The 547,333-nt window shown below is 42.0% G+C and overlaps 42 protein-coding genes, 2 non-coding genes and 1 pseudogene across 104 annotated transcripts in view; 19 read left to right on the top strand and 26 right to left on the bottom strand.

The window, feature by feature from the left end:
• The first annotated feature begins 1,320 nt into the window (after positions 1-1,320).
• Positions 1,321-9,144, top strand: gmfb (glia maturation factor, beta). Its single transcript, XM_061695359.1, has 6 exons — positions 1,321-1,405; positions 3,588-3,684; positions 4,547-4,596; positions 4,664-4,796; positions 4,884-4,957; positions 5,885-9,144. Exons 1-6 carry the CDS (start codon positions 1,403-1,405, stop codon positions 5,954-5,956), a joined length of 429 nt encoding a protein of 142 aa, XP_061551343.1. The 5' UTR covers positions 1,321-1,402; the 3' UTR covers positions 5,957-9,144.
• A 522-nt stretch (positions 9,145-9,666) lies between these two features.
• On the top strand, positions 9,667-17,380 carry cnih1 (cornichon family AMPA receptor auxiliary protein 1). The gene is made up of 5 exons (XM_061695358.1): positions 9,667-10,113; positions 11,104-11,172; positions 14,847-14,959; positions 15,038-15,181; positions 15,989-17,380. Exons 1-5 carry the CDS (start codon positions 10,033-10,035, stop codon positions 16,014-16,016), a joined length of 435 nt encoding a protein of 144 aa, XP_061551342.1. The 5' UTR covers positions 9,667-10,032; the 3' UTR covers positions 16,017-17,380.
• Positions 16,817-20,900, bottom strand: cdkn3 (cyclin dependent kinase inhibitor 3). Of its 2 annotated transcripts, none has more exons than XM_061695356.1 (8): positions 20,747-20,900; positions 20,215-20,307; positions 19,721-19,776; positions 19,555-19,599; positions 18,339-18,561; positions 17,881-17,912; positions 17,690-17,793; positions 16,817-17,081 (listed from the first exon to the last, which is right to left on the bottom strand). In XM_061695356.1, exons 2-8 carry the CDS (start codon positions 20,292-20,294, stop codon positions 16,992-16,994), a joined length of 630 nt encoding a protein of 209 aa, XP_061551340.1. In that variant the 5' UTR covers positions 20,295-20,307; positions 20,747-20,900; the 3' UTR covers positions 16,817-16,991. The 2 variants fall into 2 exon arrangements, with proteins under 2 accessions (XP_061551340.1, XP_061551341.1); XM_061695357.1 differs by having other exon boundaries at positions 20,215-20,318; positions 20,747-20,798.
• On the top strand, positions 18,281-30,186 carry si:ch211-67f24.7 (rho guanine nucleotide exchange factor 33). 7 transcript variants are annotated; one of them, XM_061695349.1, is made up of 13 exons: positions 18,281-21,697; positions 21,869-21,986; positions 22,325-22,369; positions 23,242-23,406; positions 23,483-23,583; positions 24,262-24,630; positions 25,133-25,436; positions 26,990-27,085; positions 27,793-27,938; positions 28,012-28,092; positions 28,233-28,755; positions 29,122-29,213; positions 29,275-30,120. In XM_061695349.1, the coding sequence occupies exons 3-13, from the start codon at positions 22,328-22,330 to the stop codon at positions 29,408-29,410; spliced, it is 2,055 nt and encodes a 684-aa protein (XP_061551333.1). In that variant the 5' UTR covers positions 18,281-21,697; positions 21,869-21,986; positions 22,325-22,327; the 3' UTR covers positions 29,411-30,120. The 7 variants fall into 7 exon arrangements, with proteins under 7 accessions (XP_061551333.1, XP_061551334.1, XP_061551338.1 ...); XM_061695350.1 differs by having other exon boundaries at positions 21,866-21,986; XM_061695354.1 differs by having other exon boundaries at positions 18,281-21,986; positions 24,262-24,344; positions 24,507-24,630; positions 29,275-30,110.
• Positions 30,187-34,539: 4,353 nt separating this feature from the next.
• sos2 (son of sevenless homolog 2 (Drosophila)) lies at positions 34,540-61,568 on the bottom strand. Its single transcript, XM_061696199.1, has 23 exons — positions 60,601-61,568; positions 52,129-52,254; positions 51,917-52,048; positions 51,669-51,833; positions 50,963-51,169; positions 49,234-49,377; positions 49,030-49,140; positions 45,791-45,889; positions 45,585-45,712; positions 43,538-44,193; positions 42,914-42,995; positions 42,707-42,829; positions 42,095-42,207; positions 41,655-41,877; positions 41,472-41,591; positions 41,237-41,399; positions 39,567-39,684; positions 39,321-39,493; positions 38,842-38,958; positions 37,887-38,151; positions 37,756-37,797; positions 37,094-37,197; positions 34,540-36,208 (listed from the first exon to the last, which is right to left on the bottom strand). The coding sequence occupies exons 1-23, from the start codon at positions 60,682-60,684 to the stop codon at positions 35,714-35,716; spliced, it is 3,990 nt and encodes a 1,329-aa protein (XP_061552183.1). The 5' UTR covers positions 60,685-61,568; the 3' UTR covers positions 34,540-35,713.
• A 1,782-nt stretch (positions 61,569-63,350) lies between these two features.
• On the bottom strand, positions 63,351-73,978 carry l2hgdh (L-2-hydroxyglutarate dehydrogenase). 3 transcript variants are annotated; one of them, XM_061697138.1, is made up of 10 exons: positions 73,783-73,978; positions 71,016-71,131; positions 70,219-70,370; positions 69,629-69,760; positions 68,484-68,646; positions 68,233-68,267; positions 67,597-67,764; positions 66,381-66,538; positions 65,221-65,352; positions 63,351-64,430 (listed from the first exon to the last, which is right to left on the bottom strand). In XM_061697138.1, the coding sequence occupies exons 1-10, from the start codon at positions 73,866-73,868 to the stop codon at positions 64,235-64,237; spliced, it is 1,338 nt and encodes a 445-aa protein (XP_061553122.1). In that variant the 5' UTR covers positions 73,869-73,978; the 3' UTR covers positions 63,351-64,234. The 3 variants fall into 3 exon arrangements, with proteins under 3 accessions (XP_061553122.1, XP_061553124.1, XP_061553123.1); XM_061697139.1 differs by having other exon boundaries at positions 64,337-64,486; XM_061697140.1 differs by lacking the exon at positions 73,783-73,978 and having other exon boundaries at positions 70,952-71,099.
• A 119-nt stretch (positions 73,979-74,097) lies between these two features.
• dmac2l (distal membrane arm assembly component 2 like) lies at positions 74,098-76,805 on the top strand. The gene is made up of 5 exons (XM_061696604.1): positions 74,098-74,164; positions 74,264-74,358; positions 74,737-74,945; positions 75,454-75,625; positions 76,224-76,805. Exons 2-5 carry the CDS (start codon positions 74,264-74,266, stop codon positions 76,336-76,338), a joined length of 591 nt encoding a protein of 196 aa, XP_061552588.1. The 5' UTR covers positions 74,098-74,164; the 3' UTR covers positions 76,339-76,805.
• On the bottom strand, positions 76,393-89,588 carry cdkl1 (cyclin dependent kinase like 1 (CDC2 related kinase)). 4 transcript variants are annotated; one of them, XM_061696601.1, is made up of 12 exons: positions 89,387-89,588; positions 89,091-89,318; positions 88,114-88,215; positions 85,465-85,684; positions 84,120-84,241; positions 81,929-82,001; positions 81,685-81,775; positions 80,787-80,987; positions 79,666-79,748; positions 79,480-79,536; positions 78,780-78,956; positions 76,393-77,676 (listed from the first exon to the last, which is right to left on the bottom strand). In XM_061696601.1, exons 4-12 carry the CDS (start codon positions 85,630-85,632, stop codon positions 77,575-77,577), a joined length of 1,074 nt encoding a protein of 357 aa, XP_061552585.1. In that variant the 5' UTR covers positions 85,633-85,684; positions 88,114-88,215; positions 89,091-89,318; positions 89,387-89,588; the 3' UTR covers positions 76,393-77,574. The 4 variants fall into 4 exon arrangements, with proteins under 4 accessions (XP_061552585.1, XP_061552587.1, XP_061552584.1 ...); XM_061696603.1 differs by having other exon boundaries at positions 89,091-89,245; XM_061696600.1 differs by having other exon boundaries at positions 89,091-89,588.
• Positions 89,589-89,669: 81 nt separating this feature from the next.
• map4k5 (mitogen-activated protein kinase kinase kinase kinase 5) lies at positions 89,670-125,608 on the bottom strand. 9 transcript variants are annotated; one of them, XM_061695960.1, is made up of 36 exons: positions 125,185-125,608; positions 123,024-123,239; positions 119,676-119,733; positions 113,666-113,756; positions 112,756-112,820; positions 112,603-112,658; positions 112,439-112,486; positions 111,554-111,596; positions 111,054-111,126; positions 110,837-110,968; positions 108,981-109,043; positions 108,813-108,894; positions 108,625-108,741; positions 106,795-106,873; positions 106,432-106,485; positions 104,559-104,617; positions 104,411-104,478; positions 104,076-104,114; positions 102,994-103,038; positions 102,609-102,651; positions 100,781-100,994; positions 100,350-100,373; positions 100,182-100,267; positions 99,889-99,930; positions 99,318-99,402; positions 99,154-99,233; positions 98,140-98,200; positions 96,848-96,962; positions 96,219-96,277; positions 95,457-95,560; positions 95,198-95,375; positions 94,217-94,285; positions 94,047-94,139; positions 93,440-93,510; positions 91,854-91,909; positions 89,670-90,630 (listed from the first exon to the last, which is right to left on the bottom strand). In XM_061695960.1, the coding sequence occupies exons 2-36, from the start codon at positions 123,129-123,131 to the stop codon at positions 90,543-90,545; spliced, it is 2,748 nt and encodes a 915-aa protein (XP_061551944.1). In that variant the 5' UTR covers positions 123,132-123,239; positions 125,185-125,608; the 3' UTR covers positions 89,670-90,542. The 9 variants fall into 9 exon arrangements, with proteins under 9 accessions (XP_061551944.1, XP_061551946.1, XP_061551947.1 ...); XM_061695962.1 differs by lacking the exon at positions 100,350-100,373; XM_061695963.1 differs by lacking the exon at positions 104,076-104,114.
• A 1,218-nt stretch (positions 125,609-126,826) lies between these two features.
• atl1 (atlastin GTPase 1) lies at positions 126,827-134,037 on the top strand. Its single transcript, XM_061696405.1, has 14 exons — positions 126,827-127,096; positions 128,138-128,388; positions 128,671-128,805; positions 129,039-129,143; positions 129,497-129,547; positions 129,870-129,926; positions 130,001-130,093; positions 130,187-130,325; positions 131,425-131,552; positions 131,626-131,682; positions 131,881-131,952; positions 132,027-132,458; positions 132,848-132,862; positions 132,959-134,037. Exons 1-14 carry the CDS (start codon positions 127,063-127,065, stop codon positions 133,082-133,084), a joined length of 1,695 nt encoding a protein of 564 aa, XP_061552389.1. The 5' UTR covers positions 126,827-127,062; the 3' UTR covers positions 133,085-134,037.
• Positions 134,038-136,039: 2,002 nt separating this feature from the next.
• On the bottom strand, positions 136,040-148,416 carry sav1 (salvador family WW domain containing protein 1). The gene is made up of 5 exons (XM_061696406.1): positions 148,186-148,416; positions 147,288-147,761; positions 141,006-141,276; positions 140,262-140,420; positions 136,040-137,941 (listed from the first exon to the last, which is right to left on the bottom strand). Exons 1-5 carry the CDS (start codon positions 148,277-148,279, stop codon positions 137,734-137,736), a joined length of 1,206 nt encoding a protein of 401 aa, XP_061552390.1. The 5' UTR covers positions 148,280-148,416; the 3' UTR covers positions 136,040-137,733.
• Positions 148,417-149,399: 983 nt separating this feature from the next.
• Positions 149,400-175,750, bottom strand: nin (ninein (GSK3B interacting protein)). Of its 6 annotated transcripts, none has more exons than XM_061696644.1 (27): positions 175,670-175,750; positions 172,400-172,612; positions 171,081-171,174; positions 170,516-170,691; positions 167,004-167,049; positions 166,765-166,931; positions 166,361-166,507; positions 165,632-165,799; positions 165,002-165,138; positions 164,785-164,925; positions 164,358-164,532; positions 164,171-164,281; positions 164,011-164,100; positions 163,311-163,571; positions 161,687-162,672; positions 158,863-160,782; positions 157,930-157,999; positions 157,415-157,582; positions 157,234-157,350; positions 157,015-157,128; positions 156,599-156,745; positions 156,435-156,536; positions 156,209-156,334; positions 155,272-155,373; positions 154,859-154,945; positions 152,049-152,162; positions 149,400-151,304 (listed from the first exon to the last, which is right to left on the bottom strand). In XM_061696644.1, the coding sequence occupies exons 2-27, from the start codon at positions 172,589-172,591 to the stop codon at positions 151,194-151,196; spliced, it is 6,069 nt and encodes a 2,022-aa protein (XP_061552628.1). In that variant the 5' UTR covers positions 172,592-172,612; positions 175,670-175,750; the 3' UTR covers positions 149,400-151,193. The 6 variants fall into 6 exon arrangements, with proteins under 6 accessions (XP_061552628.1, XP_061552629.1, XP_061552627.1 ...); XM_061696645.1 differs by having other exon boundaries at positions 172,400-172,607; positions 175,670-175,716; XM_061696643.1 differs by lacking the exon at positions 175,670-175,750 and adding an exon at positions 172,728-172,848.
• A 1,032-nt stretch (positions 175,751-176,782) lies between these two features.
• LOC133412515 (lysophosphatidylserine lipase ABHD12-like) lies at positions 176,783-181,959 on the top strand. Of its 2 annotated transcripts, none has more exons than XM_061695814.1 (13): positions 176,783-176,856; positions 177,309-177,436; positions 178,291-178,393; positions 178,500-178,619; positions 178,736-178,766; positions 178,831-178,876; positions 179,187-179,316; positions 179,412-179,449; positions 180,113-180,192; positions 180,295-180,377; positions 180,606-180,706; positions 180,784-180,917; positions 180,995-181,959. In XM_061695814.1, the coding sequence occupies exons 2-13, from the start codon at positions 177,334-177,336 to the stop codon at positions 181,157-181,159; spliced, it is 1,134 nt and encodes a 377-aa protein (XP_061551798.1). In that variant the 5' UTR covers positions 176,783-176,856; positions 177,309-177,333; the 3' UTR covers positions 181,160-181,959. The 2 variants fall into 2 exon arrangements, with proteins under 2 accessions (XP_061551798.1, XP_061551799.1); XM_061695815.1 differs by having other exon boundaries at positions 180,628-180,706; positions 180,995-181,110.
• A 62-nt stretch (positions 181,960-182,021) lies between these two features.
• Positions 182,022-194,150, bottom strand: pygl (phosphorylase, glycogen, liver). Its single transcript, XM_061695813.1, has 20 exons — positions 193,795-194,150; positions 192,172-192,273; positions 192,018-192,096; positions 191,171-191,274; positions 190,089-190,220; positions 189,715-189,826; positions 189,499-189,581; positions 189,260-189,397; positions 188,892-188,984; positions 188,660-188,806; positions 187,246-187,409; positions 186,401-186,515; positions 186,224-186,325; positions 184,885-185,032; positions 184,480-184,538; positions 184,205-184,346; positions 183,047-183,254; positions 182,837-182,971; positions 182,656-182,722; positions 182,022-182,309 (listed from the first exon to the last, which is right to left on the bottom strand). The coding sequence occupies exons 1-20, from the start codon at positions 194,035-194,037 to the stop codon at positions 182,121-182,123; spliced, it is 2,562 nt and encodes an 853-aa protein (XP_061551797.1). The 5' UTR covers positions 194,038-194,150; the 3' UTR covers positions 182,022-182,120.
• Positions 194,151-195,314: 1,164 nt separating this feature from the next.
• trim9 (tripartite motif containing 9) lies at positions 195,315-218,303 on the bottom strand. Of its 3 annotated transcripts, XM_061695978.1 has the most exons (11): positions 217,425-218,303; positions 211,502-211,597; positions 211,085-211,207; positions 205,909-206,019; positions 205,680-205,833; positions 204,571-204,716; positions 203,707-203,845; positions 202,565-202,594; positions 199,894-200,197; positions 198,428-198,590; positions 195,315-196,908 (listed from the first exon to the last, which is right to left on the bottom strand). In XM_061695978.1, exons 1-11 carry the CDS (start codon positions 218,262-218,264, stop codon positions 196,831-196,833), a joined length of 2,184 nt encoding a protein of 727 aa, XP_061551962.1. In that variant the 5' UTR covers positions 218,265-218,303; the 3' UTR covers positions 195,315-196,830. The 3 variants fall into 3 exon arrangements, with proteins under 3 accessions (XP_061551962.1, XP_061551963.1, XP_061551964.1); XM_061695979.1 differs by lacking the exon at positions 202,565-202,594; XM_061695980.1 differs by lacking the exons at positions 202,565-202,594; positions 203,707-203,845; positions 204,571-204,716; positions 211,085-211,207; positions 211,502-211,597.
• An 11,688-nt stretch (positions 218,304-229,991) lies between these two features.
• Positions 229,992-237,180, top strand: tmx1 (thioredoxin-related transmembrane protein 1). The gene is made up of 8 exons (XM_061697232.1): positions 229,992-230,229; positions 230,950-231,065; positions 231,140-231,185; positions 231,510-231,638; positions 232,475-232,520; positions 233,191-233,292; positions 233,375-233,441; positions 234,476-237,180. The coding sequence occupies exons 1-8, from the start codon at positions 230,063-230,065 to the stop codon at positions 234,718-234,720; spliced, it is 918 nt and encodes a 305-aa protein (XP_061553216.1). The 5' UTR covers positions 229,992-230,062; the 3' UTR covers positions 234,721-237,180.
• A 4,469-nt stretch (positions 237,181-241,649) lies between these two features.
• Positions 241,650-242,943, top strand: LOC133413031 (dynein regulatory complex subunit 4-like; annotated as a pseudogene).
• An 11,962-nt stretch (positions 242,944-254,905) lies between these two features.
• frmd6 (FERM domain containing 6) lies at positions 254,906-277,616 on the top strand. Of its 3 annotated transcripts, none has more exons than XM_061696605.1 (14): positions 254,906-255,152; positions 265,762-266,002; positions 266,323-266,413; positions 267,820-267,899; positions 269,212-269,288; positions 269,363-269,549; positions 270,320-270,475; positions 271,319-271,384; positions 271,493-271,561; positions 273,644-273,818; positions 273,972-274,283; positions 274,566-274,697; positions 274,794-274,885; positions 275,482-277,616. In XM_061696605.1, the coding sequence occupies exons 2-14, from the start codon at positions 265,904-265,906 to the stop codon at positions 275,761-275,763; spliced, it is 1,818 nt and encodes a 605-aa protein (XP_061552589.1). In that variant the 5' UTR covers positions 254,906-255,152; positions 265,762-265,903; the 3' UTR covers positions 275,764-277,616. The 3 variants fall into 3 exon arrangements, with proteins under 3 accessions (XP_061552589.1, XP_061552592.1, XP_061552590.1); XM_061696608.1 differs by lacking the exon at positions 254,906-255,152 and adding an exon at positions 260,077-260,174; XM_061696606.1 differs by lacking the exon at positions 254,906-255,152 and adding an exon at positions 260,314-260,435.
• Positions 267,953-268,035, top strand: trnal-uaa (transfer RNA leucine (anticodon UAA)). Its single transcript has one exon. It is a non-coding gene; the product is annotated as a tRNA-Leu (tRNA).
• Positions 277,617-279,683: 2,067 nt separating the features above from the next.
• On the top strand, positions 279,684-294,720 carry LOC133412843 (guanine nucleotide-binding protein G(I)/G(S)/G(O) subunit gamma-2). Of its 2 annotated transcripts, none has more exons than XM_061696525.1 (6): positions 279,684-279,758; positions 283,682-283,763; positions 289,274-289,345; positions 291,329-291,424; positions 292,167-292,354; positions 294,538-294,720. In XM_061696525.1, exons 4-5 carry the CDS (start codon positions 291,338-291,340, stop codon positions 292,293-292,295), a joined length of 216 nt encoding a protein of 71 aa, XP_061552509.1. In that variant the 5' UTR covers positions 279,684-279,758; positions 283,682-283,763; positions 289,274-289,345; positions 291,329-291,337; the 3' UTR covers positions 292,296-292,354; positions 294,538-294,720. The 2 variants fall into 2 exon arrangements, with proteins under 2 accessions (XP_061552509.1, XP_061552507.1); XM_061696523.1 differs by lacking the exon at positions 279,684-279,758 and adding an exon at positions 281,775-281,939.
• A 455-nt stretch (positions 294,721-295,175) lies between these two features.
• trnal-cag (transfer RNA leucine (anticodon CAG)) lies at positions 295,176-295,258 on the bottom strand. Its single transcript has one exon. It is a non-coding gene; the product is annotated as a tRNA-Leu (tRNA).
• A 52-nt stretch (positions 295,259-295,310) lies between these two features.
• On the top strand, positions 295,311-298,700 carry dusp23b (dual specificity phosphatase 23b). Its single transcript, XM_061695692.1, has 3 exons — positions 295,311-295,428; positions 296,180-296,450; positions 296,759-298,700. Exons 2-3 carry the CDS (start codon positions 296,181-296,183, stop codon positions 296,942-296,944), a joined length of 456 nt encoding a protein of 151 aa, XP_061551676.1. The 5' UTR covers positions 295,311-295,428; position 296,180; the 3' UTR covers positions 296,945-298,700.
• On the bottom strand, positions 298,505-310,343 carry LOC133412454 (afadin). Of its 9 annotated transcripts, none has more exons than XM_061695675.1 (27): positions 308,839-310,343; positions 307,595-308,297; positions 307,009-307,094; positions 306,452-306,644; positions 306,259-306,365; positions 306,061-306,179; positions 305,877-305,965; positions 305,731-305,796; positions 305,126-305,310; positions 304,747-304,892; positions 304,564-304,658; positions 303,765-304,036; positions 303,001-303,144; positions 302,595-302,793; positions 302,443-302,522; positions 301,753-301,839; positions 301,571-301,636; positions 301,422-301,495; positions 301,226-301,344; positions 300,991-301,161; positions 300,798-300,877; positions 300,548-300,691; positions 299,833-300,450; positions 299,653-299,754; positions 299,223-299,310; positions 299,074-299,119; positions 298,505-298,861 (listed from the first exon to the last, which is right to left on the bottom strand). In XM_061695675.1, exons 2-27 carry the CDS (start codon positions 307,608-307,610, stop codon positions 298,768-298,770), a joined length of 3,486 nt encoding a protein of 1,161 aa, XP_061551659.1. In that variant the 5' UTR covers positions 307,611-308,297; positions 308,839-310,343; the 3' UTR covers positions 298,505-298,767. The 9 variants fall into 9 exon arrangements, with proteins under 9 accessions (XP_061551659.1, XP_061551653.1, XP_061551657.1 ...); XM_061695669.1 differs by having other exon boundaries at positions 299,653-300,450; positions 308,839-308,914; positions 309,004-310,343; XM_061695673.1 differs by having other exon boundaries at positions 299,653-300,450; positions 308,839-308,914; positions 309,013-310,343.
• slc22a3 (solute carrier family 22 member 3) lies at positions 307,636-314,328 on the bottom strand. Its single transcript, XM_061696911.1, is given in 8 exon segments — positions 307,636-307,716; positions 309,013-309,074; positions 309,665-309,867; positions 310,414-310,482; positions 310,484-310,516; positions 310,603-310,706; positions 312,774-313,035; positions 314,315-314,328. Coding segments are annotated over 8 exon segments (828 nt in total).
• A 1,155-nt stretch (positions 314,329-315,483) lies between these two features.
• On the bottom strand, positions 315,484-323,536 carry txlnbb (taxilin beta b). The gene is made up of 10 exons (XM_061695680.1): positions 323,530-323,536; positions 322,181-322,406; positions 320,599-320,690; positions 320,310-320,480; positions 318,944-319,138; positions 317,724-317,843; positions 317,574-317,648; positions 317,147-317,239; positions 316,921-317,016; positions 315,484-315,995 (listed from the first exon to the last, which is right to left on the bottom strand). Exons 2-10 carry the CDS (start codon positions 322,389-322,391, stop codon positions 315,561-315,563), a joined length of 1,488 nt encoding a protein of 495 aa, XP_061551664.1. The 5' UTR covers positions 322,392-322,406; positions 323,530-323,536; the 3' UTR covers positions 315,484-315,560.
• Positions 323,537-324,853: 1,317 nt separating this feature from the next.
• On the bottom strand, positions 324,854-342,920 carry hivep2b (HIVEP zinc finger 2b). 3 transcript variants are annotated; one of them, XM_061695667.1, is made up of 7 exons: positions 342,841-342,920; positions 331,241-334,904; positions 330,302-330,459; positions 330,052-330,227; positions 329,182-329,280; positions 328,219-328,934; positions 324,854-327,727 (listed from the first exon to the last, which is right to left on the bottom strand). In XM_061695667.1, exons 2-7 carry the CDS (start codon positions 334,808-334,810, stop codon positions 327,389-327,391), a joined length of 5,058 nt encoding a protein of 1,685 aa, XP_061551651.1. In that variant the 5' UTR covers positions 334,811-334,904; positions 342,841-342,920; the 3' UTR covers positions 324,854-327,388. The 3 variants fall into 3 exon arrangements, with proteins under 3 accessions (XP_061551651.1, XP_061551650.1, XP_061551652.1); XM_061695666.1 differs by lacking the exon at positions 342,841-342,920 and adding an exon at positions 338,360-338,663; XM_061695668.1 differs by lacking the exon at positions 342,841-342,920 and adding an exon at positions 338,360-338,663 and having other exon boundaries at positions 328,219-328,931.
• A 1,738-nt stretch (positions 342,921-344,658) lies between these two features.
• Positions 344,659-348,450, bottom strand: fuca2 (alpha-L-fucosidase 2). The gene is made up of 6 exons (XM_061695681.1): positions 347,962-348,450; positions 347,636-347,823; positions 347,157-347,496; positions 346,798-347,008; positions 346,197-346,496; positions 344,659-345,161 (listed from the first exon to the last, which is right to left on the bottom strand). The coding sequence occupies exons 1-6, from the start codon at positions 348,180-348,182 to the stop codon at positions 345,024-345,026; spliced, it is 1,398 nt and encodes a 465-aa protein (XP_061551665.1). The 5' UTR covers positions 348,183-348,450; the 3' UTR covers positions 344,659-345,023.
• On the top strand, positions 347,910-352,742 carry LOC133412460 (putative deoxyribonuclease TATDN3). Of its 2 annotated transcripts, none has more exons than XM_061695686.1 (10): positions 347,910-348,729; positions 348,796-348,828; positions 348,923-348,996; positions 349,087-349,171; positions 349,269-349,331; positions 350,148-350,257; positions 350,356-350,411; positions 350,746-350,858; positions 351,408-351,488; positions 352,088-352,742. In XM_061695686.1, the coding sequence occupies exons 1-10, from the start codon at positions 348,676-348,678 to the stop codon at positions 352,229-352,231; spliced, it is 813 nt and encodes a 270-aa protein (XP_061551670.1). In that variant the 5' UTR covers positions 347,910-348,675; the 3' UTR covers positions 352,232-352,742. The 2 variants fall into 2 exon arrangements, with proteins under 2 accessions (XP_061551670.1, XP_061551671.1); XM_061695687.1 differs by having other exon boundaries at positions 347,911-348,729; positions 351,411-351,488; positions 352,088-352,739.
• Positions 352,743-353,197: 455 nt separating this feature from the next.
• coq8ab (coenzyme Q8A, genome duplicate b) lies at positions 353,198-361,365 on the top strand. Its single transcript, XM_061695678.1, has 15 exons — positions 353,198-353,297; positions 353,400-353,535; positions 354,778-355,008; positions 355,097-355,163; positions 355,994-356,068; positions 356,340-356,465; positions 357,014-357,099; positions 357,174-357,314; positions 357,969-358,050; positions 358,614-358,707; positions 359,626-359,767; positions 360,068-360,175; positions 360,245-360,310; positions 360,580-360,666; positions 360,738-361,365. The coding sequence occupies exons 2-15, from the start codon at positions 353,422-353,424 to the stop codon at positions 361,020-361,022; spliced, it is 1,704 nt and encodes a 567-aa protein (XP_061551662.1). The 5' UTR covers positions 353,198-353,297; positions 353,400-353,421; the 3' UTR covers positions 361,023-361,365.
• On the bottom strand, positions 353,544-366,167 carry LOC133412459 (proton-coupled zinc antiporter SLC30A2-like). Of its 4 annotated transcripts, XM_061695683.1 has the most exons (9): positions 366,076-366,167; positions 365,847-366,001; positions 364,251-364,397; positions 363,921-364,074; positions 363,652-363,856; positions 362,674-362,779; positions 362,435-362,569; positions 361,816-361,952; positions 353,544-353,586 (listed from the first exon to the last, which is right to left on the bottom strand). In XM_061695683.1, the coding sequence occupies exons 1-8, from the start codon at positions 366,120-366,122 to the stop codon at positions 361,831-361,833; spliced, it is 1,071 nt and encodes a 356-aa protein (XP_061551667.1). In that variant the 5' UTR covers positions 366,123-366,167; the 3' UTR covers positions 353,544-353,586; positions 361,816-361,830. The 4 variants fall into 4 exon arrangements, with proteins under 4 accessions (XP_061551667.1, XP_061551666.1, XP_061551669.1 ...); XM_061695682.1 differs by lacking the exon at positions 353,544-353,586 and having other exon boundaries at positions 361,422-361,952; XM_061695685.1 differs by lacking the exon at positions 353,544-353,586 and having other exon boundaries at positions 361,422-361,952; positions 365,847-365,996; positions 366,076-366,143.
• A 52-nt stretch (positions 366,168-366,219) lies between these two features.
• dnajc5gb (DnaJ (Hsp40) homolog, subfamily C, member 5 gamma b) lies at positions 366,220-373,156 on the bottom strand. Of its 2 annotated transcripts, XM_061695690.1 has the most exons (6): positions 372,975-373,156; positions 371,859-371,981; positions 371,350-371,563; positions 370,591-370,744; positions 369,756-369,833; positions 366,220-368,462 (listed from the first exon to the last, which is right to left on the bottom strand). In XM_061695690.1, the coding sequence occupies exons 2-6, from the start codon at positions 371,969-371,971 to the stop codon at positions 368,362-368,364; spliced, it is 660 nt and encodes a 219-aa protein (XP_061551674.1). In that variant the 5' UTR covers positions 371,972-371,981; positions 372,975-373,156; the 3' UTR covers positions 366,220-368,361. The 2 variants fall into 2 exon arrangements, with proteins under 2 accessions (XP_061551674.1, XP_061551675.1); XM_061695691.1 differs by lacking the exon at positions 369,756-369,833.
• Positions 373,157-373,462: 306 nt separating this feature from the next.
• On the bottom strand, positions 373,463-378,892 carry cenpo (centromere protein O). The gene is made up of 6 exons (XM_061696670.1): positions 378,788-378,892; positions 378,514-378,659; positions 377,888-378,032; positions 376,774-377,045; positions 375,699-375,858; positions 373,463-374,888 (listed from the first exon to the last, which is right to left on the bottom strand). The coding sequence occupies exons 1-6, from the start codon at positions 378,801-378,803 to the stop codon at positions 374,779-374,781; spliced, it is 849 nt and encodes a 282-aa protein (XP_061552654.1). The 5' UTR covers positions 378,804-378,892; the 3' UTR covers positions 373,463-374,778.
• A 2,008-nt stretch (positions 378,893-380,900) lies between these two features.
• Positions 380,901-382,432, bottom strand: LOC133413067 (ankyrin repeat domain-containing protein 66). The gene is made up of 3 exons (XM_061696966.1): positions 382,294-382,432; positions 381,930-382,158; positions 380,901-381,130 (listed from the first exon to the last, which is right to left on the bottom strand). Exons 1-3 carry the CDS (start codon positions 382,430-382,432, stop codon positions 381,001-381,003), a joined length of 498 nt encoding a protein of 165 aa, XP_061552950.1. The 3' UTR covers positions 380,901-381,000.
• Positions 382,433-383,520: 1,088 nt separating this feature from the next.
• Positions 383,521-387,720, bottom strand: LOC133413029 (tudor domain-containing 6). The gene has a single exon (XM_061696910.1). The coding sequence runs from the start codon at positions 387,718-387,720 to the stop codon at positions 383,521-383,523; it is 4,200 nt and encodes a 1,399-aa protein (XP_061552894.1).
• Positions 387,721-391,228: 3,508 nt separating this feature from the next.
• On the bottom strand, positions 391,229-400,308 carry vsnl1b (visinin-like 1b). Of its 3 annotated transcripts, none has more exons than XM_061696841.1 (4): positions 400,033-400,308; positions 397,387-397,580; positions 396,215-396,430; positions 391,229-394,799 (listed from the first exon to the last, which is right to left on the bottom strand). In XM_061696841.1, the coding sequence occupies exons 2-4, from the start codon at positions 397,546-397,548 to the stop codon at positions 394,602-394,604; spliced, it is 576 nt and encodes a 191-aa protein (XP_061552825.1). In that variant the 5' UTR covers positions 397,549-397,580; positions 400,033-400,308; the 3' UTR covers positions 391,229-394,601. The 3 variants fall into 3 exon arrangements, with proteins under 3 accessions (XP_061552825.1, XP_061552823.1, XP_061552824.1); XM_061696839.1 differs by having other exon boundaries at positions 397,387-397,562; positions 400,033-400,113; XM_061696840.1 differs by having other exon boundaries at positions 397,387-397,559; positions 400,033-400,112.
• Positions 400,309-402,273: 1,965 nt separating this feature from the next.
• On the bottom strand, positions 402,274-409,368 carry LOC133412885 (sex comb on midleg-like protein 4). Of its 2 annotated transcripts, none has more exons than XM_061696626.1 (8): positions 409,269-409,368; positions 408,668-408,916; positions 407,320-407,449; positions 406,226-406,426; positions 405,544-405,699; positions 405,028-405,243; positions 404,244-404,383; positions 402,274-403,857 (listed from the first exon to the last, which is right to left on the bottom strand). In XM_061696626.1, exons 2-8 carry the CDS (start codon positions 408,908-408,910, stop codon positions 403,732-403,734), a joined length of 1,212 nt encoding a protein of 403 aa, XP_061552610.1. In that variant the 5' UTR covers positions 408,911-408,916; positions 409,269-409,368; the 3' UTR covers positions 402,274-403,731. The 2 variants fall into 2 exon arrangements, with proteins under 2 accessions (XP_061552610.1, XP_061552609.1); XM_061696625.1 differs by lacking the exon at positions 409,269-409,368 and adding an exon at positions 409,069-409,102.
• A 1,208-nt stretch (positions 409,369-410,576) lies between these two features.
• On the top strand, positions 410,577-418,400 carry afg1la (AFG1 like ATPase a). 2 transcript variants are annotated; one of them, XM_061696623.1, is made up of 13 exons: positions 410,577-410,718; positions 411,654-411,841; positions 412,339-412,390; positions 412,468-412,569; positions 413,512-413,642; positions 413,726-413,825; positions 414,524-414,582; positions 414,672-414,754; positions 414,853-414,923; positions 415,000-415,100; positions 415,815-415,955; positions 416,739-416,849; positions 417,246-418,400. In XM_061696623.1, the coding sequence occupies exons 1-13, from the start codon at positions 410,592-410,594 to the stop codon at positions 417,381-417,383; spliced, it is 1,404 nt and encodes a 467-aa protein (XP_061552607.1). In that variant the 5' UTR covers positions 410,577-410,591; the 3' UTR covers positions 417,384-418,400. The 2 variants fall into 2 exon arrangements, with proteins under 2 accessions (XP_061552607.1, XP_061552608.1); XM_061696624.1 differs by having other exon boundaries at positions 410,625-410,734; positions 417,246-418,399.
• An 809-nt stretch (positions 418,401-419,209) lies between these two features.
• On the top strand, positions 419,210-429,024 carry foxo3a (forkhead box O3A). Its single transcript, XM_061697015.1, has 2 exons — positions 419,210-420,152; positions 423,342-429,024. Exons 1-2 carry the CDS (start codon positions 419,634-419,636, stop codon positions 424,527-424,529), a joined length of 1,707 nt encoding a protein of 568 aa, XP_061552999.1. The 5' UTR covers positions 419,210-419,633; the 3' UTR covers positions 424,530-429,024.
• Positions 429,025-429,370: 346 nt separating this feature from the next.
• On the bottom strand, positions 429,371-435,031 carry zbtb24 (zinc finger and BTB domain containing 24). Of its 3 annotated transcripts, XM_061695802.1 has the most exons (9): positions 435,010-435,031; positions 433,509-434,230; positions 433,098-433,265; positions 432,934-433,017; positions 432,716-432,799; positions 431,680-431,761; positions 431,245-431,467; positions 430,229-430,671; positions 429,371-430,036 (listed from the first exon to the last, which is right to left on the bottom strand). In XM_061695802.1, exons 2-8 carry the CDS (start codon positions 434,212-434,214, stop codon positions 430,267-430,269), a joined length of 1,752 nt encoding a protein of 583 aa, XP_061551786.1. In that variant the 5' UTR covers positions 434,215-434,230; positions 435,010-435,031; the 3' UTR covers positions 429,371-430,036; positions 430,229-430,266. The 3 variants fall into 3 exon arrangements, with proteins under 3 accessions (XP_061551786.1, XP_061551784.1, XP_061551785.1); XM_061695800.1 differs by having other exon boundaries at positions 429,371-430,671; XM_061695801.1 differs by lacking the exon at positions 435,010-435,031 and adding an exon at positions 434,901-434,974 and having other exon boundaries at positions 429,371-430,671.
• Positions 435,032-435,063: 32 nt separating this feature from the next.
• ddo (D-aspartate oxidase) lies at positions 435,064-438,514 on the top strand. Of its 2 annotated transcripts, XM_061695804.1 has the most exons (6): positions 435,064-435,109; positions 435,216-435,394; positions 435,841-436,019; positions 436,367-436,475; positions 436,604-436,780; positions 437,777-438,514. In XM_061695804.1, exons 2-6 carry the CDS (start codon positions 435,366-435,368, stop codon positions 438,336-438,338), a joined length of 1,056 nt encoding a protein of 351 aa, XP_061551788.1. In that variant the 5' UTR covers positions 435,064-435,109; positions 435,216-435,365; the 3' UTR covers positions 438,339-438,514. The 2 variants fall into 2 exon arrangements, with proteins under 2 accessions (XP_061551788.1, XP_061551787.1); XM_061695803.1 differs by having other exon boundaries at positions 435,075-435,394.
• A 165-nt stretch (positions 438,515-438,679) lies between these two features.
• Positions 438,680-466,033, bottom strand: LOC133412509 (SAM and SH3 domain-containing protein 1-like). 3 transcript variants are annotated; one of them, XM_061695797.1, is made up of 17 exons: positions 465,816-466,033; positions 465,172-465,648; positions 449,218-449,349; positions 448,866-448,916; positions 448,415-448,464; positions 446,681-446,817; positions 445,811-445,923; positions 445,380-445,472; positions 444,082-444,214; positions 443,293-443,582; positions 442,803-442,865; positions 442,581-442,709; positions 441,598-441,727; positions 441,363-441,532; positions 440,526-440,735; positions 440,288-440,441; positions 438,680-439,153 (listed from the first exon to the last, which is right to left on the bottom strand). In XM_061695797.1, the coding sequence occupies exons 2-17, from the start codon at positions 465,604-465,606 to the stop codon at positions 439,029-439,031; spliced, it is 2,415 nt and encodes an 804-aa protein (XP_061551781.1). In that variant the 5' UTR covers positions 465,607-465,648; positions 465,816-466,033; the 3' UTR covers positions 438,680-439,028. The 3 variants fall into 3 exon arrangements, with proteins under 3 accessions (XP_061551781.1, XP_061551782.1, XP_061551783.1); XM_061695798.1 differs by lacking the exon at positions 465,816-466,033 and having other exon boundaries at positions 444,082-444,211; positions 465,172-465,741; XM_061695799.1 differs by lacking the exons at positions 445,380-445,472; positions 465,816-466,033 and having other exon boundaries at positions 465,172-465,741.
• A 1,059-nt stretch (positions 466,034-467,092) lies between these two features.
• On the bottom strand, positions 467,093-501,124 carry stxbp5b (syntaxin binding protein 5b (tomosyn)). Of its 5 annotated transcripts, XM_061695760.1 has the most exons (28): positions 500,659-501,124; positions 499,495-499,592; positions 494,058-494,139; positions 492,595-492,695; positions 491,775-491,909; positions 489,777-489,840; positions 487,815-487,898; positions 485,328-485,451; positions 485,156-485,234; positions 484,338-484,492; positions 484,030-484,250; positions 483,893-483,960; positions 483,778-483,818; positions 482,919-483,139; positions 481,567-481,772; positions 480,719-480,844; positions 480,353-480,504; positions 478,494-478,556; positions 478,332-478,388; positions 478,023-478,070; positions 476,206-476,256; positions 475,910-476,026; positions 474,479-474,721; positions 473,850-474,213; positions 473,114-473,279; positions 471,874-471,985; positions 471,549-471,769; positions 467,093-471,314 (listed from the first exon to the last, which is right to left on the bottom strand). In XM_061695760.1, exons 1-28 carry the CDS (start codon positions 500,797-500,799, stop codon positions 471,273-471,275), a joined length of 3,582 nt encoding a protein of 1,193 aa, XP_061551744.1. In that variant the 5' UTR covers positions 500,800-501,124; the 3' UTR covers positions 467,093-471,272. The 5 variants fall into 5 exon arrangements, with proteins under 5 accessions (XP_061551744.1, XP_061551746.1, XP_061551745.1 ...); XM_061695762.1 differs by lacking the exon at positions 475,910-476,026; XM_061695761.1 differs by lacking the exon at positions 478,023-478,070.
• Positions 501,125-505,178: 4,054 nt separating this feature from the next.
• On the bottom strand, positions 505,179-519,136 carry grm1b (glutamate receptor, metabotropic 1b). The gene is made up of 10 exons (XM_061696908.1): positions 518,509-519,136; positions 516,895-517,144; positions 512,543-512,778; positions 511,576-511,822; positions 510,540-510,708; positions 510,229-510,355; positions 508,669-509,152; positions 507,226-507,663; positions 505,608-505,710; positions 505,179-505,574 (listed from the first exon to the last, which is right to left on the bottom strand). Exons 1-10 carry the CDS (start codon positions 518,960-518,962, stop codon positions 505,179-505,181), a joined length of 2,904 nt encoding a protein of 967 aa, XP_061552892.1. The 5' UTR covers positions 518,963-519,136.
• Positions 519,137-521,704: 2,568 nt separating this feature from the next.
• shprh (SNF2 histone linker PHD RING helicase) lies at positions 521,705-539,907 on the top strand. 2 transcript variants are annotated; one of them, XM_061696741.1, is made up of 30 exons: positions 521,705-522,205; positions 522,755-522,855; positions 523,016-523,547; positions 524,872-525,001; positions 525,266-525,484; positions 526,137-526,215; positions 526,552-526,702; positions 526,783-526,885; positions 527,592-527,851; positions 528,055-528,567; positions 529,224-529,554; positions 530,307-530,470; positions 531,078-531,334; positions 532,033-532,154; positions 532,306-532,394; positions 533,159-533,251; positions 533,347-533,454; positions 534,158-534,300; positions 534,378-534,551; positions 535,471-535,533; positions 535,609-535,834; positions 535,901-536,038; positions 536,733-536,834; positions 536,899-536,970; positions 537,050-537,238; positions 537,367-537,459; positions 537,557-537,643; positions 537,862-538,040; positions 538,530-538,610; positions 538,910-539,907. In XM_061696741.1, exons 3-30 carry the CDS (start codon positions 523,026-523,028, stop codon positions 539,007-539,009), a joined length of 4,788 nt encoding a protein of 1,595 aa, XP_061552725.1. In that variant the 5' UTR covers positions 521,705-522,205; positions 522,755-522,855; positions 523,016-523,025; the 3' UTR covers positions 539,010-539,907. The 2 variants fall into 2 exon arrangements, with proteins under 2 accessions (XP_061552725.1, XP_061552726.1); XM_061696742.1 differs by lacking the exons at positions 521,705-522,205; positions 522,755-522,855 and adding an exon at positions 524,726-524,768 and having other exon boundaries at positions 523,023-523,547.
• Positions 539,908-539,977: 70 nt separating this feature from the next.
• si:dkeyp-110a12.4 (pancreatic secretory granule membrane major glycoprotein GP2) overlaps positions 539,978-547,333 on the top strand; it is a 12,197-nt gene continuing 4,841 nt past the window's right edge. The window contains exons 1-9 of the mRNA XM_061695481.1: positions 539,978-540,336; positions 540,930-541,018; positions 541,126-541,230; positions 542,438-542,598; positions 543,900-544,035; positions 544,628-544,722; positions 545,826-545,994; positions 546,581-546,695; positions 546,777-546,945. Coding sequence (XP_061551465.1) covers positions 540,255-540,336; positions 540,930-541,018; positions 541,126-541,230; positions 542,438-542,598; positions 543,900-544,035; positions 544,628-544,722; positions 545,826-545,994; positions 546,581-546,695; positions 546,777-546,945 — 1,121 coding nt within the window. The 5' untranslated portion in view covers positions 539,978-540,254. The remainder of the gene's footprint in view (positions 540,337-540,929; positions 541,019-541,125; positions 541,231-542,437; positions 542,599-543,899; positions 544,036-544,627; positions 544,723-545,825; positions 545,995-546,580; positions 546,696-546,776; positions 546,946-547,333) is intronic.

Below are 547,333 nucleotides of genomic sequence, written 5' to 3'. Positions count from 1 at the left end.
TGGCGGAGTGACTTCAGATTACTAGCAGCAATAGACCAATCAGCGAGAAAAAATCTTCCTGTTACTTTCTGGTTGGCTGCTACACGAGCACTTCCAAATATGGGCAAGCTTAGCATTGTCATCCTTGTGCACTCCCTGCGGCAAACACGATGAAAACCAAGAACAATGTGAAAAAACTTAATTGCACTTTAATTGCATGGTATATATTCCGGACCAACCCTGCAATAGATAAAATCCGCAAAGTATTTAGTGTATTATCTATACATATAGTTAAAGATTCATGCGTACACTGCATTATTAACAATCGGTACTGTATATACATTTTTGGCCACTTGGGTTCACCATCCACACATTCTATACTACAGTAACTGTGCCTGTGAATGAATGTGTGCCTAAAAAGTTGGGCCTCGCCTGTTAAGTGACGTGGAAGTGAGCTATTGAGGACTGCACTGGGTTTAGCTTTCAGCCTTTGTGTGTGCAGAGGGACGGCGTCAGTTGCGGCCGTTGTCGGTCAGCAAGTATATACTTCTGCTTACTGTGTTTTTTAAAATCATTTGTTCAAAAAAATAATAATAATTGAAGGAGCACCAGCGTCTGTTTCCATCCTCCCTCTATCCAAACCACCTGTTATGGATTACATTTCATTCTAACTAGTGGTGGTAGGCTATATTCAATTAGCTAACAATGTTTACTTCACATGTGATGTGCTGTTGAGTCAGCAGTAACAGTTCTTGTGGAAAAAATAATCATTGCAAAATCCCACAATATAAATCTATATCTAGATCTATTTACACTAACACTCAACGAAAACATTTTTGTAAGTGTTCAGTTAAAACATATTTTTTACTTTATAAACATACTATTATCTAATTTCCCATGCTTACGACTTATTAGACCCAAACACACATTCAAAAGTTAACAGGCTAAAACTGCAACAATTCCTATTTGGTGACGTCACATCGTCGAAGCAAAGTGGCTACGTTCAATGGACAGAACACGAAATAACTTTTTTTATATATAAAAAAAGTTAGTCACTCACGATCACCATATCAAGTTGAATTTTAATTATTACAATTGAACTCGATTTATAAAAATATATAGGCATAACTGAATAATCTATCTATTCCAAGAGCGTACAGTATTGATGTTATCCAAGTACAAATATTAGGTTTATGTCACCGAGCTGCTCATACTGTAAAATTGTAAACTCTTAATCGACTGATTTGTCAAGACAGTGGTGAGTGTGGACGGATGAAGTTTAGAAGGAGGATCTCTTGTTCGGGATTGGCCAAAGCAGTCACAAGCTGATGCGAAGTTTAAAAAAACAAAAAACATTGAACGCGTCCCTGCCATTCCGAGCACCAGCTTCCGCGTCTTCGAGCTTCGAACTCCTAAAACAACAATGGTGAGTGTGTCGTTCATGTCGGGGAGAGAGTTGACGTGACGTTTGCTTGTATGTTTCAATGTGGTGATGTTGAGGAATGTAAAGCTTTGGGAGTACGAAGTACGGAATATTACGACCGTTTGCTGGCTAGCGTTAGCTTGATAGCTTTAGCATGAGTACCATCCTCTAGTATCAAGCGGATAAGCGACTTGGCAACCGTTTTCCGGTTGTGGGTGTCAAAATAAAAGCCAATGTAGACTGACTAGATAGACTTGGAGTTTACGTTTTGTTTATGTTGGCAGGCTACATACATTGGTGCTCTTATTTGCTTACCCGGGCGTCCAAGTTGTTTATGGGAATGATATTAACCCCACAAATTTATATTTCGTGAGCACAGGCCACAAATTAGTACAGTGGTACATTAACTTGTTAGTTACTTTAAGTGTGTGTGTGTGTGTGTGTGTGTGTGTGTGTGTGTGTGTGTGTGTGTGTGAGAGTGAATTTGCTTTGTATAGTCACCAAATGTTTTTATTATGATTGCAGAAGTGGGGGAAAAAAGAATAGTGACAGTGCACCACTGCACTTTCAGGCAATTATTAAATGGAACAAACAGCCAAACACACAAGTACAAAATGAAAACCGTTGCAAGGAGCGTGGAGAAGATGCTCAAAGTAAAGTGAGAATAGCGACATCGCTCACTAAGTCACGCCCTTTAAAGTTACACATCTACACAAGTTTGTGTGTGTGTGTGCCCGTGTGTTACCGATTTCAAGGTATACTGCAATTTTATAAAGTTACAGTTTCAAAACTGCAAAAAACAGTGGTACGTGCTGTTCTTTATTATGTTTTTTTTATTTTTTTTATTGGAGTCGTTGGGGCGCCCTACGACTTTTCCCCTTTTTTGAAAAGTCGGTTCTTTCGGTCATTTTTCAGGTACCACCGCTTAGTTGAGGAAGGATATGCAAAACTTGTGACCGCTTGAGGAGGCATCTATACACCATTACAAGCCCCAATCAGGGTCGGCATCAAATATTTGCGGATTTTCAGTATTTACGGATGAATAGCGGGGGTTCACGCTGTTGTTTCCACAAATTAGAATTTTGTGCACAAATATATTATGTCCACCATCCCCCCCATGTCATATCTGGGGGTCTGTAATTTCACGTTGAAAATAAAACAGTATTCAAAACTGTTATGAAAACACAGTTACATGATTATTAATTGAAGGAGTTGTCTTATTCTGAAGGAGAATGTAGCAGGGTTCCGTCCGGTGTGTGGGGAAACTTTCTGCTGCGGATGCCCTGCAAAGCTGCGAATAATTTGCTTCAACACGCCCGAGTTCTGCAAGCTGTTATTCCACTAGCTTGCCTCCTCCTCCTCCACCACCTTTCCTTGATAGTTTTTCACCCGTGTCTGCTTTTCACTGCATGTCTTGACAATAAAAGACATTTTCTGATCAAGACGTGTCAAATTAGCTTTGTCTAAGTTAGCCTACTAGCCGTCTTCCTGGTTAGAAATGACGTTCTACAGCAAAAAGCAGAACTCTTGTCACAAGTGTCATTGTGGTTCCTCATTCTTTGTCTTCTTATCTGCCGCACTTCCTGTTGTGTCACTTGCGCTGAAAGTCTGCCAAATCTCTGAGGATCTTCTCGCAAAGCTCAGAAATCCCACCTCCCACCCGGGCCATCTGTTGAGGAAAGTGTAATTATAGAATGGAGACTTTGAAGGAGCTCTTATCTGCGTGCTGCGGAGTTATGTAATGCGATGATGATGATGTGACACAGAGGTGGATAAAATAAAATGATAAAATCCCGTTGAACCAGCATGGTACTTTTTTGTTGTGTCTGGCTATGGGTCAGATTGGGTAACCTTCAGTGGGTGGTCCTGTGCACCAGCATAGTATGAACTCCTAAGCTGCTGTGCTTGCAACAATTTACAGAACATCTCTGGCATGATTTAAATTTACAAGTGTTATGTCTTTTGTGTTATTCAGGCTACCGTAAATATTGGAACACAAAGCATGTGCATATATAACTCGCGTGAAGTATGTGCTCAAATGTCTGTCGTGTTGTGTGAGCCACTACATCGATTTAACAACGGTTAACTTTCCCTGAAGTGTATCTGTTATGTGGACGGCAAGATGACCACTAGTCATCTGTTGGGCCTTTTGTTTATTTTGATGGTTATTTCTTTTTTTGATCAGAGTGAGTCACTGACAGTGTGCGATGTGGACGAAGATCTGGTCCAGAAGTTGAAGAAGTTCCGTCTCCGCAAGGAGACCAACAACGCGGCCATCGTTAGTGAGTATCTGTTCAAAATTCCTTCCTTTCATATTTATTTCTTGTTTTCCTTGAGATCTAGCATTAATGGGCTTTTCGTGAAACATTCCGTTTCATCAATCTAAAATCCTTGACAGTTTCCCAGAAGTAGGTCACTCACAGCATTTAAGCCGTAAACCGACAGTTGTGCCGGTGGGGCTCTTTACACCGCACACACGCTGGGAATTGGTTTGATTTGTCGCTGCTTCCCGCTGGGTCGGGCAAAATTAAGGCAAGCGCTTTAAATCTGGAATCAAATCGGGTTTACATCAATTTGGAAAAGCTTTGTCCAGAACGAAATAATTTTTTTGTCCATTTGGGGTCTACTCCTGACTTTCCAAACAAGGCCAACGGTTATCGACTTTTTTGTTTAATCCAGTATTCCCATAAAGGGACGCAAGAACCCAGTTGTATAGATTTTACTTTTGCAGCGATAATGATACCAGTACCCAATACCCTGTTTGTACTCCCACTCGGATTTGTAAAAACGCTCCGATACTACGATACCAGCATGTCACATACGTACGTACTGTACTATTCTGTCCTCCCTGAGCACGCATGTGCAGTTTGGTAGGTAGCAAACAGCTTTTGTAAATTATGCCCTCGATGTTTGTCGCCATGTTGTTAGTGCAAGCAGTGCCCGTCAGTAGGGAGACGCCTGGAACTATGGAAGCTACCCAAAAAAATGATTTAAAGAAGGACAAAAAATTTAATTAGTCAATAAAATCTATTATTAGCCCAGCCCCACTTTTGACTCATTCAACGACGTAACACAAGATTTCTTTACTTGTGCTTGTATTATTTATTCCCTTCCCATGTTTGATTTTCTTTCTAATCCAAACAGTGAAGATCGATAAAGACAAACAGCTTGTGATCCTTGAAGAAGAACACGAGGTACGTTGAATTATTGACGCTAAACAATATGTCAAGCATCAATGTTTCGTCATTTGTTTTGTTCCAGGACATTTCTCCCGACGACCTGAAAGACGAGCTCCCGGAGAGACAGCCCCGATTTGTGGTGTACAGTTACAAATACCAGCACGATGACGGACGAGTGTCCTATCCTCTTTGCTTCATCTTCTCTAGCCCCGTGGGTACGTATGCACGCAAAATGCCAGACGCTTAAAAAGCGCTGACTTCCAGCCTAAGCGGAATATTTCGCGTTTGTGCATTTGGGGCAGGTTGCAGACCGGAGCAGCAGATGATGTACGCGGGCAGTAAAAACAAGCTGGTGCATACTGCTGAAATGACCAAGGTTAGTAAACGTGGCTAGGACAGCAAAATAATATGATAACGTCCAACTGTGAGCCCGAGCCAATAAACAAAATTGGAGCATTCGCCAATAATTAATGATACAGTTGTGCCTTGAGATAAAAGTTGAATTTGATCGGTGACCACGCTTGTAATTTAAAACAGTCATATCTCAAATGATTGTTCCCTATTGAAATGAATTAAACTGCCATTAATCCCTTCCAGCCCCACAAAAAACACCAACAAAAAAATAAATTGGAACGAAAAAATTAAACAGTTTCTGCATCATGATTTTAATGCTTTAATGTTTTTTGACATGGTGTTCCTTCTGGTGTGTGAGCCTTGGCCACGAGGTGGCAGTATAATACAGCCGAGAGAAGAGTTTCTCAATTAAGTGACTCAGTAAGATACAGTAATATTAGTCTTTTTTCGCGAAGAATAACAAATAAATTGTTCTGTTGTCTACATGTGTTGCTGCATTGTTCAAATATCTGTTGCTGAAGTTGCTTAAAACGTTATAACACCGTTACATTGATGCTAGTTTTGTTAGCCCGTCTATGGCATTTTGTATTGTGCGTTTTGTCTTAGCATTAAGCCAGCGGACTTTTCTACGTTTTGTGGTTTGGTTAAATACACAATGTTTAAATCTCTGTGTTTGAACTGGGAATGGCAATAAAGCGCTTGAAGCAAGCACTTGACCTTTCTTTTTCAATAATTGTTCACTATCTGTTCCTTGTTGTGAAGTTTGCTGCCACCATTTAGTGCTTGTGAGTCGTAACTCAAATATTTGCTCTTAACGCAAGACAAAAAAGAAATCGTCCAATCGACGGCTCGCGTCTCGAAACAAGCCAGGTCTCTCATAAAAGCTGCCACTCTATTTTGAAAAAAATATATGCCTTTCAAACATGAAGTGCAATCTTTGTCGCTGCAGGTGTTTGAGATCCGGAACACAGAGGACCTGACGGAGGAATGGCTGCGGGAGAAACTTAGCTTCTTCCGCTAATTACCATCAGAAGGTTCACCAGCGCTGTTCTCTTTTTGAACACCGACCCGATTTAAATAGTGTTTACTACTTCCTGTCTTGTTTTAGGCTTCTCACTGGTTAAAATGTTCAGGAGGGTTATGGTACTGCCGCCAAGCACCAGGTCTGATTCCATCATCCCCCATTTGTCGTCTTTGTGGACCAACCTCTTCCTCGCTTCCCGAGTGTTTCATTTTGGGAGCATTTCCACAGGATCCGGAATTTGTGAATTTACACTTTTTATTGTCATTCCTCTTAATTTTAGTTCTGGTCTAGTTTTGTCTTAGTTTTCAAGTACTGTACTTCATTTTTTTTTTTGTGGGAAAACAAACATTCATTTCCAGAATGTGAAATTCAGCTCGTGTTGAAGATGAATTTGAGGGCATTTAAATCATTGTCAAGGACAATAAGGCACATAGGACTTCACTATGGTTAAGTTTCCATTTCAGATGGCAAATTCTCGTTTTATTTTTTTTGTTAATCTGAGTATACAGAAGGTCGTTGGTTTACGATGGAGTTCTGTTCCTAGGTCAGCGGCGTGACCTGAATTTGTACGTTAGTCGGAACGCATGTATTCTATCACTAGGGTAATGTAATGCAGTAATTCAAGTCAGAATCGCAGTAAATATTTGTATAAATATATATAAATAGTTGGAACCGTCTTAAACCGAGGACCACCTGTAAATTCTTTTGTCATCTTTAAAGAGGACATATGCTTTATTAACAATCTAAATCAGCTCCCAGGTATCATTATGACATTTCTGTGTCGTGCTTTTTTTTGGGTCAAAATTCCCCAAGGATCAAGAATTACAGCAATGCTAATCTGCGCGTGCAACATCAGTGTCGTTCTTCTTAGCGTTTTACTTTGAATTGACATGATTTCGGTGTAGTTCGGCCGTCGCTTGAAAGTGACGGATCTTAGCCTAGTCTAGCGTTCAAGTCATGGGTAGAGGACCTTGGTGTGGGGGCAGGGTTATTTACAAAAACTGCCCTGTGACGTCACAATCTGTCGAAATGCTGAAGTGCTCGCTTACAGACACATTTTCAGAAATAGGCAGCTCACAAAAAAAAAAAAAAACAATTAAATGAATAATTTCACACTTGATGAGGATACAATTTTCTATACAAGTTCATTTTCATAATAAGTCCACTTTAAATGAGATATAGACTTTTTGTAGGGGAAAAGCAGGGTTAAGTGGACACTTAATTGATACCCGGAAGAAACTGTTGGTATGCCAAACATGTTGTCCTCTTTTGTGCCCTTGATTGTTCATCTCAAAACATTCCAAACTGGACAATTTACACACAGATTAGCCGTGACACTCTTGAACGCTGCATAGTTCTTATTCTTAATACCGCGCATTACAGGTATTATTTTTTTTTTTAACAACTTCTGATCGCTAGTCGTGTTGATGAATGTCGTGCGCAAAGTGAATGCGTCATATACTTTTGAAAGACACCAATCGGGAGTGTTTCATTAGGACAATTAACAAGCTGTCATTTTCTATACTATTTTAAAAGGGGTGGGGAGTTTCTCTGAATGTTCTGAACTCCTGATTCGGGGTTATAGGCTATAGCTCCACTTCCCTTAATTAGCGTCATCACGGGTTTCTATGGATAGCAAAAAGTAGTTGCGAGCCTCAGCTGATTCAAGACATCATTATGCCAACAATTAAATTTGTAGGAATTCTTTTTTTTTTTTTTTAAAGGAATTTATTATTTCACGCTTTTGGTGTATTGAATGTGACAGAAGCTTTGATATTTGTGCCAGTTACCTTTATAAAAAAAAAAAAAATCTATAGTTGTGCTTGTCTTGAGTCGTTCAGTCTTTTTGGGCTGTAAACTAAATATTGACTTTCATGAGGTACAAGTGCCAGTGTAGATGCAAAAGCAAATGATATTAATTCCAAACTTGGAGGCAGTGGCCCTTTTAACACATTATAATAAAATATTTGAAATGTTTGACAATTTAACATTAATGAATTAACCGCCCCCGTGTCTACAGTTTGTGTGTCAGCAGGCTATGGAAGCCGCCAAGAGGGGGAAAAAAATAAGTTTTCGCTTTTTTGAAGACAAAAAAACAAGAAATTGATGTGACCCAAAGAAAACGATTAAATCGATTCATCGCCAAGCAAGTAGGGGTTTTGTTACCATGACGAACTGGAGCGGCCCTATGGGGGTTCCTATGAGAGAGTAAAGACCAAAAAAAGAAAAATAGGATTGTATTTTCACTTGTAGAGGCAGCACTTCGTCACCAAGCCGTCGTATCAGTGAAGCGGATGCGTGCATGTGGCATATCCGGCAGACATATCGCCAAACAGTAATATCCCAATTAATCATCGCCTGCCACCGTGGGGGACCGAGGTTCAAGACCCCAACTGGACCATCCGCCAACATCCCCCGAACTCACGGCTGTGGTGTCCTTGAGCAAGACACTTGATACCCCGAAATGCTCCCCGGGCGCTTCAGCTGCCCCCTGCTCCAGTGTGTTCCAATAACGTGTATGTGTTCACTGTGATGGGTAAAATGCAGAGAACAAATTTCATGTGCATGCATGCATGGTCATGACAATAAGTGATTCTTCTTACATTTTCAATCATACATTATTAGTATGCTGTATAATACCAAATGTCTTTTCTGGGCGGGATTAAAAATGTTATTCGGGGTTATTACTTTTGTCAAATTACAATCCTTGGAACATGCACAATTTTTTCAAAATTATGTTTCCTCTGCTTCTTGGAACACAGTAACACTTAAAACAATGAGACTCAAAAGCTGACAGGTTTTTAACTGCTGTAATTGAATTACGCTGATTTCTCGCTGGCTCTTTTTTTTCAGATCTATTTGCCGCAGCTGCATCCTATCTGATATATTTAATTACACTCCTTTTTTTTCAAAGAAAAGTCTGAGTACGAGTTGGGTTATAAGGTGATTCAACTGATTACTCCGCTCCTTACAGTATTATAATGATAATGTAGAACTGTCGTATCCATTCTGTCCTACTGTTTTCTCTCCAATTGGAAAGCAAAAAACAACAACCCAAAAAAAAATTCTCATAAAGGAGAGTGAAACTTGAGATACAGTACTGTATTTGTATTTTCCATACTGTACTTTATTATAAAAGTGTCTGTAGACTCCTGTTGTCCAAATAAAAGCGTAGGTGATGTTTAGCTTGTTTCCCCACGAGTCAGTTCTGTCTATTGAATGTGAAAGTTTTAAAATGGGGAAGCACTTCAGAACACTAAGTTTACTATTTACTGTATGTATGTAAACATATACAAAAATATTATGAAAACACAAATTCAATACATTTTGAAAAAAACATGGATAATGGACAAATAGGAAAACTTGTAGAATAATAAAAAAATAGAAAAATACTGAAATTGGATGAAAAATACTAAATATACAAAAATACACTATTTGAAAAAAATGCAATTGAAAATTTAAAAAATGAAAAAAAGCAAAAGTCAAATACAAAAATAAAACGAAACAAAATATATACAAATGTGTTCTCATACAGTGTGTCTGTGTTTATAATTTTTTTTGGGGAAAGACATTACAACAAATAGTATAAAAAATGAAAAAACAAAATGAGACCAAAAATGTAATATTAAAAAAGAAAAATGCAAATAGAAAATAGAATGAGACAAAATGCAATAGAAAACAATACAATTAACCTCCAACAGCAAACAATGTACAAATACAAGATCAGCATTGGGGAGGGATTCAGAGAAATGTAAAACCAATCAAAGAAAGAAGGAAAAAAACAAGATATGGAGACGCTGCATACTGGTATGCAATAAATTGCAATTTAATTATGCTACAGTATTTGTATGTAGTGGAGTGATTTAATAACGCCACAAGATGGCGGTAATTGTACACGGTGTGGGGTGACATGGCTACATCATAAACTGGAGAAGAAGAAACACATTGACGACGGGCAGTGGCTGAGCGCGAATCCGATGCGAGGGCGTCCTGCCTGGCTTCCTGCTGCCTGCATCATCCGCTGAGGCGCTGATCAGGGACAGCCGAGCCGAACTGGAGAGCGGAGGGGCACAATGGCGTTCACGTTCGCGGCCTTTTGTTACATGCTCGCATTACTGCTCACGGCGGCACTCATCTTCTTCGCCATCTGGCACGTAAGTACTGCACACTCGTTCACTTACTGGCGTTTCTTGGAGTCTTGGTTCAGTCCAAGAGGTGGAAGTAAAGCCAGGCCATGTTTGGACGGCCTGCTTTTAAATGTTACGCTTTTGACGTAAATCACCTTCAACGTGTGTGGAATCGTAGTTACGACCGCTTTGACGTAACTCTTCGAGAATTAAGCCATCGGCTAAGGATTTATAATGTTGACGGCACAAACCAACGCCTCGAGTCGCTTCATTCTTCGTGCGATAACATTCGTTTTGTTTTATTTCACCTTATAACAAGCCCAGTTTATTAGTTTAGAGCGCTTTAAAAAATGTTCGCTGTCGAAGGAGAAACTAGTTATTTGGCGTCTCCTTGCGAGCTAACAAGCTAGCAGGCTTGGCTTTAGCGGGACGGGGAGTCACGTCGCTGTCAGCCGCTTTGTGGAAATTTCGCGAGAAGTCCCGATACACTAAACTACAGTCACCCTTGCTTGTATAGAATATATATATATATATATATATATATATATATATATATATATATATATTGCCTTATTTTCCTTCTGAAATTTGCTTTATTTTATTTTTTTGCTTTATTATTTTTTTATTTCCTTTTTTTCGGCTGAGGCGACCGCGCCAAAATATTTGCAGCTTGGAAGGACATAGCACGGATTAAGTTTTCAACATGCCCCACAACCCCCCAAAATATTTTTCTTTCTTTACATTTCATTATTACTGTATATTTTTATAAAGTACAATACTGTAGAATGCTATTTCTCTTATTAAAAAAACACTGCCAAATTGTTTGTTTGTGTATCTGGGGGACTGTAATGGATTAATGGCATTCCATTAATTTCATTGGGGAAAGATGAGTTGAGTGTTTTGAGTTAGGATTGTGGTCACGGAATGCATTTAAACATGTAAATCAGGGCACCATTTTATTTGACGAAGACAATAAAAACTAATTCTCATGTCTTGTGGCCATGTTTCCTCCTGCAGATAATCGCGTTCGACGAGCTGAAGACGGACTACAAGAATCCCATAGATCAGTGTAACACTTTAAATCCAGTAGGTGACCGCCGTCCCGCCACCCTTTACCTTATATGAGCGCATGCCGGAATGACTGAATTGACTTACTCGAGGGGGGGGAAAAAAAACAAAAAACTTTTTCAATCATTTCTCTGCACTGTCATGCTAAATAAATAACCCGGCCTAACCATGCCTTCTTCCCGCTGTCCAAACTCTAATGCTATTTTTTTGTTTGTTTTTGTTCCTCCTCCCTTCCTAATCCGCTTTGTTTTTTTTACACGACAAAAAAAAACAGACAGTCGAAAAGGTAAAAAAGATTAAACGAGTCAAAATTGCCCTGAAGGTTTGTACCAGTCTTTTAAAATGTAAAATGCCCGCTCATTGTGCACGAAACAAGTGTTTGCAAATGTCTTTTCAGTTAGCTAATCCCAATGTTAAGGTTTGCTTAGGGTTTCGTCAATACGAGATTTAGTCCACCTTCTGTCTTCCAGTGTTTTTAGTAATATAATTAATAAAAAAATATTGGTTGCTTTTGTTTTTGGTCCTTGGATTGCCTGTTTTTGGTTTTTGTTTTTCCACGGTGGGATGAGCAGTAATATTTAGTTTAAGTGATGCATACTAAAGCTGTTAACTGAAAAGACTTGCAAAGGCTCAAAAACATGCATGATATAATTATTACTATTTTTACTATGACCTTCCCTTTGTTTGCATACCAGTACAATAACAGGAAGTTGAGAAGGTTAGATGGATCAGTAGTGTTGAAAAAATTGACTTACCCCGAATAAATGCCTCAATTTTTTTTTTCTCCCCTCCGCAACTGCAAGTTACTTTTCTGTCGTGGTAGACATCTTTAGCGCAACACGCACTGCTGAGATATTGGATGTGGCATCTGTAAAGCTGATGCTGACTCCCTAGTCTTAAGAGAAAGTGCTGCTGTATGCATGCTAAACATTGAACTGAAAATAATCAGTGATTTGGAAGAATAAATTTATATTTTAATTTAGTGTCATGATGTATTTGTGGAAAAGTTTTTTGCAAATGTAAGTCTTTCCTTAAATAGTTGCCTCCGCTCAAATCGATGCCATACCTCAATTAATCACAGCAGGGTGCGTGCCATACCTCAATTAATCGATGCCATACCTCAATTAATCACAGCAGGGTGCGTCATCCGCTTAAAAACAAAAACCCCAAAACGCCTCACCTCAAGTAGACGCAATTACATTTACTGTGACATCCGAGAGTTAGACACCATTATCGCAGCACTCAGCGCCTTCATAGCAGATGTGGCATCTGTAAAGCTGATGTCTTGAGAGAAACCACTGCTGTATGCATGCTAAACATTTTCCTGAAAATAGTCTATCGAATATGTTTAATAGACATGATCTTTATTTAGCATTTCAATGTATTTGTGGAAAGAAATGTTCCAACTTTATAACGCATTTCCTCAAACAAGGGCCTCTACCCGAATAGATTCCATGCTTCCTTTAATTGCCGCCAGGTGCGTCATCCGCTTAATATATAAACGTCTCACCTCCAGTACATAGAATTACATTTTCCGTGATGTCACAATTGGTCGCAGTGGACAACAAATCCAGCTTACTTCCTTGACGCCAAATAACTGCTTTGCTATTAGCCAGGGCATTGATGGCATCTTGTGGTGTCTCGGAACGTAAGTGAAAGAGCACAAAATTGCGCAAATACCAGCTGCTTGCCGGTGTGGTAACCTGCAATTTACATATTGCTGGCGCCGGGCGGAATCCGTGTACCTCCAGATCTATCACTTTTCAAGAAACCCAAAAAACAACATGTTATGTTGAGCCATTAAAATTGCATCATCAAAGAGAGCAAGCCGTTTTCAACACTTGGAAAACAAGTCAGCCTGACACCGGCGATATGATCCAAATAGTTGATTTAATTGTAAAAATGATCGGTGACTAGTCAAAATAATCGTTTGCGGCTGTTCCCGATGCCGGTAATGGCACTGATACTGATACCGGTGCATCCTTAAATTCAACATTTACACGTCACATCTAAGTTGTTTCTCGTCACAACGGTGGTATTTTGGTCCAAAACTCGTGGGTCCAGTTTTTAGCTGCAGCTCCGAGTCGCCTCAGGTGCGCAGCAGATGGCTGAATACTCGCACTGTCCAGCTCAGCAGTTTTTCTCATAGAGGCTGTTGATTGGCCAGTCATTTCATAATTTAATTTCACAAGTTTTACAAATTCTTAAATTTATTTACGTGGTCCTTGGATTGTATTTGGCAGCACAGTGCAGGGTGTTCAACACATGACAGCACACCATCCGATCCTAAGCTGCCTCCCTCCTTCATGGACTGCAACCCCCCCCCCCCCCCCCCCCCCCCCCCCACCTCTTTTTGCATGGTTTTTGTTGCCTCCATCTGCCCCCCACTCACTGACCCCAAAAACACTCTAACCTCGCACTGCCTCACCCGCCACATCCATACGGCTAGCTCGCCGCATGGTTCCCGTCCATTGTGTCGGCCCAGTCTGTGTGTCACGAAGTGCCGTGAAACACTTAAATGTCTGTATGCCCTTACTATTGCCTCTGCCAAGGGTGATTAGCAGCTATCCCGTTTGAGTTTTGGTAGTTTGTTCGGTAAGATTTTATCTTGCCCTTAGGCGGCTCAGAAATTTGCAAGTGCAAATCCATTATTTTTATTTCCCCATGAAAAACTGGGGTGGACAAACTTTTCTTACTTCACCTGCCACATTAGATTTTTGGGGGGATTTTTTTAAAAACATATTGATTTATTTTAATACAATTTTCTTATTTAGAATTAATTTAATTACTATTGAGAATTATTTGATAAATTGTGAAATGTAAATACAATTTCTTTACAAGTATATTTTCATCTTAATTACGATAAATGAAGTTGTTTAATCAAAAATTAATAAATACATGAAACAGTTGTAAAATAGTTTGTTTTATAATAATTCATTCTCATTTTTAGATTGAATGGAGAGGGGGGGGGAAACAAGAACCAAGTGACAGGTTATAACTCAAAAACTCAAATTGGGGCACTCGTAAGTCACGGTACCACTATACAGACGACATGAAATCTGGTTGTAATGGATTATGGATTATGCTCAAATATGTTTTCCCCAACTATATTGAAGTTGCCTATTAAAAGCCAACATTACAATTTGTAAATACCTGGTTTGTTCCCATTAATTGCCATAAATTCATGTGAATTCTAGGGAAAATTCTAATTTGATTGCCTCAAAAGGTTGTGCAACAAAATATGAAGAGTACCATCATTTTTGTCCATGCCTGTTTCATGAGTTAAGTTTATTTATTGTTTTAAATAATTATATTGAACCACAATTCAAAAGCAGTGTCTGATTTTCATTGTTTAACTTTCATTACATGTTTATTTCTTACTTTTGTCAGATTCAAATTATTTCTGTGACCACTGTGGGTTTTTCTCCATTAACCGAGGGGTACCAACAATTTTGTCCACGTGTACATTATCTGCAGTAGATTAATTAAGTGAAATTCGATTGTTTCCCACCATGGTTGGAATCACTGGATTCCACAATGGATTTTGTAGGAGAACAATATTCATTCATGCACTTTTACCTCCAGCATGATGCTTTTCTTTGTGTAATAGAACAGTCATTGTCATGTTTGATGATATACCGTAATGGTGGATCAGCGTATGACTTAACTCCCCCCCCCCCCGGCGTTTCCAGCTGGTGCTTCCTGAGTATCTCATCCACTTCTTCTTCTGCGTCATGTTCTTCTGCGCCGCCGAGTGGCTCACGCTCGTCCTCAACCTGCCGCTGCTGGCCTACCATGTCTGGAGGTGTGTGTTTGTGGGGCCGACGAACCATCTGTACATTTGAATTTCAGGTGTGCTCAAACAGTGAAGTGTCTCTCTCAGGTACATGAGAAGACCAGTGATGAGCTGTCCAGGACTGTACGACCCGACGACCATCATGAATGCTGACATCCTGGCGTACTGTCAGAAGGAAGGCTGGTGCAAGCTGGCCTTCTACCTCCTCTCCTTCTTCTACTATCTCTACGGGTACGCCTCTAATTATTGAAAATTTAGCTTTTCTGTGTAAAATGCCTTCAAAAAGCCCTGAAAATTGAGGAGTTCTACATAAAATGCATTTTAAAAGTCTTTCAAATTAAGGTGTTGTTCATAAACGCCTTTAAATGTCCAGGAAATTGAGGTCTTTTACATATTCTATATACATATATTCTACGTGCATTCCTTAACAGGGTCTTGAACTGAAATATTGTACATAAAAGGCCTTCCAAAAGTCCTGAAAATGTAATACATAAAATGACTCAAGCCCTGAAAAGTTTATTCTGCATAAAAGCCTTCAAGTTATTCTATATAGAGCTTGCAAGAAATCTTCAAAATGAATACGCTTTGTTAAATGCCTTTTTTAAAAAAAAAAAAGTCCATACAATTGAGAGATTTAAAAAAATTACTCCAAATACTTACATTTCATTATTCTACATAAAATGGATTCAAAGCATCTTGAAAATGGAGGTAGTCTACACCAAAATGGCTTCAATAATTCCTAAAAATTGAGCTATGCTACACAGATTGTCTTTCAAAAGGCCTTTTAAAAAATGTAGAGTTGAAAAATTCTCAATTTAAAAAGCCTGAAATTCAGTTAATATACACAAAATGCCTCCAAAAGGTCATACAAATGTCAAGAAGTCTACACAAAAATTGCTTTAAAATGAGCTATTCTGTTTAGAATCCCTTCAAAATTTCCTTAAAAAAAAATTCAGGTATTCTACATAAAATACTTTCAAAGGGTCTTTCAATTTTTAGCTGTGGTGACAAAATGCTCGTTGTTCTTGTCTTGTCCAGCATGATCTACGTTTTGGTGAGCTCATAAGGTTGGACGTACGAATGATGACGGCGCAACGGGTCGGGATGCTTGGAACTCGGAGCTGTGTGAAAACACACACACACACACACACACACACACTAGGGAGCCGCCAGAGATTGCCACAATCGGCAACACGAGACGCCATCTTGAATCTCTTGGGGCTCCGCCACAACATTTTACGGACAAAACCGACAAGGACATTTTTGTTATTTTTCCTCTCAGCCCTGCTTTCTTTTTAGGTTTCATGGCGGCTCCGGGTAGCTAGTCGACAACCTAAGAGTGTTTACAAACTAAATATTATCCCGTGTGCGTTTTGAGAGCGCGAATTGTATTTTGGCATAAAGCAGTGGCAACGGGATGCATTCGCCCTCTTGTAGTGTTCATTTTGTGCGTTAGACCAATTTTAAAAGGTAGACTCAACAACGCCGTGATGTACTGGCCGCTAGTCGGTCACTTCCTCCAAATACTGCGGATGACCTGTACTGTTGGTTTATTGTACTTCATTCCCCACTCCCTCAATGTTTCTGTATTTTTCTGTTATAATTTGTATTCGGACGTCTCCTGCACTCCTCCCAACGAGCCACGCTTGATACTTCAAACACTAGCGTTGACTGACATTTTCAAATTTTGTCCAGAAACAGGGTGAAAACTATCATGTCGGATCCTCAGTCACTTTTAAGTCTTGACCACTTGAGTTTATAGGACGAAAATAAAACCATCCCACTCTGCTTTAGATTTTAGTTTTTCTTTTTGGGGCTCTAATCGTACCACGCATCTTAAAATTTGAAAAAAAAAAGCAGGCATAGGCAAGCGTATACAGTGTATATAAGCTAGGATATTGCTTACTGAGAGGTGCATTGATATTTAGCAAAAGCAGGAATTTTTCCCTTTTTACTTCGGATTTATCATAAAAAGCTAGAAATAAAGTTTTTTTTATTTTTTTAAAGTGCACTCGATGTCATCACAAGGAGAGGAAATGGCTCATCGAGAAACGCAGCGCTCCGTGTGAATCGCTCTGCTCTCTTGGTAGGCGGTGTAGCTTTCCCGGAATTCATGCAGGAAGTTGTATTGCTGTCAAAGAGGAGAAAGGGGGGGGGGAGGGAGATAAGATAACTGTTGATAAAACATCTACATATTTACAAAAAGTGCTGAAATTTGTGGTAGGGTGTGTAAAATGCCAATGAAAAGTCCTAAAAACTGAGATGGCTACATAAAATGCTTTCAAAGTCCTGAAAACACATGTACATAAAATGCTTTCACAAAGTCCTCATTTCAGATATTCTACATAAATGACTTCAAAAAAATCCTGAAGATTTGAGTTTGTGTTTTAGTCCGAAAAAATGACGGTAGTCTACATAAAATACCATCAAAAAGTTTGGAAAACTGAAGTGTTCTACATCAAATAGTTTTTAAAGTTCTGAAGAGATTCTTTGAACTGCTTTCAGAAGTATCCAAAATTTTTTGCTATTCTAAATAAACTCCCTTCAAGTCTTAAAGATATTTTACATGAAATTTCTTAAATCTAAAAAATATCCTGAAAATGTTCTTGAAATCTGATAATTTACATAAAATTGAGATATTTGACAAAATGCCTTTTTAAAAAAAAAAATAATAATAATAATTCCTGAAAATGGAAGGTATTCTACATCAAATTCCAGAAATCCCGACAATGGACTGACTTTGATGGTCTGTATGGCTCCGTGTCCTCTGTGCGCCCGCAAGATGTTGATGGCTTCGTTGGCTGTCATGGTTACGGAGAGCTGGATGAGCAGGCAGGCGGCGACTGGAAAATAAAAGGTTGGAAATTAGTCACATCTGATGTAGAAGGGGAAAAAAATGTTGAGGAAATGACAGTAAACAAAAAATATACTTAATGCGGAGCGTCCCAGACCTCCATAGCAGCTGCAATGAAGAAGAAAAAAAAGACGTGAGAGCAGTTCTAATATACGCTGAATGTAGAAAGGGTTCACAGCGCTTTACTTTTGACACAGTCACAGCAACCTTGTTCCAAGATTGATTACAGTCATTTTTCTTCTCAAAATCTGATACTATGATTTCCACTACTCCTACCATTACTATATCTACAATGTATTTTTTTTTTTTTTTTGTAGAACTACTACGATTATTATTTCTAAAACCATTTCTACTACAACTATAAGTACAAAGTAAGTATTCACAATGCTTCATTCACCCCCACATTTCATTTTGGATAAATCTGCAAAACAAATTTTTTTTTTTTTTTTTAAATAAAGCTATAAAATGTGGAAAAAGTGACGCACTGTGAATACTAATTTCCGGATGCACAGCATCTAATAATGTGTCCCTCACTGGATGAGGGTCCTACGGTTGGCCTCCAGGCTGCGTTGCAGCTCGTCCAGGATGTGGGCGCACTGTTCCAGCTGGGGCGCCTCCCCGTCAGGGAAGGGCATGTGGTGCACGCACAGACCCTTCTGCTGGTAGACCTCCAGAAGCGAGGGCACGCGGTACTTAGACAGCTCGCCTCGCGTGCACAGCACAAACACGTCCTGCACGCCCTGGTTGTGCAGTTCCTCTGCGCACACACACACACACACACACACACACACAGACGAGTGGTTCTCAACACAAAGTAGCACCTAAATAAATCATCATGACCAACTTTAAAATACAGCAGTGTAGTAGCCACAGGTGTTCAGCAAAAACAAGGCACATTTTAGTCCTAAAAGGTATATTTGCTATTATTGTGAGCTACTAACTTTGTTCTGTTTGAACATTAATACTGCAGTTACTGTAGGAAGCTGTATTTAAAGGGGAACTACCCTCCCCCGCCCCCAAGAAATTTTTAAGGCAAGAATATATTGCATGTGCCAGCGCTAGTCAAAACACGGTACTCTGATCAATATTACAGTGACGATATGTAGCTCGTTGTTGCTGATTGAGTGTGTGGGTTTTCTTCTCAGAAAATAAAGCTGCATAATAAGCCGGAAGTGGGAAATAACACACCACGGTCTCGCAAATTGCGAAAATGAAAAACCTAAAAATGGCGGCCTGCATCGTGAGTACATGAAGGAAGATGCGATGTTTTAAATTTTTTTTAGAATAAATACTTGGTGGATTTAGGTAAACAGCAGCTGATAAAGATATGTTGTTAAATTATAAACATTTGACATTTTGGGTTTAGGGCCCCTTTAAATAATGATTCCATTAAAATGTATTGCACGTCAATGTAAAAAAAATTGGACCCACATACAGTAAATCATTTATGCGAGTCAAAACATTTAAGAAGAAACAGTTGTAAAAAAGATTCAATGCAATTGTGCTTAAGTGTTAAATACAATTGAACTGTAGTTAATAAATTCAAAAGTTTAAGCCATCGGAACAGTATGCACACTTTAAACGTTTAATTCAGTGATTCTTTTGTGTACCACGAGGAGGCACCTGACTCCCACAACCGCACTTTAAGAATAAACATCTGTGTATGATACTATTACAGTATCTGTTTTTATTTGGAGAGGCTAGTACCGGTAAGTAGTGTCTAAATCGTATGAAAGCAGCGTGGCCTCACCAACGTCTTTGTGCAGACTCCTGCGGATATCTTTGTATCTGCAACCTGAACAAACGCACACGTGTCACTTCACTGCAGTCATCACTAGTAGTCACATGTCGTCCTATGCGCGCGCACGCAGTTTGTACTGCGTTCACAATGAATGAACATGTCGACCCCTTTATACCTGGAAGGGAACAGATGCCCACGAACTGGGACGAACCCACTTCAGACAAAGGAACCCTGAAACGCAAAACTATAGTCATCAACCATCATCCATCAGACGTAGCGGAACCAGAATCAAACAATAGGAGGAAGACAAATAATTCTAAGGGAAATAAGAAGACAATAATAAACGGAATATATGAATAAAACTTTAAAAATGAAATTAGAAAAATGAGAAAAGAAACTAAATAGGAATAAAACCAAGAATAGTAAGCGTAAAACAGAATCAAAATTTGACCGGAAAAGAAAGTGAAGAAACAAAATTGGGAAAATAAAAAGAAAATTATACCTAGGAAAAATGATTTTAGAAAACAAAATGATTATAAAAATAAATAAAATGACAAGAACAACAACATTGAAAAATTAGTCAAGCAAAGAATAAGAAAATAAGGAGAATAGGAAGCAGGAGGTGAAGAAGACGAAAAAGAAAGTAAAGAAGAAATGTTCTAGGCACACCAGGAAATGTCAAAAGGAGTGCCCTCTTCCTCACAGACGTCATCATCATCAGATGAGGAGTCGAACTGGCCGCTCCTCATGTCTTCAGAAATACTGCAAGACAGCTGCGTATTTATTATTCACTGTGTGCGTCACTGTCGCCAGTAGCAGTAGCGCTGCTGTCGGTTTATTTATTTGTATTATTATTATTTATTACACTGCATGTTTATTTCATTTAAGCCGTAACTACAACTAATATGACAGTTTGTGAGTTACTTGTTAGGGGGCGGAATTAGCGATGGGTTCTCATACTAAAGTGAAACAAATTAATAAGCGTCTTGACTGGTTAATTCGAACAAAAACACAAGATAGAACATCATTTGTTTTTCGAAATGCTAACGTTAGCCACATCGCTTGACGGCGAGCACACCCACGCAAAACCTTGCAGAAAATAAAATCTCTATCGACGCGCATGCATCGAAGACACACTCTTAGGGTTATGTGGTGTAAAATGTAAAGAGAATATATGGTAACTGTGTCTAAATGTTCTCACCAGGCACGCGCTCCAAATGTTTTGACAGCCGCGTCGTCGTCGTCAGCTGTTCCGGCGATTTGAAAAGTGCGTGAACGCAGCAGCCAATCAGAACGAGGAGAGCCCAATTAGCCACGCCTTTTCCAGGAAGCACGAACGCTAACGTCAGGCATGATCACACACGTTAAATTAGAAAGGCGGCTGCTTTAAAATGACCGGCGGGGAAGAAACGATGGAAATTAAATATAACAACAATAATGCTAATAACATTTGTATGTTTTGTATTGTTTCATTAGATATATAATGTAATTCAAGTATATCTACATACATCTACCCTGAATGAAATATCAATAATACATTTTGTTTCTCGCAAAATTTTATCCATAAAAACGTTCAAGTTTATTGTAGTGGATTCCTTCATGGTGACGTCACGATGGACATCTGCTGCCCACAGAGTGCTGAGCAAACACTTTGAGCTTGCGTAACACCTTTGTTAGACCAGCGGAGAAAAAGGAATACAAAGGAGCATCTTTACGGGTGCATAAGGAAAAAGGATATATGAAGGTTTTTTTTTAAGACGCGCAGGAGGGGGGAAAAGAGAATATAATGGAGTATTTTTAGAAGTGCAGGAGGAAAAAAGGGGACCATTTTTAGAGGTTGAAGTGGGGAAAAGGAATATAAGGGAGTATTTTTAGAGGTACAGGAGGAAAAAGTAATATCAAGGAAGGTTTTCACAGGTTCAGAAGGAAAAACAGGAATATAAAGGAGTATGTTTAAAGCTGCCGTACGGGGGGGAATATAAAGGAGTATTTTTAAAGGTAAGGTACAGGAGGAAAGAGAGTGAAATAAGGAATATAGAGGATGATTTTTTTTTAAAGAGGTGTAGGAAAATAGAGAATATCAAGAAGTATTTTACAGGTGCCATAGGGAAAAAAATATCAAGGAGCGTCTTTTGAAAGGACTTTAACTGAGGTAAGTTATGCTTTTAGCTTTTAAACCCCATCTTTGACTTGATGTAATTCCCCATTTTTTTCATATGAAATGAGGTGCATAAAAATGTCCCCTGAGAAGAATTTCTTTGGTGGTTTTGTTGTTTATTTGTAACACGTGCGGCGTGTTTTCATGTGCCTTAATGTTCAGCAGACTGCAAGCGGGCTGACCTCCTGCAGGGCATGCAGGCCGCCCAGCTCTTTGGCGGGCCTTGTCACTTCCTGGAGCAGAGGGGCCGCCGGCGGGGGGGCCCCCACCTCAGCAAAAACAGGTCAACAAACACAAAATGCTGTTTTATTCGCCATAACGCCACGTTGTTCGCGTCTCTGCGGCATTATTGTTACTGTTACGAACCCATTTCTTGCACAAAAGAGGAGCGATTGTACAGAGCAGATGAATGGGATACAATATACAAGTGTGCTGCGTCGCGATGGCAAACATACAATTGTTACTCGGAGCAGAATAACCTCGGCTAATGAGCGACACGCCGCTTCATCCGGTGGAAAGGCGAAGACGACGTGATTGCATTGCCTAAATGTGGTCATGAATTTTCACAATTTGTGATTTTGCACCTGAATGACCGCCACGTTCGTTTATTATTTGAATCAGGTCATGAAGCCTCAGGAGGCGGAGCTCGTCACGGAAATCTCCAAGGTAAAGACAAACGCATTGTCATAGTCGTACTAGTAGGGGTTGTAGTGGGCGTTGTCATCGCAGTTGCAGTATTTGTAGTACTGCAAAATGTAGCAGTAGTACTACAAATAGTATCGGTGTAGTAGTAGAAATGAAATAAATCTGAATTCTTTTTGGAAAAAAAAAAAAAAACAAATCTAAATTTTCAGTGTGAACAAAATTAAAATGTTTGTGAAAAATGTCAAATCTGAAATTTTTTTTTGTAAAACGAAATCTGTGTTTTTGTGTGTTTTTTTTTTTCATGTGAAAAAAGTCTGATATTTTTATTGAATAAACTGACATTTTTCCTGAACGATATGACATTTTTATGACAAAAGGGAACCAATCTGAAATCTTTGTTAAAAAAAAAAAAAAAAAAAAAAAAAAAAATGTATGGAACCCCCCCCCCCCCCCGCATAATTTTATGGTACAAAATCTGATATTTTTATGAAAAACAGTGACACTTTTAGGGGAAAAAAACAATATTCACTGTGAAAAAAATAATATTGTGAAAAAAAATTGTAGAAATAATCTAAAATTATTTATGAAAAAAAGATTTTATGGTGAAAAACTGACTTTTTCAAAGAAAAAAGTGACTACTATTATTTCGAAATTTAATTTGAAATAAATTAAAATTGTAAAAGAAAATCTCAGGTTTTTTACCATGAAAATGTAAAAATATTCAATAGCCACAGCCTGTAAAATCGGCGTGATTTTGTTGTTGTTGTTAAAAAATAATGATCTTTTGTGGGGGAAAAAAAAAGAAATTTTTGCGCAAAAAAAAAAGACAAAAAAAACCCTGGCATTTTTGTGAACCTAATAATGGGTACATTTAAAGTAGTAACTGATTTTAGCTGCAGTGCATGGTCTCGGAGCTGAAGATGGGCTTCACGGGCGCCCTGCTCGAGCTGGCCCAGATCCAGCACGGAGACTCGGTCCTGCGTGACGAGCTGGAGGAGAACCGGCGTCGCTGTCGGGAGAAAGCGCGGTGCTTGGAGGTCCTGGTGGAGTCCCTCAGGGTGAGGCCCGATACATCGACGGCACTGTTTTTTGTTTTTTTCTGCAAGTCGCTGACGGCGGTGTCGCCTCCTGCAGGAGGAGCTGGGCGTGATGCGGTGTCAGGTGCTGGCGCTGCGCAGTGACGTACAGCGCCACCAGCAGGACGCAAAGAGCACTGCGGCCACACACACCGAAACGTAAGAGCACTGCCTCAATAGTGAAGGTCACGTCGACAACACGTAACCTTTATTAGGAACTTGCTAATAATGTTGATTCAACAAAGAAATCATTTCATCCCCCCAAAAATGACTCGTTACAAATAAATTATTATTATTATTAAAAAAGTAATTTATGAGACAAGAACAAATTGATAAAAAAAAAAAAATATATATCCCTTTGATAATAATTTAAAACATAGTGAAAAATGAATAAAATTGTAAAAATGAGCAATTGAATACAGGAATGAGCACGTTCATACAAAGTTTGTAAAACGTTATACATTATTCAAAATATACAATTTAAAAAAATACTTGAATGAAAATGCAAACATGAAATGATTAAAATGAAAAATCCCTTTAATATCACTGATAAAAATGTTTTTTTAAATAAATCAATAAATACAGTTTTCACTTCAATAAAAATGTACAATTTAGTAAAAATGTACATTTCGATGAAAATCTACAGATTTCATTGCACTTTTTAAAATGGAAATTCATAAAAAAAAGAACAATTGAATAAAAAAAGAACTTAATCAAATGAATTGCAATCCTTTAAATGTACATATTTCAATAAAAAGGATCAATTCAACCCACACGCCATGACCCACATTGTACTGTAACAACATTTGATGCATGTATATTTTTCACGAGACGCAGTGATCCTGCGGAGGCGTGCCGCGGAAAAGTCCTGCTGCATTGTTTCCTGCAGGGCCTCAAAGCTGGACTCACCGAAGGAACAGGTCACATCGAACAACTCTCACATTTACCGCCATTTCGTTTGGGTTACATTGTGTGTCACTTCACATCTTCACATTTATTTTTCCCCCCTCCCCATGTGGCCATACAAGTTCTATATCAGACAAAAAGTGAGTGGCGCACTCACGAATGTTTGTCGAACACAGACGCGCGGCAACAGGTCGCGCTGCGGCTGCTCCATTCTGAGTGGGAATACGTGTGCACTTTGAACCAACTCCACGCCAAATATAAGACGACAACACCCAGTCGGCACATGACCACCGAACCTCGGTATGCTTGCCGTTTCACGAAAGTTCCTAAGCGCGGGCGAATTCAATGTTTTCATGCACACGCATGGAGTACAAGCTGTACCTTGATTTGCGAGACAAAGTCAATCGCGAAACCAAGCTCGTTAATTCGTCAATTCGCTCTTTTCGGAAATCATTTTTGGATGAGGATGAGGAATGACACTTGCTTCTTCATACTGGCCCACACTGCTAAAGCGCTACTTACTTGCGGAGTCTTCCATCAATCCTTGAATGCGGTGAGGTGAAGCCTGGTTTCATGGGGTGGCCATGTTGGAAATGGGAGCGGGCCCGGCGTTGCGCTGATGACCCGGGAAAAGTGCTGAGTTCAATAAAGGACTGCCTGCCCCCTATATATCAAATGGCAAAATTGGAGTTGGCACATTGCAGTTTCTATGTTGAAATCAATCAATCAAGGCGCCAATGATACTAGGACAGGCCTAAAATGGCCGCCCCGCTTCACTGTCCCTGTCCTTGTTGTGACGCAGCGAGACGTTCGCGTCGTTCGTGGAGCGGCTGCTGCGGCGCCACTTGCTGTTCAGGAACACCCTGCAGGAGCGACTGTCCGCCCAGCAGTGGAAGTGCCTGGTGGGAGATGTTCTGGTGAGGCTCGTCGGACAGAACGACGTAAGCGTGCGCCGCGGCGGAGGTCCCGAACGCCCCCGAGCGTCACTCGAGCAAAAGTTGTGTTTGCAGACGTCTTTCGCGGACGCGTACGTGGGCTACACCGGCGCGCTGGCCTCCTTCCTCTCGCTGGAGGTCCACAAGTCGGATGCTCATGAGGAGAAGCAGGTCAAAGCAACCAGTCGTCTTTCTTTCTTGTAGCGCTGACAAACGTGGGCTTGACATGAACATGTGGGAAAAACATGCGCTGACATCCTTTCTTTCGAAATGGAAAATTTGACATTTCAAATACAATTGTGGGGAAAAAAAGAATTGGATTAAAAGGCTTAATTGAATCAAAGTAATCGACCATTTCATTAAAATATAATACAACTATTTTGAATGAAAAATGAAGAACGTAATGGCATTTATGTACAATGAAATAAAAAATAAATAAACTATATAATGAAAAAAATATATGATTTTCTTTACAAAAAATGCACAAGTGAATAAAGATGAAACATTTCTCACCAAAACAATCATTGTGATAAACACCTTCACAAATGAATGAAAAAGAACAATTTAACAGAAAATGAATAATCTAATAAAAAAAAAGACCAGTTCCATACAAATTTGAAATGTACTAAAAATGATGCATTGTGTAAAAAGTTCAAGTAAAATCTTTTTTGAAAAGTAATGACATTTTTGTTAATATACAAGTGAAGAAGGATTAAACATTTTACAAAAATGAACCTTTAAATCCAAAATATCCATTTATTAAAAAGTGAACAGTTTAATTTCAAGCACAATTTAATGAAAGAAAGAACAATTTTATACAAAATTAAATTATGATAGAAATGTTGTTTTTATTAAAACAAAAAAAGATCAAATTAATACAAATGAACCAAAAATAACATTTTCAATCATCAGGAAGAGTTAATGTAACAAAAATGAAAAATTTAATTAGTTTTGATTTTAAAAAGATGAACTATTTTATAAAACAACAAAACTATTTAATGAGAATTATTTATTTCAGAAAGTTAACAATTTAATTTGAAAAAAGAACAATGTAGGGAATAAATAATGTAATAAAAGATTTTTAACTTCATATTTTAAAATGTACTTAAAATGCTCACTTTCCTAAAAAAGTTAATGTAGTCAAAAATAAACAATGATAATTCATTTGTTCATAAATGTAGTTTCACAAAAATTTAACATTTCATGGAAAAAACTGTTCAATATAAAATAATAGATGTATTACAAAATTTTGAATTTAAATGTTTTTAAATGTACTTAAAATAATAATTTCATACAAATATTATATAAGAAAATGAGCGATATCATGAAAATATATTTTTTTTAACGTTTGATAAAAATAAACAGTTTCATACAAAATGATCAATTAAATACAAATTTAAAATATAATGGCACCTGATCATAGAAAAAAATCACAAGAACAAACCTTTTATGAAATTGGTCATTTCATAAAAGGTTTGTTCTTGTGATTTTTAATTAAAAAAATGAACATTTTTAATTTAAAAAAGTAATAAATAGACAAACTATTATTAAAAATAGTTGAATCATAACATATTTTTACATTTTTTAATGAGAAAAGGACAATTTAATTTATGACAGCAAAGTTTGAAAAAAAAAAAAAAAAAAACCCCAACAATTAATAAATTCTGAACTGTCGTTAAAAATGTCGTTGACATGAACACTATTTTCCATCCTGCACGGCGCAGGGCGGCCAAGCGGAGAAGGGGGAGGAGCAAATCCAAGTGCTGTCGCTCCTCCTGGCGCCCGTCTCTCGCGTCCACTGCTACCTGAGTCACATCCAGGTCGGTCACACCTCGCGGTATCGTTACGTTCCTTAAAAAAAAAAAAAAAAGATGTTCTTCTAATCTGACGGGAACGGGGGCATTTGAAAATATTAAGGCAAGAATAAAACAGACGTGTGTCTCCGTAAGAGGAGTTAACTTTTGGAATGATTGTAATCATGATTTGAAATCGTTTTTTGCTCCATAACAATGTTTACAAAGATGTTTAAAACAAGAGTGATAAAGAAATATACAAATCAGGTATGGGGGGGGGTAAAAAACAAAAATTGTTGGTGCATATGTGTGCTTATATATTTATATGATTATATGTTGTTTATATAGTATATATGTGCAACCCCAATTCCAATGTTAGTGTTAGGATATAAAATGTCTGCACACCCCTCTTTAAAGGCCATGTTTTTATGATGAATCATTTCAAAACTTTTTTAACGCTTAAATGTCACCTATAACCTTGCACAACTCCACTAAAAAGTAAAAGAAGAAGAAGAAGAAAAAAAAAAGAGCATTTTCAAATATGACCACGCATGCCTGTCTGCTTATGACAAAATGAGATGTTCATGACGTTGTTTACAACAGCAACAAAAAGAAATTCTCAGTTGTAAGGATGATGAATTTCCCTGCTCAATATTGACAATATTCCAATATGGAAACACAATGAAATGTAGTGAAAAAAAACAATTGTCCCTTTTTTTTTTGTGGGTGTTGAGAACCTGCTGCAGTGGACGGGCAAAGAGCATCCGGACTGCAGCCTCCTGCTGGGCACCGAGCGAACGCTCAGGGACATTTTATCGCGATGTCATGTCATCCTGGAGGAGGACGTCCGCTGGGACCGCGGGGAAGGACCGCGGCGGCGGTACGTGGCGTGACTGACTGGATGTTTTGTTGTTCAGCTTAAAGTGTCTTTCTTTGCATGACTTGAATTCCAGGAGTTTGGCAGACGCGGTGGCCGGCGGCTCGTCCGCTAACAGCGCCCCTCAGAGGACCGAGCGGGATTTTGCGGCACCGAGGTGAGTCGGGCCGCAGCCTGCTGACCGTAGGAAAAAAGAGGCGGAAAAGTTTGTGTGGCCCTGTGTGAAAAATCACACCTAGATAGATGGATTTGAAAATGAAATTGTTCACGCTCGTGTAAACGTCATCTCTCCTCCAGAGAGAGCCAGCGTGTGTCGGGCCTGACAAACGGGTCCGGAGAGGACCGCACCATGCGCGTGGAGTGCTGGTCCCGCAGTCCGGTGAGACGGCAGAGCCGTCGGCGCGCACCCGCCCGCGGCGGCCTACTCGCGCCGGAGCCTGCGGGCCGCTGGGCGGAAGACGGCGACTCGGGCCCCGAGGAGCGGCGGGGGGATCCGGATGACACGTCCGCTTTCGACGACTCCTCGGTGACCTCTCGCGGGGGAGATGAGGAGGAGGAGGAGGAGGAGGAGGAGGAGGAGGAAGAGGACAGTCAGGTTCCGGTCCTGCTCAAGCCTTCCTCCCAACAACGTTCGGAGAGGAGCGTCTGCCTCCGCTGGCAGATTCCCAGACGGACCCCCCACCCTCCTCTGAGGATTCCCGCCAACACGCTGACTCCTGCCAGCTCGCGCGGCAAAAGGCTGGTCACCGTCAGGACGGGATCGCCGCCGTTGAGAGCCAAGAGCGCCTTTAGGCCCATCTGGGACAACCCCACAAAGCAGGTGACCACTTGAACCCTATTAGAATGAAAAACAAAACCCTACTTTGAAACCCTAACCCTGTTTTGAAACCCTACTTTGAAAACCTGACCCTTTTTTGAAACACTACTTTGAAACCCTATCCCTGTTTTGAAACCCTACTTTGAAAACCTGACCCTTTTTTGAAACCCAAACCCCATTTTGAAACCTTAATCCCATTTTGAAACCCTACTTTGAAACCCCAACTCCGTTTTAAAACCCATTAATGAAATGAAATTGGATGCAGATGGTAAGTTAGTACATTCTGCCAATGCATTTTCCACCCTTCTTCAAGAATGCCCTCAGACCCGATTGACGCTACTAAGTTTTCTGTCGACTTTCATGTTCCAGGCTCAAGTGTCTCCAGAGAAGGAGCACAGAGGCTTCGTGCCGGTCCAGACCGCCACCGGGCCAAACTTTGTCACTTTGCAAGAACACCTGAGGTAAGTCACACGTCCAGGATGTTTGCTCGGACGTTGATGTCATGGTTACGTTCGTCTTTAGAGCGGGACAAGGACCGGGACTCGGCCTGGGACAAGGTCTGGTCCGGCCTCCGCCGCCTAGCCTCTCTTTGGCGCCGCCCAGCGGACAATTGTGGGAGGACAGCGAAGACAGCGAGGGACCTTGCAGCACCGTTTGACAGCTTCTCCAACGTTTTGGGTCCAGAGACCACTTAAAAGGAGAAATGTTTCCAAGGACCACCTCATAATCGTAATGTCAATTAAAATATAACTACAGTATGTGTACCTTTACATTCCAAAGAAGTTGAAGTTAGCTCTTCTTGAGACAAAAAGTTGTGATGTGACATAAAATCTTTTTGTTGTAACAAAAATTAGACGGCATGATTATTGCACAGGTGTGCCTCAGGCTGCACACAATAAAAGGCCAATTTCTAAAACGTGCAATTTTGAAAAATGGGAGCAAAACAAAAGGGTTGTTTATATTTCATCATCCATCCATCCATTCATCTTCTACCGCTTATCCGGATCTCCCGTTCCATTCTTCCCTCACTCGTGAACAAGAACCCAAGTATCTTGGACTCCTCCACTTGGGGCAGGATCTCATCCCCGACCCGGAGAGGGCACGCCACCCTTTTCCGACCGAGGACCACGGCCTCAGATTTGGAGGTGACGTCGGATGGTGGACCAGAATTTCCTCGAAGCCGTCCGGAAGTCTTTCTCCATGGCCTCACCGAACTCCTCCCATACCCGAGTTTTTGCTTCAGCGACCACCAGAGCTGCATTGCGCTTGGCCAGCCGGTACCCATCAGGTGCCTCAGGAGTCCCACAGGCCAAAAAGGCCCAACAGGACTCCTTCTTCAGCTTGACGGCATCCCTCACCGTTGGTGTCCACCAACGGGTTCGGGGATTGCCGCCACGACAGGCACCGACCACCTTACGGCCACAGCTCCGGTCGGCCGCCTCAGCGATGGAGGGGTGGAACATGGTCCACTCGGACTCGATGTCCCCAGCCTCCCCCGGAACATGAGCAAAGTTCTGTCGGAGGTGGGAGTTGAAACTCCTTCTGACAGGGGAGTCCGCCAGACGTTCCCACCAGACCCTCACAATACGTTTGGGCCTGCCACGTCGGACCGGCATCTTCCCCCGCCATCGGCGCCGACTCACCACCAGGTGGTGATCGTTGACAGCTCCGCCCCTCTCTTCAACCGAGCGTCCGAGACGTGCGGCCGCAAGTCCGATGACACGACCACAAAGTCGATCGTCGAACTGCGACCTAGGGTGTCCTGGTGCCAAGTGCACGTGTGGACACCCTTATGCTTGAACATGGTGTTCGTTATGGACAATCCGTGACGAGCGCAGAAGTCCAATAACAGAACACCGCTCGGGTTCTGATCGGGGGGGCCCTTCCTCCCGATCACGCCCTTCCAGGTCTCACTGTCATTGCCCACGTGAGCAATGAAGTCCCCCAACAGAACAATGGAGTCCCCAGCGGGAGCGCTCTCCAGCACCCCCTCCAAGGACTCCAAAAAGGGTGGGTACTCTGAACTGCTGTTTGGCGCATAGGCACAAACAACAGTCAGGACCCGTCCCCCCCACCCGAAGGCGGAGGGAGGCTACCCTCTCGTCCACCGGGGCGAACGCCAACGTACGGGCGCCGAGCCGGGGGGCAATAAGTATACCCGCACCTGCTCGGCGCCTCTCGCCGTGGGCAACTCCGGAGTGGAAGAGAGTCCAACCCCTCTCGAGAGGACTGGTACCAGAGCCCAAGCTGTGTGTGGAGGCGAGTCCGACTATATCTAGTCGGAACTTCTCCACCTCACACACCGGCTCGGGCTCCTTCCCTGCCAGAGAGGTGACATTCCACGTCCCTAGAGCCAGCTTCTGTAGCCGGGGATCGGATCGCCAAGGTCCCCGCCTTCGGCCACCGCCCAGCTCACACTGCACCCGACCCCTTGGGCCCTCCCACAGGTGGTGAGCCCATGGGAAGGGGGACCCACGTTACCCTTTCGGGCTGTGCCCGGCCGGGCCCCATGGGTGCAGGCGCTCGCCTTGGAGCCCCACCACCAGGCCTGGCTCCAGTGGGGGGGCCCCGGTGACCCGCGTCCGGGCAAGGGAAAACGAAGTCCATTGTTTGTCGTCATCTTTAGGGGTCTTTGAGCCGTGCTTTGTCTGGTCCCTCACCTAGGACCTGTTTGTCATGGGTGACCCTGCCAGGGGCCTAAAGCCCCAGACAACTTAGCTCCTCGGATCACTGGGACACACAAACCGCTCCACCACGACAAGGTGACGGCTCAAGGAGGGGATTATTCAATCATTCATTCATATATATGGGTGTTTATTGGATTACGGGCCTTTTTGTGTCCTTGATGTAAAATTTAAAGAAAAAAATCTATTTAAATAGATTTTTTTTCAATAACCAGCAGTGGGTGTGCCTAATTATGTGTTGTCTACAATTTCATGTTAATATTAGTATATTTTGACATTTTTGGAGTGGTTTTATTGTGGTATTATTATACAGTTTTCACCCTAAACCTAGCACAGGGTTTGGCTATATGAAGTTCTACCATTCTAACTAAAAAATGCTTTTACTTTTACCATAAATGGTTTAAAATATAATAGAATTAATGAGTTCTCATCATACATGCAAAACATTTCAAATGATGTCTTTTATTTTTTATTTTTACTAAAATATGGCTGTCCCTTAAAGTTGCTGTCATTACCGCCACATTGACCAATTTCAGATCAATAAAGTTTATTCAAAATCGGATTCTTAAATTCCCTGTGTCATTTTGTCTTGTCACTCAAGCACATGCTGGTGCAGAGAGAAGTCAAACATTTTGATAACTGGAAGAGTAAGTTTTTTTTCCTCATTTGTACCCTGAATCACATATTTTGATTGCATGTCACTATCAAACGACTTGTAGTGTTTAAAGATTTTCCTGTAAAAAATGTTGTACAGGACTCGCTGCTAAATTTAAGCTAACACTACCAGCATTGCACAGTTGCCTAAAGCCTTTGAAATGTCACTACCTTCAGGTCATCACGACAGAAACGAAAATCAAAAGTGCCCGAAATCAAATAAACACACTTATATATAATACATAATCTACATTTATTTAAGTAGTTTAAAATGTTATCATAAATATATTTTTCTTTCCATTTTTTTTATTGCTCTGGAAGTCATTCTCTGTCATAATAATAAAAGACCGGTGCCTTGAGGTGCGAGTTTAATTTGTTCCACGGCCAAGCGTGTAACTCAAAACACTCGTATCTCAAATCATCATTCGCCATTGAAATGAACGGAAATGGCATTAATCTGTTGCCGCTTCCCATAAGTTTGTTTCGGTTATTTTTTTAAGGAAAAACAGCACTCCATAATACTGCACTTTGTATATAAAAACAGAGTAATAACATAATTAAATAGAATGTAAAAATGTAACAGTTGGCGCATCATGACATAATGCGATCCAATTCAATGTGCCGCTTCGTCTGCTGTCCCCATCTTGCCATCGAGGAGGCAGCGCTGCATAACAGTCATGGAGTCACAAACGAAGAATACTAGTAAATGCTAACTCGACTGCACTTCTGTAGGTGCTTTTTCTACACTATCACAGTGCCCAAAAGCGCTTGACGTGGCCTTACATTCAAACACCAGTGGGCAGCCGCTGCCAGGCCCACTGGGACCAAATATGGCTTCGGTGTCTTGAAGGACACTCCGACACGCAGAGTCGGAGCCGGGATTCAAACCGTTAACCCTTCGGTCATCGTACGAGCGCCTCTACTAACTGAGCCACAGCCGCGCAGTACTTCTATTACTACAAGTGTTAGCATAAAACTGTAATATTGCTCATTTTCCATACTTAAAAAACATAAAAGAATATATGACTGCGAGTACTGTGATATTGAAACCCGACTTTGAAAACGTGCTTCTCCACCGTTTGTGTTCAAATACTCGTCGTTTAAAGGGTTCTAAAACTGAAACTATCAATTCTAACTATTTGCATGTCAACGGCGTTTTGCATCGTTTGTTAGCATTAAGCTAAGCATGACTTTCCGAAGGCGAAGCTATGTGACTGGTTTAAATACACAAGGTCTACCTCTTTTTGTTTTGTTTAGTTTGACAGTAAACTTCCACTGGGAGTGGCATTAAAACTTCTTTTTTGATGAATTGTTCACTATTTGCCAAACTGCTGCTTATTTTGGAGCTGCGTTGAGTTCATTGCCACCATACGGCAATTTGATCTCGTTTTCGCTCGCAAGACGAAACAAAAACAAAACAAAATCGGCCAAATGAAAATGATCGTAATTTAAAAAACATAACATATGCTGTACATAAATATACGAGTTTTAGAAATAATATTTTTCTCCATTTTCAAAACATGCATTTTTTTTTTCTTTTTCGAACTTCTTCAATCTTAAACATTCCCTTCTTACGTACTAATCTGAGTAGTTTCCAGCTAGACTTTTGCAACTGCAATTAATGCTGCTTACATACAAATCAGAAGGGGAATCTTAAACATTCCCTTTAATGAATGCATGCCCTAATAACACGCACATCGCTCTCTGCAGTTGAAAAACAGCGTGGGTCACTGAGGTCAAATGTGCTATTCGGAAACGCGTGTCCAGTCTTATTGTGCCTCGTAAAACAAGAGCAGCGAAGGTGGCTTAGAGTAGAAAATAAGACTGGGTGTTTTATTCAACTCATCAAGATCGTTATTAATAATAATAATAATAATACAAAGCAATTAAAAGGCCACATAGCATCCGGAGAACCCAGCAAAGAACCCAAAAATACTGACTAAAAAAAACGTTTTTGCTTCTCCATTTAAAAGGAAATAAAGAGGAAGAGAAGCAGCTTGTTATTTGTTGTGGTCATCGTCATCATTATCATCATCATCACCATCATGGATGCTGGAGATGGATTTGTTTTTGTTTTATCAGTGTCCTGGGAGGAAGGAAGGAGAAGGGGGGAAAAAACAAAACAAAAAACACTGGCTCCTCAAACAGGACAGCCTAAAGTGCGTTTCTCTCCCTCCTAAACACAAAAAATACAAAGAAAAAGTCTTGAATAAGTCCGAGTAGGATGAAATGCTCGTCGTATTAATAAAGTTTTTTTTGTTTTTTTTTTTTAAAACAACTTTAGTGAGGAACAAAATGGCTTCCACTGGAGATTGTCTGAAAGAACGTTAGTTATTTTTTTTCAGTTTTTATCCGACTGTAGCAGCATCGCTTCTTGTTATTATTAATGTTTTTATCAGGCATTATTGGACTGAACAGCTGTGGATGAGAGTACAACCAGAAACGTCACTTTATACAAATTATTTAGTCAGTGTATACATGTTATATCTATACACACTATCCACAAACATGTACAAGTTCATAGTCGTAGAGCTGTTGTTCTAAACGTTACATAGGCAACTTGTTTTTCAGTTGGTTTTTTTTCTCTCTCATTTTAGCATATTATTAGAGACACCATAAAGTAGAAAACAAAACAAAAAGGCACATCTGAGCGGCGCGATTGGTTGGATTTTCAGTCTCGGTGGGGAGAAAGTTTGTAAGTATTTGGCGCTTAGGTAGGGGGCGTCGTTGAGTTTAAGACGTGGCATTCCGGCCTTCTCCCGTCGCCGTTTTGACATCGTGGCTTGACGGGAATCGGACTTCGCCGGAGCTCGATGTGCAAAAAATCCGAGCCGGGGGGGGGGAAAGGCAACTTCTTGTGTGGCTTGGAAACAGTCACAGTGTAGAGTTGAGGGGGCAGCGGAATGAATCACTGTCGCCTCTTCAAAGTCATGTAAAAAACTAACAAATGAGAAAAAAAACCAAAAAAACAAAACAAAACAAAAACCAAAACAAAAAAAATCAAAAAAGTATCCCTTTTCCCCCTGCATAAAATATTTGATAATAAGACTTTGGCAGCTGTTCGGTGAGAAGGAAGCGTAACAGTTGAAGCTACAACAGTGAGAACTTTCCCAAACGGAATCCTTATGAGGGGTGAGTCTTTTGGGCGAGAGGCAGGGTACACCCCGGACTGGTCGCCAGACAATCCCAGGGCACAACTACGGTAGACAAACAATTATCCAGCCATCCATTTTGTATAGTGCTTGTCCTCCTTATGGTCACGCAAGCTGGAGCCTATCCCAGCCGACTTGGGGCCAGAGGCGGGGTACACCCTGGACTGGTCGCTATTCAATCGCAGGGCATTTAGACAAACATTCACACTCACGTTCGCACCTGTGGACAATTTAGTCTTCAATGAACCTAATGTGCGTGTTTTTACAAAGTGGGAGGAAGCAAGAGTTCCCGCAGGAGCAAACCCACGCAAACTCGGCAACAACATGCAAACCCCAAACAGGAAGGCCTGAGCTGAGTGAGGTTCGAGCCTCAGAACCGTGAGGCGGGCGGGCGGGCGTGCCGCACCCAAAACAAGCGCTCCTTATCGGCCGGCTTCTCGTCGGCGCAGAGGGTTTGCGGCGAAGGCGCAGCTACGGGTCCCCCGAGGCGCTGTTTTCCACCAATGAGAGGCCGTGCAGCAGCTCCCGCTTGTACGTCTTTGGTGGCAGCTTGGGCAACTGTGGGCCAGAGTTGTGGCGGGGGGGCACGGGCGGGGCGGTGATAACGGGGGCCGGCAGCGGACATAGGCTGTTCTGGCTGGCGCTGAGCGGGCAGCCCCGGCGGGGGACGCGCGGGGACGGCGTGCTCGGCGGCGTGTTGGGCGAACTGGGCGAGCTGCCGAAGTCCCAGTGGTAGCGGCCCACCGGCGAGGGCTGCAGGTTGACAGGGTAGTTGATGAAGATCTCCGGGGGGCGCTGGGGCACGGGCGGCGGCGTGTCGGGGAGGGGGTCTCGGGGAGGAGGCGGAGGAGGGCTGGGGAGGGGGCCGTCCAGGGGGCCGTTGTAGCCCGGCGTCCGCGGCTGCGTCCTGGGGAGCGGCGGGGGCAGCCGCGGAGGGATGGCGGGGGGGCTGTCCGACCGAGAACTCTGCAGACACACGCAAAAAACAAGACTAGGAACAACATTTTTTAAATTACTTTATCAAAATATTAATAAAGATGAATTCCATCCATCCATTTTCGGAGCCGCTTCTCCTCACTAGGGTCGCGGGCGTGCTGGAGCCTATCCCAGCGGTCATCGGGCAGGAGGCGGGGTACACCCTGAACTGGTTGCCAGCCAATCGCAGGGCACATAGAAACAAACAACCCTTCGCACTCACAGTCACACCTACGGGCAATTTAGAGTCTCCAATGAATGCACGTTTTTGGGATGTGGGAGGAAACCGGAGTGCCCGGAGAAAACCCACGCAGGCACGGGGAGAACATGCAAACTCCACACAGGCGTGACCGGGGATTGAACCCGGGTCCTCGGAACCGTGAGGCTGACGCTCTAACCAGTCGGCCACCGTGCCGCCTAAAGATGAATTCATTATTTAAAAAGATCATAATATTTGAATTACAAATTTTAAGAAAATAAGACAATTTTAATAAAGATTTTAAAGCTTTAACAAAGATTTAAAAATTTCAAAGTACCGAAACCGTAAAATTCCAATATTTCTAAAATAACATTTGAATAATCTAGACTAAAAGACTTAAAACGACATAAAACAACATTAATTATATTTAATCAAAATACATTTTAGTCAAAGATTTCTCGACTTTAAAATGACATTTCCATGTTTAATAATAAAGACTTTCAAAATTACATTTTAAGCAATGATTTGTTTGAATGAAATATTCATAATAAAGTCTTTCAAATTCAATCAGAGGAGCTCTATTGAATTTCACTCTGGAACACCAAATGACTTGAGCGGGGGCGACCCTCGGAAGTCGAACAGTTTCAGGCATGACGGCGTGAAGTCTCGAGTCTTACTTTGCTCTCCGACATGGTGTCCTTCCTTCGAGGCGGAAGTGGCGGCGGTATGAGGAGCTCCTCCCCCAGCTGGTGGAGGCTGCCGCACGACACTGACTGGAACTCTGACAGGAAACGCACAAAACACGCCAAGGCGTTACCACACGCACTAAAAAGTGGTACAAAGCTCTGCAGAGTAGACCGTAGATGAAAAGTAGGATAACACGTATCAAGTACTCTCCACGTTGCAGTCGTCAATAAGATTAGTTTGACGTTTTGCAAAGTGGTAGCCGACGATAAGAAATGTAGTATCAAGTTCTGCAGCGGCAGGAGCAGTACGAGGAGCAGATGCAAAGGTAGATGTTTCGCGCGGTATGAAGTTACACATTGTAGACGATAGGAATAGTAGTATGCCGTTCCACATACAGCAGTATCCGTACATGATATAAAAGCACTATGAAGTTCCACAAAGTAGCGGTCAATGACATTCCGCTTAGAAGTCGACGCAGACGAGTCGTCGGAATTTCCGGATGGCTGTTGCAACAGGACAAGGATCCAAAACACAACAGTGGTAGCAGTAGTAGGAACATGAGAAGCCAATATGAAAAGTAGCAGGATTTTCTTTGCACAGTCGACGATATGAAAAGCGCTCAGATGATGACAACTCTGTGGTAAAAACTCACTTGAAGGCGGCAGGAGAACCGGAGCAAAGATGGAGTTGGAACCTGCAAGATCCAAAAGGAAGAGCTCACATTTACTTTGGACGGATTCACAAAAAGCAATCCCCCAAATTCCACGCAGCCCGTGAACGCACCGCCGTAGGAGCTGCTGAGGTCATGCTCCATGAAGACCGAGCTGAGGTCCGAGGAGGCCGACTGCGGCGGCGTGGGCGTGTTGGGGGACGTGGGCACCGAGACGGACGCCGGCGTCTCCGCGTCCGTCTCGGCGATGCTCCGGAAAGTGATTTTGTGGGCGGGCTCCCTCTCCAGGGGCACCGGGTGGCCCTTCAGGGTGCCAGAGGTAGACGTTCGCACGGGCCGGATCCCCGGCGATTTCAGCGTGTAGGTGGTCTTTCTGGGCTGGGAGCGGGAGACCAGATCTTACCGTTAACACATCCATCCATTTTCTGAGCCGCTTATCCTCTCGAGGGTCGCGGGTCGCGCTGGAGCCTATCCCAGCTGTCATCGGGCAGGAGGCGGGGTACACCCTGAACTGGTTGCCAGCCAAACGCAGGGCACACATAAACAGACAACCATTCGCACTCACAGTCACGCCTACGGGCAATTTAGAGTCTCCAATTCATGCATGTGTTTTTGGGATGTGGGAGGAAACCGGAGTGCCCGGAGAAAACCCACGCAGGCACGGGGAGAACATGCAAACTCCGCACAGGCGGGGACGGGGATTGAACCCGGGTCCTCAGAACTGTGAGGCTGACGCTCTAACCAGTCGGCCACTGTGCCGCCCCGTTAACACAATTTTCCTTTATTTAACACAAACTGGTACATCTAAAATCTATTTTTGTAGACAATGGTCGAATGTGACCCAGAACAACTTCGGAGTTCACAAATTTTGCAGAACCTGTACAAAAGAATATTTTTAAATATTTTCAGTTTGGTGTATTTTGGGTCACTTTAGGAAAAAGACATTTAGGGTATTTCTTTTTATTGCTGTCAAATGTCAACAGGCGTCAAATTTGTTCCAAACAGTAGGTGAGGTTAAAAAGCCAAACGTGTCAACAAAGTAGCACAAGGTGGCGGGCGGTGACTTACAAATCGAGGCGCTTGTCTGCAGTTCCTGGGTTCGATCTCCATGGACGTGTTGAACAAGTAGTCCGAAAACTCCTTCTCGCTCCTGTTCCCCATGGGGTTCAAGTTCTCAAAGAACTTCTGAGGATTAAAAAAAAATGTGTCAAGACCCAATTATTATTTGTTTGGAATTTTATTTTGGCCTTCTGGAGTACCATGATGTTCTGCGTAGTAGTAGCAGCAGCAGACAATATGAAAAGTATACCGTTCTGCATTCTTTCAAGTCATTGAAACCTATTCGGCATTGGGTCTTATTGTGTCTTTTCCGGTAGTGACTCGCTTCCTGTTTCATGATTGGCTACAACGATCGTCACGATAGGGTAAGCCTTGACCGGAAGTGATGACGCTAACGTTAGCATGCTCACTGCAACATGTTTTGCACGGAGGTGGTAAGAGTAGGATTAGGGAAAACGTTTTGTTTTCTCTGTGCCTTGCGCACCCACCCGGATGTCATGCTCCACTTTAAGGCAGTAAGGCTGGTTCTGGTACTGCTGGATCTCGCCGGTGATTTCCGCCACTTTTCTCCGCTTGCTGAAGTTGATCAGCTCCTTGCCGTGGCGTTTCAGGAAGTCCGGGTTGCCCTCCTCCGTCTTAAGGATGTTGGTCAGGTAGATACCTGTGGAGAGGAGGGCCACATTTGAGCTCAAAGTGGACAAAGTTGCGAATGCTAAGGCTAGCGGCGGACGAACCGAAGAAAGGCACACAGGGCGGGTTGATGGACTTGAGTTTGGCTAAGTATTTCTTGAAATGGTCTTGACTCAGTTCCACAGCCTCCTCCAGGATCTTCTTCTTCCTCTCAGGTATGGCCTGCAAACACACGTACGTGCACGCGTGCGCGCACACACACACACACACACACACACACACACACACACACACACACACACACACACACACAGAGTCAAAGGAGGCCACCTTTTCAAACTCACCACAATGAAAAACAAACAATAGTAAAGTACATTTACCCTAGTTCAAAATATTTACTTGTTGATTCTGGGAGGTGTCTATTAGGGCGGAGGCCTTCATTTCTAACACCACTTTGACTAATACAATGATGCCTGGTGAATAGGGAGTGAAAGCGGAGATTCCCAGAACGTACACACACACCTACTATGTCAGGGACTTCAGTATATATTCTCCCGTTCCTTATTTTAATTATTATTATTATTCTTTTTTTTTTTTAAACACATCTGGCTTGCGCATCTTTCAGCAAAACGCATTCTCCCGTCCAGACTTTTGACACATCCACCGTGCGTAACCGGTAAACGTCCCCGCAGCCACTTAAGGGGTGTGACTCATTGAAATCTGAGCCTGCCAGTAAATCACAAAGCATGAAGTTTTCCTGAGAAAACTGTCATTCTAATCCGTTTGAAAAGTATCCAGACGACAAATACGAAAATACGTAGTGGATGTGTCGTCATGGGACGTGCGCAACACACTACCCTTTGAAGAAAAGCAAGTTTTTTTTTTTTTTTTACTTTTTTACTTTGTATGAAATAAATCCAATTAAGGTAATTTAATTAGAATACTGTGCTAATGATTGAATGTATGTATGTTTGGAGGTCCATCAGTTAAAAAGGGATAAATCAGCAGTGCTCAAGCCATCTTGCATCACAGACCACGGGCGAGTCACAGTCACTTAAACATAATTGACGACTGACATGCAAGCAAATGAAAAATGATTAAAAATCTAACTCACTTTTGCGACTTTAGTGGGAGCCCTAAACTGCTGCCAGCAGCATGTTCAGAGGCAGAAATGCCCCTCACAGGTGGAAAAAAAGTCATCCAATGGAGCAATTTGTTTTTGCCAATTTGTCGACATTCGGCCGTCGGTGTAATGTGACAGGGACACATTACGGCCGTTGGGCTTAGTTGAGCGTAATGAGCCACGTGTAACCCATCCCATCAGCATAAATCAGCCGTCGCCTGCCTGTCGGCAAGCAGTTAACGGGATCAAAACATGTAATATGATGTTTCACCTTCATGGGGCGCTGCACTTACTACAGCCTCCGGAAAGCAGAAGAGGAAATCTGCTCAAATCCACGGCAGAATGCACGTTGGATGCGTGCAGTTCCACATTTGACAGGGAACGGCCACATTTTCGAGTTGCTCCACCCTGAGTGCGTAACTGACTTGAGGGTGCATAAATGATAATTTGAGTGGACGGGAGAATGAGCACAGCCAGAAAAGTCATTCTTCGTAGACAGTAGACGTCGATTAGAATAGGGGCTACTATTTGAGGAAATACAGTAGCGAAATATAGTAGGCATCTCGTTAGTAGGGGATACTACGACTTCAGGAAATGCAGTTGGTGTCTTTTGAGGAAATACGGCAGTTGTCCGCTAGTCGCCGTAGTCACCTCGTAGGTGTGGTCCAGGCGGTACACGGGGACAGAGTTGATGGCGCTGACCACCTCCAGCACGCCGTTGAAGTTGTTGAGCTCCTGAAAGACCTGCAGAATCTCGATGACGCGCGCCCACACCGCCACGCGCTCCTCTAGGTTCATGGTCTCCACAATGCACCTGACGCGCACATTTACACGCTTATTTTGTGAGCTACTCCAAAGAGGAAATGTCGGTGTGAGTGACGCTCACTTCTCAAACCACAGCGTGAGGTTGGTGGTGTGTCGGATCATTCGGAGCAAGTTGGGCGAGTTCTTCTCTTTGTCCTCTTTGGTCCACACACTGCCCACCAGCTCAGACGGACGCACGGCTCTGTGGACACCGGACCGCCGTTAACGACCGTTTTCCCGCCCGGCTCGACGGCCGCCGACTCACCTGTAGAGCTCGGACTCCAGCAGGGTCAGCTGCCGGGCGATCTCGATGGGGTGCAGGGTCATGAGGTCGAAGGAGTCCACCTGGCCGGCGCGGCAGATGTGCCACTCGATGGGTGGGGGCGGGCTCTCGAAGGTGATGTTGTGGCTAACGCCGTTGGACTGCGTCTGCAGCTTGCGCCGGATGATTTTGTTGATGGACTCCACCCACTTTCGCATGGACTTTCCTGTGGAAAAAGCAAATGCGAATGCTGGGACATTCCGGTGGAATGGTAATGGGGGTTAATTTAAAGGGACATATTTTGGACAAGTGACTTTTTAATAGTTTGTATACAAATATTTAGGGCTCTGGAGGGCCTAGTGCAAAATTACAGCGAACCCCTGAAAGTAGTCAGACTCTTGCAAACTGCTTTATTATGGCTGCTTTAAAGCAGGGAACCTGACCTCGCAGCTGGATTTTGCTCATGATGTATTCCTCTAAGCGACTCCTCAGCTCGGGGTCGTTTTCAAAGTCGTAGAAATGATGCTCCACCCACTGGCGGAAAACGTTGAGAACCCTGCGAAGCAAAGACAGAGCACAACTCCCCAATTACCCCTAAAGATCCACACTATCAATTGTCGGTGTATCTGATTGGATTTTGGCGCCGTAGGGGCTAAAGCCTCCGAGGCTCTTATTGTCTTTAGCAGCTCCATTCTTGACTCTGTCGCTCCTTATAAGGACGCAAATTTAGACAGTAAAGGGATTTTGGAGTAAGGCAGTAAAACAACACAAGAAGAAGAAAAACATTTCCATAGAAGCTTCTTCAGACTTCATTGACTTTAATACCAAAGGCTTTGGTGCATTTCATTAAATAGTGAATCTGGTCATTTTTAATCAAATGTTAAATGTATGGCCCAATTTCCTCACCTACTATTTAGTATACTAAAAACTGCCATAATAATTAGAAATGCATGTATCCCACTGGGAGTCCTTCAATTGTTTTTGATGTGGCAAATCTCTAGTGCAACTTCTTTCTTTAAACATTTTTTCCCCTGATCCCCGTTTGGCTATCTAACCTGAGCTGGACCGGCTGCACGTATTCCTTCCGGAACCTCTGGAGCTCGGCCGCCATCGGCTGGTCGCCGTTCCACAGGGCCTGCCGGTCCTCCTCTGTGGGCTCCGGCTCTGGGATTTCGATCCTAAACAGACACGAGGATGGAGTTAGTTTTAATGTAACAGCGGGAACAACGAGACTTTGCGATACGCTGAAGAGACGAGAGTACCTGTCAATCAGAAGTGTCAGAAGCTCCTGAGGCTTGCAGAATGATCGGTATGTGGTCAAAAACGTGCGCACAAAGTTTGGATCTAAAAGAAACAAAGAATTGTTTAAAAAGTATTACCTGCTGATTTAAAAAAAAATTTTTTTTTACCCCCCCCAAACGCAATCTGCGCTCTCCTGAGTGAATCCATGAAAGAAGATGGCTTGTTGAACATTGTCAGATACTTTATAATAAGCACGAATGCCACCTGCAGGACTGGAATGGAACACTTTCACATGACACATCATCATCATTTTTAAATCGGTCAGAAGGACACATTTAGGATTGTTTGGCCTTGGTGGATGTGAGTGACTCTACAGGAGAAAGTGGACATGGCCTCTTGTACGTCACTTGTTTGGCCACTGTTAATCACTCACAAAGAGCACCATCGCTCACAATCATTAATCACTCACAAAGAGCACCATCAGTGGAACTGCATCACCGAGCATATTTTTCCAATCAAACATGTCACACAAACATGTTTCCAATTTTCTGGCCTTGGCGTAGGTCTGCTTTTGCTTGATTTTGTTGTACTATATATACAATCACCAAAGTATGTCAATTTGAAGGTGTGCTGGCGTGTCTTACCAGCATACATGTGGTAGGTGAGCCTCTCTATGAGTTTGACCACGGTGCCCGCCTTGATGATGGGGATGCCCGTTTTGCTCTGCACTTTGTCCTCAAAGACGATGTTCTCCTCAGAGTCCTGCACAGCGAAGCGGTACACCTCTGGCGAGGGCAGCCGGAGGGGGTGCGCCTGCTCCTCGTGCTGCAGCACCGTGTCCAGCATGCGGTCCAGCGTGGAGCGGTACTGCAAGGTCACCAGCGCCGCCATCCACGCCGCCTTGTCCTCGGCCGTCCGCGCGCAGAATACGGCACAGTTCTCGTCCTTGCCAATCAGCTCGAAGGCGTGCCGCAGCTCCAGCGAGTCCTCGCGGTCCACGATGCGCACCTTGCGCAGCACAAACTTCTCCTTCAGGCGGTACTCGGCGCCGCTCCCCGATCCCGGCAGCCGCGAGCTCTGGTTGGCCTTGCAGCTAATCATGAGGCCGTCGAACAGGAAGTTGTGGCGCTCGTGCTTGGCGCCGGCACGCAGCAGCGGGCCCTCCAGGATGTACTCGCTGCAGCACTGGCCGATGTCCTTGCCCTCCCAGCCGTCGATGCTCTTCTGAATCTCATTCATGCGCTTGATGGCTAGCTGTTTGCTACGAATCTGCCGACTGTACAGGCGGTACATGGGCTCACTGCGGGGACCGGAAAGGACACAGGTCAGAACTTAGAAAGCGAGACAAACGCGTTCCAAATCATCAATTTCCATCTTGGAAAAGTGTAATAGAATGACACGCAAAAGCCCCTTTTACACCGCCTGTAAAAGTCGGCATTTTTACATTTACGTCAAGAGAATTCTGCAATGATGGGGCCGGGGTGTAAAATGTAATACTAACTTTTCCTACCCTGTTGTGTTGAAAGCAGCGATTCAAAGACCTTTCAAAACCTTCGAGCTGAGGTACACTACAACAGACCCCCAAATATTTGCGGTTCGGCACCTGTGATGTCACCTATTCGCAGGGGGGGCAACCCCTGTTTTCTGTAGAAAATGTCTCTGCTTGTTCAAGAATTTTTGGGGTTCAAGGTTTTTATTTGTATTTTTTTTTTTAAACAAGAAATATTGGTGTCAAAGTCACTCTTCTGCTTGATGCAACTCTTTTGACAAAAAGGCTGTTTTCTCAGTCTTTCGTCAGTGAAACTAGCCTATATTTGGCTGCTGATGACTAAAAAAACGGAAATAAGCTAGAAACAAACTTTTTTTCCCCCCTATATGAAGGAACAGAGTTTGTTCTTTTGGTGGTTCCGGTGTTTACATAGTCACAGTACATAATCTTTTATGGGGCTTGAAAGATCAGTGAAACCAGCAGACATTCCAACAGCTTCTTCCCTCTTGCCATTATATTGCTCGAGGCTAAGTGACTCCATCGTGTGTTTTTATGTCTCAAAAGTATTTATTGTCAAAATGGCAGTCTATTGTCATACTAGAGCGGCTCCAACTACCGGGGACGAATTCCTTGTGTGTTTTTGACATACTTTGCAAATAAAGACAATTCTGATTCTGAAATTCGCTTTAAAATAGCTGGCAATACAGGGTTTCCTTCTCTGGGAATGGTTGGCAGTGAATGAGTTAAAAAAAAAAAAAAAAAAAAAAAAAAAAAAAAAAAAAACACGTTACAAAATTTACGTTGGTAATTTTTGGGTGGCTGGAACAGATGAATGGCATTTCCATTCATTTCAATAGGGAAAGACGATTGAGAGGCCTTTTGAGTTATGAGTAAAGTCACGGACACATGAAAAGTGAAGGCACCATTGTACAGTACTTTTATGAGTCAAATTCCTGTTTTGGCAGGTTTTTCTTTGGCCCATTTTGCCCAAGATTGGTGAAGTTGAAGACAACCGAGTTCACCATGTTGTGAAAGCGGAAAGAACGCAACAGGCAGACCAGATTGTCCTATTTCATTGCAGATGGGGGGCAAAGGTCTGATTCTCACCAAAACTGCAAGGCTTCTTCATTGGCACACGCACCATCCGTCTCCAAATGATCATGTTTTTAACTTTTTTTTTTTTTTTTTTTTTAGGCACGTACCCAGGTTTTCGTCGAGGCTGCTGTTTGGCATAGATGCGCTCCACGCTGCACTGGAGGTTGAGCAGCGCCGTGATGGCCTGTTTCAGACACTCCCTGTCATCCTGATCTTCACTGCGCTCCTGAAGTTGCTGCACGGCGGGCGGAGGTGAAAACAGAACATCACACATCTTGCTCTACGTGCCAATGTCGCGTATTCCAAAGTATACCTGCAGGAGCTCAAAGTAGTGCATGCAGTGGTACACAGGCACCATCATGAGCTGTGGAAGGACGTACTGGACGGCCTCTTTGAAGCCTTCTGCTACGGACTGCAATGACACAAAAATACAAAAACACAACACAATAAACACATATTTAACATGTAGGCATAAGAAAGATGCTTCACGAAGTAGCATCCAATTTCCCAGGCTGTAAACGTGGCATTTGATTGACGGTTGCCTGAAGCGTGAGGGGTGATTTCAACGCATTCAACGGACACGTCCACAGCGTTTGAGAGCTGAGAGAAAGGCTTGATTTTTTTCACCATTTTGAAGCTTCATTTTAGACACTTTTAATCATATTTTTTTAATCATTCAAATTTGGAAGTGTGGTTAACAACACTCTTTACTGTGGTGTGTAAAATGAAGAAGACATTTCCCTTTATAGGGACTTTAACTAATTTTAGGAAAACAAATGTCTGATACTGTATAATGTTATGGGACTGTTGATAATAGTTAGCCTTACAGCATAATTGCCTGAGTAATTATGAAATTAACGGTGGGCTGGATTAAAGAACGCAGCGGACTGTGTGAGGCCCTCAGGCTACACATTGCCCACCCCTGGACTAGGGGCAACACACACAATTATATATTTTTTTTCCCCTCCAACAAACACAAACATGTCTACTCTCATCCTGATATTTAAAACTTCCAAAGAAGCTTGAACTGGAGATGGTTGACGTGTTTGCACTTGTCCCGCTTGCGTACGTTTCATTTATGTGCGGGCGCGCTTGATACTGAGTCATTCCCAACCAAAACTGAGAAGATGTGCAGTATATTTAACATTTTTCAAAAGCCTGACACAAAGCCTGAGAGTGGGGGAGGGAGGAGCAGTAACCGGAGAAGAAGTGACCACGGCGGCATTCATTTAAATCTCGTCTTCCCCTGACGCTCGGCAATCAATACGCTCGAAGCGAAGGCTCCATGGCAATCTGTATAGCAGCTCCGATGTCCCTAAAATGGACCATGAGTCCCATTGTAGTCTTCTAGGTTGGACCACAGCCCGTTGTTGTCCGCAATATCTTAGACATGTTGGACAACTGTACGCTTAGAAAATTTGAGCAGGTGAGGTCCATGTAAGGTTGGACACGTGTGGAGTGGAAGAACTACACTCACAAAGGGACAAAAATTCCAAAATTCTCTGGTCGGAGGTCTTCCAAGCAGAGTGGAAACGCCTTATTTTCATCCATTTACTTACTCCATTTATTTTTTTCCTTGTGGATAATACGTGCACGCAACAGAGAGACATGCACCTTTTAGGCGAAGCTACGCTAAACGCCAAGTTAAGCGTTGGAGCGCTAACCAAAAACACAGAAGATGTTTTCATCAAACATGCAGCATTTTGAGGTTTGTTTCGAAAAACGTGTAGAATTAGAGGATGCAGAGGATTTGGGCAATGACAGAGTTTTGATGATTTTTGCCTCAGTAGACCACCACAATCAATTTGAACTTTAAGCCATCAAGATGTGATTAAAGTGTAGACGCTTAGCTTTCATTTGAGAGGTTAAGTAAGGCTTTTTCATAATTATTAAAAATAGTGGCTACATTTACAACCTTCGTCAATGGTGGTTTTGTGTGAAGTTGATTTGATTTGATTTGATTTATTTAAATTGTATCAGTCCTGTTTTACTTGGATGTCATAAATGCTGGTCAGTTACGAAAATATGACTATTTTCGGAATGAAAAAAAAAAAGAAATGAAATAGTATAAGTTGTGCTGTGCACATTTTGTGCTCTCTTTAGCCCTGTTTTACACGTGTGTTACTTGACAAAACTGCTGTTCACGTTCAAGAATGTGAGGATAAAACACATTGGACACTCCCATAATGAGAATTACAGGAGTCTCCATGTTGTGACCGTATAAAATGGTCGCCTGTGAATCAGAGGTGGATGACTGTCACTTTGCCGTCAAGCCTCGCGGGATCCGTCCGGCTGCAGCCTCCGAGCACGACTCAGTGCTATTTTTGCAAGGAATGTCCAAATAAAACAATGCGGCGGCGGTGAATAAACTGTACACAGGACGCCCAATACGTCGTGACATGCTCGCGGGGAGGAATTCCACCAGGCGGCCCGGACCGGCCCGGCTTCAAAGCACCACAGGAACAAATAGACTGAGTGACCTAACTTTTACCTCCGTGCAAAAAACATTTTTATTGTCTTTTTCAGGGAGTTTTTTTAAATGATTTTTTTTTTTTTTAGGAGGGGAGTGCTTCCTAAACGGGTTATTTTCGAAAAACACGCACAGTGAGCTGTAAAACCAGATTGAAAGGAAGTCAGTCTCGCATTGAAAATAAGCAAAGTTTATCCTGGGTTTTTAGGAAGTTATGTTACGTTGTGTTAAGTTAGTACTGGAAATTACAGTGAGTCTTCAAAGCTTAATCTAACAAACGACGGAGGTCTCGGTATTGCTTTTTTGTTTGTTTTGTTTTTTGAGGCGAAGCAGGGACATACACACCAGCGTCCTTGCACTTCCTGTAAGACATTTATCTTTCAGATAATGCTGTAACATGAGTTAGAAATGATATTAAAGTGTTTTGGGATCAAAGTTTGTGGTGTATTTACAGTTTGAATTATTAATATAGGCAATTATACAATTTTTTGGGGGGCGATCAACTGCTCTCATCCCCCCAGGAATAGCCGAGGATTACTGTAGTCTGGCGGCGTTCAGTTGAAAATGGCGGATTGTGGCCAGATTAGCAGCCAGGTCACGGGCGGAGAAACTCAGTGTGCGGGCGGCATTATGTAAATTTTCCACATTTTCAGAAATAGGCAGCTGACCAAAGTTCTACTGTATAATTTCACACTTGATGGGTGGGAAGGAGACCCAACTACTTCTGTACAGTGAACCCCTGCATATCTATTTGCAATTCGGATGATTTTTGTTTGGGGGGGGGGGGAGAAGCTATCCCCCATTTTACACTGAAAAACTCAGCCAGAGATTTTTCTCATAAAAAAAAAAAAAAAAAGTGCTTTGCCGTCATCTTGCGGCATCTATGGGAAATTACAAAGCTTTTTGGGCGGGCGTCAATTATTCAGCGATTTTCGCAGCAAGGCTCTGTCCCTTTAAAAGTAAAATTTATGTAATATATCCGCTTTAGCGCTGTAAAGTTAATAAAGGTTTTATGGATTATTTCCTTGTTCATTATCTTCTATGGAAACAGTACAACACGGCGAGACGTGTGCTGGTCGTACCTGGAAGTAGAGGCCCGCGGTGGGTCGGGCCATCAGGTTGTTGAAGTGCTCGTGGAAGTCTTTGCTCAAGATGTCCTGGGAGAGCGTCTCGTAGGGGTCAAACGCTTGTTCCTGCACAAGCAGTGCGGACTACTGTGTTACAACATGCATACTGACGTACACACGGACGTATTTATTCCACGGCGGTGTGAAAGACGGACGCACCTCGGCGAGGTCCTCGAAGCAACTGCCCACCAGCGGGTGAGGGCTGCCGTCCGCCGTCATCTCCACGGCGTCCTCGATGAGGCCGAGCAGCTTCACCGTCAGCTCGTGGATGTCCAGGATGTTGCTGAAGATCACCTCCACATCCTGAGCGGCAAAACGTCAGGGAATCAAAAACTCTCATAGTGTCAATCAAAATTGCTTTTTACTTTTATAGAATTGAAAGAGAACAGTGACAACATAGACACTTATTAAATAGTCATCCATTATTAATTATTGTTTATCTATGTATTCAATTATTTAGTTATTAATTACTATTATTAGTAATTATATTATAATTTTTACCTCGCTTATTGCGGGCTTAGGTTCTGGAACACCCCCGCAATAGGTGAAATCCAGGAAGTAGCGACCACATAGCTGATTATTTATCCCTTTTTAATGCTGTTTGAACCTCCCCACTTTCCATTAACCTCTACCATAATCTTATAAACACTTTCTATACTCTTAAACACATTTTAAACTCTTAAACATACAATAACACACAGTAGTATTGTACACTCTGTAAATTTTATTCCTTGCAATATTTTTGTTTCAATGAAATTTCTCTCGTTTTTTTTAGTTTTAATATTTTAGGCTAGGGAGCATTAATTTTACCACAAAACTATAACAACATACTCTCAAAAACGTTTAATGTTTAAGATCATCGCCTGCCACCGTGGGGGACCTAGGTTCAAGACCCCGACTGGACCATCCGCCAACATCCCCCGAACTCACGGCTGTGGTGTCCTTGAGCAAGACACTGATACCCCGAAATGCTCCCCGGGCGCTTCAGCTGCCTTCTGCTCCAGTGTGTTCCAATAACATGTGTATGTGTTCACTCCGATGGGTTAAATGCAAGAGAACACATTTCTTGTGCATGCATGCATGGTCATGAAAATAAAAAGTGATTCTTCTTCATTATTCAAGATATGAAAATGAAAAAAAAAAATCCGGAATAGGTGAACCGCGATATAGCGAGGTTACACTGGTAAACTGAACTTTGTGGCCGGTATGTCTGACAGTCTTGCATGTGTAACCAATCCCATATAGAGCGGTATCTTGATTTTTGAGATTACTTTGTTGACCAAGTTTATTATTCAATTAGTTCGGCCGACTTTTCTCAGAAAATGACATTAATCTCATTACATTTGTACTTTTTCTTCTTAAAATGCATCATCAATCAGTCTTGCTTCTTCTGGTAAAATGTCATTTTTATTAGTAATCTGCAAAAGCAAGAGGTGAATATCCAAAAAAAACAACATGAAGTCGAGCAGAAGAGGCAGCGGCATTATTTTTTCACTGATGGGCGGACAGACGTAATTGCCGTTATTTTGGCACTGCCTTTCTCGCAGATGCCGTTCCCGTCTCAACATAATAACATGCTGCACATTCCGCGAGGACCTCCCCACCCGAGCCATGCCACAAATTACCCAAATAAGAGCAACTATGCGAAAGCCACATCGGAGGGCCCAACTTTCCATTCACGCCTTCACAATACAGTAAAAGATGGCTGGAGAAGTCTTGTTTGGGTTTTATTTGCTGAGCAGGGTGTAATCCTTCAATACGCTTACGTGGGATTTCGCACAAATGCGTTCGTAATTACGCTAAGCTTTAAAAATTGACTGTTAGTAAGCCGTATTTAAAGGGCTCCATGTTGTGGGCGTAGTGCCGGCGGCCCGTGTGCCTCACTTACCCGCGGCGTGAAGATTTTGGAGTTCGACAGGAAGTGGTGACGGAACACTTTGATGATGAGGTCCAGCTCGCGCAGGTACTGGCGCTCCTCGGCGATCTCCAGCCGAACAAGGTCGTCGTACGTGAGTTCCCCCGACGCGGAGGGCTCGTCCGTGCTCTGCGACATCAGGCCGATGTCGTCCTCCTGGTCAAACATGTCCATCAGCACCTGCAATGCCAAAGCATTTTCAAGTCTTCATTTTGTCCTTTCGCTTATGGGGGAGAGAGAGAGAGAGAGAGAGAAAAAAAAAAAAAAAAAAAAAAAAAAAAAAAACAACGACATTTGCTAGAGGTCTCGAAAAACGTCGCTAAATATAGCGACTTAATCGCTAAGTTGGCAACACTGACTGGGCTGTACGCGAGTAGCCCGCAGGCCTGTTCTAAAAATAGTTGTCCAGTCATGGGATATTGTGATTTCCTAGGAAAGTTGCCGAAGTGATCATTTGAAGATTTAAACATTAAAAATAAAGTGCTGCATGTTCATATTCATCTGTTTCCTACCTTGTTGTCGTGGTGTAAGCAGCACACACACACATTCAACTTCGAAAGCCCCCCCACCCCCTTTTAAAAAAGTCGTCATGCATGACAAGTAAACTTGAATTAATCGATAAAATCAATTAATGGTCAGGTTCAAGTTAGAATGTTAAAAACTGATTCAAGAGGTTCACCTTGTCGGCACACATGGAAACTTTGATGTCCTGCTGGCTGATCTCGTAGTGCCGAATGTTGCCCACGTAGTTGCCCGCCAGCTTCAAAATGTCCGCCGATATGTACTCGAGGACGGCCACGATGTACAGCGACACGTGGTAGTCCACTCTGTAGCCCAAGACCTCCTGCAGGGAAAGAGGGAATGGCGAGTCAGTCGGCGGGCCGTTTAAGAGTGTTGCATGAATGAACGAAGCGGGGTTTTCCTAACCTTTAGCAGCGGGTGTATCTTGTCCACGGGGAGAAGTAAGGGATTCCTTCGCTTCCGCTTCTCGATGGCCGACTGCGCGTCGGCGATGGCCCACTTGTCTATCGGGTGGGGGAAGGTCTTCTGGACTCGCTCCTGGTGACACCCAGGGAGAGGGAACATTACCTTGATGCGTTACAATTAAAGCCAACTGCGTGCGGCGGCGAGCGTTTTACCTCCACGTCGTGCACGGAGCGGGGCTGCGCCACACATAGCATATTGAGCAGCTGGAGGATCAGCTCCTCGATGTGCTGCAGGGCGTCCTCCTTGGCCAGGAGGTTGGGGTGGACCTGCTTCTGCACCTGAACACATAGGAAAACAGGGAAATCAGCCCCAGCTAATATGCTAGCGTTGTCGTCGGTGCCCCACATTGGTTTGAGTGAAGTGAATTACGAGCTTGGTCACGGAACGGATTCAACTCCTAAATCAAGGTACCCCTGTATGTATCGCAATTTTACAAGTATATATGAGTAGGTTTAAAAAAAATGGCGCAATTAGCTTATTTTCAACGTCAACACTGAGCCATAAAGGGAGGGCGGGGCCTCAGGTCCGAAAAGAGACGTCGATGGGGCCGAGCCTTCTGGCAGGAATGCAGTCAGTTGAGATCCTCGAGGACGAGAAAGGTGGACACGAAACGACTAGGTGGAGTAGCAAAGTGCGAGTGTTAAGACATAAAAAAAAATGTCATCAGCACTGAGCATTCTTGTGCTCCGACATGACTGGGGATGCTTCGGCGTGCAGGAAGTTCCCTCTGACGATCGAGTCGGCGTGGGTGAGATTGACAGATAACCAAAAAAAGGAATGCCAAATGATCCAAAATAATAAAAAAACAACAACAAAACAACGCGTGAACTTTAAGCCAACAAAGTGGAAAATCAGAATCCACTGCTACGTCACTAGTATTTGTGTGGCTGCATCCTCACAAGACTGGCTCAAAATAAGACACCATTACTCAGAAACACACACAAGATGATATATATATATATATATAGACGGCTATATATTTAAAAGCAGAAGTAGGCTATGAGATCAAGCCCACGGGGCTGCACTTGACCAAATTCCACAGGACGCTGAACGTGGTGAGTCACGGAGAACCACGGGGGTTTCCCCCTTGCGCTTCATTCACCGAATTGCTGGCCCGCTTCGGAGGCCCACGTGCAACACGTGTCATCAACAACCGCCGCCCCTGCTTGCCCCAAACAACCCTCCACACACCCACCGGATAGTGGCAAAATGCACATGAAACTCGTTTAAATCAATATGCAGAAAAGGACAGTGAAACTTGAGGAGGAGCACGCAGGAGCTTTGTCTTTAATACTGCACTTTTTCTACTGCTAGTCATCTCTAATCTAGATCGAATTCGTCACCAAAATAATGGGGGGAAAAAAAACAAAACAAGATAAAAATACTAAAAAAAAAAAAAAAACACGAAACTGAGAAACACAAAAACAAGGATACAAAAATAATAACAAATAAATAAATAAAAATACAACAAATAAGTAACAACAAAGTTCATTCATTTATCTACCGTTCCGCTTATCCTCACTACGGTCGCAGGCCTGCTGGAGCCTATCCCTGCAATCTTTGGGTGAGAGGCAGGGTACACAAAGCTACCATACGAAAATAAATACTAAAACACAAAAATTAATAATGAAATGAAAAATACTAACGCGTTTACATATTTGTTGAAAAGTGATGCAAGAGAAATACAGATGTTTTCCCTAACATGAGGAAGAATCGTGATTAATATTCACGATTACAATATTGATAAAAAAAAAATAGTGATGATCATTTTGGCCATAATCGTGCAGCCCGAGACTGGACCGTCTTTGAACTCGCCACACTGCTCCGCATTGGTTAAATCCACATCACACGGTTTACGGATGTCCTGTTGTTTCTGTTCCCAGCACTGCTTTGCATTAGCCTCGGACACTTTGGGGACTTGTTAAGTGGATTTTGGATTATTTTTGGGCAAAATGGTTAGTTGGGTGGCGGAAGGCTGCTCCACAAGCCTCGTATCGTTTTCCGAAAAACCCAAAAAGACAAGACCGATTAATCGGTGAGCCAGTTTTATTGGCCGATATTAGCTCTTTTCAAAATAATCATAATCGGCTGGAGTTTTGCAGATTACACGCAGATATATTCTTACTTTCTCATGAAACAGTAAATGCTGTTCAGTAAGGATGGGCAGGAAATAAATGACATGCATGGCTACAGAACAGTTCTGTGCGTGAATTACATCAGTCTCCATCCTCTCACATCACCATGAAGACCATAATGTCTGTACGTTCATACTGTATATGTATATGCATTATTAGTGTTAAAATTGGCTCCCATTTCAGTTTAACTCTCTGTCTCTGTATGTCATATATTTAAAATAATAAATAAATCATCAGTTAATGGTTTTTGTTTGTATGGTTTTGAACTTCAAAATTATTCTGTTGTAAAACTCAATAAATACTAAAGGACTAAGTATTCTAAAACAAGTCAAATGTTCTGCCTTTAATTCATATCTTTGTTGTTGTAAGAATTAAGGGACAAAAATAATGCAAATGAATCTGGGGATTATTTGGTTATATGAATTTTTGTTTCTGCAAAACATCTGAATCGGCATAAAAAAAATAAAAAAAAAATAAAAATAAAAAATCCAGATTGGTCCGGCTTGAGTTTCGTGCTCGTTAACTACTCGGATGTACAATAGCGACTGCGCAGTGTTGATACAGGCTTAATATTTCTAATTCAATTGATTATTCTCTAGGCTGCGTATACGGGGCCACATTGAGCTCAGGTTGCAGCTAGTGTGTAATGTGTGCGTGTGCGAGGGAGGGGGTGGGGGGGTGGGGGGGGGGCTTGTTATTAAAGCCGAGCATGTGTCACTGTTTGTGATTCATGCCATGACATCATCGGCCATTACGAGCAGCCTGTCTGGGGAAAGCACAGGGCAGGGATCAACTCGCAGACAAAAGGCACACACGCACACATTCGACATCATGGCACACAAAGACAAAGACGCGCATCATCAGAAACGCAAAAACAACAACACTGGTGACGCTTACATAGCCTGGAAGCATCGGTGATGTCATATGCTATATGGACAAAAGTCTTGGGACACAGCACAAGTTCAATCAAGGTTGGAGTAGCAATAATGTTCCTGGGTTAGTGTGACTCGGGACTGTGTCAGTGTTCTGACAAATCAAATCAAGTGGATGCTAATGCTAACAAGCAACAACTAAAGCTAATATAAAAGAAGTGTGCTTCATTCAATTGCGTTTCGCTGAGATCAGCAAATCCAGTTGGAACTGTGTCGCTGGTGGAAGATAACTGTCACTTAAGTCCTATGGGTGTCAATAGGCTGGTACAAACAAATCAAGACGGGAAAATGTCTTCCTTCTGTGGACGCTAATGCTAACAACCAACGCTAAGTGTAGCAATTGGTAAAAAACGATCATGACTCTGTGACAATTGTGTGAGAACACTGTCACTTAAGTCCTATCTGTAGGTGTCAGTAGTCTGTCGAAACACAATCAAGAAGACAATGAAATTTCCACCACCTGTGGGCTCAGAATGCTAATGCTCAAAACCAACGCTAACATCGAGAAACGTGCTTCTTTCGGGCAGAGAGATTGGGAAACCCAGTCGCGACTCTGCGTCAACGGTGCGACATCACTGCTGGGGCCGATGCACCACTTTAGCAATTTGTCCGACGGTCGTACGAATATTCTGGAGAGTCCAATCGTTCCATTTTTATGCCCTTCAAAATGTTACTTTTTCACCTTGGAAACCTGTATGCCAGTAACTTTTTGGCCCTGGAAATCACACAACAACACTATCACAATACTTTGCAAATGATATCGACAGTATCAAAATACAAGCATTACGCAGTAGTCGATAAAAGACCGTCGGTGAGACATGAGGATCTCTCTGTAACTCTGTACCTCTCTAATAATTTGCCCAGTAACGCTTTAGAAAATGGTTGTCAAGGGGTTAATTACAGCACTGCAGGCTTGTAAATCAGACTAGTCGGCGCTTTAAACGTTGAACTCAACACGACCAAGGGGTGAGAAAGCACACACGCGACTCCTGATCCCAGCGAAAGGGCAGACATCGGGAATGCACAGTTGTCATTAATGGCGGCGTGTCAGAGGCTAAAGGAACCCTCTTACATGGCGCCCACCGCGAGCCGACGCCGTCCAGAATAGCCGGGACGACACGCAAGCACGCACGCCATCATCAAGACAGAAAAAGCCGTCATCAGCGGCTCGCGGTGTGTTTGAATGACACGGCTGCAGGCCGCTATCTTTGGTGACAAGCTAGACACAAATTTGCAGTCATTAAATTATTCATTTTAAATTAGTTTTAAAAAGTTAAATTAAATTTTAAAAATTAAATTCATATTTGTACGCTTATATATATTTTTAAATCCATTCAAATATAGTGGATAAAAATAGCTATTAGGAGGCATGTCAAGGCAGCACGTGGTACTACAAGAACTAAACGCCATTTTAGCCCATGGGAAGCCTGAAGAAAGTCGTACCTCTGCCCGCCATTTTTACGATAAATTTAATTGTTTCTTCACTAGTCTATGCCAATGGTGGGCGGATTGATCTAAATATCCATAATAGCGAGTGGAATGAATTGGCATTTTGATGTTGGATTCACCTTAATCATCCAAAACTACCTATATCGGTCTCAGCAATACTGGCCATGGATTTATTTGGTATCGGATCGATAATCGAAGGAAAACTGACAAAACACTTAAAAATAGATCATGAAAAATGTATTCAGCTCAGACTTAGCAATTTGATGATGTATTCACCTTATTTATTAAAAGGTATTGGCATCAGTGACACTGGCCCTGTATTTACTTGATATTGGATCGGTAGAAAATATAGAAAACTCAAAATGAATGAAATCATGAAAATTCATTCAGTTAGCAATTATTTTAATTATTAAAAGGTATCAAAATCGGTAACACTGCCGCCATTTTTACAATGATACCCTGATCAATAACCAAAGAACAAAAACACTCCAAAGTCAAGAAAATGCCTTTTGATTTTGTAATGTGGTGATGCAGCCAATTTCATTATCAAAATGTATCATATCAGCGATACTGGCCCTGTGCTTGGTAACAGATCAATAGTTAAAAGAAAACTCCAAAATACATAGGCCATTAAAGTTAATTCAGTTCAGATTGAATTTGGGGACACCTAAATTGTCAAAAGGTATCACTGTGGCCTGTATTCACTTGGCATCAGATGGATACCAATACGGGGGGAGAGAGAGGGAGAGAAAAAACTCTTGGTGATGAAAATTCATTGAGATTCAGCAATTTGATGACATATTATTAAATATCTGTTTCCAAAATACTGGCCCTGTATTTATGTCAGAGCAGATTGAAAAATAAAAAAATACAACAAAAAAAGTTAATAAAAATTCATTCAATCCAGATTTATTGTTTGATGATACACCCACCTTAATTCTCAAAAAGTATCGGTATCGGCGATACCGGCCCTGTATTTAACTGGCCTCAGCTTGAAACCAAATCTCGTAGTATTACACACCACTAGCTTATGCTGCGCAAGTGTTGTGTAAAAAGGTTACATTGATTTTAGGTAACAATGGCTCCCTGTGAGCTAAAAATAATGCGTAATAAATAGCTGTTTGTGTGGATGTGGACTAACTAAGCTAAAGTCTTTGTTTAAGAAAAAAAAAAAAAACAGAAGGAGTCTCAAAAAGGTCAAAAGCATAACAAACATCTCTTGCGTCTCTCTCTGTGTGACAGACTTTGCCTGTGGCGCTTGCGTAACAAGTTGAGACAAAGCGACAGCCACATTGCCTGCTCTCACTCTCACTTCGTTTGTCTCAGACGGCCGACGCGGCAGCTTTGGATGTTGCCGTGGTGCGACACCGCACGCTCGCTGGCCGGGCACCTGCTTAAAAAGGAGCCCAATCCCCCGCGCTGTACGATACCTCAAGATTCCGTATAGATCCGGTATAAAGGAAATTCAGGAACAGTATGGCCCAAACCGATAAACTGCAGCAATTCATACAGGGGAGAAACTGAAACTAAACTGGTATCAATACCAATGTTGGTTTCGATGTTATAGACTGGTTGCTGTGTGGCTTGTCATTAAAAAAAAAAAAATTAATAGATCCATTCCAAGAAAGCAAGCAACACAATTAGTATCCCCCCCCCCCTCCTCTAGAATGACACTCAGTAGGGCAAACCATTATAAAGCATTACAGCTTCTCGATTGTAACCAGTCTACTGTATTTCCTCAAAGAGATAGCGGCCTCTGCACTAATAGACGCCATTCCCCGTTTGACCGCCAGGTGCGTCTGAAGAAATAAATGCCGCACCCCAAATAGACGCCGCCTTCCAATAAAAAGAACAGATTACGATGGCCTGAGACCACCGTGTGCCATAGTGGCTGTCATTGCTGTACATGTAAAAATCAATATTTAAACGTAAAAAAGAAAATTACATTTTAAAAAATGTCAAACAAAATGCTAATTTAAAAATCAAACTTAAACTCCAATTTTTAAATAAAAACGATATTTAAACATTAGCAAAATTGAGTATTACAGTAAATATACATTTGAATTATTGAAATTTAAAATACAATACTAATAAATGTAAAACCTACATTAAAATCGACAAATTAAAAATTTAATGAAGTCGAATTCTCCTCAAGTGGACAGACAGGATTTTCTTGGGACAGTGACAATATACATATACCTTTACTTTTGCGCCGTAATAGTTGTTACTGTAATGACATTTATTTATTTGGGGAGGTCACTAGCCTAGTAAATAGCTCATCCCAAACAGAGGCGTCACCGAAAGACACAGGTGGACAATGACAACTTGGTGCTGACTGTGATGAGGAGATCAAGACAAAAGAGGAAAGGCATCCAGGAGAAAAGCTGATAATGACAACAATGCTGCTGCTGGTGGTGATGATGATGACGATGATGATAATATTGGCCAAAAAGGAAGTTGTAATTCGCTGAGCAAGGACATTCAAATTAAAATGACTTCCCCTTCAGGAAGTTTCATTTACAGTACGCCCGTGGGAACCATGTTGGGCTTTCTCAATGGACAATGCGACATATACAGTGGATATAAAAAGTCTAAAAACTGTTCCAAGGTCAGGTTTTTGTGTTACCAAAACATAATTTAAAAACATTTGCCACCATTAATGTGACCTGCAATCTGTCGAATCAATGGAGGGGGGGGGGGTGGGGGGGGGGGGGGGGGGGGGGGGGGATTTTTTTTTGAGAGGGGAAGTAAAAATAAACAACTGAGATAATGCGGTTGCACAAGTGTGCACACCTTCCTAACTCGGTATGTGTCTGTGTTCAGAATTTACCAATCATCACCAAAATCATGTTAAATGGGAGTCAGTGCACACCTGCCACCATTTCAGGTGCCTCCGAGTCGCCCCAAATACAGTTCAGCTGTTCTAGTAGGCTTTCCTCACATTTCTGTAGTTGCACGTTACAGCACAAGGTGCAGAGCGCTTCCACAGCGTCAGAGGGATTTCATTGTTCAAAAGGTATCAGCGGTTAGAAGAAGGCTACAAAACAATTTCAATGGCATTAACACAGTGAAGAGTCATCCTCTGGACATCCCACCGAAATTGATGGAAAGACGAGATGAAAACAAGGAGGCCGTCAAGAGGCGGACACAACATTGAAGGAACTGCAGAAATTTCTGGTGAGTACTAGCAGTTTAGTACATGTGACAACAAGCTCCCGTCTTCTTTACTTTGAGGATGTGCATATTTATCCAACCAGTGTGTACGTTTTGCACAAAAGTTTTGAAATGATTTATCTAATCTCATTTCTTTTGCATCATAAAAATTGGACTGGGCTCAGTATCGGTCAATAACTCAAAATCAAGTGACTGGGACTCTGGTGCAGAACAATGTGATCAGGACCGTTCTCATCAACATAGTTCCTTGGAACCGAGATGTCACGAGATGGTGGCAAAGCACTACTTTTGTCTACATCAAGCTCCTCAATTCACTTGAACATAGTTCCTTGACAGCAGGATGCCACAAGGTGGCGCCAAAGCAATATTTTGCTGCACAAACACAGCAAATAGGTGAGCTTTTAGGTGAATCTGTGAATCCCTAACCGCAAACATGCGAGGCTCCGCCGTATACTTTTTGTGACACTCGGTGGCATACTGACACATCTACGTGATCAAGGATTAACGATGATCGTCACCACTTTTTCGAGACCGATACCTGTACGAGTAATACTTTTTATACATACAATTTCGATTAACACGACAGATAATTACGAACAAACACCCTGCTTTTTTTCTGTTGCACATGATTCGCCGATGTGTCAAACCAACGCAGTGTAGCGCCAACTACTGGCAAGGAGGACTTACCCGATGTCAGATTGTTTTGCCCTAAGTACCAGTTGCCTTCACGAGTGGCCGATACCTTGAAATTCACATCTTTTTGAACGTGGGTGAAATAAAGAAGTTGATTGCATAAATTGCTGACATTAAGCACAGCGGGGGTGCAAAAGTGAGTGCAAGTGTTTGCTTTGGTGGCAAAAGTTTGGTGGATTGAATGCGAGAAGAGATGTTGCGGGGTGGGTAGCGTTCGTTTTTCGGAGTTGTTGCTCTTTACCTTGCGTAGGGCTTGCACGAAGAGGCCTCTCCACTTGTGACTGTTGTCGTCACTGGAAAAGTCGTAGATCTGCTGGGGCTGCATCGCGGTTGCTGCTGCTGCTGCGACGGTGGCGGCGGCTCTTGGCGTTGCCGTGCTCCGTCCCGAACTGTCAGCATCGGCGCCGTCGGATAGTTAGCCCCCTTTTGTGGGTGGGTGGGTCGGTCAGTCCAGGGCGGCGGGCACGGCTCAAAGAGTCCGTCTGTCCAACTCGACCAGCTGGCTTATACTGTATACTTATATACGAACCAAGCTGGGAGAGGGTTTTTTTAGGCGGCGAAAAGCAAGCTACATTCGGAATTAAGCACATGTAGCTCAGGGGTCCACTCGTTAGCTTCGGTGGCTAACGAGGGGGCTAGCCCACCGTTCGGTGTAAACACTGTACGGCGGCTAACTCGGATGCTAACAGCTAACAACAAGATGGCTATGCGACACCCTCGCCGACTGAAAACTATTACAGGCACGTCGACTTGGATGAAGTGGTGGCATTGGGGGCGAAGAACCCCGATATCGACCACCCCCCCCAAAAAAAAATTGGAATACGTTTGGTTATTCGCCGCCTTACAAGACACCTGTGACGTTATCACGTTAGCTCCGCGGAGCTAAGCCGCCGCTGGCCTCCGACGAACAAGGCACACTTTCTCCGGCGTCACACGCCGACATCTTCTCCCGCTCGGGAGCGTTAAAAATCCGCCGTTAAAAAAAAGTAGTAGTATAGCAGCAGTCCCAACACGAATAAAAAGTCCGGCGACTCGGCGGCGGCGGCGGCGAGGCCACAGTCAAGTCCCGCCGGGGGCACGTCTTCTGTGAGCGCAGCGGCACAGGAGGAGGAGGCGCAGCTAGTCAGCCGGGATGTTTTTTGGTTCGCTTTGGGAAGTCGGACAAGATGTTCATCGGGAGAAACTCCGCTCCCTCCCTGCCTGTCCGTGTCCTTCATATTTATTCGACAGGCCAAAACAACAAAAACAAAGCTGACACCTGTATCTGTTATTTACACGCAAGTCATACATGGCTTATTCATGAATTGACATCATGCAAATGTATTTCCAAACACCATTAACGACTTCACTTAAATATCAATTAGACAAGCAAAAAAAAACAAGGCTGACTTTTTTTCACCACCTTATCAATGTGTTATTTACACGCAAGTCATACATGGCTTATTAATGAAAGGTCATACTACAAATGTGTTTCTACCCACTTTTAATAACTTTTCTTGCACAATTACACACCCACAATAACAGGTTGTTGTTTACATACAAGTTGTACATGGCTTATTAATGAAATTGCATGCTCAAAATTGCTGGCATAGGGTGAAATTCTCACATCTCCAAATCCATAACTTTTAAGGAAAAAATGAGTTGAAAAATTGTTGAGTCATTAACCTTAATTTTGCATCTTCATAGAGAGCACGCGATTTTCAACACTTTAGATTGGTCAATAATTTGTAAAAAAAAAAAAACACGCAAATGGGAAGTGACCAATAGTACTGTATAGATTTGTGCAACAATAAAGGAAAATTGAACAAATCTGGACATAGGAAGTTTTCACCCAACGCTAGAAAATTTAATTCTACATACTTCACTTATAATGACTTAGAAATATGCTATTTTGTTAAAATATCAATTAGACAGGCATAGCAACAAGATTTAACTTTCACAATACCAATGTCTTGCTTACGTGCAAGTCATACATGGCTTATTAATGAAATGGCTCATAATATATATTATTGTTAAAACTTCAATTAGACACTCAGAGTACGTCATTCCTGACTTATTAATGAAATCCATCCATCCAAATGACATACCTTAATGTACTTTCTACACATTAGATAGCCAAGACAAAAAAATATATAGTTAAAATATTAAAACAGGCAAAACAAGGCTCACTTTTTACAACACAATAATGTGTTCTTAAGTTTCGGAATCATCATCATTGTCATGCACATGCATCACGTAGTTGCATATTAAAAACGTAGTTTTACAATTGCAAAAAAACCCAAAAAACTTTCACTTATAATGACGTTGCTTACCTGAGACTTTTTTTCAACAAAGATAGTAAAAAATATATAGTATTGGTAAAATATCAAGAGGCAAAATGAAAAACAAGTCTGACTTTTTTTTCCCTCACAATTTGTTTATATACAAGTCATGCATGGTTTATTAATGATATGGCAAATGAATTACAAATGTATCTCCATGCTACTTTCACTTTTAGCAACATTACATGACATTTAAAAAAATACTATATTGCAATTTTTGTTCTTCCATCTCCATGAAATGTAATTAAAAACAATACCTTCGATCTACCACCTTTGAAAATCATGAAATTAGTGTGAAATACATGGTATATTATAAAAACAAATGTTAAAATGGCAGAACATAATTCAAAAAAAAATGTCTATTACCATTTCCAATGATATACTGTACATTAAAATTGACACAATTACAAAAAAATAACACTTATCACTACCTTTGATAGATGGGCTGAACCATGAACTGTACAAATGTATTATACCTCTATTTAGCTGCTATTCATTCAGCCTGTTAAGTGCTCGCGCGCCCCCTAGTGGACAAACAATGTTATTCCCAAAGTCAAAATATAACCATACTTGATAATTAAAAAATAGAAGAGGAACGTGGACTGCTTTTTAGAGCTGTGCAAGTGAACTAACAAAAATATATTTAAAAAAACAAGTCAGATGTACAACCTTTCCCATTGAAAAATGCATCTTTATTGTATAAAAAGACAGTAACAGTCATCAGTCAAAAACATGATGACTTGAGTGTGTGTAAATATGACATGGCAACTTCCTGAGTGGCACGTGACGCTGCAGTGACGCGACACTTGGCAGTCATGATGAAGAAGAGAAAGAAAAACAGAAAGCGTCACTGTAGATGGACGACAAATATATTTTTCTCTCCGAGGGAGGGCCGCCTGAGTCCTCGTCACGTCGAGGACGAAAAATCATCCCAACTAGTTTCATTAAATCGCGTTAAAAATAGATCGATTAAGCATTCCACAAAACAGAACCGCAGTGAAAATCCAACCCTCACCTCTAAAAATAATGCTTTTCATTCAAATAAATCCCACTCTGCACAGCGTGTGTGCGGTCGACAAGCTTGACTTCATTTTAAAAAGGACACAGAAGTGACGACTGCATCTTTCTTTGAAATGACTGGACATCGTCGAGTGGCTTTTCTCCGGGTACTCCCGCATCCCCAAAAATGTACGTTAGCTTCATGAAAGACTCAAAATGGTCCGTAGGCGAGAATGTGAAGTCTTCTTTTGTCTGTGTGCGCTCCGGGACTGGCTGGTGAGGAGTCCAGGGTGTCAGCTGGGATCGACTCCAGCATACCCGCGGACCTAAGGGTTAACTCTTTTCAAAATGTTTTGTTTTTTCTTTGGGTTTTTTTTTTTTTTTTTTGTGCGTGTTTATATTTTTCTAGGACTACCTGTGAAGCATGATGATAACCATAGAAGAGGAAATTGCACTTGCTGACACATCGGAAAGGGTCCGACCGCTCCGAAAACACGATTCAGAGTTGACTCGGAATCACAGGTGTCAAACTCGAGGATCTTAATACGCTCGCGATCAGAGCGCAAAGCGGCCCTCCACCTCGTCGGCGACCATTTCTGCGATGGCGAGCGAGGAGGTGGCGGCGGGCGAGGGAGCGTTGCGCACGTGCAGCACACGGCTGCCCAGGTCGCCCGCGCCGCCGTCGAACACGAAGTCGTCCACCAGGTTGCCGTGGCGGTCCAGCGCCTGCGCTCGCACCCCGGCCGGACCCCTGCGCGGGACCCCAATGATGCCGTGACCGCGACGGATTAAGATGAACATCGGCAGCTGATAATAATCATTCGGCGCATACAAGTTACTTACTGTTCATACGTCCATTTGTTATTTTGCCGCTTTTTAATATACATTTCTATTCGTTTTTTTTCTTCCTATCAATTCTTTCTCCTATTCTCTTTCGTTGTATTCAGTCTCTTGCTTTCTAGTCTCTCTCTTTCCATTCGGTCTCTATGCTCTTCCTACTATCTCTTCCTTTCATCTCGTCTATTTTTGGTTTATAGTCTTTATTCTGTTTTCTATTCTCCCTCTTTCTATTCTCTCTCTTTCAATTTTCTTGTTTTCTCTCTCCATTTTCTCTTCCTTTCTAGTCTCTTGCTTTCTATTCCATTTGGATTGCCTCTCTCTCGATTCTCTCTTGCTGGCAAGTCTCGTCTTCTCTTTCCATTCCCTTTCTATTCTCTCTCACTTTCTATTGTCTCAATCTATTCTCACTCACTGTCGAGTTACTTTTCACTTTTTCTTTCTTTGCTATTCTCTTCCTTTCTCTTCTCCCCACTTGCTTTTTCTCTATTCTCTTGCTTTCCGGTCTCTTTCCTTTCTCGCTTTCGATTCTGTTGCTATTGTCTCTTGCTTTCTAGTCTGTTGTTTTCGATTCTTTCTCTTCTCGCTTTCTATACTCTTGCTTACCATTTTGTCACGATTTCAAATTTCTCTTTCCACACACAAACAGACAAATCTGAGTAGGGGAGTGTCTGTAACAATAAGATATGGTAGGCTAAATTTACCTGAGCACGTCACCGCGAGACAGATCGGGAATGTACTTTTGCAGGAGCTTGACCTGCGCCCCGATGAAGATGCCTCGGTACATCTCGCCGATGCCGTAAGAGATGTTCCTCAACACCAGCTTCTGAAGCCCTCTGACACAGCACAGCACACGTGAAACTCGCTAATATCTTCAGATTAAATGGCACGTTCATAACAACATACACTCGCAATCTCATGAGAGCAGCGCAACAGCCGTATTATACGTTGCAGACCCACTCGCAATAGGTGAAAATGCACGATTTATGATTTATTATTATTATTTTTTAAACACGTGTAACGTGATCAAACCATATCTTTCAAAGACATTGTGACCGTATTTGAACACACACACAAAAATTGCAAGCATAAAATGTATGGAAAATACATATTCAAGTGTTAGTGTGCGCCTTTAAGAGGCGGGGCCCGGTGGGGTGGCATGTGACAACGGCCAGTTTGTATTGGACTGCGTGCGCGTGAGCTGTGGCCGACAGCAGCTCCTGCGTTGAGTGCGCTCATCGTGTTTATGTGCTTTACTGTTCTTCCAGAGTTTGATAACCGTCTGAAGATTGCATCGGTGACTGAGAGAGAGAGAGGGGAAAAAAAAAAAAAAAACAATGCGGTGCAGTTGCGAAAGATGAACCACAATTGTTGGGCAATACTGTAATCAGTCTTTTGTTTTCTCCTGCAATACGTGCAATTATAGTGTTATTGTTCATTCCATTGTTAACTGTACACACAGCACAGTGTGTAGCTGTCATACTATATTAGTCATGACCATACCCAGTCTGTTCATAGCCCTGTATACATACTTGCAGAAATAGACACTCGTGTAGCCTTTTATTTAGACATCATCTCATGCCTTACAGCACACACTGTACACACTGTGCCGTTTAAGCTATTTAATGACTGCTTATGCACTTCTGGTTAGATGCAATCTTGCATTTCGTCGCCGTGTACTTGTGACGCGTCCTGACAATATAATTGAATCTAATCTAATTTAAAAAAAAAAATAGATGAGTTGTGCTTTCTCTTTTATAATTGTTTTGGTGTTTTCATGAATTTTTGCACCAGGTCTTGTACTGGATCACATTGGATTGCACAGGCGGGCGGACGTCATGTTCGGGGTTCTAACGGGGCTGACCTGAAGGCGAGCGCGTCGGCCATGTCTCTCACGTTGACGTCGTAGATCTTGTATCCTTCCCTCTTGAAGGCCAGCACGGCGTTGGGTCCCAGCCAGATGCTGCCGTCCATGCGCGGCGTGAAGTGGACGCCCAGGAAGGGGAAGCGAGGGTCTGGCACCTGGGAAACACACAGTACCAACAATGGAATCCATTTAGCTGAAATAAAATGTTTTATGAAAAAAAATATATGCTTTTTTTCGTAAAATAAAATAATTTCTCAAAAGTACAATAAAACAAAGGGATTTTCTAATAACAAAAATAAACACCTTTAAACTGGTTTGACAGCTTCTCAATCTGCCTAGACGAGGGCTTTGTTTGCATACAAATTCATTTATACGACTTATATTTTTCTAAAAAATAATGGAATACATATATAAATCAATCCTTTTTTAAATTGTATTTCTTTGTCAGAGAAACTGCGTCAAATTACAAATGTGATGTATTCCTTTCACCGTTTCCTCGTATCCAAGTGTAACTGTTAAATAGCCTCCTCTGAATCCGCCTGAAATGTTGCTGAGCCCAATTTTAGTTGATTCTTTTCTCCGTTCTAAATGACTTACAGATGTCCTGCTTGGAAATCCTAAACACACAGACTGATAAAACAATTCCCAGAATTCCTCCTGCCAGTAAGAGGCGATACAGAAAGTATGCACTCTTGTCTTTTTTTTTTTTTTTTTACCCCCACATGGGGCGGGAAAAGTTTGGAATTCTACTCTGACCGATGATGAAAAACATGTGGTCATAAAACATGTTATTATGTAACGTTAAAGGAAGGGGGGAAAAAATGGCTTACGGCATAGGAGTCAAACACAAGGCCCGGGGGCCAGATGCGGCCCGCCACATCATTATATGTGGCCCGCGAAAGCAAATCATGCTCGTCAACTTCCGTGATTTTTGCTAAAATCTGTTCCCAAATTCCAAATTGTCATAATAATAAACAATAATGTTGAGATATTGCATTTTCTGTTAGCAAACCCTTCTTCTACAGTAACTTAAACAATACTTGAACTATTATCCTTATCTTCTGATTTCAAAACTAGTTATCCCTCAATTTGTTGTGTAATGGTAATAATATGATTTGGTGATTAAACATTTCACTGTTCTAACGGCCCTTTGAGGGAAATCATAACAACACTGCGGCCCGAGACAAAAATGAGTTGGACACCCCTGGCTTACGGGATAAATGTTGCCTTTGACCAGGTAGTGTTTCTCCGGCTTGAGGACCAGATAGTCGCCTCGGAAAGGGACGATGCGAGGCTCCCGGCTGCACCCGGAGATCTGCGACAGGCGGTCCGAGTAGAGCCCCCCGCAGGTCAGCACGTAGCGGCAGCGCACCTCATTGCCCTGAGGGACCCCAAACCGTGCATCCGCAAAGTATTCACAATGCTTCACTTTTAGCACATTTTATGTTAGTCTTATTCAGAATTAATCCCCCTCCCCCAACAAAAACATTCTACAGGCAACACCCCATAATGACAATGTGAATGTTTTTGTTTTTTTTACATTTTTGCATGTTTACTAAAATAAATATATATTAAAAAAAAAACAAGAAATCAGAATTTTGCCTTTCATTCATTTCGTGACCACGCTTGTCCCACAAAACCCCAGTACGGTATCTCGAATCATCTTTCCCCATTGAAATTAATCCAAATGCCATTTATCCATTCTTTTTTCATAGTCATTATGGGCTGTGTGTAGAATTTTGAGGAAAAAATAGATCAAATTTGGAATAAAGCTGTAACATAACAAAATGGTGTGTGTGTGTGTGTGGCGCGCTGTGAATAAAGCGCTGTGAATACTTGTGCCTCTCACCTTCTTGTCTTTGATGGCGATTGGATATTTGAGTCCTGAAAAAGACATGACATCATCAGTAGGCATGTGTAGACGCTTCTCACATATACAGTATGAATAGAAGAGCAGATACGCCAGCAACAACGTTTTTGTTATTTTGGTTTTCATGCCGTCCACAGTTTTTGTGCGCTGACAATTTGCCCCCACTAGCTTAGTGTGTTGGAGCATGTCGTAGCTACTTTACTATCTATGCTTCTTCTACTTCTTCTTACCTTCAGTGCCCCCTGCGGGGCTCTCTGCGACCATGGCGATGTCACTGACTTCGTACTGCGTGACCACCTTGCCGCCGGCCTCCTCAAAGTCTTTGCCGTACTGCAGCGCCACCTGCCGCCAGTCCACGATGCCCGTGTTTGGGGAGTTCAGCGCCATGACGCCCTGAACGAGAGAGGCACGTCATCCTCACGCTAAGTAACTTAACTTGAGGCCTCCTCTGTCGAGCAATCAACTGAAGAAAAATAAACGACTCCTCAAGCATTTGTCAACTTATGACAAATAAACACCTCCCCTCAAGCAAATAACAACTCACTCAAGCTACCATCAAGACAAATAAACAAATAAAGGCCCCTCTCAATTAATTATGAATTTAAAAAAAAGAAATAACTCACTTCAGCAAATATTACCCTTCTCAAGCAAACATCAATTTAAGACAATTTATTAAGACAATGCCTCACTCAAATAATCGTTGAGACAAAGTGCTCCCTCAAGCAACCATGAATGTAAGACAAATAAATACTTCCTTCAAATAATCTTAAATTTAGAAAAAATAAACACACCACTTAAGCAAATATTGCCTCCATCAAGCAACCATCAACCTAAGACAAATAATCTTCCCTCCCTCAAAGTGACACAAATCAAAAACGTCCTCAAATAATTAAATGGATCAATCACGTAATCAAGACAAACTCCTCCCTCAGGCCACCATCAATTGAAGTCAAGTGAATTAAAGACAAATAAATCCCTCCTTCTAGTAATCATGAACGTAAGACAAACATCTCCTTAAACAATCATCAATTCATGACAAATAAAGCCCTCCCTCGAGAAAACATCTCCAAAGTCAAATAGACGCGTCCCTCAAGGAACCCTAAACTAAAGACAAATAAGCACCTACCTCAAATAATCTATTTAAGACATATGCCTCCCTCAAGCAATCACCATCATAAGACAAATAAACACCTCCCTCACAAAAAAAAATAAAAAATCAACGCAAGACAAACTCCTCTGCAAATGATCATCAACTTAAGGAAAACGCTTCCCTTTAGCAATCGTCAACTCAAGAATAATAAACGCCTCCATCAAGCAACCATCAATTCGAGACAAAAGAAACCTCTCCCTCAAATAATCAAACCTAACAACTTACCCTGCAGTACGGCTCTCGCTCTCTGATTCCTTTGGCGTCCACGATGCTGAGTCCTGGCACGTTGTTCTTCAGCCCTCGCTCGTATAACGCTTTGAGACGAGGGATTTCCTCCTGTTCCGCTGCCACAATGAGCTGGAACAAAACACAAGCAAGCACACACGATGCACAGACAGTCAAATAGTTGACGAAGGGAAAGGAGTAGAATAGCTAACCCGGTTGGCGTAATGCAGTGATTTTCAAAGTCTGGTATGCAAAAGAATCACTGCCCGACTACAGTTCAGTTGTCTTTAACTTTTGAGCTCAATACAGTTGCATTTTATCTTTAAGAACTTTTGTTTTTACACTTCCATACAATTAATATTTAAGTGCTGTTTTCCTTAATTGAAGTGCGGTATTATGTTCAAACTATGCATAATGTTACAGTAACTTGCAATAATAGGGAATTAGGGAATAAAACCTCTTGCTTTTGATGAGCACTACTACGCTGTATTTTAAAGTTCGTCATGATGATGGTGGTACTTGGAGAGTGACGTGATTGCTTTTTTTTTTGGGTGTTACTTGGTGTAAAGGTTAATCGAGTTCACAAAAACCTTTCCACACTTCTTGTAGGGCAGTCCTTTCTTGTCGCAGTACTCGTAGGCCAGCGCCGCTCCTCGCACGCACAGCCGAGCCTTGAGCGAGCCCGGCGTGTAGTATATGCCGCTGTGGATCACGCCGCTGTTGTGGCCGCTCTGGTGCGTGGCTGGAAAAGAGAGGGGGATGAGAAGGGAAGGGAAAGAAAAGGGGGGGGGAAAAAAAAAAAAAAAAAAAAAACATCATCAGCACTGCTCGGGGCATGAACAAGTAAATAGATGAAGAAAATTAATACATAAACTGATAGACCAATGGAAAATGTAATAGGTTAATAGAATTTCATTTCAATTCATTGAATAAATTGCCCTAAATTAATTTACAGCCATTTAAATTAGGGGTTTTGTTGACTTTTAAAAAGGCATTCTGTCAATAGAATAACATTTGGTAAAATCACTTAATTATGAAATTATAAATTCTATTTCTGTCTTCAAATTTGAGAATACAATTCCCAAGAAATTACAACAAAATTAATTTATTCCCATTTAAATTTTAATTTATTTCTTTTGTTTTTTTACTAAAGCCCACTTTTGTCATTTGTTTTCAATTTAACTTTGGCTAAGTTATTCAAACTAATTAGTAAATTAACACCAGTTTAATTAATTAATTGAATTCATATTTCAATTTGATGCTGTGTCAACCAACCCCCACCACCCGCCCCAACCACGCCAAATAAAAATGAACAAAAATTACCTTCCAACATTTCATATATATATTTTCTTTTTCCAAGAATTCAAAGCCAGACGTTTTCTCTTACAGAGCTCTTTCTCCTTCTCCAGCAGAGTGAAGGTGAGGGCGGGGTGTCGCAGGAAGAGCTCTCGGGCGGTGGCCAAGCCCACGATGCCGGCGCCCACCACGGCCACATCGCAGGTACTAGAAGACCACACACTGATTAGTCTCAATTATTAACAGGGGTGTCCCGATCCGATCTTTGAGATCGGAAATCGGTCCGATGTTAGCACAAAAAAAAAAAAAAAAAAAAAAAAGGATCGGATCAGACTGGATCTAATATCTCACTTCTATCCAGCAGTGCCCGGATAGCATGTGAGCCCACGTGATCACAACAACAGGTTGTTAAGGTGCTAACATAGTAGCAACCAGTAATAGTGAATGTTGCTTTCTTAAAAGTTGTTTATTGACACTCCAGTTGAGGTTCACTGTAAAACTAAGCAGAGATAACAATAGAATAACACCAATTGAATGTTCACATGCATCGCACACTTTCGTTCTTCGTTTTTGTTTCCAAAAATCGCAAACTCCGAGCTAACACACAATGAATGGAAAACACTGAAGAAATAATGAAAATTAGCATCGAACTTGTGACACATATCTCTTAAATTAATGAATATTGGTGCACAAACGTTTTATAAACACACACAAACAGGCAATATAACAATACTCTCTGGCATATTTTCTTCTACTTTCTTTGTTACTGCAAGTGTGTATCTCATTGCGTGCACCACACTGCCCATCAGAGGTCAAGACGTGCACAGCAGTTACTCTCTGTAACCCATTGGTCAATAATAAATGGGTCGGTCATACTACAAAATAAGTAAATTGTGTATGAGTATCGGTCAAAACTCAAGGCTGCAATATTGGTATCTGCTCGTAAGTGCAAAAGTTGGATTGGGACATCCCTAATTATTAATAACTATCCTTATGTACGTACACATTCGGAAGCATGCATGTTGACAAAGAAGTTCAACGTCCCGCTGTGCGCAAAAACGATGACACGGTGACGACCTTTGAAATGAAAAGAGGGGGAACGTCGTGCAACCAAATGCTCATTTAACCCTTACATACTTTTCGGGGCAAATTTGACATTTGGGAGCAATAAAAACAAAAAACTAAATGTTATTTTTATATCCTGGAATTTGATGATATTTCCTAAAGTGAGCCAAAATATACAAAAAGGAAAATATTTTAAAATGTCATTCTTTTGTACAAGCGCCACGAAATGTGTGCATCCTGGTCCTGTCTGGTTTTCCAAGTAGCTTCCTTTGAAACAGGCGTGGGTTTGGTTTGCAAATCAAGCACAGAGGGTTCATGCCATGGAGACCAAATACGAATTTGTCCAGGGTCCAACACTCTTTTTTTTTTTTTTTTTTTTTTTTTTTTTACTGGCAACACTTGACGTTTGCTGCTCATCCCCTCGCCTGCGTCTTCATGCGGACTTACTTAGATAGACGTTTCTATCCAAAAATGAGTTGTGATGAACATTAAAAAAAAAAAAAAAAAAACAGTTTCCCTATAGCGAAAACATTGATTAAGGAACAATCACCCATTTCAGACAGGCTATTAATAGATTTTGAAAAGATCGGTAGTTCATAATTTGAGATTGACAATTATTATGAGGATTTTCTCGTCCCAAGTGACCCGGAACAAACTAAGTGTGTGTGTGTGTGTGTACATGCAAAAGTAACAGTACATAAGGGTTAAATGTGTGCTTGTAAGAGCACACTATTGTGCTTTGGAATCCTCCACAGGAAGTCCCACAATGAAAAGCAGTGGAAAAAAGCCACTGACCAAATTAATATTGTTTTTCACTTCTTTTTTTTCTTTTTTGTTTTTTTTACTCCTTGTTCGAAATAAAAAGTTTAATCAAATACAGTTTTTTTCGGGGAAAACAAATATTTTAAAAAATACAATTGAATTAAGTAGTTTGGAAATACAATATAGTAATATGTACAAAAATTATTTACTACATTTCTATATATAGGTACATCTCAATAAATTAGAATATGGTAGAAAAGTTCACTTATTTCAGTTCACATACATCATATAGCTCTATTAAACACTTGGGAAAATACTTTTTAGAAGGAAAATTAATGCCTTCTTTCTACATTAAAAATCATTGTCATTGTTTCTTGATGGTTTGCTAGGTAATATTCTAGTTTATAGAGATGGTGAATTGTGGGTTTTGATTTGCTGTAAGCTATAACCATAAAAATTATACATATTAAAAAATTAAAAAAAATCAGTGTGTAGTGCATCTTAATCTATAGACTTTCACATTTTGAACTACCTAAATTAAAATGTTGACACCATTCTAATTTATTGTGATGTGCCTGTACATTTTTCAAATTAAATCGCCTGCTCATAAAAGTTTCTGAATCTGAAAACTTGTTTGTCCACGTTGAGTTTAAACACATAACACAGTTCACTACTGTAGTCAGGGGGTGCTATTACATAACCGTCCTGCCCCAAGAGTTTGCACACACAAGTAATGTGAAACACATGCATGCATTCTTCGCTTTCTATTAAAGGCGCATCAAGGCAATAATATATATATATATATATATATTTATATAATATATATTGTCGAATAACCCCCCGAGGAATCAAAGTTATATGCGCTACTTGTTGCAAAATGCCCTTGACAGGGAAAACAATTTGATAAAAAGTTGCTCATTAGGGGAAGTACGTCGTAATTGTACACCAGTCAAATGTCTGCAACTGAAAACAAAGAAGCATGAAAACAGAAAAGGGACTAAATTACAGTGAAAATTGTTTTTTCTTCTTACCTGTGTAAGTGTCTTGTGCAGGTGTCATGTAGCAACTTAGCGCTAGCAGCCTTTAAAGCGGCTCTCGTGCCCGCGATCCGAAACATGGCAACTACTCGTCAGAGGATCATTTTTCACATTGTACACCCAAAAAAAAAAGAAAGCAAAGGACAAAGCTATAAGTGTTTCCAGTGAGCGTCCCGCCTTCTCTTGTCACTGTCATCCTCCCCTCCATGGGTGCCAGTGGCCCCATAAAACACAAAACCCGCCCCAACTCCCGCGAGACCTCCTCATCCGACTGGCAGCCAATGGGAAAGCTCGCTTTCAGTGACGTCACTACGGCGTTAACGTACTTACAACATGGCCGCGGTTGACATATAAACAAACCCGCTCAGCTTAAAGGGTAGGTCACAAAAGTTGGACCATTTTAATTTTTTTTTAATGGAAATTCGGCAGCATAAATATGAAGTTTTAAGATGTATTAAATGTGTTTGTATTGCAGATGAGGCTGCTAGTGAAGGCGGTGCAGTCTGCTATAAAGCAAAGAGAGAGTAGCCGGAGACACTTCTGGGGCTGGCTCAATGCTGTTTTCAATAAGTACTTATATTCGTCATCATTCATATACTGTATTTATGTTAACGTGTCTGTGTTTTTCCATCTCCAGAAGAGGCTCAAATTAGGTATAAGTATGAATAACTCTCTGAACGTGTCAATCAAAAGTATGATGTTCTGGCTGTTGAATGCGTTCAAGCTTGCGTGCTTATAAAAAATTGTGCGAAATGATTTAAGGCACTTGGCCATTGTAAGAAAAAATACAAAAACGGTTATATATTTAATATATTTCTAACTAAAATGTGGTTTGGTATGACGAATCATATTTTCTGATTTTGTGTATATTTTGATAAGATCAGGTTTTAAGAACCAAGCTAAGCAATGATTAAACTTGGAGCTGTCTGTGATGGTTGTTGTTTCCAGGGTGGACTACGAGCGCATCAAGGCTGCGGGTCCCGACCGGGCGGCGTCCGAGTGGTTGCTGAGGTGCGGTGCCAAGGTGCGCTTCCTGGGTTTGGATCGCTGGCACGGAGACTACAACGCGCTACCCACCGGACCTCTGGGACGCTTCAAGATCCAAGCCATCGACGCCACAGACTCCTGCATCATGTACCGAGGCTTCGACCATCTCGGTTTGGGAAATGCTCATACGGTTGAAATCCCGTTTATCGCGGGGGGGGGGTTACATTTCAGACCCCAAATCCGCAATACAGAGTATATACATTTGTTTTCCCGTTTTACCTCTCCCACACGCTGTAAACACATTTAAACTTATTTGCGATACATTTCAATTGAATCAGTTTAGTTTAAATTTTTCTATAGGCGAAGTTTTGAGGTTTAAACTGGGCATAATATTACAGTGGCTTACAATCATTTTAATGTTGGTCATGATGGTGTTACTTGGAAAGTATTTTTTGAAGTTTGACTTGGGTGTTTGAGAACCAACTTTCCAAGTAATTCCGCAATGCCAACGTAATTTAGCAACGAACAGAACCGACTTTGGCGACATTCTCGGAAGATGAGTCGGCACCGGCGGGAGGTGAATGAAGCGCGATATAGCGGGGGCAACAATGTATTTAACATTTGGCGTCCGCCCGCCGGAGAGCCGCTCCCTCACGCCATTGTGTTGCGTTCGCGCAGAAGGTTTGCAGTACGTGGAGGAGGTTAAGCTCAACAAGTGCACGTACATCGAGGACGCGTGCTTGGAGCGACTCAGCTCGCTGGAGAACCTGCAGCGCAGCGTCTTCATGATGGAGGTGGTGTCGTGTGGGAACGTCACGGACAAGGGCCTCGTCGCTCTGCACAAACTCAGGCTGGTCTCTCTCTCTTATTTTAGTAATTATTATTTGCATAAAAAAATATTATTTTTATTCATTTGTATCAAACAATATAAATAATACAAATAACTTAATTGTACAACTAAAATTAGCTATAATTTTAAAACAAGTATTATGGTATTTAGTAATTTTTTGTTATTGTGTTTCATTAGTAATAAAAATGAGTTTAGTAATAAAAAAAAAAAAAAACAGGGAAAAAATCTATTTTAGTATGTAATTTTTGTAAAAATATTTAATAGTTTTAGTACAAAACATATTTTAGTATTTTATTGTATTACAGTAAATGTATTTTGGTATATATAAAAAAATATTTTAATAAAAAATAGTTTTAGTGAAAAAAACTTTCAAAACGTGCATTTCAATAAAGAAAAGCATTATTTGACGAGTATGATATATTATACTTCAACGTGATATATTCTTAAGCTTTGGCGTGATCTTTGCAGCGCTGAACATGTCCGACCGGACCTTTTAGTTCAAGGAATTACAAGTGTCAAGAAGTAGTAGTTCCTGGAAATTTAGGAAGAAAAAGACCGCTTTTAAAATGCTTTTGTTTTCTGTTCCCCCCGCATGCAGGAATCTAGAGTACCTGTTCCTCAGTGACCTGCCCGGTATCAAAGACAAAGAGAACACGGTGGAACGTTTAAAGACGGCACTCCCGCGCCTTGATATCCACCTGGACCTTGACTAAAAAACAAACAACAACAAAGCACTTTATACTGTTGACAATTTATTTAGAGTCAACATTGGTCCTGTTAACTTTACACCACCAAGGCTCCTCTTTATGCTCACCCGCAAACCATGCCTGTGTGCTTCCAGGGCGCTATTTTAGGTCCACAGCTTGTTTGTCATTCTGGCGATGGATTGATATTTAGCTGCTTCGTGTATCTGTTTGTCAGGTTGAATAAACAATCATCCAAAAGCATGCATTATATAGCATCATTGAAGACTCTAAATTGTCCTTTGGTGTGACCGTGCGAATGGTTGGTTTTCGAACTGTGCTCTGTGATTGGCCAGAGATCAGTCCAGGGTGTGCCCCGCCTCTCACCCAAAGTCAGCTGGGATGGTAAAGCCACTCTTTCGTTAGCCTAATAGCATAATTGCCAAAGTCATTTTGAAATGATTTCAGGGGAAGACAAATAAAAACATTCAACAGTGTCCAGTTGCCACGTTTCTATCTTTGCGGATTACTGTGACCTGGATGACTGACAATCTACACAGACAAAGAAAAAACTTTTTTTTTACTATGTACATTGGTATTTTTTGAAATGATATTGTTGCTCCAGTAGTAATTATTTGCAGATTTTCGCCTGGTCCCTACCCCGGTGTTGTTTTTGGGGGAAGGAAGGATGGAACAGATGAATGGCATTTCCGTTCATTCCAATGGGAAAAGATAATTTGAGATGTGAGTGTTTTGCGTTGCGAGCATGGTCACTAAACGTTTTACACTTGTATCTCAAGGCACCACTGTGTTAGGTCAACGATTTCCGGTCTCAACACTGCCCCTCCGCCACTGGTTCCTTGTGGTACTGAAACGTTTGATTCGAAGCCTTTAAACGGGGCACTCAAATTTTGACGATTAATTTAGCGTTTCTACAACGAGACTGCTGCAACGTCCGTAGCACCGACGTGAGAATCGTCACGACTTATTGTAAATATTGTCGTGCTGATGTCAATAAATATCATTGAGGTAAAAAAAAATGGGGTGTCCTACTTGACTTGCGGTACAGAAGATTTGGCAAAACCTTCCATGTCATTTACGAGCGGAGCGTCACGTTGCTCCTTGTCCTCTGTCATCTAGCTAGCTAATGCTTGAAAATAAGAATAATATGATGATGAAAAGATACAGACAAGTGTCAGTCACTAAGCTCCAGCACATGCTTCACTTCCTGAGTCTCGCTGATGCACCTGTAGATGTTTGTAGTTTTTAGATGTTGGGCAGGTGATAGTTGAACTTGCTGAGGTTGTGGTAGTACTTCTTGGTGTCCAGAACAGGGAGGATGCTGCTGCCCGTCAGCTGAGGCAAACACTGACGCACCACAAGCGATAACAGCATCAACGTCAGCAGTTCATATGCTCATGAAGAAATATTGCAGGAGAGGTAGTAATGTCGGACGTCATGTCAAGGCTTGATATTCACATTGCTTAAGAATACATTTACATGATATTTCCACAGTATATTTTATTTGAGTAAAACATTTCAACATTAGATTTCAGTTAAAACGTTTTGTAGTTTTATTTCATTGGAAAAAAGTAAAATAGTAATTTCTTAGTGAAACAATTGTTTGAGTAAAATGTTTTATTTTGGTGAGAAGTTATATTTTTGTTATTTCTTCTAGTAAAAAATATTTTTGTAATTTTGATTTTAAGTTAAATATTTTCTGTGACAAATGTTTTAGTAATATTTGTTTCATTTATATTAGTAAAAGAAGATTGAGGTTTTGTCGTTGGTAAAAAAAATAAAATAAATAAAAAAAAAGTACGGCTTAGTAAAAATCCTTTTGTAATTTTTATTTTATTTAAACGTTTTGTTGTAGTATTTTGTATTTTATTGAATTTGAATTATTGAAAAAAAAATAGAATCATTAGCTGTGTGTTGAGCTAAGGTTGATATTTGTGAATTTACTTCATAAAACTCTGACTGTGGCTTGTGTTACTTTCCAGTCATGTCCTTTGTACCCTCGAGGAATTTGGTGATTTACCAAATGTATCAGCTGTACATACTCAGTAAGGTTTCTTTATCTGCTAAGAACCTAATTGACCCAATGGTAGTTATTGCTGCGGCACTATACTGACCTCTTAAAAAAAACAAAAACAAAAAATTTTATTGACAAAAGTAAAATTATTTTTTGCAATAACACAAACGTGTATGTTAAGTCATTAAAAATGTAATCTGGTTAAAAAAAAACAAAAAAAAAAAACATTTTTTTATTTTATTTTAGTACAAAAATATTTGTCATTTTTATTTTATTAGCATCAAAGTACAGTATTGGATTTCAGTAATATTTGAAATGTTTTAATACAAATGAATAACATTTGATTTGAGTAATATTTTTGAAAAGAAATTTTGGTCAAATATATAGTATGTTAGCAGTATTTCTTTTTTTCCTTTTCGTGAAGCGCACGACTCACCCCGGCGGGTAGATGTTTGCGCGGCACGCGGGTCCTCCTGTTGCCGTGGCGATCGTGCACCGTGATGGCCTGTTTAGCGTTGGGCTGGTGGTTCTTGTGTCTCAGGCTGTCAAAGTAAGGATGGTGCAGCAGCTGCTCGCACGGAAGACGCTCGCTCGGGTTCATATGAAGACAAGCCTGACGACAACATTAACGATAATCACTAGTAGGATTATTACGTTTGGGTAAAATGGGCTTCCATTTGTATTGCGCTTTCCTTCCATCAAGGTATTCAAAGCACTTGTCTCCTCATTCACCCATTGATGACGAAGCATCAGGAGCAACTGGGGGTTCACTATCTTGCTCAAGGACACTTCGACATGGTCACGGTAAACTCAAACTTAACATGGCAATAAACAGCTCGGAGCCTCTTTTTTTGTTTGTTTGTTTTCTGTCTCGTATCTCGAAAAACTCAAGTCGGCTCACTCGAAGCAAACCTCTGACTTCTCTTTACAGGGTCTTTTAAATTATATTCAACTAGGTTTTTAGAGAAAATCAAATATTAAACAAATAAATAAATAAAGACAATGTGAACACCTATATGTTTTGTTTTAATTAAAAAATACATAAATGATACAAAAGTATGTCAAATACATAGCAAAAATAAATAAATTAAATCACTCAATCAAATCCATCCATTTCGTGCTAACGCTGTCATTACCTTCATGAGACTGAGCGTTTGGTGGGAGAGGTTTGGATATTTCAGCTCCAAAGGTTCCTAACAGGGAGACAAAAAAAAAAAAAAGCAAGGGCAGAGATAAAGTACAGTGTGTCTTAACCTCTCACTGGACACTTTATTAGGTACACGTGCACAATCCGATGAGATGAGATTTTGTGTGGCTCTGACCATCTCTTGAGGTTCAGGAATGGAGAGGCCGTGGAAGAATTGATTGGTGCTGAAAACTTGCTGGTGGCGCGAGATCAGATCTCCTGCAACATATTCAGATATATTACACATTAAGAACAAAAATGATCTTTTCATCCAGGGGGAAAAGATTCCATTTGATTCATATTTGGGTTTTTATTTAAAAACAAATGTATCCAGTAATATTTTGTTGCACTTAAGAAAAATATATCTATTTTAGTGATTATTTATTATAACTGTAATTTATTAAATTAGGTTTAATTTTTGTCGCGTTTGTATTTGATTTTCATGGAACAATGTGTTTATCCTTTTTCAATGTGTCTGTTTCAGAAAAACAACTGAGTAGTAGTTTTATTTTTGTTTTAGTAAAAAATATAATTTGGTATGCTATTTTAGTGAATGTTTTTAATTTATTAAAGAATGTTTGTATTTTAGTAATACATTTTAAATTATATAGTACTGTAGTATAGTATGTAGTACTTATATTTTAATTAAAAACTTTTACTATTCTTTGTCTTGATTGAATATATGTTTTAGTATTCTTTATTTCAAGTAAATTATTAGATTTACAGGTTATAGTGAAAATATGTATTTAGTTTTTTTTAAATTTGTATTTAGTTTTTTAATTTGTATTTAGTTTTTTTTTTTACAGTATGTAATTTTACTATATTTTTAAAATATTTTTCTTTCATTTGGTTAAAATGTATTTTGCAAGTAATTGTAGGTAAGTCAAAATATTTTGAAATATTTGCATTTAGTTTTAGTAAAGAACTAGTTTTAGTAAACAATTGTATTTGAATAAATTATATTTTGTAAGATTTTGTAAATCTATTTTTATTTCAGGAAATTATTAGTTTAACACAAATTTATTTAAGACATACATTTTTACTGTACCTAAGAAAATATTTGAGTACAAATGCTTTTTAAAAGTATTTATTTTAGTAAAAAAGAATTTTCATTTCATTTTAGTATTAAAATTGCATTCATTTCATTTTAGTAAAACATATACTTGAATAATTAGTGAATATGACAAAATATTTTTTTATGTAAAATTTTTTTTATCCCCCCCTCCCTTTGGAAAGTGATATTGCAGCGCAGCTGACCGAGGGTCTTGCGGATCAGGTAGAGCTGGTCCATGTCGGACTTGCCGGGCCACAGGGGGGCGCCAGAGAGGAGCTCGGCGAAGACGCAGCCGACGGCCCACAAGTCCACGGGGGGGCCGTACTGCGTGTCTCCCACCAGCAGCTCCGGGGCGCGATACCAGCGCGTCGCCACGTAGTCCGTGTAGTAGTCACACGGCCCCGCTTAAAAAGAAAAGAAAATATAAAGTGAAACAAAATAATAATAATGCAAAAGTGACTTTTAATCAAAATAGGTATTCAAAATGTTTTTTTTTTACAATTATTTTTAAATGTGGATGTGAAATTGTTTTTTTTAAATTTTATTTTATAATTCACAATATAACAAATAACTAAATGAACGAAAAAATGTAAAATATTTATTTTGAATAACAAAGTTGTAACTTTATTATTTATAATTCAAATTCACATGAGGAAATGTGAAATTGCCAGTTTTACATTTTGTTATTTTATGAATTACAATCAATTAATCAGTTGATTAAATGAAGACAAAAAATACATTTAATTTTTTCTTTACCTTATTGTGGAATGTGTGTGACAAATGGTTAATGTGCAAACATTTGCAGTCGATTTGTAATTATTTTTTTAAATCAAATATTTGGAATAAAATAATTGTTCAGTGCATGTATAAAATTGTTAATTGTACAAATCTTTCTACAAATAGATTATTTTCTACAAACCCATTATTTAAAGAGATAATGAAGAAAGAAAAAAAAATCGATTTTATTTAACCAGTTTTGGGACATATCTGGTCAATATAATCCAACCGATATTGCAGGCCAGACTTTTAAAAAATTGAGCTGGCCTGCGCCTGCATGAGAGCGAAACGACAGCGGCGTCCATTTTTCATCTCCGTGCTTACTGAGAATCCTGGCGAAGCCGAAGTCACAGAGTTTGATGACGTGCTGTTTGGTGATGAGAATGTTCTCGGGCTTCACGTCTCTGTGGATACACTGCCGTGGAAGCAGCATGGGGGCGCCCGGGGGTCAGCGGGCGGCGTGTTTTGTGCCGCCGGGGGAAAAGGAATGCTTGTTAAAAAGGAGAGGAAACAAAGGAGGAGAGCGGCAGGAGGAGGAAGAGGACGTGTGAAAGCGGGCTGGGCTTACGTTGTGTTTGTGGCAAAAGTTGACAGCCTGAAGCGTCTGCCACGTGATGCTCTTCACCAAATGCTCAGGAACACTGCACACAACAACAACAAACACTTTAAGCGTCACCGGTCGTACAGTGCTGCGCTCAAGTCTTAGTACGAGTCGATATAAAAAGTCTACACGCCCCGTGCTCAAGTGCCAGATTTTTGTGATATTAAAAAAAATAAATAAGAGACCAAGATCATTTCAAAAGGTTTTTCACCATAAATGTGGTCGAAGACCTGTATAACTCAATTTAAAAAAAAGAATAATAATAATCTTTGAGAGTGGAAGTAAAAATAAACCATGTGGGCATAGCCAATTATTACTGCATATGGGGCTGTGTTCAGAATTGAGTCAAGTTGCAGGGAATTATGAACAGTTCCAAATTGCAGTCATCCCCCCCAAAAATGTCAGGAAAAGCCTACGAGAACAGCTGAACTTCATTTCGGGTAAATCCCCGGCACTTCAAATGGTTCCAGGAATGCGTTGACTCCCGTTTAACATACTGCGTTTGAATGTGAATGGTTGATTCTGAACACTTATAATAGGGTGTGAAAGTCCAGTGGATATAAAAAATAATATTAATTCTACACACCCCTGTTCAAATACAGGTACTCTATAGCAGTCATTTTATTTTATGTATATTTGTTTTGTTTTTATATTTCAAACAGTTTCTTAAATTATAGAACAATATTTTTTATTTCAGTAACAAAATATTTGGGTATTTTATTTTAGAAACAAATATTGGTTATAATTGACTTATTTCTTTATCTTATTTTGGTAGAAATGTATTATATTTATTTTCGTATGTTAATCTAATTAAAATATGACATTTTGGTGAGATTTTCTATTTTAGAAAAAACATGTTTTTGTGTAGTTTAATTTGAGTAAAATATTAAGTTCAGGTTATGTTATTTTAGTAAAAATATCTTGTTGTAGTAGTTTTTTACTATTCATCTATGAATGTTATATTTGTTCCTTTTATTTTTGTAAAGATCTATTGGAACCTATTCAATTTTTTTTGAAAAATGTATTGCAGTCAAAATTTCATTTTATTATCATGCTATATTTTAGTAGTTCTCTTTGTTTTCGTAAATAAAGTGGCAGCAAAGCGACGACTGCCAGAAGATCACAGCGCCCAATCAGAGAGCTACAATATCCCGCTCACAGTCGTTACGAGTTGGGATTGCTGCGAGACGCTGTGATGCCTCCGCCGCCATGGTTTACCGAATAATATCGATTTACTGCCACGCTCCGCGCGCAGCTGTGTTGGCTCATGGGCCGCCATCTTTCATCGTCGCCACAGAAACGCCTACCACGTGACTCACGATTCATAACAAAAAGTCCCAAAAAGGTGGCAGGGAGCGTCGCTGCGAACATTCTCGGCGGGGCGGGTTAGTTTCCCCGGAGACTGGCAACACAAAGTTGGGAAACATACAGTATGTCACGGGGAGATAATCCAATGTACACAGCGCCGCACCGCCGTGCTGCTGTCTTGGGACATCACAAGAAAAATAATCGCCATGCTACGAAAATTAAAGAAAGAAAAAAAAAAAAAAAAAACCTGAATTGTAAGAGAATAAACTTGTACTATTGCGACAATTATTGTTATTATTTTTAAACAATACAAAAACTAAGTTTTAATATTGGAATAACAAGAGAAAAATGGTTGCAATTGAAAAAATAAAGAAACTGGACGGATGGAAGTTGTCTTATGGTTACAAAGTAAAATATTTCAAAGTGACGTGAAGAATATTCTATGAAAATAAATTGTTATATCATCAGAAAACCTGTTGATATACGACTTGGAATATTACGAGAAAAACATGATCACAATTATACGAAAATATAATAAGAAAAACTGGATTTCTACAAGAATAAAGTTGTAAAATTCAGAGAAAAATGATTCAAATTATACCAAAATAAACTTTTAATATTACCAGAAAAATGCAATTATATGAAAATAAAATAAAAGTCTGAATTGTATTTAAATCAATTTGTAATATGAGAATGTTTTGTTTTTTTACGTTTATACGAAAATAAAATTGGACTGCTATGAGAAAAATGGTCGCAATTTATAGTAAAGGAAATGGTGTTGTGTCGCCATCTGATGACATCAGGAAAAGTAAAGTGGGGCTTGGTCGGGCGTGGGGTGCGCGACGCTCACCCTCGGGGGTGTCGGTCCAGCTCGTGGAGCACCGTGTGGTCGCAGTACTCGAACACCAGGTGAAGTTTCCTCTTGCGGCGAAACACTTCGATAAGATTCACCAGGTTGCCGTGTTTCAGTTGCTGCGCACGCGCACACAGAGTAGAGTGAGTGAGAGTCCAGTAGTAAGACATTCACCTTCCTACCACTAAATCCGAAGTGTTAATAGGCGGACATAAATCTGGTGTCGCCCCCGGCAACCGCCCCCACCCGTCCCGGGTCCTGTCGCATTTATGAGCTGCCACTCCCACCCGCCGCCGCATGACTAATTAAGCAGAGCGGCTGATACTTTGACTCAATACGAGGCGGCGGCGAGCGGCCATGGCTTCAAGTTGGAGAGCTTAACTGTGATTGGAAGTCACGCTTACATCGCACTCGAATGTACAGTATTTTAAATTCATGATACAATAATATAAAGGTTATTAGTATTTAATAAACAACGGCGAATAAATGAATGCTTTACCAAGATCCTGTGAAAAGGGTTTCTTTTTCATGAAGCTAATAATAATGATCCCTATTATTCATAGTCTTCTTATTACGATTATAAACTAATTCACTGATTACCACTAAAATAATTTGTAAAAACATTGACTTTCATTTCCATAATTTTGACTTTTCTTTCAATATTTCCAAAATATTTCAATTTCAAATGCAGTACTTTATATTTTAAGCTCGTGATCCTTTTTGATTCCGCAATATACCATTTCTAAAAGACTGGCAATAAAAGTCAGAAATTGCACTTTTATTTTAGAGATTTCAATAGCTATTCAATTTATCTCAATATTTCCAATGTATTAAATATTTCCAATTTGAAGTGAATTAGCTTTTTAATGAAACTATGATTAATGACTCAAAATACTAACCCTGCCAACAAAAACATTTGAGACAAAACTTTGCAGTTTCACAGCGATCATTTGGATTTGTTTTCCTTTACACTGCCGATTTAAGTCATTTTCTTTTCAAATACGCTACTCAGCATCATCCATTTAGGAATCTACCAAGCTCATGTTACTAAAATACTGGCAAATAACACATTTTACAGCCCGTCAAAACTTGGCATCATTTGGATGTCTTCCATCTACTTTCTTGAGAAATTAACATCTCATAATAAGACTTAAAAAATGTGATAAAACGACAGCAAATTTGATTTTGTTTCCCGTTTTCCTAGCCGAAAATCTCTCTCTCGGTACATCAGCACTTAAGATAAGAAATTTCGAACGAGATGTCACTGGATTGTACCTGGCGACATGTTGTTAGATGTGAAATGCGATGCCAAAAGATGATTGTGAAATAAAATGAGGTTGACCTTGAGCATCCTGATCTCCCTGAGCGCGATCTTCCTGATGGTGGGGTCGTCCTCAGACTCTGCAAACTTCTTGATGGCGACGATCTGTCCCGAGTCTCTGTTGCGACATTTGAAGACCACGCCGTACGAACCCTCGCCGATCTTGCCCATCTTCTCGTACTTTTCCATCCTTGGCCGCGACGCATCAGCAGAAAGAAAGAAAGAAAAAAACGGAAGAAAGCTAGGACACAGAGGAAGACAATTTATTACGTATACCTACACTGTATACAGTGAAAAAAAGTAATTTACAAAAGTCATAAATTTACAAAAATCTCATTTGAATATTTCTGAAAGGGGAACAAAACCTTTTCATCATGAAAATCAAGTTGTAATGTCATTCAAAAAAAAAAAAAAAAAAAAAAAAAATCCCACTTTTGTGAATGTCGTACTAGAAAATAGTTGTGATTTTCACAAAAAATAAAGTTGGAATATTATGTGAGGTGACATTTTGAAAAGCAAATATTAGGAGAAAGTACAATTGAAACCATGTATTTACATACACTATTTAAAAAGACTTCCCCCCCCCCCTCAGTCTGCCATGAAATGGGACTGAAGTTTTCCTGTTTTAGGCCAATTAGGATCACCAAAATAACTTCTGTTTGCTAAAAGCCAGAATGAGGATTTTTTTCAATTTATTTTTAGACAATTTTTCATTACTTTCTTTAACGTGAGAAGGTTACATGCATTTCATTCGTATTTGACACCGTTGCCTTGAAACTGTTTGACGTTTTGGATATCCTTCCACAATCTTCTCAAAATAGGCTGCAATTTGTGTCCAATTCTCCTGACAGAACTGGTGCAACTGAGCCAAGTTTGTAGGCCACCTTGTTCGCACGTGCCTTTTCAGGTCTGCTCATAGATTTTCAATAGGATTGAGACCAGGGCTCTGCGATGGCCACTCCAAAACATTGACTCTGTTATCCTGAAGTCACTTTGTAACCAGTTTGGAAGTATGCTTTGGGTTGTTGCCCGTTTGGAAGACCCATTTGCAGCCAAGCTTAAACTTCCTGGCTGAGGTCTTGAGATGTTCTTTCCTCATGATGCCATCCATTTTGTGAAGTGCACCAATCCCTCCTGTGGCAAAACAACCGCCAACATGATGCTGCCACCCCCGTAATTTCAAAGGCAGCCAAAAACAGATGAACGTGGCACTTTCTGACATCTGGAAATTACACCAAAGGATGAACCAGGCCGATGTAAGTCCACACTTTTCTTCCTGATATCTTGGCTGATTTATTTTGTGTTTCCGATGTAGCATAAAGAAGCAGCGTGTTTCAGGTGTGCCTTCAAATGCATCTACAGGTGTTATTTAAAAGGTATAGTAATCTTCCATCCATTTTCAACACTGCTTATCCTGGTTAGGGGCGCCGGAGCCTATCCCAGCTGACTTCGGGCAAAAGGCAGACTACACCCTGAACTGGTCGCCAGTCAGTCACAGGGCGCATATAGACACGGACAACCATTCGCACTCACATTCACACCGTCACGGAGTGGGAACTGAACCCACGGTGCCCGCACCAAAGTCAGGCGAGTGGCCCACTACACCATCAGTGACCCGCATGGTAATCTTACTGTATGTAAACTTCTCACTTTGAAGCAAGTAATGAAAAGCGGTCAAAACAATTCTTGTCATTATTCTGGCATTCAGCAAATAGAAATAATTTTGGTAATCCTCATTGACATATCACAGGAAAAGTTCATTCTGATTTGATCTCAGACTGAGGGAAAAAAAAAAAAAAAAAGCCTACATCTTTTTAGTGTAGGTAAGTATCAGGTTTCAACTGTAAATAAATAAGATTGTAAACAACGAGAAAAGGTAAACAATTTATAAAAACAAAACAAATAAAAGTCACACTCACAAAAACAAAATTGTAGAACTACACGAAACCCATGCTAATTTTTCAAATCAAGATGTAATACCATGTGAAACAAGTTGTAATTTCACAACAATAAAGTTGAAGATTACGACAAAAAGTAATTACACAAAAACAAAAATCTATTACGTGAAAAGGTCGCAAATTTAGGAAAATAGTTAAATTACTAAAAAAAAAGTCTGAATTTTATGAAAATAACGGTGGAATATTACAAGCAAAAAGGCTGACTTAAAAAAAAAAACTTGTCTAAAAATTCAAATTTACACAAATCAAAAGGTCAGACTGAAGAAAAACTTAGCATTACAAGAAAATAGGTGTAATTTTACAGAAAGTACGATTGTAACAAGTTGTGATGTTACTTGGAAAAGTTACTTAAAGATGTCACATGACAAGAAATGAGGAATTTCATGAAAATAAAGTTGGAATAGGACAAGATAAGTCGCAATTTTTCTTTCAATAATACGAGGAAACAAGTCGTTTTGTTACCCAAATAGGGTTGAAAAATGAGAAAAGTTGGAATTTTACAAAATCATTACATTAAAAAAAAAAAAAAACTAAAAGTAGTAAAGTTCAAGAGTCAGGTTACATAAAATACATGATCAAAGTGAAATACTGCAAGTACTAAAACATGTCTCTTGAGGAGGTGCAAAAAACAATCTCAGGGTGTCAACCAACAAGCAGCACCACTGGTAAACAAAGTCACCAACAAAACAATATAATGATGAAGACCCCTTACTTTTGGAGGTGATGAAGAAGAAAAAAAAAAAAAATCTCCTGAGATGTTTTGTCGCAGAGAAACTCAAGAGGCTTCCTCCTCTCTGAGGCTCAGATGTGACGTCTGGAGGAAAAAGCCCCCAACTCACATCACACACATGCGCACACACCTTTACAAGACCAATATCCACTCACATCTTCACAATAAAATACAGTGCCATTGCACATTTAAAGTCACTAAAATTGCTCCAAGTTGGGAGAATTACTGTTGGCGCCTCCACTACTACTAAAATGGCACTAAAAACTAGACTGACATTATTTACCATGTATCAAGCGAAGAATAGTGTCCAGGAAACAAATGCTATTACATACAGTTGATGGAACAATAATAAAGTGACAGCAATGACCGGGTCTAAATTCACAAAATTGTGTCCAATGAAAATGATCCACCACGGGACAAGGGGTGTTCTAAGGTTCACGGCATTAAAATGTACCGTATGCCAAATGAAGATGGATGTCTACCCACAGGAGTAGGGCTATTAACAGTGTAAACTTTATTTTAACTTACGTGTCAAATTAAGACTGGTGAAAAGGGTTATTAGTGTTCGCTAGATTTGAATTGATCACGTCAAATGATCGACCAGGGGAAAATGGGTATTACTGGGCATACATATGTCTAACGAATATGATCAGCAAGGGGGTTATTATACGATTCTAATGTACCATGGTCAATGAAAATTGACCAGGGAAAAATGTGGATTAGTGTAAGATTTTAATTCAATTTGATTTTAATGATCAAACAGAGTAAAAGTAGTTTTACACGGTATACTAGATTTTAATTTACAATGTGCCAAATGAATATGCCAAAGCCAGTATTATGCCACAAGGCTCAAGTGACAACTTTAACTAGATTTACATTATTTACCACGTCAAACGTATATGACTATCCAGTATATGGTATGGTAAAAAAGCGACCCAAATTTTTTTATTGAAATTTACCATGTGTCAAATGAAGACGATAGTCGTGGGGACAAAGGGTACATTGTGTCACGTCTACTTGTGCCTAGTGGAGCCCCTTGTCTTTTACTTTGAAGGTGATGGCGCTGCCCTTCCCGTCATCGCCCTTGACACACCCAACTTGACATCGTCCTGATCTATGAGCCAGTCACCATAGCAACATCGAGGGAGGGGAAAAGAAGGGACTCAGTGGATTTGTCTGCCTGAAAGCTGGAACAATGAACATTTAAAAGCAGTTAGAGACAAAACAACAAATAAACTCATCAACTACACTGTACCTTTTATGTCCTGGTAGTAGGACCTTCCTGTTTGGAGGAGGTTCATTTGTGAATATTCCAAAAGGTTCTGTCACACCGAGACTAATTAGTGCTGCCCGGGAGCATCGGCAGAAGAGTGGCAGTCTAAGCAGGGGAATTAACGTCAACTAATACTCACGTCCACCTTAACACGCCACACACACACACACACACACACACACACAACAGCATGTTGACCACAGCTTTTTTTTTTTTTTCTTTAATTAAAAAAAAAAACAAAACAAAAAAACAACAAAAACAGCACATCCAGCGACACTTTTCCTGGTAAAAGGATTCAAACATTGGTTCTTTTTGTTGTGAGAGGTTTCAACATCCAAACACACCCACACAGACCATGTTAACAACAGCTCTTTTTTTAATTAAAAAAACAGCATAGGTTAAAACATTTTGCAAAGGGAATGCAAAGATGTCAACAGAAGCGTGCGTCGTCCCTCATGTTCTGGTTTTAAATTACAAAAACAAGGAAAAATGTACAAAAGTGCTTACACGGTGCAAATAAGTAGTTATATGTCTATAAAAGATTAAAAGGAGAGGGGAGGGGGGGGGGGAAACACACATTTGTACATTACGTTCAAGGTGTAAAAAGGATGGATGTGACTATGTTACAATGCAAGAAGCACCCAAAAGCTGCTCGGAAGGCTGCTGGTTATTAGGTAGTCCGACATACCAGAGGTTAATATTAATGATAATAATAAATATTGCTTAAATAACCCGCATGTGGCTCAGGTGTTTGTGTCTCGAGTCGGACTGCAGATGCTCCGAGCCAGCCTCGGGGAGCTTAAAGTCTCCCAAAAAGATAATCACCAGCTTTTAATGGCACTTATGATACCCACAAATAAGCGGATGTAAAATGTACAGGGGGGAGAGAGAGAGAGAGAGAGAGAGATATATATATATATATATATATATAGATAGATATATAGATATATCTCTATATATATATATAAAAAAGTTCTTATTTGTGAACTTCTGTTGCGTTTGGGCGTTCCTCACCGGCTCCTCGTGAGTCCAAAGAGCTGAGCAGCCTGTCAACGAATACAGAACGTGTGGCGACAGAAAGTTCCTCCTGTGTCAAAAGAACCCAAAACTAAATGCTACTCTGGTTCCACCTGGTGGATCAGTAACTGTTCTCGTGACCCGCCAGGATGTAGAGGTTGCTCAGCGCCGTCGGGTTGTCTGTGGGCCGGCTCTCCAGAACCACCACTCTGACGGGAGGGGGAGGGGGGAATAAATGAAATAAATAAATAAAATGGTTAGAATGCAAAGAGTGGAACCTAGTCGAACGCAACTACTAAACAAGGAACCAGGTCCCAAGAATTTACAGAGCATACAGTGCAAAAAGACAAAATCTTACCATGTGAATTTATCTTACTTCTGGTGAAAACATCTTACTGTACTTATTTTAAGACAGTTTTGACTTTATTAAAATGAATTACATTTTTTAAGCAAGACAAAAAAAGATGTTTAAATATACAATACCTTATTTTAATCCTGTCCAGATTTTTGTTTCTTGATTTTAATATTTGTTTACTTGTTTTGAGAATGTCATTTTTTTCAGTGCAATTAAGCGCCTGAAATAGTTGACAGAGGTTGAAGTGGACCCGCAAAAGTTTCCTCGGTAGTAGTATCCGAGTATCACGGTGGAACAACATCGGGACAGGGGTATCGCTCGCCCCACCCAGTTGTTGTGTTTTCAGCAATTGTCACCTTCCGACTACTATTTTGTACGCCGCTGCCAAATCGAAGCTGGCCTTTTCCCCTTGAGTTGCAGTTTTGTTTGAAAGGAAGGAAGTTAACCCAGAAATTTTCCACCTCCCGAGGTAGTATCAGAAGCCCCTTTTCACACTGCCCACCAAAGCCTGACTGTCACTATGTCACTTTTCCCTAGACAGAATGGGGGTATAAAAGTCAACCGGGCAGTTTTCGACCTTCTAAGGCAATACCAGAAGCCCCTTTCCACCCCTCAAAGCCGGCTTTTTCCTCTGTCGCTGTTCTGCGTGAAAGGCATCGAGCGGAATAGGGGATGAAGTCGACCCGGAAACCTTCCACCTTCTGAGGGAGTATCAGAAGATCCCTTTCACTGAAAAACCTCAAAACCTTCTTCAATTTACTGCCTTCGGAGATTGCGTTAGACTTGGGGACAGTACGACGTCTGTGTGAAGGGAATAGCGGAAAGTTGGGACAGGGGTGTAAAGTCTAACACCCGTAACTCACTTCTCCTGCCCTGTTGTGCTGAAAGCACTTCAAGGCCACACAACAATTTCGTACGCGTGATCAGCATAAAGCTATTATAGGGTACACCTTTAGATGGTAGGAAGGCGAGCTGGTAAAGTACAGTCCACTCTTCCTCATGAAATTACATAGGAGGCGTGAAGGCACGTTCAGAGGCAGCTGGCACGGGTTGACAAAGACGGAGGCCAGTACCAACCTGTCGGATCCCAGGAGGCGGAAAACTCTGCTCGGGTCACAGATCTCCTGCGTCACCTGTGAATGAACACAGAGTTACATTTAGAAGAAGGAGAAGAAGAAGAAGAATCACCTTGTATTGTCATGAACATGCATGCATGCACACTAAACTTGTTCTCTGCATTTTACCCATCACAGTGAACACATACACATGTTAGTGGAACACACTGGAGCAGGGGGCAGCTGAAGTGCCCAGGGAGCATTTCGGGGTATCAGATACATTTTATTACTTCTTTACGACAAACTGACATCAAGTTGAGAAATCTTTCAACGCAATTGGAAAACAAATTGGGGGAAAAGTTCAAATTTCATTTTAAATAACTTAGTGCCATTCATTTTTGCAATTTTTATTTAGCACCTTTTAATGTTTTTAAAACCGAGCGGACACCACATGGTTGGTTGTATAGTTGTTTCAACACCCACACTTGTCCAACTTCAGTCATAATTCTCAGTTAGCGGTGAAGATTTTGCTACAGTGTTAAGTATAAATTTGTAACAGACATTACATAATGTATTGGAAGGAAAGTACAACTTTTTCACAACCCCTAGGTAACGGTTTACGACTATAGAATGTGACAACTTAAAAATTTCCTTCTACCTATGTATAATACGCAGCCTAGATTTTCAATGAAATTTTGAGGGGGAAAAAAATGCATATTCAACAAGAGAAATTACAGTACTGTTTTGTACAAATAGAGGTTACAAATTTTCAACAAAATACGACAGCCAACAGTAAGTGGGGCTTGGGCCTTGTTCTAACAGATTCCCGTTGTGAGTCTCTATAGAATGCTCCGTCTGCGTGTACACACCATGTAGCCAGACACTGTGTGTGTAAAAGACGTCGACATGAAAGCTGGCCGGCTGACGCCAGGCGGAGCGGGCGGGCGACACCAGCTAGGTGTTAAGCGCTCGGCTTGGACAGGGAGAGATATGTGATCCGGTTCTCTGGTGTTGACAGAGGTGGCCGGCGGAACAAACTCCCATCGAGGAGTTGCTCAGCCATGGAGGAATCATACCCGAACAAAAGCTGAATTATTTAAAGCCGCTCCCTGTTGTGTTTATGACGACGCATCAATTTTGCATGGAAAAAAAAAACAAAATCCAGATGGCGGCCAAGCGAGCGGCGGTATCACTTTTCATCAAAACAAAATGCTTCACCTCACTGCGATCTCTTAAACCCTTATTGTGAGCGAGTTCGGCTAGTGATAAGGTTCACATTGACGACAAGTTCATTACCTGTTGCGCACACAGTCACCCGTCTCACCTGCACGCCAATGTTTAAACATTTAAAAGACAATACAAAAAACACAACTAGCGACACATTTGCTGCATGCAGGGATTATAATTTAAAAGCAGAAGTCATGGATAATTGCAGCTTCAAGACTTCCCCTATAGTTACAAAATACAATTGATTTTTGGATGGTCAGGAGCTAAAAAAGGTAGCACTCTCGATGATGAAAAAGCTCGGTGGGCAAGAGAGCACAGAGTGGGCCGTTTGTGCCCACCCGACCTAGAGGGACGTGAGCAACTCTGTCAGGTTGTTTTTACCTCGTTCGATTTGAAGCTCTTGCCCTGCATGCCGTGCTTCCAGAAGGCCAGAACGCTGTCCTGCAGGCACACTAAAGGAACGAAAAAAGACACGGATTCTGACTTGGTCAAACAGAAAGAAGACTCAAACTGACAGTCAAGCAGGGTACACACTTACTGACAATCGGGCCAAATACGAGGACTTTCCCCTCTATTATTATTATCTATCATCAAATGTCTCAAAGATTATCCTGTCCAATTATTCTGTGCTATTGGGTGTGCAAAGACACCACAATGTGGACAAATCAGAGCCAAGCTGTTTTTGCATTTAAATTGGGCAAGATTAGTGATCCAATCAGAGCAAAGCTCATTTACACGTCGCACAATAACCAGAAAACCAACCGTCTGCAATGCCAGGTGGAAAAAACAAAAACAGCTCGAATAGCTTGAAAAAGGAGAGTATCGGCATTTTCCAAAATTATCATACAAACACGATAAAAGGATATCAATGATGATCAAAATCAGATAGAAAAACAGTGATGGAAGCAGACTTTTAATTAAGATGTTTCTGTGTAGTGCACCCTACTTTTTCATGCAGTGAAAAAAGCAGCAACAAGTAAAATCCTACCAACTGATCCGATGCCGAAGTCAAAACTGAGCTCAGACGCCAGCTTCTTGTTGGACTTTAATTTGCCCTGAAGGTTAACGATCTTCAAGTTTTCTGTGCGGAAAAAAAACAAGATAAAAATGATCCAGTTTTAGACTCTAAACGGAATGATGACAACAGGATCCACTTACGGTCCAAACACACCAACACGGTGTCTCTTTCCAGCTGCGTGACATGGATGGCGTCCACCTGCTGATTACCTGCGAGTAGAAATAGTGTGGGAATTTCGGGTGGAAGTATTATGGCCAAAAATATCACAATTAGTAGTATTATCACAATTAGTACAAGCAATGTAAAACAAAACAAAATCACAAATACACACCTAAAGCCGTAAAGCTCAAGGCACAGCAACGATATTTTGAAAAGAAAAAAATAAATATATGTAAACAAAACAAAAAAAATGACCTTACGTCCCACAAACAAATTAAAGGCAATTTTAACAAAGTGCAATAGTAAGATTTCAAACTAACAATATTCACAAGGCTCAAAAACTAAAGGGCTACATTCAAGCTTTGCTCCCCTCTCTCTCTCATCTACTGACAGCTTCACATATGGAGAGAGAAAAAAAAAAACACCTGTACCGCAAGTAAGTTAAATACCAATCTAAATGGAGTTCTTGTATGTTTTAAATGCAAAAATAGTTTTATTTACAGTACTTTGTTACAGCTGTGGTCTACTGTTGTTCAAGTGCTCAAAAAAATAAATTTGATATGAGTTGAGAATTTGAAACAAAAAAAGTTGGAAGATCCGTCATGAAAAAGTCACCAGAGGGGTCAAAAAAAATAAATAAATAAATAAAAATAAAAAGTCACTACGGTGGAAATGCTGCATCACTTTTGTACAGAGGCAGGACAAATTAAGCTAAATGCGGTATTAACGACCATTAAAAAGTTAAACGGAAAAAGTTGTTAGATTTGTCATAACTAACTTTTTGGAAAAAGTCACAAGAGGAATGGAAAAAGCCACTAAATATACCATTAAAATTGCGATGTTGGAAACTGCATCATTCTCTTAAACGAGCTACTCACTTTTTTAGGGGGAAAAAAAGTCACTAGAGGAGAAGGAAAAGTCCTGCTTCATCCCTAAACATAAGTTTAGTATGAAGTACTTACTGGCTCCCATTTCAGTGAACCAGGAAGAGCAGGAGTTGAGGTTGATGGTCTCGAAGCGCACCACCTGGCCAGGCTCGTCGCCCTGGCTGATGGCCACGCACAGAAGTGGGTACTCCTGTTCAGGCACCACCAACATCTCGAACACCTTCAGCGGGCTGGGAAGTGGGAAGTCAAAGTGCTGCCAGAACGTGGGACACACACGACACGAGTGTTAAGGTTGATGGGTCGTGCAGGGGATTTCGCATGACGTGCTACTCACCTTGATGAGCATAAACCTCTGCATGGGCTCATACCACTGCAGGAGGACAATGCCAGACTGCAGCGCTCCACATAGGTACTTGTGGCCTGTGTACGGGTTCCTCACTGTAAAGTACAAATTCTTTGTTACGGTACATAAGTAGATTTTTCTGGTATGTGTACTTGAGTATTTTTTTCTGAACGACCTTTTCCTTTTACACCCTACATTTGAAAACAGATTTGGACCCCCTCTAAAAAGAGAGGACTTATCTCAAGGGGTTGCTCCATAATAATAAGCGTCTTACATATAAAATAGGCTTGCTACTTTTTTCAACCGCTGCAGATGACACAAAAAATTACGAAAAATGAGGTCGTTGTAAGGTGTATTTTTTCAGTTGTTATTTACCCAATTTTTGAGCATTTTTTTGTTAGCCAGTTCCCAACGTTAAAGTTATGGAACGTTGTATTGATAGTGTGTCTCATGATATATTCTTTTATTGTTAACTATAAAAGGAAACTATTTTGTGTGGAGTTTTAGTTTTTTCTGAAGTGCCAAGTAATCAAAATAAGTGTTCAATATAACTGACAGTAAAATAAATAAATAAATCATTTTGACTTTTTTTACTTAAAATACACTTTATAGAGTCTGTACTTTTACTAATGTAAAATTGAGTAGCATCTGTATTTAAGTACACAGAGCGAGTACTTTTTCCACCTATGCTGTTCAGGCACATTTGAATAAGATGGACAAATAAAAGCACAAACGGCGCAAGGGGGGGCTCACCGATGCAGCACTTGTGACAGCCCTTTGTGTCGGGGATCTTGGTCGTCAAGGCGAACCGCCTGAGGGGACAAAAAAGCGCTCTGTCAGCCGCGCTGAAAAGAGTCCACGACGTTGTGCCGAGCCGGACAAAGCTTCCACTTTAAAGCAAGTACGCTCATTTTTCACACAAGCAGCAGCTGGCAAAGGAGCACAACAAGGTGCTGATCAATTTGCAGAAAAAAAACAAACAAAGTTGATTGTCAAGTTACTTCAAAACAGCATTTACCCATCAGAAATAGTAGAGAGGCAATTAATCCGTGCCAGGCTCAAACTGTCTGCATCATAAAAAGCTTTAACTGTAGAGGCGGTGTTTTAAAGGGAACAAATATGGAAACTTGATTGGGTATATGGTTACATTTGAATGAATTTCTTTGATGTATGCAGAAATGTGTGAATGTCTGTGTGACGATTTATATTCCCACTGGCCAGTGGAGGAGGGTCGGATTACCTGAATTTACCAAAACTGTCGACAGGAGATTGGCATGATGTAACAAACAAATTAACTACATTTCCTTGGTACATACAAATAAAGTTGCCTGTGAGGTAACTTTAAGAAGACCATAATGCAAACATCATTGAGCGACTGTCACCTGGGCAGAATCTTGTCCGGGAAGCGGTGGGTCTGGAACTGGGCAGCCAAGCCAGGTTTCTTCAGCTGCTCAAAGAGCCCGATGAGATTGTGGGAGTACAGCTGGAAGTTTTTCCCTGTGGGACAATCCACCGCCAGACTTAAATGGTGGACATTTTTGTAACGCTGTCGCCAAAGAACAGCGCCAGCAGCTCAGACATTTAAGCGAGGTTAGACGTGAGCAGCGGAACAAGTGTGACGATGGTGTGAAGCACCATTACCTTCTGATGAAGCCGGTTAGTAGAGTGTCAAGTGAAGCCAGGCGGTAGGAGGGTGGACAGTGGTCAAAGGACAGGAAGGAGAAGAGCGCAGGTGTCAAGCAGGTCCAAAGTAGATCTCATGATTTGTCATCCCATAATCCACATCAAACAGACACAAATGGTTCAGCCATATGAGGAGATTTTGGTTACACGTTAAAAGCAAAAGGTGGACCCTGCTATTTGCGGGGGATAGGGACCAGGCCAGACGGTGAATAGTGAAAATCTGCGGATAATTGACGGCCATTATAATTGCATTGAAAAAAATATATTTTTAACACCCCAAAAATGTGTTTAAAAGTTTCTTTTAAAAAATGAAGCGGGGATAAACCACAAGCATTTTGGGGGGGGGGGAAAGTGTTTTTTTTTGGTTGCTTTTTTTAAATTTTATTTTAAATTGTTTTTAAATTTGAAAATAATCCATAAGCAAAACCGAGAGTATCCGGGGGGGCTAATTTCATGTACAATTAAAACTGTGAGCATTTACTGGATTGAAACATTTTAAGATGTTTGGTGCGGCTCCTCGATGTGCTTCAAAAACACAAAATCTCCAGGAGTCGAGTTGTAGAGAAAAGTGATCTCTTCAAACCTCATTTCACATTGCTAAAGAAAACTGTCTGGAAAACTGAACTTTCAAGATGTTGTCAAGGTCCAATCTTTGGGCAATATTAGCATTCAGGTTTTATAGTGAGTCATCAAACATTGCCACTAAGTTCCACCCATAAAGACAAACTCACAATCTCGCGTCACAGTATCTACGAACTAAAGTAATTTAAAGTTAGTTAGAGATGAGAAAAGGGAGGCGAAGCAAGTTTGATTCTAAACCTACAAGGTTCTATAAATTTTACAAACGTGAGCAGCTCTGGAGAGGCTCACAGATCACACAAAAGGGAAAAAAAACATCTATTTTCAGGACGGGCGGTGTCGCCAGATAACGCAGGACAAAAGCAGCGGTGGCTGATGACGGTGAACGGTAACGCAGGCCATCGCCATTTACCCGATAAAGACATCAGGTTGTTGTTGATAACATACAGCCACGTGCACTTCCTGGGGAACAGCTAGAAGGAAACAAAGACGATGTATAACCAACGTAGCATTGTGACAGCAGAGAGATTCAGCTCATACTTGGTCACTAAGGCTGGATTTACACCGCATGGTCCATGTGACAATTAAATTATATTGCTCTCAAGTGGCTTAATTGTGATATAAGTTAATGTACAGATGTACATATCGAACCCGGTATCTTCCAAATGGGGGTAAAAATCTGATACGTGTTGGATAAGTGCCAATGCGAGTGCAGCATAAAATTGCAGATGGGATTTACTGCATCAATGTCAGTTTCAAACAACAAATGAAAAAAAAAAAAAAAACACTCGCTGTAAATCTAAATTACAGCCAAAGCATAGGCAATTCATCCATCCGTTTTCCAAACCACTTATCCTCAGTTGGGTAGCAGGTATTGACAATTCAATATGGTCCAAATAGTCTCCAGCCCATTAACTATGAAGCAAATACAGTGCATTAGAAGTGTATATACAGACCATTAATTAGAGCCTAATTATGCTACATAAGAGGTCTAAATGAAGAAAATAATTGCAGATGGTGGCCAGTAGAGTAATGTGGGTGTCACCTTCACTTAAATCTGCGAGGGCCAACTGTGTAACGAATCTGTATTAGTTCATGAATTCTATTTAATTATGTTATTACTATGTTTTCATAAAGTACAACATTAAAGTGTATAGTTTTCCCCTCATTAAAAACACATTAAATTAGTTTTTATTTGGGGGGGGGGGGTCAACTGGAACAGATGCATGGCATTTCCAATCATTCCAATGGGGAAAGATGATTTGAGATACAATTATTTTAAGTTATGAGTGTTGTCTAGGAATGAATAAAACTCTTATTTAAAGGCACCACTGTATAGGCATTAGATCGGGTTTGAGCACTTGGACCTGCAGCGTAAAATCCAGCCTACAAATTGTATAACAGGCTTGATTCCAGTTGACTTTACCTGCTCCATTGTGGCCTCATGCAGCTCGTTCAGATTGAGCGTATAGATGCCATCTTCTGTCCCAAAGATCAGGTACTGGTCTATGAGGGGAATGTATAATACATGCGTATCAGGATGGTGTAAAAAATATGAAGCAGGTGGTGGCGTGACATTGGACGTCATACCTTTGGTGTCCGGATGGATCCAAGATGTGGCACAGTTGATCTTCAGAGGACACCCGTCGAACACTTTGGAGAAACAAGCACCCATCTGCCAAGAAAAGCAACATAGTTTTAAATACACTCAATTGCTAGCGGATGTCGTGGCTAAAAAGAACAGCTGTATGTTCTATACAACGTTATACATAAAAATCGCACAGCAAACCACCCAAAAAAGTCACAGAAAGTATACTGAAATTATGATGAGCTTCTCTCAATTTACTCATTCAGTGGGAAATCTTGGCCTGTTTAGTTGAACAAACTAGCTAACCATTGCTGGCAAAGATTGATGACCAAAGATATACATTTGTAGTAAGTAAATAAAAATGTTCAGACCAATTGAGTAAAACTGGATAATTCCCCGTGGCACAGTGTTTGGGAATTAGTGCTGTACCCAATGTGAACTGAACTGTGACTTCAAACTCAAGTTAGCTCCCGAACATAGTGACTTTTGAAACACTGCAAGCGTACAATGAGGCGACTAAAAGTGTATTATGAGGTCAAGAGGCATCAGAGTGAATGCAGACGGTTCACTCACCAGCACTTTGGGTGTGGGCGGCAAGCCATTGATGGCGGGTTTCTAGCGTTGAAGCAGAGAAGAGAAAACAGTGACGATTTTCTTAGATTTAGCTTCCAGGTAACGCCCCGACAATCCAACAAACCAGCAATGCAAGGATGCACTTAGAGTGCATCCGGAAAGTATTCACAACACTAAATGTGGAAAACGTGAAGCTCTGTGAATACTTTCCGGATGCACTCTGTGTCTTCAACGTTCAGCGTGCTTGGCCATAAAAACAAATTTGACATAGAAGAGGTTGGAAAACTACATACAGGAAAATCCTTCTTCAGCTTCCGACACAGCCGGTGGGGCGCCGGCTTGGGACTGTCGCCATTGACGCTTCCGTCCGAGTCGTCGTCTGTGGGAATGACGCAAAGGCATGAGTGTTGTTGGACATCATTGGACAATCGCATGTAGAGAATCTTTAAGGTCTCCCTCACCTTTGCATTCACACTTACTGACAGCTTGGTAAAGAAAAAAAGACCGATGAGCACTTTCAACATCAATTTTTCAAGGTTTTCTTGGAATTCAAAGTAACAGCAAAAGGACAAATTCAAATACAGGTGAACCTCAACAAACTACAATATAGCATATACTACAATATCGGGAGAGCATATTTTTTTATTTCAGGAGTTCAATTAAAAAATATAAACTCGTATTATATAGTCAGTTCACAGAGTGAAATCTTTCATGACTTTTGATTACAGTGAAACTCCACCTAGTCGCAGTTCGCTACTCACGGCTTCACCTGTGTTTTTTCTATGAAACCTACCTATTCGCGAGAAAACACACAGTCATGTTATTCTGCCCACTTTCTGCAACACCCTAAGATGCTACAAGATGGCTGCTGTTCTAGCTAGCGTGTTCTTACCTTGGTCTGAGGCATGAGACAAGAGCCCGGGGCTGCTGACGCTGACCGAGAGGTAGTCCGGCGAGGCTCTCCCGGTCTTGTTGCAGTGTTCCGGCGTGCTCCGGCGTCTCGCAGCCTGGCCTGGACCGTTCTCCACGTTGGGGAAGCGCCGCACCGTAAGCGAGCGCTCGTCGTTGTGGCCCCCCGCCTCCTCATAGTGGCAGTGCAACGGGGGCTGCGGGTGAAGAGAGCAATAAGTCATTTTTTGCAAATAGTAGCAGAGGATGTTTATTTACTCGACTGCAGATGGGTGGAGGGCACAAGCCGTATAGGACAAATTCTGCTCCTCCGACAGTTTTAATACAGATAGTCAGTTTTGGGCAAATTACTTTAAATATCTCAAAGACTTCAGATTTTTGAACAGGCTTCATGGGCCAGCTACACAGCATAGATGAATACTTTATTTAACTATTATTGATTGAACTTTAAACCACAACTGGTAGACGTCCTGTGGGCCTTAACGTATTTTTTTCACTAGTAATTTTTGAGCGGAACGGTAACAGCATCTTCATGACTGAAAAAGTAATTACCTAGACTATACGTTATTGACAAAAGTAACAGTTAGTAACGTTGTTTGTTTAACACTGTTACTCCCATCACTGCAGATAGTATAGTTTGTCAAGTGTAAGTGGAGTTACTGATACTGTAAGTCATAAATACAACATTGTGGAGTGACCACACATCCGTCTACTGCAATTATTCCCAACCACTGTGCTGTGAGAGCTCATCAGATGTACCACAGCAAATTATTTTACTACAACTGTATATTTGTTCATCTATCTATTCCAGCGACGTATAGTGACAGGCATAACAATGAATGCTACTACAGAAGTACATTTAACCCGTGTATCCACCTGTTGCCAAATATACAACAGAATAAGTTAAAATAACTTCCTGCGAGTATATCAGCTTTGTGTTTCACTAAACAGGCTCAGATTTCACACGGATTAAATAAATTAGTGAGTAAAAAAAAAGATGACATTATTACTTTAGCGTACAGTGGAACTACATATGGCTAACCGAAGTGCCTATGTGACGGTCATGTTGGCAGAGGCGACATTCCCATTAAATGCAATGCATGGAGATTAGTTTAGCGTCGCAACTGGCGCACAGCTCAAAAGGTGCGTGTCGTATCAACCTATTCATATCTATGGCTGTTGTTTACTCTTTGTGTCATCTCCCTTCTCTATGGCATCCAATCGTAACGTAGGTGGGAAAAGGAATCGCGGAAACCTCGCGGCTCTGGAAAGCGACTCCCCGCCAGCACGCCATTATCACCTCTCCCAAGCATCAGCGATCACAGCACTTTTATGGCAGTATTAGACCATCGCAGCAATGTTGAAGGTAAGCTTAGGCAACTTTAAAACTTTTCAAACATTAAACATAATTTTTTTTAACCATTATTTATTACTGTGCTGGGTGTTTTTAGGCCACAAAATGTGCTTCAAATCAAAGGACAAACGCCTTTAACAGACGGCCCATCCCCCTCTTAGTCCGTTAAAATTGAGGTTCCACTGTGTATATTTTTTGTGGCATTTTTGTTTGGTGGTGTGCCATGCGATTTTTCTCAAGTTCTCTGTAGGTGCTCCTGTTTTGGTTGGCAAATGGGCACGGCAGTTTAACACTAAAACGACGAGCCTGGAGGCAGAAAAATAAATTTCCACCCCCTCTTCCTAACAGATTTGAATACTGTTTGTGGGAGGCATTTGTCTTCTGTGATGACACAGCTGACGTCTATTAGCTTGTCGGACACTTATTCGTGGAATGGTGGTTTGTAATCGGCGCTAACCTTCGGGGGCCGAGGAGGAGGATATCCTGGCTTGAGTGTGGATCTGAAATGGGTGGGGGGAAGAATAAATTAGGACCTCAATAAACGACGTCATTTGAAAATACAAGCCGGCCTCAGTGTTAGCTAAACCTGCACAATTGAATGAGATACAGTTTGTCCAAGGGAATCAATATATCAATGTCTTTATAATTGAGGTTGTAGTTTTTCTTTTAAGTAGGTAATGCAAGTGCAGCTTTGGCTTCCCTTTTTCTAGCTACATGAAAGCAAATGACAGTACTAAATGTTTGAATTTTTGATGCCTCACTCTCATTAAAGCTGTGTGGTGTGTGCGTGTGTGTGTGTGTGTACTGCCGCAGCCAGTGATTAAACGCGAGCGTTTCCTCACAGTTCCACTTCGTCAAAGGCGTCCTGCAGGTGAGCGACGTGTCCCCTGCAGCGAGTAAACAGGTGAAGCAGAATGAGAGGTTACACTCCTCGGTGGCGTTCCGGGACCAACGTTGATGGTTAATTAATAAGGGTCATAAAATAAATGCTGTTGGGAGAGGGGTATGGGGGTGTCCACATTTTTGGGGAGGGAAATGTTACATGGTAGTCCAGTGATGCCAACCCTCACAGCAACCAGTGCAATGACATAACGGACAGCTACTAGATCCTTCCTTTGCACGTCATGTGTTCTCCTGCCACACAGAATGCATATATTCTGAATTAATGTGCACATACCAGTTGTGTGTTCACCCGCTCACAGTTGTTACTTTATCCTGCTTCAAAGTGCAGCAAAACGTAATGGACATTTGAGGGAATACCGGCTTTATTCAAATCTCCAGTGTGGGCAAATATCTGTTTCAGTGTTGAATAGAACCACCACCACCAAGTTACGGACCATACCGTGGGTTACCTGTACCCACCACAAAATATAGCGACTTAATTGCTAATTTGGTAATACTCACTCTGCTTTTGTTGACTTGCTCTCTGTTCGCAGCCCTGTTGTTAATGTCAGCAGTGCATGTCAGCGGGGACGCGCTTTGAACTACGGAAGCTGTTAAAAACACTCCTACATAAAAAATAAAATAAAAAATGCCGACAAATGAACTAAAATTAATCAAAATCGATTAATCGTCCAGCCCTAAGACCGTCAGAATTTTTTTTTTTTCATATAAAGTTATATCAGAATAGGGCAATTTGCATTATACTTCCATCCTTTTAGAGATTCGGAATGTCCGCAGTTGTACTGAATTCTCCTGGGAAAACCAGAAGGGTTGGCATCGTCTACACTTCAAATATTCACCTGATTAAAATTTGATTGGGGTGTTTGCAATGACAAACAACACAAGCTGCTTGTGTGCTATTTAAACTAGCATCTAGCTGGTTACAAAACAGTTGGAAGATGTTACAGTGAATTGGGAGTGAGTGTGTGGACTAATGGATGCACACTACAGTTGAACACAAGCAACAAGTGTTAAGCGTTACCGTTGGAACAACTCGTCCTCAACGCTTTTGAGGAGACTCCTTCGGTGGGGGGGAACGAGGTGAGAGACGAGACAGGCCGACGGGCAAAAGAGGGGGGGGAGAGACGGAGAAAGACAAGCAAAGCAAAAGGGAGACGTAAGAAGGAGCCTGCGTACTTGCAATAAAAAGTAAAGAAACATACAGCAAGCAGGGGGGAGTTCATGCTCATTAAGAATCAGTGAGTCAAGCAATCATGAGTTTAAACACTTCATTGTGGACGTGCATGGGGGAGACAAAGCCAAATTAAAAAGGTGCAAAAAGAGCAGTTGCCTTGACGACGGCCCCCGAGGGCTTACCTGGCTGTTATTCCTCCCTCGGCAAACGGGCTCCAGGGGGACGGGAAGTCATTATCTTTACTCACATCCTGTGGAAACACACAAGCAGAAATAGCAGCGGCTTGATACACCTGCACGTCGGCGCCATTATATGCCTTTTGATCCTCACCATTTCCGAATGGGCCTCAGTTTCCTTCCGCAGCGGCGGTTCAAACTGCAGCTTGTCGACTACCAACGAAAATAAGATGCTTTTTAATGGTGACCTGCTTACCTTTGACACAAGAGAGCATCAGTGATCAACACGCACGATACCGGAAATTCAACATTAGTCCCTTTCACACTGCCTGTAAATCACAGCCTCTTAGGTTATCATTTTCCATGTCACTGTACTGTACAGACCTTTTTACCATGGCGTCACACGTACTTCCAAGTCGCAAAAGCTCAAGCGAGCACAGATGGCACCACTAGTAAACAAACCCTTTTATGTCATTGGTCCAAACCAGTACGATTGAGAAAATAGGGTTAATGGCTTGAATGATCATTTTAGCCTTCTTCTCTACCGTCAGTCAAAAAGATGTTACGTAAGGTACATTTCTTTTTTCAACAGGTAAGGTGATACAAAAATGTGGTGGAAATACAGACATAGTACAAGTGCTTGTAAAGCATATTAATACATTTGTTTCTAAATGCATTATACATATTTGAAGATAATTGGTGAAAATGCTAAGAAGACTGAGAACTCTGTAGTACTGAATTGTGAAGATATGGCGTTCAACTGCCTTTCACCAGTTCTGTGTTCCTGATTTTTTTGGGGTATGGCTATAACAAGCTGTCAAGCCAGTCACCGCTGCCAATGAGGCTCTCTAAAGGAGCCTCGCCAGCGCAAAGCCCAGGTGCATGTGCTGGCTCTCCTCCTTACCCACAGGTTCCACTAGATTCATCGTGATTTTTTTCTAAAGGGAATTTGAAAAAATCTTTGGAGCATATCTGGCAGTGCAACACCAAACAACACCTAGTGTCCTGGCGGCGCCTGTTGTTTACAAACTTGAAAAGATCTATAAACTTCACTGAACGGAATGAGAGGACGAAGAAGGGGATGCATACGAAGCATGTATCAGAGCCATAACAGGCGGTTTGATAGACGCGTGTAAGGCGGATTCAGCAATGCGTGTATCCCACCTTTGCTGGATTCTTTTTGGAAACATAAAATTGAATAAACGCTGGTTTTTCTATTACATCTCATATGCATTTTTTTAAGCCCCTTTCACACTGTGTACCCCTGATCAGTGTAAACGGCAGATGTATAACGGAAGGATGAAGCCAACCCAGGATTTTTTCTGCCTTCAGTGGTAGCATCAGAACTGTGACAAATGCTGGGCGATACTATTTGTGAGGGGGTTTTGTGTCTCTCTTTTCAGTGTCACTGTTCTGTACAAAGAGATCTGTGTGAACACGCAGTGGTGAAATGATCCCATTTTCGCCAGGTTCTGAGTAGAAGGCACAGGCGGATAAACGTTACAGATATTACAGGGTTACAGAAGGATCTCTGTGTAGGCTGCTAGCGTTAGCCTTGGCGCATAACTGTGTGAAAGCGAACATAGCTTTTGGTTCATCCCAAAAACTGCAGATTGACTACAAACAGACCTAAAAAGAAAAAAAACCTTGTGCTTCATTGACTTATCATGAGACCTCAACACTAACCAGGTCTCAGGAAATACTAACAAATCTCACATTTATCTCAGTATTGAAGATCCAATATAAGCAAGGTCAGATGGAAAAAAATTGAGTGTTCCAAACCATGAGTCAACTCTACTGCAGTGTCAACAACAAAACAAAAAAAGCAAGAGAAAGTGCTGAGTCAGGTATGAGTCAAACGTTAGGATCCCATTAGTCAAAGGTGAAACAATGCTATATCTGTCAGTCTTGTCAGAGAGCCACACACATTTTTTAGGGAGGAGGGTTTACGTGTCACAACAAGACCACACGATAGTGTGGACGTTACAAGACACAAACACGCGTCGTCTCGCTATGCCGCCACTGACCTGCTTGGCTCCCTTGAGGGGATCGCGGCCCTCCTTGCTCTGTCCAATTGTTTGCTTCAAGGTGAGAAAGACACATTGAGGAAGGGGTGTGTGCACGGGGGTGCTAAATCACGCAGAATGGAGCGCGGGATCAGAGACAAAGATGTCCATCTACGTTCTATTGTGCTATTCTCACGCGCACACACACGCGCGCGCACACACACACACACACACACACACGTGCGCGCGCTGTGGTCTGGAACAGTGCCAGTGCAGAATGAGCGGTAGTGGGACCTCCAGTGACCTAAACAGCTGGGCTGCTAACAAGTGAAGGTATGCGGGTGGGTTGGTGATGGATTTGGGGACTTTTTTTTGCCTACTTACAGGCCATCTCAGAGCGCGTCCTCTCGGCCCGGGCATGCTTGTTGGTGGAGCGGATGGTGTGTCGGACCACAGAGAGGGGCTGCGGAACAGATTGGGCACAGTTTGTCACATTGATACTCTGGTGTGTTTTTCTTTGCATTTTGTTTCGTCTAGTCATAAAGGGAAAAAAAAAAGGGAATATAAAAAGTCTACACACCCCTTTTCAAATGCCAGGTTTTTGTGATGTAAAAAAAATAAATAAATAAATAAAAAAAAATAGAGCATGGTAAATCATTTCAAAACTTTTCCCACATTAACTCATTGACTGCCAGCCATTTTCAAAGCAGAGTTCCCTATATGGCCAGCCGTTTTAGAGCATGTTGATTCATCTTTCAAGACCCACATAATATCATATTCTGTGACAATATAAGGACCCAACCTATCAAAAGCAATAATACTCTCTTCTTATACCATTAAAAACTGTTTGTTTCTACCTATTTCTGTTCTTTAGTAATCAGCACTAGAACGTCGGTTGGTTTCACTAAAAACAGTGCGTCTGACAAAAGTGGAGAAAAAAGGCTTTTTGATAACATAAAATGTATCAAATAACATGAAATTTTTATATATATATATATATATATATATATATATATATATATAAAATGTGCTATTGAATTTTAATTTTTTTCTGGTGCAGCAAGAATACACATCCATAATCCCCCCCCCTAGTTTACAGAAAACGTAAACAAGTTTTGCTTTTTGGTAAGGTTTCAACTTGTGGCTCAATCCCTACTTTTGCAACATGCTGTATGAATGGCCACCATACCTTTGGCAAAGATCAGTGCGACTGACTGACTCTCCTTTCTCATCATACGGAACACAATATGAAAATGATTCAGCACATGTGTGTTTCTTGGCGGGAATTAAACTTGCTAGTCATCTTTTTTAAAAAACAGTCACTTGAGGGGTTGGAAAAGTGTCTAAGTTGGCAAGTCTGACTATGGTCTAACTACTCAGTTTGCAGCCATGGACGAGCTTTAAAATATGGAAAACGCATGCAAAAATCTATAAAATTGAATAATCGCCCAGCCCCATTTTCTCATCTTATCTGATTTGGATGAAATGTGCCATGTGTGTACACAGCATAATAAGGCATTGCACAAACCAGTTTCATGCTTGCATTTGGCAAGAATGTTTGTGTAGCAATGCTAATCTCAATAAACATGTTCAACAGCTTATAATATCTGCCATAAATCATCACTGTCAGGATGACATTTCTTTTGTATTTATAGTACTATTTACAAAAGTACACAGGTTTGCATTTATATAACAATATTAAACCAATTCTTTCCTCTCTCTTTGTTTTACTTTGTTGATTCATACCACTTCAGCCTAAGCAGGAAAGTCTGGTTCACTAGACAAAATCTAACAGGGGGCAGGTACTTTGTTTACCACCATTTTTAACCCTTCTGGTATTGTGGGGTACCTATAGATGTTTAAAAAAAAAAAAAAAAAAAAAAAAAAGAAACTAATCAAATAAAAAAAATAAGATCTTTTTTCTGGTGCTAGAAGAGGGAAGAAATGTCCAATTTCTATATTTTTTTGGGTGCAAATTACCATTATTTTGAACTAATTTAACATGCAAAATAAGTATGGATAAAAAAAATAAAAAAATCCTGCGAACGAGAGTTTGTGACAAACTAACTAAGGTCACTTGTATCTCAAGGCACCACTGCATTCAAAAATTTTGTTTTTCTGAAAAAAAAAAAAAGGTTTGAGTGAGTTTTCACAAGCAAACCTACCAGGAGGGTTCATTCACATTTACGCCTGCAAATGTGTCTGTAGCTTTACCTCGAGGTCGTCGTCGTCCGCCTCGCTGTAATGCTGATGGTTGTCGGGGTTGTTCATCCTGTCCAGGAGGTCAACAGCAAGCCGCCTCGTCAAGCCCGTCTGTGCCACATACACGTGCTGCGCGGAACCACGAAGTTAGGTGGAGACGCTGAAGCGAGTATCGCTACAAAAAGGAAGCATTCGATTACCGAAAGGAGTTTCTCTGCTGTGGGTCTCTTCTTGGGGTTTTTGGTCAGGGACACTTTGACAAAGTTGTGGAAAGCAGCAGACCTGCAGATACAAAAGCAAACAAAATGTCACAAACTCATCCTCAAAGGAAGGCTTATACAGAATACAGTGTAAGGGTGGCCACTCACCATTTGTTTTTGTCTTTTAGCTTGGGCGGCTGGAAGCTGCTCTTTGACATAAGAAACAAGGCCCTAAACAAACAGGGGATCAGACTGTCACCATTAGATTTGGAATAAATTGGCGTATAAGAGGCATAACGGTAACGGTGTCCGTGGTATGCGTTCACACAGCTGTTGTGGCATCTTACATTCAGATAATTAGATGCGTGGCAACATCAGTATCAACGACAGTTGTTTCTGACACAAAACGAAGAAGGTTGTCTCGGGTGTTTAACGTCAAACTCTGGTCGCAGTATTCTGCTCCACCTTGCCGGTGATCTACCTCTGATATCGTTAGCAGAATAGCATTTTCGCAAATATAATTTTGTTAACATTTTTGGAAAATAAGATAAACAGTAAATTCAACAAAAAGAAGAAATTTCCTCGGTTCAACCTATGTGGACCACTATGACCCTGGATGAGAAATTCTACACAGAATTTTTTGTTTTGTTACAATTACATTGCTAGTTTTTATTGACACTGTGACAGTAAATTTAAACTAACTTAAGTAATTATGCTATTAGGCAAATGATATTGGGCAACAAAGTCAGAAAATTTGTGGGTTGACTTCAATACCCCATCCCACATCAGTACCTTAAACATAGGACAACAAACTGGAACAAGCAGTACAAAAGGAGCTATAAATGTCTAATACATAGAGAATAAAAATGGATTTAGTGTATTATTTTAACCAAAAATGTTTAAATATTACTCAATTAATAGGCAATGGAATTTGACCTGTGAGTCATTTCACCATTTTTTCCCATGTAATATTAAGAATACAGGAATTCCTCGAGTTACGACGTCCGCGACCTACGACATTTCGACTTTACGACTCCCGTGCCTCATCTGCCATTTTGTCCCCAGCAACATAGTGTTTCTGCTTAGCTAGTGCATAGTGCTTGTGCGCCGGGATTATCTTTGCCTTTTTCGCCCTCCTTTTTTCACACTCTCACCAGTAATGGTAAGTACAGCATCATATTTTTTTTATTTTAATGTATTTTAGTTTCTTTATACGAAGTGTTAACCTTTCCTGCTACGGTCACCTGACCGTGGTCGTCAGACGCAGGGGTTAACTCCCTTCTCTCGTTCCAAAGCTGAGCTGGGTGGCGGCAACAATAAAGGCACGAAGCACCGATTTGCTGCTTTAATGGCTTTATTAGCTCCTCTGCACATTCGACGTCAACGGGTCCTCCGCTAATCGCTACTCTTCCCCGGTCGCCGTCACTACACCGGCGCGCACTCCTTCCTCCTTCACAGTCCCGCCGGACATCGCCTGCGCAGTCCCGTCTCACTCACACAGACGCACACACCCACACACTGAGCTTGCTGTCACAATCACCTGAGACAATACCTGGAACAGAAGTATTTCGCCATAAATTTCGACTAACGGTGAAATCCGACTTACGCGGAAATTCGTGTTACGTCGCCAGCGTAGGAACGGAACTCGTTCGTAAATCGAGGACTTCCTGTATTAAGTTTTCCATGCAATTTTACCATTTTATTATTTTCAGCATGGTTGTAATACTCCCTTGTATATTTGAAATAACCAGAACGACATCAAATAAGCCACAAAGTCAGGTAAATTGCAGTAATGCGTTGCTGTATTAAAGTGATTATGTACAGGTGTGGTTAAAAGCTTTTTTCAAGGTTTTTAAATACCCTAACAAATATGCTAATCTCCTTCAGCCTTTGTGCAATGATTTGTATTATATGTCGGCATTAGGCTGGCGGCCTTTCGTGAGTTAAAATTACATGGTTTGGTTGAACACATTTTCGTGTTTAAAAATACAATGTTGCGTTCTCTTTTGTTGGTCACTGTATACCTCATGGGGTGCAGGTCAAACATGGGGGGCTGCAACTCAGCCAGCTCGATGGACGTGATGCCCACCGCCCAGATGTCGCACAGCTGGTTGTAGCCACCGTTCTTCTCCACCGCAGCCACCTCCGGAGCCATCCTGCACAACCATCAGGACGGGAATCGGCGACTTGAGTTTCTTTCTGAAGCTACTTTTCTAAATGCTTCGCTGGAAACGTACTCACCAGTAAGGTGTCCCGATGAAGGACTTTCTCTTGGCGATGGTGGCTGTTATTTTTGCTGCGACGCCAAAGTCGGCTGTACACACACACACACACACACACATACGCACATGCACAAAATGAAGCAAACAACCATATATAAAACGCACACAACACACGCACAAAAGACAAAATGCACACAACACCCACACAACACGCACACAAACCGATTAAACGCACAACATGACAAACACAAAACACGCACAACCAAACGCACCACAAATAGGCAAACGCACACAAAAATCAACATGCATAAAATAATACGCGTGCGCACAAGCACATGCAAAACACATGCACAAAAAAATAAATATCAACATGCACAAAATAACATGTACGCACAAGCACGCACGGACATATGCAAACACGTGCACAAAAAGCAACAAGCAACACACACACAGGGGTTTTCAGTGTTGCGAAACCAGATGCAGACAGCTGAGGAATGAAGACGCGCAAGAGCCGCTTACCCAACTTGACGTCTCCGTCGTTTGTCAGAAGTATGTTGGCGCCCTAAAAACACAACACAAACACACCCGAGGGTTATTCCGTGCGTACGACGTATCACGCCACATTCGTAGAACCATCCGGTGAGCGAGTCGGTTCTTTTGGCGGCCTCTGCGGTAGCATCCTGTAAACGGAGGAAACCGGAAGGGCTCGCTGCGCAAAGACTGGCAGAGCTAATACGTACGTGCGCCGCCAACCCTCCTATGATAACATGAGAGGCCCGGAGGGAGGAGAAATGCGGCAGTCGGCTCAGTTGTGGGAAGTAAGGAAGTATGAATACTTCTGACACAAAAAAATTAAACACCAACTTCTGGTGGTCAAAAATTCTCAGCTCAATTTTTTGAAGAAAAAAAAACAACGATGATACCTTGACTAATGAACTTCCAAGTTTTTCGAGATAGGAACCGTCGCTTGGCCGATCTTGCTGCCCTGACTTGACTTACTAGTGAGCTTCTGGCTCTCCACAGCTCAAGTCAAAATCAGTTTACAATCAAATTTTTCTTACAAATATTGCTTGGGTTCACTAAATATGCTTCGTGACTTCCACACTGAATGCTCACTTATGCTTTCTCTCACACAGCATCATGAATTTCAGGTATATTTGTTTAATTTCCTGTATATTACCCCACAGTATGGATCCCAAGAAAGTGTAACGTGTAAGTGAATGCGCTATTAAGAAACGCGGAAAAGTGTGCACAGCATCTGCTAAGCTCTCACTGCTTAGGTAAGCTCTCCTCAGTCCCCACTGCTGGAGCCATGCAGGAGCAAGCTACAAGGCACTCTCTAGGCCATGCTATTTAAAGAAACAACATACATATGTACTACTGCGTGTGTGTGTGTGTGTGTACCTTAATATCACGATGCATTTTTCCCTTTGTGTGCAGGTATCCCAAACCCTGTAAAACGCAAGTCAAGATCATCAGTCATCATTATGAACAAGTGAATAATGATTTTAGAGATTACAACAACAAAAAAATTAACAAAAAAAAGGGGAGGGGGGGGGGCAAATCACCTGTAAAGTCTCCCGGCCGACATACGCAATTTGCATCTCCGACAGAGGACCTGTCACTGTAACACATTGGAGATATTTCTGTGAGTGCAGTGCAGGAAACACACATCTGTTAATGGTAAAAAAAAAAAAAAAAAAAAAAAAAAAAATGTTCACCATGATAAATATCCTGCAGGGATCCCCCACCGCAGTACTCCATGCATATCCACAGCTTCTCTCGACTGAGCCGGGCACAGGAAATTATTGAGTCAGTTTCATACATTTACAATACAACACCTCATAACAATGCATTTTTGAAAATGAGAGCACGATGTACACCAGGGCTGGGCAAACATTCGTGCCCAGGGACACATTTGATTTTTAAAATGGACAGTTGGGCCACGTCATTTGTTGATGAGGTGTTTAAAAAAAAAAAGAAAAGAAAAAGCAAAATGTATGTAATTTAGTTTATAACAAAATAACTCTGTATAATTTGTACATTGTTTTTTTTATAATTAATGTAATTACAATTAATTAACCAATTATTTAAAAAATATAATAAAAACATCCATCCATCCATCTGAGCCGCTTATCCTTACTAGGTTCGCACGGGTGAGCTGGCACCTGTCTCAGCTGACTTTGGGCGAGAGTGAGGGTACACCCTGAACTGGTCACTAACCAATCACAGACAAACAACCATTCACATTCACACCTATGGACAATTTGGAGAATTCAGTAAACCTACAATGCATGTTTTTGGAATGTGGGAGGAAAACAGAGTACCCCGAGAAAATTGTACCCTAATTTGAAGGTGTTTTTGGACAAGCGTCTCCATAGGCGGTATCACACAAAAATGTTTTTAAATCAAAGTGTTTTTATATGCCGGAATGATGTGACGCTACCAGAGAACTCCTGTCAAACCTGCTGCAAGTCGGGAGCGGCTGTACTTCCTGTCGCACCGAGGCGGCCCCTGTGGCGGAGCCTGACTATACTGTGACTCACCAATTAGCATGTGACTTCCCGCCGCTGGACTCAAAGCCCCTTAAAACCACAACTTGTTGAACACTAAATCTGGTGGCACGCTCACCAGAGGTAGCTCCCGAAGTAGGCCACGATGTTGTGGTGCATGCATTCCTTCACCATGAAGATTTCCTGTTGGATGATGGAAAAGTCGTCCCCTGGAACACAACGGCACGGAAAACACATTAACGTCAGCGTCGCAAGGAGAAATCAGAACCTTTGGTTTGTAAAAAGGATTTTTCTTGAAGTGAGGTTCGTAGCAAAGGGTGAGGGTTTAAAATTCGGATTTCAAGCTTAGGTTAGTGTTTCAAATTAGGGTTTCAAATGAGAATTAGTGTTTCAAATTAGGGTTTAAAGCCTAGTTTAGGGTTTCAAACAAATGTAAGGGTTTCAAATTGAGGTTTAAAGCCAGGGTTAGGGTTTCTATCCAAGGTTAGGGTTTTAAATCCGCTATATGCAGAACGTGCCCAAACCTGGTAAACGGGATAGCTGACTTACTGTGTATGCTACACTAATGAACATAACCAGGGTTGATGACATCATTGTTTGAAGCTGAGCTTGCTCAATTTTTTTCTTTATTGCTGGACAAAAGTTAAATACGTTTATCATTATTTATACTTGGCTTTACACAATCAGGATTTTTGGGGCCAATCACCGATCAGCAAGTATTAAAACAACGATAACCGATCCGATCACAAGATGGAGCAATGTGTCTATTTACATGACTTGTTCATTTATTCTATAAACCAGTGTACTGTGTACTGTATACTGTATCCATCCATCCATCCATCCATCCATTTTCTGTACAACCTATCCTCACAAGGGTTGCAGGCGAGCTGGAGCCCGTCCCAGCTCAAATTATTCTCTAGCATTTTAGACAAAAGTTAAAACACCAATGACCTCTAGGGGGAATTCAAGGATTGGCCACTGACAGAAATTTAGATCAAATCAACATTACATGACAGAAATAATGGGTGCTAACTTACTGCAATGAAATTACTTTATTGCAATTAAATACTGTAAATGACATGCTTACTCTAACTTTCTCACTGTCCCAGCTATATGGACAGGTGTTGTCCAGAGTTCGAGTCCGTTTGACTCCCCCCCCCCCACGATGCGTTGCTTGAACGCGGCACGCTCCACGTGTACAGGCGCACGATCAAATTTGTTGTGTTGAAGCATTTAGATGACGTTCCCCACGACGTACTTCAGTTGTCAAACAGACTGCAAATAACTTACGTGTCGTTTGTTTGAGACACCGACGACGTGTTTTTCACCGACAAGATTGAAAAAACGTTACTGGCCCTCAAATAGTTACAGTGCTGCGCAACAAGACAAGTGACAAGGCTAAAAATAAACTAGCTTTTGGATTCATACGCGACAAAGACACGGAGTTAAATGTCTTGTGCGGAGCCGATCGATGACCTCATTGATCGGATACCGATAACACTGATCAGATAGGCCTTTTGTCTAATTTATACAAGTATAATGTGGTATATGTAAACACAAATGAGGCCTACAACATTTTCTATTGTCATCTTTGGTGGCTCTGTGTGAAAAAAAAGACATTGTAAACGTTTAAAGTTTCCACAGGTGCTACTCGCCATTCACCCGAGCGAGGAGGAAGTGCTTTTACCCATTTTGTCGAATGTGGAAGTAGGGTGTGTGTGTGTGTGTGTGTGTGTGTGTGTGTGTGACACCAGATTAGGGTTTGCAGCCAGGGTTAGATGTATCAAATTGGGGTTTAAGGCCAAGGTTAAGATTTCAAATTAAGGTTTCAAGCCAAGGTTTTCAAAGTTACAGTATAACAGCTTTAAGGCTTCCAGTAGTCAAGTGTACTGCACATATTCTCTCCAATAGTTGACAGTGTTGCACGTACAGTATACACTACACAGGAACTCCATGAAACAGAACACGTTGTACTCTTAACATTCATGTGTGCAGCTCACAAACCTCCCAGCAGTAGGATGTATAAATTTTAAAAATAAATAAATATATATATATATATATATATATATTTTTTTAGTCAGCCAGATGCTTTCAATTGTGCAGAAACAGGGTGCAGCAATTGATTATAGCGAAGTTCAAATTGACCAAAGTCTACGTGAAGCAAAAAAAAAAAAAGATAAGAATAATAAAAAAGATCTAACAGATAATGTGCTGCAGTGGGAGTTGTAGTGAATGGCAGTGTTTGCTGAGTAAATATTGCTCTATATCCTCATCCATCACTAGTTAACTGCTGCTTGTGCACGCGAGGTCATGTGTGAAACTCAATTGATACGATTCAATGCTGTAGGGTTTGGGTTTCAAATTAGGGTTTTAAATAGCAACCTGACAGGTTTTCACAAAAATGACAGTCTGTCAAAATGCTGAGCCTGGCTGGAATGGCCACTTCAATCTGAGCACAATGCAGCAAGAATTATTATTATTATTATTATTTTTTGCCTTTTTGGGGAACATTGATATGATTGCTGTGATAATGTCTGTAGAAAATCTGGTCCCAAAAAAATTAATAAATAAAAAAAACACCTTCAAATTAGAGTAAAACAGTCTCACTTCATTATTTCTCAACACATCTCCTTGACCGTCTCATTTCGTCTGTTATTTGGGGAACCCCTTCTCCGAATGTCTGACAAGTTTCAATTAAAAATATCCACCAATCACTCATAGGGGTCAAAAATCCAAGACATCGATGCATCAAAATTACCGTGATGTTTCTAACGGCATTTACCCAAATGACAGTGTCAAAATGCCGTGTCACCCGCTTCAACCAGAGTACAACGCAGCAAAAATTTAAAAAAATGGATGAAGGGTTTCAGCGAAATTGTTTTTTTTTTGTGTTGGCCCAAAATTCTGACGTTTCTAATGGCGTCATTAGCCCTAAAAACGCAACTTAACTAGTGCAACTGGAACATTTATGGAGAGAAGAACAGTCTCCCCAGTAAAATAGGTCATGTCCTTCAGCAATCGTTTTTTTCCCATAAATGTCTTTGTTATGGAGGATTTTCAAGGCGTTTGAAGTGCTCATTTCATGTTTTGTTTTGGGAAAATTCCACAATGATGTCAGCCACTTGTCACGTTTGTATTGTAAAGCCAAGTATGATGTTTCAAATTAAGACCCCAAGCCTGGTTTGGGTTTTCAAACAAGAGTTAGGGTTTCACGCCTGGTTTGCGTTTTAAAATGAGGGTTTAAAGCTAAGGTTATGGTTTTGAAGCCAAGTTTAGGGTTTCAAGCCAGGGTGTTTCAAGCAAGGGTTGGGGTTTCAAATTAGGGGTTCAAGGCAAGGTTAGCCAAGGGTTTTAAATTGGGATTTCAAGCCAGGGTTAGGGTTTCAAATCAGATTTTCAACCCTGAGTTAGGGTTTCAAATTAATGTTACAAACCTGACTTTGGATTTTAAACAAGGGTTATGGTGCAAATTACAGTTCAAAGCCAAGGTTAAGGTATCAAGGGAGGGTTTCACGCCTGGGTTAAAAATATGACACCAATGCAATGCAGTTAAACGTTTTCCGAGGGTTCATAGGTGTCTTTGTCAGCAGCCATCGAACATATACTGGAGCTTTGTGAAGGTCATTTTAAGGTCTCTCCATGTTCCTTAGCTTCGTGTGCATGTTGACAGTAACGTAGGAGTCAGCAGCAGAGCAGCCACAAACATTTGGGGAAAGGCTAATTTCAGTGACTTGACTCAGAGCTGCAAAAAAAAAAAAAAAAAAAAACACAGTGGTCTCTTCTACAGACGCCTCACTTCCTCTCCAGGTTGATTGCTTCTGTGTAAAACAGTAGTTATATAGTGAACTATGCAGTTCACTAAAAAGGCCACAAAAAAAAACACATCCCTATAAAGTGGTGCCTTGAGATACAAGTGACCAGTCTTACGGGTTTTTCGAAATATGAGCCAACGATAGGACGAATTTTTTGTTTTGACGTGAACACAGACTTGAGATACGATATCGCGGGATTTCACGGCGACTGTATTTCCACACGGCTGTTATTGCAGATTCACATAGGAAAAAGCAGGAGCCATGATGAAAGAGTGTATAAAATAAAGAGAATGTCCAAAGTCTGGGCACATTTGACACTTAATAAAAAACGCTGAAGTGCAATTGTGCCTCTTGCAAACTACAACTGGCTTACGTCTATGGTAAACATTGTTTGCTAATTTAATATAGCCTACTGCCACGAATTAGATCGAATTGTAGTCCCTCCACAGGTGGTTAGGATAGAGCAGTGCTTCTCAAATAGTTGGGCACGACCCCCTTGCGATGCCAGGGAGGGCGTGAGACCCTGAAGAACATGATTTGCCGTACTAGAATAAAGCGTAATTGCACATCCACTGCAGTAGATGGCAGTCTATATCTCTTTCTTTTGTACTTTCATCAATGTTTATAAGGATTAGATTAGATTATCCTTTATACACAATGTTATATAAAGGTGTACTCGCGGGGGCTGCGGACGGGGGGGGGGGGTCGCAATTTTTTTTCTTCTTCCTGGGGGGGGTCGTAACAGAAAACAATTGAGAAGCACTGGGATAGAGGGAGAATAGACATTGCCACTAGTGCACTTTCAATCATTTTTTTGAAGAAACGGTAACAAAATACAGTAAACACAAGCACATTCTTAGATGACCCGCAGATAGCCTAAATTGATGCAGTCGCTCAACACACAGCGGAGCAAACCGTTTAGCTAGGGAACAGCCAGCCAACTCTACATTCTCATTCGCTGACTTCTACATCAGTCAACACACCAAGCCCTCCTTTTAAAGGAAGACACACATTCAACGTCACTGATACAACAGTGTAAAACGTGAGGATGGCGACCCCGAGTGGATAAACGTAATACCTGCACCTCAAATGCATATATTTTGGTATTATACGCAAAAAGCATATAGCAAGTAAATATATTAATAAGAATTTGGCCGCTACTTTGCAGATTTAATCTATTGCAGAGGTGGTCTGGCACATAATCCCCGTGATAAGTGATTACTGTATATTAAATATATCAGCAATTTTGTTTGTTTGTTTGTTTGTACCCTAGAGTGCTGAATTTTAATTCTGAAATCTGAGCAAATGTACTCAAAATGACATGATATCTTTGTTTCTTGCTGTCGATGCAACCCATTTAGAAATACATCCATTACTTCTTAAACTTAAGTATATACCGTAATATATACCCTTATCGTGAATGGATTCAATTTATACCGTGATATTTAAGTCTACCGTTGCTACAAAGACCGTATTATAATGCCACCGCGAGTGATCAAGGGTAGACAAAGCCACCAGTGCACTTTCAATCACTTTACTGACCAAAAAGATGTTGTTTTGTAAACATGTAATAAGCACATTAAAGATAAACGGCAAAGAAAATGGACGGATGGATACACGATTAATCGGTGGGATAAATGGTAGAATACACAATTGTAAAAATAGTCAACAGGTGTTCATTAAGAAAGTCCACTATCGTGAGTAGGTATTGTGTGAATGATTCCGAACAGAGACACTCACTCTAAAAAGAAGTGAGATAAGAGCTTCCGATGATCTGGTGTTATTTGGCAAGAGAGTCAGGCCACGCCTTTGTATCCTGAAGCCGGTGGCAGCATCACATGTGCTGGTCGAACCAGTTTTGATATCACAAAGCCGTTTACACCAGGAGTGATTCTGGCGTCCCCGTACAAAAAAAAAAAAAAAAAATACAATTTAAAAAAATAAATAAAACATGACGAGACTTTCTCATTGCTGCAGAGATGAAGAGTCACAGCGCTGTCAACATATTGTAAAAAAAATAATAATAATAAATAAATAGTTAAAAAAAATATATATTTTTTTTTAATTAAAAAAAAAAAATTACAATGGGGGCTTTAAATTAAATTATTAATTAGGGTATGGAATAGAAGTGATATCGGCTACCTGACCAACAACACGGTGAATGAAAGAAAGAGAAAACAGAAATCTTAATCTCCCCCATGCAGCCATCTGATTTTGGTGGCGCTAATCTCCATAATCTGACTGATCTGCACCACTTCAACCGTCAGTGTCGGTGGACGCGCGGCCACGAGAAGGGAAGCAGAAGCACATTCTTACCTGCTTCCAGCTTGATGATCTTGACCGCTGTCAGCTCTCCGGTTTGGATGTTGCGAGCCTAAAAGATAGCGGCACAACACTCAGACTCGATTTTGCTTCTAATCAAAATTTACATTTCTGTTGGAAAGATAACAACAACAAAAAAAAACTTATTAGAATTCTCATGTGTGAAGGATCCAAAATAGGTCACAAAACAGTATTGTTCTGTGGTGGTTATCTTTAACATACTGTGCAGCATGTCAATGCTGAGTGTTAAAGGTAACCCTATGCCTGCCTTGAAACCTTAACTTGACACCCTATCGCTGGGTCAAAAGTTTAATTTGAAACTGTAACCCTGGTTTGAAACCCATATTCAAAAACCCTAGCACTTTTTTCACACCAACTTAAAACCCTAGCCTTGGCTTCAAACCCAAATCCATGCTTGAAGTATTATGAAACTCGAACCGTCTTGAAACCCTAATCCTGGTTTGATACCCTAACCTTAATTTGCCACTCTAAACGTAATTTCAAAGCCTGCCCCTGGCTTGAAACCCTACCCTTTGTTTGAAAATGTAAGCAAGGCTTGAAACAATTTGAAAACCTAACCTTGGCTTTAAACCCAAATGCATGCTTGAAGCCATAATTTAAAAACTTTACCCTTGGTCTCAAACACTAATTTGAAACACTGAACCTTATTCGGATCCCTAACCCTGCCTTGAAACCACAGCCTTAAATGAACAACTAAAACCTCATTTGAAACCTTAACCTTGGCTAATAACCCCATTTTGAAACCCTAACCCTTGTTTGAAACCTTAATTTGAAACTAACACTGTGGAAGAACAACCCCTTGGGATGGACAAAAAAAGACACCTAGGAGAAAGTCTTCCTAGAAGAGTGAGACCAACGCCATGTATTTTTTATTTCCCCACTGCAGTGAACCCCCCCCCTATTCGGGGTTCGGCATTCACCGATTCAACAATTTGCAAATTTTATTTTGGAACCTGAAAATCTCACCTATTTGCCGTTTTTGTGCTCAGGTCAAAGCATTAAACGTATTACTCTGCCACTATCTTGGTGCCAAGGAACAATGGTGACGTGAAATGAGGAGCTTCATGTAGACAAGTAGTGATTTTCACCAATATTGTGGCATCTTGGTGCCTACGTAGGACGTGAGTTGAGGAGTTTTAATTTAGGCAAAGGTCGTACTTTGCCACCATCTTTTGGCAACTATAGGCAATTCTAAACATTTTGGGAGGGGGGGGGTCTTTTTTTTTTTTTTTTGCTATTGGCAGCAAGGCTCTGTCTCAACGCACCATGAGGAAACACTGTAGTGCATTCCTGTAGGTGTCCCAATACTTTTGCCCCTACCGTCCATCCATTTGGGATCACTTTCCCAGCGGCTGTTGCAGAAAACAATACTGATGATTTTGCGTTTAAGCGGGTCGGGCTTCCGGATTGAGGTCAAGACGGGACGCCGCTTTTAATCCAGCGCGAGTCAAGTGATCTGAAGCGGAGTCTCACCAATAAAACATGCGCAAAATTTTTCCCGATAAAAAAAATACTAAACAAAAATCCCAGGCGTTTCGGCCGGTGAACACACCCATGGCAGTGTTCAGATATAGCGGGAGAATACTAGATTTCCACGCACAGCATTCCACAGTCTGCCTTGTGGGTGAAGTGGGGTGGTCGGTTGGAGTGGGGGGGGATCCGACCACAGAGGCTTTGTATGGAAAGGAGGAGGGGCACGAGAGCTGAACGATGAACGTTTATCTGCAGCAGATGGATAACCAATGACGTTCTCAGACAGCATGCCTCATTTCATTTGGGGCCAGCATAATGTGAGAATTTCTCTTTTTAGCCTTCACTTAATCTTTGGAATTTCTGCAGGAAAAAGTGGCAGGAATGACGTGCCGCCACACTTTTCACAGCGCACCAGGATGGCGCTAACACAAACAATAGAAGAAGAAAAAAATTGACATTGGTAAATCGTTTGAGTTCAACTTACTTACCTAGGAGACCTAGCTAAGCTTGAAAATGTATATTCTTGCAAGAGGAAAAAACAACCACCATTCATCAAAACAAGCTTACGCAGTGGTCGTTCAAAGAATACCTTTCGAGTTTCTGCCCCATTAGCGTCCCTAAACAAGGACTATGCGCCATCAGACTACCATTGTTTTCTCACATCCCAGGAAGATGGTCCCGTCAGACTTTGTCATCCTCTGACTGAATCAAACAGGAAAATCCACCAATCACAAACATACTCAACAATCTAATCAGTCGTTGGTCAATGTTAAGCGAGTCAGCAAGTTTAACACACACAGTATAGTAAACACTCGCTCATGGCGGTGGTTACATTCCAGTCCACCCTAGCCCCACCCTAGACAAAATCTCCAAAGTAGTAACCAAATATTTATTTTATTATTCATATATAGTATATTTTAAAGCTTCATGCATATAATACCAACATACTGTATATGCATGTGAGGTGCAAGGTAGTATTTTTGTCCACTTGGGCTCGCCATCCTCACATTCTACTCGAGATAGAAGTGTCAAGACTTACGAGTTTTTCGAGATACGAGCAGTCGATCGTCCGACTTTTTGCTCTGACTCGCCAGCCCAAAGGCGGTAGTTATCTCCACTCACTTCACAACAAGCAGCAGTTTGGCTGATATAATTTGTATAATTCAAAAAATAGACTTCAGGGTGTTGATTGGCACTACCAGTTGGAGTTTACTCAAAATTTAAACCATAATAAAAATAATAAAATTAAACATGTATTTGCAACAACCACATAGCCTCCATCAAGCATACAATGGAAAACACCACAGCCACACTGGCTAACAATTACCATAACACAAATATTAAATACAGTAACACCAGCAGAGTGTTTAAAAAAAAAAAAAAAAAACAAAGCTGTGGACAAAAGATTTATTTTACGCAGTAAATGTTAAGGAGAACCTTATGCAGAATACGCACACTGTGGGATGAAGAGGTTTACATAAAAAGCAGAACGGCTCGCATAACGTTGTGAAAGAGGAAAGGAGAGTCATGTGGTCTGCAAATGTTACTGTGTCTGTACCCAATGGCATACAGTTTTCTTATTAAAAGACGTAGAGCAAACGTTTTTGGGAACGTAACCACCGACGACAGATACAGACAGCCTGCTCACAACAGGACCACGAGAGGGTGGCGGGTGGGGGCCGAGCAAGTGGGGGCGGGGGGGGGGGGGGGGGGGGGGGGGGGAGAGGGGTTTCCGTGCATCTCTAATTGCTGCAACTATGTGTCGGTTCAAAAAGTAACAGAGTGAGGTTAACTGGAGCCCCTTTCGCACAGCGACCCTGCAAAAAATTGCCGCATCGGAATGCGTACCTTGTAGACGTCCCCGTAGGTGCCGCTTCCTACCCTCTGGATGAGCTCAAAGTCGTGCTGGGGGTTCCTCCGCTGGATTTCGCCACTGGGCCGGGGAAAGATATCCATTGTGGGTCTGACGCGGGGGGGAATCCGGTGCGGGCTACCTGCTGGAGCCGCTGAACAAGTCAACGAGTGCTCAGTTTATTCAGACTGTCCTTGTGGCTGCTCCATGGCCTGTAATGAGGACACACTGTAGTTGATCTCGGTTGTAAATTACCATTAAACTACAACAGTATCTTTGTTTTCAAATTAAGCATTAATTCATGTTTGTAAGAAGAGGGGGGGAGGGGGCACAGCGACAGACTGGTTAGCACATCTGCCATACAGGTCTGAGGATCGGGGTTCCAATCCCGGTCCCGCCTGTGTGGAGTTTGCATGTTCGCCCCGTGCCTGCGTGGGTTTTCTCCGGGTACTCGGGTTTCCTCCCACATGCCAAAAAGCATGCATGTCGGTTGATTGAAGACTCTAAATTACCCGTAGGTGTGAATGTGTGTGCGAACGGTTGTCTGTTTCCATGTGCCCTGCGATTGGCTGGCGACTAGTTCAGGGTGTACGCCGCCTCTCGCCCGAAGATAGCTGGGCTAGACTCCAGCACACACACACACACACACACATACATACGGTGGTTTAAAAAGATGAAGGAAGGGCAGGAGGAAGGAAACCAGCAAGGGAGACAAGAATGATGGAAGGAAGGAACAAAGGAAGGTGGGGTATAGAAGGATGGCTAGATAAATGAAGGAAACAAGGAATGGTATAAAAAAAAAAAGAAGGGGGAAGGGCAGGAGGAAGCAGGGTAAAAAAATAGGGGAGGAAGAAAGGGGAAAAAAAATTAAAAGGAAGGAAACTACAATTCAGGGCTGACCGAGTAATCAACCAACATTAGCCCTTGTCAATTCGGCCATTTTTTAAATTGTATTTATTTATGTATTTATTTATTTACACATTAACATTCCAACATATGACAAAAATAATGATATTTAAACTTTTTTTTGTTAATCTGAAAAAATAGCCGATTTTTGCCAATTTTTCCTCTAGTGCAAAGTTAAACCAATGCTAAAAGAAAGTATTGTAAAACAGTCAAATGTTCTGCCTATAATTCATGTTTATCAGTATAAGCATTAAGGGACCAAAACAAATGTTTTTTTAATCAGCCGATTAATTGATTATCGAATTTTTATTCTGCCAAAAGGGAATTGTCTTTTCTTTTTTTCTTTTTGTATCCATATTGGTCAGCCCTACTAGGCTGGTATAAAAAGGAAGGAAGGAAGAAAGGATGATAGGAGAGATTATAAAAAGGATCACTCAGATGGTATGTAAGGAAGGAAGGAATGATTCATGGAAGGAAACATTAAGAAAAGTAGGCAAAACATTAAGAAAAGAAGGCAATCAAAGATCATATGAAGGGAAGGAAGGATGGATGCAAAATGATGGTATGAAAGGAAGGAAACAAGGATGATACAAACAAAGGAAGGAAAGAAACTAGGATGTATGAAAGGAAAGGAAATAATGGAATGATAAATGATGGAGGGGAGAATGGGTGGAAGGAAATACACTAGGATGATAGAAAATGAAGGAAAGAAGAAAGGCTGAAGGAAGTAAACTACCGTGGTAAAAGCAGGCCTGTTAATGAGGATGAATGGAAGACAAGTTTGGTGACTTTAAAACTACTGGGGGAAAAAAAACATCTTAGTGCAGTTCATGTAAATTACAAATGACCAATAAGCTACACTGGTATCTTTAAAAAAAAAAAATTAAAAAAGACATACTGAATCAAATATGCAGCATTTACATGAACGCTAAACGTCTGCACTGCATAGAATTTCGTCAGGGTGCAGTCTATTTGCTGGTAAAGTGTTGAAATTACAAAAGAGTTACTATGAATTCAAACACGCGTTTTAAAATGCGTTTCGGTATATCTAACGGCATGAATAATTTAATAAAACATGTTTTGATTACGTTAAAGCACGTCCCACAACATTAGCTTGACACCTACGACTCCAGGAAATAGCCTGGTCTAAATCCACCATTTGATTTAAACGGTGAAGTGGAGGGGCAGTTAGCATCCCGGCTAATGCTAACGGCTAGTTTCTCTAAACTTGAGCCTGCTCCCCGTGCTTACCGTTCGCGTGGAGGACTCGGCCGTGCATTATTTTTTTTTCAAATGTTCATTCGACACTTTTAGCGTCGAATAATGCCTTAAAAAGAAGAGTCGTTAAAGCGGGCGTCTTCTCTTTGCTACCGAGGCGTTCGGAAAAGTTGAGGCGGCTCTCAGTGGCTCTCTTTCGGCCAAGCAGCCACCGAGCTCAGCAGCAGTAGTCGCAGCCACCAACTTCTTTGGGGCATGTCATCCTCCTTGCTCGGTTGACAGCTTCGCAGAAGGCAGTCTTGCTCCTAATAATGACGACAAGCGTCAAAATTTGGATAATACTAATAATTCCATGTGTGTTGGTTTAATACGCCAATGCTTAAAAAAAACAACAACAACAACAACAGTCGGCTGCTGTTAATCTCCGTAAATTTCTGTATCCTGGTGATGCGTTCATGAACACTTCGTCAAAAATGGACTCTCGCAGTAACCACCTCAATCTTTGGTATCGTGACAAATACGTGATTTTTTTTTTTTTGCACAGAATATGCGGCAGGTGCTGAAAAAAATCCAGATAATTTATAACCCGGACGTTTGTATGACGTCGTATCTTTAGAATAGAATGTTGGAGCGTCTGAAATTAAATTAAAATCTCGAGTTAGTTATCAATGTTATTATAATTACGACGGCCGACAAAGGCATCGTGCATTCCAGGTTTCATTGTGTTTTACTGCTCCCTAACGGTGGAATGTAGTAACAGCAGGGACTCGTTTATAAAACGATGATGCATTCAATGACACCTCGTCCAAATGCCCTCTCGGGAGTGTGAAAATTGAAATTGTACGCCGCGTTTGATAAAATGGTGACGACGAATATGCAAATGACCATAATCCAAATCATATATCCAGAAATCATATAGCCAGTAAAGTATACCTCGAGTTATCGTCTGCTGTTCTCATATTTACGATAATCGCCGAAGGCATCTCATGTTCCAGGTTACTTCGTGTTTTACCGCCACCTACTGGTGGAATATACTAACACAGATGACGTAGAGCATCCTGGTGACGCGTTCAATAACACTCGTTAATACACCACTTTTGATAATACTGTCTGTGTTTCCACCACATTTGCACAGGGTCCCGCAGAAACGGCAGCAGAACGATCATCCGTGAATGGGACATCATCAATTGTTTTTTTTCTTTTTTTCAGAATGGTGGATCGGTATGCCTTTTTCTACTGGAACAGTTTTGCTGTACAACAGAGGAGTTTGAAATAGTCCCTCTGCGGTCGTTTACAGTATATTGTGATTTTTATTGAAAATGCAGCCGCAAAGCAAAGGGTTTGACGGGACAGACAGAGAGACAGAACAGATACGGGGTTACAAAAGGTCAAGGATATTTCAACATCAACAGTGCAGCAACCCGTGTGGACAGATAATATAACAGTACTTAATTGAGAATATTAAGTGAATCTTACATGTCTGTGATAATCAGCTTTCACATTTTAGTCGTTTCCAATACATTTTGTTCATTTGAATTTAAGTTGTTTTACTTGCTTATTTTATTTTACGCTTCGCCGCAAACGATTGTTGAGCCGGTGTATCAGTAACTCCGTTGAACGGGCCTGGACAACAGACTTGCGCGCCCCCTGGTGGCATCTCTGCGCGTCACACCCGGTGCGTCCGAACGCCATCATCTTCCTCCTCATCCTCCTCTTCCCTCGCCCTCGCCGTCGTCGTCCTGCAATCTCTTCGGCGTTGTTCTCCAGGCGCATCCTCCTCCCTGCCGCCCATGAGCGCATCCTACAAGCTGCAGCACTAGCGGACGCAACAACAGCACAGAGAGAGGAGATTTTTTTTTTTTGTAACTTTGGTTATCATTGTACATATTTCGGGTGCGGGGGGCTCGCGCTATGGCGAAACACCGCAAAGACAGAGACAGCTGGGGTGAGTGTACGTGCCAACATCTATTGTTTTTCTCTATATTCTTCATCTTTTTATGGGTGTTAACAGCGCGGCCTCCTGCGCGACGTCATTTGTATTTGTGTGTGTGTGGGGGGGGGGGGGGTTATTTTCTTCATCTTAAACGATTATTAACGGCAAGCCTTAAAACAGAAAAGGACGAAGATAGTGGGAAATTATACGTAAATGTCTCCTTTAAGGCCTATAGAATAAAATGGGAGTTTTCAGTGTCGAGCATCAGACGTGTAATTATGTAATGGGCGCAAGAAGTCACCTTCAGGAGGCCTGTTGTGTTATTACTACTATGTATAAAACAGAATGTATGAAAATTTTTTTTGCCTATGGCATTTTGTAAAGGGGGTGACCCAGTTGTATGTAGCCAGCTGGCGTGAGATGCAGCAGTGAAGGCAACGCCTGGGCGAGGTCTTTTTTTTTTTTTGCAGACATTTTTGTTTGAAACATTTACAACCCAAAATATAACACAATAAAAAAAAAAAAAGTCATAGAAATGCATATCATGATCAACAATGAGTTATTTGTGGGGTTTTATTTGTTTGGAAAATATGACTATTTCTTGTATGCAAATATGGTGGTACCTCAACTTACCAGCGACCAGAGTGAGAAATTTTTCGAGATACAAGCCGTCGGACAAGTTGGGAGCAGATATTGAACAAATCCTGCCTCAAGCTGTTTATTGACACTCCCTATTGAAGTTTCAACAGAAAATTCAACCGAAGCACAAAACTTACGAAAGTCTGCTCGCTTAATGCTAACGCACAATGCACAACGCCATAGATTGGCTAACGGGAATAGCATCAATGTTCTGGTGCGATAACTCTTTGAGCGATGGATATTTTAACACAAACATGTCGAGTAAGTCATTCTCAGTGAACCAGTAAGTAGCTTTTTTTTTGTAACCATGGAAGCTCAACAACAAGAAACTTGTGTTCTTGTCAGAGCGGCCGTTGGCTATTGCAGAAACAGCAAAGTAACAACAGGGATGTTCTTTTTTTTTTTTCTCCCCAGGGTCACTGGGGGATAAGAACGTGTATGATTGGAGCTCGGAGGAGGAAGAGTCCGACGGGCGGGCCCGGCCCATCCAGGTGCTGCTGGTGAAGGACGACCACACCTTCGAGCTGGACGAGGCGGCGCTGAGTCGCATCCTGCTGGCCGAGGAGGTGCGCGACCGCGAGGTGGCGGCCATCTCGGTGGCGGGGGCCTTCCGCAAGGGGAAGTCCTTCCTCATGGACTTCATGTTGCGGTACATGTACAACCAAGTGGGTACCCCGGCCAAGAACGCACGGACTGTCACGTTCATTTTGGGGGTGGGGTTCCCATTTTTTCCAAAATATTTTAGTCATAATTTTTGGAAATTATTTCAAACAACATATCTTTTCATCAGTATCTTATTTTTTTCTAAACCAGGCCATGTTAACAGTTAACATGGATATTTGACTTCTAAAGCCGTCAATGGCAGTGGATGTGTTTTAATAAGGGTTGAACGCCGCTGTAATAAATCCATTGTTCCATTTGAATTCGACTCCCGTTGTCCACATCAGGGGTCCGACAACTGGCTGGGCCAAGCCGAGGAGCCCCTGACCGGCTTCTCCTGGAGGGGCGGCTCGGAGCGGGAGACCACCGGCATCCAGATCTGGAGCGAGGTCTTCCAGGTGGACCGGGCTGACGGGACCAAGGTGAAGTTTGCTCTTATTGTTGCGGCGTCGTGTGGCTAGAGTAGCCGCAAATTTGACTCGAGTAAAAGTACTGTTACTTTCGATTAATGTTACTCAAGTAAGAGTAAAAAGTAGTCCTCCAAATAATGGGGTGTAAAAAGTAAAGTACAGTTTATCCAAGAAATTACTTAAATGTTGCGCCTTTACTACCCACCTCTGGGTACATGAGTATTGTGTGTGTGTGTGTGACACAGGTGGCGGTTTTGCTGATGGACACACAAGGCACCTTCGACAGCCAGTCCACGCTGCGCGACTCGGCCACCGTGTTCGCTCTGAGCACCATGATCAGCTCCATGCAGGTACTGGAAACACGCAGCGCTCCCAAGTAGCGCCGTTTGGCACATTTAGTGTTTTCGACCAGATTCGAGCATTTTCCCCCTTGTTAGGCGGACTCATGAAAAGAAAAAATATATATATATTTTCTGTTTTTGTTTTGACATTGTAGCTCCTTTATGGTCACTTATTTTAAGATAAGAGCATTAGCTGATAATGAATGGCACTTACTTGATTGCGCTGTAAAGTTGTTGGCCCAGCAGTTTGAGGGGCGTGATGAGGCCTGGTGAACTGTTTAAACTGTGACACAAAAGCATAATACAGCTAGCTCATTTAAAGCTGCTTCATAAAATATTACAAAATGATGTACCATGTGTAGGTTTACAACATCTCCCAGAACGTCCAAGAAGATGACCTACAACACCTGCAGGTACATTTTCAAAATGATCAGATTAGGTCTTTAAACTTTGTGAAGCAGCGTGTGGCTCAAGGTGTCTCTTTGTAGTCCCTGTTGTGGTAAAGAATGGGATGTTTGTGATCATGATTGAAAAGAAAAATTTGGAAAAAAAAAAAAATCAGCGAATAGGTGAAGCCGCGTGTGGCAAATGCATTCAATGCATTCTCTTTTTACAATTTTTTAACAAATAAAATATTACAGATTGAAAAAGCGACAGGTTCACAAATTGTGCAAGCTGGATGGATGGATTTATTGATAAATCCGATCATAACGTCGGTCACATTTTGCCAAACAGCTGTTCACAGAGTACGGCCGACTCGCAATGGAGGAGACGTTCCTCAAACCTTTTCAGGTACGTTGGCCTAGTATTCTTACAAGTACTCATTAAAATCGTGTATCTTACCCTGATTTACTTCTTTCTCCCAGTCCATGATATTCCTCATCCGAGACTGGAGCTTCCCGTATGAGTTTCCATATGGACAGGAGGGAGGCATGAAATTCCTGGAAAAGAGGCTCAAGGTCAAACGGTCAAAGATGTGACTTTCCATGGAAACCTTTAAAAAGTGACTTGTATTTTAATTTTTTTTTTTTTTTTTTAAACCATGCGCGTAGATCTCAGAGAATCAGCACGAGGAGCTGCAGAACGTGCGCAAACACATCCACTCGTGCTTCACCAACATCTCCAGCTTCTTGATGCCGCACCCCGGCCTGAAGGTGGCCACCAACCCGCACTTTGATGGACGGATCAAAGGTACAAAAACAGGAAGTAACAGCAAACCTCCAACTTTTAAAAAAAAAAAAAAAAAAAAACAATTGCCATTCGCCAACTACTCGCATTCCCCCTCCCCATAGAATCGAATTATTAACGATGCATTGAATGAATCATTTATATTCACGCTTTCTGTAAAACCACAATATGCTGCCAAAACGCCACGCTCCTTCTAAGGCGCCATGTTAGCAAAAGGAGTCGCTAGCGTTGGCCATCAGCTGATAGCAGGCCGGCTTGACAGAAAACGGCAACCTTGATGCAATTTTCCAGTAAAGGTTCCAGTGGAGAGATGCGACGAAACGTCCAGATGGCTATTGGCCTTGGTGGAAGTAAACAGCTGATCAAACCCTAAAGACTTCTGGGTTAAAACAAATACCAATTAAATTCAGATAACTATCTGTAAAAAAAACAACAACAAAAATCTAATCATTTGTAACATTGAGTAAATAGATGTGTATGTAATTTCCCCCCGGTATTTCTGAATAAGGATGTGATTATGTCACCAAATAATTTCCACAAGATTGTAGGAAGGTGATATAGCAAATACAAATAAATTAAGACCAAACTCAGATCATTTCGATGCATGAGAATTAAGTACCGTTTTTTGCGGATTTAATTTTCCTTTTGGGATCAATAAATGTTTTAGCTCATCTCTCAAAACCCGTCATAATGTTACCTCTTTAGAAAGTACAGAACGTCAGCCTTAATTTACAGTTCAACGAGTAATTTGATTTAAAAGTGGAACTGGTGGAAATTCAGGCAAGTGAACATGATCATTGAGGGATTGGCTAATGAATTGACATTTGTGTTACTCGGATTCATGGCACGCACATGCTCTGTTGAGACTGAAATGTGCGCGACAGTATAAAGCGACGTTAGCTAGCTTTGCTAAATTACTCAAAAGATGAGCAAACGGAACATTTCATAAAATGTTTTTAGGGCAAATGTGGCGGCGCAACCCCAAACGAGTTTTTGCCATGGTTTCAGTTCAGGCCGGCGGTAGTCAAATACTTTCAAGCCACACAGAAGTACCCTGGCGACCATTGTTGACAAACACGAAACGGTCTATCGGTGAATACAGAGATTGACGGCGAGTTCGTCAGCAACTTGAAGATTCTGGTGCCCTGGCTCCTGAGTCCTCGCAACATCGATGTGAAGGAGATCAACGGCAGTAAGATCACCTGCAGAGGCCTGCTGGAGTACTTCAAGGTCGGGAATACTTCGGTATTTCAGAAACGTCCAGAGTTTTTCTATGAACGCTGTTCTTGTCTTTGTGCTCCAGGCTTACATCAAGATTTACCAGGGGGAGGAGCTGCCTCATCCCAAATCCATGCTTCAGGTAACTGGGTAGACCTCATGAGTACAACTACTAAAAAAGTCTCAAGAAGCCAGGAAGACAACGGGAAGTCTGCCATTTTGGTTAGAAGTGATACCGTTCGGGTCAACTCCTATAGAGTTTGTCCAATGGGCGGACATTGGCTGGATGATGGATGACTAAAGATGCATGAACGAAGGCTAACAATGTGGTTTGTGTCAGGCCACGGCGGAGGCCAACAACCTGGCGGCGGTGGCCGCGGCCAAGGATCTGTACAACAAGAAGATGGAGGAGGTGCGTTCGCGGCGGCCGGAAGGCCTGCGCCCACCCGCTTATCGGCGTTAACATCTCCCGCTGTCCTCCGTCAGGTGTGCGGCGGCGACCGTCCCTTCCTGGCGCCCAGCGAGCTGCAGGCGCGCCACACCGTCATCCGCGAGGAGGCTCTGGCTCTGTTCCGCGGCGTGAAGAAGATGGGCGGCGAGGAGTTCAGCCGCCGCTACCTGCAGCAGCTGGCGGGCGAGGTGGACCAGGTGTTCGTCCAGTACATCAAGCACAATGACTCCAAAAACATTTTCCACGCCGCCCGCACGCCCGCCACCCTCTTCGTGGTCATCTTCGTCATGTATGTGGCGGCGGGCGTGACGGGCTTTGTGGGCGTGGACGTGGTGGCCAGCCTGTGCAACATGATCCTGGGCCTGGCCCTCATCACGCTCTGCACCTGGGCCTACATACGATACTCGGGGGAGTACCGAGAGCTGGGGGCCGTCATTGACCAGGTGGCCGGGGCGCTGTGGGACCAGGTCGGTCGCAACGCACATCCGTCCGGTTCTTCCATCACCCGTTCAAACATCCATACGTCCTTCCATCCGTTTGACCATTCTCGTCATCGCTCTTCCATCTCTACATCCGCCTGTCCGTCATCCCATCCATCAGTTCGCCCATCTACCTGTTTTGTCTTCTCCATCCATCGCTCGTCCCAACTCTTGAATCCATTCGTTCCTTCCACTCATTTGTCCGTCATCCCCCACTCTCAGTCAAAACAACAAATCTTCGTACTCACCCAAGTAGCCTGGCAGGTGCAATGCAGACAAACAGCCACCAGATGCCACCAATCTTTAATTCCGTGACATAGTGACATTGCATCGCATTCCTTGACTCACCATGTGTTTTCCCTTTGATGCCTCCGCAGGGGAGCACGAATGAGGTAAGAAAGTTGCTCTTCATCCTTCCCGCGTGGTATGTTTTTTTCATTCTTCCAATGTGACCATCTTGTGACTCCTGCGCCCTCTCCGCAATGCAGGCGCTGCACAAGCTGTACAACGTAGCAGCCAATCACAGGCACCTGTACCAGCACGCCTTCCCTGGGCATCAGGCCGCCGATGACGCGGCGGCGGCGGCCGAGGAACGCGACAGGAAGCGGGACTGACGGGCTACTTTTAACCCCGCTCACCACGGACTGTACAGTGCTCACATATACGCCACCCAAACTCCTGAGCATCTTCGCCAGTCAGCATCCTCCTGCTCAGCTGCCAATCACCACCCGGACAGGGAGGTAGAAAACGGGCTGGGGTATGGAAAGCTGTTTGCGCGTTTCTGCTACCAATTTGCGTTCTTTGACCTCACTAGTAAGTCAATTAGAGATAGACCGATACCGATTATTAGTAGTCAAGGAGACCGATGACCGATATTTGGAGCCGATATTCATTTGCTGTAACGGGGAAAATATTGGCGTCCAAATTTTGAAGACAAACGCCAACACTTCATTGAAGCACATTTTAAGTTAAAACAAAAAAGGGGCAGTTTAAATTTGACCGAATATTTAAATAAATACTTCCCTGAAGTTTACCCAGTTTTAAATGGATCTCTTATCAGCCGTCAATTAAATAAATGAATGAAAAGCCGATATGTGCCAAATTCGGAATATCGGTGCCGATGATCGCCCGGCCGATGATCGGAGTATCTCTAACCCGGTGCACTAGTAGAATGACCAGGGCGCACTAGTAGAATAATTCTTACTAATGATGTTTTCTTCGGTTACTAGTGACACAAAACATTAGTTTACAACTACGACGAGTGACACGATAAAATTCTACGAGTTAACACATAACGCTTCACTAGTTTTACTACAATCATGCAGATGTCAACGAGTGCACAGTTTTGCCTCACTCGTAACATAGTTGCTCTACTAGTGCACAGAAATATCATACAGTAGTGGGGGGGGGGGGGAAATGTCACTAGTAAGACAGTCATTCTAGTGTAGTGTGCTGAATTGTCTTACTAGTGAGGACAAAGAGCGCGACTAGGACATGGACAATTCGGCACACGAGTAGGATATCAAATAAATGCTGAAACTGCTTACCACATGGGGGGGGGGGGGGGGCGGGGAGCGCAGGCCTCGTTTGTGTTTTTCTTCTTGGGGAAGTATGTCATATGCCATATTTCAACGCCAAACTGTGCTCGCGCGGGTCACTTCATTAGGGACACCTGCACACTCATGAGAGCCGAGACAAACGCTGATAATGCTCTTTTGTTGATGTTGTCGTCGCCGTCGACAGTCAGAGAACGACCTAAATTAGCCGAAAAATACATTTCCACCGGAAGTACTTTGAAAGCAAGTTGTGATATTTTATCATACATCTTATTTCTAATATGTCGATTTCTCTGCAGATACTGGTTTTTATTTTAATTGAATTGAATCCCCTTACAAATATTTATTCAAATTGATTCATAGCTTGTCACATTTACAGTTTTTATTACTATAGGGTGATTGCATGTACACAACACACTTATTCCATTTTAAAAGTTTTTTTTAAATCGTTGTATTGATTAAAATATTTTAAAAATATGGTACACGTGGTAACTTACTGTACATTTTTACTACCCCAATAATTTTACATTTTTATTTTTTCAATGTATTTTTTTTTTTTTACAATATGTATACATTATAATTTAAAAACTCTATTTATAGTTTACATTTTTATAGTTTTTATTAGAGTGGGTGTGTGCATGAATGCAACAAGCTTATTGTTTTTTATTCATATTTTACTGAACTGTTCACGTTATAGGTCACAATATCTAATACAATATTTTAGGTTTTGCACACATTCTGTAGCTTAGTGCATTTTTTTTTTTTTTATAATTCCACTAACAGATTTTTCAATTATATATTTGTAATTGTATAGCCTACATGTCACATTATTTTAATATATTGGTCTCTCATATTGGTTTATTTTTCATTTGTCATATTTCTTAATTTCTCAAAAATAAATGTTTTTTTTCCCCCCTTAAAAAAAAAAAAAAAAAAAACTGCACAGGATTTCCATAAAGGTTCTTTACAATTGAACAATTGAATTAATATAAAAGCAGATGTATAGAAAGAATAGACCTAGTTTTTGTTGTTGTAAAGAGACTTTGTGGACACACTGTACAGGATCTAGCGAGCCAAAATATGACAAACTGCCACAAACTACAACAACAACAATAAACATTTCAAATATAAAATTCTTGCATTTGCTCTCATGAAGCCCAGGTGTACCTGATGTTTTATCTGGTGAGGGGATTTACAAACTATATAACTCATTGTCCGCATGGCGTGGATGTTTTGTAATGTGTGTCGTCAAGATCAAGTTTGAAACAGAAAAAAGAGCTACGAGTGATTTTTTGTGAAATGTGTTTTTTTTGTTTTTTGAAAATAACACGCCTGACGCGACATCCCACAGTGTGGGCGCGTCGCCATGCAGACGTGGCGGGCGGTGACCATTGTTGTGTCGGGTGGGCGTGTCGCGTGACTTTGGCGCGGAGGTGGTGGTTGTTTTTGGGAAAGGATCCTCATTCCGCAACTTTCTGTCTTTGTATTGACGCACGTTTATTTGGCTTAAGGCGACTGTTCACGTCCCCGTTTTGCATCTGCAGCACTGTCATGCACATTTATTACGGACTTCACGCCTCCAGCGGTTGACTATTTAAAGCAGGGCTGGGGAACCTGCGGCACATCGGCCATAATCCGTGTAGTCTGTCTGTCTAGTGTAGAGGTGGGACAAACTCTCGGAGTGGTCTGTCTTTGAAAGACTCCTGGAAATGGCCTAATTGAACGCAAATTATCTGCTTCAAACCAAAATGGCAGACTTCCAGTGTTTGTTTTGTTTTTTTCCACACAGTCTACTCATGACAGACAAGTCTACCAAATTTCACATTGCTAAGGGAAACTAATTTTGGGGGCCAGATTTTCTCAAGGTCTTTCCCAAGTCAAAACATCCACTTCAAACCAAAATGGCAGACTTCCTGTCTTTTCAGACTTAGCTTCTTGAGATTTTTTTGCGCGAGTCTACTCATGATAGACATGCCTACTCAATTTCACATTGCTCAGGTTCCCCCCCCCCCCACCGCTGATTTAAAGGCTCCGCAGTCTTCCACGGTGTTCGCGTCGTCAGCATGGAAGGCTTTCATCACCGTGTGTCGCAAAGTAGCATTTCGCCATCATCGTGTTGCCCTCAAAGCACCTTTTCATGACTTTCATGTTCGTCCGTTTAAATATTAAAATATTATAAACTCACGGGAGACTCCAGGGTTGTGTGCTGTGTGACTCGGGATGCGAGCGCGAAAACAAGAGCAGCAGCACGGTAGAAAGCAGACATGAGGTTTTATTACACCAGGTTGTACATAACCTGCAGCTTGACTCCGTTTGGGCTCCACCTCGTTGTTATTGTAGTGTATTTTGTGGCAAAACGCACAAAATGGAGACCGTTCTGAGTTACAAACATCCTTTCGACACGTTCTCTCGTGGGTGTATCAGGAAACCGTACGAAACGTTAAGCCTTGTTAATACGAGCGGTGACCCAGCTGGGTCACCACAATGTAAAACCATCACAAGCCAATACTAAGGTCAGTTCAAACTATTGATCGTCTTTTGACACAAAACTCGATGAGACGTTATCAAAACTGAAGTAAAAGATTTGATTTTTGGCCTGATTTGAGCTCTCTCGCAATGTTACTAACGCGTATAGTTTCAACGCAAGCTAAAACATATTGGATTTGTGGTGATGAAGCCAATGTACTGGTCCAGCTCTCAATAAATTAGAATAAATGTGAAATAATTTCAGTAGTTTGATTCAAAAAGTGGAAACTCAATTATATAGATGAGGAAAATGGGTCAATTCACACCTAATTTCTATTTTATATTCTAATTCCTTGAGATGGTGAATTTGGGGTTTTTGGGAGCTTAAAGCAACAATCACCAAAATTATGGAAATAAATATAATCATGAAATATTTCCCCCTGTGTGTAGTGAACCTTTTGAGTTTCACTTTTTTTGAATTGAACTGCTGAAATAAAGCTTTACACTATATTCTAATTTATTGAAACTACTTTTCCATTAACTACTAATTACAGCTCGTTTCCTTTTCGTACAAAATCCTACTAAATCCCCATAGGAACGGGCGGAACCTGCATACACATTTTTAGATATAATAATAATATATTAAAATATGATATTTCAAAATTTCCTGCTGGTAGCAAAGTGTCCTATTCAACCAGCAACATATGGCTTTGAGACATTTCGGAATATCGTAAAAATAATAATAATTAAAAAAAAAGATAACAGGCGTAACAGAGTCTTGACAAAAGACAAAAAATAACTTTAACAAAAACTTTAAAGTCTTTTACATGAAAGTGTTTCCAAAAGTTCCAGTAGCTTATCTTTCCGAGGTGATGCTTATCTTTAATTAAATAAAGATGCGTTCCTTATCGACACTTAAATATCGCCCGTGTTTTGGTGGATTGTCTTTATAAAATGTTTTAAACTGCACAAAGGGCCAAGAATCCGAAGAAGCTGCCCGTCTTCCTCCACGTCGGCGTTTTGGTTCACCGTTTAAAAAGGCACAACATTGTTTTGCCAGTCCTGCCACATCATAGCTTCTTCATCGGAGTGTTTCCAGAAGTGTATTTAAAAAAAATAATAATAATAAAATAAAAAATTATATATATATATATATATATATATATATATATATATATAGTTTCTATATAGTTGATATATTTTGATGAAAAAGCAAAGGCACACAGGGCGGAGCGTTTTGGTCACATGAAGCTGTTGCCGGGGGGCTGCTGGGCGTACCACTGCTGCCGCTGTTTGCGCGCCTCCACCTCGGAGAGCAGCGCCTGGCGGTACGCCTCGTACGACTTGACGATGTGCTCCAGCTCCTTCATGAAGAGCAGCTTCAGCATGCCCTGGTACGTGTCCAGGTCGGCCAGCTGGAAGAGCTCCCACTTCAAGATGTGGTCGTACCTGGCGGGAGAGCTCGGTTCACGTGTGGCGTCGTGCGAGCGCGCCGGAGGACGTCCATTGTGTCGACATCTACTGACTAGCATCTACACCGGTCAAGGTTATAGAAAGGATTGCAAATACAGTGAACCCCTGCATACTCAAGGTTCGGCATTCACCAATTTGCAGATTTTGATTTTTTGCAACCGATCCTCTGTTATTCGCTCAACAACTTGTCAATTCAATGTTTTTGTGCTCAAGCCAATGCGATAAAAGTATTTCTTTGGCACCATCTATTTGAATCTCGGTGGTGTTGTTGTTAGGTTTAATTCATTGATGGTTTGAGAGTTTTGTTGGACATTTTTGTGCAAACTAAAAGTGAGTTTGGTTTTGCTTATCTCCCGACAAACTATTATTAGGCGGTGTGGTCTACTTAGCCATGACAATTTGCCTGTATCACCGAACGTTTATTAATGTAGTTAAATAGTACAAAGTGAGTTTTAATGACTTAATACCGTTTGTGTAAAGAGCAAAGGTGCATTTGTTTGTCCATGTCACACGAGTTTGTGCTAGGATGTTATGCTGGCTAATACTATTGATAAGCCTCATCTGATGGTGGTTTGTTTCTGTTGAATAATTCAACTACTGAATAGACGTTACGTTTATGTAACATGGGTTAATAAATGTGTAGATTCTAGATAGATGGTGTTGATGCTTTATGATCCTCCGTTTGAAGTGCTTTGCCGCCATGTTGTGGAAACTAATGCAATTACAAACCCCTTTTAAGGGGGCGCGTCAACAGTCAACCCAGATTTCCGCTATTGACAGCAGGGCTCGGTCCCTATCCTCCGCGAATAACAGGGGTTCACTGTACAAGTTCAGGACCGACTATAAAAATAGCACTAAAAGCGTTGACCTCCAGCAAGACACAAACAACAATGCTTGATTGTGGAACCTCCAACGTTGAACGCAAAGAAAAATGTCGTGACTGTGCCTCATTTCATGGACACTCCTGGACTAGAAATAAGGGGAAATATGCAAAAGTGACTTTTTAATTGCTTGTATACTTGTTTGGCGATATTCATCCACATCCAGCCCGTCGAGCATTTACATTATCAAGAGTCCTGTAACATTTGTTGCATTAATTAGCTGTTTTTACCAACAAGTGGTTAATTAAAATGTACACTAGTCACAAAAAGTGACTAGTGTACATTTTATTGGGATATTGGGACTTTGGGTGAAATTCCAGGATGAACCTCAAATGCACTATAATCTCTACAGTTTAACTTAATTTGACCTTCTCCCAACCTTTGAATGTTCAACTATCAACGTTTCAGTACTTTTTGTACTGCTTGCTGTTCTTTAACAAGAACCTGAGGGGCAGAATTCACAGCAGATGTTTGCTCCATGACAATTTGTCCACTTCTAAGCCTTTCTGTGACTCTTCCAGTCTCTCCGCATCTTTGTTGCAACCTGCTGATGACACTCGAGACACCTTAAGCAATTGTCACTGACGTCGCTCCGCTTCGAATTATCAAAGTGAGGGCAAACCGCAATGGCTGAGTCAATGACACCTGTCTAAGGCGGACAGGCCAATAAATGCAAGCTTTACAGTGACGCCTGTTCTTCCATGAGTGTTTATTTTTGTTCGGCTTTAAACTCCACACTGCATTGTTTTAATATTGCAAAAATGTGCTTGGAAGAACACGGCCCCATCTGCAGTTAAGTCAATGAACTGCCCCTGGTTACTATTCGGTTACCAAATTTGTTCCAGGCAATGTTTTTACATTCTAAACCGTCATCCAAGTATAAGAAAAATAACTGCTAAAACCAAATAAAGGTACTCTCACCTTTTTACCATCAATAATCAACTTGTACTGATCGCCATATCCTCTCAGAGAAAACACAAAACACATTTTCATCCTTACGATTATGATTTGCGAGATTAACAGAAGTCTCATGTGACCTGATGATGAAGGACGGTTTGAAATCAAAACTTTAGTTTGACTTGACAACATTGTAGTTGAACTACAAAATGTGACACTTCTTGGGAGTGTTCGACGTTGGAGGTTTGGCTGGTTTTGCGAGAGAACGGCACCCAAAAAAATAAAATAAAAAGTAAAAAAAAAAATAAAAACATTTTTAAAACATTTGTAAATTGTTTCTTAAAATGTCTGTTGCTGTTGTTACAGCAACAGACTATTTACAAGCACTCCAGCGCTTGTAAATAGTGGTCATGCGAGGAGAAAAAAAAACAACAACCTCGCTTTGTTACCAACTGTGATTAAGGTGTACGGTCATTTTAAGTCGATGGACCGGTGCCTGTGTAAAGGTAAATACTCACTTGAGGGGGGCACGGGCATAAACCTGCAGCCAATTGGGGATCTCGGCGGTGTGGTACGGGTTGGCCGGCACCAGCACCGGCTGGTTCCTCTCGGGGGGCTGCGCCTGATAGGTAATAGGTGGCGGCGGCAGAGGCGGTGGCTGGTCGTAGCGGGGCACGCTACAAGAACATGGATCAAAGTTAAGATGTTTTAGGAAAATATATCAAATTCTTTGAAAAGAAAACGTTTGACTGTGCCTGTGACATTTTTAAGACCTTACAATGACAGATTTCAAGGTTAAGTGTCATTCTGAAGGCCTTCATTTTAGAAAATCTAATTTCAGGCCCACAAACACGCTGTATCAAAGACCTCCGCCAAGGCCAGGCAGCCAGTGTGCATTTATTCTCTGGGGATCGAACCGATCGCAACTGAACTGTTCTGGTTGTCTTAGAAGATGTTTCGCTTCTCATCTGAGCAGACTTCATCAGTTCATACAACAAGGCTTAGTTAGGACTAACCAGCCTTAGGACTCAATAGCTAGTCCTAGTCCCAAATAGCGAGGGTCCACAGTACAGTATAATGCTGTACAGTGCTATTTTCCTTATTAAAATAGGATTTTTATTTTTTTGGTGGGGGGGAGCTGGACCATATTAATGGAATTTACATTAATGGTAATGGGGAAAGTTAATTTGAAATATGAGTGTTTTGAGTTCTGAATATGGAGATGGAACAAATTAAACTCTTAAGTCAAAGTAGCACTGTACCTGGGAGCGCAAGGGTGCCGATACTGCGCCCTCTTGTTGATGTGGTCCACGTAATAGACGCCAAACTCGGCCGACTCCACTTTCTCCCAGCCCGGCGGGAGCCCCTCACGCTCCAGCGGGTGGCTCCAGTGCGTGGTGTTGGTGTTGTGGTCGATGTAGTACTTCCTGCCACGGATGGTCCAGTCCACGGTCCAGCCGGTGGGGAGGGGCAGGTCCTCTGCTGTCAGGCTGGAGAGGTTCCCCAGCGACTTGGCCTGGATTCGACCGATGCCTGCGGGGAGGATGACAAATATTTCTCTCAGCAAAATGAGCAAACATTGACTGATTGAGGAGAGCTAGAGCGTGAGAGTAAAGGAGATTCTTGGGAGGGTTAAAAATCAAAATCAAAATTGGGAATGACCAGGAATATGAGGCACAATTTGTTCCTACTTATTGAACGTGTACTGAACTATGAACTTAAAACCAAGGTACCCACAAATTCATTGTTCGATTCTTGGCATACCGTTAATAAATAAATAAATAAACAAACAAACAAATAAAAATAGTTTCAGAAACGACACTAGAACAGCTGAACTTTATTCGGGGTTAAATAGCGGCACCGGCACATTAAATGCTGGCAGGTATGTGCTTATTCAAATTTGCAACAAGTGTGAATGTGATAATTAATTGATAATTAATTCTGAACACACACACACAGTCATAATCACCATCAATCATTTTCCGATGGAAAAATATTTCATTTTTTTCAATTGCGTTGTACAGGTTACAGGTCACATGAAATGGTGGAAAAAAGGTTTTGAACGGATTTATTTTATCACTCAAACTTGACATCGGAGCAGGGGTGTGAAGACTTTTTATAATCACCGTATTAGTTTATTTCAAATATTGTGAAGCCTTTGCAGCCTCTTTGCTTGGGGACATTAAAATTAAGACTGTTCTTGCTTGACGGCATGATTCAATGAATGTTATCGGAAACGTGGGCGTGTTGTTTCATGTGTGCGACTTGGAGCTTGAACAATAAAAACCCCTGAAGCAGACGTATTCATTGTGTGCGAATTATCTCAAGCAGACAGCTGTGCGACACACAATCGCACCCCCTGAAAAGAGTGTATGGGAGTCAAAATGGCGTTTAAAGTGAATCTGATACATTTTACAAGGCGGTGACAGTAAGTAGAGAGACAGAGAGAGACAGAGAGAGAGAGAGAGAGGGGTCACTGGAAGTTGGTGAGTGAAGAAGAATGCGAGAGCAGACCACAGAAATGTACTCCGCCTCCTCCGCAACAGACTCACCATCATCATCATCATCGTAGTGTGGGCCATTTCCTGCACTTTAGAAGGCCAAGTCCAAAGTAAATGTTTAGTTTTTGGTACAGTGAGCCCTCGCTTTTAGGGACCTGTCGCAAATAGTAGAGAGCCCTCCGTAATTTGTTTCTTGTAATTGCCTACAGGAATGGTTTAAACCCTTACAAATGCACCAAAAGTGCGAGGACGCTGGCGTTTAGGTCATTGCTTCACAATCCGTACAAATACCAATTGCTTCTGTGCTGTTAGTCATTTTATTACGTGAAATACACATAAACAAGTGACGATCTTTGTTCACTTACTGTACCTTACATTGAGCAGCTAGCTGCTAGCAGCTGATCACCTGTGAACTTCCGCCACTGCCAATAGTGATCCAGACCTTTCTCTGCATCATCTTGAGAAGTTTCTCCCCCTGCTTTCTCCAATGGAGCTGCATCTGGCTTTCAGGCCTCTAAGAATCTTTCATTGCGCTGCTGTTCGCTATCAGCCATTGCTATCAGCAATGCTAGATACTCCTCTGCTAACATGGCCCCTTAGAAAGAGCGGGGTGACTATTTTTTTATGTTCTACAGAAATATTTGTTGCGTTCGCAAATGACAATCTGCTTAGTGACGAGGGGTTCACTGCACTTGTAGTCAGATCTGTTCAGTGTAAATGATCCTGGACATCCCAAGCAGGGTCTTCTTACAGTCCCCTGATAAATTACCGAACTACAAAATATAGACAATAGTTATCAAGGTCTGAAATCGGCCTCCAAATGTTCCCAGTTCTTACTCCATGATCAAAAAAACAAACCAAAAACAAATCCTCCGCATTCACATCAATGTTTTTTAACACATTCACTGCCATTGACGGCTTTAGAAATCTAATATCCATGTTAATTGGGAAGGCTAGCGGTGAATGAGTTCAATCTGTCCATGTGGACGTACTTAGAGACTGTAAAGTACAAGACGGAGCAACAGGTGTGATTAAAACCTATAACCCCAGCAATGCATTTGCAAGCTTCAGACGTGGTGTCAGAGACTGGACAAAGAACATTCACTTACTGTTGCTATAGTTGGGTTCAGCGTGAAAGGCAAATGCAGACATTTTTTCCCACCACCTTATCTGAAAATCACCCCCCCCTCCCCCCTCTGGGATTAGCTTTATTTCTCCTGAAACCAAACAAGATTTGCAAACAATTTCTGCAACTTGCCACCTTAAATATATTTCTTGCCTTTGCAAGAAATATATTTTTTTGCCCTTTTGTGTGGAGAAGAAGGCCAATAGCAAAACACACAAATGTGCTGATGTGTACGTACCCTGGATGCCTTAAGAAGAGCACACAATCACATGTTTGTCATCTTCAGTAAGATAAAGAGCTCAAACACACAAGATGAAGCAAAGCGCGCTGTGTGGCTTCCCGAGAAGCCTCCGCCTGCATTCCTCTCACGCCTAATTAAGCGTGACGTGCGCCGGGAACCAGCGGCGCTGATGTGAAAAGACTTGATCATGCGGCCGGGGTCTATCTTGAAACACGGCCGTGCCAATTCACGCGCCACCTGTAGGGCCGTGGAAAACTGCCCAACGACCCATTTTGCGTCAATGCCGTTTAGACAGAAGGAAATTCCGTTTAAAGAGAGTTTTAAAGGGGCGACACAAAACTCAGTGTGTAAGGGGATAGTGGGAAGGCGAAAGCATGATTTCAATGAACCTCAATACTTCCACGTTCCACATATCATATTACAGCCTTATTCCATAATAAAAAAATAAATAACTCCCCACCAAATTCTACTCCTAATACCCCATAATGACAATGTTGAAAAACGTTTTGGGAGTTTTTTTTTTTTATTTGTTAAGTTTCTGCAGCTTAATCGGTAAATTTAATTGGACATGAATTTGGGAAGACACACTGTCTATATAAGGTCCCACGGTTGACAGTGCATGTCAGACCACAAACCAAGCATCAAGTCAACGAAATTGTCTGCAGACCTCCAAGACAGGATGTTAAGAGGTGCTGCAATAGACAAAACTGATTTTGAAATTCATTTTGGAATAAGTTTGACATGTAAAAAGTGAAGCACTCTGAATAATTACACGATGGACCCTTTAGGCCCGTCGCAAACCGAGCTATACGGCCGGAACTGTACATCCATCCATTTTCTGAGCCGCTTTTCCTCACTAGGGTCGCGGGAGTGCTGGAGCCTATCCCAGCTGTCATCGGGCAGGAGTCGGGGTACACCCTGAACTGGTTGCCAGCCAATCGCAGGGCACATACAAACAAACAACCATTCGCACTCACAGTCACACCTACGGGTAATTTAGAGACTCCAATAAATGCATGCTTTTGGGATGTGGGAGGAAACCGTAGTGCCCGGAGAAAACCCACGCAGGCACGGGGAGAACATGCAAACTCCCCACAGGCGGGGCCGGGGATTGAACCCAGGTCCTTACAACTGTGAGGCTGACGCTCTAACCAGTCGTCCACCGTGCCGCCTCGGAACTGTACAATCGTCCAAAATAATTACAGTCCACGAATCACACCCACACACCTGGCAATTGACCTTCGCACAAAAACCAACTCGCTGCAAGGTAAAAACTGCAACCCCAGCGTTCTTATCGGAAAGCAACATTTTGAGGCACCACATTCAGTTGTGCCCATTAGTGTATATACCCTGGCAGAATTTGTGAAATATTTGGAACTTTGAGGGAAAATATAACTAATAACTGAACAAATTATGTTCTATGTTTAGTTTTATGATGCGCCTAAGAGGCCAAAGATCACCATGGATCTAAAAATAAAGCACGGAAATTATGAAAAATAAGGGCCGCCATTAAGCTGCAGGTGGGTGCGTCCGCTGAAGGCGCTGGAGACAGCCCTTCACCTGTCAATCAAATTTGTTTGCTCGTACACTGTGTGCTCAAGTGTCTGCAGTCAACTACGGGCTGAATAATGTGCCACTGTGGTTATGGTTAATAAACAGTTAACTTTCCCATGTTTCTTATGTGGGGAGACCCACACACAAACACTCCAAGCGAGGCGCTGATGTTTTGGACGACCCCGCCGTGGTCAAACGAACTCCTTAGCTCGCACTGGTGAGTGGCTCTCTGCCACTCCACAAGTGCATAATGGCTAACAAGTACTACCGGAGCCGCTAGTAGCGGGCCACTTCGCAGTGGAGCCGTCTAAATCGCTGTCGCCTCGATGCTCAACCCGCACACGGGTCACCGCAACAGAGACACTAGACCAAATAACAAAACACTTCGGGTAAGATGCAGTTTTCGGGTTGTGGTCATAGCTTAAGGACTACCTGCACGATGTAGTGATGCTAGAAAAGGCTAAGGTATTATCACTAAGTAATTCCAATTTCCGGCGAACGGTCCAAGACGGCGCTTGTTACTTATATTGTGGGGGAGGGCCAACTCATGCGGTTCCCCGTTTTTTGGTCCTCAGTCGGAAAAGGGTGGCGTTCCCTCTCCAGGTCGGGGATGAGATCCTGCCCCAAGTGGAGGAGTTCAAGTATCTTGGGGTCTTGTTCACGAGTGAGGGAAGAATGGAACGGGAAATCGACAGGCGGATCCGTGCGGCGTCTGCAGTGATGTGGACTTTGTATCGGTCCATTGTGGTAAAGAAGGAGCTAAGCCGAAAGGCGAAGCTCTCTATTTACCGGTCGATCTATGTTCCTACCCTCACTTACGGTCACGAGCTGTGTGTCGTGACAGAAAGAACAAGATCAAGAACAAGCAGCCGAAATTAGTTTCCTCCGCAGGGTGTCCGGGCTCTCCCTTAGAGATAGGGTGAGAAGCTCGGTCATCCGGGGGGATCTCAGAGTAGAGCCGCTGCTCCTCCGCATCGAGAGGAGCCAACTAAAATGGCTGGGGCTTCTGATTTGGATGCCTCCCAGACGCCTCCCCGGTGAGGTGTTCCGGGCACGTCCCACCGGGAGGAGTCCCTGGGGACGATGCAGGACACGCTGGAGAGACTACTTCTTTCAGCTGGCCTGGGAATGCCTCGGGATCCCCTCAGAAGACCTGGAGGAAGTGGCTCGGGAGAGGGAAGTCTGGGCGTCCCGGCTAAAGCTACTGCGCCCGCGACCCGACCTCGGATAAGCGGTAGAAAATGGATGGATGGATGGATGAATATTTTTATAAAACGCCTTAAAAGTTATATTTATATTTTCCATTGAAAATGAAAACATGTTAAGATCACTCATGTTTTCTTTAACGGATGGTATACATCTTAAAAATTCTGCCAGTGTATGTAAACATACGGGCACAATTGCATGTTTTTTTACTGAACCACGAACAACGACACAGATTGCCATATAAAACGAGACAAAAGAGACGAAACTGGAGACAAAGGAAAAAGTGTGTATATTTGAGAAGCTGATGGCAACAATCGATCACCTCAATAAATGATTGTACTGGTGAATTTTGCTGCCAGAGACTCACCATGCTTCGCTTAGGTGCCAAAGGTACATATGAAATTGTAAACATAGTTAAATATTATTCATTCATTTTCCGTACCGCTCATCCTCACTGGTGTCACGGGGGTACTGGAGCTTATCCCAGCTGACTCTGCACCGGACTATTGCTATATTAGTCATTCAAACTGCTCTAAGTGCTAGAGGACTCTGCATCTTTTTGCACAATTGTCTCCGAAAAAAAATAAAAAAATAAAAATAAAAAATTGTACCTGCATTACCAGATAACTAGCAACCCTTTATTGCCCAGTGACAGTTTTTCTCAATGTCTTTATGTCTCAAAAGTGTTCTCTGTCAATTGACTGTCTGTTATCGTACTAGAGCGGCTCCAACTATCGGAGACAAATTCCTTGTGTGTTTTTTTTGGACATACTTGGCAAATAAAGATGATTCTGATTCTGATTAGACTGTCCCCGACCGCGTCGTTCGGTGTACAGTGGCCCTTAAACAGAGGCAGCCTCCTGCCTCCGATACTACCTGCGGAGGTGGAAAATAACAAAACACAGTTGGTGTTTACCTGAGGGGGGTCTGCTGGGTGTGGGGGGCGTGTGTTGCCGCTGCAGTCTTTGGAAGTTGTGTTCTCCGTGCTCATAGTAGCGGTAGTCGTCCGGGAAGCGTTCAGTCATCCTCCGGGGCTGCCGTCCGTCATAGTAGGAAGCCTCCTGGGGGTGGTAGTAGTATCTTCCGGCGTCCCCGTTCTCCGACACGGGGCCGCCGTCCGTCAAGAAGGACTGCAGCGAGCCGGCGTACTCGTGCGGCAGCTCGCCCAGGCTGCGCGGCAGGTACGGCGGCGCGGACAAGCGATGGCTCTCGCGGCGGGCCGCCTCATGCGGCGGAAGCGGTACAGGGGCGCGCAGGAAGCTCTTGCTGCGGGACACGGTTGGCTCCCGGCCGGGGGCCGCCGGGTAGGCGGAAGGCACCATGTCGGGCATCGGCACGTCGGCGCGGCGGGGGATGGTGGGGCCATGACGGATGAACGAGGGCATAAGATCTGGAGGGAGAAAAATGGGACGAAATGAAATAAATGGGACATAAGGAACAAAATGGGACACAATAGGGGACATTGAAACAAAATGTGACATTACGGGTCAAACTAAAACATTATGTGACAACAGATTATGATTGCCATTATCATATGACTTGAATTTTAGCTATAAATACTGACGACAATAGTATCGGAGAACTTTTGTGTTAACGCTCGGGTGCCAGGACAGCAGCTGGCTTGTTTAAAAGTTTTAAAGTGCGCTCAAACGTGGCCTAAGCTCAACACAATTTGACAAAAAAGGTGTGCCTAAATGTGCCCACATCCTCACTGTGACTTGCGGGGTTGTTATTGAGGTGCAAACGGCAGGAATTGTACTACATCATCGCTAGCAGGCTAGGCTAGGCTAACTATCCAGCAGCCTGTTGCTTACTTCTGAGGAGCGGCGACGTCTCCTTCTTCACATACTTCCCGTGGACCTCGGCCGGCTTCGACGACTCGCTTTTACTCTTCTTTCGCGAGAGCATAATAACTCCAGTGTGAGGGTGGGGGTGGGGGAGAGGACGTCAACAACGCGGCGCTGTCAAGCCCTCCGCTCGGCGGCCGCCCCGCTCTCCTCGTCGCCAAGCGCGGAGAGAGAGAGCATTTTGTACGGGGGAGGAGCGTTAGCCTAGCCGATGCTAAGTAAAAAGCAGAGCTGGCTGTCGGTTGTTTTTAAAAAAAAACAAAAAAAACAATTGTGCGCATGCGCAAACGCGTGCGGCATGCGGCCGCATGCGCACATGTAGTTATTAAGGAATTTCACCCATGGGCCCCAAATACATTACCAATACAATAACAACAACGGGTTGATGAAATGACGGTTTGAAAACGAACTTGCTAAAATTTTATTTTCTGAAAGTCTTCGGTCAAAAGTTAAATACATGAATTTCATTGATTTATGCAAATGTAATATGATACATGTAAACACGAACAAAGCCTAAACATAAGAAATTGTCATCTTTGGTGGTTCTTGAAGACATTGTAGACATTTAAAGTTCCCCGGGTTGTTACGGAAATTGACGTGTTAAGTGTCCTACTGCGAGGCGGCATACCAAACCCCTCATTGACAAATGGATTTTAAGGTCCCCTATTTAAACGTCCATAGAGTGACGAACATGGCCTTAATATGTGTCAATTTAATAAATAAATTATAAAAAAAACTGCTCGGCTTTGTCCAGAAAACACCCCTGTGACAGCGACTTCTGTTTGACCCAGTTTTGTAGCCGATTTTTCTATATTTGGCTAAGACCACCCCCTTTCCTCTCATTGGTTGTCTCCATATAGAAGACACACTTGTGAGAGAGAGCACACGTTTGTTATGTTGACAACATTGGCTCGGGAGTGGAGGGGAAAGCTCAGGTCTTCTCGAGTGACTCGATAAGCTCAAGAAATTCAACTCACCTGATTTTGGGCCTCTCGGCAAAAAAACATCCGGAACTCAGGAATACGTGGATGGTTTTAATTCAAATTTCACATCTTCTGAGGCACCATAGAGATAATATTAAAACAAAAAATAGATGAAAACATAAATTTTGGGGGAAATCCATACCAAAAAAAAAACAATGGGGGGGAAAAAAACAAAATGTATACTTTTCTGTGGGCAGAAACAACAACTCTGTTCAAATCCTTCATTCACAATACATCCATCCACTTATGCACTTCCACCTATAAATATTATACTGTAACATGTCTTTATTCATTAAAGTACAGTGCTGTCCCATGACATTTAGAGCAGTGATTCTCAACTGGTAGGTCGGCACCCAAAAGTGGGTCACGCATCCATTTTGGGTGGGTCGCAAACAGCTCATTAAAAAATTACATTCCTATTTTTTTCTGTACAGTACAGTCAGAGGCGTACTAAGTTCCCGGACGGAACATGGTAGGAAAGTGACAAGAAATATTACGCTCTTATTCTCTATCCACTAGTTTACGCTGTAAATAAATACAGCGTAGCTCAGCCTTTGGCTGGTGGACGTCGTGGCAACCAATATGCTTTTGGCAGTACAGCAAACCCATTTGAAATAACATTTAAAAATATAACATTTGGTATATGATTTCAGACGCTATTTTTTAAACCAAATTGTTATTTTTTTTTCTTGTAATTGTTCTTAACTTCTATGAAAGTGGGTCGCAACAATAGGAAAATGCGGGCCCCAGAGTGACGACAGATGAGAACCACTCAATTAGAGTGCAACAGGTAGTGTTAGCTTACATTTAAAAACAAAATATACACTGTATATAATAAAGTCACGATTGTTCAACTAGCAGGAACATACAGCCAACAGACAGCTTTGTGTTTTGGTATTCATGCATTGTACAGAACAACACTTGTATAAATTCATACGGCACTGAAAACCTCCTCACAAGGGAAGTCGTACACAGAACACTTGTTTGGACCTGGAATTTGCGTCTCTTAGGAGAAACACTCAGAATAAGAATTCAAACAGTGCATACTTTGGTGGCTGTCCAGTTAGACTAAAAAGTGCCGCGTTCTTTTTCTTTACGTGACTCTTTTTCCAGAGAATTATCGTAAAAAGATTGCCTGGAATAACAATGGACATACAGTGGACACCCACGAATAAGTGACACTCATTACAATGGCTGGCAACCAGTTCAGTGTGTACCCCGCCTCTCGCCCAGAGTCAGCTGGGAGAGAGGCTCCAGCACGCCCATGACCCGAGTGAGAATGAGCGGTTCAGAAAATGGATGGATGCATAATTATGCCATTACGTGATGTTTTCTGTCTCCAAGTGGCAAGGCTTGCACACACCGGAAGGAGCAGCAAAAAGAAAAAAAAAAGGAGAGAAAAAAAAAAGGGATGTTTGTTTAATTATTTACATTTATTTGTGTAATTACTGTTTTTTTTATAAACAACAAATAATTATAGAGTGCTATTTTTCCCTCATTTATAATCAAACTTTAGTTGTTTTTTGAGAGGCGGGAATGGAAAAAAAAAAATGCAGAAGTCATTTAATGCGAAAAAAGTCAACGTTAGAACGTTGGGGATCTTGTTACTGTAAGTTTTACGAACAAGTAAATTGTCAACTGGTGTGGCCCTAACATTCCTTCACAATATCATTGTAATCCTTTGTCATGATAATCATACACATACAATTGTGAACGCAGGCTCTTCAAGTAAAAAAATAAATACAATTTTTGCACCACCTTGTGGAGAAGGAGGTACGATGTACACAACCGCAATACATTCAATGTAATAATGTAAAAAAACAAAATACTGCTTCTTTACTGTAATACTGACATTCAGGCTCCTTTAAAAAACAATCATGTGCACATTATGTAACATTTAAAGTTGTAAGACGATGAGAGGCGAGACGGGGGTCTGGGACTACATACTCTCGCGTGTGGCGTCAAGGTGTCGCCCTCGGCCGACTGCTTGGTCTACTCAGCCGTTCTGCGTCGCCGCCCGGCTGCCTCCAGAGCCTTCAGCAGCTGACCGCTCTCCACGTACAGGTCTCGAATCAGCGTGCACACACGGCTGTTCTTGTGCCCCTGGGAAATGTCGGATAACTTTAAGCGTTGGGGGCTTTTCTTTTGAGGGGAGATGACAGAAACCCAACCAATCTAAAAAGCGTACGGCTCGGCAACAACTATAGGTGGAAATGAATGAGTAAATCAAAATCTTCCTTTCTCCAATCATTTGAAGCTTGTACTTTAATGATTATTTTGGTAATCTTGTCAACATTGGTCAATAGAGACGAGAAAATACGTACCTAACTATTGCAGGTACTATAATTCAAGTTAAGAGAGTCGAGTTAACGCTTTAAATTTGACAGCCCTACTTGAGATATAAGTTTAATTTGTTGTGCACACAATAATATTGTACTTTTTGAAAACGTAGAGTAATGAAAATTAAAAATAAAAAAAAAAATTAAAAAAAAAGGGAACAGTTTTTGTCACACTGCATCAATTTAATGGCCATTGTGCAGCTTTCAGGGGTGCCCACTTTGGCCAACCGGGAGCAGTATAAAACAGATCGATGGATATAATGTTCACTGAACCATCTAACTTTCACAGCTCATCAGTACAGCACTAATATTAGTCATGTCAGTGCAGTGCCCCATGAAGGTGAAATCATGATATTGCACGTTTTGATTCGGTTAACCGCCGCCAACGGTCCGGCATCAGTACATTTATCCCCATACCATACTACCCTGCAACAGGCTGAATCACCCGAAAATGCATACTGAACCACCTCAAACATTACAACTTTGTGTTTGTATGTAAGGTCCTGACCTGGTCTTTGAGCTGAGCCACCTTCTCCCTGAGGTGCAGCTTGACGTTATGCAGCGAGGTCTCGATTTCCTCCATTCGTGCTTCCATGCGCTCCATCCGGGGGTCCTGGTCATCCTGGAGAGGAAACAGTTACCAACTATAAATATCAAAATAATTATCATCAAGAATGATCTGTGCGCATTTCGAGGAGGAAAAAACAACAACATCCCAAAACAGACCTGTATTCGCTAGACACTTTATTTTATCACATTACACAATGTCTGTTACATTTCTAAAAAAATAAGTGAGGGAGGGAAATGTGCTATTAAAAATAATTTAAAAAATATTTGTCAGACAAGAATATGTACCAAACCAATCCAGGAACAATATTTCAAAGTGGAAATTGGGCAGTAGGCACAAATGAATGGGCAAATACAAATCCTTCCTTATCCCAACATTGACAGCAAGATTATTTTGACAACCTTGTCAACGGAAATGAGAAAATAAGTATCAAAGCTATACCTCAAGTGGGAAATTTGGGTATAGGCATAGATCAACAGGTCAATCCAAATCCATCCTCTCTCCTATCATTGAAAGTTGGTAAGCTCATGATCGTCTTGGTATCCTTGACAAAGTAACTCAATAGAAATGAGAAAATAAGTAACAAAACCAACCCAGGAACTACACTTTTATAGTAGTTAAAAACCGGAGTGTAGTTGAAAGAAAGAATATGGCTCAACAGGTCAATCCAAATCGATCCTTTCCCCGATCATTTGAAAGTTATTTTGGTAACCTTGTCAACAAGGGAAATATACTATTAAAACAAATTATATATATAAAAATCTACCCCCCCCCCAAAAAAAAAAAATCCAAATAAACATAACTGATAAATAATAAATAAACAAAAATCATGACAATGTGAACGCACGGTTCTTGTGACTTCAACATGCATAAATAAATAACTAATTAAAGTCAAAATGAACTGGATGTGTGTGCGAGAATGTAAAAAATTTTTTCTTCTCCTCAAAACCCAGAAAAACTCTGATCCACTTTTTGTGGTGCAGCTAGAAAAGAAAAACAAAAAAGCCCTTGACGACAAAACAAACTGATTTTAACAAAAATCAGCATAAACAAACAATCAACTACAGCATGTGAAAGCAAAATAATAGTTATGACAATCGAGACAAAAAGAAACCTGAATGATCATAGGGGCAGTGTAAATTCAACATTTTGATTACAAGCCAAGGCTCAGAAGCTTTGTCTTCCCTGAAAGTAAGGCAAACAATCATATTAGCATGTAGCTTAGCATTACGTACAGAGAACACACACTGCATTTAAAAGGATTACCCTGTCTTATTAAAAACAAGCGCATTTGATTAAAACAACACGTTCAATTAGACGATCAAAAACACACAATTTCTCATTCAATAATCTTTCTTTGCGTTTCGGGTAGAAAGAAAAAACGAGCGATAATCTCCATTGGGAAATTAGTGTGCCACCAAGCAGCAGTGCAATGCAATGACATGTTCACACGCTTGCGTCGTTGTCGAGTCTCTTACGTGGATGCCACAAAAAAAAAAAAAAAAAAAAAAAAGGTAAGTACGTAGCGGCCGTCTTGGAAGACAGAATTGGACATTGGTGTTAAAGTCCGCCAATCCGCCGGTAGCCTTCTGCGTTGGCGTTAGCTCGCAGTTCCGCCGTGGCTCCCTGGAGAGAGAAAGGCAAGGTACACTTCACCACAGCTTCAGCCTCGCTAATCCCTACAGAGCTTTTTAGTGGCGAGCCTTCAGCATTCGGACAATCAGTCTTTTTACCCCATTGGAAAGTATTCACAGCGCTTCACTTTTTCCACATTTTGTTATGTTATCGCCTTATTCGAAAACTGAACACAGCCTGCGACCAGCTTGGCACACTTATATTTGGGCGTTTGGGCCGATCCTTCTTTGCAGCCCCTCTCAAGCAACCCTGTCCGTGGACTACAGACAATTCTTTTGACTTTATGCTTGTTTTGTGCTCTGATATGCACCGTCATCTGTGGGACAATATATAAACATTTTAATTGACCGCAGGTGGACGCCAATTAAGATGTAGAAACCTCTCAAGGATGATCGATGGAAACAATGCACCTCAGCTCAATTTTGAGCAGCATGGCAAAGTTCTGTCAATAGTTAGGTAAATGTGATTTCTTAGTTTTATTTTTAATAAAAACAAATATCAGGTCATTTGTGTGTAAAATTTTGAGGAAAAAAATGATTTCCATCTATTTTGGAAATAAAGCTGTAACATAATATGGAAAAATGGCTGTAAATCCTTTCCACATGCACTCAACCAGTGATACAGTGATGATGTTGCTGTCACATACAGTTATTAAAACAATGAACAATGGGTGAGATGGAGGTTTGACCACACCAAGAAGAACCAAAATGGAAAAACCAATAGGTACAAAGAGGCAAAACGCCAAACTCCAGAAAACAAACAGAGACAATGAATGTGAAGATGGACCTGAGAGAAACACCAGAGAAGCACTGTAAACTCAGCATACCATTCAGGAAATATGAAATGATTATTCACAGGGACTTTTTTTTGACAGTTACTTTCCTCCAAGCCGGAATGTCAACTAATGGAAGTTGAGTGACATGAGTGCATGCCACCACCGTACTGGCGAGCGGAAACAGAAAGTGTATCCCATTCCACTTCAAACATCGAGACGGAGTGCAATGATCAGTGACTGTATCATCGGTACGACAGCATGAAACTTGTGTGAAGTGAGTGGAAAAATGCCCCCCAAATGAAACGAAACACCCAAAAGTACCATGATTGTATTATCGTACTTGCGCATTGTCGGAGTCAGACCGATGTCCCCTTGCCGTCCTGTGGGGCGACACCGGCAGGAGTCCGATGAAGTGAGCCTGGAATGACTACAAAGGGAGGAAAAAAATAAGAGGAGGGCACATTTTTGTGCTCAATGGACATATTTGATTTTTAAAACAGAGAAAAGAAAATACTTCGAATGTAGATTTAAAAATTAACATATTTTGTTCAAAACAATGACCAATTTAGTGAGATAAATAAATATTACATAAAACAAATAACATTCTAACCACTGTATATGAATAGAGCTGCTAATGACTGTCAATGATGAAAATTGTATTTAGTGTAAATCACATTGACTAACAAAAATGAACATAAGAGCATATGCCTAATCATTTGGGACACAGTTTGGAATTGTAATTGGATCGCCAACCTCAAACAGTTGCGCAGTGAGTCGAGCTATTTGGGCCTTGAGTGCCTCATTTTCCTCCTGCAGTTTGGCCATCTGTGCGTGTCCTTCCTGAGCAGCGAGGTTCTGACATCAAAACACACCAAGCAATGAGATTACAGGGTAGGCCCAAAAAGTTAGAAATACACCTTTTAAATTCAATTTATTTATTTTTTACAAATACCGTGAATAATAGCATAAAAGGAAAAATGCAAAATAAAAAGAAAAGGGTCCGAGGGAAGGAAGAAAGGCAGGGGAAAAAAAGCAGGTCGGAGGTAGAAGGAAGCAGGTAAGGAAAGAAGGCAGAAAAGTAGGGTTCGGCGAAGACAGGATGGAACAGCTCATCTTGTGTGCATCTCAAGAAGAACGGACGTTCCTTCGAGGACAACAAAGTCCAAATTCTTGATAGGGAGGACCGCTGCTATGGGGGGGGGGGAAAGAAAAGAAAAGAAAAGAAACCATCTACTGTATGTTAAACAGGAAAATCTGTCTCCAAACTGTTTGAGGCGTCACCTATAACAATGTCCTGCATCTCTCCCCCAATCAACAGGAAAACTGGCCCTAACGAGCTGTTTTGCCACAAGATGAGCGACCAACTGTTTTGTATGTAGGACGGTCATTTCACCAACCACACCGGGCAACACAGCAACAGTTGAACACCCCCATAAGGACTCCACACCTAAAATTTGGAACTGAAGAAGCCTTTCCAATTAAAAGGCGAAAAACAAGAGCAATCCTTGATTCAACCTTTATGGACTGAAGGAAGGAAGGGAGGGAAGTAGTAAAGGAAGCATGGAAACAAAGAAAGGAAACGATGCCAGGAGAGGAAAAAAAAAAAAAAAAAAATCCATGAAAAGGCAAACTGCAAAACCCTGTATACAACAGTCAGAAGATAATGTGTGTGTAACGACAGCACGGATACCTTGATGACCAGCTTCTGGTCGTACACTTCTTGCTTGAGGGAGGCGTTCTCCTGCTCCAAGGTTTTGAGCAGCACCGCCTGGCTCTGTCTGTGCTGCTGCAGCTGCTTCGGGGACAGTATGCTGACCTGTACGCAGAAACAACAAGGTTACGTTCACATCCGTGACAAGAAGAAGAAGAAAAAAAAAAACGCCAGAAAATCCATGTGTCAATTTCAGACTTGTAACCTTGTCGTCTTGTTCCTTCGGCTGCAGCGTGTCGTCTCTCTGGAGCTTCCTGCTGGGACTTTGGACGGCGGACTTGTGCAAGGCCAGCTCCAAAACGTGGTTCTGCGGAAAACAAAGTCGTGAATACAAACGCACCATCAGTTTACAAATCAAACAGGTCTTACCTCATCAGTGACGTTCTGCAGCTGCTTGTGCAGCATCGCCACTTCCTGGCGGAGGGAATCTCTGTCCTGCTGCGTGCTGCGGAGATCCGACCTTAGACAAGCTCGCTGATGACTGAAGGCATGGAGGGTGTCATCCATATTCTTCACCTGGGAGGTGGAAATAGAGAGGTAATTGATGGTATCAGGATGAGTAGCCACGGAGGGTAGGCAGTACAGAAAGTAACTATGTAATTAAATAGAATGGGTATGCAAATGTCTCAATATGAATGTATGATGGGTAAGTATGTAAGTCGGGTGGGTAAGTAAATAAGTAGCTCTGTAAGGGTAAGTAAATATTGTATGTAAGTCAGTACATGTGATGTCTGTAAGTTGGGTGAGTAAGTACTGCATGTAGGAAATAAACAAAGTCTTTACACCTTCTGCTGGGATTGAGCCAGCTGCTTGCGAAGACCCCGCGTCTCTTTGGCCGCATCCTTTCGCTCCTCTGTCAGGTGACAGAGATGAGTCTCCATCGAGTCCGCCTGCATCAACTACGCACAAAAAACAGGAAACCGTTTTTTACACGCACATTGCCTCAGGTATGAGTTTGCTGTCAAAGGAAACAAACCAGTTTGTCTTCCACTTGAGGGCCTTACCTTCTCCTCAAGGCCAGACACCTGCTGGACCAGCTGGGCATTCCTGTCCTCCAGCTTGGCTGTGTCCTTCAGAGCTTTGGTCAACTCGGCCTCCAGCGAGCACACACAAGCTAGAAGCTAACATGACACAGTTAACCGCTAAGTTACAACCACCACCTTGCCATGACGACCGCACGCTCACCTCTTTCTTCTCCTCGCCGGTGAACACCTCCTTCCTTTCGTTGTCTTTTATCAGCTCGGCCAGCTGCCGCTTGAGCTTCTCTACGTCGGCCAGGCTCCGGGCGTTCTTGTCCGCTAGCATTCCGTTCTCGTCCTGGAGTTGCTGGCTTTGCGAGTGAAGATCACACATCTGAAACGTCTCATCAGTGAGAATGTGCCCAAAGGAAAATGTGTACAGTGGTATCTTCACTTACAGGTGCTCCAATAATGAGGATTAAAGACTCCCCAGTGTCCCCCCGTATTTGCATTTCACTCACACATTCTTATGTTTATGGTCTGTCTCCTAAATTCCCCCCTCAAATGGTAAAAGACAGACCAGTTTTATTGTTCAGGGTCAGCTCCCACACGTGGACCCAGGTTCATGTGCGGGATTGATTTCATTTATATCAATCAATGGTAATTGAGTAGCAAGCTCGGTCATGTAACGAATTGAATTCATAAGTCAAGGTAGCGCTGTATTCCTACTTTTTGCCTCACCTGTTGGTGGAAATTCTCTGCTGCTTGTTCGGTGGCAACCTTCTCCTGGTTGAGCTGCTCCACTTTATGTCTGAAATAGAATACAAATCAAATCATCATGAGAGGTGCGTTGAATGTTGATCTACAGTGGAAGTTCTCAAACTTTCTAGGTTCAGGGACCCACTCATAAGGACCAAAACCATGTCGAGCCCTAAAATGCCAAACGAATTAAAAAGTTTCTTATTTTAGAGAAATCCATAATGTCACAATATCAAATTAATATTTATTAGAGGAAAAAAGTTGTAATGTTAGTTTCAATAAAATATCAGAACAAATATGTATTTTGTCAGAATAAAAAGACAATCTTAAGAGAATAAAGACAAAAATTGTAAATTAAGTGAATTTCAAAAATACAAATTTATTCTGTGAATATTATGCCTTTTTTGTAAAAGACAACAAAAAAAAAAGAACTATATTCTCGAAAAAAATTCCCTTTTTTTCCGATGACTATTCATGCAGGGATGATAGACTTTTGTGATTATACTTTATAATCATAAAGGTGTTAATTGGACCAAAGCTAAGGTAGTAATTGGTTTAGTTTGTGTGGTTTATTAGCACAGCAGACTACCCCCAGGTTGTGTAGCATGGACCCCAGAACTCAGTTTGAGAACCACTGATTTAGGAACCAAAGCAGCTACGTCAAGTCTGCAAAGCTCCTTTTACACGGAGACCGCTGCAGCAACCAGTCCACTGTTGTTTCCGTTTCTGTTGCTATTGTTGCCTACTACAACCTCCTGTCTCCGTGCAGAAGGGCAGTACTACCAAAACAGGCTTGGGTTGAGGAGCATTAGGGTTCTAGCCACGATACTGCCAGGTACATGAGAGAATGATGGGGATAAAGGGCAGGCCACAGCACAAATCTGGGGAGAGGGTCCGAGGTTGTCTCCACGTTACCTATTAGCCCGTGTAGTTGTGTTCGTGGTTGGCAGCTCTGAGATGGCTTTGTGAAGTTCGGTGGTTTGCACCTCAAAGTCACCGCAGATGTCATCGACGCAAGAAGCCTCAGAAATTCTGCTCGGGGGGAATCCGAGATCCAGGGTGTCCCTTTGTGCCTCAAAGTCCATGAACAACTCTGAGAGTTTACGGTTCTCCTGTCGCATCCTACTAATGTCGTCCGTGAGAGAAATCCGCTCATCACTCGCACTGCTTTGCAGTTTCCAGACCTTCTTTTTGAGTTCAGCATTTTGCCCCTTTAACTTGGCGTTTTCACACAAACAATCTTCGTAACGAGTCTGAAGCTCTTTCAGTTTGGATGCCTTCATTTCTAGCACATTTATGTGCTCCATCAGCAGGAACATCTTGACTTTGAGGCTGTAGTTTTCCTCCAGATACTCACGGCCAGTTTGGATCTTCTTGCTGTTGTGCTCCAAAAGACTCTGGAGGAGCTCAGTCTTCTGCTGGAGTAACAGGATCTTCTCCCGCATGAGAAGACACTCCTCTCTGGTTTGACAGTACGCACACTGTAGTTCAAAGATGGAGAAATTCTGGGGTTCATCATCAACAACTTGATCAAAAGGTTTTGGACTAACATTTTTATGTTCCCCGTTGAAATCATCCAAGCCAATTTCTGAACCAGGGTCATCTTCAGAATCCTGATCCTTGTGTGAGGAGCTTTCACAGATAGAGGTAGGCACATCTTGAGGTCCACTTTCTTCTTTACAGAATTCCAAAGCTCCCAATGCCTCAAGTGACGAGTCTTTATCTTGGCACCGACTGTGCGAGAAAGCAGAGTCCTTTGCGTTTCCATCAGTCTCTGGGAACTCTCTGTCTTCTCCATGACAAAGGACAACCTCAGGGTTGTCATCCGGTTCTTCAAAGTTTGAAGTTTCTAAATCATTACTCCTCTCGCTTGGAACATTTGTGTTACAAGTCCATGAGACGTGGAGGTCTTGGTTCTCACTTGCATCGCGCTTCAGTTGCAACAGGTCTTCTTCAGGCTCATCCGTTGGGTCGCTCTCCACTTTCAGATCTTCCTCACTGAAGGAATTATCAGAAGTTGATGTTATAAGCGTTTCCCCATTTTTAGACACACCCAAACCCGGATCCTGGGTTTGGGTTTTCTTCAATTTCTCCATGAGGAAAGCCACCTGTTCCTGAAGCTCCTTCGTGTCCAGCTCAAAGTCATCCACCGCCTGTTTGAGGAGCTTATCCATCTCCTCAATCTTCAGCTTCAAATCGTCACGCTCTGTCAGCATCAGGATCCTCTCTGCGGTCTGGCTATGGGATATCGAAAGAATCTCTTCGTATTGCGCCTGGAGCTGAGAGTGGCTGCTGTGAAATTCCTCCCTCTCCTGTTGTAAATCCTCTACCGTTTGGCTGAGGAGGAGATCAGCGTCCTTGGCTTGCTTGTCAGACCGAGCTAGAAGATCCTCCTTGGCCTGCAGACTCTCCTGGAGTCGGCTGTGCAGATTGTTCAGCTGGTGACTGAGCTCAATTTCTTTGGTCTGGGCGGCCGTTGCGCTGTTATCAACCTGGTGTTGCAATTGATGGTTCTTTTTTACCATTGCTTGCATGGCTTCTCCATGAACCTTCTCCAGTTCAAGCCGTTCTTCTTCCCACTCCCGAAGTCCCTCTGCTCCTTCTTCAGTCTTTTTCCGCCATTCTTCAGCACTCTCGAGCGCTCTCTGCAACTGTGCCTCCCAGCAGAGCTTTTGTTCTGCATGGCTCTCAGAGAGCTCCCTCAGCTCACTCTGATAGTGCCACTCCAGTTTCAAAATGTCCACCTGAAAGCGTGCAGCTGCGGATTCTTGGTCACCCGAGAAACGATCTTCAACTTGCTTGATTTTCTCAGAGAAGCTCACCTCTGTCTGCTGCCTGTACATGGTTATGTAGTCAGTGTTACAGCAGAGGACACATTTTACTAGGGGTGCAACGTATATTTGTAGTCAGATTGTTCGGTACAGTACGAAGGCGAGTCCCCACATAGAACACAGGAAAGGGTAACTGCTTCCAAATTTAGCCATGTCTACTTCATAAATAGTGCGGCGCAGCCTCTGGATAACAAAACATGACAGAACTCTTGATATGGCATTTTAACAAAAAGATTTGAGCTGTTATTTCTGATGAAATATCGATTTTTTTATCTTACTGCATTGTTGGAATTTATTTTTTGGAGTATGTACTGCTAGCAGTTTGCCATTTAATTTGAAATCTTATTAAATCTGTTACTTTTTACACCCCAGAAAAGCAGTTTTAGGTTTGGCTTTTTGTCGTTCTGTTAGACCCCTAGTTTTGTGATAATAAACCAAACTCCTCAACATTTTTATACTTGCAGTCTTATGTTTAGCTAAATGGTTCAATCTTCTCACATAACTCTTCAACCAATTTGTCAAATGCTTCCCGTGAAAAAAACTTAATGGTAAATAAAAAGGTGGGACAAAATACAGATGTTTCAACGTATCGCATCACCCACAGTACCGTATCGATACGGCAACATAAGTTTGTGCAGTGGCCCTGAATCATTTTTCCACCTTCACATTTGCTTGTTTTCAATAACATATGGGTCTTTTTTTGCATGTTGAATACACCTCAAAATAGTACAAACGTAGTCTTCAAGCCAACCGACTGAGCGTGCGTTCTTGTGCTGCATGGCAATGCATTCTTACACCGCTGTGCAAACTAGTTTATTGAATGCCGTTCAGAGACTCAAAACCTATGTCGGAAAAGTCATAAACCAAGGATACCATGCATTATTAAGGGAATCATATGATTTTCTCACCTCTCCTGAGCAATGTCGCCTCGTAGCTTATCCAGCATGCCACTGAGCGCGTTCCTCTCCTCGGCGTGTTTAACAGTCATCTCCCGCAGGCTCTCGTCCCGCAGGTTCATCAGGCCTTCCAGCCTCTTCTCCAGCTCCTCCTTCTCGGCCTCATGCTTCTCCCGTTCCTCATCCAGTCTCTCCTGGAGCATGCTCTCGTAGTCCTCCTCTAACTGCAACCGCTCCTGCTTCCACTCCTGCTTGAGCTTGGCCTCCCGCAGCTTGTGCTGCTCTTGAAGACGCAGTCGCTCACTCTCCCGCTGCTCCCGGAGCTGGCCTTCCTTCTCCTCCTGCTCCTTGAACAGCCTTAACATTGCCTCCTCTAGCAGCGCCTGCAGGGACTCGTTGTTCTGCTCGTCCAGCCGAGCTCGCTGCTCCTGCGACTCCTCTGTCAGCTTTTTCACAGTTCGCTCGTGCTCCTCCTCCAAGCAGGACCTCGCCTCCTCGAGTCTGGCTGTCAGCTCCTGCTCATGGCTTTGCCTCAGCAATTCCTTCTCCCTTTCGAAACAATCCAACCAGCTCTTCTCCAACTTGACCTTCTCTTCTTGGTGTTTCTTCTCCAACTCCTGTAGTCTGGCTTTCAACAGCTCCGTATTCTTTTTCTCCACAGTCTTTATCGCACTGGCGTGTTGGTTACGTAGCTCCTCCATCTCAGCAAGAAGGTCGGGCTTTAACTCCTGCAGGTTCCTCAGCTGCTCCTCCAGTTCCATAGCAATGCTACCCGCCTCGAGGAGCTGCCGCTTCAAGGTACTCGCCTCCTCTCTCGTCTCCTCCTCCAGGTGCGACCGCTCCAGCTCCGCTTGCTCAAGCTGGCTCTGGAGCTCCCGTTCCCGTGAGCTAACGCTAGCCAGCTCCTCCCTCGAAGCCTGGACCACCTGCCGGTGTTGGAGGGCCAGTGCATTCTTCTGGTCGTCGTGACGTTGAACCGCAGAGTTGAATTCATTGATCTGCACCGAGGAAAACAAACTTTTCACCCACTTTAAAGTCTGATTTTCAGATGTAATATTGTACTTTGCCCCATAAGATATAGATATTTTTTCAAACAATCAAATAAGAGTTTCATTTGTTGGACAAGATGTGTTTATTTTGGAATAGTACAAGAAGTAAGGATTGGATTGCAAGTCCCTTTTCATTCGTTACTGTCAATGCAAATAGCGAACGGGGGCCTCAGACGGCGAGTCCGAACCCTATCTTCAGCAGTAATAGTTGTTCTTTGCAAAGGATAAAGAATCTATGACTGAGTACCTTACTGTCTGTCTACATGTTGCAGCACCAATTGTGTTCAAATTTATTTATTTTTAAGAATACTGACTAATACTAACTGACAAACTTCTGTTTGTTGTGTGTTGAGTCACAGTCAACATACAGCGAACATATTAAGTTTGCGCTCACAAAGCAAAAAAATCGTCCAAACAACAGCTCGTATCTTGAAAAACCGGAGTCAGGTCACTCATATCTCAAGGCACCAGTGTACTTTGTTTTCATTAATGCGTTTTCTTTACATTTTTCTAAACGCACAAGCAACTCATTTGGATTTGTTGTGAAAACTTTTCAAATGCAACCTTAAACATTAGAGCAGGCTTACTTTGCTCTCCAGCTGGTTCCTCAAGTCATCCATTTGGCAGAGATGCTGCTGCTTTTGCTTCTCCAGCATCATTTCCGCCTCCAGGCTCAAACTGATGAAGGGATGGACTTCCTCCGAGCCGAGGCCTGGGTCAGACTCCACGCCAGGGCTTTTGCTCTCCAGCTCCTCTGAGAGAGGCGGCGGGCATGGCTTCTGAGGTTGGCCCACGCTGTGAAAGTCCTGCAGCTCGGACTCCAGTTCATCCACGCGATCCTGCAACTCCTGCAAAATAAATAAAAATAACCGTCTTAGAAATTTACCAGAACAGAGGGATAATAATGGTTTTGTCTTTAGATGAAACAATAATTGTATTTGTGATCACAAGGTGGCTCACAATAGTTAGTATTCATTTTTATTTTTTTAAATCTGTGCTGGTCTGAAGATCTTGCACACTGCACTGTGTGTGTTTGCCATGTAAAGGTTCTGGTCTTGGTTGAAGCATCATGTGGCTAATTATCGGAGATTATTTTCAAACGTCCTGTTCCAGTCACCGTAAACAGTTGTACGTTTCTGATCTCCTGAAGTGACAGCAGCTGCTCTGTTAATCAGAGTAATTTAAGCACTTTCACAATGTCTAGTGTTTTTTTTTTTCCCCTCAGCATGTTACAATGGTATAAATACATGTTAGGAATGTTATTATGGTGTAAACACTATTATTTACCCTGCACTGCGCTTCGTAGCCCAGTCGCAGCTGCTTAATGCGCTCCTCCTGCAGGAGGAAGTCAGCACTGCCAGGGTCCAAGTCACCGAACTAAAACACAGACAAAAATCTAGTTGAATTACATTGAAACGATCAAAAGAAGTCTCCTTTGACGTCTTACCTTCTCTTTCATGATGTTGTCCAAACTGGCCTGCAGTTGTGTCACTTGGCTTTGGGCTTCCATCAGTTTTTGACTGCAGTCCAGCAAGTCCATCTCCAGACATCTGTTTTCCTTTTAAGACCAGCGCACAACCTTCTACTGTGTTCTGAGCCTGAATCTGTCGGACGTACAGCAAAGTTGGACCTACCTTGACCGAGATGGAGAGGTGGTCCCTGAGAAAGGACTCGTCCTCCTTGATCTTGTCCACCTCAGCCTCCAGCGCCTCACGTTGCTGCGCCGCCTGCTGGCGGATCAGGTCCATCTCCTTCATCAGTGCCGACCGCACCGCTGCCAGCTTCTCTCGGTGTTCCTCCTCTAGCTTCCTGCACAATGTTCACACGCAATTCATGGACTGTACCTATTAAAATGAACATCTTAAACCAGGTGCTTTGTGGAGTTGGACACGTAGCATTGTTCAGCAACAAGGCCCAAAAATGTCTTGGCAGACATATTACCTCAACTACTGTTATAAACAAAAAAAAAATTAAAAGTTGTCCAAATAAAACAGTCTTGAATAACTATAAATCCAAAGCATATATGCAATAAAAAAAAACAGAAGAGTGCTGCAATGATACCTGAGGTTAAGATTGTTTTTGTGCTCGATCGAAGAGTGATGCTCGTCCACTTCAGTGGCCAGCTGGGTTTTAAGCCTCTCTGCCTTTTCCAGGTCCGAACGAATTTTCTCCTTCTCCCTCAGTTCGCCCTCGATGCGCTCTCTGAAAGAAAAAGGAGACAAATTATCCAGTAATACTTGAATATCCATGACTTTACTAAGGTTCCTATCAGACTCACAGGAGATGTCTGATTTCTGCTTTGAAACTGGCCAGTGCCGCCTGGTGGATGCCGTTCTTGGTGGCCAGGAGTTCATTTTCCAGCGCGAAGGTCAGATCGGACAGACTCAGCTTGCCGTCGAGACCGAAGTTCAACGCCTGCAAAATGTGAAATTAGCTTCTTGACAACCGATATCACCAGGGTTTTCTTGCATATGACATATAGGGGAAGGTCACCTCAACCTAATTTCAGGCCGCCCATTGCTCTAAAACCTTTGACATCATGAAAACTGTTTTTATTTAACCAATACTGCGCTAAGTTGAACATCATTTTTAACTACAACTCAGTGAACTATTGTTCACTTTAAATTCCTTGATAGCTCAAAATTATTTGCGCAACGGTCGTATCAGTTTTACTGCAATACTGGTCACTTTATATTGATTCTCTGCATCATTTGCAAATTTGCCATCGTATCGGGGGTTCGGGACAGGACACGGAGGCGAAGCAAGAGCATAAAGGTGAGAAGGAGTAACTTTTACTACTACTTGCTACTTTTATCTAAACAAGAGCGCTCTACATCAATCAGCGAGGAAAAACAGTGTACAACACAATCAAAAGAAAGTTAGGAAAACGTTCATTAGTGTGAGTCACCTGCAGAATTTCAATGCTGTTTTCTATGCCTTCTTCCATCCAGGCGTCCATGATAGACTCGACCGGAGTGAAGCCGGTGCCGTCGTCCAGGTTGGAGAAGAGACGAGTGCCGATGCTGCTCGTCAGGGTGGAATGGGTGGCGATCCGGCGGCCGACCTCATCAAAGGGCTGGCGGGATCACGGATAGAATCGATACTTGTGAAAGACAACCTTCATAATACCTAAACTGCAGGAGAACTATTCTTGAAACAAGAACTAAAGGTTCCTGCAGCTTTTGGAGGAACGTTGTGCATCTGAACCATTGGAACTTTTCAAGAGCGTATGACTGCCGACCCTCTCGAACGTTTGGGAAAACTAGAGCGAAAAGGTTCCTGGGAATTTTACTCAAACAAAAAGAGCGAAAAGTTCCTGAAATATTTGGAGGAATGTAGCATCCTTGGACCACAGGAACTTTTACCAAAACAAGAGTTAAGAGTTTGGGCACTTTTACCTGAATCCAAGAACAAAAGATTTATGGAAATGTTACCCTAACAAGCGTTAAACGTTCCTAACTTTTACCCAAACAAGCGAAAAGTTCCCAGCACTTTTACCTCAACAAGCAAAAGGTTCCTGGCGAGTTTTCCTCAACAAGAGTGAAAAGTTCTTGGCACTTTTACCTAAACAAGAGCTGCTGAAAGTACTATTACACCCCTCCCACACTCCAGAATGTCTGAGACAAGTTCAGCCTACCTGAGTGGAGTGGTGTCTTTTCAGCTGCCTGTAAGGAGTGGATGCAGACGGGGTGGCAGGCTTGTTGTACTTTAAAACCATGGAGACAAACTCTTGAACGTTGATCCATCCATCGCCGTTTAAACCATGGAGTACATCTGCACTTATCTGACAGAAAATAAACATACATTAGTTGGAATTAGGGCTGGGCTCAACTTCACTAATTAATTGGAATTTCACTGTCTGGACGATTTTTTTCCCCCCAAACCTTTTACTAGCTGGTTTGCAAAAGCATAGCAAGTGTTGCCAACTTAATGGCCTCTCTGATGAGCATGAAGACTATATTGTGTAATGTCGGTAGCGATGATTGCAGACTTGAGTCTCCAACTAGTCTCGGGCTTCACCCATGTGCTTTCCTTGCTCACCTCCAAGCCCAGATAGTCGCACAGAGCGATCAGTTCCATGTGGCCAGCGCATCCGTGCCACGATATGGCCAACTCCTCGCAGGCTTCCTGGAGCCTCTCCTTCAACGGACCCACGACACATCCTCGAGGCGTGCTCGGCTCGTCAGGGTTCCACAGATGCAGCTGGCCTGGAAGATGCAAGGATCGGTTCGTTACCACTATCTAAAGAAAGGAATTATGGGGGGGAAGATAGAACAAACCTTCTGCTTCATACTCCTCTGTGCTCGTTTCATCTGCATTCCAGCGCTGGTGGAGAGAAATGCAAAATTAAGAAACATTTATGAAAAAAATCTCACCTAGAGTCAGCTGGGATAGGCTCCGGCATACTCGCGACCCCAGTAAGGATAAGCGGTGGATGGAAAGTTGACATATGAGCACCGTATAGTGGCAGTGAACTCAATTCAACTCATTTCCAAAGAAGTAACTGCTTGCCAAATAGTGAAAGATTCACAAAAAAAAGACGCTCCAAGTTTTTTAATGCCATTCCCAGTTAAGGATGATGTCAAACTAGACATGAATAATTTATTTTAAAATGCCATATAGCTTTTCCTCATAAAAGTCTGCTTAGCTCAATGCCAACAAACAATGCAAAACGTCATTGACATGCTAACGGTTAGCGTCGATAGTCGAAGCAATGTATGTTTGAACACAAACCGTGGCGCAACACCCAGTACTCACAGGCATATCATTTATCCTATATGAAAAACGACCAATATTACAGCATCTTATTGATTTATAGTAGTATAGAAGTACTGGTCTTCTTCGCTTGTGTCTCCATGACTGTCGTTTACTGCCTCCTGGTGGCCAAGGCATGCAAACCAGAAGGAGCAGCACAATTCATTGAAGTGCAACACGATGTACAAACTGTTTTATTCTTTACATTCTATTTCATTATGCTCTTATTCTATTTTTAATAAAGTATAGAATTATATACAGTAAAGTGGGGAAATATGATAGTTTGCGTTACGAGCTTTGTCATGGAACGAATTACACCTGTATCTCAAGATCCTGCTGTATGTACTTTTCTATGTATAACAGTCTGAATCATTAAAAAAAACAAAATAGCATAACAGAACCTGACTGGTTGGTTCCATCACTGTTATGCTCTCTTCCCTGCATTTGATAGTAAAATGTGATTCAACACTAAGATATTTTACGTACAGCACGTTCAATTTGACAAATGTCAATGAGGCATTGATTCTAATTTTTTTTGTTTTAGAAAAAATAATTAACCATGGCCCACTCATAAAAAGTACCTAAATTATTGTTGGAATATTATAGAATTATTATGAAATATTAGAAACTTTGTGGCTATTCAAGATCGTCAAAACTCAAACTGCTCTGGGTCCCTTGGAGGGATCTAAAAGTTACATTGCTTGTACAAGCTGGCATATTTTTGGTTCTAGATTTCTGTGTTGAGGGTGCTTTACAGTATGAGACTGTTTCAATGCTTCTCATGAGTGAGACAAGCATCCAGCTGAGAAACTGATTATGTAGAGTAATAAATCAAGCTGCTGGCTAAATGTCTCTGTGCAACAGCTGCTTCTTTCGGTTCAAGGGTGAGATTTAAATGAGTTTAGGTTGAATGGAGGCTAGAGGCGGAGGCTTTGATTTGGTTGCGTGGTCCACGGAGTAACCCTATTGTCTGGGAAGCGAAGAGTGAGGGAATGAAGAACAGATGGGGAATCTGCAAGTGGCCTTTTGACACACAGTGTGGAGAAATCCAGAAAAGGAGGAGGAGGAGGAAGAAGAGAGGTGGGGCGAGTCTTCGTTTCCCGGCACCGTCCTCCAGCCAAACCAGCTGAATGTCCAAGCCTGACCCATCACTGGTCATCGAAGCATTGTCGCCGACCGAATTTGTCAAAACCAAAAGGACGCACTTCTGTTCATTGTTCCTACACTGACGCTCGTCTTCAGGCATCTGGACTCCAGGGTGTGCAGACAAAACACCGAATATCAACAAAACACACAATTCAAAGCTGAAGCAGTCTTACTGACGACCATCTGACACGTCTTTGTCAACATTTGAGATTCTTAGGAACTGTGTGTCTTCCATCTGTCTAGTAATTGTGGTTCAAATTTGGAAACAATCCGACAAACCAACAGTATGTTTTTGACGGACCCTCGGAAATGGTCAAAATTTGAAAACCCTAAAATGGCTGCTTCAAACCAAAAATGTCAGGCTTCGTGTTTCTTTTCAGGCATGGCTTCAGGAGACTTTTTTGTGAGTGTACTCACGATAGATCTGCGTACCAATTATTATTATTATAATATTTTTTTCTTTCTTTTGCTGGCAAATGAAACTGGCTCTGACGTTGTGCTGCTAAGATATTAGACTTCTGTGTTTTAAGGTAATTTTGGCGAGTCATCAAACTTTGCAGCCATTGTTCCGTCCAAACTGGACTGGAGACTTTTTTTTGTGGGTCTACTCATGATACACATCCAAACCAAATTTCATGTTGCTAAGTGAAACTGACAATCAATGAAACCGACCAGAACCTTGTCACTGTAAGCTAAAACCATGACACACATTTGATTAAATCATTTACTAAAGTCAAAACTCTTGCCTTCGTCAACACCAAAATGATACCCAATTTTCTCCCCCCCGGCAAACGAGATGAGGTCTTTGTAAATGTTGGGAGCTTAGGCTCGCCTAAGCATCTGTCAAGCGACTTGTATGTCAGCAAAGAGAGCAGGATAATCCTGAAGATCAAAAAGATCAGCATTGTGGAAAAGACACAGAACATCCAGGAACCCGTACAACCAGCGGAATCGCTTGCCGTTAAATTTTAAATACAGAATAATTCAAAAAGACATTTGTCGCAGAAGAGCATGTAATAACATCGTACATAATAACCACAACATCAACAACCTGATCTAATGAGATTTGACAGTTATATGTATCTCAATGTTAAATGGGATTTAGAATATGAATTTAAAATTACATCTCACTCTACAAATCTGGATCAGATTCGGATCAAATTTTGTTTGATATTACAGCTCCAAAATATATTGTGGAGCCAACTCTAAAATGTATTCTGGATCAGAGGGAAGAACATAATAGAGTGCACAAAAGCACAACAAAATTACAACCTGAAAAATAATCTGGCTAAAACCCAGAAAAAAAAACATTTTTGGGATGATTCCATGTTAAACAAATTACTGCTTAATCTATAATTTTGGATCAGATCTGGATAAACCTTTTGCTTTGGCATAACGGCTGCAAAATTTATTGTGGATATAGGGGAGGAAATTGTAAATTGTTGGTTTGAAATGGCCGTAAATCTGGATCAGCTCCGGATTCATGTTACTTTGACAATTTAGTTTGACCTGGATTCGACAGACAGTGTCGCCCATTATAGACATTTGTTGAAAACGTTGACTTTTTAAAATTGTTATTAAAAGAATTTACTTGATGATTTCCAACACACGTCCTTGCGGCATCAGGAAAGCTTAAGTAAACACTCGCTGCGACGCGACGCAAACATTGCGGCTGTGTGCTGATTAGCCGCAGCTAACCACACAAAAGCAATTCCACTTGCTGCTTTATTTACAGAGAAAGGATGCAATGACAAGGCTGTGTGAAACCTTCCTACCGCATTTTAGGCCAAGCTGATTAGCCAAGAATAACACCTCGCCACAGAGATATTGTCCTTACGAGGACGGCTGGTGATAAGGATGGCATCTGGGGTGCGAGTGTGATGCTTTTTACCTCACGCTTCCTTGGAATAGCCGAGTCATAGTTGTCCTTGGTGTCCTCGTTGCCTGGCGTGTCTTCGTCTTGGTTGTGCGCGTCTTCGTCTGAAAAGGTGTTGACCAATTCCGGCTTGGAGCGGCGGCCATAACGTTTGCTGCCCTTCACAAACTTAGGCTGTATGTCGGGGGACTCTGATGACAAATTTAGTCATTGAATAGCAAAACTGCTCCTCAAAAAAAAAAATTCTTAAGTCTTGTTTGAGAGTAATTCATCAGGGTCCGAGAGAAGACCCTGCTAGCGAGTCTGTACTTTCAAGCGGTCCAGGGACATTTGGAGGACCATTTAGTGTTTGGAAGCAAGAGACACATTGTTAAAATTTAGTTCTTGGGTAATTATCGGTGCTGGAAAAAGACCCTTCACGTGGGTTCGTACTTTTGCGAGGTCAAGAAATATTTGGAGGACCACAGTGTGTTTCAAAAAATGGAAACTGTTGTCCTTTTTGTTTCAGGATTGACAAGTGCCAAGACCTCAAAGTTCCAGGGACTTTTAAGTAGAAATAACAGAAGAATGTGTATGCTACCTGGTCTAGATGGTACTTCCTGTTGCACTTGGGGTCCCTTGATGCCGGATGACAACACCAGAATCAGTGCATCCTTAAACTGGTCAAAGTTGACCTACAACAAGATGTTAGCGATCAGAAGCAGATCTTTTTAAACAATTCAAAATTCTGTAAATTCCTCAGAAGACTGGCTGTCTGCGACGGGGGAGCAAGGCCACACTTGAACAATCAACAGCTGCCACATGTGAATATGGTGATTTTCTTTGTGCGGTCCCGGCTGGCGTCTGCCGCTTTTGACTTCATTGTTGGATGCCATGAGTGGGCAATCGGGTCACTGCCCCCTGCCCCCACCCCGGTTATTCAGCTTGCGCATGCTGCTAGACAATAGTCAAGACGTCGGTGTGCACGCAAATCAAAACTTCAGGCAGTTTTCACTCGAGCGCCTCTTTGTTCAAATTGATCTAAAACTTTTGTTGTCATTTTACCATTGGTGTGCTTTGTTTGATCAGGTGTGGACACAGTAACCAGTTCAGATTGTTGACTTACTAACTGGTTTAGCATGTATGCCAGTAGCCTACTAGTCCATATAACAACGATTTGCATTATTATATTACATTATATTTTTATAAAATACAAACTGTGAGCACTTTCACATTCCAATTTTCATTGGACAGTGACATTCCGCATTCCCACGATAAGGAGTTTATCAATTTCCATTTGTTTGCCTTTCAAACCAAAACCAAAAACCTGAAATTTGGAGGTACAGATTCAACTGATTTGAAGTGGTTTTTTTTAAACCTATTTGAACAAAGATTCATTATTTTATTTCCATTTTGTTTTTGTTTTTTGGCCCAAAAATGTAGACACACAGGCTTTTCTTTGGACAGTGACAATTTGCATTCATTTGACCAATTTCACCCTCAACACATCCCTGTGTGTTGATGATAGATTGCTTGGTTGTCGTGACGACAGACACCGTAACGAAAGTTGATGGAGGCCCATTTTATCTGAAGAGGTTTAACACAGCCGTTTGATGTATTCAAATGAAAAACAAGAGGGATGAAAAGCCTTTCTGTCCAAACGATCTGACGTGTAATGAGCAAACAGTAAGGCTGGACCATTCATCAATTTTACAGACTAATTAGAGTTTGGCATGGTGAGTTTTATTTTTCGACGATATTTTCTTTAGCTGCATCTATAGTTCAAAAGATAGGGAAACAAAATTGGAAATTGTATTAAGAGAAAAAAAAAAAAAAAAAGAAAAGCTATAACACATGCCATAATCACCAAAAGCTAACATTGCAATCACGGGATAGTACACAAGTCGTTCGGCCACGTACCCTTTCAGTGAGGCTGTCCCGCGCCTGCAGCAGCGCGTCCAGGAGGGCTGGTGCGGTATCCTCCAGGTGCAGCGACAGGCAGAGGTCGGCCAGCTCCTCCGGGCACAGTGAGCCGCAGCCGCTGGCGTCAAAGCCATCGAAAACTTCCTTCAGCCGCTCCTCGTACTGGTCCTGCTCCAGGACGTCATCCATCCCACGGGACAGCAGCCTGGCCTCCCAACGCAAGATCGAGGAAAAACGCTCATTTTGGGATTTATTTGACAATAAGTGACAAGTGTAAATATCAAATTGTAGTGTTAATACCTAATCCTAGTACAAAGATACTCACTAAAGAGTGCGGAAACATCGATCTTTGTTCCAGAGTGCCACACACACACTGCTTCAGCCTCGTTAGCAGTGCAGGCTTTGGCTAATCCAATTACAACTGATTAGCCACTCAGGCTAATTGAGACGCTTGGTCAAAGGTCTCACACTGACGATGACTCTGAACTAGGGCTGGGTGATTAATCAATTTTCATATGAGTTTATTTGTCAGGAGGATGATTTTTTTTTTGTCGCTTCCATCGTTCAAAGCACATCCCCTCTGATGTGCTCTGCTTACATCAAAAACATGGCTGCGAACAGAGTGGAGCGTGTTCACAAAAGCACAGTCAGTGTTTCCAATCTAGCGACTTCGTTGCTATTTTTAGCGACTTTTCTGACCCCTCTAGATTATTTTTCAAAAAAAAGCATCTAGCAAGCTAAATTCCCGCCAGGAAACACACAACACAGGCAGAATCATTACCATTGCCATCATGGATGACGTTGCGCGAGAGAGTTGTTAGCTTCTTTTTACACTTGCAGAAGGTTACGAATGTTAAAAAGTGAGATGCATGAGGCGCTTAAAGAAAATCGGTCCCCCCCCCCCCAATGTAAATGACAATATTCAAAGAAATTTTTTCCACTCCTCCTCTGGGATTTGCTTTATTTCTTCTGGTACTTTAAGCTTTACAGAATCCTTAATAAATTCACATTTTAAATGTTTAACATTTATATCTAACTGCATGGGTCAACTCGTCCATGTCTTTTGCTAGCACAGTCACAGTCTTTTCTCATGTACAGTTGTACAGGTGACCCACGAACACCTCTGCAAAGGTTTTGTTGCGTAGAAGCATAAACAGCGTGTCAAAGGTTTCCAACATCTATAAATCACTGTTTATAAAAAGGTATAAATGGGCACCATGTCTTTGGCAATGTTTCTATTGAATCAGTGATTACCTTCCACCGGGCTCCATTCTCGTCATGCTCAAAACAATGTGAAAATGAGTCCGCTCATGTTGCCTTTTTGAAGTATAATAATAAATCAATCCCCCCCAAAATATTTAAAAAGACCAGGTGACAGGTGAAAAAAAAGAGCCTGTGATGACAATCAACAGCTTGTATACAAACACAGGATGAAGGCAATTCCTACCAGTCCACTTGTACAGCTGCTCACCATCAAGCACTCAAACAGGTGCCTGCCTGCCTGCGACCCCCCCCCCCCTCCCAACATACAGAGGGGGTCCCCATTCATTGCACAATGGGGGTCATCTACAAAGCCCACATCAGTATTCTATATGTGCGCCATTGCGTATTTCTCAGGATGCCAGATAATCACAGATGATGATCAATTGGACGCGAGACGAGACAAGCGTCTTTTTGCTCTGAAGACTGACAGCTGGTGCAGGTGAAAAGCAAACCAAAGTAAACCATTATTTAGTCTTATTACAAGACCAAAACAGCATGAAGATACTGTTAAAAATGCACTTCAAATGGAGAGTTAATCCCCCCCAAAAAACATTAGACCAAACTACTGTACTCAAATCGACTACACCGTGTGTATTTGTGCGCAAGAAAATGCAAGTTATGTTGCCAGAGGTTATTAGCTTAGCTTGAGGTGCTATATTATGTGCTAACAACTGCTAGCCTACGAACTTTTTGTGTATAAAAAAAATTGGATGGAAACTTGGTCCTTTCAAGGACACAGTATCTCCTACTTGAGGCACATACGAAACGATCTTTTTAACCAAGGGCCTTTTTGGAAAGTCAAATCCCCTAACCTTTTACGCCACCTTTCCTTAACCTTTGTTAGAATACATCATCCGGTCAAGGAGAGATGGAAAAAGTGCTTCCTCTCAAAACATAGGAAGGGAAAGCACTGTTTCAAATGAATTGGACTCACGGCCATGGCCAGTTTTTTTAAATATTGCTGCTGCAAAGGATTGTGGATAACATATCTCCTTTCCTTCCATAAAGGCTGGTTAGGAATAACCTATGCTAAAATCTGGTATCTTAAGTGTGGAATTTAGGTACCTTTCCTAAGCAATTTTAAGAATCGAACTACCTATTCTCCAACTACTTCCGGGTCATCATTCTTACATAGGAAACTTCCTAATCCAAAACGAGAATCCAAATAAACCTAAAATATTTTAATGAAATGCCACCGCACTTCCTGGTACACAATTGAGGGGTTAAGATAATAACTGCTACTAAACTATCTTTTTGCCGTAAAAACTTCACAGCAGAGGTGCTTTTTTTGACATAAATCTGGTCCCTTAAAAGACCACCGTACTTCCCGTTTGGGGTGCAGAATGTCCATACCTTGGGGGGGGGGGGGGCTAAACTAATAATCTGTACCAAACTAACTTCTTGCCTTAAAAATGTAGTCCCTTAATGCCCACCGTACTTCATGGTTGAGGCTGAGGGCAAGTGAAGCTAATTTATTAATTGAGGGATACAATAAACAATAGCGTTAATAACTACTAGCAAATTGCACTTTTTTTGGACAGAAATGAGACGGCAAGCGCCTGAGGTCCATGGTCTATACCGAATCTGCCCCTTCCATCCAATTTTTAAGGTAACACGTTAATTTGCTGTAACGATTAGCATAGCCCCTGTGGTCCATACCTTATGAGCTTGAACTAGGAAGTACAGTGGCCTTCAAGGGACTCCAATTCAGTCTCTCTCTTTTGAGAGTACCATTTAAAATTGTATCAAACTAACAATTCAAGCACTTTGAAGACCGTTGTAAGTCACATTATAGATAATATGTAAATACCAATACAATTTTATAAAATGTATGTTGTTGTTTTTTTACACCCCCCGCCCAAAAAAAAACAAAAAAACGCAACACTGACTGAAGGAGAACTGAGCTGGTTTAAGGAGGCAAACTCTTCACCTCCTGACTTTTGTCGCTGCTTTTAAACAAATATGAACAATAAGTGGTCTAAAGGGAGACGCAAAGACACTCACCTAATCCTCCAAATTTTAAAAGACGCCCCTCTGTGACGAACCGTTGAGTGCGGAGAAAGAAGAGGAAGAAGAAGAAAAAAAAAACACTCAAACGCAAATACAAAACAAACTTTTTTTTTACACGTCCTCCACACAGGGCGTGTCGTGGTTTCCTCGATATTAAAAGCTTGAAATTGCTCTGCCCCCGGTGCATTAAAATTTGGGGGGGGGGAGCCTTCTACTACAAGACAGGGCGTGTTCGTCGGCAGGGTATTGGTGCTTCTCTTTTTCCTTTTTCTTTTTGTTTTTTGTGAGTGAGTGCCACACTCCTTCGGTGGCTGCTGCTCGATTTTGAAAAGCAGTTGATGGAGGAAGGGGCGGGGCACCACGGCATACAAACCAGCCAATGATTGGTCAAACTCGGCCGCCTCTAAACGCTACCTTGTGGCGAAATCTATTAAATTATCTGAGATTTTTAAAAGGTTTCTATGGTTCTAATCCACTTTTTTTTTTTTTTTTTGAGGAAACATCCAAGTGTCCTGTTATGCCTTCATTAAAAATTATGAAAAGCAATCAAAATATAATAAAATGTAATTAATTATATTACTTTAAGAAAGTAGTTGAAATAGTTACACTATTGTTACATTTTCAACAGAGTAACTTGTAATTGTAATCGTCTCACCCTCCATTTAATTTTGCTACTCCGTGGAAACCCTTTGACATATTTTAGCAACTCAAGCCTTCCACTTGAGAAATAAAAACAACATAAATCCTGCCCACTGACACAGATTGAAATGATTTTTAGGTCATAAATTGAGGTCAGATCGGAGAATAACACACAAACCACAACTTCGACGATGAATGCCTTGTTTTGGGGTGAAATTCCTCACTTTACAATCATATAAATATTTGATAAAACCAACACGAATGCAAGTTGGTAGCAACAACAATATTCGATTTGAAATTCTCATTGTTGTGCTACATTAAACATTAAAAACGAATTTTAAAGTTTGTGCTTCACCCGAAGCGCCAAACCCGCCTCTGTTGTGCCATTCCTGTCTACTATTGGCTACCACGAACGTCAATCAGATTTCTCGTCAAATCCACTCCGTGGTTTCTTTATCGACCGGAAATGTTTTAACTTGGAGAGTTTTTTCCAAACATAGCCATTCCATTTCCCTGTGGTAGTTTTTAAGGACAGTTTGGAGGTACGTTATTTAGCTTATTCTTTTAAATCTTACTATAGTAGAGTGATAGAATTGTACAATGCCTTTCGCGTTGAAGTTTCCAACTGTTTTAAAAATGTACCTTGCTACTTTCACCTTGGTTTGTACTTTGTTTCATTTTCGTACCGGACAAAATATTGCTCCTTGTGCTCACCAAATCTGTAACTATTAGGCAAGTTTTGAAATAGCTTACTGAGCCCTTCTATCGTGAGTCCAACAATGTAATTTCCCATGATGCCTTTTATCCATTCATATACATGTATTCATATAATATATACCTTAATATATGTATTATCATCATGTATAGCTTGATGAAATAAAATAAACAACATTTAAAAAAATATATTAATTTATGCTATATATGTATGTGTGTATATTCTGCCGACTGTTAGTCCATAGATATATATATATATATATACTTTTTTCTTCACAAGACAATTCCAGAGGGAAGTTGAGGGAATGATGAAGGCGGCGTCCTTCCTGGTGGCTTTCTATGTGTTGGTGCCGCTCATCATCTACCTGTGGCCATGGACTCTGGCTTACGCCGTCTTTGCCCACTTGTGTAAGTACGATAATACTGTGGCAACTTCCTGTCCAGTGTCTATGAGCCCTTTTCCGAAGTCATCATGAGATTCATCTTATCTGTTAGCCACTGGGAGGTATGTTACTAAATCCGGAAAAACGGGCGCCATTTTCCTTCCTTTTTCTTTTTTGGGCCAGATTTTGGGCACATGAATTTAACGGAGGATCACTCAAATTGCGTTTTTTCATTGTTTCGTGCAAGTTTATACCTAGTCATCAGCTGAAATTAGCTCTCAGCCATGAACCCAATTTAGCCATTAGCCAGTAGTTGAAGTTAGCTTTTAGTCATTGGTTAAAGATGCCCATAAGCTTAAGATAACTATTATCTACCAGTTGAATCTAGATAGAAATAGCAACATGACAAGATTTCTCAAAAATCACAGTCTGTCAAAATGTTGGGTCTGGTTGGAATGGCCCCTTCAATCCAAGTACAACATACCGAAAATGTTGAAAACCGGATGATGGGTTCCGGAGAAACTGCTTTATTTATTTATTTATTTATCTTGTTTTTTTGTTTTGTGCCTGTTGAAAAAAAAACAATTGCCTTTTTTGGCAACATTTTCATGTCATGCCACTTGTCAAGTTGCTATTGGAAGTTATTTGTTGAAGTTAGCTGTGAGTCATTTGTTGACGATGGCCAGTAGCTGACATTGGGTGAGAGGCAGCGTCTACCCTGGACTGGTTGCCAGGCAATCACCTGAAGCTAACAATTAACCATCAACTGAAGTTATCATTTAGCCACCAGTTGAATGTAGCTGGTAGCCATTCGTTGAAGTTAACTGTTAGTCCATAGATCATAAACAAAATGCTAACCTTGTGCACTGTTATCTGCAGTGAGGGTTCCATACTTCATAGATCTCACCCGTCCAGAATACGTGCTAAACCACACGTGTAACTTCTACCTGGAACCGGAGCAGGGCGTCCGCGTGGGCGTATGGTAGCGACCGCCTTCTTTCGACAGTTTTTATGACTCCTTAAAAAAACAAGCAAAAAAAAAAACCTATTTGGCGTCTTATGAAAGTGTTGGTTTCCGTCTGCCCGAGGCACACACTTCCTGCCAGCCATTGGGACAAGGCAGCGGGGAAGGGTCCCGAGTGGTACCGCAGGGCTCTAGGAGACGGAAGTCCTGTTATCATCTATCTCCATGGCAACGTGGGCACCAGGTGACTGTAGAGGCACTTGAACTTATTTTAATGGAGCTCGGAGGGAATTACATCGGGTTTATGCGCAGGCTCTTGAGGGTCTACTCTGAAATCTTTGTATTTTCAATTGTCTCCAGGGCCAAAGATCACAGGGTGCAACTGGTCAAGGTTTGTTTTGAAAATGATAGTTCACATTTAAGGTTTCTGCTAATATTTGTATGAAATTTTGCAGATTTTAAGCACCGCAGGGTTTCACATTCTCTCTCTGGACTACAGAGGTACGCTCAGCTTCAATTTTCTTCATACACAATGCAATTTTTACGCGTGTCCCGCGCTGATATTTGATATCCAATAATTGTCCGATATCAGCAAAAAAAAAAAAAAAAATCAGTATGTTTATAAGTATATAAACAGGTGTTGTCAACCCACACTGCAAAGCAAATTTCAAGAAGGCAAACTGAGTAATAAAAGTCCCAAGACAGATCAATAACAAAAGGACATCTTCATTATCTTTGACTTCCTATGGGAAACGGATTGTGTTCCACCTTAGAGGTTCCGGTGTACCATTTCTCTTCCGATGTACTGTAGGCTACGGCGACTCGACAGGGCAGCCGAGCGAACGCGGGATGACCACAGACGCCCTCCACCTGTACACGTGGGTGGAGCGGCAAAGCGGAGGGTCCCTGGTGTGTCTGTGGGGGCACTCGCTCGGCTCCGGGTAGGTTTCTCCTCGCAAATGATGTCATGGAGGCAGCGGATCCAAATGAGTGACAGCTACTCTTTTTTTTTTTTTTTTTTTTTTTTCTCTCGAAGGGTTGCAAGTAACACTGCCGTGAAGGTGCAAGAGCAAGGTGGGTTGTGCTTCACTGCATCACTGATTTTTTTGAAAAAAAAAAAAAAAAAGATTGTACTTATATCATGGATTATTCGCTATATCGTGGGATTTTGCAGTGATACTTTTCCACACACCATTACTGCAGAGCAATCAGCACGAATCCAGATGAAAGTGTGTGTAAAAGTCAGACAATGTCAAAGGTTTGGGATCATTTCACATTTCATAAAAGAAGCTAAAAAGAAAATAAATATTTGGGCGCTACTTAGCGGATTTCATCTTATTGCGGGAGGAAATGAGGGATTATTGGTTTACACACAAAACTTTAATATTTTACCTAAATAACTGTTTAAAACAAACAGTCCTTAAAGATTGCATGCAAGTGTTGAAGTTAAAAGTTAAATACAACTGAACTGAAGCAGCAATTCTTTCACATATCTCTAGAGGGAGCCGGCATACCATTTTTTATTTTTTTAAATGACCCTAATTGCGAATTGCCATCATGGATGACATCATTATATTGCCGCAGAGGTCAGTGTACTTCACGCGACCGCAGTTCAGAAAATCAGAGGAGTAACTCTTATTCCAAAAGAAGATCCAACGTCATGTATGACGTCACAACTTCACGAGAGGTCAATTTATCAAATATTTGTAATATTCTTTTTTTTTTTTTTCCTACCAGGGTCCGTCGTGGACGCCTTAATTCTCGAGGCTCCATTCACAAGTATCGGAGAGGTAGTTGTCAATTTTCCTGTGGCTAAGGTGAGAACACTTTCTGTTACTTTACGGGCACAGCTCGTGGTCTGTTTGCATGCGCGTTAGCACCAAACGTGTCATGTCAAATTACGTCCTGGTGTCCCGCAGCTCTACACGTTCCTTCCGGGATTTGAACTCTTCCTTTGGAACACTTTGGAGACGAACAAGCTGCTGTTTTCAAACGAAGACAAGTGAGTTGACTAATTGACTTTATCCAAGTGAGCAGGAAATGTGCAGGGGTTCACTATATGGAGTAGCAATTGAAATTATTTGGCAATTAGAATTATTTTTATTTTTTTTGGGGGGGGGGGGGGAGGACGGAATGTTCATTATTCGCAAATGTTTGCTTTTCACATGCACACCGTGAATTGTCAGGGCTCACTGTAACTAAAATAAAAAATAAAAAACACTGCTGCCAGATGTACACGTCCCTCTGCTCAGTTTAAAGGCGCTGACGTGTCCTCTGCTCATACTGCACGCGGAGGACGACGACGTGGTGCCGTATCACATGGGTCAGAAGGTAGAACACAGCCGCTTTTTTCATTAAAGTGTAAATGAACATCCTTTTCGCTCTGATACTTTGCATTTCCGTTCCAGCTGTACCAGATATCAGCGCGCACGCACAGGGAGCGGAGCAAAGACGTTCCGCTGGAAATAATTTCCTACCCGGCGAGTCGCGGATTGTCCCACAGCGACATCTACTTGGATCCTGGCCTGTCCGAGTCGGTGGGGTGAGGATGAGACTTTTGATGCGGTGTCCCTGTGTAAAACGTGGTTAAGGCAATATTCCTTCGGTTTCTTGTCACAGGGCTTTTCTGCACAAGCTGCGAGGATAACGCTACTCCTGGAACTTACACCTCACCCCTTCGCAGCGAACCAGTATTTGTGTTTTTTTAAAAAAAAAGAAGCTTTTTGGGTGCTTTTTATAACGCACAAAGATGCCACAAGTTGGCGCCAAAGCACTGGCTATTAGTATAGTACTTGGTGTCAAGGAAATATGTTGAAGTGATACATCTCAACTGACTAACATCTTTGTCAAGAGGAGCTAAGTTTAGCCTGGGTTGTTAGTGGGTTGATGATGCCAGCGACCCCATCACAACTTCACAACAAGCAGCAGTTTGGCAGATAGTGAACAATTCTTCAAAAACGAGGCTTCAAGCTGTTTATTTCCACTCCCTGTCGAAGTTTACCCTCAAATTAAACATAAACCCAAGCGAATGACACCTTGTGGAGTTAAAACCACATAACTTTGCCTTAAAGTCCTCTAGCTTAATGCTAACACACAATGCAAAACGCCATAGACAGGCTAATGAGTAGCATCGATGTTATAACCCCTTAAGAAACGACTATTTGAACACAAAGGGTGCAGAAGGAGCACAATGTGTGTGGATTAAAGGCATTTCCATTTATTTCAAAGGGGAAATATGATTTTAGATATGAGTGTCGTGTTACAAGTGTGGTCCCGGAATTAAACTTGTAAGTCAAGGCACCACTGTTTTACTGTAGCATACAAACTTTTACTGTAACGTGACAAAAATGTGAAGGGGAAAAAAGAAATGCCATTCAATGTAATTTTAATACACCTGAGATATGCGAACACTGGTAGGAAAACACTGGAGAAGGAAAATGTATTTTTGTTTGTCTTTACTCTCTTCTAGCAGTAAATCTAGAATGTCCAAATAACTCGGGTTCTGTTTTTTTTTCCTAACACCTCCCCCTGTCTGAGTGAATACATTTTGCAAATGCAAAGTGAGAAAGCTGTAACAGATAAGTGTTAGTGCTTTGGTGATTCCCCAAAAAAAAAAAAAAAACTAAAGTTGTTTTTTTTTTCCCTGGCCAAGATAAAGTGAAGTGGTTACTTCCTGATTTTTTTTGTGTGGGGGGGGGGGGTTGCATGGAGCTGTTACGTAAACAGAGAAGACCCAAGGCAGCTTTCACATTTTCTTGAGCTCTCGGGCAGTCTTCTCGATGGCTTCTCGGGGCTCGCTGGGCGGGGGGATCTTGAGGTCGGTGGGCTCCACGCCCCACACCTCCGTGGCGTACTCTGCGATGGTTCGGTCGCTGGAGAACTTTCCTGTCGCCGCGATGTTCCTCACCACCATCTCGGTCCACTCCTTGGGAGTCTGGACCAGAAAATAATTTATAATAAAATTAAAATTAAAAAATTAAAAAAAAAAAAAACAGTCAGGTATGCAAACATTTGCAACCATTTGCATTTTAATGCGCAAGTTTTTATATTTGGCCAGTTTTTGCCGCATTCAAATGACTATGTGGACCGCCGCATAGCTTTAATCATAGCCTTCATTTATCTGGGTTACTTTAGATTTAGGGATTGTAATGACGACTCATGGAGAGCCTATATTTATACAGGTTGGTTGCAATCATGTAGCCTTAACTTCCTTACCTTTTGAAAAGAGCCTAAATGAAATTGAAAACTGCAAAACGGTTCATTCATGAGATCCACATTACCTGATAGAGTTTGCTGACTCTCTCTTGACATTTCAGATACGCTTCAAAGTCGGCAAATACTTTGAACCTGACGAACAACACAAGCACATTTGATTCGTTTACAAATAAATAAATAAATAAATATTAATAATTATAGTAAAGATGAGTTTTTAAAAGTTGTCCATTTTTGTTTGCAGCCCACCGGTCATGTTTGAAGAGCATTTCGGTCAAATCCTTGAACAAATCTGGATTTTTGGGACTGAAGAATCCGCTTGTGATCTGGTCCATCACTTGTTTCAGCTCCGGGATCTTCTTGTAGTAAGACATGGCGTCATATCTTAAGAAAACGTGAAATATAATACCAAGACAAGGCACCTTTTAAAAAATATTATTCTGGGTTTTTTTTGGCTACCCCTTTTTGTCCATCTCTGCCACGTCTTCCACTCTCATGCCGAAGATGAACAGGTTGTCTATGCCGGCCTCCTCGGCCATCTCCACGTTGGCGCCGTCCATTGTGCCGATGGTGAGTGCGCCGTTCAGCATGAACTTCATGTTGCCCGTGCCCGACGCCTCGGTGCCCGCCGTCGAGATCTGCTCCGACAGGTCTGTGGCCGGGATCACTGACCGGCGACAAAAGACATCCACGTGGGAATTATAAAACTGTACTTTTTTTGTGTGTGTTAATATTAGCCAGATAACACTCATTTAAAAAATACATTAACTATATACACTTGAAATTGGGTCTAAAAATAACGATTACTTTGAAAATAGAGTCATCTGTCGATTAATCGATGAATTGGATTCCTAAAAAAAAAAAAAAAAAAAAAAATAGAATTTCCATCCCTTTATTTAAAAACAGGAAATCATTTCAATTGAAAAATCCAAATATTTATTATGATTAAGTTACTGGTTTGGTCCATAAAATATCTGAAAATAGGCAAAAATGTCAAAGCTTTTCTAAAGTGAACGACGTTTGCAGATGTCTTATTTTGATGAAACAAAGTTTATCAGTCTGCTCTATTATTAATTGATTAATCATTGCACCTCTTAATTGGAATATGCAACAATATATTACATAATAAAAATATTTGTTGAACTATATGAGTTTTATTTTTAGGTCCATGATAGGTTAATCTGATGTTTTTTTCCTCACCTTTAATAAACTAGAACCAGAAAAATAAAAAAGATTTGAAAAATATTTTACTTTTTATGTATCATAAAAGTATACAATGTACAATTGAAAAATATATAGGTTAACATGATGATTTGTGTCTTTAATTCTGGTGGCGTAATTTATGATAATGTCTTAGTTTACATTTAAGGGGTCAGATCCCAAAAATTATAAAATAAAAATATACCAAAAAAAGAGATATACAATAATATATACTGTAATGAAAATTTAATTTTTAAATATATATTTGCTTTATTATGCATTAGGTCTGTTTTAGTTTAATCTGATGATTTTTTTTTTTTTTTTTTTTTTACCACCGAGCCAGAGCCAGCTAGTTAAAAAATAATAAAAAATAGGTAATAATATCATGAAAAATAAGTAATAAATAAAAGTGCAGACCTTTCTCAGCCAGGGAGACTCTGTAGTTCTCCAGGAAGATGACCTTCAGCTTGCTTCCCACCACCGGGTCGTTGTTGACCACCGCCGCCACAGACGTGATCAGCTTGATGATCATCTTGGCCATGTGGTACCCCGGGGCGGCCTGCAGGAGGCGACAGCGGTTCACTTATTTATGTGCATATGTATGTATGTATGTGTGTATGTGTGTATGTGTGTGTGTGTGTGTGTGTGTGTGTGTGTGTGTGTGTGCGTGTGCGTGTGATTGGAGAATGAACCTTTCCCCCGATGATCACGGTTCGAGGTACAAAAGGTGCGGACGGGTTCTTTTTTATGCCTGCGGGACAACACAAAACTTATTTATTAGCACGGCTGACAAACCTAAGCAGCATTTACGCCACAATGAGCAAGTCAGGTTTGACTATGTGGACATTCGCATAGGTTTAGCCAAAGAAATAAAACAAGTGTACACCTCGCTAAAGTTCATCAAGTACATATTGTGTAATAATATAGACAAAGTGAAAGTGTGTGGTAATTTAAGCCCCCGCCTACAAGCCAGTGGAAAATTCCCTGTGCACGTCGAGAAGCATGTGCTTGTTTGGACTTGCTACGAGTAGTGTGTCAGCGTGATGTTTTCCCTGAGGGAGGTGACAACAACATTGATCCGTGAGTAGCGTACGCACGGTTGTACATGGTGACGATGTGCAGGCAGTTGAGCAGCTGCCGCTTGTACTCGTGGATCCTCTTCACGTGCACGTCGAACATGGACGCCGCGTTGATCCTCACCCGGTACTCCTTCTCCAGGTACTGGGCGAACTTCACCTTGCTGTCCTGAGTCATGCACACACACACACACACACACACACACACACAGACTTCTTTTAATTGCACTTGGGGCATGTTGCAACAACAACACACTAATGACTAAAAACTGAATTGACTACACGCACAAGTTTGTGCACCAGGAGTTTGCGGCATATACGCACACACACACTTGGACAGAAGATTAGGTAAACAAGTCGCACAAGCTTTTGGGCGTGCGCGTTAGAGCTGGGGTATGCCATCGTTTTTCGGTATGTTGAAGGGGGTGCGTAGATTGACCATCCTGACAGAATTTGGTGCACCCGCTTTCACGACATATAAACAAAGGCAAATGCTATTAATCTGTTCCAGCCCGCCCTCACAAAATGAATTCAGAAAAACAAATTGTAATGTGTTTTGAAGAAAAACAGCACTGTGTAAGATTGCACTTTAAAAAAAAAAAAAAACATACAATATTGACATAATTAAATAGAATGTAAATGATTAAACCGTTTTTGCCATTTTTTTTAATGTCAATTCAATGGACGTTGTGCTGCTCCTTCTGGTGTGAGCGCCTTGGCCAAAAGGGGGCAGTGTAATAGAGACATACAGATACTCCTCATTCCTCAGTAAGCCGCACTAATATTAGTTGTTCTCCGCAGAAGATTAATATATGGTTGTGAGTATTGTTATATTGTCTGTCTACATGTGTTGTTTCACTGTTTGTGTTCAAATATTCATAGTTTGGTGGGTTATTACACAACCGCATAGTTGCTATTTCGTAGCCTGGCATAATGCACATAATGGTGTTTCCCATGATGTGTTAGCATGACGCTAGCGGAGGCTATGTTGTTGTTTTAAAGGCACGAGGTGCAATTCTTTTTTTTTTTTTTAGGTTTATGTTGTAGTAAACGTCACCTGGGAGTTTTTTTTTTTTTTTTTTTTTTTTTAAAGAATATTTACAAATTATATCTGCCGAACTGCCACTTGTTGTGAAATGATTTGAGTCACAAGGCACCATACAGGGCTCGCAGTTTGCCCTCACAAAGAAACATTTTTTTTTAAATGCTCCGATCGACAGTTTGTACCTAAAAAAAAAAAACTTGTAAGTTGTGTCACTCGTATCTCAAGGCAGCACTGTATAGATTTTAACGCAACGCCAACGTCTTTATTGGCTGCAGATGGCTTTGTTTGGAATGTTTTTGAGATTTGGAGGTGCACCTGTTTCACTTTGGAGACATCCCGGAGGAAAGCGGCGTGGTCCGCAAATTCGTTAAGGGTCTCCAGTTGGCTGAGGTCCTTTACGTAGTCCTCGCCGATCACCTAAACGAGGAGACGGATATTTATTACGGGGGGGTGGGATAACACAAGAAGATGGCGTATTGCGTCAAGTGAGACCTCAGCGATGAGCTCGGCCAGTCCGGGGTTGCACAGCAGCAGCCAGCGTCTGGGAGTGATGCCGTTGGTCTTGTTCTGGAACTTCTCCGGCTCCAGTTCGCTGAAGTTCCGGAAACTGTGAGGAGAAACACGACATCGCGGCGCGACATAGTCAGAATTTACAAGAACGGGAATAAATCCAGTCCTACGAAGTCTGCCTAGGAACAAGCGACCGCGAGTGTTACAGTTGAGAGTTTGTAACAGGAGATGTGCAAACGTTGCAGTGTGGTATGAAGACACACTCGAGTGGCGTTTGGTCATTTTGTTGCATTCGGCTCGTTTTGAGGAAGCGACAAGGAAACCCGACGGCTGTGCAAATAGCACTCACGCGAATTTGTGACATGAAATAAAAGTAAAAGTATGTGCAGTCTCAGAATACCACATTTTAAAATTTTTTTTAAAAAAAATTAAAAAAAATGGGAAAAAAAATGACCAACTACAATTGAACAGAAAATAAAAAGTAAAAAAGAAAATAACTTACAAAAACATATTTACAAATCAAAATAAGGTAAACTAAGAATCAAAATTAACATGAAATAAAAAATGAAACAAACAATAAACTATCAATGAAAATACAAATAGAATAAATAAGACAAACCATTTAGTTGCAATAAAAATGAACAAAAAACAGGAACCTGAAGAAACAAGGGTGGTCTAATAATTTTTTTGCGGGACTGCAGGTAAAAATGTGTAATAAATACAGAAAAATAAAATGAAAAATAAAACTATAAATCAAAATGATGTCATCAAATTTAAATGTTTTTTTTGTTTGTTTCTTTTTTCTTGTCATAGATTCACGCGCTTACACTTGGGTCTTGATGATGTTGGAGTGTATCTGAGCGACTCCGTTGACGGCGTGCGAGCCCACGATGCAGAGGTGCGCCATGTTCACCCGCTTGCCTCCCTCCTCCTCGATCAGAGACATCTTCCTCAGCTTGTCCACGTCGTTGGGGAAGAGCGATGCGATCCTCTGCGTGGGTGGGGGGTGGGGGGGTGGAAGAAGAAGAAGAAAAAAAAAAAAAGAAGCCAGCCAGACAGATCAAAATTCCATTTCCTTCTTCCTTGACCCAGGGGCCACCACTTTACGGCATGTTTTCAAACCTGTTCAAGCAGTTGTGTAAGTGGGAATAAACAACAAGCAAACGGCCATGAAAGTTCAGCAGAATGCCTGCATGTGTCGCGTGTGTGTGCCACATTATCTATTTATTGTTTTGATATTTTCATTAAAAAGAATAACATTTAGATATTTATAATATGTTTGCCTTTTTGTAATACAAACCGTTTCCCCTAATATTTGTTTTCCAATATTGACTTTTTTGTCCTAATATTTTGGTTTTTATCATTTATTTGTTTTGCACATTTTTTTTTTTTTGTCTGACGTGTTGTTTTATCTTCAAATGTTTTGGTCGTACTGTTTTATATATACGTTTCTTCTAATAGTTAGGTGAGGTCAAATATTTTTGTATTTTCCAAGATATTTTTGTATTTTTCAAATAATTTTTGTATTTCTTTCTACATATTTTTGGTTTTCATTTGGATCATTTAATGTTTTGTTTTAACTAACACAGGATTTTTTTTATTTGTCTAATGTATTTTTGTCTCACAAGTTTGAATTATTTATTAAAAAAAATCACTTTTATTCTATTTCCAATAATTATTGAATTAACTAAATAATTTATTTAATATTTGTTTTATTTATTATCCAATGTACAAGTAATTTTGAGTAATACAATATTGGTGTATTTTTCCCCCAATATCTTTTCGCACGTTTGTCTATCATCTTTGTATCATTTCCTAATATTTTTGCTGTCATGTTTTTATATTCCCTTTCAAATGAAGGAGGTATGTAGTAAATATAATAAAGTAAATATTTTGGGCTTCAATTTATTTTCTAATACATTTTCTTTTTACTAATATTTGTGTATTTTTCTTCCAATTTTTTTGTCCAACATGTAGTATTATATTAAAAAATATATATAATATATACACACACACACACACACAGAGAGATAGATAGTTTTCAAAAAAGAATTTCAAATATTGTTTTTTATTGACTAATATTTTGGGTCCTTTAATTCTATTTAGTCCCCTCCCCCACACAAATGTCAAATAGTTTTCTTTTTCTACTAATATTTGCATATTTTTCCCAAATATTTGTGTTGTTTCTCCTAATATTTTGGTATTTCTTGCAATATTTAGTGCAGCGTGCGTGGCGCTCACATCCAGGTGGATCTGGTTGATCCGGTAGATGATCTGCAGGTGTCGTGGCAGCAGGCTCCCCATCAGCTCCACGGGCCAGCGCTCCAGCGCCTCGGGGAGAACCGTGTGGTTGGTGTAGGCGAAGGTGCGCTTGGTCAGGTCCCAGGCCTGTTAGGGACATTGTTGACATTTTCCGGCTCACGACGGCGAACACCCCACCCCGAGGCTCCCCGGAACGTCCTACGAGCCTCACCACGTCCCAGTCCATCTTCTCGATGTCCACGAAGATCCTCATCAGCTCGGGGATGGCCATGGCTGGGTGGGTGTCGTTCAGCTGGATGGCAACCTATAATAAAAACATGAATTTAATAAAAACATTCCACATCCCAACTCTGTCGGGATGTGGAATGGGGAAAGGCTGCTCTCTGGGTTACTGTAGGTCAGTCATTCCCAATTTGGTTTAAGCCTAGAAAAAGGCAAACAACCCCAATGGAGGTGTCATGCACCTTTGATTGAGAAAATGTTCATTGTGCAACTTATATTTCTGTGGGTTTTTTTTTTTTCTACTTGGAACGTCATCAAAAAGCGATGATAACGGCGCTTCTTGTTTGGGGTCTTCACTTTATCGGGGAAGCTGTTAAAGGAGGTGCGTCCGGGCGTCCCCTTCTTGGTGGTCTTGAAGCGGCGGATGATGTCCTGCAGGGTGGCGGCCACCACAAAGTACTCCTGCTTCAGACGCAGCTCTTTGCCCTCGAAAAACTGAACACACGGCACACGCACGCATTTACACACACGGAAAGGAAGGAAGTTTCATTTCCACCGTCTTAAAGGGACAGTCAGTCGCATTTTTTTATGCTTACGTTGTCGTTGGGGTAGAGCACTCGGGAAATGTTCTCAGCCAGATTGCGGTCCAGGACGGCCTGGATGTAATCTCCCACATTAACTGTGTAGACACACACGTTAAAACACGCTGATGGTTTTTTTTTTTTTTAATGCAACACGTTTTGTTGTAAGGTGCACCTCTTTCCTCACTAAGAAACAGGAAACTGTTTTGCAAAAAGTAACGGGACGCTCACAGTCTCTCAAGTTGAAGTCGTTGGGCGCGCGAGCGGACCACAAACGCATCGTGTTGACTGTGTTGTTCATGTAGCCCGGGATGGGCGTGTCGTACGGCATGGCCAGCACCACCTAAATGGGTCAAACGCATGCACACCATGAAGTTGCAGGGCCCCAAAATTGTCATTAAAAAAAATGGACACCCCCCAAAACCTAAAACTATAATGGTCCTCTGGTATGATAACATATTTAAACATAATGCCTTTATTAGCAATAAATGTGTGCAGGGGATGGGGTGCACCAACAATGTCGGGCACACATTGAAGCGTTTCATCTCTCCCGCAGACACACAATGGTTGGACTTTATTTACCAAGTAATATGCGACACGGATACCTGCGTGTCGACCCACTTGGTGCCGGCCTCGGTCTCCTCCACGCGTCCGTAGAAGTGGACGGGCAGCATGTACTCGGGGCGGGCCTTCTCCCAGGGGTTGCCGTGACGCAGCCAATCGTCTGCCTCCTCCACCTGCATGAGCAATGACGAGGAAGATGTCAGACGCATTCGACGGCGCTATAAAAAAAGATTGATTTATTTTTAGTTTTTTAAATATTAGGTTTCGCTCATGTTGTTTTGTAACATATTTTGGCTCCCCCCCCCCAAGATTATTTTTATATATAGTGTTTAGATTTTCCAAACGTAAATTTTTTTTATTCCTGACTATGCATTTAGCCTGTTTTTATTTATTTTTATTTTTTTTTGATGTAACATCATGTTTGAATTATTTATATTTTTGGGTACTACTTGTTTTTTGCTGTAGTTTGTTGTTGTCAAGTATATATAATTAGATATTTTTTCTGTCAACATTATTTATTGACGAATGTATTTTCCCCTGAGAATAAAACCACTTTTTTTTATCAAATATTGTTTTATGTCATAATATTTGTGCATTTCTTCAAATATTGCTTTTTTCTAATATATGTACTTTTTTTGTCTAATATTTTAATATTATTTCTTAATAGGTTTGTATTTTGTTGTCAAATATTTGTGTACTCTTCAAGAAAAAATGCATTATATATAATCGTAAGTATTACCGCTTTAGCGCTCGTTAAATCATGCAAGTGTACCGAATATTTTGAGGCGTTGCACGCCCATTCGCGTTTATTGGATCAACACGGTGACAGTAGTAATCACCGTGATCATTTTGCTAATATGAAACGTTGCGTGCAAAAGTGCATGTTTGCACTGGAGGCCTGAAATGCAAATAAGCAGGAATCCAAAAGGGCAAAAAAGTAGACATTCTGTCCGCGTGCTTCCAACAGACACGTTACTGTTAATGAGTAGCTCGTGCTGCATGGCGACCTACTCTACTTTGGCCCCGTGCCTGATTTCATAATAATAAAAAGTATTTTTTTTTTTTTTTTTTTAAAAAGCCTGATAAAAGCTGCACTGTGAACCGATGCTTTTGTTGCACTGACCTGCCAGCCGTCCCTAATTTTCTGATTAAAGATTCCGTATTCGTAGCGGATGCCGTAACCGTACGCCGCCAGTCCCAGGGTGGCCATGGAGTCCAGGAAGCAGGCTGGGCGAAAACCAACAAAAGGACATTTTTAGACCAGTTGTTACGGCTGCTGGTTGCTTTTTCAGACATAAGTGTTGTAAAACAACAACAACAACAATGAAAAAGCCAAAGAAAAAGCCAAACAGATGCGCTGGTTTTTCATGCTTTGATGCCAGCTGAACTAAGGTCTTCACTATGTACGATTTATCACATCGATGTAGCCATGCATTGCATCGATATTCCGATATGTCGATACGCAACATCGCAATAGCGATACGATACATTGTATGTCAATAGCGTGATGTAGCATATCGGTATCACGATGGATCAGTATTGCAATGTATGCTATCGATAATGCGATGTACTGGTTCCATAATCGCAATGTATCGTATCGATATCGCGATGCATCTAATTGACATCGCGATGTAGCGTATCGCCATATCGGTACAATATAACAATAGCTTGAATGGATTATGTCTGTATCGCAATGTATCATATGACTTTGTGATGTACTGTATCTTAGAGAATTTGTACGTACAATGGTGCCTTGAGATACAAGGTTAGCACGCTTGTAACTCAAAACGCCGGTTTCTCAAATCATTTTCCCCAATTGTAATGAATGGAAACGCCATTAATGCGTTCAAGCCTTCCCCTAATAAAAACAACAAAAACTCTTTTGCAACACATCACACTTCCCGAGACTCGGCATCCAGTCAAATATTTCACATTGTTCGTCTTTCGTAACAAATTCAGCCTTCTTCTACCTGCAAGTCTGCCCAGGCCTCCGTTGCCCAGGCCGGCGTCCTCCTCCATCTCCTCCAGCTCCTCCATGTCTAGGCCCAGCTACACAGCGCACAACAACAACACGACACGCTAGCAAACACGTGCCACGGTTCTATGCAAATGAGCCGCTCGGACCTGGTAGATGGCTTCGTCGCAGGCGTTTTGCAGACCCAAGTTGATCATGGTGTTCTGCAGCGTGCGGCCCATGTAGAACTCCAGGGACAGGTAGTACACTCTCTGCACTCAGTCGCGGGAAAACAGTAAGAATTAAAGCGCCGCCAAACACGACAAGGCACAAGGGAGTGAGCGAAGACGCGATGTTGTCCAGAAAAGCATAACTCAGGATATGAACTTAGGGGAAGGGGAGACATATTGATATTGCGATGTACAGCATGGATATTACAAGGTATCATGGCAATTCATTAAAAAAATTTGAATGAATTATCTTATCATCCAAATATATATATATATATATATATATATATATATATATATATACTTTCAATTTTGTACATGGATTGATTCATTGTGTATTTCTTTTGTATCCCTTTATCCAAAATAATAAAATAAAAATATATTCGTAAAATAAAAGGTTTTAAATATTCATTTAAATGTTTAGTATTTATTTGATCAAATATTTAGTAATTAATTGGAATCCAATAAATGATAAATAACATTTACAAATGAGAAGGAATTAGTGTTTCCTTCCAATAAACGTATTTTTGTTTACTTTAACTCATTAAATAATTAGTGAATATAATTAAAGATATTAACAAAATACACCATTTTACATATACAGTGCATTCAAAATTTAAATTTATTTTATCAATATTAGGCAGATTAATAATTAAATAAATGATAATGCATTTTTAAAATGACAATGATTTATTAGTTTATTATTAAGACAATTATTTTACATGTATCTATTCATTTTTTAAAGCAATACTAATAATTAGTTAATTGATTTAAGTAATAAGTCATATTAAGAATATGTGAAAAATAAAGCATTTACTTTAAAACATTTCCGAAATATTTAAATATGAGAAATACAAATTTCAAAATAAGACTATATTAGCATTATTATTAACATAAACTAATATTTGTTTTGTTTATTGATTTAAAAATCCATCCATTATCTTATCCTTTTCAGGGTCCTGGTATCATTTAAAAATCATCTCTCATTAAATAATTGTATAATTGATTTATGATATACAAGAAATATATTAATAAATTGAGCAATTTTACATGTACAATAAAACGTAATATTTTTATCAAATATTTAATTAGTTATATTAAATAAATACTAACATTTCAAAATGATAAATTATTTTATTATTAAAACAAACAATTTTTAAAATGTTTTTTATTCATTTCTCGTCAAATAAATGGCTAATTGATCTATCAAAAGTAATACAATACAATTATTAGTAAAATAAACTATTTTACACATATATATATATATATATATATATATATTCAACCATTTTTTAAATTGTATTTAATATTTGGCTAATTCGAGTTAATTGCATTATGAAATTAGAATAAGTGAAAATGAGAATGTATTATTTTATAACTCAAGAAACGTTTTTCCATGAACTCTTTTTTTGTTTGTTTGTTTGTTTTTACATTGGTTTTTTTGTTTGCTCATCTTGGCCACCCCTTCATTAGCGTGTGCAAGTGTACCTAATGAAGTGCCCACAGTGTTTTTTTTTTTTGTTTTTTTGTTTGTTTTAAGCGCTCCAACTTTATTGCGTGTACCTTGGGGTCCACCTCGTAGTAGAACTGCTGCGTCCGGATCCAGCGGCTCACCAGGTGGTCGCGGACGGTGTGCGCCAGGGCGAAGTAGTAGTCCCGCGGCGTGGCGATGTTCCGGTCCTTGACCAGCGTGAAGTGCAGGTGGCGGTTGAAGCCCTTCTTCAGCTCGGCCACGTTCTCCAGACCCACAATTCCGCGGATGCTGATTTGCTTGCGCTTCTCCTGATCGCACACCGGGGTGGCCATCGCTTTAATTTTTGTGTCCGCCTCGGGTGCGCCTTAGCCCGGGTTGCTTCCGTGCTGTCACTCGGTTGTGTGCGTGTGCTCCGGTTCTAAGTGAGTGGGGCTCCCGAGGTGAGGAAGTCAGCTGTCATTGGTAGGCGAGGGGAGGGAGGGCGTGTCTCTTTGAGGAAGTCGGTTGCGAATGCTCGCTCGACTATAAGCCAATCAGCTTTCAGCAGGTTCACTTTCGGCCAATCGAATCGCTGACTACCTTTCCGGTATCTTTTTTTGGGGGTTTCTCAAATTGTATAACTATAAAGACTATACACGATATAATTGAATTATGAATGAATGAATAAAAAAGATATATGAAACTTTTTAAACTGTTAGTTACATCACTTTTTAGTGTAATGTTTCTCTCATCTTTTGGCTCCCTCACATCCAGTCCAATCACAGTTCAGGAAGTCAACTTTGCGACCAACCAGCTTCCAGCAAGTATACTGTCAGCCAATCGGCTTTCAGCAAGTCAACATTCGGCCAATCAGCTCTTGCCCTCCCTTCTCTCGTTTGTGGCCCAGATTAAATAAATAAGAAGACGTGCACTATCTGAAATATGAATTACTTAATTTTAAAATATGAAATGAATTAAATGAGTAGTTAAATTATCATTTTCATAGCGACATTTCCCATCTTTTGTCGCACTCGCCTCTCATCCAATCAGTTTTCATCAAGTCAACTTGTGGGCCAATCAGCTTCAAGGGGTCTACTTTCAGCCGTGAGCTTTCAGCAAGTCAACTTTCAGCCAATCAGTTCTCTACCTTCCCTTGGCGTCTTTATTTTGTTGCTCACATTAGATAAATATGCAATTTATAATTGAAATATAAATGAATAAATTTTAAAAATCAGAAAATGGATGTATGGATAGACATTTATTCAATTATCGGTCACATGATCACTTTTTGGTGCAACCTTTCTTTTTGTCTCCCTCGCCTCTCGTCCAATCAGATTTTAGTAACTCAACTTCTGGACCAATCAGTTTACAGGAAGTCAACTCGGTCAATCAGCTCTCTGCCTTCACTTCTTTATTTTGTTGCTCACATGAACTAAATATAAAGACATACGCAATATATCATTGAAATATGAATGACTTTTGTATTGAATTGAATTAATAAAAAAATATATGCAATACTTGATACGTGATCACATTTGAACGTGACGTCACTGCTGAATTGCTATTATTAATATGCAAATATTAGCGAGTCAGGTTTGACAGCCATTTATTGAATATTCACATGTACAGGAAAACACAGGCTCATATTAGGCTCAAATAATCATCATAATTGTAATCATAATAATAACGGAGCAGACATCTTGTAATGGATGAGACAAAGAACCATTTCGTGGCGTTAAATTAGAACAGAAATAACCTCCCGCGCACATAGAGGCTTATGTACATTTAAATAGATTGTATGTATATATTGTATATGAGCCGGTGTCGCCCAGCGACTGCGCAATAATAATTCATAAAAAGCTGCGATAGACGAACAAATCATCTGCGAATCGCTTTAATTTGCTCGCTCACACTTTCATACGTCTATAAGTCTTCAGTTTTTAAAGGAAAAAAAAACAAAAAACACATTTAAAGTCATTGTGGTGGTCTGAGAGGGATGCTGTTGTCATGGCAACAAGCGGAACAAACACCTGATGATAACATCCTGTTCTATATACTGTACATATATATCATATAAATATATTATTATTATATTATACTTATTGTAGCTGGGCTTTGTTGTTCCTACAGAAGTAGCAGCGGGCGACGTGACAGGGTGACCCAGTGGACTCCGCTCTGCCCTGCACTGTCTCCCCGGGTATCGAACAGCAGTTTAAAGCAGGATAATAGCACCTTGCCGGACGCAACATTAGGTACACCCGTGAATGAGAGCCGATACAAGAGTTGTGTGAAAAGCCCCTTTCGCGCTCCCTGTAAAAGCCGATACTTTTTTTCCCATGTTGCTCTCGTGAGTATATGGCACCGAAATGTGGGTACAAAGGCGACTATGCCGATATCCCGCCTTTGCTGGGTTCTGTGGAAAAGGCACAGGCGAACAAACGCTGGAACGGGGTTGGGAAGTTGAACTTAAATAAATGATAAATGCTGGGTCTTCCGTTACTGTTTTGCAGGATCTCTGCGTGAAAGTTAGAAGCGCTTGAAAAAAAAAAAAAAAAAAGGGGACTGCCGTGACGCTAGGATAACGCTCACTTCTCCCGTTCTGTCGCGTCGAAAGCTATTGTCGCTTTCAGAGCACAATTTTAAACATGACAACAGGCTCCGGCTGACGTCATCTATTTATCCGATTGCGGGATGCCGTGTTGCGGCGTGGAAGTCATTTGACGTTAAGGCCGATGCTGCAATTTCGCCGGCGTACCTAACATTATGGCTCGGCAAGCTCATGTAGACTCCTTGAGATGTTCAGTAAGTGCTTCCCCGGCTGGGGGAATTTTTTTTTTTAAATAAATCCGATATGCCCTGATTTTTAATCCCACACACACTACATTATCAAGCAACTAAAATGACTCCTATGCTTAAAATAGCTTACAAAACACCAACAACATATACACTCTTTTGCGAAATAAAGTACAAAAAAAAGAGACTTTTTGTCGTCGCTTTTCCACACAAGCAGCCACGAGAAGCGCCGACATGATGAAACGCACTAACAAAAGCATATTCGTTGAGAGTTAAAACTCCCTCTTACTCACTGTGCTTTTTAAAAAGGTCGAGGGGGGGCGGTGGGGGGGGGGGGGGGGAGTTTGAGGCGTTTAGCACATGTGAGCGGCAGGATCAACCTCCCCCGGGGTGTAGAAATCCGGGATGGGCAAGCCGGTGTGCAGCGTCACCTGTTGAATCAAGACAGAGTGATGATCGGTAAGGACTGCAGAGGGCGCTGTTGTTCCACTTCAAAGAAATAAAGACAACCATAAGGAAAGACTATTAAAGCAGCCCAAAAGCATCAAAAAACTGCTCATGTGTATGTATAATATTTAAGATGGGAAGCTTTGATCTAAAAAGACCTCTAGTGTTTGGGGAGTATGAATATTATATTATTATATTGTGTTATAATATAATAATAATATATTCAGACTTTATTTCAAATATATGTATTGTTTTCTAAATAATATAACAATATTTCTGGGGATTGAGTCTGTTTATATTTTGTGTTTAAAAATGAAATACTTTTCAACAGTTTAGTATATATTTTTAATAATAGGAGAGTGTAAAAACAGTTGTATGATTTGGTATTTTTTGTTTATTTGGAAAAATGTGGTAAAATAAAATGTGAAAATATATAGTAATTTGGAACGTATAAACTGCAAAGCATTGATCTAAAATACTTAAATGTATTTTTAAAGCTACATCTAAATAACTAATATTTTTTTTGTAGAATATGCATTGTGTCTTGATATAAACAAAAGGAACTAATTCCACATAAGAAAAAAAATTGATTTAGATTTTGTTTAAATAATTCTGTTTGTCTTAAAAAATGTAATAATTTTGAAGTAATATGCAAGCTGGGAAGCATTGATCTAAAATAATTGTATGTATTTTTAAAGCTACATAGAGATGACAGATTGTTTTTGTGGAATATGTATTGTGTCTTGACATAAAAAATGTCAATCATTGCGTATATATATTTTTAGATTTAGAGTTTTGTTTAAATATATATATATATATATATATATATATATATATATATAGTAATTTGGAACTAATATGAAAGTTGGGAAGCATTGATCTAAAATAATTTTATATATTTTTAAAGCTGCATAGGGATAACTGATATTATTTCAAATATACATATTTTCTTACTATATTATTTTAAAGTCAATAATTCTGTATATATTTTAGACTTGGATTTTTAAAAAATAATTCTGTATATATATTTTAAAATAATGTAAATGAATTCAACAAAAATCTAACATTTTTAATGATATGTTTTTAAAGTAATTCAGCATATATTCTTTAAATAATTTCTTTAAACTGAAACAACCCATAATTCTGCATATATTTATAAAATAACATTTAAAATGAAAAAGAAATGTATTTAGGTATTTTATATACAAATATATTTAAAAATTACATCAGTATATATATTTTGTATAATATATAACATAACTATTGAAAAAAAACCCAGTATTTTATTTCCATTTTAAAGAATATGTACAAAAATGAAGGAACAATTGAAAATATCATTTAATATTAAAAATAATATTTTGGGGAATACTTTTTTGTAAGTATACATTTTCAAAAATATACAAAGATATATAAAAAAATATATGTATAAATCACGAAATCTAGTTACATTAGGTGTGGTTAGTATTACGGGCGTTGTGAGCGTGGCGCTGTTGTTGTTTTCACCTGTACATTCCGGTTGAGGCTGATGGCCGGGTAGAAGGCCCCCTCCAGGCTTTCGAAAGCCACGGGCCCCTGCTGCTCGTCGTTGATGAGGAAGATGAGGATCCTGCGCGTGAAGTCCAGCAGCACGCCGATGGTGGAGCCTTTGCTGATGCCGCCGTCCGTCCTGTGCCCACACAAACGCACACACGTGCAAAATCCCTCGTCAATTCCATTTGAAGAATTCCTCGGATTCTTTTTCCTGCTCGCCGCAGCGTGATTGGCCGCTCACTTGTTGCTGGGTGGAAAACATCGGCGAAATCATGACAGGAATATAGGCAAAAGAGGAATAAAATCACGTGCCAGACAGAAATGAAAGATCCGATGACTCTCCAGTGTGTTTTCTCACATTGTTAACAAACGATATTTGGAGATTGGAGATAAAACTTTTGTGCGAGATTTAATTTCTTTCAAGCATATAAACCATCTGTTTTCTTAACAAACTTTACAAATTACCCATTGGTGTGAGGGATTTTAGGAAGATTTTGTGACCGTACGTAATTTGATGACCTCCATTTGCACTTATGACTTTTTACCGTGGCTTTAAAAAGTCTACACACCCCTATTTAAAACACATTCATTGCCAGACCTCCCAGTTAAGATGGATATTTGACTTCTAAAGCCGTCAATGGCAGTGAATGTGTTTTAACTGCCAGGTTTTTTGATATATATATATACAAGAAAGAGACCAAAACCTTTTCAAAACCTTTTCCACCATTAATGTGAATGATAACCTATACAACTCAATTGAAAAAAAAGGATTATTTTCGAGGTGGGAAGTAAAAACAAATGCCTGAAATAATGCGGTTGCACATGTGTGCACACCCTCATATCTGAGGATGTGGTTGTGTTCAAAATGACCCACGTTCAAACTCATGTTAAATGGGAGTCAATACATAACTGCCATCATTTAAAGGGCCCCCGATTAGACCCCAGATCAAGTTGTTCGAGTAGTCTTTTCCTGACATTTTAATTTGCTTTTTAGGAGAGGCGGTCCCTATCCCTCGCGAATAGCTAGTCTGTATATAATTAAATTGCATTGAATTTATTTTTTAAATTATTTTTATTTTTTACCATTTTCACAATCAGGGATGAACCGCCAAGAAGCCTTTTCAAAATCGGATATTTGAAAAAATAAAAAACAAAGAAAATGTGAAAAAAAACATACACAATTGAAAGGAAATTTGGAATAAATTTGAATTCATAAAGAATTTTTGTATGTTTTTTTGAATGTCATTATGTATGCCTTATGTTGTAATGTGTTAATGTGAACTAAAGAGTAAAAAAAAATCAGCAAAAAAAATCAGCCGATTTTTGCCGATTAATCAAATGGTCAGTCTCTCCTATTTCTATACATTTTATGTCTTTCAGAGATGTTTATTTTTAAACTTTAATGTGTATAAAACAAGACACACATTTGTGCCGATTACCTGTTGGTGTGCGAGTTGTTGTGCATGAACCAGGAGCGGTTGTTGTCCACGTACATGGCCCAGGCCTTGTCGTCCTTGCCCAGCATGACGTCTTTCAGGACGTCGGCGCGCGCCACCCCGAAGGCGGGGTCGGGGTGGTTGTCGTAGCGGTCCAGCGTCATCTCCCAGTAGTGGATGCCGCGTGAGAAGGCCGCGCCGGCCAGGGCCACGCGGTCGTCGTAGCTGTTGCACGTCACCGTCAGGTTGTCGTTGGACAAGATGATGTCCGGGTGCGCCGACGCCGAGTCCAATGCGAACCAGGCCACTGCCACGTACGCCGTACGACAAAAGTAGAGCAATGAGTCTCAAAGTCTGGTACTAGTAGCGTTAGTTGTGCACGGGCTTACTCTAGTGTTACATGAAAGAATTACATCCCAAGTACAGTGCAGTTGTATTTATTTTTTTAGTACAACAACACCCCTCCTGGAAGCCGTCACCTTATCGTGGTGGAGCCAGGCCCGGAGGTGGGGCTCGAAGGCGAGCGCCCGGTTGCCGGGCCTGCGCCCACGGGGCCCGGCCTGGCACAGCCCGAAAGGGCTGGACGCCAACGGCGAGGGATGCCGTCAAGCTGAAGAAGGAGTCCTATCGCGCCTTTTCGGCCTGTGAGACTCCGGAGGCAGCTGATGGGTACCGGATGGACAAGTGGAACGGAGCTTTGGTGGTCGCTGAAGCAAAAACTCTGGTATGGGAGGAGTTCGGTGAGGCCATGGAGAAAGACTTCCGGACGGCTTCGAGGAAATCCAAATCTGAGACCGTGGTCTTCAGTCGGAAAAGGGTGGCGTGCCCTCTCAGGGTCGGGGATGAGATCCTGCCCCAAGTGGAGGAGTTCAAGTATCTCGGGGTCTTGGTCACGAGAGAGGGAAGAATGGAACGGGAAATCGACGGGCGGATCCGTGCGGCGTCTGCAGTGATGCGGACTTTGTATCGGTCCGTTGTGGTAAAGAAGGAGCTAAGCCGAAAGGCGAAGCTCTCGATTTACCGGTCGATCTACGTTCCTAACCTCACCTGTGGTCACGAGCTGTGGGTCGTGACCCAAAGAACGAGATCCCGGACACAAGCGGTCGAAATGAGTTTCCTCCGCGGGGTGTCCGGGCTCTCCCTTAGAGATAGGGCGAGAAGCTCTCGGTCATCCGGGAGGATCTCAGAGTAGAGCCGCTGCTCCTCCGCATCGAGAGGAGCCAGATGAGGTGGCTGGGGCATCTGACTCAGATGCCTTCCGGACACCTCCTCAGCCACTTCCTCCAGCTCTTCCGAGGGGATCCCGAGGCGTTCCCAGGCCAGCCGAGAGACGTAGTCTCTCCGGCGTGTCCTGGGTCGTCCCCGGGGCTGGGGAGAGGGAAGTCTGGGCGTCCCTGCCAAAGCTACTCCCCCCGCGACCTGACCTCAGATAAGCGGTAGAAAATGGATGGATGGATGGAGTACAACAACAATTTGGATTTATTATTTGGAAACTGTTTTATTTAGGTGCAATTGTTCTTTTTCTTTTGTGTGCAATATATTTAAACTGAATCATTATTTCGATAATTTTATTAAAAAAATCCCAGTATTGAAGCACAGTGTTGATGTTCAAACTGGGCATAATATTACAGTGGTTTACAATAGATAGGTATATTTATTTGTATTTATATTTGTATAATGTTGACATGTTTAAAAAATATATATGATAAAATATTTCGCCCTCCCGAGCATTTACATTTTCAGGACTCTTGTGTTATTATATTTGTTTCTATTATTTTAGCCATTTTCTTCCAAAAATTGATTAGTTCAAATGTATTTATTTATGTTTTTAAATGTGTTTTAACAATTGATCTAAAAAAACCTGAAAAAAAAATGTATCAGAAAAGTTTTAATTTTACATGTACACAATATTTTAAAAATGGGTTAACTAAACTTAAATCGATTGCAAGTGACCAATTTAAAAATGAGAATCAATTATAATTGTATTATTAAAATGAACTATTTCACATCTTTTACATGTATTTATTCATTTGTGTTCATTGATCTCATTCAATAATTTAAATTGAAATAATAAAACTAAAACATAAGTAAAACAAACAAATTTGACATTTGCATTTTTATTGCAATAAATAATATATTTTTATTGCAATAAATACATAAAGTGAACTATTTTAAAATATTATTTCAAACTAATAATATTGTTTATAAAATATGGAGTATTTAGTCATCTAATCACATAACTATTCATGTTTGTAAATGATAAAATATCATTTTAATATTTTTATTTATTTTTTGTATGTGATAAAATATCAAAAATATTAGTCAAATGATATATTTAACCATTTCTATTTCAATAAATAAATCAGACATACGATTACACAGTAATACCAGAGTATAAATAGTAGTACCCTTAATAAAAACTAGTGGATTTAAATGTTAGTGCGATAATGTTCATAATGATATTTATTGATTTTAATACAGTAATCCAAGTGCTGAGCCATGCAGGCATAATGAAATGAACTCCACAGGATTTTCTTTTTTTTCGTAAGAGTTTCTCTCATAGGAAATAAGCAGCAGGAATGTGTGTGTGTGTGTGTGTGTGTGTGTGTGTGTGTGTCTGTGTGTTATGAAAGTGTGCAGCAGAGTCATGAAAGTCAGCAGTGAGCGACCTTACCTGACCGCATGTCACACGGAGGAAGCCCAGCTGGAAGGTGGAGGGGCAAAGAGGGGCAAAGAGGGGCAAAGAGGGGCAAAGGTGACAGCGAAAAGTGAGAGAGGAAGGAAAGAGCAGGGAAGCAGCTTTAGCCAACCAAAACCAAAAGAAACACGCCAGGAAAGCACGAGCACCTCCTGTTTTTCTTTGTTTTTATGAAGCCGATGAAAGCAAGCTCGTGAAGCCTAGCGCACTTATCATGATTACGGTTAGCCTCACATGGCTAGCGGAGTTTGTGAAAATGTACGAATGTAGACTAACACATTTTATGACTTTCGTGTCTATGAAACAAATTGATTCTCACATTGTGAGCAAAACAACAGATTTCATGACTTTCAGGAGTGCAACTCAAATATATGTTGTCATATTGTTAACAAACGCTAAGAATTTGTCGCGATGACCTGTTGGCGTGAACAACATTTTACGACTTTCATGAGTATCCAACAAATGTATTTCGATTTGTCGCGAATACCTGTTGGTGTGCAAGACTGAATGACGTTCATACGAGATTTTATGACGCTCGTTCGTATGAAACAAATATACGTTGTTAACATTGTTGATAAGAATTTGTTGTGGTCACTTTGATGGCTTTAATGACAAATCAATTTTTCTGACATCATCAACAACCAGTAAAATATTTTCATAATTTCCACGTGGTTACATATCGATTTGATCTCATTGTTTACAAACGCTGAACTAATTTCGATAACTTTACTGTAATTAAATAAACAACTTGACCACATTGTTAACAAACAGTATGCCTTGGTCGTGATCATCTGTTGGTGTACAAAATTTTACGACTTCCATGCATATGAAACAAATATTTTTCATGACTTTCTTGTTATTAAATCATCGATTTGATCACATTGTTAAACACCAATATGGATTTGTCGCGATCATGTGCTGGTGTGCAGAATTTTGTGACTTTCACGCAAACCTATTTTCTCACATTGTCAACAAAAGGTAAAGTATTTGAAGTTATCAAAAAAATGGATTTGATCACCCTGCTAACAAAGGGTACAGATTTTGAAATGTTACAACCATATGAAACAAATGGATCTTCTAACATTGTTAACAAAAGGTAAAAATACACATTTCGGTACCCTGGGAGGTCTGCAAGACGAGCGTCTTGCTGTATTGTCCCACGCCGCTGGCGTTGAAGGCCTTCACCCTGGATTTGTACGTGCTGTTGTAGTGCAGACCGTCTACCGTGCAGATGGTCTCCGTCCCCACGTACACTTCCTGCGGGGGGGGGGCACACACCACAGCGCTTGAACGGGTTTGAATGACAGCGCGGGGGCAGGTCGGCCCGCGCCGGGGTATTAATAAAGACGGGGGGGGTCCTTATAGTGAGTCCTTATCTGGCTATATATCTTGGCTTATCTGGCTTTCCCCTATATATATATATATATACATACATATATATATATATATATATATATATATATATATATATATATATATATATATATATATATAAAAAATGAGATAATAAAAAATAAACATTCAACATTTTGGGGGAACGGTATTTCAAAAATGAAATTATGTTCAAGAAACTGTTTGAAAAAATATTAGATCAATACAAATATTTTAAAATGGTAAAAACAAAAATATTCGAAGACAAATACAAAAATATTTTTCTGAACAAAAATAGCGAAAAAACATTTCTACATTCAAAAGTATTGTAAATATATATATTTTGAAAAATCCCCAAATATTACAAAAAGCGTCAACAAATCTCAAAATATGAGAAAAAAGTACAAATATTGCTGAAAAATACAAAAATAAGAATGTAGAAAATTGCTGAAAATTGGTGATTGATGACACTGGAATATTTCCGACAGTGGCCAAGAAAAGATTAAGGGATGCCTTGAAAATGAGCGCCTCAGTAGGTGCTGCTTTTTAGGTTAGCAACAGCGTCCAAACGGGCTCAGCAGCTAGCTCTTCACTGAAGTGAGCGGACCTACCCTGAAGTGGCCGCCGTCGCCGTCGTCCAGCTCCAGGATGTAGCCGTCCACGGCGATGGCGGAGAGCGGCGGTTGTTTCCATGACAATGTGCCGCTATTGTTCTCCGTGCAGCATTCTTCCAGCTGGAGCATCGGAGCCGACGGCACTGACCATTAGGAGGAGGAAGAATGTGAGCATGCGGGAAGCTCGCTTCATTAGGAACACGGCAAAAGTCGTCATCGTGAGGAAACCATCTGGCGTGGACAAAAGTTTTCTTTTCATATCACGATCATAGCGAAGAAAATGATCACGGTAATCAGCGTTACCGTGCTAATGAAATTAGGTGCACTTACACACTTTCATGAGAGTCAAAGCAATAATAAAAAAGGAAGAAAAAAAAGGAGGAGACGAAAAGCAAGATGACACAAATGTTGGAAATGAATGCGAAATATGATATAAGCACGTAAAAATATATATGCTCAAGGAAATACTCGAAAATCTATTAAAAATATTGCAAAAATCTTTGAAAATAGATAGAAATGTTAGGTACACTTGCACACTTAAAGCGAGCCAAAGCGATAATGCTCAAAACATATTATAATAAACATATTATGGCAGAAATATTCGAAAAAAAAAACTAGAAAAATATACGAGTAAATATACAGAAATAGTACACTAACAGGAACAAAAAATATTGGACATTGTTTTAGTACACAATATAGAAAAAGTACAAAAATATCCTGGCAGTAAATAGGAAAATATTACAACAAAAACAAAATGTTGCATAATATTCGATCAAAATGCACAAATATTAGGGGAAATTGAAGAGGAAGAAAGAAAAATCTGAAAAAATACAAAATATTAAATCTAAATAAAAAGAAAGTAAAATAGATGAAAAATGCAAACATTAGAAAACAGATTTTTTTTAAATACAAAAATGTATCAAAATATCACAACAATAATTGCAAAAACATTCCAAAAAATATGAAAATATAATGACTATAAATGACAAAATGATAGAAAATTTAAGAGGTTTTACTATTCTGTGAAATTGTATTGTTTATTGGCTAACCGTAAAAGAATTGTGCCTTGACAAAAGATAAGGCATCAAGACCAGCGGAGGCCGTACCTTTCATCTGCACAAAGTCCAGCTGGTGGACGGTCTGCAGAAGCGGCGCGCTGTCCAGCGTCAGGTCAAAGTCGCTGGTCATCCTCGGCGTCAGCGTCCCTTTGCCCCACTGGCTCTCCGTCATCAGAACCCTCCGGATCAACGCGTCCGAGATCTGACGGACGCCACGTCGAAGACGGTCGGGTCAGGCGGCGGTCGCCCGAAGAAAAAAAAAAAAAGCCAGCCTCACCTGGAGGAAGCCGCTCGGGTCGTTCTCTTTAATCACCTCCAGGCAGTACTCCATCAGGCCCGTCGTCTGGCGCAACTTCACCGTGCAGTGCGAGATCTGATCACGCACCACCTGGAAAACCAACACCGCCGGACGGATAATAAGTACTCGCGAAACCATTTCATACTTCATTCGGAGGAACATCTGGAAACAAGCGACGAAGTCAGATCAGTACGAGGAGAGCAAATGTACAAAGTACGAAATAAAGATGTTTGTAACAGCAGCAAAAAGCCTGATGATGACAACGTTTAAACCCTTCGTTGAGACTGACACCTGGAATGTGACACAAAAGGGCGTGACAAAGAAGTATAATAAGTACTCTATAAAGAAGTTATTAGGGAGAGGGCATGAAGAAGTACAATATGTATTAGAAGAAGTGTCATATAAAACTACACGTATAGACCGATTAGAGTGGACCCACGCATATTCGCGGTTCGGCATTTGGAAATTCACCACTTAGCGGGTTTTTTTTGGGGGGTTGGTTACCCATCCACCTGTTTTTTGCAGAACAACAAATGCCCTCCAACCCCACATTTTTTCCCCCAACCCTATCACCTAGTTAGTCACGTTTTTTTGACCCCGATCTCGCACTTAATTGTGTATTTTTCCCCAAAATTCTTATTTCATGGCAATTAAAATAAACGTCAATGATCTTATGCATGGATTTTCACTACTCGCGGTCAGGCCTGATCCCTAACCCCCATAAATAGAAGTGGTCCACTCTATAACAATACTCACAGACATATATTCTTTATCCTCTGCGGAAAATGACCACTAATATTACAGCACCTTACTGAGTCACTTAAAGTCATAGCGGAAGAAGTATCTTCTTCATTTCTGTCTGGACACTATGATACTGCCTCCCAGTGGCCAAGGCGGGCACACCAGAAGGAGCAGCACAATGAATTGGACTGCGGCATTCAATTATGATGTGTTTAATTCTATACATTCAATTTAATTATGTTATTATTCAGTTTTTTATTTAAAAAAAAAAAAATCTAACACAGAAACTAAAACAGTTCTTCCAATGGAGCTGGAATGGAATAGCGGCATTTCCATTCATATCCATGGTGAAAGATGATTTGAGTGTTTTGAGTTACGAGCGCGGTCACAGAAGAAATGTAAACTTGTAACTAAAGGCACCACTGTATAAAGAGCACGAATAGGGCGACAAAACTGTCGAATAGCTTCGCAGGACTGCTGTCAACGTGATGAACGATGACTGGTCCCGTCCTCGACGGAGGACGAGCGACACTTTCACACGTCAGGATGTGTGAACACTTGGCCTGTTACATCAGAGAAGGCTAGCTACTGTAGCGACCAGCAGCATCCGTTCATGTTAGCATTTTTCTTTTCTTTTTTTGCCACGCTAACATCTCCAAACACGTCAACATCGATCTCAACGTTCCCGGGCCATCTATCACTGCTGCTGTCCAGAGAGCCTCCTTATTGAAAATAGAGTGAAGTAAAACACACACGCACACACACACACACACACACACTCAGAGTGGAGATGGACGAGGGGTTGCTAGGTAACAGTAACCTGGTCGTGGCTGTGAGGGGGCAGATACGAGGGAAAATCCTGCAGTGAAAACATGGAGGATGACAACCACCAGCGGTGTAGTGCGACACATAACATTTGACATTCCTTTTCCCGATCACGAATCATTCGTCACTTGTTGCTAGGCAGAATTTGTAAGGCAGGGGCAAAAAAAAGGGCATGCACCACGACACATCGCAGATAAAGGACAAAGAGACCTGGGGACAACACGCACATCGGCTGCTGGATTGAGTGGGGCGCCACCTTGTTGGCCCCTAATGCAAATGTAGCCACTCATTTTAAGAGCTTTTAAGTGATAGCAAGTCACACACGCACACAATGGAAATTAAGATGAATCATAATTTGTTTCGCACCATCTGCTGGATCAAGTGGGGCACAATCTCACTTGCCCCTGATGCAGAACTGTCACTGATTTCAAGTACGTTCAGGCGAAATCATGGCAAATTAGCTACGCGTGCTAACAAAATCCCCTTTTACAAGCGGACACGGAGCAACAGCAGCAGCAACTAAAAGTTAAACACAAACACACAATGGAAACTAAAAAGAATTAGCGCCATCTGTTGGTTCGGGTGGGGCACAAGTTCACTTTCCCTTCATGTAAAATAGCCACAAATTAGCTTTGTGTGCTAACTTTTACAACTGCTGGTAAAGGACAGGGAGTGACGGCAGCAACAGGAAGTCAAACACACACCACCAGCCCCTAATACAAAAGTAAACGTGAGCTCATGCTACAGCGTGGTTGATTAGCTTTGAGCGCTAAAGCCGGGGCAATGTTAACGTAGTACCGGGCGGCTGCGAGCTTCTGTTCGGAAGCCCAAGAAAAGCCAAAGAAAATGCAAAACGGACGCCAGAATCCTTTGTTGCTCGATGAGCGCGCTTGAAGCGTGCCCATTCCCGTCGTTACCACCCCGCAAATCCTGCCTAGCAACAAGTGACCATTTCAAACCTTTTGTGCCCTGACCGCGATCACGTGGATTATTTGTTGCTCGCTTTACTACGTTCCTATTCTTCCCGTTGCTGTGTGAAAGTCACACTCGGCGGAGCTACGGCAGGCTGAAAGGAGGGAACGGCGCATTTAATCACCGTGACAACCGCAACACGGCCGCAGTGGACGGGAGTTTGTTGCTGCCAGTGCGGTCAAAATCGGCGTCACTAGCGTCTCATAAAGGCTAAATGCTCTCTCCTGGCTGACTGATAACATCAATAACACGCTCAATTATTTAGTTTGTCTCTTTATGGAGAAAACGATCTCGTTCTCAGGGCGTCTTTAATCCTCCGGGAGCCTCGGAGGAGACGACGCAGTCAGTTCATTCCAGGCCACTGAGTGTCCTCGTAAATATTCAGCTGCGAAGGACAAAAAGGCAGCAAAGTGTGGCTTCTGTTCATGCAGAGAGCCTACAAAATTATATATATATATATATATATATATATATATATATATATATATATATATATATATATGTTCACTGTAGAATACAAAGAAATTACAAAATAATGTAAAAGAAAAACAAAAATAATATGACAAAAAATAGGAAATAATTCAACAAGGTAATGACAAATAAAAGAGACAGATAAAAGACAAAAACCACAACAAAAATTAACCGAAAAAAAATACAGCAAATATGGGAGCCAGAAATGGGAGCGGAAATGTAAAAGTGTTTTGGCATTTGTTCATTTGTTCTCTGACATGTAAAAAAAAGTGTTTCGGCTTCTGCCAATTTCTTTTCTGAAATGTAAAAGTGTTTCACAGTTTGTTATATATTTTTTTGCACTTCCGGGCCACCGTACAATGTATTCCATTGGGCATCTCCTGGATATTTCTCACACGTTCCAGCAAACGTGGGTATAATGATATACGCAATTGAAATATAGGAAAGCGAGGTCTTATGTTGGTTTCGTGCCACGTCGAAGATTTAGGAAAAGACTTTAGCAATCTGGCTAATCTGGACATTGGCAGATGGGCCGGCCCACCTCCAGCCACACGCACATGCACACACGCACACACGCACAGAAATGTAGATAGTATCTCAGTGTTAGCTGAACAGGCTTCAGTGTCCTGTATATTGATTTTGTTGCACTCCCTCACAACATCTCCACGTGCCAAACATTGATTCTCGCCGGCGTCCAAGCGTGAAATTTGAAACACTAATGCACGCCTCCCTTCGCGACTGCCTCCAAACGAGTTCCACCTCTCGCTCGCCACATTACGAGCGGCGCAAAGATGAAAAAAATTGATGGCGAAAACATCATCATCAAGATGATCATCATCATCACAGTCTACATGCAATAACCACGCAGGCTTTATTTTTCATTCAGTGGCAGCCTGTGGAAAGGTTCCAAAAAAAAAAAAAAAAAACATTTTGAAAAAGAAAAAAAAATGAATTAGCCATGTTTCACCCAAGGATATGAAATTGAGTGGACAAGAATGTTAGAAATGATTAAAAAATATATTAACTGAAAAATAAAAACAAACACAGTACATGTAAAATGCTAAAATATTTGAAAACTACAAATATTGGGAACAAATAAAAAAATATTCAACAAATTGGGAAAAAAATGTCAAAATTAATAAAAGAAAGTAAAATATTATATCAAGCTAAAACAAATACACATTTAAGAAAGAAAATCCCATATATAGAAAATAATTAGAAACGACAAGATAAAAAAAATCCCAAAAATATTTGACGTAAGACACCACAGTATTCAATAAAAATATTAGAAAATAATACAAAAATATTCAATAAAAGTATTATAAAATAATACAAAAGTATGTAGAAAATATTAGAACATAATCCAAAAATATTTTTAAAATAAATATTAAAATATATTAGATGTAAAATACAAAAATATATTATTTTATTACTACACAAATATAGACGTATTGGACACAAATATAAAATATTAAGAGAAACTAAAATATTCCCTGGAAAATAAAAACATCTTAGACCTAAAATATAAATAAATTCTACAAAAATATTTGCTATCCAATGCAAAAATATCAGCCCCATATAGAAAAGATTCAACAAAAACCTTTGAAAATATTACTATATACACTATACTATATTATATACTATATAATATTACTATATAACTATACTCAATACATATTTGACCAAAAAAAACAAATTTAGAAAAGAATTGTAACATATGAAATATATTTTAATATATTTAAAATAATGCAAAAATATCATACTAAATATTTGCCAGAACATACACAAATAAAATAAAAAAATATTGAACAGATTTAAGATACTCAAATATCCAACAAAACTATTAAACAAATCCAAAACTATGAGACAAAAACTACACAAATATTAGACACAACTATAATATTAGAAAATGATACAAAAAGCATAAGGTGGAAATCACACAAGTATTAGATAAAAAAATACCCTGAAAAAAATTCTCAAGGGCCCATGCCCGAAATTGAACAGGAAGTTGGCCATTTTGGTTTGAAGCAGCCAATTCTGGAGCTAACCGGAATTTGGTACCCTCGACAGACGGGCGACAAGCTTCTTCCAATGTGGGAGGGGCGCGGTGGGCCGGCCCACCGTTTTTGAGGTGAGCGCGCTTTACCTTGAGCTTGTGCTCGTGCTCCTTGTTGACGCAAGCGAGCAGCTGAGCCTTGCGGCGGTTCAGCGCGTCGATGAGGGCGTCGCACTGCGCCACCAGACAGGCCTCGAACTCCACGCCGTTCTCCTGCGGGTGCCAACGCAAACACAAAAAGTGTGCAAGTTGTAAACAACAAAGCAATACAAGTTCCAGGAACTTTTTGTGGTTTCCAAGTGAGAGCTGTTCCTAATATTTGGGTAGAATCTTGTGATATTAAAAAAAATATATTTTTTTATTATTTTATTATTATTATCCAGCAGACGAAAGCACAGAGGGATTATCAATGCGATGGGATAATAACACCGCTTTTAACTGCTAATCCCGTTTGTCCGTCACCGCCGTGTGGCGTTCAGAGTCAGTGGGGAAACAAAGCACGAGTACCTGGATGTGCTGCACGGTGTTCCTGAGCTGCACCAGGAACTCTTTGGCCTCGGTGGCTCGGTCCGAGAGCCCGTTGAGAGCCTGAGACAGTTGACCCTGGAGCGCGACATTAAAAGCAGAGTAGCCGCTAATTAGCATTATCTTTCTTTTCCAATCAAAATCATTAAAAAAATAATAATAACACATCGGGATTCAATAAACCAGGCTGTCTTTCAAACGTAAAAAAATAAAAAAAATAAAAAAAGATTGAATAAACCAGACTTTCAGCTAAAAAACAACAAACAGGCTGCTTTTCTGCTAAATGAATCAAAATAAAAATGTTATATTATTGATTAAATAAACCCGGTTGCCTGTCAACTAAAATTAACAGACATAAATAAATAAATAAATAAATAAATAGAAATTGATGACATAAACTAGGCTGCTTTGCAACAGGAATACAAAAAAAAGAAAAAGAAAACGGGATTAAATCAACCTGATTTCTAAAAACAAAAACTAAAAATAGAATAATGATAATAAAATAAATACAATAATAAAATGAAAAAAAATAAATGAGCAATGATTAAATAAACCAGACTTTCAGCTAAAATAAAAAAATATTTATATAAAATAACATATTAATATACCAGGTTGCTTTTCAGCTATAATGAAACAATAAAAACAATATTATTGATAAAAGAACAAGAGAATAGGATTAAATAAACCAGGCTGCCTTGAAGTTAAAATCAATAGATAAACTAAATAATCATAATAAATAAAACAAGATTAAACAAACCAGGCTACAATAATACAAACAATGACAAAAAAATAAATAATAATAAACAAAATGGGGTTCAATGTATCGGGTTGCCTTTCACCTGAAAAAATAATAACAATCTATATATTATACATCGATTAAATAAACTAGGATGCCTTTAAACTCTATGACAAAAACTATAAAAATAAAACATAGTTAACTAAACCGTGAAGCCTCGCCACTAAAATCATAATAATAATTGAAATTAAAAATAGAATAAATTACGATTAAATAAACCAAGTTGCCTCTCGGCTAAAATTGGCTAATTATGAATATTACAAATATAAATTAGCATTTTATTTGACAACAACGTTGTACATATTTTAAATGACTATTCTAATGATACATTTTAATATTAAAAAAAAAAAAAAAAGAGAGAATTCTTACAAATGTGTGCCTGGTACTCACGTTTGGAACCAAGTCATTTTTTTGTTTTGTTTTGTTTTTTTCAACAAGGAAGCCAACAGTTCATCACTGCTGCTTCACTGTCAAAGGGGATGAAGGGGTTATGTGACAGGAAATCCCACACAAAAGTTCCTTTTTGAAGTAAAACAAAAATGGTGGACGGGTCGGGCGTTGCGGGGGTTCATGTATGTGCAGTGGGGGTTACGTGACCTTGTGGGAACCGCTCTCAGCCACATTGTATTGTTGTATTGTCGGAATGGAGGCGAACGCAAGCGGATACAGTTCGGAAAAAAAAAAAAAAGAAATCAGAAAATCGCTGACGTTTTGACGCGCCCGCGAGGGGTTATTAGCCTTTAACCCCGACGTTTGGCAACGCGATACTGCTGAATGCACAACTGAGAAAAGACGAAATGTGGAAAAACTATGCAAGCTTGGAACAATGTTATACGGCCATTTTGTGTGTTACAAGTCGATCACGGGATGGGAGTAAATACCTTTTCAGGCTCCCAATAATAAGCTTAACGGCGATTTGACTTGATTTGAGTCAATGCTAGCGTTTAGTCGCTGAGGATCCTATTAGCGAGGTATGCTAGCAACGGCAGCTAACGATTAAAAATACCAGCGCGACCTCGACTTAACTGTTGTGACCATCTTCCCGATGAAAACACGGTACAGAAAAATAAAAGTCAATATTAATAATAACAATAATAATAATGAGGAATTGCAGTGGGAAAATAAATAATAATGAAATAACTCTGGTGAAACTAATTCAAATGAAATCATAGAAAATCAAATGTAAATAAATAAATAAATAAGTAACTTAAAATATCTGAAATAACAAAAATTACATTCAATAAATGATTGATGTTGGCACCTGATGGTCAAATCAAGCATTCAAATAATACAAATACTAAAAAGTTCAAATCTGTAAAAAAAATAATAATAATAATAATAAACTAAAGATTTTCACCAAATGGAAATAGAGAGGCATTTATTTGAGCAACCCTCTTCATTTGTATTGATTGATTTATTTTTGATTGGATTTATCTTTACGTCAATGTGGAGATGCCGGCGCACACTTTTCGGAAGCGCCACTCGTCCCAGTAATGAAGCCAAGTGGGGGTTGGTTGGGGGGGACACATGCCGGGCTTGAGTAATTATCTTAGCAAAGAGCGTCGTAGCCTACTTTCAACGCGGAGTCATTGCACACACACACACACACGCACGCGCGCACGCACACGACTCATATCTCATATTTTTAGTTGACACGGTCCACTTTTCACCATGAGACTTGGCAGCGTTTGACTACTTTTTAAGAAAACATCCAAGCAGATTGTTGAACACGATGATTCATTTATAATTCATCACTTGTATCGTCAATAATGCACATCTGTGAAGCTGTGAAATGCTCATTAAAGTCATATTAATAATCATAATAATAATGATAAAAATGGTGGGAAAACGGAGTCCCTATTTGACGCACACGGGACAGCAGCACATCGATTATCAGCTCGGTTAAGTTTTTGGATGTATTCACAATTAACTGTAATATTTCATTTGCTTATTTTGGTGAGGGGAAAAAAATGTCAACAAAATATACTGGGTGTAATAATGTAATAACAAAAGAAGAGAAAATAATTTATTAGGTAAGGCAAATTACTTTTTTAAATGACTGATTTCAGTGGGAAAAAAAACTTATACACAAATATTACAAAATATAAAAATAAATTCAATTGACGTAAAAGAATTGACTATAATGATATAGAAATAATGACATAAAAATTCAATATTAGGATAAACTACAGTTAAATGAATAGGGAAAAGATGTAAAAAGATTTTTTTTATTATATTTGAATTAAAACAGAAGAGCTTTAAAAATCCAAGCATTTAATTTAATGACAATGTATAGGTTACATAAAAAAATCAAATTAATATTTTAAATCTAAAATACCGTTCTTAAATTAAAAAAATGCTAAACATTTGGTGCTCATCAGAAAATAAAATAGTATAAACACAAAAAGCTTTAAAACAAAATCAAAAACAAATAAAACATCTATTTACATTCAATGAGCAAGGGTATACCAGTTTAAATGTAAAACATAAAAGATAATATATTGAAATTCAAATAAATTAGCAAGTCTACAACTGATTCAGTCAAATTTAAAAGTATTACATAAAAAATAAATATGGACTTATATGCTTATTTCCGTATGGCCTGATAGCATTTAATATCATTGAAACCTTTAATACGGGGAACGTCACGTGACGAAAACCCGTAAAACAGGTTAGCGGACTGTGTATGCTACGCTAGCGAGCATAACTACAGGTCGACGACATGATGGTTTCAAGCCGAACTTGCTAAAATGTTATTTTCTTTAAGGCTGGTATCTTCGGACAAAAGTTCAATGCATGTATATCATGTCTTTATCCAAATATGTACAAAATGTTTCTTGGCGGACGAGCGGCACGACATTTGCGCGCGCCTTTCGCGGATTTAGCGCAAGACGGCGGCGAGCTGGTACGTGAACAGACGAGGATGAAAAAAGGAAGACAAGTGAGGGGAATACTAAAAAGGCGAAGAGGAGTCCTCTGATTGGGAGAGCTCTGCTGCTTTTGGGTTGCCATGGTGCCAGGCCGTTAAAGATATCGGCCGAACGGTGGATATCATAAGTCGACACACCCATGTTCAAGCGCTAAGTTTTGGTGATGTAAAAAAAAAAAGAAATAGAAAATGAGAAAAAGGTTTCTTATCTTTTCAAAAGGGGAAGTAAAAATCAACAACTGTGATATTGTGGTTGCACATGTGTGCACACCCTATTACATAACTGGGGACGTGGCTGTGTTTACAATGATTGAATCACATTCAGACTTATGTTAAATGGGATCAGCACACAGCCTCCATTTAAAGTGCCTCAGGTTAACCCCAAATAAAGTTCAGGTGTTCTTGTAGGCCTTTCTTTCCTACGTTTGTCGAACATTTTTGTCTGTTTTTGTCAAATGTTTTATGTATTTTTCATCCCCCAAAGTTTTTTTTTTTTTGGCCAACGTTTTTTTTTTTAAATTCTTCTAATATTTTGTGTTTTCATCTAATAGTTTAGTCCAATATTTTTTCCCCCAAATATTTATGTATTTTGTGGGATGTAATGTTCTCATATTTTGTTTTTTAATTGTTATATATTTGCATACTTTGCAATGCTTATGAATTTTTGTCGACTATTTGTGTATTTTCATTGATATTGTTTTTATGTTTGTGCAATATTTAGTATTTTTGTGTGTGATAGTTTTTTGTATTTTTTCATCTAATATTTTTCTTATTTTTGTTAAGATTAATTTGCATTTGTTATAATACTTTGTATTATCATATAATATTTTAGCATCCTCTCTTAATATATTTTTTATTTTTGTTGTAGTATTTTCGTATTTAGTTTTTTAAATATGTGTGTATTTTTCATGTGACATTTTTGTATTTTCTGTTTATTATTTTTGATATAGTGTGTATTTTCATCTGATATGATTGTATTTTTTTGTCTAATATTTGTTTTTTTTGTTTGTGTACTATTTTTTTTGGGGGGGGGGGGAATTTCTGTCTACAATTAATGTATATTTTTTAATCCATTATTTTTTGTCGAACATTTTTGTTTTGTGGCTAATTGTTGTGTGATTTCCATTTAACATTTTTTTTTTTCTATTTGGTTTTCATTTTTCAACTCTGACATGTTTCGTCATTTTTATTTGCATTTATTTATTTATTTATTTATTTTTTAATATTTGTGTGTTTTAAATTTAAAGTTATTGTCATTTTGTTTTGGTCTAACATGTTAGTTTTTCCTAACATGTTTGTATTCTTGTTTGTCTTCTTTTTGGAGGGTGCAAATATTCGAGTTGTTTGGCGAATATTGGTATATATATTTTTTGTATTTGTGTATTATTTGCATCTTCTTCAGTGTACCGTCCATCCGTGTGCAGGTGCTGCATGTGGAGGCCTGGCGTATGAAGCTCGCCAGCTGCCTCCCTGCCCACCACAACCCCAAAATAGCATCTCGCTCCACTTCAAATACGCATGAGTGTGCGTTCAGCATGCCGGGCCACAACATTAGGGACACCTTCAAGCGTCGACAAGAGCTGGATGAAAAATTCCACCCGAATGACAATCGAGCCCGCTTTTGATTGACGGCACCATTCAAATGTTGCACATGTTTTTTGCTGGTGTCATTTAGAAAAGCAGGGAGGCTCAAACAATTTGAAATATGCCGATCAAGGATGACGGCCGGGACGGTTGTCGTGGTAACGGAAGTCATCGCCAGCGTCAGCCCGTTTTGAGGGGGCGGATCTCTCTCGTGCAAACGAGCCACTGCTCACCCCGTGACCGTAAAAAAAATACTTTTTGGAACATATTTACGTATATTTATGTGTAATATCGCTTGTCTAACAATGTATGTTTTATGATTAGTCTTTACATACGATTGATATTTTCCATCCATTTTTTGTTGTTGTGTTATCCATATTTTTGTATTATTATTTTTTTGTCAAACATTTGAGTTATTTGTCCAATATTTGTGTATTTTTATTTTTTTTTGGGGGGGGGGGGGTTACTTTTGACGAATATTTCAGGGGGGTTCTGGGCGTACGTGGAGCAGCCATTTCATGTGTTTCTCGGTCATAAGCTGGAAGAGTCGCAGTGGTGTGTGCAGCGTGTCGGCCCGGTTCGTGTCTCCCTCCCACCTTGTGCAGCTTCCACATGGCTCCCAGCGCCTTGACTTCGTGCGTGCCGTGCTTGCCCTCCTCCAGGCACTGGTAGCACACGGGCGTCTTGCACTGCACGCAGTACATGCTCAGGTTCTCCAGCTCGTGCTCCGTGCAGGTGGAGGTCTTGCGGGGCGCGGCGCGTCGCCCGGGCCCCCCGACCCGGCCCTGGGCGGGCGGCACCAGCCGGTGCTTGGCGAGGGGCCCGCGAGGCGGGTGGCAGCGCATCCGGCACGGCTCGCAATACAACACGTCGCACTGCTCGCACATGACGGTGGCGTCGCGGGGGTTCCTCTCGCACAGCTGGCACTTGAGGGCTGCCGCCCGGCCCTGGCGGTAGCGCTCCACGACGCCCTCCAGCACCCGGTTGCGGGGGAAGCCGCGCAGACCCCGCTCGTCCAGCAACAAGCTGCGATGGCACTGCGGGCACGTGAGGCACGAGTTGCGGGGGATGGGCGCCAGGCAGCCGGGTTGCGCGGAGGGCGCTTGCGGGTGCGGGGCGGCCGCCGCCGGCCCCGGGGGGAACACTCGGACCCCGTTGGGGGACTTCTGGCACGGGGTGGTGGGCAGGCTGACGAAGCCCCCGTACGAGCCGTAGCCGCTGTCCGCCTCGCTGTACAAGCTCATCTTGTCCAGGTCCAGGTAGTCGTAGTCGGACCCGGAGGCTCGGCTGCTCTGCGGGGACTCGGTGTCGGGCGTCTGGACCAGGATGTTGCGAGCGCACGCCAGGCAAATGTTGTGCGAGCAGGGAAGGATGATGGGCTCGCGGAAGAAGGAGCCGCACACGGGGCACTTGAGCTCTTCCTCCATCTCGTCCATGGCTGCGCGAGGGCGGGCAACGCAAGCCGAAAGAACCGCGACCACCGGACCGGCGAGCGATGCCTCCTCGGTCGTCACGCCGAGTGCCGAGCGCGTCCACCATCCGATCTTGGGGGTGGCGGGGGGGACTGAACCTTCTTAACCAATAAGCCAGCGGCACCCGCTCGACTCGGCTTCCTATTGGCCCGCCGCTGAATAGCACTCAAACCATTGGAGGACTTCAAATGTGTCTCTTTCGACAGGTGACTGCAAGTATTGACGTTAAACATCAACTTTATTGATTATAAAAATAGGTATGTGTTCAAAAGTAGGAACAAATAATAGGTATACAAAAATACAACACAAAATGTCACAAAATATACTCCACTGTGGCACATTTATATCCTCGATATGGAATTCATTGGACACAAATTACACTTGATTTTTAAATGATTCATCTATTTATTTATTGACTTATTTATTCATTCATTTATATGTATAATTTAAAAATAGATCTATTTTATTTTGATGAAACTGAAGTTGCATTTATTTCATCTTTAAAAAATGTTTTAAAATATTGTATTAATTTATGGATTCATTTATTGTTCTAAACATATTTTAAATGTCATTATCTTAATATATTTTATTTAGATTTCAAATAGCATATCTATTTCTTTGATCAAATCAAATGTTTTAACATTTTATATATTATATAAAAAATTAAGCTGCTGCCCCTGCTACCCAGAAGGAAATGGATGAATTTTGGGGGGAAAAATACATGCTTATTTGCAAAAACAACAGCAATGAAGATTAAACTAAAATGATTAATTGATTCCATTTACACCATATTTTACTTTATTCTTTCCCACCCTCGCAAGAAGCACACTGACAGTTATATTATTTTACTTTTATTTTTTTAATATTTTACATTCTTGAGTAATCAATCATTATTTGGACTAAAATGTAAAAATAAATAAATACTATCAATATATATAAAAACAAAATGAAAAATGCCTGTCACTAAATGGAACATTTTTATCGGCAATCTGGATTATGTTTTTTTTCATTTTAACTGCTTGATCAATTGCAGTGTATATCTGATAGAATGATGTAGTGTTACATAAATGTTTTCAATGAAAACTTTGGGAGTCCAAGTTCTGAACGTCTTTGAGCAAACAGACAACAAATGGCGGTTTGATCCATGATACAATATTTCCCCGGATCTCCATGTTGATTCGCACCAAATGTCGGCTAAGAAGAAGGACCGCCGTCTATTTTTGGAGCGTTGCGCCTGCGGCATGATGACATTGTTCTCCGTGTAATCCGAGGAATAGGACAGCGTGATACTCACCGTATTCAGACAATGGATATTCAGAATAAGAGCACTTGTAATTGGTCGGGTAAAACAGGTAAGTAGCAGGTAAATGGCATGCCAGCCCCAAACCCCATGACATCTTTTTGTGGCCCCTGTCAGCACTGCTCCACTTACGTGCCGTGATCCCATGTTCTCCTTCCGCCTCATGGTGAAGGAAACGAGGACAAGAGCGATTGTCCAGTGTAGCGAGGCAACGGGGAGACGTGGTTAGCCTGGGATGTGAGGGAACGAGGAAGCGAGTGCTCGACATGAAAAAGGGACCAAATGTGCGGTTAGCCCGGGAAGTGAGGAAACGAGCGATCGACCACGGTAGTGAAGCAACGAGGAAAGGCGGTAAGCCCGGGAGGTGAGGAAACGAGGACGCAAGTGATCAACGAGGGAAATGATGAACTGCGTGGTAGGCCTGGAAGTGAAGAATCGAGGAAGCGAGTGCTCGCCAAGGAAAGTGATGAAACGTGCGGCAGGCCTGGGAAGTGTGGAAACGAGGAGGACCCTGGGTAGCGAGGCAATGAAGAAACGTGGTAGGACTGGGAAGGGAGGACACGAGGAAGCGGGTGACTGACGAGGAAAGTGTTGAAATCTGTGGTAGGTAGGTAAGTGAGGAGACAAGGAAAATAATGATTGCTCAGTTTGGTGAGGCAACAAGGAAACCAGTGGCAGGCCAGGAAAGTGAGGCAACGAGGAAACGTGGTGGGATTAGGAAGTGAGGAAACAAGGAAGTGAGCGATCATCTAGGAAAGTGATGAAAACATGTGGTAGGGCAAGGAAATCAGGTAACGAGGAAGGTGACTGTTGCCATGGTTACCACTCAGCCAAAGCACAGCCCGCGCAGACGAGCACACGCACAAATGCTGCGCTCTCTCCACTCACTTCGATCTCCACGCTCCGCATTTATCCGTGCGACAGCTGACGGAGGCCGGTCATTCGGAGGCTTCACCGGCGCGGCGTGGGCGTGGAGAGGCGGAAAGAGGCGCGCCGCGCCAAAGCAGTCCACATTTCTCGGGATTTTCCGCTTGTTTCTGCGGGGCACAAGCATATTGAATTTACAGCATTTCCTCAAACAGACGACCGTAAATCATCCGATTAAGATGAATAAACGCCTCCTCAGAAAAGTCGACGAGGTTTTATAGACGCGGGAGAAAGTCACGTATGTGCGAGTCATAAGCAAGCATCAAGACTTGAACTTCAACTTTCGAGCTAATCCCAAGTTACGAAGTTATTAAGTCTAAAACAAAGGTGGGACCGAGTCATTGCTTTGCAAGTCACAAGTAAGTCTCAATCTTTGCCCTCAAGTCCTGACTGGACTTGCCTGTCTTGACTTGAGACTTGGCTCGGGACCTGAGGGCAAAGACTTGAGTCTGACTTGTGGCTCCGGAACCAATGACTTGGTCCCAATTTCTGAGTGATTCCACTGAATTTCAAGCAAGTCGAGTCCACCCATCCATTTTCTTTACCGCTTCTCCTCACGAGGGTCGCGGGCTGCCGGAGCTTTGGGCTAATATTTGTCCAAATCAACGCCTCCCACCACTCAAGGCCACTACGTTTGCGAAATTGTGGTACTTAACCTGTTCCAGGGCTGGGAGGGGCAGTGCCCCACCTGATCCAGCAGATTGGTCTGGTTCAGCTTTCTCTCCAAAAGGCATTTGATATTCAATACGTAGTCTCCAAGAAAGTGTTTTAAGGGCGCAACGGGGGTAGAAGCAGGAAGTAGACTCAAAAAGAAGAACAACAAGCAAGCCTGCGTCGGAGAAATGAACAGCAGATGTTGGAGGATCCCTGTCAACATCTGGAGCCATCAGAGTGCCTTCTAATTACTTGGGAGAGTTCATCATCTGGTCTCACGTTCCCGCACTGGCGCTGCAGAAAACTACAAACAAATATGTCAACAATAGCTGTTAATGTTAATAGTTAAGAATAGGTATAGTTTCAACCCTGTGCGGTATTGTGCAATGAGAACGAACAGTACGCGTCGAGTCTTGAAGCTCAGAGTTGTGCAGCCATCTGGGAACTGTGGACGCAGATGAGCAGGTAGCCCTCGCTAAAAAATGCTAACAGCCTCACTTGTGATTCTGGACAGGACGAAGGGAGAATTCAAGCTGTTGGCCAATTAGATAAGACTGGACGAGAAAGGACTACTTTGGAAATGTAGTTACAAGTTACTGTTGAAAATGTTATAGTAGTATAACTATTTCAATTACCTTTTCGAAGTAATATAACTATACGCTTTATATGTGTATAGCGTGTGGAAAACCACCATACCATGTTGACCTAATGACAAATGTGCACCATTTAGACATTGCTTCATATGAACAACAAATAGGAATAATAATTTTAAAACAATTATGAAGATGACACTTAAAAAAAAAATCAATGTTTTTTATGTGTTAAAAAGTGTAACTATGAGACAAAATCTCAGACAAACTAATATATTACACCACAAGGTGGCGCTTCAGGGTAATATTTGGAAAAATATGTCACATTTGAGACTACTGCAGAATGCGGTGTGGTCAAAAGTAGTCGTGACACAAACGATCACTGGGTTGGGTGCGTCGCTAATTCTGCCGAGCTCAGCTTTCGCCTGAATTCAACACAATCATTTTCGAATGTCTTAACGCAAGAATGTGAAAGATCTTCAGCATTCAGCTTTCCGGTCTTTGTGGTTTTTTTTGTTATGTTTTTTCACACTTCATTCTAAGGCCCGTGCTGCTCATATTCAGCCAAAAACAGCCGAACTGTGTTACGTAAGGTGACTTGTAACAATGGCCGATGTCTAAGAAGGTCCAATTCAGCCATGACTCACATGAACGCTAGCGTCTGAGAGGCAGGGAGGACCGTCGGAAGCCGTAGGAGGCATTCATTGCGGCGAACGGAGGCGGGGGCCGCCTAGCATTTGCGGCCCAAAACCCGCGTGTGCGTACACGCCAGCCTCAGAACACGATGTATTTATGTAGTCGGAGTGCTGCCTCCAGCTAAAGTATGTGATAAGCAGACATTGTGACTCCACAGGACGAGCGCTTGAAAGGGGACATCTTACGGAAATTGACATTTGATGTTTTTATTCACGGCTGCCCATCCATCAGGTTACTTTCAAGTCATTTGAAGTCATTCCACCAAGTGTGAAATCAAACAACCAAGTAAATCTTTACTTCTCTATAGAGGACCAAGTGTGCCAAAATGCAATTCATAAACACGTCATTAAATAAATAAAGGTGTCATAAATGATGTCATTATTTCAGTATTTATTTAATAATTTCAATATCTATTCATTGATTTCAATATTTAATTATTTTTCGATGTATTTATTTAATGTTGGCACTCCCGTTCCCCTGTGCATCATGAAATAATCTATCATTCTCGCCCTTCAAACTCTGTGGGCGGGCACGGGGCGGGGCCAGCGCTGATTCGGCTCCAATCAAATTGCTCGTTCCTGCGTGAGCTCGTCCGTACTTAACCATATTTATAATTTCGAATGTACCTGTGGATGAAATAGCCAAGCTTGCAGTCACTGTCGCCAAAATGTACGCGAGCCATGTACGTACCGTTCAAATGAATGGAAGCGAAGCCGAGCCTCAATATATCCCCAATCGTTTTATTTTTGCCCACGTCCTCTCTCTCTCTCTGTAGCAACCCGCTTCTTCCTTGATTGTTACTCCATTTTTTTTTTATGGTTTAATAAAAGTAATAAAGTACAATATACTGTATTTTCAAGCTTAAAAGACGGTTCGGGGCGTCCAGGATCAAATTGCTGAATGTGCGAGCCGGCACGACCGCCACAAGACACCGAGAAATCGCAAACTACCAACCAGAGCAAAGCTGTTTTCAATACTCAAATGAAGGACAGCAACGATCCAATCAGAGCAAAGCTTACTTACCAACCAGAGTAGCTTGAAAGAGGGCATCCTGGGCATTTCCGACCCTAATTATCTTGCACACCTAATAAAAAGACATCAGAGAAAAAAGGTGTGGCATGGGCCCTTTAAAATGTTGACATGTTGCTGTGTCTTGGTAAAACCTCCAAGGGCTCTTCCGAGTCTGAACTATTTGCTTTGTGATGCCCATAGCTGCGGTTCACACTTGCCTGGCCTCTCTCATGACTCCCCAGGGTGCCGCTGTTGTCATTAAGCAAACCAATCGGTGGTTACCGAGTCAACCTTTGTCCGCTCGCGTAGGCCTGCAGGGGGTTGGGGGATTGCTTGTCAGTGGCGGAAGAGGGGGAGATTTACAGATGCAAATGTGAATAGGCAGCAGCGCTAAATGTTATGAAGCAAATTATTAAAGAAGTGACCTATCAGCAGTTCAAGTGAAGACTATACACGAATGAGTACACGGCAAATACAGAATGTGAAAAGCTGCGACAATAGTCAGCAGCATTCTATGCAGCAAAAGAAAACGATAACAATTATACATGCAAACGTGAATAGCAAACAGTATATGAAAAACTAGATATTCTATACTAGAGATGCGAATGTGGGCAGCAGCAAGAATCGTCAGCAGCGTTGTGGGTCGCAAAAAAACAGTACACACAGGTGGTCTTTTCCACCTGTGATTTCACCTCCGATGGTGGATGGCGGCGTTATTTCCCCGTTTCCCTGATGGTCCCGTTATTACGGCAACAGGGACATGGAAAGAAGACGAGAAAACGACGGCTCTCGCAGGCAACTTTAGATGGAAATACCACTTTTCGATTGCTACCCAACAAAAACAAACAGTTGACAAATGGCTCCAACAAAAGCCAAAGTGTGTTCATGTCTTTGCCCCCCCCCCGCCCCCAGGACGACCCCCACCCGCTTCCGGAGTCAGCTCTTATTACTGCAGGCTGCATGGAAGCGCTCCTTTTGTTCAGCCCCGTGAAAACAGAACAGGTGTTGGAGAAATGGAGCACAATGAAAGATTCTCTTACAGCGGGCACTTGTGGCGGTGTATTCCCTCCTCGGGGAAAGAAAGAATAATAACACCAGAAAAGGAGTTAGTTTGCCCGTGAAAGTTGAGTCAGCAATATTCTCAACTGTTATTTATTAATTCGTGTAGCCGATAGCTCTTTTTGCTAGAGACAAAACCTAGAGATAAAACACTGCTGACTATTCGGGCTGCTGTCAGTCTGTTTCATATCTATTTATTTGTGCACAGTAGACACTCTGCTGCTGGTAATCAATATCTTTAATATCGTTTTGCTCCGTTACATACAATGCTGCTGACTATTTTTTGCCTCTCTTTGTATTTAAAGGCCCCATATTTTGGCTATTTAGACCTACATACATTGACTCTCTAACATGGACTTAGCATAGAAGTGTTCATTTCATTTCAGAAAACACCTTTTGTAGGGTTAGGGTTAGTGTCCAGAAAAGGCCCCCTCGGACAGCTACTTCTGTTTGACCCAGTTTTGTATCCGCGTTGTCCATATCTGGCTAAGACCGCCCCCTTTCCTCTGATTTTTTTCCCTTGTTGCTTTTTTCCTCTCGACTCCCTGGATGTCTTGTCATGCCAGTCCCTGTTCAGGAGCAGTGCAAAATTATCAGATGATTTTGGATAATAATAAAAAAATAACTAAAAAAAAACATTAGTCTATTAACTGCATCGCAGATTCCCTGCAGAGGCTGCATCGCACGAGACATGGAGAGCGACACGGCACGTGTAAGGCCTTTCTTTGCCTGCTCACATGTTTCTGTCTCGCTATCCTGGCGACCCCCACACTGTGTGCTCTTCGGAATAATGGCTTCCTCGGGCGACAATTACTTGTTGTTCCAGCTGTTTCCGCCGTCAAAAAACAGTGCCAGGCCCAAATCGACACGTCATAATGGAATTCCCGTTTGGTATGAATTGATTAACGCAGCATGTGAACGATGGAAGAATGCACTTCTTCCTCTTCTGTGTATTGCTTCAGTTTCCAAACTGTTGAAGTTGGTATCATACCTTATATTGCTACCATTGCGCACTCACATGTACACAAAAGCGACGCAAAATTATGTTCAATCGCTAATTGGAAGTTATTATGTGTCATTGATCAAAACAGTACGAATACGGCGCCAGCCAGACGTGACCATCGAAGTCCACCAAAGTCACACGACGCCAGCGCCGTAAGCAAAGTGTGGAAATGCACAAAGCCAAACGTAAGCCTTCAATCTGACAACACACGTCGATTATCACCACTTGATCGTCATTGTTCTTTTTTTTGGGAGCAGAGTGGCTATGGCGCACCATCCTCAGCTCTTTGCCTCAAGGGTGTAATTGACAAAGAAAGAGTCATTAAAATTCATTTTTAGGGTCACCTAGAAGGAAGGGCGCAGATGGAGCTGAATACATAAATATGAGTTCGCATGAGGATATTACAGAAGTTCAAAAGTGAAAAGCAATTTTAGACCTACAAGGTGACTACAAAGAAAAAGTACAAGCTCTGCATAAGGTTGACTAATTTAACAATAAACCTCTTTAATGTGCATCCAATGCAGTCAAATATTTTCATTCTTCTACATGCGTTATGTTCACTGATTAGGTGTTGTGCTGATTTGAAGTGTGTTGCGCATGTTTTTCTCACAATATAGCTTGAGGCGTTCCCAGGCCAGCCGAAGGACGTAGTCTCTCCAGCGTGTCCTGGGTCGTCCCCGGGGTCTCCTCCCGGTGGGACGTGCCCGGAACACCTCCCCGGGGAGGCGTCCGGGAGGCATCCGAATCAGATGCCCCAGCCACCTCATCTGGCTCCTCTCAATGCGGAGGAGCAGCGGCTCTACTCTGAGATCCTTCCGGATGACCGAGCTTCTCGCCCTATCTCTAAGGGAGAGCCCGGACACCCTGCGGAGGAAACTCATTTCGCCCGCTTGTATCCGGGATCTCGTTCTTTCGGTCACGACCCACAGCTCGTGACCATAGGTGAGGGTAGGAACGAAGATCGACCGGTAAATTGAGAACTTTGCCTTTCGGCTTAGCTCCTTCTTTACCACAACGGACCGATACAAAGTCCGCACCACTGCAGACGCCGCACCGATCCGCCTGTCGATCTCCCGTTCCATTCTTCCCTCACTCGTGAACAAGAACCCAAGATACTTGGACTCCTCCACTTGGGGCAGGATCTCATCCCCGACCCGGAGAGGGCACGCCACCCTTTTCCGACCGAGGACCACGGCCTCAGATTTGGAGGTGATGATTCTCATCCCAGCCGCTTCACACTCGGCTGCGAACCGCTCCAGTGAGAGTTGGAGCTCACGGCTTGATGAAGCCAACAGAACCACATCATCAGCAAAAAGCAGAGATGCAATACTGAGGCCACCAAACCGGACCCCCTCTACGCCTCGGCTGCGCCTAGAAATTCTGTCCATAAAAGTTATGAACAGAATCGGCGACAAAGGGCGGCCTTGGCGGAGTCCAACCCTCACCGGGAACGAGTCCGACTTACTGCCGGATATGCGGACCAAACTCTGACTCCGGTCGTACAGGGACCGAACAGCCCGTATCAGGGGCTTCGATACCCCATACTCCCGAAGCACCCTCCACAGGACTCCCCGAGGGACACGGTCGAACGCCTTCTCCAAGTCCACAAAACACATGTAGACTGGTTGGGCGAACTCCCATGCACCCTCGAGGACCCTGCCGAGGGTGTAGAGCTGGTCCGCTGTTCCACGGCCAGGACGAAAACCACACTGCTCCTCCTGAATCTGAGATTCGACTTCCCGACGGACCCTCCTCTCCAGCACCCCTGAATAGACCTTACCAGGGAGGCTGAGCAGTGTGATCCCCCTGTAGTTGGAACACACCCTCCGGTCCCCCTTCTTAAAAAGGGGGACCACCACCCCAGTCTGCCAATCCAGAGGCACTGTCCCCGATGTCCACGCGATGTTGCAGAGGCGTGTCAACCAGGACAGCCCCACAACATCCAGAGCCTTTAGGAACTCCGGGCGAATCTCATCCACCCCCGGGGCCCTGCCACCGAGGAGCTTTTTAACTACCTCGGTGACCTAAAACCCAGAGATAGGAGAGCCCGCCTCAGAGAACCCACACTCTGCTTCCTCATGGGAAGGCATGTCGGTGGAATTGAGGAGGTCTGCGAAGTATTCTCCCCACCGACTCACAACGTCCCGAGTTGAGGTCAGCCGCGCCCCATCCCCACTATGCACAGTGTTGGTGGTGCACTGCTTTCCTCTCCTGAGACGTCGGATGGTGGACCAGAATTTCCTCGAAGCCGTCCGGAAGTCTTTCTCCATGGCCTCACCGAACTCCTCCCATACCCGAGTTTTTGCTTCAGCGACCACCAGAGCTGCATTGCGCTTGGCCAGCCGGTACCCATCAGGTGCCTCAGGAGTCCCACAGGCCAAAAAGGCCCAACAGGACTCCTTCTTCAGCTTGACGGCATCCCTCACCGTTGGTGTCCACCAACGGGTTCGGGGATTGCCGCCACGACAGGCACCGACCACCTTACGGCCACAGCTCCGGTCGGCCGCCTCAGCGATGGAGGGGTGGAACATGGTCCACTCGGACTCGATGTCCCCAGCCTCCCCCGGAACATGAGCAAAGTTCTGTCGGAGGTGGGAGTTGAAACTCCTTCTGACAGGGGAGTCCGCCAGACGTTCCCAGCAGACCCTCACAATACGTTTGGGCCTGCCACGTCGGACCGGCATCTTCCCCCGCCATCGGCGCCGACTCACCACCAGGTGGTGATCGGTTGACAGCTCCGCCCCTCTCTTCACCCGAGCGTCCGAGACGTGCGGCCGCTCGTCCGATGACACGACCACAAAGTCGATCGTCGAACTGCGACCTAGGGTGTCCTGGTGCCAAGTGCACGTGTGGACACCCTTATGCTTGAACATGGTGTTCGTTATGGACAATCCGTGACGAGCGCAGAAGTCCAATAACAGAACACCGCTCGGGTTCTGATCGGGGGGGCCCTTCCTCCCGATCACGCCCTTCCAGGTCTCACTGTCATTGCCCACGTGAGCAATGAAGTCCCCCAACAGAACAATGGAGTCCCCAGCGGGAGCGCTCTCCAGCACCCCCTCCAAGGACTCCAAAAAGGGTGGGTACTCTGAACTGCTGTTTGGCGCATAGGCACAAACAACAGTCAGGACCCGTCCCCCCCACCCGAAGGCGGAGGGAGGCTACCCTCTCGTCCACCGGGGCGAACGCCAACGTACGGGCGCCGAGCCGGGGGGCAATAAGTATACCCGCACCTGCTCGGCGCCTCTCGCCGTGGGCAACTCCAGAGTGGAAGAGAGTCCAACCCCTCTCGAGAGGACTGGTACCAGAGCCCAAGCTGTGTGTGGAGGCGAGTCCGACTATATCTAGTCGGAACTTCTCCACCACACACACCGGCTCGGGCTCCTTCCCTGCCAGAGAGGTGACATTCCACGTCCCTAGAGCCAGCTTCTGTAGCCGGGGATCGGATCGCCAATATACATATAGCCGTCTGTCTTCTAATTCGCTCAACACCTCCTAAATCAGTGCAACACTGTGCCAACTCCCATTTTCAAGATGGCCGCACCCATGAAACCAGCCTTCACCTCGTGCAAAAACAACCCACAATATGCATGTTACGATCACTTATTTCAGGCAAAAGTTGTTGATAAAAGTGCAAGTAATATGATTCAAAATGAATATCCAATATGATCCAAGTCCCAAAGCATTATATTCGGTCTGAAAAAAAAGCCGCAATTTCTGTAATAACAAATATCTAGAACTAATCGTTGCTATATAAATCACCAAGACATAAATCCCCGAGATTTTATTGCAGCCATTAAACTAAATCACTCCCCTGCAAAATGATGAAAATGAAGTTAACCCCTTCTCAGTTGTGACGATTTCATGCCAAAAGATCAATACCACCACCTGCTGGTCAAATGTTACAATTGTTCGTGTGTTGTTATTAAGAAACTAACTTGGAAATAAACACTTTATTTACATTTGGGTGTATGTATATTAAAATGCATTTAAAACATGCATTTAAAATCATTTAAAACCAAAAGTTACAGCTGCAGAGTTTTAATGAGGAACTCACGTGTGTTGTAGAAGTGTCTCGAAGGTGCGTTCAAATCATACAGGACAAATGATGAACAAGAGGTTTGCGTACGTCAAAGTAAAACAACTGTGTGATGACGCTGACTAATTGACATAAAAAATTAGACAAAACAAGACTTCGGCGTATTATGTAGACTTTTGAGCTATGGCTCTTTTGAACAACGACTTTAATCGGTCGTAGTGTGTTCTCCTATGACGACTTGGGCCTTTTGAACTGACAGGAAACGACTTCAATATGACAATTTCGGCACGAGCGCTAATAATTGCGAATTAAGGCGTATTCGTTTCCTGTATTGTCCGTTTCAATATTTTCGTCGAATCTTTGTTGAATTAAATGCACTCGGATCTGACCGGAACGTGATGAAAGGCAAGTGGGCGGAGTTGCCATCAAACGTGTCATTACGGTAGTACATCCCTCGCTAGCTTAGCGGGTGAGAGAGCCACCATGTTCCCCTCGATTTCGGCTCAAAAACACCCTTCGCTGATATGTTATCTCCTCCTAACCGTGTGCCTCGCGTCCTTGCCGGCTACCGGGGCCAAGAAGGACAGCCTCCGAGAAGTCACCGACGGCAACTGGGAGGACATCTTGACCGGGGAGTGGATGATTGAATTGTAAGTAGCTTCGCTAAACCAGCAAGCTAGCCACATGGAGGGCGTTTTGTCGTCGCACCTTTTTGTCATTTTAAAGCCACAATTGTTAATTTATACGCCCCTTTGCCACTCGTAATGTAACGTTATTGTAGAATGTTTGATAGTTGTATTTGTAAGCTATATTGGTTTCGCCAACTGGCCGGCTAATCACATGCATTTAGCAGGCAATGTGTTTTCCCTTCATGTCACGGTGCGTTAGCGGTTAGCTCGTATGTCTGGCAGTTGTGAGATTCTGGGTTCGAATCCCGCTCCCGTTAACGACACGGTCTTAATACGTGTAACGTAACGTCGCTTTATGTTTGAAAACGACTGCCAGTCATCACCAAAATTAATGTGGACATCGCTCCTCTTGTAAATTTCAACCTGAAAATATCAACGCCCATAACTTCAACTTTAGTGCACTTTAAGCTTTTTCCTGTTCAAATGCGCTCAACCTTTCGATATAATTGAAAAAAAAATTAACGGCACTTAATGTCCGACAACTGTGGTCAATCGTCACCAAGATGTATGCGGGTATTTTTACTCATTCCCATTTCCACCTGTGAAAATATCAAAACGATAATGCCAATTTTGTTTGCCTCTCCAAAGGTGCTTAACGGCGACCTAAATGAGGACAAGCTATAGAAAATTCAGAACTTTTTTTTCCTTTTCTTTTTCTTCTTTTTTATCACACTCCCACAGCTACGCGCCATGGTGTCCGGCCTGCCAGCAGCTACAACCGGTGTGGAATGAGTTCGCTGACTGGGGGGAGGACATGGGCGTCAACATAGCCAAGGTGGATGTGACGGAGCAACCAGGTAGGGAGCCCCACAAAAAGTACAAAGTGCTTTTCTTAGTGAGTCTTAACCTTGCTCTCCTTCTCACATGAAAGGTCTTAGCGGGAGATTCATCATTACATCACTTCCGACCATTTACCAGTAAGTTGTCCAGTGGTGTTTGGCTACATCATGTCTCTTTTTGTTTTAAGGAGACATATGCTCCCCCGCCCCCTAAGACTTGTTTCATGTGCACAAAAGGCTTACTTATTTCTCTCGGCCGGCAGGCACTAGAGAGACCCAACTACTGGTATTTGTAAACAAATATTAAAAAGTACATTTTCCATAATTTGTCCCCTTTAATTTTTCCTTTTTTTTTTTTTTTTTAAAAGTTACTACCATACCGAATTAGAATGAAAATATGAAGCAGCGATCAACGTGTATCATTAGCATTTTCGGTGTATTGTTTTTTGTTGCACTATCCAGTTGCAAGGACGGTGTCTTCCGCAAGTACCAGGGCGCACGCACCAAAGACGAGTTCCTCAGCTTCGTGGACGAGAAGAAGTGGATTGCGGTGGAGCCGGTCTCATCTTGGTTCGCGCCCTCGTCTTTTCTGTGAGTTGCCAGTGATGCCTGTCTGTGCTTTCCGTGATGTCACTTGATTTCCTGTGTGTGCGTGTGATTAAAAAAGAGATTTAAAACTACTCACACTGACAGAAGCGTCATGGACTGTGCAGAGGAAAAACCATTTGGGGAGCAATACTGTTTATAGTTTCTAACAAGTATATTCACTCTAGAATCATAAAACGTTTTATTAACCATATGGTAAGGGCTAGGTGCTATGGCCATGAAATAAAATGTCATTTATTAAAAAAAATGTTTGGGGGGGGGGGGGACACAAAAGTAAAATTTTCGGTTTCTTATTGACTCAACTTTGCAAGAGAGGGGAATTTTCAAGTACTAAAACATGCAAAAAAGGATTAACTGATGAATTTAGATTAACACCATAAATGTATGCAGGATATAAGAAACAATGAGTAAAGTTGCTGGCAAAACATTATTTATGCATGATTAAAAATGTTTAGGTCCAGACTAAGAATGACATCCTGGGTTTTGTTCTAGATTAGGACATTAGCAAAATGCAGTTTTTGTTGTCTTTTTTTTTGTTTGTTTCTTTTTGTGTGTGTGCATTTATTATGCTAGTTATCATGTTGTGCATTCTGGCTGTTTGTTTTATTCTGCATTTCTTGTATTGTTGTTTGTTTGAATGTGTCATTTTGCAATGTTTTAAAAAAAATAAATCAGCCACCCCCCCCGTTTTGTAAAGGGCTAAATCTGCTGATGAAATTGACCGTCCGATTAATCGGTTGGGCCCAAGCACGAAGTAAAATCACTTACTAAAAAAAACTCCTTTCAATGGTGTGACATCTTGTTTGTGTCATCTTTTGCAGAATGAACTCCATGTCTGCTCTCTTCAAGCTCTCCATGTTCATCCGGGTAAGTTTTGTCCATACGTGTTTCGCTCTAGAAAAGTTCTTTTAACTTAACATTCGACTAAGTGGGGCAGAAGTTAAGTGTCATTTTCAAGTGATTTTTTTGTTACCAGTCTGATCTTTCGAAATAAATAATCATAGAGGCTATCCATCACTTGCTGGGAAATGTTAAATTTTACACCCACATAATGGAAAGGTCAAGCAATAAAATGAGCAAAATTAGAGGAGATCTTCGAATGACCCTTGGAAAATTGGGAAAAATGACATTTAAAATTGCATCTTTAAACCAAAATGGCAGACTTCCTGTGTCTTTTGGGGTTGGTCTACCAATGGTAGACATGGCTTCCAAATTTCATGCTGCCAAGTGAAACTGCCTTTACGGGCTGAACTTTCAAGAAGTTTGTTCAAGTTGTGGAGCTGAGTTAATAATGTTTGTGTTTTATGGCGATTCATCAAACTTCATCGCCTTGCCCCGTCCACACACAGGGGACGAAAACTCTAATCCGTCGCAATTTAGCGTTGCACATCTGTCTAGTAAAAGTGGTTCACGTTTGTATTCAAAATTCTAGAGGACGCTAGCAAGCCAAAATGGCTGCTTCAGACATGCTTACCAAATTCCAATTTGCTCATCCACAAAAGCATATGCAAACATGTTGCAATTGATTTTCTCCCAGCGTTGCCATAACTACATGACAGAGCAACTGGGCATTCCCGTGTGGGGCTCGTACGTCATCTTCGGCCTGGCCACGCTCTTCTCCGGACTCGTTCTCGGACTGGTGAGCAAAAGCGGAACTTTTTCCCTATCATTTGTGAAGTAGCATAATTACATATTTGTTATTGTTTGTGTTTGTTTTTCAGCTGCTGGTGTTTATCGCCGACTTTGTCTTCCCGTCGCGGCGATTGTCCTCACCAGACTACTACCAGAGTAAGTTTTCATACATATTGAACAAGAGGCTATACCCTAAATTATTATTTTTTTTTTTTTTCAATCAAAAACTGTAATTCTTTATAAAGACCAAATATTTTGCTGTCACATGATAGGATTTAAATGTGGCGGTTGCTTAAATCAGATTTTTTTTTTTTTTTTTTAAACTCATGATTTATAAAGGCTTTATAACAGCTTTCTTAACCAGTGCAGTATAGTGCTACAGTGGGTGTAAGTCTACACACCCCTGTCAAATTCTGTTTTTTTAATACAAGCAAAATAACACCAAGATAAATCATTTACACACTTTTTCCCACCATTAATGTGATCTATAACCTATGCCGTGTAATTGAATAAAATACATATTTTTGACAGGGGAGGAATATATAAATATCTGAGATAATGTGGTTGCCCAAGTGTGGACACCTGCTTATACCTGGGTATGTTCAGAATTAACAGTCACATTCAAACTCATGCTAAATGGCAGTCAGCACACACCTGCCACCATTTTGAAGCGCCTCTTAACCCCAAATAAAGTTCAGGTGTTCTAGTAGGCTTTTCCTGGCATTTGTGTAGTCACATCTTGCAGCATGAGCTTCCACAGCATGCGAAAGGGATCTCATTGTTCAGCATCAGGCTTTGGGGTTGGTTCTTTTCAGCTGCAACTGGGGCCGTAGTGAAGGTGGGGGGAATTATGAACTGTTCCAAAAAGCTGTTGTTTATTTTTACTTCCCCTCTCAAAAAGATGTCAAACAATTTTTTTTTTTTCAATTCAGTTGTCCAGGTTATCGGTCACATTAATGGTGTAAAATGTTTAGAAATGATTTTTTATATCCACTGTTACTTCAGCAGCCTGGGTGGAAACCTCATCCCAGTTTAGGCCCTTCAGACTTATTATTCCAAAACGGCATGGAATTTGACTCTGGCCGCCAGCTAAGGCAGCAAACTTAGTGGGGCTTAATTTGAAATGCGAGCCCTATTTTGGCGTTGTAAAAGCGTCAGTGCAACTCCTCATTGTTGTCGCTGACGCACAGAGAAACAAACGGCGGACCAGGCCCGGCTTCTCCAGCAGCAACAGGAGGAGGAGGAGCACGAGGCCGACGGCGAAGAGGACGACGACGAAGAGGAGGAGGAAGACGACGAGGCGTGGAGGACGCGGCAAGCCCGCAGGGCCTCCCCCGAGGGCCGGCACGAGCCCAAAGGACAGGCCGTGAGGAAGAGGGTGGTGGCCAGACGCAAAGAGGAGGATGAGGATGAGGAAGAGGAAGAAGACACCTAGAGAGATGGCATCGAGCGTCACATCATCTCTTGTTGAGTGGGAGGAACCTCCCACTTCTAACCACGTTTACAACGCGCCTGTCTTCCTCTTCGGGCCCCATGGCGGCTTCACCTGGGAACAAAACTTGACAGTTGGGAGGTTTGTGGAGCTGTTGGGAGTTTGCGGTGTACTTTTTTCAGCTATGCATTCTTCTTTTTTGTTTTTAAAAGAGTTTTTTTGTTTTTTGTTTTTTAAAATAACTTTCATTTTGTGTACGTAAATGTCATATGTCCCTGTAATAGTGTTTGATGGCCCATAAGTGCAATGCCCCCCCCCCCCCCCCCCCCCCACCCCTGGTTAAGGGTTGCAAAATTCTGGGAATTTTTTTTAAAGATGGAAAGTATAGGAAATTTATGAAAATAAAGGGGAGGAAAAATTAATTTTTTAGCGACACGAGGCACTAGCCACCACCCAGCTCGAGAGCTAACGGACTTTGGCCTAGTAATAAAAACTAACTTGCAGTTGCGCCACATATCCACTGATGCAAATGATGGCGCTACAGTGGAAATGATCTGGATATTTTAACAGTAATTTTCCACCCTTTTGCAACCTTAGCTGAGGCGCATTTTATTTTACAATAATCTCACAGCACACCATCAGACAAAAATGTCACAAACAGTATATACAAGTTCATCTCAATAAATTAGAATGGTGTCAAAATCATTTTGGTAGTTCACTTCCAAAAGTGAAACTCATATTTCATGTTTTTTTTTTAACTCCATAATTTTGGTGATTATAGCTTACAGAAAATGAAAAGTCAACATTCACCATCTCTAGAAACCAGAATATTATGTGTAAAAAAAACAATGAAAATGATTTTTTAATACAGAATTTTAAAAAGTATTTTCCCAAGTGTTTAATGAATCTATATAATGTATGAGTACCGAATAAATGGATTTTTCTACCATATTCTAGTTTATTGAGATATCCCCGCAATGACTGACCTCGTCTCAATTTACTCAAATTTACTGGCAACACCTGTATACAATTGTATTTTCTGCCATTTAGTGTCTGTTACTGTAATTGCTGGAATACATTAATGGAAAAACCAAACCTTTTGTGGTATTGCTTAATACGAATTATAACCTTTTGGACCAATTAAGGGGAATTGGCCAATTTTTCGCGGTACACCTGATGACAGTGTTGTGGCACAGTAGTTGAGAGTCACTCCATTACTGTGCTAAAAAGCGGCGCTACTGTGTTAAAATGAGTGCTGAGTCGCACTAAATTTACACACACAAAGTAGGATTAGGATCAGAGCCAGTGTCACTCCAGATTTACAATCCACTGTACTGTAAACATGTCACAGCTCATCTTTTATTTATTTTCTTAAAACACAGTGCAACCTCTAAAGTGAAACATTTTCTTCATAGAAACTCATGTAAAGTCAATTCATCAGTTACACAGTCAAACCCCATGACACCTTCATGAACTATAATGTAAAGGGAGTTAATAGGCTCTGGAGTCAAACCCTGGCTACTAACTTGTGCTTTTAGCTACATTAGCTTACAGCATCGTTAGCATATCAGTCATACACAAATGTCCACACACACGCATTAGCATATATGATTTTAGCAGTTACACGTGTATAGTTACACTCGAATATAGAGTGCAACTAACATGAAGCCAAATGTCTTCAACCCCTTTGACGTCCTGGCACAGCCTTCTCTTGGTCAGCAGCTATGCTTTCGGCTATATTAGCATTTAGCATCATTCGCAATTGCATTACAGTATTTAGTATATTCATTCACACGGGCGTAAAAATAAGTTGAGTGCTGTCAAATAATTTGAAAAACAATTAGAAAAAAAAACAACTACACGCCTATAAAGACGACGGCCCTGATCGAGAGGCTTCTCTGGTCATAAATCGTCATGCTTTCGGCTACATTAGCATGTAGCATTGTTAGCACTAGTATCACGTTCCTCTTTCCAGTGTCGTAGCAAAAACTATTTCTGGTTATGGTGACACACAACACTTTGGAGGGTCAGCTGTATTTCGCCCCCCCCCCCCCCCCCCCAAGTGCAAAAAATATTTGCACGCGTGCACTTTTATCAGCGACGCCAGCATGTTGTTGAGAAACGAGTAGAAAAGTCACATCTTCAGTTTATAAAAAGATTTCTAATTGATGTAAATTAGTGTAACATAAATATCATCATCATCTCTTGATTTTTTTCCCTTTTTTTTTACCAAAAAAAACAGCAGAATGCGTGTGATTGTTTCTAGAATTATTTAAACGTTTCATTTTCTTGTTTTGTTTTAAAGTGTTTTTATTTTATTTTTTAATATATATATAAACATATAATAATTTGGGTGGTCGTTGAAAAGGTGATATTTCTTTGATGTGACATGTAACCTAACCCCTATTTCAGCTGTGTTACATTCACCACGTGTCACTTGTTTGGACATTTTCTTTGAATAAATCCGAATTAACTTTGAAAACAAGCAAAACTTTTTTCTTTTTCTTTTTTTAAATGTGTTTTCACATTAAAGGAGTATAAATGGGAAAAACATAAATCTGTGTATTAACTAAGATGACTGGTAGTTATACAAATATGGTATAATAGTAGTTCTGAAGGCTGATTAGTTTGTACAGCAGTAAGGTATTTATTCCAGTAGATGTCACTTTCTGAACTCTTTTTTTTTTTTTTTTTTTTTTTTTTTTCCCCATTATGTCAGTGCAACAGGATGAAGTGTTTTATCTTTATTGCTTTTCCTGACATGACATTTAAAATGGAATTTTAAGTCAAACTTGGACCATGTACTGATGCTGACCAACCGGGCACTTTATTAGGTACACATGCACAATTTAATTGGAAAGTAAAGTTTCATTTGAATGACATTATAATATGTGGAATATTTTATTCCATATTTCTATATTATAGATTAACATCACGTTTTTATTTATTTATTTATTTAGGCTTTTTAGTGATCCCACCACAGAAGGGCACCTTTGGTGGTAAAAAGATAAATCGTGCAATGATGGCAAAAGAACAGGAAATGGAATTCATCACAACTCATAACATAGCATTCCAAGTGCAGTTTGGATGATTTTTTGATTTGATTTGATTGGATTGATTTTTTTAAATATGCGTATATGTTACTGGTTCCTGGGTAACACAAAGTCCGGCAGCCGAGCGCCCGTTTCCCCGGAGTCGGCGTGGTTTGTTGTGGCGCTCGGCACCTGACCCCAAACTCGCATCTGGTCCTGGCTCAGTCGAAAGACACATGCATAGACATTCTGAGTTTGAACATATTTGTGCTTGTCTGGGAGCGGGTGTGCGTTTGGACATCGGAATTCAACAAAGACGGGGACACCAGGGAAAGGGAGGGAGAGTTTGTTTTGTGCTCAAAATATGCTCAAAACCAAACTGAAAAACGTAATTGTTCAATTGTTGTAATTGTGCGTGACTCATTTTCTTAGTGATTTAGTAGTTGTGTGAGTTATTGACTGAGTTACTAAGTGATGGTGTTTGTTTTTTAGTGAATGGGTGGATTTATTTATTTAGTGGATTATTGAGTGAGGTAACTGTAGAGTTGGTGAGTGAGTTAGTGATTAAGTTATATAGTAAGGTAGTTATTCAGTGATTGGAATAATTATTTAGCAAGTGGTTTAAGTTATTAAGTTATCCAGTGATTGCGTAACTTATTTAGTGAGTGAGTTCCTGAGTAGTTGAGCTCTCTAGTGAGTGAGTTATTGAGGTACATGTAGAATGAATTAGTGAGTGAGTGATTGGGTTAGTTAATGAGTTATTGAGTGAGTTAATTGTAGTTAGTGAGTAAATGAGTCTGTTATTTAGTGAGTTAGTTCTCCAGTGATTGTGTTAGTTGTGTAGTGGTTGAGTTAGTGAGTGTGTGAACTATGTGTAATTTAATTGTAGCGTGAGTTAATGAGTGGGTGAGTTAGATTGTGTTAGTTTTGTAGTGATTGAGTTAGTGAGTGTGTGAACTATGTGTAATTTAATTGTAGAGTGAGTTAATGAGTGAGTGAGTTATTCAATGATTGCATTATTTATTGTGTGAGTGCGTGTGAGCTATTTAGTGAGTTAGTTAATGAGCGAGATAATTGTGGCGTGAGCTGAGTGATTAAATAATTGAGTTAGTTGAATGAGTGAAATGGATCAAAAGTTGAAAAACAAAATTGCAGTTATGTTGTGTGTTTGTTACTTTACTATTAGGTTACTTCCTGTTCATGGAGGAATGGATTGTGATTCTGCGGCAGGGAATACCACCATAGTGACTCTAATGTTAAAGATTCAGTATCATTTTTTTATTCTGGGTCGCGGCGAAATGCTTTTATCGTGTAACTCAAATGACCAAATGGCAGAATTTCTCTGACAAAAGTGAACATAAAAAAAAAAAAAAAAGACTTCACACATGATGATAGTTTGTATTCCAAGTTTGGTATGACTTTCAAACTGAGGTCAGGAGGCGTTTGAATGGAGCCCAGTCGCATTGTTTGGATTTCACGCTCGACATGCCGACACATTCCCAAATGTTCATCCCGCTGAATGGAGGGCAGGTCCCAACTTGTGTGTGCGAGCTCACCTGTGGTCACACTTCAAACGAACACGAACACACACACACACACACACACACACACACACACACACAGTGCTGCTGAGTCAAAATCACTATTTCAAAGCCAAATTTCGGACTTCCTGCGTCTTTTCAGTCAAGCCTACCAAATTCCTTGTTGCTAAGGGAATCTGCTTTCGTGGGCCGATTATTTTTAGTAAATGCTAGAATGGGCTACTGAGCGGAAGTGGGCCCTTCGCATCAACATGGGAGACTTCCTGCGCGTTTTCGGGCATGTCATCCTAATTTTTTGCACGCCTACTCGTAGACATGCCTACCAAATATCTTGTTGAAAAGTGAAACTGGCTTTGTGGAAAGGTTTTTTTTGTGGTTAAAACTCTCAAAGGGACTACCAAGCCTAAATGGCAGACTGTATTTTCAGGTGTTTGAGACTTTTTTTGTGCATCTACTCATGATAGACGTGTCTGCCCAATTTCATGTTGCTAAGTGAAACTGACAGACCACAAGACTTACGCTCTTGGCATCAAATTTTGTCTACTAGAAACTTGTCAAGAATTAATTTATGTTCCTTCTGATACAAGACCCCCAGATTAAAACGCATGTTCCTTGTTCATGTCTTTGGTTGTAAACCCCAAAAACATTTTACACTCCCACAAAAATGATGATGCTACCCGAGTGGCGTATGCGACACAGATGGCTCGGACAGAACCACTGTACATTACGTGCGAGGTCTCAGATGACAGTTACAGCCTCAATGTGTACGAAACCCCAATTTTTGTGTATTCCGGTGAAAATCCATTTATTTAAGGGGTGTCCAACACAACCCATGGGAAGTTATTAGACAAATCTACCTCAACAACAGTTTTACCAGGCAACAAGAAATTTGACAGACATTTCTATGATAACAAGACACAAAAGGTCTCAAGCACCCATGGCCAAAATCGAACAGGAAGTCAATAATTTTGTTTTGAAGCAGCCATTACGGGTGAATTGACAAACACTGACAAGGGAATTTGCCCAGTGAGCCCAAGTAATACACAGTAATTTTTGTTGTCATGCTATAAAATGTTTTAGGTTCATAGCTTCTTAGTGTGGGGAAGATGGCTAACTAGCCACACTGCTCAAACTAGCGGTTCAGCATGTTTTTTGGCTTGATTGTACTTTTATAAAACCCGTTTTATTTCTTGACATTCTCTTTTTTTTGTTTTATGCTTTATACAATACAGTACATTGCTATTTTTCTTTATTCAAAGTTAATTGGGGTCTGGGAAGGAATGAGATTTCAATACATTTTGCCAGGGAACATTTATTTGATATGAGTACATTGAATTACGGTTTAATTAAATTAAACTCCTAAATTAAGGTCCCACTGCAAGTGGGCAAAAAAACAATGCTGGCTTTGGTAGAATTTTGGTCTAATTTGAATCTTTAGGTAGGATACTTGCCAGTAATGATCCAACCAAGCTAGCTAGCAACCTTTAGTTAGCCTAGTTTCATTTTTCTGGAGCTTGTGGCTTATGTTTGGACTTTCTCAGGGATGAAATAAGAGCCTTTGTGGTTTGCTCGATTACGTGAGGACGCAGTTGCGGGTAAGCCTGGAATTATATGGACCGTAGTTACTTCCCAGAGGAGGAAGAGGGTGGATCCAGCAGCGGTGACAATGTCAAACCTCCATCCCGGTTGAAGAAGAAAACGCGTCAACATCCGAAAAACCCAAGCCCGAAAAACCATAATTCTTCTCAGATGTATCAGTGACACTGCGGAATGCGCTAATCTGTTGTGTTAGGTGGAAACAGACAACGAGCCTCGGAGACACTTAATCCTTTTCCAAACGTTCCCCAGTACAAGTTTTAAGTTACAACAAAAGCTTGTTTCCCTGGTGGAATTTTTTTTTTTTTAAACGTACGATTAAGAGTTAAGCAGCAGTGCACAGAGTTCACAGTATGGTGAAATATCAAGGTCCTTGTTACATCACTCATCGCTCTTATAACTAGTGTTTTTTGTTGTTGTTGTTTTTTTTTTTTTATTTGATCAATATTGTCCACTAAATTTACTTTATCTGGCAGTTATGGCGAGACATGCGTTCTCATAATATACATACATTTTCCTTGACAAAAAGTAGTTGAAACATAAGTGTACATGGACCAAGATTGTTGGCGCTTCTCATGTGGGGTTTTCAGTTGTTTCTTTGTTTTACATTTTCCCGAAGTAGCTTTCTTCAGGTTATGGTACTCCAAAACGTCAGGGTTGGGTACATATGGTAAAGGTGAAAAGATGTCATCTATGATGTTTGATGATGCTTGTTGTGTCATCTAAACCAGTCTTCTCTTCAAAGAACGCCTCACTGACAAAGATGACATCACAGTTCCAGTTTCAAAATAGCCAGACGAGCGCATTCTGCAACACCAGAAAATCACATCAAATGCAATCAACCAGTTGTCCTTAAGACACATCCAGGTCTTTTTCTGTAGAGTTTTTAACTGTTTTCCAACATGGCTGGGAAAGGGAAGGGCAAAGGTAAAGGCAAGGTGGTGGAAGTGAATGAAAACATGCCACTGACCGAGATGTCGGAAGATCAGCTGACGGAACGCGTCGCTAAGATCACGGAGGAGCTGGGCCGCATCCAAGAGGAGAAGAAGAGCTTTCAGCTAATGAGGGACCAGGTCAAGGCCTTCTGGGATATCTCTAAGCAGAAGCTGCAGGACGTAAAGGACAAGTTGCGCGAGGGTGGCATCGTGCGTGATGAGGCCAAGATGCGCCACCGGATGAAGGTGGCCAAGTACCAGCAGAAAGTCCGGCACTTGGAGTCAGAGTGCCACACCAACATCTCACAACTGAAGCTAGATGGCGCTGGCTTCTCCACCATCAATGACAACAAACGCTTCGAGATGGAGCAAGGGGCACTGAATGAGATCCGCAGCCTGCAGGTGGACCTTAGTGAGAAAGAGCTCTACAGCCAAAACCATATCGAGCAGCTTAAGTTCGAGCAGGCGTCTAAGCTGGTGGACATCAATGTGCCGCACGACTGGAGGACGGTGGAGCTGGAGGCCAAGCACAACGCCAAGATTCTCCCGATGATCGAGGCATCCGAGAAGAAGCTCGAGGCCGAGATCAACATCCTGGACACCCAAATGCAAATCCGTCTGGAGTCGCTGAAGAAAGAGCACGACGGCGCCTTTCGCTATGCGTTAAAGCGAAGCTGGGAGTTCTACCAAGCCCACAGGGAGGAGATCTCCCTCCTGGAGAAGCAGCTCACCACGCTCATGTGCCAGGGCGTGGTGCGGCAGCTGTCGTCCATCCAGAAGCAGCCGTCGTGCCCGCAGGAGAATCTACAGCAGGACAAGAAAAAGCTGCAGGAGCTCTACAGGCAGTTGGAGAGGCACAACAAAGACAAGGCTCAGCGAGAGGCTAGTGACGCTCGCCTCAGGGTCCTGGAGGAGGAGCTGGAGGAGCTGTCCATCAGGCACGGCACCCTTGTGCAGGAGCTTGAGCGCAAGGAGCTGGAGCACCAGGATCTGTTCAGGAGCCAGGCGACAGGTCTTCTGGACGCCCAGCACCGCAACGGACTGCGGACAAGGCAGCTGCAGCTCAAGCTGCGAGCTGCCGCCGAAACACTGGAGAAGCTGGAGAGGAGCCTCAGCACCTAACGCTGACTCGAGAGACCGCGTTCACCGGCACACCGGGAGGTCTGGACTCCCCCGGCAGACTTGGACCTGGAAAAGCGTGGATGGGGGCATGGAGCTGAAATGTGGAGTGCTATATTTACTGGTCCAGCTACGCTTTCAAGCTTAGCTTGAAAGCTTTCAAACTGACCGAAAGGACGAGTCTGCGGACACAAGCGACGCAGCTCGGAACTTGAGTCATCTTGGGGCGTAGATCTCGCCTCTATCAATGTAGATTGTGCATCAGCTACCAATGCCTGCCTGGTGACGTGTGCCTGGAGGAGGCCTCAGGACAGAGCAGAACTATTACACCTTTACAAAGTTGGGAAGTAAGAAGTACAAATGCTTTGTGATTGCAGTTAAGTCGATTTTGCAGGAGTCTGTACTTTACTCAGGTATTTCGTTTTGTGCACCTACATTTTAAAACAGATCTCTTACTTTCTGCTCTCTACATTGTCAAAATAGGCCCGTTACTTTTTCCAACCTCCACAGACGACAACACAACGTTAAAAAAAAGACGGAAATAGAGAGAGGTCAAGTCAACCGTTGTTGAGACCTTGGACGATTGAGATCTTGGGTACTTTACAAGGCAGGAAAAAAAGGGCGTGGCGTGAAGGAACGTGAAGAACAATGATGCAATAGATTCAAAGAGACAAGCTATTCCCCATCCACGGCCTTATTTATCAGAATTATTTCATGTTGTCGGCGCCAAGAATGATTCGTGATGAATAAAACTTGAGTTGAATCATTACTTCTACTTTTACCAATACTTTTAACAAATCTGTATTTCTGTATTCGTTTAAATATTCTTGCCACCTTCGCCTCTCCACAAAATTGTCAAGGCAAATATAATCTGATTGCATGATGTTGCATCAGCTATGGAATCTCACACTTGTGTGGGTTCTGTGCCTGTGCTACCTGTACGCCTCTGTCGGGTCAGATTTGTGAAAAGCTGTGATGCGACAGTAAAGCTGGAATTTATTAACCTGTACCTTTCACACAGAACCCAACGAAGACTGGATATTACCTCAAGTGTGTGCTTTCTCTCAGAGATGCGGCTTCCTGTAACTAGATAATTAGATAGGAAGTGGCTTTCTTTGGCCTTCTGATTGGCTGCAACAAACATGAATAAAAAGTTTTGCTCTTGTTTTTTTTTTTTTACCAGCCAGTCTGGCACCAAAGGTTTTCAAGGTTGGTAAAACACCCTCCCGCTTGCCCACAAGAAAAGTTTACAACCTTTATCCTGACAACACATCGCTCCCAAAATCCGTGCACGGGTCACAATGCCCGAAGACGGCTCAAGCTAATCTACTTCCTGCTGATTGTCGGAGCCGCTGGCATGGTCGCAGTGATAAAACAAAGCGGAGCCACACTAGAGTGCTGGTAGAAAAATGGTATTATGATTAGGTGTTGGTAAAATGGTGAACTGTTTACAGGAACAACAATAATAATTTTAAACAAAAAACCATTGATTCACCAGTTTTTGCAAGCCTGTATCTGATGGTGAAAATGTACAGTATGTCATTTAAGGGTAAAAAAAAACAAATCTCATCTCATTTAAAAACATACATACCTACATATGGGGACTGGCGCACCAATAAAACACACATAATAAACCTATTAGATCTTGCTACCGTGGTCTTCGGCTAATTAAATGACATGATATGATTGTGTGATCAGCACCTGTGATTAGCACATAAATTGGAATTTTTTTTTTTTTTTTATAGAACAAAAGCCGTATTTGAGAATATAGTCCTAAAAACTGGTGTCTCATGTTACGAGAATGAAGGTGTATTATTTTAAATTTACTTGCTAAAAAATGACTTTCTTCCATCATTGAACTTTGACCTTAATATATAATACTGCAACTTTGTCTTGGAACAACACAACTTCATTGTAAGATTACCAAGGCAAGGCAGCTCCTTGCGAGTGGTCTCATTTTGTATTTGTATTTGTTTGACCGGTTGTCCTGTTTAATAAACAACTGACAGTGCATTGGCGACTGTGGCTCTCCTTGCCCAGATGCGATGGCATGACAGTACCCTAATAAAAAATGTTTCCCCCCACTTCACTCGAATGGCAAAGGATCTGAAGCCCGCTCGTACCCCTAATTTATCATTTAAAAAAAAAAATCGACAGTTGTAACTTAAGACTCTTAAATTTGTGCAATCTCATGGCTGAACCGCTACGTTCTGGAACTGTGCGACACATTACAACAGACCCCGCCTTGGAATGTTGTGCAGAATGAACAGCAGGGTCCTTAAACGCAACCAGATGTTTCTTCCCCATTGAAAGCCTCCTGGTCCTGCGCTAGCCTGACCTGGACCGATCCAACATGCGTCACCATGGGCGAAGCCCAAACCCGGATTTTTAGGCCTTAGCTAAACAGCCCTTCTTCCTGTGCCTCACTGAGGTAACTGTTTCTATTCTGAGGGGCTCTTTATGTCGGATGTTGCCATTTAATTTGGAGGCGATTAATGCTGCGAGCGAACCAAAAACGTTGTCATTTTGAAGACCACTCTTTCTGGTCTGAAGGGGTTCTGGTCTGTGGAACACCCACTCCTTGTAATTTCTAACTGGTCTCTGGACAGATAAACATAAATTCTAAATTATAATACAGTGATGCCTCGAGACACGAGTGACCCGATATATTCAACGTCGTTCGGCCAATTTCTTTTGCTCTGACTTGAGAGCGCAAACTCAAGATACGAGCGCTGTGTGGTGGCAGTGTCAGACGGAATGAATAAATATTATTATTTAAAAAAAAAAAAAAAACAGGATTCAAGCTGTTTATTGCCACTCTCATTTGAAGTTTACTTTCAAACTAAGAAAAACAACCACATGGCTTAGCCTTTAGTCTGCTAGCTTAAGGCTAGTGCTTACATAAGCAATGATTAGCATCTATACATCAATGCTAATTGCCATTATCCCATCTACGGTGTTTCGCATTATATGTTAGCATTAATCTATAAGATGTTTGTTGGACAAAATGATATTGTTTGGTTGAACATAATGTATAAATACACATTGTTTAATTATGTTTTGTTTGTGCCAGTTTTACAATAAACCTCAAATGGGAGTAGCAAATAAACAGCTAAAAGCAAGCACGCTTTTCCTCTTATTTAGAGAACGGTGCAAGCAACAGGCGCTAAGGAATACTTTAAAATGTGTGTTTTAATAAGGTTAAATGTGCTTTATGTGTGTGGGAGGGGTAAAACTGTACAAAAAAAATGATATTGTCTCGCTTCAGCGCATATTTCCACCTATTGCGAGTGGGTCTGGAACATAGCCCCTGCCATAAATGGGGGTTCACTCTGTTTAATGTTCTACATGCTGCATCTGTAATGTAGCATACAGTATAGAGACCATATTGAATGGTCTATCTGTGATTAGCTGGCAACCAGTCCAGGGTGTACGTACTCCAGACCTGGCGAAAGTATGGCCACAGTCCACAGTCTGACCGGCCCTCACAGTTTTTAAGTCAAATATGTGTAACTTTTATTTTCAACGGTTTTACTTTTATTTTGATGTGCACGTATGTGTATATGTATGAAATGTTGTTTTGTTTTTTTAGCCTCGTTGTTGTTTTAGTAGCTCCGAAATTTATTTTTGTTGCTTCAGTTAATTTATTACCAAATTACGTCTTAAATAAATTATTGATGAATGGAAAAAATACTTTATATCGAATATGCATTATTTATTTTGCTTTATTAATTCAGATGCTACAAAAAAATAACCTGTAAAATACAGACACAAAGGACAATCAAAAAGGTGTAATATTTCCTCATTTCTTTATTTTACTATTTCTTAATATTTACAGAAATGTGTGTGAAGTGAACCCCACCAATGGTGATTGACGCTGACCCAAAATGTTATTTAATTGACTACAGATAACCCACAAGATGGCAGCCAAGCACTTTTTTCTATTGGACAAGGCTGACGAAAGAAGCTCCTCCTCTCAGTTCAACACAGTTGATTGGCACCAAAATGGCGCAAAAGCACTATTTTTATGTTAGACATGGCCTAAAAACAAAAACAGCAACTACGTGATTTTTTTTCAGAAAACAACAGAGGATTGGTTCCCCCCAAAAAACAGCGAATAGGCGAATTTGTGAATGGGGAACCACAAATACAGTCTATGGCGGGTCACTGTGCATACTGTATGTCGCCAAAGCTGACGCTGTATATCTGAATTATGCAGCACTCGCATTGGTAGATATCAGATAAGTATCAGATTTGTATCTACATTTGGAGAAGGAGTGATTCCAATCTGCAAATATCCGATTCTGTGCAATTTTTGTGCTTACGCTGCCATGACACATACCCCAATTGTGCCGCTCGAAGCTCGCCGCATAAATTTAGCTTAATAGATACAATACAGCCCATCTTTCATACTGGAAACTGACTGTCGCTCACAAGTTCCTCAGAAGATCTCAGATCAGGTTAATCAATGGAAGAAAAGGTCTTCGGGTCTCTTTCAGGGAATCATTTTGGGGAATTTGAGAAGCCCTCGGGGGGGGGTGAAAGGAGGGTGAGACGCCAAAAGAACAAAGGCAGCGAGTGCAGATTAAAGGCGGCAGACTGTGAAGCGTTGACGTTTAACCGTGCCGGAACTGCAGATGAAGTTGATTTTGGGAGGGTAGTGACAGGTGAAATGACTCCCACGCTGAGACGATAGAAAGCTATCACGTTGAGACGACAACGTGATTGCAAATATCCCCGTATGCGCGGAACATCAAAAAGCAGTGAAAACTGCGTGTGAAATGCATGCCAGGTCGATAGGTGGCGATGTCCCATTATAAAGAAACTGTGCGCTTAAGCGGGGAGCGCGCATACCGACAATCCGGCCATATTTGACCACGTTCCCTCCCTTGCCATCAATGTCCGGAAAAGACAGATTATCGGATGTGAACAATTATCCTGTTTGATAATTCTGTGGTGCAAGGTGTGTCAATGGAGTGATCCTGAGTGATTATCCTGTGGTGTGGATTGGGTAAAAAGTGATTTTTTTTCCCCTTTCCTATCTGTTTGGAAAAGGTTGAGGCCCGACAATCACATGTTAAACCTGTTCTGTATTTACATAAATAAGGTACACAAATACCGACAATCGGGCCAAATTTGAGCATTTTCACTTCCTTGACATCCGATTCAGCAACGGCCCGATTATCGGATACTTCTGAAAGAGGATCCGAGCGATTATCTTGAGGTCTGGGGTGTGTGAAGAATGATTTTTTTATTTTTTTTAATTATTATTCTCCCCAATCGGATTAGAAATGAGTGAGGTCCGACAATCGTAAATGTGAAACCTGTTCAATATTTCAAATGGTGTACACACATACAATCTGGTCAAATATGATCATTTTCCCTCCCTTGCGATCCAAGTCACAAAATTCCCGACCATTTGGTGTGAACAATTACCCTGTCCGATTACGCTCTTGTGTGGGGTTTGTTAAGAATGTTTTTTCCTGCCCGATCTGCTCGAAGCCACCTATTGTAAATGTAAATGCTAAACCTGCTTAATATCTAAAACGGGGAACACACATACCAACAATCGGGCCATCTGCTCTCTCTTTCCTTGTCAACAAAACGGGAGCGCGTGTGAGAATCCGAGGTCAGTGCACACCTGTGAGGGTTTCGACTGGCACAGTTTGTCAGCTTTTTGGACTTTGGACAACAGGGACGAAACCCAAACATGTCTTGGCTGAAGCCAAATATTGAATCTGAGCTTTCAGTCGATAGGATAGCTCAAGGATGTTAATATCGTTTGTTATTGTTCATGTTCGTGGCAAAGATTCACATTTCTCCAGTGCTAAATGGAATGAATGGAAACAATAAGTAAAAAAAAAAAAAAAAAGTTTAGCACTTTAATGTGGTCAGATTTTAAAAAAGGCTGATAAATATAAAATAAATATTTATATTTCTCCATTTTATATATATTTGTTTCAAATGGATGAAATGTTTTTTTATTTACTTGATTAAGTGTTATTAAAGTAGATGCTATTTTATTAATTTCTGATCCAAAAAATATTTCTCCAACTATATTAAAATTGTTTAGTTGACTGAGTCATTTTGTAAGATTTACTTTATTTTATTTTATTTTGTTAATGTTTTTTAAAAATATATATTATTTGTGGCTGAGTAAGATTAATTTCTTCCACTTTACTTTTGATTAATTTTGTACAGCACGGTGGTTGACTGGTTAGAGCATCAGCCTCACAGTTCTGAGGACCCGGGTTCAATCCCCGGCCCCGCCTGTGTGGAGTTTGCATGTTCTCCCCGTGTCTGCGTGGGTTTTCTCCGGGCACTCCGGTTTCCTCCCACATCCCAAAAACATGCATTAATTGGAGACTCTAAATTGCCCGTAGGCATGACTGGTTGTTTGTTTGTATGTGCCCTGCGATTGGCTGGCAACCAGTGCAGGGTGTACCCCGCCTCCTGCCCGATGACAGCTGGGATAGGCTCCAGCACGCCCGCGACCCTCGTGAGGAGAAGCGGCTCAGAAAATGGATGGATGGATCAGAAATGGATAAGTTTGTACATAGTTTTTTTTTAATGATTTATTTGGTAATGCCTTCTATTTCATATATATTTATAGTTTTTGGGTTGACTGATTATTTTGGTATTGAAGTTATTTCATTGCATTTATATACTGGGCTAACTACTAAGGTTTTTATTTGGTTTATTTATCTATTATTTTGAATATTTCCATAATGGTCTTTGCTAATTATCATTATAATAATAAAAATGTGTTGTGATTTTGGTAAAAAAAATAACATTTCCCAATGGTGAACATTTTTTTTTTTTCTGAATGTTGTTTTATTCATTTTTGGGCTTTTTTTTATTCTCTTTTTTTTTGTCAGCAGATTAATTTTGATATTACTGTTTTTAATTCTAATTCAATCAATGCTTGTTGTCTCTACTTGCAGTATGTAAACAACAACACTTGCCTTGCAGCTTGACCCAACATTTTTGGTACTAAAATGTTCCCTCTAAATGACTACATATGACCATTTGGAGTTCACATCCATCCATCCATTGTGTTCCGCTTATCCGAGGTTGGGCCGCGGGGGCAGCAGCCTCAGCAGGGAAGCCCAGACTTCCCTCTCCCCCAGCAAAACTGAAGCGACGCTGCTTATAATGTAAGTCAACTCTGCGGTCAGTCACATATTCAGGGAATGTTTTTCCTGCAGTTCAGGGGGATGGAGCTTTAACAGCAGGGAGGGGCGGCAGGGGGGTGGGGGGGTGGGGTGGGGTGCACGCATGAGATAGCAGAGTGCACTGATGCCTGAATTAACACTCTCAGGTGACGTTCGTACTGCACAGTCAACACTGGCCACGGATGTTAACATTCCACATTGTGGGTAGTGTCGAGGCTTGTAACTTTTTTGACATATCCAATGGTGTTTTGTATTTTCCCCGTCTTGTTGATGAATACAGAGTGAATACCCTCATGCAGACACAAATGAGGAAGTTTAGTTTTGCAACTGCTGTGACTCAGTAAGATGCTGTAACATTAGTCATTTTTTTGCAGGGGATAAAAAAATATGTGCCTCTGACTATTGGGATATTGTCTGTTTACATGTGTTGCTCCAATGTTTGTGTTCAAATATCCCTTCTGTGTTAGCCCATAAATGGTGTTTTCCATAGCGGGGGCATTCTTTGCTTGTTTTTGTTGTAGAACACATTTATCCAATGGTACTTTTTACTTGTTGCTTTTTTAAAAAAAAATGTTTTACTTCATTTTATTTTGGGGGAAACTCAATAATTTGGTAATAAGTTTTTTTGGGGGTAATAAGATTTTTTTTTCTCATTGTCCCATTCATATTTATCCAATGGTATTTTTGTTTTGTTGACTAATTTAATTTGACTTCATTATATTTTTCAGGCAACTGGTTAATTTGTTAAAGGTTTTTTCCCCCATAAACTCATAATTATCCATTGATATTATTTTTTTGCTTGACTAATTATTTAATTTAAGTTCATTGTATCTTTTAGGCAATTGATTAATATAGTACTTTAATGTTTTTTTTCCCACAGACTCATTCATATTATCTAATAGTATTTTCCCTTGTTGACTAATAATTTCATTTGAAATATTTTTCTGGTCAACTGATTAATTTGGTAAAAATGTTTTTTTTTTTTCTTTTCTTGCGGACTTTTTCATATTAATCCAGTCGTATTTTTTTCTCATTAACCTTTATTTTTGGGGTAACTGTGGTGTAAGGTTTTAATTTAATTCTTTTTCTTTATTTTGGCTGACTCATTCAACGCTCAGATTTTGTTTTGTTTTGTTTGTTTGTTTGATTTGTAAATTTCTTGGGGGCCTGGGGCATTTTTGGCCTGCGGATCAGCGACAACAATCGGCGCCGATCCTCGCAACAACAACAGATAATCTCCTCCCCCATCTTTTTACCTTGTGTGATTTATGGCCCCGCTAGCACAAAACAATAAGGTGGCGACCGAGATTTGACGTGCAGGTAAACATCCGCTTTCACCCTAATGGACTCGGGAAGTGCTTCTTGTCAATGACAACAACAAACTGGAGGAGGCCTTTAGTGTGGCGCTCATCACGAGTGGAGGCGTCGTGGTGGGTGGGGGTGTTGCAGCGGGGTTTAAACGTGCCCTTTTGTTTGCAGACGCAGCATCACTGCAACTGCTTGCTCAGGATGATTAATATACTTTCACCTTGACTGCAACACAAACGCGACACCAATGTCGCTCACCCCGTTGGGCGTGTTAAACAGTACGGGCAAATGTGTTGGGACGCCTGCAGAAAGGGAAAGTGCAACAAAGTAGTGCTAGTAAGTCGGGATGTTCGATACCGCTTTTCTTCTCTCTCTCACTCTTGACTACTCACCGATACCGAGTACCGATACTTCAAATACTTTTGATACTGAAAATTTCAATTAATGACAAATTGTGAACGAAGACCTTGCTTTTTTTTCTGACACACATAATGCTTTGCCAATGTGTCAGACCGTTGCAGTGTAGCGCTAACTACTGGTGAGGAGGGCATATTGTTTTTTTTTTTGCCTTAACTATCGGTGGCTGGTGTTTTTTGTTGTTGTTGTATTTTTTTTAACTTATCTTATTTTTTGGGCAACCAACTAATTGTTATGTTTTCTTTGTATATTCATATTCAAACAATACATTTCCTCTGAATAATTATTTAATTCAATTTAATTCAACGTTACATATATTTTCACGGATTTCAGCGAGCATCAAGGGATTAACTTTACGTGAGTTTAAAAGCACCGATGTCCCCCCCCCCCCCACCCTTTAAAAAAAAAAAAAAAACAATCAGTAGAATGTTTACAATCTACAATGTCATTAAAAAAAAAAGGCCCCATTCACTCAATCGCTCAATATGTCCTGCTGATGCTTGGGAGGCACAAAGCACGCGTGAATTTTTCATGTTTTCCTAAAAGGGGCATCAATAGTCACAATGCATTATTTAGCAGCTACAAGCATCTTGAGTTCATCAAAATGCCCCCCCCCCCCTTTAGTGAGCATGCACGCACACACACACGCTCAGAGTGTCTCATTTTCCCTAGCTCATTGCACATAGCGAGCTAATGACAAAAGCTGCTGACTGGCTTTAAATGTTCTCTTTTAAAGGCAGCAGCAGCGAGCCATTGGGCTCAGTCGGCGGGTCGGTCGGCGGGGTGGGAGCAACACTGCGGGAGGCCGCTGCAGAGTGCCTGCATGCGTTCAGATCGACACAGGCAAATTCCACAACTGCACCGAGGTGATGATGACGATAATAATAATATTAATAATAATAATAATGTATAACCTGAATTACCGTTCTCCCATTAGAATTGCAAACGACGACTTGTGTAGCATGTGTTGTGTTTATGCTTTGTGTTACTCTTATTTTTATAATATCTGTTGCCTCGTGATGCATGATTTTATTTGATTTTACATACATAAAAATGAAATACATTTATTTCATTTCATACACATAATTTTAGTATTTGTATGAATTATTCATGTACTTTTTAATTACGATACACATTGATTAAGTACAGATAGCCTTCACGAAAAAAATAAATCAAATTGTTGTTACTATTTTTATTATTTCATATATCATACTTGCCGTTGATGAATTATTTTTATTTCTTGTATTATTTATTTTTAATATTGAAAAACCATTTTCTACTGTTACACACTCAGCTAGTGATGCAATATTTGTTTCACATCTTTATTCTTTTTATTGTTCTATTATTATGGGGATTTGCATTGATTTGATTTATTTATTAAAGCTATTTTATTTGTATTACTATAGACTTTGCCATGATGCAGTATTGAATGAATGAAGGACATCTACTGTATAGGGTTACCATGGCGTATTGTTTTCACCGTACCATCTGGCGACGTTCACTCCTTCACTCCGTCCCCGCCATCACTTTCTTCCTCCTCGCTCACTCGTTCTGTCGTTCCTTTCTTTCATTGAGCAGAAACGAGCTGTTGAGTGTCCAGACGCGACGCACTCAAGATGACTTCGGCGGTTCGTTTGTCTCGGGCAAATGACGACAATATTCATTGCGACTGCATAAATTGCATTCAATATTAAAGTCATAAGAAAAATGCAACAGCATTTAAAAGAAAATACTAAAATAACAAACACGTGACTAAATGAAATAAGCCAATTTCAAGAATACAAATAACAAAAAATATTCAAATAAACAAATATAAAATGCAACATCAGTTAATAAATACAAATATGAAAAGTAATAATAATAATAATAGTGAACAATTCTTCAAAAAAGGCTTCAAACTGTTTATTGCCACTCCCAGTTGAATTTTACTGTCAAACCAAACACCAAACAAAGAGAATTACACCTTGTGTATTTAAAACAAACACAGCTTCGTCTTAGCAAAGTTTGCCTCGCTTAATGCTAACAAACTGTTATCATTATAGATATTTGAACACAAACTATACTTAAATGCAGAGTTAATGTTCAAACCGTGGATAATGTTACATTTGATTACAATAAGAGTAAATATAATTTTTAGCAACACTTAACTACGTTACTCTATTTTAATGTTGGTCATTATGGTGGTACTTGAATCATTTTTTAAGGTAGTATTTGTTGTAAAAATGTTAAGAACCACTGCTCTAAATTGTCCATAGGTGTAAATGCTTGTTTGTCTATATGTGCCCTGTGATTGACTAGCGACCAGTTTAGTGTGTCCCACGTCTCCCGCTCCAACGTCAACAGGGATTGGCTCGAGCACAATCACAACCTAAATGACGACAAACTGTAAAGACAAAAAAAAAAAAAAAAAAAAAAAAAAAAAACAGATGGATTGTTTGGGGGAACTCCCTTTAATTGTCCACTTTAGCAGGTAAAATTCATACTCTGTAGGGTTTAAGTCTGGCGATGGACTTGGCACCACTAGTTGTTTGGCAGCGTGTTTTGAGTCCCGGTTTACGAGTTATGCCCCTATGGTGGCAGTGAGTGATCCATAAAATGGATGGATGGATCGTTTAAAGTGAGTTTTACACCATTGCGGCTTCATTCTGAAGTAGACTTGGTGATTTATGACAAACATTAGGACATTGAAGTATTTTCCACGCTTAAAAATAAGCTGCCCGACTTTGGATCACATTTTCTAGCCTTGCTTTTAATATAGTTTTATATTTACATGTTCCCTCCCGCTGGCTCGCCTTCCGCAGCCAGTGTGACACTTCCACTCTTCAAATCCAGCCACGAAAGGAATGAGAGGCAGCCGTGGACGATACCAACTTCCAGTACAAATAGGGGGGAGTTTCAAATGGTCACCACGACGTTTCGCGATGCTAGACGGCAACAACCCGTAATAACACGAAGTATAATATAAATACTGTTTTAAACATGAACGCAACCAAAAATGTGAGCTTCCCGGGATGTGTTGTTGATTTGACGTCGTTCTCTTTCTCTGGTCGTCCCCTTCCGAACGCCCCTACTTTCCGAGATCATGTAAACCCAAGAAGAGAAGCTCGAGTTCGGGCAGAATGTGGCGCGAGTCGACCACCTAACGTCTCCTCCGTCGAACCAAGTTTTTTTTAATTTTTCTTAACATTTTTTTACTCGGCATCACGGATATCTTTTTTTCCCCCCACCTTCTTTTCAACCCTCACCACTAACAACGCCGCGTCTGGATTAACCTAACTTCAAGGAAATACGTCGTTTTCTCTTCGGGAAAAGGTGAGTTTTGTGGTTTCAAAAAACAACAACAACAACAAAAAAAACAACTTAATCCGAGCTACAGCTAGCTCTGAATGTGACGTCACTGTTTCAAACACGTAAAAAATTTCCACATTTTCATTTAATAGCTGGTTTTATATTGACAAGTGGGCTGTTTGAACCCGTTGTAGAACCGTGCCTGGGCACGTAAATCGATGATGCTGCTGCCAGCGTTAATGCACAGGGAATGTTGCCACGGAATTTAAATTAGCAACTTTCTACTTTTATTTTTATTTTTTGGGGGGCGGGGACTATTTGAGAAATATAATCGTTGATTATATGTAATGATGAAAGAATGGAAACGTGTTTTTTCAAAGCGCTCCCTTGAGAGAAATGCACATTCTTTGGAGCAGTGCTAATTTCCTCCCCTGTTGTTGTGTAATTACTATGACACACACGAGCGCACACACATTCATTCAGGTGATATAAACGGACCCAATGGTGTGTATGCAGCTTTACAGGTGCCACATTAAAGGCACATTAAACGTTTTTAAGCGAAAGTGGCCACTTGGTTTGTCCATTTCACTACAAACTCATGTCACTTACTCATGCTTCGTTTTGGTGAAGTTGGGGTAAAAGAAAGTGTGTGTGCGTGTAAAATATAAGAGTGGAAATGAGTGTGTAATGTTTGAAAAATTATTGATAAATTAGGCATTTCTGAGTTTTGAACCCCTTTCACACCCTTGTGTCGCTGCTATATTAAACATCACAAGATTAAAAAAAAAAAAAAAAATTCAATGGTCCATTCGACCTGTAACATAACTGTTAAGGTTACACTTGATTTATTTTGTTTCTATGAACTATTACAAATTTTCATGGGTCAATGTGACCTGCTGCATAACCATTAAATTTTTTTTCGGGGGCGACATTTTAATTTTCTTCACTTTGTGCATATTGAAACATCCCAGAAGAGTTTTACAATTTTCAACTTTAAAAGGGGTCAATTTGGCCCGCAACGTCACAGGAGTGGCTGTACCCAATTTATATTGAACCCCCTTTACAGAAAACATCCCCCTACACTCCTTGGGAATACAGTCATAGTGTGACAAGTCAGAATGAAGTCATGAAAGGTTTGGTTTTAATAAACCTGTCCTGTTCTGTATCTTACCAGTATGTATAACCTTAACAATTGCATTACATAGAAATTGCACAGGACGGGTTAGGACAGGATAGGACAGGACGGGAGCAATGAGCTAGGCAGGGCTCCCGGCGTGTGGTGGCGGGAGTAAAATCGACATGTTGTAAGTTCACATGTTGCATAATAACTGTTGGATATTGCGCTTTTTATTCCCAAATGTTGTTAAAAAAAAGTGCACATTAGTGCGTTTTTTTTTGTTTGTTTCATGTGCCTGGACAGGATGAATGCAGTGAAGTAGGAAACAAGGAGGAAATGTGTGGACAAGGATGGTCACTGTGTGTTTTGATGACTCATTGAGATGAAGGGTTAGAATGCGGGACGGTAAAAGCACAAGTCCTCCTCACGTTGCTCGGAACGATTTGATTGACATCCGCGTTTTAGTGGATGTCGGCGCTGTTGTTTGCTCTGCATTCGCTGGGGACTCGCTCGCTCCTTAAGCTCGCTCCTTAAAGTCAACACCGCAAAATCCCGTTGCCTCGGGTGGGGGGGTGGGGGGTGAGGTGAGGGTGGGGGGTGACTTTGGCAGATGCAGAAAGTCCGCCGTGGAAGGAAGAATGAGTCTTCCGCCTGGTAGAGTGGACTCACGTTATGCATTCTTCATGTACAATGGTACCTTGTCTTACAAGTTTCATTCGCTCCGTGACCACGCTCGCAACTGAATTAATTTGTGTATGAAATCAGTTTTCCTTATTGAAATTAATTTAAATAACATTCATTAATCCATTCTAGTCCCCCCCAAAACAACACTTTTTTGTTGTTGTTATTTTTAGTGAAGAAAAAAAGCACTGCATCATTAGAATTTTTCTGTATTGTGACCCGTGGAATAAAAGTTTGGACAGAAGAAGCTAAACAAATTTTTGTGGATTAAATCATGTGAATTTCTCAAACAATGCAAAAACATTAACTGTTTTTATGGAGTGGAATTACTATACATACTGTAGTATTCATGTGTTGGATGTGTGCCTTTAAGGGGCGTACCCTAAAGACTGATGATGGGAGCTGGAGTGGGGTTGGGCCGTCGGTGACTCTCCTTGCCCTAATTGCTCCATTTTTTTTTTTCACTTCACTCAAGTGAGTGCTGGTTTTTCCCCGCTTATTCAAGAATAATTTTTTTTTGGGGGGGGGTTTAAATAAAAGTTAAATTTTTTTCAATGCAATTATAATGGGTTTCAATGATCTGTGGATTTTTGCTATTCGCGGTCCGGCCCAGTTCCTATCCTCCACGAATAGCGGGGATCCACTAGAATTAATTAATGAAGTTAAAAGCGAGGCGTGACGATAAATGACTTTCAGTTGTCATATGCACAGCCATTTAGACACCATCCCTTTGAATTTGGCAATGTTTTTTGATGGTAAAGTAATGAAACATTTTGTGCATCATGATTTGATGCATTCATTGTGTGGCTCCTGCTGGTGTGTGTGCCTCAGCCACCAGGGGGCACTATCATACATGCATACGTTAAACACGAAGACTACTGTTGTAGTTATAGTAGTTGTTTTTCGCAGAGGATGAAAACATATGCCTGTGAGTATTGTTTAATTGACTGTCTAAGTGTGTTTATGAACATGGAAAGTCCATACAAGGTCAGAGCCCAGATTTGAACCCACGTCTGAACTGCAAGGCGGATGTGCTCACCAGTATTCCACTGTGCCGTCCCCTCAAAATGACAGTCTGTCAGAATGCTGAGTCTGGGTGGAATGGCCACACCTGAGTACAACACACCGAGAATTTAGAAAATCAGATTATGGGTTGCGGAGAAATGTAATTGTTTCTGTCGGAACAAATTGCCTCTTTGGGGGAATGTTTTTGTGTGACGAGTTGATTTTAAATATATCCACCAGTGAGCTCGTACGGGTCGAAATTCCAAGGGGTTCTCTGAGGCGGCGCGTCAAAATTCACATAACGTTTCAAATGGCCTCACTTGCCCTAAAAACTCGATTTAGCGCAAATGGAACATTATTCATGGAAAGAACAATGTGGGTAGTAGAATAGGTCATGTACTTTAGTAATCAATTGTTTTTTTCCCCTAAATTTATTTGTTATGGAGGGTTTTAGATTCATTTGAAGTGCTCATTCAATTTTTTTCAGAACATTCCGCACAGATGGTTGCCACTTGTCAGTTGTCACGTTGCTACGTGTAGAGTTAGAGTATGTTGGTTAAACATACAATGTGTAATTGTCTTTGGTTTTACAGCGGGTACGGAACCTTTTCAGACCCCCTTACATTTTTCACTCTTTGTTATATTGCAGCCATTTGTTAAAATCATTTAAGTTAATTGTTTTCCTCATTGATGTACACACAGCACCCCATATTGACAGAAAAAAACGGAATTGTTGACATGTTTGCTGATTTATTTATTTATTTTTATATGAAAATGGAAAAACTGAAATATCACACAGCCATTAGTATTCAAACTCTTTGCTGTGACACTCATATTTAACACGGGTGCTGTCCATTTCTTCTGATCATCCTTAAGATGGTTATACACCTTCATTGGAGTCCAGCTCTGTTTGATTAGGAAAGCCACAGACCTGTCTATATAAGACCTTACAGCTCACAGTGCATGTCAGAGCAAATGAGAATCATGAGGTCAAAGGAACTGCCTGAAGAGCTCAGAAACAGAATTGTGGCAAGGCACAGATCTGGTCAGCTCTCCACCAGTCGGGGCTTTATGGCAGAATAGCTCGACGGAAGGCTCTCCTTAGTGCAAGACACACGAAAGCCCGTGCGGAGTTTGCTAAAAAACACCTGAAGGACTCCAAGATGGTGAGAAATACGATTCTCTGGTCTGATGAGACCAAGATAAAAATAGTTTGCCCTAAGTCTAAGTGGCATGTGTGGAGAAAACCAGGCACTGCTCATCACCTGTCCAATACAGTCCCAACAGTGGAGCATGGTGGTGGCAGCATCTTGCTGTCAAGACAAAATCGGCCAAGCGACGGCGAGAATTTCAGAAAAAATAGACGGGTCACTCGTAAGTTGAGCTACCACTGTAGTTGTGTAGAAAGACCGTTATTTGAACCATATAACTACACCAGTGACAAGGAATGGTCTACTTTTTACCCCCCTAAAACTGCATGCGATAGTAGCTTCTTGGTCTACAGTTAGAACTGAAAAACGCCTGTGACTAAACGAATAATTATCTGGGTGAACACTGTTTCTGAAACCTACTTGCCGCCCCAGGCTCAGTTCTTCCTGTATTTGTCTCTTCTTCCTTGGATTGTGTTTTTTTGCTCCGGTCGGTTCCTTTGAAGGAAGCGGACCGTTTGGTAATCGTAAGACCTTTATTCCCTGTGTCTTGATCGCACGCTGCTTTTCATTACGGTTTTTCCTTCCTTTGAGGTCAGCCTTCTGCCGGGATGACTGGCTGATAGATTCATTAGCTGGCTGGCTACCAGGTGGATGCATGCAGCTAGATGCTGTTACACATTCCGCCCAGCTTTTAAGAATTCCAAATCTTGCAGTTCGGCGCAAACTTTTGCCGGGAACCGAGACCTCTTCCAGGTATGAAAACGCCACACGGGAACCGGCATCAAACTGTCAGAAGGCAAGCGGGGATCAAAACAAGCAGGGTTTGGGCTCTGCTCTAATTGCAGCTCACGTCTTAAACCGCTCTTTAAAGGCTGTCGCGCTCTATTTCGAGCACACGTAATGGCCGGGTTGACGTCTCTGTGGCGTGTTGCGAAATTACTCACGCGCGGTTCAGGCTCGAGCGCTGGGCGGGGAGCTGGGTCTGCTCTAACATGTCCACTTGTACTGCTTTGCAATTTGTATATGTGTGTGTGTTGTTTACATGCTCGCTTCTATCCAAACCACATGGAGAGCAGCCACTCACCAATGAAGGTATGCTCCTTTTGTTTATTCGTGAAAAGACTTGGAACAAACTACAGTATTACTAGAGGGCAGCGTTTTGTTTTTTTTTAGCTTCCCTTGACTCACTTTAGCTATTGTTAGCCCCGAGCGTTGATTACGTAGCGATCCGTACAAAGTGTTCACAGATCAAGGTTGGACGGGTCATAGGACTATGGCTATGACTGTTAGGATAACAGTGTTGCCGTGACAACTTCCACTCCCTGGTGACACACGGAGGAACCATCTTGGAAAGTAAGCTACATACCTACTTTACATACTTACGTTTTTCAATGCGGCACTGATATTCGTGTGATGCCATTTCGTTTGAAATACTGCCAAAAAGTATATCGCTAGCTGTGACATCCTCTCGCCAGAGGCTGAGCTGCGCTGTGTTTGTTTACGGCATACACGTGTGGCTAGAGCGTGAAGAACTTACATTTCCTGTTCCTTTTGCGTGGGAACTCTGTGTGCCTTTGAACTGAAACCGAATGTTTCGTACTCACAAAAAATCCAAATACATATAACGTCGTTCCCTCAAAGCTAACGATGTCACCAAAGCATCACATTGATATGTTCCGGTAAAATTGGCGTGATTGTAGGATTAGTAGCCAATTTAACTTCCCGATATTGACCTGCACCTGACTCAGTTCAGTGACAATACACAGTCGTGGCCAAAAATACTGTCTAAAAAGACACATACGCTTTTTTTCCCCTGACTGCCTGACATGAAATCAGACTAAACTTCTCCTGTTAAAGGTCAATTAGGATGTTGCAACTATGCGTTCGTTGATCTTCAGATCGGAAAATCGGTCTTCTTCCATTGCGAGATTAGGCTTAAAGACTAAAACACACCGGTATTTACAGGCAAGCGGCTACACATCCGTCCCTAAGTATCTTTTGACAGGCACCTCTGCTAACCCATACATTAGCACAATACACATTGGAGTGTTTACACCATGACATCCCAAAAAGACATCAAGTGTGGCCCGCTTAACAGGCTTCTTCCTGTTTATATCCCGACTCTCAGCCTACCGGCTAGCGGATTGTAAGAGGAGGGAAGAAGGAGCCGGTCTAGGAATCACCGTCAAGGCTAATGCCGCCGCGTGACCGCTGTGATTTAGAGCCAGTCGTCAAGCTCAGCTGAATAAACAGCTCTCCTGGCCGCGGGAAAAAGGTCACGACCTTTCAAAGAGAGCCTTTTAAACATCTCCACGAGGGCAAGCTATAGCGCCGTCTGTGGACCGTATATAGCCCTTCCTCGTTGGGTAATTCAAATGCCATTTTCGGCACCACAGGACAGGTTCCATTCAGAACGGGCCTCGCCATGGTCCACCAAAGAATTTGAGTGCACACACTTAGCGTCATATCGAGAGGCTGTCTTCGGAAAATAGATGCATGATCGCTGCCCACATTGCGGCAGAGGTTGAAGGGGTGGGGGGAGTCAGACCATACGCTGCACACGCCGTCAAATTGGTCTGCATGGCTGTTGTCCCAGAGGGAAGCCTCTTCTAAAGATGATGCACAAGAAACTTTACTAAAGACAAGGAACACATTACTACAACTGAGGAGTGGTTGTCCCATCTGTGGTCTGACGAGACCAAGATCAACGTTTTTGGGGTTCAGACGATGTCAAGCGTGTTTAGCGGCAACCAAGTGAGGAGAACAAAGATGAAAGCAACAATTATATGCTTGTGAAGTTGAGGCAGCTCCATGTTTTCGTGTAAGTGGGACAGCGACCTCCGTGTTAGACCTTGTATACTTCATTCCGCTCTGTTTTCCCTGTACAATGCCTTCTTGGTGAAGCAGCATGTGGCTAATCACCCAAGGTTATATCTGAACGCCCTGTTCTGAGTTACTGCAAGCAATTGTATTTTTGTAATCACACGCCGTTGTTTTAGTACAAGAGATACAGCAGCTGCCAAGCTATTCTGTAGACCTCGTAACCTTCATTCCGGGGATTTACTTTGTACAATCTGTCCTCCTCTTTGGTGAAGCAGCATGTGGCTCATTGGCCAAGGTTATTTTTGAACAGTTGGTTCCAACTGAAGAATTTGATGATGTTTGTGACGACGAGGTGGCAGTACACTCTTCGTCAATTGAGTATGTGACTGAATGCGGTTTAGTCTTGTTTAGCATGAGTTTGACCGTTTATTATGTAGTTATTTGGACAGTTGTGGGACGCTAACGAGGAATGCAGTTTGTGGGTGCTACATTCCGAATCAATGGTCGCCATTGTCGGAATGAGAAGCAGATGTGAGCAAGGAATTCTCCTGACTGCAGCACTTTTCCTTTTTTTTTTTTTTTTTTTTTCCAGCCCTCGCGTTTGAACGCCACCTCTGTCTCTCTTCGCTCTGTTTTTATTCACCATTGACGCTTCCTCTACCTGCAGTGTGGTGACAGCTTCCTCTGGGGATCTGCTTCCCTTTTCTTTCTTTTTTTTTTTTTATAATCTCCAAAGGCGAGGAAGTTTTCCTTTTGACTCGCATTTCTGTGCAGCAGCCGGGCTCAGCCACTCTTCCTGTGTCAGAAACCAAGAAAGAGACCTGCATAGTTTGAGAGAGAGGCCCTCTCTCTCGCACTCTGAAGCCCTTTTGTGGGATTTGATGACAGGCTCCGACGCTGAGAGGTTTGCCACGTTGACAGAATCTCTGTTTACGGGGCTGAAAAGCCCGCAGGAAGCTCAGTTGGCCGTTCTTTGTGTTATGACCTCGCATCGGTGTTGCATCACACTTTCGCGCGGCGTTAATGTGATTATCCGCCACTCTCCCTCGCTCGCCCTAATTGGTTGGAGAATTTTCGTGTCCTTCTGTGGTCTTGTGTGCAAATATCTAAACGCATTAGAAGATGACTTTACCGGGTTACGGCTGACTCACCTCGAACTGCACACCAACATGGCCGCCTGCCGCTATCCTGAGCGTTCAACTCACTTTTTAGGGCCACACAATAAGAGCAATTCTCAGAGATTTGTGATCGACCAACAGTAGACCTCACTACTGTTGGTCGATCTTCTTTTCAATTTTCTTCCCCAAATGACTGGAACACTGCAACAAATTAGAATACTCACCTCATTCATCCCGCTATCATTGTTTAAAAAGTTAGTGATGACTACTGTACATGACCATACAAACCTATATTGTGCAGTTTCTGGTCTCAAATGTCAATATATTTGCTTTGTTTTACTCTGCTGTCTGCCGCCAGGTTGGCATTGCAAATGAGTATATGTTCTCAATTGCCCTACATGTATGAAGAAAAGGTCTAATGAATAATTGAAAAAAAAATTAGAATCATAATTGTGCACAGCTACTGTAGTATACAGGAATGGTCACAACTCGATCAAAAGACAACTGAACAGAGGCACCGAGTGGGAATCCATCCCACGTCAGCTGGACAAAAGTCACTTTCAAATAGTGCCCGCTGATAATAGTCTCTTTATTCAGAAAGAATGATTCAACATTGTGTTGGTAGAACTATGACGTTTGAACACCCCCAAAATACCAAAGTGGGAGGTCAACCAAAAAAAAAAAAAAAAAAAAAAGTCAAACAATCACTACACTATGTGACATCATATGATATGTCAGCAAGTCCCATGAGACTTCAGCTGCACAAGTTTATGTAGCATTTTTTTCCAGGATTGATTTTTTATTTTTTTGGTGTGACGCTAACAATTTGAGTTACACGTGAGCCACCGGGAACTAAACACTCACAAAGTGCAACCAGACCCTTAAAAATCCCCTATGAAGCACCTCTTGTCTCCTAAAAAGTGTCTACAAAGCACAACCGAGCCCCTAAAAGCCGCCTTGATGTGCTTCCTAGTTCCCACAAAGAGAGTGCATCTCCGCCCCCCCCCCCCCCCCCCCCCCCCCACTCCCTACCGTTGACAACTTTGCAGCGAAACAATCGCTGCCCCCAAATTGCCACAGAGTCACAATGTCACTCTGCAGACACCGTTCGGTTACCTCTCCATTAGGCATCTTCAAAGATGAAGTAGTTTTACTTTATTTGAGTCATATGACACAGTGTGAATGTCCCTTTACACTTGTATGACAGTGATGTTACTTTAATTTGATGAAAAAAGGTTTGATAAATGCAAAAAAAGGTTTGATGAATGCAACATTTTGAGCCCGGAACAAATTAATTCATTTTACTTTGTAATTGGGGGAAAAAGCGGGTGTATCAAACCAAAGTGTAGCATGTTGTATTGTACCCTTTTAATAGACACAGATGTAGAACCTTCTGGCGCTTCTAATGTTGGTTATTAGAAGTAGCTCGCTTCTCATTAAACCCGTACCAGCAACTGCTGTGAAGTAGCATCTCACATACGTTCGTACTCACACAATCGTGTGTGTGTGTGTGTGTGTGTGTGTGTGTGTGTGTGTGTGTGTGTATTCGTGCATGCGCACAGAGCAAGGCAAGCATTTCCCCTCTTCCATTTTATTTGACGCATGCAGAAAGGAAGGCATTTCCCATTTACTTCTGAGAACGTTCAAATTTCTTTGAAAGACCTAATAAAGTACAAATTACTATGCGGATAATTCTTACATTTTTGAGCATGGGGACCGGCAAATTTGGCAGCGGCGTATTATATATATACGAGATAGAAAAGAAAATCCAGCTGTGAGAAGGTGATTTTAGGTGTGAGGATAAATATAAAACGTATCATACTCGAGAAATTACAGTACTGTATTTCTCAACACATCTTACCGTAGGAATGTGGTCCTCATTTAAATAGGTGTGTTTGATTTGTCAGCTGTTTTCTTTACAAAAGGCTAATTGTTTCTTCTTCTTCCGCCGTAATTTGATCCCACGCCAACTTCCTGATCTGTTATTAATGACAAGGCGGAAGGAAGCCTTGGAGGTGAATGACCTCTAGCGAGAACTGTTGATGCCCTGATTCTGCTGCGACCTTCTTTTGTCCTGCCTGAAGATTTTCACACCGCTCTGAGAGCTTTTCTACATCTCACGCTGTCTGTCATTGTGTTTCCATAGTGATCCCCACCAATCAATCGCACCAGTTACCATAAAAGGCCCCCACGAAGCGCAACCGAGCACCTACAAATCCCCCAGAAAACACACCCAATCCCCTAAAAAGGCCTCACAAAGGGCAACCGACCCCTAAAATGCCCCCATTAGGTGTAAGCCATCCCTGAAAAAGCCCCCCACAAAGCCCACCTGAGCACCTTAAATGTCCGCCGATCACAATAAAAAAAGCACTTGCGACACACCTGATTGAAATGCCCCCACCAAGCACACCCAAACCCCTGGAAAAGCCCCCACAAAGTGCACCCAATCCTCTATAAAAGCCACCATGAAGTGCAACCAAGCCCCCACAAAGCACACCCAATCCCCTAAATATGCCTAACCAAGTGCAAACAAGCACCTAAAAAATCACCACAAAGGGCAGCCCATCTCCTCTCCGGAAGAGGTGTTGATGCGTCCCGATTGTTTTCTGACCTCCTTTTGTTTTGTCCTGTCTGTGATTTTTATTTATTTATTTATTTATTTATTTTTATTTTTTTAATAATACACCCCTCGGAAAGCTTTTTAACATCTCACACTGTCTATCTTTGTGTCTCCACAGTGGTCGCGGGCACCCGGGTGATCTCCATGCTTCTCTTCCCGGCGAGTGCCGAAGCGCGGCTGCAGTCGGCGCATCGGCGGCGGTGGTAGGGGGGGCCGGCGGTGGTGGGCGGGGGTGGGGGTGCGGGGGGCGGCACACGAAAATGAACAAAGTGAACTTCCACAACAACAAAGCCATGCAGGACCGCCGCTGCGTCTGTGTCTTTCTGCCCAACGACGACACGCTCAACGTCATAGTTAATGTGAGTCTAATGTGCATGCTCTATGTGCGGTTTTCAAATTTTTTATGCCAGCTACTGCCAAAATAGGTTTTATTCCTAAAAGGTATGCATAATATTGTAAGCCACTGTAGCATTATGCACAGTTTGAACAATAACACTGCACCTACATATGGGAAACATGAAAAACACTACTTTGAATTTTATAGGAGCATGGTCACAGAACAAATCAAACTCATATCTCAAGGCACTATTATATTGATTGATCCCCCAGCCCTAAATGTACCTAGTATATGAATGTACAGGTATTTAGTATAATGTCTACATGATCATCTCCTCCTCAGGTGAAGACCCTGTGCCAGGAGCTGTTGGTCCAGGTGTGTGACCTCCTGAGGTTGAAGGACTGTCACCTGTTTGGACTCAGTGTTATTCAAAGTGAGTCCGTCGCTTGGTGTCAGAAACTGTCTGCAGTGTATCTCTTTTCTTGACTCACTGGAGGCTTTGAAGGGGGTGGTTACGCCGTGCCCATTGCGGCCACAGACGCATTAAAAACATTTGTAGCCTGCCATTTCTTCTTCTTGGCTGGGAAAAGCGCAGTGGGCCCTAAACGTAGCATGTCTCACCTAGCTGTCATGGAGGTCTCCGCAAATCCGGGCCTCCTCGTCCTGACTGGCTCCATTGTGCGGCCGGTAAGGGTCGTACGAGTCACTGCGTGTATGCGTGTGCAGAAAACGACACATGACGCTGGCGGGCAGCTGCAGAGGGAGAGAACATGTTGCAAAAAGTTCTGTTTTCAGACAGCTGGCCTCCAGATGAGCCAATGACGCGCCGGCCGGTTCGCTGGCTCGGAGCCTGCGGGTCTGATTGTGGGACATTCCTCAAGTGTTTGTCTGAACAGCGTGAAATCCCCAAGGCAAACAGCGGCCACCCAGCCGCTTCGTGACACCCGCTCTCCCCCCACCCCACCCCGAGCCCACCTGTGGTCTCAGCTGGGGTCGCCACACCAGTCATCTTTTTAACACTGTGTTTCTGTCTGTCCAAAACGAACAGTGATTAACTAGCGCAACAGGCACTTGTTTTTTTCTTTTTTTTTTTTTTACATTTAATACAGAGTGATTGTGGAATTTCTGCAATGGTAAAATAATTTCTTGGGGAGAGTCTTTCATTGTCTTTATTTCATTACTGAGGCAAAAAAATAATATATCAGTTTGTGACTACCATCGTTGCTGTCCAATAAACAAAATGCACGTACTGTATCTCGATATTTTTTTTCTTTTTTATCCAAAACATTTTATTGTAGTTTGTCAGGTAATAATGAATACAACTTACAACACAGGCTGTTGCATGTTTTTCACAGGATAGTAACAATATGCAAATTTGGTGATTCACCTGTGGGATATTTGTGTGAATGACATTACCACTATCTAAGAAAAAAGCTTAAACAAAAACATCTATCTCTAAAATTTGGAGTTTCTTTCCATCAGAAATACTCCCCAAAATAGCAGTTTTTTGGTTAAATGTTTTTGTTTTTTTTAAACAATAGCAACATTATTTTTTTTAAAAACGACAGCAATATGGTTTTGATCATTGGGTTATTAGGCAGTTATGATTGAGACCCCATGAATTCTGCCTAGTAACAAGTGACCACCTTATACATAAATTGTTCATGCAGTGTGCAATTCTGCTAGCAGGATCAAATAAGAATTAAGCTGTGACGTTTGTGTAATAATCAATCGGATTATTTCTTTCCTTCTGTTTTTTTGTTTTGTTTGTTAAACCGGGAAGAAGAAAAAACACCCAGAAGAAGCTCGTGAATTGACAATGTGCTTTTCTTCCTGCAGATAATGAACACATTTACATGGAGCTGGATCAGAAACTGTCCAAGTACTGTCCCAAAGAATGGAAAAGAGAAGCCAGCAAGGTAGGCAGCGGGACTCTTTCACTGTATTCACACGACTCCTGAGTCAGCAAGGCACCAGGATGGCCGAGTGGTTAAGGCGTTGGCCTTAAGAGCCAATGGACAATAGTCCTCGTGGGTTCAAACCCCGCTCCTGGTATTGTTCGGCTACTTTGAGCACCCAACCTGAATTATGTGACATCTGTTATGTAGGCGTTTGTAACATTTTTTAAATACACTGTGTGAAGGTTTTTGGTGTACAGTCCCTTGTCTCTGCTGCGTCGCCTCTGAAAATCTACGAGTAACTGATGCCCCCCCCCCCCCCCCCCCCCCCCCCACACACACAAAGGGTTATCAATACCTATAGATGCCACATGATGGTAGCAAAAAAAAATCTAATGGTTTTGAATTAGACATGACTTTGACCTGAGCACAAAACCAGAATTGGTGTTTTTTTTTTTGTGTGTGGGAGAATATTGAAGGATAGCTCCCCCAAAAATCTGTGACTAGGTGAATATCAAACTGCAAACATGAGGAGGAACACTTTAATTTAACAAAATGTTACTGTTGCACTTGTCTGCATTGTTCATTTCCTAAAAAGACAAACTGGATTTTGCACTCCCCAGAAAAGAAAACATTTCAAATGTTTTAGTTTTTATCTTTATATTTTTTATTTCATTTTGGGGAGAATTTACTGCTGGTGTTTGCAGTTTCTTTTTATGTTACGTTTAGTGTTTTTGATCCCTTACTACAGTGATACCCTTACTGAAGTGTGGTGAGTGGTACATGGGCTCCCTCTAGTGTTACGCAACAGAATCACCTAATTAAATGTGTCGACTGTTACAGTGGTTTAAAAATATTTTTTTTTTGTAACTCAGTACAGTAATATTTCTTAAATACAGTTCAGTTGTATTTAACTTGTAACACCTGTGGTTGTTGTTTCATGTGTCCTATAAATAAAGTTGAGTTAAATTGAGAGTTGAGTTTTAACTACAATACATTTTCAGTACAGTAAAGTACAGTTTATTTTCCGATATTTGAGTGCAGTGTTAATGTTCCATTGGCTTAGAGTAACATGAAATATATTTTGGGGGAATAAAACATGTGCCTTGTTTTTAAGAAACACTTTGACTTACTATGATATATTTCAATGTTGGGTTATTGTGGTGTTACACAAAGAGCTCAGTATTTGTTTTGTGGTGGTATTTGGTGTAAAAGGTTTAAGAAACACTACCTTACTGTACTCACTGGAGGCGCTCCAGCACAGAGCTGGTAGTGTGTTGTTGAATGTGACATTCTTCCTTTTGGAGAGAATAAACATCAGTGTTTTCTGCAGGGAATCGACCAGTTTGGCCCTCCGATGATCATCCACTTCAGAGCTCAGTATTACGTGGAGAACGGACGCTTGATCAGGCAAGTCTGGCCTTATCCTCTCATCGCGATAGCCAACTAGCCCGCTAACATGCTATGCTTTATTGTGTTTTTAGCGACCGTGCCGCCAGGTACTACTACTACTGGCACCTGAGGAAACAGGTGCTGCTCTCGCAGTGCATCCAGCGGGAGGAAGCCTACTTCCTGCTGGCAGCCTTTGCCCTGCAGGCCGACCTGGGCAACTTCAAACGGAACAAGCACTTTGGCAAATACTTTGAACCCGAAGCCTACTTCCCCCCCTGGGTGAGTGTGCCGGACCGGTACCGTGTGTTACCAGCCAAAACCCAACTGCCCCCCCCCACACACACACACACACATCTGGCCTCTGAAGAAAGTTTCTGAGACGGGAATCATGCACACAAAACAACAAAATGTTTTTAGAATCGATACTCCTACCGATTAGCCCATTGATTAATGGAGTAACTGGATAAAAACTGATTTTGCATCATTAAACAACAATGTGAATGTGATGGATGGATAGAGGTATTACAGTCTTGCACTTGTAAAGTTAAATATGTTCTGGACTGATGGGCGATGCCACATTGCCTCGCTGTTTTTTTCGACACCATCTATGTGTGGAATTATGATTGAGCAATTCAAGGCTTTGCCCGTTCATCGCTGCGTATGGCTTAAATATTTCTTTGATCATATGCAGCCTTCATCCACCCTTCTCATTCATAATGCTGTGCCACCACATTGAATCAAAGTGATAAAAAAATAAAAAATGGGGAACTGAGTTTTATTTTTGTCATCGGAAGTGGCACATTTTTGTGTGTGTGTTTTCTGGGGTCATGAAACCCCACCCATCTGATTGGTCCACACTTCCTGCAATCTGCCTCCTTATCACAACTCACAACAGGAAATGACAAACAAAAGCAAACCTCGACCCGCGAGTTACCAGAAGCCACATGCAAAACCTCCTGTTTATCTCTCTCGCTCTCTTCCCCCCCTTTCACCATCCTCACATTGGACAAATAAATACACGTGACGTTTCCACTCGTCGTATCGGTCAGGTGATAGCCAAGCGCGGCCGCGACTACATCCTGAGACATATCCCCAACATGCACAAGGACCAGTTTGCCCTCACGGCCTCCGAGGCGCATCTCAAGTACATCAGGGAGTGCGCGCAGCTCGACGACGTCACCGTCCATTACTACAGACTCTACAAGGTGAGCCACCATCACACAGGACTCTGAAATTTGGTAGGGATGTAGTAAATGAGTAAACCCACAAAGAAGTGTCAAGAAGCCATGCCCGAAAGGACACGGGAAGTCTGTCATTTTGGTTTGAAGCGACCATTTTGACTCGGTGGTGCACTCGATGAAGGCGGTCCCCGAAGCCAATGTAAAATGAAATTTGGTAGCCGTGTGCATACGATTAGACGTGCAAGAAAGCCTCAAGAAGCCATGTCCCTGAAAAAAAAAAAAGCTGAGGAAGTCTGCCATTTTGTTTTGAAGCAGTCATTTTGGCCCAGTAATGCAACCTTAATTTTTTGTTTTGAATTCTGCCCCTAAAGCCAGTTTCAGTTGGCACCGTGACATTTAGTAGTCATGTATATCCCCATTAGATGTAGAAACAAGTCCCAAGAAGCAATGCCCAGAAACACCCAGCAAGCCTGCTATTTTAGTTTGAGGTGGCCATTTTTGCATGGTAGCCCCCTGTAGAATTTTGCAACAACAACAAGGTAGCACTCCAATACCTGTATAACTTAGCATCACGCAATTTGGTAGGCATGTCTATCACGAGTAGATCCTCAAAATCTTTTAAGAAGCCGTGCCCGAAAAGACACTGGCAGTCTGAAATTTTGTTTTAAAATGGCCGTTTTGTTTTTGTCGTTGCCCATTTTCAGAGGTCCTCAAAGACTTCTGCGATACATTTTTTCCATTTGCTACCGAATTACAACTATGTGAACTAAACAGGTGGATGGTGCTAACCTGAGATAGACGGCAGCTTTAATCGTGAATAAATTGTCTGTTTTTGACATCCTTTGACACGACGTACCTTCGATTCAGGACAAGAAGGAAGTGGAGGCTTCTCTCACTTTGGGGCTGACTTTACGTGGGATTCAAATATTCCAGGTGCAATCATTCATCTGGGTGGGATTTACTGCCCTCTGCATGTAGTATCATTTTAATCCTAAAGCAAAGCAGTCAGCATCCCCACTAATCTTTGCTCCTGGTTTGCAGAACATCGGCTCCGTGAGGCAGCTTTTGTACGACTTCCCTTGGACCAATGTGGGGAAGCTCGTCTTCGTGGTGAGTCACATGCGCCATCGCATCATCCTAAGCCTCTCCTGGCGAGGCTTCGGTTCTCTTTCATGCTTGTTATGCCTCAGCCCTGTGAGGCCTCCGGAACGAATCTGGGATTTGGGAAGACTTTTCCTGCCCACACACAAACTAGACCTACATACAAAATACGACGCTATGTGGACTAGACTGTAAGTATCGAGAGACACTTCTTAATCAATAACTCCGTTTAGTTGGTCACCTCCTACTTTGTGGGAACAGTTTGACGTAGGAGGACATTTTCTGTGACCAGTGCACAAAGCAAGGCCCATAAAGGAATGGTTGAATGGGTTTGGTGTGGAAGAACATCAAGTCCATCGAACACTTGCACTTACTTAGCACACAGAAAATTCAATTCAGTGAATTAGTTTCCTCCAAAACTCAAGCTAACTCTGCCCGTAACCCAAACTCCGGACTCGATCAGCAGCATTCCCCAAAATAAACGTCGGCGTTCACGCTGTTTTGTTTGCAGTTTTGCATATGACCTAGTTGCGTGGCGCCGACGAGACGCTCGGCTTCTGCATTTCCTCCTCCTTCTCTCCCGAATAACAGCCGTGGCGCCGCGGCCGCACCCGCGCTTTCAGCCCGTCATCGCGGCGACCGCTGGGCGGAGGGACGCGCGGGTCAATAAACACCAGATGTTGCGTTGGTTTGAGGGGGCGCTTGAGCAGGCTGATGCAAGAAGACAAAACAAAAGTCTTGTTTATGCTTCCTCGTTATCGTCCTCGTGGATGTGGAATGAGGTCATCGTCCTGACCCTCTGGCGATGATGCCCGTTGTGACGCCGACTGATTTGAGCTCAACACTGTGGTACCTTAACGTAGTGTTTAAGCAACCTTTATTGAGCCAAGGCACATATTTTTGCATTAAGACTGTCCAACATCAAGTCCAACGTCAAACTCAAAAAAGTTGCTCCGCCAAACTGCGCTCTAGTGTGGCGTGCTGACAGTTGGACAGCATTATGACCGTTCCACGTCCAAATTGTGTCACTTTACGGCATATTAGTTTCTGAAAAATGTGGTCAAAGTCTCAATTCTACCAGCTTGAAGGCATTTGATGTATCACGGAAGATCCAAATCAAAAGTCCTTGGTTCAATAGTTCATCACGTCTTATAACAAGTCCATGTGTCAAATTTTAATCACATGTACTGTATGACATCCTTTGCATTTTTTTTTTTTTTTGGCTGGGCCTCCAAATTATGAGTTTTAAGGCCTTCTAGGTTCCACAGAAAGTCCAAATCAAAGTCCTTGGTTCACAGAAAGTTGGTCAACTAAACAGAGGTATCGTGAAACACCTTGACGTCACACAATATGGCAGTTCCACGTCCAAAACGTGTACATTTTGGTCTAACTTAAAATTCGACTAGTCTCAAGGCCTTAGGGCAGTGGTTGTCAAACGTTTTACACCAAGTACCGCCTAAAAAAAATAAAAAATACTTGGAATACTCAAATACCCTCCAAGTACCAACATTCAAATGCAATTGCAGAGGCAGCCTAAAAAGTATTTTTACTATTATTGTAATCCACTGTAACATTATGCCCATTAGCACTGCGCTTAAATAAAGGAAAATAATTAACTGGCTTAGGGAATCAAATTAAAGTCCATTGTTAACAAAAAGGTTGATCAACCACGCGCAGACATCACACATTATGACAAATCCATGTCCCATTTTAAAAAAATTTTTTTTTATGGTATTCAGGGCATATTTTTCCTGATATTTTGTATAAACGGATCCAAGAGATCCAAATCAAAGTCTGTTGTTCACAAAAAGTTACCAAACTCTAATTTCATGCTACTTTGATCACATAATAGCGCAAAGTCACAGCAGTCTTCCGGTTTTAAAAGCCAAAGAAAACCTCTCAGAAGATTTTATTGAAAACAAGCGAGGACAGCTGCTCGTCAGCTGAGCTTCTGCCAAAAGTCGCCTGTTTGTTCCACATGCTCAGCCAACGTGTCTTTAAAAAAATTGGGGGAGAAACGATAACAGCTCCGATTGGATCTCTTGCTTTCGCATTCCTGTTTGTTGTTAACCGGGCACTTCTTCTTCTCAGGGAAAGAAGTTCGAGATCCTCCCCGACGGGCTGCCCTCGGCCCGGAAGCTCATCTACTACACCGGGTGCCCCGTGCGCTCCCGCCACCTCCTGCAGCTGCTCAGCAACAGCCACCGACTCTACATGAACCTGCAGCCCGTCCTCAAGCAGGTCCGCCGGCTGGAGGAGCACGAAGGTCAGTCTAATAATCCAGCCATCCGTTTTCTATAGGCATCAATATGAATCCATTCATTGGAGTTTATTTGTTATTTGTATATGCGGGGTTCACGGTAATAAATTAGCCGCTGCAAGTTGCGTAATATATACGTGTTGACGTATTTGCTTCTAGAGAAAAAACAGTACCGCGAGTCTTACATCAGCGACGCTCTGGACCTGGACATGGACCACCTGGACAAGCGCTCGCGGGCCAGCGGCAGCAGCGCCGGCAGCGTCTCCCGCCACAAACGTCTGTCCCGCCACTCCACCGCCAGCCACGGAAGCTCGCACACGTCGGGCATCGAGGCGGACAGCTTCCGCGCGCCCCACCCGGCCCCCCACGGCCCCCTGAGGACCTGCGGCTCGTCCACCACCAGCCACGGCAGCTCGCACACGTCGGGAGTGGAGAGCGGCGGCGGCAAAGAGCGCGTCCTGGATGACGACGGTATGGTCATGGGGATTGCTACTGGGAAATACACCAAAACTTGAACAGTTTCAAACCAAATGACTATAAATCCCAATCCCCCAGTTACATATATTCAACTTAAGACAACTGTAAAAACCCCAAAGTTCCGCAGGTTAAGACAAGACCGTCGTGAAAAAAAAAGTTGTGCAGGTTAAAAAATGAGTTTATCAGGTTAAAGGAAATGACCATTCATCCCTCCAAAATTGTGCTGGTTAAAACAAGATTACTGTTATAAATGAAGACTACCGTAAATCCTGGCAGAGATCGAGATGCTGGTAGACGACCCCAAAGACTACGAGGAGCTGAGCGAGACGGCCCTGGACCAGGAGCTGTGCATCCACATTACTGAGGACATGTTGACCATGTCTCCCGATCACAACAACGGATTCTCCGGTAAAAACTCCTATTCGCTTGTTCCTCATCTTTTTTGAGGTGCAATCTTAACGCTTATTTAGGAGAGCTTAAAAGTTTCAAATGTGGCGTCGGCAGGTCTCATCGTGAAAGACGTCAGCTCGTCCACGTCCAGCTCCTCAGAGACGGTTGTCAAGATGAGAGGACAAAGCATCGAGTCCCTCCCGCAGGTAGGGTTAGGTTTAAGATTAAGGTAATAAACATTTTTGCGAGTAACGTCCCTTTGTAGAGAGCAAAGACCTCGGCCGAGGCGGAAAACTGATATGTTGCGCCACACTGTTCCATTCCAGTCTTGAGACTGTAAGAAACTCTTCAGACTCTAATGGTGCGTTCACACTGGACGCGAACGATTTGCTCAACGTGGTTACATGTAACGTCAATAAAAAAAGGTGCAAATAGTTGCGGATTTGTGCCAGGCAATGCAAAAGCTTCTTCGCCAAGTTGGAATTTCCAACTCAAAACGCAAAAATTCTTTTACAAAATATTCAAAACGCAAAAATTCTTTTACAAAATATTACAAATGGTGTTGGTATCTAGCAGGTACTTATGGTACGAATGAAGCCAATTCACATTCGGTGCGTACACGACTCCCGCGCTCTTAACTCGCGCGAGTTTTGCTTCGTGTCCGGTGTGAACGCAGCAGAACTGCGATAGGTGAAAATAAGCAACAACTGCTTGGAAACGGAACAGGGCGGGAGAGGTGAGCGTCGGGTGTTAAACTTCCCACCGACCGAAATCGCTGATCTCCGTGTTTTCCCGCTCGCAGACGTCGACGTGCAGGAAGCCTCCGTCGTCCAGCGACCGCCACAGCCAGTCGCTGGACGACGTGCGCCTGTACCAGAAGGACTGCCTCCAGTGGGCCGAGCTGTGCCAGGACACCGCGCACAGCTACACGTTCGGATGCGCCCAGGAGCTGAGCGACGGGGGCGGCGGCGGCGGCGGAGGAGCCTACCAGGGCCTGGGCGACCAGTGCGCCGGGATCAAGAGAACCAGCAAGTACTTCTCCCTGGACCTCACCAGCGACGATGTGCCCGAGTTTGTGGTGTGAGGAGCTCCTTTTCTTATTTGATTTTTTTTAAATAATCAATACAGAGGAACACTAAAGGGATTGCAAAAGACTCAAATGTCGCGCTAGCAACCAAAGACCTGAAAAGATGGACGCTTTTGACGCCCCTTGACAGGAAGTGCAGCGTGGCAAACACACCACGCCACCTAACGTGCCTTCATCCACGATGCCCAAGACAATCGCCACCGCCATTTTCAGCTTTCTCGCCGCCATTAGAAGCTGACTTGATGGCGTTTAAAGCTTGCGCTACGTCAACTTAAGCTTATTCGGTGTCCTTTTGAGCTTGCAATTTTAAGCGCGCTCGGCACCATTTAAGCGTTCTCTGTGCTGCTCGGAGATTACTCAGTCCAGTTTTAAGCCACCGCAGCACCACTTTAGGCTTACTCTGCACCATTTTAAGGACACTTGGCACAGTTTTAAGATTCCTCTTAACTGTTGAAGCTTACTCTGTGCCATTTTAAGCTTTACTCGGCACGGTTTTGAGATTTTTCGGCATTGTCTAAAGGTTTTTTCTGCACCATTTAAAGCTCGCTCTGTGTCAGTTTAAGGTCATTTGGTGCCGTTCGAACCTCGACGGTGCTATTTTCAGCATTCTCTGCACCGTTTTAAAGCTTGCTCGGCACTGATCTAAATCTACACGGCACCTACTCTGAACCGTTTAAAACTTGCTCAACGCCATTCAAAGCTCACTCTGCACCGTTTATGCTTACTCAGCACCGCTTTAAGCCTACACAGCACCGTTCTGAGCGTATTCAGTGCCGTTTGAAGCTTGCACCGCTCCAGTTTGAGCAGGCTCACTTTAAACTAGACTTTGTTACTTTTTCACATCAATTGCCCTAAAAGGTGTTGTTTTTCATTCAGTATTACAAGCAAGCATACAGAAACGTGACAGTATTACGCACGTATTTGCATTCACAGCTTTAAAGGAGACTTTATGCATTCTTTTTCACCATTTCAAACAGTTCCAGGTGCCTTAATAACATGTCTGTGGCACGCTTTCATCAAAATACCCCAAGGATCACCCATTATAGCATACGTTTCAGTCTCTGAAAAGCAGCCTTTTCCAATGTTTCTACAACATGCATATTAGCCACGCCTCACTCCGCCCTCCTCTACTGCGGGGCCAAGTTCTGGAGGCAAGCATCTACTAACCCATAGAGGCAAGAGAAAAGCGAGAAGAGACAATCCAATAATGGGCTGTATTTTCATTCGCGAAGGCAGGACTTCATCACCAAGCCGCTCAGTTACACGTGACAATTAGTGTAGCTGATCCGTGCCTGTGGCGCATGCAGCGGACATGTCACCAAACACAAATGCGCTGCACATTCGAGTGTGCGCTGTTTAGCATCTGCGCATAATACAACACTGCAGCGCTGTGGTTTGAGGTGGTGGTGATTCCGTGTCGTTCGCTTGTAATTTAGCCAGCTTGTGATGTCACAGTGGGGCAACACTCTGAAAGGCTCACAAAGACACATTCTCAGAAAAAGACAACAAAAAAACTCATTGGGTGTTTAATTTCACACCTGATGGGTGGCATGCCCTCCAGAGATCCAACTATTTGTGTACAAGCATTGAAGAAGTCACTTTGTCCTCTTTGAAACGATGTTGGTGACATGTCGTCGGATTTGTGTACAGAAATTTTTTTTTTATGAATTCTTCAACGTTTTAACGTCTTCCAAGAAGCTTTTAAGGTCCTACTGGGAAAACAAAAACGCAAAGGAACATTTAGACCTTTTAGGAATATTTGCGCTCTGGAGCCCGGAGTCTTTGTAAATCCAAAACCACTCCTTTGTCATTGTACAATAAATATACAAAAAAAAAAAAAAAAAAAAAAACGTGCAGACGGGATAGAAAAGTAGTCAACATGCAGCTTTAATTGTGCTTTTTTTTCTACACTGCAGCATCTGAATAAGTTTTTTTTTTTTAATTAATATCTATATTTCTAACAGGTTGTTTATTTCTACATATTAAGGGATGACAAATGTCCTATTTTAATAGGCAAAGACATTTCTTATATCATGATTAAGGTACACAGCCATAAAAAAAAAAGTCACATTTTTTTAAGAGTCTCTTTTATGTCTCTTACGCTGTCCTTTCTGTGAAAGGTTTTATCTTCCTTCAGGAAAAAAATAAGTATTTTTTTTGTCAACTTGTAGCTAAAAAAAACAAAAACAAAACTAGATTTGTCATTGTTAATATTAAGTCCGGTCTGTCTGCCTTTTTGGTACTAACGCCTTCAATATCCTATTAAAAAGGTACATTTATTTGCCAAACGTCTGTTATCGTGTGGTGATTTTCAATTTATGGTATACTGTGTATGTACTGTGTTATTCTGAAATGTTTTTTAAAATACATAAGTACAATTAAATCAAGTCAATGTTTGTACACACACACACACACACACACACATATATATATATATATATATATATATATATCCATATAAAATACCTAAATAATTTTTAAAAAGACTTCATTTGGTTACATGCACCAGTATTGACTGTGATTACAATACGTGTTTTTTTTTTTTTTTAATCTTAACTAAACGTTTTAATTCAATTTATTCCTGGCACAAACGTTGACTCCACCTAATATTGTTTTATGCCAATCTCACTCATACAATTGTATTTATTATATTTGTATTTTTATGAATCTATTTGCTGCCCTCTGCCGGCAATATGTGTTCTATTTTGCGCCAAGTCATCTGATCCAGCAGGTGGCGGTGTTGTCTTTTGTATTTCCGCCAATTTCCTGTTGTACAAAGAAAAATGTCAACCCCTTTTTTTTTTCAATCCAAAAAGTGAACTATTTACACCAAGCATGATTAAATTAAAATGTATTGCACATCAAAGTTAAATAAAAATGGTGTCTACATAAATGTTTGAAAGCAAAACGTTCTAAAATATTGAATGAAAATACAGTGGACCACAGTGTACTCGTGGTTCGGCAACCGCGAATTCGCCTATCTGCAAATGTTTCTTTCAGTCTTTTCATTTTTTTTTTCTTACTATTTTTTATTCTAAAAGTTTCAGACACGGAAACGTTACACATTTTGCACATTCAATTCAGTGATTTTATCCCCTCTCCACCGCTAGAGGGAGCCCGCGTGCCACTAGTACTGGTATCTCTCTTTGAGAATCACTGTATCCAGAGATCTGTTCGTGGATGTGTAAGCTGATTATTATGTTTTATTACCCCAGGATCATCTGTAGCTTAGATTTCTATGACAAGTCGCTAATCCACATTGCATAACGTGTGAAACTTTACCCCAAGATTGGGAACTTTAGGAGGACAATCGTGTTTCTGGACCACTGGAATTATTGTCTAATTTAGTTCCGGGGTAATTTATCAGAACCAAAAGAAGACTTTTGAGGACGATTTTTGTTGTTTTTTTTAATTATTGATGTAGCTTTTAATAGGGTCAATTTTTCATCGCCTGATTAAAATTCTCCTTTATTGATCACTAATGCCTCACATATTTTCTTACATAAATCAGTTGTTGTGTTGTCATCGTAAAGTTAATGTCATTAGCCTAATAGCGTAATTGCCCAAGTTATTTTTTGAAAATTTTCAGAAACAAGTAAAAACACCCGAAAAATTCGACGAGTCCAGTTGCCTCGATTCAACTTTTGCAGATGACTGACGCAAAGAAAAAAAACATTGTTAATTTGGTATTTTTCTTATTGATATTTTAACAGTTAAATTGGAATGAAATGAGTTTGAACGAGTCAGCCAAGTATTTTATTGGGTCAACGATGTACACGCGTGCTTTGAGATATGAGTTTAATTCGTTCCGTGGCCACGCTCGTGTCTCAGAACACTCCTACCTCAAATCATGCTGCTGCTCCTTCTGGTATGCGCGCCTTGGCCACCTGGGGGCAGTATAATACTTGGATTTACACGGAGACAGAGGAGCAGACGTCAAAACTCCTCAGCAGTCATCAAAAGTCACAGACGATAAAAAGAGTATGATGCCTGTGAGTATTGTTATATTATGTGTCGACCCACTGTTTGTGTTCAGATATGCGTTGCCACAAGGGTGAAAACACCAACACATAGATGCTATGGCGTTTTGCATCGTTTGTTAGCATCAAGCTAAGTGGACTTTCCTAAGACAATGCAATGTGCTTGTCGCAAGCAGCTACTTCTAGGTACCCTTACGGTAATTATGCTTTATATATATATATATATATATATATATATATATATATATATATATATATATTAAAAAAAACACAATTACTTCAAATTATTGGGTGTTTTTAGGGTGCTGGGATGGATGAATGGCATTTCAATTCATTTCGATGGGGAATATTGATTGGATAGCAGAGGAAATTGCATTACGAGCTTGGTCATGGAACGGAATAAAATCGTAAGTCAAGGCGCTACTGTACTTTTGCCAAGCATTTTTCATCATTTGTGATTTGTGACCATCTGGACCCCCACCCACAGCCCCCACCCATCAATCAATCAATCCATCCATCCATCCATCCCTGCATGCATGCATGCAGGCAGCTGCTGCCCTGCCTGCCCCAATGCCTTGTGGGATTCAGCCACACAGCAGAATCGCACAGTCACCTAATACTACAACACACACACACACACACACACACACACACACAATCTAGTGCAATCATAATGAACAAATTACATTTGACGGGGTGGGGCTGGTTTAGAATGTGAAAACATCACAAAACGAGCTAATTCAAGTTGACAAAAGAGAGGAGTGAGGGTCGCGCGGGGGAAGAGGGGGGGTGGGGTGGGGTGGGGGTCGTTGTTGTCGTCGGTGACGACTCCGGGAGAATCAGAGAATGGATTTCCCTCTCTGTGTTGCCATGGCGACAGCCCTGGATGGAGCATGACTGATTTCGTGTACATCTGTGGACACCGCCAGGGGAGGGAGCGGCCAATGTGGCCATGCATCTTATATACAGTATAATACAAATATACAGTTTGTAGCATACTGTACATGACATATTGCATCTATGCCTTATCAATGGTAGCGAAGCAACACACTTTCAACAGCCTTCCTCTATGTATAAGACATAATGGCAATGGTAGAATGTACCAAAAGAAGACCCCGCTAGGGAGTGGGGTAGCACTTTCCACTGGTCCAAGAACCTCCGGGTGGTGGTGCGAAGTCTGACTGAGCATATCAGAGTGGAAAATTTGAGTTCCAGAAGCTGCAATAGTGGATTTCCATTGCAGGAGCTTTACCTCAGAACGAGGAACTCTTGTCTAAATGTAGGTCTGGGTTAATGCACTGCTGTTTGGTTTGCGGGAACTGTTGTCTGAATTTGTATATTTGTAATAATATGTGACTGGGCCCAATCAAGACCCTGTTGAAGAGGTCTGGGAACTTCAGGGGCAGCGGTGTACCTTTTGGTTCTCGGAACTCGTTTGCATAATAGGGCACTTCGACAGCAACAACTGAAACTTGTAACGAGAAACTTTAGGAGCACCAACGTGTGTCTCTTAGCGTTCACACACAATTTGTTTGCTGTTTTTTTTGTGTGTGTGCGTAATTTTTTCCATGACCAAACTCACATTTGGATCCACTTTGTCGAAAAAAGCCACAATCATTAGCCTGTCCAGCAAACTAGCATTCAACAGTAGCAACCTAGCGTAACATTCCTGTTCAACGTAGAGCGTTTACAGTAAAGCGAGCCCTGCCACTGTAAATATATGGCAAACTATGATCCCAAATGACGTGAATATCATTTCAAACTGTTTTTATGTTCCCCTTGAAGATAAATGGTTGACAGATTGTTTGATTTCCAAATAATGCACAGTAATTACGCTATTCCGAGGCTATTCCCTGCTTGTTTTGCCGTACAAAGGTGGTTGGTTATACAGGGGGGGGGGTTCCGGCTAACATTTTGTTTACATGACGGACAGAGCGTGCCGACGATCGCAGACAGAGAGAGAGAGAACAGAGAGGGGAGGAAGAGGAGGAGGAGGAGGGGATGTATCTTCTTGCAGGCTGGCTGGAGGGTGGAGACTGTGGCAGCGGCAGGCGAGGAGAGGGAGGCAGGGAGGATCTCAGCCAGGGAGGGCAGGGAAGAGCAGGACAGCGTGGATGTAAGCGCGACTTCACCGGACTGGATGCGTTTTGGCTCCACATCGGGTAAACGCGAAAAAAAAAGAAAAAGAAAAAGGTACTTTTTTTAAAAAAAAATTTGTTTAATTTTCAATGAAATCGTGACACACCACTGGGTGTGATGCCACTTGATTGATTGTGATGCTGCGAGTGGATTTACATGAGGAATCCCCCCCCCCCGATTCCCCACGAGCGAAAGAAAAATTCCCTCTGCTGGATGAAATTCAAGGATGAAAAGAGGGTGGAGGGGTAAAAGCTCTGATCATTCCGGAACGTTTTCCTTTCTAGAGCGTTACGTCGTGGTCAGAGGAGAAAGAGAGAGAGGGGGGGGGGGGTCCGATTTTTCATCAAGCATACCCAAGAAAATTGTACGCAGCACGAAGGCATTCCGCTAAATCTCTTGTGGTCTTTGTGTAGCATATCCGGGGCCTGTTTAGCATTTAGTGTCTGAAGGCCACCAAGACGCCACCGAGACAAAAACACCAGAGGTTAACAAGTGTTGCAAAACATCAGAGCGACAAACAAGAACAGGATAACGAGGGAATTGTTGAGTGACTCGACGATTCCGCTGGCTGAGATGATGATGGTGTGTGCGTGTGATCCGAGATCCGAGTTTCAACAGAAAAAGCGGGTTTGTCAGGGAGTGGAAACGGCCTCTGGGCTAATAGTCTTGGAAGGAGGACGTTGAGCTAAAGGCCTTTTTTTGTATTCGTCACACGTGTTTGTGTTGATTTTCGCTTTTGATGAGCTTGTCTTACAGGTGCGCAGCAGGCCACAGTTTAGAATCCAAAGACCTTCAGCACATAGATTGGTCTTTATGGAACTGAGTCCACCAAATGATCTTTTGGCACAAGGACCAACCAAACAAGTCTCAGTTGTCCTTAGAGACAAAAAGATCCGAAGTTTGTTCGGGATTTAAAGTAAATAAATCTCTATGAAGGTCTCAAGTCTTTTAAGGGGAAAACCTTCAGACTCTCAAAGTCACGTTGTCCACGTTAAGACCATGTCACCAAAAACTTCGGATGTTTCTTGCCAGTCTCCATGTCACGTCAGAGATCGGATTTTCCTGAGGCAGCTTTAGGCCTCAAGTCTACTATCAGACAAAGACCTACACAGATGAAGCTCGATTGAACCAAGGCCACCAAAAGTAACCAACCAACCAAGTCTGAGTTTTCCTGACAGAAAAAAAACACGAGATGCTTCTCTGAGTCTACAGCACCCTGGAGTTTACCAGACCTTGAGACAAAAATTCCGCCAGTCCTACCAAGTCTCAGTTTTGAAGGTTCCAACCAACCAGGTCTTTGTTGATCTTATAGACATAAAGATTGGATGTTTTTTGTTGTTGTTGTTCATATCAAGACCTATGTAGATAAGTCTTTATGGAACTGAGTCTATAACTGAGTCAACCAACCAAGGCTCAGTTGTCCTTACAGACAAAAAGATAGGAGGTCTCAAATGAGTAAATATATGGGAACTCAAAGTGGAGTTGTCCACGATAAATCCATATCACCCCTGAATTTCGGGTTTTGTTGCATAACAGAGTTCAGAATCTGAGGGGTTTAGGCTTCCAGGCCAAGTTAAGAACTCCGTGGATGAGGCTTGATGGAAGGAACCAAGTCTACCAAAAGATAGACTTTTCCAGGTTGGGACTAAGGGTTGAAACAAATCCGCCAAGTCTTAGTTTTTCTGCTGAATGTGTATTTTTGTGTCAAAGCAATGAAGTCCTTTGCTCTTTGACAGTCTTAAGGCGAGTTGTGCTGATTTAGTTCTTGTCACCTCAGACATCTTTCACCTTTTCAGGACAAGATCTAAAGGAGTCAACAGATAAAAATCTTGGATGTTTCTTCGAGTCTCTGGGACTGTTTCAAGTGGTGTTGTCCAGGTAAGGTCCATGTCAGAGGTCTTTTGCCTCGTCATCAGGTCAAGAACTAACTGAGTATTGCTGGATCTGGATCTGATCTAAGTGTCACTGCTTTTGAGTCAGAGACACGCTTGAGTTTTTCTATTGTGGCTGTAGGTTGGAATCAGGTTCTACACGCAATCCACCTGTCCTTCTGGTTTAACTAACCAATTCTTACATTTACTTACAAAAAGATTGGCTGATTATTTAATACTCTGTGCAGTTAAATCAACCAGAAAAAAAAGTTTGAGTGCCGAATCTTGTCAAAGTAAGTCTCATGGTCTCAATTATCCAGGTTAAGTCCATAGATGTTTTTCTTCAAGACTAGATGCAGCTAAATCCGTAGCTCTCGAGTCTTGCAGCACCAACTCTTGACAATCCAAGTCTTGGGCTAGGACTTGGGTCCAAGATTGGGGTTGGGTGTTTGGTGCCTTCCTCAAGGGCGAGAAGTGAATGGGCACCTTTTGAAGCAACCAATCGCAGTTCTCCAGGAGGCCATTCCTTCCAGTTCTGAAGCCGAGTCTTTACAGTCAACCCCTTGAGCAATCAATACACCAGGAGTAAGATTCTCTGACCAATCATAGACTTGGATTTTGTTTCTAGTTTGCAGTCGTAGTCAAAGATTTTCCTATAACTGGAATCGGACTCGCCGAAGTTCTAGACCACAGGTGTCCGACTGGTGGCCCGGGGGCCAGATCCGGCCCGCCACATCATTTTATGTGGCCCGCGAAAGCAAATCAAAATTGCTCATTATGTTCTGGCGTAGTGCCATTGAGATATTCCCGAGCATTTTTTTGTGTTACCAATCCCCCTTTGAAAAGGAATGTAATAGCTGAAAAACATGTTTTTATAGGCTTCTGATTTCAAAACTGGTTATTCATGAATGTGTTGTGTATACTGTATGTAATCAGAACATATGTGGTAATCTTTCATTTAAATGGGTTCACAGTCCCGGCGGCCCCCCGAGGGAAGTCATAACTACGATGTGGCCCGTGACAAAAATGAGTTTCACACCCCTGTATCTAGACCATCCAGTTTGTTAAAACTTTAAAGAAAGATCACTTTGAGGACTCCAGAGTCTCAGTAGAGTGCCCCCCCCCCCGCCCCGCACCCTCCCCGTCCCTCCTGCACTCTCAGCATAATCTAAACAAGGCCGGATGTTTGTCATATTGTTAACAGCCCAGCAGTCTGGCACTGTTATTCTTGGCCGGCTGATTGGTTCCAGAGGAGATGTATGTTTATCTCCACTGCACTAACAGCCACACAGTTTCAAGTTCTACCTTAACTCGGCAACCGCAATGACATCTTTCTACATTCCCGCAAATATTCGGTTCTGGTCTTCCAACTTGGAAACATAAAAGTACGCCTCATGTTGCATCTCGCGCTCTGTAGTTGCTGCTCTCATGCATTGTTTCTACCCCACTTAACCACTGTGCGGTTACATAACTCGTGATTTCAAGGTTTTAACCCTTTTGGAATGTCAGGCAGTTGTATTTATTTATTTTTTTTAAATCAGCATTTCACGCCGGTAGGATTGTTCTTGATTGGCCGTCGCCGCTTGAATCCGACAGAGAAGACACAGCGGGACGCCGTCGTTTGATCTGCGAAACATAAGAGAGCACGTTTGCGCTCCCTGGAGCAATAAGCCTTCTCCCCGCTGTCCCCTCAACTCCCAGGAGATACATCATTTCCTGGGCCACTGCCTCCTGCCAATCCCCCACCCCTCCCCCTCCACGCACCCCACCCATCCTTCTGGGTCCTAGATTAACCTCCAAAACACACACACACACACACACACGCACACACTACAGTGTGCATATAAGGTAGCAGGATGGGCAGGGTGTGCCGGGGGTGTCGCAGATGTCCGGGCTAATGGAATGATGACGGGTGGCGGTGGGCCGACTGTGAGGCAGGGGGAGAAAGTGGAGAGTCTTGTCTTACTTTAGGGTATTTAAAAAAATAAAATGGAATTTTCATTTCATTGCCTCCGCCAAGTGCAAACGTTTTGCTTGTCGGGCAGTTAGTTCGGTGGAATTACTTCCCGGTTTATGGAGGACATGCGATTTTGCGGGATCTCCAAGGTCGAAGTCTCTCGGGCGATGGGAACAAATGATGCGTTTCGGAATAAACCCTGCAAGCTAATGTGGCGTTCTAATGACATGCTAAGTCCTTTAAATATCCTCCCTTCATTTGTCCCCATTGACAAAAAACATCAGCTTTACAAAATCTGATATGTTAATAGTCATCCTCTGTTTACGACGAGTTCCATTCCTATGGCGGAAATTTATACGCACGTTGGAACACAGTCCCCAATCTATGCTAACACAGAAGTCATAATTACAGTAAATATTTGCGTTGAGCCATATTTGTTCCTTACTGTCAAAGTGGCTTGGGAGAGAACTGTATGGCACAAGATGCGTCTTGCATCTCTTAAGGGTGAATGGTGTATTGCTCTGCGTTAGCGCAACGGGCTAATGATTACAGCGACAAGACAAGAGACGCTCAGCTACACACTGAGACCTACGGCGGAGGCCGAAACGAAGAAGTGAGGTCCAACGCGATGACAAAAAGTGATGATATGACGTAATATCTATCGTCTTCCGTTGCATTGGAACGCAACACCGGCCGAGTGACTTATGACATCTAATACGGTACAAAAAAGCCTGTCCTTGAGCAGGAGCAAGGACGCCGCACCGCAATCGTCTACATCAACTTCGAAGCGCATAATAGTAACTCCAGATAATTACCTTAACGTCGAGGGTAAATGGCCGCCGTTAATCAAAAAATGGCCGAGGCTGGTTGTAAAGTCGACAGGGACAGTGTTCCCCTCGTTCTGCAGGTGGCAGCTCGAGAAAGTCGGCCTGATGCGGGACGACCAATGATTTCGTGAGCAGCGAGTCTAGGGTTTTCAACTCCCCGCTCTGGTCGCAGTCCCTTAAACACGAGCGGCTTTTTAGTCGTATCAGAGGCAAAACGGGCGAACTGGTATTCATTCACCTGGACTTTGCAGACGGAACTCACTAAAGTGGTTCTGTAGCGGACTTTCGTACGGCCGTTGCGGTTTTACACGTTCAGATAAGTAGACTTGTGGCCACGTCAGTGCGAGAGTTATCTCCATGGGCTTTTTTTTCTGTGCATTGAGCCGCTTTTGAGTCGGGGCGGGGGATGTTTGGGTCGTCTCTCTGTGGACTCTGGCGGTTTAATCACTCTACCTCCAGGGTCCAGATTGCAGGGCCAAGGACACATGTTTAATTACCACGCTGTGATGCCGCACCCTGGGCTTCACAATGAAAGGACACTCCCTGCCTGCCTGACCGTCTTCATTTCTCTTTGACACGCGAGACAAAAAATAGACAAGCTAATTAGCTTTGCGCAGAAAGAAAGAGAGAAGGAGGAGGGAAGCGTGTCTTGGGGGTGGGGTGGGGATGGGGGGACGGGGGGGGGGTCAAGTACAGACTAGTAGATATAAGAGTAACAGATTGTGAGTCTCAATGGGGCCCGCAATTACCCCCCGCAACACAAGCGTCGGTTCATTAACCCCGAGCACATCCCATAATAGGCTACGTGATGTTCCTATATTACTGTAAGGAACAACATTTCGTGGACTGATTCAATCAGTGCCATATCTGTGCCTGGAGGCGGGGTTAGACGGGGTTGCGGTAATTCGGCAGCCGTCGTATTTATAGGGGGAAAAAAAAAAAAAAAAAAAAGCGGCGGTCTGCGCCGCTGTAGTCTACAGATGACTTCAGTCGCCACCAATGGAAGCGGCTCGTCTCATTCCCTTTAAATGCGGCGCAATAATCTCGCAGGTAGACTTCTCGAGCCTAATCGCATAATCGCAGCGATCCGTGCATTGTCACTGCTCTTGGGCGCCGTGGCAACAGGCAACTTTAGCGGCCCTTTTGTGCCCTTTCTATCGTAAATATCCAACCCCTGTGTCGTGTATTACCCTTTGTAATCAACTCATTATAATCAGCGACTCTTACGATACATTTGGATTCAAGATTTAAGAATGATTTGTTTTTAAACATAGGTCCAATCTAATTTACAACAATTTACAATCTAATTGCCGGCAGTGAATCATTAAGTACAGTTTTATTTTCCTGTCTTTGAGTAGTGTTAGCAGTGTAGTGACTAATTTTAATATATATATATATATATATATATATATATATATACTTGCTTTTTTTTGTTGTTTTGGTTTTTTTGGCTAATGGATGCTTTTCTGCCACGCCGCATCAGTGCGGGATTTACGGCAGCCGGAATTCCCTTCCTCTGCAGATCTGCTCATGCGGAGTAATTGGTCCATTTATCAGAAGCGGCAGACAGCGAGCGTCACGTGTGCGCAGACAATGACGCCGTCGAGGCGAGGGAAAAAGGAGGATGATCCGCTCGAAGCAGGGGTGGGCTACCGGAAGCGCGTGGGCCACAAACGGCAAAAGTCGTTCAAATGTGGTGGCGATATGCAGAGAGAATTCCCTGGAAATTCCCCAAATCAAAGAAATATAAAACAAAACCAAAAAATAAGACGACCAGTGTGTTTGACAGCATAGATTCTTTTTCTTTTCTTTTTATTTCTGTGTCCTGTCATGCTGAACATGCGTGTCGGGGTTAGTTTAAATCGGATGCACCGTCGGTGGCTGCTACCGCGCGCCGTGTTCCGTGTAAATTGAGTGGCGGGTGCTCCCATTGCGGGCCGGATTTTGTGTAAATCAAACGCACGAGACGCCCGTAATCAGCGGCTCGAAACCAAAATGGCCAACCACCTGCCCGTTTGACAGCTTAGGTTCCTGTTTTAGATTTGTCAACGAAGATGTTGGCATATGCCAGTTATTTCTGTAAATCTTCAGATGACACTCCCGGGATCCTTTTTTTTCCCTTTTACCTCGTTGAGCATTCAGCGCTTAAGCGGACGGCCACTCCTTGGAATTGAAGCAACAGTGCTGAACTTTCTCCATTTAAAGTATCGACAATTTGTTTAACTGTGGACTGATGAACAGCAAAACTTTGAGGGATACGTTTTCCAGCTTTCTACGAGTCGACAGTTATTAATCGTTGCTTTTTTTCCGTTTTTGTGCTATGATGCACTGGCACACGCGTGCCGGATTTCGAGTCAGTCCGACGCACTGGCGCCCGGTGTTGGAGAGTAACTCATCACATGTAATGAGATTATTTACTGTCATTTAATTAGAAAATGCATGGAACTGAAATCCATTACATTACTGGGAGAAAAAGTGTAATTCAATTACATTTGCCTCTGGAAATTTTCATGATTACAGTTTTATTTATGTTTATTTATTATTATTTTTCATATCACTTCCTCACGCTAAAGCCGGCGTTTGTGATTGGCACTCTCTGGTCATGTGCCATTTTGCCATTTTCTCAAACATGACCTATTTTTCCCAATATGACCTCGGAGCGCCACCTTGTGGTGCAATCTTTTTGAATTTTTATTATTATTATTTTTTTTTCCTTTCCCCTCTTTCACGCAGTGTGGACCGAGCTCGACGCCCTGATTTGAGCCGCAGACACTGAGGCGGAGCGCGGCGGCGTGAGCGGACGAGGTAAAGACGAGCTTCTCTTTGTGAATGAACGGTCGCACAGCGCTGACCAGTTGAAGCCACGCCTGCAAAGAGGCAGGATGTCTGCCATTTTTGTTTTCAAGCAGCCATCTTAGTGTCATTTTGGCCAGTTCCGATGGCCTTCAAAGTCGGACTACTACGAGACATATTGTATGATTGCTACCGAATTAAAATGTATATTATTGTATTTTAATAATAATAATAATAAATTCAAATGTTTAAAAACAATTCATAATCAGTAAATCAAAAATATACCAAAATGAAATCTAAGTGGATGAAACAAAATCAAGCCAAACAAATAAAGTGCAAAAATAACTGAATAAAAAATGACAAATAAAAAGTGCGCTCAGATGAAAAATAAATGGATAAAACAAAACTAAGCGTGTGTCACTTTTAACGCTAACAAGGCTAACAAAGTCCTAGTTTTGCGCCGACACCCCAGAAACCTGAAAGCGTAACGCGCGAGCGTTCTGCTGGCCCGTTTTAAACGCCTCCCCCGAGCCGTGAAACAATGCCCTCGATACCAACGATGACTTTGACCTGTTAATCGCGCACGGGAAGTAAACCTCGACCCCATTTGGACTCCGGAGTCTCCAAAGCGCGAGCGCACTATTCCGAATAATCGATTACGCGATCGTGGATTCGTGAAGAGCGAAAACATGAATAGGCGGGAGTTCACTGTAAATGTGTTTATTTGTGTCAAGGGGGTGATAAAACGGTCATTTACCAACTTGCAGCAAGTGTGGCATATTTATTGACCTGCTGAGAAGCGTGTGTGTGTGTGTGTGTGTGTGTGTGTGTGTGTGTCTATCATCCATCATTATTAACCCGGAGCGCACCAACAGAGATCAATCGTAAGCCCACACCGAGTCATGCCGCTGCGGAGGAAGGACGGTCGGCAGGGGGGGCGATGGCGTCGGGTCACGGGAATCCGCGCGCCATCTTCACACCGCTGTCAGCTAATCCGTCAGCTTCTAACATTTGAGGAGCAACTGCGGACAGGAAAAGCGTGCGTCAATCAAGATTTCCGTGTTGAAACGAGTGGAAGTCAATCAAATCGAAAAAGAAAAGCATTTGGAAATACTAACATAATTCCTTTTTTTTTTAAAGTATAACAAATGAATAATCATGACTAGATGAAACAAACCTACGTTCCAAAATGACTGCGTAAATATCGATAAAGTAAAAGTGAATAAAAAATGAAATACATACTACAACAAAACTAAATGCAAACAATAACATACTTTAATAAATACTAAATACAATCATGTTCACGTGCAGTAAATAAATGGGAAAATAAATTAACAAAATACTAAAATGGAAATTACAAAAGAAAACACGATACAACAAAATTAAACAAATACTAAAACAATCAAATGCAACAATGCAACGGGTAGAATAATTCAACTAAATCATAATATTAAAATAGTAACTGCATGAATAAAAATAAAAAATACAATTATGAAGTATTAAGATAATAAAAGCATACATTATATTGCTAAAAAATACTTGACAAAAATTAAAGCACACAATTCCAAAAACTAAAATACTTTCAGATAGCTAAAAAATGTCATATGAAACGTTCACAGTGACATTCTATATTTAGATTTTCTATATTCTATATTTAAGATTCAGTCAAGCCTCCATGTAAGCCTGTCATTTTTTAAAAATGTAGTCAGCATTGCTGCAGCATTGTTGCGATATCGACACGTGCTTATTGATCGGTATCATGTTTATAAAATGAATGCAGAATCGGGCCAATCCAGTCAACTATTTGAAATAGACAAAGCAGCGCCCCCACCTCGCTCGCCCATTAGCCCCCGGGCCGCCTCGCGCCGCCAGCAGCCGCCTAGCGACCGAGGCCATAAATAAAATGGCTGCGTGCGTGTGATAAAACAGCGGGCGCGTACCGTACGTGACGTATGACGGCGGCGCAGTCACGTGATCCCGTTGTCTCCCGTGCAGACCGTGCCCATGGCGAGCAATAACACGGCCAGCATCGCACAAGCCAGGAAGCTGGTGGAGCAGCTCAAGATGGAGGCCAACATCGACAGGATAAAGGTGAGCCGAGGGGTCGTGGCTTGGCGACAGAACGGGTGACACGACCAGTTGGGGAAGTGGGATTATTTCTTCCTAGCGAATTCAATCGACCCTAACCAGGATAAGCGGTGTTGAAAATGGACGGATGGACGGACAGCTTACAGCTAAGTTTTACTTTCACTTTTCTCTACTTTTTGCATTTTTACTTGAATTTAACATTTACCTTTTTTATTTTGCACATATGGTCATTTTATTTAAAAATGCCAATTATTCTCCAAATTGTACGATAATTGAAATGTAAAAAAAAATCGATTTATTTTGATTTGATTTAAATTGAGATATTTTTATTTATTTATTTTATTGTAATGTTGTAATTATACTATCCTTGAAAGTATATATCACATATTTTGTAATTAAATGCAACTTTTTAATTTGAATTTTACAGTTTAAAATTTGTCTTTTATCAAAAATGCATTTTTATTTCAATTTAGATTTAAAGCATACAATAATGAAACACTTCACTTATTGAAAATGTTCATTTCATTTAAATGATCCAATTATTTCTATTTGAATTGTACATTTATTTGGTTTAAATGATTTATTTAAAGTCAGTACATTCTTTTAAATGTAAACGTTAGATTTTAATTCAAATCGAACTTTGAATTATCCATCCATTCTCAATACCGTTTATCCTGTTCTGGGTTGCGGGGCTGCTGGAGCCTCATTTTTCTTTCGCCGTCAACACGTGCTTGTGTGTTTTTAGGTGTCGAAAGCAGCGGCAGACCTGATGTCTTACTGCGAAGCGCACGCCAAAGGGGACCCGCTGCTCTCGCCGGTTCCCGCCTCGGAGAACCCCTTCCGGGAGAAGAAGTTCTTCTGCGCCATCTTGTAAAAAAGAAATACAGAAAATAAAAGGCAACGCCACCGACACCGTGCGTGGGAAATTTGGAGGTGTGTGTGGGGTGGGGGGGGGGGGAGTTCGAAATGTTCTAGAATCTCATCCATGGATGGGAAGCGTCGAAGGGAGTTTGTGGTTTTTGTTTATTTGTTTAGAGGTGTGTGTGTGTGTGTGTGCGCGCGCGCGCGCGCGTGCGTTCGACTGTCACAAAGTAGGACTACAAGATAAACTTCTCTCCCTCTTCTAGACGCCACCTGATGGCCGAAACGCTCATTTAAGTGGTTCCTCTTACCTGGATATATCTTTCTATAACTATGTGTTGTTTTTTTATTATTATTTTTTTTTTTTAACCCATAAAGCTAGTGACAGTGGGTTGTTTTTGGAACACTCGATGGTGTGGTCTTATTTTCGACATACAGTACTAAGTAAGTAAGTTTTCCCAACACCGAAATCTTCTTTTTACTCTTTGTACAAAAACAAAAATGATATGCGAGTAAAACTGTGATGTGCTGGAATGTGTGGTCTTCTGCTTCTTTTTGTGACTGCATAACATACAAGTACTAAAATTATAAAATACTACAAATAAGTTACAAAATAAATAGCGACATGTTCACCGTTACACCTAATGGCGTTATGACTCTTCAATTTACAGCCAATCAGCTTGGCAAGTTATTCCTATCCGATAGAATTTGGCCAATCAAAGCGAAGAAATGTTGGAAGACGTCCAACACTTGACCAATCACAGCGAAGCAATGTTAAAGCTGTCGTTTGGGCATTTTAGTGCTATAACTAACAAACTTCTTCAAAAATAATAAAAATAATTCTCTGTTTTGAACTCAAAATAGGCCATTTCCGTGAATCATACGGATCCGATGAGTTTTCTTCAGGCGGTGACATCCATTCCACACATCCACCATCCACACGCACGCGTAATAGTGCATATTACTCCGCGGAGGACTAATATGCTTGCGCATCGGCCTGAGGTTCCGCCGGCGCTATGGTCGTCTTTGGGTAAATCACAGGAGTTGACGAGACCAGAAAAAAACACTTCCGCCGTTTCTGCTGTTAAGAAGTAACGGGACTTTTACTCCATTACAATGATCTATATGTCGGTCGCAACTTTTATTTATCAATTATTGCTTATTGATCAACTATTTCGTGAGCGACACTACGATTTAGACTTCCGCATTGGCGCTGTTTGCTTACCAATCAAACGACACAAGAAAGTCACATGACCTCACACAACGTCTTCTATTGGGATTCCCGGGCATAGATATTAAAAATAGACAAGCCAGCCGGCTGATTGTCGTGCCTACGTGGCGGCCATGTTGGGAAGGTTGTCGTTAGCATGAAGGCAACGGCGCGCAACTCGTCGTGTTTGCATTTAGACGAACAAAAACAACAGCTTTCATGTATTGTAGAAGTTGTCTGCCACTCTCTGCAGCTCACTTATAACTTGAGAAAACACCGTGCAGTAAATTGCAGATGTTTTGCATACACACACGCCCACTCACAGCAAAATCTGAATTTTTGGAATTTTAATTGTAATTTTGTAATATATATATATATATATATATATATATGTTCATGCTGTGGTTAAAAAAAGTTACTCACTATATTGACTCAATACTTGGGTAATTCTTTCACTCTATACTTTTTACTTTTACTCAAGTAATTTTTTGGAGGACTACATTTGACTTTTTCTTGAGTCACATTATTGTCAAGTAACAGTATTCTTACTTGAGTACAATATTTGGCTGCTCTACCTACCTCTGGAGCGGACGTCTTCTATTGCTAGTCTTATGTTTAAGCATCATTTTTGCTCATCAGAGCAGCCTTTGTCATATTTGTTGCGCTGGTCTTTTGTATTTTCGCGTTGAGATGCTGCGGGTCGTGGCCCTCGCTGCGGTCCCAACGGAACCGCGAAGCACACGTAACATCGGTGACAAGAGTATATCCGCTAGAACATCTTGTATTAATTAGGAAACGCGGCATCATTTATCTCATTAGTTTACGGATGTTAAAGTTCAATTTATTAAGCGACAAAGTAATGTTTGGGATTATGTCACAACACAGAATGAACTAAATTCAAATTTAGCAATGGAAAAAAAAATAAAAACAGAAAAATATTGTACTTAATATTTCCCGAGAGAATGCATTTGGGATTGCCCTTTGAAGTTGATAATATTGAAAAATGCAGTGAAACAGACAATGATTGTACTCAATTCTTTTCCAGAATGAAAGCGCTTAAAGAGGAGGATGCTATTCATGCGGCAGAGCTTCAAGCTAGCATCAGGTGCAGGTGGAGATGGGCCTGGCTCAAGTTGGAGGCCAAAACAAAAAAGCAAAGAAATGAGGCAAATTCCATTTGAATCTTAAATGTCTACATCAACATGTACTTGAGCGGTGGAAATAAATGTTTTTCTGTGTGAAGAAAATGTGTTTATTTTGCCTTATTGTACTCTTCAAAGTCTTCCAGATTGCTTAATTTATGTTAAAATCCAAAACATTCTCTGCGGGAGTCTTCAATCAACCTACCGCGCATGTTTTGGGAGGAAACCGGAGTGCCCGGAGAAAACCCACGCAGGTACGGGGAGAACATGCAAACTGCACATAGGCGGGGTCGGGATTTGAACCCTATGAGACTGTGAGGCAGACACTCTAACTTGTCGTCCACCGTGCCGCCCATTACATTACAATGTCATCATTATATATAAATATATTTTGCTCTTCAGTATTTAATTGCACTTATTGTTGAAAACGTGCTCGTCACAGTGGTTTAGAATATTATTAAACATATTTTTTCAGGAATAATAATGCGTATTCAAAAGAAAGAGACTAACAGAGATTTGAAAGAGCCGTGAAAACGAAAGCTGTCAGAAGTGGGATTCGAACCCACGCCTCCAGGGGAGACTGCGACCTGAACGCAGCGCCTTAGACCGCTCGGCCATCCTGACGTGACTGCCTAACTAGTATCTCGTCTATATAAATCCGGGTCCGAATCCGAATTCCCGTTGTCCAGTGCCGACTTCCCACAATGTCCATTTTTTTTTGTTTAAGAGCCGTGAAGTTATTTAACAGGCGGAACTGGACGCTGAAACTCGTATTTGTTCTGATCTGTTGTGAGGTGAGAACGCCTCTGTCCTCCCCTCCACTGAACAGTGACCTTAATTGTAGTATTTTGGTCGGTCGTCGTGTGCCACTTGCTGTTAGCCGTCCGGTTAGCTTGTAGCATTTGTTGTGCTTTCTAAGAGGGTCTTCTATGTTATTATTCAGCTACATTCAATTGTTGTTCAATTGAAACTGATTTTTTCTTCTCGTGAGAGTCTTCCCTGTTTTGTAGAAATGTGCCGCTTTTGTGTCTCTAATCCCTTAGTATGTGCTGCCCAGTAATGTCAACAATTGTGCGTCATCTTGCTTGGATGCCAGTTTAAAGTACACGTAGCAAGGCAAGTCTCGTAGTTTTACAGCGTTGTGGTGTCGGTTTTAAAACCAATTTTTTTATTTTTTTTTAACGGGCGTCTCCGTAGCACTTGAGCGTTTGTTTCCATGACAACAGCGTTTTGCAGCCTGAAAAAAAAAAAACCCGAGGAAAATGTTTCTTTAAAGTGAAGTTGTTGAAAAGGTAACTTATCGTACGACCACATTACCCTTTTGGATTTTTTCCTAAAAGCCTTGTCTAATAGAAGCTCATCCCCTCACTTGAACATAGTTCACCAAGATGGCGCCAATGCGCTATTTTATGAGAAAGTGCTTTGATGCCATCTTAAGGTTTCCACACATAATTTTCCAAATCCCCCAATTTCCTTTCCACTTAGTAGGGCTGCTTTCAGTCATCTTCCTTTGCTGGTACCCACAAAATGTCCTTGCGTTCTCAGAATGGCATCCACTACTCCGAACAATTTCTCCTGGGTGGACCCGGGAAAAGTGGCCGGACTGGCCCTTCCCCGGATGGCGGCGGAGTACCAGTACCTGCTGGACCACGGCATCCAACACCTCGTGTGTCTGTGCGAGCGCAAGCCGCCCAATTACGACACGTGTCCTAAATTGCGCCTGCATCACATCAAGATAACCGACTTCACGCCGCCCTCGCCGGCGCAGATCGATAAGTTCCTCGACATCGTGATGGAGGCCAACACCAAAGGAGAGGTACGAGCCTTCAGAAGGGTCCACGGGTCCAGTTTATCAATGTTTCTGGTTCAGTTTGGATCGGTAAATCTTGATCGGTTTCTGTAACGTGACATCATAACAAAACAACAATAACTCTAACTTAATGAGGACAAGCGCAATTAAACAAATGGATGGATGATTCTTTTCAATTGGAACAGTTTGTTGTCGAGGTACCACTAAGCACAGACGCATAAAAAGATCGTACTTGCTACTCAGGCTATTTCAGTTTTTACTCGTTTCTCCAGCCGTATTCGTATTTGGCCGCACTGACGCTCCGCCCCGTTTAGGGCGTGGCTGTCCACTGCATGCACGGCCACGGAAGAACGGGCACCATGCTGGCCTGCTACCTGGTCAAGACGAGGAAAATGTCCGGCATCGACGCCATCAACGAGATCCGCCGACTGCGCTCGGGCTCCATCGAAACCCAGGACCAAGAAAAGGCAGTGGTACAGTTTTATCAACGCATTAAATAGATAGAGGGAAGTACAGCTGTTCACAAGACAAAGTAATTGACCCCACCAAAAAAAAAAAAAAAAAAAAAAAAAAAAAGATTTATAATTGCCTACTGGTGCCACAATTTTGTCGAAAATCACACTTGTCAAACTCAAGGCCCGGGGGGCAGATCTGGCCCACCGCATCATTTTATGTGGCCCGCTCAAGCAAATCATGGGCATCCTCTTCCACGATTCTTGCTCAAATCTGTACCAAAATTTGAAATTGTCATATTTAATCAATGGTAACATTGGATTATTGAAAGCATTTTTTGGGTTACCAATCACCAATAATTGAACAACTATTATCCTTGACTTCTGATTCCAAAAACTAGTTATCAATCAATTTGTTGTCTATAATTATGAAATAATGTGATGAGGCAATTAAACACTTGTATGGTTTCACAGTCATAACGGCCCTCTGAGGGAAACCGTAATGACAAAGTGGCACATGACAAAAATTGGTTTGACACCCTTGGTCGAAATCATATATGTCTAACTCAGGCCCGGGGGCCAAATTTGGCCCACGATGTAATTATATTTGGCCCACAAGACCATATCAAATGTATATTAGAGCTGGCCCGCCAGTATATATAGCACATGCGCCACTAATATTACAAATCCCAGAATGCTTTGCTAGTGTGTTGGCCCATCAGTCTAGACCGGCGAGCGCCCCTTCCCTTGCTGTTGCTGTCGTTAGCAACTATGCTACCAGTCTCCTCGGGCAAATTTACACTTCCCCTTCCCAAAAATGGCCAAACGAAAGATGGAAAACAGTTAACCTCCAAGACAGATGGAAGAGACAGGAGCAGATTATCTGTTGACTAAAGTAAAAGACAGACCTGTTTGTCGTGTGCGAAGCAAAGTGGCTGTAACAAAGAATATAACATAATGGAATTCATATTTTTAATGCCCTTTATCGACTGCTAGGCAGGGACTGTTAACAGTTTGAAGTTTGCCTTTTTATTGAAGGACATTCTTATTTTTTTGGGCTTGTTTTGTTGTTGGCCTTAGAAAAAAGATTTACATCAAAAAGAAAGGTCGTTGGAGATGGATAAATAGAAGATAGAGAGACAGAAGAATTCATGTTATCTATTTAAATACAAAACAACAAACAAATGCCACTGATGTCTTTGATTGCAAATTTGATTTCTCATGTGTTTATGATATATATTAAAGTTTATTTATTCCAGATTCAGTGTTTAAGTAAAATTTAAGTTTGTTGTCACATGATAAACTTTAACGCTACATTTCTGCAGAGAAGGGAAGCATGCACATCGCAGTGATTTTTCATCAAATATTGAGTTTGGCCCGTGACGTTTTCCCAATTTTTAATTTTGCCCCAGCGTGAATTTGAGTTTGACGCCCCTGCTCTACTAAATGAAGCTTCTGAACTTACTTCAGCATAGTTCCTTGGTGCGAAGGTGCCACAAGATGGCGCCAAAGCAACACTTTTATTGCTTTGGCTGAGGGTAGGTTTACCCCCCCCCCAAAAAAAATCTGTGGAATAGGTGAACACTGTATCAGAAGTCAACACTGACGTAGATTTAATGCTTTATTTGAGAACACAATTGAGACATTAGATTGGATCAAGCTATTAAGAAAGGGACGTTGACGGATACGAAGATCAAGTGTAGTGCCATAGTAAAAGTCTAACATGTTTTAGGGTTAGGTTAGGGTCTAACCCTAACCTTAACCCTTGGGTCTAAGCCTAACATCTGTATTGACATATCTTTGTATGGGGATTTTTTTTTTTTATACACAAAATGGATGGATGAAATGTTTGTCGAGGCGTCAGCCTCCAATTATGCACTGGATGCCAGAGAAAACAGACGCTGGCGCTCCTTGAATGGCAGCTTCTCGGGGGCTGACATCTTCTGTGTTTTGTCTTCCCGGCACCTGCAGATCAACACAGGTTTTTATTTATTTTAATTTTTATTTTTTTTTTACTGAATACTTGACTTTTCATTACGGGGGAACACCAAACACAACCTCAAGTTCTCAGGGTTTGTTTGCAAATAGAAGACTGTCGTGGTTCACTGTTTTTGAGCATTTGTATGAAAGTCATCGCTAGAAGCAAAAGAATAATGATTACTTTTCTTCGCACTCACTCTGCAAACACCATGTTGTCCTGTAGCCGTCCACTTAATATATCATCTGCCCCAAAAATAGAAATGACAATAAAATCCTGAGTGATAAGCAACTACAAAGTGTTCTGAATCACTTCATCAACTGAATCCATTTTCCAGCAATGAGTTACCTGTTTTCTCAACCTTTGGGGTGGTGGCAAGACTTTTAGTCTGCTCTTTCAAATTGTCATTTGCATTCCCTGGTGGGCTTCTCTTTTTCTACAAGAAAAACAAACAAACATTTTTCACTTCTTTTCATATCTAAGGTAGTGAAAGCAACACTGGAGAGCGTTGAAGATGTACAAGCATGACTCAAATGTTTGACCTGGTTGTTTCTTGTACAGTCTTTTTACACCTTTTACAAATTCAAATACAATTATATTTTATAAAAGGACCGAACATAAAGCCAGAAGAAGAAACTTGGATTGTATCTGATCGATATGTACTTGATGTTAAACTTGCTGCCTTCTTGGCCAGGTCAAGATCAGGTCAGATGTTCTGCCTCAACTGGTCTTTTTCTGGTTAAATCAAGTTTTTTTTGGTTTTTGTTTTTCTAATCACCTGAGCTCTTTTCTCCAGCTCTTGTATCATCACCATCATGTCCAAGTCCTCGTCGTCCTCGTCCTCCCCCCGTTGCTGGATCTCTCGCAGCCTCTTCTGAAACTGCCACTCCAGACTCAGATTGCCAAGTCGCTCGGTCTCCCGAGCGCTGCGCTCGGCCTTGCCCTGAAGCGCCCTCACCTCCCGCTCCAGGAGCTCGACCTCGTTCAGCTTTGGCTTCTCGTTTGGTTCCCGGAGGTCTTTGGGCTCTACCGGACCAGCGTTTTGCCCCTGTTGGCTCGGCGGTTCTTGGAAGGAAACGTGCTTAGTCGGAGTGATGCTCACTTGAGGTTTTGCCGCGTGTTGCTGGGATAGCCGCGAGGTCCGTGGTCGCTGCTTGGCGGCAGGGACGGGACACGCGTAGCTGGTGGCAGGTTTCGGGCTCCTTTGATTCGAGTGTCCGTTTACTTTGAGGTGTGTCACCAGACAGGAACGGTGTTGGAATGTGGTCAGCGGAGGATTGGCGTGAGAAACGATGCCCCCGGTCACAGGGATGTCGATGCGTACGGGCTGGATCGAGGGGATCGGCGTGGGCTGTTGCGAAAAGGGGGTCCTCCAGACTCCGGCGCGGGTTCCCTGCTGCCCTTTGACCGGACAGCAGTTGTCAGCGAGGATGTTTTGAGTGGAGAAGCTAGGGCGAATCGGAAGGTGCGAGTGGTAGTTTTGCTTGGTGCCCAGGCCCTGCCAGATAGTTTGACTTGTGTCCAGCAGGGGGCCTCCTGTGTCCACGCGCAAGTTCTCCTGTGACAGAGCTTGACGCTAGATAGGTGAAGGGAAGATATGAATGGCTTCTTTTTAGCAACAAAGCATAGATTGTGATTGTGTGCTGCTGTGTTAATCGGAGTAAAAGGTTTACCATCAAGGTCCTTTTGTGGACAGAACTCTGTCCTGCCAAAGGCCTCAGAGACACCTGAAACATTTGCCGCGGTCGACCGGATGCAGATGTGTTTTTGTCCTGAGATTTCGGGGTTGGGAGCGTCAGATATTCTCGGTGAAATGTCTAAAAACAGACAAAACGGGGGTCCTTGCGTGACATGGAAACTATCTGTGCTGACTGAATCATTCGGGAGGTTTAGTAGGAAAAAAAGAAAAAAAAAAACTCATACATCAGCGCAAAGGTTGGAAACCGACTTGTTCGCTCGCACGTCTCGATTGGCGAGCTCATCTCCATCCTCCAGGGCGAAATCTTGTCAGAAAATTCAGGGAAAATAAATCAAATACTAAAAGTACCACAGTTCTTCCTGTGACACCCCCTTTGGCGTATTTCACACTCATCACATCAGAAGGAACATCACCCACCGGCCATGTTGGGGTTGGAGCGATAAAATTGCCTGTTCTTCTGCATGATCTGCACTTTCATTTTCCCGCCGCGGCTGCGCCGACCCTCGGGCTGCTCCGATAGACCGGGATCCTCGACAGGGTACAGAAGCATCTCCTTGCGGTTTGCTTCGACGTGGCTGTTATCCCCCTCTTCGGTAGGAGAATGTGGTTATCAGATGTTAAAAACAATTCGGTTTACGTTGATGGTTCTTACCTGCAGTCCCAGCGGGGGCGGGATCGCCCAGCAGAGCACCGAGGCCGTGGTAGCTGGCGCCAAACTTCGCCACTTCTAAGGTCACAATAGGGCCGGTTTGCATCATGATCGCTGCCGCCCTAAACCAGACGAAACATAAAAATGTGCAAAAAGGTCCCCCGAATTTCTGCGTGCTCGGGGTCAGCTGGGTCGCTACCTTTCCTGGCTGAGGCCGAGCAGGCTTTGGCCGTCCGCGCTGAGCAGCTGGTCGCCCGGCGTCAGCAGGCCGTTCTGTCAAAAGTGGGGACGTTTCAGAAACAGTAGCGCCCTCCCCCCATGGAGTGACTTGGCTTGGTCAACACCCACCATCTCAGCCGGTCCTCCCTTGACAATCGACTTGATGTAAATCCCAAGGTGGTCTTGGCCTGCTCCCTGAGGCGTAATTACATCGAGGATGCTAATCAGCTCAGACATTTGGCGAGATAGCACGGGTGTTCGCGCAGGGACTGTTGGTGAGAACATGTTTTTGTCAGGGTTGCCACGGTTACCTTGGCAGCCACAATGCTGACCCCCATGCCACTGTTGAGAGGTTTCTTCAGGGTGACCGTAAGAGTCTCTGGCTCTCTCTGGTTGTCCTGTTGATGAGAAAATAAAGCAAGACAGTGGTAACTTGGCATTTAAAAAAAAAAAGTTTAATACTTTGGATTGCGAGCCAAAGCTTCAGTTACACAGCTGCTTGAGTGAAGTGCAAAAGAAAATGGAGTAATGAATGTACTGTCATGCCCTCGACGTGGACAAGGAGTGGCACAGTCAGCCGATGCACTTTCGGCCATTTATTGAATGCGACAAACGGTCAAACACGCGAGTGCAAAATGTGAACACTCGCAAGGGGCTAGGCCACGCCCCTTAAAGTGACAAGTGGCCGAATTTTCTAAATTCTCAGTGCGTTGTACTCGGGTGGAAGTGGTCATTCTAACCAGACTCAGCATTTTGACAGACTGTCATTTTTGGGGGGGAAAAAGTCTCATCGCTACTGAAAGGCACACAAATACTTCAGTACGTATAGTAATAACACTTTATAAAACCAGCTTGTGTACATTCTCTTTTGTCATGCTTGAATAATTTCATACAATACAGTGCTATTTTTCACGGCGCAAGTCATACTCTTAAACGTACCACTGTATCAAATGTTGCGACAATGCTTATTAGTCCGATTTCATGCATTGTGTAATATATACCAAGTATGGAGTTCCTGGTTCAGTGAAGAAGATGGTCCAATCACCTTTCGGGTTCTGCTGGGAGGTTAAATGGCAGAGACCTACGAAGGAGGCGTCTCACACAACATTGGTGGTTTGATTTTGTACAATTCAAACCTTTACTGGTCCGTTACCTCTCTGGCAAATGGGCTCCAGAAACTCGCGAAAGCCAGGAGGGATTCCTGTCACGCCGTCACAGGAATATCCGCCATCCGGCATCAGGAAGGGCAGGCGGAGGTCGAGGTCCTCCTCCATCCGGATGTCTCGGCCTTCCTGCCGAATCAGGTTGTCCGCCGAAGCCTCCGCGGCCGCCGCCGCGGCATCGATCAAATCCTGCGGCGGGACGGTGGACCGTTGACACGTCACATCAAGAAAGAGGCGCAAAAGTAAAGACTGGAACAGCAGGCGTCATCATAACACAGTTGTGAGAAAGTCACCGTAGTGCTAAACGGTGGTAGAATTCAGTTTATGGATTATTATTCTTATTATTTTTATATATATTTTTGGGGGTGGTAGAAGGTTACAGGAACAACCACTTACCGCTGGGATGCGAGGCTCATTGGGTGCGTAAAAGTATCCCGCTAGCAAAGCCCGCAGCTGCAGTGAATTCAACTTGAAACAGGTGTTCTGGATCTCTTTCACATCTTGCAAGGTGTATTTGTTCATGGTCAGGAGCATTGTTGCCTGTTAAAAAAAAAAAAAGAGAGAAAACACTGAGAACCAATATCTAGTTCCTTTTTCCTCGCCTACTTGCGGCTCTCTGGTGCAGTTTGTATTATTATTATTATTATTTGTAATCAAATCGTTAACTTTAAGGGTAACGTAAGATGAGTTTGAAATGATATTCCAGCGTTTTGGGGTCAGTGCTATGCTTAGGTTTTTAAACTATCAATATAGTCAATTCATCCATTAGCGTGGGGCGGCGTGGCGCAGAGGGTAAGCGTCCGCCCTGAGGTTCGTATCCCGAGTGTAAGTCGTCGTCGTCGTCGTCATGTCCCAATGCGAGACACTTAACCCGCATTGCCTATGAATCAACGCGTTGGTCGGAGGAGCCGTAGGCGCAGAATGGCAGCCACGCTTTCCGTCAGAAGTAGCTTACCGCCACCAGGTGTGAATGAATAATGTATGAAATTGTTAAGCGTCTTTGAGTGCTCAGAAAATCTCTATATAAAGTCATGTGTAATGCATTATTATTAATAATTAGAATTTTTTTTTTAGGGTTTTACTGGAAAGCTAACCCATACTATTAAAAAAAGCAACGTTTGGGGTTTTATCCAGTGGGCTTCGGGGGGAAAAAACCCGACCTGGATGACGCGTCCCAGGTGGCAATCGGCAGCCAGCTCCAGGCCTTGCCTCTCCGCCCAGGCTTCGATGCCGCTCAACCTCTGACGGAGAGCCGACCCCCAGTAGTGGGAGCGCAGGCCCGGGGCGCTGGCGTCGAGGTTCATCAGGCGGTTGAAGAGCCAGGTGCTGATGAAGTGGAAGAGCTGGGAGAAGAGCTGAATGGCGAGGGCCGGGTTGACTTGGTGGCGGCGTAACAGCGACATGGTGTTCATCAAAGTGTTCATCACCATCTCTGGAATGATAGCGACACACAAACCAAACGTCTGTGAACCTTGCAGCGCTTCTAAGCTTCTAATTGTTGTTTTAAAGGGGACATTATGGAAAATGTACCTTTTTAATATATATATTAAATACATACATAAGGTTACACTGTACTGGAGACTCAGCTTCTCAGTACGGCAGTAATATTTGTCATTCTTTGCAGTAGATAAAGAATATATGCCTTTGAGTATTGTTATTGTCTGTCTACGTGCGTTGCTTCACTGTTTGTGTTCATATCTATCCCTTGCTTAAAGGGTAACAACACCGCCACATGGATACTAATTGTTAGCCTGTGCGCCTATGGTGTTTCCCCATTACATGTTAGCATTAAGATAGCCAATGCTATGTAGTGCTTTTAAATAGATTTATTGATCATGTATTAAATAACCAAGTCAATCTTTCGTGATCTGCCTATTTCCCCAAATTCCTCCGTATGTCGTGAATAGTCTGCGCAGTGTCGGCACAACGGCGATACTGGTTCCACGAGGGTGCTTTTACCTATGCCAGCAGGAAGAGGACCAAGTTGCTCAGGATCAATCAAAAAGGTTGGCAAATACTTGCTTAGCTCGATCTGTACACACTGAATCAGGTGACTAGGGTGATATAAACACACGGAATCAACAACTAAAGGGATGGATCGTATTCAAGTATTGTATTCAAAGAGAAAAGCGAGCCACCGACGTGTAAGCTTTGTGCACCAGCCGGGACAGATGCAGCTGACATTGCCGCGTGGGCCCGCTGAGGTCCTTGTCGTGTTTGAAGAAGTTTAGCAGCTCCGAAGCGTTCGCCATCCAGAAGGCGAGAGCTCCGGCGATATCCTGCTGCCTCTGGAAGACGAGTAGAAAATAGCGGCCTTGCAGTGCCCTTTACCCTCTAACCAGAGAATCGGTCACAAGCGAGTCCCAAGTCAATTTTGTCTCGGTCGAGTCTAGTCACAGGTTATCAGTGATTGGCCAAGTATCTGCCCCTCTGTCTTCAAAACAGTAACTCAAGTCGCAAGGACTCGAGTCCCCATCTCTGCCTCTTGCGCAGGGTGTTAAGAGTATGTTCCTGGACTTGCCTGGATGACCTCGCTTGTCAGGGCCACCATTTTGTCCGCCACGGAGGTTATGCAGCCCGTCGACGCGTGCGGACGTTGCAGTGCGAAGCGGCCTGCGGCGTAGAGGGCGTACGCCGGCGAGAGCTTGAAGTGAACCGTGGAGCTGTTGGCGTAATTTATGACCGCCGCCAGGAAGGCTTCCTCGGCTGAAACGTTCGCACGAAGACATTAGAAGGCACGAGTACACGCGGAGAACCCGAGGTTACTATCCCAGTCACAAACATTATACTGGATAGAGAAAGACCTGCGGTAAGACGACAAGTACGAAGACCAAGATAGCGTCGTCTCAGGCTTTTAGGCTATCAAAACAATTCCCATCGCTTTGCTAATGTTATGAAGTGACTAACAAAAAATGCAAAGTTAGCTTGACTTGACCTCGCTCTATTTACATCTTTTTTTACACTGTGTTGTCGTGCGCAGAGTTAAAAAAGAAAAATGACGCGTCTTTTGTTAAAATAAGGAGTAAAAATGACAGATCGTAACATTTTTTTAAAAATCGAATTTTGTATAATAAGAAAAGATTTGTACTCCGTTGCTTCTCATCACTGCGCTGCAGTTGCACTCACTGTGATCGCTGAGCTGAATTCCAAGTGGTAAACCAAGCTGGTCGAAGAGGTCAGGCGGGGGGCTGTCTGTGTGGTTTGAATAGTCATGTAATCAGTGGAACAGCAATAACCTGAAGCCGCCATCCTTGTGTAGCGCCATGACTTACTTGTGTCAACCGTCCGCTCTCCTTGCCTTGTCTTTCCTTTGGACTGTTCCGGTGCGTCTGGATTGCCATTCAGTGGCTTTTGACTTGCGCTAGACATTTGTTTCAAGAAACAAGGTGTCTTCTCGTAAATTGAATTCCAGTTATATATATATATATTTTTTTTAAAAAATATTTTCTTTTTCACCTGTTCTCATCCCCCGCAGGCCTGTCAGACACTTTGTTTTTGTTTTTCTTGTCTTTTCTCGATAAAGTCCTCTTGAAGGTTTGAATCACGCCCGCCTTTTCCTTGATGTGACAGCTCTCCTTTATTGATCACATAGATTTTGATATTTCAGACACGTATTAGGATGTCTTCTTGAAGGTTGCAGTAGGCGGATGATACCTCGGTCGTCTCCTTGCTTTGCTTGAGCACGAAGCGTCCTTCTCGGTTATCCGAGTTCCAGTTTAACTGAACCGCCAAAGGTCTCTCATCCGGGTCCAGTTGACGTTCTTGTTGTGCACACGGACAAAGAAACTACAAGTTGTAGCATTGGAGCGGTGACACTTGAAAATTGGAGCAGAAAACAGTGCCTCACCTTTATTGCCGTGGATCTCGTACAAGGAATAACAAGTGCTCAGCATTTTCATATCTGGACGGAATTTCTCGGCTAGAGCTTCGACCACCACGCTGGTCGAAGCTTCGCTGCAAAAACGCAGGCATTTGGTCGCAATGTTTCGGCCGGCGCGATCTTCTAAGTAGAACCGCATCACGCCTTGGAACACCAGATTCTAACAGCAGCAAAAAAACAAACAAAAAAAACACGTCCTTTAGGCTATTCTCATTTTGCAGAGAGTAGTCTAGGTTAAAACACCAGGAGCCTGATTTACTAAAGATTTGCACGTGCACAAAATGGGTGCAAAGTTGACTGAAGTGCAAAACCCTGTTATGTATATGGTGGTCTCCACCAGTTTTACACCTGTTGCCGCAGTCGAAGCAGGTCAGGCGCCACACGCCCACCGACGGCGTATATACAATCTGTTCAAGTCCACGCACAATTGAGTGGCCGGTCTTTGGGATTTCAGTGAACCAAGCCCAAGGTGTCAAATCTAGCGTACAGTAGTACAGTTCTCTCGGTAGCTGCAGGTTACTCACTGCGTCCGGTTCGCTTATTTCAAACAAGTCCAGTCTGTTGTTGTTCCACCGTCTGATGACGTGGGCCAGTTTTTCCCGTTCTTCGTCTGCTGGCATTTTGCACCAATTAATATGACCTCAAGATTACTTCTGAAATCGAGAGAGACAAACTTTCCCAACTGTCCTCGTCCTTCTTTCCGTGTGCTTTAAACTCACTGCGCCCCCTCAGTGAGGTCTTAACATAATTTCCTACTTCATCCCCTCTTCACAGCCCCTCTCCGAGCCCCCTCTGTTCTCATTTAACGGGTCAGCGGAGCTTCGTTATGTGTGGGGAAAATTTTTCCTAATCTTACATCCGTCAGAGGCATGTCATTTTTGTCCTTGTCCTCCAGCAACAGTTTTAAATCTCCAATATTGCCCAATAGCACAAACTTATGAATGCAGTTTAATCTTAAAATCAGTTGATCGACTGTAGTGCAGTTCGTTTTAATCATGCGACTCTCGGGTTGACAAACGTTTTCCCCAAACGTTAATCAGATGGTGGTTTGTTTTTTTTGTTTTCTTTTTTTTTTAATGCCTTGAAAGGAAACCCACTTCTCACGCATACCAGTGATCTTCGGCATAGCTAACGCGTACAGGTCGTCTCATTCAGTCGACACGACGTATGTGGGGCAGCTTTTGTTGGCCGCCCTCGGCCTTTTCTGGGTAAACGTTCACCGGGACAAAAAGCTTGAACAAAAACACGCATCAATTAGATATACAGTGTAACAAATGGACGTCCTTCAACAATCGCTGGTATTGTTGTCTGGATGGTAGAAAAAAAAGGCAAAGAAGGCAGATGCTAAAAAAGATGGGCTTAATCTCGCAAGTCACTTTATTGGCACTTCTAAAATAGACATGATTCAAAAAATGAGCAACAATGATAAAGTAACAGATGAGCGCTGATGTCATACATCAATATCTAGCCCCTCCTAATTTGTTCTCCGAACACTAGAGGGACAGGCCTCGTAAACGCAATAAATTAAGCTCCAAGTGGAAATGAATAGGCCCCACTGGAAATCCTTGAAATGATCAAAGTTAGACGCCTTGGACACATTAGATAGCCAAAAAAGCTTAGCGATTTAGGATCTCCCATCAGTCAAGGATACGTGCTTTGGACTGGAGCTCAATTGGGCAAATTCCCTGGGAGACGTTTGTCTACATTCCAAGAGGGCCTTAAATATAGAAGGATGCAAAAATCTTATCTTCTTGAGACTCCCTCCTTTCGTCACGTCATTGAGACGTTCGCTTCCTTGGATTGGTTTTGTTTTCTACAAGAAACCACAAAAATGGATGACAGGACATTAGAGGTGGTTCAAGTGGATGTAGCGCCCTGAAGATGTGCGCTACACACATTTTCAACATCTTCATTTATTTTTAAACCAACAGAGCAGCGCGCACACACACACACACACGTAATGATATCTGTTGTAGTACCAAGACTGACCAGTGAGAGGCAGAAGTGTGCCACGGGGCATCCAGATTGCCGATAATTACAAACAAGAAGAAAGCGTCGTAGTAAAAGAAGAATCAGAAGAAGCTAGGCTAACTTTGAGGTTACCTGGTAACTGCATGGCTGTTGCAAACATTTTTTTTATTGTGGTGAATGACTTTGTGCGACACATTTTACAAACCCTCAATAATAATAATAATAATAATAATAATAATAATAATAACCCTCAACTTGCTAAGTCCGTGGCTCAGACTGGAAGAAAAAATACTCTAATACACTCCACATCACAAAATAATCGCTTGGGGTCATTTTCAGAGATTGGAATGTATCCCCGAGGATGAATGCGGGGTTCATTGTACCTTCTTAGATTCTCCAGGTCCTGGATGGTCTCTGGTAGCACGACTCCCTTCATTTCTGGCAACAGTGTCACCAACCCTTCAACAACAAAAACGCAGGATTTATGGTGCTGTCTCATTTATTTATGTATGGCGCCTGTCAAGAACCCGGTATCAGTTTGGTAAAACCTTTTCGACCTGCCAGATCCTTGCCAGCCTGTAGAGCGGCAACGGGGCCACAATGACCCCGGCGTCACAGGCTGATGAACACACGGACACGCCCAGATTTCTATGCAAAAAGACATGGTCATGCAAGTAGTAGCTTAATGAGTAAATAAAGCAAATTGCGATTTGTTGATACCACCTACACTCACAAATGTCACGATGAAGGCTCAAGGATGGGAACGGCAAAATTAAAAACAGTTCTTTGGTCTGTGAATCGATCAATGCATTTTCCGGTTCTATTAGATTTGGTATTTCAGCGGTCCACTGCATCATGCTGTTCGATGGAAAATTGTTGGCTGGATGAGGTCACTTTTGGTTTCAGGCTTACGGAGAACCGTCCCTCATCCTTTACCGTGTTTCATTTTGACAGCATACACCTTGCACTTTGTTCGTCTTGTCTTGCGGTAGGTGTGTGACAAACATCCACAATCATCAATTTCACACCTCAGAGTGGTTGGATACAGCTCTGTGTTAGCAAAGCTGAGCGTCTCCACTGCGGTCGCAATAGCGAGCCGCCCAATGAACGCCATGGGTTTTTTCAACCAGGAAACCTTTGCAAAGAAGGTTCCGTTACAAAAATGTGGATTGTATCGCGTGAGCACAGCGGGGGTCACCTCAAACCTACCTGAGGAAACGAAGGGCGCGGCGAGGCGGACGAGGCCTCCGATTAAATTGGTCGCGGCTAAGAGGGACCGGCGGCCAATTCTGTCGACCGGCAGGTAGAAAACGAGGCCCGTGGGGAGCTCCACCACCGACGAGATGAAGAAGTCCAAGAAGTGGTTGTCGCCAGTGATCCCCAGATGCAAAACCAGACCATAGAACACACGACTGCTTGAAAACCTCCAGAGGGGTAATTAAGGCATCTACATGACTGGAGAAAGGAATCCGGTCCAACCACGAAGATCATCAAACTAACTTGCCAGGCATAAATTCAAATGAGCGTGTTCCTCCTGATCAAGGGTGTCTTAAGCAAGTCCAGAAAGGACACAGGATGGAGTTCTTTCTTCTTCAGAGGAGGAGGAGTCATCTGAAGTGCATCAAATGTGCAGCTGCATTTGGATTATAGCTCTTACGATGAAGTACAAACAATACAATCCAAAAAGTCAGTTTGTGCATTTTACCCCAGTTGCGATCAAAGGCCCGATTCTTGGATGTCTCTGATAGATTATCCACACGCGATAAGAGAAGTAAGCACACAAATCCATTTTTCCCCCTCATCGTGCGTGGGATCTCATCTTCTTAAGATGTTAATTTTTTTTGGTGTGTGTACCCGGCTTTAGGAATAAAATCATTTGATAATATTTTTGCCGAAAGAGGCGTCAGCATACGCAATACATAGCACGCTGAGCATGATGCTCCCTTTTCAAAAAAAACCCTTGCAAGAAGCGAACCGCCGGCAGCAGTGTGTACCACGGCGACAGCATCACGCCCACGCCAGCGAAACATGAAAGCGAAGAAGCAAGGCTTCCTGCCAAAACTGCGAGAAGGATGGTTTTTTTTTTTTTTTTTTTTTTTTTTGCTGGGTTTTCCCCCCCCCACAAAAATACACATCAGGAAGCAAACCTGTCAGACGTGTAGCCAGTGATGAAAGCGCCGACGAAGAGCCCACACGCCATCATGACTTGATTGAGATTAACGAGCCAGGAGCTCTCGCACACCAACGACAACTGCGATGCAGAAAGTTGACACAAAAAGTCGCTAGATTTGTTGCTCATCTCTTTTTTTTTGAAAAATAGTCTCCAGAAAGGTTGCTCACTATAGTGACAGACTCATGAATGAAGATTAATTTGCAGTCTCTCCGTGGCCAGTTGAGCATTTGCATCTGAAGTCTCCGAAAACGCCTCAAATCGTCGCTAGATTTGTTGCTCGTCTCTCTCTTTCTCTTTTTTGTAATAGTCTCCAGATGGGTTGAAAAGAATTAGGGAAAAATTGTGACAGAGATATAAATGAAGAAGATTAATTTGCAGTCTGGCCAAGGAGAGGTGAACATCTGCTCTGGGTAGACTCTCCAGAAGTCTTTGATCAGATCACAAAAAGTCACTAGATTTCTTTCTTGTCTCTTTTTTGCATATAGTTGCCAGGGCCCAGTATTAAAAAAAAACATTTAATCTGGGTCACCTTGATCTGAAAATGGAGTATTTCAAACCCAGCGAACGTGATCCTAGTAAAATTGCGATATTGATTTGGTAATCCGCTCCGAGCCAGAATCCCGATTGAAATGCTGTTCTTGGGTATTTTGAAATTCAAAGGTGGGAATGACCTTAGTTATATTGTTAAAGAATAGGATTATCCCGATCCTACTGGAAGGGTGGACCAAGCAAAGATTCAAACTGGATATAGAGAAATGATAGTACAAACAATACATTGTAGATTCTACGAACATTGACCGTCAGGCTTTTAGGAGGCGTACAGCCATTATTCCCTTTTGATTTCTTCATTTTTTCCTGGAAAACAGAGCAAATAAATCCTAGAATGTCAGAGTACAAAATTCTATTCTATCTATCTATCTATCTATCTATCTATCTATCTATCTATCTATCTATCTATCTATCTATCTATCTATCTATCTATCTATCTATCTATCTATCTATCTATCTAATATAGGTTAATTTAATCTATTTTGACTGTTCTATCTCATCTAGATTAATCAAATCTATTTTGACTGTCACAGATAATGACAAGTGGTTTGTAGTGGAAACGGGTAATATGTGTGGAATCCTTCTCAAGCGGAACAACAGCCGCAAATCGGAAGTTTGCAACTTTGTAAGCAAGGGAAGGAAAGCAAGACCATCTCGACTGTATTTAAGACCTCTCATTTATTCAACATGCTAGGACTTGAATTTGGTTTTGTAAAGAAGGCTACAGAACGTGTCTCGTGGTTTTACTGTATGTTGTGATACATCTACTCTAACTTTCGAATGAGTATTATGCGCTGCAGTTGTTGTACTTCAGTCTGTCGACTGTCATACAGTTCCTGTATTTGATTTGTGGATTGTTGTTCATCCACAAATCAGTTCTAGTTGTCAATTGTTGGTTTTTTTCTACTGTGAGTTTTTATCACACAATACTTATTGTGACTTTTTAATGTTGCACTTGACAAATACCCTTATTTAAAAACAAAAACAAAAACTAAGACTCAAACTAATAAAACCTGAAAATAAAGCATTTTTGAAAAACTAACAAAGACCCTCCAAAAGCTAATTAAAACAAACTGAATTGATGAATCCAAAACTTTTATAACCCTGCATCGATCTTGAATCCTGGCTCCACCTTTCCAGTAGGATCAGGACAATCCTGATCTTTAGCCTCAAAACTATCCTAATCTCCACCTTTGGAATTGTTTAAATACCTGTGAACAGCATTTGATCAGTAGTCCGGGTCGGATTGGATTCCCAAATTCGTATCCCAATTTGACGAGGATTGGGATCACTTCAACTAGTCGGAAGTACCTAGTTTTGAGATTGAATCCTTGTTAGACCAATCTAAAAACAATGACGGAGTGGCATGAATGAAGAAGATTTGCGAGCGTTGAAGATCTCCAGCTCTGGAGTCGGTAAGCTCTGAGGCTTAGACGTCTCAACTTCTGGAGATCAATTCTCTCTTTGTTTTAAACTTACTCGGCCAACGAAGGATTCGAAGAATTTTGTCATATTAACACACATTTGCACATCATACACAGGATTTGTCTCCTTTAAAAGAGCTTTCTCATGTTAGCACAGCTCGCCAGAGCAAACTTGAACATCATGGCTATTTCTTCCACACATGCCTGAGTGATTTCTCTCTAAGGCCAGGGCAAAGGAGAAGGGGATCAGCGGCAGGGAACATAGCACCACCAGTCTTTTCTGGAATGGCCCAAAGTCTCCAATGAGGACAATGAGGTCGCTGAAGTCTTCCACCACCGGCAAGAATGTCTCTCGTTTGTTTATAAGAAGCAATCTGGGGCAGCTCAAACTCCTGATTTCATCATCAGTCTTGAGTTTACTGGCTGTCTGTTTTCTGTTGTGTGGCGTCTTGCAAATTGACCATGTTGTGCCTTTGACCCACTGCTGATTGATGTGAAGAGTCCAACTTTCATTTCTCAAAACAACTTCTCCATTGATTGCCTTTGACGACTCAGCTGACCACAATAACGGAGCTGCAAAATCAAATGATTTCCAGGACAAGCTTCATTAATTCATTCATTCCTTTTTACCGCTTCCCCTTACTAGCGTCACGATCTGTATCGAAAATGAGCCGACAGTGTCAATCACAAGTGAGCGTTATTGTCTTTGTAAATGGCAGATTTGATTCATTTTTAAATAAAAATCTTGGATGCTTTACATTTTAACGCAGGGTATGGCAAAGATTGTCTGACTGTCGCCTTTATGCCAGCACGCCGAGCATTGAAATAATAATTTAAAAAATAATAATAATAAAAAAGTCCTGTAATATTGGTTGCATTAACTCATTCACTGCAAGCCTTCCCAGTTAACATGGATATTCGACTTCTAAAGCCGTCAATGGCAGTGAATTGAACATTGGTTCACCTAAAATTGGTTTAATCAAAATGTCCGCCCCTCCTGTGGACAGATCTCTAAATCAATTATTGGACTCCATTCACATCCACGAACCAATTAGAGAGGATGACGTCGTCGTCGTACCGACGGACAACCTTAGTAGTAGTAGTAGTATAACAATCGAACTGAAAATCGTTTTGATCAAAATGTATGTTTATTCTTATAGGATGACGACTTTTTAATTGTTGTATTTTTCAAGAAAAAGTCTCAATCCTACAAGATAAAATTTTTGGTTCGAGTTGCATTTTTGCAAAAGTTGTAATTGTATGAGAATGAAGTAATTTTTTTCCAGAAAAAAAAACATTTGTATGGGAATAAATTGATATTCCGTCTAAGATTAAAACAATTGTAAAAAATGTTGATGGAATCAATATATAATCCAGATGTTTAAAACAAATTGTTTTTTTGGGGGGGGGGCGGTTATATGTTTTGAGCGTCATATACTATGGGTCCTTTGCGAGAGAAAAAAATGACAAAAATCATGAGATACGCCGTAGAGTAATGCAGATTTTCCATCTGAACTGCTCCCAAACACACATGAGCTCAAGTGTGTCATCGGTCTAATGATGATTAACAGCTCTGCATGTTTTTTTTTTTGCCTCTTTCCCTTAGATAAAAGCCGCAAAGACCTTTGTCGTGTCGTCATCTTCTTTGTCCGTTTGGACAGTTCGAACGCGGACCTGTGCGAGTTGTATGGAAGCTCTTATCAGCGTCTGCACCTCTGCCTGGCCATTGTGTAGCCACCACTCCGTGTAAAATGAATTTACACTGCCCTGACAGCACATGTATTCAGGGTCACGTCGCCATAGTGACACAAAAAAAAACAACAACAACCCAAAAGGTCCTCGGGTATCCTTTTCAAGTTACAGGCTGCTGTCACCATGACTGTGCAGCAGATGGCGCACTTTTTTTTTGCTCTGCTTTTGACAAATGGATGGTGTATTTTAATGAATTTCTCTCTGAAAGACACCCACCCGGTATATTAGTTTGTTGTTTTTATTGGGGTTTATTGTTTATATTTGTCCCCGAGGAGAACTTCTCTGAATAGTCTCTTAATTTTATTCATATTTATACTGTATGTGTGTTTGTAACAGTACTTGAGACTTTATTATTGCAATATTACAACTTTTTTTTCTTGGAAAAAAAGTGGTTTTATCAGGGGGAAATAAGGCTTTTTCAATACAAGAGTACAATTTAAAAAAAAAAAAAAAAAAAACACACACAAAAAACTTTATTCTCGCATTATAACTTAATAAATACTTTTTATCTTGAAAGCACAACTTTAGACCTTTTTTGTTGAGAAAGATACATTTTATATTAATTATTTTTTCTTAAAACTACAACTATTCTCCCAATGAAAAATTAGAACTATTCTGGCAGTATTACAACTTTTTTGTTTTTGTCGTAATTTTTCATAAAAACTAACTTATTCGTGTGAGATTACAATGTTTTTGTAATAATATCACTTTCGTAATATCAGATTTTTTTTATCTAAAAAAATGACTTCATGTGAAATTCAGATTTATTTTTTTCTTGAAAATATACTGCATTCTTCTGATATAAAAAAAAATAATTCTTGAAAAACAATCGGACTTTTCGTCTTCAAAAATAGTCACAGAATAGTGCGAATTTTAATCTAAAAACAAAACTTTATTCTGGTAATGTTCAGACTTTTTTCTCTAAAAAATCTTAACCATTTCATCAAAAAAAAAATTGACTATTCTCGGAAATTGTATCTATTAATATATATTTCCTCCCCCAGAATACACATTTATTCTTGTAATATTTTTCACACAAAAAAATACCCAAGAATCCAAGAATTCCTGTAAAATGGTGGATTTCTTTTATACATTTTATACATATTTGGTGGAAACTGCAATCACTGAAATGTATTTGTTAAATGCTCCTCTTTTTATATTGCTACAGAAATAACACATCCCATTATAAAGCCGCAAATTCTGAGTGTTAATCAACGGACTCCAGTTCCAAATGTTCATGGCATCGTTGGCTCCGCCCTGTGCGGTTCTCCGCTGGCTCGCGGGCGCCTCGGGAGGGTCCTCGTGTCCCCGTGTCGACGGGTACGACGTGGGAGATGGCGAAGGAGCCGGCGATCTCCCGCGGGAGCGCCTGCTCGGCTTTCAGTTTGACCAGTTCCTGGCTCAGAGGGTTTTCGGGGGAGGCGGCGGACCCGGCGGGGGCCGCGGTCGACGGCTCCTCGCCATCTTCCTCCGGGGTCTCCTTCTGCGGGACGTCCTTTTTCGCCCCCTCGTCCGGGCGACCTCCGGCTGCTTGCGCCTTCTCGTAGAGACTCTTCCTTTCGTCCTGCAAGGCCCTGCACAGACTCTCCAGCTTCTGGTTCTTGAGGGTGACCACCTCCAACTCCTTGTCCCTCACAGTTTTCTGCAGAACACACACACATATACATAGTATATTCATTTAAATTTAATTGGAGTAAAAAGTTGCACTTTCTTCTTCAGTTGTGCTGCTCATTCGGGTGTGCCCGCATTAGCCATCTGGGGGCAGCAAAAGTCAGATAGTATTGTTTTATGGTCCGTCTTCATGTGTTCCAGCACCATTTGTGTTCAGATAATAATCATTCATATTTTATTTAAATTTTTGTTTTTTTTACATAAAAAGGCCTACTTGGTCGTAATCTTATGAGGATGTAGTTTTGTGATGTAAGAAATCTTGGCGGCACGGTGAATGACCGATGAGCACGTCCGCCTCACAGTTCAGAGGTCGTGGGTTCAAATCCCGGTTGCGGGCTACCTGTTTTGGAGTTAGGGTTTTCTCCGAATTTAATTCTGCTTGGCAATGATAGTAAGACCACGTCAGAGGATCCAAACGGGGCATCGCTATGATCTCTTGGGGGCCACAAGACACCGTGATATCGTCAAGGACCAATCAGAGCTAAGCTGCTTTCCATATTTAAATTAAGAATAACAACTATCCAATCAGAGCAAAGTGTTTTTACATACTGAATGTCAATGAGACATTTCAAATGCCGCTCAGAAAAGACCGACCAGAATAGCTTGAAAAAGGGCATTCTGGGCATTTCCAACCCACATTTTCTTGCAAACCCGATAAAAGGATCTCAGAGATTATAGAAAAAAAATATTTGATGGTGTGAGATATTTATTTGTTATTACTGTATGTTTTTATAAAGCAAAATACTTCTAGAGTGCAATTTTTCTTATTAAAAAGACGAATGTTGCGATCGCGTTTCCAGGCTGACATTTCGCGGCGCTTCATCTGAGCTATAACGAGCATCGCACGTGCCGCACATCAGTCGATGAGGGAAGAACAAAAGCAGAAGCCCGCTTACATCCGCCACCATGTCGACGAGGCTCCTGCTGCAGCCGTCAAAGCGACTCTTCCATGATTGACACTCCTTCTCCAGCTTCCTCATCTTCTTGGCCATCTTGGAACACAACAAACATGTTAAGCGCCTAAAAATAGCCTCCTTGCGACGCCTTTTTAAAAAAAAAAAAAAAAAGTTTTTTTTTTTTAATTATTTTTTTCCCTTCTCCTTGAAAGGCCGGCATACTTACTTTGTCCATGTCCTGTTTGAAGCTGCTGTAGACGCTGTTACTCTTTGAAACGGTGCCCTGGAATTCGTCAAACTTCTTGGAGTACATGTCGAGCTTGGGAGACAAAATCAATGTTAACATTTATTTAAAAAAATAAATTAAAAAAACACTTATGGCTGGGCCATACGGCCTTAAAATCCAATTTACGAAATATTTTCCCAGCGCTTCTTTTCCAGAAAAATCAAACTTACACACAGATAATGTGAAAGTAGTGCGTTTCTTTCAAAGGTTTTTCAATGAAGACATTATTAAAACTACATTTTTTAAGAAAAAAGTCACAATATTACGAAAATAATTGTATGAATACATATTTTTTAAAGTCAATATTACGAGATAAAATCGGTGAACCACCGAGCGGGACTTTCCAACCATCCCGCGGTGAGCGTACCTGCGCCTTCATCTCCACCTCATTCTCCTTCAAGAGCTTTGCTTGCGACTTGTACTCTGCGGCCTTTTGCAGCAGCTGTTGGGACATCGGCAAAGTTGAGTACGGGATTACGCAAAACGGCGTTCCGGTTGAAAAAGGCGAGCTACGTACGAGCTCCCTCTCCAGCTTGTGCTTCTCCTCGGCCTCCTTCAGCAGCATGTTGGCCTGAGTCAGTTTGGTGTCCAGAAGCTTCTCCTTCAGGTCACGGTGCTTGAAAACCTTCTCCAGGTTCTGGAATTGAGTGTTTAGGAGGAAAGGAGTCACGTTTAGGGTGAAATTAAGGATGTGGGACTTCGAAGCGTCCATTTGTCAGGAGTTTGGAAGTCAAAACAATCAGTTTCATGGGTCAAATAGTCACATCCAAGTTTTTAAAAAAGTTGACCGCTGTTAATATTAAAACGGGGGGAAAAAAGAGTTTTCATGTCAAAGACCGAACGCGAACGTTGATTCATAGCGATAATGAAATGAATTGGAGTCTTTCGAGAATAGTCTAGTTTTCAGATGAAAAGTTGTGCTTTTAGAGATGGAAATTCGTCCTTTTAGAGATGCTGTAGAAAGTTTTATTTTTATGAGGAAAATGGTAAGTAGAAAGTTGTTTTGGGAGGTGGAAAAGTTATAATTTTATAAGAATGAAGTCACAAAAGATTTTTTTGAAATCTTTGTCTTGCTAGAATAAAGTCATATTTTTAAGAGCAAAACATGCTAGTGTCATGAGAAAATCAAATTCCATTTTCAAGAAAAAAAAAGTCAGATTTTGTTTCAGAAAAGTTGCAATATTTAGAGAAAAGGTCTAGAGAATGAAGTCATTTTTTTTTTTTCTTTTTTTCTTTTATCTGATTTTTTTTTTTAAATAAAATGTTGGAAGGTGCGGGGTGGGGGAGTCACATTCCTAAGACAATAATATTAAATTTTTATTGAAAAAAAAGTATTTACACTAAATTGGAATGAGAAAACGGTTTTGTTTTTGATTTCTGAGAAAACAAAAGTCACGCTCTTGAGAGCAGAAAGTTGTGTTTAGGGAGAAATCTTTTTTGGCTTGTCCGTTTTTAAAAAACCTTAGCCTTGCGAGAACAAAGTCGTATTTTTCAAGAAAAAAATTATCATAATACAAGAAATTTTTTTTGGGTCACATTACGAAAATAATGTCGATTTGAACGCCGATTTTCCGACAGGTTCAGAGGTTCCACTGTCTTCATAACTGCTTTCAGTTGAACCAATCCAAAGTCCAAAAACTACAACCGCAACAAAAAATACATGCTGGAGACTAGTTTTCCATGTTAAGGAAAACGGAGCAATAACGCGGCGGTATCGAGCGAGGTTAGCGTACATACCGCCTCCCGCTGGTCGTACTGTGTGATGAGGCCCTTGAGCTTGTCGGCCAGGGCGCTGTTCTCCTGGCACAGTTTGGCGTTGCGGCCGCTGTGCTCTTCGATCTGGGCCTGGATGTCGCTCAGGGTTCCCTGGAAGTGGGTGGTGATCTCCTTCCTCTTCAGGTCGTCTTCGCGGCACCTCTGCAGCGTCTCCTCCTGCCGACACGGACATTTTTGTTTCGCATTTGCGGCCGGCCGACTTGGCCAGCGCGGCAACTGTCGAGATATCGTATTGTAAGGCCATTTTTGGATGACGTTTGCAAGATTGAGTAAGATGAATAGTCGTCCCTCGCTATATCGCGGTTCACTTTTTGCGGCCTCACTGCATCACAATTTTTTTTATCGTCCTCATAACGTGGATTGTTCGCTGTATCGTGGGATTTTGCGGTGAATTATATTTCCACACTAACTGTTACTGTAGACTGTAAACATCATTGGCTAATTTGATGTGGCCTACCACCGCTAGTTAGAGCGAATTGTAATCCGTCCACAGGTGGTTAGGATAGAGGGAGGATAGACACAGCGGCTTCATTCGATCACATTCAATCACTTCATTGAACAAACGGTAACAAAATAAACACAAGCACATTCTTAGACGACCTACCGATGGCCTCGACTGAATTTGTCACACAACAGGTACTGCTAACGGTTTAGCCAGTTAGCAACCAACTCAACATTCTCATTCGCTGACTTCCACGTCCCTCAACAAGCCAGGCGCCGCCTTTTAAACACACATTCAGCGTCACAGATACTACAGTGTACAATGTGAGGATGGCGACCCCAGGTGGGCAAAAATAATACCAGCTCCTCCCATGCATATATTTTGGTATTATAGCTCACAAGGCTTTAAAATATATATAAATAGTAAAATTATTGTTTGCTTACTACGTCATCGATTTCGTGTATCGCGGGGGTTGTTTGGAACGTAACTCGTGGTGATAAATGAGGGACTGCGGCGTTGCTGTACGTTGCTTGTAAACTGGCTTTAGTTTTGAGTTTTTCAGGGTGCCCGCAAGGGAGCAGGGTGCGCCCCCTCCGTCGGGATGTAAAAGTGCAGTTTGAAAAATGATTTGATCATGGTTAAATCATGTTTGTACTGGCTATGAACTGGCTATGGTTTTCTGTTTTGAGGGGGTCCGCCATCTTTGTCCAGAGGTTTGATGGGCCATTTTTCTTTTTTTTTTTTACGAATAATTTTCGACCATCACGGCTGTTCCCGGAACCTACGAATAGGCGGTTAACTGTATATAATTTTTGTGATTTTTCTCATTTAAAATAAGATGTCCCGGCTCAATAAAGGTTTGGGTTATTGATCAGGACGAGGCACCTTTAAGCTCTTGTTGTGCCGCTGTAGTTCCCGGCAGAGTCCCTCCAGTTTGCTACGAGCCAGGACGGCGCGACTGTGCTCACTCTGCAGCTGGTCCTTCTCCTTCATCACCTGCAGAAGCTTCTTCTGCAGAACCTTCAGCTGCTTCTGGTCGCTCCGGTGCTCCTCCAGCTACGACCACACAACCGCGCGTGAGCCCGGTCCAGATGTCTTCTATCAGACGCTTACGTTTGAAGATTAAGCGCAGGATTAATCTGATTTTGCTCGCGTGTCTGCTAAATCCACTCACCAGCTCGGCGTGCTTCTTGATGGTGGCTTCCAGTTTCTGCTCGGGAGTGTGGAGTTTGTTCAGACTTTGCATGAGGAGCATGGCGTCCTTTCCTGAGTGGCGACAGAGGAGCTCCGATTGAATGTTAATTCCTTCTAAATCGCGCTTGACACGCTGTTGGTAAATCTGAGGACGTGTACTTTTCGTTCAGTCAGTGCAATTTGGATTTTTGGATCTATTCAAAGTCTGAATCCTGATTGAAAGCATCTTGCTTTAAAAAGAAGACGTTTTCTCGTTATTCTTGAAACTTGATCAACCAAAGTCAAATCCATTTGAAGTGTTTTAGGTTTTGCTCTTGTTAGAATCAGATCCAGATTCTTTATCTTGAGCCTGCTCCAGATTGGAATTATTCCATTTGTCATCCCAAAGCGTCACGTTGAATTGATTCAAAATCAGTTCAAAAGGTTTTGATTCAAATCCGGATTTCAGCTATAAATGCAGATTTAAATCCAGATTTCAGACCCTGATCATGGTTGACAGTTGATCCATTGGTTCTTGGATTGTATGAAAGCTACACACAAATCTAATCGAAATCTGTCCAGTCCACACTGCAGATCCAGATCATCATTTGAAACGTATTCATTTGTTCTTGGATAATACCGATGCTCCAACCCAAATAAATCCAAATCTGTGCTCAACTTGTTATCATTCATGTCGGTGAGAAGAAAAAAAAAGATCCCAAAATGATTACAGTTCATCTTTCAATGCCAATTCCAGATCCTGATCACGGTTTACAGTTGATCCATTAGTTCTCGGATCATACCGAAGCTATACATCGATTTAACTGAAATCCATTACAAACATTTGCGGTACAGTTCTTATGAAAATATCAATCCAGTCCACATCCCAGGTTAAGATCATGATTGTCCATTGCTACACGGCAATTTCATCAAAATCTCTTTCGAACGTTTTCAGTTGCGCCCGTGATAAAACATTATTCCAGCCCACATTTCGGATCCAGACCAATATCAAAACTTGATCCATTTGTCCTCGGATCGTACTGATGCTACACCAAATTCACATTACATCTTGAGTTATGTCGGATAAAATAATATTCTGATCCAGATCTCTTGAAAACATGTTTTTTAATTTATTAAAATCCAGATTCTGGATTGAAATCCTTATTTCAGATCCCTTGTGTTTTACAAAAAGATTTGAATCCAGATTTCTGATTCAGATCCAGATGATGATTGGAAGTTTATTCATTTGTTCTTGGATTGTATCGAAATGACACATCCAATTTAAATCGAAATCCATTCCAATCCACATTACGGATCCAGATTTATCTTTGGTTCATATGGGAGCACGCCCTAAACACACGAAATTCAATTGAAATATGTTCACCTTTTTTTTTGCGTACATCTGTGTTCTAAAAATGATTTTAATCCAAAGGATGGCGCCACGTGATAATTGAAATGTACTCCGTTTGTCGTGTGATCGTACCGAAAGTAGAATGATTCCGTAATCTCGATTCCAGATTTCCTACGGAAGCTACAAAACACTTTTCATGGAAATCTGTTTGTGTCACCCGCGCAAAACCTACCCAAGTTTTTGAGCATCTTTCTCTCCAGTTTCTGGTCCCGTCGGGTGTTGGACTGGACCTCCTCCGCGTCTTCCGGCTCATCTGGAGCCTCGTTGGCCCGGTAGGCGCTGATGATGTCCTCCAGTTGCTTGCCCAGGTCCTCGGTCAGGTCCACATTTGGGTCCACGTGGGTGCTCTCGGCCTGTGTGCTGTTCTCTGGACAGGACTCCATCTTTGTTTTGGGTCGCTGAGAGGCAATCGTTTACCCTCAGGATTAAACGAGAATCAAGTGATTCATTGGCATTTTGGATTTTGATTTGGCTTTTTGATTATTTTCTATGGGGGGGAAATGGAAATCCCAACAAACTGGAGGTTGACCGGATCGTGTTTGACCTTAGAGGTTCCTCCGTATTTTCCGTATTTAGAAGAAAGTAGGATTTCTTGCACAAAAAAAAAAGTCAAAAATTGACATGATTTTGAATGATTCGGAAAGCTCGACTCTTAGTCTTTGGGTCATGGAGAAATGTAAATAGGAACAAAATAGAGGTCAACTCGAATTTCCACTATTTAAAATTTAGTAGGATTTCTTACAAAAAAGTAAAAAGTATTTAGTCAATATTGGATGTATTTTTGTGAATGGGGTAGTTCACCAGCTGTACTGGAAAAGAAATAGTCCTGGCTAAATTTTTTATTTTTACTATATTCGTGTGTAACAGTACAATACATGTTCTGCCTCTAAGTCACATTTGGGGCCTTTCTGAAAAGAGACGATATTCAAAAAGGTAGTGGTTGAAAATGGGGCTTTGGTTATAAGTCATGGTATTTTGTAGGTAAAGATGATTTTTAAAAAGAAGTACTACTTGTACAGGAACGATCGAAACCAAGCAATAATGTTCCCCAGCCTCGCAGTCGGAGAATGTTTACATGCATAAAATTAGCGCAGCCTTCACACTGCTTTCACAAGCTGAGCACATGGCACCTGTTCCAGAGCCACGGGCTATTTTAAGACCCTCTTTATATGGGCAAGACATTTATTTATTTCCTCCTAAACCGACACTATTGATGGTTGGCGGCGGCGGCAGCTGTGTGCACAAAAACTGCTGCGATTTGCTTTGAAAAATGTGTAAAGGATGCAAAAAAAAAAACAAAAAAACACAACAAAACAAGATATTATATGTAGTAGAGATTGTAAGGTCGAAACAATTGTGTGAGTCGATGACAAATAATGCGAGCATGCGTCAAACAAGCACTTGGCAAACACTTTTAAAGATAATAAGGGCAGTGAAAGAGAAAATATCAGCGTGTTTAAATTCAAGAATTGTATGTTTTTGCCAAAGGGCGAAAGGCAGCTAACACGCGAGGGGTCTTACCGGGACCGAGGGCCGCAGGGGGAAAGAAAGAGTGTGGAGGGGCTAAGACAGGCTGCCTGCCACCGCAGATGCAACAGCTGTGATAAGACCACCTCGAAATAGAGCGCCGACCCCCCTCCCCGGCGCGGGAGAGGTGAGGGGCGGGGTGGGAGTCCGGGACAGGACGCTACAACTCCCCGAAAACAACTGCCGCCTTGTCGCGCAAGCTGGGCCACAACGCAACGTATGGTCGTGGGAATTGGGATGCAGTCGAGCCCCCAAATTTACAAGCGCAATTCTACTATTCGTTCCACGAAATTGTAGTCATTTATTCCCAAACAATCTATTTATTCTCTCCATTTGGATTTATTGGATTTATTTTTGGGGTCCAATTCGATTTCTGGCTCTATGTGTTGCCACGGGAACGTCATCTGCGCTCAGAATCAGAACGTCAACTATTTTAGCAAGGGGGACTGTGTCTTGAATCTGCTTCTCAGATTTCAAATTCCCCCTCGAGAAGATGTCGGCGTCGTCCCGTCCTCGGGTCGGTCGGAGCCAAACATGTCCAACTCGCAAAACCCATCCGCACGCATTCATAAACAGTGGACCCCCGCATACTTGCGGTTTGACACCTGCGGATTTACCTATTTGCTGATTTTTTGGGGTTTTTGTTTGTTTGTTTCCAAAAAAAAATCCAAAATGTCTTTTGAGAATAGCAAGCTCAAAACTGCTTTTTTTCCCACATGTTGACTTGTTGTGTTTCAGTAAAAACATGGAAACATAAACTTGTTTGTGTGTTGAAGAAAGCTGCGTTTGTCTATTGTTGGAAACGTATGTGAACCCTGTGCGATGATTGATTTAGGATTTGTGCACGAATTGGTCCTAAAAATGTGATCTGATCTTCGGTCTGAGTCACAACAATAGACGAACCCAGTCTGCTTAAAGATTTAGATTACTAGACTAGTAGATTTTAGGACCGATTTACGCAGAAGTCCAGCTCATTCAAAAGGTTCACATAGATTTTCTTATAGCTGTACCCCAAAGCAATAACATCTGAGGAGACATCATTTGCGCTATAACTTCAGCCAACAATTTCCCATAATTTTCGGAAGCCTTCGTTTTATTCGCCAGCCCAACATCGCTGGCGAATAAATAATTTCCATCGCTCCTCCTGCAGGGTTTGCAACAAAGCGTGAAACAAATGGCAACACACACATATTACTGGGTTAGAAGTATATTCTCTTAAAAGAAATTTGAATTGAATCTGAGCACCAAATGATAATAATGAATAGAATCCCCCCCCGCCCCCCCCCCCCCCCCCCAGTCCCCCACCTCAAAAGCATCCGAGCAAATTTGACGCAAACCAGTCAAACGATGAATTGGCTACTGAAGCTTTTTGTCCTCAATAAATCTCAGCTGAGAGGTAAATGATTTGTCCTCTTCGACATATGAGGCACAATGCACTTCAGTACACACACATATATATATATATATATATATATATATATACTATTTATTATATATGAATACCTAATAAAACCCAAACACAATCCGCTTTTCCCTTCCCATCGGATGAGCAAGCTGCTTTGACAAAAAGTGATCAAAATCTGCAAGACGCGTCGTTAAAGCAGTGCACCTTTAAATACGATTTATGTAAACATGAACGTGATTCGTCAACCCCTTCCCGCGCAGACGGTTCGATAAAAAGCTCCACCGCGTCGCCGTCGTTTATCGTCGATACAAACAACCCACGTTAAAAAAGTTTTCAAAAGTTCCAACACTGTCCAAAATCAAACACGCGTTTGGTGAACCATCGCTTAACGTTTTCCAGGAAATGTCGTCAACCAACGCACGCGCAATGCGGGTAGGGATGGGCATGTGACTATATTTCTTGAATATGGGCTTGTTAGCAAATTCAAAAATACTTTTAAAATATTTAGATAACTAAAGAAGAATAAAAAATAATGCCAGCGAATGAAATCTCCTTTTTTTTTTTTTTTTAATTTAAAATATTTGTATTTAGATTAATGAATTTTAATGCAACAGAATTAGCGATCGTGAATTCAACTGTTGCAGTCAGTATTTAAAATATACCATGTAGATGAATGTAAAGAAAGAAACAAATAGCACATTCAAAATGTTAGATGGACATGGATGCGAAATCTTTTAAAAAGAACAAAAGAAATGCCATCAGAATAATCTTCATCAGAATTTTTAAATGAAAGAAATGTGGTTTTTTTTATTTTTAAACCGACATAATAGGAAGGTTAAGCGACAAAATGACTGAATTGGCTAATTGTTTTAAAAAATAGTTGAAAATATTGTTGTATAAATTTTAGATGGCAAATTTTATTTGACAGAATAATCAATAATGACATTCATCACAATATTAGTAATATACCAGGTAAATCAATGTAAATGTAAATAAATCAATCAAAATGTAAAATAGAGGTAACGATCATAATTAATGGCAGCGGAAGTGAAACTTAATTCTAATTTCAATTACAATAATTATTTTGCATTTTAGAAATATTTGATCTGAATTGTTAAAACGTTTTAAACAGGATTAATTAATAGATTGACACATTGCTAATATTGTTATGCCCATCCCAAAACGTGACCTGCGACAGGTTTCTTGTGCACGTTTCTCTCAACAGTGTTTTTTATATATATTTATATATATATATATATATATATATATATATATATATATACACACACACACATATATATATTAAAAAAAAGGAAGTGGAATGTTTCAAAAAAGCGGCAAAAAACAAAAATATGTTTCCCCACATCGTCAAAACGCGACAAAGTGCATTGTGGGAACACATCAAACATTTGTTATGATGGTCGGTACAGGAGAGGAAAGAGAGCAAAAAAATATCAAAAGCAATGCCAGCATTGTGGCTCACTGCATAACTTGCATCACTGCTGCATAATAAGTACAATAAGTACAATAAGTACATATATATATATATATATATGTGTATATATATATATATATAAACACCATATATAAATAGTAGTCAAATATTTACCAGTATCAATAAGTGCCTATGTCCTAATATATAAATACATCTTACAGTAATTACATGTTGACTTCCTGTAATTTTTGTGCAATAGCAAATCCCATGCAAGATTAAAAACCACAACATTAAGAAAAAGAAACCTTGTTTTTGTTGGTTTGTTTTTGTTTTTTTTTAAGATAAATCAAGCTCGCAAAGCTCTTCCTCAACCTTTTGAAACGTCCAAAGCAAAATAAAGGCACAGACCCTCGTCGCGCAAGAAGCTTCAAAATTTGGACCGTCTCATAATACGCACGCCCACCCTTTTTTTTTAAATTTTAAATATAAATAATTACCGCACTACTGCATCACACCTCGATATGAGTACATGAAACAACAGTCTATTCGCAAAGTACACATACATTAAAATACACGCATCTAAGAAGAAGAAGGTGGGTGTGTAATACATAAAAGGGCATTTTTTTGGTACAGTAATCTATAAATATAATTTATGTGCAATCGTATGCAAACTGCTATGTCAAACAAAAGGCATATTAGCGTTATACAGTATATCTCTTCATATTGCACCTGCACCCAATGACGATGATCATAGTTAATAATCAGATTTCCCGTTGCTCGTCCAGTCCAAAGAAGCCAAGAAGCTGTGTCTTCATATTGCCTCAGGTGGGACCCAAACGAGTGGGTGGCGCCCCAAGGTCCCCAGATGGGGGCTCTTGTCTAATGAGGGTCGCTCCATGTTGACCTTGAGTGAGGCAGTCCAAAGAGAAGGTCGGGATTTCTGGCCGTGAAGAAGCTTCGTCGTCATATTGCCAAAGTCGGGCCCCCGACAAGCGGGTGGCGGCCCGAGGTCTCTAATGCGGGTCCTCCGTGTTGATCTTGAGCGAGGCGATGGCTTTCAAGCACGTTTGGACGTTCTCCTCCTCTCTGCCGTCCCTGACGCCCGAATCCAGACTTACCCGGTCCTCCTCCGCCATCTCGTGGGCCACGTGGGTAGCTCCCTCCTCGCTCGGGGGGCTCGGCGGAACGTCGGAGGCGGCGGGGGAAGGCGGCGGCGCCCGCAGGGCTCCTCCGACGGGAAGGACAGGAAGCAAGCTGAAGGCCTGCTGCTGCGAGTGGAGAGGGAGGTGGCTCAAGAGGTTCTGGTGGGCACCACCAACGGCGGCGGGAAGGCTGGAGATGCTCCTCTGCTCCTGAAGGACACATAATGGCAGGAGAAACACATTGAAAATCGGTTGGACCAAGAAAATTGACCAGAAACCCAAAGTACGGGAAACCTTTGTGGAGCCCGTACAAGAGGGATCAGTGACACGAGCCAGTGTCCACGTTCCCAATTTATCTTTCCCCCCACCGAGCAATTTCCCAACTGCAGAGGTAGTTTCAGAGCCGTAAAAGAGGCAGCGACCCAACAAAAACTGACTGGGCACGCGACGCGTGGGAAAACTTTGATCTAAGGACCTCCGATACAAGAGGGCAGCAGCAACACTTGCCAGTGTGTGCGCTCCAACTTGGCCCCTCCCCCCTCCCAGCAATTTTATGACTTCAAAGCAACAAAAACTACATGTTGTCAGTTGAATGCTGATATATCATGCCGTTTTTTGGGATTTACGAAATGAGAGCTTGAGAATGTGAATGTTATATCGCACTACTTGAATTTATCATTTCAAAAAATTGCGCTACATACCAGTTCCATCACAAAGGCTCCTTGTTGCTGAGTCATGTCGATCTTGGCGCGCTGCCTGCTCTTGTCGCCGCCGCCTCGCTGCTGATGGGATCCACCTCGGCGTGGCGACACGGCCCTCAGCACGACCCGCTGCCTGCCCCGCAGCGCCGACTCCCGCTTACCGGCCATCTCCGTCCCGGGGGACGTGGGTCGCTCCTGCGCGACAGGAGGAGACAGGTGCTGAACGGGCGAGAAACCGGGCGAGCCGGGCCTCAGCGGGGTGGCGTCCCATCTGGGAGAGCAGCGACCCCGCGGGGAGAGCTCCCTCCTCGGGGACGGGTATCGCAGGCGGGAGGGGGACGGTTCCCTGATGGGGGACTCCCAGCCGGGCGAGAGGAGGCACGAAGAATAAGGGTCGAAGAGGAAGCCGGCCTGATCCGGAGACAGAACGCTCAGCGAGTCGTCCTCCGTGGTCTTGTCTCTTTGGTCCGAGCCCGGCCACCTGCCGGAGACGGTGACGGTGACCGGCAGGGACGTGACGCCGCCGCCCGGCTGCGGACTGGTGCTCCTGGAGCGCAGCTTGGGCGTGGAGTCGCCCTCGTAGTCGTCGTCCTCGTCCTCGTCTTCGTCGACGTCATCCGCGTCTTCGTCCATGCCGTCCGAGTATTCGGCGTCGGAGAACTGATGTTTGGCCGCGACCGCCACCTCCGCCTTGGACTCTTGGGGCGCCTCGTCTACTTTAAAGGACAAAGACGTTGCTTTAGCTATGACTACGCCGGGCCAATAAATGGCGACGGTGTAGTAGGTCAACTTGTGTGCTACGTTTGATTTTTCATGTGGACACAGGGGCCAGGTCATTCTGATTTATAAGAAGACATTTTGCATTTTTATTTATTTTTTTTGCTCACAATTAATGTGTTTTGCAGGCTATAAAACACCAGTCTCGAGTAAAACAATACCAAGTCAGTTGAAACACGTTCTTACCATGTTCCTGTATTTCTGTCTCGTCCATTGTCACTGAGACGCCCAGCTCCAGACACTTCTTCATGTGCGCCTTTGACTTCATGTGTTTCGTCAGGTTTCCTTTTCAGAAAGAAAAAGAGATGGGATCGGCCTCCGCTTTTGCCCCGTGTGAGCAAACGAGCATTCGGCAGAAAGTAAAACGACGCGACAAAACAAATCGGCTGATACTGGAGCAGCCTGAAATAGACCCGGTGGCGTAACTGCTACTGCATGTGCACATTGTGCTTTGCACGCACATTTTTGGACTACTTTCCAGACTTTCCACACAAAACGAGAGTCTTGAATCGATTGCAATACCGATGATGTCATTTTTGATCCTTGGAGGTCTTTTAGGCGTGATTTGCTGAAGCCATGCCACAGACGTGTTAAGACACCTGGCAACTGTTCCCAATTCTTTTCCAATTCTTGAGCAGTACAAACGCAACAATTATTATAGCAGTATTCATTGTGTTTGCAAGAGGAGCCCCGAGAAGCATTTTTTTACCGTGTCAAATATTACTAGATGACTAAATGATGGACTTAAATATGTATTCATTGTGTTTGCAAGAGGAGCCCCGAGAAGCATTTTTTTACCGTGTCAAATATTACTAGATGACTAAATGATGGACTTAAATATGTATTCATTGTGTTTGCAAGAGGAGCCCCGAGAAGCATTTTTTTACCGTGTCAAATATTACTAGATGACTAAATGATGGACTTAAATATGTATTCATTGTGCTCGCAAGAGGAGTTCCGAAAAACATAACCGATATTCGTATTTCCGAAGCTGTTCACCCGTGGTCCGCCTTTTCCACTCCTCCGTTCCTGACTTTTTCGGAGACCACCGCTCACCTTTGGTTTTGAATGCAAAGTTGCAGACCTTGCAGATGTAGGGCCTCACGTCCGTGTGGGTTCGGATGTGTTTCTTGAGCATGCTGGGCTTCTTGCAGCGGATGCCGCATTCCTCGCAAATGTACTTCCCCCGGCCGCGGCCGCGCACGTACACGTAGTCCTCGTTGGATTTGTACCTGACGACACCGAAAAACAGTGAGCGGCAAGTAGTTTAAAACCGTGGCAACGCTCCTCGGGCTGGTTGACCGACCCTCCCTCGAAGATCTTGATGCGCGTCGGAGCCGTTTGGGTATTTGACGCCTCCCTCTCCTTCCACTCTTCCTTGGCAGCCTTCAGTCTGAAGCTGGCGTCTTTCGCCTTCTTGCTCGGGTTGACGTCCGCCTCTTTGGGCTCCGGTTTCCTCTGCAGCTGATTAGGACCAGCAAACGGATTGTCAACACGCCGGCTGTAACGTGACTCGGCCAGTCACTGTCGTGTCTTACACGGCGTGCTCGGCAAACACGAAGCTGGCAATAATACTTTGTTTGTTCGGATTATTTTCTATTGTGGCCTGTGTACCTCCGCATGGGACATTGTGGTTTCCAACTAGCTATGGTGGTTTGTTAGCTCGGTTACAGACGTCCATTTTCACGAAACCTGGGGGTTAAAAGTCGAATTTGTACGCGAGTTGCAACGCGCCATAGTCTTCTACTAACACTAATTTAGGCCTTCTAAAAATACAAACATATTCGATAAATATTATACAAATACGAGATGTTAGACAACAAAAATCCCAATCAAAATACTAAACTTATGATAACATTTTTGAAAAAATCCACTATTTAAAAAAATATCAGTAGAAAAACTATTTAATCAATATTTGACAATTTACTATCAACCAAGGACCTGGTTTATTTTTAACAGGTGAGTTAAGTCAGTTACAGCAGAAACACAAATAGATTCATTTGATTTAATAGTTGGCTAATCGTAAATGATTAAATAGCGTATTAAAATAATAACTAAAATACCGATGCAAATCAATTCTAAAATACAAATGTTCAAAACACGTTACTTAGGTTTTTCGTAATGTTTTTGCATTTTTCGAGTTGTTATTTTTTTGGGGGGCTCTCATTAGGATTGTGCAAGACCAAATAATTTGACATGAGCAAATGGGTGGCGTGCAAAGGGGGCTTTTGTCTAACCTCCTCACCTGTTCAAATGTCTGCCGCCACAGGACGAGGGACGAAACCAGTTTCCCGTTGCCGGGCTGACACATGGCGGCCATCGAGTAGATCAACTTGCCTGCCTTCTGCTTGGAGTGCAGCAGGGCCAGTGCGGCGCTGGTGCTCAGCTCCGGCAGATTGGGATTGCGGGAGCTGACGTGCCAGGTGGCGTAGACGGAGGAGAAGGGAGCGCCGCCGCCCCCTTCGCAGTCGTGTGAGCAGCTCGGCTTAGCGTAGCTGAGATAGCACCAGCTCACACCTGTCGCCGTACGAAGACTCGGAAAGGCAGACGGCGTCCTCCGATGCTCGGCTTCTGAGACCGAGATGTCTCGGCCGGAAAGCGGCCGTGCCCCCGTGTCCATCTGCGCCGGTTTGTCCGTGCCAGCTTCTTTCGGATACGGGGGCGAGCTGGTATCCGAGGAGCTGCTCTCCATGGGAGACTCCACGCTGTGGTCGCCGGTCAGTTTTCGAAGCGTGATAAACTCGCTCCTGTGTGAATCATCCTCCAAGTGGCACTCGCCCAACTCCACAGCGCTCAGCTCCGCCACAATTTGCCCGAACATCCTTTCCTCCTTCACGCGCTTTTGCTGCTTGACCTCCGCGAAGAGGTCTAGGCTGCTGGCGGGCGAGAGCATGCGTTTGTTTGCGCCGCCGCTGGACGCGTTGGTGGTGGAGATGGTCCGGGAGGTGAGGGAGAGGGGGATACCGGTCTTGAGTTTGGCCGAGGACAGGTCCAGGGCTTCGACAGAGACCGTGTGCTCGGCGGGTCGATTCTGAGAGGCGGCTAACGCGGGGCTAACTCTGCCATAACGATTGTCAAAGATCTGCGACACAGACGTGTATGTGAGGCTGCCGTAGCTCGGCACGTGAGTCTGGATTCTCACGGGGATTAACAAGCCGGGATGCGGCGGCTGGGGGAGTGCGTTCCCGGTTGAAAAGATGGGTAATGACGAAGAGGTGGCGCCGCCGCAAAACATTTGCGCGTGCGAGGCCTCGGTGTCCATGCTCAGTGACTCCTGGCGCACCAAGTTGCCCCTCCGTCTCTCCTTTGCCAGGTCCCCAGGTCTAACTTTGGATGACGGAGAGAGGCTTCCGTAGTCAAATGATACGCTGCGTACCTCTGGGAACTCCTTGCGCAAGTTACAAGGCGCCTGCTCCGAGGAGGAGCGTCTCATTTCATGTTGCTGACGCTGATGGAGAACGGAGAGCGAGCGGCCGCTTCCCGGCACGGCTAAGAGCTCGAGGGGCTTGCCAAATTCATCCTGCCTGGCCGGGGAAACTGGCTTCAGGCTCTCGTCCCTGTCAAAGGAGAAGGCAGAGCTGTAAGATAAGTTGCTGTCCTGACTGGGGCTGCGTGAGAGGCTGGTGCAGGCCGACTCGAAACTGGACTCCCCCGAGGAGTGCTCGATGTCGGCGAGCCGCAACCTTTTCTTCTTCGGGGGGAGTTTTTCAGGGGGGAACTGGGCTAAAGTTTCACTCCGCTGCGGCCATTGAAACTCTTCCACGTGCTTCTCCGGCTCCTTCGCCGGCACGTCCGGAGCTTTTTCGGGACTGTCGGGCTCCACGGTGACCCTGATTTCCGGTACTTGTATGTTGGGCTGCCGCACCAGTTTGGCGCCCAACTGAAAGGACTGCCTCAGCATGCCATCACCCCTGTCCACCTCAAACGACTCCTCCATGGGCTGAAATGAGGAGAAAGCCTCCTGCCGCTGCCTGAGACTTTTGTAGGAATCAGACTGGTCAGCGCGGGGCCTGTTGATGAAGTTCGTGTGCTGGATAACCGAAATGACGTTTCCTAATGTTTTCCGGGTACGCATTTCAGGGCTGACCGATATGTCCATGTCGCTCCTGTCCAGCTGCGTCCTCAAATGTCCTTTCACGACGCCGACCGCACCGTGGCTGACTAGCTTCGGCTCATAATCCTTACCTGAGTCAAACATTTCTTCGCACTGTTCATGATGCACCTCGTACTGATGCGGCAAATCCTCCTCTTCGCGCTTTTCTTTCCGGCGCTTCCGCGTCGCCAGCTCCATAGCGTGCCTCTGCAGGGCTACGCTCGGCGGAGAATTGTCCACTTCCAGTCCCGCGGGTGACATCTCGCTCGCTTTCCCATGGCCGTCGCCGTCCGTGTGGCCCTCGTGGGTTGGCAGCTCGAAAGCAGCTTGGCGCCGGAGTCGCCTCATGCCCGCGTTGCTCGTTCTCTCATCGAACGAGTGGCTGCCCCGGAGAGATTGGGGCATGGTAAGGCTGACCGCCGAGGATGCGGGCATGGAGTTGCTCCTGAGGAGGGTTCCCGTGTCCGAGCCGCTGTCGAACTGTGCCTCTTTCGGCTCTTCCTTCGTGAAGGACTTTGTATTGATTTTGATTGACTCAACGGTGTCCTTTTCCTGGGTGAAAACGCGGGAAACTGCTTTCTCCGAGCATCTTGCCACGTCACCGGAATCTGCGCCGCAGGCCACGTATGCTGTAGTCTGCTTGGGGCTGGGCCTGTAACACTTCCCGAACATAATTTCCTGGTAGGATTTGGCATTAGCGTTTGGGGGGCCGGTCTGATGCTCGGCACTTTCAGACCGGGAAAAGTAGCCGGAATCCGTGCTGCCTTTACTCGACTGACTCGGAAGGGACAGATTGTGTTCCGAGTCGCTGCTCCTCTTTTCCGACAGCCGAAGCGCGAGCCTTTGTTTAATCGTGCAAGATTGAATCGCACAGTTTGCTTCGGCAGCGGCGGCAGGTGGCGCATTGATTTCCGGGGGTTGGGATGCGCTGTCCGGAGCCGACGTTGACATCGCGGATGCCTTTTTGTGAGAAATGAGGTTGAGCACTTTGACGGCGGTGTGATCCGACGCCTCCGCCGGGGAGTCCAGCAGGAGCAGCGGGTCACCGAACGCGTCCTCGTCCGTGTCCGTGCTCTGCTCGGCGTCGGAGAATAACTCCCCCTCGCCTTCGAAAGACCCCTGGTCCACGCCGACGTTGTGAGGGAACGGTGACGTTCCGGCTTTGACCGAGTGAGCGTGGGACTTTCGGTGTTTGTATAAATTGCTCTTGGTTTTGAAGGAGAACCCGCAGGGGACGCACGGGTAAGGCCGCTCCCCGGTGTGCGAGCGGATGTGTTTCTTAAGCACGCTGGGTTTGGCGCACGCCCTTCCGCAGTAATCGCAAACATACTTGCCAGGCTTCTGCGGTTTCGGCTCAGCCTTCCCGCCAGCGTCTGAGTGCAGCTCCATCCCTGAAAAGCAACTCTGTTGTTCAGGTGAACTGGGGGATTTCCTTAGTCTGCCAGCCGCTTTGGCGGCCTGCAGGGAAAACGACGATGCTTCGGTGTCTTGGGTTTGGGAGGTCGAATCTTCGAAAGTCAGTGACTTCCCTGAGTCGGGCGCTTTTTTGGGACCGCGTGTCTCTCTGGCCAGGCCCTCCTGCAGTTGCTGGTGCCACCCGTTGCCCTCCATTTCCACCGATGGACTTCTACTTATCTTGGCCGCCTCAGGTGGGCATTTTTTGGGCGCGGCATCGCTTTCCTGACTTTCCGGAGAGCCTGTGGCAGTTTCGAGCGACTCCATGAATCCCGAGGTTGCGATCGTTTTTTTGGGGGGGGGGGAATAATATCTTTTTAGGTGTCGGTCGTGATGTTTACATACACGTGGGATGGCTCATCTGCAATAAAGGAGAAAAGAAGGTGGCGATTTGATGAGTATTAGTGAGCATGAACATTGAAAATGTCGGCCCCTTGCCAGTAAACATTGGGCACTCGACCACACGCAAACAAGTCAATGCCACAAAATGGAAATACAGAGCAACTTTGACTCATGCTTTGTGTTGCGAGCTCAAATTTGAGTTTCGTGGAAGCTTCAGATACACGCTGCTCTCTAGAATGACGTGAAAATAAAATGACGGCACAGTAATGCCCTGGCATGTTAGCAGGGAGAGCCACAGTCACGGATGCACTTTCAACATATTCACTGAGTGATGTTTCTTTGGGGGCAAGATACTAATCACATTGGAATTTGTTTCAATGGGGAAAATGGATTTATTAATAGAGTGTCCAGCTTGGTCACAGAACAAATTAAACTCGTAAGTCCATTTTCTTAGGGTCCCTGTCCGTCATGGGCCCTTAGAATCCTCAATCCCCAATCCCCAAGCCCACCCCCATTTTACGGTGCCCCCGCACCCAGGTACCTTACCCTGGCAGGAACCTAAATTCCCCCATTCATGTGTGTTGGTATTCATGGAGAGAAGTCCAATCTTTTGCTTCTATTTTCTTTCAACACGATCTCAAATTCCACTCATAAAATACTTTTTCTTTTTCATTTATTGTTGGGGAAATAGTCAAAAGTCTGTCAAAGTGGGTCTGGCGGTGGTTCGTATGTCTGCCACTGGGATTATTTTAGAAGTTACGAGCGACTTTCGATGGAATAGTTTGGGCGGGACGGGATGGGATGGCCCCTTCTTTGCGGTCAGGCGTTCATCCAAATCCCGGATTTATTTATTACCGTTGTGGGCTCGTTTCAGTTCGCTTGTTTAAATGACACTAACGTAGCTTGCACAAATTGTTCCGATTAAACTTCCAACTCGATTTGATTTAGAAGGCTAAAAAGTTCATGGAAACAACCGAGTTAGCGGTGGTCCCGGAATTCCTGATAGTGCGGTTTCCAATCCAAAGGGCGCATCGAGACAAATGACCATGCACACCTACGGCCAATTTAGAGTCTGAAATGAAGCTAAAGTGTACGGAGAAAAGCTACGGAAGCACAAAGGAAACATGCAGAGCTCCACACAGGAAAGCCTGCAATTTGGACCCAGAACCTCAGAGCTGTGAGGCAGACGTGCTGACCGCTTGATTCATTGATTTCAGCGCGGTGGCGTATAACAAATAGACATCAGCGTCGCCTCGTATTCCCTCACGTCTCACGCTCCCCCTCATGAATGCTGGGAATTGCTTTAGCTTTAACACTGGAGGGCACGTCATACTCCTCCTCTTCTTCATCTTCTCAGTATCAAATGCTGTGTCCTCCCTAACGAGGTTATGTAAGATTATCTGGTTCAAACCCTTCGAGTTCCCCCTTAATTAGGACATCCTCTCTCTCTCTCTCGCTATATATATATATATATATATATATATATATATATATATATTTTTTTTTTAATGCTCTCTCTCTCTCTCGCCTGCCATTTCTCTTTTCTTTGTCGGTGCGCCCCCGATCGCACTCGACCCGGCGCGATTCACCGAGGATGCGAATCCAAGGTGACTCGCCGCATGCGGACAGTCGCGTGAAAATAACGGAAGTGGGAAGGGGTGCAAAAGGGGGCGTGCCAGATTCAAGTGACCCATGTTTCAAATGTGGTGGGGGGGGGGGGGGGGGGGGGGGCACCAAAGCCACTTTTCCATTGTACGGTACCTACTCAGCTCTACACATGCTAATGTTAGCTTAGCCTGTGGCTGTGCCACAGTCTCCATTTTGCTGCGATGCTCTTTTTTCGTCCGGTCTCCTCTTGTTTGCAACTAGAAGTAACTATAGGATACAGCGCTGTGCTCTGATGCGTTCATTGTAGTGTTTTTTTGTTGTTGTTGCAATTTCCTATTAGCGTGACTCAAACAAAACAAAGCTTTTAATGCGTTTGTGTTTTTCTGTTTCCCTTTAGCATCATTCGATTGGATCGATGCATTGCTTGATCTGACAAATGTGACGGGCATTCCTCAGTTTCTTGTTTGTGCGGCTTGATGTGTTCAATGGGGTGGGATTTTTCAGTTTCCCGTTAGCCCACTCATTAGCGTTACTCAATCCGAACGATGTGTTCAATGTGGTGCATTTTCGCAGTTTCCTGGTAAGCGTGGCTAGATGCGGCGATGTCTTCAATGTGGTAGTTTTTTTCAGTTACCTGTTAGTGTGACTGGATTTGAAAGATGCGTTCGTTGCGACAGGTTTGTCGCAGTTTACCGATAGTTCGGCTTAAACGCGACTATATTTTCGCAACTTCCCATTCATGTGACATGTTTTTCACAGTTTTCCGTTAGCGTGACTTTATTCTATTGAAAAGCACTTTGTGAACATGTTTTTAAAGGTGCTATACAAATAAAGTTGTTATTGATGTGTTCCATGCGCAGAGAAGCGTTAGCCGGGCTTAAAGTAGCGTTTTTTTTTTGTAGGTACCCATTGGTATGTTTTAATCTGAAAGATGTGTTCAATGTGGCAGGTTTTTCACAGTTTTCAAAGTGGAAGTGAACAAAGCATTTTTTTTTTTTTTTTTTTTTTGCAGTTTCCATTAGTGTTGCTCGATGTATTCAATGCATGCTTCTTCTTTTTTTTTTCGTAACTGACCATTTGTGTGGCTTGATGCAACCGATGCGTTCAACGTGGCAGTTTTTTCGCAGCTTCCTGTTAGCGTAGCTTGACCTGACAAATGTGTTGAGTTTTTTTTTTTTAGGGTTTCCCTTAGTGCGACTTAATGGGTTCAATGCGGTGAAACTTTTTCGCAACTTCTCATTTCGCGTGGCTCAATCCAGCCGGTGTGTTCAATGCGATGCGTTTTTCGGAGTTTTCAAAAGTGGAATTTAGCACAGCGTGATCTGATTAATGTGGTAGGTTTTCACAGTTTCCCTTTTAGTGTGACTTTTGTGGCTTTATCTAAGCGATGCTTTCAATGCGACTCGAAAACAACACACCCCTAACTCAGCCCAACGAGTAGAGCCGAGTCGGTACTGTGCAGTGGAAAAGCAGGTTAACACGGCATTCTGGGGTTGGGGGTAAGCTGGGGGGGTGGGGACGGTGTGTGGGCGTGGGGTTGGGGGGTGTTCTTTGGAAGCTCCCTCCTCAAGGTCGATCTGACCTCATTGCTTAGTTTCCATCCCTCTGAGGTCCTGAAACGACGACTGCGGCGTATGCCGGATTAAACCCGCATTTCGCCGCACACGCAACGACACAGACGCATGTTGTCGTGTTGCACCTGTACAATCACTGCACGACACAGCAGCGGTGTGAGACGCAGGTGGAGGAAATAAAAAAAAAATAAATTTTAAAAACACTCCGGTCCTTTAAACGCTAGCATCCATAAATATCACAATGACATTCACACGCATGCGAGCCCCCCCTCCCCATGATCCTCATACAAACCTGACATTTCAACCCCCTCCTCTCCTTCCATGTCCCGCATCCTCATTCCTCATCCCGCACCGTCCATTCCACCTCCACCGGGATAGGAAAAAAAGCGCAGGGGTAAACGTCCCATCAGTCCGGAGTGGCGGCAGTAGCGGCGCACATTCGGAGCGTTCTATTGATGCGAGCCAGTCACCGGAGAAAATACCCAAGCATGACGTGCAGACCCGGGCACAAAAATAGCAAAGGGGCCCTGGGAGGGATTACACAACGGCCCACGTTTCAGGGCGCTTTTCCTCTCCGGCTGTGGCAGCTCGCTCAGCCTGGGTAGGAGGAGGAGCGAGAGGGAGGGAGTCAGATGTCATGATCATTGTCAAAAGCTGCTCTTCATTCATCAAGAGCTGAGAACCTCCCTTTAAAAGATGCTATTCAGATGGCGTACGGCGAGGAGGAAGTAGGAGAATGGGAGGAGGGGTGGGGGGGGGGGGAGCCTCGGGGCTCTTTTGCGAGATGCTCGGAGCTTCACGACGCCCTCGGCCTCCGTTCGCAAAGCGGGAGAACGATCGACGTCCTGACGCGCCGAGCGGGGCACAATGCCGCCGGATGATGTGCAGCTGCACACGGCATCCCGCTTACGTCTGCCGGCCTCTTCACAACTCAACATTATGACAGCATGGGCAATGTTGCCCCCGGAGTACACTGCTTCCTTTGACGTTCAGTGTACAGAGAACAAATAGTCGGAAGGGCCAATTATTACGGTTTCGGAGAATCGTCAAACTTTGCCCACACGCAATGGCAAAACCTCAAATTGTTCCCAATTCAGTCACTCATCTGTCTAGTAGTACACATGGTGCACATTTGGTAGCGATCGGAAAAAATGGCAATTCGGATTCACTCGCGACGAGGCTTGCAAAAATGAATCCGGAATCCTAATTTTCGCATTCGAATGAAAACAAATTAAAGTATGTATTTTATTCTGACAAGAGCTGCTTTGTTTTCTACCAGCTGCCATTTTGAAATACTGCACATATGCGTAGTTGTAGCCCCAGTTCGGAGCTACGCACAAATGTTCATGGCAGACTGCGACTGTGGCAGACGAATTCGATAAAGTTATGCAAGATTCATTCAACACGTCGTGGAAGATCATTGACAAGAGTTAGCCAGCTACCGCTAACTAGCAGTTAAGGTAACGAGATGGCTTAGTAGAAGCAGATGTTGCCAGCCGGCGTAGATCTACGCATTTTACGGCACCGAGACCGGCGCGAAACAGACCACAGCCAGGATGCAGCAAGGGATTCTGGTTAAAGTAAGCCATTTCAAACCAAAAAGAAGCAACATTTTCCGGAGGGAAAAGCGGTTGCTAACACACCCCAGCCACAATGCATCAGCTGTCTTCTCCAGTTTGGTGAAAAAATCTGCGACCCCCCCAAAAAACTGCGACCAGGACTTAATCAGGGGGCTATAGATTTTAAATCATCAAATGGATTTTTTTATTTGTTGGACAGTAACGTCTTTAGTATATATAATATACGATAATATATTATAAATAGGATACAGTAAAATATAAAACATAACAATAATATCAAACATTTAAATATGTCAAATACGCTATCCATGACAGAGTTTTATCATCAGGCCATCACACTGTTGACAACTCATAAATGCATATCAGAATTGTTTTGTAAAGCGGGCAAAGGATTTTGGCCTCGAAACCTCATCTGACATTCCCGCCAGCGGGAGAAGGAGCAGGTGGTCTGCCTTTCTTTTGGAGGGGGGGTGGGGGCGGTGGGCCCGTTATTATGGGATAGCCACTGCACTCCACAGTTAAGTGGCCTAACAAGCTGAGAATGCCGAGCGCGTGCATTGAAAGAGGAGCTCCTCAGGGTGCTATTCCGAGTCACCGTGCGTGGAACAAGTCGGAGCTTGCTTGCAGCTCCATTATGCAGCGCTGGACGCATGAGGTGGGGTCGAGGAATGAGCGGGAGGGGGGCTAAAATGGTTCATACAGTCAAGGTCGAGCCACCCGTCGTCTATAAATACAACTGCCCCCTCGAGAGGGTGCGCACTTGCTGGGAGCAGCTGAGTGGGATTCCATGTTGCCCCCACCAAAAAAAAAAAAAAAACAGAGTATATGACAACATGGTGGATGTTGGGAGGGGGGGTGGGGGGGGGGGGGGGTCTTTATGAATGGAAGGCTTGAGGGTTTCTCCCTGGCAAGTTACACACATCAACGGCAGCGTCCACCTTTTTCCTTCATCCTTCCGCCGCCACCGTCTCTTTAAAATCGGTAAAAATAAGCCTGATGCCAAGTGCTGCGCTGCCATGGCAACAGAGACTGCCACAATGGCCCCGTTTCCTGTCGGCGTAGATAATTACCAGCAAATGTAGGAATTGAGTGTGAGGATGCGGCAGGAAAAGTGTCGTATCAAACATAGATAAGATAAAACAGCATTCGAATCCCACTTTGAACAATGCTTAAAATGAGCGCACGTCACTGATTCCATGTCCATTATTAGAATAAAAACAGGAAAAACCATTAAAAAAAATACTCAAGAAAACTATAAAATGCTATTTAAATTATTTAGAAAAAAAATGTACTAGTGGAATGTACTATAAAAATATTTCTAATCATATACTAAATATATATATTCGAAAGACAAATTAATTATAAATAAATAAAAGACAAAACTAGGGTGAAATGTTATTGTTATATATTTTTGTTCATGTATGATGAGAATTGTTGCGTGATTGTTATGATTATATTATTTATGATCAATAAAGAGTGTGGAGAAGTAGAGGTTAAAAAGATAATATATTTTGTTTACGTTATTTTTTAAATGACTATTAAAATAAATACTGCAACACTTATTTTATGTAATTTTCAAAATAGGAAGTAAAATAGGCATAGTACATAAATAAAAAATGTATATACTACAATTGTTTTAAAAAATTACAAAAATCATAATAGTGGCATATATAGATAATATTTTTTATAAAAATATACTAATAATGTATTTAATATTATGAATAATATATTTAATATGTAATAATAATACAACAATATTTGCGGCTGTTTCTAAAATTTTTAATCCGCAAAAGACATTTACTCTGCGTCGCCATCGTGCACAGTATATTTGAATCCAAAAGCTAGTTTATTTTTAGCCTTGTCGCGTGTCTTTTGACGTAGTACTGTAAATATCTGACGGCCAATGAAGTTATTTTAAAAAAAACAATTCAAAAAACATGGCGGCGGTGTGAGACAGACAACACCTAATGACTACAGACTACAGATCAGACTACAAGACAAATTTGCTCTTTCGCATTTGCACTACGTCAGACTACTGCAATAGAATCTTGTATTCCGATACCACCGTATCCCGTTTTTTTACGATCATCGGGCTTTATCTAGTCAACTCCAATGCGACCGGATACACTCGTTGCCGTGGGGACGACAACAAGAGTGGAGCGCGTCGACTTTGTATTATTAGGACAAAAATGGGGAAAAACGTGTGTTGGTGGTCACCGGTGCTCAGGACAGGAAAGGACGTTCGTTTAAGGCTTGTTTGAGGTATGTTCACGTACTTTTAAAATCAATCAAAACCGTTTTGTAGCCTAGCAAGCTAGTGCTAGCGTTAACAATTGTACGTAAACATGTCGCCGTTCTGTCGAATCATGCTCTAAAAGTTTCGGTGTGGGTGAAGTCATTTAATTAAAAATAAAGTCATTTAATTACAGTAAGTTAGCACCCATTAGATAGATAGATAGATAGATAGATAGATAGATAGATAGATAGATAGATAGATAGATAGATTTTTCTTTGAAAGAACATTGCATATAGAAACTATATCCGAGACACAATTTTCCATTTAATTTAAAAATACTATTTATAAATGATATTTAAAAAAAGTGAAATTATAGGACATACAAAAGTCGTATTTGCAACAATTTAAATAAAAACAAAACAAAAATACATTTAATAAGAATTATGTCTTTTTTTTATGTTCAAATGTCATGTAGCAATATATTATTTCGCAGCAGTTTCTTACGTATAATTGTATCAATCGATATATAAAACTATAAATTAATAGCTTTCAAAATGAATCGATCCTTAAATATTCATTCTGTTGCTTTGTGTGTTGTTGGATCAGCTATCACGTGCCTGGCTATATGGGGATATCCGGCTCACAGTCTGTGTGCGTGTTGTTGTTTTTGAGGAGGAGGGGGCGGGGGGGATGCATGGACCTGAGAACCCCCTTGGTCGCCCCCCCCCCCCCCCTCCCCATCTGTATGTCACGGAAAATTTGCAGAACAGGGACCTCCCCCCTTCAAAAGCGTGCGGCAGCGGGGAGGGAGCAGACACAACGCCCCCCGACCTGGAGTCACCCTCTCAGGTGATAAACACCCCCCCCCCACACACACACACACACCGCTACCAGGACTAATTTCGGCTCAGGATAAAAAAAAAAAAAAGCATGGAAAAAGAGGCGGCGGGTGCTTACCAGGTATTAGACAGCACCCAGATATCGTCATTGGACCCGGGAGGACGGATGCACGAGACGGGGGCTTAGGGTAGTGTCCGAGTGCGCGTGTGTGTGTGTGTGTGGGGGGGGGGGGGGGGGGGGGGGGTCGCTTTCTTTCCGGGGTCGTCGGAGATGAGCTTGGAACGTGTCCTTCCCACTTCCTCATGGGTGCAGTGCAGTACAGAGCCACCAGAGGACGCCAAACGCGGCTCACAGCGGTTGGATTCAAAACAGCAGCTCTTGAATATTCACAGCCCCGCCTCCAAAGATAAAACATCAACAACACGTATATTTAAAAAAACACAAAAGGAGACCAAATATTACGTGATAGCGACGATTCACGGAACAAAATGCCAAATTAGGTACTCCTTATGCAGGTTTAAGGGCCACCTTGAAAAGAACAAATAATTACAGGAACAGATTAAAAAGTATTCTTTTTTTTGAGAATCAAGCGATGTATTTTCAAGATAAATGTAATATATTTTCAAAAATAGTCATGTATTTCCATGGGGGAGGTATTTTTTTTCCGACACTAAATGTTGTATTTCTTTTCGACTGAAGTCGTAATGTTACAATATTGAAGTCGTTTGTCTGCAAGCAAGATTTTACACTTTCTAGGGAAAAAAAATAGAACACTTTCAAGATATGAAGTTGTATATTTTCAAAATTAAGGTTGTAATTTTATGGGAATAATGTCGTCTGGTTTTTGAGACAAAAAGGCATATATTTTCAAGATAAAGTAAGATATTTTCAAAATTAAAGTGATATGTTTTCAGACAAAAACAATATTTATTTTCAACAAAAAATTTTGTATTTTGTTATATTAAAGTTGGAATATAACAAGAAAGAAGTCGTACATCTTCAAGAAAGATTTTATATTTTCTCGGGAAAGAAGCAGCACATTTTCACGACCTGGAAGTCGTATATTTTCACAATTAAGGTTGTAATGTTACAAGGGTTAGGTTGTATATTTTAAGATCATTGTATATTTACAACACATTCATATTATGATAATTAAGTCCTATACTTTCAACAAAATATTGAAAATATTTTCAAGAACAAAATTGCAACATTGCAAGAATAGTTGTCGATCATCAAATAATCTGTATATTTCTTTAGGAAAATAAGTCATATATTTACAAGATTAAAGTCATAATATTACAACTACCTTGTATATTATCACACACAAAAAATATTTTTTAGGTACTGTAAATGTTATTTTTATTTTTTTTCTCCCACCAGAGGAAATATATTTACACAATTAAAACTATAATGTTAGGAAAATTCAGTTGTTTTCAACAAAAACGTGTATTTTTTAGGACAATATTTTTTTTTCAAGATGAAGGTTATATTATTATAGGAATAAAGTCGTATATTATCCAAAAAAAAGGTCATTTGTTAGAAAATAAGTCATATATTTACAAGAGTAAAGTTGTAATATTATGATAATAAACACATTGCAATATACTTGGATATTTTTTTATTTAAAATGTCCAATTTTTTTTGTTTAAAATGTAATCTTAGAAGAATAAAACTATTTTGGAAATATATTTTATATTTTCCATGAAAAAAGTACTTTCTCAGATGACAAATATATTTTCGGGATTTGAAAAAAAACAAAAAACAAAAACGAATATTTACGAGACTGAAGTTGTAATATTAAGGGAATAAAGTAGTCTAATTTCGAATGTTGCGAGAAAAGTATTTTTCTAGATTAAAATTTAAATATATATTATACGCGCATGTGTGTGTTGTGGGTCTGAATAGAATAGTTGTTTTATTTACTATGGAAAGAGCAAAAACATCAGATTTCCAGCTTTTATTTAAAGACGGGGGGGGGGGGGGATACATTGTATGGATCCTAATATGACATACATTGAAAGAAAACTACTAACTAGTTTGTGCACACAAACTAGTAACAGTAATTAACACTACAGAAAAAGCTTAACATTGAGGGAAATAATGAATTGCAATGGCAAACGTTTCCGGACGTCTTTGTATCTATTTGTGTCTTTGTGTTTTGTGCGTAAGAAGTACCCCACCCCCAATGTCTGGCATTCACCCGAGGTGAGTTTTCAGCTCCTTGTGGTGACGGCTTCAGTTCCATGAAGCAGTTCAGTGCATCCCAAGTCGGGCGTCGACGTCCTGGTTTTTCTTCTTGTTCACTTGGCACCTGTCAGCCTGAGGGTCCAGGCCCACTGGCACGGCATCTGGCTGCTGGACAATTGAGGCAAGAAGACCCGGACACCGTGGGGCGTCGCAGGCTCCCACTGCACGGGCCCGTGACCCAAGAGCGCCACCTTGTTTCGTGATGTTTTTTAACCCCCCCGCCCCCCCAGAACAGAAACAGAAACCACATTTTAAAATGCAATTACCAACTGTCAGACAACAAAAATCAATGCGATCTTCCCAGAAAACGACGGCGGAATCCGAGAAGGCATCTTAATGAGTCAGCGGAGGCAACGCGACCACGAGGGCCAGCAGGTGGCGGCGGGTGGGCGTGGATGACGGAATGCTCGAAACAGCAGACGCCCACCGGGACGGTCAGCAAACAAAAGATGGCTACTTGATCACTTTGTGAGCGCTGTTCCCTTCGATCACGGATGGCAGAGACTTTTGGAGTAGGTTTAAGTGTGGATTCGCAAAGCGTGACACGAAGACCACTCGAGGTACGACAGCTTCCTCTAGTGGTACGCAAAAGAATCACTGAATTAAATGTTCAAACTGGGGATAATTTTATAGTCGCTTCAATTATTTCTTTTATTTTTATTTTTTTTTTGTATCCAGTAGTGTGTATTTAACGTTTACACAATACTTTTGCATTTAACCAATTTGAAATATTTAAGCACAGTGTTAATGTTGAAACGGTGCATAATGTTACAGCGGCTAACAAAAACATGAAATAATACTTTTTAGGAATAAAAGGTGCCTCGTTTTGAGTGAACATTTGGGCCTACTGTGCTACTCTTTTACAAAACATTTTTAAATGTATTTAACCTTTGACTCAGAGGTCAACTGGGCTAATATTCTTAGCAGATAAAGGAACCTTACTGAGTATCTTATCTGTTCAAAACAAGTCACAGTTTTATGGGGGGACAAAATATATATATATTACAAAATCCAACCTTAGGCCGACGAATAGCTAATGCATACACTCATAACAAAATCGACAGAAATAAACGCGAGAGTACAGTATTTTTTGATGAGTGATTGTGAGAAGTAGTGCAAAAGGTTCACCCAGGAAATCACCTACTGACACATGTCCGTAGGGGCTGTTGTTCCTAAAATGTCGTATTCTAAGCTTAGTGTACGGGGGTGCACCCAACACGGCTTACCTTACTGTGTCCTAGTGTAAGCTCCGGTTCGCTGAGGAGTAAAGATCCGTCATCGGGCCACGCAAGGAAAACGGCAAAGACGGCGTTCTGCCGCGGCCTGGACGTGTACCAGACGCCGGGCGCGACGGCGTCCTTCTGCGCCCGCCAGGCGCTGCTGTTGTACACCGCCTCGCCGTTCACCCGGAGCCAGCGCCCAACCTGGCGCAGGCGCTCCTCGAAGATGGGCGCGATCCTCCCGTCCGCCGTGGGGCCCACGTTCATCAGCAGGTTGCCGCCGCACGACACGGTCTCCGCCAACGTCTGGGCGAAGACACAGTGAAGGTAGAGTCATCGCAGAACAGGTTGCCACTGTCTGCCATTTTGGTTCGGAAAGGCCATTTTAGGGGCACGGTGGACATTTCAAAGCGTCCTACAAAGACCAACTGGCCAACGCATTTCGGTTGACCGCGACCCTATTGGAAAATTCCGCCCCCGGCGCCGGTTTCATTTAGCTACATGACATTTGATAGGCATGGCTATCATGACCAGACCCAGAAACAAAAAAAAAAAAAAACTCTCAAGAAGTCATCTCCTTCAAAGCGGTTTCGTTGGACATATTCACCGCCACGAGCTCCTCGATGGTGAGGTAGTCGGCGAGCGGGGCGTTGCGCCTGTAGCCCCATGACTTGGTGTCGATGGTCATGCAGTTTTCCCACTTGTGCGGCAGCAGGTGACCCGGCTGGTAACGGTCGGCGCAGGTGTAGTAGCCGCCGTGTTTGCAGATGGAGCCCGAGCCCCACCGATCGTTGGTCACCACAGTGTCCCGCACGGGACTGTGGGTAAAAAATCAAAATAAAAAGTAATATGAAATAGTTCGATTTTTGAATTATTTTTAATATTAAAATATTAAATACAAAATGTGAAGGGAGGAGGTCAATATTGTATCTAAAATATCCCTTCATTTGGGAATTATATGTTTACCTGTCATTGTAGAGCCAGGCTAGGAATCCGGTGCTGTTCCAGTACTTGTCCGGCGCGTCCCCGTCCCCGTCCGACCACAGCACGTCGGGCTTGTACGTCAGCACCAGCTCGTAAAGTTCGGGCAAACTCTTGGCGACGGCGAAGCGGTTGGTGGCGAAGCGGTTGGCGGCGTCCTGCAGGAACAGCGGATGAAACCACTCGAAGAGCGAGTGGTACAAACCCAGGCGCAGGTCGCTGTGGGCGCGCAGGGCGCTCGCCACCTCCGCCACCAGGTCGCGCTTGGGGCCCACGTCCACCGCGTTCCAGTTCCAAGAGGTCTCGGAGCCCCACAGCGTGAAGCCTGGGGGATGATTGACAGCTTCAATTGGCACGCGTGGCATGTTGGTTAACCAGCGAACATCAGTGCAGCATTATTTTTACAGGTACGCGTGCGTTTATCAGTGTTGAGATTTTTGATGGCTGAAAGGATTAAGCAGCACCTTCGTGGTGTTTGGTGGTCAGCACGATGTACTTGGCTCCCGATGCGGCAAAGATCTCCGTCCATTCTTCGGCGTCAAAGAACTCTGCGGTGAAGCGGGGCGCAAAGTCTTGATACTTAAAGTCCGGCGGGTAATTCCTCTGCATGAAGGCCACGTACGGCTGCACTTTTTGCCCCTTCCAGTACCACCTGCAGGACAAGACAAACGCCACTAGGTGCCAGTATTGCTCTGCTTCATGTTACCCCTCCATCTTCAAAAGATGAGTAGTTTGACTTTAATTTCGAGTTCACTGTGTAACTTTCAAGACTGGCGAGTAAAGGCCTCACCAGAACCACTCGCTGCCGAAGCTGGGGACGGAGAAGACCCCCCAGTGGATGAAGATGCCGAACTTGGCCTGGTCATACCACTCCGGCAGTGGCCTGGTGTCGATGGACTCCCAGTTGGGTTCGTATTTCGCTTCGGTGACGCCGATAGACAGCAGGCAAACGAGGAAAAACGTAGCGGTTAAATACCGCCATTTTCTGTCCAAATCACTCGATGGCCTCATTAAAAGCAGAAAAGTGAAGAAGATACATTAAGCGGGTCACTTCTTGGCCTCTTTTTTTTAACTACTTACAAACAAGGAAGTGAAAGCGGCCTTAGATGATGACGTATGCTTGATTTAACTGCGTAACAGTTTTCGGCATCGACTGGCAAGTGAAATTTCCGTGGGAGATTTGGACAGTGTAAAAAAGATATTTATTGTAACTTTTTTAGCTGTTCATTTCATTTAGTTATTTTTGCAACTATCCATCTAACGTCAAAAGAATTAGAAGTTAAATTCGGGCGATAACATTGAGCGGAGACGTCAAAGTGGCGTTAGATGATGACGTTATCTGCTGGGTGCGTTTGTTTTATCGTATGGCAACTTAAGGAACCTGTTTTGACACCAGACACTAACAGAGCACCGCCCTCGTGGGAGACTTCTAATACACATCCGGCGTTTGAGAAGTGTTACGCATGCGCAGTTGCCCGAGCTACCCGGATGTTTTGGTAGCATCATGCGTGGCTTCATCGACTGCCACTGTCATATCTCCGCCGGAGAGTTTGACAAGGTATAAGTCACATTTATCGAACCTTTTAGTCATTTATCCATATTAAAGTGTCACGTTTGTTTTTAGGATATAGACATAGTTATTGAGGACTCCAAACGGGTGGGTTAAATGCCTCTTAAAGTCTCTTGGCTCGTTATTGTGTCCATGGTAGCATTGTGTTGTTATTATTGTTGTTGTTGTTTTTTTTAAACAGGTCGGGCTGTTAGCGTTGTTAGCCGTGGCTGAGCATGCGGGGGAATTTGACAAGATCATTGCGTTGTCACAGAGGTAACTTTAAAAAAAAAAAAAAATTTAAAAAAAAGAACTATGTCAACAGTCTATTTGTCTTTTAGAGTTAACTCATTTCTTCATGTATAGATTTCCAGGGTTTGTGTTCCCCTGCCTGGGAGTCCATCCTGTCCAGGAAGTGTCCTCGCAGCAACACAGGAGTGCCTCCCTCCAGGTTGCAAAGCTGGGATAAACGCGAGCATACTTGGAAATGTCACTCTTGTGCGGATGTCCGAACAGCAACGGTTTTTGTTTTCTTGTCTTGCGCGCAGGATCTGGATGCTGCTCTTCCCCTCATTGACAAATACAAAGACCAGCTTGTGGCCATTGGAGAGGTCGTAAAGCCCTGACATCAACATAAATACGAATACAAGTGAACCCAGACCGTTTACAGGGATGAGGGAGTAAGCGCTGGCGCGATTAGCAAAAATGTGTAAATAATGGACGTCGCCTTCCCTAAAAATGTGCAGAATTACTTATGTTAACAATTTAAACCTTAACTATATCTCAAGTTACAACCACAAAACACTTTAATATTATTTCAAACTCATTTTACAATATTGCCTTTGAAAATAAACGGCTTACAGATGATTTTATTTAAGTAAAATGCACTGGATGCTGCCTTGCACCCCATACAAACACCAATTACTACTGCCTTACTAGCTATGTTATTGTTTTTGATTAAGTGTTACATAGATACTCTCATTTTCAAAATACATACATAGTGAACCCCGCAGTTCGCTATTGATAAATTAACAAATACGCATTTTTCCGTGCAACCTATCATCGGCTATTAGCTGAAAAACTCACGCATTTGCATTTTTGTTGCTCTAAGATGCCACACAATGGCGCCAAAGCCCTGGCGAATGGGAAAGTAGTGATTGGTGTCAAGGAAGTATGCGAAGATGATACATCTCGACTGGGAAACAAGCTTTGCATTTCAGGGGGCGGAGTTACGGTTGTTCGTAGCCACCCTTTGCTAACATGGCAGAAGGAGCCGGGCGTTTGTTCGAGAAACGCTACAAACATTCGTACATAGCCACGAGCAGGCACGTTTTCCAGTGAATAGCTTCGATGTTCAACAGAAATATTTGTGATCTGTGCGTAAGTGATTTGTGATTTCCGCGAGGGGTTCCCGTGTGTCGTCCTAGGTCGGTTTGGATTTTACACCCAGGTACGTGAGCTGCGAGTCGGACAAAGAGGGCCAGAGGCAAGTTCTGATCCGGCAGGCGCGTCTAGCCAAAGAGCTGGACCTCCCTCTGTGAGTCCGAGTGTCAAAAGACACATTCAAGTGCACCAAAAAAAAAAAAAAAAAAAAAAAGCTGTTTCGTGAACTAATAATGTGTATCTTTACGTTAGAAATGTTCACTCGCGTTCGGCGGGTAGACCCACCATCCAGCTCCTGAAAGAGCAAGGTGACATCTTACGTCACTTTTGTCACGTATATAAGTTCTAGATTCTAATTGGTGCTCACTGCCCTCAGTCTCTTGCATGATGTCACGAGTTTTGTGAAACTATAAAAGCATATTGGTGTGTATTTATTTAGTATACTACTGTATATAAATGCCAATTAAAAGTAATAATAATAAAATAGATGCATTGTAGGACTTTAGAGGTTCCGCTCTACAGTATTACCATTTTAAATACGGCAGTGTTGTGTATTAACTAAAGACCGTTATCTATAGATGCTGCTTCGAAGTACTAATGATAATAATAATTAAAGCATCTTGTGCTTTTTTTCCCCCGCAGGTGTGGAAAACGTTCTCCTACACGCCTTTGACGGGAGGGCGTCCGTGGCCGTGGAGGGCGTGAAGGCGGGATACTTCTTCTCCATCCCGCCGTCCGTCGTACGCAGCGAACAGGTGCGTGTCGATACGCTGGCTGGACACGTCATTAGGTACACCTGCGTCCTCTCACGTCCCTAATGAAGTGACCAGCAAGGGGAAATTCGCCTTCGCAAATGCGCCGAATGGTGACGAGTCCATGTAAACAAAGTCAATCTTCGATCAGATAAGAAAGGAAATTGATCATTTCAGGGAAGTTTCCGATCACTTTCAGGTCGTTCGCCTCACTCACAAACCTTCCTGTCGACATTTTTGGGTTTCAGCTGTAATCTTATGTACTGTGGACAGTGTGTGCGTGTGTGTGTACGTGTGTGTGCTTTTTGATAAACTAATCAACGGTCAGATTACGACGTGAGCAAAAGGAGCAACGCTTCGTGATCCTTCCAGGCCCGATTGCTACACATTCATTCAATGCTGCTGCCTATTCTTGCCGCTGCCCACATAAATTTTTTATTGATTCTTGCATGGTTGTCAGTCACTTTTTTTTTTTGGGATGCGACATTAAATGCTGCTGCCAATTCTCGCTGCTCCTCAGGACTAATCTGTTCTTTCCTTGTGTCCACCAAGAAGCAGAAACTGGTGAAACTGTTGCCCCTGGAGAACATGTGTTTGGAAACCGACTCGCCCGCGCTCGGCCCAGAGAAGCAGGTCCAGTTTTATCAATTGAACCCTCCGGACTATGTGCTGGCCATTTGTGTCCACCTCATGTCCTTTTTTTATTTGAATTTTGAACCATTGTTCATGCAAATGTAATGAAACTTCCCAAGGATGTGAATTTTTGCATGATTTTGACAACACAAATCAACTTTCCCTATTGAAATGAATGGAAATGCCATTAATCTGTTCCAGACCCCCCCACACACACAAAAATAGTTATTTAATAAGAATAATAGCACTCTATAATATTGTACTGTTATAAAAACAATAGTAATAATCTACTTAAATAGAATGAAAAAGAGTTAAAACAATTTGTGCATCATGATTTGATGCTGCAATTCAATTCATTGTGTCGCTCCTTCTCGCGTGCCCACCTTGGCCATCATGATACAGTCAGGCGACACAAATGCAAATGAACTGATGTTCGTTAAGAATCTACAACAAAACATTGGGGGGGAAAAAAAAACATTTTTAAAAAATTACAGACTAAAATAAAATCTAAAATCTAAAAATCCAACACGGCCCGAGGGTTAAATAAATCAGATCTCGCATATTTATTGAGTTTTCATGCCATCTTTTTGGACACGCAGGTGAGGAACGAGCCCAAGAACGTCGTGGTTTCGGCAGAGTACATCAGCGCGGTGAAGGGCGTGCCGGTGGAGGAGGTGATGCGGGTGACCACGCGCAACGCACTCCGACTGTTCCCCAAGTTAAAGTCGGCCGTCAAATTGTGACGGCGGATTATTCAGTCAAGTCAGTCAATTAAACTGTCAATTTTGTCGCAGATACCTCGTTTGAAATTCACTCTCAAGCTCATGTGAAAGATTCTGACAGGACAACACTATTTGTGGTTTCATTCATTTAAAACATATTTTTATACTCTAAGTATGTTGTAGTGTTGTAACCTACGACTCAGTCATTCCTTGTTATGACGTAAACAATACTACAAGACACTTTGGAGATCACATTATTTCATCACTGCTAATCGTTCTAGTGTCTTTTTTTTCTTTTCTTTTTTTTGTAATTATGAACGTATGTTTTTTAAGGAAGTTTTTGATCAAGACTTCAACTTTAACTGCAGTACACAAAAAGATACTACAGATAAGAAATATCTTCAAGAATGTTAGTCAACATTGATTTCATTTCATATGTTTGTCTTTTTTCTTCATTTTAATGAACTTGTTTTGTTCGTTTGGAAAAGAAACTTGAAAAGCAGTCAAATCTAAATAATAAACACAAATACCTTCAAATATTACATTGGTCCAGCATTTACATCATTATTTTGTTGTTGTTGTTTTTTATTATTATTGGTAAAGTCGGAGTTTTAGAAAGCCCCCAGAATGTTATTTCAGCTTCAGTTATAAGCCCCCCCCCACACACACACACACACACAAAAGGGATCGCAAAATGGGTAAAAGTAAATTTTACACACAAATAAAGGACCCCCCCCCCCCACCACCACCACCCATCGTTTCTTCCCATGTCTGAGCTGTCGAAATGCGGAAGCGTCTTTTCCTCACAGCGACGAGCACTTCTTGAACGCATCACGCGTGTCCACTTCAGGGACCGCCTCTTCCTCGGACACGTAGCCCACCGCTGGCGGCTGTTATCTCGAACGCTCCCGCCCGGCCACTGCTCATTTCGGTTGAACTTTCTCTCAGTCGGGAGGAGCCCACCCCGCCCACTGCTCAACACCCACCACAGGAGGGGGGGTCTGGCTACTTTCTGGGGTAGAAAAGTGTCGTCCTTGGGGCGGAGTGGGCGACGACGTCGAGTCAAATGAAGGTGAACCGCTCCAGGGTGTGTGTTCACAACATTGGCGGTGCGTTTTATCACCACTTTTTAATGGCCTCATGAAGTCCATTTCTTTTTTTTGTTTTCTTTTTTTTGTTGTTGTTCCAGGTGTGAGCGGCGGACGGGCACCATGACAGGCGACGCGGTGGCGCGCACGGGTCTTGCCTGGATCAAGCGGCTGGTGGGCCGGGTCACGGCGGGAAGCTCGGCCGGCGGAGGGAGCTTCCATCCCGGATCGGCGAGGGTGAGTGTTGCCGCCGGTTCCTCCACAACAACAATAGTCAACCGTGGCCGGCTGCCGAGAAACAGATTGACATCATTACTACTTTTCTTTTTTGTAAAACCCTCAAGAGATCCTACGAATATTTTGTGACCTTCAGGGTTATTATACTTTTTTGTAAAAAAAATAGCCATTTCGGCTTTGTTGAATGAAAATAGGGCCTGTGAATATTCACATTCATCCAGGTCATTGCATTATCAGGGCATTGATTGATCGCAACTGGAATGTTCTGCTTGTCTAGAAGATGTTTTTAAATGAGTCAAAAATAACAAAAGCTACACAGAAACAAAAATGACACATTTGTTCCTAGTGACAAAAAAAAAAAAAAAATATTTTAGATCCCATGACAAACTCGAGTACGTGTACGTTAACATTCGAACTATGACTGCTGTACTTGAATTTGTGATTGGTCCACCAGATGGTGCTCATTTTCCCTATTCAAAGCATGCAGCAATGTATTTCACCTGACATTTAATTGTGTGGTCTCTATAATATATGCATTGTATAAATAAAGGTCACAGAAGATTGGGGTTAATTTTATGTAATTTTGAGGGAAAATATTTTATCAGGATGTATATCGTTATTGGGATATACAATATATTTCAGGCCAAGATGACCTCAATAACAGTGAATATATTTCTCGCAGTCTACAGGACATTTAAAGGGCCCTCCTGACATAGTAAGGCCATCAAATATAGTGGTATCTTGAGTTCTGATTTTAATCCGCATTATGCGGAATGTCACGTGACCAAAACCGGAAAACAGGCTAGCTGACGTCCTCTTTGCGCTACGCTAACAAACATGACTACGGTTTAAGGTTATATTTAAACATAAACACAGCCGACAAGCATACCGTCTGGTTAATTTTCTTTAAAAAAATAAAAACATCCATTATAGTACATTTTAAACTTCCCATGTACAATACTTTTTTTTTTTTTTTTTTTTTTTTTTAACTTTTCAAATACAGTGCATCATTTTAAGTATAGTTCAGCTTTACTTTACTTTTAAGTACAGTTCCAGACATTTACAATTAATCTTTAAGAATTGTTTGTTTTTAAACATTGAGGTGCAATTATTTAACTTTTATGTGCAATTTATTTGAATGAAATCACAATTTAAGTACCGGAGCGATTTCATGTTGCTGCAGTGTGTGTCCTCACCACTAGATGGCACTAAAACGTCTTTTTGTTTTTTGTTTTTTTTCAGGAGACATTGAGCAAACAGCGGGAATTCCGCGGTTATTCCTCCCTCGCCGGCAGGCCCAATAATGGAGGCGAGGCCCGTCGAACCGGCACCGAGCGGGCCGGGTGGCGCTCGGTGCGCGCCAGCTGCGGGACGCCGACCCGGGACAAGTCGTCTGCGGGGGGGCTGACGGCGGAGGATGTGGAAAAAGCCAGGAGCGCCAAGAAAACTCACCTCAAGCCCTACAAGCAAGTGGTAGCGATCTACTTTCACTTTCTCGGTTATTTGATGACTTTGTACATTTTTCATCAGCATCTTGTTGAGCTTCTCCTTTGCGTTTCAGCTCAGTGAGAACGCACGAGAGAGGAAAGTGCCGGTCACTCGGATTGGACGCCTGATGAGTTTCGGAGGTGCGTCCTGTTGAACTAACTTGATGCTCGCTTGAGGGAGGCGCTTATTTCTCTTGATTGTTTGAGGGAGGCGTTTATTAGTCAAGGTGTCGGTTGTTTGAGTGACATTTAAGTTTGCGGTTTCTTGAGGGAGGGGTTTATTTGTTTTAAATGGGTGATTGCTCAGGGGGGGGGGGTGCTACCTTTATTAAATTGACATTTGTTTAAGGGAGGCAGTCATTAGTTTTAAGTTGATGGTTGCTTAGAGAGGTGGTGATTTGTCTTTAGATTAAAAATAGCTTTTTGGGTTTATTTGTTTGAATTTAGTTTTTGCATGGAGAAGGTGCTACCTTTTTTAAGTTGATGTTTTTTTTTTTGAGGGAGATGCTTATTTTTCTTTGTTGCTTGAGGAAGTGATTATTCGTTTTGAGTTGATTACTAGAGGGAGGCATTTATTCGTCTTAAGTTTATGATTGGTTGAGGTGTTTGTTAATTCATTTTAAGTTGATTGTTTGAGGCACCACACCAGAAGGAGCCGCATTCAGCAGATGCAGTGTGACAAAAATGGTTTAACTCTTTTCGATTGCATTATGTCATTACTGTATGTTTTTACAAAGTATTGTACGATATTACGGAGTGCTATTTTTTCTCATTTAAATAGACATAATTACTGTTGTTTGTTTTTTTTGGGGGGGGGAAGGCTGGAACAGATGAGTGGCACTTCCGTTCATTCCAATGGAAACAGATTTGCGATACGAGTGTTTTGAGTTGCGAGCGTGGTCACGGAAGGAATTCAACGGGTATCTCAAGGCACCGCTGTCCTGCGTTTATTTTCTTTCGTCTTTTGACAGGACTGGCCGTGGGACTCGGCATCGGTGCCCTTGCCGAAGTGGCCAAGAAGACGTTCAACCCTCAACACAAACAAGGTCGTAAAAAGGAGCGATTTGTATTGGCTGATAAAGACTTCCTTTGTCTATGAAGATTGCATTCATAATCTGACTCTCCCTGCGGTGTTTTTCTAAGATGTAATGAAGCCTCCAAACTTAACGTGACCAAGTTATTAGCACGTTTAGCGTCAAACCAAAATGGCTGACTTCCGGAGTCAAACTATCTTAGAGGGCTGAATTTAAAATAAACACTTGTCATGAGTTACTTTCTACCTGTTCTACTGTTTGTTTGTTTTTTTCCCCCTTCCAGGCATTAAAAAATCTGTCCTGGACTCCAATGCCTTCCTGTCTGAAGCCAACGCCGAGAGAATCGTGCGGACGCTGTGCAAAGTTCGGGGGGCTGCGCTCAAACTAGGACAGATGCTCAGTATTCAAGGTGGGTCATTGAATATGGCCGCTTTCTCAAATTCTTTGGGACCGTAAAGCGGTTCCAACTTGGCAATGAATCGACACAGTCATGACAGAAAGGGGGAAAAAAAAAAAAAGGGAATTCTATCTGCAAGCCTGAATCAACTTTGATGAGGTGCCAACGAGCACAACGTCAAGTCAAATGGATGACTCTCCTCGGACTAAAAAAGAGCTTCAATGTCATCTGCTTAAAATAGGCTGCGCACAAAAAGTGCAATTCCACACCAGCTATTTTATTTTTGTTGGTCACAAAGTCAAAGTCACATGAAGGGCTGCTCCGTTGGGTCCATCGTCACCTGTCACAAATCTGTAAAAACAAAAACTGGACTACCAAAGAAAAAGCCCTGAGGTTATCTATTGATGCTCGCTGAATGAGGGTTTTTTTGGGGGGGGGGGGAAATTCGGTAGCAATCGGACAAACTTTCTAGTCCGAGTTTGTCATTGAAGGACTGCCGGAAATGGCCAGAAAGATTTGAAAAATGGCCGCTTCCAACGTGCGTTTTCTCCTCCTCGTAGACGACGCCTTCATCAACCCTCAGCTGGCCAAAATCTTCGAGCGGGTTCGACAGAGCGCCGACTTCATGCCCACCAAACAGATGATGGTAAACATATCAGTAATCGAGTGTGTAGTTTGTGGGACATTTGTGACACGGGGGTGCCGCGGCGTCGTCCGCAGAAGGTGATCAGCGACGACCTGGGCCCGGACTGGCGCAAGCGGCTGGAATACTTTGAGGAGAAGCCGTTTGCCGCCGCGTCCATCGGTCAAGTGCACCTGGCCGGGCTGAGAGACGGCAGAGACGTCGCCATGAAAATTCAGGTATGAACAAAAGCCTTCCGCAACACGCGTATGCATCTCATCTGTTTCTACGTAAATACACGAAGTACATTTCTCAGCACACTGGGAGAAGGAAGGTTCTGGATTCAGAGCACAAACTAATACTAGTAGCCTGAAAAAGTCCAACATCGAAGGCTCTCGAACTTAAATCTTTTCCAAATGCATTTTAATTTGTTGTATTTGTATCTCATAAACAAGAAACAGAAAAAAAACATCTCTGGATTACTTTTTTCTCTCTCTTAAAAACAAACCAAAAAAATACTATTTGTGTTACGGATAAAAAGACAAATTCTAACAAATTTGATTTCTTGTACTTTTTATTCCTTATAAGAAGAACAAAAACACTTGGATTGTTAATACTTTTTCTATTGGGGAAAATAATACATTATATTTTTGGTCCAAAAAACAAAGCAAATGTGTTTTTTTCTGTGTATTTTGGAAGAAAAACAACACAATATAAAAATGTTTTGTTTATTTTTGTGTTTATCTGATAAACACAAATATTTTGACTTTGAGATAAGATTTTGATTTGCTGTCAACGCCCACCAGAATGGGTTCCACTGTAGTGTGTTTAAAACTCTACACAAACAATATAAAAGGTGGAAAAAGTTTTTCTTTTTCTTCCCCCCCCCCCAGTATCCTGGTGTGTCCAAGAGTATCGACAGCGATGTGAACAACATCATGACGGCTCTGAGTTTAAGCAACGCGCTGCCTGAAGGTAACTGAGAAGGGGTCGTGCTTATTCACGCTACCACAACGCTATTTATTTATTTTTTTCATAAACAACAAACAGGAATCTGAAAAAACAACAAAAATGATCTTTTTTTAAATTTCTATTTTGATCTGGAGAACAACAAAACTATATATATTTCCCATCTGAAAAAACAACCCCAAAAAATTTATTTCAATCAAGAAGACAAAAATGTGGGTTGGTTGGTGAGATAAACAATACATAAAAAGAATGCAAAACCAAAATACATATATTTTTGTTGTTGTTCAGAATTTCTTTTTTTTTGAAACACCCAAAATATTTTAATGCAGAAAAAGAAACACATTTATCTTAAACAAAAGAAAAATATTTTGGGTGTTTATATATGTGTGTAAATAATTATATAATAATAAAAAAACTAAATATATATTTTTGTATTTTCTTCAGTTGTTTTTTGTTTGTTTTTATTCAAAAGAAACAAAATGGCGGTTTACCCCCACCGTCCCCAAAAAGCACTTTTAAATGTATTTGTTTTGAAACCCAAAAAGTATATTTTTGTATCTTGTTTGCAGGTCTGTTCCCCGAACATCTGATCCAGGTTATGAGCAGAGAGCTGGCCCTGGAATGCGATTACGTCAAAGAGGCCAAATGTTGCGCAAAGTTCCAGTGAGTCGCTCGCCGTTTGTTGCTCTTGCTCCACGACATCATATCATATCATATCATATATATCATAGACGCTATTTGTTCTGCTTCAATGTGACTGTATCATATCTCTTTCTATGTTAAAACGTCATATCTACTCAATTTGTTCTGCTTCTATGGAGCTGCACACTGCTGCTCAACTGTACATTTGTAGTTTTTATTCTTTAAAAAAAAAGGACAATAAAATGATTATCAAATTATAGTTATATTTTGTGCACATAAATGTACAGTGTGATAAACAAGTTGAGGATGCTCACTGGGATTTAGTTACACAAATTAACAACTGGTGCAAAATTTTTGTTGGAAAAACTAAAATATTTTGTGTTTCGGATAAATGTTTTGTTTTTTTCAGCAAAAATACAACCGCAACCAATGTTTTCAGGAGGTTGGGATATATGGGGGGGAAAAAAAATCACTTTTTTTTGTGAGTCACTTTTTTAAAGAAAACAAAATATTTTTTGTTTCAGGTACTTACATTTAAAAAAAAAATCATATTTATCTGAAGGACAACTATTTTTAGTTTTGCTTATTTTGTAACTCAAAAAACAAAAGTAAAAACATGCTAAGAAGTGATACCCCTAAAAATATCTTCAGTTTATCTTTTATCTACACCACACACAATGTATAAAGTGCTTTGTGTAATGTTTATAAAAACCATACAAATAAAAAATACACATTATATTTTTGCTACATAGCTCCGGATTGTGGTCATCGACTACCATAAATTGCTGGTCCAAAAACAGAAACAAATGTATGTAACGATTATGTAAGAAACCCTTTGTAGTTGCATTTAAATGGCAAGAAGTCACAAATATTAAGTCCTGCTAGTGACACCGGGTGGCAGATGCTTGAACTTGTATTTGTATTTTTGGTGCGTGTCAGAGAGCTACTTAAGGACCACCCGTTCTTCTACGTGCCCGACGTCATCGACGAGCTGAGCGGCCGTCACGTGCTCACCACCACGCTGGTGCCCGGCTTCCCCCTGGACCGGGCCACCGAACTCCCCCAGGAACTCAGGAACGAGGTAAACAAACACACAGATAGGCTGTTCCAACTCATATTCAACATTCACACTTTTGGGGGGGAGGTGGTCACTCGTATCTCAAGGCACAACCCTATGTGGAGGTGAGTTGAGGAGCTTCATTGAGGCAAAAGTAGTGCTTTGTCACCATCTTGTGGCGTCTAAAACTAACCTGGTTGGGAGCATTATTTTCCCCCAGATTTTCGCTATGAGTTGCAGGGCTCGGCCTGTAAACGCGTTAATAATAATGATTGTAACGGCGTGTTCAGAGCAGGTGAATCGTTTCTTTTGCTGCTCTTGCAGATTTGTGAGCAAATCCTGATTTTGTGCCTGAGGGAGCTTTTCGAGTTCCGCTTCATGCAGTCTGATCCCAACTGGTCCAACTTCTTCTACGACCCAGAAAAACACAAGGTCCGCATGGCTGACTTGATTCCATGTAAATTTGGGTCATTTTATTACAGAACAAAAATGTGTCAACAGGTGGCGTTGTTGGATTTCGGCGCAACCAGAGAATTTGACAAAAGTTTCACAGACATCTACATTGAGGTGAGAACATCCTCAATGAGTAAAGCTGGCTCATTTTCATCATTTTGATTTTTTTGGGGGAGGGATACTAAATATTTCTACCGTTTTCAGAGACAAAGAAAAAAAAATACTTTTATTAAATAAATAAAAAAAACTCACTAACTGGGAAAAAAACAGTTAAGATTAACATCTTGTAAGATCTTTGTGTGTGTGTGTAACCAAAAAATAATTCCCTAGACATGAAGGTTTTCTACTGGATAGTTGTCTTGATGATCATTTTGATGATGTAGGTTATCAATGCTGCCGCACATCAAAACAGAGAAGAGGTCCTGCAGCGATCCAGAGACATGAAGTTCCTCACCGGATTTGAATCAAAGGTAGCTTGGGGGGGGGGGGGGAGATTTAAAAATTTTTTTTTTTTTTTTAAACTTGCAATATTGTGTGGAAGGCGATGGAGAACGCCCACGTGGACGCCGTGATGATCCTGGGCGAGGCCTTCTCGTCTACGCGGCCGTTCGACTTCGGCACTCAGAGCACCACGGAGCGCATCCACCGCCTCATCCCGGTGATGCTTCGCGAACGCCTCACGCCGCCGCCCGAGGAGACGTACTCGCTGCACCGCAAGATGGGCGGCTCCTTTCTGGTCTGCTCCAAGCTCAAGGCCCGGGTGGCGTGCAGGGACATGTTTCTAGACACCTACGCGCGCTACTGGCGGGACGGACGGCCCGCCTGAGGACCTTTTTCGGGCCGTCCTCTTATTTACAGACGCACAATTGATCGCGGCCAAGTGACAACAAACGTGGCCTTGATGTGGATTATTTCACATACCTATCCCTCATTTTTTTGACAAGCAAATGGAATCCCAGTGCATGAATGCTTTAAAACAATAAAGTGTCATGTTTATTTGTACAATGTTTTTTGACTGATTCCTTTTGATTAATAAAATGCATCCTGCAAAAAATAAAATGAATCCCAAGAAATGTCAAACACTGTAAAGCTCATTGTTAAGAGGTGAGGTTTGTAGATAACATTTTCAAATCCAATAAATATTACTGTCCCAAATACATTTCTGGATACCCTTTTCATCTGGCTTTTGTTGTTTAAAAAAAAAAAGTACCTGAAGCTTAGCGAAAACGTTTTCCTATTTTTATTTTATTTATTCTTTTGCATCAGAAAAAAAAGAACAAAAATCAAACCCAAAGCAAGTATTTTTTTCAGATACATTGATTTAAAAATAAAATACTACTCAAAGACTTGTCTTTATCTGAAACTGAACTTCATGAAAATCAGTTATGAAATGAGCAAAGTTGTGACTTTTCCCTAAAGTCCATGCATTGCCTATGATGAGAACTATTACTGCTACGTAGCCGCTTGTTTTCACGACGGTGTCTGTGCTTTCCAGTCTTTGGCTGCCCTATTGTGCTACAATTAGCATTTGAGTGTCCAGTGTCAATTTCCCACACATTTCTCCTAACGGGCAGAAGACGTTGACCAAAAAAAAAAAAAAAAAAAAAAAAACTGTCCACCTGCACTCCTGTTCATCATGCGTTGTCTCGCGAGGTTCCGGAAGGTTCCACTTGGATCGTGACAGCAGTGAAGCCAAAATGGGAGCGCAGGAGCTTTGTGGCCCTCTTGAGGATGACGTGTGGATCCGCACCGTCTTCTATATAAGTATAGTATATATAAAGACACGTTTACCTTGTCTTCCTATATTACAGTGCTGTGGAAATGTATTGGGGCCACCCCTTGTCAATTTTTTATTTTTTTTTTGCAGATTCCCCACTTTAAGATCACCAGACAAAGATAACCCGAGTAAACAAACATATTTTAATGGTGATTTATTTATTAAATACTAATAATCAAAGCTACCCTCAGCACACACAAAAAAAACAAAATTAATTTTTTCTTTACTTTTGTGAAAATAAGTACTTCTTGGGGGGCGGGACTCCTGTTTGAAAAACAATGTAAAAACAAACCTGCTCATTATGTCTCTTCCTTCTTTAACTAAAATCATTTTAAAAAATATTCAATTAATCAAAAACGAAACTTTTTCTTACCTTCAGGCTTAAAACAAAATTAAAGAAAGAAAGTAAAAAAATACGGAGCGAACCATTTGCAGAAAATGTTTTTCTCTCTCAAGATTACCTGCAGTGATGTGCACACAAAGCAGCGAGTGTGTCATGTCCAGGCTCCACACGTGAAGGCGGTGGAGCGACGACGCACCTCGCACGGACAGCAGGGCGTCCCGCACGGAGGCGACGCTGATGCCAGGAGGCGCGCCTGCACGAAGAGAAAATTAAATTAAATAAAAAATTAAAAGAGCGCCCGTGTGGCATTTACCTAAAAAGTAGCGACGATGTCATTCCTTGGAGGGTTGCATTTACCGTCCATCAGAACTCTGATGACGTCCCTGGCGGTGGGAAAGGTGGTCCACATGACTACGAGAGAGAAGAGCAGCGTGCAGATCGGGTCGGCCGCCTTACACTCAGGCTGCCAGGAAAGAAGATGAACAACAAAATGCCAATTTTTTCCCCTCAAAACTACATTTTTTTCCCCAAATTTGACAATTTGACTTAGGTCAAAAATAAATACTTTTTTTTCTTGAAAATATGACATTCTAAAAATAGTTTTTCTTATAAAATACTAAAATATTCAAAAGAAATACCATCTTGAAAATATACAGCTTATTGAAAAGAACTCTCAAAAACAAAACGAAATATTAAAAAATACACTATTTTGTCTCAAAGATATACTAATTCTCTCTTTAAAATAAAGGATTTTTGTCAAGAATATAAATTTTTTCTCCAAAATATGCCACTTTTTTTGTCGAACCCTTTTTTCTTAAAAAAAATTTTTTTCCTCTACAATATCAATGTGAATGACTTTCGCAAAAAATACACTTTTTTCTCAAAAATACATTTTCTTAAAATAATTGACTTTTTGAAAATATACTTCTTTTGAAAATATAAAACTCTCTCACTAAACTAGTACTGTACACCTAATTTTTCCGACAAAAAAGTTTTCTAAAAATGTTTTTTTGTTTGGCCTGAACACTTTAGACACAAAAGAACATTACTTTGTCCATCCTGTGCTTTTTTTCCTCAAAAACACTCATCAAAACTACACATTTTCTCAAACGTATAATTTATTCTTAAAAATATAAAATTTTTATAAAAAAAAATATATATATATACAACACTTTCTCAGATTAAAAAAACTAAACAAAAACACTATTTTCTCCAAAATATGACTCGTAAGATGACTGCTTTAATCGCGTTTATTGTATTTTTCTCTTTTTGGTGTGGCCCAAACACTCAACTGTATGCGACCTACGATGTACAGTACGTTTTGCCGCAACTGACCCAGAAGTGGATGATGGCGGCCGCCAGCAGTACGCCCACGCTCTGGATCAGGTCTCCCACCGCGTGGATGCAAGCGGCCTTCACGCTGGCGTTACCGTGGCGATGGCCGGGCCCCCGCCGCTCCTCTGGCTTCTGCGGCCGGTTGGAGGGAAGGGCGTGGTTGTGGGTGTGAGAGACGCCGGACTGATGGAGGATGAGCAGGATCCTAAATACGAGCGGAGGGGGGCGTGAGGAAGGATCCGGAGTGATGAGCGCAGCGGCGGACTTACAGGATGTTGACGGCCACGCCGCAGACCGAAGTCAGCAGCATGACGTCGGCGTCGACGTCGTAGTCGCCGGCGGCGATCCTCAGAGCGGCCGACCACACCAACACGGCCGTCACCGCCCAGATGGACGACAGAGACAGAAGCGTGCCCAGAATCTCTGTTGGGCACAAAAAATCTGAATTTTGGGGAGAGCTGGAAATATCTGTATCAGCTTTATAAAAAATAAAATTAAAATTAAAAAAAAAATCCATGTCGGTCGGGCGCGAAAACACGCCCAGAGACAAGCGCGTAGTGTGAAGAAGGGCACGAAGCCATGCCGCCATGTCCACCCACCTGCTCGATGCCATCCAAAGGTCAGGGTGAGAGTGGGCGTGCGTCCTGAGATCCAAAGAGAGAAGACGCTCAGCGAGATGCTGCCCACGTCGCTCAGCAGATGTGCCGCGTCCGTCATGATAGCCAGACTGTGCGCGGCGTAGCCCCCTGGGAAAAAAATAACAAAACAAAGATATTAATAATATATTACATATTCGCCCTTTTCAAATTGAAAAAAAATCAGCTGAAGGATAACATTCAAACAACAATACAGGACAAACTAGAAAAGAAAATGACAGCTACAACACACAAAACAATTAATTACATCACCATAAAATATGCACGCACACACACAAAAAAAAGGCTCCCGTTTCAGTTTACTCTCAACAGCATTTATTTAAAATGCAATTCTGTCAGCGAGGACATGTTTTTTTTTTTGTCCTGTTCAGCTGTTAGGTCAAGCAGAATAGAAAATCTGTATCGCTTTTATGGCGGAACAGTTTTACTGTGTCACAGTGGAGTTTTTAAGCTTCCGCTGTGGTATTATAATTGGGGTTTATTGAGAATCAGACTTGATCAGTCGAACAGAACAAAGTTTCCAGAAGGGAGAGAGAGAGAGAGAGACGAAGACAAAAGACAAAGTACTAATTGTAAACAGGATGAGAGAAGTAAATCATTACATTATCACAACAATGAAACATTAAATATGAGTGTTGCATTGGGCTGTATTGCTACAGCCTGTGAGGGAAGGACAGGACAAGGACAGGACAAGAAGCATGCAGGACAAGGGTCGTGAACACGACTGTACAACTGAAGTGTGGTGGCATTAATTATGTAAATTATAAAAGTCCACAGGACGAGAGTATAAGATACACAAGCGATTTGCATATTCATGAGTTTTTTGTTGCAGGAAGTGCGTGACCCCACACGCAGTGAAAGAGTCCTAGGGTTGTGTACCACCACCCCCAGCCACCGCCCCACTCGCCCCGCCACCCCACCCCCCTCGACCCCCAGGAGAGCCAGGTGCCCCCAACCCGCAGGGCCCGCGATGCAGACAGTCCCCGCCCAGCCCGAGGGCGGGAGAGTGTCCCTTGTTTGTTGGAAAGGAGGGCGGATAGTGGCACCCAACAAGGGAACAATAAGGTGGGGGGGTAACCCATGGAGCACCTGCGGGCCATGAGAGGTCAGCCCCAACACCAAGCAGTCCTCCAGCCCGGGGGGCCCAGCCTCGGGAACACCGCCATGCAAGTAAGTGAGACCCACCTCCCCCTCTGTTACTATGACTGCCAGGTCCCCGACTGGCAGTCTTTGGGCCTACCCAGTGTTTTTTGATGGGATAAGACTCATGTTCCAACATATGTTCTGCATAGATTTTATGTATGAGCTGTCCATTGTCTGTGAATATACTGTAGATTATTGCAAAGCATTCCCTCCTATGATTTATTTCAACTGTAGTACTATACTGAAAATAATAAAGACATCACCAGCGACTACGACTACTTACAGATGTAAATATGATATGATAGGCCCAGATGGAACGCGACAGAATGCTAAGTGACTCCAACTGTAAATACAGGATACACACCCTAAAAGTTGAAAGAGCAATCATCATCTCACCGACTACCTCCGCCACCATGAAGACGAAGCTGATGACCAAGGCGACCAGGAGTCTTTTCCTGGCCAGACGCCTCTCGCCGCTCTCCCTCGCGTCCACCAGCTCGCCGCCATCACCGCAGTACCAGTCCACGTCTTCCCCGCCGTCAGACTCTGAACTGAGATGAGACAAACTGGTGAAAACATCAAAACGGTGGGCAAAAAGGGGGCGGCAAAAAAATTACAAACAGACCAGGAAAGAGACTCCAGCAAGAGTTGCTTCTCCGACTCGGCAGCCATTGAACTGGGAAAAGTGCAACCTGTTCCCTCTCACGTTATCTGTGAAGGGGTGGGGGGGGGGGGGGATATAATGCTCCCAGCAGACGGCACTCCAATGGAGCAGTGACACCTGAGTTTATTAGGTCAGAAAGAACACCTCTCTTTTTTTTTTTACAGCATTGGGCGACCAGATACACATGGGAATGTCAAAAAAAAAATAAACACATTCAAGTTATTTGAGACTAAAGTGAGTTCAATACATTTCTTATGTCGGCCCGCTTGGCACACTGACAGTCAATGAACATCAAAGAACAAGGAGAGAGAGAGAGAAAAAAAAAAAAGGGTCACAATTAAGGTTTTATCTTATACATGTTGCATACAAGTGAAATAAAAAAATAACTCCTTCTGGCCCAAACGATCACAATGAAGCAATTTTGGCACTAAAAAGTCCTGAAAGCAGCAAAAGTGGTTATGTACACGTATACGCTACTCATATTCGGCATTGGAGAGAAATTTCAGGATGAACCTAAAATGCACTCTAACCTTTGAAGGGGAACTTAATTTGACCTCCTTCAAACTTTTGAACGCACGTCTGGCCGTTCAGCAATTTTTGCACAACAGTGGGCTGAACGGCAAAATTCAAAACAACAAATACACAACGCTGTCATCAGGAGGTTGCAGCAGAGATACAGCGAGACCGAAAGAGTCACAGAAAGCGAAGGAAGTGGACATCTTTGGAGATGTTTTGGTTGTTTCATGGATCAAACACCTGCTGTGAATTTTGCCATTCAGCTCCTTGATAGAGAACAGCAAGTCGTGCAAAAAAGTACTGAAATGCTGTACAGTTGGACGTGCATTCAAAAGTTGAGAGAAGGTCAAATCAAGTCCACCTGGAAAGCTTATAGTGCATTTTAGGTTTACCCAGAAATTTCACCCTAAAGCCCAATATGTATTTATTTTTTTTGTAATGCAAATAAATAAATGGCATCCTACAAAGGTAATGTTAAATTTTGGACAATTGTGACATGTCTTTGTTAGCGTTGGTAGGCTATGTTGCATGCTGGTAAAGGATGGTACCTTATTCTGGCACGTCGGCACAAAGAATGCAAGTTTTTTTTGTTTTAAAGTGCTTTAAAAGAGAGGCTTTGATGGTTCTCTCCCAAAACAAAACCAGCATGTCATCAACAAAAATTGCAAAAAAGTGTTTTTTTTTTTTTTTTTTTTTTTTTTTTTTTAAATGGTACTGTGCAAAAGTTTTAGGTCACACTTTGTTTTTATACCTTTTTTTTTATATATATATATATATATTTTTTTTAACAGCAGTCAATATGACTTGTAAAACTAAACCAGAACAGGTCACAGCAGGTTCACAAAAATGAATACAAAACCAGTGAGCCGCAAACCTTTGTGGAGGAATGGTGCATAATGTAACAATTACATTTCAATCCAATTTTGGTGCGTTGTTTTTGTTTTAACCATGTGATTCTATATGGTCCCACAGGAACCATCCAACCCCCAAAATCATAATAACACCTCTTGTCTATCCCTCCAAGAACCAGGTAGTAGCTTGCTAATTAAAACATTTAAAAATGGACAAACAGACAAATATATAAAGCTCGATGAATTATTTTCGTTTTTATGAATAGCTGAAACTAGGTCTGCACTCAACTTAGTGGCATGCTGGTAAAACAAGGTGGGCCATAAGTGGTTTATTTTATTTTTCAACGGATAGTGTGATTAATAGAAAATAATTTGAGTCAAGAACATAGAAAGCAGATTCCAAGGCAGTGTTGCGCAAGAACTGGAGGAAGGAAGGCAGAAATGTCGTTTTAAGCAAAGGAAGGATGGAAGTGACGATGCGAGAACAAAAAAAAGCAACGTTGAGGTTGGGAAGTAAAGGAGGTCGGGAAGGAAAAGATGCCAAGAAAAAAAAAAAACGTTAAATGTAATTTGTTTAAATTATAATAACGAGACATAATAATATAAACGTGTACGCTTACTTTTGGCCCACCTCGGTATATGATCATGATGACACTGGTTAAAACAAAAAAATCTGATCGTGGCCTGAGACTTTTTGCACAGTGCTTTATACAAAAAAAAAGGGGATCCGAAAGCGAACCCTGAGGCACCTAAAAACAACCCCAAATAACTGCTGTTGTAAACAAATAAACCCCTCAAAGATGCCAGGTAACACCCTACCCAAAAAATGTATCCAAAATTCTAAAATTGGGGTGGGGAGGTGGGGGTTCGGGGCTGCGATTTACTCCTCGACTGTCAGGCGCACGGCAGCTGTGGCGGCTGCAGATGAGGAGGTAGAGCCGTTGCTGGCGTGGGGCTGAATCACGATGGGCGTGTCCTCACCTGCAGTGGTAAACAACAGAATTTGGACTGAATTTTGGAGGGTTAAAAATAAACATGACAACTATTCCCACAATATAATTAGACTGGGCGTCAATCATCTGTGAATTTTCGCTATTGGCATTTCTCTCGCAACCTGCTGACGACATTCTGTGACGCTCCGAGCTCAGCGGCCACTTCCCTCTCGCCGCATCCTGTTTGAAGCCTCTTAAGCGTGACGTGCCGTCATGGTTTCATGATGTCAAAATGTAAACAGCACGATGACGAGGACTGTTTAAATAGCACTTCTGATTCAACCCGGTAATGTATTGGTTAGATTCATGGATTAAACGCCTGTCCTGAATTCTGCCATTAAGCTCCTTTTTAGAGAACAGCGAGTTGTTCAAAAAGTACTGAAACACAGAACAGTTGCACATGTGCATTTAAAAGTTTAGAAAAAGTCAAAAATATATAATTTCAGTACATTTTTGGTTCATCCTGACATTTCATCTTCACTTTTTGTGGGTTGTGTCCATTACCACATTAGCTACTTTGCACTCAGTATCTGGACTCCTGTTAGTTACCTGTACTAACACGTTCAAAATCACATCATTCTTTTCTCTGTATTGTCTATTATTTTGTCTTCTTAATTAAACCTATAACCAACATTATGCTTAGTTCATGTTTGACCACCAATCGATTAGCAAAACGTACCTTACCTGTCTATGTGGGTTTTATCGTTTATAGCGGATAAAGATAAATGTCAGAGTTGTCAACCTTGTATGTTGGTATTCTCATTCCAATTTAATACTAAAAAATAAGAAAAAAATCCTTGAATCAAAATGTTATCAATCATTAGAGCTCTGTCCATGATGGTGCATACATGAGGTGGCCTCTGCATGTCGCATGCCAGGTTTTCGTGCACTACAAAAACAACCTCTTTCAATTATAAAAAAATAAATAAATGGCAAACTACATTTCAGGTTCCAATGCACATTTCTAAATGTAAACGGATTAGACTCTTCAAGTCATGTACTTCAAATCTACATCACGTTGAGTCTCACCAATAGTAAGTTGAAGTCAAGTCGAGTCTTTCAAGTTTTACCCAAGCGAGTCGCAAGTCCTAAAATTGAACTCGAGTCAAGTCATATGACTCATGTCCCCCACCTCTGCGTTTTCACTTCTTGTAAACAAACAGTCGGGGCTCTGACGTGCCTGGCCACCCATCAAGTGTGAAATTAAACAGCAAAGTCTATGTTCTGTGAGCTGCCCATTTCTGAAAATGTGTCAACACGCGGCAGTCGAGCTGCACTTTACCTGACGTGGCGTCAGCTTTGCCGGAAGCGTCGGCGGTGGCGGACGAGCTCGGCTGAATAACAATTACAGCGTCTCGTGCTGTGAAACATAATGCAAAACAATTCAGAAAGCCCCTTGTCTTTTTACATTGTCAGAGAGTCTGGGGTCTGAAATGTCCTAGTTTTTCTTGAATGCAGCATGCAGGAGACCTTCTCGTAAGTGCACAAGTATAAGAACCTGGTCGGAGGTCTAAAAATTGCCTTGTTTTTTCTTCAACGCAGCATGCCGGAGACATCGTCAAATCAGCACACGGGTAAGAACCAGAGTCTGAGGTGTGAAGTTTCCCATTTTTTTGTGAATGAATCATGCAGAAGACCTTCTAGTAAGTGCACACGTTTAAGAGTTCTGAAATGTCCAAGCTTTGAAATGTCCAAGCTTTTGAAATGTCCAAGCTTTTTTTTTTAACATAGCAGCAGGATACATTCTTAATACATACAGCCTTAAATGTGCACAGAGATAAGAACCAGTCAGAGATCTGAAATTTCCTAGATTTTGTTGAATGTAACCTGCAAGAGACCTTTTTGTAAGTGCACAGGTTGCACAGGTTAAGAACCTGGTCAGAGCTTTGAAATTAACTGAAATTAACTTTAACTGTACCAGCATGAATGCGTAGGGATAAGAAGTCGAGTCATAGCTCTGAAATGTCCTCATTTTTAGCGAATGCAGCATGAAAAAGACCCTTTAAGTGCACAGGGTGAGGAACCTAGTCAGGTCTGAAATGTCCTAGTTTTTCTTGAATGTAGCATGCGTGAGACCTTCTTGTAAGACCACAGGCTCATGGAAAATCGCCACTCACCTTCCTCCTGCTCTCTGATCTCCGCCTCCAGGTCCTCTGGATCCAAGTAAAAGTCTCTCTCGTCCTCCTCGGAGGACTTGCACTTGCCACAGCAGAAGCAGCAGCAGCAGAAGCAGCAACAGCAGGTGAAGATGCCGCAACACACCAGCAGGGTCTGAAGAGTTATTGCAGGTAGTAAGCGTTATTACTAGGAGCAGAACAGTACTTGTATCTGATTGGTTCCCACGCTACTAAATCAGTAAGGGACAGGAAGTGCAGCTGTCTCGAGCTATTGCCACTTTTCTTCATTAAACAAACATAGCGCAGCTCAGCTTCTGGCTAGCGGACATCATGGCTTGCTATATGAATTATTATTATTATCTGTTAACTCCTTTGAATCTCTGTCACGCAAATATCGAAAAGAAATAGCGCAGCGCAAACAACTTCCGCTGGAATTTAACCTTCAGGTTAAGCTGACTGTGCTATGCTATCGAGATGTATCACTTCAACATACATCCCTGACACTTATTACGATTTCTTATTAGCCAGGCCTTTTGCTTGTGGCATTTAGAGTTTTACAGACAGAGCCTAAAATACGGAGATTCCACAAATAAATGGGGTTTTGGTGAATTGCTTAGGATAGGGTCCACAGGGAAAGAAAAAAAAATTTGACCTACATGAAAAGCTCCTATATGAATATGAAAAGGTGAATTCCTGAACAGCAAAAAAGGCAGGGATTCACTATACAGTCACACCCCTGGTATTTACACGGCAACTCACCTTGAACCAGCATTTGGACATGAGGAAGTAGTACTTGACGCTCTCGTCGCCAAACTGCTCGGCCACGTAGAGGCCCATGGAGCCGTACTCGTCGTAGATTTTACGCTTGTTCTCGTCACTCAGGATGGAGTTGGCGTTGTTGATCTCCTTGAACTTCTCCGCCGCTTCAGGGTTGTCAGGGTTCTTGTCCGGGTGGTGTCGCAGCGCCAGCTTCCTGTGGGAACCACGACGTCACAAAATCAGACTTCAAAGCCTTCGTGTGTGTGACATCACGTGAGACTTCTTGTGTTTCACTTCACTTGTGTGACTGTTAAAAACATTAAAACACTACCTAAAACAATGCCTGTACCGCTACTAACGTTTTCATGATGAGGACAGTTTTAACTTGAAACAAATGAATGTACACACATAAATAACCTTAAATTTTTTCCTGTGGGAAAATTTTTGGGGGGTTGGCAGGAGGGTTAGAGCAGCAACTAGAACAACCAGTTTGAAATTGTGAAAGCCACCTGTAGGCCTTCTTTATCTCCTCGGGCGATGCTCCCTTCTGTAAACCCAGGACTTTGTACAGGCTGTCCCCCGCCGTGGACATTTTGCGCTGAGGTCTGTTGGGGTCGTTCATGTTGGAGGTTCTGGTGAAACGAAAGTTGCAATGTCGGAAAAAAAAAAAAAAAAAAAAAGTTTCAAAAGTTAAATGAGGAAGTCAAAGAACCAACTAAAAAGGGAAGTAAATAATGTACAGTGTCCACAATGTCTCATTTCTTATTATTAGAAATTGATGACATATGTAAATAAGACTTGTTTTATGTACTCCGTGTTTATTCACGTTTTTAATGACACTGCATTTGCGTGCAATTGCACCAGGACTGCATCTTTGTGGATTCTGAAATTTGAAGACATGGTCCAATTCTTTGGGCACCTCATTCAATCCCGTGGAATTATTCTAAAATCACTAACCAATGCCATTGTCACTGGCAATAAAAACTGCAATAGCTACTCCTTAATTTATGACTTCGTGAACAGTTTGTCTATTTATTTGCTTTTGTAATCTGTGTGTTAACTATATAAAAGAAAAAGACTTTATGGCTAGACCATGTACCTTTAAGGATAGATTCACCCCCAGTCATGAGAGCAGCAGGCGGGCCGCAATTTCACATAAAATGATTCATTCACTACAAATAATGTATCCTTTGTTCAACTATCTATGCCAGCAAAACAAGAAGGTGCAGAATTAACCTGTTTATTTTAAGTATACAACTTTTTCGTGACATTTTTGTTTGGTGGTGTGCCGTCAGATTTATTATATAAAATTATGTATTTGCGCAATATGAAATGACACTGATTGAAAAAAAACTATTATTTAATCATATTTCCAACTGCCACTTAAACAAAAATGTTACATTACGACCATTTAGTTTGTTTCTTTCTCCGCCACTTGAAGTTTCAGTTTCAGTAAACATGTCAAAAGGTATTTTGTAGTGAAACGGAACTTCAATCCGACTACGAATTATGTGTACTGTAAAAAAAACAAAAAATAAAAAAAAAACGCTGCTCTCCGGGTGAATTTTTGAGACAGTGCTAAGCTAACCTTAGCAAAACTGCACTCATTAAAAGTTTATTCTTACCCTCTGGACGAATTAAAATCGGTGTTCGGGGGTCAGATCATGGAGTCCAAACGCTGTACGCAGTATCTTATCAACTTTGCCACACGGTTGACGTTGACACGCAGATTGTTGTCACTTGTACACCGGCGTTCTCCTCATTGTGAGTGATTGGGAGGCTGGAGGAGCAGTTAGCTAGAAAGCTAGCTAGCAAAGCGCTGCCGGAAAAAGGAAGTGCACAGCGGAAGTGGCGTCGGAATCAAAAGCGGCGGCAAACATCGAATTTACAAAAAACAAAAAAAACAAAAAAAAAGAAAATAGTAGACGTAACAATGACTCGTTGATACCAATGACTTTTTTGTTTTAATAAACAAATATATATACAGTAATTCTGGATGGAGAACGACACAATTTTTCTGCCAAATAGAAAACAAATTTATTGAAATTTAAGTTAAAATGAACGATTTTTAATTGTCTATTTATTTAACTTTATGACCCAAATAGTTACTTTGACTATCATTTAAAAATATTTTCATATCATGACTTGGTTTGTGCTGTTTTATTTCCTGCCAAATTTAATATCTTTACATCCAATTGTATAAATGTGATGCTGGAGTGTTTGGAGAAAACCAACAGAAGCGCAAGGAGACCATGCCAACGCCACACAGTAAGGAACCCAGAAACTCAGACCTGTAAGGCAGACGTGCTAACCACTACTCACTGTGCTGCTCCCCTCCCCTTTTTGGGGGGTGGGGGGGTGGAACCAACCCTGCAAACACTTGCTTACATGGTAAAGGATGCTGTGGCAACCCCTAACAGGACATGGTGAAAGGAAAAGAAGACTGTATGCACAAATATGAAAAACGTGGTTCCTGCTCAATGTGTGAAGTGCCTCGAGATAACTTGTGAATTAGTGCTATATCCATAAACTTGAGTTGACATATTTTCCTAAAATCGATTTGGTACTTTTCATAGTATTAATAGAAGCAATTTAATTTGTGCATCTTTTTCTCTATTTTTTGCACATTTATAAAATTTATTCTAAAAACCAGTATTCTTAGTTTTATTTAGTGATTTTGAAAAATGCACTTTTTGTTTCTTTTTTCAAAAAAACTGTGAATCACAATAATTTGTCCATACAAGCAGCACTGGACCCTAAAGGCCTCTTGAAACAGAATCTAGCAAGGAGCATGCCACCGTGTAATTGCAGACAACCTCAAACACAATAGGTAGCATATATTACATTACATTACACGCAGCGAGAGAGCCATAGCAGCAAACGGCTTCTGTCAGGAAACACAAAACATTTAAAAAACGTATCAACGGAAATATTCCTTTAGGATTAATGGAGCAAAGTGTGGTGCAGCTGAGGGTGTTGAAGCAGAAGGACGAGAGAGATCTTCACATCAAGATGGAGTTGCTGGAGACAGAGTTCAGGTACACGCAGCGATTGCTGGAACGACGACGACGCTGGCTACTAAGCGAACGCAGGCGAGTGAGGATGGTAAAGGCCTGCGGGCCCAAAGCCACGGTCGGCGTGGCCATGAAGGAAATAGTCCAGCGCGTGGCCGCTGAGGTTCCGAGGTCCGCGTCGCCCCCCTCGCCGAGAAGCAGAGGTGGCCGCCTGCGGAGGAGCTTGTCGTTCGTGCGGGTGAAAAGTATCGCCGGCATCGACGCCATATCGGAGAGAGAGGCAGCGAGGCGGCGGCGGGAGGCTCGAGAGCAGTCGGAGAAGACAAGGCTCCTCCAGAGGGAGCGCTTGCACAAGAAGGTGATGGAATTCATCCAGAGGCTCCAGGACAAAAACGACAAACGGGACTCATGAAGACTAACCAATGTGGTCCATGTTCTTCAGGGTGCCCAAAACTCTGTGAACCGGCATCTCCATGAGAAGCTTACGGTTGTTTTTCCACTCTGGAGACTCTGGAAGGTTCTCGTCTAGAAAAAGACAATATGAATTAATAGATTTTAAATAACAGTTGGTTAATCACTTCTTTATTACTGATTCAGAGTATCTGCGAGTCACACATTTAAGACCTTTTTGGGATAATTTTCAGGCCATATTGATCAAACATGAGTGTTTGTGGCAACAGTAAAACCTTTCAACATTAGACAGCGTCATTTTTAAGCATAATTCAGGCCTCGATTTAGGAAAATCTATTCATTTTAAGTTTGTAATCAAAGGGCCATATTTTGAGGGCGTTAAATGCTAGTATCCAGGTACCGCATTTTCGCGACCATAAGGCGCACCGTATTAAAAGGCGCAGTTTCAGTTACAGGGTCTATTTCTGTATTTAACACACACATAAGGCGCACTGTATTATTGGGCGGAGGCATGGTAAAACATACGCTAGCTTAAAACATACGGTAGCATGCATGCACGCTAAATCATACGGTAGCATGCGTGCTAGCGTATGTTTTTAAAAAGGCAGCGGGAGCAAAACTGTGTTCGGTTGTACTTTGTTGAAGTATTTAATGTAACCTGAGTTCGGTTGTACTTTATTGAAGTATTTAACAATCAACCCATCAAGTGTGAAATTACACAACAGTAAATCTTTTGTGAACTGCCTATTTCAGAAAATGTGCTTGTGAGAGAGAAAAGGGTGTGAAAGAAGTTGTAATTGTTGATCCTCGGGGTATTTTGACAAAAAAACATGTCACATCCACGTTATTAAGATACCTGGGAGTGGGAAATATTTGAAATTATGGGGAAAGAAAGGCGTAATAAATCTCCTTAACGGAACCCACCTTCACAGTCAAAGCGGACCCCCGTGGGCAGATATCTGGTGTGGTCTGTGTAGTTCAGGGTGCAGAGCAGTGTCTTGTTCTCTCTGGGCACACTCAGCATGAGCACCAGGATGGAACACGGCGCGTTGCTCTCCATCACTATCACCGACGGATGGAGCTCCTGAATGAAGGCCACACTTCTATTATCGGAACACCACATGGGCAAAAGTATTGTGACGCGTGGCACCCACAAAAGGAGATGAACCAGGAGAGAACCTGCTGAGTCAACTCCAAAAACCTCCACTCCATTTCCTCCTTTTTTCTATATCATAAAAACATGGCCTTTGAATAGGGCTGTGTCGACTTTATATCCATTGTAGAGCACAGCTTTCTGTTAAACGTGATAAGGCAACAGTTGTAGGATTTTTCAGGATTTTGGGGTGGCCCGCTGCCCTGTACCCCACTGGAATAGATCCGCCCATGCACTGAACAGAGCTCCACAGAAAAAGAAAACAGCGCAATATTTAAGATGATCATTTTTAAAGCAGTAACTTGAAGCTCATTGTTACGATATGTTCAAAAATCGGAAATTGACACAGGAGAAACTGGAGGAACCCAGTCTTGCTTCTGAAACAGAATTTTCTTTATTCACCGTTATGAAGAAATATTACTAGAAAAGCTCTAAATATAATAAACTTATTTGTACTTGTAGTCACAGTGGTCAGTGGTCACCGCCCTTTTTTGTGTCGTGCCAAATGTTAAATTGACCCCAGGCCATAGTTTGTGATCGGATCTTTAGTGAGGGTAGTACACAGCCAGAGCCATAAATGTAATTTTATTAATAAATAGCATCATTTCTTTCGCTGTTTCGGCTTTCAGCCTTGTTTTTCATTTCAGTGCATCACTACATTTTACACCGTCTTAAAAGCCTTTTTCCAGTGTTGCTCTCCTGTAAGAAAACTGCCGCAATGCCAGGATGGGTATGCCCTGATCCTGTGTGAAAGCGCACACAGTTTGCTGGGTTCTGAGTGAAAAGCAGATCAACGCGGCACAATTTTGCAGTACCTCGGTGAGAAAAAGGTTCCAGAAAAGTCACCTTAACAAGTCTCAGCTGCTCCCTGCGGCCCACAAAGGCGTTGAGATGTGTGCCGAGCGCGGACAGGAAGCCCCTGAGGTCGTCCTGCAGGCCGGCCCGCTCGCCGAGGTCACTCAGCGGGATGAACGGCGGCACATTGTGGCGACTGATCTTCAGCGTCGGCCTCATGTCCAACTCCAGGTTGTACGTGTCCAGGTAGACGCCCTCGTAGGCCGTCGCCAGAGTCAGGCACACGCCTTTCCCCCTGCGCGTTTTGGTGACATTGTAGCCACCTGGTGACAAAAGAAAAGGATCACACTAACAGTGTTGTCAATCTTTTAAATTAACTTTTTCAATATATATATATATATATGTTTTTTTTTTTTTTTTTTTTTTTTAAAGCTTTCGTAGTTTGAAGTGTGTCTGCTTGGCTGCAAACAGAGGAGCTAATAAAAAAACAGAAGAAAAAAAAACTGTAGTTAGTGTGGCCAAATTAGCAACATTATTTAGAGACTTCAGACCCCTCTGGTGAATCCTTTTTATTTATTTTTTTTTTTTTTTTAAACTAGCAGAATCATTTTCACATTGTTTTGCCTAAACCTAGGAAAGGAACCCATTAAATTATGAGCAATATTGCCAAAGATACAGTGCCCATTTATACATTGCAAAAGCAGTGAGTTATCCATATGTTGGAAACCAAGATATGTGCTTCTACAACACAAACATTTTGCAGAGGTCGCCTTGCGTTACGTGTACAACTCCACGTGAGAAAAGCACACGAGAGCTGAAGGGTTGCAGTGTTTGTCTTTGTTCCGTGCAGTTTGACGGCTCATTTTAAGACACCAAATTGCTGAACATTTCAAATGTTAATTTATTAAGGATCGTGTTTAAATGTTTAGACAAAAAGGGATTTTTTTTTCCACACGTGTAAAAATATATATCCAATATTTCCATTTCTTCTGTAGAAGTTGATATAAGTTCATATTCAGCAAAAAAAATGTTTCAATGCATATTTGCTTTTTTTATATTTGAAGGGGGGGGGGTAAATATATATATATATTTTTTTTTTGGGGGGGGGGGGGGGTTTAATTAAGCCTATATTGGCCAGCCCAAGCAATAAGTACGGGAGCTGTACCAGTGATGCGATGAGCATCCAGAAGCTCTTTCAGCTGCGTTTGTCTGGCCATCAGATGCAGAAGTTGTTCGGTCTCGCCGTCTTCAGCCTCCACTTCTTCATCTGCACACCGAATGTACAGTTGCGTCTTGCGTTTTTCAATATCCTGAGCACAACATCTTCGTTAATGAAATTATAGAAAGCCATCATAACCAGTCACCATTCATACAGTTGCAATGTTACAAGAATATTTTTGGAGGTCCGGGAGGGGGTTGGGAATAAAGTTGTAATTTTAATGACCAATAGTCATAATTTAGTGTTTATTTGGGATAATTCCTAAAAACAAAAAGGAATTTTAAATTTGCAGCGCTCTTTAATGTCGATTTTTTTTCCTGTATATATTTAAAATAAATAAATAAAATCTGTGGTATGATTCTATGCTCGTAAAGTATTTGTAACTCGTAGTTTGGATCTCTTTTTGTAACACCAGTCCTGGAACTGTTCTGCCACACTTAACATTTGGTTCACTTATCAATTGATGATTGAGCAGGAGTGGCAAAACAACACAAAGTGTTTCTCAGTGTGCTGCAAACAAATGTTGCTAATCCTGTACCGTGCAGCTCCTGTCATGGATTCCATTCCCTTACCTTGAGCGTGTGGATCTCTGCCTTGAGTCGGTCCCTCTGGGCGGTCAGCGCCTTCAGGCTCCTCCGCAGCTCCTCCGCGCGACTACGACTTGTAATGTGGCGGCTCTTCGCACGAACCTCCAGCGCACTCAGGTGACTTAAAACGCCTGTGGCGCACAGTTATTACTGTTACTCCGGCATAGTGGCACGAGTAGCATACACGTACATAGCTATAGCGTTAGCATACACCAGGAAACATTCACGGCTCAGCCAGCGCCACACGGGTGAGTGTTACCTTTCGCTGCCTCCATGCCGAGTGGTGTCCGTCTCTTTATTTTGTCGCCAAAATGTTCACTTTTTCTTAACTAGCTGGCTTATAGCCGTTTGATTTTGGCGGCTGGTCATCGACGGAAGTCCCGCCCACCCAAACGTCATACGTCGAATTTTTTTTTTTTTTTAATAAACTTTATTTAAACAGTCTTCAATTTTGACAAGACATTTTATATTACACGTTTTTTTCTGTTTGTTTTGTAACAACAGTGATTTCCAACCTTTATGGGGCCAAGGCACATATTTTACAACTAAAATATCTCACGGCACACCAACCAACAAAAATGTCACAAAAGGTAGATACACATTCATTACTGTATACACTTCCTGCCATCTAATAGAATAGCATTTATTTGTTCTGTCTGTCACTATGCCTCATTGGCATGAATAGATGAACAAAGATGCATTATTTCTTGTAAATTAATTTGTGGAGCAATTAAGTAAAATGTTATAATTTCACACGCGGCACACTAATGTCATCCTCAATTGTAAAGATGCAGATAAAGAGAAAACTAAAACTATGCTTTAAAAAGAAAAAAAATAACATTCAATTTGGAATTGACAACCACTTATAACTAACTAAACAAGGGAATCAATTGCTACATTTTAGGACAATAGGACATTTATTAACAAATGTCTAGTCAGACTGATATCTATTTACAAAGATGCTCACTGCTTCTCAAACTGCATTACCCAAGTGAAATTGCACACAGTTTACAGTAACAGAAAAGATCCCATTAGTTAAGATTTCGTACAAAGTATTTACTTATTCCAGTACCCGCGTAGGATTCCACGGGATTGTTGCCATGGAGAGGATCCTTGCAATAAAGATGCATTGTCATCTGGAGTGGTCTCAAAGTGTGTGTAGGGGTGCAAATCCTGTGTGCGGGTTCGGGCCACCGTCCAGAGGCCAATCTCACAGCCACGTCACCATGAAATTTTTAATAAAGGAGCAAGAATACAATACCACGTAGGCGAGGTCCTTTGAAGAATGCAGACCCTGAATTGAGTCACGGGGGGATGGAGGAATATAATGGGCCGTGCGGTTTTGGATTCTGAAGTTGGGAGACACTTTTTGCACACAAAAAAAAATAAATGTATTCCAATAAAATCGGAAGCAACCTACTTCCACACGATGGATGTCAATCAACTTCTCAAACTTTACGTTCTTGGCACATAATTTGAAGAAAGGCAAAAAAAAAAAATGCAGATCATGTTAAGCATGTATTAACAGCATCATGGAGTGACTTTAAAATTGCAAATGGGGGTGAGATCTCATTAAAATGCAATGAATAACACTTGTGAAACAGATGGAATTAGATGTGAGAGGGGGGGGGGGGGGGAGTCCTGTTCCTTTCTGTAGTGTAGGGAGATAAAGGTCTCAGTCACTGTGAGTAAAAATAATTCTCTATAAATGTCATAGGATCTTTTTATGATGATGGAAAATAACACGGCAACACCGTTTTTGATTCTGAAGTGGGGAGGCAATGTTGGCAAAAAAAAAAAAAAAAAAAAAAAAAGTATACAAGAAATCCACTTGTATCACGACAAAGTCAGTTACATGAAATCTGACATCAAAATGTATATTTAACAAAAGACTTGTGTAGCTCGTTTAATTTTGTTCATATATTTTAATATCTTTTTGATACGGTTTAATATTTTCATATCTTTAATATTAATAGTAGTTTGGCATGCCCGCTTTGCCTTGTTTTCATTGTGGAAATGACTAAGAGTGAATTTCCCTCATGGATGAATAAAGTATAGTGATGCAGTAAATTCCAGAATATTACATACTGAAAAACAAAGGCATTTTTTAGGGTTTGAAAACTAAAATAAGATTATTCTTGTATAATCTCAATATTTACCATTTTGACTTGAAGATGTTGTTTGGTTTTCTTATCAGAATCAAAACTGTCATGTATCACTTGTACTTTTAAAATTAAACTGGTTCAGACCAAGATACTGAGAGCTCCTCAGATGGTTTTAGGAATTTTTATTTCATAGTGTGGGTTTCTCCCCCCCCCCCCCCCACAAAATGGTTAAATGTGAACTAGTTAATTTCATTTTTAACTCATCGTGCGTGCATGAATAACCTTAAAGGGCTATAAAACAGGCCTTGATTATACATTTTGGAGGCACACTGAAAGTGTGGCTTTATAAGTCTGGGGAAAGTCTATTTTAACTCACAGATCCTATTTTTCGTTCATGCTGGTCTTTGCCTTGTTCTTCCCACTCTTCGTCAAAGTCATCCACAGAGAGTCCTTTCTCCGCCACCATTTTGCGGTACGCCTGCCCTTCCACCTCTGCCCTGCAACAACAATCAAATTTCAAAACGAGGCCAAATCAGAATTGAAGAAAAACAAACAACTATTTATTTGCATTGCTGTGAAAAAGTATTGCCCCCTTTCACGTCCTTCAGGATATGATGGATGAAACCATGAATTATGCTGTTTACCAGAAAATCTTGGAGGAGAATATTTAGTCATCAGTTTGTGACCTCAAGCTGAAGCGCACCTGGGTATGGCTTTAAAAAACAAAAAACAAAAAAAAAACAAAAACAAAAAAAGTTTAGGGGTTGCTTAGTCAAAGCCCCAACTTGAAATGCGGTGCCGTAACCTTACAAAAGGAAGTTCATGCTTGAAAAAAAAACAAAACTCAATTGTTGCTGAATTCAAACAATTCTGCAAGAGTGGGCCAAAATATCGACATAGAGATGTGAAAGACTCATTGGCAGTTGAAAAAAACGCTCGACTTCCGTTGGTGCTGCTGAGGGTGGCCCAACCAGTTATTAGGTTTTAAGGGGCCATTACTTTTTCCACACAGGGCCAAGTAGCTTTTGAATATTTTTCTTTCCTTAATAAATAAAAATCACCATTTAAAAACTATTTTGTTTACTTGGGTCATCTTTGTCTGATATTACATTTACAAGTGTTTTGATAGAACAAGAAGGCACAAATAAAACAAAATTATACAGTCGCAAGCATAAAAACCCAAACAAATACCAACTGTCAACGCATCAATGTGGAACCCAGGCAATACAGGAACAGAACAACATGGACTGAGACCAGGAGGGCTGATTTTGTTTGGTCGAAAAGTCCCCGTCTTACTTCTTGAGGAATGCCACACACTCATGATGTCCGTAGATTTGGGCGAGTCGCGCCGGTTTGTCGCTGCCATCATCCTCCTTGTCCAGGGGGGCGTGGAAGGAGTGCAGCAGCCTCAGGACCGCCAAGGAACCGGCCTCGGCGGCATAGTGGGCCGCGGTCCGGCCCATCTCCGTCCTCAAACAGGGCTGGGCTCCGTGCTCGATGAGAATCCTCACCATTTCTGTATCTCCTATGTGGGGGGTTGGGGGGGGAAGTTGGACAACGGCAGACTATGGAGGAAGGACCATAAACCTTTGAAAAGAACACATGTAAAGCACTCCACCCAAGTACAATTGAGACATGAGGCTATCCAAAAAAGTGTTACCTTTGGATGCAGCCCAGTGCAGAGGAGTCTTGTAACCCCAGTCCACGTCTCGCTGATTGGGGTCACATTTCTTGCGCCTGAGAATCTCCTGGACCTGATCGAAATCCCCTGCCGCAGCCGCCTGATGCAACTCTGACATGTTCGCCCAGCCGGTTGCCTGGCAACTGTGATCAACACACGCATGCACGCACAAGTGCACAAAGACACGCACACCAAATCCCAACAGCAATGCTGCCACCTGCTGTAAGACTTGAGAGGTAATGAGTGGTTGCGTTCGGTATATTTTGAGACGTTAGCCTTACCAGTGGCTATATTTTATGGAATCCGGATGTGCCAAAAAGATTCACACAAAACATGACTATGAAAAAAAAAAAACTTCTTGACTTGTAAACAACAAATGAGAGCTATAAAGTAATTTCAGCAAAAAGATTAGCATTAGCACGCTCGCGATTACAATTTTACGTATAAACTATAAAACAGTACCATTTAGCTCACTTGTACATCATGTTATATGTACATTACACATCTAATAGAGTCTTAAAAATCACTGACACTCCTCTGTTGCTTTGGGCAATGTTTTTCATTGGCCCAACACTGCATCCATCTGCAACAAATGTCCGTGTGGTAAACATGGACAGTGGCTAAATGGTTCCCGGTGGCGCAAATATGCTTTTAATATTTTGTATTACCTCGAGGCAGAAATTTTTGTTTGGACCAATTTTGTGGTTAACTTAGAGTTAGATGATTTTTTTAGCCCCCCTGGGAGGATGAGTGATTAAAAATTTGTTTTTTTTAAATAAATCTGAGCAAAGCTCATTTAAAGGTCAGAATAATGAGAAATCCAGTCTTTTCAACTGCCAGGCGGAAAAGATAATCAGGAATAGCTTGAAAAAAGGACATTTTCCAATCTTGCAAACCTGATAAAAAGGTTAAGATAATAATGACAAAATAAAAAATTTAAAAAACTGATGAAAGGGGACCAGGAAGAATGAATGTCCGCGCAGCCATCTCATCCCATTCAGGCTCACGGAGAAGCTGGCGCTTATGTTAAATGTTGGAGCGAATGGCAGACTGCACCCTGTATTGGTCGCCACGTAATTGCAGGGCACATAGAGACAATCATTCAGTGAACGGGAATTGAACCACCAAACTATCAATGTCACCAGAAAGCTTTAATCCAACATTGACACATCCACCAAGACAGCTGGAATCATTTAAACCTATATTCTATGCATCTTTTTCTTTGCCGTATTTCGCCATCATTTGATTTACATGAATCCCTTCACACACTATTTCCACGGCATGCTGAGGAAGCGCAACCTCTAAATGGTTTTCCACATGAAAAACCGACACTCGTAGTGGTTTGTCAATAATAAGACTGAAGAATTCCTCACAGGCTCCGTCATCCCATTTGGGCGCGCCAAAGCCCCTCAAAGAGCACAAGAAGGCCTCAGGGGCGAGCTCTCGCAGATTCAAAGGCAGCTGTCGGACATCTCGGACGTCGACGACTGAATCGTTGCCATAGTCGATGAACACCACATGGATTCTGCGGTCCTCTCTTGAGATGACTTGCGCTCGATACCACTGGCGGTCAACAGAGTACAAAGCGAGACACGGACTAGCGGGAATGAGGGTCTCGAGGGAATTCAAGTGCGGCTCAGCTCGTCCCGCTTCCTCAGCAAGAATGGACAACCGCTCGAGAGCATCCGTGTCGGCAAACTGGCACCAGAAGAAATTTGGGTCTACAACACATGAGGCGTAGACCATCTCAGACTTATTTGGGGAGATATTTGGCTTCTTGTACATGGAAACATTTGCATTCTCCTCAAGGAGGGTCATGTTGGACTCTGTGTTTGGGGGAGAGGGTTGTGGTGGATAGGCTGCTTGAATATCTTCAGTCTGAGTGTAAATGGGTTTCCAGTATTTTTGCATGACCTCGTTTACATCTGTACCTTCACACTTAATTTTTACAGAGTGTTCCTGAAGCACAATCTCTGAATTGTTTTTAGCACTGACCACAGTAACTGCAAGGGGCTTATCCACCAGGAGATTGTAGAAGTCGTCGTAAACTTCATCATCCCAGGAGCCCTTGGACTCATCAAATCCATCCAGAGAGCACAAAAAGGCCTGAGGCACATATTCCATCAGAGAACATGGGAGGTATCTCACATCTTTAATGTCCACCTCAGACTCGTTTCCATAGTCCACAAACAGGATGCAGACAGTGCTGTCGTTCCTGCGAAGCACTTCAGCGCGATACCACTTGGAGTCAGTGGAAAAGAGGGCAAGGCACGGGCTGCCGGGAATCAAACTCTTGGGGACCTCTGAATCCTGTAGAGCCTCTCCGATGCTCTGGGCAAGGCTCGACACGGCATTCAGGTTTTCGGTGTGGGCGAACTGACACCAGAAATAACTGGGTCCGACGATGCAGGAAGCGTACATCTCCTCGGACTTGTGGTGAGATATGATTGGCATGTGATATGCATAGCTCTTCTCAGGTTGTAACATTTCAGCATCATTGGAATTGATGTCTTTTGGAGTCTTTACCAAAACCTTTGGAGTGACATTCAAACATTGTGTGCTTTCCTCATTGAGCATCTTTTCATGTTCACACTCCGCTATAGCGACAAGAGTTGTGTACTGAGGCCTCTCCAACAATGGCTCATCTACAGCACATGCTCCCTTGCCGTTTTGGTCTTTATTTTGTTCTCCCAGATTTGATATACGATTGAGTTCTTCAGTTAGAAAGTCCTCATCTGGTGTGGTGACCTGTTTTGAGCAGACCTGGTCGGCCCGTATACCTTGGCTGGTCTTTGCTCGTTTCACGTGCGCTACCTTCTCTCGGACAATTACATTGACGTTCAGCAGCCCTTCAAATACCTCCACCATTAGCTTCCCGCTGTCGCCTCTGTCCACCACAGAAACAGTCACAGTTGTGCCGACGGCATGATTTGCAAACCACTGGTTGACCTCTTGCGGTACGTCAGCCGGAACACCAAAAAGTCCGAGAGCAACGGCCAGTACAGGGACGGACTTTGCCGCGCTTGCACTGGCAGGCCAAGGTCGAACATGAGACGAATTCACTGTGAGGGTGTCGCCATAGTCCACAAAGAGCACCTTGGGTTCCGGGGATGTCTGAATCACTTTTCCTCTGTACCATTCATTGTCAGAATAACGCACAAGGCAAAGGGCATCGGATCTGACGAGGTCACCTGAACACTGTGACTTGCTGACTAGCTGTTGAACATCTTCCATCACCTTGTTAAACAAATGAGAATTTCTGTTCAGCTGGCAGAAGAAGCTGTGTACGGTCTCTGAAAAGGTTACCCACACCTTCTCTTTTGTGCCCAATTCCATATCATATGTGGAATAATTATATGTATCCATAGGGACAAGAGAGAGCACATTCCAAGCGCTTTGGGATGGAGTTTCAAGGTCTACCACATTAACCGGCTGGCCCTCTTCATCACAAGTTCTGTCTTTTACAATGCATTTGAATCCAGCATGTTGAGAATCACCCGCCGCCAAAAACTTTTGAAACTCTGCTGACGCAGAAGCAGTCCATGAGGAATTCACCTTTGGGTTGACTAGGCGACACTGAAAGGCCTGCGCTTCCAGCTCCAGGAAGGCAGGGTCAATGGGAAAGACATCTCCAAGGGGCACCCTTCGTGTACCACCATAATCCAAAAACTGCAGGTCCACTTCAGGGGAATGACGGTTTGTAATGATCTTTGCCCGGTACCACATACCATCATCTGGGTTACGAGTGACACAGAGGGACTTTACAATGGGCAGAGGGTGGACAGAGGCGTAGTGGTTTTGCACGCCTTTCATCAGCCTTCGCAGAGACTCTCCGCTTTTTGTTTTCTGACACCAGAACTTCTGAGGACCTTCGACACAGGATACAGTCACGTCTAAAGTGCGTCCAACAGACAACACATGTTCATGATGAAAGCTTTGAGAAAGATGTTGGTCATCTGTGGTGTTAAAATCACTGGGATCAGAAGAGGGAACAGTGTCAGCATTGCCCATATATAATCCATTCTCTGTACGCGACAAGGCTTTCTCTTGTAAGTTCTTGACAGTTGAGCTGACAAGATTCTTAAAGTGCACATCTTGCTCCTCTGACGGGGGTTCAATCTGGACATCTTTCTGCTGTCCTTCAGCCAGAGCAGGTGGGACAACTTTTGCTTTCTCCGTGAAACAGGTGTTCATGCATTGGGCATTCCCAGCATAGAGCATGACACTATAGGTCTCTTGGAAATGCTTCTCTATTTTTGCCACAAATGTCTTGTCCAGCAGTAACGACTTCAAATATTCATTCTGGTTTGCCGTCCATCCGGTACAGTCATCGACCACTCCATATAGGGAGAAGCGATACGTAACCACGGGCATTCTCAGGAATTTCCTCGCCATGTGTCGGATGCATCCTGCTGAAACAAGCTCGGTTTTCCCGACATCTACGTATGCAACTTCCACAAGTTCATCGCTGGGTCCAATGTTTTGCTTTAGTAACGAGCGATACCACATGCCGTTACTCCCTCTGGCCGCACATGGTTCTCCGTAAGTTTGCGGCCGTTCCCCTTTGGATTCTGAGGACTCCTTGTAGAACTGTTGGATCTCTTCTGACAAAGTTTTCAATGATTTGGAATAAATCTGCAGATTGCAAAATATGTTACCAGGATCGGTGACTTCTGTTACGTTAACCGTCTCGTACATCCCACAGAGGAGTTCAGGGTAGAAGTAGCGGTCATCAAGTTGGACCTTCGCACGCCGATCCAGAGTCACGTTACAGGCGGTGACAGGTGCATCTTCTTTGGGCGAAGTCAAGCATTCAAGCACAACTCCTTTGAAGTCGTCTGCCGGGACCTTCCTTATAGCGCCAAGGGTGCACATTTGCTTAGAGACTAAGGGTATGTCGAGGAGAATAGTCCTGTCTGGCATCAAGACATGCTTGACCACTCCGTTCAGCGTCTTTCCAGCCAGGGACGTCAAGAACTTGGTAGCTTTTTTGGACCAGTTCTCCTTGACAGAAAGGATGTTGGCGAGGATACAGGATTCAATTTCAGGAGGAAGGAAGAAGCTGTCAGACTGACCCCACGCCAGAGCATCCCACGTGCTAACGTAAGACTGTCCTTGGTCGATAAGGAAGACCTTGCATGTCTCGCTTTGGCTGGACATGATGCGAGCCCTGTGCCACATGTTGCCGATGCAAACCAGACACAGATCCCCTGTTTTTCCTTCAGAGCCGCAAAACTTCCTTTTCGGAAGCTGAATCTGCTCCTTCATCTGCTCGTAGGCATGCTTACTGCCGTCATCAATGTTGACCCAAAGCTCCACAAGACCGCATTTTGGGTTCGGGTTGACCCTCCTGATGCCAACGGTTACTTCAGATCCTGGCGTCGGGAGCCCGGGAATGGAACACATTGTGGGGTTCAAATGGACCTTGAAAGCAACACAATATTGACAGCTGACTGCACGCGCCACACGCGATAAAATGACAGAAAACAGACCCAGACGGCATTTTTGGTTTGCATTTTCTGTTCACCGCAAGTGGGTAACTTAAGTTTGGCTTTCATTTCATGAATAGGAGGAGTACTCAAATAGACAGACCAATTTTATTTGAAAGTAAGCTTCAACCAAGCATCTTTAAGAGTTCAAAATGTTTTTGTTACATGCAGAAATAAGTGGGAGACTATCCAAATGGCTCTGAGTATTTAAGGTTGCCGGTCACTGGCCTAGGCTGATATGTTAACTTCTCGTGCGAGGTGTTAGCTCGTGGTCGAACATTGGGGGTACCCCTGAAATTATGGAAAATGAACTTTTTAATATCTTGTATGCAAATAGTTGAGTCTCTGGAGAGCCAGTGGATCCAGATAGTGTGAAATGACAATGTATTGTGTGTTTGGCAATGTGTCCTGTGATTGCACCACATGCACTGATCCACGACACTAACTGACAAGTATAACTTGGCGGCTTGGCAATCAAGTGCCACCTCCACAAGTGAAAATGCAATTCACTTTTTTTCTTCATACTCTGGCTAGTAGTAGCCACTAGCATCGTCTACCTTGGTAGTCTTGGTAACGAAAGCCATACTCTACCTTAAAATGGCTTACAGACTTTTTTATTTATTTATTTATTTTTAAATGCACCAGAAGACTCAGTTACTTCCACTAACAACTTTGGGTAAGTCTAGCTCCTCCCAAACATACAAAGCTTACCTGTCAGTCAAGATGTATCACTTCGACATACTTCCTTGACACCAATTCCAATTTAGACAAGGCTTTGGCAGCCTCTTGTGGCATTTTATGGTGTTTCATAAAGAGCACAACAACAACAAAAATAGCTGAGTTCTTTAGTGAATGGCTGGGTGTAGGTTCCACACACACAAAAATAAAAAAAATAATAGTGAACCACAAATATGCAGTGAGTTAATGTATATAAAGTGAACCACTGCTAGTTTGAGTCACGAATCACCATTTCTAAAGTATTCTACTTGCTGAAAAATGCACATTTTTGTGCTTGTTCTGCAACACCCAAGATAGCATCCTGCTCCTTCGAATATGCCATGTTAATGGAGGAGTAGCTTGCGTTGGCCACCGGCTGATAGCTGGACAGCGAACAACAGCAGGATGGAAGATTTCAGTGGAGCTCCGGCAAGCTGGGGGGGGGGGGGCGTTCACGCCACAGAATGCTGTTTGGTAAATACTAAATAATAATAATAATAATTTTATGATGCAAAGAAAGGTCTGCATCGCTATCGGCAGTGGTGGAAGTTAACAGCTAGTTTCTCAACGCAGAGGTGGGACCATTGCTTTGCATGTCTCAAGTCTTCGCCCTCAAGTCAAGTCCCATGTCGACACAGGCAATTTCTGAGTCAAGTCGCAAGTCATTTAATATTAAACAATAGTTTTTTTTTTTTTTTTTTGTTGCCAATATTCTCTCATTTTGAATTTGATGCATTGCAACATGTTCCAAAAAAAGTTGTGTGTAACAAAATACTGGCCAAGTTTTTAAAGAAAATCTGTTTATTGGACTGCAATTACCCTGGATTAAAAATAATATATATATTTTTTTTTTTTTTTTAAGAAAAAAATAAAAATTAATCCCTGACATCCAGGTCGGCATTGTAAATGGGAATCTGTTTTCAATTGGTTTACACCTGTTTAAATAAATCAATGACTAAAGAAACTGGTTTGAAATCAGACCTGGTGGTATTTGGTGCCATTCATTGCTCATTTAAGGAACCTTGTTAATTTGTTGTTATTTTAGTTGTCATTCAGGCAGCCCTTCGAGACTAATTCAAGGATTAACAAGTGAATATTTCTCTGGGCTAAAGGTTGCTACTTCGTTTGCTAGCTAACTCTAGTTATTTCGGAAGTTTGACAGCATTGAAACGCAGTAACTGAACTCACATTACCTTATGGGCCTTTTGGTTTGAGTGGCTTAACAGACCCTGTTTAAAAAACAAACAAAAAAAAGAAAGCAAAAAGAGCAAAATTGATGCTTTTAAGGGCTCTCGTTCGCCTCACACTGGCTGCGTTTTAATTGCTCTGACTGGCAGACAGCCAGGCGTGTGCGTGTGGTAGGCGGGACTGTGGGCAGACATAGGTGGACGGCGAGCCAACCACGTGCAAGTCCTGCAGGTGATTGACATTCTGACCCGGAAGCCCCCAACGTGGAGGTTTTGTTTTCGTTTCTTTTTTTTTTTTTTGGTTATATTTTTCATTTTACGAACTTCAAGTCCCTGGTTTCCATTTGGTTTCTCTTTTCACTATTAAACTTTAAAATGAAATTTTAAAGGGTGGAATTTATTTTCTGTTATTATGTACCTTTAAAATACATTCATCAGTTTTAATGCAATAAAAACATTTTATATTGTTACACTCTTTAAAAAAGCAGTACAACTGAACTGACTAGGTAATTTTGTATTTTTTCACCATGTTAGGAAAAATGTCATGCTGACATCATAATAATAATAATAATAATAGGACTACAGAACTATCTGAGTACAATAAAACCTATATTATTGTTATTATTGTTTAAAAACCTTACTTTCTTGAAAAAATCCATCCATCCATCCATCCCATCCATTTTATTTACCGCTTATCCACACTAGGGTTGCGGGTTGCTGGAGCCTATCCCAGCTATCTTCGGGCCGCGTACACCCTGAACCGGTCGCCAGCCAATCGCAGGGCACATAGAAACAAACAACCATTCGCACTCAGATTCCCACCTACGGGCAATTTAGAGTCTCCAATCAACCTACCACGCATGTTTTTGGGATGAAACAGGAATACCCGGAGAAAATGCACCCAGGCACGGGAGAACATGCAAACTCCACACAGGCGGGGCCGGGATCTAGACCCCGATATCCAGAACTGTGAGGCAGATGTGCTAACGAGTCCCCCACCGAGCTGGCCTGAAAAAAATAAAATAATAATAAGAAGAATTAATACAGATAAATGATTCGTACAGAATACAATAATACAATACATAACAAAATATATGAATATACAAATATGATATTAAATATAAAATATATTTTATAAATAGTTACATAGAAATGATAAAAAGTTTGAGTAAAACAAGAAACATGTAATATTTTTAGATTTTCTTTAGAGACTATACTAATACTAATATCCTGTCTGCAAACCAGATTTTCTTTTCTAGACTAAAAAAAAATCTGACAATATTACGATGAAAACGCAGGAGACAGTTTTTTAAAGGGAAAAATCTTGTTTTTCTAGCTTAAAAGTCATATTATGACAATTTGGATTTTTATAATCGCCTAAAATCAGAACTGAAGAAATCAGAGCATTCATAAAATTGTTTTGTTTAAACATCTAATCTGTCAGTCAGTAGAATCGCCATCGAGGTCTTCTGAAAAAAAAATCCCGTTTGTGGTGTATTGATTTTAATCACAAGAGAACTCAGAACTATTTTTTTGTTTTGTTTAAGGGGTGCAACACATGCCACATGTATAAAAGAATATACAATCACTTGTATCATGAGTTTTTAATATTTGATAGAAACATTTACTTGACATTAAAGATCTCCACGTGGTGTCGGGATAGACTGAATTGTGTACAGACAGTGAAATAATAATAATAATCGAGATTATTATGGGGGGGGTTTGGGAGCTCTTCTGCTGCGTCCACCATTGGACATGAGGACTCACAAAGCAGACACTCAGTCCACACTTGCATAGCCTGGGAACAGGGATGCCTAATGTGCCGGAAAGACAGATTCAAAAAGCAAAACAAAAGCTCACAATTGAAAACAATTTCAATGTTGGAATGCAGTGTGTCCAGTAAACTTTTTTTTTTTTTTGCTGCTGCTGCTGCTGCTGTTTTGGAATATGAGTCCCTTTCATTAGGAAGCTCTCAGCATGGAGATCGTTGAATTATTATAGCGGTGCTCTTTGTAAACATGTCAATATGTAGTGTGTAAACAAATCAAATAGGCAGCCAATCGTGTGTCATTATTGTGTGCGTGTGTGTGTGTGTGTGCAATTGACGAAGGAGTACGAATTAGGGCCACACTGAAAAGAAAATGACATAATTATACAATGAGAAGAAAGCAATCATTTTTTAAAGTATAATACGACTTCTTTTCTAGACTAAACAACACTCCATATATTTTCAAGAACAAGGTCATATTTTTCAAGAAAGAAAATTATTTTCAAAGAAAAAAAAAACTAATATTTTCCACGGAAAACATTTATTTGGAGAAAAAAGTTTGATGTTACAGAAATGATGTCAGAGCTTTTTTTCAGGGAGAAAAAAGTAATCCTATGAGAGTAAAGTCGTATGTTTTCAAGAAGAGTCATCTTTTTCAAGAAAAAAAGAAGGGAAAAATCAAAGAAATTTGTTTTTATTTTCTAGGAGAAGCACTATTTATTTCAAGAGAAAAAAGCTGTACTTTATCAGGAAAACTGTTGTAGATTTATGAAAATAAATTACAATTTTATTTAAGAAAATACTCATATTTTCAAAGGTTAAAGTCTTAGGCCGATGACTATAGTCAAATTTTATTCAAGAAAAAGCATCATGTTTTCAGACAAAAATAAAGATAATAATTTTTCCAGAATAATTTTTTTTTTTCTGAGAAAAAGACAGACTTTTAAGACTTGGTCTGAGAAATACAGCTTTACTCTGGTAAAATTAAAAAATATATATGACTTCGTGCTTATAGGATATTTATTTTTGTGTGGCCCTAATGCTCCTTCGTAGCAGTCAAATATGAAATCAATGAAAACAAATACTAATCCAACAGAAATATGAGCGCGTGAATCAATGCGGAGGGAAGCATGCTCCCAGGTGAGCTGACACTGTACATCCCATGCAACAATACCAAATGATGCGCAAGAGGGTTTCCTCTTTTATAACCACTTAAGATGCAAAAAAATTAAATTAATAAAAAGGTAATAGATTCTTATTTTTTTCTTTTTTTCTGACACGTAATATATGCATGCAATACTTTTTCTGTCGTGAGCGAGCATTTCTCTACCGTCCCCGAGCTCGACAAGCCTGGCTGGCAGAGACACTTACAGTATCATTACAATTATTATCATCAAGTTATTGTTTTCTTTACGATTACTGGAAGCAGTACAGTAGTTGCAGCGGTGAACAACTTGCGCGGCAAGGCTGCCTGGTGGGAACACGTGTCCAAAAGGCAGTGCTCCACTCATGGAAGAAGTCGGCGTGACGTCACGTGTGAGCCGCCATATTGGTATGTGGGGGGGGGGACTAAATGGGCTGGGGAGCACTCCGTGGAATTTTGTTGTAAACTCAGCCCCCGAAATACAAGTTTCACTTAGCAACGTGAAATTCCGTTGGTGTGTCCATCATGAGTCGACCCACAAAAAAAATACAAAATAAAAAATTCTACAAAAACCCATCCCCAAAAAGACACAGGATGTCTGCCATTTTGGTTCCAAGCCACTATTTTAAGCTCATTTTGGCCTTTTCCCAGGGGCCCTTCAAAGACAAACGTCTAGAGATTTGGTCTCATTGATACCAAATTAGAACCACGTACACGAAGCTGATGGATCAACTATTTTTTGTTTTCCTCCATGTGTGTGGGCGAAGCAGGTTGGAAAAAGTGGGATGGCTCGCCATAAAAACGCTTGACAGAATGTCTTGAAAACTCAGCCCCCGAAGTCAGCTTCACTTAGCGACATTTAATATATTAAAAGTAGCCGGCCTGTCTATCATAAGTAAACCCACACACACACAAAAAAGTGTCAAGAAGTAAAGCCAGGAAAGAAACAGGAAGTCCCGCATTTCTGTTTGGTCAATTTGCCCATTTCCGGGGGTCCTGGGAAGATGTTCTTCTCCACCAGATTTGGTGCTATTGCTACCAAATTTGACACGCATATACCAGACAGATGCCCGATGTTAAGTTGTGAGAATTTAGAGTTGACGTCATAACGTGTTGGCGAAGCATGATGTTGAAATTACATGATATAAACGCAAAACGCTTGACCAAACGTCTTGAAAATTCGGCCCATTTACGCAGTTTGGAAGAGTAACAAGAACTTTGGTTGGCCCACAAAAAAAAGTCATAAGAAGCCATGCCCGAAAGGAGAAAGTAAGTCTGCCGTTTTTGATTTGAAACGGACATTTTAGCATCAATTTGGCCTTCAAAGATGGACTTGCTATTGCAGTAGGGGCTTGAAAAACAAATTCCTCCTCGAGATTTTGTTCAATTGCTACCAAATGAGATCAATCTGTACCCGATGAATGGGTGCTAAATTGCGAGAAAAAAAGAAAAGAAAATTCATTGCATGTGGGTGGAGCATCGCTGCAAAGTCGAATGAGTTGTCCTAAAACACCAAACTCAAACACCCGAGTCAAATACTATAACTGGCTCCGCGCCGTGAATGCGTTCCCCAAATAAGAATATGGCGGCTACTCGTGGGACGTGTCACAAAGTACCCGGGTGTTTGACTTCATCCATTTACAAGCTGGATGAACGCGCACGCGTGTGTTTGTGCGCGGAGGGTTTACGGTGCACAACAACATGTTCTGAAATAGAAATGTAGCATTATCTTATCGCTATATTCAAAATGATTCCGCATATTTGACATATTTCTCATGCATACGACCACAAGAAGCGAGTCCATTGAAAAAGAGTCCAAGCTTTTTTTTTTTTTTTTTTTTTTTTACCCCTGTGGAATGAGACATTTAAACAGCAGTCCAGTGTGTGTGTGCGGATGCAGGCAGGGTGGCAGGGACGATGGGGGGCTTGGGGTGCGAGCAGAGGCGGCGTTTGGACGAAGGGGGCACGTGGGCGAGGGGGCTTCACTTCTGCATGTCACACTGCAACAGCAGCACGATGGACGGGTCGCTCTTGGCCGCCTCCTTGAACTCTTCCAGCGAGATCTGGTCGTCGTTGTTCTTATCCATTTTGCTGAAGATTTTGTCCACCCGCTGTGCCGGTGTCAGGCCGTCCTCGTTCATCTTCATCATGATCACCGTGCCCACCATTTTGTAGATGGCCTGAGGGGGGGGTGGCACTTTGTTATGTCATCTTACACACCTTCCAATTCAGAAATAGGAAAACCTTTTCATTTTTTTATATAAATACAGTGGTGCCTTGAGATACAAGTGACTAAATATTGGCCAATTGTTTGCTTTGACTTGAAAGCTCAAACTTAGGATACGAGCGCTGTAGGCACATAGTGTCAGATAGAATTAGTAAATATTCTTTAAAAAATAAAAAAATATTTAATAACTCAGCAAAGTCGACTTCAAAGATAGGTCGACGCAGAATTTTTGTCTCGAAGGTCCACCGGGACCACAACCCCCCCCCCCCCCCGAAAAAAAACCCGTTCCACCTGGAACCTGGTTGCACCATGTGAACCAATGTTTCACACGGACATTTATTGCAGACGGACGCAGTGTTGGGCCACTGACAAACTTTGCCCAAAAACATCAGAAGAGCGCCTGTAAGTGATTTTAAGACACGATTTCATTTGTCATGTACATAAAACATGATTTATGAGTTAGCTGAATGGTAGTTTTGACCTAAAACAGTGATCGCTAGCGCGCTAATGCTAATCGCGAATACTAACCGTTTAGCAAAGCCTGCGTTTGTTGTCTCAAAGTCTGAGTTTATACCATACACTCAGTACAAACATATGCAGTTGTAAAATAGAAGTCCAGCCCTCAGAAATGACAATAAAAGATTACGAGTACTTGACAAAATATCATTTTTTTTATTATTATTTAAAGCATCCCGCAGACTTGTGACTAAATCAAACTGTGAAAAAAAAAAAAAAAGCAGTTCTGACTTTTCTGAGCCACAACAAGCCCGCAAATATGGGGAACGCGCTTGAAACGGACAAACACTGGAACATGCCATCGACTCCCCTGTGCTTGCGTAAAGATGGCTGTGCTGTAATACAATAGAACTGCAGTCCTGCCATCCAATCCCCACCCTCCGCCCGCCCGCCTCTGCGGTGCAGGTGTGCAGCAGCGTGACAGTCAGACTCTGCCTGATAATCCCCCACCTCAATCTGTGGTGACTGTGCAGGACCCCGTGCTGCAGTTTTTCCCTGTAATACAGCCTAAATGTATTTATTTATTTATTGTGAATGACATGTACTCCATGTCACACAGTTTTTAAACTACATACTCTTTCAAGGTGATGTCACGTAGAATTGTGCTGAGAGGAAGAAAGGAAGAAACTCCTGAACTCGAAACCAACGCTCCAGAAAAAGAAACAGATGCTAACCGTTAGCATGCCAATGGTGTTTTGCATTACTTGTCAGCATTAAGATGAGCGGACTTTCCTAAGGCAAAGCTATGCGGTCGTCTTAATTACACAACGTGCGAGCGTCTTTGTTTTTTCATTTAGTTTGACTGTAAACTTTTCAGTGGGACTCTTAAGAGCATCGAAGAGCACCACCGACCTCGATGATCTCCAGCATCTCCACCCTGGTGATCTTGCCGTCTCCGTCCAGGTCGTACATGTTGAAGGCCCAGTTGAGCTTCTGCTCGAAGCTGCCGCGCGACGTGATGGACAGCGCGCAGATGAACTCTCGGAAGTCGATGGTGCCGTCGCCGTTCTTGTCAAAGGTGCGGAAGGCGTGCTGCGCGAACTTGGAGGCATCGCCGTACGGGAAGAACTGCAAAGAGAAATAGACGGACGAGGGCACTGTAGAGCAGGTTTCAAGCTTTTTGGGGAGCCCTTACAGGGGACAAATGTTCCAAGGATCCCCACATAATTCCAATGCCAATTGAACATAACTATGTGCAACCCTAAATGCCACAGGAATTTAAAAAAAAAAGAAAAAAGTTGCCTTTTTTCAATTAACAAATTCAGGAAAAAAAATAGCTGAAATGTTATGAGAATAGTTGTATTTTATCAAGAGGAAAAAAAGTTATCATCTTTAAAAGACCAAAGATGTAATGTTGTAATCTTACGACAATAATGTTGTATTTTTTTTACAAGATCAAGTTGCACTGCTATTCACCCTGCCACGAATGGTGAAAACCGGTAAGTACTGTAATTAAAGGTTTGTAATTGCCCAGAGGTGCCACCGGATGGCGCCAAAGCAATATTTTTATATTAGACGTGGCTTTGGCTCGATCACATTTCAGCAAATAATGAAGGATGGGTTCCCCCAAGAAATCGGTGAATGCTGAACTGCGAATATATGGCGGTACTCTCTAATATTGTTTTTTTTTTAATGGGTTTTTACATTATAGTACTGTTTTACTACAATGCGAGCCACTGTTTATGTGTGCCCTGAGATTGGCTGGCAACCAGTTCAGGGTGTACCCCGTCTCCTGCCCGAGGATAGCTGGGATAGGCTCCAGCACTCCCGCGACCCTTGTGAGGAGAAGCGGCTCAGGAAATGGATGGATGGATGGATAGAGAGAGCCCATGTAACACACTTTCATAATCGCTGGTTTCGTTTGTTTTATTGGTCCTCATATATAGGTATATACTTTTACGACATAATATTTTATTGAAAATTACTTCACGGACCCCCAAGATACAGCTCGCAGACCCCCGATTTGAGAACCACTGCGATCGAGAAGAAAACGGATGTGTAGATGGATGGGGTCGTGGACCCACCTTGACGTAGAGCTGCTGGAACTCCTCCAGGTTGAGTCTTCCTGTGGGGCAGTCTTTGAGGAAGCCCTTGTACCACTGCTTCAGCTCGTGCTCGTTGAACTCCGTGTTCTTCACCAGGTCCTCCATCACCTCGGGTGTCAGCTTGCTGTTCTGCTTTCCCATGGCTGCTGCTGCTGCTGCATAGGTACGAAAATCTATCTATCTATTTTAACGTGGTTCATTCCAAAATAATGCTTTATGGTTTTCATCCACTTTTTAGAGGAAACATCCAAGGCTCCTGTTGATTCCTTGATTCAAAACGACCTGTAGTAGTAGTTGTGATTTATTTATTCATTGACCTGTAACTGTGTGTCATCTGCATATCTATGATAATCAACCTTAACGTTCTAAAGAATTTTATTTCAGGGGAGCAGGCTGAATAGAAGGGGACCAAGAATGGACCCTTGAGGGATCCCATATGTCATTGCCATTCAATCAGATTGAAAACTTCCAATGGTTTCGAAATAACTTCTTTCCTCCAGGGCAGGTAGGACCTGAGCCATTTAAGGACTGTTCCATTCAGTCCTACACACGTTTCCAACCTGTTCAGCAGGATGTTATGAGCTACTGTATCAAACACCACACTGAGATCCAACAAAACAAGAACTGACAGCTTTCCCGAGACTGTTCAATCTTATATCATTTAGCACTTTCATAAGAGTATTGTGCAGCCTAAAAAAAAGTTGACTATAAAGATGAATGAAAATTCAAGCAGCATCCCGGTACAGACTGGCATCAATGTGTTCCACTGTTTTTGTTTCGTTTTTTTTTTTTGTCTGTTTGTTTTTTTATGTTCGGGGTGGCGGGAGGGCGAAAGTGTGGAATTGTTTCCCCCCTGGTGCTCATGTTTCTATTTCGGGCCTCAAGCTTGTTTGTGCCAGTCTGTGGCACTGACCTGGATCCTCGCTGTCACTCAGCCGCTTCATCGATGGATGCTAGTGAGTGCAGCAGTGAGGACAACATAAATTATGCTAAGCTAAGTTATGGAGCTGCACTATTAAAGCGCATTGGATCAAACATGGGCCGGTCTATATGCTGTAGAACGGCCAATGACACATCGTCGATCCATGGCGGCAGAATGTGTGAAGTGGTAGCATCCGATTTTATTTGAATTTGATATCCAAAGAGGTAGAATACGGCCAATACGGCATTCCCCACATTAAAGTCTGCTATCGATTCCTGATCCACAGAGCCCGAATGCATCCAATATGAACCTCCAGCCTCAGAATTTACTACAATACTAAGGCCTGGTACACACACAAGGATTTTTCAAATCTTAAAATATATATCTTTTTATCCGTGACGGACCCCACCCATAAAGGTAAAAAAATCGATATCAACCAGTTTTACTTGTATTGTGTGTGGTGTGCAACGACGATCTCAACCCAGGACACCACACAAATAAAGATTTTGTTCCGATTTCGAACTCGGGTATGCGCCGATCTTCACCGAGTGTTCCCGAAGAATGTTCCTGAAAAACAACTCGCTTTGGAAAATACTTCTTGCCATCCCTGTTACCCACTTGTATACTTCTACTTTTATACTCTTACGTAATACATGGTTGTTTTTGTTTACGACCGCCAACGTGTTCCTCGGTAAGGGTGCTTCTTTGATTGGCTACATCCCGTTTCACGTCACACAGTTTACGGAGTCATGACTCGGGAGAAGTCGGCCTCCACCGCACACAAATGGAGTTTTGGTCGCAAATACTGGACGCGTTCATCATTTCAAATTGTTGGCCCCCACCTGCTTCTGACCCTAAAATCGGGACAAATCCACTCTTAACACACATCAGACGAAAAGAAAATCTTATTGGATAAACCTATAAAACGTAAAATAATCTGGAAGGGGCAGAATCTGGACAAAACCAGCCCGATTGTCTTTATGTATGTACCGGGCCTAAAGCTCAAACATGGGCCGGTCTAGATGTCATTTAGAGCGGCCAATGAGGCATCATTGATCCATTCACACAGCCTGAATGTGCCAAGTGCAAGCATCCAGCAGCTTTTTTTTTTTTTTTTTTAATTTATTTTCCCCCCTCATATTTGCATACACGGTCCACATTGCGTGGGTCCACCACCAGAAGCACCGGAACCACACCGACAAACACACAGGCTAGCCCCCGCGGGGCCCTCCGCCGCAAATATTTTCAAAATACAAAACTAATGATCAGAATAATCCACTGCTTGAAACCTGCAGCAGCTTCCAACGAGGCAACCAATGAATGACCTTGAAGGACAAAACACTTTGCAAGAGGATGCAGGGAACGCATCACGCAACTGTGCGGCTGTTTTGACGTTGGGGGGGGGGGGGGGGCGTGGGGGCTACGAGGGAGGGAGGGTGGTCGTGGATGGTGATGATGATGGTGATGATGTGCACGCTATGCGCACACAGGCCCAAGAGAAAGCGAAAATAATGGGGCTCGCTCGTGATTGACGAAACGCTGCCGCATTCCGATGGAAACGACGCAGTGATAAAGGGGGGTGGGGGGGTTGCGCATATTTGTCATACATCATGACGAGGCTGCAGGACGCAAAAATGCGCAATTGTAAAGAGGGGGGGGGGGGCGGGATGTCCACAACACAATGAAATAACCGGGCGGCTTACCTTGTAGCACTGCTATCGTGTTGTTCTTCTCCCTGCAAAGTACACGGGAAAAACTCCCCTCCGGTGGCGGCGAGGCTGAGGAGAAGGTGGAGGAGGAGGAGGAGGAGGAGGAGGGGTGAGTGAGGAGGTGGTGGCGGCAGGGAGGTGCGCAATGCTTCCTTCGCAAGGAACCGGCTGCCGATGACGACGGTGCGACGCTGTTCTTCTCGATGTTCAAGTCCCGATCAGGAGGCGCAGGAGCGTTGTCGTTTCTCGGATGCGCCGCAGGAGCCTGAACGCATCACAGCCTCGCGCACTGGACTGACGGACTCGACTGGAGCGCGCGTCGCGAGCATGCACCTCCACCTGCCGTGTGCACGCAAACGCACCATCATTGTCATTGCGCACGTAGTACAACATCAAAACATCGAAAACAATAGATCACATTAAAATGCTAAATGTGAAACGAAGAAAATACAGTTAAAAAAAAATACTAGATGTAAATTTTAAAAAAAAAGGTAAAATATTTTATAAAAACAAGTAGCAATATTACGACAACTATATACAAATTATAATACAAAATATGAGACTAAAACAGATGGGAAGTACAAATAACGGACAAAAAATATAAAACTGGATTTTTTTGGGGTGGGTGGGCAAAAATGACAAAAAAAATACATTACAATAAATGAATGAATATGAAAAATATTTTTTGAAAATATTAAATGTGAAAAAGGTTTTTTGAATTAAAAAAACAAAGAATAATAATTACGATAAATTGTGACAATAATTGAAAATACTGTATGAGACAAATTTTACATGAAAAATCCAAATATCTGAAAAAAAGACTATATTAAACTTACACATATATTCGATAATAAAACTAAATATGAGGGGGGAAAACGAAAAATGAAAACAACATTATGATATAAAGGACTAATACAAAAGACAAGAATAAAACAGATTAAAAAACAAATATTGGAAAAAGACTAACAAAAATATTAGATATACATATCCGAGGAAAAATAGAAATATTTGAAAAAGAAAATACAAACTCGTGTGTTCCACTTCCCATTCTATGGTTATCATCATAGGTCCCAACACAGACCATGTTTTAAGAAATATTCTGAGCTGTATTCTAAACTCTACACAAAAGTAAAAAGAGAGAGTAACCACTCTATAATGAATCTAAAATAAAGTAAAACTACTCACCTTTTTGAAGACACCTAATGGAGAGGGAACAAGGTGTTTGCAGCGCAATACTGTCACTTAGTGGCCGTATGATATACAAGTGTTTATTGGCAGGCAAAATTTGTTGTCGCAACAAATTTTGTGCCGTTTGTCATTAGGCGCTGAACGCTATATACGTTAGCATCCGCTCCATAACGTTCATTTGCGCATTTAGCGTGATAGTTCATCAAATTGTATTGCTCATATTGTACCAAGCCGTCAGATCCTCTTCTGTCTTTGTATGTTCCGTTCCCTGTTCTATGGTTATCATCACAGGTACCCTTCTGTGGCAGGGGCAACCCCCATCTCTCCCAAAAAAAATCAAACCAAATCAAATCAAAAAAGGAAAATATATATATTAGAAAAAATACCAAAATAATACAAACTAAAAGAAAAATATTATGAAAAATGTGAAAATATTAGATTGAAAATAAACGAATCATGGAATCAATAAATTTGTCCCAAAATATTCAGATTATACAAAATAAATGACAAACGTATTATGAAAACTATGCAAAAATATTACAGGGCAAATAAAAATCTAATTACACAAATAATGGAAAACAATATAAAAATATTAGAAATAAATACCAAAATATTAGAAAATGTTATAAAATATGAGACCAAATGACCATGAAATGAATATGAAAACAGAGGAAAAAAAATAAAAATATTAGAAAGGAATACAAAAGTATTACAAAATAATAAAAAAATACTATGACAAATATTAGAAAAAAATACACAATTAGAAAACAAAATATGACAACAAATACAATAGAAACAAAATATTGGGAAATAATAAATATAATAATATAATTAATCTAAATATAAAACAATCCAATGAACAAGAGTAGGTGAACATGCCGTTTTGGGCCGCGTGACCACGTATTCTTCCACCAGCCAGCAAACTAGTTCATGGCGCTCGGTTCGTAACCTGGAAAAGCGTACGTTCCACTTCCTACATACAAGAGAATTTTAAAAAAAAACATTGAAACAAACACACACACAAAATTAGTAGCTGACATGTCTTGATTTAATACTCACATACAGGATTATTACATATTATTTATAGTTCCTCGATGTCCCACCATCACAAATCACAAAGCGTCCTTGTATGCGTCAACACTGATAAAGATAGCTCTTCCAAAATGGCGACGTTTGTGACACTTTGAGTATATTGAAACATTTCCACACATACTGTATACATGTATATGTAAGTATATATATATATATATATATATATATATATATATATATATATATATATATATATATATTACTATGCTTCCTTGGGATTATACAGTACTTTTATACCAAGTTTGAGAAAACGGGCTAATTGAGTGGAGATGTTGCCCAAGAAAAAAATATTCGTATCAAAAGATCTTTAAATTAAATACTTTTCAATGCAGGTTTTTATAAGAAATCAATCTACATGTAGCGCAGCGGCGGGAACATTTTTGTGCTCAAGGGGACATATTGAAAAATAGACCATTGAGCCAAAAACACTTCAAATGTGTACGTAAAATTGTTTATTTTAATAATAAAATAGCATTCGTGCTGCCTTGACAAAACGAGTTGAATTCATTCCATTATCCCCGCTTGTAATTCCTACCACTCCTATCTCAAATCATCTTTCCCCAATGAAATATTTCAACTGTTTTTGTCATACATTTTACTTCAGTTGAATGGAGATTGTGCTGCTCCTTCTGGTAGCTACTAGCCGCTAGTCGCCGGCCAATTTGCAGTGGAGCCGTCCAATATATACTTACAGTATATAGCCACTACAAAAAAACATATTATCCCACAATTGTTTCTTCAGTGTTTTGTTCATTTTTAAAGGCCGGTACAACTAAAGGTACATTCATTTGGACAAATATAATAATGAGAACAAAAATAGCTCATAATAGTTTAATTCAAGAGCTGAGATCGAGCCATTTCCCATGGTTTTTCTTGATAATAACCAAAAGCACTAAGAATGCAATTCAACTTAAGCATGCCAAATAGGACAAATTATTTTGGAATAAGTTATATTTTGTCGTTTGCATTGTATGAGGCATTAAAATGAACAAGAAATTGAACAAAACAAAGTCGGCTAATCTTTTTATTAATTTTTTTTAAGTGACTGTCTATTCAGGGAGAGCCGACTAATGCCAGAAAGCCCTTGTGTGTCTTTGGGCTTGTTTGTAACCCCGCCCCAAACATCCGGACAACTGAGATGGTGAAAAAGAGTTTAACGCAAGTTTAATCTCAGCAATTCAGTAATAAATTGTTCTCAGTCTTTGCATATGTTTTCAGCACTTATCATCAAACATACTTCATGTATTTAGAAACAAAACATGGACCTTTACAGGGTCTTTAACAGTCATTTGTTGGTTTGGCCTCGATTCGACCCAATCATCAGCTACACACTGAGCCTATTGTGCCTGTTTGTTTGTTTGTTTGTTTTTTTAAAGTTAGTTCCTGTAAACGGACCAATCGGGCGCGATGATCCTAGAACTTGCTTTGCTTGAGCTTGTCGATGTGGTAACAGAGCTTGAGGGCGGGCCCCAGCTTTAGGCCAAGGTACTTCATGATCATGTCACTTTTCAGCAGCAGCAGGGCGTTACCGTCGATCTCCTGCAGGGGGCGGAAGTAAGGGGGTAACATCAGGCAGCTCAGCGGTGGGTCAAGTATGGCTCGGGGACTACGTATGGCTGTTCTTGAACCCTCGCATATTTTTCAGGTCAAATTTGACCCGTTTTGACAGTTGTCAGCAATAAAAATACTGTGGTGCCTTGAGATACAAGTTTCATAAGTTCCGTTACTGAAAACACTTGCATCTCAAATCATCTTTTCCCATTGAAATAAATGGAAATGGCATTAATCCGTTCCTGCATTGAATTGTAATGTGTATTTTAATGAGGAAAAACACAACGCTGCTGTACATGGATGTCTGTACAGTATAGACATCTCAACTCCTCGCAGAGGATAAAGAATATAAGCCGCAAGGGGCCTGGGCTCACGTGTTTCCTGAAGACGTCGGCGTGAGGTCCGAGGGCGTTGGCGTCGGCGTCCCTGACGAACCACACCACGTCGTCCACGCTCCACGTGGACGGATCCTTGCCGGGGGACGGGGCCTTGGACTCCTGTGCGGCGTAGCCTCCTTTTAAAAGGGTTCAATAGAATTCATTCAGTCAGTTGCTTAGTTAGTTAAAAATGAAGTTAGGTCACTAGTTGGCGAATGACTTACAGTAGGTGGTAATTAAGTTAGGTTGGTAGGTAGTGAGTCAGTGAGTTAGAAAGTTAGTTACTGAGTTAGAGTTAATAAGTGAGTGAGTGGGTTCATAATTTCTATAGAAAGCACATTTTGGTGCAGATCCAGATAAAGGTGCACAATGGGCAATTGATTGAGATGTTTCTTCACTTTTGAGGCACAGTGACCAAGCTGATCCAATAGATGGTGCTATAGGGGGGAAAAGCTTGCCACTGTGTCATTTGGTGTGACACTAGCACTTCACAGGACTGGAGGGGAACAGCAGGGCCAGGAACGTCTGACAGATTCAGGAATCTTTCGCCGTGGCGGAGGTCTGATTTTTTGATTCAGCTCATGAGATCAGGGATTCTCAAAGTGTGATACAGCTCCCTCTAGTGGTATGCGAAAGAATCATTGCTAGTACAATTCAGTTGTATTTTATTTTTAAGTTCAATATATTTGATTTTTGTGTTTAAAATTTTTTTGTTGTTGTTGTTTTTTTTTTAACTGATTGGCTGGCGACCAGTCCAGGGTGTACCGCCCTGTGACCTCACCTGTCCTGTTGCTTTCCGTGAAGGCGTTGGTGCTGCCCGACGACCGCCTGGCGTTTGGCAGCTGCTGCGACGCGCGGAAACCGTAAGAGGACTTTGGCGAAGACGAGTATGATGTGGAGCTGATGGAGCTGAACGCGGACTCCCTGTGCTCTGCCGCCGGGTAGCGCTTCCCCTCCGCCTGCCCGTGGCGGCAATCCTCGCCCAGAGACGTTTCCCCTGGGGGCGAGATGCAAACGGGTTCAAAATGAAATGAACAGACATTTTTTCAAGATGAATTTACTTATTCGTTATTTATGTAATTGAATAATGCGTAAAAAAAATAAGACGACGTGGGTCAAGACCAATAGTATCGATTTGTGAAGAAATATGTACATCCACGATATAGCTGGGATTGCCACAGTAGACTAATAGAGATGTTCCGCAAAAAAAAAAAAAAAAAAAAAACAATCTGTGTTATATTAGCGGCACCACGGTAGGTAGCAGTAACCGCGGTAGAGAGAGGGATTGCTGTTTTACCGTCGGAGCGGTAGGAGGCCCGTTGGCTGATGGGCTGGTCGCTGAACAGGTTCTCGCAGTGCAGGCTGCGACAAAGCTTCTTGAGGAAGCGCAGCACGTAGTCGATGCTGTTCACCACAGGCAGGCTCAGGAGGTGCTGCTTGCCGTCAAACGTGGCTGCGGTTCAAACGCACACAATTAGACTTCGTCAGCGTCGTCGCTTGACGACGCTCTGCTTCATTTGCATCGATGTCATTGGATCAGCGTTAGCGCGTTACTCGTAGCCTTACATGGCGCATTGACTCGCCGAGTCGCCGTACTTGTTTTTATGTCCTAAAATGTATATTTTGCCAAAATGTCTTGTTTGCTGTAGTACTAGAGTGACATCCAACTACCTTACAAATTCTGTGTGTGTTTTCAACGCACTTGGCCAAGAAAGGTGATCCTGCTTCAGCCCAACACATGTAGTGTAATATTATGCTCACTTTGAAATGTTTATTCAGTGATTGTTTTTCATACCACTAGAGGGTGCACCTGTAGCACACGTTGAGAACCACTGGTCTACATTGTCCGTAACGCAGACAAATGGAGACTCTGGATAAAGCTATGGGGTTGCCCACATAGTCAGTCGAACGAAAGCTAAGCCAAATGAATGGCGGCTGTGGATAAAGCTACGCGTAGACTGCAATGTGTGAAAAGCTACCCGATATCTTCTCTCCCCCGTATCCCTGCGTGAGCAGCGCGAAGACCGTCTTCTGCTGGAAGGCGCTGTCGATGCAGCCCTGCACGGCCTGCTGCAGCACCACCGACGGCCGGTCGGGTCCGAAGTGGTCGGGCAGCTGCTGGATCTTCTTCCGGTCCAGGTTGGGGCCCGTGTTGGCCTGCTTGTTGATGTAGATGCACACTGAACGCAGCACACCAAGTGGCAAGAAGCAACAATTCGGAGAATTCTTACAGTGAATTCAAAAAAATATATATATATATATATATTTATTTATCTCATTGAATAATTAATTGTAAATAATAACACAACTTACATATACAGTCAACAATATATCAATAAATAATTGGTTAATTAATTTATGTTAAATTATTTATACAAAATAGCATTTCAAAAGAATGATTTTTTTTTTACATATTTACATTTAAAAAAAATTGCTTGATTAATTTATAAGTGTTCTGGTAAAAAAACAAATAATAAATATTATATTATTAAGAAAAACAATTTGACATACATTGGAAAATGTATTTATTTGACTAAATAATTAGTTGATAAATATAGGTTATAGTTAAATTAGTGATAAATAACAAACGAGGAATAATTAGTATTCTTTTGTTAAAATAAATCATTTAAAATATATATTTCACATCTTTACATTTATTTTATTAAGTAATTGGTTAATTATTCATAATAACAATGTATTTATCTTTTTAAATAGTTTGGTTATTTATTAGAGTACCAAAGTTTGCTCAACCCTGCATGAAATAGTGTTTGGCTTGTTCTTTGGCTTTTTTTTAAGTTATTGGGGTGGGGGGGAGGTGTCTTTGATGTTGTTTTGAAGAATAACATTGTCATTTGCTTTTCGATAATCAACGGGGAAAAAGACAATTGAAATCAGAAATACGATTTCTGTGAAAAATAAGAAAACATTTCAGGCCATATCCCCCAGGCCTACGTGACTTGTGATTGGCTACAACAGCCGCTTTTAAGCATTATTCTGTAGCGCCTCCGGTTGCCTTGACATGATACTTGCCAGCTGCGTTCATGAGTTTTTATGGCGACTTCTACCATCCTACCTGTGAGCACCTGCGGCGTGGCCGAGTGGGGGACCGTGGCGGCGTCCTGAGGGATGGAGCTCATGTCGGGTTCGGGGGTGCTGCTAGGCGGCGAGATGGCTAACGGCGTCATCACCATCCTGGGTTTCAGCTGCAGAAGAAGAAGAAGAAAATGCAGTCAAAACCATTTGTTTAGGCGGGCATACCTTTACAACTTGATTGTTTTGTGCGGAAATAGCACTCGATGATATTCCGCTTCATAAAAATAGAGATTGAGCATCATGATTTAATGCTGCAATAAAATTCATTGTGCCCCGGAGGCAATATAATACAGACACAAATGAAGAAGAACAGTAGTTTGTCATCTACTACTACTCTAAGTGACTCAGTAAGATGATGTAATATGAGTTATTTTTCACGGAGGATAGAGAATATATGCCTACGAGTATCGTTATAGAATCTGTCTACATGTGTTGCGCCACCATTCCTATTCAAGTATCTGTTGCTTCTAAAACCACAACGATGGATTGCGTGAGGCGGAACTGACTTTTCCCAAGGTAAAGCTTACGTTCAAGACCCACAGAATGTGTTCGATGACAAGATAAGCACCAGACGCTCACCAAAAACACCGGGTTCTGGCCAAAAAAGCGGAGAAAAGAAACCTGTCAAGCAGTACAGTGACTTTGCCGCTAAATATGTTTTGCTTTTGTGACACCTCAAACTATAAAACAACAAAAAAGAAAGGGCTTTTGATGGCAAAAAAAATCCGAATTTATTTACAGATACACAACTAAGAAATGCGCTGTGAGAGACGTCGACTCACCACGTGGCCAGAGTTGAACTTCGGCGACATTTTTACATGCATAAACCCCGTCACCTGTCCGATGCCCGACGTGTCGGCATTTCTCTCCCTCATAACCGACGCGACAAGCTGAGATTCACCACCTAATCTTGACATCTGCTATTCCAAAGTAATGCAATGCCACCACCTACAGGGATCTGTTAGCACTACAGTGGTTTACCAACCTGAATTTCTCAGACGAGCAAACCCTCCGCCACGCCGACTCATCGAAAAACGTACTTGACGAATGTATTCGTCGGTGGCAGTAAACGCTTGAATTCGAATTTGTGAAAATAAACGTCCGTGGTAGTACATGAGTTCATTACACTTTAGTTCTGAACATCCTCTTGGATTATGCGTTTACATTTAAATTTCACAATACTGTGCTCTTTATTTAAAACTTCACAAGAAATTATAGTGGGATTTCCGGGGACATTTCCAATCATTTCAACGAGCGTGGCCATGGAACAAATTAGAACTTCAAGGTACCCCTGGTAGCCACGCCCCCCTTCGCCGCCCCATCCTGACCTTGAATCCCGGCTTCCTCCCCCTCTTCTTCGGCACCTTGAGCGGCGGCAGCGAGTCGGCGTAGAGGTTGGCGAAATCCATCTTGGGCACGCTGCGGAGCGGGGGTCTGCCTCGCTTCCTGCCCGGAATCTTGCCCGACTGGCACGGCATGAAGGAGGACGGCGCCACCGCGGCCGATTGCATTTCACCACCGTCGTCGTTGCCGTCTGCTCGCTGCTGCACCGTCGCTGCGGGTACACTCATGTGGAGCTGGCAAAAAAAAAAAAAAAAAAAAAAAAAAAGAAAGAACATTTTAAAATCCAGCTGATGAGAATGTGCACCCAAGAAGAAGAAATTGTGTCTATTACATGGTTTCTTCCCGTATAACTAACATAACAAAATCACCCTCCTTGTATCATCACCTCTCGTTTAATGTTACCGCCGGCTCTCATTGGACTATTGCATTCAGCAGTCAAAGGATGGGAGGTTTTTTTTTTTTTTTTTTTAAAGGGGGGGGGGGCGGGTTGTCTTCACCATGGCTACGTACGATTACCGCCCACGACGGCGTCCATCTTTTAACCCGCGTAGGAGACGTCCGTTGATAAAGAATGTAAACGCTCACCGCCCCCGATGCAGACAAGCAGGAGGGGTCCCGACGCGCCTCGCTCGTCTTCCCGTTTAAAGGCGGATGGAACGCTGCTGCTGCTGCTGCGCGTGTGCTGACAGGCAGACAAAGTGAGAGAGAGAGGGGGGGGGGGGGAGAGAGAGAGAGAGAGAGAGAGAGAGAGAGAGAGAGAGCGAGAGAGAGAGAGCCTCTGGTCGTGGTAGTGGTGATGGGGTTCCTCTGTTGTCATGGTAACAAGCCTGTAAGCCTCCCATGTTTGTCTGCTGCTCATTGATGTGGAGGTGAAATTGCACTCGTTCCTGCACTGACGTTACACGACAGGAGGATGCGCATCCATATATGGCGCTCGAATGCTAAACTACTTATTATTAGGAGTGCACAATAATTGCCTCCGTGAGGAATTAATGTGGCTGTTTTTCTTCAATCTACAAACCCCAATTGGAATGAAGTTGGGACGTTGTGTAAAAATGGAAATAACAACAGAATACAATGATTTGCTAATCTCTTTCGACCTATTTTCAATTGAATACCCTAAAGAGACAAGATACTTAATGTTCAAACTGATAAACTTGATTGTTTTTGGGCAAATATTCACTCATTTTGAATTGGAGGCCTGTAACATGTTCTAAAAAAGCTGGGACAGGGTCATGTTTACCACTGTGTTACATCAACTTTCCTTTTAACAACACTCAATAGCGTTTGGGAACCGCTGAGACCAATTCTTGAAGCTTTATAGGTGCAATTCTTTCCCATTTTTGCTTAATGCACAACGTCAGTTGCTCAACAGTCCGAGGCCTCCGTTTTTGTATTTTGCGCTTCATAATGTGCCACACATTTTCAATGGGAGGCAGGTTTGGACTCGCACTCTTGTACTGTGAAGCCCCGACGTTGTAACATGTGCAACGCGTGGTATTGTCTTGCTGAAACAGGCAGGGACATCTCTGAAAAAGACTTTGCTTGGATGGCAGCATACTTTTCAGCTTTTCACTTCATCATCAGTTCAAAAGAAAGATCAATATAAATAATAATTCGGATTACTCAGTTATAAAAAATATACACTACCAATCACGTTTGGACACAGCTCCTTATTCAATGGCATTTGAAAGTGCAAAACTTTGACTTGTATAATATGAAAATAGTTACTGGTTGTTTTTGTTTTTTTAAAATATATTTTCATTTTATTAAAATATCATTTGAAATGAAAACCATGTATTTAATGGACTTTCCTTACGGAAGAATTGTCTCCCTCTGTCGGTCACAAAAACAAACTGCAGTATTTTGTTGCCAGTCACTTTGTCCATAAAGTTGGTTGAAATCAAGATGGCGGTGTGGATGCCGCTGTCTTCCAAGATGTCACCTCCAGCCTCCCTGGGCTGCACTTTGCTACGGAGAGGGCAACATTCCTCCAGCAAACTGCTCAAAACCTTAATATCGTGTCGCAGACGAGGTGAGACGATTTATTGGTGAGTTTTTTTTTTTTTTTGAGCAATTCTGTGCTTCTTTTGCGTGCATCCGACTAATTAGCCAATCTGAACACGTCAAAGCAAAGTGATCCAACTTGAGGCAAATCACACATATAGTCAAAATAAGGGTTATCGTTTCTACATTAAGTCAATGTGCTTGCGTACTTAACTTTTCGTGTTCGGTCAGCTGTCACTCGCTAAACATTTATTTTTATTTTTTGCTCCTTGTCCCAAAACGGTCACATTCTTCCAAACGTGTACGTCGCTAGCATCTTTGCAACAGTGGTGGCAACTAACTAGAGGTACTCGAGATGTTTAGTTACTCGACTTAGGTAGTGTTTTGTTGTTGTTGTTGTTGTTGTTGTTGTTTTTCCCCAAGTAGCTGCACTTTACTTGAGTGTTTCTTTTTCTCAAAACTTCTTACCTTTACGCCAGGCCTACCAGGGGCGAGTCCACGGTCAGAGGTTTAGGGGCGCTGCGCTCCCGTTCGGGCAGGATTCAATTTCACAGTTTTGTACATTTTAACACAATTTCATGCCAACATTTGTGGAAAAAAATAAAGCACAGCTCTTTTTTTGGAGTCTGTGACTCCACCGTCAAATCTGAGAGAGGTTATTTAAATGTTGAGCCGCAGCAAAAGAGGAACGATGGCAGTCATGATACAGCAGCAACTCTCCATACACATTAACAGTATGCATTTTTTTCAGGAGTAAACCAGCTCTCATATAATGAGTATCAAAAATTTACCTTGGGCTTATTTTTACACTTGTCACGCTGGTTTTCCACTTTAAATTATTTTTTTAAAAACGAGACAGTTTTCATATATATATATATATATTTATTTATTTATTTTTTTAATCTCTCAAACTAAACTGTAACAATGTCTGATCTCGCCATGTTGTTGTTGATGTACGAGAAGGCTACGCGGCGGAGGCCCGGCGTGAGGCGCGGGCCGAGACGAGCGGCCCCCTGGATCACTACAGCAGGCTGATCCGGGACGGGACCTTGCGGGAGGACGAGCACCAGAGAGCTGTGATGCTCAGACTGGACCAGCTGCACAAGACGCTACGCGGGTACAGCAACACGCCCACGTCCATTTTCCAAAAGGTGCACTCATAGAATATTTGAATAGTTTTTTCAAAACCCAAATTGATTAAAAATCCGAAGGAATAAAGGCCATAGTTGGAGACACGTTGTAATACGATATTGCATATTTTGCCAACAATGTTGATTATTAATATGATAATGATTATTAAGGTTGTCCATTGTAATAAATTATTATAATATTATTATGTACCTTTATTACATATTTGGATATCATAATATATCTTCCTATAGTATGTTTATTTTTGCAGAATAGAATCGTTATCAGTGTGAGAATATTGTGATATTGCATCATAATACATTGTGATTTCCACCCCTAGTTATGATACCAAGATTCGGATTAAAAGGTAAAAGTTGTCGTCATGATATTGGATAGTCATAATATGATATTTGACCGTTCTGAATCGACATTGTACCGAAAGAGAAAACAATACATGACAAGATCAAGCTGAATCATTCTAATGCGGTGGATTTGTTCACATTTCCCCTTTTTCTCGTAGTTTTTCACCAAGCCGAAGCCTCCCAAGGGTTACTACATTTACGGTGACGTGGGTAAGGAATACACATGCCCATAGCGTCATTTAAAGGTTTTAATTGATACCAAGAGAGACGTGTGATGATTATTTCAGGCACGGGTAAAACCATGGTCATGGACATGTTCTACTCGCACGTGGAGACGGAAAAGAAAAAGAGGGTCCACTTCCACGGGTTCATGTTGGACGTACACAAACGTGAGTTTGCTTTTATTATATTCGAGGTGGGACAGAATACCCATTATCCTGATGTATCGTCCTAGTTATCAATTTTGGTACAATATCAATTCCCTATTGCTATTTATTGTACTAATTACTTATTTTAGTCGGATACTGTGACGTCTTGTGATATTGTTGGCAAATATTTTGCAATATCGTATCGGATGTGTATCGTAGCTGTTACGATATCATGACGCATCGTACGTGGTTTTCGTGCAATACTGTAGATTATCACGTAATTGCTGCATCGTCTTTGGCATAATATTGCGATATTGTATCGCATGTTTGAATTATAATCCTTTTATCTTGGTTAGATATCGGGATGCGTCGTGAACGGTTTTCCTCCACAACTGCCCATCAATTATTGCGTAACTGCTGTATCGTCTTTAGGGAAATTTCGCAATGTATCGTTATGTTGTCCATATCGTTGGCAAGTATTGCAGTATCGTATCATGAGTTAGTTTGTGATTGCATTAGATATCATGTCGTAACTTGGATATTTTTCTTCCAATAGCTCGATCATCACGTAATCTATGTTTCGCAAGATTGGTATTATTGGCAAAATATCGTATTGCAAGTTAATTCTCTTCCCAAACTGCCGGTTATCAAGTAATCACTGTACCATCTTTGGGAAAATATATCGTAATGTGTCATCATCATGTTGTTGTCGATAAAGTTCATATTGTGCAGCTCTACGTACATAGTGGCTCAAGATTGTCTTCAAATTATCAAGAAATCGCTGTGTTGCGATATTATCGGTGTCGTTGGCAAAATGTCGTACGACACTACTCTTTAATTCCCACCCCTATTATCACAACATGGAGAGATATGGTAACGTGTCCTAGCTGGTTTTCTAGCAATGTTGTCGCGACTGCATACGGATTGTCGCTACATCAAGTCATATCGCGTGTGACCGTGCAGGGATCCATCGCCTTAAGCAGAGTTTGCCAAAGAGAAAAGCGGGCAAGATGGCCAAATCTTACGACCCCATCGCCCCGGTTGCCGAGGAGATCAGCGAGGAAGCTTGCCTACTGTGCTTCGATGAGTTTCAGGTAACGACGACGCCTTGATTAACGTGATGGCGATGCCGATTATCGCACGATGTATGTCTCACCATGTTGCGACGTCGTTCCAGGTGACGGACATCGCCGACGCCATGATTCTCAAGCAGCTGTTTGAGAACCTGTTTCTCCATGGCGTGGTGGTCGTGGCCACGTCCAATCGCATCCCTGAAGGTGAGAAGTGAGTCGACACGAGGAAGGTAGTGAACCCGACATTAGGCACAGAGCCAATACAGGGGCTGTATTACAAAATGTACTTAATTAAATGTACCAATATCATTATTATTGTTGTAGTTCGCAGTGGTGTACAACGTCATTGCATCACGCTGAGCTGTTCCTAATTTTGTGGTTAATCGACTAAGGTACATGGCGGGAAGAATTAAATGTAATTGGAAATTACATCAAATACAATTAAGAATTAAGTCAAATTTGAAATTAGATAACATTTTAAATTGGATTTTAGTCTTTTAGAAATGAAAATGTTAAATTCCGAATATTAGATTATCATCCATCTGTTAAATTAAGAATTAAATTAAATCAGGAACAAAATTACATTACAAATTAAATGACATCAAATTACATTAAATTAGGAATTAACTGAAATCATACAGATGAAATTAAATTGGACAAATTTGATTAAATTGGATATTAGATATAATTATGATTACAATAAATTATATTAATTTCAATATGAAATTAGATTCATTTAAATTATGAATGTAATTAAATTGTTAATTAAACAAATACATTTCATTCAGTTAGAAACTGCATTAAATTAAGTCGGGAATTAAAGCAAATTGAAAATTAGGAATTGTAACGCCATTAAATGAAATTTTTTTTCAAATGTAAATGAATGGTCCTCCCTCTTTCAGACTTGTATAAAAACGGGCTGCAAAGGGTCAACTTCGTGCCTTTTATTGCCGTGTTGCAGGTAAGACTTTAAAAAAATAAAAACATTTTAAAGCCCAAATGCCAAATAATTCAATCTGACACCGCTCACCCCATCTAAATATTGGACAGAAATATTGCCAAACTCTTCGTCTGGACTCAGGGATTGACTACCGCAAGAGGAACAGACCCTCTGCAGGGAAACTTTACTTCCTGTAAGACGTCCATGCATCATGAAACGTTTTTTTTTTTTTTTTTTTTGTTAATGTTTTATTATTATTCTTCCTGCCAATTATTGTTATGTTCACATCAGTTCCAGTGAGGCTGATGCAGAAGAGAGGCTTGACAAGCTTTTTGACGAGCTGGCCTTCAAGCAGAATGACAGTAAATCCTTAGTTTTTAATCGTCATATTTTCATTCTTAGCATTATTGTGTAGTAATAGTTATATGTACTCCACAGTAACGCGGCCAAGAGTCCTTAACGTGCACAACAGGAAAGTGTGTCTGAACAAAGCGTGCGGGACCATCTTGGACTGCACATTTGAGGAGCTGTGTGACAGGGTAAATCTGTCACGTAATCAATACACATAAATGGACAGCCGCCACATTGAATACCATCTAGGAGATTAATAGGAGTTTTTTTCCCCAAATCCCAATGGCGAAAAAGGAAGAACAGTCAACATAAGAACAATAATCTAATATACAGTGAACCCCCGTTCATCGCAGGGGAATTCTAGACCCTCAGGCTATAGGGGGGGGGGGGGGGGGAACAGGTGAAAGCACTTCCTCCCGGCACAGGTAAATATGGCGGAATAGAAATGGGACAAAGCACCTGTATGAACTTTAAACGTCTACAGGGTCTTTTGTTTAACGCGAGATGTCACCACAGAGCCGACGATGACAATATCCGATGTTTAGGCTTTGTTTGTGTTTACATACATCATATTTGTTAAACAAATGGCATGCATGCATTGAACCTTTGTCCAAACAGACCATCCCTGAAGAAAAGAATTATTTTTTTTTTTTAACAAAGTTCGGTTTCAAACTACCACGTCATCAACCGGTAGTTATGCTCGTTAGCGCAAGCATGAACAGTCTCCTAACGCAAATCCCGTTAAAATTTGGTTTGACATAATAAAAAAAGTTTTGTTCAAAGAACATTTCATGACATTTTTTTTAATATATATATTGCGTCAAAAACACTCTTGACCTATGACATCCACAAAGCAGCAATTTTGCAGGATCTGTGTGTGACCGAGCTATTGATGGTTTCAGCCCCTAGGGGCCAGCGACTACCTGGAGATCTCCCGTCTGTTTGATACCGTCTTCATCCGCCACGTCCCGCTGCTGACGCTCAACAAGAAAACACAAGCCCGGCGACTCATCACGCTGGTGGACACGCTCTACGACCAAAAGGTTGGCTTTTACCCCTCTCCTTTCTTTTGGCGGTTAAAGGAGAGATATTAGGCACCCCACAATTTCAAACGGTTCCCAGGTGTCTTAGCGTTTGTGGCATGCTTTCGTCAAAATACCCCATGGCTCAAGATGTATAGACACATATTGACAGCGCATTTCTTGCCATGGTGAAACTGGCTCATTTTAAGGGCGGATCGGTCTCATGCGAGTATGGATTTAGTTACCATGATGACTGGGCAGCTCTCGGAGTGTGCTTGAATCTTCCAAAAAAAAAAAAAAAAAAAAAGGGACTACCAAATGTGACCGCATAGATTCTATTTTGCTCACCGAATTACACTGGTCAAGTACCGTGCGGATTAGTTCATGTGACGCATGCAGCAGACAAATCGAGCAATTCACCGGGCAATCGAGTACGTCCCGCCTATGAGAAGCTCTCTTTACCTTTTGGCTTTGGCGTGTTTCAGACAGTGTAGTCCGTTGTCCCTCCAGCTGTCGCATGGAAGTGGCTCTGGATCATAGCCCTGCGTAGCCGCCAAGTCATGGGCTGAGAAACTCATGTGGAATTGGTAATGTCAAGTAGCCCCACTGGCCGTCCATAGGTGGGGCAGAAGTGCAGAAAGGCTCGCTCACAGACACATTTTCAGAAATAGTCAGATAAGTAATGATTGACTTGGTTTAATTTCATCCGTGATGGGTGGGCAGGAACTCCAGGACTCAACAACTGTTGGGATACAATCATTAAAAATTTTTTTTTTTTAAATGTTCACCCGTGCGCTGTTTCAGGTGCGTGTGGTGATCCTGGCCGATCACCCGCTGGAGGAAGTCTTCGTCCTCGAGGGCGACCACGGCCACGACGAGAGCCACATCCTCATGGATGACCTGGGACTCAAAAGAGTAGGAGATGAAGATCACTTTGCTTTATTTTTATGCCCACTTTCACAATATGTCACTAAAATTAGCCCCGGTATTAAACTGGTTCTAGGGCTAAATTAGTGAAGACCAATATCAATAAGATCGACCTTTCAAAGTTGTTGTTCTTGGGAAAAACTACTGCAATTTATTTATATCAGACTATATGAATGTTATTTTGCACCTTTTACCCGTGATCTTTTTTTGAACTTGCAATAAATGAAGATATTCGTCTAAGAAGCATTTTCACAATCGCAACCTTAACCAACATTTAGTAAAAGTGCAAAACGCAAAAAAAATATGTATTTTCCTGTTGTTTTCGGAGGCTATGGCATTACAATTGATCGCTGTGACGACCACACCGACTCACTGTCTTGACAGGAAGAGGCCAGCGGTCTGTCCATCTTTAGTGGTGAAGAGGAGATGTTTGCCTTCCAGAGGACAGTCTCCAGACTCACCGAGATGCAGAGTGAAGAATACTGGCTGGAAGGAGACCGCAGCACTAAGACCAAACCCTAATGTAGCTCCACATTTTGACCGGTTTTTCTTTTTTAATTTAAATTATTTTTTTTTTTTAAATCCCAAATGTAAATGAGAAATCATTTTGTTTGTGGGCTAGAACTGTTTTAAAAAAAAATTGTGGGATACATGTTTGTTTTAACAACGCGGTTTTAGGGCTACGCTGAAAAGAAAAAAGATGTACAGAGAATAAAGTTGTACACTGTATTTAATAGAAAATATTCTTTTTAATTGTAATTTTACAAAGGGATTGCTATTTTAATCTTTAAAATATTTGACTCAATACCTGTAAAATTACATTAATTTTGACTCAAAAATATATATTTTTTCCCCTTCAACTTTTATAAAATATATGCTATCTTAAGTCTACGACTGCTCTAGTATTATTACAAATGGAATCTTTAAAATATGCAACTTTGTCATATTTTCAATATCAAAATCGTAAGAGTACAATAATAAAGTTGAAGATATACAACTTTTTATCTAAAAAAAAATACAACTAGAATAATTCTCAAAAATACACATTTTCATAAATGACTAATGTAGAAAATATGACTGCAATTTTATGATTTCAATCCCTAAAATATACAATTTAATTCTCACAAGATTGTGACTGATCTAAAAAAAAAAAGAGCATTTTTCTTCTTTTCAGTGTAGCTCTAATAGTAGAGTTTTTAAACAGAAGAACACTAAGTACTACTCAAACTCTACTCACTCCAACTGATCTTAGCGGGAACACACTGAAAGGAGATGTACAGGAATTATTTATTGCAGTCTTTTTGCACTTTAAGACGTGATTTTAAGATAAAACTTGTATCACAGCAGCCCAACTGTGTAAGAAGTTGTGGGGAAAGATTTCAAGTTGTAAATGTGACATCCATCAATACATGCGAAATTGTCATAAATCAAGAGCAGTTTTGTAAAGTGCAACTCAAAATGTCCTAACATTAAATGTACACAAACTTGCTGTACAATGTACATTTTTTTTTTTTATTAGAAACTATTATCATTTATCTATTTCACCAAACAAAACACCTAAAATGAGTGCTAATTATGGGCTAGAAACAAATGGACACGCTGATATTAGCTGCTAATGGCTAGCTTTCAGATTATGGCTGTGTGCTAGTTAGCAGCTAACTTTAGCTATTTTTGCTTCCAATACAACTTAACATTTTTTATTAGTAACTATTATTGTCAATATATTACCAAACAAAACACATAACACATCCTAAGTAAGCCCTAGAAAAACAAATCGACATGCGGATATTAGCAGCTAATTGCTAATTTTCAATGTTTGGCCTTGTGCTAGTTAGCAGCTAACTTTAACTTGCTTGCTTACAGTACAAGTTGTCTTTTTTTTAACAAAGTAAAATTTTTAAAAAATGTAGTTTTCCAACAAAACGATTTTTTTATGAGTAACTACAGTGAACCGTTGCATGTTTGCGGTTTGGCATTTGCTGTTTTATTTATTATATTTGGGGAGCCCTATCCTCTGTTCGCAGAAAAAAAAATCCTCTCTACGCCGTTTTTGCGCGCATGCCAAAGCGATGATACTTTGGCGCCATCTGGTGGAGTCTTGGTTTCAATAAGTATATTGAAATGAACTGAGACATACACGCATCGAGCCATATTCTCCCATTCGTGCGCGTCTTTTACGCAATATTAAATATACAATATAGTAACTTTTAGGTGCTACTTGGTATAAAACGTTGGCCTGCCCTTTAAAAAGGGACACCTGACTTTTTTTGAGCATGATGTGCACCCTGCTGGGCATCCCCACGGGGAGCCAGCGAGTGACGTCACTGCCCCACACTGTCGCTTTTTATTTCTCGGAGCAGCGCGGCGGAGAAGGACGAGGAAGAAGAGGAGGCGCAGCAGGAGGATTGTGTCGCTTAATGAACGTTTTGCATGTGCAAACATCACCGTGGAGGTGAAGTGCTGCTGAGTCGGCAGCCGCATTTCTGCAGGAGGAGGTGCAACGATGAAGATGCACAAGAAAGTCGCGCGAGGAAATGGTCAAAATGGCAGCGGAGTGACGTGTTAAATGCTTCTCGGCGCTTGCAGAGGAACGCCAAGCCGAGATCACCCCCCTTCCTCTCCGGGGCCACGAGGAAAAGCCACCGAGATAATGTCTACTTAACATGCATTCCAGCAAATAGACGGCACCCGAGCCCCCGCCACTCCTCCGCCCCACACATTGATGGAATGCGACCCGAGTGACTTCCAGACCCACTCATCGCCCACCGTGACATGGCCGAGGCCAGCGAGCCGAACGTGGAGATCGACCCGGACTTCGAGCCCCAGAAGCGGCCGCGCTCTTGCACTTGGCCGCTGCCCCGTCCGGAGCTCGGCGCTGCGGGTAAACCCGGGGCGAACGACGCTGATGTCATCCCCGAAGAAGATGATGACGACGAGGAGGGAGGAGGGGGAGGTGAACCCCGGGAGACCACCGGGGCTCTCACGCCGAGCTCACTCACTCCCTCCGGCCTCCAGCTCGCTTCGCAGCCCCGCAGCGAGGAGGCCGCGGACGGCTCGCCGTCCTCGGCTCAACTGGCGACGGCAGCGGCCGCCCCAGCATCGCAACAGCTGCGGAAGTCGTCGGCCCGCCGGAACGCCTGGGGCAACTACTCGTACGCGGACCTCATCACGCAGGCCATCGAGTCGTCGCCCGAGAAGAGGCTCACCTTGTCGCAGATCTACGATTGGATGGTCCGCTCCGTGCCCTACTTCAAGGACAAGGGAGACAGCAACAGCTCGGCCGGATGGAAGGTGAGCCTGGTCCGGGCGTTATCGCGGCGCACACCTGCAACACCGCCACCTTGATAGTGCATGAGAAATGTTGCCAAATATATGTAGAACTAAAATGTGGAGGAGGGAACAAGTGAAGCGTTGTCGCAAAGTATTCACAGTGCTTCACACCCCCCCACCCCTCATTTTCTTATGTTAAGCCTTATTGCTAAACTGATTAAATTTGAATTGAAACTAATTTCCCCATCAAAATTCTACACACAACACGCCATATTGACAACATTCAGGATTTTGTTTATGCAAATTTATTTAAAAAAAACACAACTTAACGCGGGTGGAAAAATGTGAAGTGTTATACTTTTTCTGCATTTTGTGTTTGTTGTATTCCAAAATTGATTTAATGGCTTTTCTCTCTCAAAGTTCTACACACAACCCTCCATCCATCCAATTCCCTTACCGCTTACTATTAGCCAATTCCAACGAAGTTGGGATGTTGTGTAAAACAAATAAAAACAGAATACAATGATTTGCAAATCCTTTTCAACTTATATTCTGTTGAATACACGACAAAGATATATTTAATGTTCAAATGGAAAAAAATATATATATTTTTTTTTTGGTGGGGGGGGGGGGCAGGGCAAATATTCTCTCTTTGAATTTGATTTGAGAAAAAAACTATTTGGAACATTTGACAGGTGAACGGGATAATTGGAACAAGGTGACTGTTATGATTGGGTATAAAAGGAGCATCCCTGAATGGCGCAGTCGTTCACAAGCAAGGATGAGGCCCACCACTTTGTGAACAACTGTGTGAGCAAATTGTCCAACAGTTTAAGAAGAATGTTTCTCAACGTACAATTGCAAGAAATCACTCAAGTGGCACTGCATAAAAAAGCGGCATCATTGTGGAAAGAATATTGCCACGTGGGCTCAGGAACACTTCAGAAAACCATTGTCAGTTAACACAATTTGTCACTGCAGCTACAAATTCAAGTTAAAACTCTACTATGCAAAACAAAAGACATATCAAAAACACGCAGCTTCTCTGGGGCCGAGCTTGTCTGAGATGGACTGTCACAAAGTTGAAAAGTGTGCTTTGGTCTGATGAGTCTACATTTCAAATTGTTTTTGAAAATCATGGGCATAGTGTCCTCTGGGCTAAAGAGGAAAAAGGACCATCCGGATTGTTATCAGCGCAAAGTTTAAAAGCCCAAATGTGTGATGGTATGGGGTGTGTTAGTGCCCATGGCATGGGTAACTTACACATCTGTGTAGGCACCATTAATGCGGAAATGTACATACAGGTTTTGGAGCAACATATGCTGCCATCCAAGCAATGTCATTTTTAGGGACAGCCCTGCTTATTTCAGCAAGACAATGCCAAGCCACATTCTGCACATGGTACAACAACGTGTTCTTCGTAGTAAAAGAGTGTGAGTACTAGATTGGCCTGTCAGCAGTCCAGACCAGTCGCCCATTGAAAATATGTGCCGCATTATGAAGCACAAAATATGACAACAGAGACCCGGACTGTACAATATGTATTGTATTCTATTTTTTGTATTTACCTTTTACACAACATTCAAACATCATTGGAATTGGGATTTGTACTATATTACTTCTTTAATTTTTGTGGTTTGAAGCACGTACAGATTTGATAAAGTAGTATCAAATGACAAGCTATTTATATAGACTTTTTTTTATTAAAATACAAATACTTATTAGATTTTAATAGTTACAGATATTTTTCTTAATTACACATTTGGCTATTATACCTCAACCTCTAGTTTTGTGCATGAAAATTTCATCTACATTTAACATACATTGTAAGAGTATAAACATAAGCAGCCATGCACATACAGTGGGTACGGAAAGTATGCAGACCCCATTAAATTTTTCACTCTTTGTTATATTGCAGCCATTTGCTAGAATCATGAAAGTTAATTTTTCCCTCATTAATGTACACACAGCAGCCCACATTGACAGAAACAAACAGAATTGTTGACATTTTTGCAGTTTTATTAATGATTTTAGCAAATGGCTGCAATATAACAAAGAGTGAAACATTTAAGGGGGTCTGAATGCTTTCCGTACTCACTGTAAATAATCGTTAAATCTGCTTTATGGGACGATAAGAAATGATGATCAATTTTATCATTAGTGTAGTTATTTTTTTAATTTTATTTTTTTTCAATTCTTGGCATATTTTGTTAGCTACTGTGCTTTGTGTCAGTACAGGCAATGTGTTTATGGGATGTCTTTTTAATTGACATTTTAGTGTGTGTGACTGCTTCTAATTGAGGCAGTGTTTGTTTTGTAAACATATACAGCTTGCACAATGTCACATCACGGCACAGACAGTGTCCCGCTTCCCGATTGATGTTAAGGATTATAGCCCTGCCTGGAAAACCAATTCATCTGTCATGGAATCAAGTCTGATGAGAGCTTTGCAGGATTTGTGTATTTGTGCGCGTGCGTGGGACGAAATGGATTTGTAATCCTGCAGTGTGCATGCGGGACGCGGGTTGGCTCCTGGGAACCTTTTTTGGAGGAACGACTACACGGTCTAATTTCTTCGCGGCTTCTGCGATTTACAAACCACATCCCCGCGGACGCACATTACTTACACTAAAAACAGGGCTGCGAACAGAGAGGATTTGGGTTAGTTACCAAAGCAGTTCGTGTTGCCAACTTAACCATTTGGCTGCTATATTTTCCAAATTCTCTAGAAACAGTTTTTTTCCAAAAAGCAACTAATGACTTCCTGCTGAGAAACAGACAACATGAGCGGAATCATTTTTATATAATTTTCTGTATGACAAGAAAGGAGCCCGTGGAAGGAAATCGCGGCGTCATTCATGCTGAAGACATGGTGCCCATTTATACATTGCAAAAGCAGTGATTTAGCCACATGTTGGAATCTTTTGACCCGAGGTATGTGCTTCCAAGTTGCAAACAATTTGCAAAGATCGGCTTGTCTGACCTCGACAAAAGAAAAATCAACCCTTTTTTACAACAAAATCTATATTTTTCTTCAGAGAATATAGTCCTATTTTTTCAAGAATACAGTAAATCCCCCCCCCCCCCCAGCATAAAAGGTGTTGATTTCAATCTTTTATTTCAATTTTGTTTTTAATCCATTATTTTGTTTTGTTTTGAGGCTTTGTTTATGACTAGCGCTATACAAATATACTTGCCTTGCCTCCACAGAATTCCATCCGGCACAATCTGTCCCTGCATAGCCGCTTCGTGAAGGTCCAGAACGAAGGGACGGGGAAGAGTTCGTGGTGGATGGTCAACCCGGACGGCGGCAAAGGCGGCAAGGCGCCGCGTCGGCGCGCCGTCTCTATGGACAACAGCAAGTACATCAAAGGCGCTCGAGGCCGCGCCACCAAGAAGAAAGCCTCGCTGCAGGCCGCCCAGGAAGGCAGCTCTGAGAGCTCGTCCAGCCTTTCCAAGTGGACGGGCAGCCCCACGTCGCGCAGCAGCGACGAGCTGGACGCCTGGACCGACTTTCGCTCACGCACCAACTCCAACGCGAGCACGCTGAGCGGCCGCCTGTCACCCATCCTGGCCAACCTGGAACTGGACGAGGTGCCCGTGGACGACTCGCCGCTGTCCCCCATGCTGTACTCCAGCCCGAGCAGCGTGTCGCCGTCCGCGGGGCCCGCCGGCCTCACTGACCTGGCGGGCACCATGAACCTCAACGACGGGTTGTCTGACAACCTGATGGACGACCTGCTAAACAACATTGGCATGACGACGTCCCAGCAGCCTCCTCCCGCCGAGGACGAGGACGACGGCGACAAAGGCCAGGGGGGCGCCGTCTTCACCTTTGGCAGTCCTGTCGGCGGCTACGTCCCCAATCCGCTTTTCAGCCCGTCGTCCATCACCAGCCTGCGCCAGTCGCCCATGCAGACCATCCAGGAGAACAAGCAGACCACCTTCTCCTGTGCGGCACACCTGACCCTGCAGGATCTCCTCAGCCTGGACTCGGGCAACGTCCTGCTCACCCAGTCTGACCCGCTCATGTCGCAGGCCAGCACCGCCGTGGCCCTGCAGAACTCCCGCCGCAACACACTGCTTCTGCGCAAAGACCACGTCTCCCCCGCCAACCACGCCACCGTTCAGGCACAAAATCCGTCTGTTCCTGGTGGAAATGGCCTCAAGTCTCCCGGCAAGAGATCCCCAGCCTTGCCCGGCCAGGACCGCTTCCCCGCCGCTGACCTGGACCTGGAGGTGTTCAATGGCGCCCTGGAGTGTGACATGGACTCAATCATCCGCAACGAGCTGATGGAGGCCGACTGCCTGGACCTCAGCTTTGACGCCGCCCACAACGCCAACGTCACCCCGGGGGGCTTCAAGCAGACGTCGGCGCAGAGCTGGGTCCAGAGCTGAGGGGCTCAGAATGCGTCGGGAACGAGACTCCACTAGCGGGAAAAGAAAGCGTGTTCAAGTGTATTGATCGTATTATTTTCCCATCCTATTTAATTTGAGGTGTGACAATAAAGAAACAAGACTCAATGCGTTAAGCAGCAACAGATGTGTGAATGTGCACTGCACATCAAATCGACCAGCTAATTTGCCTGCTTCAGAGTTAAGTCTGACCTGGCTCCTATGTAATTTGAGGTGTGACAAAGAAACGAGACTATGATTCTTTTTTTACGACAACTGACCGCTATAACGTTAATCGCTTCAGTTTTCTTTCGTATGGTACAGTGCTGCTGTCTGGAGCCCCTTTCACACTGGCCACTGAAGCCGGATTTTCCGGTGTGTGAAAGGATGGAGGGGAGCGCCGTTGGAAGCGCTGAGGGTTGAAGTCAACCAGAGGTCGTATCGGAGACATAACAGAGGCTAGCGTGTGAAATGTAACACCTGAGACTCACAGCCCATGCCCCTTATGCGTTGAAAGCAATTGTCTGATCTCAATCGGAATCCAGCAGTTGTACACTAAGGACATAGCGAGTTCTGTTTGAAACTCTGCCAATAAGGCCGCTGATGCGCCAATTTACCAGGAATAAATTGTGAAAGGCTCAGTGTGTTGAAAGCAGTTGTCACTGTCCCAGTCGCTAGCCATATACCAAATTATCTGCCTTGGAGAAGCCACAACAGTTTCCAGCTTTCTGGTGGTATTGTAGGAAAACCGCGACCCGAGACTCACTGCCTAAGCTCCTTTGCGTCGAAAGCAATTATTGCTGTCAAAGATGCTACCCACGCAGCTAATCATCTGACTGCGAAGCTGCAAAAGCTGCGTGGACATACACTATGTGGACACGGCCAGTTTGAAAGGCACAGGCAGATAAATAGAGGCTCCGCCATTAACGGCTCTGATGCGGCAATTCACAAGGAAGGCAGTGTGAAAGGGGCTACAGGTTATTCAAGCTGGATTTTTCCAGCTCATTGTCCTGTGTGTTAAGGTACCGATGAAGGAGGAGTTGAAGTCCAATCCAAGTAAATTTTGCTCTTCAGCGAGTTCTGTCTGCAAGGCGAAGGCTCTACCATTTACACTACTGGGGTGCTGGTTTACTGTATATAAGCCAGTTTTTCTCGCTGCTTTTTCCCCAATCGCTGCCCTGTAAGTAAGGTACCGACGTGGGATGAAGGGGGTTGAAGTTGACCCGAGTATTAGCCTGCTTCCAAGGCAATATTGGAAGCGAAACGCCAACCGCCAATGCCGCTAACGCAGCAGTTTGCCAGGAACGCTTCAACCAACCTGGAATTAAGCCAATACGATAGCAGAACACCAATCGGTGCAGCGTTGTCAGCGTGGCTGCAGCAGTCTTGTTTCTTTACTGTCACAGTCTTGTTTCTTTACGGTATTGTTCTCTGAAGTCTTTACACGCACACACACAAAAACATCAAATGAACCTGAGTGATTTGTACAACAGTATCATACTGGAACAGGAACAAAAAAGTTGCGTTTGTCTCAGGGAAGATTATTACGTTTTCTCGCGTCGACATTTTTGCCAAACCAGGACCGAGACCCCGTTTACACAGAAAATAAATAAATAAAGGAGGATACTTGACATCTTTTTATTTATTTTTTTTGTCTTCGATGAGAGAAAAGTTGATGCACCCCAAATATCAACATGTACAGCTAATACATGAAACGAGCGGTCACATTGTGTGCTTTATTTCTACGTGTTTTTTGGGGGGTTTGTTTGTGATTATTAGCAACATCATTGTGAAGTTGGAAGGTACGTCGCCCGACACTATGGTGTCTGCCCCGTGGACCGCGGCCGTAACCATCGTCCACTTCAGCGGAATATTGTTCGACGCGCTCGCCGATGTGCGACGTTTAGCGTTAGTAACGCGGTTAGCGCATTGTAGATTGCATTTACTCCACAATTGAGATTTCTGTCGCCCCGCCCCCTTGTCCCCACCTTGCCAACAACTTCACGCCGCAATCAATCAAGTGCCCATAGAGATCCCATTACATTATCACTGGTGAATGCAGCATTTCATCACCCAGCCACCGAATTACAGTCGTCAATTAATGTAGCGGTGTGGCGCATAACGTGGCCAAACACAAATACACCCTCAGTCACCCTTACGTCCACAACGTTGTTTACCAAACAACATAAACATTACAGCATTATCAGAAGCTAATGCTGCTAACACCGCAGCTCTGCTTACCTTTGGCTTAGACACGATGGCGTTCGGCCAAAGTGGTCCACTGGAACTTTGGCCGGACGATCCCATTCTTTAAGGAAATCTATGTGGGGTGGTAACTGCTCATTTCTGCCCCATTGTAATGTCACAGTGGGGCAGGAATGCACATTTTCAAAAATAGATAACTAAAGATGGACTTTTTACAAACATGAATAAAATAAACTGTGCCCACTTTTAAGCTACGTAAAAAATGACTCTCGATACGATACAATTACGATTCACGTACAATTAAGATGCAATACGATGCGAGACCGTTCCTCGTTTACACACAAAAAGGATGCAATAATTTAGTCAAATGTTTGTCATGATGCTATACCAAACACTCCAAGTTAGATGCGATTTGACGTACCAGGGTTTTTCCGAGACCGTTTTGTTTGGATGCAAAATTTGGTCGTTGATCTGAGATGAAACGATTTTAAGTGACTGCCGCATTGATCGCTAGTGGTTAATCTACAACAATTATCATGACAATGCGTATGGATTATTTTGGATTTCCATAATGAAGCCACACGATAATGTATAGGAACTACAGCAAAAGCTCAGAGGTACAGTGCTTAACAAACATTTTTGACCACACATTTTACCATTTTGAACAGAAAGCATTTTATTGCTTGTAATATCGTTTTTGCCACTTATTCCCCATGTTCAGTGCAGACCTCACTCTCGGACTTTTTTCATGCTGATTGACGGATTTATTCTCAGACTATTCTGACTTTCTTCTTTTGGTATTGCACCTTTATTCCCATCACATCATTAAGACCTACTATTCTCGTAAAAGCTTTATTCCACCCCCCCAATGTTAAATTCTTTTTTTTCTTGTAAAATTGCACCTTGACTGCCATAATATTACAACTATATTTTCGTGAAATTATGACTTACAACTTTTGGGTAATATCACACTTTTATTCCACTAATATGGTTAATTTTCCCACTTAATGCACAAATGTATTCCCGGAAAATTGCAACAAGATAAATTTTCACCCCCCCCCCCCCCTCCCCCATGTAATATGGCAGCTTTCTTCTATCACATTGGCTTTATTATTGTAATATTTCAACTTTTTTCCCTCAGAAAAAATGTCAACTTTTTCACGCAATTTTAACAATTTTTACTTTTTCCACGTTATTTGACAACTTTATTCGCAGCACTTTGTTCTTATGAATACGGCAACTTTTCCCATGTAAATTCATGTCATAATATTTAACCTTTATACCAGTTACTTTCCGACTTTCATGTTCACTTAAGACCAGTCTCATAAAAGTTGGACTTTATCAAATGTCATGTTTTTTTTTTAAATATACGATATTGCACCTTTATTCCCATAAATTTACGATTTTATCTTTGTAAAATGTTTTCCCACATGGATTTACAGTTTTATTCTTGTAATATTATAACAGCGTTGTCACATAAACTTTGTATGACTTTTCTTGCAATATTGAACTTTACATTGGGTACTGGTCTAATATGTCTGTTAAGCGCTGTACGTCGATCAATAACTCAGACATGGGTTTGGGTGAACTTCCTTCTGAACAATATGAGACATTTACTATATTTGTTTAATCCTGCGATGCTGCTTCCCATTTTGTCACTCGTGGAGAAAATCGCCAAAATAATGCGATGAGATGAATAGCCTACAGAGGACCGTTTGCAATATTTCCACTGTCGTTTTGGTGACTCTCGGTGCTATAAATAAGAAAATAGAAGGGTGCGGTGTTAGCGAGCCACCGCCCACACTTTTGATCAACACTATAGCAGGTGCTGTCACCGTGTGACAGGAGCCAGTATCTTCAGAGCCATTCGTTCATTCATTTGAAGACCACAGTATTTGAAAATATTGCCAAATGTTTCTGCGCGCACACAGCTAGAAATAGTGTCCATATAGTAGGAAGCAGAGCTATAATAAGGGCAATTTATTTTTTTAAAGAAGAGTTTTTTTTGGAAGACCAGGATGCATTTTTAAAATGTTTTATTTTGTGTTGATTTGTAGGTTAAAATCACCCCGTTCGTTCAAGCGCTCCCATTACAGTGTCCACCATTCATGTGACGCCTTCTGTTTTTTTAACCCTTTTCAAGTTTAGCGCCATTTCTAATGACAATATTTTGAGTGTAAATAATTTTTGTGCACTGCCATCCACCTGCTTTTCTTGCTGATACAAGAACAAAAAAGGTGGCGTTTGCCAGCTTCTCAAGAAATGGTGAATGTAAATAAAGCTTTGAGAGCCACTCTAGCAAATGTCTTTTGCGTGTGTGTAAAATTGAATTCCGCTTCCGGGTAGACCGGGTTGGCCGTGGGGTCTGTACCCGAGAGGACTTGCAACTGATCTCGAGGTTGAGCTGTGATTTAAAAAAAAAAAAAACTTTTTTTTTTTTTTTCTTAAACACATTTCAAGATGTAGCTTAGTTCGCCGTCGCCATGGTAGCGTTTCGGGGCGCGGGAGGACCGGGCAGTTAGGTGTTTGAATATTTTCAATGTTAAGTGTTGTGCTCAAGACCAAAGAGATTAAGACTTGCCCGATACCACAACTCGCTGAGTCGAGACCATAAAAATACATGAAAAGGTTGACCAGTTAAAGAGCAATCTCTCTTTAATTTTCTTTTCACTACATTTGACAGTTATATAACAATAAGAGTAAGCAGTGAATATGCTAACATTATCATCGATTGAAAAATGTCTGGTGTTAGTTACTCAGTTGTCTTTGGTGTCAGGTTAATGCGTTTAATATTTTTTTGTCGTGTGAAATGGACGGCAGCATTTGAAAGAAGCCGTACGTTTTCATGTGACTTGGAGAGCGTAACGCTCGTTTACAAGTGCTGCAGAGTGAAAAGAAAATAGCTAATTTAGTTGATTTGGCATAATTATGTGTTAATGTGTTAAATAAAAACAATTTAAGTAGGATTTCAAACCTCTTTCCAGAAATAATCATCTCAGAAAGACAAAATCAGATTAGCTGTGGTAGCTGACAGTTAACGTTAGCTTACCTGTGAGTTTGTTTTCTTCCGAGCTATCGGCAAAAGTTCGCCATCCCGCCGTTTCAGTGGGTTGAAGGCTGAAGAATTTACCACACCGCAGTGTTTTCTTTTCCATGTTGTTTTACATATCACATGGCGTTGGGCCTTAAGTGTCATATTCGTTTTCCCACAAATCAATGCTGAAGCACCCCAAAAATGAATCCCAGCACCCCAAAACCTCTGGTCATAGAATCGCCGCTGATTAGTCCTGCTGCAAACCAGGAAGCTGAAATTAAATGTTATTAAAAAACAGAACAAAAATACAACAGCATGGTGTCACTCTTTGAATGAACTTTATTTAAACCTCTGCCAACCTATTTTCGTTTCTACCACTTTTAGCTGGCTAATAAGCAAGTCATCCATTAAAAAAGTCAGATTTTTTTTTTTTTTGAACAAGTGTGGCACGTGTGTTGTTTACCGGTTCTGTGTGAGCTGCTGCGCTAAGCTAAATTCAGCTCAGCTCTGTAAGGGTGGCGGTCCGGCGGTGGTGTACAGGCAGGAGACGGCCCCGGCCTGGATCTGGAAGGTGTGTCCGTGGATGTGACGGCTGGAGATATGCTCGTCCGTCTGATTGATGGAGACGGGCTGGTTCGCGTGGACGTCCTGGCCGGGCGGTTGCGCCGCCCGCTGGCCGGGCCTGTGCGCCACGTGCAGGTGCTCCGCGGCCTCCTCGCTCAGGGTGATGACGTGCATGGGCTCGGCCCGCGGCGCGGCCTGAGCCTCCGGCGTGCCGAACGTCTGGATCTGAGGCATGACCATGCCGATCTCCTCCGCCTGACCCTCAACTAAGCTGATGTTGTCCTCAGTCACCAGAAGCTGGATCTCCTGCTCCGAGCCCGCTGCCAGCTCATATTTCTGGACCTGCGTGAAGGGTGAGTAACACACTACATTTACTTCACAAACTGGGCTCTATGCTGGCCATTTGTGTCCACCATTTCAGCTGTAATGTAATGATTGTTTGTGTCTTTTGTCTTGAAGTTTGTTCATTTCCAACGTCAACTCTTTCAATACAGTAGCATTTAAAATCTTCTCCTCCAATTGAAATGAATGGAAATGCCATTAATCCGTTCCAGCCCTCCCAATATTCATTTTTTGTAATGACACTCCAAAATATTGTGCTTTATAAAAACATATTGCACTTTATAAAAATATAATTTAGCTAGCTAGCTAGTTAGTTAGCGAGCTAGCTAGATAGATACTTTTAATTGAATATTTTGGGTAGTTTTTTCATTTTCTGTGTTAACGTTCAAATTGTGCATAATGTTACAGGGGCTTACAATAATAAAAATACTTTTAGAAATAAAACCTGTCTCGTTCTTTGATGAACAGTCAGTGTTAGTCATGATGGTGGTACTTGGAGAGCCAAGTGTTTTCTGAGGTGGTATTTCGTGTAAAACGTTTGCAAACCACTATTTTATATAATTGACTAGAAACCTGCAGGCCGCCGCCGCGTTGGTCCTCCGGCTGCGGTTGTGACACCTTCTCCTTGTTGTGGGTGTTGATGTGAGTCTTCAGGTTGTCGAGGCGCGTGAAGGAGAGGCCGCACGCCGAGCAGTTGAAGGGCTTCCTGCCCGAGTGGGAGGCCACGTGGCGGCGGTGGGCGCTGCCGTCCGAAAAGGACTTGTCGCACACGTTGCAGGTGTACGGCTTCTCGCCTCTGCGGGACCACACGGGACATTTTTCTATACTCGCGTACTCGGTACTGCGGGCGGAAAACTAAGGAAACCCCAAAGACCAACACCAAACGCATCACGAGGCTAAGGAGACTTGACAACAAACAACAGTGGAGGAGGACAAGGGGCCAGTTTTATGGCCAAGCGCTACCAACGGTACGTGGTTTTGCCGGTGGAAGTGAGTGGTGGTGCTCACCTGTGTATGCGGATGTGCGTCTGCAAGGTGCTCTTGACGGAAAAACACTTCCCGCAGATCTCGCACGTGAACGGCTTCTCACCTGCCACGACAATGTCGCAACCAGACCATTTAGGAGGAAATTGGACCCAAAATCGGGGCCAAACCTCTACCTCCCTACCCAATTTTATGTACAGTGGTGCCTTGACTTAAGAGTTTAATTCATTCCGTGACTACACTCGCATCTCAAATCATCTCTCCCCAGTGAAATGAATGGAAACACCATTAATACGTTCCGGCCCCCCAAAGCCACCGACTTCAATTTTTAAAAGAAATGTTTTTTAACAAGAAAAATAGCACTCTATGGTATTGTACTTTATAAAAACAGAAAGTAATGACAGAATTAAATAGAATTTAAAGAACTAAACATTTCGTGCCTCATGATTTAATGCATTTATTCAATTGGGATCGTCTATCTGGTGTGTGAGCTTCGGCCGCCGGGGGCAGTGTAATACGTACTTGATGAAACTTGATGAAACTCAGTTCCACCTAAGCTGAAGTAATATTAGTCGCTTTCGCGGTAGATAAAGAATACATGCCTGTAAGTATTCCTGTCTGCTCTGTCTGCATGTGTTGATAAAGCTCGTGTTCAAATACAAATTGTTTAAAGGTTTAGAACTGCCACCACATCGATGCTAGTTCCGTTAGCCTGTCTATGGTGTTTCCCATTATGTGTAAGTATTAAGCTAGTGGACTTTCATAAGAAAGTTATGTGGTTTGGTTAAATACACAACACGTGCAGGAACTCTCTTTGACTTAAGCAAGCACTTGGCCTCTTTTTTTTTTTTTGAAGACTCATTCTCTACGCTGCTTGTTATGAGGTTCGTTGCCACCATCGAGCACTCATAATTCATATTTCTGCTCTCAAGACAAAATATTATTGATTGTGTGTACAGTATCCATCCATCCATAGACTTCCCATAAAAATACCTCTCTGTGACATGTCACGTGATATCATGTGACATCACGTGTGGTGGTGATTGGTTGGGAGTTTTACCTGTGTGAGTGCGTAGGTGCTTTTTCAACTGGGCCGTATCCAAAAACTTGCGCTGACACTGAGCACACTCTGGAAGCGATTTGCCTATGATGAATACAGACATAACAATCAATAAAATACATCATTTAGTCTTTAAGCAGACACATTACATTGTAACACACTAAAGCTGGGCGATATGGTCTTTAAATAAAACGCACACACGCGCGCTTCCTTCTGACCTGTGTGGACTCTGTAATGACTTTTCAGCTGCCTCTTCTGAGTGAAGCTCTTTCCACATTTGTCACAGCAGAACGACTTGTTTTCTACAAACCAAAACGGCCATACCATTAGGCACACCCACACCTATGTATCTCATGGATGAGACGAAACCAAACTGGATTACCTTGGTGGAGGTTCATGTGTTCGAGCAGGCTGTGCTTGGTGGCGAGGGCTTTGGAGCACACGCTGCACACAAACGGCGTTTCTCCCGTGTGCTTGCGCTGGTGCACCAGCAGCGTGTGCTTCTGCGTGAATGCTGCGCCGCACACCTGGCAGGAAAATGGCTTCTCACCTGCGGAGGAGGCAATAACATCACTTCCTGTACGGTGACCCAAACGATGAGGTGTCGTTTGGCCCCCAGGCGGCCATGTCGTGCACGACAGAAGGAGCAGCACATTGTCCATTGTATTGAAGCAAAAAAATGGGGCTACAAAGTGTGGTTCCCTCCTAATTTTATAGAGTACATAACATATTTTTCTTAATAGTAACAAATTATAAAAATGGTTGTTGTTTTTTTGGAGAGGCGGGAGGTCACCTGCGTGCGTGCGTTGGTGGATCTTCAGGAAGAGATGGTTTTTGAACCCCTTGCCGCAGTCGGGGCACCTGGCCTCAGTTTCGCAGTACTTCCTCTTCCTGCCCCTCCTTGCCAGCTCTCCTCCTTCCCCTCCTCCAGCTGACACGTCTCCGCCCACCTTATAGGCATCATACTTGACAGGCGGCGTGATCTTGCGTCTTTCCGAGCGACCGGGCTGCCCTCCTCCTTCTCCGTCCTGAGCTACTCCCCGCCGCTCTTCGGCTTGGTCTTCACACGAGGGACTCTTCTTCCTCCGCTTCCTGACGAGCAGGCTCTTCTTGGCCCGCCCTCTCTTGCGTCGCCGCGTGTTCTGCAGCGCCCCCACGAGGTCGCCCACCTGCAGCAGCCGAGCGGCGGCTAGGAGCTGCTCGCCGGCGCCCTCCTCGACACACACTCGGGCGCTGTAGATGAACTCCAGCACCTTCCCGCACGTGGCCGCCGCCACGCCGTCCAGCCGGTAGGTGGCTCTGCCCTCGCCGTCAACGTCATCGGTGGTGAAGAGCTGCGAGAAGTAGTCGCTGCTCGCCGCCAGCAGGGCCTTGTGCGCCCGGAAGCGCTCGCCCTCCGCTAGCAGGGTGATGTCACACAGCACGTCGCGCTTCCTGAGGCGTGCCAATTTGCTGAGGATGCTCGTCTTGTGCGAGGAAGACGAGGCCGTCAGTGTCATCTTCCTCAACGGACCGCTGGTAAATAGAATAAAAACACATCAGTGGGGCATGCCTTCATTGACTATTATCTTAAATAAAACATTGCTATGTTGTATGATGCCTTTAAGGGGTGTGGCCAAGTGAGTGACATCCAGAGCTGAAGTTGGATTGTCCCAACTGGGCCGGTTAGGCCTGGTACACACACACAAAGATAATTGGACTGTTTTCGTCACGATTTTCTCTTTTACGTCATATATGTCAAGATGTTATTTTTTTTAAAATAAGAAACTGTTCATAAGTTATTTTGCACAAAACACAATTTGTAGCAAATAGATTTCTCCTCATTTCAATGTTCGTTGCCCGAAACAATTGCAGTTTCAAATGCTCGTAAATTAGTTCCACGGAACATTACAACGTTTTTGAAGTTGTTTTAATTACTTTTTTTAAATTTATCAGTACACAACTATTTGGATGAGGATTTGACTCTCGCACATTTATTTTAAACCAAGAACAATTGAAAAAAAATTATAACAAAAGCATTTTTATCAGTCATGAATGTTGACAACCTCCCCCAAAGGTGTTTGCAGCTCAAAAAGCCAACGTACAACGTTTCAGGTTAGCAAAGAAAACAAAAAACATACAGCGCCTTTAACAAAACGCCCATTTGTTCTGTATGAGCAAAACACCGTTGAAAAGAAAAACTCACTTAAGTAAAAGCGTAAAATGACCAAAGCTTGGCAACACATTTGTTTGAGAAAGCCCGTTGCGTTTTCAGTGGACTAATTTAAAGCGATAGTGAGCTGTTAGGACCTTACCGTGTTCGTGCTAACCGGAAGAAGTCTGTCTAAAGAGTTCTCGCGAGACATACGCTCCTGACGAGACTTCTGAATGAGCTGATCTAAATGCATAGTGGATGTAAGCATATAAGTGCTATTTAGTTATTTATAGTTATTTATAGATTCATCGCTTGTTTGACCCTTGCGCCAGGGGTATGTTTTTAATCGCTATTAAAACTTTACAGAAGCAATAAACATCGTTAGTTCGACGGTGGAAGTCAACACTGAGCAGAAAAGCAGGTCGTTTGTGTGCGTGGAAGTGAACCCTGTACCAGTGGTATGTTTTCAATCGCTATTAAAACTTTACAGAACCAATAAACATCGTTAGTTCGACAATGGAGGTCAACACCGAGCAGAAAAGCAGGTCAGTTATGTGCGTGGAAGTGTTTTTAATATCTTCCCTCGCGTTGTTGTTAAAGTTCGTCCGTGTCTCGCACCTGCATGAGCCAGGGTACATGTATGATAATTGCCATAACAACAAAAGTCAAGAACGTGAAATGCGAGCAACACACAACGAGCAATCATAAACATAGCAAATACAAATGTGGAAAATGAATGCCTCTCAATTACACATGCTTTTTTTGTAATAGTAATAATAGTTAATAATAATAATTATCATTATTATTATTATTATTATTATTGTAATGGTAATAATAGTCATAGTAATAATAATAGTAATTGTCACATCAAAAAAAACTTTTAATGGCCCTTTTATCTACTGGACCTTTATGGCACCGATTCCACCATATTAGTTGCTTACCTTGCAGGGACTTTTGCTCGATCTCTCATTCCCGTTCTTCTGTGTTCCAGGATAACAGGAGCGAAGGTGAAGGTCGCAGTGGTGGGCGCGGGCGTGGTGGGCTTCTCCACGGCCGTGCGCGTGGCCGAGGCTCTCCCCCGCTGCTCCGTCACCCTGCTGGCCGACAAGTTCAGCCCGGACACCACCAGCGACGGGGCCGCCGGGATCCTGTTTGCGGGACAGTTTCCAGGTGGGAACACCAGTCAGCGCAATCTGAATGATGCGGCATATTAAACAGTGGGCTGCGAAAGGAGGCAGGAGTTGTGTAAAATATATCAGTGGTGCCTTGAGATATGAGTTTAATTTTTTCCGTAACCCTAGCTTGCAACTCAAAACATCTTTGCCCATTGAACTGAATGGAAATGCAATGAATCCGCTCCAGCCTCCCTGACAAAAAAAACAAAAACACACACACACTATTTTTAAGAAGAACCCAGGTTAGGTTAATGCGGACCAGAACCCCCCCTTTCGCGGGGGGGTTCTGGTCCGCATTAACCGCGAAAAACGAGGGAACACTGTACTTCTTTTTGCAAAGAGATATTCCTTTGGAACGCCAAAGACGCTGGTTCCAGGACAGTTTTGACCACCTCCTGGCTATCGCTAAGTCCCAACACGCACCCGAGGCCGGAGTCTTGCTCAGCTCTGGGTAACATTATACTTCATTTTTAAAGTTGTCAATGTCATAAAATCATTACCTGATTGATTTATGCTTTCGATGCTGACTGAGGTGATGTTTTGCACAACAACGTCATCTGTTCTTGTCGTCCCTTCCAGCTGTCAAATCTTCAAGGAGCCCCCGGCCGACAAGAGGCCCTACTGGTGGGATACGGTGTTTGGCTTTCGCTTCCTGAGCGAACGCGAGCTGCGTCACTTCCCCGAGCACACGTTTGGCCAGGCCTTCACCACCATCAAGTGTGAATGCTCCAGCTACCTGCCCTGGCTGCGCAACAGGTGTGCAGTGCTCGGCCACCATCGACCTCACATTTATGAGGTTCTCGGTTTGAATCTCCCCCCACATTCCAAAAACACAGATGCTAGCTTCAACGAAGACTCTAAATTAGCCAGTCCAGGGTTTACAACGCGTCACGTCCAAAGTTAGCTGGGTTAGGCTCCAGCTAACCCGCGACCCTCGTCAGGCCAGTGGTACAGATAAAGGATGGATGGATTTAAAAATAGTTCTGGTATCCAATTTGTACTTTTTTTTCAAGTCAGAACTAATATATTTTTTCCAGTATAAAACAAATAATGATAATGGGTCACAATATTTTTTCTTTCTACTGTTCTGATTTTTTTTATTTGACCTTTTTGAGTCATTTTTAAAATTTTACTAATTTTCCAATATTTTTCAATTACATTTTTTTTTCAGTCACAATGTTTTTTATTTTTCTTTCAAATCATAAGGACAAGTGCTAAAGAAAATGGATGTATTAAAAAAAAAAAACATTTCAGAATATTATTTTCCCCACATTTTCCAAAAAAAATTCTTTAATTTTTATCCTTATCCTATTTTGTTGGATTTTTTTAATTTAATAATTTTCATTGTTTTTTTCAATATTTTTATTTTATTCCTGTTGGTTGTTTTCGTAGTGTTTTCCTCATATCTTAATGAGGACAAGTGCTATGGAAAACAGATCGATTGATTTAAAAAAATCTTAAATTTTAAATGTCTTTTTTTTCAAATGTTTTCTCTATTTCCTGGTAGAAACTGTTTTTTCAGCATTTTTTTTTAAATGGGCTTTTTTGGGGGGGAATTCGTATTTTCTGTGGCTCAAATTAATTGTTTTATTTTATTGGTTGGACATATTTATTTTTTCCAATATTGTGTTTCACTTTTCTTGTCAGAACTAGATTCAAATTGTAAATTGTTTCTTATTTTCTAACGACAAGGGCTATACAGAAAAGATGTATGGATAGTTCCCAATAGTTTCAAGTTGTGTTTGTTTCCAGATTCACAAAAGCCGGCGGTAAAGTGGCGCAGAGGAAAGTGTCCAGTTTTGAGGAGTTGAGCCCGGACTACGACGTCATCGTCAACTGCTCAGGCCTGGGATCCAAGGAGCTGGCGAGAGACGACGGGGTGTACCCGGTCCGGGGCCAGGTCCTGAAGGTGGACGCCCCCTGGCTGCAGCACTTCATCCGCGACGGGGACGGGAAGACGTACATTTATCCCGGCTCCCGCTATGTCACTCTGGGCGGCACCCGGCAAGACGGAGATTGGCGCCTTGAGGCGGACCCCGGTGATACGGAGAACATCCTGGAGCGCTGCTTCCGGCTGGAGCCGTCCCTGCGTCGGGGGAGAGTTCTGGGGGAGTGGGTCGGGCTGAGGCCCGGCAGGAGGAACCCCAGAGTGGAGAGTGAGGCGACCCGATTGGGCGGCGGCCACGGGGCGCATGTGGTGCACAACTATGGCCACGGAGGCTGGGGCGTCTCCCTAGCCTGGGGGACGGCGGTGGACGCCGCCAGGCTGGTGAGGCGGTGCCTTCAGGAAACGCATCCGCATGCTAAACTGTGATCTTCTACTGCCTTTAAACGCATCATCACTGACTAACCAACTAAATCAGAATTGTGTATTATTTTTCACTTTATAAGCAAATTTCTCTCTGGGAAGTCACAAAAACCTATATATATATATATATATATATATATATATATATGTATATATAGTTTAGTTTCCCTAGTTTCCCTATGTTTCCCTATAGCTAATAATAATTAAAAAAAATATTGAGATTGACTATCTTTGTATTTTTTGTCAAATAGTAAATTTGAAAATGCATGGATAACAACAGTAACATTATAAAAGCATGAATAATATCACTTGCCGTGCAGTGAAGAAAGAAGCAAAGCAGTCCAGTGTGTTAAGATGCTTTTTTATTTCTCTCTCTCTCTTTTTCTCTCTCACACACACACTTCCTAAAAAAATAAGATAAAGATAAATAAGTCAATAATTTTCAGTTTGAGGCACATGATGATAATAGCGTGAGCAAGGCTACACTAGAGTCAGAAAAGTATGACCACAAAACCGTACCTTGTTTTTTTTGTTTTTTTAACATTCACCTTAGCCCCCGCAAAAGTCACTCTACAGTTTGTATGTGTGAGCTGACCTACGGTGAATGAGGAACAAGTCCATGTGAAGAAGAAGAAGAAGAGTGTCCCATGTGTGAAGGAAGAACGGGAGGATGACGAGGAAGACTTTATAGCGGGGTCAAGGTGTGGTTACTGTTGTCGTCCAGGGGATCGATGCTCTCGGGGAGTCTCCTGTCAGGACGAGGGTCTCAGTCACGGGAGCGTTCTCCTCGGGGAAGCTGCTTGGCTCCGACTCGCTGCTCCCTGGGAGGGGACGCGCTTAGCGTTACATTACATACAAGACCTTTAAGATTCCTTCTTTATTGAAAATATCGTGTGTATTATGTCAACTACTACCTAACTGACCGACTGACTAATTGACTAACTCAATAGACTAACCAACCAAGTACCTAACTAACTGAACAACCAACTAATTGGCTAACAACCAACATAACCAACTAAAATACAAACCATACATAAAAAGACACTAAAGAAACAACCAACTATCTAGCTAACTTAATCACTAACATTTTTGCATGATCCACCTAAGTATCCAAATACAAGAACCAAATAAACCAACCAATGAATAACTGTCGCAAACATAACTATCGTTTTGCATCTTACAAAGTAAAATTACATACAAACTGTCAGCTGCGCTCAAGCAAACTAGCTAAACATACAGCTAATTAAACAACTAATCCACCAACTTTTATGTCACATAACTGAGCAGTTTGCTCACTAACCAACTGTTCCGTGTGCGATCCAGCTAAGCAAACAACTAACTAAACAGCCTGCTAATTGACTAACCAACTAAACAGCTAACTACCGTACTAACCAACGACTCTCTCCGACTAACAAGCAGACCAACTACTTAATTCATTAACAACTAACCAACTTTGTCACATCACAAACTACCTATTTTTTGTCACGACTTTTCTTACTAACTGTTGTGTGTGTGTGATCCAGCTAACCAAATAAGAAAACAACTAAACAACCAACTAACTAGCTACCTTAATCAATAACTAAACTTTTTGCATGAGCCATCTAAATAACAATTAAATAAACAATTAATTAATTAATAATTCATTATAATTAATAATTCAATAAACCAACCAAGCCACCCTTAAACGTTTTGCGGAAATCCGTTACACAGGGTTGGCTTAATCCTGCTAACACGACCGACTGACCAACCAACCCAAAAAATGTGGGTTGTTTTTTTTTAGTAATCCTGCTAACCAACTTAACCTGACGAATGACCTAACTAACCTTCATTCACTCGAAGTGAGCATCATTATGGTTGTAACGGTGCGTTTCTTGTGTGATGCACTGTAGCTGGTGTCGCGTCAGCTGGCAACGACCCACGCGGCGTGTTACTTTGTGAGTTGTCCGCGTGCTCACCACCGTCGTAGTCGTGCAGCAGCTGCACGGCAGCGAGCAGCACGGCTCTGTGCCGGGTGTCTGTGATGCGGAGCTCGTCCAGGTCCTCCTCCTCCAGCAGCCGGAAGGTATCCAGGTCGTCGTAGCCGTTGAACAGGAAGGCGGGCAGGTGCTCCTGTCGACACACGTCAACCTAATCAAGAAATTCTGGACCGTGACAACGATGACGACGAAGGAGCCGTTTGGGATTTCTTCTTACTTTGAGGTCGATGCGCTCCAGAAGCTCGTCCACAGACTGCGGTTTGGGCTGCCGGGCCTTCCCGCGCCTGCGCTCGGTCTTCCTGGGCTTGGCCTGCTCCAGGTTGAGCATGTCTACGTAGATGAATTTGAAGGTGCCCACTTTGCCCCTCAGCATGCCCATCCAGGTGCCCATCGGGGGCTTGCTGATCACGTCGATCGTGTCGCCGCTCTGCATCAGCACACCCCGGTGGGAAGTTATTTTATTTATTTATATATATATATATATATTTTAACACATTGTGACACTAACTAACCTACTGATAAAGGACTAAACAAACTTAATGGACAAAAGTTTGTTTGTGATCCAGTTCACTAACCAACCAACATACAGTATGACTGACATAAACAAAATGAATGAGTAACTGAGTGATTGACTAATTAACTCATGAACTAATCATAACAAATACTTAACCTTCACATGTCACATCACATAAATTAACTAACAACTACCCCATGAAACGACAAATTGCCTAGCTAACCAACTTTTGTGTTATCCAACTAACCAGCCAAAAACCGAGTGACTAACGCACAGAACTAAATAGTCGAGCTAATTAACAAACAAAATCAAGGAATTAACCAGCAAAAATCAACTAATTCATCTTTTAAAAAGGAACATTTTAACTAGCTAGCCAACTAACTAATCAACTATCTAACATTTTGTGTCACATAACAGCTTGCTTACCAATGGACTGTTGTCTGATCCAGCTAACTAACAAAGTAACCAACAAACTGAAGAACCATTCATTCACTAACCAACCAACTAAAGGTGAGTTTGTTATTGTTTTCTCACGGTCACCTTGAGTTTGAGGGAGTCTGCGTCGTAGGGGCTGGGTGTGAAGTCCGTGTGCACGAGGGCGCGTCCGCAGAAGGGTCCGCAGTAAGGCAGCTCGTCCTCCTCGCCGTCCTCCGACTTGACGCTCTCTCTGTTGCTGTTGGACGAGTCGGTGGTGCCCACCGTCTGGCCGCCTGCTCACAGCCGCACAGCAGTGAGCGAAGATCTCTAACCTGACGTTTTGCACAAGCACACGTACTCATGGAACTCTGTCCGCTGAGGGAACTCCTGAGGCTTTCCACAGAACCTCCAGGTTTCAGCGGTGCTTTCTCCAGAGAAGAGCCCAAGTGAGGGGACTGAGGGCAGCTGGAAAACCGCTCTGGACTTGACTTTGTGCGGATAAAAAAACAACAACAACATGCTAAGTTAACGTGAACTTTCTACCATAATTCCTCAAATAAAAGTGGACCCTGTGTGAATAGATTGTTTCTCCATGCATCGTCTACTTCATCGTCAAATAGACGACTCCCTTTTCCCATGAGGAAATAAATCAGGTAGTAAGTAATTATCGTTGATGTTAGTTGAACTTTATTGCTTACCAAAACGGCAATATCTAATAATAACTAACTTTTTTTATGCCTAACTTACTAACTAACTAACGTTTTCTGTATGATCCGTCAATCAAACTACATAATCCACAAACCAACCAACTGACACAGAGTGACTGACCCACCAACCTAACATAATGAACCACCTTTTTGTGTCATCTAATTAACTAAATAACTAACTGACTGGCATTTTTGTAATGTTGGCAAATTAACGAACAAACCAACTGAGAACTGACAGATTAACTAATAAACTAACTAAATAACGTACCCACCGACCAACTAAGTCACAAACCAGCTAAGCAACCAACCACCCAACTGAGTAACCAACTAACTGACTGATAACTAATGGGCAAACAAACCAACAGAGTCATCAACCAACGAACTAACTCACTCACTAACGACCCAATCACCCAACTTACAAAGAGACTTTTGTGTGATCCAGCTGACTAAAACTGTGTGTGAACTAATTAACAAAAGGGACCATGACAAACAAGCAGACCAACTAATTCATTCATTAACCAACCAAACATAAAGTACAGCAAGTATTACAAATGACCTTACGTCGTTAATGGGTATTAGCGCTCCAGTTTGACTCTGACGTGTAATGGCGCCACAATGCTGCGTGTACGTTTACCCGATCGGCTTGAGATGTTTGGTATCTCTTGGTGATGTGCTTCCTCATGGTCTCCCTCACAGACTTGACTTTCTTGCCCAGGGAGATGCGAGATATCTGAGGGGACCTCGCGCCATCTTCGTCTCCGCCCTGATATGTTTAAAGGGAACACAAATTCAAGAAAAAGCGGGGCACCCCTGTCGCTGTATTCTTGTAACATTGGCATTCTATTTTACGACGTACAGTGTGTTGGGCCGCACGCACTGAGCGGTCGGTGAGGTCAAATCCTCCAAAACTGCAGGCTCTCTGTATTTCAAGCGTTGAAAAAAAAAAACAAAAAAACAATGACATTAACGTATCGGTAGAAGTGAAACAAAACATTTTGTATGTCATTTTCTTGAATAACACAATAACCAGCTAACAACTACGTCATCCTGCAAACTAACTAGATATCAAATAGTTTTTCAGTTAGGGTTTTGTTTTTCCGCTACCCAGCCGACCAACAAATGCTTTATCACTGCTACCTAACTAACTCTGTCATCCTGCTAATTAGCTAACTAACAAATGAATAAACGAACTAACGAACTAACTCTAGTGTGTCATCTTGCGAACTAGCTAATACAAATTTGAGTAATTCTGCTAACTTCCCAATTAACCATCTTTGTGCGTCATCCTGCTAAATAGTTACCTAATAAACTAATACAAATTTGAAGCATTCTGCTAAGTAACTAACCCCGTGGTGGCTGAGGAGGCGATGTCGTAGCCCGCCATCTGTCACCGATCGAGCCATCGTGATCTCCTCGGCCTGGCGGCGGTGATGAACCGAGAGGGCGTCGCTCTCCTGTTCCTCATTGGCCGCGTCCCCATCCGGGGAGCCGCCGCAGCGGGAGCCCCCGGGGGCCTCAGCGGTGTCCAGGCCGCCGGAGGAGCGCGACGCGGTGACCTTGTCCTCATCGTAGCCCAGCTGCTCCTGCAGGGCGGACGCCAGCGAGTCCACGGGACAAACGTTTTGCTGACAACACTCTGTAGATCATAATAATAATAAGAAGAAGCAAAACATACAGTACAGTGGACAGATTTAACGGACAGAAAGCAGTGTCCGGTTGGAACTCAAAATGCCCCTTTTTAGCGAACAAAGTCCGTTAGTTCCATAATTCGCTTACTGGTGGTTTAATCAACAGACAGCAACTGAATTACTGTATTTCCAGGTTGTGCCGTCGTTGTCAGAGATATGAAGACTAGATTCGGCTAGCCGATGTTGTCGCGATGACGGCACTTTCACGGCAGTATTACACAATCACAGTAATGTTTGAAGATAAGTTCAAGTCTATTTTAGAACTTTTGCACATTTATTTACAATAATTTTGTACTGTGTTTTTAGGCCATGAACAAAAACGGCTTCAAATTAACGGACAAATGGTTTTAATCGACAACCCCCCTATTAGTCCACTAAATGGAGGTTCCACTGTATATTGAATATGTTTTTCTCAATGCATAATATACAGTATGTGAAGTACATTACCTTCTGCGCTGGTCCTGGTCTGGTCGATCCTGATGAGTTTGTTCTTCGCCTTGCGTGTGGAGTTCACCAGCTTGTGAAGCCTCCTGAACGTCGGCCAATCTTCTTGTTCTGTGTCGGACAACTCGCACAGCTGCTACGAATGAACAGAGCAGGGAAGAATTTTGTTTTTTTGGTGTCATCTTAACTAACTCACTAGCCAACCAACTAACTCAGTAGCTACAGCAGATGCCTGACAACTAAAATTACATACAGTATTTCTTTTTTTCTTTCCTCTGCTAACTAAATAGCTAACTAACCGTATCATCCAGTGAACAAACAAACAAAAAAAGCTAACTAACAAAAACAAATACTGACGAGTTGACTAAAATTATTTGTGCCATCCTGCTCAATAACTAAGCAATTAACTGGCTAACAAACATACGGTATCATCCTACTAACAGTTCAAATAAAATGTTTGTGTCGTCCCAACTAGCAAACTAACTAGCTTGCTAGCTAACATGATAACTCACCAGCTCGCAAAACAATCAACTAACTCGCTAACTAATTAGCTAACAGAAAATGTTGTCATAATGTTAACCAACACACAGACTACGTACCGAACCGTTTGTGAACAAATCAACAAACAACTAACTGGATAACAAACTAACGATGCCATTCTGCAAACCAACTAACTAACTTGGTAACTAACAAACTAAGTAACGAGCTCGCTAATAGCTAGCGAGCAAAGACACACGCGCGTGTCACTCTGCTAGCAAACGAACAAACCAACCAATGGACGAAGTAGCTCACGAACAAAATACACCGGATGACAATGCGTCATTCTTCGAACGAACTAACAATTTGCACACACGCACAAAAGGATGTGCGCGGTGCGCATGATTGGACTCTGTGGGAATGTGCAGCACAACAAGAGGGTGACAGCGCTGAATGCAAGCGCGCCACTGGCCAGGTCTGTGGCCTTGACCTTGCAGGGGGCTCGAGTGGGCTACAGCGGGGGCTCAGCGGTGAGGAGACGTCCTCTTACGGTCAAATCATTCCGCTATATGCTGAACGGAGCGTGTGTGCTATGCTAACGAGCATAACTACAGGTTGATGACGATGTGTGTTTTTTTTTTTTTTTCCCCCTTTCTCCTTTCTTTTTTTTATTTTTTTTTTTTTAACCCAAACTTAAAAAAACGTTGTTTTCTGTGTGGCTAGTTTTCTTCACACAAAAGTGAAAGACGCTTATTTATACAAATATGATATCATACAGGCAAACAGAAGAAGAGTCCAGACACTTGCGTGCGCGAAAGACTTACGCTGTCGCTCAAAGACTCGTCGGGAGAAGGGAAAACGTCCGTGCACTCGGACGGTTCCGATCTGCACTTCTTCTGCATCTCAAACTCCTTCAACTAGACACGCACACACAACCATCCACTTCATATTACAAAATATGCAGCAATTAGAATCGTGCCAAAAGCTCAACTTAGCTAGGTGGCTCAATTCAAAAAAGTCAAACTCATATCCTAGAGCTGCACAACACCCACTCAGAGTGAAATAATTCATGATTTTTTTTGGTCTCGTAAGTCAAGGTACCACTCACTATAAATCATATTTCTTTAATAATATGTCTCACAACACTGGGTTATTAATAATACCGTATAGATGCCGCAAGATTGTGGTAAAGCACCATTTTCTTAACAACAAGGTAAAAAAATAAATACATAAATACATAAATAAAATAAAATACCCGGGCCAGAGCTTCCTCGATGGAGATCATGTTTTCCTTGACCATCATCATCAGTTGGATGCGCTCTTCATCGCTCATGGTGATCTCGCTTGCCACGAAGCCCACCAAGTCACCTGGCAGGTGACACACACACACACACACACACACGCTGTAGGATTTATTTATTTTTGGAAAGTTTCAACATAAATGTACATGACCTGGTCATATTATTTATATCGTTTGATGACTCATTGAACTATAAATTAAACATTCAATCTTTTAAATAAAATGAGTGTCAAAATGTGTATTTACATTTCTTTTTTTTGTATTTTGTGAAATAGTTTATCGTAATAATAAAATAAAATGCTCATTTTTAAATGAATCATTTATAAATTATTTACCTCTATATTTGCCAATTATTAAAACAATAATAATAATAATAATAATTATAATATAAATGTCATTACTTACATTTCATTTAATTATATTGCCAATTTATAAATAAAATAATACAAATGTAAAATGTTATTTGCATATGTATATGTTAATATATTCATATTTTATGTAAAATAGTTCGTTATAATAAAATAATAATTCATGCCCATTTCTTGCATTTATTCCTAAATATTTTAATAATAAATAATTATGTCATTGAAAAGGTTAACTGTACAGTATGTGTATTTTCTTATTTTGCCCATTTTAAATGATGAAATTAAGATGAATTAATTTAAAAAATGAATACCTCAATTTGAAAGAACCAAATTTAGAGTAAGATGTCAAAAATAATGCAACAAATGTTTCCGGACTCATATTGATCGTGGAAAATGCTCGGTGAAAAATGGAGCACACGTACACACAACCGCTAAGCGATGCGACGCACACATTTGGTACCTTTTGCAAGGTGGCGCGTGGCAACTCCTTTGGGCGTCTTTCTGAAAGTGTTCCAAAAGAATTTGCTTTTTCTCTTGCCGTCCCATTTCCGTCCACCCGATCCGTCATCCGAAGGGCCGGACTTGCACACGGGAAACCTACAAACACACACACACACACACACAAAAAACCCCTTCTAAAATATCATTTTTTAAAAACACATCCAATACAAATAAAAGATACCTCTTTTGCACATTTTTTCTCTTCATCCCTTCAGTGTTCTTTATGGGCCATCAGAGAACAAAATGGTGTCAAAAAGGAGTAACATGAGAAGCTGCGAACCGCTCTCCGTGGATGAACACAAAAACTCGGTTGGGAAACAAAAGAGGCTTTTCACCCCCCTTTGGACTGGAAGTTTTGCAGCAACGACAGTTTTAGTGTGGTGACTGCATTCCCCTCCCAACTCTCTCCCCGCATTCTGGTTACTGGAAATAACTGTGTCGGAATGGAGAAAAAATTGCACTAACGGGCAAAGCAAATCAGGAATTTCAACAGCAAAATGCACTTGATGAAGTAGAACAAGTTTTTTTAATGTCAAAATGAATATGATTTTTTTTATTTTTAAATAGAATGTATACTATATTTGTTTAAATATTCGATTACTACATATAAGAAACCTACCGTCTTACCTTATTGTACTACATTATTTCATTATTTTTTTAAGATCAGGGCAAATGAATAATTTTATTGAATTGAAAAATATTTACAATATTTTATTAAATTATATTATTTTAAACAATTAAAGGCAGATCAATTTGTATTTATGGAATTAAAGTATTTTATTTAGTAGAACAAAATAAGTGTAGACGGTCACCATTAAACAGGAAAAGGTACACACTTTTTTTCACTTTTAACTTCACCAAATTGAAATGTAAGAAATATTTACATGACTATTGTCTATTAAATTTGTATTTTTAAATGTTAGCTTATCTTAAGAATAATGAAAACTATTTATATTATTTTATTCGTATTAAGCAAAAATGACTCAATACATACAGTATCATTAATTAAAGGCATATCAATTTGTACCGTTGGGAAAGGTCGCCTCCTTTGGATTTTCATTTGATTTCTTTGGGAGGGGATTTTTTTTTTTGGTATTTAATTAAATTACAAATAAAGTTAGAAATATTTTAATTCCTATTTTTTTTTTTATTTTATTCTATCCATTCATAAAAATAGTACTTTTTCAAAATGTTGCATTCAACTGGGAATGACTCAATACATACCGAAATGAGTCATTATCTTTGTTATAGCCCCAGACTTTTTTCTTAACGCGTCGGTTGCTGTTTAGAAATACCGACACGTGTTGGTCAGCATCCTTTTTTTTTTTCTGCGCTCACATCTTTTCTTGTGACTCATCAACAGCTTTGAGTCCGCAGGAAACAAAGGCAGGAAAAGACAACGCCAAGACACACACACAGACAGCGTCACAGGGGGTGGCGGCAAGTGGAGCGTCTACACGTGGCTGAGACGCCACATGATAAATGGACAGCTTAACACCTTTTCTTTTTTTTTTTTTTTTTTTTACACACAGTGTTAATTTGTCTTCAATCGACGATTGCTTGAGAGGAACTTATTTTTGTATTGTGTTGATGAATTGAGGAGCGGCGTTTTTCATTTGAGGTTTTCATTTGTCTTAAAATGAAGATTATTTGATCCAAACGTGTTTCAAAGACATTTTGTTGAGTTCCTTACTTCCTGCCAGTCTCCGGAGTGGACGTGGCGCTGCAGAGTCCCAGAGATTCCTTTAAAAGGGGGAATAAAGTGTCAAATCTTATATGTTTAATAAACACAAAATAAGCAGTTTATATGTGGATACAGTGCATCCGCAAAGTATTCACAGTGCTTCACCTTTCCCACGTTATTATTATTTTTTTAAATTTCAGTAAAAGATTTGCAAAAACTTCAAAAAGGAATTTTTTTGGTCATTTTTCGAGGAAATCAACCAATTTAACCCATTTCGGAATACGGCCGCAACCTACATTCGAATGTAGACAAAGTGAAGTATTGTGAATGTTTCCAGACGCACCGTGGGTAAATGGAACGCGTTTGGCCGATAGCGTGGAGATCATCATGTGGTCCGAGCGGCACCGTGACGCGGCCTCATCTTACCCACCTGGCCGCTGAGCGCCAAACGCGGTCTCACCTGAATCTGAGAGCGCAGTTGCAGCGACGCGGCCGCTGAGTCGAGCGTTCCCTGAAAGGCGCAGGAAGTGGAACGGTCACTTTTAGGCTGTCACCAAAGCCAACTTCAATTACGCCAGAGGTTACTTTGTGCTTGTGTACAGTAAACTGGATTTTTAAAAAAAAAACATTTAAGTCACTGTGACATCATGAGCAGTTTTAGCATTTGATTCAGTGATTGTTTCGCATGCCACTAGAGGGAGCCCACGTACCACCACACTTTGAGGATTTTTATCGGCGGGGTTGTGTCAGGACTTGGTCACCACTGTACACGGTTCTCATACCTAGTGCCCAAGAGACAGTTATTTATTTACCATCACACTCGCATCCTGCACCAGTCGACGTCGGCGTAGCTCTTCCATCCTTTCACACACGTCGCTGAGGGAGGTGCCGTAATAGCGCGAATACTCCTTGGCCAGATCCTCAAGGGTCCCCACTGAGCCATCCTGAAAGAACAAGAACGACAGTGCCAACAATCGGCTCTGTGTTGCAAAGTCATTGTTTTAAAGGAGCCGGCAGGAAATGCAGAGATAAGCGCTGGTTGTCTGACCACCTGACCGCTGCGTGACGCAGCCGTGACGCTAACGACACTCTCTTAAGTGCTCAGCGGGCCGACAATCGAAAAAGAAAAAACCTGTTGCGGTTTCGTACCCTTGCGCAACCTCATGCCATGGTCCCCCCCCATTGAGCCAAATTCCCATTTAAGGCTTATATCTCAGTGTTCCCCAAGCATTAGTGAGCCATGGCACATATTTGACATGACTTCGAAAACTGAAATAACAATCATCTCATCTTAATTCACTTGAACACAAAGCTCAGTTTCGGTTGTACGAATGGAAACAGGAGAACTTTACTGACCAACTAAACATCAAACAAGGACTAATACACCTTGTATTATTTTTTTATTATTATTTAAAGCAAATAGCTTAGCCATTCAGTCCGCTAGCGTAATGCTAACGCTAAACAGAATCTACGTTACTGTGTTAGAACCCTTTAAGCAACAAACTGAACACAAACGGTGCAGCAACGCGCCGTAGACAGACCCCAAAAAAAAAAAAAAAAAAAGTAGTCAGTCATATATTCATTATCCTCGCGGGGATTATTACGTCTAATATTAGTGCTGTACTGATGAACAGCGAGGAGTCGAGAACTCTCAATGAACAGCATATATATCTGTCTGTCTTATACTGGCCCTAGGTATCATATCTCAAGGCATTGCTGTATTTGGGGACGAAATCATGCCACAGACATGATATCAAAACACATGGGAACGCTTTTAAATTGTGAAGAAAAAAAAAAGCAGAATACTGCACGTCTCCTTCCAAGCGACGTGCACCCACGTCCAAACAAGCAACTACTACTTTTGTGACTGTTTACTTAAATGGGTGATAAAAGTCATTGGCCCTCAGGGGCCCCGGGAATCTTTTTGTGTGTCCGTGAGATGCCGGGAAATGTGACACCGTGCTCTTCTTTTCAAGCTTCTCGCGGTCCATGCGTCATGCCGCACTTATTTTTTTTGGCTTGCACACCATTCATTTGCAGGAGAGAAAAAAAAAACGTCTCTCTCATGTCGGCCTGCTTTATTCCGAGTCGTATCTAGGTCACTGGAGCCGTGTCTAGGTTTATTAGCGCCGTCATGTGGGCTGCGTGACAAAGGATTGCTTCTGCGTGTTTTTGATTTTCAAGGCCGTCTTCTGGCCTGGGGCGGCGGGGTTGGGGGCGCGGGGGGGGCGCAGCCGATGAATGGGCCCCGTTTTTCAGGACCGTCACGAGACCGGAAGAGTATTTTACATTTTAGAGCGGAAGCTGTGACCAGATTGTGAAATTAAACACCAGACCAGTGTTGTTTTTGGAGACCCTCTTTGTTTTAGTCTTTTGGACAAATTGTTTATTAGTTTTAGTCACATTTTGGTCATTTCTATATGTGATAGTGTGAAAAGAAAATGGCAATTTTGAACAAATGCACATCAGTATGTGTTTCAAGTTCAACACATAATTTTGACAGAATACTACCATGTTATGGAAAAAAGAAAAATGCCCTTAACTACCAAACAAGCGGGGGAAAAAAACAACATTTTGATAGCTTATTGACCACCTAAATAAAGAATTTTCAACATGATTGGCACCCACCCTGCATTTAAGATTTCTGATCATTCTTTCTGAGCAACGGCCACAATTATAACGCAGCTCTACTGTTGGGTTTGTTGACTTTTTTGCTCATTTAGACACATGAGGGGAACAGCAGCAGGTCTAAAATGTCACATTTTCTTCCACGTTTCAGACAGTCACTCAAACATCAAAAATCCCTGCACGTTCTACACATAACAACAACGCACATAACCTAACAAATTGACGTTAGCACAACAAAGCTAACTTTAGCTCGGAGCTAGCTCACGAATAGTGTTCCATTTGCACTAAGTCAAGTTTTTAAGGGCAAGTGAGGACATTTGAAATGTTAGGTCAATTTTGACGCGACGACTCGAGAGAGAGCAGCTCGGAATTTCGGTCCGCACGAGCTTATTGGTGGATATTTTTGACTGAAAATTGTCAGCCAATCGGACAAGGGATTCCCCGGGTAACAGACGAAAATTAATTGGCTCGAGATGTGTTGAGAAATAATCAAGTTATACTGTTTTACTCGAATTTGAAGGTGTTTTTTTTTGTTTTAAACCGATTTTCTATTGGCGATATCTAAAAGGCCTTTCTTTTTCTTGCCACAAAAAAACAAACAAAACACTTTCTCTGGCACCCATCATCCAATTTTCAAAATCCTTGATGCGTTGTTGAAGTGGCCGTTCCAACCGGCCTCAGCATTTTTGGGAAACGTTGTCACGTTTGCTACTGACAGACCAGCCGCTAGCTCACATTTTCGTCCGCTTTTGTCTCGTCATGCTGTAGTCGTCGAAGAGCCACGTTATTGTCGTGAATAAAGGTTGTCAATCAAATCATTTCCAAAACCTAACCCTCAATACTCCAAACCATCCAAACGGCAACCCTCGGCCACAAACCTTCAGAAGTCTCCATTCCCTAACCCTTCCAAACCCTTTAAACCTCAACCCCCTGTTCATTCATTCACCGCCTACAACAAAACCAAAGCTCGGCCGAGATGTTTTGAACACGTTTTGAGTTCAAACCTCTGGAATTACATTCCAGTGCATACAAAAACAACAAGAAACAAACAAACAAACAAACAAACAAAAGACTTAAACTCACCAGAAAAGGGCATCCACTAGTTTGGGGCTCTTGTCTTCACTTCCCTGCTGCTCCTGCATTGAAACTTCAGCGTGAGTGCAGCCAGTGGAGGACAATGAGCTGAAAGGGGAGTGTGTGTGTGTGTGTGTGTGTGTGTGTGCGTGTGTGTGCGTGGTTGTGCGTGCACGCATGTGTGTGTATGACATGGCTGTGGGAAGGCGCTGTTGGGTGGGGCTGCTCTCTTTCCAGCTGCGGCCCCGCAGAGACGGACCTGACTCACATGTGCAAATAAACCACTGCTTCACCACTATATACTGTACTTGTGTTTATATATATATGTGTGTGTGTGTGTGTGTGTGTGTAGTATAGCGGGCCCGTATGCGTTTGTGTGTGCAGTGAGAGCACAGGCATGCCCCCTCGGCCAGTGTAAAATGTTTCTCGGTTTTTTTTTGACCCCGCGCATGAAAAGGTCGCAGAGATGGAAAGTGCTCAGCTCCGCCGCGGACGATAAATACAGCGTTAAAGACGTGTGTGGATGCGCCACAAACCTGTCACAAAATATTTGCCGTTAATTACTATTCAATGAATAGCAGATCTTTTCCATACTTTGCAGTAGGACTGGACAATATGATAAGAAAAATATAAATAGAAATATACAAGGTATAATTGTGTTTGTTTTATGTTTGACACTAAACAGCTTGAAGCCTTTTTTTTTTTTTATTCTTATTTTCGAAACTGCTTCTTATTGTGAAGTGAGTTGAACTGAGTTTACTCTCACCACACAGCGCTCGCAGATCAAAGCAAAAAATCTGGCTGAACGCCGGCTCGCATCCCAAAAAAAACTCTCAAGTCGGCTCACTCGTATCTCAAGGGGGACGGATCCTCGACGGCGCAGAATACCGAAAAGACACGGCCGCACCTGTCAAAACACGCTAGCGATCTGACCACCTCGGGGTACTTTCACTCCAACATGTTAATCATCATGTAATTTTATGATGTGACCTGCTAAATATCATGCCAGTTTGAAAAATATCTTACTTTACATGACGTACAAATGATGTCTTAGTGTTCGTCAATGTAAAAGTCATTTGAAAACTTGTTTTACTATGCAAACACGTCGTCTACAAAATTATAGTCATCAAAAAAAGGTCCCACTATACAGAGACTTTTTTTAAATGTCTTCCTTAAAAATGGAATTTATTCAACATCATTTGTTGTACTAAGAAACATTTGATTTTAAATTCTATTTATTTATTTCACCTGTATTTATCCAGGCGTAGCAATTGAGAACAGATTCTCATTTGCAATGCCGACCTCGCTCGCTACAGACAGCTGAGAAAAACAAAACAAAAACAAATAAATATATACCATGTCTTTCAAAAATAGTCCGACTGTGCGTTATGTTATTAACGTCTTACAATGCATCTTGTCAACGAAAGAAAATCTTACTATCGTGTAGTCATTGTATAAATGATACATCATGTCATTTTAGTATTTATGTCTTACCATAGTGCAATGTGATTTTAAAAAAGTCTGACTATATGTGTGGGGTAAGTGTTTTGCTGTAAATATCAAATTTAACAAAAAAAATAGGAATATTCAGTATGTCATATCATTGTGTAAAAATCTTACAAATGCATATTAATTTTTTGATTGTATATATTTTTTTCCCCTACACTAAACATCAAGTCATTTTATTATTGAGGTCTTCCTATAGAGGATGTTATTTATTATTATTCTGACTATATATGTGAAATAAGAATCAATAAACAAAAATGTTTCACTATACATCTTGTAATTAAAAAAATGCCTTCCTACACAGTTTGTAGTTCAAAATTAAACAAAAAAAAGTCTTACTAGATATCATGCCATTAAGGAAGTGTTACAAAATTCTAACTTTAAATGGGGTCAAAAAATATATATATAATAATAATAATAATCTCAAGATAAAAATGTTCCACGTTTGAATTCAAATCGGTGAACCCGAGCACCACGTGCAGGCTGTCAACCACCAGGTGGCGGCAGACAGCATTTTTCAGTCAACTGAACGACCACTGCTTCATTCTCCAGTGATGAAGACGATGACCCAGATAACTCAATCTATATGTTTTTTCTCTACATAGACTGATGGATCTTCAACCAGGGATCGAGTGCGAGCGTGTATTAGGATTTGACCTGACCGGTCCGAGATTGTCATTAAGTGTTCCGTTAAAGCCCTCGACCTCGGGGGCCCTCTACTCTCGACCTCGGGGCGTCTAATCTCAATCTCGGAAATTGAACGGTGCTACAGCGGGGAGCAATAATAGCGGTGTTGGAAAGGTGGGAGATTGAGTTGCTCTGTGGATGCCTTGGGGGAGGTCAGTGGTGGCAAGGACCTTATGGCGCACTTCCTGCCAGAAAGAGCCCCCCCCACCCCCCCTCCCCAATCTGGTGACACAGCGGCCAACAGCTTGCTGCCCCGGTACGCCGGGCAGACCCCCCCTCGGCTGGATTTTTTCCCATCGCCGTCAAAATGTTCCGGCTCGCACCGGGAATGTCTTCTGAGCTTTCCATCCCTGCGGAGTTGACGGGAATCACGTGACAGTGGAAAATGTCAAGCGGAGCAAATGACTTGAGGTACTGTAAAACCTGACAACCTTAGAATTTTACTACGTACTGCATCATGGCCGTCGCTAGGTTGAATGGGTTTGGGATTTGTCAGCAACAGTCTAATCTAAACTCTACCGAAATCTATCGGACTTTAGTCGACAGCTTTGACCTCAGTCGCTGGCCATTAACTCGTACAGTTGGAATTTAAAAATAACGCAAAGTGTCTGTCCAGCTTTATGGAATTCTCTGAAGCGTGCTTTACAATGGCAATGGAACATGAGGAATTGAACTAACCTCAATCGATCAGGATTACACTTTAATTTGTTAGCGTGACTGTGTAGCAAAACAAACAAAGTGAATGGAAACAGATAAAAGGGAACGTGAGGGTGAGTCTTAAAACGATTAAGAGAGCGTACAGGAGGCACAGACCAAACTTTTTTTGTCTCTACCATTAAATCTTGCAAATCTGATCGGGGCTTTTAAACAACGGCTCTTATTCAGAGGCCAGTTTTCAGACACTAAAACGTGGCTTGATTCAGTCGTGTGATTTACTGCGGCGGCAGCCCTTGCAGCATCTGGATTGTCCCGACCGGTTGAAGCATGCTTAATGCAGCTGCGCTCAGACCAGAGACGCGGCGCTTTTTTTTTTTTTTTAATGTCACTTAAATTACGAGCACGGAAATCCCTCCTGCGCCACGAAGCGGCTCTGAATGGACGGTCGGCGCAGCGAGGAGGCCAGAAGGTTCCCATCTCATGGAGCATAAGTAATTAGGCAAAAAACTAATTAAAGTTGAAAACAGCAGTGAATGTACCCTCCCCCCACCCCGTTTTTTTTTTTTTTTTTTTTTTGCCCACATTATATGATGCAGGCAAAAAAAAAAGCACCTTCGAGCACCCTTACTCGATTCCAAGTAGGAGTTGGAAAAAAAAAAATTAAAAATTGCCCAAAGCAGCTGCTTCAAACCAAAATAGCCTACTTTCCGTTCAATGTCATGGATGGATTTTTTTCTAACTTTGCAAGAACCGTAGAAATGATCATCAAACTTTGACGCCATGCTTCAACCACATTACATGGCATAGGCAAAAAACAACAACAACTTGGCATGTAAGCGTTTTGCCCATCTGTCTAGGAAATCTGATTCCTATCGGGGCTCATTTGGACTAATTCCCTCGCAGGCGTGCGTCAAAGTACGAGCCCCGGAATCCGCTCGGAATGGCAGATTCAAACCAAAATGTCCGACTTCCTGTTCGATTTCGTGCACGGGTCCTTGAGACTTTTTCCTGCGTTCTGTTATGACCGACTGAGTGAGGTTTGGAGGCGTTTTGACTTTATGATTACTTTGACGAGGCCCCCAAAAAGGCAATAAATTGGTCAGAATAATAAACAGCGTTTCCAAGATTCTTTTCACCGGCTTGTGATTGGGCGAACGGCAGCTCGCATCATCATCATGTCGGCGCCTGAGCGTCGCCGACGAGACAGCTCGGCGCGGGTCAAGGACGACTGTCAGTCATGCAACATGAGACGGTGGAGCCGCACGGAGGCGGTGGAAAAACAAGCGCGGGTCGGATTAGGTGGGAGGAAAAAAAAAAAAAGCCTGGAGACGTTTCACCGCTTGAACACAAAAACAGCCCACAGCCATCAACATGATGAAAAAAGACAAAAAGCCTATGTGTGTGTGTATATATATATATATATATATATATGCACTGGAGCGCCACCTGGAGCACACCAGAAGTGCTCATACCAGAAGGAGCAGCACAATGTCCATTGACTTAAAGCATGAACTCATGATGCAAAGACGGTTTCATTCTATTTAATTATGTTATGACTGTATTTTTGTACACAGTATCATAACGTAGAGTGCTATTCTTGTTGTTAAAATATGTTTAAAATGTATTGGTAGTATATAGTTTTAGAGGGCTGGAAAGGATTAATGATATTTCCATTTATTTCAATGGGGAAAGATGACTAAAGATACAAGTTATAGGAGTTACAAGTGGAGTCACACAATAAATTAAACTTGTAAGTGAGAGTGATTTGGAACACAGCCAAACAGATTTTCCACGTTATTTTGTCAGATCCGGCATCTCGTTCCCTGCTGGGAGATCGTTATCCGTGAACACCGCGCTGATGTACTGCAACAAAACGCGACAAGGGCGCGCTGGCTGATGGGAACACGCGTTTCCCGACAAGGTCAAACGTCCCCGCTGACAACAACTGTCAGCGTCCGACTGGATTAGCCTCTCGGCTGCTCCATCTCTGGTGAGGTTCCCGGGGACCGCCGTCGGTACCGCGGCGGCTGCCTTTAACGGATGCTAACCGCAGCTAGCGAAGCGTGTGCCTACATCATAACTATTGCATTAAGCTAAGTAGATTTCGAGAGGTCTCACTGTCACTCTTTGATGTCCCTCGCGCTCTCGGTTGTATTCCTACATATCAAAATACATTGTGATCAAAATTTGGCGCTAAGCTACGGCGACGCTCTATGGTGAAAACTCACATTTTCAAATTTAAGGGAGAGTTTGCAGGAAAAACAAAAGACATTAAAATTTATATATATATATATATATTTTTTTTTTTGTTACATGTTAAAACTGTCTTAATGACCTGACAGAAAAATATTATAAAATGAATCTTTTGAAAAATCACCCCTATCTGACCTTCCATCTAATGCTTCTAATTTTTATTAAAAAATATTATTTTACAACTGGGCACGTCGGGACAAGACGAGCCAATCAGAGAGTGCATTGACAGGAGGCGTGTCAATCATTTGTACACATGACATACCGCAGCCTTGAAAACCACCGTGTACATCATATCAACATTTTCACCGAGTCGTCAGGTAAGTTGATCACCTCTCTTATATTTTGAATTGATTTTTCCATTCACAAAACATACAACAGCAAACCAGTAACATTTCGCGGCCGATCCCAGAGATGCACTCTGAGGTGGCCAGGCAACAGGAACAAGATCCGACATCTCCGTCCATAAGAGCCCAATGTTACGTAGTCACCGAACCAAATTCCGTTATAAACTGAGGACACCCTGTCGCAATTTCTAGAAAGGATGGAGGTTCTGGGTGGAGATTTTCAATCTATGGGCACACTGAAGCTCAGCATAACCATAAAAGCGATCTCCTCCATTTAAGATGCAAATTGTTTCAACTAGTAATTTGTGTGTGTGTGTGTATCCGAAGTACCATTAAATAGTAAGTGAAGAGCATGATGATGTACTGTTGTCGGATTGCTAGCAAACACCTGCTTTAAAATGCATTCATTCCATTATACATTCTTGAGAGCATACATGCCTTACTTAATGAAGTTCAAGCACTATGTATTATTAACGCTGCTTTGATATTTATATTCTCTGAGAGGTCCTTCGGCTGTTCACATTTAAGTGGTTAGACCAGGTTTTACTTTTTCCAAGTCCTACTACAGCCTGATGGGGCTTCATTGGGGCCCGAACACAGATGTGTTTAATATTTTAGCAAGTAAAGCACCTTCGATTTAAAAAAAAAAAAAAAAAAAAAAAACTCACGTCATCTTGTAAACACATGTATCCCGGCAAATGTATTTATTTATTTTTTTTACATATTTTAGGGCTATTGGATATCGTCAAATGTTTGCAACCGTTGTACAGCAACGTATGTTCCTTATGGAAAGATGTATTTTAAAAAAAATAAAAAAAAAAAAAAATAAAAAAAAAAAAGAACCTTGCCTCCATACGTACTTTTCATATGGTTATTTTATAGTTAGGTTCTAGAAGTATTCATGTTATTCTCCATATGTCGCTATTATACTGGCCCAAGGTAACCAAGGCGCGCACAACATAAGGAGCACAATGTCCATTGAAATGAACCAAACATTTTTTTCATTTCTTTACATTCTATTTAATTATATGGTTACTATGATTTTATAAAGTACAATATTACAGAGTGCTATTTTTCTTAAAAACGCTACCGTATATATATATATATATATATATATATTTTTTTTTAAATTTATTTTATTTTTATTTTTTTTTTCATGGAGGCTGAAAGAGATAAATAGCATTAATATTCATTTTAGTGGGGAAAGAGGATTTGAGAGACGAATATTTTGCGCGGCAAGCGTGGACACGAAACGAATTAAACTCATAGGCCCCAAGGTATTTTATTATATATGGGTTTGCGTAACGCAGGAAATGCAATTTTGTTTTCCAGTACGACCCGTTGGCCCTCAGGAGGCGCGCTCTAATAAACACTATGTAATGTATTAATCCGCAAGATCACAGCAACGATAAATCGAGCCAGTGTGCATTTGGATATTGACGGCGTGTAATAAAGAGGCTGATTTACACACTGCCGAGGTGAACGCTTGACAAGGTCGGTGACAATGCAAGGCGGCTGGCAGCACGGCAGAATGCCGAGTAGGTGGGCGTAGTGAAGTACAAATACCGTACTTTAGTAGATTTCTCCGGTATTTGTATGGGAGTACAGTGGACCCCAGTTATTCGCGGGGGGGGTGGGGGGTAGGGACCAGGTCGGACCGCGAATAGCGAAAATCGGCGGATAATTGACGGCCATTATACAGTATCCATCCATCCATCCATCCATTTTCTGTACCGCTTATCCTCACTAGGGTAAATTGCATTGAAAATAAATTTGATATATTTTTTAACCCCCAAGATATTCAATAAGTGGTGATAAACTGTCAATAAGTGTTAAAACAGCAACAAAAGTTAAAAAGAAGGAATTGGACAGCTCTCGAGACAAAACAAGGGTAAAAATATGTCAAGGTGGGGTCCTATACGCGGACGGCTGCATCTTGCTGAGCTTGGAAACCACCACCAGCGCCGACGTACGAACAAACGGTGACGTAACCATTCTCACCGGGTCGTCAGGTAAATTGATCGCCTCTCTTATATTTATACAACATCAAACCGGTAACATTTCGTGTTAGGCACGTGCGTTAGTGAGCTGGGGGTGTTTCTTTGGGAAGAAACAGGAGGGGGCGGTGTTGGGGAATGAGTAATGCGACGTTCAAATCTTGCTAGCAGTTTGAAAAACTGCACACAAAAACTGTACTTCCCTTCGTTTTGTGTTTAGTTTGAACGTAAACTTCAACTGAAAGTGGCGTGATGAGGATGAGGCCGAGGAGCCGGATTTCGTGTCAATCGGACGCACCGGATGCAAATATTTTCAGCAGAATCCTCAGTGACGGCGCTGCACATGACAGTCTCAATTACAGCGCTTTATAAGGAAAGAAAAACACACAGGGAGGAAGTCGATAAGATAAAGAATCCAGATGGAACAGTCACGTCGGAGCCAGTAAAGGAATAAAACGTGTCTTTTCACTGCTTTCAGTCAAATCACAAGGGTGTCCTTTACTTCTATGCTGATGTCATAAAATATGTCTCTCTTTGGATGAATCAATGTGGCAACTAAAGCAACTTGAAGAATGGTTCCCCCCCCCCCCCCCCCCCCCTTATTGATGCCAGTGCATCTGATTTTAAGATTGGGTCTACAGTACGGTATATGAAAGATGAAGATGAAACGTCAAGGAAATTTCATATCAATGGCTGCAGGAAAACACACACGCACACTAGACTTCTTTGGTCACCACTAAACTCATATGATGGAATCATGCATTCCAGGAATTGAAAAGGGTATACAGTGCATATAAATAGTGTACACACCCCAGGTTTTTTTATGACATTAAAAAACAAAAACAAAACAACAACTGATGAATGAACAATGAGATTCTTCAGATGCTGCTATAAAAATTGCAATGATTGGCATGACTCCACCCCCCCCAAAAAAAAATCTGCTCCAGCCAGGAGATTAAAATAAAAATCTATTTGCCAAGCGGCCCGCTTTCTATAAATCTATTATGCACTAATGTGCTATTAGAGTTTTGTAACTTGCGTCATGGTTCGATACGCTCTAAACTAGGTCAAAATGACCTGTTATTTTTTTGCTTTTTTAAAATTGTACAAAAAACTACTATATATATATATATATAAAATATTATTTTTCTAATATTTGTGTTCATTATTTGTTTCTTTTTATTTATTTTGCGAATAAACAAAAAGGGGTAATTAAGTGTATTTCAGAAAATCTAGAAAGATATCTTTTTAAAATGTTAAAAACTATTTGTGAGAAAACCAATTTTTGCTCATCATCTATATTTTAAATATTATTATATATATTATTATTTTAATGATTGGGATTCATTAATTATTTATTTTAAAATTTATTTTGTGGTTCATATTGAAGCAAAACAAATGTTTTCTATATTCATAAAATCAATGACTAAAATATGTTTTTGTTATTTTTTTTCTAATTATTTGCATTCTATTTTGGCTACTTATAAATTGGTTGATGACTTTTAAAAGTCCCCCAAAAATAAATGGAGCCTGTAATTCTTTTTGTTCTTTTCTTAAAAATCTAGAAATGTTTTTGAAGTTAAAAAAAGTCACAAAATAACTAAATAAAATAATAAAAAAATAACTGTAATAGGGAATGGAGTAGAACACAGCCCAGTCATAATTATCATTGATCTGCCTACTGATCACAAATGTACAATTGTTTAACTTGGAACATTACCTCGGGTAATGAGCCACGTGCTGCTTCACCAAATCTGATCGCACGTCGTACCTACTGTGCTAAATTTCCATTATGGTGCACTGATCTATCGCTACTAATTGATAAACCATTGTTAATCTAGTGAGTTATTTCAATGATGCATGTTGTTAAATGAAGGGAAAAAGGCGGAGCTTCGCTTAAATGGCTCCATCATTGCGACACTCAATATTTTACAACAGCTATTACTTAGGGTTAGGGATATACGGTATTTAGCTGCAGGGAGAGCGACCATTTCGTTTGCCTAGCCTTTAGCATGGTGCAACTGTAATCTTCCAGAATGTATCTGTATTTTTTTTCATTTTTGAAAAACAGGCTTTTTTTGTTTTTTTTTTTTAAATCTATGTTTTTGGTGCTAAATCTGGCTAATAGCGGTCATTTTTATAGTCATTTTCATACAAAGGTAGCGGAAACCTGTAAAAAATTCACATGCGGTACCCAATGTGGACTGAACCGAGTCCTTAAAACCGAGTTACAGACCCTGCCGTATTTTTTGTCTTTAAAACTTGTTTTCAACGTGAGTGCTTAGAAAACCTTCCACTTTTTACACCCGCTTTGAAATGTTTACATTTTCAGGCTCCAAAATGCTAATTAAAAATGATAGTGATCTTTTTTTTTTTCCGGAAAAATCCTTAACTAACTAACTAAATGAATAAACCTTTATGGTCCACTGAGCTAAAGGTGAGTTCTGAAATGAAGCTAGTGGCTGATGTTATTATCCTAGCAACACGAGAGTCGTTTGTTTGTATTCATGCCCGCTTCCTTGTTCTTCAGTCAGGTCGCTTCTTGATTGGCTACATTCTGTTTCACATCACAATTCATTCGACTCCCTAACGGGAACTGTTTTAAATGGTGCAAAACAAACCAAAAAAAAGAATAATATTGTACGCCTCCTTTAAGAACTTGAACGAAAGGCCGCGTCAAAGCAATTGGGCCTCATTGTGATGCGGTTGCCAAGGCTTTCTTTTGTACTTTTCAACTCGCTTCCTCCCTGCTCAGCCTCATGAAAAGCGCGAGGGAGAAGAAGAAGAAGAAAAAAAACAAAAATCAGAACATTCATCGTGTCGCTAAGGATAGCGGGACAAGCTCAAGCCAGCGGGGTTCCTCGCATAGGCGAGCGGTCTCAATGGACGCTAACAACATGGAAGCTCTGTCAGGCAGCTGGCAGCTGTCTGCGCTCTTGTCAGGGAACCGTTTCAACTCGTCTCAACGGAAAGCCTTCCCAGAACTTTTACGTGCGTTAGAAAGTGACGTCAAACGACGAAAAATTGCCGTGTCTGGAGACACTTTTTACAAAAATAGACTTTATTATTGTAAGTTAAAGACGGTTAAATTTTTTTGTAAAGCCTTTAATGATGAAGAAATACGACCTAAGTCTCAAAATAATACAACTTGATTCTTAAAAATAAATAAATAAAAAATGACTTGATTCTCATAAGATTATGATTTTATTATTGAAAAATACAACTTTGTCCCAAGAAATTCCAATATTATTCTTAAAATAATGATTTAAAAAACTTTGGCGGAAGATTACAACTTTAAAAAAAAAATAATAATAAATAAAAATCTTTTCTCGAAAGAAAATAGATTTTCAAAAATAAAATATGACTTCTTGAAAAAAATACAACTTGTTTCTTGACAAAAATAAAACTAGATTCTCACAAGATTACGACTGGAAAAAATAACAACTGTCAAAAAAAAAAAAAAACTTGAAAAATATCTACATATAAAAATGACCTGTTTCTCATAAGATTATGACGTTGTCCTTGAAAAATTCCAGTATTCTAAAAAAAATATGAGACTATTGTCGTAAAATAAATGTTCTAATAATAATAATGCATTACACATATATAACACTTTTCTAGGCCCTCAAAGACACTGTACAATTTCACACGATTTATTCACACCATGGTCACACCCTCACGGTGGGAAGTTACTCGTGTAGCCACAGCTGCCCTGGGGCAGTCTGACAGAAGCGTGGCTGCCATTCTGCACCTACGGCCTCTCCGACCACCGCCTAACGTCCAACCACATTCGCTTGTAGACAACGTGGGCTAAGTGTCTTGCCCATGCATCCGCTTGGGCGGGGCTACGAAACGGCGACCCTCCGGTTGCAGGGCGTACTCTTACCCTCTGTGCCACACAAGTCAGAGTTCTCGAAAAAATACGACTCGATCGTCATAAGATCAGGACTTTATGCTTGAAAAAAATTCCGACTATTTGGAAAAAAATAATTGATTCATTCTTGTGATATTGAAACTTGTTTTTAGGGCGTTGATAGCAATCCCAGCATTGAGAACTATTCCATCCATTAAAATGCAGTGTCAAATGACAAAACAAATGTAGTCATGAGAATCCAAAGACAATGCAAAAACGTGCGCAGCGTTTTGCCTTTGATGCTGGTTAAAGTCAGTCAGCATTTAGGTCATCTGCAGCACATGTGAGGGAACACAGTCGTTCCCTGAGGTCAGTGTGCACCGGCCACACAGTCGGTCACCAAACACCATAATGATCACTCGACATTGATTTACTTGCAAAGCCACAAGCTGCACTTACTGGAATGAAACATCATGCAGACTGAGCTGCCCTATTGCAGATTGGCAGATATATACACACACACATATACATATATATATTATATACAACCCCGATTCCAATGAAGTTGGGATATTTATGTTCAAACTTGCTAAACTGGATTGTTTTTAGCAAATAATCATGAACTTGGAATTTGATGGCTGCAACACGTTCCCGAAAAGCTGGGACAGGTGGCAAAAAAGACGGAGAAAGTGGAGGAATGCTCATCAAACACGTGTTTGGAACATGCCACGGGTGAACAGGCTCATTGGGAACAGGTGGGTGCCATGATTGGGTAGAAAAGGAGCTTCCCGGAATTGCTTAGTCATTCACAAGCAAAGATGGGGCGAGGTTCACCTCTTCGTGAACAAGTGTGTGAGAAAATAGTCCAACAGTTGAAGGACAATGTTCCTCAACGTACAATTGAAAGGAATTTAGGGATTTCATCATCTACGGTCCATTATGTCAGTGACTGCAGTCCAGACCTGTCTCCCATTGAAAACGGAGACCCCAGACTGTTGAACAGCTGAACATCAAGCAAGAACGGGAAAGAATTCCACCTACAAAGCTTCAACAATTAGTGTCCTCAGTTCCCAAAGGTTTATTGAATGTTGTTAAAAGAAAAGGTGACGTAACACAGTGGTGAACATGACCCTGTGCCAGCTTTTTGGGAACAGGTTGCAGCCATCAAATTCTAAGTTCATGATTATTTAGTTTAGCAGTTTGAACATTAAATATCTTGTCTCTGTAGTGTATTCAATTAAATATAGGTCGAACATGATTTGCAAATCATTGTATTCTGTTTTTATTTATGTTTATCACAACGTCCCAACTTCATTGGAATTGTACACATATACATATATAGACACACACACACACACACACAGGTATTATATATTTATATACACACACACACACAACTTTATTCTTGAAAAAAAATCCATTGTTCAAAAGTGCAACCTTTTCTGTGAAGAAAATTACAACTTTAATCTTGAAAAAGTATGACTTAATTCTCATACTAGAAATATAACTTGATTTTCATAAAATGACGATGTTATATAAAATCATGTTTTTTTTCTAAAAAAAAAAATACAAAATAGGAATTTTTTTTGTCAAAAGAAATGATATAATTTAAATGACTTGAGTCCCTAAAAAAAATACTACTTATGTGACTTGATTCTCCCCAAAATACGATTGGATGGCTTCACTGTAAACCAAATCAAATCCAACAAAAACTCGACTTTATTCTGGTCGTACTACAACTCCACAAGATCCCGGATGCGACCTTACCTTGCGGCTGTACGGCGCATCTCCGAGGTCGATCCCGTCTTTGGCCAGTTTCTCCCGTATGAGAACCTTGAGCTTGAGTTTGGGATAGATGACAAAGTCGTTACAATCCGTCAATCTCGGGTCGTGGTTACCGGGACAGGACGGAAGGTGCGTCCCTCCTCCGGTCCGCAGTGGCGCCGCCGTCTCCCGTTGCGGTTCCAGGGCGAAGTAGTACCCCGGCGCCTTCCTGCGGTCGGAGTCCCTCAGCTGTCGGACGGCGGCCAGCAGCCGGTGGCGGTGGTACTCCACGCGGACCCCGATGGCGTCCAGGTCGGCCCGGCCGATCTGCCTGCACACCTCCAGGTCGTCGTAGCCGTTGTCCAAGAAGGCTTCCACGTACTGGGCTAGGTGGAGCCGGGAGAGCCACTTCATCACCAGGTCGGGGCCCTGGCTCATCCTGGGGCATGCGAGGTGCACCTACACCACCATCACCAAGTCCTACTTAGCATCAAAGACATGCATTAGACACGCAAGAGTATAGAAGTGAAAATAAAGCGCACCCATCTAAATAAATAGAGTTGTGGCCGATCTACGAGAAGTTTTTTGTTTGTTTGTTTTTTTTTTTGGGGGGGGGAGGACGTGAAAAGCCGGCGGGAGGCGCCTACCTCCGAATCTCGTCAGGAAGGGGAGTGATTTGGGGAGAAACCTCCGCTTGAGAAGTTAACCGCCAGCTCAGTTTAACTCGGGGCAGCGGTAGGAGGTGTCTTTGCACACGCCGCGTCCATCGGCTTTAACGTTTTGAGTAGGCGTAACAAAATAAAAAAATACATAAATAAATGAAGCGCTGCTGGTTATCGCCACGAGCAGGAGCACGAACGGGGTGGGGGGGGGGGAGGACAAAACGGAGGTTCCAAATGTATCTTCAGCTTTCCAACGCTACTCTTCGTGTCTTATTTGGTCTCCGAATTCAACTTTGCTCGTCTCCCTTCGCGAGGACGACGAGAACGATGCTGCTGCTGCTGCTGCTGCTGCTGCTGCTGCATGGAGAGTTGCATTGAGCCGGCTGGACCACAGCAGCCGAGAGGGAGCTTTGGTGACACCTGCAGAGCATTCTGGGAAATGTAGGCCTGGCGCCTTCAATGAAGTTGATGGATGGATCAAATCAGATGTGAACTACAAACAAATTAGACAAATAAATAAAGTGACATGAAATGAAATAGGAGGAACACATAAATTCCATTAAATAATACAATGTGAAATTTAACCAAATGATAAAAAGAATCATAGGACCTATAGCGCCCAGATGGCTTTTATCTCAGTAGTTTTTAATATGTATTTTTAGCTCAATAACATGAAACAGGCAGTCATTTCCAATATCAATCCGTTTTTGGAGCAATCGGTTAAATAAATAATTGCCCTGGGAACGCCGCTCTTTACATTACAAAAAACGACACGCCCCCCCCCCCCCCCATGTATTGGTGTGACGTCAGCGACAGCTTAAATGTCCAAACACGCTTTTTTTTTTCGTTGACATTTTAACAATCACATACTCTATCTTTTACCTTTTTTTCCTAAAAAAATATGACTTTATTCTCCAAATATTTTAAGAACTTTTTTCCTCCTGGAAAACCTGTTTTGCTGAGATTTGCCAAAAATAAATTGGACTAATTCTTGAAAAATATCGGATTCTTTTCTCATAAGATTGCGACATTCATCTCGCACTCAAAAACCTAGTTTTTCTCGTGAATCGGCAACATTATTCCCCACCCTCCTAAAAAAAAAAAAAAAAAAAAAAAAAAAAAAACTATTCTCGACTTTTTTCTTGAAAAAATGCATTTCTCTTCTCCCAAAAAATAATTATCAATTTTCTCCAGATTAATTTAGGACTGTTCTTGTTAGATCGCAGCTGTAGTTCCTTCAAGAAACAAGACACACAAGCACATCAGGTTTTTATTTTTTTTTACATTTATTTTCCAATACACTAATATATATCTATATATATATTAATGCAATTAGTATCTACAGTCTAATTGTGGGAGCAGATCAAGTCAGGACATCCATGGGAAATTCATCTTTAATAAAACTGTACAAAAATGAGAAAATACTGCAACTCCACAGATATTCATCCCAGAAGACGGACAAAGAGGACATATGGATGATGCATGGATGATGGACAGGGGGGGGGGGGCTCAGCATCAAACCCCCCCCACCCTCCCCCCCTTTTGCACAATGCTGTAAAGCCAAGCGAAAGCCTTTATGAATCAGCGCGTCCGCAAAAGCCAGGAAACCCTTCACGTGCATGTCCACACCAGTAAATGTAAACAGCGTCTTGTTTTTTTTTTTTTTTTTTGTGTGAGTAAATACAAATGTCGGCATAATACGCGTTTGTAAACACTTAACATCATGTATCCGTCAATGCGCGACGAGATTACGGGCAGCCCCGCGGGTTGCCCACCCCTGCTTTGTGGAACCACGAAGCACTTGAAAAGGCGAGGCCCCACAAGGTGGGAAAATGTGACATACGTGTGTGTGTGTGTGCGTGCGTGTGTGACCGGGAAAATGTTTTAAAAAAGTTTAAAGTGAGTCTTCCACCCAAAATAAAGACATTTAAAGGTATTCCTTTGGAATATGATCATACAGTTTTCTTCAAATATATATCATAGCGGTAGAGGAAAAAAATCTGATCATTGTAATAAGCAGGATTGGCAGATGACATAGATCTAGATAAGCATAGATCGGTTCGGATGTCTTTTGGTCCTCTCACAACAACAAAAATTTATAAAAAAAAAAAATAGTGCTCAACCCACATTTCATGGCTGCTGCTCGGCTTGGGTTCATCAGTACAGAATGGCTTTCAAAATGCGCTTTTTGGGTTGTTTTCGGCCTTGTTGATTTGGCGGAAAAAAGCGGCAAAAATCCGAACAGTGTTATTTGTAGGAGAAATTTCCCCAACTTCTTACACACAGAAAAAGCTGAAAAAAATACACTTATGTTGCAGACTTTTCCACAACTTCCTTCACCAAATATGTAGACTAAAATGCAGTTGTTTTTTTTGTGTGTGACTGATTAGGCAGAAAAAAAATCCAAACGGCTTTGTCATGTTTCAGATTTTCCCCCAACTTCAAACAAATTAAAGTTGCCTTTTTTTGGGTGTGGCTGATAAGGTGGGAAAAATCCAAACCGCAACATCGAAAATCTCCCAACTTATTTCCGTGAATTTCCCCCAACTTCCTACACCAAATATGAACTTGAATGTACTTTTTTTGTGTGACTGATTAGGCAGACAAAAATTAAAACTGTTGTAATGTTTCTAGGAATTATCCCCAACTTCACACATTAAATACACAGACTAAAACAGGCTCTTTTTTTGGGGGGTTTATGAGAATTTTGCCCAACCTTTTACACTCACCCAAAAATTATGGAAATAGCATCAAAAATTCCAACAGGATGCATCATATAGGAGAACTTCCTACACCCAAAAAGTAGACTAGAATTTACCCTTTTCTGCTTTTTTTGGGGGGTGGGGGGTGGGGGGGGGTGATTGATTAGGCAGAAAAAACAGCATTGTCGTGTGTCAGAGAAATCCCCCAACTTCTTACAGTAAATACATGGACTAAAATTATTTTCTCTTTTTTTTTGAGTGAGCTGTTAGATGGGAAAAAAATACAATGTTGTCATGTTTCCGGTAATTTCTTACACCTAATATATAGGACAAAGGGGGCGATAAATAATACAATTATGAAACTAATATCTTACACAAAAAGAAGATGGTCACAATATCCCATTAAACTTGAGCTGTTTTGTTCTTTAAGATGTACGCAAATAGCAACTTGCAGAAGACTCAATAAAAAATGCAAATGTGGGGTCCATACATACACACATTCCTGAATATATGTATGCTCACACACACGCAGCTAAACAGCTAGCTTAGCACAGACGCGTTATCAATGGCCAAAAAGTGAACAAGCGCCGACTGAGAACGATCACCTACTATGGAGTGTTTTGGTCGCTCAAAAAACTACCCCGACAACGGGGGAAAAAAAAAAACAAACAAAAAAAACTTGCCAATGGTCATCACAGTAGAGTGAGACTGGTAACTAAAATATACTTTGTCAGGCTGTTTCCAGTGTACTTCATAGCCCCTTTCATGCTGCACACTACGTTTTTCCGGATTTTGTTTTGTGGACTTCCGCAGAACGCCGCCCAACCGGCGATAGTAGCCTCTTTCACACACACAGCCCTTAAAAAAAAAAAAGAAAAGAAAAGAAAGTGCATCAGAGCTGTATTTATCTACCTGCGCCTTTCACACAGAACAAGAAATACCCCAAAATGTCATAGTATTCCCAAGAGTTTCACCCAAGTTTCTCCACCAAATACGTGGACTAAAATGAGCTGTTATTTTTGGGCATGACTGATTAAGTGGAGGGTTAAAAAAAAGCCTAGAAAACTAACATAATAAAATTAAACCTGTGTTTTTGCAAGAGTTTCACCCCCACTTCCAACACCAGATATGTGGAATAAAATTAGTTTTATTTATTATTCATTTCATGCGGATAAATAAACTGAAATGTTTTATTGTATTTGTGATTACCACCCCTAATTTACTACACCAAATATTTGGATTAATGCGCTTTCCGGCTTTGCTTATTAAGCATAAAAAGTGTGTGTGTGTGTGGGGGGGGGGCGGAGTAAATGTATTTATAAAAAAAAAAAAAAAAATGTCCCCAACTTCCTACACCAATTATGTGGAATAAAATGCATATTTTATTTCTTTGGGATAAAGACGAGGTGGGGGGAAAAAAAAAATATATATATATATATATATATACCAGCATCACATATTTTAGTTTTACCCGACTTCCTACACGAAATATGTGGAATAAAATGCTTTTTTTCCCTCCTCTCTTTTATTTTGTTGGTATGACTAGTGCGCAGGGAGAAAATAAGTGAGAAAAAAAAAATCCAAACTGCATTGTCATTTTGCTGAGAATGTTCTCCAACTTCCTACACCCAATGTGTAGACAAAAATTCTGTTTAGGCAGTTTTTTTGTCATAGTTTCCTTCCACAACTGATTAAGTGGGGTGAAAAAAATAGCAACATCCCAAAAAAATCTACTTCAGTTCCATTGCAGCCATTTTGCAGGATCTCCGTGTGAAAGAGGCATAACGGCAAATCCAACAGCAGTGGGTGTAAACAACTCCAGAAGTTTTTTTAACGCGTGCAATTATCTGACAATTAACACAAAGTAATGCCCGGCGAACAAAAGCCCTTTTAAATGAGCTAACAAACTTCTTGTATCCTAATAAATTATAAAAAAAAATTTCATCCATCCTGATAAATTATCTAACCAACTTCTCGAGTGTCCTGATAATCTAAGAAACCTCTCCTGTGTCCTGATAAATGAGGCAACAAACTTCCTGTGTCCTGATAAATATAGTAATCAAACACATTTTCATGTGTCCTGATGATCTAACAAATTTGTCCTGATGAACAATCTTAGAAACCTCTTGTGTGACCTGATAAACAATCTCAGAAACTGCATCGCGCCTCCTGATAAATAAACTTTGTGTGTCTCGTAAATGATACAAAAAAGATCTGCGTGTCCTGATAAATAATCTAAATTAAAATGGAAGGAAAGTGACGACTTTTTGTTTTCTGCAAAAGATGGGCTAGTCTACTACCAGCCCTTATTTGGTAGGCTATTCATCAGCTCCCGCTTCATATTCCTAAGTGCTTCAATGGCCGTTTCCTCACACAAAAGACAAACAGACAGACTGAATCCTTTCGTCAGACACCAACAAACTTCAATGATTGGACTTAAACGGACGAGGGAAAAAGGGTCTCAAGGCGGGATAGTCAGACTTTTACTCCTCATTTAGGTCCGCGGCAGAGGTCCGTCGGCCAGCGAGGCAATGCAGAGCTAAGTGACCCAAAACAAACAACAATACACAAGTCCAAAAAGCCCAGGAAAACCCCGCCGACTCGGAGAGAATTAGAGGATGACGAAGGAACCGCAGCTCCTCGGCCATATTGATGTGTGAGTGTGTGTGTGTGTGTGTGTGTGTGTGTGTGTACATGACTACAGAGTCCACAGTGCTCGTCCAGGCGTTGCCTGCCATCATCAGAGTTGGTACCATTTCTTGTCTTTGTACTTCAGCATCATCTGAGGGGGATGGAAAAAAACAAAACAGGTGTCAGAAACATGTATCTGGTAATGAAATAAAGAGAAAAAAAAATAACCCCCAAAACAATACATAATAAACCATATTGAGTCATATATCTCATGAATGCTACTAATGAGGACTTTCCCGATATGTAATTATTTTACCACTATGTCCGGGCATGATGGCCAAAAATTTTATTTTTATCTTAAAGAAAAATAAAGTGGAGAGCGTACGTCGTGAGCATGCTTAGAGAAGGAGTCTGCGCTGGCCATCATGGCGGCCGTCCTCTCCTCCAGCTCGCCTAGCTTCTGCCCTCGCTCGTCCAGCGCTATCCGTGCGCGGGCCAGTTCGCCCACCACGCCTGACGCCGCGCCCTTCATGCCCTCCATGTTGCCCGGGCCGGGAATGTGCTGGGCCAGGCTGCGAGAAGCCTTCCCGGACGCCGTTTCGCCGACTGCCGGGAAAACAAACAAACAAACAAACAAAACAAGACGCACCAATCTGTAAATAAGTGTACAGATATTCATTTATGTTAAAAGGGTGATTTTGAGCACTTACAAAGATCTTCCCGATCCAGAGACTGAGCTCCTCCACCAAAGAGTCCTTTGAAGAAACCTCTGTTTGGAGCCTCTGGGGTCTCCACTGGTGTGAACAACTCACTTAGCATCTCCTAAAAGGACAAGCAACATGTGAGTTTCACTCTTTTTCTATACCGTATCTTCCCGTGTATAATACGCGGGTTTTCTCCTAAAAAAAGACGGAAAATTTGATAGTGAGTATTATACCCAGGTAAAAGGAAAATTACACATTTTTGTCACATTGTATAGACGTATATACCGGTACCTAAGAGTTGTGGAAAAAGGTGTACTTTCATTCCAATACGATGTATAATGTTACAAATTTATATATAATAAGGTAAATTTTCGCTACTCACCGAGGGTGTGTTCAGAAATTCAATCTGACGCTAATCTAACTAAATCAGACAAAGATAACCCAAGTCAATATTAAAAGCTTTTTTAAACCCTTGTGTTGTATTCCGGTCAAATATGATCAGTTGAAAAGTTTTATTTCTGAAAATTGTAGTTCATTTGATCAGACTGCCCCAAGATTTCATGACTTTGTCTACAAAGAGGATTTCAACGCAGCAAATAAATTGTATTTGATATGCATCTAGTTTGGTGAGTTTTACATCAACTTTTGTACACTCTTCATGTTCACTGCCAAAAACAGCTGGTCGTCAGAGATGAATGGAGGAGACAACAACTGGTGTAAAAACTCCGCTCACGTAAATCCTTATATGTCAGATTTGATTGTATTTTAATTTTCTAAACTGCTGTAACACCTGACTTTTCCCTCTGGGGCTCAAGACGGGATATCTCATCTTACAGGTACATTTTAATAAATTTGAACATGGCACTGGTAGACAAGTTCATTTATTTCAGTACTCATACATTACATTGAGCCATTATACTTCTCAGGGGGCAAATTCCTGCCTAATTTCTACATTTAATATCATTTTCATTGATTCTTGCTTGTTGGTTACATAATATTCTGGTGAATTTTGGGTTTTCGTTTGCTGTAAGCTATAATCATCAAAATTATACATATATATTAAAACAATCAAATAAAATCATGAAACTCTGTGTGTAGTGCATCCCTACAAGAGTTTCATTTTTTGCATTGAACTACCTAACTAAATTTAGCCTTTGACATTCTAATTTATTGAGATATACTGCACCTGTATATCTAACCTTAATGACTCAGTGGAAGCCATTTTAAAGACAGCAATGGACGGCACCTGAAGGTTGTCGCAGGTCTCTTGGCTGTAAGTGATCCTCTGCACCTCCGTGGGGGAGGTGAGGTACAGAGCCTGGCCCAGATTGGAGAAGCAGAACGTCCGCGCTATCCGCATGTCCGTCAGCGGCAGGTAGTTGACGTCCAGGAGAGGACGCAGACTCGGCAAGCTGCGGGGGGGGGGCCACAGAAATTCTTATGATACAAGCAGAACTTTGAAGGGCAACATTTGGATTTTGACCAAACCATTTCAAGTATATATAAAAAAAAAAAAAGTTTTTATATGTTAAATTACACCTGATTTTGATTAACAAAGGACTGACTCAAATCTTCTGTGACTGGTCTCGAACGTTGGACCATTTTGACTTGTGTGAAGAGAAAACATTCAATAAAATGGAGCAACTTAGGTACGGTATTGCCCTCAAATGTGGGCAAGGAGAGCCACAGTCACTGATGCACTTTCAGCCATTTTTTTATAACATACGCAAGGAGCTAATGTTGGCCACAACTCACACGCAGACGAAGCGGCTAATGTCTATACTGTACACCTATAATGTACCATATTCATGGCATATTTGATGTTCGTACACCTAATATACCAAACTTACATCATATTTAATTTCATATGCACCTCATTAGCATCATATCTATTGTGTATATACCTCTAATAATCATATTTACTGGGATATAGCAACTCAAATGTTACATTTTTTGCCGACATACCACTGCACTTAAAATACCTCAGCATCATGATGTGCCCGTTGGCGCAGAAGCAGGCGATGCAGTTGGCTCCCGCCATCTCCACGACGTCGGCCCTCAGCACGAAGGACGACTCGGTGATGTTGTGTTTGTAGACGCGCGTCTGCGAGGGCATGGCCAACACCTTGGCCTGCCTCTCCGAGCACAGGACGGCGAACTGCGAGTCGTGGCCGTCCTGCGACGAGGGCGGTGACGCCGGCCTGCGCCACCGGCTCTTCTCCTTCTCCTTCTCCTCGTCGGAGGCGTTGGGATCGTACCAGGGCTGGTAGGAGGCGGGCAACAGGGCTCCAGCGGCGTCCAGCAGGGCCGTCGTTAAGATGCCTCCTTTGAGTCTGGCCACCGTGCCTTCAAATACCAACATATTTACATCAGACTGAATGTCGCGACTACTCTAATCCACCAACCATGTTTACATATTTAATGTCTAAACACCTCTAATGTAACCCATTTACATATTTTAATGCTATATAACGCTAATGCGCCCTATTTGCACATTTAATATTTACTGTACATCTTATGTACTGTCTATACAGCTCTAAAGTACCATATGTATGTCATATGTAATGTCTACACACCCTTTTTAATGTAGGTACATTTCCATTATGTTTACCAGAGGAGGAGATCCCGACTGGCTGCAGGAGCCTCTGCTGATCACCAGAGGGCAGGCTGAGGCCCACCAACATGACAGAGCCGTGGGTGGTGCCCACCAGCAGGCATGGGCTGGGCGAGGCGTCCGCCAACTTCCTGGGGAAGGTCTCGCAGAAGCAGAAGGCGCAGATGGCCTCGCGGGACTCCCTGTCGATGCTGGCCACGCTGGAACTGCGCGAGCGGCTGAACGAGTTGTCCTTGGAATCTGGATTAAAGGGGGAGAAAAAGAGAAGGCATCTGTTAGAGAAGTGGCTGCTATGTGAGGAGATAAGGTCACTTTTTGGACGTGACAATTTGAAGAGTTAGGCAGATTTCCGAACCTTTAATTTATTTTTTATTTTTTTTTACTGTACAAACAGTTGTCGTTTCTTGCTTGTGTACAATAAGGCCAAAAGTCTGCACAGAAAATCCTTAAGGCTTAAAAACTTAACCAAAGTCACCAGATGAGACAAAACAAACCCATTTCACCAAGTTGTATTAAGGACACACTGAAAAGAGGAAAAACATATACATGAAATACACATGAAGTCATGGTCTTTATTTTTTATTATTTGTTTTGTGAAATGCAAAGACAATATTTGGAGAATAAAATCCTAATATTTTAAGTAACAACAGTGTTAATATTACGAGAATATAGTAGTATTTTTTAGGGTCATTTTTACGAGACTAATGTATTTTTCAAGATAAATGTTAGAACATGACAAACTAAAGCTGTATTTTTTCAGATATTAATTGGAAATCTCACGGTGATAGTCATTTTTAATTTTGTTGTATAAAAGGTCAGAAGCTAGTGAGAACGGTCATATATTCGAGACAGCTGTAATATCACGAGAAACAAATTGTATTTTTTCAAAACTTTTAAAATCTAAATTTTCACGAGAAAGTCATCTTTTTCAAATACGTTTTAAAAAGCCTTAATCTTACGAGAAAATAGGTCTTTTTTGGAGATTAAAGGTTATAGTAGTATAAGAATAAACGCTACAAACAAAAGGGACACAAATTCACTTGTTATATATATATGACATAAGATTTAATCTCAACATACATCTTAGCGCTTATAGCATTTTCCCCTTTTCAGTGTAGTCCCAATACTCCGTTTAATGCACACCACATTTCGAGCTTTTCCATTGGACAATCAACATGAATGGCAGAACAAAACAGCATCAGGAACCTGAAGGACCGGTCGCATTCAAAGAGCACCAGCAAGCCAATGGAAAAAAGACAACGGTGTCGCTCAGGTGCGGTTGAACATCCTCCGAGCCCAAGTGTGTTAGCGACACCATGTGGGAAGAGAAGCCGGCGCCCCCCACCCCCTCCGGCTGTGACAATGGGGCTTAGTACCAGGTGCCCCACTTCAGCCAGCCAGCCGGAGCTCGGCCACTAGTGCACTCACTCATGTTGTGGTCTGAGTTTGTTGCGGGGAAAGCCAGCTCCACACTTTTGCGCGTTGTCTTGGACGTGCCGTTGTGGGTGTAATAAAAGTACTTTCTGGATGAGATGGTACCCCACTCTGCCCGCGGCACACAAACACAAGCACGCACGCACGCACGCATGCACACACACACACACACACACACACACACCTTACTTTGCTTACTGCTTGAATTATAAAAAAAAAAAAAAAAAAAAACCTGTGAAAATGGAATAAGGTCAAGAAAAACTAGGAGTTCGTTAGCATCTCAGGCTTACCGGAGTAGGGCTTTTGCTCATTAGGCGAGCTAATTTTCCGCGACATCCTAGCTGAAACACAAACACAACACGCCTCGTTTGTGAGGAAACAACACTGGCGGTAGGGAAATAAAATGTTTTTGAAGTTGATTTTAGTTCATAATCACACAGAATCCAGACAGTGTTTTTTTTTAAAGGTGGTGATTGATACTGGATGGCAACTGTTAAAGGTGAAGGAAACGCAAAAAATGTTTGGGCAAGAATATGTTGTATGTGACCCCACAAGTCTAAAACATGGTATACTGATTAATAATGTGTTTGTGGAAAAAGACTTGAACAGATCAATTCATCGATGTCAGGGGGCTGCCATTGTTGGGCAATATCGCCTTCTGCGGTCTGCTGAAATTTACGTTAGAAATGCCCTCATGCTTGCGTTACCAAGGTCACGTGACCAAGCGCGGGAATCGGGATAGTGGGCTCCCCGTGTACGCTGTGATAATTAACAGAACTACAGGTTGATAACATGACGGATTAAACAATACTCTAGCAAGTTTTCTTTAAATATGAATTCTAAAAAAAAGAGAGTAATGGTGGAGCGTGAGGCAAAGCAGGTGCCATTGTCGTCGTGACTCAGGTGCACCTGGGTGTTTTTTTTTAGGGGTTCAGCTGTGCTTTGTTGGGGCTCTTTAGGGGTTTGGGTGTACAGAAGAAGTATTGGACTGTATTTTTAGACTTGTTTTACAATTAAGAATTTTTAAATATTACACAAAGTTGTCCAGACTTAGTAAGTTATTGATGGCGACAGTTTGATGCTGGAGCAAATTACTTCAATGTACATGATATCTTATGGGGAAATAGTTCTAAACAGGGCTGCACGATGTATTGTTTGAGCATTGTCATTATGACAATTGCGCAATAGTCACCGCAAGGTCCTGCGATGTAGGAGGCAAAAGAACTCTGATACCCAACATGAACTGCGCGCATCATTCCACCCGTCACAGGAAAAAGAAAAATGTGTGCTGGTTTTCACGTTACATGTTATCCTGTATTTTTTCACAGCGCAATATAAATTGTAGGTTTAGAAGAAAGAGAATCGCAATCGTCATTTTTTTGCCTAATATCGTACAGCCCTAAAAAATGAACCAATCGAGAAGTTGTCCAGCATATCCCGCCACGGGTTTATCTTGGACTTTAGGGGTTCTGCTGGATTTAGATTAGCTCTTGGTTACATTGTTAACTTGTCAAACCAGAAAACAGTCGCCACTTTAGTCTTATCACCACCCTTTCACAAACAATCGAAGACCCTGGAACATGAAAAACAGCCAGAAAACACACTGATTACACTTCAAGGAACACAGCGAACAGGAAGAAGGATCAGGAAGAAGCCAAACTGTTAGTGCGTCGGCACTACGGCAGCCCTGGAATCCCTAACTACTGCTCATTCAGAAGTTAACTAACATTGTAAAGGCTTTAAGCAGGTTTTCTATGTTTTATTGTTAAAAAAAAAAAAAAAAAAAAAAAAAAACAGCAGCAGAAGAAGCACAATTGTACTTTAGTTGAGTGTTTTTAAAAAAAATGGAATTAAATGGGGCTAAACTGCACAGAAAATCTGAAGCCTTAAATGGAAAAAAGATCATGCAATTAAAAGTCATTGTGGTCAGGAATCAAATTAGTATTGAAAAACACATTTTGATTTCACACCTTTGCGGCCATCGTCACAGAGGCACAATGCTTGTTAGAAGGCCGTCAATCAAGGGAGAGAGACACAGGCAAAACACCCACCCACCCACACATACATACATACATACATACACACGCGCGCGTGGCTGATACAGTACCAAAGTCATTGGAAACCGTCTTGGAAAAGCGTCTGCTTTTGTACTTCACTGGAAACAGTTCACAGGAAGAGACATGTCACATGGCTGCGGACCATCACACGCGCGCACGCGGACACACGAACGGACATACAAAGACCGACAGGTGCACACACAGAAGAGGACACGCACACACATGGACATACACGCACACACACACACGCACACACACTGAAGGACACACGTGGACAGACACGCACACACAGGTAGGCAGATACACGTGCAGACAACGCGACACACACACACACAATCACACAAAGCGCTATACAGTACCCTTTTCTATGAACTTGGCCTTGCGCTCTTCGTCAGAATTGCAGGGCGAGTTGGATCCTACGTGACGGACGTCAGTTTAAAACATACACAGGCACGCGCGCACGCACACACGCACACACGCACACGCTGAACGCCCATCTCCAGAAGTTATCAGAAGCTCACCCGAGTTGGGCGACTTGCAGCGCTCCTCTGCGGCGTTGGGCCCATCATTGGAATCGCACTGCGCTGTGGAGGAGGAAGAAAAGAAAAGTCAGGAGGACCAATGTTGACTTCGATTACCTCCAAGATCAGCATCAAGCATCTGGCTACTCAGTCAATGTGAAATACAATTGATTAAAAATCCTGCTGCTTTTTCTTTGGATTTTTTTGTGATGTTACCACAAAAGGATACCAGTGTGAGGATAAGGGCAGAGTAGGAAATGAAAATGCAAAGTGGCTTGCTGCAATGAGCAACGCAATTGATCAAATATCCATTTTTGAAAGTTCCTGAATTTGTTGGGGGCTTTTTTGGGTGTTTTTCCTGTCTTGTCACCACAAAAGGATACTCGTGATGGCAACGTGTGATGATAAAAATAGAACAGGATGTGGAACTTACTGCGAAGTACAGTGAACCCCCGCAATTCGTGGGGATATGGACTGAGCACTGCTGCGGAGAGCAAAAACCAGCGAGTAATTGACGCCCCCCTTAAAAAGTTCAGAATTGCATAAAGATAGCAGAAGAGCACACTTATGACTATGTCTAAATGAAACTCACTTCAACAAAGTGCCTCGGCACCAAGATGCCACCAGATGATGTCCAAAGCAATAATGTTACTGCTTTGGCCTGAGCACAAAAATACCAAACAGCAGTTAATCAAAGAATAATGGAGGATAAGTGACGAGGCAAATTTGCGAATATGCGGGGCCTCACTGTAACCGATCTTTCTGGAAATGTGAAAGGCTGCTGTGTTTGGGGGGGGGGGAAATCACAGATCGGAGACCAACAGTAGCCTTGGCGGAGGTTCTATTTAAAGACATGCTCATTGATACAAGGCAACCGCTAATTTTTACAAGACATTCATACATTCGATCTGCGCTCTTCCTGTACACTTTGACCAACTACAGCGGGACTAGAGTGAAACTAGAAGAGGACTTACGGCTGCTACATCTACATAAACGGGAGCAGAAATCCACAAAAGATTTCTTGACTTACTGAAGTGAGAGAAGCGCAGATTTTTCACAGACTTAACATACATGAGAGAAACCCTGGACACGAAAGACACCGTCGTCGTGGGGACGTCTTAACAAAATCATACAGAAAGAGACCAGACAAATACACACGTGAAGACAGGCGCGCTGCTACAAACTTACACGACAACAAAACAAACACACACTGCCAATGTTCACAGTGTTACCCTGCAATATCGCGCTTCAAATACTACGGCCACACTATATCGTGGAATTTTCTTTTCGGAATCTGTTTGTCTGTCACGGAAATCTGCAGTTACATACAGTACAATATATTTGTTAAGTACAGTTGTAGTTGTATTTAACTTTTAAGTGTAATACATTTGCATTTAATCTTTTAGAACTATTTGTTTTCAAAGGTTTTTTTAGGTATAATTTCTATTTTTTTTATGCGCAATAGATTTTCATAGCATCATTAAATACAGTTTTACATACTGTAATTAATGTTGAAACTGCATTATGTTACAGTGGCTTACAATAATAGATATACTGTTTAGGAACAAAACATTGGCCTCATTTCGGATTAATACTGAAGCCTACTAGCCTACTGAATTTTAATGTTGGTCACTTGGAAGTATTTTTTTAGGTGGTACCTGGTGTAAAATGTTTCAGAACCACTGCTCTACATGACTGAAAATAGTATATTATTCAAATCTAAATTAAAAATTTCGGTTTCATCTACAATTTAAAGTGCCGCATCAAATGTTGCTGATCGACAGCTGCACGTGTGAACTGGTCGACTAACAAAGCAGTGGGAGGTCGCGCTGTTTTTAACTGTGTGATAAGAGTCTGACCTCCAGAGGGGTGGCGGGCTTTACGCGGGGAGCACGGGTGCCTCTGGTTGGGCTCCGAGGGGCTGTATAGCTCTGACGTGCCCAGGTTGAGCAGCAGTGTTTTCTGGAGGTAGTCCACCACCGCCAAGCCATTGCTGTTGCCAAACACCACCCTAAAAACACCACAGATGCAGACCTCAGACAAAAGTACTGAAACGTCGAACATGCATTCAAAAGTTAAGGTCAAATTACAGTAAGTTCACCTGTAAAGGTTATACTGCACTTAAAGTTCATCCTGAAATTTCATTGCATCCCAAAGCCGAATATCGCTAACTATTCCTTGAGTTGTGTACTTAAAAAAATCAAAAGCATGTGGTGGACACTCACAGTCCATATGAGGAGTTTATGGCCAAGCTAGTGATCTGCTGAGGTGGCTCCCCGCTCACCCACACCAGCTGGACCACCAGCTCCACCTGGTAGCCCGGAGACTGCTTCAATGGGGAGATCCGCACCCTGAATACAAACGCAACACAGCAGGCCACACACGAAAGTTGTTAGAGGGACTCTAAGAAGATATCAGTGTTTTGTTTCTAAATACATTAAATATGTTTTCAGACTAGTGCTGAAAATATATGCAATGACATAACAACACAGTGCTGGATTGCTGAGATATAGCTTAAGTATCTTTTTCACTGTTTGAATTGTCCTGATTTTCTGGGCGGGGCTAAAACACAGCCCCGGGCGTATACTTTGTAGCGCAGGTTCCCTGCCCCACTATGTCGTGAATTTGAGTCAATTTTTTTGTGCTGTTTGCCAACCAGGACCACCAAGATGTAGACTGCCACCTTAGCATCTACTGCAACAGCGAGTTAGCTACTTGTGACAAAGCAGTTTAATTTGGATCTTGTGTGGGTAGGTTGTATTCGAGTACATCTGTTACTGCCGTTTGACATGAAAGAACACCAAACAAAGATGTAGACTGCTACGTTGGTTTCTTGCATGAGCCACTAAATAGCCACTGTGGATCAAGATAGAGTGTGCTTTTTGTGAACAACATACTTCTTGTGATCTGTTGTGAGGCGCATCAGCAACGCTAATGTTTAGCATCATTAAAGTTGCTGATATCAAGCAGCTTTTTTGCAACAAAGGACTCTGATTTGGACTTTGTATGCTGTTGGACAAGGCGCACCACTGAAAATAAACCTTCATGGCAGCAATAAATAAATACTCCCTACTGCAGACAGGGCATGTTGTCTCGCGGCCCGTCCGCCAAAGAGATGCTGATGTTTCCGCTGGCGGAGGCCTGAGTGGAGATGGTGGCAGAGGGCTCGCTCTCCTGAGGGCTAGGCGGCGGCGGGGAAGGCTGCGTGGGGGTCTGGTCCCCGGCGGCGTCGGGCGAGTCCACGTTGCTCAGATCGCTCTGCATGCGTACTTCCAAGAGCTACGAGATAAGAACAAAATATAAAGCAGAGAAGTGTCTCTGTTGGAGGTGCTAATTTGTGGAATGACTGTGAAAATAAATTGAAATTGCGTGGTTTACTTTGTAAAAACATTCTGTGTCTTTGTGTGTGTGTGTGTGTGTGTGTGTGTGTGTAAAAGACGCCATCAAGCACACAATGGAAAACACCACAGCCAAATGGGTTGACAACATAACACAAAAATAAAATAACACCAGCCAAGGGTGTTTGAAACAATTTTAAGCCGTGGACAAGAGATCCATTACGCCGGAGAAGTTACAAAGATATGGAGTGTTCTGTAGAATGTGGAGGTTTACACAACAACGGAGGCTTTAAGTCGTCATTATTAAAGAAGAACTGCAGGTTCACTTTGTCCACATTACCGTACTGTTGAGTGCAAGTTTTCTTATTGAAAGACATCCCTGCGTATGCTGATGACATGAGAGAACGACATTTTAGCAAGTACAGGTTCAATCTATCATGCTGTCAACTGGCAGCATACACAGGGAGTCTGCCAAACTGTTTTGCGGATTTGGCCTCGTGACGTACGTAACGTTCGCGAGGCTAGTTGTGACGTCAGTTTTGGTCGCCACAAGAGGGTGATATTAGCCAAAATGGTTGCTCCCCGAGACTAACCGTTATTCCACAAACACTAGATTAACCAGAATAGCGTGTTTTCATTAGTGGTAGCATATACAACACAGTCTTGCAAAATATTTTGTGGGTTTACTTCCTCCTTAAGAGTCTTTCGGTGTTAAGGAAAGCGCTATGCCAATTTTATTTATTATTACAATAGTATCGATGGTAGATTTCAGCGCAAGAAAAAGCACAACCTATGCTTTGGCATGTCCAAGCCAGTTTGCAAATCAAAAGGGTACATAAATCGAGACAGTTTCTCTTCGAAAATGTTATGCGTCACCCTATTTGTTCGTAAACCGAGTCGTTCGTAACCAGAGCTTACACTGCATTGCCAAAATTCCCCAGTTAAAATTCCTATGGAAATATACCAGACATTTTCCACACTTTTGCAACCCTAAACGGATAATGCGATGGAATCGATTTTTCCAATTGCACATGTGACTTGTAACATGTTACACGTAATTTTGTTTTGTTTTTGTTTTTGCACTCACCTGCACGTCGGCGGTGGTGACTTCCTGCTTGCTGAAGCGGTAGACAATGACATGCGCCGACACGCCGGCCACGCACAACATCCTGCTCTCTGGGCACCAGCACAGCGTCTGGATAGCAAAGGGGTCCTCGTCCACGATGTCCGTGTTGGCCTTCTCTTCCTTGCCGCGGGCCCTCTCGAACACCTTGGCCGTCTTCAACTTATAGAGCACTTGAAGCATCACTGTGGCGGGAAGAAGTACATTGACGGGTTCCCACGGTAACAGTCACAGAAAGCAATGGCGTGTCCAACAAATGGAGGTGTTCAGTTCTCTTAGGTTGATGACCGCTTGAGGGAGGTGTTTATTTTTTGGAAGTTGATAACTACTGGAAGGAGGCATTTATTTGTCTTAAATTGATGGTTATCTGAGAGGCGCTAATTGGACACCTCGTTCTTTAAATGGACACAGTTGATGGTTGTTTAAAAGAAGCGTTTGTATTAAGTTAATGGTTCTTAGTGGAGGTGTTTATTTGTCTTGAGGTGATGATTGCTTAAGTGAGCTGCTTTTGTCTTATTTTGATAGTTGTTTGAGGTTGGCGTTTACTGCTCTTAAATTGATTGCTTCAGGTAAGAGTAAACGGTTGCTTGTGGGAAGTGTTTATTTGTCTTAACAGTTGAAGGTTGCTCGATATAGGCGTTAGTCTTAAATTGCTGATTATTTGAGAGAGGTGTTTATTTTTCAAAAGTTGATTGCTTGAGGCACGGGGTTTTGCCTTAAGTTAATGATTGCTTAAGGGGGATGTTTACGCTAACCTGAGGACAGCATTTGCTGTATTTGTCTGAAACTGATAGTTGCTTGAGGGAGAGGTTTGTCTACTTACGTGCAGAAGCGTCCCAAAACTTGATGGAGCCGTCGGCGTGTCTAATGGAGATGAAGCACAAACATGAATGAAGATGATCAGATTTTTATGTAACAATTTATCAGTCATCACTCACCCAGTAATGATGATCTCTGGGTAACTTTGCGTCCCTTGGCCCCAGTTTCCCCCGCTGATGGGCCAATCCTAGACACATTAAATAAATCATTATTGTATGCTCTGTTATGCGAGTATAAGTCAAGACTGAGGGCCCACCTTCTTGCTGTAGCCTTGCCTCTTCTGTCGGCTGCCCACCGAGTAAAGTGCCGGAATGAGTTCGCCCGGGCAGTCGGCAAAGTACTCGCAGCAGGTCACGGGGGACTCATGGATGCTTAGTGGATAGGGGGTCTCGAATATCGGGTACCCAATCTGTCCGAGGTCAATGACGACTAAATCCCGCTCCAGGAGAACCACCACGGCATACGGCTCCTGAAAATCTAAAAACCAAAAGACCAGAAATGGAACTCTCCGATCCGTAGGCCATTTGAGCGATACTATCGCATGGTCAGTGACTTGAGGCTCACCGTTGGGATACGGCGTCTCGCACAGTGTAAGGAAATCCACGATAGGGAAGTCCATCTCCAGGACGGCGGTGCTCTTCCCGTGCATCACCGTCAGACATGCTCTCCGACCCACCGTGTCATAGGACAGACCGCCGGACAGAACCATAAACGGGTCCCTGGGTGGTGGTGGGGGGAAAATGTAATCCTCTTTTAATTTTTTATTTTAGAGCATTTTCTCTTTTGAGGTAGGTATTTAGCTGTTCAAAGGTGTTGGTTGCTTGAAGGAGGCATTAATTTGTCTTAAGTTGATTATTTTTGAAGCAGCATTTGTTTTTTTTAGTAATAGCTTGAGGGAGGTGTTTATCTGTCTCAAGTTAATGGTTGCTGCAGGGAGGTCGTTTTTTTCTTCTTAAGTTTGTGAATTGCTTGAGGGGGGGTATTTGTCGTGAGTTAATTTTTTTCTTGAGGGAGGCGTTTGTCATAAGTTGATGGTTGCTTGAGGAGAGCTTTTTTTTCATCTCAAGGAGCTGATTGCTCAAGTGAGGTGTTTTATTTGTCTTAATTGATGGCTGCTTTAAGGATGCATTAATTTGTCTTACACCGACTACTTTTAAGGGAGCGTTTGTCCAAAGTTGATGGTTGCTTGAGCGAGTCGATTATTTTTCTTAAATGGACAATTGCTTGAGAGTGCCGTTTATTGGACGTTCTTTTAATGGACTCTGCGACTCATGAGTCTCGCCAAGCTGTTGTGAGAGAATAACAGGAACTGTTTCTTTTCAGGACAGGATGTGGGAATCCGGTCGTGGGTAAGACAGGATGGGCGTGTCGGTGGCACTTACCCTGCCCGTGTGGTTTTGTACTCCACCTTCAGGATGGGCTTGCACGGCTCTGGCTTCTTGGCGTCCTTGGGCTGCTTTCCTGGTGTCAAATGGAGTTGTGAAAATTAATTCAGTGTTGGGCATCAGTGTCTTTATGTAATACAAATGTGCGTATGCGTTCAACAATTCCTACCATGCGGCGTGATAATCTGCGCCGGCTTGGCTGGGGTTCGTATGTTCCATGTGGTCAGAGTGCCGTCCGAGTGGCTGCAGACAAACTGTTTGCCCTCGTGGTGCCATGCGACCGAGTGGATGGCCTGGAAGCCACCAAAGAGTAAATAGCACAAGTGGGATCCTCCTCGATAGGACTGAGCTGGTATTGACAAACTCCTATTGTGACCAAAGCTATTTTCGTGAAAAACAAATGACATGTCATTTGGAATGCCTGTGACCTGTGTCAATCATTACAGTCAATGCAGACTGCTACCTTTGTTTTGTGCTGGCTGCCATATGCCTGTCACTTGCGATCAAAAGCTACTGTGTGCGCGTGCGACTGTACGAGAGTTATATAACACAATTTAAAATTCATCTCCTTCCACCTCCTGTGGTGTTTGTGCACAGGCGAGATTCTGACACTCTGTGGTGAGCGACAAAACTCACAAAACAATTGCAGGCAGTGGAGTTTGTGCACTGCCTCTCCCTTGCAGTTTGCCTCCACGCCCTGGCTGCAATCAAGCTAATGAAGCATAAAAAAACATCGGCGATGTTATTCTGCCAAATAATTATTAAAGTATTTTACTTGGCAAGGCGACCTCAGCAGAAATTGCAGCATGGAAGCATATACCTTGGATCAAAACGTTCCAACTTGTGGATAAATCACAGCGATTGGAACATTTTTGGCAATGTTCAGTGATTGACTCCGCGACTGCCTTCCACCGGGCTCAAAACAATGTGAAAATGATTCCGCTCATGTCGTGTGTTTCTTTAACAGAAAATAAAATGATTAGTCACTTTAAAAAAATAAATGCCGCCACGGTGTCGGGAAAGTCACAAATCACATTACATCTTTATCATTACAACTGAATGTTTTACTATTTGTTTGACTGTTCACAGCTATTTGCTTATTTTTATACTTCTTTTCTTCTTTTCTGTCGCTGGTGTAAACTCCAAGTTTATTAGCTTGCAGGGCTTTCTTGGTCATTGCATACATGCCTTTGTTTGAGCGCAGAACACATTATTTCCGTTTCCACTAAAGTTGTGCCTTGAGACGTGAGTTTAATTTGTTCCTTGACCACGCTTGTAACTCAAAACACTTGTATCGCAAATAATCTTTCCCCTTTGAAACGAATGGAAATACCATGACTGCGTTCCGGCATCCCCAATAAAATGAAACATTTTGGAATGTGTTTTGTTATTGAGAAAAATAGCAGACATAAAGGAATGACATTATTAAATACAATTACATAAAAAAGAAATTAAAAAAATGTCCTCACACTTTCTCCTTCACTGCATATTGTGCTGCTCTGCTGGTGCTCACCACCAGGGGGCAGTATTAGAGACATGCAGATATATTGTACTGGAGATCTCCTCCCTCGGGTTCTCAGTACAGCAGTAATATTAACCATTCTTCGCAGAGTATAAAGAATATATGCCTGTGAGTTTTTGTTACATTATGTCTACATGCGTTGCTTCACCGTTCGTGTTCAAATACCCGTAGTTTAAAGGGTAATGACACCGCCACATAGATACTAATTGTTAGCCCGTGTGCCTATGGCGTTACCCATTGTATATTAGCATTAAGGTAGCAGAAGTAATGTGTTTTTTTTTTTGTTTTTTTTTTAAATACACAACGTGCAATTCTTTTTGTTTTAGGTTTTGTTTCAGATGAAAGTGGCAATAAACAGCTTGAAGCCACTTTTTTTAAAGAATATTTATTAATTATATCTGCAAAAATGCCGTTTGTTATAAAGTGAGTTGAGTCACGTGACACTATAAAGCACTCGTATCTCAAGATTGTGCTCACAAGTCAAAGCACAATAAATAAATTGGCCAATCGACAGCTTGTATCGAAAAACTAAGTCAGGTCACTCGTCGATCGTTGCCATATCTGGGCCTTTATAGCCTCTTTTGAGATTTTTTTTTTTATGAAGGGCTATACAGATAAACCTCACTTGAATCGTGTCTCAAGGCACCACTGTGTTTCCGACGGAGAAAATTGGGGGCCGACTATATTGTTGGGAGTATGTATTGCATTTGACTTTTGAGGTTCCACTACATATGTACTGGAGATTATTAAAACTGAGCACATAAAATATGTTATATTCTTGAAACACATTACAGTTCCATAACAGGAGAAGAAGGAGAGCACCCACATATTGGGTGCAAATCTACTAGTCAGTCAGAAAACTGGTAAAACACATTTTGGATCATTTTTAGGCATGTGTACGAATGCCATATGTCTCTAACTTAACTGGAATGCTTTTGCTACTTGCGTCAGCCAAACCTAATCAAAGCTGCTCTTGCCTGGCTAATCCACTTAAAAAGTGTCACCAAAAGTGACTCTCACAATCTTCATCACAAGTGCTGTCTTGTATTTCTGGTTTCGATGCGGCGTTATGCAACACCGCTGAGGCGGAAGATTAAGAAGCGAGTGTGGAGGAACACGACAACAAGGCCTTACCTCATCATAATTGTAGCGATAGTCAGCTTTTTTGGACTTGAGGTCCCACAACACCACCACGCCGCACTCAAATCCAATGAGGAGCTGCGGTGACAAGAAAGACAACTTGCATCATACCATTCAGCTTGGCACAGCCAGCTACTAATTTGAATCCTAAATTGACACAGTTTGGGATTCATTAAGAGGGGACAGACGACATCCTGCTTTTATGTCATCTGTTGTTTTCATCCACAAGGAGAGTTTGAGCTAGCAAAAGTATGAGCTATACTTGACCAAAAGTACTGATATTATGGCCATATTTTGAGTGAAAATTGATTTATTTGGTGAATGGGTATCTTTGTGCTGAGAAGGACATGAGACTGAGAAAAGACAGATGAACAGGCCCTTGTATCCTTATATTTTGTATGGCAAATTGTTAAATTGATCAAACATTGACGCTATGCTCTGCCCCCATTAGATGGCGGAGTTCAATTGTGAAGCAGACGGACTGGCGCAAAGTGGTTACGGTATTAGCGCAAGTGAAGGTGGCGGAAGCGGAGTGTACCGGTTTTGATTCAAAAAGCGCAAAATAAACGACCACTACGCGGCAGTTTGCAAGCCGCCATTAAACACAGCAAAAGAAGAAGACGGCGACGACATCAGACAAGACAAATGCGAGAAGATAAAATTCCAAAAGTGTGGGATCATTTCAGACTGAGTAGAAAGGGGAACACTAGTATTGCGACATCTCTCAAGCAAGACACACAATGTGGCGGAAAAACCAAGATAAACGTCGCACAAATCAGTGAGTTTAATGTTAATGCAACATACTAGCATAACGTTAGCCCTGCAGAGAGCTAAGGTTTCTATTCATTACCGTTAAATTTGTGTCCAGTTTATTACGATGGTGATAAGTAGAGTATGTGTGAGACTATAACGTGACTTCATTCAGGGTGCTTGCTTGTCAAGGAACAGTTTTGCTCAGTGAATTAAGCACTGTGAGACATGGCCAGTGTACTAGCATTGTATTTGCCAGCGGCTACATTTTGAGTCAAGTATTGAAAAAAAATTCCTGCGAGTGGCAAAGTTTTTCCCAAAAATTTATCAAGTTCAAATTTGCGTTTCCTATCGACGTGTCTTCATTTTCCTTTCAGTTTAGGGAGCCTGGTCTAAGCTCTTAAACGCAGAGCCACGCACCTACTGTATTATGATGTCACATCCTAAATTGCTCCCTGCTCAAATGGAGTTGCACAACAGGCTCCTTATGCCTTTTTTAATGAATAAATTCTTTTTTATGCTTACAAGCAATGCTAAGTTTAAACTGAAATTTAAATGTGTTTTATTTATTTGCATTTGTCTTAAATTGCCTCACTGAAAATATTTCTACACCAGAAAATAGTTTGCAGCTCAATGTGAATTTATGAAAATAAAACAGCTGATTATCTCAAAAAATCATTTGGTCATTAATTATTTTTTTTTATGTGAAATTGCTTATTTTTTCGTGTGTATTCATAATTGCTATTGAACTAAGTAAAAATATAATGTATCCAAAAACACAATTTTAGTAGGATAGTCGAACACGACAACATTCCATAGCTGCAGCCATAGTTACGTGCGTAACGATTTCGTAACAAAATAAGAATGATCGGTAATATTTGCCAGTTCTGCTGTAGGGATATAAAGGTGGCGTGTAGCTTAAAGAGTTTAGAAAAGGTTGCTCCAGATCATGCTAGAAGTGAACAGAGTTCTTGAAAATGGAGCAAAATAAATTGCATTTTCCTCCTCAAAATTACCAAGGATGTTAATGGTTCTGAAATGCAAAAAAAAAAACATCATTAATTCATAAAACTTTGTAACAACTTCTGTCACTTTCTTGTCTCCTTCCCCTTCAAAAATACCCATTCCCAAAATAAAAATTCCCATGGGCCATTCTACGAATCTTTTGTGGTCTGAGCTACGTGTCAGGTGAACAGCAGGTGTTACCTTTCCTTCATCCATGGGGTTATCACTGATGTGAACTACTGGCCCTGGGTGTGTCTTGGTGGATCTGTGCAGGGGTTAAAAGGGAGGAAAGAAAAACAGGCGTCTACGGTTAGCTGTCGTTGCATTCTATCCATTAGCATGCAGCTAACACAATATTAAAAGGGAGTACCGTAACTGTGTTTGGACAAGAAACCCTAGTATTCACATGCGGTTGTTAGTATTGTTACCCTTAGGGAGGAAAAAAAATTAAATCTTTAGTCACATTTGGGAAGGAAGAGTGTCTCAGAGAAGAAAAGAAAAGTGAGGCAGGGAGGACAGGGTCACATGGGGGTCCAGGAGAGATTATAGAGTGCAGAGACTGCATCACCGTGGCAACAGAGAGAGGAAAGAAGTGTGTGTTTGGTCTAAAAGAAAAGTGTCGCCGCCTGCGAGTGAGGTGGTCTGGCTTGGCCAGCTCATGATCTCATTGCTGCTGATGAGTCGATACAGCAGCAGTGAGGAGAGAAGTGGGGGGGGGGGAAGGATGTCCAACAGTAACTCCACTCAGTAATCATCACAACGTGGCACACCATACATATGAAGTAAATAGAAATACAGTGAACGCCCCCGTTGTTGGTGGAAATCTGTGATAGACCCTTTTTTTTTTTGTTTGTTTACAAACCCAAATTCCTTAGTAGCATTACTAATAACTTAGATTGCACTTTTTAAAGGGCAATATTCTTTAGTTCTCGCTCCCGCTCGCAGTTCTCCAAATAAGAAGAAAAGCTTGCTTGCTTCAAAATTTTTATTTGTCACTCCAAGTTCAAGTGGACTGTGAAACTGACACAAAAGAGAATTAAACGCAGAATATTTAGTCACCAAAATGTTCAACCAAACCATATGTTGCTAACCAAAGTCTGTGAGCTGAATGCTAAGATACAATGTTAAATGCCAGAGACGGACGAATGGAAATTGCATATAAACCTTCAAACAACTGCTACTTGAGAACACACGGAGCAGCAACACATACAAACCGAGGATACAACATTACCCACAGGCATATATTTTCCCTGCTCTGGGAATGACGAGTATTACTGGAGTTATTTGGGGACCTTCTCTGCCTCTTCTTCTTCTACAATGCTGCATGTCTCCCAGTAGACCTCAGCGCTGCCCAGCATGTTACGGCACAACGTGCTACTACAGCAAAAGCGCGCAACTCTAAATTAAGACTTGCCTGTACCGTAGACAGTACTGTAAATATCCCTGATAAAAAAAATAATCGCTTAAAAATCAGCGCCTGCGATATAGCACAGGTGCAAAGGATGAGCCGTGATGTAGCAGGGGTTCACTGTAGTGCATCACAACATACGGGAGGAGGGGGTCCTCAAGTTTATGACAGGTTTCAAGTCGTATCTCACCGTAGCTAGCTAGTCTGTAAGGGGCTGGCTTCCTGGTATCATATGAGCAATAAAAGTCATTAAATATCAATTGAACACACAAATTAATCTCATCAGGCAGATGCTAACATATGTAGCATTTAGCTGAAAGGATTATGGCTGGTTTCCCTCTATCCTTTACAACTTGTGAGATGTCTTCAAAGGGTGAGTCGTTTTACTTTATTTTAGTTTTATAATACAGTGGTTCACCTAATTTCAGACTTCTACTTAAAACACTGAATTAGATCAAAGGTTTTACAACGACGACAATTTGATCCTGGGACAAATGAATGCACTTTATTTACTGTTTTGAAATGAGAACAAATTGGAAGTCGAACAGCATCGCTGAGCGCATTATACAGACAAGTGGTGAGGCGCTTAAGAGGAAATCGTAATGAAAAGAATGAGGAAGTTAAAAGCGGTACTCATTCATCTGTGTCAGCTGAAATATGTAATAATATATATTTTTTGGGTCACTGATGTAACTCCTTTTTGCAGTCACATGACAATTTATGCTAAAATGTCACCGACCGCAGGGGGAGCAAAAAGGGAAGGGAGGTAGGAGACGGGTAGGGGGACTCACAGTTCGATGGCTTTGTTCCACATGATGACGTAGCCTGAGAGGGTGAAGGACTCCACGTTGACGATGTGGATGTTGCCTCTTTCCGTGCCAATGTAAAGCCACTTGCTTTGGAAGGGCAGATGGCAGTACGTGATTCTGCAGGAGGACATCAAGATGAAGACGTTGTAGTAAATCTCACTTATGCATTTCCACTGCACAGTAACAGTCGGTTTGTCGTTTCCAAGTAGGACGGCAGGAAACTGAAAACCATGCACCTGTCAGAAAAAGACTGAGAACGAGGCTCTCCCGTTATTAATGCTAGTTGTAAGGGGTCCAAACTTCAGGGAACTATTTATTTATTTCAATTTAATTTAACTTTATAAGATATGCTGCTGACTCTGGGAAGCCTCTGCACTTTTTCTTTTACCTTAAAAAGACGCCAAACACTCAATTTCTCCAGAACCCATCACCCAATTTCCAAAGTTCTTGCTGTATTGTACTCAGGTTGAAGTGGTCATTCCAACCAGATGCGACTTTTGACAGACTGCCACGTTTGGGAAATCTCGTCATAAGAGTCGGAATTTCTTGGCAAAAAGCGAATTCTATCAAGTTTAGGTCATACATTTTGAAAAAGTAAGGGTTTTCCTATTGTTACAAAAGCGCGGACAAAAGAGACAATGTTGCTGCCCGTTATTGGACTATTAGGGATAGCAACTGGCTAAGATTTAATTACAAAGGCCTCGCTCCGGTTCACACTAATGAAGCGGCTATATATAGGCCAGTGATGGACAGGATATATGGGCGTGAATACTGTTGTCTTCACATACAAGTCTTACTGTACCTCTCCCTGTTGAACTTGAGCGAATGCAGGATGGCGGGTATCTTTTGCCTCAGGTTCCACAGGTGGAGGCTGTCATCAGCTAAGGCACTCACTAGCGCCCCCTGAGAAAAAGAAAGAGCAGAATTACAATCCCACGAAGGTGCTACGGGGCAGGGCTATAAGAGGGCACTGGCCAAGCATGTAGCTAGCAAAACTAACATGATTGCTTAAAAAATATTTATAATAATAATGATCAAATTGACGTCTTCATTGTTAGCCGTGCAAGAGGAGGGCATACTGTCATTTTCTGTGGAAGGCCAAGAACATACCCCTAATAATTGGCTATCAATGCTCAACCGTTTGAGTGCTTGAAAGATTAAAGCGCCACAACACACGACATTTAGTAGTAGCATTAAGCTAGCGGCACGAAAGGCTACGCTTTGTGGTTGTTTTGAATACAAAAGGAGTAATTCCCTTCGTTTATGTTTACTAGTTACTTTTCGTAAAGAATATATGCTTGCGATGATTGTTTTATAATCCCTCTACGTGTTGCTCCACCGGTTGTGTTCAAATATCCGTTGCTTCTAAAACCACCACCATCGATGCTAACCGTTAGCATGTCAATGGCGTTTTGCATTGTTGGCTTGCGTTACGCTAATGGGACTTTCCTGAGGCAAAACTATGTGGTAGTTTTAAATACATCAGGTGTAATTAATTATATTTATGTTTAGTTTGAGAATAAGCTTTAACTGGGAGTGGTAATAAACAGCTTGAAGCCTCCGTTTTGATTAATTGTATCTGCCAAACTGCTGCTTGTTGTGAAATGAGCTGAGTCACTGCAACCATGGGGCGCACTGTACTTCTTTTTGCAAGTACAGATCTCGCGCCTGTGTGACGGCATCCTCTGACCTCTGCATGACCTATGTTTCTTATCTTTGGTATGCATGATTATTCTTACGCTGTTTTACTCTTTTACTTTTTCCCCGTGACCTTTCAAAGATCAACAGGTGCACATTACTGCAGAAACATGTGCCAATGTGACAGAAAACACAGACGGTTTTCAGGACTGTTTCATTCTCCCCAATGAACACCGTCACCGACTTGGACTCATTTACTGTTTCGAGATTTCCCCATGACTCTTCAAAGAGCAACAGGTGCATGTTCCTGCAGGAACCTGTGCAAATGTAGTGGAAACACAAACAGTTCTCGAGACCGTTTCAAATAACCTCTTGAACACTGTTACCACCGTCCTATTAAAATACACGCAATTGTGGCATGTAGTTTCGCAGTTTGAAGATTCCCAACATTACCACCATTTTAGTAGACATGGGTCAAAAGCCAAAATTTCCACGTAAAAGAATGACCTTTAGTTGGGTTTTTTTTGTTTTTTTTAATAGCTATTAAATGTCGAAACGGGTCAAATTTGACGACAACAGTATGGAAGTGTTTAGAAAAAAGAAAAAAAAGAAAAAAAAACTTCAAACCTCGTTGATGAGGAACTGTAGCTGGATGACGGCGGCGCCACTGTCATGTTGACAATAGCACTCCACACCTGCACGGCCGAAGCTGCGGGTCGACTCAGTTAAGGGAAAAACATCCATGGACAGACAGCGTGGACATACACAAGGACTGATGCGGTTATTCATTTATTTAACCTTTATAACTTGTCGGACAATTCTTGTTTGTTGATGACATTTCATTTTTAATCCAAAAGGTTTTTTTCAGTTCTAAATCTAAAGAGCTCCTAAGAGGCACTCTTCCTGTTGAATGAGGTGATGGTTGTATTGAGGGGAGAGATGTCAGGACATTCTTGCAGACGATGGGTCACGCCTCAAACCACCTCCTCTGTTTCGAGACGGCTTTTCTTGTTTAACAAAAATGGCTTCTTTTACACCTCTTTCAACCCAGCGGTCCTCACTATCCAGAATTTGGATGTTGTTGTCCTCAAAGGAATGTCCCTTCTTCTTGAGATGCAAATGAACTGCTGATTCTGGACCCAAAGAAGTCTCCTGTCGATGCTGCGCCATGCGCCTGTGCAGTGGCTATTTATTCTCTCCAATGTAGAGGTCATTGTACTCCTCACTGCACTGCGTACGCAACACTGCTGCGTTTGCTTATCGGGATTTTGTCCTTGGGGCGAACAAGCTTTTGTCTGAGGTGTTAGTGGGGGTTTGGAGAAAAGCCTTCTGAGTTTCTCTGACAAACCAACCACGTCGAGGACCACCACATTCCACCTCCTGTTTCCGTCTTCAGGCTCAGGTGTAATGGCTCTTCTTCTCTTGGCGTATTTGACAAAGGCCCACTTTGGATACCTCCGGTTAGTAAGTGATGTGAGTCTGCTCCTTCTGTCTTCCGTTGTCAGTGGTGGGGATTTTCTCTGCTCAGTCATCCAGGGTTCTGATAACCCCTAGCTTGTGTCAAAGAGAAGGTACTGGTCTGTGTGGGTATGTTTTTTTTTTTTTTTTTTTACAACTTTCTTTAGACTAGTTACATGTGGGTGGTCCAGTCTCATGTGAATGAACCACTGCTCACCCCGCCTCCCCTCTACCGCTTGGGGCCAACGCCGAATACGGCTTTTGCTACCATGCCAACTGTTGGGGGCCGTATTATGTAAATTTGTCATTTTGTGACATCAGTCCGGCGAAATACACCTAACTGAATACTTTGTCAGTGTCAATCAAAAAGTGAGTATTTTTATGCGTAATGGCAGAATTTCTGTGTTTCACTGCAGAATATCATCTCACTTTGATCATTAACCGAGTGGTACCCAGAGAACTGTCCGCTATGCAAACAAATTGACCGGTTGCACTATAAATAAAACAAGTGGGGGGGGGGGGGGGGGGGGCCTCCCCCTCTGTCTTGTTTACCGCCGTGATTTACACTAAAACTCTTGTTCAGCCTCGACGACACCCATCTGCTCGTACGGTCCGTTCCTGCGACTGTTTCTGTGCCGTCTGCTCGCTTTGGATTTGGAGAGGAAAAGAGAAAAGAAGAAGCAAAAGGAAGGGGAGGCAGCATGGACACCTGGACTAATTAGGTCCCGGCAAAGAAGAAAAAATAAAAACTCCTTCTGCAAACAGCACAGGAGGAGACGCTCCAGACAAACAAGCTGCCTCTGCTGAAGGAACCAGACAACACATCCGCGACGCCATCCTGCCTTTGAAAAGTCTCGATGGGACTCGGATCAAACAACACTTTAAACAAACTGAGGCGGGGTCGATTAAGGACTCCAGAGTGGCCTGTCACACAGAGATACTGACAAACTTCCTGAACAGAAGAGGCATTTACGTACCCGATACCACAAAACTGTTGTTACAGAAGACCACACATTTATCCACCTGTCTTTTACATAGAGTCCAGCAAAGGCGGGATATTGCCAGAACTGTGTGCACTTCCACAGAGTGACAAGGCATCCTGCAATCAAAGATTCAAACAAACTGAGGCGAGGTTCCCTAAGGACTCATCTGTAGCCTCTTTCTCACAGAGATAGCACAAAACTGCCCTAACAGAAGACGCAGCATTTATTTGCCTTTTTCGCAGAACCCATCGAAGGAGGACATTGTTGCAATTGTGTGCACTTTCACACAGTGACAAGGTGACCCACGATACAAGATTAAACAAACTGATGCGAAGTACTTGAAGTCCAGTAAGGTGACCAACGTCACCTTACTGGACGGTTACAGCTACGAGGCTAATTCATGTGTAGCGCTACTTCTGAATCATAATTATTAATGGCTATGATGTCTCAATATGCCCCCAAAATCCAGAAACATTTGATCTTGAACTTTACTGAAACGAAAAGATAAACTGTTATAAAACATTCGACGTATTTTTATTTTTTACATTATTTTGTTTGCTTGAGAATATGTTTCATTTATTATGGAGCAATGCTGGCAGTTTATGTTTGATTATAAATATGAAATCTGGTCCTGCTTACGCAAAAGAAAAGCACTTAAGAGCATATAATAATAAATAATCGTTCGCAATGGTTTCCATTGATTGCTTTCTTCGTACATACCTCAAATTAATTAGTCGGTGCAACTAATTTGTCCCTTCGAGCCTGCATTTCCTCTTTTAATTTTTTTAAATAAAGTATATTAAATTTTGTTTAATTATATATTTTATTTTGAAAATATGAAATTGTTTGCCGGCACGGTAACCAACTGATTAGAAAATCTGCCTCACAGTTCTGGGGACCGGGGTTCAAATCCCGGCCCCGCCTGTGTGGAGTTTGCATGTTCTCCCCGTGCCTGGGTGGGCTTTCTCCGGGCACCCGGGTTTCTTCCCACCTCGCAAAACATGCGTGGTAGGTTGATTGAAGACTCTAAAATTGCCAATAAGTGTGAATGAGAGTGGGAATGGTTGTTTGTTTATGTGTGCCCTGCGATTGGCTGGCGACCGGTTCAGGGTGTACCCCGCCTCCCGCCCGAAGATAGATGGGATAGGCTCCGGCAGCCCTCGACCTTAGTGAGGATAAGCGGTAAAGAAAATGGATGGCTGGATGAAATTGGTTTATTTTTTTAAATAGTTTAAATGTTTTATTTGTTTTTAACTTCAGTTTGACTCAACGTAAGTTGTAATGTAACTTAATGTAATTTCCAAAATTCAGGCAAAAATCCCTAAAAGACATGCTCCCACCATCTGCAGTTCAATAAACACACCAGGACTAGCCTGTGTGGTCTTCTATTATCTTTTGTTCCTTTTTTTTTTCTTTTGCTGGTTAGCGTTGTTGACTTCCTGCAGAGATGTTTGTCACAAGCAAAGTTGCTGACGTTGAAATTCTTAGGCAAAACCCTCGAGGGGTAGGAAACGTTTGACAGAGTTGTTCCCCCCCCCCCCACCAGTAGTGTACAGTTTGACTCATTGCCGCAATTTGTGAAGAGGCAAACGCTTTGGGAATCCATTTCCGTGCCGATGCGACGTTACGTTTGCAGATGGGGAAGCCTCGGTGACGCAAACGCCATTAATTGGCTTTTTTTTTTTTTTTAATGAGGGGGAAAGATGGGATTTCAAGCTCGGGCGGGGTAAAAGAATGTAATCCTATGCTCTCCTTTGATAGGCACTAACATTAACAGTGTTGTGATAAGAATAGACCACACGTACAATGAAAGCCCGGTAGATGGCGGTTCACCTTTTTAAGCGATCATTTTCATGTTTTTTTTTTTTGCAGTTTACATACAGTACCGGTAAGTCTGAATTTAGAGTGTCGCGTAAACGCCGTTGTGCCGTACCATGCCCGGCAACACTGAGGTCTACTGGATGTACAGTAGATATGGCACAATTAAGAGAAGAAAAAAAGCAGAGAGGCATCCCGACTAAGCAAAAAGAATACAGTGCAAGTCTGTGAATAATGCTGCACTGTATGTTTTGGTTCAACATATCAATGTTTAGCTCTCTTTTGCATGTATGTGACGATGCGGTGTGTGTTTAATTAGCAGTTATTTGAAGGTTTAAAACCAGCCTAACATCTATGCTAATTTCCGTTTGCCCGTCTGTGGTGTTTTGCATTATACGTTAGCGTTTAGCAATTTGACTTTTGTTAATATATAGTTTGGGTGAACATTTTGTTGCTTTGATACACATTATTTAATTGTCTTTCGACTTTTTTGCCAGTTTTACAGCTCAGTGTCAAACATCTTGAATCTTAAAGACGTGTGTGCACAGACACTAATCCTGACAGTATTTTCTATACAATTTATGTTTGCATTTTTATGTGTTCAAATACATTTACAACATGTTGAAAATGGTGTGCTTTAATAAGTTTAAATGTGTTTCAATTTTTATTTTTATTTTTTTTTAATAAAAAGTGATATCTCCTATTTTCACAGACTGGGGGAGGGTCTGGAAACGTATCCCCCGTGATGTATTGGAGCTCATTCGGCCACCAAGCGCTCCTTTTGCTCAAACCATATTGAAATTGTTGCCCCCTCGCCGTAAAAGGTCAACATTTAAGGCAGCGTGCACCCGAGTGAGCGAGCGGCGCCGCTTCCACACTAACAGGCAAATGAAAACACTGTCACAGAGGACACATCTCGTAAAAAGTCGACATTTATTGTGTGTCGACACCTCATTGAGCTCACGCCCGCCGAGCTGCGACGGCCTTTTCCGAACTCCAAAAGCGACGAGGGCCGTGAGGGAGCAATCGATGCGGCTTGTCTTTTGATAAATGGACCAATTGCCTGAGTGACAGTAATCCCATCGGCTCCACCTCGCACATTAGGCCCGCACGGAAGCTTGAGTCGCGGGTGTAAACACAACAGTCTCTTAATCAGGGCACATCAGCTGCCATGTCTGAATGACACCAACATACCACCTCCAAACCAAAAGAATCTGTTTCTTTGCCTTTGCAACCTTTCCTAAAGGACCTACCATGTTTCCAAGGAGGATTTAACACAAGTTCTCAGGTCTGTAACACTTATACCCCAAGGATCACAATTTATGCCCGTTTTTTTTTTTTTTTTTTTAAGCCTCGCTGAAATTACCCTGGGTAGTAGGGTTCGAATCCCGGCTCCGGCCTTCCTGTGTGGAGTTTGCATGTTATCCCCGTCTTTGTTTGGGTTTTCTCCGGGTATTCCAGCTTCCTCCCACATTGTAAAAACATGGATACAGGTCTCAATTAATTACAATCTTCATTTTAATTGATCGAGATGACATACCTAACTATTTTGTGGAATAAAAGCCTGCAGATGAGTATAAATGTGATTTATTAGCTAGAAAATGCAATAGGGACATAGCCTGAAGCCTCACACAGTTTCACTACAAATTTGAGAACAATGCATGAAAGGTCTACATCTGAGGGGAGAGCCCTTTTTATGCTACTTGTACCACAAAAGTGTCAGGTTCCCTCGCTTTGTGTGAAAAAAAGTTTGACTCCTTTTTTTTTTTTTTTTATAAATAAATAAATATTTTTAAAAAGGATACAGCCTCAAAGCTCCGTTCAGCGTCCCGACAGCCAAAATCTTCTGCACAGGGTCGAAGGCCATGGAGGACGGCCGATGCGGGAAACCATGACGCACGGTCTAGGAGAGGAGAGACAAAGCGCAAGTCTAATCAGAGTCAGCAGACAAAAAAAGCATTCACGCTCACATTCATACCTATGGATGAGTCCTCAATTAACCTAACATGCATGTTTTCGAAATTTGTCGGTGAAACCCCATGCAAGCACGGGGGAGAACATTCAAAACTCCATACAAAAAAGCCTGAAACTCCAAACCAGAACCTCAGAACTGTGAGAGTGGGGCAGACGTGTTAACCACTAGAGCACTGTTACGTCGCGGCTGTAGGAACAGAGCTGTCGTGAACTGAGGGGAACCCTGTTAAAGACTCAAAATACACTTCCAAAAACCACAAAAGTCCAGCGAGGGCAAGAAGTGGAAGGTTTTAGACTTGCCGAGTCAATATCCAGACTTTAACCCTGCAGAAAAGGAACTTCAGCTGCTAAAGGAGACTTGCAGCGAGTCACCCCCCCCCCCAACAACAACAAAAAAGACATGGCCTACACCCTGGATTGGTCGCCAGCCAATCGCAGGAAAAACAATCATTCACACTGTAATTCAAACCTATGAACAATTTAGAGTACCTGGAGAAAACAAGCGCGAGGAGAACAAGCAATGGAATCCTGAGCCTAAGAACTGTGAGGCAGATGTGGTAAACACTAGTCCACTGCACAACTGAAAAGCCATTTCATAATGAAATTTGCTGCAAAATAATAACAATAATTAATAAAAAGAATGCCATGTACTGTCATGAGGTAAAGTGGATAAAAAAAAAAAGTCCACTACTCTTCCTGTCCCCACACCTCACATGACCACCACCACCAAGGTAGCGTCATGTCGACTTCCACCCATGGGAACATGAAGCACCGCAACTCGCCTTATCGAGCCGACGAGCCAGCCCCGCAGGCTAGCCGGAGCTGAAAAAGTGAGCCGGGGGCGGAAAGTCAGTGCGGCGCAAACACACTCTTTGGCAGCCAGCCACCACACACGAACGCGAACGTACAAGCGAGACATAAGTTCATTTGAGAGTGCAAATGCCCCCACTCGGAGGCTACTGTCACTCCGGGACAAGGAGGGAGAAATACGGCACCTTGCAAAGCTGGAAATGCTCCGACTGCAGGCTCTCCGGGACGGCGTCGTTCTCCTTGGCGGCCCCAGTCTGCGCGGCCGACGAAGAAGAGGAGACCGCCGTCAAGCCGTCCAGCACCTTGCGAATGTTGAATTTCTTCATTTTCTTTGGTGGCGGACTAGGAGGTGGAGGGTGAAGTGGTGGGCAGCCGCGCAGCGCCGCAGCGAGCGAGCCGAGCTGCCGTCAACTGGCTAGCCGAGGGAGGGGAGGGTTTACCCAGACAGGAAGGTAGGTGGTTAGCCGCTAGCTGGTTAGCTCGACTAACGCACACTTTTTAACGGCGTTCCGCGTCCATCTCGCGGGCCGGACGGGGTGTCGCGCAACGTCATCGAACGGAAGATGCGCAGCTTCAATCCGGCATTTACGTTGGCGACGAGCCGAGCTGCAGTTGCCCCTTCCGGCAGCCCGTTTCTCACTGCTCCTCCCCTTCACCCTCCCAGTAGCGCCGAGGAAGGAAGGAAGCTAGCCGCTAGCTGCTAACAGGCTACGGAAACGCAGCGGGCTAAGGCGAGGACCTGGGTGTGCAAGTGCCGTCGTGCGAGCCAATCTAATAATAATAATAATAATAATAATAATAAATAATACTAAAACAATAAAAATGGTTATAATAATATAATAGGTGTGATAATAATTTTACCATTTTTATTATTTTAATAATAATTGTGTCAATAATAACGATAGAAATACTAGTGATAGTAATAATAATGTAGTTGGAGTTATTACTACTAATGTAATAATTATACCTGTATAATAATTTTAAAAATTATAACAGTGGTGATACTAATAGTAATAATAATAAGAATAACAATTATTATTGTTATTATTAATCTAATACAAACACTTCCATCCTTACAACATGAGTTACATCACTTCAGTTCTCGCGTATTATTATGATCTTTTCAGGTGAAATTGGACACGAGGGGCCCGTCTTTCAAACGCGGCGTGTGAAAATAGGCCGCATTTCCTCGTTGAACTCAAAGCAGGCTGATTTACTTCCAAAACAGGAAAATCTGGTCAGATGTATGTCTGTTAAATAGGGTGTTATTTTGAGATAACCTACATTGTCACTTCCTGGCATAATTAGATGGCAACACCCTATCTAACTACAGTTACCTATCTACATATCAATCTGTCTAGATATTTATTTTCATATCTATCTAGCTTTATATCTATTTATCTAGCTCCCTATCTAGCTAGCTATCTCATTATCTACAGTGTATATAAAAAGTCTACACACCCCTGTTCAAATACCAGGTTTTTGCGATTAAAACAAAAATGAGAGCAAGATAGATCGTGACACCTGTACAACTCAAATGAAAAAGAAACTGACGTCTTTTCGAGAGGGGAAGTCAAACAACTGAAATAATGTGGTTGCACAAGTGTGCACACCCTCTAATAACTGGGGCTGTGGCTACGTTCACACTGAGCCAATCACATTCAAACTCATGTTAAATGGGAGTCCGCACACAACTGCTACAATATGAAGTGCCTCTGATTAACACCAAATAATGTCTGTCTGCTCTAGTAGACGAGACAGTTGTGTGCTTTTACTTCCCCTTACTGTAATATATATTTTTCAATTGAGTTGTACAGGTTCAATCCACTGTATACTGGATTTTACTTTTGTGTTAAGTGTTGTTTTATAATAAAAGTATTTACTTGGTTGTACACGTGTGGACAAAAGTGTTTTTGGTACCCTTTTCGTTACAGAGATGATCACTGACATATACCAGAAACATGAGAGGAACACCGCACCTATGGTGAAACACAGGGGAGGCTCATTAATGTTAACTGGATCTTTCGAAGAATTAATTTTCACAAAATTCCATTTTATTATTACTTTCGTAAATTCCACATTATTTCAGTGACTATTGTAGGTCGTTACTGCCGAGACAGGCCTCTTGGAGAGGCCAAATGTAATGGAGTAGATTTCAAGTACACGCTTTGTCCTCTAGATGGCGCAATCAACTCACATTCCATGATTCCATAAACTGCCAAGGTTTTATCCAGGACTGTCGAGCATCATGAACAGCACGATGAGTTCTATTCCTGAACCACTTATTTCATTCACATTTATGTGTTACTTTGAGTTATTTTTAATGGAATGTGAGTGTTTTTTCTACGATTAAACAGAATAGATGTGGGGAAAGGCGCACTGGAGAGGAAGATCAAATGAGGGCCCACATTAATAATCCACAAGCGTGGCTGATCTGCGTGAGTGTGACGGCGTGAAAGATGGCGTGTGGGGGGGGGGGGGGGGTGAAATTGAGGTCTCTCCTATCTGGGACATCGGGACATATTTAGACGTTATTCTTCACTGGCTTTGGCAGAGTTTGGACGTGACGGGAACGATAATCCTTGGTGACTCGGTTGGACAGAAATGTGCAGTTTCACGCAGAGATACTGCAAAAACTGCCAGCGTAACGACAAAAGCCGGCGTTTTTCTGGTTGGTGTTTAAAGGCATCGTAAAACTCTTTCGCACACAGGTCCCCGCAAAGATTGCTGCATCAATGTTGTAATATAAAGTACAGCATTTAGCTGCCTTTGCCTTTAACGGGCCAGCAAATTTTCTTTGGCCTCTGGGTCCCAAATAGCCGGTGCGCCAATGAACTCCAATGCGTGTCCATAATTAATCATTATCAAAAATGCACTTTGAAAATTGTGCAGGACTGTTGTGCGTGCACCAACATGACATACAATACGTCGCGTAGGCCTTCGCAATACACGTCGGTCTGACTTTTCTTTTTTCCAGCACAGCCGTGATAGGATGTTGCAGATTAAGTTGCCATCAATCGAAAATAATTACACCATTGTTCATTTTTAATGTCGTACTGATAAAGCACTCAACATTAGTATTTCTTAACACAAGCATGGATTCTACGATGAAATCTAATACAAAAAATATATATACAAATTTGTTTGTTTTTAGAGGTCCCTGTCTTAAGTGGGGGGATGGGCAGAGGGAACATAACAAAATGAAAAAGTGTAAGCGCTGTAAATACTTTCCAGGTGCACTCACAGTGCTTTACCATTTTCCTCATTTTATTAAATTTTTTGAAAAATGTCCCCAAAATGTTGTCATTTGGTCATTCTGGGTTGCTGTGTGTATAATTTGGAAGGGGGGAAAAAATATATATAATAAGGCTGTAACATAACTAAATGTGGAAAAAGTGAAGCGCTGGCTGTGAATATTTTCCGGCTACACCGTAAACATTATTACTTATACTAAAACCCACAAAATAGCACACACTGGTACCACATTCTCATACTGGAAAGCATCTAGTAGATAGCAAACACATTGACAAAAGCACCTATAACAAATACAATATCTATCCATGAAAACCTATCTCATGATCCAATATAGTTTTGCCTTTCAAGATCGTACAAAGCACATCATTATCATGGAGAAAATGCTAATGCTACAAGCTAAATATGTCCTTGATGTATTCATAAACAGGATTTATTATGACCATCTTAGCATAAATAGCAGGGTAAGAGTAAGACGCATATCGAGCGCCATCATACTGTGTGGGTGCAATAAAGTTAGCTGCTATATAACCTAGCGTAGCTTCAAAAAATGTCTTGAAAAGCTAAAAAAAACACACCCTCCCTAACATTTAAACATGCTTTTCATGGTTAATGCCTTCCTGTTTAAGGTTTATCAAAACCCTTGGGGAGTTCATCCTTTGGATCAAAGTCTCTCGAGACTTGCTGAGGTCTCGCGTGATGATAGTTTGACAGTTTTGCTTGAATTCCAGGAAGTTCCATTTCTGGTTCTGTGGTTATCAACCCAGATAAAAATAAAAGGCAAATAACATCTTAACACACTTGTGGAGTAAATCCTTTAGACTGAAGTGTCATGGGATTTGTCAAAATCTCGCCTGACTTCTCCAGTACCGATACTTTGATATTTTGGTGTAACTGCAGTGAATTCTATTTCCCGTTCCATGCTTATCAACACACTGATGGAGTTATCGGTAATCCTTGAGAGTCAAAGTGATGTTAAAATGGTTTGACAATTTGGTTGAACTGCGGTAATTTCCCCCCATTTTGTGGCGTTAATCCTTGACAGCCAAGTCTCGCATGACATCACGAATGCTGATCAACTTCCTGTTCTGCGGCTATCGACACACTGGTGGAGCTAATCCTTCAAAGCAGTGATTCGCAAAGTGTGGTCCTAGTGCCACTAGTGGTACGCAAAAGAATCACTGCCTAATTACAGTTCAGTTGAATTTAACATTTGAGTAGAATACATTTATAATGATATAACGGGGTGAGGGCCCACTGTAATACCAACTTGAACGACGCTGTCTTTGCTACCCCAAGCAAAATGGTACCTGGTGTAAAAAAAAAAAAAAATTATGAAAAATTGGCTGAAATCATAGATGATGACATTTTGGTCCACTCTTATCACCCAAAATGTTCAAGTTATGTTGTGAAAAATGACCTTATCATGTCTGTATCTGTAAAGATTCTCCCATCACAGAGTGGACGAGCTCTGCTTGAAGTCTTTGAGGATGAGCGGCGTGGACAAAATGGACTCAGAGATAGGCGAATTGGGGAAAGGGGCTGAGAAATCCCGAAAAGGCGAGGGCGGCATGAGCGCCAGGCAATCCCCCGCCGCCACTTTGACTTCTTCCTCCTCTTCTTCATCTGGCAGGAGGCCATTGTTGTACAGGTAACCCTGAAGGATTCCGGCTTCCTCCTCAACAATCATGTCAGTCAAGTCATTGGCGAATTTAGCCAGCCCTTCCTGCTCTGCAACGACGCCGCCGAGCTCGTCGGCCTCGTCCTCCTCGGCCACGTTGTACAGCGGCGAACTGCGGTACCTACTAGCTAGCGGCTTGATGACGGCCGTCTGATTGGACGGCGCCGTCTGATTGGACGGCGCCGTCTGATTGGACTGCACCTCCTGCGTCCTGACGTGCACCGACAGGCGGTGCCAAATGTGCTCGCCTTTGGGAGGTTGCCGCGCTCCTGGCGCAGACCAGGGCACACACTTGCTGTTAGAACTAGGACAGAAAAGAAACAGCGGGTTAATGCCAGGGTTGCAGTTCTACACACAACACCCCAAAAGGACCAAATGAAAAAAGTTTTAGGGGACATTTTCGGCAAATTACCAATTTAAAAAAACTGAATATGGAAAAAAAAGTGTAGTGCTACGAATACTTTGAAGATGCACTGTATTAGGTTACATCCCTTTTCCAAAATGGAATCATTATTTTTTTTTTTTAGGTACCGGTAGATAAATGTCAGATCTTTCACAGCAATTTTGCAATCTCTGTATGAAAGAGGCTGCTAGTTTTGTAAACCCTAATTCGCACCGCCCGTCAAAGCCGACTTTTTCGCATTTTTTTTTCAGATTGCGGTCCTGTGTGAACGGTACCTTAGACGGCCCAATGTTGCGTCTTCTGTTACGGCTCTGATTTTGTTATATCATTGTGTAAAAGAGGCTCCGGTAGTCAAGTGAGGTCGGCCCTCTGACGCTGTCTGCAAAAGACATCGTATTGAAGGTGTGACGTTTAACAACCGGCTCGACTGTTGAGCCAATTTTCAGGACAGGTAGCAGCATGTAAGGGTGCCTCTGATTCCTGTTCCCTCAGCACACTCGTGTTAATTGAGCGTGGAGGTCAGAGGTAGGCGACTGTAAGTGTGACTACAGTCTGTCAGATGTCATCTCGAGAGACACAATTTAGACACCCATCCTGCAATGTAAGTGTCTGGGCTTGAGCTGTGGCTGACAGTAGCTCCTGCATGAGAGTGCTCTGGGTGTTCATGTGTTTTCTTGTTCCCACGGCGTTTCATAAGAAGCTAAAAAGTGCGAGCGCATCAACGTACCTGAATTGCTACATTTATTTTGAACTTCACTCATCATTCCCATTCCAAATTCCCCCCCCCCCCCCAAAAAAATTCTACATAAAAGCCCCCGATAGACCGATTCAAACCATTCCAACTTGAAACTGTTCAGCCCATATCATTCCACGTCATTCCATATCATTTAATATCCAATATTCAGCATATCTCAAGCTCGCTAGTAACTCAAATTTTGGCCGTCGATACAAAGCGAAAGAAATCGATCAAGTGACGGCTCGTAACTTGGAAAAACTTCCAAAGTCAAGGTACCACTGTATGTCACAACAGACGCTGGTGCTGAGGTGATCTGACTATGGGAAGCAACATCAATCAATCAGTCAAACTTCATTTATATAGCGCTTCTCATAAATACAATGCAACCCACTGTGCGTTACATGAATTAAAAATCAAGCCCAAGCCAACCACTTGTCGACAAGGACACAGACGCGCACACACAAACAGGTAAAAACAACTTGTAATGACCTGAAACATATGCACTCACACACATACTAGTAAAAAAAAAAGAAAAAAAAACAATACTTAAATGACCTAAGAAACCTGAGGCTGGGCATGAAGCATGCAGGTGAGGAAACACCATCTCACACAGCTAGACATGGTTACAGTGAAACCAGCTCGTCTTGGCAGCGCTCAGGAGACCCAATAAAGGCACTCACCTGCCACTCTTCTTCCGCTTGAACACGTCTACCAGGCTTCCGCCGGCACGGCACGCCGCCTTGCCGTCGCCAACGTGCATGCGGACGGTGTCCGAGGTGGTGAAGGCGCTGCGCACGTTGCGCTCAGGCTTGGCGATGATGACGTACATCTTGGGCACGAACATGCAGCCCAGCGCCACGGTGACGCTCAGGCTGACGGAGAAGGACGTGGTGATGGTCTTGTAGTCGGAGCCGAAGTAGATGGGCACGAAGGCCAGCCAGATAATGCAAGTGGTGTACATGGTGAAGGCCACGTACTTGGCCTCGTTGAAGTTGGCGGGCACGTTGCGTGTCTTGAAGGCGTAGTAGGTGCAGCTGAGGATGAGCAGGCTGTTGTAGCCCAGCGGCGCCACCACGCCGAGGTTACTGGTGTTGCAGATCAGGAAGACCACACGGGAGCTGGGGTGGGACAAAAAAACATTTTCGTTAACAGAAATACAAATAAAAAAAACAGGCTTTGTTCGGAATCTTTCACTCATTTTTTACTTCCTAATCATTATATCTGGATATTTATGTAATGGACTATATTGCTGACTAAGAAGTCCACTAAAAATGAGTGTGTTGAGATAGACATTGAAATCATTCCTCATTTTGTTTGTGTTTCATCCACTGCTTAAAGGACCTATGGCGTCCACATGGAATCTAAAAGTTCCCTTCATATATTTTTTGATCAAGAAAATAAAACTGGCAGTCATTTCCAATAATATCAATCTGTTTTGGAGCAATCTGTAAATAACTATTTATTTCAAATGTACGGTTCATATATGCAATTCATTAGCAATAGCCCTATTAAAGCTTGCTTTAGCTTTGCTTGAAAGACGTGCACAACAGTCCATGCGGACAAGGTGTGAACAGGCATTTTCCGGCCTTAAGCGTTGGCACCGTTCCTCACGCTGATGATCAGGGTAAAGTAGTCAGCCAAAAGCATTATGGGAACCCAGTATTTATTGTGGTGATGTTTTTAAGTACAGTATGGTAAGTCCTAGAAAATCAAGCTAAACGTTCCTCTTTACTTGCATTTGTTGCTGTCGATATAGTTATGAGTGTGTGCATTTGCTATTCGTCGGGGTAATGTCAGCTGACATCAGCAGGCTCTGCGTGAGCCTCATGGACCTAATGGTGGGAAGGACAAGATTGGACTTGAAATCAAAAATGTCATCGGAAAACAAGTCCAAAATTACTAGTGAGTCTATTTTGGCGGGACATTTTTTTCTGCAGGCATAATTTTAAGTCCACAACTATGGAATAAGTGCCAATGTTCACATTACAGAAATATATACGCTTTTTAACTTATGCATTAAGCTAGTGGACTGAAAGGCTAAGCAACTCGTAAGTTGCAATCGCTTGTATCTCAAGGCACCAATGGAGAATTGTTTGGTGTAGAAAATCCCAAACTATTCCAACCTTGGATAGGACCGTATGGGTTCGGGCGGCTCTGCTACCACCAGCGCCACCTCCACACCCAGCTGCACCCCGACCAGTGCCGAGGCAATGGCTACTTGGGCCCACGCGCCCATGAAGCGTGGCTTCCGGGTGCAGATCTTCTTCTTGCTGCCTGCCAGGATACGGGCGATACGGTTGGTCTTTGTGACCAGCGCAGAGTAGCATATGGCAGGGGAGAGGCCAACCAGGAGCCTCTGCAGGTAGCAGGAGACCACGGTGGGCCGGGCCATGACCGTGAAGGGGCACAGGTAGCCCAGGAAGATGCCCGCCAGGATGATGTAGCACAGCTCCCGGCTGGAAGACTTGACCACGGGCGTGTCACGGTACAGCACAAAGGTGAAGGCCACGAATGACGTCGCCAGGATGCCCAAGCAAGAGAAGACCACCTGGATGATGGATTCAGGACTGCTCCACTCCAGGTAACGCAGGGGGATGGCCTTGCAGGCTGGAGGAAGAAAGGTGGTTATTCAGTGGTGCCTTGTGATACGAGTTTAATTCATTCCGTGACCATGGTTGTAACACAAAACACATCATTTTTCCCCCATTGAAGAGAATGGAAATGCCATCAATCCGTTAAGTTTCGTTTGTGTTTTTTTAATAAGGAAAAATAGCACTCTATAGTATTGTACTTTATGAAAGGATAGAGTAATAAGATAATTCAAAAGAATGGAATGAATTAAACAGTTTGTGCATCATTGATTTAATGCTGCAATCCAATTCATTGTGCTGCTCCTGGTGTGACCACCTTGGCTACCGCGAGGCAGTATAATACAGTCATGCACACACAAACCAAGAAGAATAGTACTTCTTCTTCTTGTACTACTACTACTGTAAATAATTAAGTAAGACGCTGTAATATTAGTAATTTGTCATCGAGGGTAAAGATATAAGATATATATGCCAGTGAGTATTGTTAAATTATTTGTCTGAATGTGTTGCGCCACCTTTTGTGTCCAAACGTCTGTTGTGTTGAGTTGGATAATGGATGGACAAACGCGTACACTTGGCATTTTCCAACAACGGAACAAACAATGGCGTAGAGGTCGGTCGCGACTTGGCACGATCCATATGGAGAAGAAGTGTGTTGTCTTTCAAGTGCACATAGAGGAGCCTTGAAAGTGGGCCAGAGGATCAGGGAGAGTAAGTGTGTAAGTAGGGCTCAACATGATGAATGGCCCCTCTGGCATCATGGGAAAGCATTGGAAATAGCATGCATGAGGAGGACATTTTTAAAAAGAAGAAGCAGAACTGGAAGCTGTGAGAGGACACGTTTTGGTTACCCGCCAGACAAATTGCCCCGTGTCCCAAAAAAAGAGCTTATCGCGATAACAGTGACCATGGGAAAGGCTCAGCTCGTCATGACAGCATAGCATGGCCACGTACAGCGCGTAGAAGTAAGAGACTTTAAATGGAAGGCAATGTTGTTCGGTTGCTTTAAACACAAAATGTGTTCACGCGACTAGATCGTAGCAGCACCGCAACATAGATGCCATTTGTAAAATGTTGCCCTTTTAAACCAACCTTCCAGTTCTTGGTCTGGCCACCATCCCAGCTCGCAAGCCTTGCAGGTGAACTCATCCTGGACGTACTCGTTGTCTTTGCAGGCTGTGCAGATCCAGCAGCAGCTCACCTCGCCCTTCCTGATCACCTGCTCCACAAAAACAACAATAAAAGTTGTTCTGAAATTTTCCTGTTCTATCGGCAGATCATTTTGAATAAATTAAGCACGTATTCCTCATTTCATTACCTTTTTTTAAATATTTTTACCTTTTTTTTTTTTTTTTTTTTGCAGTGTTGATGATCCTGAATAAGATGGTGAAAGTGAGCCTCACCTTGATCTCACCCTTGGAGCAGGGCTCGCTGCAGACCGAGCGCACCCCGCCACTGCGGTTGGTCGTCACGGCGTCGTCGTCGATGCTGAGCACGCCCTCGTGCCACAAGCCGACGTTGATGTAGTCGTACACGCCGGGACGTACGCTCTGGAAGTTCATGATCTCGTACCTGGACGGTAGACAGCAAGAAAAGACACGGAAGCCATCAGGGTTGTCTCGCCCTTTCTTGATTCTAGGTTTTCGCGTAAAGTAATAAAAAACTAGAATAATGTTCCTTTTTTTTTTTTTTAAAGCATCAGAGAGGGGGGGTAGGTCACCACGCTCACGCCTTCAGAAATCAAATCTGTCTGCTGCGAGACAAAAAAATGCATGTTGTATTTTTGTTTAATACAGTGGTGAAGTAGTCTTCAGTCCTGTACTTTATAAAAACAGCTGTTGCTGCACCATTTGTGTTCAAATCGATGGTAGTTTCGTTAGCTCATCTGTGGCGTTTTGCATTGTGGATTCGCAAAATAAACTAGCGGAGTTTCATTAGTTATGCGGTTTAGTTAAAAATACAACCTGTAATCCTGTTTGCTTTACGTTTCGTTTTGCAGTGAACCTCAACTGAGAGTGGCAATAAACAGCTTGAAGCAAGCACAACAAAATTAAAAATAAATGTCGAATGTCAGTATTTGTTATACTACCCCCTGGTGGCCAAGGCACGCACACCAGACACACAATGACCATTGGAATAATGTATGAAATCATGACGCACAAAGTGTTTAATTCTTTAAATTCGAATTATGTTGCTACTATATGTCTTCATAAAGTAAAATACTGTAGAGCGCTGTTTTTCTCCCAAAATAAAAATGAATGGCATTTCAATTCATTTCAGTAGGGTAAGATGACTTGAAATATGAGTGTGAGCACGGAACGAGCTGAACTCATAAATCAAGGCACTACTGTATAGTGGAGGATTATGATTATGGAAATTCTAGCATGCGTAACTGTCACACAAGTGTAACAAGAAGTCAGCCACTTCTGCGCGCCTTACCTGCCGGGCGAGTCCCCGTTCTGGTCGAAGCGGACGTCCTCGCCCGAGATGCCTGCGAAGGAGGTCCTGAGCAGAAAGTCCAGCAGGCGGCTTCCGTCCACGGGCCTCATGGCGTCACACAGGCCCGCGACTCCGGGGCACAAGCTAGCGTGCATGTCATGCAGGCCGTGCGCCATGGCGTAGATGGCGTTCACCACGAAGCCCATCTTGCTGTCCTGCACGTAGTTGTCCTCCAGGCGTTCGGAGCCTGTTTAGATATACGGGATGACAAAACTAATATTTTTTCATTGTATTTTTGTCTAATTTGTTTATATTTTTCATCTGAATTCTTTTTTGGGTTTAATATTTTTGTATTTTCCCCCTATATTTGCCTATTTCGAATCTAATACTAGTTCTATCAAGTACTTTTTATTTACTCCTTTTTGCATTTTTTAAATTTCACCTACTAATTTCAATTTTTCATGTGGGTAATTTGTTATTGTTTTTTACAAATCTATATATTTATTTCATTCTCAGCAGTATGTTTGCATGTTCCACCTACTATTTGTGTATTTTTCATAGATTTTGTTGAATATATTTTTTATTCTTTCGTGTAATTAGTTTTTAATATGAGTTTAACTTTTTGAACTACATAACTAGTAAGGTTAGCTTTTGACACTATTCCAAAATATTGAGATGTAGAGGTATTTGTGTGTTTTTCATGTAATATTTTTAATGAATGTAATATTTACGTTTTTTTTTTTACATTTTTGTCATATATATATGTATAGGAGCATTTTTTTCTTTGACTCCGGTTAGACTTCACAAGTGTGCCTAATGTTTTGTCCAGTGCCTTCCGTTAGCAAATTCTTGACGTGCGAATATCATGAACCGCTGTCAAGTCAAGAGTCGCAAACTTTTGTCAAATGTACTCTGTGGCAGTTTTAATATTTACAGGATAATGAACACACAATAACCGTGTGGTTACCTGAGCAGTTCCTGACATAGTTCCCGTTCTCGTGCGGGTGCCCGGGCAGGCGGCACTGGAAGCGGTGCTGCCAAAACTCCGGGAACCAGGGGTTGCGCACGTTGGTGTCCAACTTGAGCCTCAGGAAGTAGTCATCGAAGGAGGCCACCTCCTCCGACTGCAGCTTGACCGTGATGCCGCCCAGCGCCTCCTCCTCGTAGCCCTCGACCACCTCCATGCGGTCCGCCCAGCCGTCGCTGTTGACGACATCCCGTGTAGTAATACTGCTACGCTTCTGATCATGTGGCAGGAAATGTGTTGCAAATGCTCAATATGGATGAGTCAAAGAAAAAGAAAGATAACTTAAAATGGATTCAATTATTCAATGACGGTCCAATACGTGCGTAGCCAAGATATCATGATACCATGATGAATGATAATACGTGACAATACCATGTCGTTACCTATCTGTGACTGAATGCGTGTGGCTTTAAATCGCAGGCCTGGGCTGTTGAGTAACGTGGGACTCAGTGAATCAATTTGACCTTTGTTCAATAAAGCAACTGAAAGCGCACAGGTGGCTGAGTCTCTCCTATGTGTGGATGGGTGACAATTTGTTCTAGCTAGCAGTGCTAGGCTATAATAATGCAGCTAACGATGATTACTGTAGACGTGCGGCAAGAGGGACAACTGTGCCACGATGCCATGAAGCTATCATACCAGGATTTCATAATACCATTAAGCCAGTTCGACCACAATACAATGATATCATGATGCCATTATACCATGACACCATGATAACGTGATACCAAAATAAAATGTCATAACATGATATCGTGATTAAAAAAAAAAAAAAAAAAAAAAAAGGACCATTGAATGTATTTAACTATTTTGCTCTTTGAAGTAACCGTTGTGATGCAAATGCGTCATTATTTCACAGAGGGGATTTTAAATAGTGGGATAGAAAAAGTTCTATTCTGCCCAAAACTGCACAGTTCATTCACAGGACAACACAAATAAATAATAATTTAAAAAAAGGATAAATGAGCGCCTTTTACTGGCTTGAAATAAAAGCAAACAGTGTTTGCTTTTGTTGTGTTGGCTGGGCAAAGCTACAAAGCGACAGGCTCTAGTGCAGCTGACCATCTGCTTCTCACGCTCTCAGCGCCAAAAAGCTGCAAGCCAGCACCCTGCTATAATAAACCACTTCGATTACTTCGCTCGCTTTGCTGGGACCTGCGCGAAATGCACAGGAGGATAAATGCCGATATCCGATGCGCCAATTTTGCCGCATCTCTGTGAATGTCAAATACCGCGCATTGTTGCAATACTGAAACCATTTACTTTCATTTTTTCGTGTTACCCACGGTGGTGCCTCGACATACGAGTGACTCAACTTATGGGTTTTTCAAGATACTAGCAGTCATCCGGCTGATTTTTTTTTTGCTTTGACTCGCGAGCACAGACCTGACATACGAGCGCTGTATGGTGGCAGCGAACTCGACTCACTTCACAATGAGCAGCACTTTGGCAAATAGTGAAAAATTCTTCAAAAAACAGGTTTCAAGCTGTTTATTGACACGCCCAGTTTATGGTCAAAATAAACAAAAAGGCAATTACACCGTGTGTGTTTAAAACAACCACATTGATTAGCCTTTCAGTCCACTAGCTTAATGCTAATGCTAAATAGCCGCTACTGTATGTTGCGGCTTGAACACAAACGGTTTATTATTAATTCATTGACCAAATATTTAATAAAATCTTATTTTAAAGTTAAAATGCATATATGACGTTGTTATTTTAATCATACAAAATAATGCACTCATGTTTCAATTAAATTATTTTATAGTTATATTATCATATTATTTTTTGAATGAGTTCAAATGTATATGTAAATTACATTATCAAATTACATTATCAAATTAAATTTTAAAAAATCGTTTTTAATTTTATATATTATTATTACTTTATTTGTAATTTATAATGATTTAATTGTCATTTTAATTCAATTACAACGAATTACCAATAATTTTAATAAAATACAATTTAAAAGTGAAGAGTTTATGTAAAATATGGTAAAATCTTTTAATTTTAACAATAACATGGTGATTCATTCTCATGTTTTAATTGTCTTATTTATGATGAATTTAACCCTAACGAGGATAAGCAGTACAGAAAATGGATGACTGGATGGATGATTAATTTAATTGTAATTAATGAAACAATTATTTTATAAATATTTAAATATACACTATATCGAAATTTATTTTACTCGTATGTTTGCTTTTTTTAATTTACGATAAATAAAGCAATTATTTAATGATAAATGGATAACTGCATTTTAATTAATCAATTCAAAAAGAAAATAATTAATGCAACAAATATTACAGTACTCTTGACGTAATGTATTGCCATTAGCCTCTTTCACACTGCTTGGTAAAGCTATAAATCTTGGACCATTTAGTTTTTTGGTGGGTTCTGCGTAAAACAAATCCCTGGCGACGAAAGGCCAGGTCTCCTGCTGCGGACGTTTTGGCGTCTTGCTGTGTGAAAGAGAGACTACTAATGAGTTGGCCATGTGCCGTGCGAGAGGTGCGACAATCAGCATCAGCGCACCTCAGGTGTTTTTTTTTTTTTTTTTCTTCTTCTTCTTGGCTTTGTTCACTTGTGTCGCTCCACAAAACATTTTTAGCGCAAGTCACCTTGACCCACAAACACGCGCGCTTCCGAACAAACTCACCTCCGTGGAGACTAGAGAAATGAGTTAAAGAAGAGTAGAGGAAGTAGTGGAGGTGAGTTTGGAGGTGGCTTTTGAGATATACTAATTATATGCAATGGCGACTCGACTTACAAGTTTAATTCATTCCGTGATCACGCTCGTAACGCAAAAACAACTCTTAACAAAAATCTGTTGTATTGTTGTCGAATGAAGAAGAACTAAGAACCACTGTAACAAATGTGCAATTCATCTGGATTGTTCAAAACGGGGCCAATTAAAAGCTGCACAAAGAGGTGTTACTAGTTCATAGATGACGCGTATCAGGCTGTTATCTTGAGTCCTAAGCGTGTCTGATGTTGATTACATTTGTGCACACGCATCCAGCAGCTTGTGCTGTCCTATATCAGGCCGTCATGTCTTGTGATGTACAGAAGTGGAAGGAGGCGAGCGGTGCATTATTAAACAGTGAACCAGACTCAGACATCAAAATCTTATGCAGGAGGGAGGATTTCTGTGTGTGTGTGTGTGTGTGTGTGTGCGTGTGTGTGTGTGCGCGCGTGTGTGTGTGTGTGTGTGTGTGAGAACCATCGCGGTGTACCATTGCGAGAGTATTTGAAGGTGGCCAGAGACATGCGCTCTTATTTTGTTTTATGTAAAATGTTAACTGGTAGGTTTTTTTTGTTTTTCGTTTTTTTACATTTTAGTTTTTTAACTTTTTAAATGTTTGTATTTTATGTATTTATTTTCACATTTAACTTCTACCTAGCAATAGCTACCTATATATATATATATATATATATATATACGTATACATAAACCTACATACATATACACACATATATATATATATATGTTTTTTGTTTTTTTTTTCGAACCAGGAAGGATGAAAATTGTATATATTGCAAATATTTAAATTATAGCTATTTATTTATTTATTTTTTTTTTTTATTTTTTTTTTTACATTTTAATTGACATTTATTCAGTTACTGGTTTGGTCTGTAACATGTCAGATAATATGCAAAAATGTTGATCATTGTTTGCCCAAGTAAAAGCAGATGTTTGCAAATTTCTTATTTTGATTAAACACAAACAATAATCAGTCTGCTTTCAGGAAGGACTACAGGAATCAGAGTATTTACTGTTGAGAGGCTGAACAACAACAACTTGACAATTTTAAGTTAAACAATCGCTCTAAATGATTACTCGATTATGATAATAGTTGTCGATTAATTTTAAAATGATTAGTTGCTGATTAACTGATTGTTGCACCTCTAGCAGTAAGTACAATATATTTTATTAAAATATTACTTTTTTTTTTTTTTTTTACATTTTAGTCCACACTTGACCCAAGGATGGTAAAGATAGCATTAAACGTAATTATTATCTTATTATAATGTTATCTTTTTAAAAATATATTTTAGTTTAAATTCTTAAACCAAGACAAAAAATATAATAATAAATTTTTAAAAAATCATTTTTTTTTGTTTACTTGTGTATTTTATTCATTTATGTTTTCAACGGCTGGAGTAGTCATTCTTGTAATGTAATTTGGAAGTTTCTGCCCAGCAACGAGGACCAGGAAGAAGAATCATTGGATGTAGATTGCTGCCATTTTGAAGCATATCTCCCCTTCCACTTTGAGCAGAGAACTAACCTGCCGATGAGAAGGAACTCTCGGGCAACTCCTTTGCGTCTCATGGCCATGAGCAGGCCTCGCACCGTCATGCCCTCGCAGAAGCAGACCACCACTCGGGCTTTGGGCAGCCGCTGGCGTAGTTTGCGTAGCAGCCTGTCAAAGTGTTTCTCGCCAGCGTTGCTGTAGATTTTGTCCGAAAGCGACAGGCACAGTCCTTCCTGCGAGGCCAGCTCCTTGAATACCTCCATGCCGCTTTCACCGTAATTACCTAAACCGCAACAAAATGTCAACTGTAGACGCAAATGTAGAAGCGGGACACGGAGGATTTTGCCCAACAAATTCTGCCTAGCAGAAGCAACAACCCTGAATCCGACCGTATCTGTGAATGTACTGCGCAACACATCCTAGGTAGCTAAAAATATGAATATTTTTTCTGCACCCAGAAGCAGGAATAAAGATTTGCGCAATTCGGTTAATCTACAATTTGTATATCGTTTGTTCTTTCCATTTTCAATTCGAAAAATGAAAACGTGACTGATTATTTTGTTATTTGTTTCACACACAAACACAACAAAACAACAAAAATGAAAAATGGCCTGAGTCCCACTGAGTTTGATTTTAATATCTAATTAGTTGGGTTTGCATGACCTGGAAGTTTGATATTAACGATTAGTAAATACAGTTACAGTAGCATGTTCGCGGACACAATGAGTCGGGGTAACGACCACGATCCATCAGCCTTATTGTTAGCTTAATAGCGTGGTTGCCTACACTTCCGTGACTCCAACAAGGACCACGAATAAAAATCTGAACAATTTTGTTGATCCAGATCCACATCGCTCCCGAGCTAGAATTTTGTTTCTGCCCAGCAACAAGGAGCAGCAAGGAGATTCCAAGCAACTGTGTTGGTCTACATAGCTAGCCTGCTATCTGACTATAATTATGAAATTTCTGCCAAGCAACAAGGACCATGAAACACAATTTGAGTATTTCTCTTGATCCACATCGTTGCAACTCCTAATTCTTGAAAATTTTAGTTCACTTTTAAAGTTTCTGCCTAGCAACAAAAACCAAGAAACACAATCTATGCGAGTCTCTAGCCTGCTAGCTAGCTAAAAGTTTTATTACACTTTGACATTTCTGCTTAGCAACAAGTACCATCAATAAAAATCCGAGAAATTCTGTAGCTAACAAAAAATTAACTCAATCTTCATCTTTCTGCCGAGCAACAAGAACCAAGAAAAATAATTCAAGCAATTGTTGAGCCATGGTGATGTGCAGTCCAGCTAGCAAACACTTTAATTCACTCAGTTTTCACGTTTCTGCCTCACAACAATAACCAGGAAAGAGAATTAAAACATTTTTTTGAGCGCGCTAAAAATGTCACTCACTCTTCAGGCTTCATTCAGCCTGCCAAGAAGGACCAAGAAACGCATTCTGAGCAGTTCATTTGATCCATGTCGTTAGCCTACTCTCGCTAAAATGCCAATTAAATTCAGAAGTTTCTGTCTAGCAACAAGGCCAGAAATGTACTCCTCGGCGTGTGGCCGTTGGCAGTTTTGTTCAAGAGGAAATGGTTTTGGGGACAACAAGGAGAGTGCGGAGTATAACACGCAGGTAATGGCCCCTTACCCTCAGTGTGGACGGCAGACACGTAGGTCCAATTGTACCGCTTGACAATGTCCAGGAGGGCCCTGGCCTGCAGGGTGTCTGAGGGCACCACCCTGAGGAAGTACTGGAACAAGTTCTTGTCACTCAGGTCGATGCTGGTGGCCGAGTATGCGATCTGAGGGATGTTGAAGAGCTGCAACAGGTTCTGCACTTGGATGGCCACCGAGCTGGAGCCGGGCCCAACCACGCCCGCGATGGGCTTCTTAACCGGCGGTGGCTCAGCTGCGGTCGCCTCCTCCGCGCACCACTGGCCGCCGTCATCCTCCCGGATGGAGATGAGTGAGTCGCGTATGAACTCGATGCTCTGCTCCAGCGCCACCGACGAGTGCCAGCACGAGTCTCGGATTTCGCAGCCCAGCGTGATGTTGGGCAGCAGGTTCGGGTCTGCATTTATCCGGTCCAGCATGTAGAACATAGCCTCCACCCGCTGGACACCGTACTGCTCACGCACCTCGCCGCACTGCCTATCCGCCACCTTGTCGGCCGACGGCTGGTGGTGCACTGAGAAGAGGGCGCCGATGATCACGTCGCCGTCTGTCCGCGCCACCAGGCGGGAGGCCGAGTTCGGCACAGCAGACCTCTCTTGCGTGGACAGGACCAAGGCATCCAAGAGGAAGACGGGCAGGCACAACACACGCACGGATGTCAGAAGAATCATGCTGGATATCGCGGTGTAGAATGCAGAGTCATAGGTGCAGGATGCCGAGTCAAAGGTGAAGAATCACAGCTGCAGGATGCAGAATCAGTGGGGCAGAATCATAGGTGTAGGATGCAGAGTCATAGGTGCAGGATGCAGCGTTATAGGTGAAGAATCCCAGGTGCAGGATGGAGAGCCATAGTTACAGAATCAAGAACCATAGTGGTAGGATGCAGAGTCCGAGGTGCGAGATCAGAGGTGCAGGATGCAGAGTCACGTCCGCCGTGCCCTGGTGGAGGTCCATCAAGCTGGCAGCCAGTGAGCCACATGGTGCTTCAGCAAATGCAGACATCACAAACATACAATTGTCAGAACCTTGGGCTGTGAGCGACATGCAGCTTTAGCAAGTCAAATGATCTGATCAATTTCCATATCGTCTGCAAAACACATTGTACTAGTCACCTTGTGATTGCCTTACTGGACACTTCATTAAGTACACCTGCCTTACACAAACATTGCTTTCAACACCTACCTGCAGCCGAGAACGTACGGCAGCTCAAAATCAGACTGGAAAGTCTAACATGAGACAGCGGAGACTGACTTTCATGCGCTCGCTCTCTCTCTCTCCCGCTCTTCTTCATCTTCTTCTTCTGCTGCTGCTCGTCCCCGCATTTTGAAAGCAGGTCAACATTTCGCTGCGGTGCCTGTTATATGAAGTCACATCCAATAAGTTGAATGGCATATTGGAAGCTGGGAAATGGTATATAAAAAAAAAAAAACCCACACATTTAAATTAATCTTGGGTGAGCTTCTCAGAAGATGAAATGGTCAAACTTGACATCATTTGCATATAAATAGTTACACTAAGGCGGCACGGTGGCCGACTGGTTAGAGCGTCAGCCTCACAGTTCCGAGGACCCGGGTTCGATCCCCGGCCCCGCCTGTGTGGAGTTTGCATGTTCTCCCCGTGCCTGCGTGGGTTTTCTCCGGGCACTCCGGTTTCCTCCCACATCCCAAAAACATGCATTCATTGGAGACTCTAAATTGCCCATAGGTGTGACTGTGAGTGCGAATGGTTGTCTGTTTGTATGTGCCCTGCGATTGCCTGGCAACCAGTTCAGGGTGTACCCCGCCTCCTGCCCGATGACAGCTGAGATAGGCTCCGGCACGCCCGCGACCCTAGTGAGGAAAAGCGGCTCAGAAAATGGATGGATGGATGGATGGATAGTTACACTAAAACAGACATGAGGTATTTCGCTGCCATTGTGTGGCCAGTTTTTGCCACTGCAACTGTACGTTCACAATATGAAAGGGCACACAATTATGAAAAACGGACTTTTTAATGTTTCTATGCAAATAGTTGGGTCTGTGGAGTGTCTGCCCACCCATCAAGTGTGAAATTAAACCACCAAGTCAATCTGTAGTTATCTGCCTAGTTCTGAAAATGTTTGCGGGCCTTCTTCTGTGACATCAGCAAAGCTGTGTCAGCACTGATTAGCATTAACTAACAGTGTTGCCAGCATTAGCTTCTGATAATAATGCTGTAATATGTTCTTCTAAATTGCTGACGTGGTGATGGTAGGTATTTGTGTCATGCGCCACACCGCTACTTCATTAACATGTATTTTGGTGGCTTGGTGATGAAATGCTGCATCCGCCAGTGATTTTTGCAATGGAATCTCTATGAGTGCTCGCTTTAATGGAGATAGCAGTGTTAGCTTTTTATAAATGACACTTACTCGATTGTGCTGTCGAGTTGTTGGCGAGCGGGATGAAGGGGTGCTTGTGTATGGGAAGGCATGCACACTACAAAAATTATTTCCTTGTCTTAGGCTTTGGCTAGTTTTCCACATTCTGGGCTGAGCCAATTTCATAAGACATGCTGTGGAAATATGTCCACATTTTTATTTTATTTTTTACCTTGAGGTATTTTGATGAAAGCATGCCACACACTTGTTAAGACACCTGGTAACTGTTTTCAATTTAAATCGTCCCGCCTACCTTATTAGATAATAAAATCACTTCACTGCGCTTTTATTTTGCTACTTCCGATAGCAAAACACATTGGATTTGCACATAAGTTGGCATATATTTTCTATTCTTACAGTTAGATTTAACTTTAATCAACCATAGTAATAATAAGTGACGTGGGATATCGTGCGAAGTGAAAGACAGAGTTAAATGACGCTTAATTTTATATTATCGTATATATTTTTTTAGAGTTATATATTGAAAGTTTATACACCACATAAAAAAATAATTACTAACTTGCAGGAAGTTTAAATCAAAATGCAACCGCATTTGCTTTGGAATTGCTGATTTTTTTTGGAGAGTGATGCAATCAAAATGGGGCAGCTTAAACGAAAAAAAATACATCGTCACACGATTGTATTTAAAACGTCACGCGACACGTAATTAAAAGTTAGCCTCAAATAATGAAACAATCTTAATCATAACTAAAATATATTTTAACGTAATAATTATTTGTGAAGGCGTGGAAGGTTGTCGTCACATCCGGTATAAAAAATGGCGAACAGCATCAACAAAAGTAGCTCGCTTAAATGAAGAGTGTTTTGCTGTCTTTCTGCCTAATAATGTGGAGTTTTGGCGCCATAGCATTATTTCCCGTACGGCGATAAACGACCGAGCCTGTTGTGGGCTTCTTAAACTGTAAATATACTTGTCTTTTTTTCATCAAGAACATCCCAATACGTAATCGTACTAAGCGATTGTCTGTGGGAGCGTTCGCCGTGTCGTCACCAGATGGTCACGTGGAGTCTCGGTCGGCAAAAACCCTGTGGACGTCAATAGCCGACCACGATTGATCGGGTTTATTTGTGTTAATTAATAAATGGTAGTGTCCTGTGAGCTGTATATACAGATCGTCTACGAAGGAGTCTTCGAGCTTTTACGGCATCCCAGACACATGAAGCTCATTGGAAGCATACGTGCAGCCGCATTACGTGACACAAGTGGAACTATACCGACCGATGTTTGCTTTCGGCACTTTATATCCTAATGGTAAGACACTTAACTTTGTAATAACTTCTTTTGCAATCTAATATTGGGATATTAGATATAGTGTTCATATCTAATTATATTTGGTACAAACAAAAAAGTAATCTCACATTCGGTAATAACTTGCATCGCACTCTTTAAATACTTGATTCCTCCTTTACTTTTGGTGGCATTTTACCTCTTAAGTAGGCCTCCTATCCTATACAAATTACAAATGGATATGAGCCTTATAATATGCAAATACACGCCACGTATGGAAATGTTTCGCAGTCTGAACATTTTCCAATCAACTATGAAGTGATTGACACATACATCTACGCGTCAAAAGACTTGTAGACTTTAATGAAATCTTTCGTGTAGGCCGAAATTAAAAGTTGCCAATCAAATATATCCCCGCAGTCAGGCTACGTGGACGGATTTGGGACGCATTGGTGCTAAACTTTGTAGTTTAAGGCAAATTCTGCTTAACATTCCATATTTTTTCTTTACAGATTTTGTGAAATAAGTACTAATGTCCTTTTTGTTAAACATGTCCATCTATTTTCCGTACAGCTTATCCTCACTAGGGGCGCGCTGGTTCCTGTCTCAGCTCACTCTGGGTGAGAGGCGCCGTACACCCTGAACTGGTCGCCAGCCAATCGCAGTGCGTGAAGGTAAACATTATGCTTACTAAATTAAAAATAAATATGCTTATGAGCTGGGATGTGATGAACTATGGAAGCCACAATAAACAAATTGGAAATGAACTGTTAGTTTTAAGGGTATGTAATAAAAAAAAATATGTATATATATATATTTTGCATTTCTTTTTAGAGTTGTAACCATGAGTAGTCGCAGAAAGAAGGCCCCCCCTGTGAGGGTGGACGAGGAGGCGAAACAGAGGTTGAACTGGAACATGCTGGAGGATCGGCGGAATGAGGATATCCAGGGAATGGCTTCTTGCTCCTCCTTTCCTGCCCACCCGACTTTGGGCATCTCCTTGGATGTCCCACCGCCGCCCACTCCCGAGGAACTCCCCGGAACGTCGTCGGACTCGGCATCCGCCTTCCAGGCGCTCAACGTGGTGCCCGCCTCCCAGTTTGGCCACATCTGGAAGGCGCTCATCGGGGAGTTCCGCGTCCGGCCGGCCCGGCTGCCGTCGGACCGTCGGCACGAGGCGTTCTCACTTTGCAAGATGGCCGACCGGCTCTGCGTTAGTTTTGGGAGCCCCGGGGAGCCCGACACGGACGGCGACACCTGCGGCGCCGAGTGCAGCCTCGCTCGCGTCCTGCTGGAGGACCTGGACTGGCTCCAGAAGAGACGGGTGGTACAGCTCTGCCACCAGGCAGACGATGACTCCTTCAAGGTATGAGCAGTGTTCCTGATGAAAAAATGGTCGACTTTTCAATGCCGCCGTGTTCCAAATGGTCGTATATTGCCCCTAAAGTCTGTGGCAGCGAGAGTACATTTTTCATCTCCTCGAGCATGTGCTACCAGTAAATTTTCCGTTTCTTTTTTTTCTTTAATATTTTCGTTGCCGACAAACTTCTACGCCACACTTCAGCCCAGATGTTGGTAATAACGCACAAATTAGCAGTTGTTCCAACCGACATTAACTCCAAGAGAAGAACAATGGAGACACCGAAAATGAAGACGATGGGCCAGTGTGTGAGAGAGTAAAGGGGAGGACAAATGGCCACCGTGATTGGCAGAACAACGGTGAAGAGACTGTCGGTGCTTAGGTTCTCCCCAATGAAGCTCGTGTGCCAGAGGGGACAAGTCCTGAAAATGAGTCAGACTCATTTTGTGAGGAAACATGAACTTCTGTGGGCGGCACGGTGGAGGACAGGTTAGCACGTCTGGCTCACAGTTCTGAGGACCCGGGTATAAATCCGGCCACGCCTGTGTGGAGTTTGCATGTTCTCCCTGTGCCTGCGTGGATTTTCTCCGGGTACTCCGGTTTCCTCCCACATCCCAAAAACATGCATGCTAGGTTAATTGAAGACTCGAATTGCTTGTAGGTGTGAACGTGAGTGTGAATGCGCTGCCGCAGATAGCAAAAAGCCGCAAGTAATTTACGACCCTTGTAAAGTGTTTTTTAACTACCTAGAGATGTCGCAGGCTGGTGTCAAAGCACTAATTTTGTCTAAACGAAACTAGTCAACTCCCTTCAACATAGTTCATTGGCACCAAGGTGCCACTAAATGGCACCAAAGCACTACTTGTCTAAGTGAAACTTCTCAATTCACTTCAGCATATTTCCTTGGCACCATGATACCAAAAGATGGCGCCACAGTAATACATTTTATACGTTTTAGTTTTTCAACAGATAACAGAGGAGCAAACGATGACTTTGCGAATGCCAAAACCGCAAATATATGGGGTTTCAATTGCCAGTGATTAAGAATAATAATAATAACTTTATATAGCGCCTTTCAGAAACTCAAGGTCGCTTTCCAGAGTCAAGGGGGATTAAACTTTGTATTGGGGAAAATAAAAATTGATAAAAATGTGTGTTTTGACGGCTCCTTTAAATGTGTTCAGGGTTGGGGCATTGCGGCTATCAGGATTGAGAGAGTTCGACAGGGTGAAGGCTGCTACATTAAAAGGCTGAAGGAAGTCGAGACTGAGTGAGTGTGTTTGTGATTTTTTTTGTTTTTTGTTTTTTTTTGTTTTGTTTTTTTAATCAGGTCGGGATTTACCTGCTGGAAAGCGGCCTCGGCAAGCCGGAGTTCCTCAGTGAGGGAAGCGCTCGAATGAAGAAAGCTAATCAGCTCATGCAGAAGATGATGGAATATTATTACGACTTCATCATTCCCGGTTAGAGAACTCATCATGCAACTGTCATGCTGGGCTATATGTCTTTAGTAATCCCGCATATATTCGCGGTTCAGTATTCACAAATTCATCCATTAGTTCTATACCAAAACAAGCTTTTTTTCTCTCCAAGTTTTAACTTAAAATGGACAATCGTCCTTAAAAATACATTTGTATTAATGGATAAAATGTATTCATGGCCCAGCTCTCCGCAACAATGCAGTCATTTCCCGTCTTGACGTCTCTTCCATGTGTTTCTGCCCGAAGTGGTGGACAACGAGGAGGAGGAATGCGACACAGATCTGGAGAGGCAGAACGTGGAGGAGCTCTACGACTACGTCAGGTGCGTGCATCAGACCGACGGCCGACGGGAAGGGAACGCTGATGTGCAGCACCAAGCTCTGCTCCCGGTGCTTCGCCCCTATCAGAGCCAGGCTGTCAACTGGATGCTGATGCGCGAGAAATTTGGGAATACGTCCCTCAAAGGTAGCTTGAGAATTAGCTACGCCAAACAATCACTGAATTAAATAGAAAATAATATTAAATAAATTTCAAACATGAATTAAAGACAAAGAAATTAGAATGAATGAAAAAAATCGAATCTACCGATACAAATTAAAGCACAGTTACAGTTCAGTTGTATTTAACTTTTAAGTGCAATTCAGTTAGAAAAACAAATGTCAGGAAAAGCCTACTGGAACAGTCGAACTTCATTTGGGATTAGTCAGAAGCATTTAAAATGGAGGCAGTTGTATGCTGACTGCCATTTAACAAGAACACGTTTGTGATTGGTTCATCCTGAACACAGCCACATCCCATTTATAAGAGGGTGTGCACACTTATGCAACCACTATTTCAGTTGTTTATTTTGACTTCTCTCGAAAGGATTAAAACAATGGAGTCATACAGGTTATAGGTCACATAAATGGATGAAACATTTGAAATGATTTATCAAACAGCTGGCATTTGAACGCTGGTGAGTAGACTTTTCATATCCACTGTATTCACTTTTGTCTTTTTCCTCTGAACTCGGCAAAGGCGGCACATTGGCGCTACTGTGTGCCGATATTTGGGGAGGCGTGGTTACTAATGAGATGTTTTGTCCCCCCCCCCCCCCCCCCCCCCCTCATCTTTGCAGAACAATCACTGCATTTCTTGTGGCGGGAGTTGGTCACTTTGTGTGGCAAGAAATTGTTCTACAACCCTTTTACCGGCTGGTGAGCAACTCATCTTACTTGACCACGCACACTTGTTGTTCTCGTGAAGGCACCTCAACGCAACTTTCCCCATAGGAAATAACATCCATTAAAACCTTATGTAACAACCTCTTAAAGCCTCCATTAAGTTTTCAAGTCTTAAAATTCCAAGTTTTAGATTTGTTTTTGTATTCAGAGAAATATTTTGGGGGGTAAAGAGAAGTTCTCTTAACTTGCTAACAGATTTAGACACGTCACACCAAGAAGTGCTGAAAAATCTGAAATGTTAAAAAATTTTTGAAAGTCATATACAAAGGCACCGCTGCTCATTTTGTTCCTCTCATTATTTACTTACAGTTTAATTTGTGAGTTTCCACTCGCTGGCGTGGAGCGGCCCGGCGGCATCCTGGCCGACGAGATGGGCCTCGGCAAGACGGTGGAGGTTCTTGCTCTGATTCTGTCTCACGGTCGACAGGACCTGGAGCAGGAGGCCCTCACCATGCCTGTGGTGACGACCGTCATTTACAGATGAATATTACGGGTCGAATGGAAATAATGTACGCTGAAATCTTTTTGTTCTTTTGTTAGGGAACATCTGTGAATTATTTTGTTCCCCCACCTCCGCTGGAGAGCGAGAAAGTTAGCCACTGCAATCCTGCAGTGCAGCCCAAAATGAAAGCATCTCACCCAGGTATACAATTCTCCATCAGGGCATTGACGTGAAGTGTTATTCATTTATTTGCAAAAATTCAATGTGTCCAGGACTTTGTAAAAAGTATTATTATTCTAATTTAAACAAGTATACATACCATTTATTCGTATTGATATTCACTATTATAATTGTTTAAATGATGTACTTTAGAACCTTTAATTATTGAGTATAACTTTATAACTGCATTTGTACGTGTGCACGATGGTACTTAATAGAATGCTTCATAACCGTTATTAATTTGTAGTTTTCTTTTGTAATGGCATTCATAAATTTCTGTGTGTGCAGGATCATGGAAAAATACTTTCCAGAATGATTTTTTTTTGTTTTTGTTTCCTTGATATAACTCATTTGTATTTTTCGCGGGATTGCATAAAAAACACTTAAGTGAATGCTTTTTTTAGTTTAGTTTGTAGTTGTCAATTATGTGCAGGATGGTGTAAAACAAAGTAACCTAACAGAATGCTTTATATTTGATTTTATTTATTCATTTTTACAATGTTTTATTGCGTGCAGGATTGGGTAAAAAGCACTGCTGCGATGAGGAATAAAAACAAGCTAAACAAACAGATATGAAGTACTTTTTAAATGATATTTATATGTATTTAATATTTATATTCGTTGAATGTTTTCTGAATGTATGCATTAAAAAATTGCCGTGCCAACCAAGCTCCTTTTTCTCCCGCAGCCATCCGCGTGATGCTGCTCACCGCCATCAGGGAGATGCGCTCGGGCAAAGGGGCCTCCGTCAACGCCGTGTTCACGTACATCCGCGCCACCTACGGCTACGACCTGCTGAAGAACCGCAGCCACATCAAGAAGATGTTGGCCAAGCTGACGGACGAGGGCCTGGTGGAGCGGGTCAAAGGCCGCGGCCTGGCCGGATCCTTCCGGCTGGGCAAGAAATACAAGGACGCCAAGAAGACTCTTGCGGCAGCGACCAAATCTGTAAGAAAAATGCTTTTAGTATTATCTTTCCGTTTTGTGGGGTTGTTTTTTATTGACTTATTTATTACATCTTATTACGTTAGTGTTTTAAAATCACTTAGCAGTATGAAACATTTTATATTATTGCTGGATTGCATAAAAACTACTGCTGAAGTGAGAAACTTTTGTTCCTTAATTTAACATTGTCTGCTCGTCTTTTCCAGAATGTGAAATACTCTGAGAGCTCGCCCAGGAAGACGTTCCAGAGGCGCGCGAAGGAGAAGGCCGAGGCGGCTCTCCAAAACGCCTTGAGCGAAGATCTCGGCGACGTCAATTTCCCGACGGTATCCCACGACGCGAAGGCGGAACGTGACGGCGCGCCGGGAAAATTAGATCATGTGTCCATCTCCCGGGAGGAGCCGGAGACCCCCGTCCGGGCGTCGGTGGTGCCCTTCAACGCGGCCGACTACCGCTTCGAGTGCATCTGCGGCGAGCTGGGCGTGGTGGACTACAAGGCCCGTGTGCAGTGCATGAAGTGCCAGCTGTGGCAGCACGCCTGCTGCGTCAACTACAAGGAGGAGAGCTTGGATACCACGCCCTTCTACTGCCCCCACTGCCTGGTGGCCATGACGCCCGTCTCCACCGGAGCCACGCTCATTATCTCGCCCAGCTCCATCTGCCACCAGTGGGTGGAGGAGATCAACCGCCACGTCAAGTCCGCCTCGCTGCGAGTGCTGGTAAGAGAGCTTTGTCGTAGCCCTCGAAGAACTGACCCAATAGCCGACTAATATTTTCATTTAAAGCGCTGCAAGACCTTGTAATGTGAATTATGCCATAATTAGGTTGTATGAATTGTAACAGGTGGCCACACGGTTACGTATGTACCTTCTGTAATCGAGTGGAAGAGCATTTAATTATACTGCCTGTCACTATATGTTGCTGGCATAAATAGATGAACAAAGCTGCGTTATTTGCAGTAAATGCATAATCATTTTTCCTTTGTAGACTTGAGTGGTAGAATCCCGTCACTTGGCGGTAATTTGTAAGGCAACGTAATGTATTGAAATGTATTTGATGGTGAATACTGCTCAATTGACTTATTTTAAGATCTTTCAAGACCCCGCGGGCCACATAAAATGACACGGCGGGCCACGAGTTTGACACGTGAATTAAGTGAAGTTGGATAATTTCCCGTGGCACACCAGGTGATCTTGGCCAAAGGAGCCCCTATCAGAAGCTGGCATTCGAGACAGACTGGGTGCGCTAAATTGCGAGGCCATCTAATGTGGGCAGAGCATAGCGTCAAAAAAACATTTTTGAGGATTGGCCATGAAAAAGGAGAGTGCGAGGGCCAGTTCATCGCTGCTTGCTGCATTAATTGTCTTTGTTGCAGGTGTACCAGGGCGTGAAGAAGCACGGCTTCATCCAGCCGCGCGTGTTAGCCGAGCACGACGTGGTAATCACCACCTACGACGTCTTGCGCTCGGAGCTCAACTACGTGGACATCCCGCACAGCAACAGCCGCGACGGCCGCCGCTTCCGCAACCAGAAGCGCTACATGGCCGTGCCCAGCCCGTTGGTGGCCGTCGAATGGTGGCGCGTGTGTCTGGACGAGGCCCAGATGGTGGAGTGTCCCACCGCCAAAGCGGCCGAGATGGCGCTGCGCCTCGCCTCGGTCAACCGATGGTGCGTCAGCGGGACGCCAGTGCAGAGAGGCTTGGAGGGTAAGAAAAATGACTCGAGATCAAAGCAAAATGTATTTTTTTGTTTTTTTTAACCTATCCTTTCTTTGCTGAGAAACTCCTATTTGCTGTTTTTAGGCTCTTTCTATGTTGCTCTACGATGCCACAATATGGGTTAGATAGTAATTGGTGTCAAGAATGTATGTTGAGTGATAGAGCTCAACTGAGAGACTATCTATCTTTGTAGGAAAGAGCAAAGTTTAGCCTGCGTTGTTGGTGGAAATTTTGTAGTCTTTGCCGCATGTACACGTAAACAAGCAGTTTTTGTTAAAAAAAAAATAAATCATGCTATTTATTTGTTACTGCAATGTTATACGATTGAAAGTGTTTTATTTTCATATATTTTTTTAATATTCGTCGTTTTTGTGCTCGGGCCATATCAGGTTTTGGTAAATATGTAATTTGTGTATAATTGAATTAAAAACATCTTTCTTTGAAGGCGTTTGTTGGCAAGCTTCTGTGGTCATTTTCATGCGAGTCATCAGCAATTTTTAGCTTTTAGCAACATGTTAATTACATTAGCATCCGCTTGATAAAATTGCTGTTTTTGTGTGTGTGTTTGTGATATAACTAAAAGAAAGTAAAAGTACTCACCCTTTCTTTGAAAGTGTTGGTTAGCAAGCTTCTCTCGTCATTTTCATGCTCGTCATTAGCCGCTCTTAGCTTTTAGCAATGTGCCAATTATGTTAGCATCCATTTTCTAAAAAGAGTATGTCGTCTGTCTCTCTCTGTAGACCTTTACGGCCTGGTGCTCTTCCTGGGCGTGGATCCGTACTGGGTGAAGCATTGGTGGGACCAGTTGCTCTATAGTCCGTATCGCCGCGGCAACCCGGAGCCGCTCTACAGCGTCGTGGCTCAGCTGCTCTGGCGCTCAGCTAAGAAGGATGTCATCGATCAGGTAAGATTTTCAAAAATCCTCGTGATTGGATAATTATCCTTCACCATGTTTAAACGTAATTAGACTGAAATTGAAACATTTGAACAAATCCCTCACTGGTGATTAATTAAAGTCCGACTTCTGTTGGTGTGGGTAGAGGGTGCTACTTCAGGAAATACGGTAATTAGATCATGCTCACTTCCAATTCGAATCCAATTCCCCATTTTTCAAGTTTTTTTTTTGTCAGTTCAAAACTGCTCAGACGTCTTTATAAAAATCTCTCACGTTCTTCTGGCAAAATATACAAAGGATCAAGAATTACAGCGACCTTATATCCACACCCGTCGCCATGGGGGGCTGTGCCCGCCCACCAAGATGCTTATGCCCCCATCATTTGAGACACGAATCACGAAAAACAAAACCAAAAAATTATTGTTGCAAGTTAACCGTGCCCTAATTTTAGGAGCTTCCACGCAGTGTACTACGCAGTCGACACTAATAATCTTGCATACTAGCCTAAACTGATGTGACATCACACGTGAGAAAAACCTCTGGGTATACGAACCACATGCTGCTTCACCGAAGCGAAAGAGTCTTTTTCCCTTGTCGTGCCTTTGTTTTATTCCAGATCCAGATCCCAGCTCAGACTGAGGAAGTGCACTGGCTACGCTTCTCCCCAGTGGAGGGCCACTTCTACCACCGGCAGCACGAGGAGTGCTCGCAGGACGCCCTGCTCAAGCTGCGCAAGCTCTCCGACTGGAGTTTGAAATTGGGCAGCCTGGACCGCCGCACCGTGGCCACCATCCTGTGCCCGCTGCTGCGGCTGCGCCAGGCCTGCTGCCATCCGCAGGCAGTGCGTGGCGAGTTCCTCCCCCTGCAGAAGAGGTGCGCCGCAAGGGCACTCCAATTAGTTTAGATCCCTCCCATGTACAGTGAACCCTTGCTATTATGTAGGTAGCCCCCCCCCCAAAAAATGTACTCTCTTTGACTACCCATTACTCATATACATGCCAATAAATTGTCTGAAATGTAATATTATTTTCTTCAATTAAACTCATTAGACATTGTCTCTTAGTCAATAAACGCCAAATTAAATACAAATGCAAATTATATGAGTAATGACCAGTCAAAGATAAAGTGTGTGTGTTTTTGGAACTCTCTGTATATACAGTATAATAGTGACAATTCATTAATTCATTCGTTTCACTGCAGTTGGTCTCAAGGAAGTATGTTGAAGCGATGCAGTACATCTCGACTGTTTGTATATCTGAGAGAAGATTAGCCTGGGTTGTTAGTGGAAGTTACAGTCTTTGCCACATGTACACATTTTTTTTTTTAAACCAAAATCGACCATTTGAAACCCATTCATTTTGAATTGTAATGTAAGATGAGTTTGAAATTATATTGAGGTGTTTGAGGATCATAGTTTGTGGTACGTTTACAGTTTCAACTATTAATGTTAATTAATTATTAATTAAAAAACATTTCCGCTGTTCGTGGGGCTCGGTCTCGTGGGGATTATTGTATTCTTCTCTATTGTGTTCTAAGTTGACCACGAGTGTCTTGTTATTGCTTCTTGACAGCGCCATGACGATGGAGGAGCTCCTCAAGTCCTTGCAGAAGAAATGTCGAGTGGAGTGCGAAGAGGCCCACAGACAATTGGTGTGCGCTCTCAACGGCCTGGCCGGAATCCACATCATCCGAGGTCTGACATGAAACACCCATGGGAATCACTTACCAGTTCCCCTTTTGTAACCCGATTGCTTTGCGGCATAGCGCGACCGCCTTTGTACGGCACATCTCATTCCCGACGTACTGAGTGTCAACAAAGACTGCGCCCCCTCTCCATTTTGCAGATGAGTTTGAGCAGGCGGCCGAGATGTACAGAGAAGTGCTGCGCTCGTCAGAGGAGCACAAAAGCAGATTGAAGACGGATTCATTGCAGGTAGACAGCCAAACGCCATCTGCGTCTTCTTATGTGCAGCTTCAATTTACATATGAAGAGTCACGTTGCAAAACAACCGTACACAATGCAAGGCCAAAAAAGATTTTTTTTTTTTTTTATGTTTTTATTTTAGTACATTGTTTTAATTTTTTTTTTTTTTTTAAGTCAAATGTGATTTTAAATTATAATTGTATTGCTATTATTTTAGTTAAAATATATGAAAATCAAATTATAGACATTAAAAACGTTACATTTAGTTACATTATTCTTAAGTGAATGTACTTTTAAATTATACAAAAATGTGCAATCAAGTTGGATTTTGAATTGTTTGACTTAAAAAAATACATTTTGAATTAAATTAGGATTTGGATTTTTTTAAAAGAAATATGGCATATTATATTCAAATATAAAATTATTTAAAAACTGAAAAAATGATTCAGATGTTTATAGTTGTGTTTGTAATTTTACCTTCAATGTGTTTCCTTACTATAAATTTATGACATTATGACAGCATAATTTTAAGATTCATTAATATTATTATTATTTTATTTGTTTTACTTTGTGGAGGGATTTAGCAAAGAATCATTTAAATCTTAATTCCAGATTGCAGTTTTTATTTACTTTAGATTATTATTATTATTTTGGAATAATAATGTGATTATTAATAACAATTATTTTTTTATTAGTTTTTTTATTTAGTTTTTATTCTGTGTCTGATCCTCGGCTGTTGCAAAATCTACTAATTGCTTATTTTGTTCAAACAGAGACTTCACGCCACTCACAATCTGACGGAGCTGCTGAACGCAAAGCATCCTGGGATTCCTCCCACTTTGCGAGACGACCGCCTCAGCGAGGAGGTAACGCTCACCTCTTCTGTTTAAACTACTGAAGATTTTGCATTCCGCAAATGTTAATTTTTGTGTTTTTTTTTTTTTTTTTTTGCCCTTGTCAGGCTGAGCAGCTGCGTCAGCACTACATGACCAAGTACGACTCAGAGGTGGCCGACGCCCACCAAGCCCTGCAGCCAGTCTTGCAGAACATCAAAGAGCTCAAGCGCAAAGTGAGCCGCTACGATTACAGTGAGGGATATGTTACAGACAAACAAATCGTGTGATTTTGTCGAAAGGAAGTCCACTAGATTAATGCTAACATAAAATGCACAAGCCAGTAGACGGGCTAACGAAAATGTCAAATGTATTTCATCCAAAACAATACATTTGAAATCAAATTGAAAAAATCAAAATGTTTCAAAATATTACATTGAAATAAAAAATGAATAAGTGAAATAAGATTTTTTTTTTTTTTTTTTTTTTTTTAAACAAAAAAGTACAAAAATAATTTTGAATTTAAGAAATGAATAAATGTGATAAATCTTACATTTAAGCTAAAATATTTTTTAAAAAATAATTTAAAAAATAGGAGTGTTTAAAAGTATTATTATTATTCTAATGTTATTTCTAATTAAAACTACTAAATGTGGTCTCTACTTCTGCCACTGACGGCACACACACGTGGGCGTGTCTTATTTGACAATTAAAAAAGGGGCGTTCCAGAAAGCAATTAGTTATTTACCAACTGCCTTTCATTTTCTTGAGCAAAAAAAATACAAAATCAACATGCCAGTGAAATATGGACCATTAAGACCCCATGCCTCCTTTAAGCCGCTGCGCTCGTGACCCGACCCCGGATGAGCGGGAGAAGATGGAAGGATGGACGGACATGCTGAGCTGTCACGTTTTTGCTTCTCTGCTGTATTTGCCAAGGTCAACCTGAGCGCCCCCTGGTGGCTGGAGGTCATCCAACGGGCGGTCCGTAGCTCCACCGACGACGACCTGGTGGGCCGCGTAAAGAACGAGCTGACGTCCAGCTACAAACAGCAAGCTCACAAGCTCTCTATGGCCGACAAGTAAACTCTTAAAATGAGTACAACCGATACATGAGGTAGCGCACTTTTACTAAAACCGACCCCCCTACCCCCTGCAGGTTCCGTGACGGCCACGGTCTACTTTACCTGCTCACCACGCAGATGGAAGACCTGATGAAATCCCAGAAGATCGTCCGGGAGGCGGTGAAGAGCCTGGAAGGGCCGGCGTCTAAGAAAGTGATTGACGAGGCCACCGTCTGTCACCTCAGGCCCACGCGACTCCCACTCAATAAGTGAGACATGTTCCTTTTCCTACTTTAACATATTTTGTTTTCATATTCGAGCTGGGTTTTATTATTATTATTATTTTTTTTTTAATAGAATCTACACATTGCTTTTATGTAGAGAATTTGAATTGGAGTCATTCATTTAACATAATTTGATTTTAAATGTATTGAAGTCGTTTTTTAAAATACATTTGAAATGTTACATTTTATTATATTAAGTCAGTTTAAATTCAAATATATTGTTTTAAATACATTTGAAATCAAATTAAATTGTGAAAATGGTAAATTCGGTTAGATAGAATTAATTACAATTTATTTTTCACATTTTCATTTTTAGTAAATATAAAATTGTCAATTATTAAATTAAATTGAAAATCAATTAGTATCGAAATGTAGAATTAGAATTTCAGATATTAAATCTCATAAAAGTAAATTGTATCATTCTTTAATTCAAGAGAATTTATTTGTAATTAAGTACATTTAAATATTAATGGTTTTGCAAACCAAACATACAATTATAAAGAAATACAAATTAAGTTAGGCTGATTGTAAGTAAATACTGTTAGTGTCATTTTATATATTTTTTTATTAAATATAAAGTTTAGTTATAGGTTCGTGTCAAATTAGAGCGAGAGAAAAAAAAATATATGTATCCAAACTAAATTTTATTTGAAATTATTTAAATACAAAAAATAAAAAAAGTTTTATAAACTCATTTGGAACAGGTTGAAATGGAAACCTGAAAAGAAAATCCCTTTTCAATCTGGTTTGTTCACATAGTCATCAAAGCAAGTTTCTTGTGGATCTAATCCAGAGTGTGCATCAATCAAAGAAATTTCAGTCAAATATGTAAACTCTCATTTGACGTGTTCAGATGCTGCTTTTAGATTCTCTTACTATAACATCTTTTCTTTTCATATCCTAGTTGTGTCTTTTGCAAAGCCGATGAGCTTTTCACCGACTACGAATCCAAACTCTTCTCGCACACGTAAGTAAACGCACTTTTGTACGCCTTTTGCGCACTTTGGATTATTCACGACGAAACGGACCCCGCGTGCGACAGGGTGAAAGGCCAGACGGCCATCTTTGAGGAGATGATCGAGGACGAAGAGGGCCTGGTGGACGACCGCCTGCCCACCACCGGCCGAGGCCTGTGGGCGGCCAGCGAGATGGAGCGCACGCTCAAAGCCATCCTGACCTTCGCCAAGGCCAAGCGCGTGGACGCCGAGCTGGTCGAGGAGGGCAACGCCTTCATGGAGCTCTTTGAAACCTGGAAGAAGGAGTACAAGGTTTGCACCGGAGGCAGATCCTTTCAAGTTCTGGATTAAGACGTCTCGCCCCTCTTTCTCCATCAGGTGCTGCACGAGTACTGGATGGTTCTGCGGAATCACGTGTCCGCCATTGATGAGCTGGGAATGGCTACCGAGAGGCTTCGCGTGCGTCTCCCCGACGAACCGAAGCCGAAACTGCTACACATAATTGAGCCGCACGAGGTGCGTCCTTGTGCTGTGTTTAATGTTATTATACCTAATCCAATGAATGACTTAATTGGAAAATATCTTTAGAATTGTATTGTAAAGAAAATGGGTAAAAAAAATATCTTTGAAAATATGTATTTTCATATTCTAATTAAAATGTAATACAATGACATATAAAATGTTTCAAAACATGAAATAAAAAATATCAAGTACTGTATTACATTAAAAGAAAATATTAGTTTTTTCAATACAGTTTCAAAAATAAATTACCAATGTTAAAAAATATGAAAACTAAAACGTTCAAAAGATAGCGACAATACATGATTCAATGGTGTTGAAAATGAAATTGAATCAAGAATGTTTTAAACATTATAATATAAATTAAATGTTAATAACGTCTAATATTAAAAGTTTTTAAAATTACACCAAAAAAATGTAATGGAAAGTCAAATGTTAAAAAAAAAGTTTCCCTTTGTTTGTAATGCCAGTTCAAATCTGAAAAAAAACAAAAAACACGCTTGTTGGATTTGGAAAACAATATCCTGCATCTGTGCATAATCACGAGATGTAAGAGCAAAGCAAGTTTCTTCCAGAGCCAATCCAGATTGCGCTTGCGTCTCAACTTTGACCCACTGTCCAGCACGATGTTGTCTCCAGGGGTGTCATAATGTAAAGTATTTTGATTGCATTCCTGACTGTGTCCTCGCAGGTGGAGCAAAACCGAGTGAAACTTCTCAACGACCAAGCGGTGGCCAAGTCTCAGCTGCAAAAGAAGCTGGGACAGTTTTTATACCTTACAAACCTGGAGAAGGTACGTCACCTTTCGTACCCGCCTCCTCCCGTGCATGCCATGATATCGATCTTCTCCATTTTAGTCCCAGGACAAGTCCACCGGTGGTCTGAACCCGGAACCGTGTCCCATTTGTGCTCGGCCGCTCGGAAAGGAAGTGAGCATCTTTGTTGTGATGCTTCTTCGTGCTACTTTCATGGAAGTTTTTTTTAAATTTTTTTTATTTCATTTGTCAGTGGGCGGTGCTGACGTGCGGCCACTGCTTCTGCAACCAGTGCATCGCCATCATCCTGGAGCAGTACAGCGTGGGCTCGCGGCGCCGCGCCATCAACTGCGCCATCTGCAGGCAGACTACATCTCACGCCGAAATCTCCTACGTGTTCACCGCGCAGGCGTCCAGCCAGGACCAGGACATCCCAGTTAAGGTCAGCCAACAAGATGTAATCATTTCAGTCCATTGCGTTAACTGCTTAGCTCATTTGCGATAGCTCCGTTGCTAACCAAAACAGTCGCTTAGCTGAACTCCTTTCTGCCTGCGTCTCTTCTCTCCCAGGGGAGCCACTCGACCAAGGTGGAGGCGGTGGTGAGAACCCTGAAAAAGATACAAGTGAGCGACCCGGGCGCCAAGTGTTTGGTCTTCTCTACGGTAACGCCACACCCCCGTACGCTTTGAATCCTCACATTTCTGCGGAATTGTCATGCGTGACACGAGTACCTGCGCCGTCCCGCCCTCTCCATCACAGTGGCAGAGCGTCCTCGATATCATCGCCAAAGCTCTGTTTGACAACAACATGGAGTTCTCGCAAATCAATGGAATCCAAAAATTCCAGGTGCGTACCGTCATTTTGTTTTGCTGTTTGACTGTGTATATTATTTGGATTCCCTCTGTTTATTTCTTTTGTGCAAGGTGGTGGTTATAATGAATAAGTGGCGAAAGGAGCCATAACATGAATTCTGTGCACACATTTTATACCCGAGCATGAGTGAACTTGCTGTGGTCTTTTTTGACTCTATTGATGATTTCTACGGTGGAACTGTGGTGGCCCAGGAGAACCTGAGCTCGTTCAAATACGAGAAGAAGATCAATATCCTGCTGCTTCCCCTGCACACGGGCTCCAACGGGCTGAACATAATCGAGGCCACGCACGTGCTACTGGTGGAGCCCATCCTCAACCCCGCCCACGAGCTGCAGGCCATCGGACGCGTGCACCGAATTGGACAAACCAAGTAAGAGATCGCGTAGATCTGGACAACAGTGAGGGGTCTTCAAAAATAGTCCGCATCGGTCAATCTTTGTTCAGCCATCTATGCCAGCCACGTATAGTGACAGGCAGAACAGTGATACCTTCTTCCACTAGATGGCAGAAGAACCTGTTGCCGTTCGTACAACACAAAAATGGCTTTCTGTTAAGCTACGCAGGCCCAGAAGTAAATCGGTGACTAAATTGAGATGAGGTCATCATTATTTCAGTGTACAGTGATCCACAAATAGCAAAAATCCCTCAAGTAATTGACGCGGTTTCCATTTTCTGAACAGAAAAATCTCTTAACAAACCCCACGTCGCAGGATCATCTTTAGCGATATCCAACAAATGAGGCCTTTGCTGAAATTGATCGCAAAGGAGGGAAGAAGCTGAAATTCGGCCCGAGTGTCGGGATGCGCGTTGCTTGCGACGTGGCGGCACAACATTGTCCCTTCTGTCTCCGTCCCACCAGGCAGACGTTCGTGCACCGCTTCCTCATCAAGTCCACCATCGAGGAGAGGATGCAGGCCATGCTCAAAACGGCAGAGAAGAGGTGGGAGAGACAACGGTGGAGTTCATCCAAAGTCATTGGTGCTCTTTGCGGTGGTGGTGTAGCTAGCAATCCGGCGCGAGTACTTCAGTGCGGGCGTTCTCCTCAGTTGGGCGAGTCAAGTTGAGGGTCCAAAGGGAGTTTGTTTACTTGTAGGGCTGGAGCTGTCGAATATTTTAAAAACAGAGTACAGTGTACATTAATAACACTTCGCAAACCAGTTTATTTCTTTGCATTCTCTTTTACGACACTGTGTTCGGTTTTCTTCCTGTATAATGGCCAATTGTTTTGTGCTCCGGTAGTCACAGCAGGGCCGCCATGAAGCACTCGGAGGCCGCCGTGCTCACCGTGGCCGACCTGGCGGATCTGTTCACCGAGGAGGACGGCCAACGTCTGCAGTGAAGACAACCCACGATGCACTGCTCTCTCTATACCGTAATTAGACGGGGCAGTGATGGACATTCCTTGATATTTTTTTTTTGCACATTTCCGGTTTTTCTACAAAAGCATTGACTTTGAGTCAAAGGGGAACTTTGGACTTTTGAATACGAGTGTGCAGTATGCTTGTATTGACTTGAAGTCATTCATCCCTGTGCTGTTTTCACAACTTTCAGGAAATGTAAGGCAGTTACTTGGGACGACCCGGCACGCTTGTGTCAACTGACAGGCAGGAAGGAGGCCATTGTTTCTGCTCTTGTGTGGTTACAAAAGAAATGAGAGCCTTTTACTGGGTTTCGTCTTCTTTGGAAAAATGTCTGTTGAAGCTGGCGTCTTGTGTGTGTGTGTGTGTGGAGGCGGGACAGTGAAATCTCAGGATTCCGTCTCTTGGAAACCAATCTTGTAAATTCAGACTCATTAAAAAAAAAAAAAGTCTTTTGCATGCTTCCTGTATTTTCTTGGCGTCATTTTGTATTTTTCTGCCATTTTTGGGTGCTTCCCATCGTAGTTTCGCACCATTTCGCCTGCTTTTTATTGTCGTTCTGCACAATTTTGCATGCGCTTTTGCTCCATTTTGTATGTTTGCGCCATCTCATTGGCTTCCCTCAGTCGTTTTGACATCTCGTATGCTTCCCATTGTTGTTCTGCTCATTTTGTATGCTTCCTGTTATCATTTTCTCCCTTTTGTATGCGTATTGTGCCCTTTTCTACGCTGCTTGTAGTTGTTTTGCACCATTTCGCATCCTTCCTATATTGGTTAGGCCCCATTTCGCATGCTTTCCTAAAGTGGCTTTGGGTGATTTTGTACGTTTGCACTATGTTGTTTGCATCCCTTAGTCGATTTGTGCCATTCTGTATGCTTTTTGCCAGATTTTGTTTTGATGTTCTTTTTTTTTTTTTTGTCTGCAGACAACAAATAGCGGTGGCGTACATGGTTACCGCCGCACTTGTTGTTGTAGTAGCATGTTTACAAAAAGAGGAGTTACCTCGGACTCCCCTCGGCTCCCCCTATTCACGCGCGGAATCTCATTGTTGCCCCCCCCCCCCCTCTTGAGGACATCATTCAAGCTGGTGTTTTAGGGCAGAAGGGAGGCTCCCGCTTCATTAGAGCTGTCGCTGGGGGTGCGAGCGAGGGCACCGGGGGTTCTACGTCTTGTGGCCGCCATTCGGCAGTCGGCGGCGGCGGCGAAACGTTCCCAGGGAGACAAGATGGCCAGTTTGCTTTGCGCCTGGTTGCTACTCACCTTGACGGCCGTCTCCTTCCAAACTGATCTGCGGACATACGAGGAAGGTGAGCCCATGCAAAAGTCTTTATTTATTTTATTATTATTATTATTATTATTATTACATTCTATTCAATTATGTTAGAAGTGGATAGGGAAAAAGCAAAATCAGTGAATAACAGACGCTCATTATAATTGTTATAAAAAAGATATATTTTATTTTCCCGGACCCAAAAAAATGCAAATAAGCAAGGATTTGGGTGGGAAAAAAATAAAATGCTGGGCTCCACTGCATTACTTGTTTTTTTAAAAAGTACGATATGACAGAGTAATATTTTCCCATATAGAAAAAAACCCACATTTCCATTCCTTCCAATGGGGGGAAAAAAGTGACACGTGTTTTGAGTTACGACCATGATCACGGAACAAATTAAACTTGTATCTCAAAATACCACTGTCCTGGTTTTGAAGTCATTTCTATCCCCCCCACATGAAAAGTGTGTTTAAAAAAAAAAAAAAAAAAAAAAAGTGAGTTCATCTCATAATTCTTCTTAAAGCGAGTGAGCCGAGTATGACTGACTAAAAGGGACAATTATTCAAATGTTTGCGGCCACAAATGCGTCCGTCACGAGCACGTCTTTGCATTCTTTCTTTTCATTAGAGATGAACGAAACGGTCATTTGCACCAACGACCACATGGAAGCGGTCATTCCCAGTGCTTTCTTCCTGCACAAAGTCCCCCCCGTCTACGTGAGAACTCCCACCCCACCTTTTGAATTCCACCTCAGTGTTGTCCAGATGATGATGATGATGATGATGATGATGATGATGATGATGATGATTGTGCGTGCGTGCAGGTCTGGGATTTGCATCTAAATGACCCCGATTGTCGAGGCGCGGAAGTGGGCGACGACTACGTCTTCAGCATTAAGAGCAATCTGTCCCACTGCGGGAGCATCATGGTAACGTCAATCAAATTCTCTCTGCCCGCCGGTATGACACGGGCGCGTATTACGGCTTCAATCTAGGATTAGGGTTTGAATTAAGGTTGCAAATAAGGGTTTCAAGCCTGGGTTAATGTTACAAACCAGGGCTAAGTTTTTAAATTGGGGTTTCAAGATTATAGTATTAGGCCTTCAATCTCGGGTTAGGGTTTTAAATTTATGGTTTCAAATGAGGGTTTGTAGCCATTGTTAGGGTTTCAGGTAAGCAGCCCCTCCAACCCGACCCTCGTTGCTTTGAGATCAAAACAATGTGCGCTTTCTGTCGTCGTTATTCACAAATAAAATCGCCGCCGCTTGTAAGTGCTCTATTTTTTACGATGTCATTAAATCAGCAGGCTGCAGCTTTTTCCACTTGAGCCAAAAAATGAAATAAATAAAGAAATAAATGGAATAATTTATAAGCGCTGACGTAAATCTCGTACCCTGGAAAAGGCCCCGACAGAAAGAAAAGAAGGATGGCTGCGAGAAAGTGCCGTAGATTGTGTTTCCGTCAAGGATGAAGGGCGCTGCTGTGCTTGCCCCTAAAACAAGTTTGAGGCTGCCCGGATGGCCCCTTGATGCCCCCCCCCCCCCCCCAATGCTTCGAAATGATCAAGATTTACATGGACACAATGGAACGTCTGCGCTCACAGATCGTTAGCCTCTCCTCTCCTTCAAATACACACACGTGGATTTGAACCAGATTTACTCTGATTGGATCGCTCATCATCGCAATGTGAATATGCAAAACCGCTTCGCTCTGATTGGTCCTTGGCGATATCTTGGCTTTCTTGTGATTTGCTCCGGCCAAGCATTTATAGCGACCTCGCGTTTGGATCATTTGATGTCTTACGAGCGTCGCGAAGCAGACTTCACCAAGCGTTGGATTGTTTGCCCACAGAGCGTGGGGTTGCAAGCTAGGGTTTCAAATTAGGGTTAGGGTTTCAAACTTTGACTGGGGTTGAGAGCCTGGGTGTAGTAAGTAGTAGTAGTAGTAGTAGTAGTGGGGAAAGAAGTTTCGAGCTCGAGTTACGGTTTCAAGGCGGCTCCTAGTGATATACTACTATAGAAATGTGTAGAACATATATATATATATATATATATATATATATATAACATATCCCTATTGCTGTATATTGATGGACCGCGTACTGTATGCTTGCCATTGTGCCGTTGACTCGTTCAGATGTCGGACGCCACTCACATCCTGTTCATCAACACCATACACAGCAACCACACTGACGTCATCACCAGGAATTACATCAACATTACGTTTGTGTGCCGCTACCCCATCGACTACATGGTGCAGCAGCCCAACGGGGAAAACATGATACGCGTGGACGTCAGGTCAGCCTTCTTCTTATACCGCGCACCTCTTCAACAACATGCCACGCGTACCTCCGGGTGGCAAAAGCTCAGACGGCACCACGAGTAAACAAACCCGTACGTGTCATTAGACCAGGATTGAGAAAACCGGGGGAATGGCTCCGAGGAGGATTTTTAGCCGCCTTCTCTACCGCTGTAGTTGCAATGTGTGAAGTGTCAGTCAAAAAGATGACGCTACATGAGGGTAAATTGCGTCCAAGTGAGACATGTCGGCTGGTAAGTCGATTACAAAATAGAAGTGGTGGGAAGTCAGACGTAGTTAACGTGATCATTTCAGGACTGGCTAATTCACGGACTTTTCAGTCGCTCAGATTCAAAATGCTCTTAACGCTAAAATGCATAGCATGCTGTTTGGGTGACGTTAGCTAGCGTTGTTAAATTGTTCAAAGACAGCCCAAGCTAACATTTTCTACATGGTGAACAAATGCCTTCCATAAACTCGATGGCAGTTTGGTTCCCAAGCTGTCCATTTTAAAGTGGCTACTATGTCTTGCGATCCTTTCTGCACAACTATGTACATCAAGTGGCATCCACTTGAGATGTCCTCCCCACCAGCAGGTTCCGCCGGAGTCATTTATTGATTTTTTTGGGTGAGAAAATCCTAAATCTTTTTGGGGGTATGTCTGGTGGACAAAGACCAAATACAGTAAGTTTTTGACTATAAATCCCATAAAAGTCGCAACAAGTTTAAAAATAAATAAATAAATAAATAAAACATTTTTAAAAAGACTACCGTAAAACAAATAAATGAATACGAAAACAGACGCGCAGACTACCGTAATTCTCGTGTAAATTCCCCAAAACTTGCACCATCTAAAATCAGACAACTGTAAATCCTGCAAATTTTGAAATAAGACTGCTGTATATCATAGAACGGTCGCGAAGACCACCAGAATACAAGCGTAAATCTCCCAAATGTTGCACCGGCTAAAATAAGACCACTGTAAATCCTGCAGAAGTTGCAAAGATCCCATAAAGTTGTGCAGACTACTGGAATACCACCATAAATCCCCCAAAAGTTGCCCCGGGTAAAATAAGACAAAAGTAAATCCTGCGAATGTTGTCCAGGTTAAAATAACACAACTGTAAGTGCCATATTTTTTGGGCGGGCACGGCTTCAGTTCAGGTCGTGGAAGTCGGTTGCTCTCTGCCACCCGAAAGTAACCTGGGGCCTTATTGTTTACGAACGTAATGCAAAGGTCTCGAAACGTCCTGGTCGTCCTCCATATGGTTGACGGTGATCTCCCCACACGCACGCGCAGGACCATCATGCTCGGCACGGAGGACGGAAACTTCTCCGTGTCCATGCTGCTGTACAAGGACGAGGCCTTTGAGGACAAGTGGACCACCGTGCCCTCGCTCACCCTGGACGACGACATCTTCGTCAAACTGTTCATGGTGAGACGACCGACGCTTATGAGTGGAAGAGTGCACGTTGCGGCACGGGTGGCGCAATGGGAAATATTTTCAGCTTTTTTATTTGAAAAGTTTAGGAAATTGTTCTTTTCGTGAATTTGTTTCATCCCCAAATTGTGCAATATTTTCCACTTTCAGATTTGTATTTTCATTCCCCCCAAAATCCAATCAATATTTTTAAAAATATTTTCATCCAAAACATTTCAGAAATATTTTTAGTTTGGTTTTCATTCAAACTTAAATATTTTCAAAATTCTAATTGTCATCTTCGCAGTCTGAAGTTTTCTTTTGCTTCATTTCCATTAAATTACATTTTAAAATGTTCCATATTTAAATATTCATTCAATATCGAGTTGAATATATTTTTTATTTTCATTAAAAAAAACATTTCCCCCAAATTTTCTTTTGCTTGATTTTCGTTGGAAAAAACTTTTTCACTTTTCCATCACTCAAAATCCAAAATGTTTTCTTTCATTTCATTTCCATACAAAAAAACCGTTTTGATTTTCAACTTTTTTTTGTTTTCAACCCAAATATTTCATTAATATTTTCTTTTTCTTCCTGCTCCTCCCAGATTCCGACTCACCTAATGTTACGCATGGAGAGATGCTGGGCCACACCCACCAGGGATCCCTATAGCCACATTCAGTACACCTTCATTAGGGACAGGTGGGTGCTACATTATATCATAGAATACACTAGAAAAATATTAGGCCTCCAATACAACAGTTTAAATAAGTACTGTAAATCATGCGTAAAGGTTATATCATAGGCATTTGTCAAAATGATCTGGGTCCATATAGAAATGCATCTGGGGCCACAGTAGTTGCAAACGCTAAAGTATGACTACTGTAAATTACATAAGAGTCGAGTTGGCTAAAATAAGGCGATCATAAATCATCTGGCAAAATATGTGGACCATAAAAATATGATAAGAGTTGCGCCGGCTACAATAAGACTACCGTCAACCCCATAGCAGTTGTGAAAACTGCTGGAATTCCCCAAAAGATGTGCAGGAATAAAATGAAACTACCAAAAAAAAAAATCCCATAAGAGTTGCGCCAGCTAAAAGAAGACTACCGTAAATCCCATAAGAATTACATCCGGTAAAATAAGACTAATTTATTATATGTCTTATTAGACATCCGGACAAAGTTGTCCAGGATAAAATCAGACGACCATAATAATCCTACAAGAGTGGCACTGGCTAAAATCAGACGACCATATATACTGTACCATAAGACTTATGTCTGCAAAATATTCCCATAATCGTTGTACCGGCTAAAGTAAAGACTACCGTAAATTACACTAGCGTCGTGAATGCCAAAACTGTTGCCCAGACTACCATACTACTACTGTAAATCCCTTCAAAGATTTGCAGGATAAGATAAGACTACCTTCAAAATATCATAAAACTTCGACTACCGTAAATCGCATACAAGTTGTGCAGGTGAAAATAAGACTCCACAACGCTCTCAGACTGTAAATGTCAAAGGAGAGAGTTTGTTGCTTCACCCACCCCGGTTGGTCCCGTGATTGGTGGAGTGGAGATTTGAGCAGCTGTGCACGTCCTAGACAACCAGGCAGAATTTGCCGCTGTTGGCAACGGTACAGTAATGAAACGCGGCAGGGAAAGAAAACACACACGCGTCTTTTAACGTCGCAATCCATCAGGAAGGTTCCTTTTTGTATGTGTGTGTGTGTGTGTGTGTGCGTGCGTGCGTGCGTGCGTGCGTGCGTGCGTGTGTATGTATGGTCTGTCCCTGCCTCAGCTGCCCCGTGTTGACAAACCAGCAGACCCTGAGCGTGCTGAAGAACGGCCAGGGTGCGGAGGCCATGTTCAGGATCCAAATGTTCAAGTTCGTGGGCAGCTCCTACACAAACGTCTTTCTGCACTGCAACGTCCGCATCTGCCACAACGGCCCCGGCCTGTGCCAGCCCGTGAGTGGGTGCGCTCTTTAGCGCCTCAAACAAAGACACCCACCGGTGTACCTCAACAGACCTCAGTGTCAAGTTCTCACAAACAAATGCAATTCTGCCTTATTTTGTCCTTTTTTTTTTTATCACCCAAAACATTTTAGAAATATTTTCAGCTTTTGTTTCTATCCCTCCAGAATCTATTTTCACAATTTATATTTTCATACACCCCCAAAATTCTGAATCTTTTTTTATAATATAGCCAAATATCTTGTTTTTCTTTTCATCAAAAAACTTTGTTTAAATATTGTTTTTTTCATCCCCCATAATAAAAACAAAAACAAAATTTTAAATCTCAAAATCGGAAATATTTCCAGTTTAAAAAAAAAATCCCCAATTTAGTTGCAAATAAACATTCTACAAATATTTTCAGTTTTTGCTTATTTTTCTGTAAAGTACATTATTATTTCCCCATTAAAACACACATTACATGCTCTTTCAAAAAAATTTTTACAATATTAAAGTCACCACTTACGGAATCTTTTGAAAATGCCTTTTCATCCAAAGTGTTTCTGGAATATTTTCCCGATTTCTATTTTGGTTGACACAGAACTGCTCGGCTGAAGATGTGTTGATGAGGACGCGGCGAGACATCCCGCTTTCCCAAACAGTGTCCTACGGTCCCATCAGACGACGACCGGACGACAGCGAGAATCCCCGTTTACGTATGTTCTTAAAGCATCTCCATTAACTCCATTTACGCTGTACTCTGCTAACAGTGTTTATTGTTTTTTTTTCTCTCGTAGGTGGACTCCCGCCGGTGGAGACTTTTATCCTCGGGGGGCTCCTGGTGGTCCTGCTGCTGCTCACGGGGGCCTTTGGGAGACTGTGGATTCGTTCCAGACGCTTCTACCCGGCGGCGCGGGAGGCTCAGCTCACCTTGTCCAACATGCAGCACATCTCCGAAGTTGCCTCGTGAGTCGGCGGAATCCAAAAGCATTCCGCCTCACTTTTAATTCAAGAGTTTCAATTAAATGTCCTCTGTAATTAATACTCAAGTGAAGCACTGAAATACCTCATTGTAGCATTTTGTACCAGTTTTTCTGTATCGTGTGTGTATTGTTGGCAGATTAGAAATCACTCACGTCGAATAAAATAATTCAAATAGTTTTTAGTGAACAAAAGTCGTTATCAAACTATATAGGTATGTATGGTGAAAGGGGAAAAACAACCTTGAGGACAAAGGATAACAAAATGTTTTTTTTTCCTTTTACGCTTCAAATTTCAGTCGGAATTTTCCTCCCCCAAAAATTTAAAATGTGTTTTTAGATTTTTGACAAAAAATGGCCAGAACATTGCAAAA

The sequence above is a fragment of the Phycodurus eques genome, chromosome 14 (assembly GCF_024500275.1).
Source record: "Phycodurus eques isolate BA_2022a chromosome 14, UOR_Pequ_1.1, whole genome shotgun sequence".
In the NCBI taxonomy this organism is placed as follows: domain Eukaryota; kingdom Metazoa; phylum Chordata; class Actinopteri; order Syngnathiformes; family Syngnathidae; genus Phycodurus; species Phycodurus eques.
The sequence above is the reverse complement of the archived record's forward strand: the minus strand, read 5'-3'. Positions and strand labels throughout refer to the sequence as shown.

Excerpts from the sequence above, each read along its gene's own strand:
- foxo3a (XM_061697015.1), top strand. The coding sequence starts at position 419,634 with ATGGCCGAGGCCAGCGAGCCGAACGTGGAGATCGACCCGGACTTCGAG. Across the intron at positions 420,153-423,341 it reads ACAGCTCGGCCGGATGGAAG|AATTCCATCCGGCACAATCT; the intron begins GTGAGCCTGGTC and ends TTGCCTCCACAG.
- LOC133412454 (XM_061695669.1), bottom strand. Across the intron at positions 305,797-305,876 it reads AGAGCGGACGGTTGACACAA|ACAGCCCCCCGCCTGACCTC; the intron begins GTAAGTCATGGC and ends CAAACCACACAG. Across the intron at positions 300,692-300,797 it reads TTTCCAACCTTTGCGCTGAT|ACATTTCACCGAGAATATCT; the intron begins GTATGAGTTTTT and ends GTCTGTTTTTAG.
- l2hgdh (XM_061697138.1), bottom strand. The coding sequence starts at position 73,868 with ATGTTTCGGATCGCGGGCACGAGAGCCGCTTTAAAGGCTGCTAGCGCT. Across the intron at positions 65,353-66,380 it reads GCCGACGCGCTCGCCTTCAG|AGGGCTTCAGAAGCTGGTGT; the intron begins GTCAGCCCCGTT and ends GTGCTGTGTCAG. Across the intron at positions 64,431-65,220 it reads TCTCGCGGTGACGTGCTCAG|GGGTCCGGCCGGGGTGCGAG; the intron begins GTAAATTTAGCC and ends GGTCCCGCGCAG.
- stxbp5b (XM_061695760.1), bottom strand. The coding sequence starts at position 500,799 with ATGAAGAAATTCAACATTCGCAAGGTGCTGGACGGCTTGACGGCGGTC. Across the intron at positions 489,841-491,774 it reads TGGAACAAAGCCATCGAACT|ATCCACCAAGACACACCCAG; the intron begins GTGAGTCCCCCT and ends ACCCCTGCACAG. Across the intron at positions 480,845-481,566 it reads GACAACATGCCCTGTCTGCA|GGTGCGGATCTCCCCATTGA; the intron begins GTAGGGAGTATT and ends GTTTGTATTCAG.
- sav1 (XM_061696406.1), bottom strand. The coding sequence starts at position 148,279 with ATGCTCTCGCGAAAGAAGAGTAAAAGCGAGTCGTCGAAGCCGGCCGAG. Across the intron at positions 147,762-148,185 it reads GACGTCGCCGCTCCTCAGAA|ATCTTATGCCCTCGTTCATC; the intron begins GTAAGCAACAGG and ends TTCTCCCTCCAG. Across the intron at positions 137,942-140,261 it reads TATGCCCGTGCCCCCCTCAA|GTACGACCACATCTTGAAGT; the intron begins GTGAGTATTTAC and ends CTCTCCCGCCAG.
- fuca2 (XM_061695681.1), bottom strand. The coding sequence starts at position 348,182 with ATGAGGCCATCGAGTGATTTGGACAGAAAATGGCGGTATTTAACCGCT. Across the intron at positions 347,009-347,156 it reads GCCTGGCTCTACAATGACAG|TCCCGTGCGGGACACTGTGG; the intron begins GTAAACATATAA and ends TTTTACCCACAG. Across the intron at positions 346,497-346,797 it reads CCATCGAGGAGCTCGTGGCG|ACGTTGGCGGAGACCGTGTC; the intron begins GTGAATATGTCC and ends GTCTTCGCCCAG.
- cdkn3 (XM_061695356.1), bottom strand. The coding sequence starts at position 20,294 with ATGAGGAGCGGCCAGTTCGACTCCTCATCTGATGATGATGACGTCTGT. Across the intron at positions 19,777-20,214 it reads ACTCCTTTTGACATTTCCTG|GGTTCCTTTGTCTGAAGTGG; the intron begins GTGTGCCTAGAA and ends TTTGCGTTTCAG. Across the intron at positions 18,562-19,554 it reads GAGTCTGCACAAAGACGTTG|AGGAACTGCACAACCAGGGC; the intron begins GTGAGGCCACGC and ends GTGTGTGCGCAG.
- LOC133412843 (XM_061696525.1), top strand. The coding sequence starts at position 291,338 with ATGGCGAGCAATAACACGGCCAGCATCGCACAAGCCAGGAAGCTGGTG. Across the intron at positions 291,425-292,166 it reads CCAACATCGACAGGATAAAG|GTGTCGAAAGCAGCGGCAGA; the intron begins GTGAGCCGAGGG and ends GTGTGTTTTTAG.
- shprh (XM_061696741.1), top strand. The coding sequence starts at position 523,026 with ATGAGTAGTCGCAGAAAGAAGGCCCCCCCTGTGAGGGTGGACGAGGAG. Across the intron at positions 528,568-529,223 it reads CCGCCTCGCTGCGAGTGCTG|GTGTACCAGGGCGTGAAGAA; the intron begins GTAAGAGAGCTT and ends TCTTTGTTGCAG. Across the intron at positions 529,555-530,306 it reads AGTGCAGAGAGGCTTGGAGG|ACCTTTACGGCCTGGTGCTC; the intron begins GTAAGAAAAATG and ends CTCTCTCTGTAG.
- dusp23b (XM_061695692.1), top strand. The coding sequence starts at position 296,181 with ATGGCATCCACTACTCCGAACAATTTCTCCTGGGTGGACCCGGGAAAA. Across the intron at positions 296,451-296,758 it reads AGGCCAACACCAAAGGAGAG|GGCGTGGCTGTCCACTGCAT; the intron begins GTACGAGCCTTC and ends CGCCCCGTTTAG.
- cnih1 (XM_061695358.1), top strand. The coding sequence starts at position 10,033 with ATGGCGTTCACGTTCGCGGCCTTTTGTTACATGCTCGCATTACTGCTC. Across the intron at positions 14,960-15,037 it reads CTGGCCTACCATGTCTGGAG|GTACATGAGAAGACCAGTGA; the intron begins GTGTGTGTTTGT and ends TGTCTCTCTCAG. Across the intron at positions 15,182-15,988 it reads TTCTTCTACTATCTCTACGG|CATGATCTACGTTTTGGTGA; the intron begins GTACGCCTCTAA and ends TGTCTTGTCCAG.
- LOC133413029 (XM_061696910.1), bottom strand. The coding sequence starts at position 387,720 with ATGTGTTCCATTCCCGGGCTCCCGACGCCAGGATCTGAAGTAACCGTT.
- pygl (XM_061695813.1), bottom strand. The coding sequence starts at position 194,037 with ATGGCCACCCCGGTGTGCGATCAGGAGAAGCGCAAGCAAATCAGCATC. Across the intron at positions 185,033-186,223 it reads ATGTCTCCAAAGTGAAACAG|GACAGCAAGGTGAAGTTCGC; the intron begins GTGCACCTCCAA and ends TGCATGACTCAG. Across the intron at positions 182,310-182,655 it reads GAGTCAGCAAACTCTATCAG|ACTCCCAAGGAGTGGACCGA; the intron begins GTAATGTGGATC and ends TTTCTGGTCCAG.
- dmac2l (XM_061696604.1), top strand. The coding sequence starts at position 74,264 with ATGAGGCTGCTAGTGAAGGCGGTGCAGTCTGCTATAAAGCAAAGAGAG. Across the intron at positions 74,946-75,453 it reads CCGAGGCTTCGACCATCTCG|AAGGTTTGCAGTACGTGGAG; the intron begins GTTTGGGAAATG and ends GCGTTCGCGCAG. Across the intron at positions 75,626-76,223 it reads GTCGCTCTGCACAAACTCAG|GAATCTAGAGTACCTGTTCC; the intron begins GCTGGTCTCTCT and ends CCCCGCATGCAG.
- vsnl1b (XM_061696841.1), bottom strand. The coding sequence starts at position 397,548 with ATGGGAAAGCAGAACAGCAAGCTGACACCCGAGGTGATGGAGGACCTG. Across the intron at positions 396,431-397,386 it reads TCCAGCAGCTCTACGTCAAG|TTCTTCCCGTACGGCGATGC; the intron begins GTGGGTCCACGA and ends TTCTCTTTGCAG. Across the intron at positions 394,800-396,214 it reads AGATGCTGGAGATCATCGAG|GCCATCTACAAAATGGTGGG; the intron begins GTCGGTGGTGCT and ends CCCCCCCCTCAG.
- LOC133412885 (XM_061696625.1), bottom strand. The coding sequence starts at position 409,098 with ATGAGAGCCGGCGGTAACATTAAACGAGAG. Across the intron at positions 407,450-408,667 it reads GGAGGAAGCCGGGATTCAAG|CTGAAACCCAGGATGGTGAT; the intron begins GTCAGGATGGGG and ends CTTCTTCTGCAG. Across the intron at positions 406,427-407,319 it reads CACGCCGCAGGTGCTCACAG|TGTGCATCTACATCAACAAG; the intron begins GTAGGATGGTAG and ends TGCTGCGTTCAG.
- LOC133412509 (XM_061695797.1), bottom strand. The coding sequence starts at position 465,606 with ATGAGCCAGGGCCCCGACCTGGTGATGAAGTGGCTCTCCCGGCTCCAC. Across the intron at positions 448,917-449,217 it reads TGCAGGATGCGAGTGTGATG|GGAACGCTCGACTCAGCGGC; the intron begins GTAAATAAATAA and ends TGCGCCTTTCAG. Across the intron at positions 445,924-446,680 it reads CACGCGCCACCTTGCAAAAG|GTGACTTGGTGGGCTTCGTG; the intron begins GTACCAAATGTG and ends GTCACCTGCCAG.
- tmx1 (XM_061697232.1), top strand. The coding sequence starts at position 230,063 with ATGTTCCCCTCGATTTCGGCTCAAAAACACCCTTCGCTGATATGTTAT. Across the intron at positions 230,230-230,949 it reads GGGGAGTGGATGATTGAATT|CTACGCGCCATGGTGTCCGG; the intron begins GTAAGTAGCTTC and ends ACACTCCCACAG. Across the intron at positions 231,066-231,139 it reads GGATGTGACGGAGCAACCAG|GTCTTAGCGGGAGATTCATC; the intron begins GTAGGGAGCCCC and ends CTCACATGAAAG.
- cdkl1 (XM_061696600.1), bottom strand. The coding sequence starts at position 85,632 with ATGGAAAAGTACGAGAAGATGGGCAAGATCGGCGAGGGTTCGTACGGC. Across the intron at positions 81,776-81,928 it reads ACTTTTGCCACAAACACAAC|TGTATCCACAGAGACGTGAA; the intron begins GTAAGCCCAGCC and ends CTTCCACGGCAG. Across the intron at positions 77,677-78,779 it reads GCAAACATCTACCCGCCGGG|TGTTTGCCTCAGCTGACGGG; the intron begins GTGAGTCGTGCG and ends GTGGTGCGTCAG.
- sos2 (XM_061696199.1), bottom strand. The coding sequence starts at position 60,684 with ATGCAGCCCCAGCAGATCTACGACTTTTCCAGTGACGACAACAGTCAC. Across the intron at positions 39,685-41,236 it reads GCCTGGACCACACCTACGAG|GCCATACCTGAGAGGAAGAA; the intron begins GTGACTACGGCG and ends GTGTGTTTGCAG. Across the intron at positions 37,198-37,755 it reads GGTTCTCCTGCCGCCTTCAA|AGTTCCAGTCAGTGTCGTGC; the intron begins GTGAGTTTTTAC and ends GTTTCCTGTCAG.
- txlnbb (XM_061695680.1), bottom strand. The coding sequence starts at position 322,391 with ATGGAGTCCTGTCCAGAGAACAGCACACAGGCCGAGAGCACCCACGTG. Across the intron at positions 320,481-320,598 it reads TCAAGAAGCACGCCGAGCTG|CTGGAGGAGCACCGGAGCGA; the intron begins GTGAGTGGATTT and ends GTGTGGTCGTAG. Across the intron at positions 315,996-316,920 it reads TCGTCGACATGGTGGCGGAT|AAAACTGTGAGGGACAAGGA; the intron begins GTAAGCGGGCTT and ends TGTGTTCTGCAG.
- dnajc5gb (XM_061695690.1), bottom strand. The coding sequence starts at position 371,971 with ATGAACGACCCCAACAGACCTCAGCGCAAAATGTCCACGGCGGGGGAC. Across the intron at positions 371,564-371,858 it reads GAGATAAAGAAGGCCTACAG|GAAGCTGGCGCTGCGACACC; the intron begins GTGGCTTTCACA and ends TGGTTCCCACAG. Across the intron at positions 369,834-370,590 it reads GATCAGAGAGCAGGAGGAAG|CACGAGACGCTGTAATTGTT; the intron begins GTGAGTGGCGAT and ends TATGTTTCACAG.
- nin (XM_061696643.1), bottom strand. Across the intron at positions 163,572-164,010 it reads GCTACGAAGCGCAGTGCAGG|GAGTTGCAGGATCGCGTGGA; the intron begins GTAAATAATAGT and ends TTTATTTTGCAG. Across the intron at positions 162,673-163,310 it reads GGAACCAGCTGGAGAGCAAA|ATCAATGAATTCAACTCTGC; the intron begins GTAAGCCTGCTC and ends TCCTCGGTGCAG.
- gmfb (XM_061695359.1), top strand. Across the intron at positions 4,797-4,883 it reads CATCTTCTCTAGCCCCGTGG|GTTGCAGACCGGAGCAGCAG; the intron begins GTACGTATGCAC and ends CATTTGGGGCAG. Across the intron at positions 4,958-5,884 it reads ATACTGCTGAAATGACCAAG|GTGTTTGAGATCCGGAACAC; the intron begins GTTAGTAAACGT and ends TTGTCGCTGCAG.
- cenpo (XM_061696670.1), bottom strand. Across the intron at positions 375,859-376,773 it reads AGCAGCTGAGACTTGTTAAG|GAGCTCCATCCGTCGGTGAT; the intron begins GTGACTTTTCTG and ends GCCTTCATTCAG. Across the intron at positions 374,889-375,698 it reads GGTCCGCTTTGACTGTGAAG|ACGAGAACCTTCCAGAGTCT; the intron begins GTGGGTTCCGTT and ends GTCTTTTTCTAG.
- LOC133412515 (XM_061695814.1), top strand. The coding sequence starts at position 177,334 with ATGATGAAGGCGGCGTCCTTCCTGGTGGCTTTCTATGTGTTGGTGCCG. Across the intron at positions 178,620-178,735 it reads CATGGCAACGTGGGCACCAG|GGCCAAAGATCACAGGGTGC; the intron begins GTGACTGTAGAG and ends AATTGTCTCCAG. Across the intron at positions 180,918-180,994 it reads GGCCTGTCCGAGTCGGTGGG|GGCTTTTCTGCACAAGCTGC; the intron begins GTGAGGATGAGA and ends TTCTTGTCACAG.
- frmd6 (XM_061696605.1), top strand. The coding sequence starts at position 265,904 with ATGAACAAAGTGAACTTCCACAACAACAAAGCCATGCAGGACCGCCGC. Across the intron at positions 266,414-267,819 it reads TGGACTCAGTGTTATTCAAA|ATAATGAACACATTTACATG; the intron begins GTGAGTCCGTCG and ends TTCTTCCTGCAG. Across the intron at positions 271,385-271,492 it reads GTGGGATTCAAATATTCCAG|AACATCGGCTCCGTGAGGCA; the intron begins GTGCAATCATTC and ends CCTGGTTTGCAG.
- zbtb24 (XM_061695800.1), bottom strand. The coding sequence starts at position 434,214 with ATGACACTGACGGCCTCGTCTTCCTCGCACAAGACGAGCATCCTCAGC. Across the intron at positions 433,266-433,508 it reads CCACCAACGCACGCACGCAG|GTGAGAAGCCATTTTCCTGC; the intron begins GTGACCTCCCGC and ends CCTCCTCCGCAG. Across the intron at positions 432,800-432,933 it reads TCATTACAGAGTCCACACAG|GCAAATCGCTTCCAGAGTGT; the intron begins GTCAGAAGGAAG and ends TATTCATCATAG.
- grm1b (XM_061696908.1), bottom strand. The coding sequence starts at position 518,962 with ATGTTCTACATGCTGGACCGGATAAATGCAGACCCGAACCTGCTGCCC. Across the intron at positions 512,779-516,894 it reads GAGTTCCTTCTCATCGGCAG|CGACGGCTGGGCGGACCGCA; the intron begins GTTAGTTCTCTG and ends TGTCGTCAACAG. Across the intron at positions 507,664-508,668 it reads CCCATACGGTCCTATCCAAG|CTCCCGTGTGGTCTTCCTGA; the intron begins GTTGGAATAGTT and ends GTCCCACCCCAG.
- coq8ab (XM_061695678.1), top strand. The coding sequence starts at position 353,422 with ATGACAGGCGACGCGGTGGCGCGCACGGGTCTTGCCTGGATCAAGCGG. Across the intron at positions 356,466-357,013 it reads ACAGATGCTCAGTATTCAAG|ACGACGCCTTCATCAACCCT; the intron begins GTGGGTCATTGA and ends TCCTCCTCGTAG. Across the intron at positions 358,708-359,625 it reads AAATGTTGCGCAAAGTTCCA|AGAGCTACTTAAGGACCACC; the intron begins GTGAGTCGCTCG and ends GGTGCGTGTCAG.
- si:ch211-67f24.7 (XM_061695349.1), top strand. The coding sequence starts at position 22,328 with ATGAAGCCTCAGGAGGCGGAGCTCGTCACGGAAATCTCCAAG. Across the intron at positions 28,756-29,121 it reads GGGACAACCCCACAAAGCAG|GCTCAAGTGTCTCCAGAGAA; the intron begins GTGACCACTTGA and ends TTCATGTTCCAG. Across the intron at positions 29,214-29,274 it reads ACTTTGCAAGAACACCTGAG|AGCGGGACAAGGACCGGGAC; the intron begins GTAAGTCACACG and ends GTTCGTCTTTAG.
- LOC133413067 (XM_061696966.1), bottom strand. The coding sequence starts at position 382,432 with ATGTCAGAGTTGCATCAGGCGGCTGCGGCAGGGGATTTCGATCAGGTC. Across the intron at positions 382,159-382,293 it reads GCACTGGGCTGCATCCAAAG|GAGATACAGAAATGGTGAGG; the intron begins GTAACACTTTTT and ends CCCCCCACATAG. Across the intron at positions 381,131-381,929 it reads TGTGTGGCATTCCTCAAGAA|GGCAGAGGTGGAAGGGCAGG; the intron begins GTAAGACGGGGA and ends TTGTTGTTGCAG.
- afg1la (XM_061696623.1), top strand. The coding sequence starts at position 410,592 with ATGGCGGTGTGGATGCCGCTGTCTTCCAAGATGTCACCTCCAGCCTCC. Across the intron at positions 413,826-414,523 it reads GTCCAATCGCATCCCTGAAG|ACTTGTATAAAAACGGGCTG; the intron begins GTGAGAAGTGAG and ends TCCCTCTTTCAG. Across the intron at positions 415,101-415,814 it reads TTGAGGAGCTGTGTGACAGG|CCCCTAGGGGCCAGCGACTA; the intron begins GTAAATCTGTCA and ends TGATGGTTTCAG.
- atl1 (XM_061696405.1), top strand. The coding sequence starts at position 127,063 with ATGGCGAAACACCGCAAAGACAGAGACAGCTGGG. Across the intron at positions 129,548-129,869 it reads ATGACCTACAACACCTGCAG|CTGTTCACAGAGTACGGCCG; the intron begins GTACATTTTCAA and ends TTTGCCAAACAG. Across the intron at positions 130,094-130,186 it reads TCCTGGAAAAGAGGCTCAAG|ATCTCAGAGAATCAGCACGA; the intron begins GTCAAACGGTCA and ends CCATGCGCGTAG.
- ddo (XM_061695804.1), top strand. The coding sequence starts at position 435,366 with ATGGAGGTCAACACCGAGCAGAAAAGCAG. Across the intron at positions 435,395-435,840 it reads AACACCGAGCAGAAAAGCAG|GATAACAGGAGCGAAGGTGA; the intron begins GTCAGTTATGTG and ends TCTGTGTTCCAG. Across the intron at positions 436,020-436,366 it reads GTTTGCGGGACAGTTTCCAG|ATATTCCTTTGGAACGCCAA; the intron begins GTGGGAACACCA and ends TTTTGCAAAGAG.
- trim9 (XM_061695978.1), bottom strand. The coding sequence starts at position 218,264 with ATGGACGAGATGGAGGAAGAGCTCAAGTGCCCCGTGTGCGGCTCCTTC. Across the intron at positions 211,598-217,424 it reads CCATGTGGAAGCTGCACAAG|GGTCAACTGTCTCAGGCTCT; the intron begins GTGGGAGGGAGA and ends GTCGCGCTCCAG. Across the intron at positions 204,717-205,679 it reads GGACTTTGTGCAGATGAAAG|TGCCGTCGGCTCCGATGCTC; the intron begins GTACGGCCTCCG and ends CCTAATGGTCAG.
- LOC133412459 (XM_061695683.1), bottom strand. The coding sequence starts at position 366,122 with ATGGCTGCCGAGTCGGAGAAGCAACTCTTGCTGGAGTCTCTTTCCTG. Across the intron at positions 364,075-364,250 it reads CTTTGGATGGCATCGAGCAG|AGATTCTGGGCACGCTTCTG; the intron begins GTGGGTGGACAT and ends TGTGCCCAACAG. Across the intron at positions 362,780-363,651 it reads CCGCCATCATCCACTTCTGG|CCTGAGTGTAAGGCGGCCGA; the intron begins GTCAGTTGCGGC and ends CTTTCCTGGCAG.
- hivep2b (XM_061695667.1), bottom strand. The coding sequence starts at position 334,810 with ATGGAGTCGCTCGAAACTGCCACAGGCTCTCCGGAAAGTCAGGAAAGC. Across the intron at positions 330,460-331,240 it reads GGCGGCAGACATTTGAACAG|CTGCAGAGGAAACCGGAGCC; the intron begins GTGAGGAGGTTA and ends GGTCCTAATCAG. Across the intron at positions 328,935-329,181 it reads GACAGAAATACAGGAACATG|TAGACGAGGCGCCCCAAGAG; the intron begins GTAAGAACGTGT and ends TGTCCTTTAAAG.
- map4k5 (XM_061695960.1), bottom strand. The coding sequence starts at position 123,131 with ATGGATATCTTTCCCCGGCCCAGTGGCGAAATCCAGCGGAGGAACCCC. Across the intron at positions 109,044-110,836 it reads TTTGACCTGCACCCCATGAG|GGCCTTGTTTCTTATGTCAA; the intron begins GTATACAGTGAC and ends CTGTTTGTTTAG. Across the intron at positions 106,486-106,794 it reads GACGCGCTCTGAGATGGCCT|CAAACAATTGGACAGAGCAA; the intron begins GTAAGTAGGCAA and ends CTCACCTTGAAG.
- LOC133412460 (XM_061695686.1), top strand. The coding sequence starts at position 348,676 with ATGCGTGGCTTCATCGACTGCCACTGTCATATCTCCGCCGGAGAGTTT. Across the intron at positions 349,172-349,268 it reads ACAGGAGTGCCTCCCTCCAG|GATCTGGATGCTGCTCTTCC; the intron begins GTTGCAAAGCTG and ends TCTTGCGCGCAG. Across the intron at positions 350,412-350,745 it reads CCAGCTCCTGAAAGAGCAAG|GTGTGGAAAACGTTCTCCTA; the intron begins GTGACATCTTAC and ends TTTCCCCCGCAG.